The sequence below is a fragment of the Pinus tabuliformis genome, chromosome J (assembly GCF_031772625.1).
Source record: "Pinus tabuliformis cultivar Carrire ecotype Pingquan chromosome J, CPIR1, whole genome shotgun sequence".
NCBI classification, from domain to species: Eukaryota; Viridiplantae; Streptophyta; class Pinopsida; order Pinales; family Pinaceae; genus Pinus; species Pinus tabuliformis.
In genome coordinates, this window is record NC_142295.1 from 81,212,787 (window position 1) to 81,789,502 (window position 576,716).

A 576,716-nucleotide genomic window follows, 5' to 3' on the forward strand; every position below is an offset into this window, starting at 1 on the left:
GACACAGATGCAGAGGGAGCTGCAGTACAGATGTAACAGTGATAGTGGCATAGTCATGGGCAGCAGTATAGGAGGCAACAATGCAGTGGATGTAGGGCAGCAGTACAGGAGGCAACAATGCAGTGGATGTAGGGCAGCAGGCCCAACATCAACACAGGTACCGGTGTAGGAGGATCAGTGTGATGTTTAGTAGTGGAGCATTACTAGAGCACATTCCTCGCTAAGAGGGAGTGTTGATTTGTGGTAGCATCGGATGTGCTCTAACCATGCAAATTGGTGGAGAGGCTAAAGCACATGAGATCTCCAAGAACTAGAAATGGTTTGGGGAAATTCCACCTAGTTAGAAAGATATTAAAATAATTAATATTTTTAATGGGGTTTTTAAGTCTAAACTTAGGAAAATTAAAATATTAATGGGTATTAATATAAAATTGGGTGAGAATGTTCTAAACGACATGGATCAAGCCAAATCCAATCTTAGCCGTTGATTAGACTTAATCTCAGCCATTGAAGACTCAACAAGAAAAGTATAAGAGAAGGCTTGAGGGTCAGTTGGAGATACACCAAGATTTATCAGTCAGTTCGATTTTCTGGAGCGGGGTTTGCTGAGAAAATTCGAACAAGTGATCTAAGTTGCAGTGAGGGGTAGTGAGTACATAACAGAGGGGTAGAGATAGTGCCAGAGGGCCAACACAGTGATTGAGGAGGCTACGTAGATACAACAGGAGACACACAGAGGTAGCCAGAGACTACGCAAAGGCTGAGGAGCCTGCGTGGCTGACGCAAAAGGCTAGAGAGCTGACGCAAAGAGGTAGAAGGTTGACGTAAGGGGTTCCAGAGCTCCACAGAGGCTAGCAGGGTTGACGCAGAGCCTTGGATAAGCGCTGAAAGTTTTTTCGTGGGGCGAACTAGTGCTGAGAAGTCGAATATCTGCTTCCAAGAAGAGGTATTATTGTTGTGGAGAAATATCTATTGGGTGAGCCAGTTTGGCACCCTAGTTGTACTCAAGAAAGCTACTTAATAATAAAACCCTCAGAACTGCTGCACGATTTTCCCAAGTTGTGTTTTTCCAGGGACGATTGTCCAAAAATGACAGTGTCCCTTGTGTGTTTGTCTATTATTTCAGTTGATGATCTATACATGAGTTGATACTACATTTATGTTTATTTTCAGTATTTATATGGTTGAATAACTTGTTAAGGAATAAACAAGTAGGTGAGATAAACCAGATAATGCAGTAGGAATTTCTGACGGGTAAGAATTAGAAATTTCAACATGAAACAGTCCTGAGGTACCCCTTTGTAGTACATTGAAGACCTTTTGAAGGTGGATTTATAGAAGATTAGATCTTGGAGCTTATGTGAAGCATACTTGAGTCCTGATTGAAGGTTAATCCTTTAATGAAGCATAATTGAAGGACACTACAAGTTTTGATAGTTTGTTAAAGAACACTCTAAGAGTGGTGTGTAAGCATATTGAAGAAGCCTTTGAAGATTTGTCTTGTGGCCATTTGAAGGCATCTTGTTGAGGAGATTTAGTTGATCTTGGAGATATTATTGGAGACTATGATGCATTGAAGTAACCATGAGGTGACTTTGGAGATATTTTCCTGGGTATCATGAAGAACAATGGAGACACCTTCATATGAAGAACAAGGTTGTCATTGATGATGCAATGTGGAGACCAAAGTGAAGACTAATCGAAGATTGACAAGGCTCATTGAAGAAGACATTGGGAGTCGTGAAGTATAACCAAATACATCTTGACAAAGTAAAGTAAGGGTTGGATCCCAAGAGGTTGGAGCCTAGAAAAGAAAAGGTTGGTGCCTTGGAGGATAGGGTCAGAGCCCTAGAGGATCAGAGTCCTCAAGAAACCAGGTCGGAGCCTGAACTAGATATTGGGTTGGAGACCTTGAGGTTGGTGCCTCAAAATTGAAAAGGTTGGAGCCTTGGAAGTCCAAGTCGGTGCTTGGAAAGTATAGGTTGGAGCCTGGGATATTGAATATCAGTGTATTCATCTAGGGTTGGAGCCCTACATGTATTGTACTTGATTTATTGTAAAGAAGTAATTAATAAAATCATTTATTCTTATTGTTCATTTTGTGTTCTAAATATACATGATCTAACTGGTAAAAGTAATAATTGAAAAGAAATACTGATTCACCCTCCTTCTTAGTATTTCCAACAGTACCAGGTGGAAGTGAACGGTCGGGATCTCCCTAGAAATCGATGCCAGTGTACGCCAAATCATCCACCATGATTAGCTGCTGTTGCAGCCACCCAAAAAATGCTGGAGGAAATGACATTTGCTAACCACCCCCATGTCGAGGCATCAACTCACCCCATCTCAGTAATCGTGGATCCCTGGGTGCTGGGGCATCCACTTCTATCCACTGATATCTAAACAATGGTACACATTCCAAGAAGAATGTCACCAAGATAGATCCATAGCTGAATTGTTTCAGCTTCCCTGTCTTGCATTTTGTAAGTTGGTCCTTCATGTTAACCAACAATCCTTCACACCAGTTGAAAACTGTGGGACTTAGAAAATCAATGGCATACTGGAAATGGGACTTTGTTGCTTCATGCAAATCATGAGCCCTAGCTATTTAGGCCATGGTATGGAGAATTGTTCTTAGCGGGAGATTGGTGATGGTCTTTATGTCTATCTTCCCACTCTTGGTTTTCTAGGAGCCCGGGAAATGTCTTGTAATCAACATATTTATTTGATCCAGGTGGCTCCAAGGACACACACAGGACAAAGAGAGCTGATGGAAGCTTGAAAATTGAAGTGATCAGAATGCTTTCAAACCAAGACCAAATCATAGATGTCATCGTCCTGATTGCAACAGTGCAAACAATTCGTCAATCCAAGCTCGTATGAGGGAGAATGAGCCAGTCAAAGTTTTGGTTGAATTTTGTTGATTGCACAGGCTTAAGGAGGCAAAATTTTGGATGAAATCTGGCTAGCGGATTCCAGCCAACCTGGGCCAGATTTCAGGCAAATTTGTGGCCTGTTTAATTTGACTCCTTTATTCAAATTTTGAAATTTTCGAAAATGCCTTATTATGATTAAAACTTATATATATATATATATATATATATATATATATATATATATATATATATATATATAGGAGGTGGTGGGCCACCACCCCCACCACCCCACACCTCACCATACACCATACATAACATTAATGTGAGGCCGGAGGGGATTAAACCCACCCGGCCCACGTGGGCCAACCCCCAACGGGCGGCCCCATGAATGAACCAACCACCAAACACTAAAAAATCATGCACCAACGAATTAATTCATCGAACCATCAGACAACCATTCAATACGCCAAATGGAAAATGTTGTGGAAGTTATGGGGCAGGCCACCCAATGCGGACCCAACCCCCAACAAAGTACACATGTAGTTTATTAAAAACTGTTTGGGGATTAATATGGAGGGGTCGGGGTTTGACCACCCGGCCTCCTCCTCATAATTCATTTGCCTTACCAAAATTCCAAATGGATTCATTGATACGTCTACTCAAAATTTTTATATTAACCCGTCATTTCATTAGTGTGCCCAGGAATGGAGGAACCAGGAGTGGGCATGGAAACCGAGATGCAGTTTTTTAATTAATTTATTGCAGGTGGAACCGTGATTGAGCAAAATTTTCAGGAGGGTGAAATTTTCACAGTGTCCAAATTGGAAAAATTTTATGTCGATATTACACCTCTCGGCAACACGAACCTGATGGCGCAGTTAGTTTCCTGATCTGAGCTGCCGATTTGCAGAGGACCCGCAGGAGGGAATCTAGGGGGAATCTAAAAGATTCGTTAAGCCCCAGATTTCCACTTTCTCAGAATTCAGAAATTTGACAGTCAATTTTTCACTATTCGACGCCACAAATCGGATGGTGCATTTAGATTTTCCATTTGCTCATTTCATTTTTCAGCCACTTTTCTAAGTGCAGTGCAGGTGTTAGCATTCATGTGCAAGCAGTCATTTCCATGAGATCTAATGCTGTGAGATTGATGGTATGAACAACTTCAACAACTTGGCATCCTTTTCTTCAGATGGCCCCTGGATGTGAGGTATATGCAGTGTGATCATGTACTTCTTTTGCTATGTATTGTCCTGTACAAATCCCTGTTTGGTGTTTGATGTAGGATCTTGTTTCTTACTTGTTTTCATGATTCCTACTTGATGTGATGAAGAATCATTTGTGGGATGTACTTTTTGTCATGATTCGTCATGTTTTGTTTGAGATCCCTTTGTCGTTATGTTGATGGGATACTCATGTGTCGCCATGCATGTTTTCATTGAGATCCCTTTTATGACATGTTGGCGGGATGCTCATGATCATCGTGCATGAGTTTAAGTCATACTGATAAGAGTCCTTTTTGACCGAGAGTTCCTGTAGCAAAAAATCTCTTGGAGCCACTCCTCAGTGAGGGAATTTTCCTTGTATGATAGCGACGTCACCTCTTATGTACATCATCACCTTTGACAACACTTAATGTAGCGGCCTACACCATCTTTACACCAGGGCCCAGAGACGTAGTCCCTCCTAGAAGAACTCCGTTATCAACGTCTTGTTATTTTATGTTGCTGATGATTTTCATGTTCCTTCTTCTTTACAACATGCACATGTATTCAGTTATGTTCTTTTAAAAATGAAATTTAACACATCACCAAAGTAAAAGGTCTTGGAAGGGTCCTTTGTCACACACAGACCCGGATCAAGTGGTATCAGAGCGGTCTTTGCGTGGATGTGAATTGCAACGTGAACAATGGAACATGCAGCGACAGAGGATGGAAAAGTGATGTACGAAACCATGCTCAAAATTTCCCAAAGGGTAGAAATAATGTGTGAAACTCTACAGAAAGAGACAAAGGAAAATGAGTGATTGCAGCTTCAGTTGCAAGCCATGGAAGAGACCCTGGAGGATCTGAAGCATAACAACCAAAGTCTTCAAACAGATAACGCCGAATTGAAGATGATTCTACATGAAGAGAAAGAGGAGAAACATAGTTTGCTACGACAACTGCAAGCAAAGGATGAGGCATTGGAAAAGCTGCAGCGTGACCCATGTGAGGTAAAATGTGATTCTCTGAATTCATCTATGTGTCTTGATGATGATTTCGCTATTTTTGAAAATCATACCACAAGAATTGGCTCCAAAATGTTCAAGAAAATGGGATATGAAGGAGAAGGCTTGGGCATTAATGGCCAAGGCATTGTAAATCCCATCAAAGTAGAAGAATCACCCTGTCAGGCAGGACTTGGGTATGTTAGAAAGGAATTTGCGGAATGCGCCAAGACAGCTAGCGAACCACCAACAATGGATGATGAAAATACTCATCAGTTCTTTCCAAATCGACAGAGGAGGTAAAAGATGTTGATTTCCTTTCGGTTTCATCTTCACATAGTTGATTTCTGTTGGATATGTGGAGATCCAAATTACTGGGAGAAACATGAGGCTCCTTACCAAGACGAGGCACAAGGAGGAAAATGAACTTGGTGTTAATAACCAAGGCATAACTCAACCATTGGAGGTTTTGTAGAGACCTTAATTTGCAGGCTTGAGATACACCGAGGAAGAATGCTCGAAGGTGTCAGATTATTCCAAGACATCATCAAAATCGTCGAAGAAAGAGAATGATGGGAACACATCCCCATCATGCCATGGCAGTGCCCATTGCAGGAAAAGAGCTGAGGCAAGCTATCATCGCCATACTTATACTAGAGACAGTAGGGAAAGGTATAAAAACTCTCGAAATTCGAATGTTCATTTCAATTATAATCATGTTGTTAATGATGAACGTAAAACATGGTAGTGAAAAACATGTACCTTTTGTGGATTACATAACCATACATTTTCTAAGTGTTGGAAAAGAATGGTAGCACACAAAAAGATGAGGCGTGAAATACCCTCTCAACAATAGGTAAAGAAACATGATAAATAGAGCTAGAGAAAGAAGATGTATTGCAGTCATTGCGACAGAAATGGCCATCAAAGAGCCACTTGTTGGAGGCTCCATCCAGAGCAGCGCCTTAAAGACAAAGTGTCAGTGCATGAACCAGGTGAAGCAGTTGTTCGACCATCGAATGCGCCACAGGGAGGCGACCCATTCACATTGATAAGTAAAAAATGGTTTCTAGATATGTTAGCTTGTCATGGTCTTGATTTTGTAAATCATTTGTTGCATTTTAAAATGTAAAAGTGATGATGTGTTTTCCATCACTTTTTTTAGCAATAATGATGTCAGGTCTTATTTAGAGTTGCATGATAAACTATGAAAGTGATGTCATGTTTCCATCACTTGTCAAAGCAAAAATGGTGTTTGGCCTTATGTTTGTAAATTATGTGTTGCAGTGATGATGTGTTTTGCCATCACTTGTTGAAGCAACAATGATATATTGGCCTTGTTTTCGTAGCTAGGGTATTGTTTCCATTTTGATGTAAACTTGACCACCGAGTATGTGTTATAAACTCGTGGCAAGTGTGGGATTCTTGGGTCATTAGTTGGTCATGAAAGTCAAGCATGTAATTTGAAAAATAATGTACTATAGGTTGCAGAGGTTGCAGGTGTTGGCTCATCGCTTAAGGCTCCGAAGAACAAAGGTGAAGGAGATGGAAGCGAGACCTTTTAGGACGCTTGTGGTGCAGACAAGGTACAGAGAAGTTGCAGATTATTTTTCATGCTTTTGGAGGACCAAAAACTCCTCAGTGGGGAGGATTGATCCATGTGGCTCCAGGGACACACACAGGACAAAGAGGGCTGATGGAAGCTCGAAAATCAAAGTGATCGGAATGCTTTCGAACCAAGACCAAAGCATAGATCTCATCGTCCTGATCGCGGCGATGTGAACAGTTCGTCAATCCGAGCTCGTATGAGGGAGAATGAGCCAATCAAAGTTTTGGTTGACTTTTGCTGACTAGGCAGGCTTAAGGAGGCAACATTTTGGAAAAAATCTAGCCACAGGATTTCGGCCAACTCGGGCCAGATTTCGGGGAAATTTATGGCCTGTTTAATTTGACTCCTTCGGTCAAATTTTGAAATTTTCAAAAAGGCTTTATTATGATTAAAAATTTAAAAAATATATATATATAAAGGAGGTGGTGGGCCACGACCCCCACCACCCAGCACCTCACCATACGTCATACATAACATTAATGTGAGGCCGACAGGGATTGAACCTGCCCGGCCCACGTGGGTCGGCCCGCACCGGGTGGCCCCATGAACGAACCATCCACTAAACACTAAAAAATCATGCGCCAACTAATTAATACATCCAACCATCATACAACCATTCAATACGCCAAACGGAAAATGTTGCGGAAGTTATGGGGCGAGCTGCCCAATGCAGACCTGAACTCCAACAAATTACACACGTGGTTTATTAAAAACTGTTTGGGGATTAATATGGAGGGGTTCGGTTTTGACCACCCAACCTCCTCCTCATAATTCGTTTGCCTTACCAATCTTCCAAACAGATTCATTGATACCTCCGCCCGAAAATTTTATATTAACCTGTCATTTCATTAATGTGCCCAGGCATGGAGGAACTAGGAGTGGGCACGGAAACCGAGAAGCAATTTTTTTAATTAATTTATTGCAGGGGGAACCATGATTGAGCGAAATTTCTAGGAGGGTGAAATTTTTGCAGTGTCCAAATTGGACAAATTTTATGTCGATCTTACACCTCTCGGCGACACGAACCCGATGGCATAGTCAGTTTCCTGATCTGAGCTGCGGATTTGCAAAGGACCCGGAGGAGGGAATCTTTGAGGAATATAGGGGGAATCTAAAAGATTCTGTAAGCCCCATATTTTCACTTTCTCAGAATTCAGAAATTTGACAGTCGATTTTGCACTATTCGACGCCACAAATTTGATGGTGTGTTCAGTTTTTCCATTTTATCATTTCATTTTTTGGCCACTTTTCTAAGTGGAGTGTAGGTGTCAACATTCATGTGCGAGCAGTCATTTCCATGAGATCTGACGCCGTGAGATCGATGGTATGAACAACTTCAGCAGCTTGACATCCTTTTCTTCATATGACCCCTGGATGTGAGGTATATGTAGTGTGTTCGTGTACTTCTTTTGCTATGTATTGTGCTGTACAGATCCCTATTTGATGTTTGATGTAGGATCTTGTTTCTTACTTGTTTTCATCATTCCTCCTTGATGTGATGCAGAATCATTTGTGGGATGTACTTGTTGTCATGATTCATCATGTTTTGTTTGAGATCCCTTTGTCGTTATGTTGATGGGATACTCATGTGTCACCATGCATGTTTACATTGAGATCCCTTTTAAGCCATGTTGGCAGGATGTTCATGATCATCATGCATGAGTTTAAGTCATACTGATAGGAGTCCTTTTTGACTGAGAGTTCCTGTAGCGGAACATCTCTTGGAGCCACTCTTGCGTGAGGGCATTTTCCTTGTATGATAGCGACGTCACCTCTTACGTACATCATCAATTTTTACAGCACTTAATGCAGCGGCCTACAACATCTTGACACTGGGGCCCGGAGATGTAGTCCCTCCTAGACGAACTCCGTTATCAACATCTTTTTATTTTATGTTGTTGATGATTGTAATGTTCCTTCTTATTTACAACATGCACATGTATTCAGTTATGTTCTTTTAAAAATGCAATTTAACACATCACCAAAGTAAAAGGTCTTGGAAGGGTCCTTTGTTACATCCGGACCCAGATCAAGTGGTATCATAGCAGTCTTTGTGTGGATGTGAATTGCAGCGTGAACAATGGAACGTACAACGACAGAGGATGAAAAAGCGATGTACAAAACTATTCTCAAAATTTCCCAAAGAGTAGAAATAATGTATGAAACTCTATAGAAAGAGATAGAGGAAAAGGAGTGATTGCAGCTTCAGTTGCAAGCCATGGAAGAGACCCTGGAGGAACTGAAGCATAACAAGCAAAGTCTTCAAACAGATAACGCTGAATTGAAGATGCTTCTACATGAATAGAAAGAGGAGAAAAATAGTTTGCTATGACAACTGCAAGCAAAGGATGAGGCCTTGGAAAAGCTACAACATGACCCATGTGAGGTAAAATGTGATTCTCTGAATTCATGTATGTGTCTTGATGATGATTTCACTGTTTTTGAAAATAATGCCACAAGAATTGGCTCCAAAATGTTAAAGAAAATGGGATATGAAGGAAAAGGCTTATGCATTAATGGCCAAGGCATTGTCAATCCCATAAAAGTAGAAGAATTACCTCGTTAGGCAGGGCTTGGGTTTGTCAGAAAGGAAGTCGTGGAATGCGCTGAGACAGCTAGTGAACCACCAACAACGGATGATGAGAAACCCTCATCAATTCTTTCCAAATCGACAGCGGATGTAAAAGATGTTGATTTCCTTTCAGTTTCATCTTCACATAGTATGATTTCTGTTGGAGATGTGGAGATCCCAATTACCGGGACAAACATGAGGCTCTTTAACAGGACAAGGCACAAAGGGGAAAAAGAACTTGGTGTTAATAACCAAGGCATAACTCAACCATTGGAGGTTGTGTAGAGACCTCAATTTGCAGGCTTGAGATACACCGAGGAAGAATGCTCAAAGGTGTTAGATTCTTCCAAGACATCATCGAAATTGTCGAAGAAAGCGAATGATGAGAACACATACCCATCATCCCATGGCAGTGCCCGTTGCAGGGAAAGAGCTGAGGCAAGCTCTCATTGCCATACTTACACCAGAGATAGTAGGGAAAGGTATAAACACTCTCAACATTCGAATATTCATTTTGATTGTAATCATGTTGTTAATGATGAACATAAAACATGGCATCGAAAAACATGTACCGTTTGAGGATTACATAACCATACATTTTATAAGTTTTGGAAAAGAATGGCAGCACACAAAAAGATGAGGCGTGAAAGATCCTCTCAACAGCAGGTAAAGAAACATGTTAAATAGATCTAGAGAAAGAAGATGTATTGCAGTAATTGCGACAAAAATGGCCATCAAAGAGCCACTTGTTGGAGGCTCCATCCAGAGCAGCGCCTTAAAGACAAAGTGTCGTTGCATGAACCAGGTGAAGTAGTTGTTCGACCATTGAATGCGCCACAAAGAGGCGACTCCTTCACATTGATAAGTGAAAAATGGTTTCTAGATATGTTAGGTTGTCATGGTCGTGCTTTTGTAAATCATTTGTTGCATTTTAAAATGTAAAAGTGATGATGTGTTTTCCATCAGTTATTAAGCAACAATGATGTTAGGTCTTATTTTGAGTTGCATGATAAACTGTGAAAGTGACGTCGTGTTTCCATCACTTGTCAAAGAAAAAATGGTGTTTGGCCTTATGTTTGTAAATCATGTGTTGCAATGATGATGTGTTTTTCCATCACTTGTTGAAGCAACAATGATATATTGGCCTTGTTTTTGTAGCTGGGCTATTGTTTCCACATTGATGTAAACTTGACCACCGAGTATGTGTTATAACTCATGGCAAGTGTGGGATGGCTGGGTCATTAGTTCGTCACAAAACAATGTACTACATGTTGCAGGTGTCGGCTCATCGTTTAAGGCTCCGAAGAACAAAGGTGAAGGAGATGGAAGTGTGACCTTTCAGGATGCATGTGGTGCAGACAAGACAGAGAAATTGCTGATTATTTTTCATGCTTTTGGAGGACCAAAAGCTCCTTAGTGGAGAGGATTGATCCATGTGGCTCCAGGGACACACATAGGACAAAGAGGGCTGATGGAAGCTCAAAAATCAAAGTGATCAGAATTCTTTCGAACCAAGACCAAAGTGTAGATCTCATCGTCCTGTCCGTTGTGATATGAACGGTTCGTCAATTCGAGCTCGTATGAGGGAGAACGAGCTAGTCAAAGTTTTGGTTGACTTTTGCTAACTAGGCAAGCTTAAGGAGGCAACATTTTGGAAAAAACCTGACCACCGGATTCCGGCCAACCTGGGTTTTGGGCGAATTTGTGGTCTGTTTAATTTGACTCCTTTGGTCAAATTTTGAAATTTTCTAAAAGGCCTTATTATGATTAAAATTAGATATATATATATATATATATATATATATATATATATATATATATATATATATATATATATATATATATATATATATATATATATATATATATATATAGATATCTAAAGGAGTTGGTGGGCCACCACCCCGACCACCCCACACCTCACCATATGCCATACATAACATTAATGTGAGGCCAATGGGGATTGAACCCGCCCAACCCACGTGGGATGGCCCCCACCAAGCGACGCCATGAACGAACCAACCACCAAACACTAAAAAATCATGCGCCAACCGATTAATACATGGAACCATCATACAACAATTCAATACGCCAAATAGAAAATGTTGCGGAAGTTATGGGGTGAGCCACCCAATGCGGACCCAACCCCCAACAAAGCACACATGCGGTATATTAAAAACTCTTTGGGGATTAATATGGACGGGTCGAGGTTTGACCACTCGACCTCCTCATAATTCGTTTTCCTTACCAATCTGCCAAATGGATTCATTGATACCTCCGTCCGAAAATTTTATATTAATCCGTCATTTCATTAGTGTGCCCAGGCATGGAGGATCCAGGAGCGGGCACGGAAACCGAGACACAATTTTTTTAATTAATTTATTGTAGGTGGAACCATGATTGAGCGAAATTTCCAGGAGGGTGAAATTTTTTCAGTGTCCAAATTGGACAAATTTTATGTCAATCTTACACCTCTCGGCGACACAAACCCGTTGGCGTAGTCAGTTACCTGATCTGATCTGCCGATTTGCATAGGACCCAGAGGAAGGAATATTTTAGGAATCTAAGGGCAATCTAAGAGATTCCTTAAGCCCCGGATTTCCACTTTCTCAGAATTCAGAAATTTGACAGTCAATTTTGCACTGTTTGATGCCACACATTTGATGGTGCGTTTAGATTTTCCATTTGATCATTTCATTTTTCGGCAACTTTTCTAAGTGGAGTGCAAGTGTCAGCATTCATGTGCGAGCAGTCATGTCCATGAGATCCGACACCATGAGATCGATGGTACGAACAACTTCAGTAGCTTGATATCCTTTTCTTCAAATGGCCCCTGGTTGTGAGGTATATGCAATGTCTTCATGTACTTCTTTTGCTATGTATTGTGCTGTATAGATCCCTATTTGATGTTTGATGTAGGATCTTGTTTCTTACTTGTTTTCATGATTCTTGCTTGATGTGATGCAGAATCATTTGTGGGATGTACTTGTTGTCATGATTCATCATGTTTTGTTTGAGATCCCTTTGTCATTATCTTGATGGGATGCTCATGTATCGCCATGCATGTTTGCATTGAGATCCCTTTTATGCCATGTTGGCGGGATGCTTATGATCATCATGCATGAGTTTAAGTCATACTGATAGGAGTCCTTTTTGATTGAGAGTTCCTGTAGCGGAACATATCTTGGAGCCATTCCTGCGTGAGGGCATTTTCCTTGTATGATAACAATGTCACCTCTTATGTACATCATCACTTTTGACAATACTTAATGCAACGGCCTACACCATCTTGACACCGGGGCCCGGAGATGTAGTCCCTCTTGGATGAACTCCGTTATCAACGTCTTGTTATTTTATGTTGCTAATGATTGTCATGTTCCTTCTTCTTTACAACATGCACATGTATTCAATTATGTTCTTTTAAAAATGTAGTTTAACACATCACCAAAGTAAAAGGTATTGGAAGGGTCCTTTGTCACACCTGAACCTGGATCAATATTTGTACTCACCCCTCCAGTATGAGAACCAGGCAACTGAATCCATTGTCCCCTCCTAGACAAGCCCGTAATGAAATATATGTTTGAGATATCGATCTCAAGTTGCTGGTTCCCAATCATGAACAATTGGCGGTCTACATCCCACCAACCGACCAAATGTTGTAGCAATTCAACCGGGCACCTAATCCCAGGAATACAGAAGAATTTCAGTAACCCACACGCCCGAAGGGCCGCTATGGAATTTGGGTCTTGGGATGCTTGATGATCTTCTGCTTCATGTCCTCGCTCCTTCTATTTGATCACCATTCTTCATTGATTATCCTGCGAAACATCCATAAACCAAGTTTTCATGAGCATCTATGGAAACAAATTCTAGAAAAATCATTGAACATGGAGGATTTTCCAAGAAAATTATTACTTTGTGCCAGTGCATCTATTTCCATATTTTTCCATGCTTCCGGTGTGATGGCACAATTGAATACAGGTGAGCAACGTGGGTTCAATGGGTAAAACCTGCGCTGATCGCCCTCGACACAAAGTTTTTCCAAGCCCTCCTTATTGCCTATACTATGGATGAAAACAACTAAAAACATATCCAAAATGAAGATAAAGGATAGATATTTTACTTGCAATAAACATATTGAAGAACGGTGTCCTGGATTGGTCGCACTCCTCAGCCAAAGATTGGGAAAAATGGGGGTAAAAAGTGCTCTCCAAATCACCAAATGTGAAATGGTAAAACTGTTTTTACTTTTTGAGTTTTTATAAGTTTTTTGACATATTTTTACCATTTAGGCACATTTAGCTTATATTTTAATATTTTTTCTCGAAAGTCAGTAATGTGCGTTCACTTGTGCAGCAATAGGTCATGGATAAATTGTGACGGTGATTAATTTTGCTTGAATTAACAAGCTTTTTTTTATCACTTTTTTTGGACTCGTCAAAAATAAATGAAAAAGGAACCCCCTGGAGTCATCTTTAAGCTCTTTTTTGACTCTTGAAATATGAAAAGATTGCTGAGTGCTTGTCGTTTCGAACTCTTTAAAGTAAATGAAATGACGTCTACTCAATATAAGTTTAACCCTTTTCTAGACTGAGATAAGATATTGTACGAAAAAGGAATACTTTAGTCACACATGGCTAAGAGGTTCTCTTGGATATTATTTTCTACCTTTTTGGATTCAAGAGACTATTTATGAAGAGCAACCTATGGAGTTTTTTTTTTGCCTCTTTTTCAAACTCTCTAAACATGAAAAATATGTCAAGTTACCCCTCCGTCAGACTCGTAAAACTTAAATGACACAAGACTTGTCACCATGACGAGACCAAATTTCTCCTTCCTAGGACTCGTTAAACTTACTAGGATGGATTCATCCGAAGGATGAACTTATACGACAAGCATATTCTATCCTCTTCAAGCTTGCGATAAAAAATAATGGGGTACTCACTAGAAATAGTGGGGAAAAATGAAAGTGAACACCTCTTGTATTTTGTGTAAAGGCAACATGTCACTCTTGAACATGACACTTATCTGTTGCTCGTGTTGGGTTTGGGTTATCCTCACTTCATCACTTGCCTTCCTGGGTTTTGGGAATCCATTTTTCCTCTCATCTGATTATACTGCATTATCATCATGACCTCTGATCCTATGTTGAGTCAAATGCTGCCAAACTCTGGAGTCGTGTCGCCGATATGTTCAAGAGAAGTCCCATATGCAGTTTTTTATCGCTTATACATTGTTTGACCTTTCTTCCACAATCCTGAATCAAACTTACCTATTCTACTACATATTTTGTTTCATGTCGATGATATGGGATACATTATGGTCCTCCTTTGACGGATCACTTCCTGCCGACTTCAACTCATTATCCAGGAAGATGATCTAGAAACTCCCTTCTAGTACCTTGGATCTTGCATGCCTCAATGACACGTTCTTTGCATTCGATGATAGGTTTACGTCATTGGTCTTCGATCAAATGGTTCTGCGAGTGTTCGACTTCAACTTCATTATTAAAACTTATGGATTGTGCTATTGTACCTTGAGAGCCATTGTCATTATTGTTGGTTTCTCTCTCGCCTGTTAACAATTTACATCATTGACCGGTAATTAGCTTGTTTTCTATCATGTTCAACCCCAACACATCTATTCACATGGTATAATTCGCACATTGTTTGGATCAAGATAGAGGTGAAGACCCTGGGTTTCATCTGATAAATACAAGTTGCGTGGAGTTATGAGCTATTCATGATTATACACATGATTCCCTCTATATGGATGGCTGCGACCATACCATTGGTACATATATATGATCCTTTCTATTCAGATGGTTGCGTCCATGCCGTGGATCCATACACATGATCCCTTCTATTCAGATGGCTGCGTCCATGTCGTAGATTCATGCATTGTTAGATGCCTATTTAGAGATGTATCATTAGGCATATTTATATAAGAGATGTCAGATATGTATATTGTATTATGCTTGATTTGCAGGTCTCCTGACAATGTTTCTGTGGGTCCTTGCCTTGAATTTTAAATCATTTCACCCATCACTCCCTGTTCTGCCTTCCCGCTTTAGGGGGTATCTGTTACACAATATTTTGTCACACTTCCCATCCCATATCCTGAAGCGTTAAAATGACGAAATTTGTCAGTGTACTCACCATGAAACAGATACAAAAACCTCCCTGAAGAAGAGAAGAAGAGCTTCCCTGAAAGAATTCTGAAGAAATTTGCCCGAAACCCTAGTTTTCAGGATCATTGTGCTTTTCACTACCTCTAGCCTGTGCTAATTGCTTGTTGAAGCATGTTGACCTAGCACTACTAGCGTGAATTTTGATATGAAAACCTGGGCTGAACCTCTTCTAGAAGTCTTTCCTAAAGTGGAGGAGACGCTTTGCCTGCTAGAACCTTCGAGAACAACGAGCTGGATGTTGTTGGATAGAGATATGGTTGAGTTCTCCAATTTTGAGTCCTTAATCCTACCTTTAGGGATCTTCCCCTTGAGATGTGGACCTTCCTCCCTCTTTTGTGGATCCCTAACTCCTTCTCCCTTCCTATAAATCAAGTCCCTTCTATCCCCAAATGGTTGGTTATTTCTTACCTACATTCCTATGCTGAAACTATGCCCAAACGCTGCCCATCTAACTAAGGATAAGGAGTGCTTGAATGGTCTTGGTTTTCCAATGGGAGTAAATCGAACTCCATAGCTATAGTATTTCATTCAAGACAATTCACTGTTCAAGGGAAAAATTTACGTATACCTCGAGGCTCCATGAGGGAGAATTTGATCAAATAAAAACATAGTAGTGGATTGGGTTGACCTTTTGGAAGTGATAAAACAATAGCTCTGCTGAATGAGAGTTACTATTGGCCTTAGATGAGTGTATATGTGAAGAAGATAGTGCAAAGATGTAGAATATGTCAACATGCAAAGGGAGTGAAGCAAAATACCGGAAAGTATAGTCCATTGTTGATACTAGAAAGGCTGTGTGAAAACATTATTATGGAATTATTTTTGGGGCTACCTCAAACTCAATGAGGTGATAATTCTTTGTTTTTGTTGACATATTTTCGAAAATGGCTCATTTCATTCCATGTAAAAAACTAGTGATGGCCAATTTATTTTTCAAGGCAATAGTTCGGTTTTATGGATTTCCTAAAAGCATAGTCTCAGATAGGGATACAAAGTTTGCAGGCCATTTTTAGCGCACATTGTGGAAGAAGTTGGTCACCCATTTGGGTTTCAATTCAACATACCATCCACATACTGATGGTCAAACTGAAGTTGTCAATAAAAGTTTGGGCAATGCGTTGGGATGCTTTATTGGTAGTAGACCAAAGCAGTGGGACTTGACATTACATCAAGAAAAGTTTGCCTACAATAACTTGGTTAATAGGATCATGGGAAAGAGTCCATTCAATGTTGTGTATGGTTTCAGCTCTAAGGGCATAGATAAACTCAGGGATAGTGAAAATTTAGTGAGGAAAATTGTAGTGGCTAAAGATTTTGCATAATACATCCAAGATTTGCACAAAGAAGTGAGGGAGAATTTTGGAAAATAGTACTGCAAAATATAATGACTATGCTAATTTGCATAGGAAAGAATAAGAATTTTAAATTGGTGAATTGGTATAAGTTCATTTGAGGAAATAAAGGTTTCCTCAGGGAACCTATAACAAGCTAAAATGGAGGAATATAGGTCCTTGCAGGATCTCAAAGAAGTTTTCAAAAAATTCCTATGAAGTTGACCTTCCAGAAAATATTGATATCTTCCCTATCTTATACGTTAGCGATTTGTGTAAGTATTACAAAGGAAAGGACAATGCACAAACACCGCTACCAACAACTGCCTCTCACGAACCAACATGGGTTGATAAGCTACCTGAGAAGCCATCTGAAGAAGTGGATACAATCATTGATTTTAGAGTTGTAAAGGCCACACGTGGGAAAAAATATATGGAGTATCTAGTTCGATGGAAAGGAAAACCAATTGAGGAGGCCTCTTGGTTGAAGACAAATGAACTAGCTAAGTATGGAATCTCAGTTCTAGACTAGCCCAAATGTTCATGAGTTCAATCTCATGAAATATTTCTCCTACCTAGGGTGTCTGATGAAAGAGCACCTTGGGTGAATGTGCAATCCTCATCACCTATATATATTTTCTTTCTAAGTTGAGTTTTGGTGTTGTGAATATTGTGTTTTTTCATATTACGAATTTTGATGGAAATAAATGGGGCAAAGTTTTCAACCTTCCAAGTCTTGTAATCGCTTAATAATAAAAATGATTTAGTTGGGTTTGGGGTTGGTTTGCAATAGCTTAGTCACGAAGACATAGGAACATACATTTTCAGACCAAGAAGAAAAACATAAAATTGGCGCATACTTGAAACTAGCACAAACTTGAACTGGCACGTTTTAGAACAATGAAGGGCCCCACAATGGTCAAGAACCATTGATTTTCAGAGAATAAATCCGAAGCATTGAAGCCATTTCCCAATCAGGGACCATTAGGCACAAGGGGAGATAATCAAGTTATGAATGCATTAGTACTTGATGAGTCAAGGGCCATTGATATAATTCTGACTGTTGGATTTCGAGGCCCCTCTTCGAATGAATGTGCTTGGTCACTAGATAGGCGTGTAACCATGACTGAAGGAGCCCTTATGCACATGAAAATGTAGGAGTTGAAGCATTGAAGTTGAAGGAGAATAGATAGGATAAGCTGAAACAACTACCAATGATCAACCTTAAAAGGCAAAGCTTTTGTGTTGAGAGGAGTTAGTTGGTGGAGGGGATACATTGGAGAGGAATATGTAAGGTGAAAAGGGGATAGGCCTCTCAACTCTGACAAGTGCCCAATATTAAATCCTAGAAAAATTGTAAAACACTCCTTGATATCTATTTAATAAAATTACTTTGTTTCCACTATTGTGTACTAGTGTTGATCCTTGCATGAATTGTTGCAATCTTAGGCTTATCCTTGGGCTCAACTGATCTACATCTATATTTTGATATTTAGCGTTGCCCAATAATCATCTAAGCTAATGGACATTATAATATGATACCATAGTTGAATATTTTCCCATCCTTAATGATGGTTGAAACAATGTCCTAACACACAAAATTATTAGTCTAAGAAAAGGAAATATATTAGAGTATTTGTAAGGGCCAAGGGCCAAAATTGCCTCACATTTGATGGAAGCGAGTATAAATAACTCCTTAACTATAAAAACAAGTTCTAAAACTATTGTGGATAACTAATCACATGATCATGTGATTATGGTAAATGTCCATTTACGATAAATAATTTATTCTCTAAACTATAAATTAGTGTTCTATTTTTAACTTTAGAATCATTATTACTAACAATCCCCCTTTGATCAAAAAGTTTTTTTGAGAAAGCATCAAGTTTAGTTATGAATTTAGTGAATTCAATTCTTCTAAGTGATTTGGTGAAGATATATAAAGTCCTTTTTTTGTTACAATATTTCAATTTGATGATTCCTTTTATGATAATAGTTTTGATGTAGTGGTACTTAATACCAACATGTTTTTTTTGAATGGAAAATTGGATTTATGGCTAATTTTATTGCTGCTAGATTGTGGCTCAATAATCAAGTAAATTCATTATGAGTAACCCTAAGATCTTGTAAAATTCCTTTAAAATACACCATTTCACAAATTGCTTCCTAAGATGAAATTTATTTTACCTCCATTGTTGAATTTGCAATTGTTCCTTGTTTTTTACAACTCGATAATTTTTTTAATGAAAGAAATTGACCTTCGTCTTAGCCCAAAGGAAAGACTAAAGTCACCGCTACCAATCCAACCCATGGTTATACTCATTTAAGAGTGATTTTCTTAGGCTCTAATCCATTACAACAATATTCATCAAGGCACCAAAGCTTAATATGTCACTAGTGGAGACTTGAATCTGGGTGGGGAGGATAATAATCATTTTGCCCAACCACATGAGATAACCTGAATTGACTCTTATAACTAGATGATACTACAACACATCCCATATTCATTAAATATTATCAAGTAGAATCCCTTTCATCAGTGTCTATGACAAAATATGTATTTGAGGTATCCAACAAATTTTAAATGTTTGTTCCTTTTGTACTCTCCCAAAATCCTTTGTTTCTTGAATATATCAAACACCTTGTTAGTTATATTCCAATGAATTTATTTGGGTTATTGCATATACATATAAATGATGTTGAATGCAAATGATAGTTTAGATAATGGTGTTGAGAAGTATATAGCGCAATGATTACAGTGATTTCTCTTTACTTGATAACTGCTTGTGATGTTTTTTTACTTATTAGCTTTGGTACTTATTATTATATGTGTGTATCATCAAACAACTACCAAAAAATAGAAGAACAAGAACACAAAATATTGTCTGCAAGCCAAGGCCAAAACCTCTCCACTTGAGAGGAAGACCCACAAATTCTCTTCTTTTATTTATAGATTCATTCTTCAATTGAAGAATTCCAAGACCTTAAAACTAACTCCAATACCCTCCAAGACCAAGACTAACCTCTCCATATGATGTGCTAACCTTGATCTAGTCAACACCAATAAAATCTATTCCAGTAGCAATTCTTCAACCTCCAGCTGTAGAATTTTGGCCTCCACTGCAGATCTGAAATTTTGACCCTGAGCAGTTGTTGCTGCCACACGTGTGAGATTTGATCTACCTTCTGAATGTTCCTTTGACTCTTGCTTGCCTTTCCCTAACTTCTGGAGCTTGAGGATGACCCTTGGTGACCTTCGCTTAAACTACTTGCCTTTTTTCTCCAAGATCGAACTTATAGATAGAAACCCTAGTCCTCCTTAGCATGTGGGAGAGAGAAATATCCCAAACAAATACCTTCGTCCTCTTCCTTCTTCGTTTCCTTCTTCTTCCTTCTTATTTGCTAGAATGAGAGATGAGTGAATGTGTCTCAAGGAGGATGAGTTCCCTCCTATATATAGGCTCTTCAAGGTGGACATGGCTCTTCGTTTTAGGCTGAATTGATAGATGCCAGGACGCCTTGGTCTTGGAGGGTATCTGGACACTTTTTAAGACAAAAATAATTTTCTTTACAAGTTACAGTGTGTCCGATGGGGTATTCAACTTATGACATTGACTCTTTTGACTTCTTGACCTAGGACAAACCTTAGAAGCACTCAATGGGTGCTTAACCTATAAAATAAAAGACCTTGAGCATGAAACCCATGATGCAAAAATAACAATAATAATTTTCTTTCATTTTACACTTTACAAGAATCAAAAGTACATTTCATCTTTATGAAGACCGAACCTAGTTACACATTTTTTCAACACTCCATCTTAACTAGGGAGGTATTCATAAATGCTACATGATCTTTCTCAATCTGAAGAGATCTCATAAGAAGAGTCAGATTGGTAACCCATATGTTTAGCATCATACCAACCAACATTGTCACATAGAAAGGCCTTGACTAACAACTCTATCTCTCCACAAGATCATAGCACAATGTTGGCAAGACAAGTGATTTATAGACACCATCATCATTGTCTCTCAAGGTACATACTCCACCCGGGTGTTCATAGAGTATGACCTTCTTTTGACTATTCTTATCTTGGGTAGCCAGTCCTTAAAGAATATCGGTCCACGACTACTCTTTTCTTGGATTCCCTACCTCATCCTCAAAGAGTATCAAATGGAAGATGATTACCCAATCCTCCATTATGTTCTCCGAAGTAAAGACAAGTATGACGTGCTTATCTCTCCCTCTCAACTAGGGAGGATACATCAACCCAACCAAGCTTGTCTCTCAAATACACAAGCTTCTTATTAGGAATGGATTTTGTCAATATGTCAACTACCTGCTCATCAGTGGAGATATATTGTAGCTGCAACACACCATCTTGTACTAGCTTTCGAATGTAGTGATAATTTTTGTTGATATTCTTTGTCTTTACATGAAACACTGGGTCTTCAGACAATCGTATACAATTGGTGTTATCACAATGTATCACTATAGGGTTCATTGGTCCTTCAAATAGGTCAGATAACAACTTCCTCAACCATAACACTTCTTTTCTTACTTCACAGGATGTAATGTATTATGCCTCAGCACTACTCAAAGTGACTGTATCTTTCTTTCTGCTCATCCATGAGACCATGGAGGATCCTAAACTGAAATATCCTCTTGTAGTGCTCCTTCCATCTTGCTCACTACCTCACCGGTCTGAATCTGAATATCTAATTAGGTGGACGTCATTCCTCCTATCGTACTTTACGCAATAGCGGATGGTTCCTCGCAGATATCTCAGAATATGTTCTGCGACTATCCAATGATCATGCTTCAACTCCACTTGGAATTGACTGAGAACATTTACTGCAAATCATATGTCTGGTTGAGCATTCACCAAGTACATCAGTGAGCCAATCGGTTGTCTATACTTGGAAGGATCCACCGGAATTGATTGTGAACTCCTTATCCTTTTCAAGTTTGTGATCATCAGATTTGTCATTGGTTTGCAATCCATCATGTCAAACCTATTCAACATCTTTATCACATACTTCCCTTGACCCAGATAAATCTCATTAGGTCACTTTTAGTCACAAATAGTAATGCATCAACCCTAGATCCTTCATGTCAAATTCTGCTGCTAGTTGCTTCTTACATTCTTCAATTTGACCTTCTACACCTATCACTAGAAGATCATCTACATACAAAAGAATTATTACTGGTTCACCCTTCACAACCTCAATATAAAGGTTCAGATCAAAAAAACTCTTTGTGAAGCCTAATCTATGAAGGTATGCATCCATCCTAGCATACCATGCGCTTGGTGTTTGTTTGAGGCCATATAACGAATTTTTCAATCTACAAACATATGCCTTTCTGTCTTTAACTTCAAATCCAAAGGGTTGTTCTATATAGACTTCCTCATCAATTGTGCCATTCAAAAATGAAGTCTTGACATCCATATGGTGGATGTTCCATCCCATCAATGCTGCCAAAGAGATGTATAGTTGTACACCTTGCTGTCAGAGCAAATGTCTCTTCATAGTCAATGCCTTCAAGTTGAGAGAAACCCCTAGCTACAAATATTGCCTTCTACTTGTCAATACTTCCATCTGCTGCATGTTTGATCTTATAGACCCATTTGGCAGTTACCACAAATTTGTCTTTGGGTCTATGCATGATCTCCCAAACCCCATTCTTCATTATCGATTGATATTCTTCATTCATGGTATCCTTCCATTCTTGATGATTTCCAACTTCTTCGAAGGAGGATGACTTTGCTTCTATTAGTTTTTTCATGTAGGTTGCATACCCAGAATATCATTTGGGATTTTTTCTTTCCCTGAATGTGCCTTAAGTTGCTCCATGAACTTCTGCATCAAGTAGTGTTGATTTCAACCAATTAGGTCTCTTTCTTGATTCGAGGATGACCATAGGTTGAATAGGTTCACTGGGACCTTCATATTAATGGAGAGATTCTTCTTCTTCCCTGTTAACTTCTTCTTCAAATATTAAAAGTTCTTCATCATCAGAGTCCATGGGATGTTCCTTTGATTTCTTGAATGCAATACTTTCATCAAATATGACATCTCGATTGACTTCTATACGATGTCCTTTTATGTAGATTCTATAGGCCCTAGAGGAGTTTTTGTAGCCAAAAAATGTTCCTCTCATGCCTTATGGATCCAACTTCTTTCTTTTTTCCTTCGGTATATGAATATATACAAGACAACCAAAGATTCAAAGATGATCTACTATTGGTTTCTTCCCAGCGAATACTTCTTCCAGAGTTCTGTTATCTAGTGACTTGTGGGGCCTTCAATTTTTAATATATACTACTATCTTAGTGGATTCTCCCCACATAAATTTTTGTAGATCTTGATCATGTAACATTGCTTTTACATTGTCTTCAATAGTTCGGATATTTTTTTGCACAACTCCGTTTTGTTCAGTATTGTATGGGACTATCATCTCCCTCATAATCCTAGACTCCTTACATAAAGCTATAATTTCCTTAGATGTATACTCTCCTCCATTATCAAACTTTAGTATCTTGATTTTCCTTGTTGTAAGGTTCTTAACTTCAGCTTTGAATTCTTGAAATTTTGTAAATACTTCATCCTTCGATTTCATCAAGTAAACCCAAGTTTTCCTTGAATGATCATCTATAAATGTGACATAATATAGATGACCAACAAGTGACTTAGGAGCCATAGGACCACATACATCAGAATGAATAATATCCAAGATTTCTTTTGACTGTGACACACTGCTTCCAAATGATCTCTTGGTATTCTTACCCAATGCACATATTTTGCATACTCCTTCATGATCTTCTTTCAATTCGGGGATTCCTACTATAGAACTTAGAGTTGGAAGGATTTTGAAATGAAGATGGCTAAATCTTCTATGCCAAAGTTCCAATGGGTTGATTTCAATGTGAACCAAAGCTTGTGCAAGAGGAGATATCAACTTGTAAAGTCTTCCTTCACGAATACCAATTACTCTAGCATTCTCTATGCTTGAGTTATTACTTGATCCAGGTGGCTCCAAACACATGTAGAAGTCTAAGAGGGCTCAGAAAGGGTAAAAAATCAAAGTGTTTGGATTGTGCTCGAATTAGGTTCATGTTGAATATCTCGTCGTTGTGATTGTGGTGGTGTGAGCAGTTCGTCAAACCGAGCTCGTATGCAAAAGATAGAGCTCTTCAAAGTTTGACATGACAAGGGAAAAAAACGGGGCCCACAGTGGGCCATATGGCATCCCAATCAACAGGTGGGACCCACTAAGTTTATGTGGCGACTTAATGGCCACTAAAACATCAACACATGGTGCGCTAGCATTTATCCTCTCTTAGAAAAGACAAAAAAAAATATAATATTAAAATATCTCATATAAAACAAACAAAAAAAACTATATAAAATATGGTTTACAAACCTTATATTAAAAATAACACCATATAATAAAAATCAAAACATAACATGGTTATAAAATATGGTTTACAAACCATATATTAAAAATAACACCATATAACAAAAATGTTTTGATTTTTGGTTAATTCAAAAAAATGTGGCATGGTTACATAATTTGGTACAAAGTGGTTAAACCAACCATTAAGGTTGGTATGTAACAAACCCACGCATTAAGGTTTCCAAACCCGTTAAAAGATAAATGTGCCAAAGTTAGGATCGAACGCGGGTCTTGTGTGGCAAGTGGGGCTTCAAACCAACGGCCCAGCGACCCTTTTTTTGAATATTCCACCCACAAAAATATACTTAAGCTCATTTCCACAGAGCGTAAAGGGGAGGGGCACCAAATGACAGAGCAACAAAATGGAGTTGTGGTGGTGTAGAGGGGGCCCACCCTAGCCATAGAAATTGAGGCAGATTTCCGGAATATTTCAGGGAATATTTTCATGCAGAATCTTGAAGGAATCTTAAGATTCTCTGTGAGGTAAAAATTCTTTTTATCAGAATGTAATCAAGTTTACAGTCAATTTTCTCAGATTTTTGTAGGAAATGTTATGGTGAGGTCGGAACGCCTTTTGAGCAGCATATTTTTAGATTCTCAATAGAGGAGAATCTTGAGGGAATCTCCCAGATTCTTTGGAGGCTGAAATTTTCCAGAGTCAGAATGCAGCCAACTTCATACTCATTTTTCTCAGAATTTTGCAAGGAACCTGATGGCGTAGACAGAATTTTGATCTGAGTAGCAGATCTTCAGATGATCCAGAAGAGGGAATCTTTGAAGAATCTAGGGGGAATCTAAAATATTCTTTTAGCCCCATATTCTCACTTTGTTAGAATTTAGAAATTTGATAGTCAATTTTAGACTATTCGATGCCACAAATCTGATGGTGCATTCAAATTTTCCATTTGATCATTTCATTTTTCAACGACTTTTCAAAGTGGAGTGCAGGTGTCAGCATTTGATGCAGGAGCATTCAGACTTAGCTAGTGATGTGATTGTATGTTCACATGTTGTGGCTAACATGAGATGAATTTCATTGACCTAAGTGGTCAAAATCAGTTTTAGTAGAGAGGTTTGGATCTCTCGAATTAATCTTTCTCTCAATTATTGTAATAATTAGAATATTACATTATTTTTAGACTAAGAGATAAGTTGTTAGTATAGGTGTATATTAGAGCTTGAGAATAGGGATTTAATTGTTAGATTGATAAAGATAGGGATTGAGTTGTCAATACAGTTAGGATGGGATTTGATTCATAAAAGGAAAAAGAATGTAATGACAGAGGGATTAGATGAGATGATCGAGAATAGAGTGAGTAAGCGAGAGGTGTGATAGAGATAGGGTTTGAGATTGAAACAAAGGTTAGAAAAACTGTTGTAATTGAGCCGAGAGGGCCAAGACTCTGTAATTCCTATATTATTGGATAATTGATTAAGTGTGGTGTTGCGTGTTAATCATGGTGTAGAAATTCATTTGTATCTTTGTATCAACATTCTGGACCCTAATTGAGTATTTTTCTCTATTTAAACACTTTATTTATAAATTATAGTCGATTAGTGTTAATGATTAATATTGAGCTTAAGCATTAAACTTTCCTTAAGTGTCTTTATTAAAAGTGTGAATTAAGCACGTGGTAGTATTCCATAAGCGGGAAGTGGTATCTCACGTGCCCTAAAGGCTGGAAGCGATATTTCTAAAATTCACTCGATTACCCTTAGCAGTCGACATGTAGCAGACAAAAACCACTTTTCTCGCGCGCTCTCGACTTGATATCAATCGAGCAAGAATCCATGCGAGATTGTGCGATAGCCGTTCGGTTGGATGGGTCACATCGACGGTGGAGATTGTCCGGGTTAGTTGGTGAGTGGACGACGCGATATCCGTTGGATTTGGAGAAGTGAAATCAACGACGCAGATTGAGGCGCTTGATAAAAGAAGAAATCAACGAGGGACCGACAGTGATTGGCCACATAAGCGGGACCCTCAGGGGGGAAAGCCAAGTACATCATTTGTTTGCACACAATTGATTGGTTATAAAGTTAACCAGTAGTCTAATTCCAGACTACCACCTCCCATTTTCGTTAACCTCCTGGGTCATTTTTGGTATCAGAGCACAAATATTAAGTTTTGCTATAGTAAACATGCCACCTAGGAGAGAAGGAGGCATAGGTTGGGGAAGACCTGTAGCGAATGCAGTTTTGCTGGATGATCCGAAATCTGCGTACAAGGATGGAGACAATGGACACTGGTTAGAGGAGAGCACCCGATGAAGGAGATGTCAGTGTTGTAGAAGAATCTTTTGAGGAAGAAGAAGAGGATGAAAGTGAATCTGCCAAAGTTCTCAAGATATTGGCCAAAGAAAGTGGAAGACCAAAGGTGGAAATACCTTTGTATGACAGGAATCTCAATGTAGAAGAATTGATGGACTGGATCAGTGCATTAGACAAGTATTTCGACTATGAGGAGGTTGATGATAAAAAGAAAGTGAAATTTTCAGTTACCAGATTGAAGGGTCATGCAAATATCTGGTGGGATGAACTACAAACATCCAGAGCAAGAAAAGGAAAGTCCAAGATCAAACAATGGGATAAAATGGTAAGTAAATTGAAAGCCAAATTTATGCCAAAAGATTATTAGTTAAATATTTTCAGGCAATTACAAAATTTGAGGCAAAAATGAATGACTGTCAAAGAATACACAGAAGAGTTTTATATGCTGAGCATTAGAGAAAGACATGCAGAGGATGATGTAGAAAAGGTAGCCAAATACATAAATGGGCTGAGATATGACATACAAGATGAAATCAACTTGCTGAGTCTGAAGACAATTGAAGATGTCTATCGAACAACTTTGAAGGAAGGAGAGAAGATGTTGAGGAAGCAAAATCAGAGGAATAGAGGGAAAAGTTCAGCAAGAGGTAGAGGAACTACCAGACCAAGATTTCAGCACCATCATGGTGAAGCAGGAAGTTCAAGTAATAGACCACCACAGAGAGGAGAATTTAGTAGAGGAAGATTTGCACCTAGAGGAAGAGGCCAAGGAAGAGAAATTCGGTGTTACACATGTGGAGAATGGGGACATGGATCATGGGATTGTCCTCATAATAAAGTAACAAATCAGAGAAATGTGAATGTGGCTGAGGCAAAGGAAGAAAAACCTCAAATTACAAACAAGGAAGAATCACCCGAAGAAGGAGAATCTTTGTTGTTGAAAAGGGTATTGCTTAAGGCAAAGAAAGAGGTAGGAGAACCAGCTCAGAGAAAGAGTTTATTCAGAACTACATGCAAGTTGAAAGGAAAATGTTGTAAAGTGATAATTGATAGTGGAAACATTGATAACCTTCTTTCTACAAAAATGGTGGACAAGTCAGGATTCGTGAAAATAGTACACCCTACTCCTTACAAAGTATCGTGGTTGCAAAAAGGACATCAGCTTATTGTGACAAAACAATGCAAGGTAGAGATACATATTGGTACTTATAAGGATGTGATATTATGTGATGTAATGCCAATGGATGTATGCCATGTGTTGTTGGGAAGACTTTGGCAGTTTGATCGGAAATCTATTCATGATGGGAGAAGAAATACTTACACTCTGGAGAAGGATGGAAATAAACACACACTGCTACCATTGAAGGATGAAGCAGACAAAGAAGCACCTAGAAACAATATTATGCTGATGAGTGGGAAAGAATTGCTGCAAGAAGTCAAGAAGGATGAATAGATGCATTTTGTTGTCATAAGGAGACTTAAGGTAATTTTAACTTCCACAAACTTAGATGATTTATCTGAAGAAATCAAAACTCTATTGAATGATTTTTTTGATATTATTGTGGATGAGTTTCCAAATGCATTACCACCAATGAGGAGTATTAGTCATCATATTGATCTAATACCTAGAGCAAGTTTTCCAAGAAAAGCAGCATACAGGTTAACTCCTCAAGAAAATGCAGAAGTTGGAAGACAAGTACAGGAATTGATGGATAAGGGATTAATCAGAGAGAGTCTTAGTCCATGTGTTGTACCAACAATACTCAATCCAAAGAAAGGGGGTGAATGGCGTATGTGTACAAATTCCAGAGCCATAAACAAGATTACTATCAGGTATAGGTTTCCTTTACCACACATGGATGATTTGATGGATTGCTTAAGTGGGTCAGAGTATTTTTCTAAAATAGATCTGAAGAGTGGATATCATCAACTAAGGATTAGAGAAGGAGATGAATGGAAGACTGCATTTAAAACAAATGGTGGGTTGTATGAGTGGTTAGTGATGCCTTTTGGACTCACTAATGCACCTAGCACATTCATGATATTAATGAATGAAGTCTTGAAGGAATATGTAGGAAAGTTTGTCATTGTTTATCTTGATGATATTCTAGTTTTCAGTAGAAGCAAAGAAGAACATCTGGAGCATCTTAAGTTGGTTTTAAGAACTCTGCAGAAAGAGAAACTGCTGATAAATCTGAAGAAATTTAGTTTCATGAAAGAATAACTAGTCTATTTGGGATTTGTAGTTTCTAAAGAAGGTTTCAAAATGGATCTAGAGAAAGTCCAAGCAATTTGGAACTGGCCTACTCCAAGAAACATATCTGAGGTAAGAAGCTTTCATGGTCTTGCAAGTTTTTATAGAAAATTTATCAGAAGTTTTAATCAGATTTGTGCATCAATTATTGAAACAATCAAAGAGACTAATCAACCACTCAAGTGGACAGAAGAAACAAACCGAAATTTTAAGTTACTGAAGAATAAAATTATAGAGAAACCAATTTTAGCTTTACCTAATTTTGGAAAAGTATTTCAAGTTGAAACTGATGCTAGTGGAGTTGCAATTGGAGCAGTTTTGAGTCAGAAATAGAGACCAATAGCCTACTTTAGTGAGAAACTAAATGAAGCTAAGAAGAAGTATTCTTCTTATGATAAAGAATTTTATGCTATTGTGCAAGCTTTAAAAAATGGAGACATTATTTGCTACCAAAGGAGTTTGTATTGTATTCTGATAATCATACATTACAGTTGATAAATAACCAGCGAAATTGAACCAGAGACATGCCAAGTGGGTAGATTTTTTACAGAGTTTCAATTTTGTGATAAAAAATACAAGTGGTAAGTTGAACAAAGTCGCTCATGCTTTGAGTAGGGTAAATTTCATTGTACAAGAATTAAGAGTTGGTGTTGTAGGATTTGAAGAAATGGTTGATATGTATAAAGATGATGCAGAATTCAAAGATATCTATGCAGTTGTACAAAACCCAGCAGTTCATAATAGAAGCCAGTGGTTAGATTATTTTATCCAAGGAGGTTCATTGTTTAAAGGTAACATATTGTGCATTCCCAAATGTTCTATGAGGGAAAACATAATCAAGGAGAAACACAGTGGAGGATTATCTAGTCACTTTGGACAAGACAAAACCTTTGCTTAGGTAAATGCTTTTTACTATTGGGCAAAGATGCAAACTGATGTTAAGAAATTTGTTGAGAAGTGTAGAATCTGTCAGCATGCTAAGGGGAGAAGCCAAAATACATGATTGTACTAGCCATTGCCAATACCAGACCGACCATGGGATGCGGTTAGTATGGATTTTGTTTTGGGATTACCTAGAATTCAAAGAGGGAATGATTCCATTTATGTTGTGGTAGATATATTTTCCAAGATGGCACATTTCATTGCATGTAAAAAGACTAGTGATGCAACACATATTGCTAATTTGTTTTTTTCAGAAGTTGTAAGGTTACATGGATTGCATGTAAGTATACAAAGTTTGTTGGACATTTTTGGAGAACTCTTTGGAAGAAACTAGGTGCTAGCCTTAGTTTTAGTTCAGCATACCATCCTCAAATAGATGGACAGACCGAAGTGGTAAACGGAAGCTTGGGAAACATATTGAGAAGTTCAGTGTATAACAATCCTAAGCAGTGGGATTTAGCACATTCTCAAGCTGAGTTTGCTTATAATGACACTCCAAAACGAAGTACTGGGGTGAGTCCATTTCAGATTGTTTTTGGAATGAATCCAAGACATGTGTATGAAGTCAAAAATTTGGGTAGATAGGAGACAAGAAGTGCAAAAGCTGAAGAGTTTGCAGAGCAGATGCAAAGGCTACAAGAAGATGTCAAAGACAGATTTCAGGAAAGCAGTGGCAAATACAAACAGAGAGCTGATATGAAGAGAAGAGAAAAAGAATTCCAAGTGGGAGATCTAGTGATGGTATACTTGAGAAAAGAAAGATTTCTTGTTGGGGCTTACAATAAAATAAAGATGAAAAAGATATGGCCATGCAGAATTGTGAGGAAGTTTTCAACTAATGCTTATGAAATTGAGTTGCCAGGAGGGATTGGAATATCACCTATCTTCATTGTTGCAGATTTGTATCCATATAAAGAGACAGAGACAGAGTTATAGAAGGAGCTTGCAGAAGATGAAAAACATACTATACATCGGGAAGAACAAATGACAAAGACAATTAAGAAAGAGGTGGAAGCTGTCTTGGAGAAAAGAGTATCCAAAAGAACCAGAGGGCAGGTTTATTTTAAGTATCTATTCAAATGGAAAGGACAACCAATAGAGGATGCCAGTTGGTTGACAACAACAGAGTTGTAGAAGTATGGAGTAAACCCTGAAACTATGATGGATGATTCTTTTCTTCCTCGGGAGTCTGATGCAGGAGCATCCAAACTTAGCCAGCAATGTGATTGTATGTTCACATGTTGTGGCTAACATGAAATGAATTTTATTGACCTGAGTGGTCAAATTCAGTTTTAGTAGAGAGGGTTGGATCTCTCGAATTAATCTTTATCTCAATTATTGTAATAATTAGAATATTGTATTATTTTTAGATTAAGAGATAAGTTGTTAGTATAGGTGTGTATCAGAGCTTGAGAATAGGGATTTAATTGTTAGATTGATAAAGATAGGGATCTAGTTGTCAATACAGTTAGGATGGGATTTGATTCATAAAAGGAAAAAGAATGTAATGACAGAGGGATTAGATGAGATGATTGAGAATAGAGTGAGTAAGCGAGAGGTGTGATAGAGATAGGGTTTGAGATTGAAACAAAGGTCAGACAAACTGTTGTAATCGAGCCGAGAGGGCCAAGACTCTGTAATTCCTATATTATTGGATAGTTGATTAAGTGTGGCGTTGTGTGTTAATCCTGGTGCAGAAACTCATTCATATCTGTGTATTGGCGTTCTGTACCCTAATCGGGTATTTTTCTCTATTTAAACACTTTATTTATAAATAATAGCCGATTAGTGTTAATGATTAATATTGAGCTTAAGCGTTATACTTTCCTTAAGCGTCTTTATTAAAAGTGTGAATTAAGCATGTGGTAGTATTCCATAAGCGGGAAGTGGCATCTCGCGTGCCCTAAAGGCTGAAAGCGATATTTCTAAAATTCACGCGATTACCCTTAGCGGTCGACACGTAGTAGAAAAAACCACTCTTCTCGTGCACTCTCGACTTGATATCGATCGAGCAAGAATCCACGTGAGATTGCGTGACAACTGTTTGATTGGAGGAGTCACATCGACGGTGGAGATCGTCCGACTTAGTTGGTGAGTAGACGACACGATATCCGTTGGATCTGGAGAAGTGAGATCAACGGCGTAGATTGAGGCGCTTGATAAAAGAAGAAGTCAAAGAGGGACCAACAGTGATTGGCCAGATAAGCGAGACCCTCAGGGGGGAAAATCCATGTACAAAATCTATTTGCGCGCAGCTGATTGGTTACAAAGTTAACCCGTAGTCTAATTCCAAACTGCCACCTCCTATTCATCAACCTCCTATGTCAGCATTCATGAGTGAGCAACCATTTCCATGAGATCTGACACTACGAGATTGATGGTATGACTAGCTTCAGCAGTTTGACATCCTTTTCTTCAGATGGCCCCAGGATGTGAGGTATATGTAGTGTGTTCATGTACTTCTTTTTGCTATGATATGCATTGTGTTGCACAGATCCTTGTTTGATGTTTGATGTGGGATCTTGTTTTCTTACCTATTTCATGATTCCTGCTTGATGTGACGTGGAATCATCTGTGGTATGTACTTGTTGTCATGATTCGTCATGTTTTGTTTGAGATCCCTTTGTCATCATGTTGACGGGATACTCATGTGCCATTGTGTATGTTTGCATTGAGATCCCTTTGATACCATGTGGTGGGATTCTCATTATCATCATGCATGATTTTATGTCCTATTGATAGGATTCTTTTGTGTGTGAGAGTTCCTGTAGTGGAACATCTCGTGGAGCCACTCTTGCGTGAGGGAATTTTACTTGTGTGATAACGACGTCACCACCTATGTACATCATCACTCTTTCCAACACTTAATTCAGTGGCCTACACCATCTTGACACCAGGGCCTGGAGACGTAGTCCCTCCTAGACAAACTCTGTTATCAACGTATTGTGTTTTATGTTGTTGATAATTGTCATGTTCCTTCTTCTTTACAACATGAATATCTGTTACTTTATGATATTTTAAATGCAATTCTAACAACATCACGAAAGTAAAATATCTTGGTTAAATTCGGGAGTTGAGTCAACTCGGATCAAGTTTGGTATCAGAGTGGTCTTTGTGTGGATGTGAATTGCAAGCGTGAACAATGGAACATGCAGCGACAAAGGATGAAAAAGCGATGTACAGGACCATGCTAAAAATTTCCCAGAGGGTGGAAATAATGTATGAAGCTCTACAAAAAGAGACAAAGGAAAAGGAGCGATTGTATCTTTAGTTGCGAGCCACGGAAGAGGCCCTGGAAGAACTAAAGCACAAAAACCAGAATCTTCAAACAGAGAACACTGAATTGAAGATGCTTTTACATGAAGAGAAAGAGGAAAAACGAAGTTTGCTACAACAAATGCAAGCTAAGGATGAGGTCTTGGAAAATCTGCAGCGTGACCCATGTGAGGTAAACAATAGTTCTCTAAATTCATGTATGTGTCCTGATGATGATTTTGCTGTTTTTGAAAATCATATCACAGGAATTGGCTCCAAACCGTTGAATAAAATGGGGTATGAAGGAAAAGGCTTGGGCATTAAAGGCCAAGGCATTGTCAACCCCATCAAAGTAGAGGAATTACTCCTTCAGGCAAGACTTGGGTATGTCAGAAAGGAAGTTGGGGAATGCGTCGAGACAACTAGTGAACCAACAACAACAGATGATGAGAATCCCTCATTAGTTCTTTCCAACTCAATAGGGAAGGTAAAATATGTTGATTCCATTTCAGTTTTGTCTTCACATAGTATGATTTCTGTTAGAGATTTGGAGATCCCAATTATAGGGACAAACATGAGGCTCCTTACCAGGACGAGGCACGAGGAGGAAGAAGAACTTGATTTTAATAACCAAGGCATAACTCAACCATTGGAGGTTGTGCATAGACCTCGATTTGCAAGCTTGGGATACATCAAAGGAGAATGCTCGAAGGTGTCAGATTCTTCCGAGACATCGTCAAAATAGTCAAGGAAAGATAATGATGGGAACACATCCCCATCATCCCATGGTAGTGCCCATTGCAGGGAAAGAGCTGAGGCAAACTCTCATCGCCATCCTTACACTAGAGACAACAAGGAAAGGTATAACCCGTCTTGATATTCGAATATTCATTTCGACTATAATGATGTTGTTAAATATGGACATAAATTAAGGCATCAAAAAACATGTACCTTTTGTAAATTACATAACCATACATTTTCTAAGTGTTGGAAAACAATAGCAGCACACAAAAGGAGGAGGCATGAACGACCCTCTCAACAAAAAATAAAGAAGCATGTTAAGTAGATCTGGAGGAAGAAGATGTATTGCAGCCATTGCAACAAAGGTGGCCATCAAAGGGCCACATGTTGGAGGCTCCATCCAGAGCAGCGCCTTAAAGACAAAGCGACGGTGCATGAACCAGGTGAAACAATTGTTCGACAAGTAAAACCACCACAGGGGGGTGACCCATTCACAGTGATAAGTGAAAAACAGTTTCTAGATATGTTAGATTCTCATGGTCGTGATTTTGTAAATCATTTGTTGCATTTTAAGATGTAAAAGTGATGATGTGTGTTCCATCACTTGTTAAGCAACAATGATGTTTGGTCTTATTTTGTGTTGCGTTTTACACTCTGAAAGTGATGTTTTGTTTCCATCACTTGTCAAAGCAAAAATAGTGTTGGCTTTATTTTTGTAAATCATGTGTTGCAGTGATGATGTGTTTTCCATCACTTGTTGAAGCAACAATGATATGTTGGCCTTATTTTCGTAGCTGGGGTATTGTTTCCATTTCAATGTGAACTTGACCACTGAGTATGTGTTATAAACTCGTGGCAAGTATAGATGATTGGGTCATTAGTTGGTCATGAAAGTCAAGCATGTAATTTGCAAAAAAAATGTACTACATGTTGCAGAGGTTGTAGGTGTCGAATCATTGCTTAAGGCTCCGAAGAGCAAAGGTGAAGGAGATGGAAGCGAGACCTTTCCAGGATGCTTGTGATGCAGATAAGGTACAAAGAAGTTGCAAATTAATTTTCATGCTTTTGGAGGACCAAAAGCTCCTCAGGGGGGAGGATTGATCTAGGTGGCTCCAGACACATGCAGAAGTCCAAGAGGACTAAAAAAGGGTCAAAAATAAAATTGTTTGTATTGTGCTCAAACTAGGTTCATGTTGAAGATATCATCGTTGTGATCGTGGTGGTGCAAACGGTTCCTCAAACCGAGCTCGTATGCGAAAGATAGAGCTCTTCAAAGTTTGACATGACAAGGGAAAAAAACGGGGCCCACAGTGTGTCACATGGCATCCCAATCAGAAGGTGGGACCCACTAAGTTTATGTGGTGACTTAATGGCCACGAAAACATCAACACATGGTGCACTAGCATTTGTCCTTACTCCTGCAAAAGACAAAAAAATATAATATTAAAATATCTCATATAAAACAAACAAACAAAAAACTATATAAAATATGGTTTACAAACCATATATTAAAAATAACACCATATAACAAAAATCAAAACATAATATGGTTATAAAATATGGTTTACAGACCATATATTAAAAATAACACCATATAACAAAAATGTTTTGATTTTTGGTTAATTCAAAAAAATGTCGTATGGTTACATAATTTGGTACAAAGTGGTTATACCAACTATTAAGGTTGGTATGTAACAAACCCACACATTAAGGTTAATGCTATATTAAGGTTTCCAAACACATTAAAAGATGACTGTTCTGAAGTTAGGATTGAACGCGGGTCTTGTGTGCCCGAGTGAGGCTTTAAATCAGCAGCGCAACGGCCATTTCCTTGAATATTTCGCCTACAAAAATATACTTAAGCTCATTTCCACAGAGCGTAGAGGGGGGAACAAAGAACAAGGGCATTGAATGACAGAGTGACGAAACGGAGTTGTGGAAGCGCAGAGGGGGCCCACCCTGGGCATGGAAATTGAGGCAGATTCCCAGAAGATTCTCACGTAAAATCTTTAAGGAATCTTAAGATTCCCTATGAGGTAATTTTTTTTTATCAGTGTAACCAAGTTTATAGTCAATTTTCTTAGATTTTCGTAGGGAACACTATGGCAAGGTCAGATTTTCCTTTTGAGCAACAGTTTTCAGATTCTTAGCAGAGGATAATCTTCGAGAATCTTAAGGGAATCTTCTAGATTCCTTGGAGGCTGAAATTCGCTAGAGTCAGAATGAAACCAACTTCATAATCATTTTTCTCAGAATTTTAGAAGGAACCTGATGGTGTAGACAGAATTTTGATCTGAGCAGCAGATCTTCAGATGACCTGGAGGATGGAATCTTTGAGGAATCTAGGGAGAATCTAAAAGATTCTTTTAGCCCTAGATTCTCACTTTGTCAGAATTTAGAAATTTGCACTGTTTGACGCACTATCTGGTGGGATGAACTACAAACATCCAGAGCAAGAAAAGGAAAGTCCAAGATCAAACAATGGGATAAAATGGTAAGTAAATTGAAAGCCAAATTTATGCCAAAAGATTATTAGTTAAATATTTTCAGACAATTACAAAATTTGAGGCAAAAATGAATGACTGTCAAAGAATACACAGAAGAGTTTTATATGCTGAGCATTAGAGAAAGACATGCAGAGGATGATGTAGAAAAGGTATCCAAATACATAAATGGGGTGAGATATGACATACAGGATGAAATCAACTTGCTGAGTCTGAAGACAATTGAAGATGTCTATCGAACAACTTTGAAGGAAGGAGAGAAGATGTTGAGGAAGCAAAATCAGAGGAACAGAGGGAAAAGTTCAGCAAGAGGTAGAGGAACTACCAGACCAAGATTTCAGCACCATCATGGTGAAGCAGGAAGTTCAAGTAATAGACCACCACAAAGAGGAGAATTTAGTAGAGGAAGATTTGCACCTAGAGGAAGAGGCCAAGGAAGAGAAATTCGGTGTTACACATGTGGAGAATGGGGACATGGATCATGGGATTGTCCTCATAATAAAGTAACAAATCAGAGAAATGTGAATGTGGCTGAGGCAAAGGAAGAAAAACCTCAAATTACAAACAAGGAAGAATCACCCGAAGAAGGAGAATCTTTGTTGTTGAAAAGGGTATTGCTTAAGGCAAAGAAAGAGGTAGGAGAACCAGCTCAGAGAAAGAGTTTATTTAGAACTACATGCAAGTTGAAAGGAAAATGTTGTAAAGTGATAATTGATAGTGGAAACATTGATAACCTTCTTTCTACAAAAATGGTGGACAAGTCAGGATTCATGAAAATAGTACACCCTACTCCTTACAAAGTATCGTGGTTGCAAAAAGGACATCAGCTTATTTTGACAAAACAATGCAAGGTAGAGATACATATTGGTACTTATAAGGATGTGATATTATGTGATGTAATGCCAATGGATGTATGCCATGTGTTGTTGGGAAGACTTTGGCAGTTTGATCAGAAATCTATTCATGATGGGAGAAGAAATACTTACACTCTAGAGAAGGATGGAAATAAACACACACTGCTACCATTGAAGGATGAAGCAGACAAAGAAGCACCTGGAAATAATATTATGCTGATGAGTGGGAAAGAATTGCTGCAAGAAGTCAAGAAGGATGAATAGATGCATTTTGTTGTCATAAGGAGACCTAAGGTAATTTTAACTTCCACAAACTTAGATGATTTATCTGAAGAAATCAAAACTCTATTGAATGATTTTTTTGATATTATTGTGGATGAGTTTCCAAATGCATTACCACCAATGAGGAGTATTAGTCATCATATTGATCTAATACCTAGAGCAAGTTTTCCAAGCAAAGCAGCATACAGGTTAACTCCTCAAGAAAATGCAGAAGTTGGAAGACAAGTACAGGAACTGATGGATAAGGGATTAATCAGAGAGAGTCTTAGTCCATGTGTTGTACCAACAATACTCAATCCAAAGAAAGGGGGTGAATGGTGTATGTGTACAGATTCCAGAGCCATAAACAAGATTACTATCAGCTATAGGTTTCCTTTACTACACATGGATGATTTGATGGATTGTTTAAGTGGGTCAGAGTATTTTTCTAAAATAGATCTGAAGAGTGGATATCATCAACTAAGGATTAGAGAAGGAGATGAATGGAAGACTGCATTTAAAACAAATGGTGGGTTGTATGAGTGGTTAGTGATGCCTTTTGGACTCACTAAAGCACATAGCACATTCATGATATTAATGAATGAAGTCTTGAAGGAATATGTAGGAAAGTTTGTCATTGTTTATCTTGATGATATTCTAGTTTTCAATAGAAGAAAAGAAGAACATCTGGAGCATCTTAAGTTGGTTTTAAGAACTCTGCAGAAAGAGAAACTGCTGATAAATATGAAGAAATGTAGTTTCATGAAAGAAGAATTAGTCTATTTGGGATTTGTAGTTTCAAAAGAAGGTTTCAAAATGGATCTAGAGAAAGTCCAAGCAATTTGGAACTGGCCTACTCCAAGAAACATATCTGAGGTAAGAAGCTTTCATGGTCTTGCAAGTTTTTATAGAAAATTTATCAGAAGTTTTAATCAGATTTGTGCATCAATTATTGAAACAATCAAAGAGACTAATCAACCACTCAAGTGGACAGAAGCAACAAACCGAAATTTTAAGTTACTGAAGAATAAAATTATAGAGAAACCAATTTTAGCTTTACCTAATCTTGGAAAAGTATTTCAAGTTGAAACTGATGCTAGTGGAGTTGTAATTGGAGCAGTTTTGAGTCAGAAATAGAGACCAATAGCCTACTTTAGTGAGAAACTAAATGAAGCTAAGAAGAAGTATTCTTCTTATGATAAAGAATTTTATGCTATTGTGCAAGCTTTAAAAAAATGGAGACATTATTTGCTACCAGAGTTTGTATTGTATTCTGATAATCATACATTACAGTTGATAAACAACTAGCAAAATTGAACCAGAGACATGCCAAGTGGGTAGATTTTTTACAGAGTTTCAATTTTGTGATAAAAAATACAAGTGGTAAGTTGAACAAAGTCGCTCATGCTTTGAGTAGGGTAAATTTCATTGTACAAGAATTAAGAGTTGGTGTTGTAGGATTTGAAGAAATGGTTGATATATATAAAGATGATGCAGAATTCAAAGATATCTATGTAGTTGTACAAAACCCAACAGTTCATAATAGAAGCCAGTGGTTAGATTATTTTATCCAAGGAGGTTCATTGTTTAAAGGTAACATATTGTGCATTCCCAAATGTTCTATGAGGGAAAACATAATCAAGGAGAAACACAGTGGAGGATTATCTAGTCACTTTGGACAAGAAAAAACCTTTGCTTAGGTAAATGCTTTTTACTATTGGCCAAAGATGCAAAGTGATGTTAAGAAATTTTTTGAGAAGTGTAGAATCTGTCAGCATGCTAAGGGGAGAAGCCAAAATACATGATTGTACTAGCCATTGCCAATACCAGACCGACAATGGGATGCGGTTAGTATGGATTTTGTTTTGGGATTACCTAGAATTCAAAGAGGGAATGATTCCATTTATGTTGTGGTAGATATATTTTCCAAGATGGCACATTTCATTGCATGTAAAAAGACTAGTGATGCAACACATATTGCTAATCTGTTTTTTTCAGAAGTTGTAAGGTTACATGGATTTCATGTAAGTATACAAAGTTTGTTGGACATTTTTGGAGAACTCTTTGGAAGAAACTAGGTGCTAGCCTTAGTTTCAGTTCAGCATACCATCCTCAAATAGATGGATAGACCGAAGTGGTAAATGGAAGCTTGGGAAACATATTGAGAAGTTTAGTGTACAACAATCCTAAGCAGTGGGATTTAGCACATTCTCAAGCTGAGTTTGCTTATAATGACACTCCAAAACGAAGTACTGGGGTGAGTCCATTTCAGATTGTTTTTGGAATGAATCCAAGAGATGTGTATGAACTCAGAAATTTGGGTAAATAGGAGACAAGAAGTGCAAAAGCTGAAGAGTTTGCAGAGCAGATGCAAAGGCTACAAGAAGATGTCAAAGACAGATTTCAGGAAAGCAGTGGCAAATACAAACAGAGAGCTGATATGAAGAGAAGAGAAAAATAATTCCAAGTGGGAGATCTAGTGATGGTATACTTGAGAAAAGAAAGATTTCTTGTTGGGACTTACAATAAAATAAAGATGAAAAAGATATGGCCATGCAGAATTGTGAGGAAGTTTTCAACTAATGCTTATGAAATTGAGTTGCCAGGAGGGATTGGAATATCACCTATTTTCAATGTTGCAGATTTGTATCCATATAAAGAGACAAAGACAGAGTTATAGAAGGAGCTTGCAGAAGATGAAAAACATGCTATACATTGGGAAGAACAAATGCCAAAGACAATTAAGAAAGAGGTGGAAGCTGTTTTGGAGAAAAAAGTATCCAAAAGAACCAGAGGGTAGGTTTATTTTAAGTATCTATTCAAATGGAAAGGACAACCAATAGAGGATGCCAGTTGGTTGACAACAATAGAGTTGCAGAAGTATGGAGTAAACCCTGAAACTATGATGGATGATTCTTTTCTTCCCCGGGAGTCTGATGCAGGAGCATCCAAACTTAGCCAGCAATGTGATTGTATGTTCACATGTTGTGGCTAACATGAGATGAATTTCATTGACCTGAGTGGTCAAAATCAGTTTTAGTAGAGAGGGTTGGATCTCTCGAATTAATCTTTATCTCAATTATTGTAATAATTAGAATATTGTATTATTTTTAGACTAAGAGATAAGTTGTTAGTATAGGTGTGTATCAGAGCTTGAGAATAGGGATTTAATTGTTAGATTGATAAAGATAGGGATCTAGTTGTCAATAAAATTAGGATGGGATTTGATTCATAAAAGGAAAAAGAATGTAATGACAGAGGGATTAGATGAGATGATTGAGAATAGAGTGAGTAAGCGAGAGGTTTGATAGAGATAGGGTTTGAGATTGAAACAGAGGTCAGACAAACTGTTGTAATCGAGCTGAGAGGGCCAAGACTCTGTAATTCCTACATTATTGGATAGCTGATTAAGTGTGGCGTTGCGTGTTAATCCTGGTGCAGAAACTCATTCATATCTGTGAATTAAGCATGTGGTAGTATTCCATAAGCGGGAAGTGGCATCTCGCGTGTCCTAAAGGCTAGAAGCGATATTTCTAAAATTCACGCGATTACCCTTGGCGGTCGACACATAGCAGAAAAAACAACTTTTCTCGTGCATTCTCGACTTGATATCGATCGAGCAAGAATCCACGTGAGATTGCGCGACAACTGTTTGATTGGACGGGTCACATTGACGGTGGAGATCGTCTGGCTTAGTTGGTGAGCGGACGACACGATATCCGTTGGATCTGGAGAAGTGAGATCAACGACGTAGATTGGGGCGCTTGATAAAAGAAGAAGTCAAAGATGGACCAACAGTGATTGGCTAGATAAGCGAGACCCTCAGGGGGGAAAATCCATGTACAAAATCTATTTGCGCGCAGCTGATTGGTTACAAAGTTAACCCGTAGTCTAATTCCAAACTACCACCTCCTATTCATCAACCTCCTATGTCAGCATTCATGAGTGAGCAACCATTTCCATGAGATCTGACGCCACGAGATTGATGGTACGACTAGCTTCAGCAGTTTGACATCCTTTTCTTCAGATGGCCCCAGGATGTGAGGTATATGCAGTGCGTTCATGTACTTCTTTTTGCTATGATATGCATTGTGTTGCACAGATCCCTGTTTGATGTTTGATGTGGGATCTTGTTTTCTTACCTGTTTCATGATTCCTTCTTGATGTGACGTGGAATCATCTGTGATATGTACTTGTTGTCATGATTCGTCATGTTTTGTTTGAGATCCCTTTGTCATCATGTTGACGGGATACTCATGTGTCGTTGTGTATGTTTGCATTGAGATCCCTTTGATACCATGTGGTGGGATTCTCATTATCATCATGCATGATTTTATGTCCTATTGATAAGATTCTTTTGTGTGTGAGAGTTCCTGTAGCAGAACATCTCGTGGAGCCACTCTTGCGTGAGGGAATTTTACTTGTATGATAACGACGTCACCACCTATGTACATCATCACTCTTTCTAGCACTTAATTCAGTGGCCTACACCATCTTGACACCAGGGCCTGGAGACGTAGTCCCTCCTAGATGAACTCTGTTATCAACGTATTGTGTTTTATGTTGTTGATAATTGTCATGTTCCTTCTTCTTTACAACATGAATATCTGTTACTTTATGCTATTTTAAATGCAATTCTAACAACATCACGAAAGTAAAATATCTTGGTTAAATTCGGGAGTTGAGTCAACTCGGATCAAGTTTGGTATCAGAGTGGTCTTTGTGTGGATGTGAATTGCAAGCGTGAACAACGGAACATGCAGTGACAGAGGATGAAAAAGCGATGTACAGGACCATGCTCAAAATTTCCCAGAGGGTGGAAATAATGTATGAAGCTCTACAAAAAGAGACAAAGGAAAAGGAGCGATTGTAGCTTTAGTTGCGAGCCACAGAAGAGGCCCTAGAAGAACTAAAGCACAAAAACCAGAATCTTCAAACAGAGAACACTGAATTGAAGATGCTTTTACATGAAGAGAAAGAGGAAAAACGAAGTTTGCTACAATAAATGCAAGCTAAGGACGAGGCCTTGGAAAATTTGCAGCGTGACCCATGTGAGGTAAACAATAGTTCTCTAAATTCATGTATGTGTCCTGATGATGATTTCGCTTTTTTTGAAAATCACATCACAGGAATTGGCTCCAAACCGTTGAATAAAATGGGGTATGAAGGAAAAGGCTTGGGCATTAATGGCCAAGGCATTGTCAACCCCATCAAAGTAGAGGAATTACTCCATTAGGCAAGACTTGGGTATGTCAGAAAGGAAGTTGGGGAATGCGTCGAGACAACTAGTGAACCAACAACAATAGATGATGAGAAGCCCTCATTAGTTCTTTCCAACTCAACAGGGAAGGTAAAATATGTTGATTCCATTTCAGTTTTGTCTTCACATAGTATGATTTCTGTTAGATATTTGGAGATCCCAATTACAGGGACAAACATGAGGCTCCTTACCAGGACGAGGCACGAGGAGGAAGAAGAACTTGATTTTAATAACCAAGGCATAACTCAACCATTGGAGGTTGTGCCTAGACCTCGATTTGCAAGCTTGGGATACATCAAAGGAAAATGCTCGAAGGTGTCAGATTCTTCCGCGACATTGTCAAAATAGTCAAGGAAAGATAATGATGGGAACACATCCCCATCATCCCATGGTAGTGCCCATTGCAGGGAAAGAGCTGAGGCAAACTCTCATCGCCATCCTTACACTAGAGACAACAAGGAAAGGTATAACCCGTCTTGATATTCGAATATTCATTTCGACTATAATGATGTTGTTAAAGATGGACATAAATTAAGGCATCAAAAAAAATGTACCTTTTGTAAATTACATAACCATACATTTTCTAAGTGTTGGAAAAGAATAGCAGCACACAAAAGGAGGAGGCATGAACGACCCTCTCAACAAAAAATAAAGATGTATTGCAGTCATTGCAACAAAGGTGGCCATCAAAGGGCCACATGTTGGAGGCTCCATCCAGAGCAGCGCCTTAAAGACAAAGCGACGGTGCATGAACCAGGTGAAACAATTGTTCGACAAGTAAAACCACCATAGGGTGGTGACCCATTCATAGTGATAAGTGAAAAACAGTTTCTAGATATGTTAGATTCTCATGGTCGTGATTTTGTAAATCATTTGTTGCATTTTAAGATGTAAAAGTGATGATGTGTGTTCCATCACTTGTTAAGCAACAATGATGTCTGGTCTTATTTTGTGTTGCGTTTTACACTCTGAAAGTGATGTTTTGTTTCCATCACTTGTCAAAGCAAAAATAGTGTTGGCTTTATTTTTGTAAATCATGTGTTGCAGTGATGATGTGTTTTCCATCACTTGTTGAAGCAACAATGATATGTTGGCCTTATTTTCGTAGCTGGGGTATTGTTTCCATTTCCATGTGAACTTGACCACTGAGTATGTGTTATAAACTCGTGGCAAGTATAGATGATTGGGTCATTAGTTGGTCATGAAAGTCAAGCATGTAATTTGCAAAAAAAATGTACTACATGTTGCAGAGGTTGTAGGTGTCGAATCATTGCTTAAGGCTCCGAAGAGAAAAGGTGAAGGAGATGGAAGCGAGACCTTTCCAGGATGCTTGTGATGCAGACAAGGTACAAAGAAGTTGCAGATTAATTTTCATGCTTTTGGAGGACCAAAAGCTCCTCAGGGGGGAGGATTGATCTAGGTGGCTCCAGACACATGCAGAAGTCCAAGAGGACTCAAAAAGGGTCAAAAATCAAATTGTTTGTATTTGCTCAAACTAGGTTCATGTTGAAGATATCATCGTTGTTATCGTGGTGGTGCGAACAGTTCGTCAAACCGAGCTCGTATGCGAAAGATAGAGCTCTTCAAAGTTTGACATGACAAGGGAAAAAAACGGGGCCCACAGTGTGTCACATGGCATCCCAATCAGAAGGTGGGACCCACTAATTTTATGTGGTGACTTAATGGCCACTAAAACATCAACACATGGTGCACTAGCATTTGTCCTTACTCCTGCAAAAGACAAAAAAATATAATATTAAAATATCTCATATAAAACAAACAAACAAAAAACTATATAAAATATGGTTTACAAACCATATATTAAAAATAACACCATATAACAAAAATCAAAACATAATATGGTTATAAAATATGGTTTACAAACCATATATTAAAAATAACACCATATAACAAAAATGTTTTGATTTTTGGTTAATTCAAAAAAATGTCATATGGTTACATAATTTGGTACAAAGTGGTTATACCAACTATTAAGGTTGGTATGTAACAAACCCACGCATTAAGGTTAATGCTATATTAAGGTTTCCAAACACATTAAAAGATAATTGTTCCGAAGTTAGGATTGAACTCGGGTCTTGTGTGCCCAAGTGGGGCTTTAAATCAACAGCGCAATGACCATTTCCTTGAATATTTCGCCTACAAAAATATACTTAAGCTCATTTCCACAAAGCATAGAGGGGGGAACAAAGAACAAGGGCATCGAACGACAGAATGATGAAATGGAGTTGTGGAAGCGCAGAGGGGGCCCACCCTGGGCACGGAAATTGAGGCAGATTCCCAGAAGATTCTCACGTAAAATCTTTAAGGAATCTTAAGATTCCCTATGAGGTAATTTTTTTTTATCAGTGTAACCAAGTTTATAGTCAATTTTCTTAGATTTTCGCAGGGAACACTATGGCAAGGTCAGATTTTCCTTTTGAGAAACAGATTTTCAGATTCTTAGCAGAGGAGAGTCTTCGAGAATCTTGAGGGAATCTTCTAGATTCCTTGGAGGCTGAAATTCGCTAGAGTCAGAATGAAACCAACTTCACAATCATTTTTCTCAGAATTTTAGAAGGAACCTGATGGTGTAGACAGAATTTTGATCTGAGCAGCAGATCTTCAGATGACCTGGAGGAGGGAATCTTTGAGGAATCTAGGGAGAATCTAAAAGATTCTTTTAGCCCTAGATTCTTACTTTGTCAGAATTCAGAAATTTGCACTATTTGTCGCCACAAATCTAATGGTGCATTCATATTTTCCATTTGATCATTTCATTTTTAGGCCACTTTTCAAAGTGGAGTGCAGGTGTCAGCATTCATGGGTGAGAAACCATTTCCATGAGATCTGACGCCGCGATATTGATGGTACAACCAACTTTAGCAATTTGACATCCTTTTCTTCAGATTTCCCCAGGATGTGAGGTCTATGCAGTGTGTTCATGTACTTCTTTTTTCTATGAGATGCATTGCGCTGCACAGATCCCTGTTTGATGTTTGATGTGGGATCTTGTTTTCTTACTTGTTTCGTGATTCTTGCTTGATGTGTCACGGAATCATCTGTGGGATGTACTTGTTGTCATGATTTGTCATGTTTTGTTTGAGATCCATTTGTTGTCATGTTGACGGGTTACTCATGTGTCACCATGCATGTTTGCATTGAGATCCCTTTGATACCATGTGGCAGGATGCTCATTATGATCATGCATGAGTTTATGTCATATTGATAGGAGTCTTTTGTGCATGAGAGTTCCTGTAGCGGAACATCTTGTGGAGCCACTCCTGCTTGAGGGAATTTTCCTTGTATGATAGCGACGTCACCACCTATGTACATCATCACTCTTTCCAGCACTTAATGCAACGACCTACACCATCTTGACATCGGGGCCCAAAGACGTAGTCCCTCCTGGATGAACTTCGTTATCAATGTCTTGTGTTTTATGTTGCTGATGATTGTCATGTTCCTTCTTCTTTACAACATGCATATATGTTCCTTTATGCTATTTTAAATGCAATTCTAACAACATCACGAAAGTAAAAGATCTTGGTTAAATCCGGGAGTTGAGTCAACTCGGATCATTACTCCATACTACAACTCTTCCATAAATGAAATCTACACTATCACCCTTATATTCTAAAATTGAAATAGAAAGTTAGTTCTTATGCAAACCTGGAACAAATAGGATGTTGTTGAGATGAATGGTTCTTCCATTTTCCAGCTCTATAGAGGTTGGTCCAATTCCTCTTACATGATAGCTCTTATTATATCCAAGTTCCACTGAGTAAGAATATTTTCCCTTTGATAATGTCTTCATTTTTTTTATGATGACCAATCACGTGTCTATATGCACCACTATCGATTACCAACCTTTTCTCTCCTTGGAATGTGCCAGTGAGTGATGAGAAGAGTCCTTCATCCTTTATCTTGGTTACTTCCTTCTTTGTAGTGAATAAAATATTCCATGCTTCCTTGATGCCTTTCTTGAGATGGCTTGCTACCTTTTAACACTTCTTGAAAAGCTTCCTCAATGTAGTAGAGATCTTCATAATGCCCTTAACCAACCTTAGCTTTGATACCATGTTGAGAAATCTATAGGGTAATGATTACAATGATTTCTCTTTGCTTGGTAATTGCTTGTGATGTATTTTTACTTATTAGCTTTGCTACTTATTATTATATGTGTGTACCATCAAACAACTACCAAAAAAAATAAGAACAAGAACACAAAATATAGGTTGCAAGCCAAGGCCAAAACCTCTCCACTTGAGAGGAAGACCCACAAATCCCTTCTCTTCCTTGTAGATTCTTCAATTGACAAATTCCAAGACCTTAAGATTGACTCCAATACCCTCCAATACCAAGACAAACCTCTCCAGATGATGTGCTAACCATGATCCCGTCAAACCCAATCAAATATCTTCCAGTAGCACCTATTCAACCTCTAGCTGTAGAATTTCGGCCTCCTCTGTAGATCTGGAATTTCGCAATGTTCCACCAAGTTTCTGGGATGAGGAGGCGAGGGAGCGGGGATACACAGGAGCGGCCTATGCAAAAGCTCCCCACCAATTTTTAAGAAACGTGGAGGGACGTTTGGGTCTTAAAAACTTATAAATATAATATATAAATCGATGAATCATATAACTAAAACAAATTTAAAATGAAAAGCATGATCATTGATATCATTATCATATAAATTATAACCATACATCATACATGTAGGTTTGTAACTGTACAGTGTAACTACTAGTCTACTAACTTACTAGCAATGCACAATCAAAATAAATTATAAAACTATAAATGTTTAAAGTTATAAACTTTAAACTTTAAACCATATTGATGTTCCACTTCCAACTATGAACATTGAATACTGAATAATATAAAATTCAAGTTTGATATATCAGTGATAGCGTTCCATTCAATGAAGGAGTAGACAAAAGGTTGCTTGGCGATGGTAGTAGTGTTCAGTTCAACGAAGGAGCAAACAGAAAATGAAATGTGAAATGCACATAACGTAAACCCTTCCCAGTCGGTCAACAAATATTAAAAATTACAATTTTTTTGTTTCATAAAATAATTGCAAATATTTTCTAGGGAAACGACCCCTCAAGACCCCTTAAGACCCCTTTTTCCTAGGAAGCGACCCCAAAAATGGAGGAAACAACCCCTTTCAAGTTTCCTCGCATACCCTATCTTTTGGGAGTGTGGGGAAACGTCCCCCTCTTGTCCCCAAGTCCCCGAAGCGCGAGGGAGCTAGGAAACTCGACCCCCAAGTGGGGGGATGCAACCCCATAGAACATTGGAATTTCAGCCCCCAATAGTTGCTGCTGCCACACATGTGAACTTCGATCCGCCTTATGAGCTTTCCTTTAACCCTCACTTGCCTTTCCCTCATTTTTGGTGCTTGAGGATGACCCTTGGCGACCTTCGCTTGAATTACTTTCCTTCTTTTCTCCAAGATCGAACTTGTAGATAGAAACCCTAGATTTTCTGCAAAAACCCTAGTCCTCCTTAGGACGTGTGAGAGAGAAATGTCCCAACAAATATCTTCTTCATCCTCTTCCTTCTTCACTACCTTCTTCTTCCTTCTTCTTCCCTAGAATGAGAGATGAGTGAATGTGTCTCAAGGAAGGTGATTTCCCTCCTATATATAGGCTCTTCAAGGTGGACGTGGCTCTTCCTCTTAGGTCGACTTAGGCCAACTTTCCAACTTCCAAGCTAACTTGGTCTTGGAGGGTACCTGGACAATGTTTAAGACAAAAATAATTTTCTTTACAAGTTACAATGTGCTCGATGGGGTCTTCAACTTATGACAATGACTCTTTTGACTTATTAACCTAGGACAAACCCTAGAAGCACTCAATGGGTTCTTGACCTATAAAATAAAAGACCTTGAGCATGAAACCCATGCTCCAAAAATAATAATAATAATTTTCTTTCATTTTACACGTTACAAGAATCAAAAGTACATTTCATCTTTATGAAGACCGAACCTAGTTACACATTTTTCAAAAAAGGGTTTGTCAAATAGATTAAACTTCCAATCAATTGCCTATATTTTGTACTATTAACATGTTCCCCCACTTCAAACGTTGACACATAATTAGATTGAGAAATAACCCTAAATTAATAATTTCAAAACCTATTTTAAGCTCATCTTTTAACTAAAATATATTCTATTCATTATTTATTGTCAGAAGAAAATAATCAACATACCTTACCAAAATGACTAAGTAATTTCCTTGAATTTAGACATATAAAGTATCATTCAATTCACTCCTTAAAGAATAATTTTTTTGAAGATATCCACCCATTTTAGCATACCAAGCTCTTAGAGCTTGTTTCAATCCATATAATTCCTTAACCAATTCACACACTTTGTTTTCCTGACTTAGAATTTTGATTTAGAGGTTGAGTCATGTATACCTCCTTTTACAAATCACCATTGAGAAATACACTTTTTACTTGCATTTGGTGCACTTTCCATCCATTTTGATAGCCAAAGCAAGAATAGTACTCCACTTAGCTATTTTCATAGTTAAAAATCCTAAGGAAAAACCTTGATTACTTCCTTACCATCAATGTTTTATTTATCTTTTTAGTCACGCTATTTTGTCACAAAATGTAGGAGTTAATTATCTCCTAATTTATTTTTCCTTGCAATATGCTTAGAATTCTTTAGAAGTAAATGTTGCTCCATTACCATTGCAAAAAGTGGCAATTTTTTCTTTAGTTGCAGTTTGAACCATTTGATTTTTTTTTTTTTTTAACTTTTATATTCATCTAATTTTTCCTTCACCAAAATACATTGAAACCATCCTACTAAAGTCAGCGATGAGAAGTAAAAAATAATCATCTCCCTTAAGTGAATGTTGACGGTGTTGGAAATCCATCAACCAAGGGGGTCTCCCTGATGTGAAGTCCCAATTAGACCTCACACCATTTGGAATAGGAGCCCCATCCAGGATATCAGCCCGAATGCCATATATTCTTATAGGTTTGCCTTGGCGACAAAGTTAAGTACAACAGAGTTATGCACAGGTAACCTCAGATTAGCAAGTGAGTATGCATGGTGAGTGTTTGGTTGTATGTGTGTCAAAATTCTTCTACTGCAGAGGGAAAGGAAAGTGAGCCTCTATGAGCGAGGTAATAGTGCCACCCTAGTAGAGAGAGACACACAGAAGATATCCATCTAACATCCATTGGAATAGTCCACAAAGATGCGACGTTCATTACAAACATTATAAACAAGAAAGATATGTCTAACATCTAGTGGAATAGTCCACATGGATGCGACAATTATAGCAACCATTACAACACATTCTCAATTAGACAAGAACTAAAATAACCGAAATAGTTCAACTACTTTAGTACAAGTGAAAAAAAACATGAATCATAGATATTCATAGAATAGTCTGACAAATATTCACAGAATAGTCTTACAAATACTCACAATCCATGCATGAAAATGTGTTAGCCATCAGGCTTCAAGTATTAAGTAAAAGTCGAAAGACACATGTATACAACGAACACCACTAGCCCCAATAGTGGAGCGTTGGAGCCACTCCTTACTCCCCAAAAGAACTAGCATGTCTCTCTAATACTTTGCGGGAGGAGCCAAGCTGAAAAGTACTTTGCTCAGACAATGAGGCTGTATATATAACCAATGGGGTGATGCTTCACCTCCCTTGTAACTCTTTGACTACCCTCATGACTGCTTGCTTCCTATGAATTTTCAACTTTACATGAATCTTCATCTTCTGTACATGTCCTTTGGAATTCCACTTTACAATACATTTTTGAATAAGAAATTACATAATCCACAAGAATGATGTGACATATGATGACTCATGACATGACACTACTAACAAGGACTTCTTAATGACATGGCAATGTCGAGCCATTCTTGTTGCTCCTTTGTCTTCAAAAATAGATGTGCAATCCTTCATCTTCATGAAATATATGCTTTGTTCTTCATATCCACAGTCCAAAGGGTTGTGAATCAGATGGAGTAATCAAGCGGTCTTGAACTTTGGTCTTCTGTTGTAAGCTAGTGTTCCTTCATCTTGTCGCTTGATGATAATCTTATCTCTTCAACTCCATATGTGTCTTCTAGCATGTCCTCCTTCTCCATCTCCTTATTTATCATATTTCCATAACATGATAGAGTCCTTGCATCTACGATCCACTCATGAAAATACAACATCAATCCCTTAAACCCCTAGTCTCAGATGATGCATGTTGATCCACTAATTGAGCAGGCCGAGGAAGAGACTCAGTGACTGCGCAATTGTGAAACTCAAGTAGTGAGGGGTGAAGCTTGAGCCTTGAGACTGCGCAATGTGCATTTCAGGCTGGACTAGGCAGGAAGATTGCACAATTTTGGGACTTAGTGAGCCAAGATGAGGGGTTTTGCATTGTTTTAGTCAATTGTGCAGTTATGGAAGGCAGAGTAGACTTGGTGATTGCAAAATTCTGTAACTCTGGAGCTCAAGATCTAAGATTGAGCTCAAAGACTACGTAATGCACAGTTGGGGCTAGACTTGAGGGCTGAATTTGACAATTTTGGAGTCCGAGGCCCGAGCTTGAGCACTGAAATCGCGAAATGTGCAATACTGGAAGGACAAGAGGCTAGGTGATTGTGAAGGTGCATAGTTCAGGAGCTCCAGATTGAGGCTGCATAATGCGCAATGTTTGGTTGGTTAGAGAGAAAGATTGCACAATAGTGGGACTCAGGGGCTACTCTTGAGCACTGAGGTTGCGAAATGTGCAGTTATGGGAGGAAGAGACTGCGCATTGCACAATTCCAAGAGACAAGGTTGTTGCTTGAGGTTTGAGACTGCAAAGTGTGCAATTTATGAGGGATGGATGAAGTTGACTGGCCAAGTTGGGAGTTTTTTCCAATTTTGACTAAGTGTTTGATCAATGAGAGGAAGTTGAATAAAAGAAATACTTGAACATTATCACACACTTAGTTCACTTGATGACACAACCTGAAACACTCATAACACATGAACAACATGCTTCCCTCAATGCAACAACATTGTGACAACACATTCCAAGTGCGACACTAAAGATACAGTTTGCAATGACAATAACGACACTTGTGCAACAATGCATGAAACTTTGGAAATGAGTGCAGGGCATGTCTACTTGATAAGAACAACTCATTATCATGCAGATTTCCCCTTGAAACAAACCAAAACTTCGATTTATGATAAGCGACAACTCCCATGCCAAAAGACGATACTTTCTATATGAAAATAAAAGTGCGAATGACACTTGGGCTATGCGAATGATGGTGAAAACAACACATGTACGGGAAAAGATAACACACGAACAACACTAATTAAATGGAAATCAAGTGAAAGCGACAATCGAAAACACGAAAATGACACTCGGGAAAACAAAGGTGCATGAAAGCAACAATTTCCAAAACTCACCAAGTATAAGTGAAAATGTAGCTAGAATTGAGAAACCGTTGATGTCAGTGCATGTTGACTATTGACATGGATTGGAAATCACACATTTACAGTCTTGATGGACCGTGCTATGCTTGTTCAAGCTACGTAAAAAAATGCGCTCATGAATTTGTTGCGGACTAAGCATGTGGGAGCAAGTGACTTCGACACTTCTAATCCAAGAAGGGAGCTCAAAAAGCATCAACTAACCAAGAAGTGACTACAAAATGACCAATCGAAAGATCCTCAGTAGGCTCCAAAATTAGAGTGTACACGAAATTTTGGAGGGTGTTTTTCATCGTGACAACACTTGGCAACATACTGGTAGAACTCCAACTTCTCTGCCTTGGTCAATTCTTTTGTGCAGGGTCTAGTTCTTCAGGAAGTATTGATTCATCGTTGAGATTACCATGGCTTCCCCACTTACCCCATGCATAAACATAGTACCCTTCATTCCTTTACTCAGTTAAAGTGAAGTTCATGATCTTTAGATTTTCAGAGTGTATATTTTCACCTATGGTGTTGGTCCATTGCCAACAGGCCTAGACAGTACCCTGATAGAGTCACATCAGGAACACAAACATTGCTCTGTTGCCAATGAGCCTGAACAGTACCCCGATGGAGTTTCTTGCTTCAGCTCTCTGTGCAGGAAGACTTTCTCTTCTTTCACCTTTAGTTATTATTTTATACAAGAATGTGCATCAACACTTATTTATTTCAAGGGCAGAAGAGGGACCTCGACATATTGAGAGCATGAGAGGTTGTCCCTTCAGAGAAGCATATATAAGACCTTTGATATTGGTTTGCTCATTTATATTTTCCACTTGTCTTTCTCTATTTGATTGGATCATCCCGAAAACATTAAAACATAAAAACCTAAGTGTAGGCATGAGGTTTCTAGAATAGACATGGAGGTCATTATTTGACATAAGGCTTTCTTAATGCAAGGATCATATTTTCCGTTGGAACATCATCGACCAAAATATGTAACCAAGACAAGGAATAAGGGAAGTGAGTTAGCCAAATGTTGCAGTGTCACAAAGTCCTTTTCTATTTTGCCACATTCCATTTTGAGCCAATAGGTCATCTTCATGCAAGTTCTCACAAAATGAAAGGAAAGACAAAACACAACAAGGAAACAAAACCAGAAGACAAGACAGAAAGTGGCTAAAGCAAAACATGATGTGAAACCAAAACCAAAAAACACAAGACAAACTACAAGAAACGAAAGCAAAATGAATGTGCAAGTAAACTAAAATGCAACTGGATCTACTCCTAACCTAACCAGCTAGAAGATTAGGGTAATGTATAATGGAATTTCCAATGTAGCCATCATAATTGTTCTCGACCTGCAATCACAAAGATGTGATCGATTAAGTCAAATATAAACCAATGTGCAATGGAAAAGATAAGAGCTTGTATAACTTGCACAAAAAACTGAAGGTATTTCCCGTCAGTAGAAAGATATGTCATAGCTACTACTTTTAACCAATTTTCATTCTTACCCTTTTGACGAGAACCATCATTCAAGAAACCTCGGAAGCTTAGCGCGAATGTGTCTCCATCTACATCGAACTGCTTAACAAGCGCAAGGAAATATTGAAACTTGTTATTTGCGACAGAGCTTGCGAGGTAAGATTGTTCCAACCATTCAACAATTGGATCATAAAATTCATGATAATCCTCTTGAAAACCCTGAAATATTTGAAGATATGAATTTTCAATTAGAGGCATGAGATTACGATGAGAATCTTATGAAGGAAAATATATCTGATCATATTCAGCAAGCATGCTAAGATAGTGAGGTCCTAACATAACCATCAATAAGTCCGGAAGTGCCTCAACTACTTGACAAGTACCCAAATAGTGTGATGTTAAACCATAAAGATCGAAGGGTGTAAGACAATTTTCATTGGATGTGCTGATGGGAAAATGATAAGCTAAATGATAGTCATCAGAGACAGAATCATGATCAGATGGGATGATTAAAGCATCAGATTCCCAACTTTTCATTAACAAAGATAAATAAATTTGAGCAGCTCTGCGAATGATCTAAACAATAGAACCAACTTCCTTGCATGCTGAATGTGACACACATTTTCTTGTAACTAGAGAGAAATGTACAAGCATTGTAATCATAGAAAGAATTAAAAAGAAATTCCAACACCAAAAACACATGAGACCAGTCAGGACATAAGGAACATAGAAGAATTTGATTCGCATGATAACTCGTTCATTCATTATCACTCAAGAGGATTTCAGGTGTGATGAAGGGAAATGTTTGGAATACAACATTCGCAAGAAAAACCAAGAGCTGACTATTAAGAGATGAATATTATAGGCATGATTCCTTTGGCCAAAGATAGTCTTTGAAATGATCAAATTCAAAATTCCATGAATCTATGAGAGATACACATTCCAAACCCAATTTTGATGCGAGAGATTTGCATGAAGATGGATCAACTGAAGAAGATTCTTGAATCCGATCAAAAACCAAATCTCGAAAGTTTGAAATATTACATCCGAGATACCAAACATATTTCAAAAAGATATTTACATTGAGTGAAACCATTCAAAGAGAATGATTGTGCGAGAGCGACTAGATCTGACTTAGTTCGAGGGGCTTACCAGAATCACGAGATCCTGACATATCCATCAACGGAAGTTGAAGTGCCTCGACTTCTTGATAAGCCCCGAAAGTTTTAAAGATTGTAAAATCACATTTTGAAGATTGAAACAAATAATGCATGGTGTGATGATAACTACTACCATTGGTTTCAATAAGACCACTGCTCACCGGATGGCAGCCATCTCTGTCACTAATTTGAACAGATTTCTCAACTTCAACAACCAGATTACTCAAGTTGAAAGATTCTTCTGATCGCAAATATGAAGATGTATGAATTGGAGAAATTTCATGAGCAAGCTGATTTGAAGAGTTGTCTTCATGCAAGAGAAGAGATGATGAGGGATGGAAAGAGTACTCAATGATTTGATTGTTTTCATTTTCATCATGGATAATCTCACCACCTTGTGCTGATTGAAAATTTAACTCATCGGATGAAGAACTTGAAGAGCATGGAGTATCTCCATCACAAGTAGATGCATTGCAAACAAGAGATCACAAGGGATAGTGAGACGAAGATGAAGTTTTGATAAAAGCTTCTTCTTTGTCTGAATCTGATTCTAGATCTAAATTAAAATCTTCTCGAGAAGCCGAAATATCAACTGGTGCAATTGGGCATTCGTCATCACTTACATTAACAAAATTATCACCATCGGAATGATTGTTTCCCAAGGCTACATATTGATTGAAAGAATTGATTGCATTTGATTCACTACTGAGATTAGAAGATTGAAAATCATCCAAGAATGGAAGTGCATCATCTTCACATGGAGGATTTTGAAAAGGAGAAGAAAGATTGAAATCATCTTCACCTTCCTCCTCCTCTACCCGTGTAATGTGATTACCTTGTATTTGATCGCAATTTGAACCAACAAATCACAAATCAAGAGAGTGTGGAAAACTAGCTAGTGGAGTCGATTGATCGAGTTGATCACGGTACAAAGAGTCATGACATGTAGACGATAAAGTATCACAAAATCCAGATCAGATTCGAGACTGGGGTTATGAATAGTAAAATCATCTTGCAAAATGGGGGAGTTAGTCTTCACAATGGGTTTCATGAGCCATTATGGTATTTCCTCCATTGAATATGAGTCATGAAAAGCGGAAGAAGAATGAGAAGATGGATTAGGAATTTGATTAGCATATCTCCCAAATTTATTATCATCGCAAGGAGGCACCCACATTGGAACTGAAAAGGGAGGAGGACGAGAAACAAAAGGAATCGTAGATTCCTCCTCTAAAATTAGAGGTGTGTTGGATCTTGATTTTGACTCTTTTTAGCACACCTATTACATCACTTTTTCCATCCTTATCATCCATTTTTTAATCATTTTAATCATATTTTATACCTTCTAATGCATACCAAGGTAACTAAATTATGTCTTTTGATTTTTAAGTGTTTGAGTAAAAATTGAGCATTAAAGTTAATTTTAGGCAGAATCAGAAAAGCTCGTAATGGCTCGTTTAAAGCCATGGTTGTAGGAAATTTGGGCTCAAACCGAAGACATATCTGGAAAATATTGGAACCACAGATGGAAAAACACCTTTTGGACCAAATCAAATCAGCTAGATTAGTTTCGGTCAACGTTGGTCAAACTTGACCAGTCGCTCAGAAAAGCCCCTGAAAAATGGGCAATTTTATGATTTTATGGATTCACCCATATTTTGTGTAACTAACTGATGAATTCGACCTTGTGAGGTGGATTAAGATAATTATTAGTTGTTAAATCTTTTTTAGCTTTTCTTGTTATGATTTGGCCTATTTAAAAAACTCTTTCATAGTTAGAAATGCCCTTGAAGATTTTGGAGATTGTTAGTTTTTGAAGATAATTGAAGACTGAAACTTGCTCTATCAATTTCTTGTGCATACTATATGATTTGAATGAAGCATTGTAGCTGATTGTTTTAAGGGTGTATCAGGAAAAGTTGGAGGGCCCCCATTTTGAGCTAAGTACACTTTGTTGTAGAGTAATGTTCATAATTGTGCATATGCTAGTTTAATTCTTTATGTTCATGATATTTATTCGCTGTAAATATTTGCAGATGTTTTCAGTATGAGTTCATTTTATGGCCATGTTTTAAGTGAAGATTTATTTCCTTTTAGTAATTAGCTTGAATGTGTAAGGACAACTAGACTCTTAGAAAAGAGCCTCTTCTCCATGAGCTAGGACTGAACTGGAACAAGATTCACTTTATCATATGCTTTTCTAGACTAAATTTATGTGCTTTTATAGTTTACATTCTCTCATGCTTTCTTAGATGTTTGGAAATGTTATTATAGAAAGATTGTGGAAGGACAACTAGGACTCTTAGAAAAGAGCCTCCCAAGACTCTTAGAAAAGAGCCTCTTCTCCATCTTCTAAAATAGACTAGTCTCATTGACCAATCATTTATATGCTTTCATAGAGTAAATATGAATGTTTTCTTTACTTTCTTTTTAGAATAGTTGTCTTGCTATCTTTAAGATTCCAACATGCATTCAACTTTTCAAATCCTAAACAATGGCTTCCTAAGTTAATTAGATCTAAGATCCATATATTTTGGCATGTTTCTAAGTTTACTAATCTGGGTTGATAATTAAATATATGTTCTAATTTAGTTTCATAAATTATACCTACAAGGTGTCTCATGATTTGAAGAGACGGGGAGGTAGAAACATCAGGAGGTTTAGATTCACCATGTAGAGAGATGTGAACCAAATGCTCAATTTTTTTCTTAAAGAACTCCCAATTTGTGTCATCATTAGGAAATTCATAACAAAGGTGAAGGAATCGATTAGAGAAATCCTCAACTGATTCATTAGGCTTCATTCTTAGCTGATTGATTCTTTTAAGAACATATCGATAATCACACCTATCAAAGGCTTGATAAAGCCACTTGAGGAAATGATGAAAGGAATGGATGGAAGCAAATGGTAAGGTATGAAATCATCGACTAACATGACATTCAAGGGTGAGGAAGAAAATCACACAAGAAAAATCTTCATCATTGATTTCGTATTGTTCACAAAATTTAAGAAATTAGAAATGTTCTAGGTTGTGGATGTTCCATCCTCACCATTAAACTTCAATTGAGATAAGTGATAAAGAGGCTCATCGGGGATTAAAAATTTACCAGGGTATAGGTTGGAAAAACACCCCGGGAGTATGATTTGAGGATGAGGGATTTATGATAAGAGATTCAAAACAGACTCAACGACACAACTTGTCAACTGGCCCTCCTTCTAGCATCATTTTTTTTATGGTACTGGAAATCCATCAATCAAGGGGGTATCCCCGATGTGAAGTCCCAATTAGACCTCACACCATTTGGAATAGGAGCCCCATCCGAGATATCAACCTGATTGCCATATATCTTATAGTTTTTCCTTGGCTACAAAGTTCAACACAAGAGAGTTATGCACATGTAATCTCGGATTAAAAAGTGAGTCTGCCTAGTGAGTGTTCAGTTGTGTGTGTTTTAAGATTCTTCTACCCCAGAGGGAAAAGAAAGTGAGCCTCTAAGAGAGAGGTAATAGTACCACCCCAGTAGAGAGAGACACACACAAAATATATCTGTCTAACATCCAGTGGAATAGTCCACAAATATGCGACAATCGTTACAACCATTATAAACAAAAAATATTCGTCTAACATCCAGCGGAATAGTCCATAAGGATGCAATAATTATAGTAACCATTACAACACTTCTTAATTACATAAGACCTAAAATAACTGAAATAGTTCAAATACTTTAGTACAGGTGAAAGCATACACGAATCATAAATATTCACGGAACAGTTTTACAAATATTCACAATCCATGCATGAAAACATGTCAGCCATCATGCTTCAAGTATTAAGTAAAAGTCACAAGACACTTGTATACAAAAAACACCACTAGCCCCAATAGTGGAGCATTAGAGCCACTCCTTGCTCCCTAAAAGAAATAGCTTGTCTCTCTAATGCCTCGCGGGAGGATCCAAGGTGAAAAATCCTTTGCTCATACAATGAGGGTGTATATATAACCAATGGGGTGATGCTTCACCTCCCTTGTAACTCTTTGACTACCCTCATTACTGTTTGACTTCCTATGACCTTTCAACTTTACATGACTCTTCATCTTCAATACATATCCTTTGGACTTCCACTTTACAATACATTTTCAGATAAGGAATTACATAATCCACAAGAATGATGTGGCATATGCCGACTCATGACATGACATGGCATGACACCATTGAAAAGGACTTCTTGATGACATGGAAATGTTGAGCCATTCTTGTTGCTTCTTTGTTTTCAACAATAGATGTGTTATGATCCATCTTCATGAAACATATGCTTTGTTCTTCATATCCACCATCCAAAGGGTTGTGTATCAGATGGAGTTTTCAAGCGGTCTTGAACTTTGGTATTCTCTTGTAATCTAGTGTTCCTTCATCTTATCACCTGCTGATCATCTTATCTCTTTAGAGCCATATGTGTATTCTAGCATGTCCTCCTTCTCCATCTCCTTCTTCATCATATTTCCATAGCATGATAGAGTACCTGCATCTACAATCCACTCATGAAAATACAACATCAGTTTGATAAACCCCTAGTCTAAGAGGATGCATGTTTTAGGTAAAGGAGGAATGACCTGTTGTAGAGTTTTATGAACCCAACGTTTCAGACTACCAAGTGAGTCCATCATCAGGGGAGGATGCGTCAATAGATATTCTTAAGATCTTAATGATGTATCCAAGAGCTATAATTAGGGTATATATATATATATGTTATTAAACAAAAGAAATAAGAAAATAGGTCGGCTCTTATTTTTTTATTTAATTAATTAATCAAATTATTTATTATTATTATTATTATTTTTAATTAATTAATTAATTTATTCAAGGGGATGACTTAATCGAATAATTTTATTATTTATAGAATTAATTATTATGTTTATTAATTCTATTTTAAATAATTGGTTCAATTGATTCATTAATTTGTTTTAATAATAAATTAATTTGTTTTAATAATAAATTAATTTGTTTGATTAATCAAATTAATTAATTTAATTATGTATTCTTTATTAATATGTTTATTCATTTATTTACATTATTAATTTATTAATTTGATTAATTAATTCATTAATTAATAAGTTTACAGGGATAAATTAATTACTTATTTTTTTATTTCTTGAATTAATTATTAGGTTTAATACTTTTATGAATTTTTTTTGATTGATTAATTACTATGCTTTACTAATTAACTAATTTTTGATAGCTAATTAAACGAATAGATTAGTTAACAAATTTATTATTTATTATTATTTTTAATAAGTTTATTAATTTAATTTAATGTACTTATTTCTTTGTTTAATTAATTATTTATTTATTTGATTAATTTGTTTTATTTGCTTAATTAATTAATTAATTAATTTATTTTTATTTTTATTTTTATTTTTTATTTATTTATTTTTTATTTTTTTGGTTTTAGTGAGTTATTTATCTATAATTTCTAGAGTTTATTTATTATTATTATTATTATTATTTTTGAAGTTTTGAGTAATTACACCTATATGCATTCTATTAGTGATTTTTTTAATGATATCAAATGATTATATGTGAAGAAATCTATTACTAATTTATGTTTATGATTGTTAATTAAATCTATTGTTTTAAGGAGGATATTACATAATTGATGATTTTTTTTTTTTTTTTAAGGGAACATAGTTAATTATTGGCTTTTAAGGTTTCAAGTAACGGTTTCCAGGTGTTGCTTAGTTTTAATCCATCGTCCCGGTTCAGGTTATTCTTCCTTTTTTCTATTTCAATGGCTTCCTTGATTTTCCTTTTGAGATAGCGGTCTTCTTTTCTAACCAGTTTTGCGTCTTCTATGTAGATGTAATGAGAGGAAGATTGAAATGAAAGATGAAGACCTTATGATTAGCTTTGATATTTTACCCCTTTATACCATGATTCCTATTGATGAAGCCATTGAGATCATTGGAAACATCATTGATAAAGAAACTGTGGATCTTCTGGAACTATGCTTGAAATCCTCTTACTTCAGCTTCAAAGGTAAAATTTATGAACAAACTCATGGTGTGGCTATGGGCTCTCCTCTATCCCCCATAATTGCCAACATCTTTATGGAGCACTTTGAATAGAAAGCTCTTAGGTCATTTCCATACACCCCTGAAGAATGGAAAAGGTTTGTTGACGACATATTTGCCAAGTGGAGTCATGGAAAAGAAAAACTTGACCTATTCCTCAATCACTTAAATAGCCTCTCTGACCATATAAAATTCACTATTGAAATTGAAAACAACAACCAACTTCCCTTTCTCGATATCCTTCTAACTAAAAGAGATGGGTCTCTTGGTTTCCAAGTCTACAGAAAGAAAACCCATACAGAAAGATATCTTCATGCAAATTCCCATCACCACCCTAAACAGAAGATTGGCATCATTAGGACCTTAACTACTACGGTGGCCAGAATATCTGATGCGGACCATCTAAATGATGAGCTTAACCATCTTCACAAGGTGTTTGAACTAAATGGCTACAATAGAAATACCATCAAGAAAGCTATGCACCTATCCCTAAACAAGATTAACAATTATATTAAAAATCAAAATTTATCCACTCCTCAAGTCTCCCTTCCATACATAAAAGGCACCATTGATAAAATCTCTAAAATTCTTAATAAACATAACATTAATGTAGCATTCACCCCTGCTAATACCATTAGAAAATTATTCAACTCTATCAAGGATCCCATAAACCCTAAACTTCCAAAAGGTGTTTATGTGATTCCTTGCTCATGCGGTAAGGAATACATAGGCGAAACGGGTAGGTCTCTTAATATTAGAATTAAAGAACACACTGCTGACTTAAGAAGAGAAAGGACCTCTAAATCAGCCTTAGCTGAACATGTTCACTCTTCCTCTCATTACATCTGCATAGAAGATGTCAAATTGGTTAGAAAAGAAGACCACTATCTCAAAAGGAAAATCAAGGAAGCCATTGAAATAGAAAAAAGGAAGAATAACCTGAACCGGGATGATGGATTAAAACTAAGCAACACCTGGAAACCGTTACTTGAAACCTTAAAAGCCAATAATTAACTATGTTCCCTTAAAAAACTTATAAAAATAAATAAAAATAAAAATAAACAAATAATAAAATCATCAATTATGTAATATCCTCCTTAAAACAATAGATTTAATTAACAATCATAAACATAAATTAGTAATAGATTTCTTCACATATAATCATTTGATATCATTAAAAAAAAACTAATAGAATGCATATAGGTGTAATTACTCAAAACTTCAAAAAATAAAATAAAATAATAATAATAATAAATAAACTCTAGAAATTATAGATAAATAACTCACTAAAACCAAAAAAAATAAAAAATAAATAAATAAAATATTAAAATAAAAAATATAAATATAACTAAATTAATTAATTAAGCAAATAAAACAAATTAATCAAATAAATAATTAAACAAAGAAATAAGTACATTAAATTAAATTAATAAACTTATTAAAAAAAATAATAAATAATAAATTTGTTAACTAATCTATTCGTTTAATTAACTATCAAAAATTAGTTAATTAGTAAAACATAGTAATTAATCAATCAAAAAAAATTTAATTTTTCATAAAATTAAACCTAATAATTAATTCAAGAAATAGAAAAATAAGTAATTAATTTATCCCTGTAAACTTATTAATTAATGAATTAATTAATCAAATTAATAAATTAATAATGTAAATAAATGAATAAACATATTAATAAAGAATACATAATTAATTTGATTAATCAAACAAATTAATTTATTATTAAAACAAATTAATGAATCAATTGAACCAATTATTTAAAATAGAATTAATAAACATAATAATTAATTCTATAAATAATAAAATTATTCGATTAAGTTATCCCCTTGAATTAATTAATTAAAAATAATAATAAATAATTTAATTAATTAATTAAATAAAAAGATAAGAGCCGACCTATTTTCTTATTTCTTTTGTTTAATAACTTATATATATACCCTAATTATAGCTCTTGGATACATCATTAAGATCTTAAGAATATCTATTGACGCATCCTCCCCTGATGATGGACTCACTTGGTAGTCCGAAACGTTGGGTTCATAAAACCCTACAACAAGTCAATCCTCCTCTACCTAAAACTATCCTGACCTGTATGGATTCATTATGATGCATGTTGATCAACTAACTGAGTAGGCTAAGGAAGAGACTCAGTGACTGCACAATTGCGCAACTCATGCAATCAGGGGTGAAGCTTGAGCCTTGAGACTGTGCAATGCGCAGTTCACGCTGGACTGGGTAAGAAGAATGCACAATTTTGGAACTCATTAAGATGGGATGATGGATTTTGGATTGTTTCAGCCGAATGCATGGTTCTGGAAGGTAGAGTGGACGTGGTGATTGCAAAATTGTGCAACTTAGGAGCTCAAGGGTTGGGCTTGAGCTTAGAGACTGCAAAATGCGCATTTGGAGCCAGGATGGAGGAATAAATTGTGTAGTTTTGGAGGCCAAGGCTCGGGCTTGAGAACTGAAATTATGAAATGTGCAGTACTGGAAGGACTGGAGGCCAGGTGATTTTGTAGTTGAGGAGCTCAAGACTGAGGCTACACAATCCGCAACGCTGGGTTGGCTGGAGAGAAATATTGCGCAGTTCTGGGACTCAAGGGTTGGGCTTGAGCCCTGAGGTTGCGAAATGCACAGTTATGGGAGGCAGAGACTGCACATTATACAATGCGAAGAGACAAGGTTGTTGTTGGAGGACTGAGACTACATCATGTGTAGTTCAAGAGGGCTGGATGATGCTGAGTGGCCCAGTCAGGAGTTTTTCCAATTTTGACTAAGTGTTGGATCAGTGAGAGGAAGTTGAATAAAATCAAGACTTGAACATGATCACACACTTAGTTCACTTGATGACACAACTCAAAAAACTCAGAACACATGAACAACATACTTTCCTCAATGCAACAACATTCTAACAACCCATTCCAAGTGCAACACTAAAGATATAGTTTGCGACGACAATGACGACACTTGTGCGACAGTGCGTGAAACTTTGGAAATGAATGCATGACATGTCTACATGATAAGAACAACTCAATATCATGAAAATTTCCCCTTGAAACAAACCAAAACTCTACTTTACGATAAGCGACAACTTCCATGCCAAAAGACGACACTTGCTATATGAGAATAAAAGTGCGAATAACGCTTGCGATATGCGAACGTTGATGAAAACAACACATACTAGGGTGAAGATGACATGAGAAAGAAACTAATTAAAGGGAAAGCAAGCGAAAGTGACAACTAAAAACATGAAAATGACACTCGCGAAAACAAAGGTGCACGAAAGTGATAATTTGCAAAACTCACCAAAATAGAAGTACAAATGCAACTAGAAGTGAGAAACTGTTGATGTCAGTGTGCACTAAATATTGACATGGTTTAGACATGACACATGCATAGTATTGATGGATGTGCTATGCTTGTTCAAGCTTGCGTAAAACAATGCGCTTATGAACTTGTTGCATACTGAGCATGTGTGAGCAAGTGACTTTGACACTTCTGATCCAAGAAGGGAGCTAAAAAAGCATCAACTGACCAAGAAGTGACTATGGAATGACTAATTGCAAGATCCACAGTAGGCTCCAAAATTCGGGTGTATGCAAAATTTTGGAGGGTGTTTGTCACAACTACAACAATGAACTTTCGAAAAGTCTACAAATGTCACTATAAACAAGCTATAAATCTCCTAGCTTCTCTCCAAGTACTTGTGGAAATGATAACAACTTCTATTTTTCATAAATGAAAACTTTACACCTTGTATTTTATTTCTTAAATGGAGGTAATCATGTCGGCATTCCTTCTTGTTGAAATTGAATGAGACTATCAATATTTAAATGTCCAAAACAAACATGCAATAATCTGATGGATGTAATAATAGTCTCAATCAATGCAAAAAATTCCTTCATTCTTGGAATGATTGCACCTATTAGAGAAATTTTGAGGTCTAAAATGGGGCTCTTAAGGAATATTATAAAATAATAGTGAAAATAATAAAACAATATTAACTTACTTCATCAAGTTTTGGAGAGAAAAAGGAAAAAACTACTTTTTCAATTCATATTTTCAAATTATCTCCCTGCGATTTTACTCATTTTTTAGTGGGAGCACTCGTTGGATGTGGAATTTAATTTTTCATCCAAGGAGTACCCATGTTGCATGATTTCGATGGACCCTACTACACGAAAAATGTGAAATATATGAAAAAATGTGTTTTCAATCACAATTTTTCATGTATTTCACATTTTTCGTCTAGTAGGGTCCATTGAAGTATGCAACATGGGTACTCATTGGATGAAAAATTAAATTCCATATCCAACGAGTGCTCCCATTCGAAATTCAAGTAAAATCGTAGGGAGATAAGTTTAAAATACGAGTTGAAAAAATAGTTTATCTTTTTACTCCAAAAATGGTGAATCATCACCCACATTGACATCATCATATTGAATCCTATTGGTTCTTATAAATTTGATTTTTGTTGTACATTTTTGTTTTGAGGCCTATTTTTGACCTCAAAATTTCTCTAATGCTTTTATCATAAAAAGTTTTCCATCCTCATAACCTATCATCACTTTTTTTAATCCATGCTTTTATGACTAGATTTTAAGAATCCATTTCCCATCACAATTTGATGTCTTATTGACAAATCAAATTAATACCAAAGAAAACATTTTTTTTCTTGATATAGGATACATGAAACATAGGAAATCATTCTTTCCTCAATTCCAAGTTGAAATATCTTGATTGTGGCAAATCATTTGAAACTAAACTATGTTGAATTTTTGAAATTTCTTAATATTTTGAATGGACACTCTATCCATCATTAATGGATCAAAAAAACCTAGATGAGGAGCAAATACAAGAAAAAAGGAATTATATGTTGAGAAAGTTATTAAAGAGAATCAAATGACCTGTTCACTATTCATCCAGTGAAATTGAATATGCTCTGCTCATGGGTCGGTCTCTATTCTATTAGTTATAACACAAGAAAATAAAGAGTGACACATGGTAAAATTGATAAATTAATGAAATATGTAATTAGATAAAAGAAATGGATTATAAAATAATATAATGACATATGTAACTAGATAAAATAAATGGTTTATAAAATAATAAAATATTTTATTAAGGGTTAAATTAATAACACAGGTGATTAAATAACTATTTCCATTTAAAATTTTTATAAAAGGGTTAAAATAAGGAGTAGAAAATATAAACTAGCTAAACAAAGAATTGAAAGTAGTCTTAATATAAAATTAAAGAATAAAGAAATAATACATAAAATATTTAAAATATTTACAAATAATACAAAGAAAATTTAGTTACATTAAATAGCCAATTGAAAAGTCAAATAATTTTTAGTGGCTAATTTAAATAAGGAAATTAATAAAATAATATTTATAAAAAAGGTAAGGTAAAATTAGAAAAATGTTAGAATATGGAGTAGAGAAACATAACCTAAATAGATGAAAGAAGGAAAAAGGTGGATTTTTTTGGGGGAGGTGTGGAGATGCACGTAATCATCGAGATGGAGAGGTAGGAAAATTGGGGGCAATAATGAGGGGTGGTGATTCTTGTAATCATCTCTCTTTCTCTTCCTTTTGCTGCCTCCCATACCTTCTTTGCTAGTTGTCCCCTTGTTTCTCATTCAACCATGTCACTGCTAATTTTGGTGGCTGACAATATGAGGGGTTATTTTGGGGATCATTACCACCCCATTTCCCAACCACTTGATCCCATTTATCCCTCTATCGTCCTCCTTCCTCTAGATTCGACCACCATTCCCCCCTACCACCCCTCATCCCTTCCATACCTTCACCGCCCTTCATACCTTGCCCTAGAGTTGCCCCCACAATCCTCTTAGTATCCCCCTTGTGTAATGCCTCCTCCCACATTTACCCACTTTTAAAAGCTCTCCAAGGTAAATATGAGCTGAGTGTCACTATGATATGACCCGACCTCCAAGTTTTAGTTATGGAAGTGGGGCCAACTAACCAATAAATTACAATCATCCCTCAGGAGCCTGCATACCACCCCATGTGATCAATCCCTAAGCTGAAACTCTTTTTCACAAGAGAAACTCCCCAACCACACCCATCACAATGCATGCATGCGTTTGGGAGGAAATAACCACACATATAGGCTTGGCTGCCAGTGGTTATGACCCAAATTGCTCAGTTCAGTGCATGCGATCATGAGATCTATGCCACTTTTTTAGGCTAGCCTCTAGAGAACTGCTTAGAACTACTTGCAACTTTCCAGAATCATGACAATGATGATAAGAATGCTAAACAATAAAAAATTGAACAAGATCTTGACCTAGACATGCTTAATACCAGATAGATATGTTATGTCCCTATACTACTAGTGTAACCTTTTATTGTTATTAGTACAACCCCCTTATTATATTTTTGTGCCCATGTAGTCCCCATATTGTTATTATGGTGCCCCATAGAAGCCCACTATTGTTATTGTTGTGCCCTTACATTATTATTGTTATGTCGACTCTGATTATATTATGACCCCTTAGACTCCTATATATAGAAAGGAGGTCTTGTCATTTGTATCATGCAAGAATTTTTCATTTGTGTAATGTAAAGGAGGTTTCCCCCTCGCAGAGGCTGCTTTCTAAGTCATTGATCTATCTTTTCTATCTTTTTATGAGCTGGTTTCATAACATTTGGTATCAGAACTTTGGATTCTAGGGTTTCACTGCTCCAAATAGGTCATCGTGGAATTTTTGATATAACGTTTGTTCTACGACGTTTCAGAAGCTAAAACAAAAACCCATTTGAGACGAAATCGTTCTGAACCTCAGTTCCCAATTTCAGATCTTGTATCACTATATTTTCGGAGATATGATCTGAGGAAGTTAGGGTTTTTGCAAGCTCCAGAATTCCATCTCAAATAGGTCATCTTGACATTGTCGCTATAATTTTTTTTTCTATGAAGGTTCAAACTCTGAAATTAAAACCCATTTGAGCTGAAATTGTGATGAATCTTGGGCCCAAATTTCAAATCCTGTTTCACTATATGTTCAGAGATACAGTCCAAGACATTTAGGGTTTCTGCAAACTCTTGAATTACATCCCAAACAGGCGACCTAGGGAAAATCGTTATAACTTTCTCTTTGAGCATCAGATTGAAATTTAGTAAGAAGCTACGAAAAGGGGATGAACTGTAGTTTTCTGTGTATCAGTTTCAGGTTTGAAGGTTGAAAAAGTGACACGTGGCACTTCGTACAATTTCGATCTACTGAAAAAGTATATAATAAGGTCATCTTGGGAGCTTGGGCATAACTCTTTCTTGGAGAATCCAATTTCGATAAGACCAGTGGCATTGGAAAGAAGACATAGAGGGCTACTACAGGACGCAATTTCAAAACTTGGAGATCTGAAATTATAGAGTTACAATCGTTTCAAGATTGAACTCCTAAAATAAAGAGAAAACGATATGAGGAATTTTGATGGCAAGGATTTGGTAAATTGGATACTACAGATGGAGCAATATTTTGTTCTACATGAGGTACAACTATTACAAAAGGTGCATATTGCATCCTTATATTTAGAACCAAATTAGTTTGTATAGTATAAAGGGCTTTATTCTCGTAAACCACTTGTCCCCTGGTCAATTTTCAGGGAGGAAATGATAACACATTATGAGGATACAAATAGCAACACCTTATTTAGCCAATTGATAAATCTCAAACAAAAGGGTTCAATGGCAGAGCACATTGAGGACTTCCAAAAATTGAATATAAGGGTAAATTATATTCTAGAGAAGGAAATGATTGATGTCTTCATAGGGAATTTAAAGGATAACATTCAACATGAGGTTCGTCTTTGGGAACCTGATTCATTGGAGAAGGCATTCAGGTTGGCAAGAAAAATTGACACTGGAATTATGGAAACAATGAATCCTACCACTCAGTTATAAATATGGAAGTGATTTTTATCCTAGCCTTCCACAACCTACAAGGTTTACACCACAACAATTGGAAGAAAAAAGATAAAAAGGGCTTTGTTACAGTTGTGATAGCAAATACACTAAAGGTCATAAGTGTGCTGAGAAGAAATTATTTTACATAGATTGTGAAGAGGAGGAAGAAAATAATAAAGAAACATCAAAAGAAGAGGATATACACTAGGAACCAACCCCAGAGAAAGAATAAATGAATCCGACCATATCTTGTGAAACATTGGCAAGAATTACCACTCCTCAAACTCTCAAGATAGAAGGACATATCAAGAAGAAAAATGTTCAAGAAGTGAAAGATCACATCGAGCATCAAGAAATGAATCTGACCATATCTTGTAATGAATTGGAAGAAATTACCATTCCTCAAACTCTCAAGATAGAAGAACATATTAAGAAGAAAAAGGTTCAAGCAGTGAAAGATCACATCGAGCATCAACAACAAGTTCTCCAACTTTTAAAGGATAACGCCACTTTGGTGCAGAATCGAATGAAACAACAGGCAGATCAACATCGTAGTGAAAGAAGTTTTGATAGAGGCGATTGGTTATTTTTACGGCTACATCCATACAAACAAATGTCCCTCAAGCAAGCTATTTATGAGAAGGAAATGTTGGCAATACTACATGCACTTAAGAAATGGTGACCTTACCTAATGGGAAGACACTTCAAGGTAAAAATGGATCATGATAGCCTTAAATTCATTTTAGAACAAAGATTATCTTCATAAGAACAAAAAAAATGGGTCACAAATATGTTGGGTCATGACTTTGAAATCATCTACAATAAGGGGAAGCAAAATGTTGTTGCAAATGTACTCTCGAGAAAGGATGAGGATGTGGAAGCATTGTTTTGTGCTATTTCTATTATCCAACCAGATTGTATAAATGAAGCAAAGGATGAATGGAAGAATGATGAAGAAGTGTGGCCACTCATTAAAAAGTTGCAGAAGATCCTAGTTCAAATAATATTGCCAGAATTTGACGAGGAAGGAAAAATCATATGGGAACATAAAGAAGTCATAGAAACAAGAAATCGATAGCTACGAAATCAATCAATTTCAGAGTATCTCATCAAGTGGAAGAACTTACCCGTGGAATATTCCACATAGGAGGATGAGAATTTTATATGGAAGCATCCATAACTACTCCAGCGTTGATGACAACCTTTTTTGAAGTAGAGGGGCATGTTAGGTCCCTATACTACTAGTGTAACCCTTATTGTTATTAGTGCAACCCCATTATTATATTTTTGTGCCCATGTAGTCCCCATATTGTTATTATGGTGCCCCATAGAAGCCCACTATTGTTATTGTTGTGCCCTTACATTATTATTATTATGTCAACTCTGATTATATTATGACCCCTTAGACTCCTATATATAGAAAGGAGGTCTTGTCATTTGTATCATGCAAGAATTGTTCATTTGTGTAATGTAAAGGAGGTTTCTCCATCGAAAAGGCTAATTTCTAAGTCGTTGATCTATCTTTTCTATATTTTTGTGAGCTGGTTTCATAACAAGACATTTCTCAAACATATAGTAAACATATAATCTACAGGCCATGAATGCATATTTGAATAATAAACTTCTAAAGTTCATATGAAATTCACCAAGAAGGCTCTATGCCCTCTCTATCTAGTTGCAATAACATTTGTTAGGCCACACATTCAACAACCATCTAGTAACTTATCAAATCATAAACAAAATTCATCGCTAGATAACATCATAAAACCATGCATATAACCAACATATAACCATAATAAAAATTATGAAGAATCAACCATAAGATCACCATAATAATCAATACAAGTGCTCATAGATCACAATAGGAAAATAACTCATATTAACATATGAAAATGCCAACCAAGTCAGGGAATTGCACGCACCACCCAACCATAGATTGCGCTGAACCAAATCTCTCTTTTAGCCAATCACCCACGCACCATATTCCAAGCATGAATGTGGTATCATAAGGGTTAAACCAAAATAAACCAACTAGGGCTTCCAGAGGCCAAACCATCTCAACCCTCAACCATAGTAATTTCACCTCTACGGTCCAAAAATCACTAACATCAACCATATTGGTATATATCCAAGATGTCTAGGACTTCGGGAACTAGTAACTATATCCACAACCTCCATGGAACCCAAGACGTTCCAAGTCTTTAGAGCATTTGTCCCAACCCATACATGTTAATTTTTGCAACTGCAGTCAAATTAGACCTTGGACAACTCAAATGACCGAGATGATGATTGCATTAGATTCCTCTTTTTGAGAGGACCAAAATCGACCAAAAGATCACCTTATTTGGACAAGCGAAGGTTGATTTTTGAATTTATTTATTCACTCATGTATATTGGGCTAGGTCGGACCTAAGCACATGTTAAATTGGATAGGTTGGCCTCAACCCCAAGTGGACCCTCATGAAAGCCTATAAATAGAATAGACCTCAAGCTCATTTGGACACATTGATCTATCCATATTCTCTTCTCTTATTGTCTTGGTTCACACAGGTTTGTCAGAGGAAAGTTCGCGCAAGGGTCTGAAATCTCAGGGATGAAGCTCACACTGATGTAGGGTTTTCTGATTCCTAGACGTTGGCACATAATTGGGAATTTTAGTCCTTGGATGCTGGCACACAGTGGCCAAGACAACGTCCAAAGAGCCCTATACGTTAGCACATAAGCCTATGGGAGCGTCCAGGGTTTCAGAGGCAGATCTGGAGGTGTCGGTCCCCAAACGTTTACAGATAATGGTCCTGAGAGCATCTAGGATATCTCAAACGCATGCACAGTAATTGGAAGGGAGAATCTGGGGGTTTGGAGCATATCTGGTGAGTTGGTCCCCAGATGCACGCACATAATGGTCTAGGGAATGTCTGGGCTACCATAGATGTTGGCATAGAGTTCACAGAGAGCGTCCAGGATTTTTATAGACGCTCACACAACTCCTTCATGCGTCTAGGACTCAAAGATGAGATTTTAGTATTCTAAAGATTCCGCTCAGTGACAAAAATGTTCAACAATTTTCAACACAGTGACAACAATATCCAACAATTGACTATTGTCAATGAAAACACATTATAACCATTAGAATGAGGGCTTTTATTATAAGCATGATTACATCTGTTTCATGGATATCATAGTTTTTTTGTTGCATAGATAAATTTATGGATCATTGTACTCTCTTTTGTTGAATCATTTGATGACAATCTAAGAAGAAGAAGATTTGAAAGGGTTTTCCCCATAGTGGGTTTTGCCTTGGTCTCGGACCAATCATGTTTTCTCTATGTGTGTGCATGCTTTTCTTCTATTGTTCCTTTATGTTTCATTGCATTGATGATGATGTTGTTCTTTCTATATAATTGCATATGATGATGAATAATGGTGTAGATATGGATAATGTAATGATGATATGGGGTGAATTTAATGTATTAATGAAGAAATGCAATTATCAAAGCAAAGAACAATGTAGATCTATGAAAAATTAACATGGTATCAGAGCTGGGTTGAATAAAAGCCATGGAGATCACCCCGATGATGACACCTTTGATGGAAGCAAGAAGTGGATGGTGGAGACCTAAAAGAATTCTAGGGTTTGAAGAAAACCCTAGGCAACTTGATTATTAGGGGTTGATGGATTCTATAAGGTTAGGGTTGGAAAGAAAACCCTAGTTTTTGGAAACAATATGAAATATGGAACCTAGCTAGTCAATGTGAAGATTCTCAAGCACTTGAAAAATATTTGATGAAGCCCTAGATGGGATAATCCCTAGTAGGCCTGGTTGGATAACTAAAGGCAACATTGGTATATGGACCATGGACATTGATGTCTCTTGAAGATTGGTTCAAGAGGGAGAAGATCACCTCTCATTGAAGATAAGTATTTCTTGACTTATGATGCCTCTTACTTTTGTTTAGACCTATGGATCTGATGATTATGTTTATTTCTTATACTTCTTGCATATGTATTTGAGTATATGGATGTTTCTAACCTCCTTGATGAGATGTGATGAGTAGATCCTTCTTGAGGATCATTTGAGATGCAAGAAAGAAAAGCTAGATCTAGAAAGAGGTAAAGAGGTACTTGATGAAAAGGTGACAAGCACTACAAGCTGCCTATGAGAAGGTGCACAGGTATTTGAATACCACAAGGTATGCATGGTATGTTGTATTTCAACAATAACATTGATGGATGGGTAAGCCCTGAGATATGATGAGAATGTATCTTTCTTTAATTTCTCATACATGCATATGAAAGTGACTTGGATCTATGTTTCCTATGATGAAATGATGCCCCTTGTGTTGAACATTTTGATATTCTTGAATTCTATGAGGCTATCTAATATTGATACATTGATACACTTGGTGTTTGGCTAACATCCATCCGTTGGACATCTTGATCCTATAAAGAAGGCTAGCACTTTGACTTTAGTAAATGATACTCTTGATGCTTGCCATGATGGATGTCATATAAAAAGATAGCTCATTGACTCATATAGGTGAGTTTGTTGATAATTCTTGTGATAAGCATGATGAAAGCATATTGAAAGAGAGATTGACACTCTTGTTGTTTTGGTAAAGATTTATTGAATGATCTAAATTGATCTCATTGATCATGATAAGCATGGTAACCTTGATGTTAGAGGTATAACTATGAGATTGATATTCTAGATCTCTTACTACCTGTGGTCTTGTTTCGATGACATATGGTTAAACTAAATGTCCTAACTTGATGAAGTGACTTGATAGAAAGTGCTCATAATCTTTGAGATATGATAAGCTACTTTGAGTCTAACCTTTGATGAAAGATTGATGTCATAGCCGTGATAGATATATGTTGATGATTTAACATATTTGTTGTTGCATGACTCTAGTAGAGACGGGTCATTGACATGAATGAAGTAGATCCCCAGTCAGAGGGAGAATCTCTTCTCAAACTACTATTTGCATTATGTACTGTTGAAATACGATTTATGTGCACCTGACAGTATTGATCTGCAAGAAATCGCAGATATGAGGATTGTACAAAAGTTAGGGCTTCTGTTCCATACGTAGGCACAAAACAGAGAGATTTTGTCCCTAGAGGCACACATGCTAAGGCGCAGGGAGCGTCAAGGTAGCTAAAAACGCTCCCATGCTAACTTGAAGGAAGCGTCCAGGGGTTTGACTACAGTCAACCATCATCTGAAGCTTTCTAAAGCTGTCTAAACTCCTAATTAATGTGTCACTGACATATTCTGCCACTGTAATATGATTTATGAAGTTGTTGGGTTAAATTGATGATCACGTAAAAATGAAGTATTGTGCATGAAATCGAATGGTCACCTGGAAGATGTCAATTCCATAGATATGTTGCAGATAACAAGATCTAGAAGTAGGAAGAGATTGAATGTTTTCCATAACATGAACATGAAAACTTGACATTTTCCATAACATGAACACGCAATTTGGACTTATGTTTGCAGGTGACCGGGACACACACACACACACACACACACACACACACACACACATATATATATATATATGTCACTATGTTTGTACTACAAGAGGTTGGCATGATTTGGATGATTGATACAGATGAACAATGTGTTGTCGTGATGCTTGGCAATAACTTTGAATTGATGATTGAGATATGATTTGACTATAGATCTCTCTATGATAATAGATTGGACTTGTTCTGATGACTAATGATCTGATTGACTGTTGTTGATTTTCCGTGATGTCTATGCTATGTAGGCATAATGACTTATGTGGGTATTCGGAAAAAAATGATTTTGTATTGGCCTCCTCGTGCTTAGCATAATGGTTGAGGAACTGATAGTTGTGATTCAACATGAAATTGGAACCTGCATGACTCATCCTTGGTGTATGCATTTGCACCTAGTGATAGAAATGACTTGTATTATGATTATGAGAATGACTTGATAAAGTTCATATTGATAATGCATGGTTGATGACAACTTGTTGGCATGATAATAAATGAAGTCACGACTTGATATGAGCTCTCCCTATCTCCTGGATGAAAGAATTGATACTGTGATGTTGATGACTTTGATAATGGTTGTGATCTAACTTCTAAACTTTGATGAGCTGACTTTGCTGATGTGATGGTACAACATTGATTTATGCAAGGCATTATGCTTAGAGCATTGAATGAAGCAAGCTCCCTGATCCAAATATGTCTGTATTTGACAATTATCTGATGAAGTCATGATGATGAGTTCCAAGGTATGGCTTTGATTTTGATTATGGTTTTATATCCTGATCGTTTACCCTTGACAGGTGATGAGCCTATGATGATCTAAATCAGAAGGAGATAACTTCTGAAGCTCGAAATGATATATCATGGCATGATGAATCGATTTCTGGAATTTGGAAAAGAAATTCTATATTGCAAAGCTATTGAAAATGTTTTTGAATAATGAAAATGCAAATCCTTGGATACTCTAATTTGAAGTTCAAAGATGTTGTTGAACTTGACATGGCATCCGACTGTTGATTGAAGCATTGATGTTCCATTTTGAACATCCATATATATATATATATATATATATATATATATATATATATATATATATATATATATATATATATATATATATATATATATATATATAGATATAGATATGATGTGCATAGAACTTGAATAAATTCATGAGTGAGCCACTTCATTCACATAGAGTTGCCACCAAGCATCCTTTGAAATATTTGCATGAGATATTCTATTTTTGAGGCTAAGATATTTCTCCTATGATATGTGACTGCATGGATGTATTGTTGTTGATAGAGATATGGTATAGATACATTGTGATCCGATTGGCAGAAAGTCCCATATTTTTAGTTGGGACTGAGATACTCTCATATATTGAGACAATGCAGTTGTTTGAAACAAGCTCATGCTTGTGGTTGGCACCTCCTTGAGAAGGAGGATGATTATGGTATCTTTTTGTGATTTATATGATTATTTATGTTCTGACATGATATTTTATTTGATGTCCTATATGAATAGGAAACAATTGCTATTGAAACAAACTGATACTAGATTTGAGTATGATGAGAGCAACACTGATTGAGGACATTGAGCTAACTCTTCCTCCTTGTCTGAGCTCCCATGGTGAGGAATTGAGATGGGGGGCTCCTGGGGTTGAGGGAACTCTCGAAAATAGGGTATGAGCCCTATATGTTACCCATTGGGGTGTAGATGCTACTCCCCTATCTTCATAGGGTCAAAAAATGTTGCTCCCCTGTCTAGTCTTTGCAGAGTACACCCCAGTTGGCATCATAACCACAAGCAGGGCTTGTATGGAATATCACTCCTCGTTTGGCCAATGAGTTGAGAGTGTAAAATCCAAGTTGATTATGATGCATGTGTTCTGCCACATGTCTATTCAGGGTCACCGATGGAAATATCAATATGCAATAAGATGGGTTGATATAACCCTATGCAATTCTAGGTTGAGATTGAGCTCCCTGATGAGATCCCAGGGTCGAGATGTGCTCCCCTGTGTGTTTGGATATCCTATTACTCGCTACGGGGTTGTAGATGTATAGTTCCCCCATGAGATTTCAGGTTGAGATGTGCTCCTTGATGCAGTGTTCCACAGGGATGCATCCCTCAGGGTTGAGTGCACGCACCTCTCGCACCCCACGCACCGGGATGGGGAGTCTACTGGGGATGCGCTCCCCACACACCCTTTTTGGGAGTCTTGGGGAGAGACAAGGGGGTGCGTTTCCCCAGTGTGGGGGACGAGACTCCCCAAAAGGGGTGCGTCTGGGCGTTCCCCCTCAAAACTTTAATATCTAATATATAGTATATAGTAATATACTAGTATGTTTTTATTTCAATTTAGATTCTAGAATGATGAATGATGAATGATATGGATCAATGTATTTAAATATTTCATTAATGAATTTTTTTATTGAATCTAATGGTATGGATGAATAATGAGTATGTCATATGAGTGATATATGTATCAAAATCAATTATGAGGATGGATCAATGAATGTCATTATTTAATTCAGTTATGAATTTAAATTTTATGTTTGAATCAAATTTCAATTTTCAATGTATTGGTATCCATATTACTATTAGTCTATTTAATATTTATGCTTTCATTATTGAACAATGAATATGAACTTGAATTTTATATATATATATGTGTGTGTGTGTGTGTGTGTGTAATTTAAAATTATGTACCCCGACGTCCCCTCGCACCCCCAAAATTTCCCTAAAATTTAAGGGTACTCCCACACGTCCCCCATATGCGTCTCCCCGCACTGGATTCTTGGTGGAACATTGCTCCGATGTGGTTACATGTTGAGATGTGCTCCTTGATGATATGCTCACCAATGATGATTGATGATGATATTTTAGGTAGTAGCCCGTTGGTAGAGATTCTGGGTAGAAACATGATGGATAGAGGGTGGTAGCTTAATATCCCCTTCGGTAACAAATTCTTCTTCTTCTAGATTCAAGAATGTTCAACATACGAGAAAGAACAATTAAGAGATAAGCATGAATAAGAAAGAGATAGATTGAGATGTACATTGATGATTTTTGATGATGAGATACTTGAGGTGGTCATGACATGATGACTACATGACAAACATGATCGATGATGATACATGAAGATACCAGAATGGCATATTGATCGATGGACAAATATTGGCAGGTGAAATTCTCCCTAGTTGATATGGAGTGTTAATTTTTTCAACTGCGGTCAAATTCCACCTTAGACAGCTCAAATGACTGAGATGATGATTGCATTAGATTCATCTTTTTGAGAGGACCAAAATCGACCTAAAGATCACCTTATTTGGAAAAGAGAAAGTTGATTTTTGAATTTGTTTATTCACTCATGTATATTGCCTTAGGTCGGCCCTAAGCACATGTTAAATTGGATAGGTCGGCCTCAACCCCAAGTGGACCCTCATGAAAGCCTATAAATAGAAGAGACCTCAAGCTCATTTGGACACATTGATCAAGCCATCTTCTCTTCTCTTATTGTCTTGGTTCACATAGGTTTGTCGGAGGAAAGTTCGCGCAAGGGTCCGAAATCTCAGGGATGAAGCTCACACTGATCTAGGGTTTTTTGATTCCTGGATGCTAGCACAAAACTAGACATTTTAGTCCCTGGATGCTAGCACAACGTGGTGAAGACAACGTCCAAAGATCCCTAGACATTGGCATAGAAGCCTATGGGAGCGTCTAGGGTTTCTGAGGCATATCTAGAGGTGTTGGTTCCTAGACTCTTGCACAAAGTGGTCTTGGGAGTGTCCAAGCCGTCTCGGACGCATGCACAATAATTGGAAGGGAGTGTCTGGGGGTTTGAAGAAGATCGAGTGAGTTGGTCCCCAGACACACACATAGGATGGTTTAGGGAGTGTCCAAGCTACCATAGACACTGGTATACAATACATAGAGAGCGTCCATGATTGTTATAGACGCTCACACAATTCCTCCTCCCTAGGTCCAGGACTCAAAGATGAGATTTCAGTATTCCGAAGATTCTGCTCAGTGACAACAGTGTTCAACACAGTGCAACAGTGTTCAACACAGTGACAACAATATCCAACAATTGACTACAGTTAGTGACAACACATTATAGCCATTAGAACGAGGGTTTTGATTATAAGCATGATTAGATCTGTTTCATGGATATCATAGTTGTTTTGTTGCATATATACAGTTATGGATCATTGTACTCTCTTTCGCTAAATCATTTGATGACGATCTACAAAGCAGAAGATTTGCAAGGGCTTTCCCCATAGTGGGTTTTGCTCTAGTCTTGGACCAATCCTAGTGTCTTTATGTGTGTGCATGCTTTTCTTATATTGTTTTGCTGCATTGATGATGATGCCATTATTCCTATATAATTGCATATGCTGATGAATTATGGTGAAGATATGGATAATGTAATGATGATATGGGGTGAGATTAATGTATTAATGAAGAAATGCAATTATCAAAGCAAAGAACAAGGTAGTCCTATGAAAAATTAACAATAGTCTCCAGGGACTAATAACTCAACCCACAACCTTCAAGGAACCCAAGTTGTTTCAAGGCTCTAGAGCATTTGTTCCAACCCACAACCTTAAGAACTGAAGAACCAATTAGAAAACCAAATGGGGAACCCACTACACCATGGCTAGCCAAGAAATGGCAAGGCAAGGCTAAGACCACTGTCAATCAAGTCAAATCTTCATGCAAATGACAACACATAACCAAGGAACCACATGCATATACCATGCATCCAAAAAACAACAAGGAGATCACATATGCAACCTGTTATCTGCAAAGTAAGTCTGTTGTAGCTATTGATTCAACTATCTCCTTGCACTTCCTTGCTTTCCTTTTCTTTCTTTCTCCAATCCAAGTGATTGCTAGAATTCTCCAAGAATACTCTAGGTGTGTAAGAGTGTATGAGATAGAGAATGAAAGGAGAGAACCAAAACTGAACTGACAAAAGCTAAGCGAAAAGTTTTGAACTGATTCTTTGATGCCTTTTTATCATTGGTGTCTCCTTTTTCTTCATTTTTCCTTTGATTTCACTTGCATGAAAATTTGTGTCTCTTCACCTTCATTTTCTCATATTTTCCTTTATTTTCATAATTAAATGCCAATTATTGCCTCTTTCCTTTTCCAATTTCCATAGCCATTAATTAACCACAAGTGATTCCCACTATAATGTTTGCTCACCATTCAGCTTGGAATACGTGCCCCATGACCTTGGTCTTATTTAATTTACATGGAAAATTAGCAAGGGTATGTTACAGACCCCTCCCCCTGGGGGAACACCATCCTCAGTGTTCAATGACACTTATAACCAACAAAACATGTTTCCCATGGAGCTTTATAACACAACTCGATGCAACATTTACATCATACCAAACTACTGAAACCATGAACACCATACTTCTTATTAGAGCTTTATAACACAACTTGATGCAGTATTTACATCATACTTCTTATTGGAGCTTTATAACACAATTCATTGTAGACAACATACTTCTTATTGGAGCTTTATAACACAACTCATTGTAGTATTTACAATACACATATGCATATATAAATATAAACCAAAACACATAAACCAAACACATATGCTCAACCAACAAATAAATAAGGATACAAAGCCCGCATCTGATCAACCATCTCCCATGTAGCTTCATCGGGCCCAAAGTGCTTCCACTACACTTTAACCTGCTCTATTGCTCGGTTTTGGAGCATGAGCTATTTCTGCTGCAAAGTGCACTGAGGTTCTAGCTAGAATTCTCCATCTGTTCCACGTGAAATACAAACCAATCAATCACATGATCAACATCCTGAACATATCTCTTAAGCAATGAAACATGGAAAACATCACAGACTTTCATTGTTGGCAACAATGCAAGCCTGTAGGCCACTAGACCAATCCTCTCAAGGATCTCAAAATGACCACAATACCGACATGCAAACTTGGCACATGATATAATCATCATGGAGCTCCTATTGGCTTGATGTGCAAGTACACATCTGCATGTTCTGTGTTGCCTTTAAATTCCTTCTAGTAATCTGCATCTCCCACTCCATCTCAACCAACATATCCAGTCTAATCAACACCCTTTTAACTAGATCACTCCAATTGATAGAAGTATTATAACTCCACCCATAAAGAGCCTCAAATGGACTCATCCTCAAGGATTCTTGGTACCCATTTTTATATGAAAACTATACCAATGGAAGATACTCCTCCCACTTCCTTTGCTAATGCATGACATAGATCCTCAACATATCCTTAAGAATCTTGTTCACCCTCTTTGTCTGTCCATCTGTCTACTGATGATAAGCTGTGTTGAATGCTAACTCTGTCCCCAAGCCTGCAAACAACTCCTTCCAAAACTTGGAGCTAAACTTGGCATCTCTATCTGATATGATATTCTTGGGAACACCATGTAATCTCACTATCTCCTTGATGAAGATCTGATCTACCTCACTAGCTAAATTCATAGACTTCATTGCAACGAAGTGAGCTACCTTACTCAACCTATCAACCACAACCATGATGGAATCATGCTGCTTCAATGTCCTCAACAAACCTATAATGAAGTCCATGGAAATGACCTCCCATTTCCATTATGGAATCAGAATAGGCTGTAACAAACCAACTGGATGCTTACACTTTGCTTTCACTTGCTGACAGTTCAAACATCTCGCAACAAATTCAACCACTTCTTTCTTCAAGTTCGGCCAATGATAGAACTTCTTGACTATTGTCAAAGTTTTTTTATATCTTGGGTGGCCTAAATACAACTTGACATGAAACTCCCTCAAGATAAGCTTCTTGAGCTCACTGCTATTTGACACATAAATCTTGTTCTTGAATCTCACCAAGCCATCTATCGTGAGGTGATACTCCTCATCTCTATCACCTTCACCCTGTTGCTGCAACCTGTGCTTCAACTGCTACTACCTCTCATCATGCTTCCCTGCATGCAAGATCCACTCCTATAAATCTATCCCATAGGAGCTCACAACTAAAATATGATTCACCTGCACTCTCCTATTGAGAAAATTTGTGAGTCTGTTTTCCTTTCCCTTGATGTACCTGATCTCAAAGTGAAACTCACTAAGGGTAGCCAACCATCTAGATTTCCTAACATTCAGATTAGGTTGGGCAAACAAGTACCTCAACCCACTGTGATCACTCATAAAGACGAACCTCCTGCCAAGAAGATGATGTCTCCAAATCTTTAATGCATGGATGATAGTTTCTAAGTCAAGATCATGAGTCACATAGCTCCACTCGTGCTCATTCAACTTCATTGACTCATAGCATACCACCACCCCTTCCTACATCAAGACTCCACCAAGTCCTTCCTTGTAAGCATCTGTACAAACCACAAACTCATTATCAGGATCTGTAATCTTCAAAATTGAAGCATTTGTAATAAAACACTTAAACTACGGTAAACCAGATGCACACTCCTCAGCCCATTCAAACTCCTTCCCTTTCCTCTGAAAAGATGTAATAAGATAACCAATCCATGATAAGTTCCTGATGAACCACCTATAATAACCTGTTAGTCCCATAAATGATTTGACCTCATCCACATTCCTAGGAGTTGGCCACTTCATGATAACTTTAATCTTTTTCGGGTTCATTGATATCCCCTCCTTGGAAATAACATATCCCAAGTAATGAATTTGAGACTGAAAGAAACTGCACTTGCTAAGATTGGCATACAACCAATGCTCTATCAATAATATCAACATTGCTACCAGGTGATCTCAATGCTCTTCCTCATTCTTGGAGTATATCGATATATCATCAATAAAGACTATCACAAACTTGTCCAAGTAAGGACGCAACGCACTGTTCATCAAACACATGAAAGTGGATGGAGCATTGGTAAAACCAAAAGGAACCACCACAAACTCATAATGTCCATACCTCGTATGGAATGCAGTCTTGTGAATGTCTTCTTCTTTGATGCACACTTGATGATATCTTGATCTTAGATCAATCTTTGAAAATAATGCTTCTCACTTCAGCTGATAAAAAAAATCGTCAATCCACGACAATGGATACCTGTTCTTGATAGTCACTGTTGATTTATGGTAGCATCAGATGTGCTCTAAGCCTCAAAATTTGTAGGGAGGCTAGGACACATGTATTCCACAATACCCAGACATCGTTTTGGGAAATTCCATCTAGAGACAATTTTATTAAAATAAATAACTATTTTTAATCGGTGCCTAAGTCTAAACTTAAGAAATTAAAATAATTAAAGGGTATTAATTAAACTGTGGGTGAAACTTTTGGAAGAAGACGAGGATCAAGTCAATATGATATGAGCCATTGATTAGAATCTAATCTGGGCCATTGATTACTCAACTGGAGGACTTCAATGGGCATTTGGAGGACACAATAGACTGGTACTCAGATACCCAAGTAAGATCGATTTTCTCACTTGTCGTAGTTCGACAAGAGGAAATCAGATTATAGGGAGAGTTGCAGGTGAGAAGGAGAGAGGGTATCAACATCAATAAGGAGTGCAGGAGAAGAAGGAAGACACAGAGCAGAGGGGGGACAACACAAAGGCTGTGATGCTGGGACTGCGCAGTACCTACGAAGACGCTGACACAGTGAGACGCAGAGGGAGCAACAAGTCCTCTCCAGAGTTAGAATCTCGCTGAGAAACATGAGAATATTGTCTATAAAATTTCTCACAGAAATTTCTCTTCTATTCTACTGGTTGTATCTTGTACATGAGATTTTCGCTAAAGATCAGTAAAGAAACCCTCATCTGCTGCACCGGTTTTGTCACATTGGGTTTTTCCAAGGACAATTGTTCAAAAATAGATGTGTCATTGTGATTATACTTGTGCTAGTATTTTTCCTTGCATTTACTTTCCGCATTATTTTAATTGTGAAGGTTGCAATAGAATTTATTTCGATGTTTTCTATAGAAACACCGTGAATAACTTATTTATGACTTAATAAGTAGAAGAAATAATATTAGTCACTGCAGTTGGATTTCTATCAAGAAATTTTCACATGGTATCAGAGTTGAGTTAAGAAGGAGTGAAGACTGGAAGAGCCAACGTTGAAGAGAAGGAGGGAATTCGAAATTGTTGCATAGGCAGAAAATCGAATCCCCAGAAGAATTATGCAGTGCAGTCTAGGAGGGCGAAATTTTTGTGGGAAAATATCTCTATGAGAGAGTCGACAGAGAGTGAAGTTTGCCAATGATAGAGGGAGCAGTGCAAAAGCTTTAGTGAAGAGGAGTTTTCTAGTGTGACAGAGTTTTCCTGCAGCAGTTGCTGGGGCAGAAAAGCGTTAGAAATCGATAGGAAAAATAGCACAAAGAAGGATGGAAAATCAAGATGTCTTTGAATTATCTTCCAAATTGGAAGAAGAATTCACATGCTTTTCAAGTTCAGCGTCAACAGATTTTTGGTATATTGATAACGGGGCTTCAACCCATTTAACTGGAGTACGAGAACATTTCTCGAGCTATCAAGAAGAGTAAATGGACTTCCAAATTACCATGATAAACATAACGAAGTGTACTCAAGTAGGGAGAGGCACCATAACATTTCAAACATAAGAAGGAACCAACATCCGAGCCACTAATGTTTTGCATGTGCTCGGGTTAGGAATGAATTTGATTTCAATGTCCCAGTTACAGGACAAGGGATACGATGTATACTTCATTGGAAGGAAAGTATACGTCAAACATCCAAGCTGGAAGAAGAAGAGACAAATTAGAGATCGAAGCAACAAACTGTAAAGGTTGCAACTCGAGTCTCGAATGGAATTGATAGGAATCAATCATAATGGTGAAAAGGAACTAAATGAACTATGGCATAGGCGAATGGGACACTTGCACCATGGAGCACTAAGGATGCTTAGAGATACTGTTCTAGGAGTTCTAGTCCTTAGTACTGAGCATGATGGTGTATGAAGAGGATGCGTACTAGGGAAGTACGTTAAAACAATTTTTTCCAGAAGTAACAACAAAGCGAAAGGCATATTGGGATTGATACACTTAGATATTTGTGGCCCTATGTCTACAAGAGCTCTTAGTGGTGGCGAATACTTCGTCACCTTTATTGATGATCATTCTAAAAATACCTGGATCTATTTCTTAAAGACCAAGGATGAGGTCTTTGATCGGTTCAAAGAGTTTAAGGCTCTCGTAGAGAACATGACAAGAAAAAAGATAAAGGTGTTGCGTACATGAACAAAGACTACATAGATTTCTGTGCAAAGGAGGGCATCAAAAGAGAATGGACGACTCCATATAATCCAGAGCATAATGGAGTAGTAGAGCGAAATAATAAAAATTAAAAAGATTCTAGCCGACAGTGTGTTCCTCCTTGAAATTTCCTTCCTCATTAGTATTTATTTCCCTGATCTGCTCTTCTTTTATTATCATTCTTCAACCCTGATGATGGATCCCACTTGGGATTTGAAACATTGGTGTAAAAATGTTCATACTGTGGATTCTCCGGTCTCTGATTCAAAAAATAAAACTATCGTCGAGGCAGCAAAAGATATGTTTTATGACCAAGACTTGCCTAGATTCTTATGGGTAGAGGCTTGCAACACAATAGTGTATATCTAGGATAGAACTCCTCACAAAGCATTGAGGGAAGAAAACGCCTGAAGGTTTCTTCACAGGGAAGAAGCCGAAGGTGAGTCATCTCAGGATATTCAAAAGTGTGGCATATTATCACATTCCAAATGAAGCATAGTAAACTGGATCAGACTGCAGAAAAGGGGTACCTCATAAGATATAGTGAGACCTCGAAGGAATACAGATTCTACATTCCTAGCAGTAGGAAGATTGTAGTAAGACAAGATGCAAAGTTCATGGAGGATAAAGCTTTCAGGAAATCTCGAGAGATGCCAACAGGAATTCAGTAAGTGGATGTTCCATTAGTCCAACAACAGCAGGGGCAACAAGGAGGAAAAGCAGGAGGATGGCACCTGGATCAAGCACAATGACTAGCACTAGTAATTCCTCGGAAATAGGAAATCCAGGCAGTTTTCAGTTGATGGAACAACATGAACTGGAGGGGGGACTTGATTGAGCCTCCCACCACCAATGGTAGAACCAACAGGGAAGTACAACAAACACTGAGGGATGCAGAGGAGTTTGTCGGAGATCTTAGAACCGAGAAGAGGCAACGTAGACAACCTGACAGATACCAAGCCTTGGTTGCACAGGTTGAAGAACCCTCCAGTTTTCAGGAAGCTGTACAACACCAAGTTTGGGTGAATGCCACGGTAGAAGAGTATAAGTCTATCATGACAAATGATGTCTGGGAAGTGGTACCTAGACCAGAGGATAGATCAGTTGTAGGATCAAGGTGGATCTACAAGATCAAGCATGAAACATATGGTAGTATAGAGAAGTAAAAGGCTAGGTTCGTGGCAAAGGGATATAGACACAAGGAAGGAATAGGCTATGAAGAGACCTTCGCCCCAGTAGTTAGATATACCTCTATCAAATATGTTATATTCCTAACAACTCAAATGGGACAGAAGATTCACCAGATGGATGTCAAAACAACATTCTTGAACGAGGTTATAAAAGAAGAGTGTATATAGAACAACCTGAAGGCTTTGAAACTCATGAAAATAGAACTCATGTATGCATGTTAAAGAAATCTCTATATGGGCTCAAGCAGACACCCAAAACATGGTATGGTTGGATTGGTAGTTACTTGTAGCAGTTGGGATTCGCAAAGAGTGATGCTAATCCCAATCTCTAATATCTAATGGTGGAGAATGAACCACTTATTCTAGTATTATATGTGGATGACTTGTTTCTAACTAGGTCATCTAGGTTCATACAAGACCGCAAGAAGAGTATAAGTCTATCATGACAAATGATGTCTGGGAAGTGGTACCTAGAACAGAGGATAGATCAGTTGTAGGATCAAGGTGGATCTACAAGATCAAGCATGAAACATATGGTAGTATAGAGAAGTACAAGGCTAGGTTCTTGGCAAAGGGATATAGACACAAGGAAGGAATAGGCTATGAAGAGACCTTCGCCCCAGTAGTTAGATATACCTCTATCAGATATGTTATATTCCTAACAACTCAAATGGGATAGAAGATTCACCAGATGGATGTCAAAACAACATTCTTGAACGAGGTTATAAAAGAAGAGGTGTATATAGAACAACTCGAAGGCTTTGAAACTCATGAAAATAGAACTCATGTATGCATGTTAAAGAAATCTTTATATGGGCTCAAGCAGACACCCAAAACATGGTATGGTTGGATTGGTAGTTACTTGTAGCAGTTGGGATTCATAAAGAGTGATGCTAATCCCAATCTCTAATATCTAATGGTGGAGAATGAGCCACTTATTCTAGTATTATACGTGGATGACTTGTTTCTAACTAGGTCATCTAGGTTCATACAAGACCGCAAGAAGAATTTTGAAGCAGGATTCGACATGAAGGATATGGGGTTGATGCATTATTTTCTAGGGTTGGAAGTGTTATAGAAGAATGGGGAGATATTCCTTGGGCAAGGAAGATATGCTATAGATATTTTGAAGAGATTCAGAATGCAAGATTGTTGACTCATGGCTACGCCTATAATCACCAACTGGAAGAAAATAGATGCATAAGAGACAAGGAGGTGCACCCCACCTTGTACAAATAGCTCATTGGGTCGATCATGTATCTAGTCAACACTAGGCCAGACATTTTCTTCACTGTCAACACCCTTAGTCAGTTCATGGTGGAACCGAAAAGGGTGCATTGGGCAGCAACTAGGCACATTCCTAGATATGTGTGTGGAACAGTCGGATATGGTTTTGTTAAAATTGGAAACTAGGGCCAAAATCCACATGGGTTATCTTATTTATGACAACTGATATTTTTCTTGGATTCCTCTCTCCGAGAGGTGTAGGATTGATCTAAAGATCAACTGATTCTGACATGTACAAATGAAGTTATGCATTTATTCTGATTATGGTCAAATTATCAAGGTCGACCAACAAACTCATGTAGGCTCAGAAGCCCAACAATCACGTCTATTCATCCTCAACGTTGCATATAAATAGAAGGTGACTTAGCCTCATTTGGGCACACACATCTTCACACTTCTCTCTCTTTCTCCTCATTGATTGGGTACAAATTTCTGGGCTTCTCTCTCTCCATGTTCGAAATTTCAGGAGGTCGAAATTTCAAGAGAGCGCAATTTCAGGAGGCCGAGATTTCTGGAGAGTGAAGTTTCAGGAGACTGAATTTCTGGACAGTTTGACCAAGCATTGACCAGCGTGTGTTGACCTCCTTTGACTGCGTTTTTGTGAGGGCTATCTTCGATTTGGCAAGCCTCATTTATGGGTTCAAAAATCAAGGATAAACGTTGACTGTTGACTAGCTTTGACTACAGCTAGGGCTGACCGCAGGTGGGCTGTTTGACTAGACTTTGACTGGGCTGCATTTGACTATTTTGAGGGTTGTTTTATCTTTCTGTTTAGATGCTGAAGTTGACTGAATTTGACCAATTTGCTAAGGGTCAAATTTGCCCTGTTGACCAACGTTGACTTTTCTGGTTAGGGCTCTTTTGCTGTTGTTATAAATTATTAGATTTGTAAATTGTACTACCTCTCTCTGCTGAACTATTGAAGACTAAAAGAAGAATTGATCAACGGTTTCCCCACATTGGGGTTTGTCCCTAGCTGGTGCCACATCTTGTGTCCTCTTGTCTTGGCTTGTCTTCTACTGTTTACGTTTATGTTCTATCTTCATTTTACTATCATGTTGATGTGATTTCTAATCTGAATATTGATACTAGGCTAGTAAAGAAATTGAACTAAAATTTCTCTAAAGCATAGAACATATCATTGTTGTCTAAAATTAACATGGTATTAGAGCTGAGGTGAAGATAAAGCCCAAGCAAGAGTGAAAGAGCAATCACCAAAGACAGTTGGACAAGGAAAAAGGGTTCAATGGGTTCCTCATCCTACTTCTCGGCTGAAGAAAAGCTCCATGATAAATCTGACTATCATGTATGGAAGATGTCTCTTGATTTGACCTTGGAAGAAAAAGGAGTGATAGATTATGTGCAAGGTAAAATCCCTGAACCTCCTTCAAATGCACCGGCTGCTGCAAAGACCAAGTAAAATAGGGTTGAAGTCAAAGCAAATAAGATTATTTGGGATTCCATTGACAAGCATCTGGTGGCCTACATCTCTGAATTGAAGACCTCCAAGGAGATCTACGACATGTTGGTTGGCATGTTCAAGGTTAGTAACACTAATCAAATTCTATTTTTCAAGAATAAGTTGAAGGATATTAAGAAGGGCAAGGATGAGAATATTCTATCCTATTTTTGGAGGATTACTGAGATCAAGAATGATCTACTCTCGATTGAAGAAGTCATTCCTGACAAGGAACTTACTCTCACCACCCTTGGAGGACTCCCACCTGAGTGGTATGTATTTAAAACCACCGTCCTCAACAATGATCGAATTCTAGGTTTTGAAGAACTAATGTCAAGATGCATTAAAAAAGAAACAAGAATGGTGGAGAAAGAAATGCCTTCTAATAGAAGCAACCCCACTGCATTCTCCGCTCATGCCAAAAGGAGGAATAATGCAGGGTCTAAAGGTCATTTCCATGGAAATCCTAGATCAAAGGGAGGAAGGAAGGGTAGGTGCTTTGTTTGCAATAAGTTTGGCCACTATGCAAGGGAGTGTCCAAATAGAAGGGACACATCGCATGATGATGATCACAATCATTCCAGGGGCAACTTCAACAACAATGATCAAAGGAATGATAAGTCCAATGGAAAGGAAAAAGGAATGTGGGACATCAAGGAAAGGGTCGACCCTCCAAGAAATCAAGGAACTCCAGGTATGAAGAATCAAATGTTGTTAACAATAAGCAAAAATAGTACTATCTTATATCGTCCCTCTCCATTGCCTCTCCTCTAGACACTTTGGTAAATTGGCTGATTGATAGTGGTGCCTCAAGCACTTCACCGGATACAAGGAAGCCCTCTCTAATCTGATAGAAAAGGAGACAAACTTGGAGACGACGCCACCTATCCCATGAAGGGAGTAGGGAATGTTACCCTTCAATTGAATCAAGGTAACACTATTCATTTGCAAGAAGTACTATATGTACTTGATCTCAAGAAGAATTCGATGTCCATTTCAGCCATGGAGGACAAAGGATTCAAGGTGGCATTCATTAATGGAAAGGTATGGGTTTGGAAAATAAATTTTAAAGATGCTTTTACTCTTGGGTTCAGGCTTGACACTTTGTATCAAGTTGGAGGAAGTCCATTGGGAGCCATGTCTTGTGACACATCTATAGAATCTGAACTATGGCACCAGAGGTTTTCCCATATTCATTATAAGGCCATACTCGATGTGAGACATATGGTGATAGGTATGCCCAAGTTCAAAGTAGAGCATGAAGGTGTATGTCCGGGATGTGCCGAAGGAAAACTTACAATGTGACCAATCCCCTCAAGTAATAGCAAGCCCATAGATATATTGCAATTGATCCATTCCGACATATATGGTATGATGCCCATAAACTCTTTGGGAGGATACTTATATTATCTCACATTTACATATGATTATTCTCGCAAGACTTGGATCTACTTCTTGAAGAAGAAGGATGAAGTGTTCACCTGGTTCCGACACTTCAAAGCCTTGATCGAAAACCATTTCGAGAAGAAAATCAAGATATTGAGGACTGATAATGGGACTGAGCACGAATGCAATGAATTCCAAGATTATTGCAGAGAATTTGGCATTAAGAGGGAGACTACAATGCCATACACTCACGGGCTGAATAGTGTGGCTGAAAGAAAGAATCACTCTATTGTAGAAGCTGTCTGTGCCATGCTTCATGATCAAGGCATTCCGAAGTTTCTATGGGCTGAAGCTGCAAATACTGGCGTGTATGTTCAAAACCGATGACGTCATCAAGCATTGGACTCCAAGACTCCTGAAGAAATGTTCACTGGTAAGAAACCCAATGTCTCTCATTTTAGAATTTTTGGAAGTCTCGTATATTTTCATGTGGTGAAAGAGAAAAGAAGCAAATTGGGTGCATCTGGGAAGAAAGGAATCTTTGTGGGCTATAGTGAAAATTCTAAGGGATATAGAATTTATGTTGCTGGTCAAAAGGAAGTTTAGATAAGTCATGATTTCACCTTCAACAAAGATATGGCCCTCAGGAAGATCAACAACCTTCCTATCCTGAGAAAGGACAAAGAAGTTGACACAGGAAATAAGGGTGAAAAAGAAGACGAAACAATGCCTGATGTTGATGAATCTATGGATCATATTGATCCTCCCCTCATGAGCCCTCATCCTCAAAAAAAAGACCCTCATGGATTAGGGAGACTCTCGAAGATGCTGAGAGACACATTGCACCAAGGGAGACTTTCCCTGAAAGCAAGAAGCCGAACAAGTATCAAGGATATTTGACCACCATGAGCACTATCATTCAAAATGAGCCTTCATCATTCGAAGAAGCCATGAAGCATAAAGTATGGAAAGATGCTATGAATTAAGAATACGAGTCAATTATGAAGAATGATGTCTGGGATGTGGTCCCTAGACCCCAGGACAAATCAGTTGTCACCTCTAAGTGGCTCTACAAAATCAAGCATGGCGCTGATGGAAGTGCAGACCCTCTCATTCACAAATGTAAGAGGGAGTTGGATTCTGAATTTGAGATGAAGGACCGAGGATTGATGCACTATTTCCTAGGGTTGGAGGTATGGCAAAAACCATCTGAAATTTTCCTTTTTCAGGGAAAATATGTTGTGAAGATATTGGAAAGATTTGGGATGGTGGACTGCAAGCCTATGACTACTTCGTTGGAACTTAACTTTAAGAAGTTATGTGGTAGTGTTGTTGGACCTGAATTGGGAAATGCTTCTGAGAATCATCAACTCATAGGAGCACTGATGTTCTTGGTGAACTCCCATCCAGACATATGTTTTGCAGTTAACACATTGAGCCAATATATGGTTGAGCCTCATCATATACATTGGATTGGTGCCAAGAATTTTCTGAGATATCTTCGGGGCACAATCACTCATGGATTGAGATACAATGCCAGAGATGTGAGGCTGCATGGTTATTCTGATGCTGATTGGGCTAGAAGTGTGGTGGATCGCAAGAGCACTTCTAGATGCTATTTTTCTTTGGGTTCTGCTTCGATATCCTGGATGAGTAGGAAGCATAAATCGGTTTCCTTGAGCACCACCGAGGCCAAATACATAGCTGCTAGTATGGCCTCCTATGAAGCGATCTGGTTGAGGAATATCTTCAGTGAGCTATTTGGACATGTACTGGATACCATCGTGATCCTCTACAACAACCAGAATGGGATTTGATTATCATAGAATCCTGTCTTTCATGATCGCTCCAAGCATATAGACATCAGGTACCACTTTATCTGGGATATGGTACAACGAGGAGAAATAAGGCTCCATCACATTGGGACTTGTTAGCGCTTGAAATTTCACCTCAGGCTGAGAAAGGTAAACCTCAAGGCAACATCAAACCACTCAGCCTCGTAGCTAGCCCTACGGGGCAAGAGAGGGCTCTCTCCGGTCTATCTCAGCAAAAAGTTTTTCTAAAAGGGGCTGAGATGACTTTAAAAGAAACTGATTTTAGGCTAGTAAATGGATAGATAGAAAAAGGGGTTTTTAATCAAATGAGGGGGTTTTTCTGGGCTGCATGGGCAAAGTAATAGCTTGAACAGAGAAATATAATAAAAAACACAGATTATCGACTGAGGCAAGGTAGGCAAGAAATTTAACATCAAATTGAGATTAAATGGGATGGCAAGACTGCTGAGGAGCTGACAAGGGCATAGAAGATGAATCCTTGTCAAACAGAAGAAAACATTGAATATTGAACAAACTTAAAGGCAGAGCATACAAATGATGAATTCTACCTTAACACTTCATTTGTTCAATTAGAAATGATCATGAAGTGAAATGAAACATAACAGTTTACATATGAAACAGAAGAAAAACTTATGCTAACTTTCATACCACAGGAATCTCAGAAGTCAGAGCTGTGTAATTTCATTAAAAATCTCTGTCAAAAACTGTACAATGAAGCTCTGTTACACACACCTCTCAGCACTCAGAATTCTCTCTCCCCACTAACTCTTACAAATGACTATCTTTATACATTAAATAAGACTATTGTAAGAGAAAACAGATCAACCCAAAAACCTGGGCATTGTTTCACTTGCAATTACAAAAATTAGGAAAGGGAGTTTCATCTATTCTAAACATAAAACAGTGTTCCTCTAAATCTTCTGATAATTGGCTAATTAAGAGATAAAACTGGAGCGCAGATCTCCATAAGATCAGGATTGAAATCTTAAATCAAATCGCATTCTTTGGCTGTGATAGATAGTCTTGACTTATTTTCAGTTTGCCACGTTGCATTTTCCATTTTAATAAAACAACCTTTAAACTAACATTCTGTTGATTCAGCTCATGGTGACAACTGTACTGAGAGCGGTTTGCATGGTTGCATTCAATAGCTCACAATCCACCTTCTAAGAGCCACATCACCCGCAATCCCACAAAATCTCCAAAAGATCCCAACAATCTTTGGCGGAAATCATGGAACAAAATCCTGTCTGTCTCAGGCTCCTCATGATTGAAGCTCATCATCTGTTTGCCATCACATTGAAAGTGAACTTCTTGGTTTCGAGCTGTGCAGAGAAGGGGCGCTGCTCCATCTTCGGGCCAAGCACAGGACTCATCTGGTAACACTTGCAACAATTCTGCCGCACTCTGTCCAGAACAATACGCACACACCTTGGCACTGTGTAAATTGAAACAAACTGAGCGCGACTACCACCATAGTAACTCCAAATATTCTTAGTGTCATTAGACCCCAAAAGATCGGGAATAATACTTTCTCAATGCGATTTGTGTTAGTAACCAAAGGCACAACCCATTTATAAGCTCCATAGTTGAAAATCCCGTTGTTGTTTACGCAGATCGAATGCACAGTGTCATTCATGGTCCACGCTGCTCTTCCTGTGTCTTTCATCATCGATGACCCATAATATATGGGCTTGTTGCAGCCCAGTATATGGAAATCACAACTTCCAATAGCTTCACATTGGTCTTGCAGACATTTTGCAGACCGCTGAATCCCAAGCAAGTACCAACAAGCGCCAGCAGCATGAGCAGCGACGAAGTAAGCAAGTATATTCAAGGAAAATCCCCACCAGATTGTACCAAAAATATAACCAGACACATGCTGCACTTATCGTAATATACAGATTGAATGATAGACCTTGGGTAAACACTGAAATAGAAACATAATCAGGAAAACAGTCATGACTGTGATTATCTTTCCTTCCATGATAAGTGTTGAGGCTGCAACCCAGAGGACCATCTGAGGCAAAGGGAGGATAACAAAAACATCGAACAAAAATCCTTTTCTAGACCTCAAATAATGCAACGCAATTGACCGAGGATCGGTCACAAGATTTCCAGAACCGACCACTAGAGACTGTTTTGAAACCTATGCTAACTTCGCCTGCAACCATATATTCCATAAATGCATAGCGTCCCCCATGGATCGCAGAACTGCAACACTATCTCTGGAATATTCTAAGATCTTACTTGCAACAAACTTCAACAGATTTGGAAAAGCCCGCAATGATGTCTTGTCCAGTTCTTTTGTTTTAGGCAATTGTGATGACAAACCACTCAACCTGTCTGCTAGAGTAGAGGTAATGTTGCCCGAATGAAATTTATCCTGAGACTCAAGCAATGTTCCATGACAAAGACATAGAAGGCTGCGCAAGACATGTGATCCATATTGGTTGCACATATAAGGTAAAAGATCTGGTCACAAACAATGTCCACAAGAGATCTGTCCATCTCTTTCAGCTGCTTGAGGAGGTCAATGGCAGAGCTAAGCTGTTTATGCTTAATGCAGGAGAGCACTGATAAACTACAAGCGTAGCACCAATCCTCCTTATCTTTGTACTCATGAAGCAACTGAAACATTTCAGTGAATTTACCTTGCTTCCCAAGAGGCTCAATAAGGGACCTCATCGCTTTTGCCTCGGGAACGTCATTACTTTTAATCTCAGTTAAGTACTTTTCATGTTTTCTTTTATCCTCGACTATCTCCTTTGCTTTAAGGAAATTGCCGAAGTTCACAAAGACATGGATAAGTGCCATATATACATATTTTGATGATGGGATACCCGATCTTTTAAGTTCTTCATAGTACTTTACGGCCTCCCCCTCACTTTTAGCATGATGTATCAAGTAAGAGTATGTATCTGCATCTGCTTTTACATTTGCATTCTTCATCTGTTTGAGAACTGCCAATGCCCTGCAAACGTTATTCTCTCTGAAATATCCTGCCATAATGGCATTATATAGTTGTGTTGTTGGCCGCATATCCAGCTCTCTCATTTCATCCAACAGATTGTATGCAGCTTCAAAATTCTTCATCTTCACAACAGAATTGATCATGTATTTGAACGTCTCCCCAGTTGGCTTGACATCATAGTTGCGCATCATTTTGTAGATTGGGAGCACCAGATCCAATTCATTTCTCTTTTCACTTGCTTGCATGAATGGATGGAAAGTCTTAGCAGAAATTTGTAGACCAGCTTTGCACATTTCTTCAAACAAATCAAGAGCAATGTGAACCTCAAATGTCTCGCAACAATACTCAATAAGTGTGCTGTATGATGAGGAGGAAGGCTCTACTTCAAGCTTTTCATGCATACTCTTGAAAATCAATATGATCTTCTTAAGCTCCATGTTTGTAAGGCTTAGAGCAAACTCACATATGAAATCTGACAACTTGTGGAGCTTAACACCCTCAGTTTTAAATGCCAGAATACAGTTTTCGGCTGCCTCCTGCAGTGTGCTCCTCCCAAAGCATTTAAAAATGTTTGTCAAACACACCAGAGATGAAATTTCTGTAATTTCTACCTTTTCTAAGAGTCTCAAAATCTCGTCGGTCCAGTCATTTTCAGACAAAGCCAATAAGAAACCAGACGAACTTGGTCAGCATTAGCTTCTTGACACCTTGAAAACCGTATCTTCATTGAACCCGACTTTGCCTCTGATTGCTGATGATGTTTTTGTTTTCTTCTGTTTGTGCTTTTGTAGAGATAGGAGCTGAGGAAGCTGCTGCCTTTTGAAGAGCTGGAGAGTTTGATACATATTCTAAAAAACACATTTAATGATTTCTTCTTCAAAACAGGGTTTTGAAGAAGAATCAATCTCACACTGACATAAGACGGAGTCTAACAGGACTAATGAGCAGGTCACCAATATTCTGACAAAGCCCCTGGGGAAGGTCAAGTTCTTGGCCTTCTGAGAACGACTTGGAGTCGTGGAGAGACCCTCTTATGAGGGTCCTGTATGAGATGGACATTGAGCTCTAGGAGCTCTGTGGAGCTTGGGGTACTTCTTGGAGCGATGAGCAACCATAGGGTGAGTGGTTCAGTGTTCCCCTGCAATACGCCTTGGTGACATGTAGGCAAGATGAGTGGTTCATCCTTCTCTTGCCGAGACATCCTACCCATGCAATCTGGGACTCATGGGAAGTACCTCCCATCTGGCCAATGAGTAGGGAAATGAGGATAGGGGCCATAGTACTACTGATGGATGCATTATGTACTACCGTACTCCCTATGAGAGGATGACCGATATTGATCAGGGATCAATTGGAACTGACTTCAGGTCAATAAGAGTGGTATGAGACACTCTCTTTTGATTGGAATTGACTTTGGGTTAGTAAGAGTGGTATGGCACACTCTCCTCTGATTGGGATTGACTTCGGGTCAGTAGAGAATGGCATGATACATTCTCAGTCACTTCTTCTTCTTCATAGTCCATCAGAGCAGAGTAGTGCATTGATGGCAAAGATAGTACAAATTGACAGATGGATTAACAAATGGACTTCTCTCTAGTTGAGAGGGAGTGTTAAAATTGGAAACTAGGGCCAAACTCCACATGGGTCATTTTATTTATGACAATTGATATTTTTCTTGGATTCCTCTCTCCGTGAGGTGTAGGATTGATCTAAAGATCATCTGATTTTGACATGTACAAATGAAGTTATGAATTTATTTTGATTATGGTCAAATTGTCAAGGTTGACCAACAAAATCATGTAGGCTCAGAAGCCGAATGGTCACGTCTATTCATCCTCAATGTTGCATATAAATAGAAGGTGACTTAGCCTCATTTGGAAACACTCATCTTCACACTTCTCACTCTCTCTCCTCATTGATTGGGTACGGAATTCTGGGCCTCTCTCTCTCCACGTTCGAAATTTCAGGAGAGCGAAATTTTAGGAGGTCGAAATTTCAGGAGAGTGAAATTCTAGACAATTTGACCAAGCATTGACCATCATGTGTTGACCTCCTTTGACTGTGTCTTTGTGAGGGCTATCTCTGTTTGGGTAGGCCACATTTTTGGGCACATAAATCGAGGCTAAACGTTGACTTTTGACCAACGTTGATTGCAGCTAGGGCTAACCGCAGGTGGGTTGTTTGACAAGACATTGACTGGGATGAATTTGACTGTTTTGAGGGTTGTTTTATCTTGCTGTTTGGATGCTGAAGTTGATTGAAGTTGACCGATTTGCTGAGGGTCAAATCTTACCTACTGACCAACGTTGACTTTTCTGGTTAGGGATCTTTTGCTGTTGTTATAAATTATCAGATTTTTAAATTGTACTATCTCTATCTGTTGAACTATTGAAGACTAAAAGAAGATTTGATCAAGGGTTTCCCCACATTGGGGTTTGTCCCTCGCTGGTGCCACATCTTGTGTCCTCTTGTCTTGGCTTGTTTTCTACTGTTTATGTTTATGTTCTATTTGCATTTTACTATCATGTTGATGTGATTGCTAATATAAATATTGATACTAGGCTAATAAAGAAATTGAAGTAAAATTTCTCTAAAGCATTAAACATACCATTGTTGCCTAAAATTAATAGGTTTGAAATACACCCAAGGAGATGACATCAGATTGAATGGATTCACAGATGCAGATTGGGCAGGTAGTTGAGTAGATTGGAAAAGTACCTCTGGGTATTGCTTCAAGGTTGGATCGGGAATGATATCTTGGTGCAACAGGAAGCATAAGTTCGTAGCTCTGAGCTCAACAAAATCATAATATATGGAGGCCAACACAACTACGTGCGAAGCAATATGGCTTAGAAAATTGCTTGTGTGTTTGTTCATGAAGAGGATGGAAGCGAGCAATATTTTCTGCGATAATTAGAGTTGTATTAAACTCTCTAAGAATCTAGTATTTCATGATCGGTCGAAACAGATTGATATCAAATGTCACTTTATCAGAGACTGTGTTCAACGTGGGGCAGTACAGTTGCAGTATGTCTCCACAGGAAATTATGTAGCATGCGTACTCACAAAAGCTCTAGGAAGAGCTAAGTTCGTCCAATTCAAGGAACATATGGGTATGGTAGAGAATCCGTTTCAGTAGCAGGAACATGAGGTTTCTCAGTTGAAGTGGCAGAAAATGAGAGGGAGTTGTAGTACAGATGCAGTGTTGCTAGTAGCAGGGCCAATACCAGTACAAATGCAACATTTGTGTAGTAGTTGGTGGGAAACGATGTGAGACATCAGCAACACAGAAGGAGATGTTACAAAGTCAGGGTGATGCTTCAGCAAATTGCATTGCTAGAGAACATTCCTCGCTAAGAGGGAGTGTTGATTTATGGTAGCATCAAATGTGCTCTAAGCCTCAAAATTTGCAGGGAGGCTAGGACACATGTATTCCACAATACCTAGACATTGTTTTGGGAAATTCCATCCGGAGACAATTTTATTAAAATAATTAATTATTTTTAATGGGTGCCTAAGTCTAAACTTAGGAAATTAAAATAGTTAAAGGGTATTAATTACACTGTGGGTGAAACTTCTAGAAGAAGATGAGGATCAAGTCAATATGATCTAAGCCATTGATTAGAATCTAATCTGGACTATTGATTACTCAACTGGAGGATCATTAGAAGGACTTCGATGGGCATTTGGAAGACACATTAGGCAGGTACTCGGTTAGCCATGTAAGATCGATTTTCTCACTGGTTGAAGTTCGGCAAGAGGAAATCGGATTAGAGGGAGAGTTGCAGGTGAGAAGGAGAGAGGGTATCAACATCATTTAGGAGTGCAGGAGCAGAAGGAAGACACAAAGCGGAGGAGGGACATCGCAAAGGTTGTGAAATTGGGATTGTAGAGTCCCTATGTAAAAGATGACACAGTGACACAGAAGGCTGATGCAGTGAGACGCAGAGGGGGGAACAGGTCCTCTCCAGAGTCAGAATCTCGTTGAGAAGCGTGAGAATATTGTCTATAAAATTTCTCATAGAAATTCCTCTTCTATTTTGTTGGTTGTATCTTGTACATGAGATTTTTTCTGAAGATCAATAAAGAAACCCTCATCTGCTGCACAAGTTTTCCCACATTGGGTTTTTCTGGGGACAATTATCCAAAAATAACTGTCATTGTGATTAGACTTGTGCTAGTATTTTTCCTTGCATTTACTTTCCGTAATATTTTAATTGTGAAGGCTGCAGTAGAATTTATTTCAATGTTTACTGTAGAAACACTGTGAATAACTTATTTCCGACTTAAAAAGTAGAAGAAATAATATCAGTCACTGCAGTTGGATTTATATTAAGAAATTTTCATAGTCATTTTATTCAACTGCCTGTAATCAACGCACAACTTGAGAATATTGTCCTTTTTTACAAACAATATTGGTGAACTCCAAGGCGACACACTTGGCCTTATGCATCATTTATCAAACATCTCCTTAAGCTACAACTTCAATTCCACCAACTCTAGAGTACTCATCCTATAGGGTCCTTAGATATTAGTGTTGCTCCCGACATCAACTCAATAGAAAATTACACCTCTCTATTAGGAGGCAACTATGAAATATTTGCAGGAAACACATCCAGAAACTACTACAAAACATTATACCTCTTCATGAATTCATCATCCTCAAGATCCTTCTCTTTGTCACTTGAAATATGAACTATAAACAATACACATCCCTTTCGACAACTACACTTTGCCTGCATAATTGTAACCATTCTCATTGATGTAGGCTTCTTCTTTCCCTGTAAGATTCTCCTTTCTCCATCATCATCCAACCACTCAATAAACTTATCATAACACTCCACCTTGGTCCTATGAATGCACAACCAATCCATGCCCAAAAACATATTGTATGATCCCAACGGAAGCACATTTAGATGTGCTAATGTAGGCATACCATTCAACTCAAATGCACAAGATCTCACCCAATGATGAACTCATCTCTTGGACCCTCTAGCCAACTGTACCAACCAAGATTTTGCATTTGCTTCTTTTTTCAAGCAACACTTATCCACCATGTCAGGAATAATATAACTATAGTTAAATCCATGATCAATCAAAATGGAAACAACTTGACCAAAAAGCTTACCTTCCATCTCAATAATGGATGCTTGATGATCAACCTGCCTGGTATCCACTATTGCATAAAGTTGAGGAATACTCTACCCAACATCTCCAACTATCTATGCCTTCAAAGCACTATAAATCTGAGGTCCGCCACCCTGGTGCGATGGGAACTCATTCCAATGATGCTCTCCACCAGAAGTCCAACACCTCAAGGGCTTCCTACCATCACCTTATTCTGCTCCTCGGGTTGAAATCCAAGTCCTCTATCAACTACATTGAAATTCTTGTATGACGCTACATTCTCCTTATCACATGCATCTTGAGGTCTTACTCGCTTCTTAGCCCACTTTCCTTTAATCTTCTCATTACCTTTCCAATCCCGCTTAGGCTCAGACTTGCGCTTTGACTGCTCATAACAATGCTTTAGCTTCCTGATGACTTCCTTCAATGACTGACACTCATCATACTCAATTCGATCTTTAAATGCTAAAGGCAACCCATTAATGAACCTTTGGACCTTTGTCTTCTCATCCTTGAGGTAGGGAACATACCTCAATGGCTCTAGACACTTAGTCGTATGCTCTTCATCTATCATGGAACCCATATTCAACTTACAGAATCCCCGACCTTTCCATCATAGTATTTCTCAGAAAAGTACTTCTTCCTAAAGAGTCTTTTGAACTCATGCCAATTAAGCTCCTTTACCCTGATGCCTCTGACACGCTTCACATCTTTCCACCAGATATATGCTTTTCCCTTGAGACTGAAGATCACTGTCTTGGCTTTCATATTCTCTGAAAAATCATGCAATCTGAAGAACTTCTCCATCCCAAGAAACCATGCTTCTGCATCTTCCAATCTCCTCATTCGCCCATCAAAAGTAGGAGACTTGGATTTCTTGAACTCCTCATACAAATATTGTTTCTCATTTCTCCTATAAGGATGTTGGCAATAGTGACAATAATGTCTCTAAGAACCAAAACTAGAATAAAATCCATGAGGGTTAGCCTACCAGTCAAGTGTATCCAAATATTTTCCACCTATGACTGTATCATCTCTATCCAACCTGTATCCTGATTGAGGCCTACTACCATATACCGCATTAGTCTTTTCCTCTTGTCCATGACTAATCCTCAGTTGTCCCTGCTTCTGCAAATCTAAAAGGCTCTCAAGGATAACTGCATTAACCTTTGCTTTCTTTTCTTGAGCTCTGGCAAGCCTTTTTTGTGCCTCAATCAACCTGCTATTATCTGTCTTACAACTTCTATGTTGGAAATACTGAGAGGGGGGTGAAGCTGTATTTTCTTTCAATTGTTATTATTACCAGTTAGATTCTTCACAATTTAATCAAAGAAATGTACAAGAATAATTTTATTGAGTATAAAATAACAAGTATAATGTATGACAATGATTGCCAAGCACCAACTTGGTCTCTGATGAAGCTTTGACCTCTAGGGCTTCGACCCTATCTCGTCCAAGGCACTGACCTTGAGTTTTGGAGAAAAAATTCCAAGGACACCAATCCTGTGTTTTAATAAAGAATGTAGATAGAACTTACATGAAATGCTTCATTGTCTAAAGGCAATCCTCCTTCACTGCTCACTATGCTATCTTTAGTTCAAGATTGCTTGACTTCACTGTGTTAGAGTTTACTACTGTTGTTATGGGGATATTTCAATCTTCAAGGATTCATTAAAAAATGTGTTTACCACAGTCACATCTTGAACCCACACACAATCTGCATCAAAAAAAGAACAATACACAATCCACAAGGTACAACCCGTTGTCAATAAGATTATGACAGGTTCCAAAAGTTGAGGTCTTTTGCCACAAGTTAACCAATCTGCAACTATGCCACTAAAGTTCTGCAACATTTTTTAGCTAAGAATGGGTCGTCTTACTAGGCAGAGACCTTATTTAACCTTGTAAAATATCATTCTCTCTCATTATTTGGAGATTTTGGCCAAGTAATAGCTCATTGGAAAGGTAAAATTATGCTCTTCAAGATGGTGTAGGCCTCATGGCGAGATTATGCCTCTAAGGTCGAGAAAAATATTTAAATGGAGGACAATTATATTCTTCATGGATGGCTTCATTTTGTTAGGCTTCTTCATCAAAGCTCATAGGCTCATAAATGTCATAAATAACATCATATGCAACATGTAGTCTTTCATCATCATCGTGTAGTCTTAGTGATGCAGTGATATGTCATAGGTTCCAAGGTAGTCTTCCAATCATGTTCATCAAGTGTGGTCCACATATGTCATCAAGGTCATCAAGGGCTTCTAGATCATCAAGGGCATGATTGACACTTCTTGTCTTATACATAATTGAGCAAGTCATCCGCTGGCATCTTCCAGAATATTTTCCATCCCGGTTATTGCCATATTGACATCAATGACAACCTAGATTAACAATCTCCCCCTTTGTCATTGATGGAAATATTCTTTCCCTTTCAAACATTCTCTCCCCCTTTGACATCAATGGAAAACGGGTGCACAAGAACTCCCCCTATCCAACTGCTCCCCCCTGTCATGCGACATCTTAAGAATTTGCTTAGTCTGATACTAGAGCAATAACCACCATCTTTTGGTGAAGATGTTCAAATGCTTCTCGAGGAAGGGTTTTGGTGCAAATATCTGCAATCTTCTCCTTAGTATTGATATATTCCAACTTGATGTTTTTTTCAACCACCTGTTCACAGAGAAAATGATATTTGATTGGTATATGTTTGGTCTTTGAGTGCATGACTGGATTCTTTGAGAGATTGATGGCACTAGTGTTGTCATAATAGATGGTAATTGGTTGTTTGGTTTCTATGTTGACATCCTTCAAAGCTTCCTTCATCCATAGTATCTGTGTACAACAATCCACAACAGCTATACATTCGGCTTCAGCTCTGGAAAGAGATATAGATGATTGTTTTTTGCTGAGCCAAGATACTAGACAATATCCCATGAAGAATGCATTTCCACTGATGCTTTTTCGATCATCCACACTTCCATCCCAATCAACATCAGTGTAAGCTGTCATTGTAAGAGTTGTTCTTTTGGGATACCAAAGACCAAAGTAAGGAGTTCCTTTCAAGTATCTGAGAATTCCTTTTACACAAATGGGATTGCTTAGGAGCTGATTGAAATATTCCTACCATTCCTACTACTTGCATAATGTCGGGTCTTGTAGAAGTTAAGTATAGGAGAGATCCAATTATTGACCTATAAAGAGTTGCATCTACCGAGGGGGATTCATCATCTTTGCTCAATTTGCAGTCTGTGGTCATTGGTGTGCTCATAGGTGCACAATCTTCCATCCCATATCTTTTAAGCATGTATTTAAGATATTTTTCTTGAGATATGAACATGCATGCTGTGGTTTGAGATACTTGTAGTCCAAGGAAGTAAGATAATTCACCCATCATCGAAATTTAAAACTCTTTTGACATATTTTGAGCAAACTCATGGCTCATCTCATCATTATTGCTAGAAAAAATTAGATCATCAACATAGACAAGAGTGACTAGTAACTTATCCCCATCCATCTTCATGTAGATATTGCTTCCTGCCACCCTCTTTTAAAGCCTTGTATATAGTGATCCAATCTTGCGTATCAAGCTCTAGGAACTTGTTTCAACCCATATAATTCCTTTTTCAACTTACAAGCAAAGTCTTTTCCTTTTGCTAGATCAAACCCTTCTGGTTGCTCCATGTAGACTTCTTCCTTGAGTTCTCCATTCATAAATGTTGATTTTACGTCCATTTGATAGACTTTGAATCCTTTTGAGCAAGCAAATGTCAAGAACATCCTTATAGCTTCCATACGAGCTACCGGTGTAAAGGTTTCTTCAACGTCGATTCCTTCAATTTGTGAATAACCTTTACAAACAAGCCTTGTCTTATTTCTGATGATTTGTCCATCTTCATTCATTTTGTTTTTGAACACCCACTCGGTTCCAATTATATTTTTATCCTTTGGATGAGGTACCAGCTCCCAGGTCTCATTCTTCTCGATTTGAGACATTTCTTCTTCCATGGCTTCCACCCAATGAGGATCCTTGCTTGAGTAAAAGCTTCTGGTTCTATCATAGATATGAGACCAACACCATTTCTCCTTAGTGTACTTGTCATCCTTCCTCGGGTTTGTATCCCCTCATCTACATTGCCAATAATCTGCTCTGTCGGGTGATGTTTTTGGAGGAATTTCAATTTTGAAGGAGTTTGAGATGGTTCTTTTTCCTTTTGTTTTTCTTGATCTTTTTCCACTTTTTCAAGTTCTTTGTTTTCTTCAATGAGGCATCAACTTCATGATATTCAATTATCTTTTCTAGAAGGGCTTCATCAATATTCACATCAATGCTTTCCACTATTTTCTGTAGTTGATTATTGTAGCATTTGTAAATTTTGCACCTAGTAGAATATCCAAGGAATATTCCTTCATCAAGCCGAGAATCAAATTTTCCTAGTGAGTCATCATTGATCTTTATAAAGCATTTGCTTCCAAAAATCCTGAAGTATTTTACTGAAGCAGGTCTTCCTTTCCATAATTCATAAGGAGTTTTCTCATTATTTGGTCTTAGTTGGGTTCAATTGAAGGTATAAACTGTTGTCTCAACTACTTCTCTCCAAAATTTTGGCTGTAAGTCGACTACTAGTAACATTGTCCTTTCCATTTCTTGAATAGTTCAGTTTCTTCTTCCAACTACCCCATTGTGTTTGGGTGTTCAAGAAACAAACAATTCTCTTTTGATTCCCTGTACTTTACAAAATTCATCAAATTTTTTTGATGTGAATTCTCCCCCTCTATCCGTTCTAAGACATTAATCTTAGAATCCTTTTCATTTTCTACAAGAGCTTTAAGATTCTTAAAACATTCAAATGCCTCAGATTTATATTTTATGAAATATACCCACATCATTCTAGTATAGTCATCAACAAATAAAGCAAAGTACCTTTCACCTTGGAGCACTGGAGTTCTAGTTGGCCCACATAAATCTGCATGAATGATCTCCAAAGGTTTTGATGTTGAGAACTCCTTAGTCTTGTGGCTGGTTCTAGTTTTCTTACCATGTTGACATGGGCCACACACAACTTGATCTGGTTTGAACATCTTTGGAATATCCCTTACTGCATTAATTTTGCTAATATTGATCAAGTTATCGAAACTTATATGCCCCAATTGCTTGTGCCATAACCAACTTTCATCTGTTTGACTCAAATAACATTTATCTTTGTGGATTTTGCTCAAGATGTAAACATTATTTGGTGTTCTTACTCCTTTAGCCACAAGTTCTCCTGAGGATGAATTTCTTATTTCACAATCTTTGGTGCTAAAGACAACATTATGTCCCTAGTCACAAATTTGGCTAACACTCAAGAGATTGTGTTTGAGTCCTTCTACCAGCAAAAAATTTTTAGCCTTTCCTTTTCCATTAACAAGGGCAATGGTCCCTTTTCTAGTGATTTTAGCAGATCCACTTCCAAAGGATACACTTCCATCCTTATTGTTCAATGAGACAAACTTCTTTTTGTCACCTATCATATGTCTTGAGCATCCACTGTCCACAAACCAATGGTTTTCATCACTATGAGCACATAGAACTAGGCCACATTTATCTGTATTGAGATTCTCCCTTCTAGCTTCTCTTCTTTTCAGTGGACAATTTTGTTCGCTATGTCCATAATCATTACACAAGGAGAAAATTGGATCAAACTTGGTCAAAGAATCAAAGGAGTTACAGGTCTTGATTTGTCCTTGCCCTTTGCGACCACATGATTTATTTGTTTGATCCTTCAATCTTGGTGTTTCATTCTTATGAGGCATGCAATGTTTAGCTTGATGACCAATTTTTTTTCAATAACAGTAATAATACCCAAAAAAGATAGTTTGGTACCTGTTGTAATAGCCATGAATTGAATCAACATTCTTCCTTGGAGTTACACTTTCTTCATTTTTTGGATTTGATATGGGCCTTGGATGAGATGACTTTTCTTCTTTTGGATTGCTAAAAGTATGTTGACATAACTTCTTGCATTATTCTTAGTACTTGATGATTCTCCTTTAAAACCAATCTCAGATTTGTCATATTGAGATTTTTGAGAATTAAGGATATTGTCAAGTGTTTGAGAGCTTTGCCAACTCTTTTTGACTTGCTCCAATTCCTTCCTTAGAGATACTATTTCAGCTTCACAATTTTCACAGATTTCTTCCTTTTCTTTTAGCTTATTTTTCAAGAGGTCTTCCTTCCTCCTTTTCTACCTTGAGAGAAATGATATTTTCTATTTTGTCATTTTCTTCAATGGCACTTATTAACAATTCCTTTATATTTCCTTCTAGTCTTGAATCATCATCATTTGTGAATGTCATGAACAATACTTCTTGGCTTCCAACATAGTCATTTTCTTCATCTGATTCATCATTACCTCCTTTGTGATGAGAGAAATTTTTGGTTGATTTCTTCTTGATGATTACAAATTCATCTTCATCAGACTCATCTTTCTTAGAGAAGAAATTCTTCTTATTAAACCCTTTCTTTTTGTATACCATCCTTTTAGAATCTTCCTCATCATCACTATCATGTTTACGAGGACATTTTGCAGCATAATGACCTATTCTTCCACAATTGAAACAAATAAGAGGGTACTTACCTTTTAGCTTGGATCCTTTCTTGAGTCTTCATATAAATTGTGCTAATTCAATTTCAACATTGGAGTCATCACTACTGGTATTCCATCCTTTTCTTCCTCTTGTTGATTTTGAGGCTTTGAATACTACTTCTTTGGAATTTGAGATATCGTTCATCGTTTCATAGGCAATGAGAATTCCATGAAGTACATCCATCTTGAGGGTGTCTAGATCCTTCATTTCTTCTATACCACTCACTTTGGAGTCAAATCTGTCAGGAAGAGATCTCAAAATTTTTTGAACAACTATACTTTCTTCAACTTTTTCTCCTAACCCTTTAAGGGAGTTGACAACTTCAGTCACACGGAAAAGGTACGATGTAATATCTTCTTCGTCATCCATTTTAAGATTTTCAAATTGTCTTCTATTAGTTTGAAGCTTTGCCTTTTTAACTTTAGAATCCCCATCATATAACGCAATCATCTTGTCCCATACTTCTTTGGCCGAGTCACAATTCATGACTTTTGTAAATTCAGAGTCGGTGATTCTACTAGTGATGGAATTTAAAGCTTTGACATTTGCAATGTAAGATTTCCTTTCGTCTTGATCAGTTGGAAGAGTGGAAGGAGCAATGTACCCATTTAAAACAGAATGCCAAACTTTAGATCCAAGGCACATTAAGTAGTAGGACATTCTTTTTTTCCAAAAACTAAAATTTGTGCCATCGAACAAAGGAAGCCTTCCTGACATTTTTCATTATGACCAAGAATCCTTCTTCCAGCTATTAGGTTGATTATTAAGAAGTTGGCTCTCATACCAATTGTTGGAAATACTGAGAGGGGGGTGAATCAATATTTTCTTTCAATTGTTATTATTACCAGTTAGGTTTTTCACAACTTAATTAGAGAAATGTATAATAATAATTTTATTGAGTATACAAGAATAAGTACAATGTATGACAATTATTGCCAAGCACCAACTTGGTCTTTGATGAGGCTCCGACCTCTAGGGCTTCGACCCTATCTCGTCCAAGGCACTGACCTTGAGTTTTGGAGCACCAACTCCAAGGACACCAATCCTGTGTTTTAATAAAGAATGTAGATAGAACTTACACGAAATGCTTCACTGTCTAAAGGCAATCCTCCTTCACTGCTCACTATGCTATCTTTAGTTCAAGATTGCTTGACTTCACTGTGTTAGAGTTTACTGTTGTTGCTATGGGGAGATTTCAATCTTCAAGGCTTCATTAACAAATGTGTTTACCACAGTCACAACTTGAACCCATACACAATCTGCATCAAAAAAAGAACAATACACAGTCCACAAGGTACAACCCATAGTCAATAAGATTATGACAGGTTCCATAAATTGAGGTCTTTTGCCACAAGTTAACCAATCTGCAATGGTGCCACTAAAGGTCTACATCAGGAGTCTCAGATCCACAAAAGAAGAGGTCTACAATAAATGATTTACACAGGTCTAAAGTGTGCAAAAGATAACCCAGTTCTGTTTGCGGCTAGGAAGGAACTTATCCGTAGCAAGGAAGGCTTGTTTAGTCGGCAATATTATCCAACAGTCCTAGGCCTAGTCCATGCAATCAGCCTTGCAATCAATAGCATGTGACCCTGCCTAGTCCGCAAGGTAAACCAACCCAGATCAACATAATACAACCCTATCCGCAACTGGAGAGGAGGTCTGGAACTATGGTTGTTACTGCACTGAATTTTCTTAGAAACTATCTCTTCCAACCACCCTAACATAGTCCGCAATGATGAACTTCTTAACTGCAGTCTCCACAAGAGTATACTCCTCAAAGTATAGTTCACAAGATGTGAACTCGTTATTTCTTCACTGTCTTATCAAGTTCGAGTTCCTTGGTTGTAATGAGGTCAAGGACACTCATATATATATATATATATATACATTCTTGTGTATGAAAATCAAATGGACATGTCTAATAGATGAGCCAACGTGATTTAGCTAAGGATGCTTCGTCTTACTAGGCAGAGACCTTATTTAACCTTGTAAAATCTCGTTCTCTCTCATTATTTGGAGATTTTGGCCAAGTAATAGCTCATTGGAAAGGTAAAATTATGCTCTTCAAGATGGTGTATGCCTCATGGTGAGATTCTACCTCTAAGGTGGAGAAAAATATTTAAATGGAGGACAATTATATTCTTCATGGATGGGCTTCTTCTTCATGGATGGCTTCATTTTGTTAGGCTTCTTCATCAAAGCTCATAGGCTCATAAATGTCATCAATAACATCATATGCAGCATGTAGTTTTCATCATCACCGTGTAGTCTTGGTGATGCAATGATATGTCATAGTTTCCAAGGTAGTCTTCCAATCATGTTCATCAAGTGTGGTCCACATATGTCACCAAGGTCATCAAGGGCTTCTAGATCATTACGGGCATGATTGACACTCCTTGTCTTATACATGATTGAGCAAGTCATCCTCTAGCATCTTCTAGAATATTTGCCATCTCGGCCACTGCCATATTGACATTAATGACAACCTAGATTAACATTCTAATTTCTGCCTTCAAACTTCTCAGTGTATCTGCTATATCAGGAAAGTACTCTTCTCCTTGCTGCTCAACTGACTAGCCCCATCCCATTAAATTCACATCAAGCCTGTAAGGGGATTCATGTGAACTATAGTCCACCATTTTGCTCTTCATATCTGATCTTTGAATCTCCTGCAAACATGTCATGTTAAATAAACCAAATATAAACATAATCAAAATCATACCTTAGTGAAGTTCAGGGGAGGCTATCACATCTACAAAAATCAGTCCATATTAGCACGATATAATCTTCACAAGCATATCAACTCATACATAAATATCATGATCATAATAAGAAGTAACCTACATGCATGCATGATGAACACATAAACAACTGACATGCATGCATAACCATATGCATTTAGCCCATCCAGTCCAAGCGTTTGAACCTGAAAGCTCTGATACCACCTTGTAATGCCTCCTCCCACATTTACCCACTTTTACAAGCTCCCAAGGGTAAACATGAGTTGAGTGTCACTATGATATGGCCTGACCTCCAAGTTTCAATTATGGAACTGGGGTCAACTAACCACAACTTAGAGCCATCCCTCAAGGACTACAAACCACTCAAGAGCTTGCAAACCACCCCAGGTGATCAATCCTTGAGCTGGAACTTTTTTTCACAAGAGAAATTCCCCAACCACATCCATAACATTGAATGCATGTGGTTGGGAGGCTATAACCGCACACATAAGCCTAACTGCCAGCGGTTATGACCCAAATTCCTCAATTCATTACATGTGGTCGAAAGATCTATGCCACTTTTTTAGGCTAGCCTCCATACCACTGCCTAGAACTACCTGCAACTTTTCAGATAATGACAATGATGATAACAATGTTAAACAATCAAAACTTGAGAAACATTTTGACCTAGACATGCCTAATACCAGATAGACATTTCGTCAAATATATAGTAAACATATAAGCTATAGGTCATGAATTCATATTTGTTCATAAACTTCTGAACTTCATTTGAGAATCACTAAGAAGCCTCTATGCCCTCTCTAACTAGCCGCAATAACACTTGTTAGCCCATGCATTCATCAATCATCCAATAACTTATCAAATCATGAACAAGAGTCATAGCTAGAGCACATCATAAAAACATGCATATAACCAACATATAATCATAATAGAAACAATGACGAATCATCCATAAGATCACCATAATAATCAATACAAGTGCTCATAGATCACAATAGGAAAATAACTCAGATTAACATATGAAAATGGCATCCAAGTCAGGGACTTCCACGTACCACCCAACCATAGATTAGGTTGAACTAAATCTCTCTTTTAGGCAATCACCCTCGTGCCATATTCCAAGCATGAATGTGAGATCATAAGGGTTAAACCAAAATAAACCAACCAGGGCTTCCAGAGGCCAAACCACCTCAACCCTCAACCATAGTGATTTCACCTCTACGGTTCAGATATCACTAACATCAACCACATTGGTCTCTATCCAAGTTGTCTAGCGCTCCAGGAACCAGTGACTAAACCCACAATCTCTAGGGAACCCGAGCTTTTCTAGGGATTCATAGTGTTTTTACCAACCCATAAGTTTTAGGGACTAGTAACTCGACCCACAACCTCCAAGGAACCCAAGCTGTTTCATGGATGCAACGTGTTTGTTCCAACCCATAACCATAGGAAACCAAAAAAGCAATCAGAAAACCAAATGGGGAACCCACTACACCTTGGTTAGCTAGGAAATGGAAAGGCAAGGCCAATACCATTGTCAATCCAGACAAATCTCCATGCCAATCACAACTCATAACCAATTAACCACATGCATATAACATGCATCCAAAAATCAACAAGGATATCACACATGCAACCTGTTACCTACAAAGTAAGCCTACTATAGTTGTTGATCCAATTGTTTCCTTACACTTCCTTGCTTTCATTTTATTTTTTCTATAATCCAAGTGATTGCTAGAATGCTCCAAGAATACTCTAAGCGTGCAAGAGTGTATGCGAGAGAGAATGAAAGAAGAGGACCAAAATTGAACTGACAAAATCTAAGCCAAAAGCTATGAATTGATTCTCTGATGCCTTTATATCATTGATGTCTCATTTTTCTTCATTTTCCCTTTAATTTCTCTTGCATGCAAATTTGTGTCTCTTCACCTTCCTTTTCTCCTATTTTCCTTTATTTTCATAATTAAATTCCAATTATTGACTCTTGCCTTTGCCAATTTCTATAGCCATTAATTAACCACAAGTGATGCCCACTATAATGTTTGTCCACCATTCAACTTGGAATACATGTCCCATGACCTTAATCTTATTTTATTTACATGGAAAATCAACCAAACGCTGTTACACCTTGTTTCCTTCTCTCCCTTGACATTAGATTACCCTCCCCAAACCCAAACCCTTCATCCCTTCATGTCAATCCCCATTTCCCTCCCTCCCTATCTACTCCCCCTACCTCCCTTAGCCTTTCGCCAAATTACCCATAGAAAATGGTGTGTTTCCCCTTCCCCTCCCCCTTCAATGATGCCATCAATCATTTTGGTGGGAGATGCGGGCAGGGGGATGGGTTGTGGGGTGTGTGGTTCCAAGAAACCCCACCCCCCAATTCAACGATACCATCAATCATTTTAATGGGAAGGTGGGTGTGGTGGGTGGTGCCAAGAACCTCCCTCCTTCCCTGCGACATTGTTGTCCCTCCCTCTCCCTTCCCCACATTTCTCTTCTGGAGAAATGTGTTCCACCCTCTTCTTTAAATTTAACCACAACATTGCTTCACCCCCATTCCTCATGTTGTTCGTATGGAAGAGTGAGACATTCCAACCTACCCTCCCCACCAACCATGTTGCTAGTCTTCCATAGGAGTGGCATGGGGAAATGACAAGGGATGAAATGGGAGTGGGGGGAGTGGGGCATGAAAGGGATAGGGTGTGGGATGATTCTATATTTTTTGGCATTAATATATAGATTATGCTCCTAATTCTTGTTAATTAAGGAAACTTAATACCCAATAATATGCACAGTGTTCCATATTCTTGACATCCTAGGTACCAAAAGACAATTGTAGTGGGTAAGGAAATAATATTTTTGGAAAATAAAGAAAAGAGATGATGTAGAACACATAGCAAGATGCATGAAATGACAAGGAATAAACACTGAGCATGGACATCCAATAGGTTTACTATAATGATTTCCATTGCCAAAATGGACTTAGGAGTTGGTAAATATTGATTTTATCACTAATTTACTAAAACTAACAAGGAAACATGACTCCATCATTGTAGTGGTCGACAAGTTGAAAAATTCTGCTCATTTCATTTCAATTAAAACAACACAAAAGGTAGCACATATAAAAAAAACAACATGAAAGTTGTCAAATTGCATGGGATACTCAAGGCCCATGTTTCAAACAAAGATCCTACATTCACTTTGAACTTTTGGAAGGGATTAATCAAGGGTTTTGGCATAAATCTAAATTTTAGTACAACATACCATCCATAGACTCATGTGAAAACAAAGAGGTTTAATCAAGATAACTTGTGGCTGTATATGATGGACAAGTCATCCAAGTGGGAAGATGATTTATGTTCAATAGAGATTGCATATAACAATGGACAACATACCTCTTTGAAGATGATTCTATTTGAAGCTTTATATAGTAGAATATGCAAAACCCTAGTAAGTTGGATAACTTAGTTGATAGAGTTACTCTTGGGCTAGTATTTCTCAAGGAAGTGGATGAGTAGATTGCAAAAATCAATCAAAATTTGAAAGAAGCATAGGATAGGTAGAAAAATTATGCAGATAATGATAGAGTACATAGAGAATTTAAAGTTGGGGAGCATATGTTTCTAAGACTAGGAACAAAGAAAATCTCACTATAGCTTGGAAGTGGTACTAAGCTTGATTCAAGATACTATAGACCATTTGAAATCCTAGATAGAAATGGACTAGCTAAATTTATGCTTACATTGCCGATTAACATAAAAGTTCACAATTTATTTATTAAAACATCGTTAAAGAAGTATGTACATGATCATGATCATGATCATGTCATTGATTACGCTTTGATCTAGGTGGAACTAGAAGAAGAGTTCTAGAGGCAACCTTTTTTAATCCTTGATAGAGAGGTTACTTTGCTTTGAAAAAATCCATTGAATAGGTAAAGGTCCAATAGGCCCATTGCAATCTTAATGAGGTGACATGGGATGAAGGATGTTATGCGAGAGGCATACATATTTTTGTTTTAGTTTTGAAGGAGAAGAGATGCTGACTGAGTAGAATTGTTGTAGCTAGAAAGCTGTAAAAATGTTAATTCCTTATCTGTAAAGTTTGGGAATTGGACCGAGTGAGAGATATCAGAGTGAAGTCACATAATTTTTCCCTTTTGGATCCATATCCCTACCTTGGGGGCGACCTCTTTAATGGAGAGCTTATTTTGGTAGAATGTTCATCATTTGCACGTAGTTGGCATGTATTTTGGTTGTGACCATTCATTTTTGTTATTTGTTTTTATTACGAGTCATTTGTTGGCAATGAATACCTATGAAAAGATAGTATGTCAAATTGTATTATGGTCTACTTACATTTATGTATATGTGTAATGGACCTTGCATTCAAAAGTCTATGCATGCTAATCATGTGGTTTTAGATAAACTAATAATCACCAAATTCATTATATTTTGCATAAGTTTGCATTAGTAGTATAATTGAGTTGTTATCATGCACCCCATCCTTGCAAGTATAAGGGGATTTGGGTATGTTACATATGAGCCTTTCCATAAGGACCATAATTTGTTCCTTGAATTTGGTAGGAACAAATCATAGCTCTCTTGTATTAACTCTAGTCTTCTTTGTCCTTGAGTCTTTGAACAAATCCAGAAAGAACATATATGTTTTCTCATTTATGCTCAATTCCTCATTGGTGTTTGAAAATCCCTATCTTATGAAGTGGGATCATGGCCTTATTGGTTCATAAATTCCTTTACCACTTACTAGTGTTGAAAGGGTTACCTTATTCTCATTTGTTGTTGCATCAAAGGCTCTAATTTGGAGGCACACTCTCATGCCATAATCTACCATGTTGAAATCTTCATGATAACAAAATGTAAAGGGAGAAAGATTAAAGGTGTTAAAGCTAACTACCACCCTTCCTTTTGAATCCCCTCCTACAATTATTACACCTTCTTGTTGTGTGAAGTAGGAGGATTTCCCCTCCATCTCCTTGATATATTATTTTAATCCCATTAACCTATTTTTAGTCATTTTTGGAACATTAATATACTTATATTATCTCCCGTAGATGATTGTATGCCAAAATTGACCCCCAACTACTAAATGTTTTGGAATGAATGCCAAAGTAATGATACATTAAATTTTTTCCCATCATTAAATGGAGTAAAAGAGATTGTGGGGGTGAGGGGAGGAAAAACATAATGAGGGGTTCCCTAAGTTTCCTAGGTAAAACACTTTTCTAATTTCTCGAATGTCTTCCAATTCTCTTAATCTATAGTTGATAATTTATAGAGGTCTCTTCCAATTCTCTTAATCTTCCTTATCATTAGTATCAATATCGGATAAAATGTTTTTTTTGAAAACAAATGAACATTTGAATGGTTTTTATTATAGCCATGTTACCAAAAACAAGAAACAACAAAAAAAACATGAACCCACTATCCCATTATATATTATATATATATAACTAATTGTTGTCTTAATGTAGTGTCAAAACTAATTGTTGTATTAATGTAGTGTCAAGATGGAGGGTAGCATGGACTAAAAAGAGAACATAGACAAAATGACAAATAAGTCCCTTGGTTAGAGTTTTGGAAACATATATTTATATCATGAAATTATATTATGTAAGGGATGGTTTCTTGAATGAATTAACATACTCTTTTCACATTTAAACATTTAAATGCAATTTCATCAATGAGATTATGTTTGGGAAGATTTACCATGTTTATATAATGTCTTTCCTTGTCAAATGTGAATTGAACATTTAAATGCAATTTCATCGATGAAATTATGTTTGGGAAGATTTACCATGTTTATATAATGTCTTTCCTTTTCAAATGTGAATTGAACATTTAAATGCAATTTCATTGATGAAATTATGTTTGGGAAGATTTACGATGTTTATATAATGTCTTTCCTTTTCAAATGTGAATTGAGCTTTGACCAATTATCTTAATAAGAATGTAATAGTATTTAGATTGCTATGGTGAGTCATAATTGTAATATAGTTGTTAAGCTTTGTTCATATCCAAAAAATATATTGCAATTAGGAAATGTTTTACATGATAAAATTTTCATAATATATTAAATTGGAACATATAGTGAAGTTTTGCTCACTCCAGTTCTTATATTCTGTTTGTTCTTTTTAATGACAGTTTCACAGTTATAAATTGACAATAAAAAAATACATAAAGCTAAATAATTCTCATCAATGTTTTTTAATAGGGAAATAATTTATTGTTGCAAATGATATATTTAACATGTTATTAGACTTGTACACTTTCACATTGATTGTGCACAAAGGCATTTTCTATAGCCTATTATAAAGAAGACGTGTCCAACATGAAATTGATATATGCCATTTAAAAAAATATAAATAACTAAAAATATTTCAATTTTCAAGTTAAGTAAAATAATTTATATCATTTTTTTTCTTTTTCCAGGTTAACGAAGCCTAGACCAAGGCCAGCTCCAATGTTGGATGGAAGAATGATCTGCCCAACAAAAGAATCCTGTTATCAAGATTGTGCTCGGCTTAATTATCTTTTCTTTCGCATATGGTTTCTATCCTCAACCTATCCCAACATATCCCCATCAGATTTGAAGCATAGGTTTAATTATCTTTCACATATGGTTTCTATCCTCAACCTATCCCAACATATCCCATCAACCTATCCCAACATATCCCATCAGATTTGAAGCGGTAAACCACATTCAAACAAACTAATTTACACTCTTGGGTAATTTTATATAAATAGAAAGAAATATAATAATTGACAATATAAAAAAAACAAAAATATTTAAATATATTAAAAGTAAAAAAAAAGGGAAAAAACCCTGGTTGGATAGGTGCTTTCAAATTTTAAATAGGAAAGAAATGTATCATCCCTTTCCATTAACATGATACAACAATTAAAAAAATATCAATAACAAATAAAAAAGGTTCATATAATCATAAATAAAATAGTTAAATATTCAGTAAAATTAATTCTTATAGTTAAAATGTTTTAATGATGTATTGTTGATAAAGGTTGATCAAAGAAATGTATAATTCCTGGTTCAGCTGCTTAATTTCTTGCTTAAAATGGAACTGACCTATCCCTTGTACACACGAAGATGAGTTTCTTGCTAACATGGAACTGACACATCGCTTGTACACACAACACAAACCCATATTATAAGAACCACGATCTAGTCCCTTGAAATAATAATTCGGAAGTTAAAAAGGGTTTCTTTACCAGAAAGAAAAGCTTTTATATTATATTGAAGCAATATACACAGCAAAAAGCCTGATGAGCAACACATAGGGAAAGTAGGCTGTCTCTAGGAAGAAACAGATGAATCTGAAGAGAAGAAAAGGATAGATAACACATGATAAGACTATCATTTTCTCAAGGATAATCTTAGAGAGGCACATGAGAAAGGCGAAAGAAGCCTATACAAAAAACTGACCATGCCAAACTGCCAAAACAATAAAAACAGCATATTGACCTTCAGCAAAACAACTGTCCAGCATTAGATGGCAGAAGAGCTAAAACTGTTGATAACACATAGTTAAAGGATAGGTGAAAGTTCTCAAAAATTATTAAGTTCCTCCATTTCCATATACTCCAGAGGCGCAAATTTTTTCAAAACTTATACTTTCCTTAGTGGAGGTGTAGTAGCAAACTTCCATGATTCCGGAACTTCATGCTCACTGCATCTTGGACCTGCAATTGCTTCTTCTGGAACTGCATTTGTAATCTCTTCTAGATCCCGATCAGAAAAAATTATGCTCAATGACCCCATATTATCATCGAAATTCCCCGTTTTGGTTGTTCCTGTACGAAATTAATGAATTGTATGAATTTGTCTGGAGAATGTAGTTATGAAATCAGAGTTATCTTTTGTAGTTCATATGTTGGTTCCATGTACCTGGAATAGGAACAACATCATCCCCTTGACGGAGAACCCATGCCAAAGCTAACTGTGCGGGTGTGCAGTTATGCTTCTTTGCAAGACTTGCGACTCGATCAAACAGAATTTCATTCTTCTTTAAGTTCTCTGGTTGAAACCTTGGGTTGTTACTCTGTAAACATGAAAAGATATATCCCATGTCAGTTACAACTAATAATTCCAGTGTCAGTGCAACTACATTGATTGTGCATGATTATGGGGGAGGCAATAAATAATCCCGCATTTGCGCAATGCAAAATGGGTTAAAGCTACAGGATCTCATAAGTAAATTCCTTCGATTTAAGTATTTTGGACCTTGGTCACTTCTAACGGGGCCTCTGTTTTTAAATAAAGATTGAAGGGGTCCCATCAACCTCTTGGACTAGTAATGGGGTCCCATCAACGTTTTCAAATTTCCACTTGATATGAAAATGATTTTTTCTTCGAGTTTAATCCTTTTGCTCGGTAAATGCTTAATATTGCACACGTCATAGTATATGCAATCATTGTGCACAGAAGCAATTTTTTGAAATATCATAAGCCAACGTCAAAAAGAAAAGTACATATAGTTTGATTTTGGGTTGATCCAACTAAAAGCACAACCTAGCCTTAAATAAAATAGCAAAAATTGAAGTGAGAAAACATAAATTAGACATATATTAATACTACATCGTAGCTAGCTTAAGCAATCATAAGAATAGATACAGTCGTTGCAGGCTTAGAAAATCCCTACAAATCCCCATTCTAATAATTAGAATAAATGCGACTCAAATAAGTTGGACAAGCTAGGGTTGGAAGGTGTATGAATGTCTATATATATAATCCACCTGTTGAGAGAAGAATGAATTCCTAGTCCAGGCTGTCTGGTCCTTAGTTTCTTCCCTCGCATCAACACAATTTAATCCAGTTCTATCTAATCAAATCAAAGGAAAATCAGAGAAATTTACTCCCAGGATATGAAATACAACGTACAGTGTTAGGGTCATATTACTCCTTGGTTTTAACTTTTAACAAGGACGTGCAGATGAGGGATTGAGACAAGTTCTTGGGTTTCTTGAAGAAGGGGCACAAGGCCTAAATTTCAAGACTCGAGAAAAAGTTGTGATTCAAGAGCAGACAAACACTGATTGGGCTCATCATCAAAATCATATTCAGTTTCTTGCCAAATGACTATGGTTCGACAATCATAGCCAAAGTGCCACACAGCCGCTACAATACACCAAAGCCATCATATACTGAGTTTCTGTTAACAGTTTCTGTGCCAAGGGCATCTCTTGTGTCATTCACAGAATATTTTCTTTTATGTGATACTTCAAAGCACTTCCGTGATCTTATCATCGGATGGCCTCATATCTGGGTACTACTGTCAATTTGGATTCAATATGCTTTCATTATCTTGTCATGAGGAACCATCAAACGCTGGTTTTCATATTTTTACTCAACGAGCCAGTATTCGGCGTTTTGGGCTAGCATGGTTATCCAAGAGAACTTTCATAAAAAAGGATTCCTGGAGCGTACAATGTCCAATAGGAAACTTATGTTGCAGATCCACTGTGCTTGGGAGATCATTCCGCAGCTGATAAGCATATCAATTGATTTACATGTATGCCCAAGTTGGTGCATAATATTGCCACTGGAGTTTCATTCAACCAGCTCATGAATTAAGCATGCCTCTAGTAGATAGGGCATTTCAGCAGCTGAGTCTTCATCAGAAATAGTTAGAAATTGAAAGCCGGAGGAGTTTTATAATCCATTTTGGAGCATATATACTTTGTAGGGGAAGTGCCCCATCCTTGAACCTTATTTAGCATGTGAAGAGGTCAAAATAATAAAATATTGAGAAGCTCTGCAAGAAGAAAGAGAACAATTTGCTGTACACTCTGGCTGGTTTTAGGAAGCAGAGCTGACTTTTACAGCAGGTCCCTAAGACTGATATAGCTTATGGAAGGATTGTTGTGATTGGCAGAATATAATCATGGAATGTTCATGAATAGAAGGGTTTTAAATCATGATTGCAGATCACTGGTTTTAACCTCAAAAGACTCAGACAAGAAGGCATGAAGCCATTGTTGAGAAATGTAACTGGTATCTTTCTTCATAATTGTATTTGAGTCATAATGTAATGTATTTTTCAAAAAGAAAGAAAAAAAATTATTATAAAAGAAAAATTATTCATCAGCATGGGTTTAATGCTTTATTTATTTTATTTCTAGGTCAAAGCACCCATTGAATGCTTTCTTGGTTTATGTCATTGTCCATGTCATTTTGTCCTAGTCCCTCCCTTATTGAGCTCAGTATGTCAAAGAAGAAAAATAGTTTTATGTAAAAAGAGTCATTTGTCACTCCACCAAGTCAGCTTGCCCTCCAGTCAAGTTGGCCTCGCTGGAGGAATTCGACCTCACAGAATGACTATAATAGCAGTGCTACTCGACCTCATTTCGATATCCAATAAAGCAAGTTTGATTTGCAGTTGCAGGAGGAAGAAAGAAGTGTGAAATACCTAGAAAAGAAGGAAATAACCCTAGCGAGGGAGACACTCGTCAAGCAAAAGGAAACCAAAATTCTCTCTTTTCTGCCACACGTGCGAGTTTCTGGGTTGTTGTAGGAGTGCCGAAGTTGCAGGACTGCAGTAGAGACAAAATTTTGAAGCAGGAAAGCTGAAATCTAAGTTTGTTGTAGGATTTAAGCAATTTGACTAGAGTTGACTATTGAAGTTTGACTAATCATCTTGGGAGGCTGACTTGGTGGATTGGAGGAGGTATTTTGGTCTGGTCAAAGGTCTTGGTTATCTCACTTGACTTGGTTCTAAAGAAAGAGAAGAGAAGTTTTTGGGTCTTCCACTAGAAGAGGGGTTTTAGCCCGGACTAAGAGCCTACATCTTGTGTCTTTGTTGTTTTGATCTTCATGTACTTATGTTTTGGTAGTTGGTTGATGATAAGAAGATAAAATAAGATAATAAGAATTCAAAGATGATCACAAGTAACTATCAAGATAAGATAAGTGGCATCACTCATATTATCATCTGAGCCCTTACAGATGGTCTGCAGGCATCTTCGATCTACTTGGAGACCCATGAGGTTATTTGGATGCCCCCACACCCACTGGGAGCACCACAAGTTTATTGTTTGGAGAACAAGGGGCCACCCCCTTGTCCATCACTTTTGAGAGTCCTATTCATCAGTATGGCACTTATGGACTTCATCAAGCCTCTTGGAGGGCCCAATGACATGTATTATTCATCATTTGACCTCTTGAGAGGCTTATTATTTTGTTTTTGAGCTAGTTTGGTGGGCTTGTCACCAAAAGTTAGTTATTTTGCACTTTATTTCATTTTAGGGGCTAATGTAGGCCTAATTAGGTAATTCAAACTCCTAAGAAGTGTATAAATAGGAGTGATGCGAATTCAATGTGAATCATCACTTGGATTGGATCATTCTCTCTCTTGATATTTTCGCTATTCCTTCTTGGAATTGGAGTATGGATAAATTTTGATGTTTGGATTACATTTTCTTGTCTTGGAGCTTCTTGATTTTAAAATCTATTGATGGTTGGATATATTCTTTTACATGTAAATACAACCTTAATGCTATTTTCTTTTACTTTGTCACATGCATTGATAATGAGATTTTCACTATTTTAGGGCTAATCGTTGCATGCATTTACTGCTAAATTGTGGAATTATGTTTCTATATAGCATATCTTTATGTATGGGCCATGTATGTTGAAAGAAAGTCAAGGGGGGTCAAGAATCAAACTCCAAAGAGGAGTTGTCACTGGCCGACACTCAATGCTAGAGAAAGCCACGGGCCACAAATACATCAATGGTGCAAGGCCACTAAAGAGAGGGATGTCCGCATTTTCCTAGAGATCAAATTAATCTTGATAAGCCATCTTGATTTGCAAACGAAGTATACACGCTTTAAGGTCACTTTATTTTTTGCCCTAATGCCAATCCAAGTTGTCCTTAGAGCCTCCTTGAGTTAGAAACGAAATTCATTCTCATTATTCATCTTGACTCCATATCCCCAAAGGAATTAGGCATTGGTCCACCATAAGGTGATCACCCTAAAACCATTTTTCTTCACCTTTTCCTCCTTCTCTCTAGGTCTAGCCATGTTGGGTCACCTAGGGCATCATTTTCCTGACAAAATACCCATAGAAAAAGTTCGATCTCCTAGCCTCTCTTGCGCTGGTGTGTCCTCAAGGTCTCCTCCAAATTTTAAGAAATTCCGATGGTGGGATTGTGAGATATCCCAAGCCCTAGCCCTGAGATCAAACTTTGCCCTAGGTTTCCCTCGGCTAGCACCTCATAGGATTGTTTTGGCATCTTTAAGTGGAAATTATTTCTTTGATCCTCTTCCCCTCCTTGTTTAGGCTAAAATCATCATTGGTTGCTCAACTCCCTCCTCTTAACCTAAGCTGGGTCCACTTGGTCCAATATGGTCCCATTTCTCATTAAAGTCAATTCTTCAAAGACAACTTGGGAATCCGAGTTTTGCAAGGATTTTAGGGATTGGGGAGCTCCTTCACAGATCACACTCCTTTAACCTTACCCTTAAATCCTCAATTGCTTCTCCTAGAAAGCCTTGTACCTTGCTTAAGAAGCAAGCAAGCCCCACTCTTGATTCCCTGCTAGGAAAGGATCATTAAGGTCACTTCATATTCATTGTTGATCTATCCTTCACAAGTGACTTTATACACTGTGTCTCCTCCCATCAGTGAAAGTTCGTAAAGAGTAGGGAGCCTTAGTTGAGGTGACAGTGGGTTAAGTCTCCATCATTGCCCTTGATCTAGCAGTTTCCCCTTTAGGTCCCCTGCTCGTTTGAGTGGTAACATTTCTGGCACCATTGCCGAGGAGGAAGTAGGTCTGCCTCCCTAGTGAATCATTAAGGAATAAATTCATTAACAACATTCATTAAATTTCCTCTGGCGACTCCACAATACCCATGTTAGTGTTAGAAAATGTAACTATGTTCAGTCTTCAATAATGTACTTGAGTCATTATGTAATGTACTTGTCTAAAGAATAAAGAAAAGAATTTTTATTATTGTAACAATGATTTATTAAAGCATGGGTTTCATGCTTGGGTCATCATTATATTAGTCAAAATCCCCATTGTGGACTCCTAGGATTAATATTGAGTTTATAGAGTCATTGTATATTTGAAGAGGCCCTTCTTGGGCTTTCGAATCATGTAAAAAGGTTTTGTATAAAGTCAAATATGAATTATATACCCTCCACATCATGTCGGCCTAAAGGAGATAAAGTCGGCCTAAGGATCCCCATTCCACCCACAAGAAGCCTATATATTCAAGGAGGTCGAAGTCATTTGAACCACTCACTCTCAAGCAAGTTTGATATCTCAAGAAGAGTTGGAGAAGTGTGAAGTCTGTTGCCGAGAGGAGGAAAGAAGTGTGAGTTTGGGGAAGTCTTTAGAGAAGAAGAAAATCAAACTTTTGGTGCCTCTCTCTCTGTTTCGTGGTCTGGGTTGGGAGATCGAAGTCTCCTAAGATTTCGTTGTTGCCAGAAGCTGCTGCCTAATCGAAGTTGCTGGAAGGGGTTGAAGATCTGGGAGGCTAACATGGTGTGGAGAGAAAGTCTGGTCTTGGTCTAGGGTAAAGAGTCTCAAAGAATACTATTGAAAGGAAGAATTATCTTGACTGGGTTTTCCCCTCGAGGAGGGATTTTGCCCTGGCATGTGCCTATATCTTGTGTCTCTTGTTTTGTGATCTTCATACACATATACTATGGTAATTGCTTGATGAAAGATAAGATAATAATGAAGTAAAAGAAGCCAACACACTCACAAGTAATTATCAAGACAGGAGAATCAAACTCTAATATAATATCTTTGATTTTCCAACATGGTTTCTGAGCTAAGGTCAAGAGAAGTTGAAGATCACTCTGTTGGCATGGATTCTCCATCTATGGTGAACTACATAAGATTGGGTTACAACACTGCTGGAAGATGGATCAAGAAGATCATCTACTACTTATTCAACAAAGTTAAGAGTCAAGGATTCTTGGCTGCCCTTATAGGTTCTCTTACTGATGACAATGCATGGATCATTGATAGTGGAGCATCGAGGCACATGATAGGGGAAAGCAAGCAACTTCACACACTATCAAAGGAGCCATCGTCTCATGCAGTGGAATTGGGTGACAACAAAAGCTATGCTGTTAGAGGCTTGGGATCAACATTATTGAAGTTGGATAATGGATCGAAGATGCATCTCAACAACATCTTCTATGTTCCAGGTTCGAAAAAGAATTTACTTTCTATTACTTATTTAGCAGATAAAGGGGAAAAAATTGCTTTTGTTGATGGAAAAATATTGGTTTGGGGAAAGGACTCTAGTATTGACAAAGCTAGGGTTATTAGAGTTCGTGAAGGAAGTCTTTACTAGGTTATCACTCCATCTCGTCAAGCTTTGAGTCCCATTGAACTATGGCATCGAAGGTATGGTCATCTTCATTATAGGGTCATCCCTACTCTTAGTCAACTGGTTCATGGTATTCCTAATATGAAGTTGGATCATGAAGGTGTGTGCAAGGGATGCTCTTTAGGGAAGCATACTAGAAAGCCATTTCATAATAGTGAAACTAGGTCTAAAGAAATATTAGACCTCATCCATTCCAATGTGTGTAGGCCCATGTCTGACAAATCACTTGGAGGTCATCTTTACTATGTAACATTCATTGATGATCATTCGAGGAAGACATGGCTCTACCTACTCAAAACTAAAGATGAAGTATTTGATAAGTTCAAGGAGTTTAGGGTTGAAGTGGAAACCCTAACCGAAAGAAAGATAAAGACTCTGAGGTCTGACAATGGTGGGGAATACACTTCTAAAGAGTTAATTGCATATTGTAAGGATGTAGGTATTAAGAGGGAGCTCATTGTTCCCTACTATCCTGAACAAATGGATTGGCCGAAAGGAAGAATAGGTCAATTGAAGAAGGTATTCGAACTATGCTCCTTCATCAAGATCTACCGAAGTTCTTATGGGGTGAAGCAACAATGGTTGTCGTGTACATTCAAAATAGAAGTCCTCATAGGAGTCTTGATAATACTACACCCGAGGAAGTATTCACGGGGAAGAAGCCGAGTGTGGATCATCTTTGTATCTTTGGAAGTCCAACATACATCATGTTCCGAAGGACAAGCAAAAGAAGTTGGACTCGATGAGTATCAAGCAAATATTCGTTGGTTATAGTCTTTCCTCAAAAGCATATAGAATTTACATTAAGGAAGGAAGACACATTGAAGTAAGCAGGGATGTCATATTAGATGAGAATCAAGCTTACAAGAAATCAAAGGATATTCCTATTGATTCTGATGACGAAGAAGTTCCCGTATTTGAAGAAGAAGAAGTTCATCATGAGAACTCTACTACAAATGTTGAAGAAGAAGGACCAAGTGAGCCTATTCAATCGGTGGTTATCCCAACCACAAGGAAGAGGCCAAATTGGTTGAAAGCTACATTAAAAGATGTTGAAGGACATGAAGTTGCGAAAAGGTCCTCCAGGGAAAGTAAGAAACTGAAGAGTTATTCTGGTTATGCACATATGACAAAGTTGATCGAAGCCGAACCATCTCAATTCAAGGAAGCTGAGAATGAAGAGGTTTGGAAGAAAGCTATGCAGGAAGAATATCAATCCATCATGAAGAATGGGGTTTGGGAAATCGTTCCTAGACCTAGTGACAAATTGGTTGTCACATCGAAGTGGATCTATAAGATCAAACATGTTGTTGATGGAAGTATAGACAAGTACAAAGTGAGATTTGTTGCAAGGTGTATCTCTCTAAAGGAAGGAATTGACTATGAAGAAACCTTTGCACCTACAACAAGGTACACTACCATTAGATTGTTGGTTTCATTGGCTGCTACAATGGGGTGGAATATCCATCAAATGGATGTTAAGACCACATTTCTAAATGGGACCATTGATGAGGAAGTGTACATCGAACAACCTGAAGGATTTGAAGTGAATAGCAGGGACTCTCATGTTTGCAGACTCAAGAAGGCCCTATATGGTTTGAAGAAAGCACCGAGGGCATGGTATGCAAGAATGGATGCATATCTACTTAGAATTGGGTTCGTGAAGAGTACTGCTGATTCGAATCTATATATCAAGGTCGTGAATAATGAGCCCGTCATTATTCTACTATATGTGGATGATCTATTCATCATTGGTGTAGAATGAAGAATTCAAGAATGCAAGAAGATGTTGGCAGCTGAATTTGAGATGAAGGATCTAGGACTGATGCACTACTACCTAGGTCTAGAAGTATGGCAAAGACCTGGGGAGATATATTTGGGGCAAGGAAAGTACATCATCAAGTTATTGCAAAAATTTGGGATGCTGGATTCCAAGCCGAAGACTACTCCTATGATCACTAACCTCAAGAAGTTGAGGAGATCCAACTCTAGTCTTGTGGATCCTACCTCATATTGACAGTTGGTGGGTTCCCTAATGTATCTAGTAAATACTAGGCCAAATATATGTTTTGCAGTGAACATTCTTACTTAGTTTCAGTTGGAGCCTCGTCATGATCACTGGATAGCTTCCAAACATATATTGAGGTATCTTCATGGCACTATACATCACTGTCTAAAGTATGATAGTAAGGAATTCAAGTTATTTGGCTTCACAAACTCTGATTGGGGTGGTAGTCAAACCGATGGAAGGAGCACCACTGGAGGATGCTTTAGTCTGAGAGATGCTATGATCTCATGGATTAGTAGGAAGCAAGGTCCCGTTGCACTGAGTAGTGCCGAGGCAAAATATGTGGTTGCATGTGAAGTAGGAAAAGAGGTTGTTTGGTTAAGGAAGCTTCTAACAGATTTGTTTGAGAAGTCTTTGGGTCCTACTGTGATTAATTGTGATAATCAAAGTTGTGTCAAGATGTTTGGAGATCCTGTGTTTCATTTGAGGACGAAACATATCAATAACAAGTTCCAATTAATTAGGAACTTGATGCAGGATGGGATCATGAAGTTAGAGTATGTTCTGACAGATGAACATGTTGCAGACATATTGACAAAGGCTCTTCCTAATAAGAAGTTTGAATATCTAAGGAACCTGTTGGGTTTGGTAGATATTGGTGATTGTATTGATGATAAGGAAATGGAAGAGATTTGTTTTGGCTTTGCGAGTGAAGCATTGCCTGGGGAAACAACAGGCCGACACTCTGTGTTGATGTCTGGATATTGGAATTGAAAAGGTGGTGTTGGTCATTGAGCTTTGCTTTGGATACACACCTGTATGTTTGGGTTCAAGTAAGCCTAATGGTACCTGGAGGGGCTAAAAGCTTGAGTCCACCTTAGTCCCACTTGAATAGATTGCCTTAGTCAAGAATCTAGTCCGTGGCATTGCGGTGCCTAAATTGTTGAGTGACTAGCTAGATAGATTGCCCTAGTCAGGAATCTAGTCCATGGCATTGCGTGCCTGAAAGTTCTTCATGTTTTCATATAGTTTGAGATCTTCCATTGTATATGTACATTATGAATACCTCCCTAGTTAAGAGGGAGTGTTAGAAAATGTAACTATGTTCAGTCTTCAATAATGTACTTGAGTCATTATGTAATGTACTTGTCAAAAGAATAAAGAAAATAATTTTTATTATTATAACAATGACCTATTAAAGCATGGGTTTCATGCTTGGGTCATCATTATATTAGTCAAAGTCCCCATTGTGGACTCCTAGGATTAATATTGAGTTTATAGAGTCATTGTACATTCGAAGAGACCCTTCTTGGGCTTTCGAATCATGTAAAAAGGTTTTGTATCAAGTCAAATATGAATTATGTACCCTCCACATCATGTCGGCCTAAGGGAGATCAAGTCAGCCTAAGGACCCCCATTCAACCCACAAGAAGCCTATATATTCAAGGAGGTCGAAGTCATTTGAACCACTCACTCTCAAGCAAGTTCGATATCTCAAGAAGAGCTGGAGAAGTGCGAACTCTGTTGTCGGGAGGAGGAAAGAAGTGTGAGTTTGGGAAAGTCTTTAGAAGAGAAGAAAATCGAACTTTTGGTGCCTCTCTCTGTTTCGTGGTCTGGGTTGGGAGATCGAAGTCTCCTAAGATTTCGCTGTTGCTGGAAGCTGCTACCTAGTCGAAGTCGCTGGAAGGGTTCGAAGATCTAGGAGGCTGACATGGTGTGGAGGGAAAGTTTGGTCTTGTTCTAGGGTAAAGAGTCTCAAAGAATACTATTGAAAGGAATAATTATCTTGACTGGGTTTTCCCCTCGAGGAGGGGTTTTGCCCTGGCATGTGCCTATATCTTGTGTCTCTTGTTTTGTGATCTTCATACACATATAATATGGTAATTGCTTGATGAAAGATAAGATAATAAAGAAGTGAAAGAAGCCAACACAGTCACAAGTAATTATCAAGACAGGGGAATCAAATTCTAATATAATATCTTTGATTTTCCAACACTTAGGATGGAAGACCCCCAAACCTTAACTTATCATCGTAGCAAGGATGAAGTGTCCCATATTCCATTCTTTGATAAAAGGATTAATAGATTGAAACAAAAGCACAAGTTCTTTATGCCTCTCAACCTTTCAAACATGATTGGGGCCCTATTTAGCTCTTTACCTGAGGATCCTGATAGACCCACATTTAGTGGAGACGAAGATCCCCAAGAGCATCTTTTGAAATTCGAATACCTAACATGTGGTGAATCTTACAACGAGTTTAATCGTATGATTGCCTTTGCCAAAACCTTAATAGGAAAAGCCCATGTGTGGTATCTTTCCCTTCCTCCATCATCCATCTCTTCATGGGAAGGATTCATCCAAACATTTGAAAGGGGGTGGTACCATAAGAAGGATGTGGTTCAACTATACAAAGGTCTCCTGTCTGCTGAAAAAAGGAACAATGAATCCATTGTTGAATTCAACCACAGGTTCAATACCATTATTCATACCATTTCCCAGAACTTTAATCACTCCGAAAGAGGTAACCTTCGCTGTTTACCTCAACGCTTTCACAGGGAAATTGGCCTTTGATGCTAGAAACGAGGAGCCTGATAATCTCTTCCAAGCCCAAAACATGGTGATTGACCTAGATCAAGCCACGAGGCAAAACTCCATCAACATTTTACAAGTTGAGGGAGATAACTCATCCGATGATGAAGGATCTTTCCCAAAAATAAGAGGACACATTACCTAAAGATGAAGCAAAAACAAGGAAGCGCCACAAGAAGAAGCCCACTGATCTCTCCCTAAAACTCTCGCTGAGGTTAGCCTTGAACATGAGTGATCCCTTCTATATTGCCTTTGGAGTAAATGGCCACACCTTGAGAAATTGCATCCTAAACTCTGGCAACCCTATCAACATCATGTCCTCAAGCATCATGAGGAAGCTAGGACTCAAGCTTTCAAGGAAATGTCTTGCTAAGGTGATCCTAAACTGTGATAAGATTGAAGTATGTGGAATAGTGGAGCAGGTAAAAGCCTTTTTTCGTACATATAAAATAATTATGCATCAACATAGTTATAGTAGAAATGACCCTTGCACAGGGCATGATTGTGTCTAGGAAATTGATTGAAGATCTAGACCTATCCATTAGTGAAGATGGCTCTATCATATATCTCCCTTGGAAGGAAAATTCCTATGTATCGATGCCTAGACATGAATTTTCCACCCCTATGATTGCATCCTCTCACGAAACTGAGAATGACTTAGAAGAAGAAAATGATAAGATTGGAGAATGGAGGCTCTTCAAGAATGAACGTGTTAGCTCTCCTCCTGTCATGGATTATGGGTAATGTACTTCGATGGGGCACATTCTAAATCTGGGGTAGGAGCAAGCATATTAATCATCTCCCCATCTGAAGAATATTTATTGTTTTCCATAAGACTCCAATTCACCTGTACCAACAATATTGTTGAATAAGAGGCCCTACTATTAGGTCTTGAAGCAGCCAAGTCAAGAAGAATTCAACAATTGCTCATAATAAGGGATTCTGACCTAGTTATCTCACAAATTAGGGGTACCTTTGACACAAAAGATGAAAAGTTGAAACCTTACAAGGAGAGAATCCTTCACATGCTCAAGGGGTTCAATGATCTATCTTTCCAAGCATTGGACCGATCCTTAAATGACATGGCCAATACTCTAGTTGTAGCCGCATCTACTTCTACAATCATCCCTCATGATGTAGCAAAAAAGGGGAAATGTATAACTGACACAATTCATAGACCCTTTGTCCTTGATTATGAGGATCATTGGCCCCTTTTTTGAGGACGATAAAGACATAATCAATTTCCTTCGAGACCATGAATATCCTCATAGAAGAGATAAGGATCTGATCAATGAACAACATTTCGATAGAAATGATGTTAGCATTACCAAGCATGACAATCAAGAATCACATGACACACTAGACCTAAACCTAGGATCTGAGACTTCTCCCCAAATCGTTAAGATTGGGAGGAACCTATCCAAAGAAGAAGGGGATGAACTCGAGAGATTGTTGAGAGAATTCAAGGACATTTTTGCTTGGTATTATTACGACTTAAAAACATATAGCCCCGAAATCATTCAACACAATATTCCTCTCAAAGAAGGGGTGAAGCCCGCCAAGCAAAAATTAAGGTGAATAAATCCTAAGATTGCCCCCCTCGTCAAGGAAGAACTCCAAAAAATGGTTGATGCAGGGATCATTACCACCATATGACACTCATCTTGGATCTCCAACCTTGTGATCACTCGCAAAAAGACCGGTAACATCAGGATGTGCATTGACTTTAGGGACCTCAATCGCGGATGCTTAAAAGACAATTACCCTTTGCCCAATATGGAGAACCTCCTGCAAAGAATAATTGGGTCTCAAACTATGTCATTTCTGGATGGTTTCTTAGGATACAACCAAGTCATTGTAAAAGAGGAGGATTGCCTAAAAACCGCTTTCACTGCACCATGGGGAACGTATACGTATCTTAGAATGCCTTTTGGTCTGCTTAATGCTGAATCTACTTTTCAAAGGGCTATGGATTTCGCTTTTAGGGACCTCATCGGGAAGATCATGGAAATTTATCAAGATGATATAATTGTTGCCTCCAAAGAAAATAAAGACCATTGCAAACATCTAAGGAAGGTATTCGAGAAATGTAGACAATACAACATATCCCTCAATCCGAAGAAGTCAATCTTCGGTGTTGACAAAGGTAAGTTGCTCAGACATGTGTTTTCCAAAGAAGGGATTAACATCAACCCCGAGAGAATCCAAGCCATTAGGGATATTCCTTCTCCCAAAAATCAAGATGCCTTAAGGTCGTTCTTTGGAAAAATCAATTTTGTAAGAAGATTCATACCAAACTTTGCAGAAATTGCCAAACCCATAAATGATTTCCTAAAAAAGGATACTCCATACACATGGAATCGGGCCACAAATAAAGCCTTCCAAGAAATCAAAGAAAGGATTGCTTTTGCCCCCATTTTGGTTAGCCCTGATTACACTAAGGATTTTATCATTTATTCCTTTGCCTCTAAAGACACTATTGCTGGTGTTGACCACTCTGTGTCAACGATCCCATAGTAGTACACCCCTTTTGTTTGCAAAAGGGATTCATCGTGTTCGAGTGTCTGTGCCATTCAGATGATCCACAGATTCATCATTATCAGCCATATGTACACTGGAGTTTTGTAAACCCATTTTGCATTTTGTAATGTAAATGATCATAGTTAGACAAATGTCTGTAACAACCTAGGTAAATTTATTTTTCTAATGATGATTTCCATCCTAGGAGGTTTTTTGTCTCACTGATTCATGTGTGTGTCTAAACATGGATGATTGGCAGAGTTTTCCCCTCCCGCCTCACCACAAAGCTAGGGTGGATTTTGTCGTCAAGATCTTAAATGAGTCCCAGTGTTATTCATCGAGTCTCCGTAAAAGTGATTTGGGAATAATTCTAGCTATTTGGTTAGATTATTTTATTACAAGTCACTTAGTGTTCTAGATCATATTTTGTCGCAGAAATGGGTAAATAACAAACGGGTGTTTCCCCTTCATGGGTTAGAAATGTAATATTTCATGTAAATAATATTTTAGCTATAATGCTAAAGTATTAGAGAGTTGGAAAAATTAATAATCCCCTCATGAGTCAATTAATTAAATTTTCTGGCTAAAATAAATTAAAATACTAAAACCATAAATTTAATTAATTTAGGTCCTAGGAAAAATTAAATTCTCCAACATTTAAAATTCGTGGGTTTTAAAGTTTTTAATTTTTGGAGGTTCGTGGCCAAGGGAATATTGAAAATTTCAAGATATTTTGGACCCTTGGGCTATAGTAGTTAAATCAAAGTCCAATTTTTGGGCAATTAACTCAAAATAATAATTTTTGAGTAAATTAAAAGGAAATTAAAAGTGAAATTCGAATTTCCTCAAAAAATAACTTTATTTCAATGTTGATGATTAAAAGGTCATTTGATCTTCATTAACGGTTGAGATTGCTTTGATAGGGATCAAGCCAACTAGCCGTTGGAGAATTTATCTATAAATTAGAGGTCTCTCTCCATTATTTGGATCTGATTTCTGAATCGTGTACTTGCTCTAAGAAAACTCTTGTAACTTTTTTCTGGTTAATAAAACGCAAAGACTTTAGGGTTTCAGACCGTGGTGTTCCTCTTTCAGATTTATGTGGTAATATTGTTCTTAATACTTTGCCATTTTTATTTGTATTTGTTGGATAATAGCCTTTGAGGATTGATTTGTGTACAGGTATCTTGCACAGATTTCTGGGTTTTTAAAATATCATTTTGATTTGATAGAAGTAGCAGGTATCTCTATTTCTTGATGATTTTATGATCATTTTTTAATCTCTATTAATCTAACAATCAGGTCTAAGTGTTCAGAAGTTATCATTCAGGATTTGGGCGTTTGGGGAAGTCCTCAGCTGGATCAACTGACTCTCAATTTACAGAATCTAAAGATCCTAGTGTTTTTTTATTTCTGAAGTCATCTTACAAAATATTTTATTTGCAAGATTTTTCTTGGGCTTGTGCCTTTTTAAAATTTCAAGTTTATTTATAAATTTGTGCAAAATTGTTTATATCTAGCTAATAGAGGGCTTTGATTTGCAAATATGCTAGATCTATAGAATATTATTGTAGATTTGTAAATATCAATTTTTTTTATTTTTTTTTCATTGGGGTTTTGGGTATTTCATATTTTTGTATATACATGCTTTGGGGTTTTCTATCTTTTGTTTGTGTAGGGACAGATCCAAAGATTGCAGGTGATTTTTGTGGATTTTGGAGACAGATCTAGGCCCCAGAGGGCATCTCCATTTTGTTTGCAGGTTGAAGAGAAATTTCAAGAGGATTGTGGGCAATTTTTTTTAAAGGGCCTGTAGGCCCTGTGTTGGCCATCTCCAGCTCCTTCTCGGCCTCATTTCTTCTCTATGCCAGCCTTCTTTTTTCGGCCTCCCTCACTTACTTCTCGACCTCCCCAATTGTCCTCTCAGCCTACTCCCTTCTCAGATCTCCTCTTCTCCTCTCGGCCTGCTCTCGGCCTCCCTTATCCCTCCATCCTCTTGGCCTCCCTCCTTATCTCCCCTTCTCTCCCTCACCTCTCGGCCCTCATTCCCTTTCCCTTACTCCCTTCTCGGCCTGCCTATCTCCCTCACCCTCGACCCTCACGACAACCCCTCCTTCCTCCATCTCTCCCTCGCTTCCTTACGACCTCCTCCTCTCAGCTCCATCTCTCAGCCTCAAGGCATTCCACCCTCAAGCCTTCCCTCCACCAAAATTTTCTCACTAATTTTTCCTAAAAATTTCCCAAAAAACTTTAACAATTTTTTAACAAAATTTTCTCAAAAAATTTCTAAGTTGAAGATCTTCAGTGACTTGGGCAGCTTGTCTCCAAGTGTCTTCAAGCCCCTAAGGGCTGACTGGTGCACATCTTCTAAACCTTTCCTCATTTCATTTATCTGATTGAAAGCAAGGCTAACACTGGCATAGATTTTCAATTAACTGAAGTTTAGCAGCAAATTTAATTTACATCTTTGACTGTTGTACATTTCAGAAATAGAAGTTATCTTCAGTAACCTTTTGCATGCTAATTAACAAATTTTTGAACATTGTTTCACTACTTTTCAGTAATTTATTTATGAGTTTTTTTAGATCAAATACATCACTAGATCAAAAATAGTAAAACTCAGAAATTTTCTGAATTATTAGTTAGCAGTTTGTCATTTGAAGTTTCTGTTGTTATACATAGAAAAAATATGAATATTACATGGTAATAGGACCCCTGGTTTAAAATATATTGCTGGCATTGACATTTGTTTTAAGAGCAGATTACTAAACTGATATTTTATTGATGTAATATGAGTTTTAAGCACTTAGTTTAATTTCTGAAGTACATTTGTTTTTACATGCTCATGCAAGCAGGACTAATCTAGTTTTACTTATGCATCTAATGATCTTTGATTGAGCACCTCATGCAAATGAATTTCTGAATTTAAAGTGTTTTATTTCTAGCATTTTATATTGGTTTCCTATTGTTTTACATTGTTGGTATAAGTATTTGCTTTCACATTAAGATAATTTTTTTAAGCCTTTAATTTAAAAAACACTCAAGACATTTTTCAGAAATAACTCATATTTTAGGCCCTCCTTTCTCCATCACATCATTTCACTTTGCATTTGCATACTACGCTAGTATTTGCACATTAAAATTTTACTTCTAAGCGTAAGCTTGGTCAACAAAAACATTAAGGGATCAAACTTAAAAAGGCATTTAACTAAAATTAACCAAGTCCCTGCATTTCACATAGCTTTAAGTTTTGCATTTGCATATAAGGTAGTCAAATCATTCAACACCAGTTTCCCGTCCATTACTTGACTTTATTTCCTTCGCAAGACAGTGGACTCCACAAGGCACTGATATCATTTTTCTCAAATCTAATTGAATCCTTCAAAATCTTGCACAATCTAAAACAAGTATTGGTTGCTTAACTGTGTCTCCCAGATTGGTTGGTTCCCAACTAATCTTTCCTCATTCCATTTCCATAGGGTCTACCCCCCTTACTCTACTATTGGGAGACAACTCAAACGGAGAGATTGGGGATCAATGTGACAACCCTCGATCTGAGCGGTTGTCACGGTGCTTAGACATTCTGTGCGACAACATTTTTTGGTGTCGTTGGTAGGGATAGAGTTTTTCTGTCTTGATCCTCACGACATTTTTCTAATCTTCTACTTTATTTCGCCATTCATTAGCCTGTCAAAGTGGCACAACTTTTTGGTGTTGTTACCGAGGCATCAAGTTTATCTTGTTGTCAGATTCACGACATCATTTTTTCATTTTTTTTTCTTCTTTCATCTTTCTATCTTTCATTCAAGTCAGCAACGCCAACATTTCTTGGTGTTGTTTCCAAGGACCAATTTATTGGACCTTGGCTTTATGACATTCATCTCATTCATCTTTTCAATCTCTTATCACTTTTTGTCCCATCAATGCCACATTTTCTGGCACCATTTCATCTCCTCATCTTTTCATCACCATATCTTTCGTCATCTCACTAATCCTTTCATCTGCACCTTTAGCACCTGGACATTTTAGTTGATTTCCTGTTTGGGTGGCGACTCCGCTTATTCATCCATTTACTCCCAGACAAGAAACCCTCCCTAATATCCATCTGCTTCTCTCGACTAACCTTTCGGTTTCTGCCTTTGGAATTTGAAGGCTAGATTCATGCTCAAGTGGCGACTCCATTTCTTTCATTTCTTTCAAGAATTTCTGCTAGAAGCTCGCTTCTTGTGGATCATTTTCATTAAATTCTTGAGCAAAGATCTATCTCTCTAGCATCCCTTTGGTTATTCCCTTTCTGCACTTTAAGTAGGTCATCATGGATGATACTCTTCATGATATTCCGGAAGAGGCCTTTCATAAATTTCCTTTGTTCTCGGGTGGTCATTCAGCCACTGCTGGAAGCATCTCCGCAAGGTTACTCATATAATAACCAGATATTGTCTTCCTTCACAATATAATCGTGAAGATGTCAAAATACGTCTCTTTTCCTTTTCCTTAGAAGGTGATGCTATGGATTGGTTTCGTAATTCTCCTAAGGATTCTTTCGCTTCTTTACAATACATCATCAATGCTTTTAAGGATAGATATATGAAACAAGGTGACTCGCCTTGTGCCCCTAATACTATGCAAAAGAGTGAAAGTGATCTTGTAAAGAACTCAACTATCAACAGAAGGTTTCAAGACAATTCTCATGATGAATCCACTTGTACCATTGCAAGACAAATCCATGATAGTGGAGAAGCAGAAACAAGTTCTCAAATTAGTGTTGACAACAATAAGCATCTTGTTAAGGAATTGATTCAAATGGTTAAAGACATACAGTTAAATCAAGCTCAAGTAATCAAGAATACAGAGGTTAATCATGCTAGGGAAATTGATTATGTACAGAACAAGTTATTAGCCTTATAGGAAAAGATAACGATCATGGAATTCAATCACTCCAATCAAATCACAGCTATGGAAGAAAGACATGAAGAAGAAATGGCCATCATGGAATTTGAACACAACAATCAATTAGCTACCATGCAAGCAAATCATAAGAAATAGGTAAACTATATGCAAAATTGATTCATGGGCATGAAAGCGAAGAATGATAAAATTATAAAGGACATGGAAGTTGGTCAAATATCTCTTTAGAATAGATTATTGGCCATAGAGAAAAAACAAGCACCATGTGTTATAAATATGGAAGAAATGGATATCATTCAAAACAGATTAAAGATAATGGAAGTTAATCATTCTAATCAGATGTCCATTATTCAAAATCATATGATTCCAATGGAGGCAAAGCACACTCAGGAAATGAAAACTATGGAGGCCAATCATATCACTCTGCAAGACAGATTCGTGAAAACTAAGCTCAATCAAGAGAAATTAATAGTAAAGCATGCTAGAGAAATGAGTTCCATACATAAGGGGTTGGAAGAAAGGAAATCACAGGTACAAAAGTTTTAGTCTGATCCAGATGATAGATGGCAGAAAATCAAGGAAATTTCAACAGATCATAACTCTACCAAGCCATTAAAGCAGGTCCCGTCTTGTTGTGAATACCTTGAGAAAGTGGTTGACCCTATTAACGAAGATTTAGCTGAGGATGACATGATCAGAGAAGAAATTGAAAAGGATCAAGTTATAACTCATAACACTTGTGCAACTGATCCATCATTTATCACAGAACAGATTCAAAATGAAGAGAGGCATGCCACAAATATCTTAAATACTTCGTCTAAAAGTTCTCAAGCAGAATGTTCCACATCATCAGTGATACAGTTTGTCACAAAGAAAAGCCTGAAGCGAAAAAGAAAAAGAATAAGGAAACAATTTTATGCATCTGATGGCCACGAGCAACTCGATTTTCGGATAAGACAAAGTCCTACCGTATGCAAGATTGGACAGGGCACATCTAAAAAAACAACCCATAGATTTGCCTGAAAGCAGGGAAATGCTCAGTATGAACTATATTGAACACATCTGATGCCACAAGGCATCTTTTGTATCGTATCTCTAACGTTACACCCTATTATTTCAACATTTTTACTTTGTAGTTAGAATAAATTTATATTTTCATGTTATTAGAATAGTTAATAAATGAAGAGCTTCTATTTTCATGTGCTTAATGTTATATGATGAAGTTTGGATGGACGGTAATCTTGTATGTTGCTTGGATGCAGATTATGAATTCTCACATTCCTCCGATGAAGCAACGTGTCCCCAAGTAGAGCCAGATGTTGACCACTCTGTGTCAACGACCCCATAGCAGTACACCCCTTTTTTCGCAAAAGGGATCCATCATGTTCGAGTGTTCGTGCCATTTAGATGATCCACAGATTCATCATTATCAGCCATATGTACACTGGAGTTTTGTAAACCCATTCTGCATTTTGTAATGTAAATGATCTTAGTAAGACAAATGTATGTAACAACCTACGTAAATTTATTTTTCTGATCTGAGCTATTGTCGCGGTGCCTAGACATTCTATGTGACAAAAGTTGGGATACTTATGCAAAAGGATGATGAGGGAAACGTGAGGCCCATAGCCTTTAAGAGCAAACTATTGCGTGACATTGAGACCAGGTACACGATCACTGAAAAACAAGCATATGCTCTTGTTAAGTCCATCGAGTATTTTAGGGCCTATGTCGAGTACGACAAGATATATGCTTATGTCCGGTATCCCGCTGGCAAAGATTTGTTGTCTCAATCTGATTGTCTTGGATCTAGGTAAAATGTGTGTCCAAAATATAGGAATACAACCTAACACATTCGCCCAAAGAAAATCATCGAGGGACAAGGCCTCATCAAAATGATGATTGAAAACAACAACGAGGCCATTAGAGAAGGAGAGGAAGAGCAACTTTGCGCCACTACCATCGAACTTGAAGAAGACGAATAGTACAAATACATTGCCTATTACCTACACAACCTGTTTGCCCGGCCTCACCTAACTTACCGCAAAAGAAGAGCCCTAATATTGAAGGCATCCAAGTTCTGCCTAACCTAAGATGGACTTGGACGGATGAGCCTTGATGGGGTAATCCTCAGATGTTTCAATAAGGAGGAATCTGAGAATCTATTAAAAGAGTTTCATGCTTGGTTTTGCGGGGGACATTACGCTACCCAAACTACCACTCACAAAATCTTGAGGGTAAGTTACTATTGGCCCACTATCTTTGATGATACCTTGAAATTTATAAAACAATGCCAGCCCAACCAATTCTTCGTTGGAAAGAAGCATTTGGCTGCCATACCCTTGGAAAATGTAGTGGTGGATGCCCCTTTCCGACAACGGGGTTTGGATTTCATCGGTGAGTTCAAATATAACTCTAGTCATGGGCATAAGTGGATTCTCATGGCGACTGACTATTTCACTAAATGGGTAGAAGCCATACCAACCAAGAAAGCAACTAATCAAGTGGTTATGGATTTCCTTGAGGACAAAATTATCACTAGGTTCGGGACCTCCGTAAAAATCGTGACTGACAATGCTAAGGCTTTTGACTCTATGGCCCTCACATCTGTTGATTTGGGGTAGCATCGGATGTGCTCTAGCCATTTGGTGGAAAGTTTAGGGCACATGAGATCTCCAATACCCAGAAAGGGTTTGGGAAAATTCTAAACAGTTAGGTAAATATTAAAATAATTAATATTTTTAATGGAGTCTTTAAGTCTAAAATTAGGGAAATTAAAATATTAATGTGAATTAATATAAAACTATGTTAGAATGGTCCAAAAGACATGGATCAAGCCAGATCTAATCTTAGTTATCGATTAGGGACTTAATCTCGGTCGTTGAATGAGAAAAGTATAAGAGGAGGCTTGAGGGTCACTTGGAGAAAACACCAGAGTGATTAGTCATTCTATTCTCTAGAGCAAGGTTTGCTAAGAGAGATAGAACTAGTGATCAGTTGCAGTGAGGGGTAGTGAGGACGAGGTAGAGAGGCAGGGATAGTGCCGAGAGACCAGCGCAAAAGCAGAGAGAGGCAGACACAGAGCCAGAGGGAGCCACGCAGAGGCAGCAGAGACTGCATAGAGCTAGAAGGGCTTGCATAATCCACGTAGAGGCTGCAAGAGTGACGCAGAGAGGCAGAGAGGCTGTGCAGAGCCTCAGTAGGCTGACACAGAGGGTTTTAGGGCTGACGCTGAGCTTTAGATTGTGCTGGAGAGGGATTTCATGGAGCAGGGTTTCCGAATACCTGTTTCCAAAGAGAGGTATTGCTGCCAGATTTTTTATCTCTGTTGGGTTAGCTAGTTTGGCACCTAGTGTACTCAGAAAAGAACTGCTTAATAATAAAACCCTCAGATAGTTGCACCGGTTTTCCCGCATTGGGTTTTCCGGGGACATTAGTACAAAAATAACGGTGTCATTGGTGTGCTTGTTTCTGTTTCCTTTAGTTGATGATCTATAATGTGTTGAGCATGCACTTGTATTTATTTTCAGTATTTACATGGTAAATAACTTGTTAATTAATAGAACAAGTAGGTAGGAATAAATCAGTAAAGTGCATGGAGGGTTTCTAACTGTTAGACTTAGAAACTCCAACATGGTATTAGAGCATGGTTGCAGATCACAGGAGAACTGAGGACATCAACAGAGCAGAGCAACAACAACAGAAAACAGTTGTCCCGAGTGACAGAAGTTGTTCCTAGCAGCAAAGCAGCAAGGAAGGGGTGACGCAGTGCCTGCATCATCAAGTTCGAGCCAAGAAGAGGTTGCGCAGAGGCTGAAGGAGGCAAAGACAGGCTCATGCAGAGCCACGCAGAGGCCAGGAGGGCTGACGCAGTTGGCTGAGGGAGCTAGTTTGTCGGTGTCGGGACTACGCAGAGCCTAGGAGCTCTCACCTTTAGGTTGCTGGGGTTTAGGAGGCTGTAGGTAAGTTGCAGACTGGAGCTAGTGGGGTGTTGTAGTCAGAATAGTACCTAACAGGGCAAGGCCAAGGAGGAGGGAGTTGCTATTGAGGGTTTCTAGCCAAGAAATCCGGATCAATGGTGCAGTTGCACAGATGATCAGAGTAGGGGGCATCTCGACATTGGCAGAAGGGTTTCCAGGAGGGAAATAAAGGCTCAAAGGGAGTCACATCGAGAACTTCCAAGAGGGAAGTAGAAGAGTAGCATGGCACTACACAGAGTAAGAGACCAGGATAGACTGGAAGGAGCCTCAAACTTCGCAGTCTGGAAGGCCAGAATCTTATCCGTACTTGACAGAAATCATGTCAAGCACTTCGCCTTGAGGACGATAGCAATCCCAGTTGACCCAGCTAATAACGATAAGTAAAAGGAGGCAATGGCGAGGGCCAAGAGCATCATCCTTGATGCGGTCAAGGACCATGTAGTACCACACATTGCTGAGAAGGAAACGGCAAATGAGATGTGGGAAGCCCTAAAGGAATTGTACCAACATACTTCTATGCAGAGAAGGATGTTACTAGAAAATCTGTTGTGGTCATACCAGATGAAGAAGGGAGAACTGATCGACACCTTCCTCGGTCGACTGAATGAGATCCGGGATCAGCGGACTTCCATAGGGGCCATGCCGGATCAGGAATTGATGATGAGAACAACCCTGAACGCTGTCTCAAAAGACTGGGAGGTATTTGTCCAGAGTATACTAGGCAGAGCGACCCTTCCACATTGGGAGGAAATGTGGGCGGCTCTTTGCCAAGAAGAGATCAAAAGGCTAAGCAAGACAAGGAGCAACGGCAAGGGGATCAGAGTCAAGAAGGAGGAGGAGAAGGATGTTGCCCTAGCATCTGAGGGAAAGCAAGAGAAATAGAAGAAGAAGAACCTCTCCAAGTTCAAATGCTTCCACTGTGGGGAGCTGGGTCATTATGCGACCTAGTGTCCAAGGAAGAAGAACAAGGGTGAGGCCTCTGAGACCAAGGCAGCACCAGCAAGGGCAGAGAAGTGGAGATAGACGATGACTGTGCCATGAGTGCACACATGCCACTTGAGCGGAAGTGGGGAGACATCGAGCTGTAGTCAGACGGGCTATAGGCGATGAGGAGCAAGATCCTTGAGGTACCCAGCCTCTTGGATTAGACCATGCTATGGGAGCCCCGAAGAGGAGTAGCAAGACTGGCGATGTGGGTAGAGACGGATGCGGATGAAGCAACAGAGAGCTATAATGAAAAATTCCCAAGACAGCGCTAGGCTAGCAGGCTACAATAGTGCGAGAGGTACAGGAGTGTTGCACCAGTGCAGAATGGCACAGAGAGGTGTGCAACGATGCGAGATGCATGGAGTTGTTGCAACAATGCAAAGGTCAGAGAGGGAGCACTTGTCAGCGGCAGAGGGAGCTTCAGCATCAGGAGTACTCTAGCCTGATAGAGAGGTCAAAATTGGGAGATCAGTTACTTACTTCTCAGTAACTGAGTTGCAGTATAACAATTAGCAGTGGTAGTGCTATGGGCAACACGATGCAGCATGATGAGAGCAGATGCAATGCAGACGCAACAACGACAGTGGCAGAGCTATGGGCAATAGTACAGGATGCCGCAGTGCAGAGGATGATGGGCAGCAGGCCTAGCATCAGCATAGGGACCAATGCCAGATGATCAGGGTGATACTCAGTAAGGAGTATTGCTAGAGCACAGTCTTCGCTAAGCGGGAGTGTTGATTTGGGGTAGCATCGAATGTGCTCTAGCCACGAAATTTGGTGGAGAGGTTAGGGCACATGAGATCCAATATCCAGAAAGGGTTTGGGAAGATTCTAAACAGTTAGGGAGATATTAAAATAATTAATATTTTTAATGGAGTCCCTAAGTCTAAACTTAGGTAAATTAAAATATTAATGTGAATTAATATAAAACTGTGTTAGAAAGGTCCAAAAGACATGGATCAAACCAGATCTAATCTTAGTCATCGATTAGGGACTTAATCTCGGCCATTGATATGTCAATGAGAAAAGTACAAGAGGAGGCTTGAGGGTCTCTTGGAGAATACACCAAAGTGATCAATCATTCTATTCTCTAGAGTAGGGTTTGCTAAGAGAGATAGAATTAGTGATCAGTCGCAGCGAGGGGCAGTGAGTACGAGGCAGAGAGGCAGCGACAGTGCCGAGAGACCAACGCAGAAGCAGAGAGGGGCAGAGCCAGAGCCAGAGGGAGCCACATAGAGCCAGAAGGGCCTGCGTCATCCATGCAGAGGCTGCAGGAGTGACACAGAGAGCCAGAGAGGTTGTGTAGAGCCTCAGTAGGCTGACGCAAAGGGTTTCAGGCTGACGTAGAGGCCAGCAGGGCTAACGCTGAGCTTTAGATTGTGCTGGAGAGGGATTTCATGGCGCAGGCTTTCTGAATACCTGTTTCCGAAGAGAGGTATTGCTACTAGATTTTTTTATCTCTTTCGGGTTAGCTAGTTTGGCACCCAGTGTACTCAGAAAAGAACTGCTTAATAATAAAACCCTCAAAAAGCTGCACTGGTTTTCTCGCATTGGGTTTTTTCGGGGACATTAGTCCAACAATAACGATGTCATTGGTGTGCTTGTTTTTGTTTCCTTCAGTTGATGATCTATAATGTGTTGAGCATGCACTTGTATTTATTTTCAGTATTTACATGGTAAATAACTTGTTAATTAACAGAACAAGTAGGTAGGAATAAATCAGTAAAGTGCATGGAGGGTTTCTAATTGTTAGACTTAGAAACTCCAACAACATCCCTGTGTAACAAATATGGTATAATATTGTTACATTCCTCTAATTATTATCCTTAGGGAAATGGCCAAGTTGAATCAAGCAACAAGAACCTTATAAGAATTATCAAGAAAACCATAGGTGACCATAAGAGGGACCGAGATAGCAAGATCAAATATGCCCTCTGGGTTGACCGAACCACAATAAAGGCTTCTACTGGATTCAACCCATTCCAGTTAGTATATAGGTCTGAGACCAAATTTCCTATGCAACTCCAATTGCCCCACTCTTGAGTGTCTGAAGGCTTTTACTGAACAACAAGGCACCATACAATCTCGTATTGATCAAATCATTGAGAGCGATGAAAATAGAAGGAAATCTCTTGATCAACTTGCCCGTAATCATAATAAGATGAAGACTTCTTTTGACAAACACACACATACCAAAACATTCAAACTTGGGGACCTTGTGCTCTTATGGGATAAAAGAAAAGAGAAGCCTGGTATGCACAAAAAATGGGATAACTTATGGGTGGGTCCGTTCAAGATAGTTGACATAGCAGGGATAAATTCATATCACTTAGAAACTAAAGAAGGAGAATTTGTTCCCCTTCCTGTGAACGGACAACTCTTAAAGGAGTATTTCCTTGAATGCACTTAATACTGTACTATATGCATGTTAGAGTACGATGCATTGCATGATGGTTTTTGCATTAGAACTAATGTCATATGATGTTTCTCATGGTAGATTAGCTGCATTTAGATTAGAACTTGCATATTCTATTACTTGTTGATTTTATGGCCTGATATCAAGCATGGGTGATCATAAGACACCGTGAAAAACATGCTGCCCCGTGGGTTTAGTCGTTGATATGTGCAGGTAACAAGTCTGTGGTGACCAAGAGATTGCTGGAGTTCTCGTGACGTCCCGTTCGAGTAGCTTCGCTCACTTCTTTGAGAGATCACATCCCAGTTGGAGCCAGATGTTACCTTGAGCCAACCATATGGTCCCTCACCCATCTGTCTTGATCGTAGGTTTGAAGGTGGGCATTTCGAACCTAAAGGTATGTCTTGTCATTTGGTAATTGAGTATTGATCTTACTTATCATGGACACTTCTGGGCATGGACTAATGGGGGGATTCAACGGAAAGAGTGGGCTAGGCTTGTGCTTCTGTCCCCTAGACTTCGTTTGGATGTTACCCTTAGATCTTAATCCCGTGGGATCTCCTTTATTGACCATTTGGTTTTAGGGTGGTACTACATGGGAAACCCCGATTTTGGTTGCGTGGTCCCGCTCCCTCATCCACATATATCACTCCCCTTCCATTTATTTTAACCCCATTCATCATCTTTCCCACCTGGGTCCACATTTCCTCATTGGGTCCACATAGGGTTAGCCTCCCCTTTCCCTTGCCCCCACCTTGGGTCAGGCTTGGAACGATGCCCCGGAGGTTGAAGCAGCTAAAAAGAAAAAGTAAAAGCATAAATGACCACATTCAACAGGAAAATGTACCACAAGATGCAAAAGATGGTTGGGACAAATACATTTAGCACATGGGAAAAAGCCAATACATGAGCTCTACCCCATATACATGGCCATCACCTTGGTTCCATAGGCCCTAGATGAGCCTCCTTTATAATTCAGGAACCCATGATTGTTCCAACCCCTGGTGGGCAATGAACCGCCCTACCTTAACTGGGGTACTCACTGCTATATCTTACACACCATGTTCTTATCCTTTGAGCCCTAAGCAGTTCATCAAATTAAAATCATAAGAGGCAAAAGGCATATAAAGAAGGGTGGAAAAATCAAGGTCGAGGCACCTCATGTACCACAATTGCTCCCTCTTATACACTATAAACCCAGGTGTGGGCTTCCCTTTTTTCTAGCTACCCTTGTGCCCTGATATGTGGCTCAGGATTGCCCCTCTTCATTCCCTATTCCATTCACCTCTTTGTCACATGCCACCACTATTTGAAGGGTGTACCTTGGACATACTATCCCCTCTAGAGGTAGAAACCACCCAGTAAGGTACTTAGTTAACCCCCTTTGGAGCTTCGATTAATTTAATGACTTGTGCTAGAAGGCTAGGGGACACATTGGATCTTATGCAGGATTGCAAATGGTTTCCATTTTGAGTTTGGTCTCCCCATATGGGGTCCTAACTCTTCAAAGGGCTACATTGCACATGTAGGGTGTGTGTAGAGAGCCATGGGCCTCCACAACAGTAAACAACACTCCATGGATCCCCATGTTGATTTTGGGTAGCATCGGATGTGCTCTAGCTCCGAAATTTTGTGGAGGGGCTAGAATACATAAGATCTCCAAGACCCAGAAACCGTTTGGAGAAATTCCACTCAGATTGTGAAGTATTAGAATAATTAGTATTTTTAATGGGGTTCCTAAATCTAAACTTAGGAAAATAAAAATATTAATGGGTATTAATAAAAATATAGGTGAGAAGCTTCTAAGAGGTGAGGATCAAGTCTTTTTTAATCTTAGCTGTTGATTAGGGACTTAATCTCGATCATTGATTCATCAACAGGAAAAGTATAAGCGGAGGTTTGAGGATCAGTTGAAGGTACACCAAGTGATCAAATCGGTTCAATTTTTTTGGTGTGTGGTTTGTCGAGAAAATCAAACTAGTGATCTAAGTTGCAGTGAGGGGCAGAAGCAGAGATTTGGATTGGAAAGGAGTTCTGAGCCAAAGAGTACCAGACAACGAGGCAGCACAGAGGACTATGCAGCCTAGGAAGGGCTCATGCAGTGCTGACGTAGGCCAAGAGGGTCTCTTGCAGTGGCAATGCAAGATATTCGTCAAAAGTTCGAGATTTTGCTAGAGAAGCAAGGTTCTGAGTTGGGAGGGCTGAACACCAATCTTCCTCCAGCAAATCGATCTAGCAGAAGGGGTGATGCAGTCTCCTAGAGGCAAGACGCTAGCCCAAGCAGGGATTGCACTAGGATTTCGCAGTGTTTGCCAGAGTCAGGCCACTCAGTGGATTAGTTGTGACTTGGAGAACGAGGTAAACCCTTGTATGTATTTCTTGCTACCAAGATTTATCTGAAAGGTTAGCCGGTGTGAGAGGCAACCTGTTGTACTCAGATTCTACTTGCTTAATAATATAAACCCTCTATTTGCTGCACCGGTTTTCCCGCATTGGGTTTTTCCTGGGACGTGTTTTCCAAAAATAATGGTGTCCCTTGTGTGTTTGTGTCATTTTTTGTTTCAATTTATGATTTGTATGTCAATGTAGTTTGCATTAGTGTTTTTCATCATTGTTTATAATTAAATAACTTGTTGAATGAAATAACAAGTAGGAAATGATAAACCAGTGACTGCAGTAGGATTTCTGTTTGTATAGATTCATAAATTTTCACACCCCAGAGATGGTTAGAGATTGATCGAGGTTCAACTATTGGTTGAGGAAGATGCATCTCGTTCATCGTGCCCAATTGACCCCATAGTTGTACCATGCACTTGGCAGATGACCCGGGACATGTATGCTGATGTGGCATCACTCATATTATCATCGGAGCCCTTACAGATGTCGCAGGCATCTTCGATCTACTTGGAGACCCATGACGTTATTTGGATGCCCCTACTCCCACTGGGAGCACCATAGGTTTATTGTTTGAAGAACAAGGGGTCACCCCCTTGTCCATCACTTTTGAGAGTCCTATTCATTAGTATGGCACTTATGGACTTCATTAGGCCTCTTGAAGGGCCCAACAACATGTATTATTCATCATTTGACCTCTTGAGAGGCTTATTATTTTGTTTTTGAGCTAGTTTGGCGGGATTGTTACCAAACGTTAGTTATTTTGCACTTGATTTCATTTTAGGGGCTAATGTAGGCCTAATTAGGTAATTTGAACTCCTAAGAAGTGTATAAATAGAAGTGATGTGAATTCATTTTGAATCATCACTTGGATTGGATCATTCTCTCTCTTGAGATTTTCGCTATTATGAATTTTGATGTTTGGATTACATTTTCTTGTCTTGGAGCAGCTTGATTGGCAAATCTATTGATGGTTGGATATATTCTCTTACATGTAAGTACAAACTTAATGCTATTTTCTTTTACTTTGTTACATGCATTGATAATGGGATTTTCGCTATTTTAGTGCTAATTGCTGCATGCATTTACTGTTAAATTGTGGAATTATGTTTCTATATAGCATATCTCTACGTATGGACCATGTATGTTGAAGGAATTTTCCTAGAGATCAAATTCATCTTGATAAGCCATCTTCATTTAGAAATGAAGTATAAATGCTTTAAGGTCACTTTCTTTTCTTCCCTAATGCCAAACAAAGATGTCCTTAGAGCCTCCTTGAGTTAGAAATGAAACCCATTCTCATTATTCATCTTGACTCCTATCCCCAAAGGAATTAGGCACTGGTCCACCATAAGGTGATCACCCTAAAACCATTTTTCTTCACCTTTTCCTCTTTCTCTCTAGGTCTAGCCACGCTGAGTCACGTAGGGCATCATTTTCCCAACAAAATACGCATACAAAAAGTTCTATCTCTTGGCCTCTCTTGTGTTGGTGTGTCCTTAAGGTCTCCTCCAAATTTGAAGAAATTCTGATGGTGGGATTGTGAGATATCCCAATCCCTAGCCCTGAGATCAAACTTTGCCCTAGGTTTCCCTAGGCTAGCTCCTCATTGGATCATTTTGGCATCTTTAAGTATAAATTCTTTCTTTGATCCTCTTCCCCTCCTTGTTTAGGCTAAAATCATCATTGGTTGCTAAACTCCCTCCTCTTAACCTAAGCTGGGTCCACTTGGTCCCATTTCTCATCAAAGTCAATTCTTCAAAGACAACTCAAGAATCCAAGTTTTGCAAGGATTTTAAGGATTGGGGGGCTCCTTCACAAGTCACACTCCTTTAACGTCGCCCTTAAATCCTCACTTCCTTCTCCTAGAAAACCTTGTACCTTGCTTAAGAAGCAAGCAAGCCCCACTGTCGATTCCCTTGTAGGAAAGGATTATTGAGGTCACTTCATATCCATTGTTGATCTATCCTTCACAAGTGACTCTCTATACACCGGGTCTCCTCCCATCGATAAAAGTCCGTAAAGAGTAGGGAGCCTTAGCTGAGGTGATAGTGGGTTAAGTCTCCATCGTTGCGCTTGGTTTAGCAGTTGCCCCTTTAGGATTCCCCTTTAGGTCTCCTGCTAGTTTGAGTGGTAACACCTCCCAACCACCCTACATAAACCCAATTGAGAATTGACTATATGTGTGTGTGTGTGTGCAAAAATCTCTTTCATGGAGCGTCGACCCGTGATTTCATTTCAATCAGTTATTATATTAGGGTTGACTTGATATTGCCATATTCAGAACGGACCCATATCTAAGGGAGTTCCAACCTTGCATAATATGATAACCTTCCTACCTTTTGAATGCATAAATGCCCATTATGATGCCCTTACATCCACACATAAGGAAAGATTGGGATGTTGTTTACTTGTGCTTGGTGGAGGAGACCTATCTGATGAGATTTTGGGGCTGAATTGTCAATTTGAAGATCCATGTTCCCATATGCTTGGAAGGTTACTTGTAGAAGGCTACATTGTTGAAGGGCCTTTGGATGATATGAGAAAAAACCCTTCTATGATGAAGGTTCACCCTCTTTTGAGAGGTTTTTGATGTAAAATTGTACATGTGGCTTAATCAACCCCTTCTTTTTGTGTTTTAGAATAATACATTAGTGAAGAGGGCCTTTTTCCCCTCCATAGGCTAGATTAGGGGCTCTTAGTTTAGGAAATTAATATTTTTATATAAAGAAAGTTGAGCATCTCCCCTATAAATAGAGATGCACTTTCTCTCATTTTCTCATGATTGGATTGGGGGAGAAATCCCTTAGAAAGTTTAAAATTTCTACAATTTTATTTTCTTATAAATTGGCTATGCATGGTTGAGTTGAGAAACCTCTTGGAGAGGACTTGTTGATGTGGGTGGTTCTTTTTTCTTAGATGATTGTTCTTGAACTTTGATGGATGCATGCTAAATTGAGTAAGCTATCTTGCTTTATTTTTTTCAAGTTTGTGGGGTTATTAAGTATTCACCAAAGTAATTGCTGGTATTTTTATTTCATTATCTTCCTTGGACAAGATTTTCATCAAGCTCTTTTGAGGTGACCTATGTGAAGGCTCCCTCCCTTATTTATATTCGAAGATTGTAGGACGCCTACGTCAAACCTATAAGGGACACCGATAATGTCTCCCTTGGTCTTTGAACTGACATATATCCCATTTCCATCCCAAGTGTGTTGATTCTTGACTCCATATGCCCCAAAAATATATTGGCAAGCTAAAGCACTGTCACGGATCTTCTATTCTCCATCATAATTTTTTCTTTTAAAATCCTTTAAATTGTTTTTCCAAGTTTCACTTTTCAAGACCACCCTGTAATTGCTTGTTTTTGCGTGTTTGGGGACTCTTTTTGAGCTTATATTGGTTGACCTAATCCTTCCAATCAACGATTGGACCCTTTAAATTCAAGTGTTGAAATTACCTTCAATACCCTAGCAATCCTATCTTAGGGGGGAACCCCCTGATAGATGATCTCTTCAAAGTTACCATGTGCTAGCTTCTCAAATGCAGCTTCAACCCAAAATTTCGACCCCCAGCTTTAGAACTTCAAATTAACTTTAGGATTGCAGTTTCGATCTAGCAACTTTAATAGCTCTAGCCTAGCAGCTTCACACCTTCGGCCTTGATGCAACTTCACAGCTTCGACCTTGATTCAACTTCACAACTTTGATGCAGCTTCAAAATTTCATTGCACATGAGAGAGAGACCTAAAATCTTCGATTCCAACTTCCTTCTTGAACTTCACAATTTTTCTGCTCCCAACTATTGCAATTCGAACTTGTGTGAGATGAGTGACAAATGAGGTCGAGTTGCTCCAATATATAGGCTTCTTGTGAGGTCGAATTCCCCTGTTGAGGCCAACTTGGTGGAGGAGGCCTAGAAGACCTAAAATACAATAAAATAAATTTCTTCTTTGACAAATAAATCCCAAGAAGGGTTCTTTACAATATGACATGGACAAGGACACTTGACATAAACCCTAGAAGCCTGCAATGGAGGCTATGACCTAAAAACAATTGACCCAAGCATGAAACCCATGCTTTAATAAGTCAATTTATTTAATAATAAAATTTCTTTTTCTTTCTTTTGATAAATATAATACATCATGACTCAAATACAATTATGAAGACCGACACTAGTTACATTCTTCAACACTCCCTCTTAACTAGGGAGGTATTCATAATTACCTATATCTATAGAGCTACATAAAAGATATCCAAAATGAACTACGAAGAGTTCTAGCACACTCAGTGCTGCAAACTAGATTCCTAACTAGGGTAACCTATCCGGGTGGGACTAAGATGAACTAAAGCTTTCAGCCAGTCTAGGTACCATAAGGCTTACTAACTAACCATCAACCCAGGGATCTAGGTGCGTATCCAAGGTTAGAGCTCTAAGACCAATGCCACCCTCCGTCTTCAGGATCTAAACATCAAACACACATGGGTCGGCCAGATGTCCTCCCCAGCATCCGACATTAGATGTTTCATCTCTCCCTAATAAATTAGATATATCCATTTGTCCAAGCATGCTTCCCAAGTGTTCATGCTTCTTCATGGAGAGATTTACCCGTACATACAGAAACCCCAATCAACAATAAACTTTCAAATATACAAACAAGTAAAAACAAACCTTCGAGGTCCTCATTCATTCGGAGGCTGCTTATATTATCATCAATTTAACCATATCATCAAGTTAACCATATGAAAATTGTTGGAAGCTTTCTTCTACTTTCAATTATATTGCAAATCTATTCATTCTCTGATTCCTTTTACAAGGTATCCATCATAATATACCCTCCCTTTCAATTGGGGAGATGTACTCTTTTCTTCGAACCATGCTCCCTCTTAACTTAGGGAGATTAACTACTTTCTTCTTCTATAACATCAGAGAACCTTCTATGGCTTTCATTCTTTCTTATGGTATCAAGGTCATCTTCCTTCATCATGCTTATATGAACATCTTTATCATCTTGAAGATTGTGTACCTGCAAATCCTTCAATAGCAAGTACAACCAAATACAAATATACAGAAGTATGAAGTTAACCAAAAATCAAGTCATTATAATGGAAGCATTAAAACATTCAAACTTTAGACATCTGATACCTAAACCTAGTTAGGTTCATAATTAGCAAGAGAAACATACTTCAATCTTTTGCTAGGATTATTGTCATAAACCCTAGATCATATTATTAAGACTTAAAGCAACTTAATCAAGATAACAAACTTTTACTCTTGCAAACCCTAGATTCCACCTTTGTGACACAAAGCCTTTAGATATTAGCAATTAATAACAATCCTATCATGCATCTAAGGTTTCAACAATGTTAGACACTACTAGGGTTTGTTTGCAAACCCTAGATTTTATCATCAAAACTAAATCATATTGGAAAACAATATTATCATATCCTAGAATATCAATTACTAGGGCTTTGTTACAAACCCTAGAATTCACAATCTATGAGCATCAATAATTAGGTCAACATACTTGCAAATACATATCTAGGATTTCATGCACTAGCAATACACACCAATATCAATACATCAGAGTTAGACATATAACAATTTTGATTAGGCTAGGGTTTCAATCAAAGAGATGAACAAATACCTAGGGATTCATTCATATGACCTTGCTATAGATATTATGTGTTTAGTCCATAAACACTAAATTACCAAACTCTAAATATCTAGAGTTTCAAAACATGACTTAGATATTAACAACAAACTCTAAAGGACTAGGGTTTGTATAACAATTCCAAAACATCAAAAGAATAGGAATTCTAGATTTCATCAACAACCCTAAGTAGACTAGGGTTTCAATATTAGCATCAACATACCCTTAGGTTAGGGTTTTACAGTGAACAATTTTAGGGTTCCACAAGAATGATAATATAATGAGGGTAGATTCAATCTAATGATTAATCACCCTAAAAAGAATCTTTGTGATTCAAAACCCTAGACATAACAATGTTAGTAATGTAAAGAAAATTTAAAATAGAATGAACATACCTTTTATGAAGAGAACTTTACAACAAATTTTATAGTTAAAGGCATCCCTTTGAGTTGTTCCTTAACAAACCTATAGAACATCAAATCTTGGCAGGCTTCAATAGAACTTCTTTCATGCTTCAAGTCTATCCTTTGAAGTCTCCTCCATAACCCTTGAGCAATCAACAAGCTTTGCTATCGAAGGAAAATATAAAGAGAAAGGTTATTAGTATACAATACAAACAAATCTTGATGTAAGGAGGAAACCAAACATGAAAAGATGAAATCAAGAATAAAATACTTATCTTTTGGTAAAATGGTTGAGGCTCCTTCGTAACCCAATCCTTTTGAGGGTTACCTACAACCTTATAAAAATGAAAAATGTTCTAACAAGACATGTTAGACCCATAAACTCTAGAAATCAAAACATAAAGGAAAACAATTCAAAACAAAAATAAAAGACTGAGAGGGCTATGTGAGAGAAAGGAGTTAGTTGTATAAGTCCTTGACTTCTGATTCTTCGGTCTTGTTCTTCTTAGCTAAATATTCATTAGCAACATTTGCATATTCCCTCACTCTCTTCTTATTTCTTGGATTCTCTAGACAATGGCTTTTGTAGTGACCCATCTTGTGACAGTTGTAACATTCAATATTGGATAGGTCCACTTTCTTATTTGGTCCTTTCATGTAGTGCCCCGCTCTAGCCGACTAACAATGATATGACATTAACAGTTATTTAGCCCTAAGGCCCACACTTTATTCTTTGAGGACCTCAGGTTGAGGATCCGGACACATGACTCTATTATTAGTGGTTGTGATGTTTATGTATGTTATCTATTAGTATTATGATGATTCTAGCATTAATGGTTATGCATGTTCTCTCTTGGTACTATGATGACTGTAGCATTAATGGTTATGCATGTTCTCCATTGATACTATGATGATTGTAGCATAACTAGTTATGTTTGGTCTCTATTGAATCTATGATGATGATAGCAGTAAAGGATATGTATGCTCTCTATTGATATCATGATGATGATAGCTTTGATGGATAGGTATGTTTTCTATTGATGTTATGATGTTGATAGCTTTGATGGATATGCATGTTTCCATTGATGTTTGATGATGATAGCCATGATGGATGTGTCCCCTATGTTACCTACTTGCATTAGTTCTGGTTCACAATGAACAATGATGCGAATGACTAGGTGATGTTAATGATGTTATTATGACAATGGCTAACACTCAGAAACCTTGTTACTGATGATTATTGAGTATGGCAGGAAACCACCAAAGATACTCGCATATGACGAGTTGACGACACCTTGTTTGATGAAAACTTACATTATTTTATCTTTGAAATTCAAAGTCAATTTTGAAACTTGCTATATATGTTTATCTATATTCTGATGGTATGCTAGTGGTTGCAGGCACAAATTTGTTGCTTGGCCAAATGACTCACATATGGTTGATGGGGTTGTACAATTGGATGGAACTGCATGGGAGGGGTGGGGCAGTGTCCCTGATCTCACCCACTAGCACTCCCGCCATGACTTGGGCTGGAAAGGTTGAAACACCTTTGCCTTGGAGATCACGATGTCATGAGGGCAAGCCCCAAAGTTGGGTCGCTCATGAGGATTTTACCGGGGGGCGCACATCAAGGCGGATTCGTTGATCCCTGATATCATTAGTCTCACTATAGCAGGCAACATAAGAGATGATAGTGGTCTCTGTCGTTGCACCTATACTTTCCCCTCATAGCCACTGAATGCTTGAAGGGCAAGTGGCGCGGCACCCTTGGAACTTCAAGGGAATTTCTTGAAGGGCACAACCAACTTGGCACCCTTGGCATAAAAAATAAACTGTTAGGCGTGACACCGTTGGAACTTCAAGGGAAGTTCTTGAAGGGCACGACCAAACTTGGCACCCTTGGAATCATTAAAAATAAATAAATTAATAAATATAATCAAGATATGAAAACCAAGTAAATTCACATCAAGGGTAAATGATGTTAGAAACTGAGGTAATTAAATCAAGAATAAAACTTGGGTTAAGAGGATCATAGGAAGAAATAAAATATTTTATCTTAAAAACTCTACCTTTCCCATGTTGGAAAATATTAGGTAGATAATGTAGTTTAATTAGGTAAAAAGGGGAAAGAGGGACATAAATGTAAGGATAAATATTAATTCTAAAATAGTTAAACCTAATTAACAGAAGAAGATGGTGAATTAAAATAAGATTAATAAATTAAATTTTAGAGAAATTTAGAGAACCTCCATGTGGAAACAACCAACATAAGAATATCCATTTAAGAGATAACTTGAGTTAAATTAGGGAGTAGATAGGGGATTAAACCTTGACTTCTCAATTGACTTTAGTAATGAACACAAATTAAGGAGTAAAAAGGGGGATCAAGAGACAACCAGGAGAATAAATAGGAATCTTGTTGAGGTGAGGAAAAATATTAGTTTTAATTTAAAATATAAGTAAATAATTTTGGAGATCCTTGATGAGAGAGTGACACATGGGTGGGTGAATAATCAAACTATTGAATTATCAAAAATAATTAATTGTGCATGAAATGCCAAGAGAAGGGGCAAGCCATGGAAGAAGGGACTTTTTTTTACCCTATTGTTGGATGGATGAGACTATGTCAGAGTAGTGACTACGAGCTATAGTGAGTTTGGTGAGGTAGAGGACTTTAGAGAGGGGACTCTTGAGCCAAGGAGTGCTCTCCTCTACCAGCTAATACATTCTTCCATTGTACAACCCCATTGCAGCTCGGGGGTCCACAGGGAAGGAGAGTACCCAAGGAGTAGGCTGGGAGGTCAACCGGTGGGTCATTACATTCGGATTAAGCACGTTGACATTCACACTTGGAGGCGACCGACAACAAAGGAGGGCAAACAGCGGCAAGTCAAGTTTGAATCTCGTCTCCTGGTGAATGATACCTATGTTGTTATAATATTCTTTTGTATGATTTCATTATGGTTTTAGTTAATAACATGTAATTAGATGATATGTTCAATGAAGTGAAATTCAGGAAAGTTTTATATAATTATTTATAATATTTGGATTCCCAATGCTATTTTTCTTATGGTTGTATTTTTAGCATTGAAAAAAAAAAATTAGGGGTGGTCCCTACACTTGAAGGTTCCCTTCTTCTTGTGATGAGTAGAATAGGCATTCGAGGTGTTTTCTTCTTCCTCCTTCTTGTTGTTTACTAACAATATTATGGCTTCTTCTTGACTACATGCATTCAACATTTGTTCAAATGTTGGAAAGACACTCCAAGATTTTGGTAGTCCAAGAAGTAATTACGAGCTCCTTTTCTGGGATAACTTCATCTATTGCTTGGAGTTTATCTCTGATTCTAGATATCCTTATAAAGTATGATGAAACAATATCATCATTTTGTTGAGAAATCTAGGGCATAACAATTAAGTGATTTCTCTTCTATTAGTAACTGCTTGTGAATGTTTTTTACTTCTTTAGATGAGGATCTTCTTTTATTTAGGTTATTAGTGTTCTTCTTCGTCAAATAACTACCAATGCATAAACCATAAAGAGAGAAGAGACACAAAATATAGGCTATCAGCTAGGGCCAAAACCCCTCCCACTTGAGGGGAAAACCCGAACAAATTCTTCTTGTTATAGAGATTCCAATTGACGAATACCAAGACCAAGACCCTTAACCTATTTGCCACTCCAAGACCAAGACACAAGATCCTTAGTCAATGACACTAAACCTTCAGCTCCTTCTTCCTTCATGGCTTTTCTTCAACCTTGGCTTTCTTCTGCTTTAGACCTTCAACCTTCTTGACTAATCCTTCTTCCACTTTGGCTCCTTAGGAGGGCTGCACTTCGACTTCCACTGCTGCAACAAACTTCTCCTTGACCTTTACTTATGCAACAAATTTACCTTCGGCCTTTACTGCTGCAAAAAATTTCTCCTTCACAGCTGTGACAGACTTACCTTTGGTCTTTTACTGAAATAGACTTCTCCTTCATTGCTGCAACAAACTTACCTTCAACCTTTACTACTGCAACAAATATCTCCTTCACTGCTGCAACAAACTTCTTGTATAAATGTTTTCTACCCTTAAAACAGTCCCAAAATACCCTTAAGAACTTCGCTCTTCTCTTTTGTTACTTTGTTGGTATTTAGGCTTCCTCACTATACTTCGCACTTCAGACTGTATGGTGACGAAATCTTTGAAAATTTGCTCTGAAATGAATACGAACAACCCTATTTATAGTTGTTTCTCATAAAAATAAGCCGACATGACATGATAGTGAGCCGACATGTCTATTTGAGAGATTTATATTATTCTTTTGAAGCTGACTTGAAGGAGGTGACTTTGTCTAGGTCTTGGGGGGCTTTCTAACTTATTTAAGGACTTATATAAATATAACATGCCCAAGAAGTGTTCTTCATACATGACATAGATTCAAATTGACTTTTATGACTAGATGACAAATCCTAAAGGCTCACAATGGGAGCCATCACTAAATTAAAATTCCTTGCTCATGAAACCCATGAAATAAGTATTACAATAATAGTTTTTTTTTTCTTCTTTTCATCAATTACATAAAATAACAATTACACATGTCATTATGAAGACCGAACCTAGTTACACTTTTCAACACTCCCTCTTAACTAGGGAGGTATTGATAATGGTACTTGGTCATTCTCAATCTAAAGAATTTCTCATAAGAAGAGTCAGATTGGTAACCCATCTGTTTAGTATCATATCAACTTGCATTCTCACATAGCAAGGTCTTGACTAACAACTCTATATCTCCACGATATCTAAGCACAATGCTGGTGAGACCAATGTTGTATAAACACCCTCATCATTATCTCTCTCGGAACATACCCCACTCGGGTTCTCAGGGTGTGTTCCACCAAGACTATTCTTATCTTGGATTCCCAATCCTCAAAGAATATCGGTCCTCAACGACTACTCTTATCTTGGATGCCCTAATACATCCTCAAAGAGCATCAGATGCCAGATGTTTACCCAATCCTCCATTCTGTCTTCCCAAGTGAAGACAAGAATGATGTGTCTATCTCTCCCTCTTAATTAGGGAGGACATATTTATTCCAATAAAGGAATGTAGTAATGTACTCATTCATATAGAAGGAATGTACCTAAGCTCCCTCTTGGCTTAGGAATTTCCAAGTTTCTTCCAAGTAAGAAACTTGTTTCCAGGCTCCCTCTTAATTAGGGACCTACAACAGCTCCTTAGGTGGAGATGATGGGACAACCAACTACTTGAAGAACTCCTCTTCACAATGTCATGAACTTCTTTTTGTTATCTAGGAGTCTTCATGTTAGGGACTTCTACATAGGGCACCGACCATCCATCACTTTCATCCATGAGTTAGCCATGCCATCATCGAAAAGTGATCCATCAGTCCATATCTGGCCTTCCTTCATGCCATGCTGCTATCTTCATGCCATGTTTACTTAAGGATCTTTCATCCTACTACATGTGCATCTGTGGTGGAAGACATCCATAGATCTTCCCTTGGTAGCCCTGCATAAACCTATCAAAATAAAAATAAAGGAATGAACATTAAAAATCAACATTACCTTTGTGATGGTCTTTCATCATGACATCTACTAATTTGCATCAACATCCTACATACATATCGACACATCTCACAAAGATATTGTGAAAATTCCCGAATCTAACACATCAGAAACCCCTACTGCAATTACTGGTTTACAATCTCCTACTTGTTCTTTACATTAACAAGTTATTTAATTGCATAAACATCGAAGTAAACACTATTGCAACCTTCACAAATATACAGATCATGCACTGAAATAAACAGAGACAATAACACAAGGGACACCATTATTTTTGGACAATCGTCCCCAGAAAAACCCAATTCAGGAAAACTGGTGCAACATATAGAGTGTTTATATTATTAAGCAGATTTTGTGAATACAACTAGGGTGCCAGAAATGGCTCACCCAACAGAGAATATCCTCGGCAGTAGTACCTCTATCCAGAGACATATATTCTGGCAAATCAACAACCGAATGATCAAACCCCACAGTGACTCCGGTTGTTCCATATGCCGAACAACAAAAGCTGCTCCAAGCACTGTTCAAGCACTGGGTCACTCCTCCAGGAGCTGCGTCACCCTATCCCGGCTCAGAATATGTTGATCTGCTCCTAGTCTGCCCCACAAAATCTCCCCAGTGCTGCCTTTGAATCCCTCTACGACTTCTGCGTCTGCCTCTACGATCCTCTGTGTCCTCTGAGTCAGCTCCTACGGCCTCTGCGTCAGCCCTTCTAGGGCTTGCATTGTCTCTTCCGGCACTGCGCTGCCTCTCTGTTGTGTATTCTTCGACCTCCTGCCGAAATTCCCCTCACTGTAATTGATCACTTTCTCGATTTCCTCAGCAAACCTCGCCCCAGAAAATCAAACTGGTTGATCTCACTTGGTGTATCTCCAACTGACCCTCAAGCCTCCTCTTATATTTTCCCTATTGACAAATCAACGGCCTAGATTAAATACCTAATCAACGGCTAAGATCAGAACTAGCTTGATCCTCGTCACTTAGAACTTTCTCACCCATATTTTATCAATACACATTAATATTTTTATTTTCCTAAGTTTAGACTTAGGAACCCATTAAAAATATTAATTATTTTAATAACTCCTCATCCAGGTGGAATTTCTCCAAACGATTTATGGGTCTTGGAGATCTCATGTGCTTTAGCCTCTCCACCAATTTCCAAGGCTAGAGCACATCCGATGTTACCCAAAATCAACAAATATATATTGTCAAAGGTCTCTTTCTTTTTCAGAGTCCATTAGAGTCTTCATATCTTTCATGGAGATATCTAGTCAAATCTTCTTGGTCTTTTGGATGTTGATTGCCTTTACCATGGTTGCATATTCCACGATCTCTTCCTTCCTTTCATCACACATCTCATTCCCAGGAGCTTCCAATCAGAGTTCCTCAATTGTTGTCAACCACCTCATACTTCATATGAGGACATATTATGTTGATTTCATCTAGTGAATGTGTGACCCATGCATTCCTGCATTCCTTCGAGGGAGGAGATCCTTCCTTTTGATTATGCTCTCAAGATAGAGCATTGATCCATGTTACCTGCAACCATATGACATGACTCTTTTATATTAAATATAAGCATACATACTTCATTTTCCTTTGGGTCATCCAGACTTCTTGCAGCAACTTCCTTGATTGAAAGAGCTTCAATCCCTTGATCTGCTTCACTTTTATGTCATCATACCATCATCCCATGAATTCCACAAATTTGAAATTCTTGATGAAACACTTGCTTCCCCTCATGATCGGTGAACCTTTCAATGAAGATTCCATTAGAGAATCTTGAGGATCTAAAGTATCCCCATTAGTAGATGTTTCCATTTGACAGATGTATGATGAAACTTGTACTAGATGACCTTGCCACTTGTGTTTTCAATGAGATTCCCAAGAGCTATATACTTGACTTCCATAGATTCTAACTATCTTTCATGCTTTTCTATGATGATGTCCTGAGCTCTTGCTTTCAATGCTTCCATGATGCCTTGATGCATCCCATTATTTTACTTAGTGAATCATGATAGCCATATCTTAGAAGACTTAGGAATTTGAAAAGAACTTATGTGAGGAAGACTATCTCAATAGTGGAGATCTATTACTTCCTCCTTGGATTTCTTCTTTTCAGCTTCCTCCACTTCCTTGGTGATGTGGGCTTCTTCTCTTCCTCTTTTGTTATTGTCCTTCTTGAGCTTAGAAAAATCTCTCCTATAGTGTCCAAATTCTTGACACCCATAGCATTGTATTTTAGGCATGTTTCTTTTTTCTTTTCAAGGACCAAACTTTCCAAATTGCCCTTTCTTTTTGTCATTGCAGCATAAGCTTGATTTTACTCACCTACTTCCACATTGGATTTGGCCTTTAATCTAGATTCTTCAATCTTGCATAGTGACCATACATCATGGAATGGAGTAGTTTCTTTCTTCCCATAAATACTTGAAGTAAAGTTATCCCACTCTTCTGGTAGTGCATTTAATATGGCTGTAGTCATTTTTCTATTAGAAATGACTTCTCCTAGATCTTGTAGTTGATCCCAGATCTCAGATATCCTCTTAAAGTATGAGGCTATTCCATCTTCCCTTAACATTTTTAGCTTGTAGATTTCTTGCCTTAATGAGATGACTTCTCCAGTAGTGCTTACAGAATACAACTCTACTAGTTTGTCATAGATTTCTTTTGAAGATTTGAGTTTATATACATATAGGATGAGGGGATCCTTGATGGATTCTATGATAAACCTTTGAGCCCTAACTTCCCCTTTCATATACTTGGCAAGAGCTTGAGCATCTTCCTTTCTTAGTTTAGTGATAGAACCTTTGACATGTTCCATAACCTCGTTTTCAATGAGATTTAGATTTGTCCTTCGCTTCCATGCAAGATAGTTTGAAGCCCCAACCAATTTGTTGCTTTCCTTGCAAAAAGACATTTTGATAGATTCAGATGTGGACATAAATATACTTACTTGATAGGATGCTCCTTCTTCTCGTTGCTTCCTTGTTGTTGATGATAATATAGAGGATAGAAAACTTCTCCTTGATGAAGGTAGTTTTCTTCAAGAATAATCCTTGATCCCACAGAGAGTGAGATGACACCGCCTTTTGATCTAGCTTCCTTTGGATGAATAGTCTTCAAAACACTTTAACTTGAGTAGATGTAGGGTTTTGTCCTTCTCCCTCTTGATGATGATCCCAATACTACTTTGTAGACTTCTTTGATCTAGGGTTATGATGCTTCCTTTGAATTCAAGATGATCTTTGCTTTGATGCCTTCCTTGAGATTTGATCCTTGAGTGTCCCTTGATGAGATGCCCTTCTTTGACTTCGTCACCTTAGCTCTAAAACCATGTTGAGAAATCTAGGGCATATCAATTAAATGATTTCTCCTCTATTAGTAACACTTGTGAATGCTTTTTACTTCTTTAGATTAGGATCTTCTTTTACTTAGGTTATTAGTGTTCTTCTTCATCAAACAACTACCAATGCATAAACCATAAAGAAACAAGAGACACAGAATATAGGCTATTAGCCAAGGCCAAAACCTCTCCCACTTGAGAGGAGAAACCGAACAAATTATTCTTCTTATAGAGATTCCAATTGACGAATAGCAAGATCAAGACCCTTGACCTAAGTGCCACTCCAAGACCAAGACACAAGATCCTTAGTCAATGATAGTCAACCTTCAACTTCTTCTTCCTTCTTGGCTTCTTCTTCAACCTTAGCTTTCTTCTTATTTAGATCTTCGGCCTTCTTGACTAGTCCTTCTTGAACTTGGGCTCCTTAGGAGGACTGCACGTCGACTTCCACTATTGCAACAAACTTCTCCTTGACCTTTACTTCTGCAACATACTTACCTTCGGCCTTTACTGCTGCAACAAACTTACCTTTGGTCTTTATTGCTGCAATAAACTTCTCCTTCACTACTGCAACAAACTTACCTTCAGCCTTTACTGCTACAACAAACTTCTCCTTCGCTGTTGCAACAAACTTCTTATATAGAGGTTTTCTGCCCTTAAAACAGTCCCAAAATACCCTTAAGAACTTCGCTCTTCCCTTTTGTTACTTCGTTGGTCATTAGGCTTCCTCGTTGTACTTCGCACTTCAGACTGTATTGTAGTGCCCCTCTCTAGTCGACTGACAGTGATATGACATTAATATTTAGTTAGCCCTAAGGCCCACACTTTTTTCTTTGAGGACCTCAGGTTGAGGATCCGGACATATGACTCTATTATTAGTGGTTGTGATGTTTATGTATGTTCTCCATTGATATTATGATGAAGATAGCATTAATGGTTATGTATGTTATCTATTGGTATTATGATGATTGTAGCATTAATGGTTATGCATGTCCTCTGTTGATATTATGATGATTGTAGCATAAATGGTTATGTTTGGTCTCTATTGAATTTATGATGATGATAGCACTAAAGGATATGTATGCTCTCTATTGATATCATGATGATGATAGCTTTGATGGATAGGTATGTTTTCTATTGATGTTACGATGTTGATAGCTTTTGATGGATATGTATGTTTCCATTGATGTTATGATGATGATAGACATGAACAATGAACAATGATGTGAATGACTAGGTGAAGTTGATGATGTTATTAGGACAATGACTAACACTGAGAAACCTTGTTACTAATGATTATTGAGTATGGCAGGAAATCACCAGAGGCACTTGCATATGACGAGTTGAAGACACCTGGTTTGATGAAAATTTATATTATTTTATCTTTGAAATTCTAAGTCAATTTCGAACCTGCTATATATGTTTATCTATATTCTGATGATATGTTAGTGGTTGTAGGCACAAATTAGTTGCTTAGACGAATGACTCACATATGGGTGATGGGGTTGTACAATTGGATGGAACTGCATAAGAGGGGTGGGGCAGTGTCCCTAATCTCACCCACTAGCACTCCCACCGTGACTTGGGTTGGAAAGGTTGAAACACCTTCGCCTTGAAGATCATGATGTCATGAGGGCAGGTCCCAAATTTGGGTCACTCGTGAGGATTTTACTAGGGGCCGTGCATCAAGGCGGATTCCTTGATCCCTGACACCATTAGTCTCACTATAGCAGGAAACATAAGAGATGATAGTGATCTCTGTCATTGCACCTATACTTTCCCCTCGTAGCCACTGAATTCTTGAAGGAAAAGTGGCATGGCACCCTAGGAACTTCAAGGGAATTTCTTGAAGGGCACAACCAACTTGGCACCTTGGCATCACAAATAAACTGTTAGGTGTGGCACCCTTGGAACTTCAAGGGAATTTCTTGAAGGGCACAACCAACTTGGCACCCTTGGCATCACAAATAAACTGTTAGGTGTGACACCCTTGGAACTTCAAGGAAATTTCTTGAAGGGCACGACCAAACTTGGCACCCTTGGAATCATTAAAAATAAATAAATTAATAAACATAATCAAGATATGAAAACCAAGTAAATTCACATCAAGGGTAAGTGATGTTAGAAACCGAGGTAATTAAATCGAGAATAAAACTTGGGTTAAGAGGATCATAGGAAGAAATAAAATATTATTCCTTAAAAAATCTACCCTTCCCATGTTGGAAAACATTAGATAGATAATGTAGTTTAATTAGGTAAAAAGGGGAAAGAGGGACATAAATGTAAGGACAAATATTAATCCTAAAATAGTTAAACCTAATTAAGAGAATAGGATGGTGAACTAAAATAAGATTAATAAATTAAATTTTAGAGAAATATAGAGAACCTCCATGTGGCAACAACCAACATAAGAATATCCATCTAAGAAATAACTTGAGTTAAATTAGGAGTAGATAGGGGATCAAATCTTGACTTATCAATTGACTTTAGTAATGAACACAAATTAAGGAGTAAAAAGGGGGATCAAGAGACAACTAGGATATGAAATAGGAATGTTGTTGAGGTAAGAAAAATATTATTTTTAAACTAAAATTTAAGTAAATAATTTTGGAGATCCTTGATGAGAGAGTGACACATGGGTGGGTGAATAATCAAATTATTGGATTATCAAAAATAATTAATTATGCATGAAAGGCCAAGTGTCACCTATGAGGATTCCTATAAAAGAATGGGCAAGCCATGGGAGAAGGAACTTTTTTTACCCTATTGTTGGATGGATGGATGAGACCATGTCAGAGTAGTGACTACGAGCTATAGCGAGTTTGGTGAGGTAGAGGACTTTAGAGAGGGGATTCTTGAGCCAAGGAGTGCTCTCTTCTACCAGCTAATACATTCCTCCATTGTACAACTGCATTGCAGCTCAGGGGTCCGTGGGGAAGGGGAGTACCCAAGGAGTAGACTGGGAGGTCAACCGGTGGGTCACTGCATTCGGATCAAGCACATCAACATTCACACTCGGAGGCAACTAACAACAAAGGAAGACAAATAGCGGCAAGTCAAGTTTGAATCTCGTATTTTGGTGAACGATACCTACGTTGTTATAATATTCTTTTGTATGACTTCATTATGGCTTTAGTTAAATATATGTAAATTAGATGATATGTTCAATGAAGTGAAATTCAGGGATGTGTTAAATAGTGCTTAATAAATTTGAATTCCCAATGCTATTCTCTTCTGGTTGTATTTTTATTTTGATTTAAAAAAAAAAACAAAAAAAAAAATATAGGGTTGGTTCCTACACTTGGTATCAGAGCTATGTTGAACACTTAAGACCTATGGGCCCATGCATGCATGACTAGTTTTGTTAAATATCTACTACACTGTATGCTTCTGTCTCCTCCATTGATTTCACGTTCCACTCACTGTTACTCCTCCAACGATGCTCTCGCTTTCTCTTGCAGCACTTGGCTTCCTTTTTTGTAAAGAAAGAAGTCCACCATTACCATTACTATTAAAACAGTGGATCCCATCTCCATCATGAGAACCATCAAATTTGTTCAAACTTTTCAAATTTGTGCCGCCTTTCCGATCTACCCCAACTCCCTCTTCTACTGCCTCTGCTTTGATGTAGTTAACAGATGGATTAGATTTCTTATCTTTTCGATTCAAACAGGTAGGCATGGTGTTGTTTCCCCAAACGTTCTCTGCTGTCCAATTGATCCCATCATGTACCTGCCAGTACCATTTTCCTTGCAACTGTAAGTAGACAAAGTCTCAAAACGAGGAGGAATCCGAGTCACTGTCAATCTTCCCATTTTCTTTAATTGTTTTTCATTTTTCATACGAACAATCACTCATGTCGACGTTTCATTCATTGCGACACATGTTTCTCAAATGAATCCAAACACGTCATTCAGCAAAACGATGACTCTAGAGTCTGAGCCCCTGGAATTTCCCCATTTTCATTTATAGTTTAATATAGACAATCCTCAGCCATGTTGACATTCCAATCATTACAATAGTTGGTCTATGCCTTCATGATGCTACAAAAAAATTGATTCAAAAATTCCAAGGGATGCTAATAAGAGGACAAAGCAGCGTTAATCCACCCTGCGTAAAGCCAAATCAGTGGCATGTATCGATTTTGCCAATGTGTTGTGCATATGAACCTGAGATCAATTAACAAATGTATAAAATTCTAGAAACGCTCTCCTTAAAAAGTATGAGAGTCGCCTCCAAAGCTTGATCTCTCATGCTAGGAATTCACCTCCAAGCGATAATTTTGGGTTCTGTTGAGGTCAAATTCTGTCCTTTCATTCTAATTTTGGATTGAAATTACTCCTTTAAGATTTCCGAAGGCGCCTCGATTTCATCACATTGTCACTTTTCCATTGGAAACCACTCGTGCTACTCTCGTGTGGTCGAATTTCATTCCTGCATTCTTTTCTCTCAAATCCCACATCGTTCGGACTCTTAAATGGATCGTTTTGATGCCATGCATATTGTGTATGGAAAACTAATAGATTTCATTTCCAACTGACGATAGTTGCTTCTTATCTCATGGCATCAACTTATTGGGCAAATCAAAAATCGTGCAATGAAAATCTTGCAGATAGAAAATAAATTGAATCAATTTCACCCTCAGAAATCTATAATTATTAATTAATTATGCCAACAATGCTTTGCATCTGAGATTTGGGCGAGATTTTCGAGATCTGAGTGTAATTATTTGACATAAATTGATTGGATTGAAGATTCAAATTTCTTGGTGTTTTGGCACTTAAGATGTGGATTGCCTCAATTATCCCAATCAGGATACACCCACTTGATAAGGTCCGGTGGAGATTCTTTTTGCAGTGCAATAGTGTTGTCACACATCAAGATTGATTTGAACATTTTCTGCAGTCGAATTGATGTTTGTCACAGTATTTTCCTCCAATGCCCAAGATTTGTTCTCAATGTAGTGATGTAGCCCTAGCAACTCAGGAGAAATTTCCCTAAAAAGGTATTGAACCCCAACAATGATGTTTTCCCAATTAGGTATGCACCACAGAATCCCTGCGACAAAAAGTTGGTTTTTTGGAATTAAAACTGTAATTGTGGCAAAATCTATACAACATGGAGCATAGATATGCCAATCACAAGGGTAACAAGAATTGGATGCAAACTATATTCTAACGCAGACCCGTCGAGAATGAAACCTTCAACAACAAAGCAATTGATTATAAACCTTATTGATCGAATCAGAGACAAGGTGAAATCCAAAAAATTGACGCAAATGTCACTAATTTCTCGTTTGCACAATAGAAAATTATATCTGATATTAATTCCGCAAACAAAATAACAACATTTTTATATAGACCGGATCTCAAAGTTATTTCAAAGAGCTAAGTCAAGGCATTGAATTTGTTGACACATTACGGTTTGGGCCCGGGCCACGGTGAATAGGTCTGTTGATTTTGTAAAGCTTTAGTGAAACCTTAATATTTATGTAGGCCAAAGTTTGCATTATATTAAAACAAAAACGACGCTATTCATATGGTCATTGTGTCATGTTGGAAGTTGGCGCTATCTGTACGGTCTAATGTGTTAGGGACCTGAGTGTTGCCTTGTGTGGTGGAAAAAGATCTCCTGATGAAATTTGATTGGGATAAGAAATAATAGATAACCATTCCAGATTGTCAATGTATATGGTTAGATTGCCTTAATGCACCATAATTTAACTGGATGACAACGAGAAAATAAAATGTTTATTGGATATGAATGCGGTAGAGGCTGGTAGTCTGATCTTCATAACATCTTGTGATAAAGATATACTGAGGTGCTCATTTAAAAATAATGTTGTATGATGTAAAGCCATTGAGATAGAACCATGCCCGAGAACTGTTCTGCCGTCATGCTTTCCATCAATCAAATCCATTTGAAGGATACGAAGAATCGGTAGAGGGGTTTTTGAAAATTTGCGGGGGATTGCCTCTATGCTTAAAAGTTTTTGGGGAACAGCTTGCTGGCAAACTTGACCAAACGTATTGGAAGTGGTAGTTGGAAAAATTCTCTCAAGGACAGCCACTCATGGAAGCAGACACTGTAATTAATGCACTAAAATGGAGTTACAAAGCTATGGAGATGGAACAACAGGAGATGCTTTTGGAGGTGGGTTGTTTCTTCATGGGAGAAGACGTGGAACTAGCAGTTCGAGTATTAGAGGGATTAGGTTATCATAATGACGTTCGGGACTGCATCGAAAGTCTCTGTCAAAAATGCCTTCTAGACTTCAGCAACGATGTGGAATCTCAAAGCAATATTAAAATTTTAAATGTAGGAAGGCATTTAAGATTGCCACCAGTATTACACCAGCGTAGTTCAAAAATTATAATGCAAAATCAAGTCGGGGAATTGGCACGGCGTATTGCTAGACAAGATCTACGCCACAACGGATAAGCCACTATGCCTTACTTTGGAAATTGAAATAAAAAAAATGTTGCAGTTGCAGGTATGTGCAATTTTGTACTTTCCTTACATTTTTACTTATCAACTTATTTCTTTTGACATTTTGAATTTGCATATTTCTTGTAATAGGGAGTGTTGTTTAAAACCATGTTGTTAGAAGTTCTGGTGAGAGGCTTCACCATCTATGGCGACGTGTTGTTGAAAGGATCATCTTATTTTTTAAAAATGAAGTTCTCTTAAAATAATTATCTTTGCATGAGGAAATGAAGTTGGATTAAAGATGTAAGAGTAAAAGAGAAACCGAGGATGGCTACCGTATCCATGAGACTTAAACCCTGGAATAACCAAGTTTCCAATTCAAATGATGTATTGATAAGAAAAATGGAAAACGTAGTATTGTCAAACACAGAAAGAGTCGAAAAAGAGTTTACAAGTTTATCATAGAATATTAGGTAAGAAAAATAAAACATTAAAGGGAGAATTATGGAAACTATGGTTATGGTCCATTTTGAAACTGGTTTAGTGTTTATTCTGAAATATAATTTTAGAATTTAATTGTAATTAATAAGTAATGGTAGAGATAGAACCTCTAAAGAATAATTATTGAATATTTTTAAACTGATAAAAATTTAGATTTATTTTAAAGATATAAAGTTAAATGAAGGTAAATTATATATGTGAAGTATTTTGACTTTGAAATTGATAGAATATGTAACTACTAGTTATCTATGTGTATGATGAGTACACTGGTCATTATTGTTAGAGTTCTAGGCTCTACACGAAGGAGTATGTTTTTATTTGTTAAGAGGTTGTTAAGGCCTAACTGGTTGAGAGATTCTTGCCAGCTAGTTAGCTTCCTAATATGAAATGTGATCTCAACAAAATGATAAGGTCTAAGATAGTTCTCTTATCTTAAGATTAAGTTTCTTGGATTAATATTTGCAACATTATTTGATTAAACAAAGTGTCGACCCAACTTAACTACCCAGGCCACCCCCAAAAAGGGAAATTGATTTCACCATTGACCTTAAACCAGGCACTGAGCCTATTGCAAAGGCACCCTATCGTATGTCGGCTCCAGAGCTAAAGGAATTGCAAATCCAATTAAATGAATTGTTGAACTTGGGGTTCATACGACCTAGCATATCTCTGTGGGGAGCCCCTGTGATTTTCGTTAAGAAGAAGGATGGATCTTGGCGACTGTGCATTGACTACTGCCAGTTGAACAAAGTGACGATAAAAAAAATCAATTCCCCTTGCCAAAGATAGATGACTTGTTTGATCAAATGATGGGGGCAACTATGTTTTCAAAGATAGATATGAGCTCGGGATATCATCAGTTCAGAATCAAGTAAGAAGATGTCCCGAAACAACCTTTAAGACAAGATTTGGGCATTATGAATTTGTAGTTTTACCCTTTGGATTTACAAATGCCCCGGGTGTTTTCATGAGTTTGATGAACAGAACATTTCGGGATTACTTAGACAAGTTTGTACAAGTCTTTATCGATGACATTTTGATCTACTCAAAGACCTCAGAAGAGCATGACGAACACTTGAGGATGGTTCTACAATGTCTTAGAGAAAACCAACTATATGGGAAGTTGTCAAAGTGTTCCTTTTACCAAACCAAGATTCATTATCTTGGGCACATTATCTCTAGGGATGGTATTGCAGTAGACCCGGTAAAGATCGAAGCCATCATGGAATGGCCAACACCAACCAATGTTCATGAAATACGAAGTTTCATGGGCATGGCGGGGTATTATTGTAGATTTGTCAAAGGGTTTTCGAAGATAGCAAGCCCAATTACCGAGCTCCAAAGAAGGAACAAGAAATTCATTTGGATTGAAAAATGCGAAGAGGCATTCCAAAGGTTAAAGGTGTTATTAACGACAACACCAATTTTGAAGGTGCCGGATATGGAACAAGAATTTTTGGTTTGCACTGATGCCTCCAAGGAAGGGTTGGGTTGTGTGTTGATGCAAGAAGGAAGAGTAATAGCTTATGCATCAAGGAAACTTAGAAACCATGAAGAAAACTATGCAACCCATGATCTAGAAATGGCGGCAATTGTTCATGCACTAAAGATTTGGAGACACTACCTTCTAAGAAGGAAGTTTGATATTAAGACTGACCATTGTGGGCTACAACACATATTCACTCAAGACCACTTAAATGCAAGACAAAGATGATCGTCTAAGCTAATTAGTGAATATGATTTTGATATCACTTACATAAAAGGAATGGTAAATATGGTGGTTGATGCTTTAAGTAGGAGGCCTCGGATATTTCCAGTAAAGACAATTTTGAGGGAGAAACTGCTTGATTTACAATTTAAAGACACCTAGTATCAGGAGGTTAGAAACAATTTGAGGGAGGATGAAATGAGGGTCCCAAAATATGAAGAATACTCCCTTGATAATGATGGGCTACTACGATTTCGGGGAAGGATATATATACCACCGAATGAATATATATGCTAGCTAATCTTGAATGAAGCACATCGCATAGTACATGGCACACCCTGGTGTTAAGAAGATGAGTGCGAACCTAAAACCGCTCTTCTTTTGGAAAGGGATGAAGAAGAACATCGTGAACTTGGTAGCAAGATGCCTAGAGTGTAAACGAGTAAATGCTGAACACAGAAATGCAGTAGGATTATTGCAACCCCATGAGATACCAAAATCTAAATGGGAAGTTATATCAATGGACTTCATGGTGGGACTACCAATGACCTCAAGAAGACATGATTCCGTATTTGTAGTGGACATGTTGACCAAGAGCGCCCATTTCATACTAGTTAAAACTACATATAAGGCATCAGAAATAGCCAGAGTTTTTATTAATGAGATTATGAGATTGCATGGAGTGCCTAGGAAGATCATATTTGATAGGGGAGCAGTGTTTATAGGAAGGTTTCGGGCCTGTTTCCAAGAGGCCTTGGGAAACTAGTTGAACTTTAGCACTGCTTATCACCCTGAGACAGATGGGCAGACAGAGAGGACTAATCAAATCCTCAAAGACATGCTTCGGATGTATGTGGTGGACCAACAAAAGAGATGGGAGGAGTTTTTACCCCTCGTGGAATTTGCTTACAAAAATAGTTACCAGAGTTCCATCAAGATGGCACCATTTGAGTTCTTATATGGAAGACCTTACAGAACACCTCTCAGTTGGGACTGACTAGAGGACCGAGTATTAATAGGACCAGAAGTGGTGCAAGAGATGGAAGAACAAGTGACTATGATTAGAGGAAGGCTAAAAGAAACACAAGATTGACAAAAGAGCTATGCTGATGCTCATCGAGTAGACCGAAGTTATGAAGTGGGAAATAGGGTGTTCGGATGTATGTGATGGACCAACAAAAGAGATGGGAGGATTCTTTACCCCTCGTGGAATTTTCTTACAATAATAGTTATCAGAGTTCCATCAAGATGGTGCCATTTGAGTTCTTATACGAAAGACCTTACAGAACATCTCTTAGTTGGGACCAACTAGAAGACAGAGTATTAATAGGACCAGAAGTGGTGCAAGAGATGGAAGAACAAATGACTATGATTAGAGGAAGGCTAAAAGAAGCACAAGATCGACAAAAGAGCTATGCTAATGCTCATCGAGTAGACCAAAGTTATGAAGTGGGAGATAGGGTGTTCCTGAGAGTAAGGCCCCAAAAAAAGAAAGCTCTATAAGATTTGGAAAGGGAGAAAAATTGTCTCCACGGTTTGTGGAACCTTTTGAAATCTTAGAAAGGAAAGGGCCGGTGGCATATAGGCTTGCCTTACCTCCATCTGTAGCACGTATGCATGATGTGTTTCATATTTCTGTTTTGCGTCATTATATTTCAGATCCTTTGCATGTTACTGACTTTGGTCATTTGTAGGTTTCGGACGAGGGAACAGTAATGGCAGAACTAGTTCGCATACTAGACCAGCAAACCTTGCAGCTTAAACGATGATTAGTGGACCAAGTTAAGGTCCAGTGGGACAAATATAGTCCCAGTTCAGCTACTTGGGAGGACGCTGAGGAAATGCATCACTGTTTTCCTTACCTATTCCAAGGACTTCAAGACCAAGTCTATTATTAAGAGGGGGTGTATGTAGTGCCCCTCTCTAGTCGACTAACAGTGATATGACATTAATATTTAGTTAGCCCTCAGGTCCACACTTTATTCTTTGAGGACCTCAAGTTGAGGATTTGGACACATGACTCTATTATTAGTGGTTGTGATGTTTTTGTATGTTCTCCATTGATATCATGATGAAGATAGCATTAATGGTTATGTATGTTATCTATTGGTATTATGATGATTGTAGCATTAATGGTTATGCATGTCCTCTATTGATATTATGATGATTGTAGCATAAATGGTTATGTTTGGTCTCTATTGAATTTATGATGATGATAGCAGTAAAAGATATGTATGCTCTCTATTGATATCATGACGATGATAGCTTTGATGGATAGGTATGTTTCCTATTGATGTTATGATGTTGATAGCTTTTGATGGATATGTATGTTTCCATTGATGTTATGATGATGATAGCCATGATGGATGTGTCCCCTATGTTACCTACTTGCATTAGTTCTGGTTCACAATGAACAATGATGCGAATGACTAGGTGATGTTGATGATGCTATTAGGACAATGACTAACACTGAGAAACCTTGTTACTGATGATTATTGAGTATGGCAGGAAACCACCAGAGGCACTCGCATATGACGAGTTGACGACACCTAGTTTGATGAAAATTTATATTATTTTATCTTTGAAATTCTAAGTCAATTTTGAAACCTGCTATATATGTTTATCTATATTTTGATGATATGTTAGTGGTTGCAGGCACAGATTAGTTGCTTGGCCGAATGACTCACATATGGGTGATGGGGTTGTACAATTGGATGGAACTGCATGGGAGGGGTGGGACAGTGTCCCTGATCTCACCCACTAGCACTCCTGCTGTGACTTGGGCTGAAAAGGTTGAAACACCTTCACCTTGAAGATCATGATGTCATGAGGGCAGGTCCCAAATTTGGGTCGCTCATGAGGATTTTATTGGGGGCGTGCATCAAGGCGGATTCCTTGATCCCTGACACCATTAGTCTCACTATAGCAGGAAACATAAGAGATGATAGTGGTCTCTGTCGTTGCACCTATACTTTCCCCTCGTAGCCACTGAATGCTTGAAGGGCAAGTGGCATGGCACCCTTGGAACTTCAAGGGAATTTCTTGAAGGGCATGACCAACTTGGCACCCTTGGCATCACAAATAAACTGTTAGGTGTGGCACCCTTGGAACTTCAAGGGAATTTCTTGAAGGGCACGACCAACTTGGCACCCTTGGCATCACAAATAAACTGTTAGGCGTGACACCCTTGGAACTTCAAGGGAAGTTTTTGAAGGGCACGACCAAACTTGGCACCCTTGGAATCATTAAAAATAAATAAATTAATAAATATAATCAAGATATGAAAACCAAGTAAATTCACATCAAGGGTAAATGATGTTAGAAACCGAGGTAATTAAATCAAGAATAAAACTTGGGTTAAGAGGATCATAGGAAGAAATAAAATATTATACCTTAAAAAATCTACCCTTCCCATGTTGGAAAATATTAGATAGATAATGTAGTTTAATTAGGTAAAAAGGGGAAAGAGGACATAAATGTAAGGATAAATATTAATCCTAAAATAGCTAAACCTAATTAACAGAAGAGGATGGTGAATTAAAATAAGATTAATAAATTAAAATTTAGAGAAATATAAAGAACCTCCATGTGGCAACAACCAACATAAGGATATCCATCTAAGAGATAACTTGAGTTAAATTAGGGAGTAGATAGGGGATCAAATCTTGACTTATCAATTGACTTTAGTAATGAACACAAATTAAGGAGTAAAAAGGGAGATCAAGAGACAACTAGGAGAAGAAATACGAATCTTGTTGAGGTGAGGAAAAATATTATTTTTAAATTAAAATTTAAGTAAATAATTTTGAAGATCCTTGATGAGAGAGTGAAACATGGGTGGGTGAATGTTAAAATTGGCAACTAGGGCCAAAATCCATATGGGTCATCTCATTTATGGAAGATGATATTTTTCCTAGATTCCTATTGTTGAGAGGTGTAGGATTGATCTAAAGATCATCTGATTCTGACAAGTATTTATGGAGATATGAATTTATTTATATTTACTTGAAAAATTGTCAAGGTTAGCCAGCAGTTAAATGTGTGGCACACATGCCTAGTGAATCATATAAATACAAGTGAGTTTGATTCATTTTATCATCATCTCATCTCACTCATTTCTTCTCTCTCTCTCCTTAGCTTTGGGTTACACAAGGAGCAGCTCACACGTGGGAAGAAGGAGGATGCAGTAGGGCAAGGACACAGAAGCTGCTGAAGGTCTCTTTGACCAGCGTTGACCAAGCATTGACCTTAGAAGAGTGTGGTTTTGGTGTGGCTGCTTCTCCTAGGCAGGCCGCATTTTTTGGCATGAAAATCGAGGAAATGTGACCTCAGGTTTGACTAGCGTTCACTGCCCTAGTTTGGGGTAGCAGGTTGACTTCAGTTAACTGCAATTTGACTGTGTGTTTGGGGCTGTTTAAGGGTTGATTCTCCAGGCTGTTCGAAGACTAGTTGATTGAGAAATTGACCAAGCATATTGGAGGTTAATTTCATCTCGTTTGACTAAGTTTGACTTCGCTGATTTAGGGTTTGCTGCAGCTGATATAAAATTACAGAATTATGATTTTGTACTATTTCTCTCTGTTGAACTATTGAAGATAAAAAGATTTGATCAAAGGGTTTCCCCACATTGGGGTTTGTCCCTGGCTAGCCGCCACATCTTGTGTCTCTTGTCTTGGCTTGTTTTCTGTTGATCATTTAATGTCTTATTTGCACTTTACTTAATGTATATTAATAAGAAGAAAATAAGTAAACTGCTCTAAGCATAGAACATACCATAATTTAACATGGTATCAGAGCTGAAATGAAGACAAAGCCCAAGCAAGAGCAAGAGCAAGAGCAATCACTAAAGGTTGGCAAGGCTATCCTAAAAATTACATGGGGTCTTCAAGACTCTTCCCCGCCGAAGACAAGCTCCGTGAGAAGTCTGACTATCACTGATGGAAGATGTCTCTCGATCTGACTTTAGAAGATCAGGAAGTGTTGGACCACGTGAGAGGCAATATTGTTGCGCCTCCATCAAATGCATCTGCTGCTGCTAGAAGAAAATGGACCAAGGGAAAAGTCAAAGCAAAGAAGATCATCTGGGACTCTATCAACAAGCGCCTAGTGGCCTATGTTTCTGAGATGACCACCTCCAAGGAAATCTACGATAGACAGTTGAGTTTATTTAAAGTTAAGGATGCAAAGAAAGTTTTGTTCCTTAGAAATAAGCTGAAGGAAATTAAAAGGGCAAAGATGAGAGTATGCAAGCATATTTCATAAGGACCATCGAGATCAAGAATGATCTCCTATCTATCGGGGAAGTGGTTCCTGACAGGGAAATGATTATCACAACTCTTGGTGGACTGCCACCTGAATGGTATATATTCAGGACTACTCTTCTCAACAATAATGTCATCCCAGGATTTGAGGAATTAATGGCGAGATGTATTCAAGAAGAAACAAGGATGGAAGAGCAAGAAATGCCCGCACTTAAAGGCAATCCCTCTACCTTTTCTTCTCATGCTAAAAGAAGAAACAATTCTAGGGCTAAATCCAAAGGAAAGGTTGGACTGAAGGGTGGAAGAAAAGGACGACGTTACAATTGCAACAAAATGGGCCACTATGTGAGGGAGTGCCCTGATAAAAGGGACTCACACCATGACGATGATCATAATCACTCTCAAGAAAATCAAAGGAATGGCAGGTCTAATGGAAGAGGTAAAAGAAATGTCAGAAATCAAGGAAGAGGAAAACCCTTAAAGAAGGCAAGAAACTCTAGGTACGAATATAATGTTGTTAACAATAAGCAAGATGAATATTGTCTACCAGCAGCCCTCTCTACCACTGCTCCCCCGAACTCGCTGGGAAATTGGCTTACTGATAGTGGTGCCTCAAGGCACTTCACTAGTTACAAAGAAGCTCTCTCTAATTTGATACAGAAGGAGACCAACCTGGAAATCGTTCTTGGGCACAATGCAAAATATGCCATGAAAGGCATAGGGAATGTCACTCTTAAATTGAATCAGGGTAATACAATTCATTTGCAAGAAGTCCTATATGTACCTGCTCTTAAAAAGAACCTGGTGTCTGTTTTGACAATGGAAGACAGGCTACAAGGTGACCATCGATGGCAAGGTACGTCTATGGAAAAAGAATTTTAAAGAAGCTTTCACACTCAGGTTTCGAGTCGATTCATTATATCAGGTCGGAGGAAGTCCGCTGGGTGTCATGTCTTGTGACACATCACTCAGTCTGAACTATGGCATCGGAGGTTTGCTCACCTTCATTATAAAGCTCTACCCAATGCAAGACAAATGGTGACAGAGATGCCTGAGTTCCGAGTAGAGCAAGAAGGTGTATGTCTTGGATGTGCTGAAGGGAAGCTCAAAAGGGGACCATTCCCCTTAAGCCAAAGCAAGACCTCCGATATATTGCAGTTGGTTCACTCAGACATATCTGGTATGATACTTGTGAACTCCTTCGAGGATATTTATATTACCTCACTTTTACAGATGACTATTCTCGCAAGACTTGGATATACTTCTTGAAAAAGAAGGATGAAGTGTTCACTTGGTTTCATCACTTCAAAGCCTTGATCAAGAATCAAACCGAAAAGAAAATTAAGATCTTAAGGACTGATAATGGGACTAAGTATGAATCCAATGAGTTCCATGACTTTTGCAAAGAGGTTGGCATTAAGAGGGAGACTACAACACCATATACTCTTGAGCAGAATGGTGTGGTGGAAAGGAAGAATCATACGATTGTGGAAGTCGTCCGTGCTATGCTCCATGATCAAAGACTTCTAAAGTTTCTATGGGCTGAAGCTGCGAATACCGTCGTATATATGCAAAACTGATGCCCTCACCAAGCATTGGGTTCCAAGACTCTCAAATAGATGTTCACTGGTAAGAAACCTTATGTATCTCATTTTAGAATTTTTGGAAGTCCTGTATATTTTCATGTGTCGAAGGAGAAAATGAATAAATTAGGTGCATCTGGAAAGAAAGGAATCTTTGTGGGCTATAGCGAAAATAATAAAGGCTATAGAATCTATGTGGCTGGTCAAAGGGAAATCGAGATTAGCCATGATGTCACCTTTGACAAAGATATGGCTCTTAGCAAAGTTGACAATCTTCCTACTCAAAGGGGATCTAAAGAAGCTGACACCAGGGAACCGAAGGAAAAGGAAGATGAGACAATGCCCGATGTGGAAGAACCTATGGATCCTATTGATCCCCCTCCGCAAGAGCCTTCCTCTTCTAGGAAGAGGCCTTCATGGCTTAGGGGGACACTGGATGATGCTGAAGGACACATTGCACCCAGAGGGACTTTCCGAGAAAGTAAGAAGCCGACCAGGTATCAGGGATACTTGACCATCATGAGCACGATCATCCAAAATGAGCCTTCATCATTTGCAAAAGTTGTCAAGCATCAAGTATGGAAGGATGCTATGACTGAGGAATATGAGTCCATCATGAAAAACGATGTCTGGGATGTGGTCCCCAGACCCCAGGACAAAGCAGTTGTCACTTCGAAATGGCTTTACAAGATAAAGCATGCAGTTGATGGAAGTGCTGAAAAGTATAAGGCTCGTTTTGTCATTCGTGGCTTCTCTCAGAAGGAAGGTATAGACTATGATGAGATATTTGCACCTGTTGCCCAATATACCACCATCTGCTTGATCATATCCCTTGCTACTTCGCAAGGATGGAACCTACATCAGATGGATGTCAAGACTGCATTCTTGCATGGTTCGATCAAAGAGGAAGTCTATGTGGAACAACCTGAAGGATTTGAGATTCATGATCGGGAATCTCACGTGTGCAGGTTGAAGAAAGCCCTCTATGGGCTGAAGCAGGCACCCCGAGTGTGGTATGAGAGGATCGATAGCTACCTGATGAAGATGGGATTCACTAGGAGTGAAGCCGATCCTAACCTTTACTTTAAGGTTGAAGATGACAAACCTCTCATACTGGTGTTGTACGTTGACGACCTCTTTCTAATAGGTGCAGACCCTCTCATTCTCAAATGTAAGAGGGAGTTGGCTTCCGAGTTCGAGATGAAAGACCTAGGACTGATGCACTATTTCCTAGGACTGGAAGTCTGGCAGAAACCAGGGGAGATTTTCCTATCTCAAGGAAATACGTGGTGAAAATATTGGAGAGAATCGGTATGGTGGACTGCAAGCTCGTGACTACTCCAATGGAGATTGACTTCAAGAAGTTAAGCGGTAGTGCTGCCGGACCTGTTTTACGAAATGCTACCGAGTATCGTCAACTCGTCAGAGCATTGATGTTCTTGGTGAACTCCCGTCCGGATATATGCTTTGCAGTCAACATGTTGAGTCAACATATGGTTGAGTCTCACCACACACATTGGGTTGGTGCCAAGAATTTGTTGAGATATCTTCGTGGCACAATCACAAATGGGTTGAGATACATTGCCGGAGATGTGAGACTGCTTGGATATACCGATGTTGATTGGGCAGGCAGTGTGGTGGACCGAAAGAGCACTTTCAGGTGTTGTTTCTCTTTGGGATCTGCCTCGATATCCTGGATGAGCAGGAAGCAGAAGTTGGTGGCTTTGAGCACCATCGAGGCAGAGTACATTGCTGCTAGTATGGCCTCTTGTGAGGTGGTCTAGTTGCGAAAGCTCTTCAGTGAGCTGTTTGGATTCACATTGGATACTACCGTGATCCTGTGTGACAACCAGAGCAGGATTCATTTATCAGAGAATCCCGTATTTCATGATCGCTCCAAGCACATCGATATCAGGTACCACTATATCAAGGATATGGTACAATGGGAAGCAATAAGGCTCCAACATATTGATACAAATGAACAGGTCGCCGACATTTTGACGAAGCCCCTGGGAAGGTCAAATTCCTGACTTTCCGAGAACGACTTGGTGTCGTTGAGAAACCCTCTTATGAGGGTCGTGTATGATGCATATATTGAGCTCTGGGAGCTCCAAGGGGGCACGAGGTACTTCTTGGAGCAACATGCGACCACAGGGCAACTCACCATCCCTTGATGGTGCACTATGTACAGGGTGAAAGGTTCAACCTTCCCCTGTGACACCCCGTGGCGACTGTGGGACTGGATGATTAGTTCTCCTGTGGGCCAGGATGATTAGTTCTCCTGTGGGCCAGGATGATTAGTTCTCCCATGGCGACTGTGGGACAGGATGATTAGTTCTCCCATGGCGACTGTGGGACAGGATGATTAGTTCTCCTATGGGCTAGGATGATTAGTTCTCTCGTGGCGACTGTGGGACAAGATGATTGTTCTCCTGTGGATCAAGATGATTAGTTCTCCTGTGATGACTATTGGACAGGATGATTCGTTCTCCTGTGGACAGGATGAATAGTTCTCCTGTCGAGGCATCCTACCCATGTAGTCTGGGACTCATGGGAAGTACCTCTCATTTGATCAATGAGTAGGGAAATGGGGTTAGGGACCATTAGTAGTACTATCAATGAACGCATCGTTGTATCTATCGTACTCCCTATGCTAGGATGACCTCCATTGATCTGGGATCAATGATACTGATCTGGGATTAGTGAGAGTGGTATGATACACTCTGAGATTGATTTCAGGTCAGTGGAGGATGGTATGATGTATCATCGGTCATTTCTTCTTCTTCAATAGTTCAGTAGAGCAAAGCCAGTAGCGCAAGGTAGTGCATTTGATGGCTGGGACAATACAAACGGTCAAACAGATTAGCAGATGGAGTTCTCCCTAGTTGAGAGGAAGTGTTAAAATTGGCAACTAGGGCCAAACTCCATGTGGGTCATCTCATTTATGGTAGCTGATATTTTTCCTAAATTCCTCTTGTCGAGAGGTGTAGGATTGATCTAAAAAACATCCGATTCCGACAAGTATTTATGGAGATATGAATTTATTTATATTTACTTGACAAATTGTCAAGGTCGGCCAGCAGTTAAATGTGTGGCACACATGCCCAATGAATCATATAAATACAAGTGAGGTTGATTCATTTTATCATCATCTAATCTCACTCATTTCTTCTTTCTCTCTCCTTAGCTTTGGGTTACACAAGGAGCAGCTCACACGTGGGAAGAAGGAGGATGCAACAGGGCAAGGAGGACGCACAAGCTGTTGAAGGTCTCTTTGACCAGCATTGACCAAGCGTTGACCTTAGAAGAGTGCGGTTTTGGTGTGGATGCTTCTCCTAGGCATGCCACATTTTTTGGCACAATAATCAAGGCAATCTGACCTCAGTTTTGACCAGCGTTGATTGCCCTAGTTTGGGGCAGCAGGTTGACTTCAATCAACTGCAGTTTGACTATGTGTTTGGGGCTGTTTAAGGGCTGATTCTTCAAGTTGTTAGAAGACTAGTTGACAGGGAAATTGACCAAAGATATTGGAGGTCAATTTCATCTCATTTGACTATGTTTGACTTCGCTGATTTAGGGTTTGCTGCTGCTGATATAAAATTACAGAATTCTGATTTTGTACTATTTCTCTCTGCTGAACTATTGAAGATAAAAAGATTTGATCAAAGGGTTTCCCCGCATTGGGGTTTGTCCCTAGCTAGCCGCCACATCTTGTGTCTCTTGTCTTGGCTTGTTTTCTGTCGATCGTTTAATATTCTATCTGCACTTTACTTAATGTATATTAGTAAGAAGAAAAGAAGTAAACTGCTCTAAGCATAGAACATATCATAATTTAACAGTGAATAATCAAACTATTAGATTATCAAAAATAAATAATTATGCATGAAAGGCCAAGTGTAACATAAGGGACTTTTTTTTACCCTACTGTTGGATGTATGAGACCATGTCATAGTGACTACGAGCTATAGTGAGTTTGGTTAGGTAGAGGACTTTAGAGAGGGGACTCTTGAGCCAAGGAGTGCTCTCCTCTACTAGCTAATACATTCCTTTGTTTTACAACCCCATTGCAGCTCAGGGGTCTACAGGGAAGGAGAGTACCCAAAGAGTAGGATGGGAGGTCAACCGATGGGTCACTACATTCGGATTAAGCACGTCGACATTCACACTCGGAGGCGACCGACAACAAAAGAAGACAAGTAGCGGCAAGTCAAGTTTGAATCTCGTCTTCTAGTGAACGGTACCTATGTTGTTATAATATTCTTTTGTATGACTTCATTATGGCTTTAGTTAAACATATGTTAATTAGATGATATGTTCAATGAAGTGAAATTCAGGGATGTGTTAAATAGTGCTTAATAAATTTGAATTTCCAATGCTATTCTCTTTTGGTTGTATTTTTATTTTGATTAAAAAAAAAATAGTGTTGGTTCCTACATGTATGGTGACCGAATCTCTGAAAATCTCCTCTGAAATGAATACGAACAACCCTATTTATAGTTGTTTCCCATCAAAATAAGCCGACATGACATGATAGTGAGCCGACATGTCTATTTGAGAGATTTATATTATTCTTTTGAAGTTGATTTGAAGAAGGTGACTTTGTCTTGGTCTTGGAGGGCTTTCTAACTTATTTAAGGACTTGTATAAATATATAACATGCCCAAGAAGAGTCCTTCATACATGACATAGACTCAAATTAACTTTTATGACTAGATGACAAATCCTAAAGGCTCACAATGGGAGCCATCACTAAAATAAAATTCCTTGCTCATGAAACCCATGAGTCAAGTATTATAATAATAATTTTATTTTTATTCTTTTAATCAATTACATAGAACAAAATTGCACATGTCATTATGAAGACTGAACCTAGTTACACTTTTCAACACATTTGTCATCTTAACAATTCTTAGTTCATTCTTGAGGCTTTCTATTTGACCAATGTTTTTGATTGTGAATAACTTGGAGAGAGCCTCATACATTTCTTGAGCGGAATTTATGTTGGATATGTATGGAATTAGGTTATCCTTAACTCCATCCACTATTAGGTTCATAGCCACGATTTCAATTTCTCTAAACTTTTCTTTCTTTGCATCACTTGATTCATTAGTAGGCTTCTTGACTTTTCCTTTAATGAGATCCAAAACTTTGTTCTTTTCAAGAATGAGGTCTATCCTCTTTTTGTAGGCCCTATAGTTCCATGCTCCTTCTAGTTTGTTTTCTCCCTTCATTGAGGTTGTTCATCATCTTGTCCATAGGGACTACCCCCCTTTGTCTACAGTTAGGATACAACTTAAATAGAGAGGGCAGGGATTAGAGTGACAACCCCTACCCTGAGCGTTGTCGCATTCTGGTGTACAATTTGAGCGACAACAGGCCTAAAGTCAAATTTCCCTTCCAAAGTTTCATATAAATACAAGTGACCTCAAAGTCATTTGGACATCATCATCGCATATCATTTCTTCTTCTTTTGGAGGTTCGTTCTATCTGAAATCGAAGGTTGAACAAGAAGTACAAAGTTGTCACAGGAAGTGCGAAGCTGTCACAGGAAGTGCGAAGTTTGAATAGGAAGTGTGAAGTTGTCACAAGAAGTGCGAAGGTTGAACAAGAAGTGTGAAGCTATCACAGGAAATGCGAAGGTTAAACAAGAAGTGCGAAGCTGGCACAAGAAGTGCGTAGGTTGAACAAGAAGTGCAAAGGTTGAATAGGAAGTGTAAAGTTGTCACGGGAAGTAAGAAGGTCTCATAGAAAGTACGCATGAGGAACAAAAAGTGCATAGGTATCTTTGATTGTTGTTGACTTTGACCAGAATTGCAAATTTGACAGTTTGACCAGATTTGACTTTTGGGCTCATCTATTGGACTTTGGATATTGGTTTTGTTGTATGGTCAAAGATTTGACTATGACATTGTTGTTGATGAATTGGATTATTTTACTCTCTCCTGAACATTTTATGACAATCTAATAAAAGAAGAATTTCAAAGGGTTTTCCCCCTTGTGGGGTTTTTCCCTGGTCTTTGATCAAATTGGTGTCTCTTGTTGATGTGTTGATTGTCTCCTACTGTCATTGCATTTACTATTCTATCTTAAATTATTGTTGAATATTGGAAGAACTAATTGTTATTAGAAAAGATTTCTTGTTGAAGGATTGAATTGGGCTAAAGTAATTGAAATAACACAAAGCAGTGGAAAATTAACACCTTCTTGCTAGCGAGAATTTGTGTTGCATCTGTCAGCATGGCTACAACATTAGTCACATATTCCTTGAGACCATTCTCCTCCAAGATCAATAGTATTTTGGATTTCCATATTCCAAAGTTAGATGCTCCCTCTTGTTGCACACTTTTTGTCAAAGTTACAAAGAAGCAGATGTACCAATTTTTTCAAAAGGATCGAATCATCAATTAGTTGTTTATTGAGTCATTGTAAACCCATTCTGCAAATATATGATGTAAATGATGGTAGTAAGACCGTGTGTGTATGTAACAACCTAGGTAAGCCTATTATTTTGGTGAGAGTTTCATCCTAGAAGTTTTTTCATCTCACTAATTTATTCGTGTTTCTAAACACAGATACTCGGCAGAGCTTTTTCTTCCAACCTCACCCCAAAGCTAGGGTGAAATTCTTTATCAAAATCTTAGGTAAGTTCTAATGTTCTAGTCGAATCTTATGTAAAGGGATTTGGGAATAATTTAAGCTAATTCGCTAAATTATTTTATTACAAATCACTTGGTTTACTAGATCATGTTGTATCGCAGAATTGGCTATGTAATTTGAGGGTCTAAACCGAATGGATATTCCCCCTTTGAGGGTTGAATTTGTAAAAATATTATGTAAAAATATTTTAGTGGATGGACCCTCATACTTAGACACCATCGCTAAAAAACTAGAGGGTGGAAAAAATATTTAATCCCCTCAAGTGTCAATTAATTAAATTTTCTAAAAAAAATGAATAAAAATCCTAGGCCAGAAATTTAATTAATTAGTGTCAAAATTAAATGTTTAGAGAAATTAAATTCTCCAAGTGGAAAAATTCGTGGGTCTCAAAGGAATTAATTTTTGGAGGTCCCCCACCAAGGAAATATTGGAAATTTCAAGAAAAATTGGACCCTTGGACCTTGGTGGTTAAGTCAAAGTCAATTTTTTGAGGAAATTAGCTCAAAATAATTAATTTTGAGCTAATAAAAAATGGATTTAATGAGAAATTCGAAAATTCCTCAAAATAAATATTTTCAATAGCTAAGATTAAAAGATCATCAAGGATTTATCAACGACCAAGATTATTTTGACGAGGATCAAGCCAACTAGCCATTATTTTTCCACTTGGAGGATTTATCTATATATAGAGAGCCATCTGTGTGTCAAAGCCATCTAATTTTTTACTAAGAAATTGTTGCAGAAGAATGGATGTAACAATACAGTCCTGCTAGGAATGTTTATTTGAATCATAATAAAGACTTTGGGGTGTAGTTCATGGTGTTCAATGTTCATTGATTTGTGGTATGCGTTGCGTACGGGCTTTCCTATATTATTCTTATTAATTTTAAAATTTGTTTTTCATTAGATGGGGTAAAGTCATTCTATTGATAGATTATGGGTTTATCTTAGATGATTTGATTTTCCATGTCTAACAATTTTTCTTGAGAAAAATATATAGTGTTTGCAAGTTCCCCAGTCCTTGGTCTCCAAGTTCACAAACTGTGGGCATGAACTGACCTTGTTTGGACTCCAAATATTTATATGGTTGATTTAACTTCGCTAAGGCTATAGTGTGCATTAATTTTTCAAAGTATTATTAGTCATTTATCAAAGAAAAACTCAAAAAAACAAATATTTCTCAAATTTTATTTTAAAGCCCTTGTATATTTGTAAATAAATTTGTAAAATCATTTTGTATATTATTTTAGCTAATTGGGGTTTTACGATTTTTTGTATATATTGGGGTTTTGGGTATTTGTAAATCTATTTGTGTAGGTGAGATCAAGTGGAGAAAGTTGGAATAGAGCTAGATCTAGGCCCTTGAGGGTAAGATCTAGTCTCTAAATTTTTTTGCAGGGTCAACCATTGAAGAAATTGAGCAAAATTTCAGATCCGAAGGAAATAAATTTTTCTGAAGTTGAAGTTGCATTTTTCAGCCCTCCCAGGCCCAGATCCGGCCTCTCTAAGGCCAACGTCAACTTCTTTAGCCTCATGCGTCAACTTTTTAGGCCTCCTAGAGGCCAACGTCAGCCTTTGGAGGCATCGACCTTGTAATATCCCTTATCGGGAATGCACCCCAAGCACAAGCAAACTCCAACCAGAGATGGACTGGGAGGGCATTTACCAGATATGTCGCCTCTGAAAAGAGGACGAGATCCGGAGGCTACCTGGCCCTTTCCAAACTCTGTCTAAGAGTATAAATAAAACACGCAAGTGGTATAATAGCAGAGAATGCTCAAAGAGATACAAATAACAATGATACGATATATATCAAATAAACCATAAGCAAATGCACAAGAAATGCAGAGAGAATGCTAAGCCATTTTATTATATTGAGCAATAAAATGAGTACAGGAGGTGATCAGGAAGATGGCACCTCTACTTGCACTAGGCAAGTGAAGAAATACACTCAGAATAGCAAGGAATGGCCCCTCTCTGATCTGCGTCCAAGCTGCTGGGAAACTGTTGTGCTGCCGCTGCTACTAGAAATAAAACGAGGATTTGGGGCTGCTCCCCTCCTCAGAAAAAGCTGAAACTTTGGAATCGAACTCTACTCGAGAAACCCAGAAAAACCCAGAAAGCTCTCGTTGAATGGCTGACCCCTGAAAATGACCCCCTGGGGTTCTGCACAGTTCCTCACTGATCTGCGCTACCATTGAATGAGATACTCTAGAAACCTACCTGAAACCCCTGTCAAAACTCCCCAATATGCAAGGGCTGATCCCCTCCTCTACCTCTCAGCACAAAACCTCCTGCAAATCCTCAACCCCGACTCCTGCCAAAAAGAACTACGTCCTCCTCTCAGTGCTACGCAGTCCTCCAAAACGCTGCCACTACTGCTGCAAAAAGGCTGATGAAATTACTGCTGAAATGCCAATGGGAATACCTTGCCCGAGCAGGCACTCGAAGTCCCCCGGGGCTAAGGGTGAGATCTCCGAACGGAGACACTCAACGCACTAAACAATGTTGTAGACTAACTAAATAGCTAGTGTGCTCTAAGTCAAAATGACTATCACAAATGGTCATCACAGAATGATCAAAATGAGGGGCTCCTCTCTCATTTATAGCCTTTTCCTCTCTCAATCCCAAGGCTCACCTCCTCCTGCGTGATTCCCCTCTTGCCACATGTGTCTTCCCTCCTGCGTAGTCCCTCCATGTGTCTGCGTGGGCTCCATTTCTGCGTCCCCTTTTAGCCCCCTTGGCTCCCCTTTAAGTCACAACATTGTGCTACTAGGAAGTGACTTTTTATTCTAAAAGTGAGTTATGTCCCCCTTCCTCACTTTTTTATTTACAAATAACTATAGAAGGCAAAAATCTGGACAAAATCGAATATTCCAATTAGCTATGGCTAATTAGGAAAATTACAGTCTCCCCCGGCAAAAAGTTGCTTGTCCTTAGCAACTGAAGGGATAGATGCTATAAGATCTTCTCACTCTCCCAAGTGGTATCCTCATCCGGCAAATTCTTCCACCTCACCAAGAACTCCCGGACCGTCCTGCTCCGCAGCTGCCTCTCCCTGGTATCAATGATAGCCTCCGACTGCAACACCAAATGCCCCTCATCATCAATGGGTGGTAGCTCATCTGTCACCGTCACCTGCTGCCCCAATGCCTTTTTCAGGCATGATACATGAAAAATGTTATGAATCTTGCTGCTTTGGGGCAGCTCCAACTCATATGCAACCTGTCCAATCCTGCGTATCACCCTGTATGGCCCATAAAAGCGGGTCTTCAGCTTCTCAGCCCCCTTCTGCTTCAATGACGACTGTCAGTATGGCTGTAATCGTAGGTAGACCATGTCTCCTACCTCGAACTGTCTCTCCACTCGACCCTTATCGGCATACAGCTTCTGCTGATTCTGCACTGTAGCCATGTTGTCCTTGAGAGCTCGGAGGATATCCTGACTCGCTTGGATCCAAATCTTGGCTCTAGGAGCCCTGCTATCACCAAACATCACGTCAACAAAAGATAAAGGATGATACCCTTACAAGGCATAGAATGGTGACATACCAATGGAAATGTGATGTGAAGTATTGTAGTAGTACTCCCCTAGATGCAGCCACTTCAGCCATGCTCGCTCTTGCCCACTGACATAGTTACGCAAGTAGCCCTCCAACTACTTGTTAACTATCTCTGTCTGCCCATCCGTCTGTGGGTGATAACTGGTACTCAGTGTCAATTCCGTCCCCACCAACTGGAAAAGCTCTTGCCAAAACCCGCCCATGAAACGGCTGTCCCTATCACTAACGATGGTCTTAGGAAGACCATGTAGCCTAAAGATCTCCCTGAAGAACAGCTCGGCCACCTGTGTTGCTGTATAGTGTGCGGATATGGCAAAAAAATGTGCATACTTTGTCAGTCAATCAACGACAACAAAGATACAATCCTTGCCCTGTGCCATGGGCAATCCTGTGATGAAGTCCATCGAAATACTCTCCCATTTCCCCTCTGGAATGGGAAGAGGCTGCAATAATCCCGCAGGATGGCTCATCTCCCCCTTGTTCCTCTGGAAAACATTGCACTCCCTGATATGCTGGAGTACGTCCTCCTTGAGGCCCTTCCATGAGAACCTCTATCTAATGGCCCTGTAGGTTTCGGTAAACCCCTGATGGCCTGCCAATGGTGAGTCATGTGATGCCTGGAGTATCTTCTCCTTGAGCTGAGACCCCTAAGTCAAGAAGAACTGATCCCTAAAATAGATGATCTCATCGATCACCCTGTACCTGTCATCTGCCACCTGCCCATCCAGAATCTCACATGCAAACCTGTCCTTGAAGTACTCTACTAAGAGTCGAGCCCTCCAGTTTGTATCCAAGCTCATAAGAGACAACGTGGCTGGTCTATGAGAAAGGGCATCTGCTACCACATTGTTCTTACCCTTGACATACTCAATGTCAAAGTCATATGCTTGGATCTTACTGATCCACTTCTGCTGCCTCTCCTATAGCTACTTCTACTCCAAAAAGAACTTGAGGCTGTTGTGATCAGTGCTCTTCCCGAACCGGTTACCCACCAAATACTGCCGGTACTTAGCCAATGCATGCATGATGGCCAGCATTTCCTTGTCGTATATAGAATACAACCTCTCGTGCGGAAGGAGCTTCCGGCTCTCAAAGGCTATAGGGTGACCTCCCTGCATCAATACTGTGCCAATCCCCTCTCCTGACGCATCACACTCCAAAATAAATGGCTGCGTAAAATCTGGCAATGCAAGCATTGGGCAGCTGCTCATAACCTCCTTGAGCTGGTCAAAGGCTCGCTGCGCTGTGTCCGACCAACTGAATGCCCCCTTCCTCGTCAAATCTATCAGGGGTGCAGCAAGCTGTGAGAAACCTTTGACGAACTTCCATTAGTAAGTACAAATGCCAATGAATCCTCGAAGTTCCGTCACGTTTCTCGGCTTCGACCATTCTCTGATGGCCCTGATCTTCTCCTCGTGGACTCTCACTCCGTCCACCCCTATGATGTGTCCCAGATATAACATCTCCGTCAACCCAAACTCACACTTGGAGAGTTTGGCATAGAATTGCTGCTCCTGTAAGATACACAATACTGTCTCAATGCGCTGGAGATGCTCCTCCCAAGTCCTACTGTAAATGAGAATATCATCGAAGAATACCAACACAAACTTCCTCAAGTGACTACGGAAGATGTGATTCATGCAGGACTGAAATGTAGTTGGTATGTTGGTTAGCCCAAAAGGCATCACCAAGAACTCAAAGTGCCCATAGTGACACCTGAAGGTAGTCTTGGGAATGTCCTGCTCCCTCACGCGAATCTGATGGTACCCCGATCTCAAATCAATCTTTGAGAAGAAACGTGCCCCTCTCAACTCGTCCATCAACTCATCGATCCTGGGTATGGGGTATCTGTTCTTCAGGGTCTTCTTGTTCAGGGCCCTGTAGTCAATGCACATCCTCAACGTACCGTCCTTCTTCTTCACCAACACCACAGAAGAAGCAAAAGGACTCGTGCTCGGTCAAATGTGCCCAAGAGCCAGCAACTCCTGGATAGCCCTCTCAATCTCATCCTGATAGGCCTTGGGGTGCCTATAGGGAGTGGTGATCACTACCTGTATGCCCTGCTCTAGCTCGATGGTGTGCTCAAACCCCCGATCCGATGGCTGCCCTGGTGGAATCTCCCCAAACACTATGGCATACCGATCAAGGATAGACTATATCTCTGGATGTACCGTCTGCCCTGTAGACCCTGCCTCTGATGCACGCAGCTCCACTGCCCACTCTATGTCTCCCTTTCGGAAGACTGCCTCCATCCGATGAGCCGAAATAGTCTGAGGCAGATATGTGTGCTGTCCCCGTATCTTCTCATGCCTCCCTGTCTTCTCATCATCCCACTCCATCTCTAGGGTCTTCCAATCTGTCGTGACCTTCCCTAGAGTGATAAGCCACTGAACACCCAATATCATGTTGGTGTCCAGAATATCGACCACAAAAAAGTGGTCAGTCAAAGTGTAGGTGCCCATCATCACTGAAAGCTCTGGAACATAGCGAGCACACATCATGGTTTGATCTCTTGGGACCAAGACTGAAAACCCATTGAAGCTCTCTGTCTGTATACCTCTCCGCTCAACCATCTATGCATCGATGAAGTTGTGGGTCGCCCCACTGTCGACCAAAACCGATACCCGTTGGCCACGCACTGTCCCTCGTACGCATAGCATTAGATACTTGGGAACTCCTCGCAATGCTGCAAGGGCCCCTCCGATGGGTGCAAATGATGCACCTCCCGCTACTGGTGGTGGAGGTGGTAAAGGTCCCTGTACGGCATGGCTATCTCCTGCCTCCCCATCATCCTCGTCATCCTCTTCTCCACTGCTCTCAGAGAAGACCTCAATAAAATGTGCTTTGCCAGCAGCACATCTATGTCCTGGTGCCCACGGCTCCTGACATGTGAAGCACAACTGCTTCTTCTTCAGCTCCCTCCTGGCATCATCATCAAGCTGTACTCGTCCTGGATTCCCCTTTGGAGGTGGAATCCTCACATCCTTCCCCTTAGACTGGAAAGTCTGTCTCTGGGGGTAAGGTGTCCAGATCCTGGGTAAGACATCCTGTAAGTCCCGGGTCTTGCTGATAGCATCCTGGAGTGTGGCTGGTCTAGTGGATTGGACTAGACCCCGAAGTGGCTCTGCTAACCCCTCAACATACATATAGACGCTCCGTACCGTGGATAGGTCTAGCAACATCACGGAGACTCTCAAGAAATCTGCGATGTAGATCTCTGGGCTCCCTGTCTGTTTGAGCCTCGTTAGCTCAACAAAATGCTGCTCTGGATCCCTCCGATCAAAGCACTCCATCAATCTCCTGGTAAACTCAGCATATGTTGTCACTGTAGAGTGCTCAAGTGTAACCATCCCATGAAACCACCAATCCTGGGCCTCACCATCCAAATTCAATGTTGCCACCTTGATGGCCTCTGTCTCCGACATCTAGTTAAGCTGGAAATAAATGTTCAGCTTCTCCACCCAAGACTTTGCTGAACTGTTTGATGAACCATCAAACATAGGCAAGTGAAATCTACTCGCTGCACGGTGGGTGTCACCATCATGATAATGCCGGTACCCTCTGTGATGGTCGCGGGGTCTACTATCCCACTCGAGCTGAACAAAATCTCTGAATGAGAGGGCTTCCCTGAACTCCTGCCCATAGGCCTGGTACTCTGTAAAATATTCACCCATATGTCCAGGCTCTGCCTCTTGCTGGGCTACAGCCCCTGTGTCTACTCTTAAGAAAGTGGGCATGGTAGAGCGTGTAGGGGCATGTGAGACCACTTGCTGTGCAGTATCACGCTACTCTGGCAAATGATGGGATGCGCCTGATCCCTCACCAACCTGGAAAACTCGTGGGCTCTCACAGTGTCTGGCCTCTACTGCCATGAATCTCTACCCCATCACCTCAATCTGCCTCGACAGATCCTACACCGATTTGAGGAGAATATCTGCAAATCTCTTCCCATCATCATCTGCCATTGGAGCCTCCTGCTCAGCGTCCACCACAGGCTCCTCCTATTCTGCGTCCACCACTGGAACACAGTCTCCCTCTCCGTAGGTATTCTCCAACCTACGCCCAGTGTCTCTGAATCTCCAACCTCTGTAACAGATATAAGGTTTTTCCCCCGGTGTCATAGATTGCTAGCTCCACAGGCTGAGCCAGATCTATGCTCTGATACCACTGTAATATCCCTTATCAGGAATACACCCCAAACACAAGCAAACTCCAACCAGAGATGGACTGGGAGGGCATTTACCAGATATGTCACCTCTAAAAAGAGGACGAGATCCGGAGGCTACCTGGCCCTTTCCAGACTCTGTCTAAGAGTATAAATAAAACACGCAAGTGGTATAATAGCAGAGAATGCTCAAAGAGATACAAATAACAATGATACAATATATATCAAATAAACCATAAGCAGATGCACAAAAAATGTAGAGAGAATGCTAAGCCATTTTATTATACTGAGCAATAAAATGAGTACAGGAGGTGATCAGGAAAATGGAACCTCTACTTGCACTAGGCAAGTGAAGAAATACACTCAGAATAGCAAGGAATGGCCCCTCTCTGATCTGCGTCCAAGCTGCTGGGAAACTGTTGTGCTACTGCTGCTACTAGAAATCAAACGAGGATTTGGGGCTGCTCCCCTCCTCAGAAAAAGCTGAAACTCTAGAATCAACTCTACTCGAGAAACCCAGAAAAACCCAGAAAGCTCTCGTGGAATGGCCGACCCCTGAAAATCACCCCCTTGGGGTTCTGCGTAGTTCCTCACTGCTTTGCGCTGCCACTGAATGAGATACTCCAGAAACCTGCCTGAAACCCCTGCCAAAACTCCCCAATATGCAAGGGCTGATCCCCTGCTCTACCTCTCAGCACAAAACCTCCTGCAAATCCTCAACCCAGACTCCTGCCAGAAAGAACTGCGTCCTCCTCTCAGTGCTGCGCAGTCCTCCAAAACGTTGCCACTACTGCTGCAAAAAGGCTGATGAAACTACTGCTGAAATGCCAATGGGAATACCTTGCCCGAGCAGGCACTCGAAGTCCCCCGGGGCTAAGGGTGAGATCTCCAAACGGAGACACTCAATGCACTAAACAGTGCTGCAGACTAGCTAAACAACTAGCGTGCTCTAAGTCGAAATGACTATCACAAATGCTCATCACAGAATGATCAAAATAAGGGGCTCCTCTCTCATTTATAGCCTTTGCCTCTCTCAATCCCAAGGCTCACCTCTTCCAGCGTGATTCCCCTCTTGCCACATATGTCTTCCCTCCTGCGCAGTCCCTCGATGTGTCTGCGTGGGCTCCATTTCTGCGTCCCCCTTTGGCCCCCTTGGCTCCCCTTTAAGTCACAACGTTGTGCTACTAGGAAGTGACTTTTTATTCTAAAAATGAGTTATGTCCCTCTTCCTCACTTTTTTATTTACAAATAACTATAGAAGGCAAAAATCTGGACAAAATCGAATATTCCAATTAGCCATGGCTAATTAGGAATATTACAGACCTCTTTTCGACCCTCCGTTAGGTGTTTTAGCCCTTTTTACACCTGAACGTGGGCCTAGGAGGCCTCATCCCCCCTTCTTTACCCTAGATAGTAGCCTGAAAGGGCTTTTCGTGGGTTTCTGAGCCCCTTAAGGCCTAGCCACAACCCCTTTAGGGCTTTTCCTTGTCGTTCCTCCTTCTTGCCTTTCGGCCTCCCTTTTGACTCATCTTCTCCTCTCTTTAGCCTCAACATTAATCTCTTTGGCCTCTTTCCTTTGTCTTTTGCCTTCATCTGGCCTTAGTTTGTCCTTCATCTATTTCTAAAAAAATTTGGGACTGAAGCTTGGTGTATTTTGCAGAAAATTTAGCCCTAAGTTGGTATTTTTAGGTTATAAGATCATTGAAGAAATTTTGGCAAAGTTGGACAAGTAATCAACAAGGCCTTGCGCTTAGGATTTACTCTCTAAACCCTCATTTTATCTCTGTTTTGTTATAACTATAATAACATCTTCATAACAGTGATATAAGTGCCCTAAAAATACATTTAATTGGTCAAAATATTTTAAATTTGCAAAATAAAATTTTCCTAAATTTTTGGCCACTTGGGCTTTGCATATCTAGCCTAGATCTACTTATTTGCTTTCTGGAAATCACAGCATAACTGAGTATATTAGATCTGATACTTTCTGAATATCACATCTTAAAGGACTCAAAAAACTAATTTTTCATTTTGGAAAAAATCGTTCTAAATTTTGACAAATTGAGCATTGATTATTAAGCATAGATCTAGCTGTTTTAAGAGCTGAAATATTTCTGCATTACTAAATATATCAGATCTGTAATTTCTGAATACAAATCTTAAGCAACCCTGAAAACCATAATTGCTCATTGGAAAGATTTGTTTCAGCACTTAATAAGCTTTGGACATGATTTCGCACTTGTTTTGTAGCACCAATAGCTCGTTGATTGTCTATTTTACTTACTGCTGTAACAATTTATTTCAGATATAATACAACTCTGAATATTGCATCTTAAGTGGACTAAAAATCAAAGTTTTACTTTGGCAAGTTGTTGGGCATCTCAGTGATCATATCCAATTACTATATGCTTGTCTCTTGAATTTAAAGTGATTTTCTTACTACTGTCATAAGACTAATAAGCACTGAAAATTCTGAAGTGTTACTGTTGATTTTGGTTATTGGAAATCTAACATTTACTTGTCTTGTTTTAAGTTATAAGAATTTCCAAATTTTGCACTTATATCACTCACATATAAGATAATTTGTTTGTGGAATCATCATTGGCATCTATCTTATTGAAGCATCTTGGAAGATCTTTAATTATCTCAGGTAGTGGTTATTGGCATCTCATTGGCTAATTGTTGAATAGAGACACTTGTATCATTGAGCAATTGTTCTTGTTTAGGATTGTTTTTCAATACATTGCTAAGTACTCTTGCCATAAATTAATCAACATTAAGTACTTAAATCATATAAACAATCTTAAACTAAGAAACTCACTCATAATCACTACATAAGCATTCTAGGACTAGCCTTGCACTTAATAAACTTACCTCCAAGTATAAGCTTGGTTGATAAAAACCTAGGGCCACCCTTCTCATCTAGCTTGAGGGGCTTAGCAACTCTTCGGTGGTTAACACGATGACCTTGCAATCGTCAAAGCCACAGTATCTGTAGCAACAGAGGCATCGGGTGATAGGAGTCTAACAGAAGGTATCGTTAATCAAGCCTTTGCTTGCTTCCTGTTGGCCTTCTTCCCACAACCTACCTTGGAGCCTAGCTTCAAAACAGTTAAGGGAAGGTTTTATATAGATTAGGCATATAATCTAAAATTTACCAAGATCGTTGCATCACACTTAAATTTCAAGACTTGCATTTCATATAGGTTAGCTAATCATCTAAGCAACAATTGTCCATCCAGTTACTAGGGTTTAATTTGTAACAAGCAATAAATTTTGACTCCATAAAGCGCTGGTCTCAATTCTAAATCTAATCGAATCCTTAATCTTGCTAAATTCTACCAAGTAGGTAGGCCACTCAACTGTGTCTCCCACGAAAGTTGGTCCCCAACTTGTTTTCTATCATCTCATTTCCATAGGGATTGCCCCCCATAGCCTGTTGTTGGGAGACAACTAGAACTGAGTGGGCGGGGATTAGAGTGACAGCCCCTGCCCTGAGTTGTTGTCACGGTGCTTGTACAATTTGAGCGATAATACATTTAATCTGTCCTAATCCTGTAAACCAACTAAAGCCATTTTTCAGGAACCCTTGGAAAATAAGCAAACCCCAAGTAATTATGGAACAAATCGAATTGGGCTTTTTTTATAAACCCTTGGTCTTCTCTCTTGTACCTTGCGCCTCAAATATGCTTTGATACCATGTGAAAATTCTATTGCAGTTAATTTGGTTATTATTCTCCTATCCTTTTAATGATTATTTGTCCCAACAAATTAATTTACTACAAATACTGAATAAAAACACAACTGCGAATTTCACCAATTAATAAACCACAGGCAAAATGGCAAAGCTCTGGCATATTATTTTCTTCACTTATGCAAGCTAATTTGACCTCCTAGAAGCAATTCAACCTCTTAAAATGAAATTGGCCCTCCTGTATGGTCTCAACTTGGCCCACATATGCGGCTTGGAGAAAAAGCGGCCTCCACTAACAACTCACACTCCTAGAGAAATATCTCAGCCTCCACTAGCAAATCAATCTCCTATGGAAAACTCAACTTTCCTCCTACAAATCGACCTCTCTGGCAAATCAACCTCCTTCTGGAAATTCGCACCACTGGAGAAAATCGGCCCTTTGAAAAATAATTTGACCTCCCTTTATCTCTGAGAAGCTGGAGATCATTGTGAAGAAATCTCTCAGGCAAATATCTCCTCAATCACTTTTGAAACCCTTTGCTGGTGTCAACCCATGTTATCACTGCGCCCTTGCTCATTCGCTATCTATGTATGTCTCTAAGATGCCTATCAATATCCTCTTATAATTTCTCATTGAGCAATCAATGACCAAGATCTAATCCCGACTGATGGTTAAGATCATCTTGATTCCATCAAATCACTTTTCTACAAGTCACTAGAGAGAAATCGACTTGTCTCAATTAATATTGATTAATTAATGATTTTCCCTAAGTTAAACTTAGTAAAATAATTAAAAACAGTTAATAATCTAATTAAGACATTTTCCCTTAGAAAAAAATAAATTGGGCATAGAGATAATTTATCCTCTTGTGCTCTTAGCCTCATTGATACCCCCTAAGACTAGAACACTTGTCCGAGCTACATAAACTAACACGATGGGGCCACAAGAGTGGGGAGACCACGAACTCTTAGATTGAGTTCTTAGGCTTAGTGGAGGCATTTCTCGTAATTTTTCCTATACAACTTTTTCAACCCATACCACTAATCAGATGGGTGATCTCAGCATTGTAGAGTTTACCATGCTGATCTCACCTATATTTCTCCTTTACTTCTAATTTGATTTTGGTTTCGTACACGAGGAAAAATAATACAATTGCACATGGAAAAAAATCAATTCTATAACACTATGAAACACCTGTGAGCTAAAAGTTAAAACTATTGTAGTAGCAAGGATGCACATTTGAAGACCACAGGCATGTATTAAAGTTATAGTTAGGTTGAATATAAAAACCATGGTTAAGAGCTATACAATTTAAGATTCAGATAATTTAATATATTGTTGAAGTATGGATTGCTAATCCCCCACCTCTAATGTGCAGGCAAGTTGGTATTTGCTGTAGTTTCTCCTCACAAAAGTGGGTTGAATAAGAGTTATTCAGAATGTGTGAACGTGAATGGGTATGATTCATGAGGATAATGCTATAAAACATCATCTGCCTCATATGTTAATGCGGGAATGGATTAAGAATAGGGTAATCACATCAGTAAATCTATATCACATTATTTAAGTACATCACATATGTGCTGTAAAACTTTTGAGCAGATGGTCTAATTTCTTACTCATGAGGATTCGAATCTGGTTGGCCATTTTATACAACGGAACTGAACAGATATACTAAGTCAATATATTACAGTACCTGATTGTGAACCAGCATGAGAAAACTGTTTCAAAACTAAGGAGTGTCAACTGAAAAATGCACCAATATGGGGAGTAGAATAATATATAAAAGCAGATGTGGACATACCCATCGTGTGTTGTTGTAATTCATCTCTCTCAAAGCTTTTCCAGAGAAAAAACCACGACCCAGTGGACTATAAGGCACTATTCCAATGCCTAGCTTCCTAGATAGACATAAGATGAAAAGCCTCTCAGCTATTGTTTCACACTGTCATAATACAATCTAGGAAATAAATTTTGTGCATTCAAATTAAAATTTCCAAGTTTCTCACTGCAGTCTTTTACAAAAGAAAGTGGAAGTCTTTAATATATTAGAAACTCAAAGCAAGCCACAAGTCATTGTGTTTCTTTATAAATAAATCTAAATATACTGAATAACTTAAAGATGTCATGAAACAATTCTTACCCTAGTATGTTGATAATTCACAAGAACAATAGTGGAAGTGAAAAGCCAGGAAAAGAGTCCTGTAAGTAGACGTGTGTGCATTTTGAAATTGTGATGATGAAGCATCCATTTGCTTAGATAAAACTAAGATCACTATTACCAAAACAGCATAAGTCAAAAGGAAATCCATGAGGATTGATAATCAACCAGTTGTTCATATCCTCCTTCCCTTGATCCTCGAGCCACCATTGACTTCTTAACAGTTCCAAGCACAAATCTGCTATTTACTGTAACGACCCACCTCGAGTTATCAAGAGCATGGAAATATTAGCATACATACAAGACATGCATATGATAGCTACATATGCATGTATCACATGCACAACACTAGTAAAACACACTGGAAGGAGTTTGGAGATTTACAGAAACAATGGAAATTTCAGACAGAATTTCAAAAAAAAAAATGAGCTCAATTATTCTTGAAGTTTTGGGCACGGGGGCCAGAGTGCTTCCATTTTGAATTAATTTGGAGCAGGGTACCGAGATTGTGCCCAGTATGGCAGGGAGGTTTTGGTCATTTTGGTAACAAAAGAAAAGTTGGTGCTACAACAGCTGGAGATCGACTTCAAACATAGAAGCCAGGTAGCTATATGTGGATCTAATTGATTAATTTCTGCTTAAATTGCAGCTGTTAAATGATTTAATTTTGGTTAGGTCATTAAATTTTGGTATCATAAAAAATGAGTTTTACATTTACAAGGAATGTTGAAGGTAAAAAATGAATAGAAATACCAGTCAAGCATTTTTTAATACATCCTCCTTTCTCTGTGGTTTTAGTTGTGTCCTTGCCATAAAGTGATTGGCTTAAAGTTTATGAAGAAACGCCATGAGTTCCATCTCAGAAAGTCTTATGACATTAACAAACTTAAACATTTATATTATGTGAGACCCTATTGGATTAATCCCAAGAAACTGTATCTTGAAGAGCGATTTATGACGTTTGTAATTTCTCTAATACAAGACAAATATTCAAAGGCCAAGATTAGTAGTCTCTTTTTCAAATAAACTCCAGTGTAAATTTTACTTCTGTCAATCATGTGTTTTCAATTTCATAGATATGAAAATCATTAAAACAATCTCTGCCCTTGTGATCTCTTTACTAGATGCTATAACTTATCCTACATGTTTCTAAAAACAACATTTTTTGGTATGTAAATAAATCTATGTTTATGAGCTATTTTGTATACAAGCTCATAGTTTTGCAATAATGCTTTGGTGTTTTGGCATTCGATATTTTGTGCAAGGCCACTTATGTTAAATAAGGTCCTAAATAGGTGCGGGGACGGGGATGGCATGGCATTTTGGAAACAGGGTGCGTGGGTTCGTTGGGTAATATAATAATATTAAATTTTAATAATTAAATTTTATAAATTATAAATTTATAATTAATAATATATATGAAATTTGAATTTGTATATTTTTTCAACTTTAAACAAGAAAACTTTAATGATAATCATTTAAACATGCACATCATTGAACATTCAACATTGACATTGAAATTTCAAAATTTATCACCAAAAAACTGTTCTTTTGAATCTTTTCCATGTAACCATGACACTGTGACAGCTATGTGAGAGAGCTCAAGGCTACTACTAACACTGAAAATTCAAAATACATACTAGGATAAATGCTAGACTCAGCTATTTTGGTGAAACTTGGGACAGATTTTGTCACACACAGGCTTTAAAATAACTATGCAGCTTAGGTTCATTTGCAAGGATGCCTATCAATGAATCAGGCTGTGGTCGTACAGACCCTTCCTCCTACACAACCGAGTGTTAGCATTTCTACCTCCTGCTCTAATTTCAAGACAACTTCTCTCCTTATTGAAATTGCTCATTCTGTTTGGAGCTTGAGCTTGTAATTTTTCTTTGAATGTTTAGTCTCCCCCATATAAAAACACAATTTTTTCATAGGAGATTCTTCTCAACCTGATAGTGGTCTAGAATTTTCTTGATGTCTAATCATCCACCTGCCCCATGCATGGTGTGCTCTGTGGTAAATCAATCCCAAAAACAGTGGCAGCATTACCCTTCCACAAAACACGCTTATCAGTCTTTGTTTCCCAATAAAATGCACAGCATCCATCTGATGGCTTGAGGGATAGTTTGTCTTTGAGTGCGAAGCTCTGCCTGAATATTAATTATCTAAACATAAAACATCTTCGCAGTTTTTAGAGATTACTTGGTGTACAAGCCTGTAGAGACCATATATGATTTAGGCATATTTTCCTAGTTTTAATCTTAACATGATGTTATCAGAATGTTGTGAGAAATTGGCAGATTTTGATACTTAATTTAGCCATTGTCCAAAATAGCCCTTCGCCATTTAACAGCGTCAGCTGATTACAGCTTATGGCTGGTCTCAATCCTACTTTCTATTTGACCGAAAATGTCTGAACCTGTATGTGTGCATTTACAGTTTATAATTTGATGGTTATTTGGCTCAGGAATGAATGTTTCATTCCAAATTGATTTACAAGAATTCTTAAAAAACAAGACTTGTAAAAAACTTAAAAAACCGGGTGCGGGTACCCGTGCAACACAGGTTTTGATGGTAAGGACCGTGGAAGAATGTTTCATTCCAAATTGATTTACAAGAATTGATTTAGGGTTTTTTAGGTTTTGTTATAAGTTTTACCTTTGTTATAAGTTATTTTTTAAATTTCAATAAAAAAAAATTATTTGAAAATTAAATTTTTAATATAGTTTTTTTTTATGAAGAACCCAAAGAACCCAACCCAAAGAACCCGAAGAACCCAAGAACCCAAGCACCCGAAGAACCCAAGAACCCGTTAAAGGAAAAGAACCCAAATTTTTTTTTTGAAGAACCTGGTTCTTCATGGAAGAACCCGGTTCTTTTGGGTTCGTCTGGGAAGAACCCGTACCCGAATCCGGTACTTGGGTGCGGGAACCCGGGACGGGTTCGAGAACCCCACCCCCGGGTGCGGGTACCCATGCAACACAATTTTGTACCATGTACATGAGCAATTTTACTTTAAACTCATTAATCTAATGTTTTCATCTTTAATAAATTGTTTCATGTTTGAGACTTTAATAAATCATCACTAAGATAGTTGAGAGTTGTTAGTTACACTTTCCATTATCCCTGCCACTCTTTTGCATTTTAACATTATGTCCCATTCTTTTTCTTTTCGCTATACTACATCAACCAAGTTTCCAAGCCCCTACTCAGGGATGAGGAAAACAAGGAACAAACACTGGTGACAGATAGCAATCAACTCAAAGATGGGATGTGGATACATGGAGAAGATGGAAGATGTCAAGTATGGATTAACATGGACAGGCAACATCAATCGAAGCCTCCAATTTATGCCCCTTCTAGATAGTGAAAGAAAGGCCTCAAGGAAGGCCACACTAGGCTAGGGGCAAGTAATAAACACCAAGCTGAAGCAAAAGAACGATTGTATGGTCAAAATCGGTCTATCATCCAATTCAACCTGTGATCCATACTAGAATTCCCTTAAACATTAAATGAAATCATTTGAGTACAATATGGTCAATGTATGTCATATTTGATGACCCACCTTCATCGGATGAGGAAACTAGATGAAGAAAGCATTGACCAGAGAATGGATGAGAGGCATTTGAGGTTAGCTATCTATAGATCATCATAGGGTTTCTAGTTGGCAAGTTGAAACATCAGGAGAACAATTTTCTTTTATGGTTCATCCACATGGATGGGTAACAAGAAACCTCTAGGGTATGGCCCAACAAGGAGAATTAATGCTTGCCTCAGACCAACAAGAGAGAAGTGAGAGAATTTACCCTAGATGTCTCCTTTTAAGTGACAAAGTTGTCCTCAAATGGATTGATATTGATAGTATTGTAGTAGTCTTGAATTATATTGAAGAATGTAACTAGTGCCGGTCTTCATAATGTACTTGAGTCATGATGTATTGTATTTGTCAAAACAAAGAAAAAGAAATTTTATTACTAAAGAAATTGACTTATTAAAGCATGGGTTTCATATGCTTGGGTCAATTGTTTATAGGTCAAGCCTCCATTGAAGGCTTCTAGGGTTTATGTCAAGTATCCTTGTCCATGTCGTAATGTAAAAGACCCTTCTTGGGCTTATTTGTCAAGTGAAAATTTTATTTTAATGTAAAATAGGTCAATTAGGCTTCCTCCACCAAGTCGGCCTCAAGAAAGGACAAGTTGGCCTCAACAAGGGAATTCGACGTCACAAACTCACTATATATTGGAGCAACTCGACTCATTTGGAAATATATCTCACACAAGTTCGAATTGCAGTAGCTGGAAGCAGAAAAATTGTGAAATTCAAGAAGGTAGAAGGAAAGGGCTAGAAAAGGAGAAGGAGGTCGTTATCTAGCTAAGGAAGTGGAAATTTTCTCTATCTTATCTCACACGTGCAAAGGAACTAAAGTTGCAGGAGGGTTGAAACTGACTCTTGATGCTGGGCCGAAATTCTGATGCAGTAGGGTCAAAAATCTGTCCTTGATGCAGAGTTGAAGCAGTGTTGATGCAGTATTGTTGCAGTCGATCTTTGAAGGTTAGAAGAACAGTTTGAGGGCTGACTTGGTGGAGGAGGAAGGTATTTTGTGTAACAACCCATCTATAAATATTTAACTAAAGTTCTAGACTTTATATTAAAACAGATATGATAAACTTCATATTAAATTAAATATAAATTAAACTTTATAATAAATATAAATTAAACTTTATAATAAAAATAGAATTAAACTTTATTAAAAGTAAGACCTTATATAAAAGGGGACACATAAACCAAACTTGGCTATATAACAAAACAGAGGTATAATAAAAAAGGATTAGATTGATAATATCTGCGGGTCTGAAATGCATGCGAAGGCGTGTCGGGAGGAGGAAGAGCGGTGGCCGTAGGCGGGAGGGCGGCCAGCGCCAAGCCCGCAATTATAAAACCGCTGATTTGAGCCAGACACGGGGGGGAAAGAATGCAGGAAAAGCAAGAGGAGAAAATCAGGAGAGAACGGAGGGCAAACTAGAGGAAGACAATTGACCATTGGAAGAGCTTTAGGCATTCTGAGGTTCTGGGCACGGGGGATAGTGAGCTCCTGTGAGAAGCTTACTGGATTGAGCAGCCAAGCTCTGCTCAGTCTGGCTGGGTGGAATTGGTCTCCTGATAATTGGAGCAGAGCAGTGGCAGCATCATCAACTACACCAGATCAGATAGTAGTCCAGGTAGGTACCTGCTTTTAATTTTTACTGTTTCCGCATTTCAGTTTTATTATGGTTATTACAGATGGTATCAGAGGGTTGTTCAAACCTTTTTCGACCTTACAGGCCCACAATTCGTTGTTCTTTGGTATATGGAGAATGAAATGGATTTCTTTAACCTCATAATTTGTCCCAAAACATGTCTACTGCACCTTCAGGAAATTCGTATGCCTTTGATACTTCGAAGTTTAGGGATTATGGTAGCTCAAACCTATTCACGGTTGCCCGGATTTGCAATAATTTTTGGATGCCTTCTAATGAGCTCAGACATGCTGTACAGAATATTCAAGATTCTTGTCCAAATCCGGGCTCAGACATGTTGTTTCCCCAGTTCGAAACTGGGCTCAGACATGAAGTTTTCTATTTAATTTATTTTTAATCTCCGATGTAAATTTAATCCAGTAAGATTAATCCGTAAGAAAATCTCAAGAACAGCGATGTCATTTTTCGAAGGAGCTTGAAGCCCAGCTCAAGCCTTTAAGCAAAGGGACAGAGTTACCCTATTGAGGGAAAAGTAGAACTCACACGTCCTCTCTTACGCTAATACAAATTTTAAAGGCACTCAGGTCATCATGACAGTATTTTTCTATGGCACCTGAGCTTGGGTTCGAACTGGGGGTCTTTAGTGTGTGAGACTATCGTGATAACCAACTACACCACCCAGACACACACACTTTAGGTTGATATTCATCTAAACTGTTCGTCGCTAATATTCATCTTAAACAACAGCCAAAATCATTTTTTATGCTTGTAGCAGCTGATCTGGGGAAGACCGAGAGGGTCTCTAAGTCATTTCCGATGGGTAGACATCCATTCCAGGGTAGAGACACACTTCTGTATGCAATATCGACCCACTGTCTCACTAATTTCTGAGCTATGTTGAAGTCTTTGAGAGTTGACCTGTTCGATGATAATGGAAGTTAGATGTTGGAGCCTTCGAATGTTGAAGCCTCAGAAATTAATTTCTGGGTTCTTACATAATTCAAATGCTTTTACTATCAAGAAGCATGACCGCTAAATCCTCGGACAGTGGTCTCCTCTTGATTCTACGAAACGTTCCATAATTTAATTAAATTCACATTGAAGCCTTTACTCTTGCACATGGTCATTCTATTTGGACATTCACGGTATATATTTGATCTAAAAACAGGTTAAATTTACATATATGGTTGTGGTTCATAACCATTTTTCAACCATTCTATCCAAAAAAACTCCAGAGAATAGATATAATTTCCCTGTTTAAAGCACCCATTAATAAGAGCTGCATAAATTGCTTCATTGGGACAGAGCTCTCTCGCTAACATATTTTTATCAGCTGCTCTGCCTCAAGGAGTCTGCCTGCCTTGCATAATCCTGCAATTAAGGCACTATAAGTATCTACAGTAGGCTGTCAATGCTTCTCCATCATTTTGGCAAGAAGCTTAAATGCGAGACCACTGCTTATTTCAAGTGGCATTCCATCCAGGTCAAGAATTCCATCTAAGTTATCAGGATCTGAACTACCCACTGCATCCTCATCAGTAATCAAGTGTTCCTTCTGTATCTTGTTTTCTTGAACTATACCATTCATAAGCACTCAATAAGTTCGATAATTAGGTTGGCATCCTTCATTTATCATCTTACTTAAATAGATCAAAAGCATGATCCACCCTGCCTGATTTGACGTTGCCATCCATCAATGATGTGTATGTTACTTGGTTGGGTTGTAAACCTTTCTCCTTCATTTCACCAATGAACATTTCAGCCTCTTCCAGTCTGCCTTCCCTGCAAAGTCCATAGATCAGTGCACTGTAAGTGTAGACATTGGACCTCACACACTCTACAAGACTATGACTCGCACTATAGTATCCTTATGACTATATCACACTTGCACAAATGCAGGACCTTGGTTTAGCATTGACATTCAACTCTCTTATATTGATCACATCACTATGCCATGTATGAAATCAGTATTCACATGTCTCGGCATTATTATAACAGCAATATAGCACGATTGCTCACAGTTTTGATTGTACTAATTGTCATCTCAGCATGTGTAACATCATGTTTCTTTAGCCATGTACTGACATAATCATCGCATAGTAAGGAACAGAGGCCTTATGGCAATGTATGTCTTTGAGCATTTCTGAATCATATACCTTCACTCAGAATCAGTTGGGTACAGTGCTGCCCAAAATCTCGAGTTCTGTTGGAACCAAATAAGTTGAGATGGAGCCAAGTCGTCTTATAGTTGTAAATTTATCCATATGACTGAAGGGCCATCATAAACCTCTGTCGTGTCTTAAGGAATGAAAGAATGTCTCTGTCTTCAATAAGCCTGCATCAATTATATTACAAATTCAAAATTGTAATTCAAATCAGATTCTGAGTTCCACATCAAGACTAAAAGTTTAGGTAACTCTGTATATCTCTCCTGCAGCATTGTTAATATAGCCTAATGGTGGTAACTAATAACTGCAACAACCTATCAGTAATTGATATGCAATCCTTCATTTGTCCATGAGTACAGAAAGGACAAATTTATATTATTAAATAACCCTGAGTAAATTAGCAACGATGGCAAAATGATGGACAGTGGTCAGCATATTTTAAATTATAGTCTTGGCATCCTAGCTGTACTACTATAGTATTTGTGTGAGCTCATGGATTACTGCCTGAAAAGACAAAACTGTATCGTTGCCCTATCTATCATCTTGTAGAAGGTGTTGGTATACCCAGTTGTGAGGACAATTGAAGATATTTCAAATTTTGCAACAGAGACATGAGAATTATGGCATCCATGAGATGGATAATCTGATGCAGGGTTTTTACTATCTGATAGGTAGTAGAACTGTCCAGCCCTGTTGATAATTCATCCATGAAAAGAGTATTTGAAGTGGTCCAAATTTCTCATAGATCTTTCTTGTTTATGCTCTCTTCTAAAAATCTTTAATCACCTTATTTGGATACCAGTCGAATTTTATGCTAGATTTAAGTTGAATTATGTTTACTTATCCTCCTTAGGGGCCTAGTCTGCACACTAAACTTTCTCAGATGATATCTATGTAAGTTTTCTGCCCAATATTGTGAAATCTGAACTTATGATAGCACAAAGTTTTCTATGAATCCAATTGCAGGCAATTTGCATCAACCATTAAAGTGTTATGTGCAATTTATAAAAACTACTTTTTAAAGCATCTGTATCTCTTCTAGATTTTAATCATGACATGTCTATGTTAAATTTTTAGGCTAAAGGTCGAACTGATATGGAACCAGAACGACCCTTCTTTTTATTATAGATTTAATCCATATCTAACTAATATATTCAAAAATATAAATATGTATGACCTTCTTTAAATGTAATAGCTAGATTGAGGTATGACGGGTATGTTACCGATGTACATCGTAACAAGACATTTAACATTTTTCAATTGTGGATGTTATTTGGTAAATAAACTTTAGATGTTTTACCTTAGGAACTAATAACCATACACTTCTGCGTTATTCATATTAGGATAGAATACCCTGCATTAGGACAAGGAGGTCGCGAGACCACCCTCCTTGACCTCGGTACCAGTAAGATCCACGTAGCGGATAAAAATAGCAAAACTATACCCGTTTATGAATGTGAAGTTGCAAAAGAAAATTATGTGTTAAATACGGTTGTCTACCTCAAATTTTTATAGAATTTTATTATGTGTCCAGGAACCATTACAATGGTAAGGACGTATGAGCGACGACGACGTGATCGGGCAGCATCACCACCATTAATGCCGCCACCGTCGCCATCATCATCCCCATCACCATCGTCACCACCAAGACCATCATCAGCATCAATCGCCCCAACGCCAGAGTTGACTGTGATAATGAACTCTTTGGAAGCCTTCTTGGAGACATTAAAAGAATCAACTAAGGCTAAAACCAAAGAGGAATTTCAACATGTAGCCACCAGTTCAGCGGAACCAAACAATTTTGAGCCCAGAAGATCTAAAGAAGACATTTCTAGGGAGCTTCAGAAAATTAGACTCCCAGAATTCTCAGGAGGTCGAGCAGGTGAACGCGCTGAAGCATGGTTAGAAGGAATGAACAGATGCTTTAGGTTAATAGAATATTCTTCTTCGGAAAAAACAAAAATTGCAGTGTTTCAATTAAAGGAAAGTGCCTTGATTTGGTGGGGAAATCTGAAGAAGCAGCTACACCTTACATCGGATAATGTCCCTTGGGAACTATTTGAGGAAAGGTTTCGCGTAAAGTATTTACCTCCATACTTTCAACAACAGCAAGCCAGAGCCTTTCATACATTAATTCAGGGAAATAAAACTGTGGAAGAGTATGAGATAAAGTTTATGGAGGTTGTAAAATACATTCACTACTTAGATTATAATGAACGTCAAGCTTAACGCTTCATATTTGGGTTAAATCCTCGCATCAGAGCCTTAGCAAGCATGTGGAAACCATCATCAGTAGCCGAGGCAGTCGAATGTGGTCGTTATGCAAAAGAGCACCTTGGAATCAAAAAAGATATGGGGCCAGCAGGGCCTTTCCAATCAGGATTTCCAGGAAAGACTCCCCGAAACTTCTTCAGAGGAGGTAGCTCGAGGCCACCTTATGATAACAGGTTTACCCCAAGAAATGTAGGGACAAGAGCTCCCATGGCAGTAAACACTATAGCCGCGGAATCGTCAAACACCAGTCCATGGACATCTCGAGGGACTGCCAGTAGAGGAAGGAATTTGAGAGGAATCAACATGAGAGGACGAAGCTCGTTCTCTAGAAATTCATGTCCTAATTCAAGAGGATCAACGCAGCTTAATTGTTGGGAATGTGGGGGACCGCATTTTCAACGTGAATGCCCAGAAGCTTCGTCGAATATATTGCATAGGACTGGAAAGGAACCGATATCAAACAATCGAGGTAATCATAGAATTCATGCAGTAGTCAGCAACGACCAAGCAGCACATCAATCCACTGTAGTGGAATCTTCAGGTATTATCAATGGTATAAAACTCAAAATCTTATTTGATATTGGTGCCACAGATAGTTTCATTTCGTCATATGCATTAAACAAATGTGGGTTGGCAGTGCGTAGACAAAATGATTTCCATCAAGTGGAAATGGCCTCAGGAGAACTCCAAACCGTGAGCTTGAGTGTGGATCAATGTAAAATCGATCTAGGGGTCTGTACGACTAAACTGAAAGTTTATGTCATAGCCTTAGGAACGTATGATCTTATCATAGCTATGGATTGGCTGGAAGCTCACCAAGCTTGGGTAGACTGTTATGGGAAAAGAATTCTAGGCATGAATGATGAAGGAGAAGTAATCCGAATTCAAGGAATCAAGAGGGAAGTATCTTTACGCTACATTTCAGCAATGCAGATGAAGCGTTGTTTAAGGAAAGGTTGTCAGGCTTATGTAATTCAAGAAGTAAGCGAAGGAAAAGGACCATCCTTAGGACAATATCCGGTGTTAGCCGAATTCCCGGATGTATTTCCAAAAGAACTACCTGAATTACCCCCAGTAAGAGAGCTGGATCTCACTATTGAATTAAAACCAAGTACCCAACCGATCTCTAAAACGCCTTATAGAATGACAGCTCCAGAACTTCAGGAATTACAAATTCAATTAAAGGAACTACTGAATATAGGGCATATTTGGCCCAGTACATCACCTTGGGGCACTCCTGTAATTTTTGTGAAGAAGAAAGATGGATCTTTAAGATTATGCATAGATTATCGAGACTTGAATCGAGCTACAGTAAAGAATCAATACCCTATGCCTCGAATCGATGATCTTTTCGATCAAATGAAAGGAGCTGCTGTCTTTTCAAAAATTGATCTTCGATCAGGATATCATCAGCTAAGGATTTCTGAAAATGATATTTCTAAGACTGCATTCCGGACACGTTTTGGACATTATGAATTTACTGTGGTACCATTTGGATTAACAAATGCGCCAGCCGTATTCATGAATCTTATGAACAGTGTTTTCCGTGAATATCTTGATCAATTTGTGCAAGTCTTTTTAGATGATATTCTCATCTATTCCAAGAATGAGAAAGAGCATGAAGATCATTTGCGGATAGCATTGTCCTGCCTTAGAGAACGTCAATTGTATGGAAAACTATCCAAGTGTTCATTCTTTCAGGAAAGGATTCATTATTTGGGTCACATCATATCATGTGAAGGGATTTCAGTAGATCCTGAGAAGGTAAAAGCGATCATGGATTGGCCAATACCGAAAAATGCACATGAGATATGAAGCTTTATGGGTTTAGCCGGTTATTACCGAAGATTTGTGGAGGGATTCTCCAAAATCGCAAAGCCAATTACAACCCTTCAGCGTAAAGGTGTCAAGTACGAATGGACCGAGGAATGTAATAAAGCATTCTCTGAACTCAAAAGACTACTCACCAGTGCACCAATCCTAAGAGTCCCTGATATGGACAAAGATTTTACGGTATGTACTGATGCATCCAAACAAGGGCTGGGTGCAATGTTGATGCAGGATAGAGGAGTGATAGCATATGCTTCTAGAAAGTTAAAACCTCATGAAGAACTCTATGCTACTCACGATTTAGAATTAGCCGTTATAGTGCTAGCTTTAAAGATTTGGAGACACTATCTAGTGGGACGAAGTTTTACACTTAAAAGCGACCATCAAAGTCTACAATATTTGTTCACCCAAAGAGACTTAAATGCCAGGCAAAGGCGATGGAGTGAATTCCTAAGTGAATATGACTTCGAAATATCATATATTAAGGGAAAAGAAAATGTAGTAGTAGATGCTTTAAGCAGAAGACCTCGGATATTTTCTCTCATACCCATTAAAGTAGACTTAAGACAACGAGTACTGGATCATCTTATAAAAGACAACTGGTATTTAAAGGTAAGAGCAAGTCTTGAAGGTAATAGGGCAAAAGAATCTAAATTTGAGGGATATGAATTAGAAAACGATGGGATCTTACAATTCCATGGAAGGATGTATATTCCTGATGATAAAGATCTTCGAGATACCATCCTTGGGGAAGCCCACAGAGCAGTATATTATGCTCATCCTGGAGTAGGGAAAATGTATGCGGATACCAAGAAACTCTTCTTTTGGTCAGGCATGAAGCATGATATCACTCAATTTGTTGCAAAATGTTTGGAATGTCAGCAAGTAAAGGCAGATCATTGTCACCCAGCGGGCCTCTTACAACCCCACGACATTCCTATGTCTAAATGGGAGACCAATTTTATCACTGGACTACCGCTTACTTCTCAAAGACACAATGCCATTTTGGTAGTGGTGGATAAATTAACAAAAAGCGCCCATTTCATTCCCGTAAGAGATACTTACGATGTTGCTGACGTAGCTCGAGTATTCATAAATGAAGTTATCAGATTTCATAGAGTACCTAAGAAGATTATATCCGATAGAGATTTGTGATTCACTTCCAGATTCTGGACTTGCATGCAGACAGCCTTAGGTATTCAGCGAAATTTAAGCACTTCTTACCATCCTGAGACTGATGGGCAAACTGAAAGAGTAAATCAAGTACTTGAAGACATGTTGCGAATGTATGTTATGGATCAGCAATCACACTGGGAAAAGTATTTACCCTTAGTCGAATTCGCATACAACAACAGTTACCACAGTTCGATTGGGATACCTCCATTTGAAGCTTTATATGGCAGACCTTGCAGAACACCGTTAAGTTGGGACAGGTTAGAAGATCGAGTGATGATAGGACCAGAATTAATCCATGAAATGGAAGCGCAGGTAAGACAATTAGACAACGATTAAAGGAAGCACAGGATAGGCAAAAGAGTTATGCTGATGCCCACAGAACTGATAGGAGGTATGAAGTAGGGGATCAGGGTTTCATCCGCATCAAACCGAATAAAAGTACTATTCAATTCGGAAAAGGAACAAAGTTGTCACCCCGATTTATTGGACCATTTAAAGTCGTGGAAAGAGTTGGACCTGTTTCCTATCGTCTTGCCTTGCCACCTCACCTGCATAGAATTCATAATGTATTTCATGTTTCTGTATTAAGGCATTATATAGCTGATCTATCTCATAACCTTCAATGGAAGGAATTGCAGGTATCGAACGAGGGAGTCCGTTACGTATACTGGAACGTAGGGTTCGATAGCTGAGGAACCGCCTGGTGGACCAAGTTAAGGTCCAATGGGACAAGTATAGTCCTGGATCAGCAACTTGGGAAAATACAGAGGACATATGTCAAAGATACCCTAAGCTATGTCAATTTTGAAGAACTTTAAACTATGTTTAGTATATATTTACTTCGCTGCAATCAGAGACTCAGAAACATTTTGAATGATTATAGATAAACGTGAAATTTTGTGACACAATATATGTTTAACTTCTGCTGGTACGTGGATACCAAAACGATATATGTGGTTCGTTTTACTAAATTATAGTTGTCAAAGTAAAGTTAAGACAGTTGAATGATTTACTTCTGATAGAAATTAAGGTATTGTAAATCTGATTTATTTATACATGTCAATATGATCAATGGGATAGAAATCAAGAAGTGAATACATTCTAGATAAAAGTCAAAAGACATGCATGGAATCTCGCAAAATATGTTGTACTATAGCCTCCTAGGTGAATAATACATGAGTTATTTTGAATATGCTGATGCACATTTTACGAATGCATGGATAAGTGTATGATTGCAGGTAATAAACAGTTATCGGGATGACCACGTGATGACAGAACCTCAGAACAATTAAAGCTCCAAGTGATTCTATGATAGGGTGTTAGCCCTAAGTTCTACTGGGAGGGGTGGAGGTGTTGCCCACCGTTTATCCTCCGAACCCTGGAGTCATGGGAGGACTGTGTGAATCACGCTCCCCTAGACGTGTGATGATGACTGCCAGATGCCTACTGGGAATCAGGTCGGTATAACCGACGCTGTCACCTTAGAGTTTATGAATGGTTAGGTCAGTAAAACTGACGCCATGGCGTACTCCAGTAGAGGATGGATAGGATGGGAGCGGAAGAGATTAGGAAGGATAGGATGATTTTAGAATAGCTTGGGAACCTGGGTAGGGTAAGACTTATCCATTAAAATCATAAACCTAAAACTCTAAATTTTATAGTCTCTTGATATTAAAATAAAAATTTTAAAATCTAAGAAGGGGGTACTAATTACTATCATAAGTAATCAGATAAGATAAAAACTCTAACTTCGGGACGAAGTTTTCTGAAGGGGGAATGTATGTAACAACCCATCTATAAATATTTAACTAAAGTTCTAGACTTTATATTAAAACAGATATGATAAACTTCATATTAAATTAAATATAAATTAAACTTTATAATAAAAATAGAATTAAACTTTATAATAAAAATAAAAGTAAGACCTTATATAAAAGGGGATGCATAAACCAAACCTGGCTATATAACAAAATACATGTATAATAAAAAAGGATCAGATTGATAATATCTGCGGGTCTGAAATGCATGCGAAGGCGTGTCGGGAGGAGGAAGAGCGGTGGCCGCAGGCGGGAGGGCGGCCACTGCCAAGCCCGCAATTATAAAACCGTTGATCTGAGCCGGACACGGGGGGAAAGAACGCAGGAAAAGCAGGAGGAGAAAATCAGGAGAGAACGGAGGGCAAACCAGAGGAAGACAATTGACCATTGGAAGAGCTTTAGGCATTCTGAGGTTCTGGGCACGGGGGACAGTGAGCTCCTGTGAGAAGCTTACTGGATTGAGCAACCAGGCTCTGCTCAGTCTGGCTGGGTGGAATTGGTCTCCCGATAATTGGAGCAGAGTAGTGGCAGCATCATCAACTACACCAGATCAGATAGTAGTCCAAGTAGGTACCTGCTTTTAATTTTTACTGTTTCCGCATTTCAGTTTTATTATGGTTATTACATTTTGTGTTAGTTTTTGGTAGCTACGGAAGTGCTCTAACCTTGAAAAATGGTGGAGAGACTAAGGCACATGAGTTCTAAAGAACCCATAAACTGTTTGGTGAAATTCCACCCGGATTGTATCTTATTAAAATAATTAATATTTTTAATGGGGTTCCTAAGTTTAAACATAGGAAAATTAAAATATTAATGGGTATTAATGAAAATATGGGTGAGAATGATCTAGAAGGCGAATCAAGTCATGTTTTAATCTTAGCCCTTGATTAGAGACTTAATCTCGACCGTTGAAGTCTCTATGAAAATTTCTGAATCTAGACACAAAAATCCTACTGCAGTCATTGGTTTAGCATCTCCTACTTGTTATTACATTCAACAAGTTATTTAATTTATAAACAGTGATGAAAAACACTACTGCAAACTACACTGACATATAGATCATAAACTGAAACAATATATGAGACAAACACAGAAGGGACACTGTTATTTTTGGACAACACGTCCCAAGAAAAACCCAATGTGGGAAAACCGGTGCAACAGATAGAGGTTTTGTATTATTAAGCAAGCAGAATCTGAGTACAACAGGTTGCCTCTCACACCGGCTAACCTTTCAAAGAAATATCGGCAACAATAAATACATACGAGAGTTTACCTTGTTCTCCAAGTCACAACTAATCCACTAAGTGGCTTGACCTCGACAAACACTGCGAAATCCCAGCGCAATCACTGCCTAGGTCAGCGTCTTGTCTCTAGGAGACTGCGTCACCCCTTCTGCTAGATCGATTTGTTGGAGGAAGACTGTTGTTCAACGCTTTCGTCTTAGAACCTCGCTTCTTTGGCAAAATCACAAACTTCTGATGAATATACTGCACTGCCACTGCAAGAGACCCTCTTGGCTTGCGTTAGCACTGCGTGAGCCCCTTCCTGGGCTATGTAGGCCTCTACGCTACCTCTTTGATGCTATTTTTACCTCTCTGCCTGGTACTCTTTGGTTCAGAACTCCTTTTCGATCCAAATCTCTACTTTAGGGCCTCTCACTGCAACTCAGATCACTTGTTCGATTTTCTCAGCAAACCTCGCCCCAGAAAAATCGAACTGACTAATCAACTTGGTGTATCTCCAAGATTAAGTCCCTAATTAATGGCTAAGATTAAAACACAATTGATCCTCACCTCTTAGAAGCTTCTCACCCAATAATATTTTTATTTTCCTATGTTTAGACTTAGGAACCCATTAAAAATATTAATTATTTTAATAACTCACAATCTGGGTGGAATTTCTCTAAACAATTTTTGGGTCTTCGAGATCTTATGTATTCTAGCCCCTCCACAAAATTTCCGAGCTAGAGCACATCCAATGCTACCCAAAATCAACACTCCCTCTTAGTGAGGAATGTGTTCTAGCAATACTTCTGAATTGAAGCATTACACTGATCTACAGCATTGGTCCTCTTTGTTGTTGATGCTTGGCCTACTGCCCTTCATCCACTGCATTGCTGCATCCTATACTGCTGCCCATGAGACTGCCACTGTCACTGCTACATCTGTACTACAACTCCCTCTCAATATGCCATTGCTAATTGTTGCACTGCAACTCAGTTGCTGAGAAGTAAGCAACTGAAAAGAGTCACCCAAAAGATGACATGTTGGTCAATCTGGATACCCTGTGATGCTGAAGCTACCTTTGTTGCTAATCTGTGTTGACCCTCTGCTATTACTGCACAAATGCAATCTGCTATGTGCCTCCAACACTGCTACAACCTCTGCTGCGCTGCTTCAGACTCTGGCACTCTAGCTCTGCCATTGTTGCTCCATCACCCCTTGCACCAACTGACTCCCGTCATTCTGCTACTGTCATTAAGGGCTCCCGTAGACGTATGTGATCCAAGAGTTTGGGAACCTCAAGGATCCTGCCCCTTGTGTTGTCCTCCCGACTACAACTCTATGTCGCCCCACCTCCTCCAAAAGTGCATGAGCACTCATGGCACAATCCTCGTCATCATCCTCCTTGTCAGCTTTTGCTGTAGCAGCCTTCAAGTCAAACTTCTCTTCCTTGCCCTTCTTCTGAGTGCACTGAGTGGCGAAATGTCCCAGTTCCCCACACTTGAAGCATCTGACTTTGGTTATGTCTTGCTTTTTCCTCTTTTGCTGCCCCAATTGTCCCGTTGATGCAAGAGCTACATCCTCATCTTCCTCCTTGTTGACTCTGACTCCTTTACCGCTACTACCTGCCTTAGTTAACCACTTGATCTCTTCTTGTCGAAGAGTTGCCCACTTCTCCTCCCAACTAGGGAGAGAAGCCCTGCCCAAGCTGCTGTGGGCAAAGGTCTCCCAGTCTTCAGTGACTGCATTCAGGGCAGTCCTGACCATGAACTCAGGATCTGGTGTAGACCCCACAAAAGTCAGCTAATCTCGAATCCCTTGCAACCTGAGAAGGAAGGGATCGATTTCTTCTCCCTTCTGCATCTGATATTGTCTCAGCTGGTTCTCAAGCAACATCTTCCGTTGGACGGAAGTTCCCTCATACAAGGTGGTCAAGGCCTCCCACATTTCCCTTGTTGTTTCCTTTTCAGCAATATGTGGGATCACATGATCCTTGACCCCGTCCAGGATCATGCACTTCGCCTTCGCTTGAGCCTCCTCATATTTCTTGAGAGGATCAGCATCAACCGGTACAACAACCACTTTCAAGGCATAATCCTTGATGCGATTCTTGTCCAAGACTGCCAGGATCCTGGCCTTCCAGATGACAAAGTTGGATGCTCCATCCAATCTGTCCTGATCCCTTAGTCCATTGACTTCCATCTTTGCTCAAACAAGTGTAGAACAAGTTCTCTTCTCCCTCTCTTACTGCTGCCCCAGCAAGACACGGATATGGATTTCTTTGGCGCTAGAAATCCTCTAAGGAACAAGTTCTTTCTAGACTCCCTCTGCGTCCTGATTTCCTTCAGGTAAATCCTCCCGCCAAAATGTCAGATCACTCCTCTTCAGTCCTCCTTTGCTGCTGCTCAGCAACCTGGATCTAGATTTCTTTGGCAAGAAATCTACTAAGATAGTGACTCCCTCTACCTCGACTTTGTCTCCTCAGACACTGTTTTGCACCAACAGCAATAGCGTCCCACCAGCACCACAGATCGAATCTGCAATACTTCTCCTGCCCCGATAACTGACTGACTTGAGCCTCTCAGACTTTGCACTGGCCCAGAGAGCTGACACAGTCACTGCATGAGCTCCTCTCAAGTACTGCGTCACCCTCCACTGGCTCAGAATGCTGATGCAGGCGCTGCGTGAACCTCTGTGTCACTCCTCTGGCTCTATGTCACTCCTTCAACTGCTCCTCTGGCTTTGAAACAAGGCTGTCACTCAGGCCAGTTGCTTCTCTGCAGCAGTTTTGCTGGATCTCCCGACTGATGGCTTCAGTGTCCTACGATCTGTAATGCTTTGATACCATGTGAAAATTTCTGAATCTAGACATAGAAATTCTACTGCAATCACTGGTTTAGCATCTCCTACTTTTTATTACATTCAACAAGTTATTTAATTTATAAACAGTGATGAAAAACACTACTGCAGACTACACTGACATACAGATCATAAACTGAAACAATATATGAGACAAACACACAAGCGGCACTGTTATTTTTGGACAACACGTCCCCGGAAAAACCCAATGCGGGAAAACCGGTGTAGCAGATAGAGGGTTTGTATTATTAAGCAAGCAGAATCTGAGTAGAACAGATTGCCTCTCACACCGACTAACCTTGCAGAGAAATATCGCCAACAAGAAATACATACGAGGGTTTACTCATTCTCCAAGTCACAACTGATCCACTGAGAGGCTTGACTTCGACAAACATTGTGAAATCCCAGCACAATCACTGCCTGGGCCAGCGTCTTGCCTCTAGGAGACTGCGTCACCCCTTTTGCTGGATCGATTTGCTGGAGGAAGACTGTTGTTCAGCTCTTTCGGCTCAGAACCTCGCTTCTCCAGCAAAATCTCGAACTTCTGACAAATATATTGCAGTGCCACTGTAAGAGACCCTCTTGGCTTGCATCAGTGCTGCGTGAGCCCCTTCCTGGGCTGCGTAGGCCCTGCGCTGCTTCTCTGATGTTATTGTTGCCTCTCTGCCTGGTACTCATTGGCTCGAAACTCCTTTCCGATCCAAATCTCTGCTTTAGCCCCTCTCACTGCAACTTAGATCACTTGTTCGATTTTCGCCATAAAGTTCGAATTTCTCACTTGTTGAGCAGTTGAACAGTGACTAGAGGAGTCAGTTCAACAGTTGGGTGAGATGGCATCGCATGGGCTAAGAGATCAAGACAGGTTGGAAGGTGCTTCCAACTATGTCATTTGAAAAACTAGAATCTTAGCTTTTCTGGAGGAGTATGATCTTGAAGCCTACGTCAAGAGTGTTGTCGTTGTTCCTGCTGGCAATGATCAAAAGAAGAGGTACAAGGCCGAGCAGGGGAAGGTGAAGAGGTTCATTCTCGATGGAGTTCGAGATCAAGTGATCTCACACTTGCAAGGCAAGGATACAACCCGAGAGATGTGGGAAGCCTTGTCTTCTCTGTATGAAGGCTCTTCCAAACAGCGAAAGATGTACCTAGAACAGAAGTTGCAGCAGACATTGATGCAGAAGGGAGAAGGAGTCAACTCCTATCTTCAACGTCTTCAGGACACCAGAGACCAGCTTGCTGTAGTGGGGTCCACTCCTCAGTCAACTACGATGGTGAGGATAGCCTTGAATGGAGTCTCGGATGAATGGCAAGTCTTTGTCCAAAGTATATTGGGCAGGGAAAAACTACCTTCATGGGAGGAGATGTGCGCAGCCCTTCAACAGGGGGAATTAAGGAGGGACCTAGTAAAGGTCAACCTCAATGGCAGCAGTGGGAGTGGCACAAAGACCAAGGAGGAGGAGGAGAACGCAACTCTAACATCAAAGGGACAACAAAAGCATAAGCGGAAGGACATTTCGAAGGTGAAATGTTTCAGTTGTGGCGAGATGGGCCACTATGCATCCCAATGTCCTTTGAGGAAAAAGGATAAGGATAAGAAACATGATCCTAAGGTTGCTTTAGCAAAGATTGACGAAGATGAATTTTCCATGAGTGCCCACGCATCTCCAGGAGGGAGATGGGGCGATATTGAGTTGTAGTCGGGAGGACTACATGTGGGCAGGATCCTTGAGGAGTCCACCTCTTGGATCAATTCCTTGCTATGGGAGCCCGAGATTCAGCAGTAGCGACATCGACTTAGTGTCAGATGATGCAGTGGATTGTTTGGAGGATAGATACAATAACTTGAGACTAGGAGTTGATCAGTGCAGAGCAAGGTTGGCAATAGTACAGATGACACAGCGTAGAAGTCAGTAGCAGCGCAGAAAATTCAAAGGGTCAGAGACTAGAGGAGTCAGATTCCAACATTCATGGTATTATGCTGAACACAGTTAAGTTCAGTCAATTTTGGATGTTTTTTAGTTGCTTCTCTTAGCTACTGAGTTGCAGTACGAATGCAGTGTTAGTAGTGGCAGTGCTAGCAGCATAGCAGATGCAACATTTGAGAGGGAGTTGTAGTACAGATGCAACAGTGGCAGTGGTAGTGTCATGGCCAGCAGTACAGTAGCAGCACCACCACAATGTTGGTGGCAGCAACAATGCAGAAAGGAGGTGCTTCAAAGACAGAGCAACATGCAGTTGGACATTGTGGCTAGAGCACTTTCCTCGCTAATAGGGAGTGTTAGTTTTTGGTAGCTTTAGAAGCGCTCTAGCCTTGAAAATTGGTGGAGAGGCTAAGGCACATGAGTTCTAAAGAACCCATATACCGTTTGGTGAAATTCCACCCGGATTGTATTTTATTAAAATAATAAATATTTTTAATGGAGTTCCTAAGTCTAAACTTAGGAAAATTAAAATATTAATAGGTATTAATCAAAATATGGGTGGAATAATCTAGAAGGCGGATCAAGTCATGTTTTAATCTTAGCCATTGGTTAGAGACTTAATCTCAGCTGTTGAAGTCTCAAAAGGAAAAGAATAAGAAGGAGGCTTGGGGCTCATTTAGAAGCACACAGAGAGATTTGATTTTCTGAGGTGATAAGTTCTCAGGAGGAAAATCGATTGGGGAGATCTTGTATTTGAAGGGCAGGAATAGCAGCTTCTGAAGAGAGAGATTCTCAGGCAGAGACACATCAGTAGAGATAGGCAGTAAGTGATCTAGAGGCCTTGATGTAGAGGCTAGCGCTAGGCCACGCAAAAGTGATGCAGAGACAGAGGGGAAGTTGAAAATCAGAGCAATTGTCAGTTTCAGCAGCCGGAAGCCGGAGTGTGAGACAGGGAGGCTGAGAGCAGAGACTCTGGGCTTTTGATTGAATTCCAAGCTAGTTGACATAGTTCCTGCAAGGGTTAACGCTGGGACAACATAGAGGCAACGCAGTGCCTGCCAGGGGCAACTCAATCAGTAACCGGAACAACTAGGACTTTCCTCAGTGATTGTGTAATGTAAAATCACAAGGCTTCTACCAATATTTCTCTCTATAACTGAATAACTATATACAGTGATGTATTCAGATTTTTCTATTGCATAATAATAAAGCCCTGAGAATTGTTGCACTGGTTTTCCCGCATTGGGTTTTTCCGGGGACTATTTTATCCAAAAATACTGTGTCCTATGTATCTTATTCTTTGCTTAGTTTCCTTGTTTCATGCAAATCAAATTTAAGTAGTGTAGGTTGCAGAAGTAATTTGCTTCAGTATTCAGAAGAACAACTTGATGAATGTAATTAAAATCAAGTAGGTGCAGTAGATTCAGATTTGTTGCAGTAAGGGTTCCTTGAGGATTAGGAATTTTCACATTTCGGTCTTGGGTCTTGGTCTATCTCAATTTGAATTTACTGAAGGAAGAGTTTTGACTGGGTTTTCCCCTACAAAGGGGTTTTAGCCCAGCTGAGTGCCTACTTCTGGTGTTCCTAATCTTCATGTTTGATTACTTTATGAGAAGCAAATAAACAAAAAACATGAAGAAGTTAAGAAGAACATAATAATATCACAAGTAATTATCAACATAAGAAAATGTTTCTGCCTTTCTGATTTTCTAAAATGGTATGTAATATCCCTAATGGGAAATTTAACAGTAGATACCAGAAATGAACTCAAACAACAAAAAAATAGCAAATAAACACGCAACCAATGAATTGATACACAAATATATGCCAATGAATCACTGAGCCATTTTATTAATCTATTGAAAAGAGTACATCAACATGAAGGAATAATGGAACTTGAGCTTGCCAAGCAAGTAAAGAAAAAATCTAGAAAAAGATCTTTGACCCAACTAATGAATGACTCTGAACAATGATGTAGATGGCCCGGTGAGAAGATTGTTGCAACCTGCTACTGCAAAAATGCTCTCTCCAAAACTCCAATGAAGCATTGTGAGATTTCTGAGTGAAATCTCCTCAAGAGTGTTGGGTTTTTGTCCAACACCCACTAGCACACTTGAGGGTTTCCGTCTTGGGGCTACTACTTGTTAGTTTTTGTAGCATCAGATGTGTTCTAGCCACAGAATTTTGTGGAGAGAATAGAATCGATGAGATCTCCAAAACCCAGTAATCATTTCTGGAAATTCCACCTAGAAATGACTTAATTAGATTATTAGTCAATTTTTTAAATATTTCCAAAGTCTAAACTTAGGAAATATGGCTAATTATTCAATATTAATTAAGTCAAGGTGTGAATGTTCTAGAAACTCACAGGAATAGACTTCAAGTTAATCTTAGCCATCGATTAAGATTTAATCTTGGCCTTTGGAGTCCCAACAGAGGATTATAAGAAGATTTCGATGGGCACTTGGAGAAGACACTCGAGCAGTTCGATTTCATTAGCATATCGATTTCCATAGTAGCAAAAGTTAGTTGCCGGAGAGAGAGCCAGTGAGATCAGAGCAGTGAGGGAGGGGCAGAGACATTGATCCAATCCGGAGAGGCAGCAACAAGTGAGCCGAATTATCCCAGAGAGGCAGCGCAGTTGCTTCAGTCAGGTAGTTCAATTTGGAGAGAAGAAAATTCATTCTTAGTGCTATAGGTCGAGAAGGAGTCCCAGAGGGCCGGAGATACGATTTTCTTAGCATCCAGAGGCAAAACAACTTCATCGGAGCACAGTCCGAAGCAAGCCATCTAGCGAGCTACGGAGAGCAGCACAGAAGCTAACGCATAGCTCCAGGAGGCCGAGTTTTGATAGGCACAGTTGAGCCAAAGATTGTGTGTGGGAGAAGGCTAGTTCCCTTCAGTATTTTGCTCTAATTTTCTTACTGTTTGGATTTCCAGTTGGGCTTCCATAGATGTACTCAGATTTCACTGCTGCATAATAAAATAAAACCCTCGCTGTTGCATCGGTTTTCCCAAGTTGGGTTTTTCCAGGGACATTGGTCTAAAAATCACTATGTCATTTTATGTGTGTGTGCTAGCATTTCTTCCAGCGTTTATTCTTCTGCAATTTTATTTGTGTAGATTGCAGTGTGAGTTACTCAATATTTGTTGTAGGAAATAGTAACTAAATTGTTAAATTTAATCAACAAATAGGAGAATAATTTCTAGTTGTTGCAATAGGATTCAGGATTACTAATTTTCACATGTTATCAGAGTGCAGATGATCAGCCGAAGAGCTCGGTAGCGAAGAAAGAAGCAGTTTCACTATTTTGTGTGGGCAACAGATTGAAACCCCAAAGGGCAACGCAGTCACTTTGCTAGAGGCTGAATTTTTTGAGGAGATTTGATTTTTCCGAGAGAGGGACAGAAAAATTCGATCTCTCTAGATCAAGGGATTGCAGAGGCAGAGGGAACAACCCAGTATTTATGCAGAGCAGATCTCTAGCTGGATGCAATAGTTTTTGCAGCAATTTGCTAGAGCAGGGCTAGCGTCGAGTGGAAGAAGAGCACACATTGAGGGAAATTTTTTCTCAGGGAACTTCTAGTCTCAAGAAGTTCGATTTCCCTTGCAGATCAATATTCGTTGTGAGCAAAGTTTCTCACTCCAAAAGCAAGTGTGAATAGCTGAGTAGCAACTGATCAGAAGGGAAAAGGAGATTTCAACATTTGTTGAGATGGCCACTGTTGGACTTCGTAATCATAACAGGCTGGATGGAGCTTCCAACTATGTCATTTGGAAGGCAACTATGTCCTTCCTTCTGGATGAATATGGCCTAAAGCCATATATTGATGTAGTGGTAGTAGTACCCCAGGATGCAGATCATTTGAAGGAGTACAAAAAGGAGATGGCGCGGGCAAAGAGATTGATCCTAGATGGTGTCTAGGATCATGTTGTATCACACATAGCAGCCAAGGGAACAACCAAAAATATGTGGGATACGCTTTCCACATTGTACCAGGGAACTTTCGAGCAGCGAAAGATGTACTTAGAGGAGAAGCTAAGGCTCATCTAGATGCAGAAGTGGAAGGCATAGACCCCTTCCTCACCAAGATTTAGGAGGTCTGAGACTAGTTGTCAGTTGTTGGGGCAATGCCTCAACCCACAGAGCTAGTGTGATTGGCACTAAACAGTGTCTCCAAGGAGTGTCAAGTATTCGTCCAAAGTATTTTGGGCAGAGATACCTTGCCAAGGTGGGACAAGATGTGGGCTGATTTGCAAGAAGAGGAGTTGAGGCCAATGTTATTGGAACCAAACCAGTCATTGAACTGAAAAACCTTGTGGACTGAGAACCGCTCAAAACCGGAAAAAAAAGGTTTACCCAAAACACATAAAATATTCATATTTTAGAGAAAAGAGATATATTCATGTACATCCATATGAATCCAAAACATTTATACACAAATATGCAAAAGTTATCATTTATATAGCAAGTAATAATATGCATATAACCAAAATAACACTTAGTGCAAAACATCACTGAACCAAAAATGTTACAAACATCAAGAAGCGGACTCTAAAAGGCCTTTATAGTCCAAAATAACATGCTAGATCATAGTATTATACTACATCCTACAATGCTACAAGCTACAACTATAGCAAATCAATGATCAAATCATCAATCATCATCATAATCATCATCCTCCTCATCCTCATCTAAAGAATGAGTAGCATCCAAGTCTACAATGGGATTACGGCTTGATTCCCTTGGCCCTGAAGTTGCTACTGGTGCTTCTAATATATCTTCCTCTGCATCTTGTGGAGGTGGGTCCAAGTCCAACCAAGAAAGGTCTTCATTGTCAAATGTTGTTGGTTGACTCTCCACAACCCATTTTGATGTTGGATCAAAGTCACCCAAGACAATGTTGCTTGTTTCAGGGGTTTTATTCAACAATTGATTGTGCCTCAACCTAAGGTTGTACTGAACAAAAACCATGTCATTCAACTGCTTTTGCTCCAAACAGTTCCTCTTCTTAGTGTGTATACGCTCAAACACACTCCAATTCCGCTCACACCCTGAAGCACTACATGTCTAACTCAAAATTCTAATTGCAAATTTTTGCAATTGAGGGCATTCACTACCAAATTGTTGCCACCAATAGGCTGCAAAAAGAGTGGAAGGAAAAAAAGTATTAGCAAATGAATTTGAAAGTTGAAATCAAATGAGTAAATTATTAATATAAGAATTTGCAAATTTTAACAGTTTTTACCTGGGGGACTCTTTGCTCTATTTCTTATAGCCATAAAAATTCCAAAGGTACCAAGACTCTCACTAAAATTCAAGAGCTTGTTATGAATTTGATCTTGAGTCTTGGAATCTGGGACCATGCACTTAATGCATTTATACAATCCCCCTAAAACCTCCCCATTGGCTTAAAAATTTGTAGCGTAATGGTACCTTCAAAATTCAGAAAACAAAAACATATTCATCAAGTAAACAAAACTAAAAGCTAAAAAGCAAAAGTTAAAACTTATAACCTAGATAACCGGATTTGTCCTAGAGGCCCCTCGCACCCTGAATCCAGCGTGTCCAACGCGATTCTGCCCTGATTTGTGTCCAAATCCAATGACACATCGTGTCCCTTCCTAACTCGTCGAATCCGAGGTCGTGTCCCGATTTTCATCTGCGTGTCACGATTTTGGGAATCATGTCCTGTTTTCCAGGACTCGCTAGGCTCAAAAAGTGACCTACACGGGTATGAAAAGGCCGCATTTGGTCATTACAGCCACGCATATTTTCATTTGGCAAGCGTTTTCGCAGCTTCATGATCAAGTCTAGGCCCTAGTATTGATATGCTATTCATGGTAATGTTAAATTCTTAAAGTAAAAGTGACATTCTCCTTAATCTTCATTTTCATTCTTTTACTTAAATTTTTAACATTACCATGAAATGACTCATGATGTTTGAGAGTGGTTCCGGCCTCATTGGATTTCATATGGAGAAAGTAGAATTTTAGATTTCATTCAAAATCCAGCAGACTTATCAGTTTTTCACGATTTTAGGATTGGGAGATTGCAATGTTTCCATTGAATTTTGTCATGTATTAGGGTATGGAACTCGTATTTAATCAAGAGCATCAAACCAGGAGCTTTTGAAAATGTCGCTCCCACTCCCCGCTTTCGCTCCCGCTCCCAAGTAACACTGTTCCTGATGATATGGGTCTGGACACCAATGTTGAGTTGGCATTGGCCAACATTGATCTCAATTATCCAGTGCTAGAGCCTGTTAGATTTGATGACTTAGAGGGGTCATCCTCCACACCAGCAGATGTAGAGGCGAGATGTACAGGCGAGGATGGATGTAGAGGAGAGCAATGGGGACCATGATGATGAGGACAGTGATGCTGATTCTGATGCTGATTGATGCCTTGAGGCTTGTATACCTATAGTTGTTTTATATTTTCTATTTCTATTTGCCATTAGCATTGCACTAGCACTACCTATGTAACACATTTTGATTTGATGACTTAATGAGAAAACTACAGTTGTCAGTGTGTTTATCTTACTATCTTGTAGTTGTAAGTTGTCTTTCAGTTATGAATTATGAATCATGATTTAAATTTTTAATAGATTTATCATTTATGTGACTAGTACCACTGACATTTATTTGAATTTTCTATGTACTATGCATGCTAATAGCTATAGATGAAGATCTATGTTTGAAATCAATAAATTTGTATCATTAATTAAAATTTGTGTAAGAAATATCTAATTTTTAATATATATATATATAGATATATATTAAATATATATATATATATAAAGTAATATATAACGAATCCTACGTGTCTTATTTCGTGGGGTCAACGTGTCTGAATCCGACACCACGAATCTCGAATCCTACGTGTCCCGAATCCCCGTGTCAGGTGACTTAGCTTATAACTTATAAGCAATGAGAATTAAAATCCAAAATTACATACCTTGGATTTAAGTAGTAGCCGGCTGCATGTAAAGGTCTATGGAGTTGTTTGTTCCATCTTTCATCAATGATTCTCCATAGAGGAATGTACTTTTGTCTTTTATCCCCATATGTTACTTTTATTTGTTTCTTGGCCTAATCCATGGCCTCATAAACAAAACCCATAGCAGATTTATCGCTATCCACCATCCACAAAACTCTGACAGAGGCTCACTAAATAACATAATCTCCTCTGCCTTTGACCAAAATCTTTTGTCAAATGCTTGGTCAACCATCTGTTTCCGTTTTGCCTTTTTGCTTCACTGAGATGAATTCCATTTATCACATGAAAACATCTTCCTCAAGTTTGTTTTTTGTTGAACAAGGGATTGCAACGAAAGGAAGTTGGTTGCAAATCGTGTGATGGTTGATCGAACAAGCTCTTTACCCCCTGTGTGCTTTCTCATAAGGTTCAAAACCCATGAGTGGTTGTAGATGTACTTGGTTATGGATTTTGCATCTTCCACACACTTCTTCAACCACTCAATTTTGCCAATATCCTCAAGCATGAGGTCCAAACAATGGGCTGCACATGGAGACCACCAAATGGTGGGGTGTTTTTCCTCCAACATCTTTCTCATTGCAACATAGTTAGAGGCATTATCTGTGATAACTTGTACACCATTTTCAGCCCCTACTTCCTTCACCTGATCAGATGCATCAACAGATTTGATAAACATAGTACCTTTTAGACAAGCAAATAAGAAATTTAGAATATTGTGAGATCTACCATCAGTCCATCCATCAGACATAATTGTGCATCCTATTTTGGTCCATGATTGCTTGAACTCTGTAAGGTACTCTTCTATTCTTTGGACCTCATTTTGTAAAAGTGACCCCCTGATATCATGAAAGCTAAGGTCTTTGAAGCCATCTCCACATGAAGCTATAGCATCAATCATGGGCTGATAATATGCAAAATTAGTAGCATTAAAAGGTATGTCTGCATCATACCACCATCTAGCAATGCATTCATATGCAACCTCCTCTATTTTCTTCCATTTAGCATCAAGTGTTGGTTGAGAACCAAGGGTGGTGCGAGGTACAAAGAAGGAGTCAATCATTTTACAAGTTGTTGTCCTCTTCAAGTTTAAACCACTTGAACTACCCTCTCCAACTTTAGAAGGGAAACTAGAGGATTCTTCAAAACTGGGCACATATGCTTCAAAATCAGAGTCACCAAACATGCATCATCCTTTTGACTTTTGGCTATATCTTTTTTTAAGACTTTTGCTTTTCCCCTTTTCTTCATTGTAGGATTCAATTAAATTTTGCATCTCTGCTTTGAGATCATCAGAAACATTTTCACAAGGGTTTACTTGCTTTCTCCAATGTGCTAGGTGTTCTTTGATTCTATGGATCCCCCCACCCTTAACTTTTTTCCTACAATAGTTGCAAACTTTTACCCCTTGTTCATTTAAATGGCAGTGAACCCAAGCTGGATCATTCTTATTTTTGGGGGCCATGGAGAAGAATAGTAAAATCTGCATAGAAAACTCTATGTTTTTTAGAATTTTAAATTTTTATGACATTTTTTTTAGAGAAAAATAAAAGAGTAAAAACAATGAAATACCTGGAGAAAATCAATAAATTTTGAAAAGAGAAGTAACTCCAACCAAGCTGAAAATAAACTCTTCAATTAGCGTCAAAATCTTCTTCAAAAATTTGTCAATGAAATATCTCAAAATAACCCTTTAAATTACAATAATTTTTGAGAAAAACAGAAGAAATCTGAAATTCTGAATTCTACATAAAAAAACTGGGGTTTTAAAATTTTATGAGAAGGGAAAATTAGTTTTTTGAAGAAAAATAGAACATAATGGTTGAAAAAATACATTGTATTTCCCTCTTAATTTTCTAAAGAAAATCAACTCCAAACTCTTCTAAAATCAGCTCCAAACTCTTCTAAAATCAGCTCTAGAGTAGCCCCTACAAATCTGCATAAAAACAATGGGGTTTTTAATTTTTATGAGAAAAAAATTGCTGATTTTTAGAGGAAAAAATGGCAGAAATTTCCTTGATTTACCCTCTAAATATTTTGGAGAAAATCAGCTCCAAAATCAGCTATGTAGCAGCCCCAAAAAAATAAAATAAAAAATTCCACCAACAACAAAAACCACTGAAGAAAACCCAAAAATCTATGAGAAAAAATAAATCTTTGAAGTAGCTCAAAAATCTTCCAACCCAACAGCTCTCGAAGACTCCAATCATCTCTTCAAATCTACAAAAAATCTCCTTCAAAACAACCTTGCAAAAAACTCTCCATGTTCTCCTCACCGAACTTAGCTCAAGAAATGCAAGAGAATCGAATGAATAGTGTGAGTAGAATAGAGGGGGTGGGGGTGTTTAAATAGCTTTAGGGGGGGCTATATTAGGTTTATAAATTAGGAAAACTATTAAAAAAACCAAAAAAAAACTTTTTGTTTACTACCTGGGAGTGCGGCAGTGGGACCCACAGGTTGGCGGAACCGGTTCGGTGCCAAATTGGTCATTTCCGGTTCAAAGGGCTAGTTCGGACTGGTTTTGCCTCCAAACCAGTCAAACCGATCGGTTTTGCCGGAACCGGTTCGGTTCTGATAACACTGGTTGAGGCGAGCTCTTCTAAAGAGCTCCATCAGTGGCAACAGTAGAAGATCGAAGCAGGTGAAGGAGGAGGAGAATGTGGCCCTCGCATCTAAGGGTCGTTGAAATTTCTAAGTCTATCCGTTAGAAATTTTATTTGTATCATTCTGGTTTATTTCTCCTACTTGTTAATTACAAACAAGTTATTTGAACATATAAACATCGAAATAAACACAATACAGTCTCAACCATCTAAATATCAACAGCTGAAAGAAATAGCAAACACACAAGCGACACCATTATTTTTGGACAACTCATCCCCAGAAAAACCCAATGTGGGAAAACCGGTGCAGCAATTCTGAGGGTTTATTTATTATGTAGTCTATCCTTGAGTATAAATGGGTGCCAAACTGGCTCACCCGACAAAGAAAATAACCGACAGTAATACCTCTCTATTCAGAAGCAAGTATTTAGAAAATCTATCGCACAAAACCCTCTCCAGCACCACTGAAGCACTGTGTCAGCCCTCCTGGCCTCTGCGTTAGCCTCGAAACCTTCTGCGTCAGCCCTCTGAGGCACTACGCAGCCTCTACAGGCCTCTGCAGCACTGTTGATGCCCTCTGCGTGGATGACGCAAGCCCTCTGGTCTCTACGCTATCCCAGCTAGCCTCTGCGTGGCCTGCTCTAGCTTCAGCATCTGCCTCTCTACCTCTGTGCTAGTCTCCCAGCACTATCCCTGCCTCTCTATCCAGTACTCACTGTCCCTCGCTGCAAACTGATCACTGATTCGACTTTACTTAGCAAACCCTGCTCTAGTAAATCGAATGACTAATCACTCTAGTGTATTCTCCAACTAACCCTCAAGCCTCCTCTTATACTTTTCTTGTTGGTCCTTCAACGACCGAGATTACATCTCTAATCAACGGCTAAAGATTAGATTTGGCTTGATCCATGTCATTTAGAACATTCTAACCCAGTTTTATATTAATACCCATTAATATTTTATTTTTCCTAAGTTTAAACTTAGGAACTCCATTAAAAATATTAATTATTTTAATATCTCCCAAACAGGTTAAAATCTGCCAAAACCATTTCTGGGTCTTGAAGATCTCATGTGCTTTATCCTCTCCACCAATTTTCATGGTTAGAGCACATATGATGCCTACCTCAAATCAACACTCCCTCTTAGCGAGGACTGTGCTCTAGTAATACTCCACACTGAGCATAACTCTGATTATACGGCACCGGTAACTGTGCTAATGCTATGCCTCCCCACCCAACATCCTCTGCACTGCTGCATCTTGTACTGTTTCCCATGTCTCTGCCACTACCACTGCTGCATCTGTATGGCAGCTCCCTCTGTATCTGTGCTACTGCTGGTCCTTTCTCCCAACGCTGCATCTACACTGCAACCCCCTCTCATCACGCTGCATCGTGCTACTACACTGCAACTCAGTTACTAAGAAGCAACTGATCCACCCAACTACTGACATCCCTGTCAGGCTAGAAACACTCTCGATGTTGAAGCTCTCCCTGTCGTTAACAAGAGCTCTCTCTACTGCCTCTGCACTACTGCAACAACTCCTTGCATCTCGCACTGCTGCAAACCTCTCTGTGTCATCCTGCATTGTTGCAACCTCCTTTGTACCTCTCACACTACTGCAGCCTGCTAGCTCTGCGTTGCCCGGGACTCCTGCGCTGTAGCACTCTCTGCCACTTCATCCACATCTGTTTCTACTGACATCTGCTAGTCCTGCTACTCTCTCTTCGAGGCTCCTGTAGCAAGGTATAATCCAAGAGTTTGGGTACCTCAAGGATCCTGCCCCTCATCGCCTGTAGTCCTCCTGACTACAGCTCGATGTCTCCCCACCTCTTCTCTAGAGGTACATGAGCACTCATGGCACAATTGTCATCCTCCTCTACCTCCTTTTCCACCTTCGCTAGCGCTGCCTCGGAGTCAGACGCCTTTCCCTTGTTCTTCTTCCTCGAACACTAGTTCGCATAATGACCCAGTTCCCCACAGTTGAAGCACTTAACCTTAGAGAGGTCCTTTTTCTTCCTCTTCTCCTGCTTCCCCACAGATGCCAGAGCCGCATCCTCTTCCTCCTCCTTCTTAATCCAAACTCCTTTGTTGCTACTACCCATCTTGCTCAGCCATCTGATCTCTTCTTGGCGAAGAGCCGCCCACAATTCTTCCCAATCTGGAAGATTCACCCTACCCAGAATGCTCTGGACAAATGTCTCCCACTCCTCAGAGATTGTGTTTAGAGCGGTCCTCACCAACATCTCTTCATCAGGCATGGCCCCTATGGAAGTCAGTTGGTCCCAGATCTCCTTCAATCTCCTGAGGAACTGATCTATCTACTCCCCCTTCTGCATCTGGTATGACCGCAGCTGATTCTCAAGTAACATCTTCCTCTGCATGGAAGTATGTTGGTACAACTTCAAGGTGTCCCATATTTCCTTTGATGTCTCCTTCTCGGCAATATGTTGGACCACATGATCCTTGACCCCATCAAGGATGATGCATTTCGCCTTGGCCATTGCCTCCTCGTACTTCTTATTATCAGTCGGGTCAACTGGTATAGTCACTGTTCTCAAGGCAAAGGCCTTGATGCAATGTCTATCTAGAATGGACAGGATCCTGGCCTTCCAAACCACAAACTTGGACGCCCCGTCCAGCGTGTCCTGATCCCTCAATCCATTCATGGCCATCTCTTTTCTCTTCCTGACGACTCCTCCGAGTCTCTACTTTCCTCTAGAAGTTCTCTCTTCGGCTCCCTTTGAGTCGCTACTTCCCGTCTGGAAGTTCTCCGCTAGACTCCCTCTAAATCTCGATTTCCCTCTTGGAAATCCACCTGCCAACTGTCGAGTCGCACCTCTCCGATCTCCTATGCACCTGCAGCACTGATCCGGATTCCTTGGCTAGAAATCTGCCTTGGTAGCGACTCCCTCTACCTTGGTCTTACCCTATTAGGTATTGTTCTGCCCACAATACCCCACCAGCTTCACTCCCTCAAACTGCCCACAGCTTCCTATGCCCCAACAACTGAAGGACTGAGCCTCTAGGCTCTACGCAATCCTGGCACTAGCAAAAATGCTCCCTCAGCCAACTACGTCAACCCTCCTGGTCTCTGCGTGAGCCTTGTTCTGCCCTCCTCACCCTCGACGCTGGCCTCTCTTTGCTTGGATTGATGACGCAGTCCCTCTATGTCAACCCTTCTTCTGTCGCTTTCTACAAGGAACAACTTTTGTCACTTGAGACATCTGTTTATGCTGCAAATGCTTTGCTTCAGTTGATTCCTTCAACTCTCATGTGATCTGCAACCATGCTCTGATACCATGTTGAAATTTCTAAGTCTATCCGTTAGAAATTTTATCTGTATCATTCTGGTTTATTTCTCCTACTTGTTAATTACGAACAAGTTACTTGAACATATAAACATCGAAATAAACACAATACAGTCTCAACCATTTACAGGTCAACAGCTGAAAGAAATAGCAAACACACAAGTGACACCATTATTTTTGGACAACTCGTCCCCGGAAAAACCCAAAGCGAGAAAACCGGTGCAACAATTCTGAGGATTTATTTTATTATGCAGTCTATCCTTGAGTACAATTGGGTGCCAAATTGGCTCACCCAACAGAGAAAATAACCAACAGTAATACCTCTCTATTCGGAAGCAAGTATTCAGAAAACCTGCCCCACGAAACCCTCTCCAGCACCACTGAAGCACTGCGCCAACCCTCCTGGCCTCTGCATCAGCCTCAGAACCTTTTGCATCAGCCCTCTGAGCACTACGCAACCTCTACAGCCATCTGCGTCACTCCTGCTGCCCTCTGCATGGATGACACGGGCCCTCTAGCCTTTGCGCTGTCCCAGCCTTTGCATGGCCTCTTCTGGCTTTTGCGTCTGCCTCTTTGCCTCTGCGCTGGTCTCTCGACCACTATCCCTGCCTCTCTGTCCAATACTCACTGCCCCTCGCTGCAAACTGATCACTGATTCGACTTTACTTAGAAAACTCTGCTCTAGTAAATTGAATGACTAATCACTCTAGTGTATTCTCCAACTGACCCTCAAGCCTCCTCTTATACTTTTCCTATGGGTAGTTCAACGGCCGAGATTACATCTCTAATCAACAACAAAGATTAAATTTGGTTTGATCCATGTCATTTAGAACCTTCTAATCTAGTTTTATATTAATACCCATTATTATTTTATTTTTTCTAAGTTTAGACTTAGGAACTCCATTAAAAATATTAATTATTTTAATATCTCCCAAACCGGTTAGAATCTGCCCAAACCATTTCTGGGTCTTGGAGATCCCATGTGCTTTAGCCTCTCCACCAATTTTCACGGCTAGAGCACATCCAATGCTACCTCAAATTAACAAGGGTTCCAGTCAGGGGCAAAGAGAACAACAAAAGAAGAAAAAGGACTTGTCGAAGGTCAAGTGCTTCAGATGTGGTGAGCTCGGTCACTACAGTACCCAGTGTCCTCTCAGGAAGAAGGACAAGGAGGAGAAGCAGGACTAGTAGGCAACATTAGCAGATGCCAGAGATCAATAGGCTTTCCTCCAGGCTAGAGGAAGACTTCGCCATGTTTGCTGACAAACCTCCAGGAGTGAGGTGGGGAGATTTGGTGTTGTAGCCCCAAAGTGCTACAAATGGGCATGTTCCTTGAGGAGGTCCACCTCTTGGATCAATACCTTGCTACGGGGGCCCATAGATTTTCAGTAGCAGGATGGATCAGTGGCAGTAGATGCAGTTAAAGGCCGAGTGACAGTTGCAGACTAGCAGCAGTAGTGCAGTTAGCATAGTGCAGAGTCAGTAGCAGCGTAGAGTCTTTAGTAGACACAGCAGAGCTCGTAGCAGTCATGACTCGGGAGTCGGGAGACAGATGCATCATGCTGATCACATTTGATTCAATATTTGGGATGCTTCTCAGTTGTAGTAGTTGCAGTTACAACAACAACAAATGAGAGGGCGTTCCAGTGTTGGCAACAGTACGACAGTGTTAGCAGCAGTAAAGATGCAACGGATATCAGAGTTGCGCAGTGGTTGGTGGATAGCAACAGCTAGACATCAGAAGCATGACAGGAGATGATACAGAGACAGGGTGCGGTAGAGCACTAGAATTCTAGAACACATTCCTCGCTAAGAGGGAGTGTTAGTTTTTGTATCATCGGATGTGTTCTATCCACGAAATTTTGTGGAGAGGCTAGAATACATGAGATCTCTAAAACCCAGAAATCATTTTTGGAAATTCTGCCTAAAAATTACTTAATTAAATTATTAGTCAGTTTTTAAATATTTCCTAAGTCTAAACTTAGGGAATATGGCTAATTAATCAGTGTTAATTAAGTCAAGGTGTGAATGTTCTAGAAATTCACACGGATTGATTTGAAGTTAATCCTAGCCATCAATTAAAATTTAATCTTGGCCATTGGAGTCCCAACAAAGGATTATAAGAAGAAGTCAATGGGCACTTGGAGAAGACACTCGAGCAGTTCGATTTCATGAGCAAATCGATTTCCAAAGTAGCAACAGTCAGTTGTCGGAGAGAGAGCCAGTGAGATCGAAGCAGTGAGTGAAGGGAAGCGATAGTGATCGGAGGAAATATTTTCCAAATCTGGAGAGGCAGCGACAAGTGAGCTGAATTATCCCAGAGAGGCAGCACTAAGGGGCAGCGCAATTGCTTCAGTCAGGCAGTTTGATTTGGAGAGAAGAAAATTTGTTCTCAATTCCATAGGCCGGGAAGGAATCCCAGAGGGCCAGAGAGACAATTTTCTCAGCATCCAGAGGCAGAACAACTTAATCAGAGCCCAGTTCGAAGCAAGTCGTCCAACGAGCTATGCAGAGCAGCGCAGAGGCTGACGTAAAGCTCCAGGAGGCCGAGGCTTGATAGGGATCGTTGAGCCAGATATTGCTTGTGGGAGAAGGGTAATTGTTGATTTGGGGTAGCATCGGATGTGCTCTAGGCATGAAAATTGGTAGAGAGGCTATAGCACATGAGATCTCCAAGACCCAGAAATGGTTTGGGGAAATTCCGCCCGGTGAAAGACATATTAAAATAATTAATATTTTTAATGGGTTCCTAAGTCTAAACTTAGGAAAATAAAAATATTCATGGGTATTAATATAAAACTGGGTTAGAAGGCTCTAAAAGACATGGATCAAGCCAAATCTCATCTTAGTAGTTGATTAGAGATGTAATCTCGTTCCTTAAAGACTCAACAAAAAAAAGTATAAGAGGAGGCTTGAGGGTCAGTTGGAGATACACCAGAGTGATCAGTCATTCGATTTTCTAGAGCGAGGTTTGCTAAGAGAAATTGAATCAGTGATCAAAGTTGCAGTGAGGGGCAGTGAGTACAAGGCAGAGATGCAGAGATAGTGCCGGAAGACTAGCGTAGAAGCAGGGAGGCATACGCAAAGGTAGAAGTAGCTACGCAGAGGCCAGCAGTGACTGCGCAAAGGCCAGAAGGGCCTGCGTCATCCACGCAGAGGCTGCAGGAGTGACGCAAAGAGCCAGAGAGGCTACGCAGAGCCTTAGAGGGCTGATGTAGAGGGTTTCAAGCTAACGCAGAGGCCAGGAGGGCTCACGCAGTGCTTCAGATTGTGTTGGAGAGGGTTTCATGGGGCAGACTTTCCGAATATCTACTTCCTTAAGAGAGGTATTACTGCCAGATTTGTTTCTCTGCTGGGTGAGTCAGTTTGGCACCCAGTGTATTCAGAAAAGTTGCTTAATAATAAAACCCTCAAAACTGCTGCACTGGTTTTCCCAAGTTGGGTTTTTCCGGGGACGATTGTCCAAAAATAACGGTGTCACTTGTGTGTTTGTCTATTTCTTTCAGCTATTGATCTGTAGATGGTTGAGACTGTATTGTGTTTATTTCAGTATTTATATGGTTAAATAACTTATTAGTAATTAAACAAGTAGGCAAAATAAACCAGAGAATACAGATAAAATTTCTAACCGGTAATACTTAGAAATTTCAACATGGTATCAAAGCATTGTAGATCACAGGAGAGCTGAAGGCGCCAACTAAATCAGAGAATTTGCAGTAGAAACAACTATCCCGAGTGACAGAAGTTGTTCCTAGGCAAAAAGCAACAGAGAAGGGTTGATGCAGAGGGCTTACATCATCAGTTTGAGCCAGAGAAGGGGCCAGCGCAGAAGCAGTGAGAGGCAAAAGAGGCTCACGAAGAGCCACGTCATCCTTTTCAGCCGAGTAGGAGTGACATAGATGGCTATTGGAGCAATTCAGCTAGTGTCGGGATTGTGCAAAGCATAGAGGCTCAGTTCTTTAGTTGCTGGGGCATAGGAAGCTGTGGGCAGATTGCGGGGAGTGAAGCTGGTGGGGTGTTGTTGCTGCCAAGACAGAACAGTACCCAACGGGGCAAAACCAAGGTAGAAGGAGTCCCTACCTAGGCAGATTTCTAGCCAAGAAATCTAGATCAGTGTTGCAGGTGCATAGGAGATTGAAGAGGTGTTATTCGACGTTTGGCAGGTAGATTTCCAAGAAGGAAATCGAGACTCAGAGGGAGTCTAGATGAGAACTTCCAGGAGGGAAGTAGCGACTCAGAGGGAGTCGAAGAGAGAACTTCCAGGAGGGAAGTAGAGACTCAAAGGAATCAAAAAGAATAGCAAAGAGATGGCCATGAATGGACTGAGAGATCAGGACAGGCTAGATGGAGCGTCCAACTTTGCCTTCTAGAAGGCCAGGATCCTGTCCGTTCCAGATAGACATCGCATCAAGGCCTTCACCTTGAGAACCGTGGCTATCCCAGTCAACCCAGCTGACAATGAAAGGTATGAGGATGCGCTGGCCAAGGCGAAATGCATAATCCTTGATGGGGTCAAGGATCTTGTGGTCCAACATATTGCTAAGAAGGAGGCGGCAAAGGAAATGTGAGATACCTTAAAGACATTGTATCAAGGCACTTTCGTGCAAAGGAAAATGCTACTGGAGAATCAGCTGCGATCGTACCAAATGTAGAAGGGGGAGAAGGTAGATCACTTCCTTAGTAGGTTGCATGAGATCCGGGACCAACTGACTTCCATAGGGGCCACGCCGGATTAGGAGTTGATGGTGAGGACCGCCCTAAACGTAGTCTCCGAGGAGTGGGAGACGTTCGTCCAAAGCATTTTGGGCAGAGTGAATCTTCGAGGATGGGAAGAATTGTGGGCAACTCTTCGCCAAGAAGAGATCAGACGGTTGACCAAGACGGGAAGTAGCAGTAAAGGAGCCCGAGTAAAGAAAGAGGAGGAAGAGGATGCAACTTTGGCATTTGCGGGGACACAGGGGAAGAGCAAGAAAAATGACCTCTCCAAGATAAAGTGCTTCAACTGTGGGGAAATGGGGCATTATGCGAACCAGTGTTCGAGGAAGAAGAATAAGGGAGAGGCATCTGACTCCAAGGCAGCGCCAACGAAGGTGGAAAAGGAGGTAGAGGGGGATGACGATTGTGCCATGAGTTCTCATGAACCTCTAGAGAAGAGGTGGGGAGACATCAAACTGTAATCAAGAAAACTACAGGCAATGAGGGGCAGGATCCTTGAGGTACCCAAACTCTTGGATTATACCTGGCTACGGGAGTCCCAAAGTTAGAGTAGTAGGATGGTGGATGTCGGTAGAAGTGGATGCGGATGAAGCGGCAGAGAGTGCTAGAGTGCAGTAGTCCCTGGCAACGCAGAGAGGGTTGCAGCAGTGCGAGAGGCACAGAGGAGGTTGCAGCAGTGCAGGATGGCATAGAGAGGTTTGCAATGGTGCGAGAGGCACAAAGTTGTTGTGACAGCGCAGATGCAGTAGAGGGAGCACAGGATAGCGACAGAGAGAGCTTCAGCATCGGGAGGGTTTCTAGCCTGACAGGGATGTCAGTAGTTGGGTGGATCAGTTACTTACTTCTCAGTAACTGAGTTGCAGTGCAGCAGCAGTAGCACGATGCAGCATGATGAGAGAGAAATGCAGTGCAGATGCAATGTTGGGAAAAAGGGCCAACAACAGCACGGATGCAAAGGGAGTTGTCGTATAGATGTAGCAGTGGCAGTCGCAGAGCTATGGGCAGTAGTACAAGATGCAGCAGTGCAGAGGGTGTTGGGTGGGGAGGCCTAGCATCAGCACAGGTACCAATGCCATATAATTAGGGTGATGCTCAGTGTGGAGTATTACAAGAGCACAATCCTCGCTAAGAGAGAGTGTTGATTTGGAGTATCGGATGTGCTCTAGCCATGAAAATTAGTGGAGAGTCTATAGCACATGAGATCTCCAAGACCCATAAATGGTTTGAGGAAATTCTGCTCGATGAAGGAGATATTAATAATGTATATTAATATAAAACTGGGTTAAAAGGTTCTAAAGGACATGGATCAAGCCAAATCTAATCTTAACCGTTGATTAGAGATGTAATCTCGGCCGTTGAAGACTCAACAGAAAAAGTATAAGAGAAGGCTTGAGGGTCAGTTGGACATACACCAGAGTGATCAGTCATTCGATTTTCTAGAGCGAGGTTTGCTAAGAGAAATCGAATCAGTGATCAAAGTTGCAGCATGGGGCAGTGAGTACGAGGCAAAGAGGCAGAGATAGTGTCGGAAGACTGGTGCAGAGGCAGAGAGGCAGACACATAGGCAGAAGGAGCCACGCAGAGACCAGCAGTGACTGCACAGAGGCCATAAGGGCTTGCGTCATCCACGCAGAGGCTGCAGGAGTGACGCAGAGAGCCAGAGAGGTTGTTGATGTAGGAGCATCCGACACTCTTAATCAAATGACGAATCCAAAGTGGAGCAAGGAGGACGTGGACCATCAAAGCTAAACAAGGGACATTTCTGTTAAAATAGAGCTAGTTTGATGAACTTAATTAAATGTAATCTGCCATATGTATGCATATAGAGAGATTAGTTGAGAGATTTGGGGAAAGGATGTGATTGGATCCTTCACAGTGATCCGATCCAATGTTCCCTTATATATATATATATATATGATGGACCTGCGTGTTCAATAGGGGAGTGAGATACAGAGTGATAGATAGAAATTTGTGAGAACAGAGTGACCAAAATGTAACCGAAAGGTGAGCTTGTTTCTAAGGCTGAAATGCCTTAGAATGTAACTATGCCGTGTATAATATAAAAGTGTGTTTCAGTGTTGAATTGTGCACCTGTGTATTACTGTATAGATAGCCTGTGTGTATTTCATATATAGAGTTAGTCCTACGTTGCGAGATTGTTGATCGAGCATCAATCACTGTAAAGATCGATGGCAATCCATTATTAAGTGAATGAATCGATATATGAATGTCGTGTGTTAAATGGAGTGTGGCAGATCCGTGTTAAGTGTAGAGATCCATCTATAAGCAGAAGGTCAATGGCGTAGGTGACAAAGAACGAGAACCATCGATCATTTAAATCTAACGCTCATCGCATGGTGGAAGAGTGCGGAAGATAATCAACGAAGAAGTGGTTTCTCGAGACAAAGTGGTATTTCGGGTGAGGTAGAAGTGGTAAGTGGTATTAGAGGGTAGTCACCCAATTCCACTTATCGATTGACACGTAGCACGAGGGTGGAGAGAGAAAATCGTTTTTTTGGGCGGGTACTCTCCATGCTATTTGTCCACCTGAAATCTCTGACAGTCGTCGGATCAAGTATGTTAGATCAACGGTGGAGGATTGTTGTGCAAGTTGTTTGATTAGCGATCGGAGAATGCGAAGGACGACACAGCGCTGTGGAAAGGATTGGAGGAGTGGACCCGATGATTTATGAATGCAAGTTTAGAGTATTTGAATTCCGGCTTATGTGTTCGGAGCGGGGTTTTCTCGTGTAATCTTGTGTATCCCGATAGTTGAATGGTCCCGGGTTTAAAGGCTTAAGGCCTCAAATAAACGCTTCCGATAGGTTTGTGAGCCATAACCCACAGGCCTCAAGATCGAAAAATTGATATGAAAGGGATTTTGCCTTACCCCAAAATCTCCTTTCATCAAGTGGTATCAGAGCAAGGAAAGGGAAGAAGATTTCCTGCGAGGAGGAAGAGTTTGCAAGCAGGAGAAGGAGGTACAATTGTTTAAAGTATGGAGAGTTTATGGTCTTACTGTCATACAGATAGCAGCAGCAGGAGGTGAGGAGACTTGCAGCAACCTAGAGCGAGGAGTGCTCAATTGGTTTTAGAGGAGAGAACCAGAAGGATGCCAAAAGACTAAATCTCAGAGGAGAAAGCTTGGTGAGGTATCGTGTAGTAGAGAAGATTGTTACTACAGAGGTTGGTTGCAGCTCACAGAAGATCATGAAGGCAGTTCCATTGAGAAGTGGGTAGAATTGCTAAGGATAAGGAGAAGCATATGACCAGGAGGTCATAAATTTTTGTGCCTCGGGAGTCTGATGCAGGAGCATCCGACACTCTTAATCAAACGAGGAATCCAAAGCGGAGCAAGGAGGACGTGGACCATCGGAGCTAAACAGGGGACATTTCTGTTAAAATAGAGCTAGTTTGATGGACTTAATTAAATGTAATCTACCATATGTATGCATATAGAGAGATTAGTTGAGAGATTTGAGGAAAGGATGTGATCGAATCCTTCACAGTGATCCGATCCAATGTTCCCTTATATATATATATATATATATATATATATATATATATATATATATATATATATATATATATATATATATATGATGAACCTGCGTGTTCAATAGGGGAGTGAGATACAGAGTGACAGATAGAAATTTGTGAGAACAGAGTGACCAAAATGTAACCGAAAGGTGAGCTTGTTTCTAAGGCTGAAATGCCTTAGAATGTAACTATGCCATGTATAATATAAAAGTGTGTTTCAGTGTTGAATTGTGCACCTGTGTATTACTGTATAGATAGCCTGTGTGTATTTCATATATAGAGTTAGTCCTGTGTTGCGAGATTGTTGATTGACCATCAATCACTGCAAGGATCGATGGCGATCCACTATTAAGTGAATGAATCGATATATGAATGTCGTGTGTTAAACGGAGTGTGGCAAATCCGTGTTAAGCACAGAGATCCATCAATAAGCAGAAGATCAACGGTGTAAGCGACAAAGAATGAGAACAATCGACCGTTTAAATCTAACGGTCATCGCATGGTGGAAGAGCGCGGAAGATAATCAAAGAAGAGGTGATTTCTCGAGACAAAGTGGTATTTCGGGCGAGGTAGAAGTGGTCAAGTGGTATTAGAGGGTAGTCACCCGATTCCACTTATCGATTGACACATAGCACGAGAGTGGAGAGAGAAAACCGCTTTTTCGGGCGGATACTCTCCGTGCTATTTGTCCACCCGAAATCTCTGACAGCCGTCAGATCAAGTGTGTTAGATCAACGATGCACGATTGTCATGCAAGTTATTTGATCGGCGATCGGAGAATGCAAAGGACGACGCAGTGCTGTGGAAAGGATTGGAGGAGCGGACTCGACGATTTATGAATGTAGGTTTATAGTATTTGAAGTCCGGCTTTTGTGTTCGAAGCAGGGTTTTCCCGTGTAATCCTATGTATCCCGATAGTTGAATGGTCCCGGGTTTAAAGGCTTAAGGCCTCAAATAAACGCTTCCGATAGGTTTGTGGGCCATAACCCACAAGCCTCAGGATCAAAAAATTGATATGAAAGGGATTTTGCCTTACCCCAAAATCTCCTTACATCAGCTGCACAGAGCCTCAGAGGGCTGACGCATAGGGTTTTAAGCTGACGCAAAGGCTACAAGGGCTGATGTAGTGCTTCAGATTGTGCTGGAGAGGGTTTCGTGGGGCAGACTTTTCGAATATTTGCTTCCGAAGAGAGGTATACTGCCAAATTTTTTTATCTCTGTCTAATGAACCAGTTTGGCACCCAGTGTGCTTAGAAAAGCTGCTTAATAATAAAACCCTCAGAACTACTACACTGGTTTTCCCAAGTTGGGTTTTTCCAGGGACGATTGTCCAAAAATAACGGTGTTACTTGTGTGTTTGTTTATTTCTTTCAGTTGTTGATCTATAGATGGTTGAGATTGTATTGTGTTTATTTCAGTGTTTATATGGTTAAATAACTTGGTAGTAATTAAACAAATAGTCGAAGTAAACCAGAGAATACAAATAAAATTTCTAACGGGTAATACTTACAAGTTTCAATAGTAATTCCCTTCACTATTTTACTCAGATTTTCTTGCTGTTTGGATTGCTAGTTGAGCTTCCATAGATGTACTCAGCTTTCACTGCTGCATAATAAAATAAAACCCTCAATGCTGCACCAGTTTTCTCAAGTTAGGTTTTTCCGGGGACATTGGTCCAAAAATATCTGTGTCATTTTATGTGTGTGTGCTAGAATTTCTTCCAACGTTTATTCTTTCGCAATTTTATTTGTGTAGATTGCAGTGTGAGTTATTCAATATTTGTTGTAGGAAACAATAAATAAATTGTTAAATTTAATTAACAATTAGGATAATAATTTCCAGTTGCTACAATAGGATTCAGGATTACGAATTTTCACACTACTGAAATAGAGAACCAAGTTCTTAAACCTCTCCACAAGAAGAAAACACAAATCTAAGATGTCCTCTAATGGCCTCCTCCACTTTTGTAGATCTGATGAAACCCTCTAGAACCTCCCATTTTATTATTATTTTAATCATTGAGCACATTTTCCCTCTTTTTATTTCAATTAAAATATTCTTTTTAATGTGGGAAAAGGGTAAATTGACCACCATGCTTCCTCGGGTCAATGAAAATCACCTCTAACCATTCCATCCTATAGATCTTCTCATTTCGGTTTCAACGAGCTATTACATTAAAGTGTTCCGTCAAGTATTCCTCTCGCAACGCCACCTTAAGCATAATTAACTGAGTTAGGCCAATAATAACCTTGTTTTTTGAAAGTTGTCAGAATGTGACGGAACAAAAGACAAGTTGTGCAAATGATGGAATACGCCAAGCGAATGTCATCAGATCCCATAGAAACTCCTCAAAACCCCATGAAACATCTCCAAAAGACCTTGGGCCCGTTGATCAAGTAAACCTGTAGCTGTGACCTTGTTGACCACTGGAGTGGCACCTAATGATTATATGAAGGCTCCATGCCCAAGGATGATCCAGAGGACACTTGTACCATTAGATATCGTCAGTCAACAGAGTTTTTTAACTCTACTTCTATCTTCTCATCATCTTTCTTGTACCCAGATTCCACACCCTATGGGGAATTGTAATAAGTGATACTAGTAATGATGAGTTTTGAATCTGTAACAGGCCTACGATGTTGGGACTCAATCAGAAAATGAGTACACCTTGAAGTGTTTTTTTATCTAGTTAATTATCCCTTATAATTCAGAGGCGGATAATTTTATAGGTTTTTTCACTCACGTTTTACCCCAAAGCCGGGGTGACAGTTTGAAGATTGAGCCCCTGAAACATCTTAGTGTCTAGAGTCGATGTATATTACCATACTAGATCACACAAAAAATTTCGTGGAATTTGGTTAGGTCTAGGTAGTCATTTTTTTATTTTTTAGATTTCCCACAGGTCAAAAATTGCAAATAAAATTGTATTTAAATTGTAATAAGTGTAGCTTAGAGAAGTTGTATGGGATATGAGTAATCAAAATTACACCTCTTACCCTCAACTTTCTACTATGACACGCTTTAAAGGGTTAATAATGTGTTTTGGACCCTCAAAACTCACTTTTCCTAAGTTTAGTGGGAAATCTGGCAATTAATTAAGCCAGAAATTAAATAAATGGAGAAAAATAAATATCCACACATGCTAAATGTTGTGGAAATGAGGTGGAAAATTATAGGGGAGTTAAAGTGAAATCCCAAGGTGATGTGGACTCCTAAAATCAAGGAAAGGACATGTGCTCAAATAAAATAAAATTTCTAGCATTAAATGAAAAAACTGCTTGGAAATTCGAATTTGTGAAGTTAATGCACATTTGAGAGGATTTGGGAGAATATTTGGTGGAAATTTTTGTGGGAAATTGTCCCCACATGGGTTACCACCCATATACACTTGTCATTCCACCATAAACTTTGAATTTGGCACACAAAAGAAGAAGAAAATGATGTCCACTTGCCAAAATTCGATTTTTACACTTAGCATTGGAGCTCCATTCAACAAATTCGAATTTCTCTTTTGGATTGTCACCTCATGCCACTTGTTTAATCACTTCTACATTGGGATTGGCTCCAATGCCATTTGTCATTATCATTCTTCATTGGGATTTGCTCCCAACTCTCTATATAATAAAGCCATGGGCTTTCAAATTGTATAAGATTGTTACTAGCTATTGTGCTTACGGAAGCGCTACTGCCTTGTACACTTTCGGAAATATCAATAAAGACTTTGGGGTTTCATTCATGAGGTGTTCCTCCTTTTCGAGTGTGATGAATTGTTGCGCATTGGTATAATTCCTCGTATTCATGCTTTGATCTAATTTGCTTCCATATGCTTTTGTAGATTTGTTAATGTAGAGCTATCTTACATTGACATTTGATTTAAAAGTATGCTCTAAGTATAGAATGCTCTAGTTGGTTTTAAATAAATCTCTTGAGTTTCTTATCATTGTTTATTGCTAAATCTATATGGAACTAATTCTTGATTGAAGTTTTGTAGAGGGAACATCTTGTTGGAATTACAGAATCAAACGTGAGGGGAAGTCTTTGGAGAGACCAACCCACTCATGATACATTCTTAAAGGAGGTCTCATTTATTCATTGAACCTTCATAGTCTTATCTTACAAAGTGGTTTTGCAGGGATTTCGGCACATAGCTTGTACATAAGCCGAGAACTTCTAAATTTAAATCTCTCTTAAAAAAAACATTGTACTTCATTTCTTTCATTTGCTATCTAAGAGCTTGAAGATGGCTAAGCAAAGACGAGAGTTTACTCTCACTCTTTAGCTTAGCCTTTTGTAAATTACAATTGTACATATACATTTTATCTTGCTGATTTTTCCATTAATACTTAACTTATTTTGCAGCCATTGTTTGGATTGTTTGCTAACTCTTGTATGGCAGATTTTGAAGAGCAACTTCCCGCAACATCTAACAAGTGTTTGCAGGACCTTTGGCAAGTGTTGGGGGTTCGATTTCCAAGGATGTCGTGAGCCCTTTTGAGGCTTAGTTTGGCCAAGTTGAGTTCACTACAGAGCTGCCTATTTCCTCTCTAAGCCGTGGGCATTTGGAGGAAACTCACACCTTGTTTCCCTTGCATAAGTTTTGTGAGATCTTGTCACTACTTTCTCAAGAAAAGAGGTCTAGTGTCCAAGTTTCAAGCAATTATTGTGAGGACTCTCCTTGAAATATAGTTGAGAACTTTGAAGGGCCCTCATATCATTGTAATATTAATAAAAGATCTGACTTGTTTGTGGGAGCTTGGGATTTCTCCCATGGTATCCTATCTCCCCATTTAGAGGGAGGCTTCTCTTGGGTGGATTGACATTTGCATGGTTTAAGCTTTCATACTTCATTCACTTACATGCATGCTTTAATTGGGAGTTAACACAACCTCACTATCACATTTCACTAAGTTAAAGTTTGTTACAATTTCATTTGAGCTTTGCATTTTCTTTCTCATTGTTGCTTGGAGCTACAAGCTTACACTTCACTTTGGGCAATTCATCCTTTACATGCAAGCGTTTTATATTCGTAACAAACTTTGATTCGTTTCCATTTACCTTGGTAAATTGTTTCATGAGCACTTGAATACATGCTTCAATGTTATGCTACATTGTTATCTGGATATTGGAGCAATTTATTGTCATTGTCTATTTGAAACAAATTTTACTTTCAAGCAAATTACTTGTATCATTTTAATTCATTGATGAAACACATGCAACACTTGTAAATTAATTTTATTCCTCCAATTGAAGTTATAATTGCAGCTTATATTGAATACTATTTCATATTCAAGCATTGCAAATCAATCTCTTTGAAGCATTTGCATGTATCATTATTTTAATTTGGAGAATTAACACAATTTGCATTTCATTTAGGTATTTTAGTGTAGAAAGGCCCCAAGTCTCATTAAAATTTTACCTCCAACATAAGTTGGTTGAAGTAGACATCTTAGGGATCCTCTACTTCTTTATTGACTCCTCACTGTGAGATCCATATCTTTGGGCGAGGGTGAGGTCTGAGGATTGAAGAGTTAAATTGTAATCTTGTTGTAGAGCTAATTAATAAAATTAACCAAGAGCACTTTCCATTACATTTACTTTACTTGTCTCTTGATGGTTTGAGTTTTCATATGCAGTATTCCAAAAGCAAGTATTGTAATCATTTCAAACAAGTGTTTTCTTTTCATGTTTCAAGTCTAATTGCATATTGATGTCTTGGTTTAGCACTTCCTTTCTTTTACATTTCCAAGTTAATTATTAATTTTTGGGTTTTGGCAAGATATGTTTCACATGTTTTGATTTATAAAGTTGATTATCTCAAAAGCATTTTGTATCTTACATATCTTGTGTTAACAATTCTTATTTACATTTCAGGGTTACTTTGTTTTCTCTTTTGAGAGCATTGCATTTTACTTTGAGCAAATATATCTTTAAATTGTTGAGCAAATTCCTTATAAGGCACTGGTTTTATGGTTTTTAATCATATTAATGATTGGCATTGTTATTTCAAGTTGCTCACTTCATATTTGCCCATAAATCCTTAAAAATAATCCATTTTTCACTATAACACTCTCCTAGAAACTCACATCTTTTAACTTAACTTTTCATTAGGGACCACGCCCCTTAGCTAAGAGCTCAAATGGAGAGAGTCGGGATTAGTGTGACAAACCCTTATCTGAGTTCCCTACCACCAACCACACCTTGTGGGGTTGAAAGCTTTTCTCACTGACTTGTAGGTAGGTGTAGGCAGCAGGGGCGACATCTTTGGTGCCGCTACCGGGGACAAGCTTTCTTGTACCTGGGAAATCGACTAACCTTTTGGTTTTAGCATTTTTGAACTTTAGATTTAGATTCTCGCTCAAGTGGCGACTCTACTCAATCCAAATTTTGCAAGAGTCTCTACTAGGAAATATTCAAGTGGTCTAGTTAGCCCCTCTCCTGATCCTGAAAGGGTTTTTAGAGAGAGGTTGAATAGACTTTCTCATAGTAGAGCTCTTGCTAGTCTTGGGCTAGAGGCTATTTCTGATATTCATTTGCTTTTTCAAGAACAAGTAGAGCCTAGCATCTTGAATAATCTTTTTGCTCCTTGTGACTTCACTAACATAAATGGCTATCCTCACAATATCCCTGACAAGGCTATTGAAAAGTTGTCTTCCTTTCATGGTAACAATGCCATTAGTGCTACATCACATGTGAAAAACTTTAATGTTTGTATCTTTAAATGCTGTAACATTGCTAATTATGAGGATGTGACGATGAGGCTTTTTGTTTTATCTTTAGAAGAGGATGCTCTTGATTGGCTCACTGAGCAACCTGCTAACTCATATAACTCTTTACAAGCCATTCTGACTACATTTTTATATAAGTTTGGAGAGAAGAAGGAAAATAGGCATTTGATCAATGCTATTAGCAACATCAAGAAAAATGAGAATGAGACCATGGAGGAGTTTAACAAGAGATTCAATGAATTAGTAAAAAGCATGCCTGCTACTGTTAAACCTCCTGATGAATTTCTTTTATGCTCATATCTAGATGCTTTTGGGGTTGACACTGCCTATGAGTTGAGGAAGAAGGAGCCTACGAATCTAAGTGTAGCTCAATCTGAAGCCTTGAAGATAGAAAGGACTCGAAAGCAATCAGGAAAATCTGAAATTCCTGGTTTCAGTAAAAGGCCATCAAAATCAAATGATTCCAAAGGCAAGGCCAAGGAAGAGACTACACATGATTCTATTAAAGAATTAACTCAACTCATCAAGAGCATGGAAGCAAATCACCTTAAAGAAATGCAAGCCATGCAAAATAGGTTGGTGGCCATGGAGAGATCACAAGTGCAAAGATTCCAACCTAGGCCAAATGATAGATGGCAAAAGAATAAAGACCCTCAACAGGAGCATAGGCCTCCAAATCCATTGGAATCCACCAACATGGTAGATCAGATTCGCCCTTTTTGTAGGCCATGTAATCAGTTCCATGAAGAAGCCACATGCCCATATGTGAAGAGAATCATGGAAGGTGGCATGTTAGGAGATGAACATGTAGGGACAACTGGTCAAATCAATATGTTCTCCATGGAGGATCAGATATACACCATTGAGAGAAATCAAGAGATTGACCATATGCCTAATAATCTTGGGGTTTACAATATGATTGCAAATTTTGACGAGGTCACTAAGATTTTTGGGGAAAAACCTACATCTGGACAGATTCTTGCTATGGCAAAACACAAAGGGATGACTTATCAGAGAAGGGATATCCAAGACCAGAATAATCACAGAAATTTTTCTCCTCCTACTTCAGAATTGAATTTTGACTTAGGCAATTGGTTGAATAATGCAAATGTTTCTATTTCAATGGAAGAACTTTTAAAGATACCATCTCAAAGGGCCAAGTTACTAAGTGCCATTGAAGTTACTCAAAGGGAAGAAAAGCCTAGTGACGAACCAGAAGATGAGGAAATTGTATTGAAAAGTATGAACTGTTATGTGGGGAATGAAGATCATCTACCATTTTATGTTTCTTTGGTAGTGAATGATTGTCTTTTACATAATTGCATGCTTGATTCAGGGGCTTCATCAAATGTCATGACCAAGAAAGTCATGGAGCAACTGAATTTAAGGGTTTCTAGCCCTATCACAACATATGTCCAATGGATTCTAAAAGAATTAAAGTGTGTGGGATAATTAAAGATTTACAGGTTTGCCTAGCTGCATACACAAATAGAATAATGACTATGGATATTGTTGTGATAGATGTTCCAGATTCATGGGGAATGCTCCTATCAAGAAAATGGGCATTAGATCTAGGTGGCAGCCTTCAAATGGACTTATCATATGCCACCATCCCCATGCCTAATAATACCTTTGTCAGACTTGATCGAGAGTTAGAGAAAAGATATCATGTTGAAGATTCAAGGAACCCAACAATGAGATTATCTATAGATCATGCCAGACAGGGAGTGATGCAATGTTGACAAATTTCCTTCCCCCCTTAACAGAACAGATTCAAAACGATGAGATTAGGCATAGCTCAAAAATCTTGGGTACTTCAAATCTTCCATTAGAGCATTTTCAAGACAAAGCAATAGGATTGGCAATAAATGCATCATCATCACCATCGCAACTAACCAAGAAGAAAAGAAAAAAGCAAAAAAAAAAGATATAAAAAATGAACCACTAGTTTTGAGCAGGATCAAGCCTCAACACATCAATAGTCAAAAAAGAAAAAGGAAGAGGTTTGGTATATCTGATGGCCACAAAAATGTTAATATTGGGGCAAGTCATAGTCCCAAGATAGTCAAAATTGGGCAAGGCACATCAAAGAAAGAACCTATGAACTTGCCTGTGAGTAGGCACGTTCTCGAGATGGATTTTGTCGAAGACATCTGATGCCATGGGGCACCTTTTTGTATCATATTTCTAACCTTATCTCATGTCATTTTTGTTTAAGTAGTTTTATTTCATAAATAAATTGTCATTTATGCTCTTAGAATAAATTTTCATTTCTTCGTTTCTGTACTTTATTTCATTTGATGATATTTTGAATGGATATTGCTGATATATGTCTTTTGTCGGTGGATGCAGATTCCAGGTTTTTGCACACTATCACTTCATATCTAGCATGCATCCTCATATGGAGCCAAATGTTGACCACTGGAGTGGCACCTGTTGATTATATGAAGACTCCATGCCCAAGGATGATCCAGAGGACACTTGTACCATCAGATATCATCAGCCAACAAAGTTTTTTACTTCTATCTTCTCATCATCTTTCTTGTACCCAGATTCCACACCCTACAAGGAATTGTAATAAGTGATACTAGTAATGATGAGTTTTGAGTCTGTTACAAGCCTAGGATGTTGGGACTCGATCAACAAACGAGTACACCTTGGAGTGTTTTTTATCTCGTTAATTATCCCTTCTTTTTCAAAGGCAGATAATTTTCTAGGTTTTTCCACTCACGTTTTACCCCAAAGCCGGGGTGACGGTTTGAAGATTGAGCCCCTGACACATCTTAGTGTCTAGAGTCAATGTATATTACCATACTAGATCACACAAAAAATTTCGTGGAATTTGGTTAGGTCTAGGTAGTCATTTTTTAATTTTTTAGATTTCCCGCAGGTCAAAAATTGCAAATAAAATTGTATTTAAATTTGCAAATAAAATTGTATTTAAATTGTAATAAGTGTAGCCTAAAAAAGTTGTATGGAGTATGAGTAATCAAAATTACGCCTCACCCTCAACTTCCTACTATGACACATTTTGCATGGTTAATAATGTCTTTTGGACCCTCAAAACCCACTTTTTCTAAGTTTAGTGGGAAATCTGGCAATTAACTAAGCCGGAAATTAAATAAATGGAGAAAAATAAATATCCACACATGCTAAATGTTGTGGAAATTAGGTGGAAAATTATGGGGGAGTTAAAGTGAAGTCCCAAGGTGATGTGGACTCCTAAAATCAAGGAAAGGACGTGCTCAAATAAAATCAAATTTCTGGCATTAAATGAAAAAACTGCTTGGAAATTCGAATTTGTGAAGTTAATGCACATTTGGGAGGATTTGGGAGAATATTTGGTGGAGATTTTTGTGGGAAATTGTCCCCACATGGGTTACCACCCATAGACACTTATCATTTCACCATAAAATTCGAATTTGGTACGTAAGGGCAAAAGAAAATGATGTCCACTTGCCAGAATTCGATTTTTACACTTAGCATTGGAGCTCCATTCAACAAATTCGAATTTCTCTTTGGGATTGTCACCTCATGCCACTTGTTTAATCACTTCTACATTGGGATTGGCTCCAATGCCATTTGTCATTGTCATTTTTCATTGGGATTTGCTCCCAAATCTCTATATAATAGAGCCATGGGCTCTCACATTTTATAAGATTGTTACTAGCTATTGTGCTTGCCGAAGCGTTGCTGCCTTGTACACTTTTTGAAATATCAATAAAGACTTTGGGGTTTCATTCATGAGGTGTTCCTCCTTTTCGAGTGTGATGAATTATTGAGCATTGCTATAATTCCTCTTATTCATGCTTTGATCTAATTTGCTTCCATATGCTTTTGTAGATTTGTTAATGTAAAACTATTTTGCATTGACATTTGATTTAGAAGTATGCTCTAGGTATAGAATGCTCTAGTTGGTTTTAAATAAATCTCTAGAGTTTCTTATCATTGTTTATTGCTAAATCTATATGGAACTAATTCTTGATTGAAGTTTTGTAGAGGGAACATCTTGTTTGGATTATAAAATCAAGCGTGAGGAAAAGTCTTTAGAGAAACCAACCCACTCTTGATACATTCTTAAAGGAGCTCTCATTTGTTCTTTTGAACCTTCATAGTTTTACCTTACAAAGTGGTTTTGCAAGGATTTCAGCACATAGCTTGTACACAAGTCGAGAACTTCTAAATTTAAATCTCTTTTAAAAAAAAAACATTGTACTTCATTTCTTTCATTTGCTATCTAAGAGCTTGAAGATGGCTAAGCAAAGATGAGACTTTACTCTCACTCTTTAGCTTAGCCTTTTGTAAATAATAATTGTACATATACATTTTATCTTGCTGATTTTTCCATTAATACTTAACATATTTTGCAACCATTGTTTGGATTGTTTGCTAACTCTTGTATGGCATATTTTGAAGAGCAACTTCCCGCAACATCTAACAAGTGTTTGCAGGACCTTTGGCAAGTGTTGGGGGTTCGATTTCCAAGGATGTCGTGAGCCCTTTTGAGGCTTAGTTTGGCCAAGTTGAGTTCACTACGGGCAGCCCATTTTCCTCTCTAAGCCGTGGGCATTTGGAGGAAACTCACACCTTGTTTCCCTTGCATAAGTTTCGTGAGATCTTGTCACTACTTTCTCAAGAAAAGAGGTATAGTGTCCAAGTTTCAAGCAATTATTGTGAGGACTCTCCTTGAAGTATAATTGAGAACTTTGAAGGGCCCTCTTCTCATTGTAATATTAATAAAAGATCTAACTTGCTTGTGGCAGTTTGAGATTTCTCCCATGGTATCCTATCTCCCCATTTAGAGGTAGGCTTCTCTTGGGTGGATTGACATTTGCATGGTTTAAGCTTTCATACTTCATTCACTTACATGCATGCTTTAATTTGGAATTAACACAACCTCACTATCACATTTCATTAAGTTAAAGTTTGTTACAATTTCATTTGAGCTTTTCATTTTCTTTCTCATTGTTGCTTGGAGCTACATGCTTACACTTTACTTTGGGCAATTCATCCTTTACATGCAAGCATTTTATATTCGTAACAAACTTTGATTCGTTTCCATTTACCTTGGTAAATTGTTTCATGAGCACTTGAATACATGCTTCAATGTTATGCTACATTGTTATCCGAATATTGGAGCAATTTATTGTCATTGTCTATTTGAAACAAATTTTACTTTCAAGAAAATTACTTGCATCATTTTAATTCATTGAAGAAACACATGCAACACTTGTAAGCTAATTTTATTCCTCCAATTGAAGTTATAATTGCAACTTATATTGAATACTATTTTATTTTCAAGCATTGCGAATCAATCTCTTTGAAGCATTTGCATGTATCATTATTTTAATTTTGGAAATAACACAATTTGCATTTCATCTAGGTATTTTAGTGTAGGAAGGCCCCAAGCCTCATTAAAATTTTACCTCCAACATAAGTTGGTTGAAGTAGACATCTTAGGGATCCTCTACTCATCTATGGACTCCTCACTGTGAAATCCATATCATTGGGCAAGGGTGAGATCTAAGGATTGAAGAGTTAAATTTTAATCTTGTTGTAGAGTTAATTAATAAAATTAACCAAGAACACTTTCCATTACATTTACTTTACTTATCTCTTGATGGTTTGAGTTTTCATATGCAATATTCCAAAAGCAGGTATTGTAACCATTTCAAACAAGTGTTTTTTTTCATGTTTCAAGACTAATTGCATATTGATGTCTTGGTTTAGCACTTCATTTCTTTTACATTTCCAAGTTAATTACTAATTTTTGGGTTTTGGCAAGATATGTTTCGCATGTTTTGATTTACAAAGTTGATTATCTCAAAAGCATTTTGTATCTTACATATCTTGTGCTAACAATTCTTATTTACATTTCAGGGTTACTTTGTTTTCTCTTTTGAGAGCATTGCATTTTACTTTGAGCAAATATATATTTAAATTGTTAAGCAAATTCCTTATAAGGCATTGGTTTTATGGTTTTTAATCATATTAATGATTGGCATTGTTATTTCAAGTTGCTCACTTCATATTTGCCCATAAATCCTTAAAAGTAATCCATTTTCACTATAACACTCTCCTAGAAACTCACATATTTTAACTTAACTTTTCATTAGGGACCACCCCCCTTAGCTAACCTAGGAGATAGCTCAAACAGAGAGAGTCGGGATTAGTGTGACAGCCCCTTCTCTGAGTTCCCTGCCACCAACCACACCTTGTGGGGTTGAAGTCTTTTCTCACTGACTTGTAGGTAGGTGTAGGCGGCAGAGTCGAAAGACCTGTCTGCCTCCAACCCTGAAAGTCCTTCCTAACCATGCCATGAGGAACACCAGAATAATGAACATCACAAATCCTCCTGCCCAAGATAGCTTACCCTCAAGCAATCCAAACCTATAGATTAATCTGATGGCCCAATGCAACTGAGACCCAATGCCCGGATCCCATACAAACCACTGGGTGATGGTATGCCTCTTTGTCAACACACCATGAACGGACCCCTTAATGCCAGGATCCTAGACCATCCTCTCACTGGCATCAACAAATCCTCCTGGATCCCAATGTCACCAAGAACAAGCATCAATACTCCCTGGCTCTTGCTACCCTAAGGCCCAAACTGAGAATATTGTGCCACCAACAAGTTATCAACTCATGATCTCCTGCCAATCCATCCCCTGGGAAGGATCAGATGCCCGTGCACCTATACAACGTACAATTCCACTAAGTTGCACCATGCTCAACTCATGCAGCTTTGCCCAACCAATCAACCAGATATGTCTAGGAATGCTTGCCTCCCTCCCTATAAGTGGGTAACCCATGCTACACACTCTGTCAATGTACTCCTGGAGAGGGCTGCTACCAGGAAACACTGCAACTTCGCTAGCTGCCACTGCATCGACCTACACCTCGTCAGTGGGTAGACCCAAAGATGGATGCACGACTGTCTCTAAAAGGGCCTCCCTCATCTGACTAGAAACTCCATGCCCCACCAGTCCACTCGTCACTTGCAAAATTTTCCTGTCAGGTCCCAACGCCTCCTGACGACCAATAGTTGCAAATGTTACCTCCTTGGTAGTTGCCTGCACATCTTCTTGCTCCTCACTAAGGGTTGGCCCCATGGGTGTCTGCTCATCCTCCATCATGGGCTCAACATGAGCTACTAGCTGACCCTTCAAAAATGGCTCGTCCAACACACTGTGTGTATCATCTAACTCATGTTCCTCTATGTGCTCTTTATGCTGAAACATTAGTCATTCATCTGCTCCCCTATTTCCTACCGTACATGGATGTATATCTGGGCTATTGTCATCTACTCCACATGACTACTTGTGCTCCTCAGAGACACCCCCATAAGAATGCACAGACTCAACTAAAAAAGAAGAATCCTCAGCCGGAAAGTCAGAGGGAACCTCCTCCTGATCTACCTCTACCATCTCCTCCGTGTCAATCCTGCATGAGTGGTCAAGTCCCCAAGGTTCCTTGCAGGTGAAGCAAAGACCCTTCCTCCTTAACTCATTCCTTCTACATGGTCCACCAATCCTGAGCAGCTCCTCCCTGGTCAATTTTCTTCGGAGCAATCCAATATTCTGCTCAACCAACCTTCCGGTGAGCTCATAAGCAGCGAACGAGACCATCTGTTCCTCTCTCCAAATGGCCAACAAATTAGACTGTAATTTCTTGCAGATGACATCAGAATCTCCCATAACTGAACACATGATGGACTGCATCTGTGCTTTAACTATGTCTGGATGATGTTTCTTAATGCTGAAAAAGGATTGGAACATTTGAAGAATCAGGTCATCACACTCTAGATCAAACATGATGTCATAGGTTTAGAGTTTGGCCATATCTTCCAAAATTCGAAGCTTTCCCAAAGGTAAGACCTGCAGTGTTATCCAAGTCCTATAAGGTATCTACTATCAATCTTAAAACTCTCCTCATAACATCATCGTTGTAAGGAGGTATAGGTGCGGTCAACCTCATAAAGTTACTGAGACAAGATGCGACTGGAACTCTGACCCCTTCACAAACTCCCCCCAAAAACTTGTGTTGTATGAGAGCAAGCATAGCTGGTTTTAGAGCCCAAATTAGTTTCTTCCCTTCAAACTGGTTCACTTTGGGAAGGAGTGCATCTAGTTTGAAAAGGACTTTCCATGTGACCCTCATGTGCTTCAAATTTGTCCCAAGTGCAAATATTTTGTGCCTTATTTCCTGCCCCTTTTGCACATCCTTTGGTTGTTCTCTCTGAAGAATGGCATAGACCCCCTTTGAGAAGGGTTTGTTGTTTGCTGTTGCTGGTTTATTAAGGGAGTTTATAAAGGTTTGATCCATGTTTTGGCTCAATGATGACAAGAATATCTGTGATAATGAAGCCACTAATTTTTGAGTTTGTTGAATTTCTCAGTGAGGTATTTTGACAAATAGTTTCATGACAAACTGTTGTATATGTAGATTTTATTTGTTGCTTGAACAATGACACACTTGTAACAAGACTTCAGGCCAGCTACTAAGATAACAAATTGCATTCATAAGTAATTTGAACTACTGACTACTATATATGGATAACAAACTGAAAGGTGCACAATAGTGGAACCTAGTTTGTACACGCAAGATTGCCTTCAGTACATCTTCAGTAGTGGTGGTGAATGGCCTTTCACTTTTGATCTTGTACTCTGCTACAACCTTCAAAGTGCTGACCTGCTACAAAAATGATGCTTCAGATCTGGAAAATAATCACTCAGTGACTGAATTCGATCCCTTGCTTGAAGAATGTATAGTGGGTGTAACTCTAACAGCCCTGGTAGCTCACTCACACAAAATTATGCAATCGTTCCCATTAATTCACTGGTAGTGCCTGGAAATCTTGCTCCAGCAAATACTCTTGGGCCTCCAACAGTATTCAGGAAGCATGCTCCAAACTTGAGCCTTTTTAATAAATCATGTGCCTTGTTGAAGCCAACAACTCGACCTTTCAAAAAAAAAATTGTAATTTAACTTCTGGAACATGCATTGACAAAACTTGATTTAAGAGAGTTTGGAAACTAATTCATCCTTTCCAGAAAGGCCGCTTCAGGCTTATTACCAACCTGTCCCTTTCAACATATCTACTACAAGTTTAGAAGAAAGACTCTAATATTGAGACAGACAAGTGGCTTCTCGGCTACAAGCACCGAAATTTTCCAAACAAATTCCACTCAGCCCCTCTGAGAAGAAGTCTACTACAGCATGAAAGTGTGGCCTGTTGGAAAATCAAAGCAGTTATATTAGGTTTTGATTCTCCTTTCTTGATAATTACTTGTGAGTGTGTTGGATTCTTTTACTTCTTTATTATCTTATCTTTCATCAAGCAATTACCATATTATGTGTGTATGAAAATCACAAAACAAGAGACACAAGATGTAGGCACTATGCCAGGGCAAAACCCCCCTTGAGGGGAAAACCCAGTCAAGAAAATTCTTCCTTTCAATAGTATTCTTTGAGACTCTTCACCCTAGACAAAGACCAGACCTTCCCTCCACACCAAGTTAGCCTCCTAGATCTTCGACCTCTTTCCAACAACTTCGACTAGGCAGCAGCTTTCGGCATCAGTGAAACTTGGAAGACTTCGATCTCCCAATCTAGGGCATGAAACAGAGAGAGACACCAAAAGTTCGATTTTCTTCTTCTCCTTAGACTTCCCCAAACTCGCACTTCCTTTGGCTTCTCGGCTTTAGACTTCGCACTTCCTAGCTTCCTTAGAGATATCGAACTAGCTTGAGTTGTGAGGCTCCAAATGACTTTGACTTGCTTGTATTTATAGGCTCCATGTGTGGTCGAATAAGTGTCCTTAGGCCGACTTGGTGTGGAGGATACATAAATTATATTTGACTCAATACTTAACCTTTTTACATGATTTAAAAGCCCAAGAAGGGTCTCTTTAAAAGTACAATGACTCTATTGACTCAGAATAAATCCTAGAAGTCGTCAATGGGGACTTTGAACTAAAACATGGTGACCCAAGCATGAAACCCATGCTTTAATAAGTCACAATAATAATAATAATAATTAAATTATTTTCTTTATTCTTTTGACAAGTACATTACATGTTGACTCAAATACAATAAATGAAGAACAAACCTAGTTACATTTTCCAACACGGTCCCAGTGGTGAATCGAATTGTGGAAAATACAATCAGATGTTCAGTGCATTCGATCTTCCTCTACAAGTTTATTAGTCATAAAAATTGAAACTCGACCCTCCTTTATGATGCACAAATTTGGCCCTTACAAAATATATAATTATTAGAGATCATACCCCTATCAAATTTCTGCCCAAATCACTGTCAATATGCTTAGAAGCAAAGGAATATATGGGATAGTCTTATGAATAAGAAATTCGACCCACCAACAGAGAATCGATCCCCTGAGAATTAAGTGTAAATAGGGCCCAAAGGATTTAGCCTTTTGAGACTAGATCAGATATGGTAATGACACTGCCAAATTTATAATCTCAGTCTCCAATAAAATGATTCCCTCAGAGTCAGCAAAAAAATATTATAATCTTTCATGTGAAGAAGATATACTCGACCCTGGCAATAATTGATCTGAAACTTTGCTCACAAATGTCTCCCGAAATGTTCAAATAACAAGTTCAAGCTCAAATGATTTAATGCAATTGGGTTTCCAATTAATTTGCCTTTTACGAGATTAAGGTAGTTCATCCCTCTAAATGTATCTATCTTGTCCTCCTATTGCTCTGCGACTTCGTCCCAAAGGATGAAACTCAGCCGGAAAGATTTGGAAGAAGCATTCGGCCAAACGCCAAACTCCAAACTCCAAAATTTCGCCCTGTTAATTAATACGCAAACACTGCTCCAAGGAGTTTGTCGGAAGCCATATTAAAATTAATCGCTGCTTGGTTAGAAATCAACTTTGCTCCACCGATTTCCCCAAAATGAGTCGTCCCCTTTTTTATATATTATTATTATAAGAATTCAACCCCCACTCGCAATAATATGCCACAAAATTTTGCTCACGACCCTTGATCGTTCTACTAAAATTAAAAGTAAACCTTGGCCCTTTTATTATTTAGCCATTTGATTGTAATAAAATTTGGCTCACGACTTCTAAAAAAATTAAATTCAGCCACTTCACATAAAACCAATAAACATTGGCTTTATAAAAAAGATTGGACCCCTTAAATTTGATTGATTTTCAAGTTCTCAGCATAAACATTGGACTCAATTGGTTGAATAATTTATTATGCATCAAAAAATTTGCTCATGGGACGACAATTTGCCGAGCATCTTGTCAAACACTTGACATGCAACTTTTCCAGACCCCATAATGACTGCAAAAATAATAAACTTCCGATTTTCCCTTGAAGTTGATCTACAGTAAAACCCTCAGGCTGGTAGGAAAACCAACTCTGATACCACTGTAATGTCCCTAATGGGAAATTTAACAGTAGATACCAGAAATGAACTCGAATAGCGAAGTAATAGCAAATAAACACGTAGCCAGTGAATTGATACACAAATAGATGCCAATAAAATCACTGAGCCATTTTATTAATCCATTGAAAAGAGTACATCAACATGAAGGAATAGTGGAACCTGAGCTTGCCAAGCAAGTGGAGCAAAACCCAGAAAAAGATCTCTGACCCAACTGATGAATGACTCTGGCAATGATGTAGATGGCCCAGTGAGAAGATTGCTGCAACCTGCTACTGCAAAACTGCTCTCTCCAAAACTCCAATGAAGCATTGTGAGATTTCTAAGTGAAATCTCCTCAAGAGTGTTGGGTTTTCATCCAACACCCACTAGCACACCTGAGGGTTTCCGTCTTTGGGCTACTGCTGAAGTAGAGAACCATGTTCTCAAACCTCTCCACAAGAAGAAAACACAAATCCAAGATGTCCTCTAATGGCCTCCTCCTCCTCTTTTATAGATCAGATGGACCCCTCTAGAACCTCCCATTTTATTATTATTTTAATGATTGAGCCTTTTTTCCCTCTTTTTATTTCAATTAAAATATTCGTTTTAATGTGGGAAAGGGTAAATCGGCCACCACGCCTCCTCAGGTCATTGAAAATCACTTCTAACCATTCCATCCTGTAGATCTTCTCGTTCCGGTTCCAACGAGCTATTACATTAACGTGTTCCATCAAGTATTCCTCTTAGAATGCCACCTTAAGCATAATTAAATGAGTTACGCCAATAACAAACCTGTTTTTTTTAAGTTGTCAAAATGCAACGAAATGAAATACAAGTTGTGCAGATAATGGAATACGCCAAGCAAATGTCATTGAATCCCATATAAACTCCTCAAAACCCCATGAAACATCTCCAAAAGCCCCTAGGCCCGCTAATGAAGTAAACCTGCACCTGTGACATGTCTGCCTCCAACCCTAAAAGTCCATCCTAACCATGCCATGAGGAACACTAGAAAAAGGAACATCACATGGTATCAAAGCTAAGGTGAAGAAGAAGGAAAAAGGCAGACTAAATATCTGTTGAAGAAAAGGGGATCAAACAAAAGTCATTAAGGGAAAAGATTTTATAAGAAGAGAAGCCTATTGTCTACAACAACTATGTCAAATTCAGTGAAGGAAGAAAACAAACTAGAAGGAGCCTCCAACTACAAGGCACGGAAAAAGAGGATATATTTTATCCTCGAAAAGCACAAAGTTTTGAATCTTGTTAAAGAAAAAGTCAAGAAGCCTATTGATGAAACAGAGAATGAGAAGTTCAGAGAAACCGAAATCTTGGCAATGAACCTAATAGTAAATGGAGTAAAGGACAACCTAATTCCATACATTTCCAACATAGATTCTGCTCAAGAAATGTATGAGGCTCTCTCCAAATTATTCATTATCATGAACATTGGTCAAATAGCAAGCCTCGAGAATGAATTAAGGACTATTAAGATGACAAAAGACGATATTGTATCATCCTACTTTATAAGGATATTTAGAATCAGAGATGAACTCCAAGCAATAGATGAAGTTGTACCAGAAAAAGAGCTCGTAATCACTGATCTTCTAGGACTACCAAAATCTTGGAGTGTTTTTGCATCAGGAATTAACAGTTGGAAGGATACTCCAACATTTGAACAAATGTGGAATGCTTGCAGTCAAGAAGAAGCCCAAATATCATTAGTAAACAACAAGAAGGAAGATGAAGAAGAAAATACATCTAATGCCTATTCTACTCATCACAAAAAAAAGGAACCTTCAAGAAGTTCAAAGGACCAAAGAAGAAAGTTGACCTATCCAAGATTGAATGTTACAATTGTCATAAGATGGGTCATTACAAGAATCAATGTCTTCAGAATCCAAGAAATAAGAAGAGAGATAAGGAACAAACAAATATTACCGATGAAGCTCCACCTAAGAAGAACAAGACGGAGGAATCGGAAGTCAAGGACTTATACTACTAAGTCCTCTCTTACATATCCTTCTTAGTTTTGTATTGTTTTCTTTTATGTTTTGATTTCTAGAGTTTGTAGGTCTAACATGTCTTGTTAGAACATTTTTGAATTATTTTGATAAATTTGTAGGTATCCCTCAAGATTGGATTAAGAGGGAGCCTATTTCAGTGGCTTTGGTACTTATCTTGCTGAAGGTGTGTTGTATCTGTTTTAACAATCGTTGCTTCTATGTGAATTACTTCGCTAGTTGATCAATGATTCATTCATATGTATATACTTGTGTGTCTTACTAGATTAGTACTATTACTCTTCTTTTAAAGGCTCACTCTTATTTCCCCTCTGGTAGAAGAACCTTGATACATTCTGCAACTGAACATTCCACAAGGCATACTCACTTGTTCATTCGAAAATACATGTACATTAATCTCTTGTGTTGACCATCGTAGCCAAGGAAAATCTCTAAGAACATATGGCAGCTGAGCCTTACTTCCGGAAGGGCTCCCACACCAAACAGTACGAAGTCTAATTGGGACTTTTCATTGGGGAGACCCCCTTGGTCGACGAATTTCCAACATCGTCAACAGTACCCTGAGCATAAGTCTATTTTGAAGAAATACTTGGCTCCCCTCAATTCATCCATCAACTCAACTATCCTTGGGATGGGGTACCTATTCTTTAATGCCCTCTTGTTGAGAACTTGGTAATCAATGCACATGTGGAAAGTCCCATCCTTCTTATTCACCAACACCATGAAAGAAGCAAAAGGAATGGAACTTACCCTGATGTGGCCCAAGGCTAACAACTCCTAAATGGCTCTCTCTATCTCATCCTAGTTTGCCTTGGGATGTCTGTAGGAGGTGGTAATGACTACCTGAATCCCCTCCTCTAGCTCAATAGTATGCTCAAACCCTCTATCTGGGGGATGGACTAGAGGAATGTCTCCAAAAAATGCTTGATGTCTTTGCAAGGCTGCTAAGATGTTTGGATGATGTTGTCGTGTCCAAGCCCCTATCCCTGTCTCTGAAATCTTGCACTCCACTACCCATGCCATATCTCCTCCTCGTCGATCTGCCTCCATCCTGTTGGTTGTCACTATCTTAGGTGGGTAGGAGTGCATGCCCCTCAACACCACCTTCTTCCCATCGCGCCCCATGAACTCCATCTCCATCGCTCGGTAACCTGTATTATAGTGCCCAATCGAATATAGCCAGTGCATGCCCAACACCACGTTGGTTTTTGGCACGTTCACCACAAAGAAGTCATCGGTGACCGTGTAATTCCCCATTGTCAACTTTACACTCCATGGTCTAGTTCCCTGGAATCAAAACTGAAAATCCCTCAAAATGTTATGTGTCTAACCCCCTCCTATCTACCAGTTGAGAGTCTATAAAGTTGTGGGTTGCCCCAACATCAACCAGAATAGTCACTCTCTGTCCCAAAATAGTGCCCTTGATCGACAAGGTATGGTGTCTAGGAATCTCTGTAATTGAAGCAATGATGCCCCCTTTGGCACCCTGATGATGTGGCTCCTCTCCTATGTCCTGGTGTTCCTCCTCTCCTGTCGGCTCCTGTTCACCCTCCTCCTCAGGTTCGCTATCGGAAAACACCTCAATATATCAGGCTTTGCCCTTAGAACACTTGTGCCTAGGAGACCAAGTCTTCTAACACGTGAAGCACAGTTTCCTCCTCTGGAGATCCCTCCAAGTCTCATTATCCAACTGTCCACGTCCTATCTACTCCTTGTGAGGAGGCCTGGTGTCCTTACCCTTCTGAGGAAAGGTGGGTCTGGTAGGGAATCTGGTCTTAGGGACTGCGTCCAGCATCTCCATAGTCCTGTTAATCTCATCCTGCAAAGTGGTGGGCTTGTAAACCCTCACCCATCCATGCAATCGCTCTACCAGCCCCTCAATGAACAACATGATCAATCTCGCCTCTGAGATATCTGACACCATCATGGCTAACCTCGAGAATTCTGAAATGTACGCCTTTGCACTACCCATTTGTCTTAGCTACGCCAACTCCCTGAAATGTAGCTTTGGGTCCTTCCTGTCAAACCTCTCTATGAGCCTTTGTGTGAACTCTGTGTAGGAAGTAATGGCAGTGTGCCCCAGAGTGATCAACCCATGGTACCACCACTCTTGTGCATCTCCATCCAGATGTAAGGTGGCAAACTTAATAGTGTCTATCTCCCTCATGGGGTTTAGCTGGAAATAAGTGTCCAGCTTCTACACCCATGCTCTAGCAAAACTCCTAGCTGATCCATCAAAGTTGGGAAGTGTTATCTTTCCCACTGTCCTCTGCAAGTATTGGTTTTGCTGACCTCCCCTATATGGTGTCCCAGCTTCGGGTCTATGTTTCTCCTTCAAGTGGAAAAACTCTCCAAAGGTTAGGGCCATCTTAATCCTTGGGTCTAATGCATCATACTCCTCAATCCCATTTGCAAATGACCTCATCAAGGCTGCAAATGAATCTAGTTCTCTTGAGGGCCCATCCACAAATTGGGGCATAGTGGGTCGGGTTGGAATGGCCAGTTATATGTGGGGCGCACTGGAGATTTGTGTGTGCATGCATGTGGCCCCCCTCACTAGATCGAGATCTGCCTTCCCTATTATTATCTTGTTTTCTCTGATTCTATATATGAGCACTAACCAACTCCGACAATATATCCATCGTAAGCTTTTGTTGCCTTGCTATTTCAGCCAACATTGGCTCCTATCCCCCTTGTTTAGGTCCTTTCCCACCATCTATGGTCTCCTTGTCCCAATTATCACGCTTCCTTGCGTGGTCTACCTCAGTATCAGAAAAGGTATTAGGACCCCAACCTCTACCTTGTCCTCTTCTACCTTGGATCCTGCCTCTACAAAATACCACTACACTGAAGAGAGGTGGCATCACCTGTTCTTGCTCCCACTGCTGGCCAAGAACATGCTCTGATACCACTGTAATTTCATAATGGAAAAATTAATAGTAGACACCAAAAATGAACTTGGAGTAGCAACTAAAATGAAGTAAATACAATCACAAATTCAACACACAAATGAAGTCAATATAACATATGAGCCATTTTATTAAATCATGAATTTGAGTACATAAAATGAAAAGAAACAATGGAACTTGGGCTTGCTAAGAAAGCTGAGCAAATACCAAGAATATGTTGTTGTCCCACGTGATGAAGATCTCAAAATGGTTGATGTAGATGACCCTATAAATAAACTATTGCGGGCTAGCTACTAGAATGGTGATTTTTGATCTGAATATTGCCCGGATCACCTTGAAATTGCAGCCATGGAATCTTCTCCAAAAACCCAGAAAGGGTTTGGTCTGAAGTTTGAACCCAAGTAGTGAAGAATCCCTCCAACAGATACGAATGGCCCCACTTGCCAACTAGTGCGCACCACTGCCAAAATCTATTTTTAGAATTAACCCTCAATTCCGTGACTGAAGAACTCACAAATGATCTGAAATTTACCCTCAAAATGCACTAATCCCTTGGCCCAAGAAGCTCTCAATCTGCCTAGCACATATGCCTGCACAGGCTTCCTCCAATGAGGCCCACGCACTGCCAAGAAATGACGAATTCGGCCCTCAGAAATAGCCCCCAAACACCACTACAATTTATCAACAAAATCCCACTTCTCCAACGAGAGAACATCCCCTCTAAGTTTGACTCCTAATCTCATCTACAGCTTGTGCATTGGCCAAGTCGACGTCCCTCCTACGCCCAAGAATGTGCACTACTCCAAAAGGCTAAATGGTATGCTCAAGTGAAGTCCTATGATGGACTCCTCAAATTTTCTACGTAAGGAGACACTCAAGGTTCTCCGAAACAAACTTGGATTTTGCCTGAAACCCTTGTGTTCAACAACACTCTAACCCTTACACTGCACAACTCCAAAAGATGTTAAATTCTAAAGTGTAATAGAGAAACATAATGAGGAGTGCCCTTTTTTTGCCTCTATATACTCATGGGCCCATGTGCCGTCCTTGGTGGCCCCCACTTTCCCTCCAAAATGTCACTGCCCCACTAGGCATGTGAATTGCTCCCATGTGGCCCACAATTTAAGTATGGCACATGTTGCCCACTACCTGTGGGTAGTATGCATACGAGAAAATTTTCTCCTAGATGGTCCTTAGTCGGTAGCTAGCAGCCCCTTGTAGCCACCAGATAGCTCAATGTGCCATTATCCCCACCATCCGAGCCAACCATGTGGTGCCTCACCCATCTATTATGATCGAATGTTTGAAGGTGGGCCTCCCGACCCCAAAGGTATGGCTTTTCATTGGTGTAGTTAAGTTATTTTGCTTACTTATCATTGTTAGTTTTTGTTAGCTTCGGATGTGCTCTAGCCATGAAAATTGGTGGAGAGGCTAAGGCACATGAGCTCTAAGAACCCAGAAATTGTTTGGTGAAATTCCACCCAGATTCTATTTTATTAAAACAATTAATATTTTTAATGGGGTTCCTAAGTCTAAACTTAGGAAAATTAAGGTATTAATGGGTATTAATCAAAATATGGGTGAGAATGATCTAGAAAGCGGATCAAGTCAAGATTTAGCCTTAGCCGTTGATTAGAGACTTAATCTCGGTTGTTGAAGTCTCAACGAGAAAAGTATAAGAAGGAGGCTTGGGGTTCATTTGTAAACACACACAGAGTTGATCAGTCAGTTCGATATTCCTAGGGCAGGGTTTGCTAAGGAATTCGAACAAGTGATCAAGCAGTGAGGATCAGAGGCAACACTGGAAGGAAGTGATTTCCAGTTCCAGTGAATATACTTCAGAGAAGACAGTGAAGGATCAAAGAGCCATCACAGTGCCAAGGAGGGACAACACAACAACTGGAGAAGGTTGACGCAGAGGGTGACGTAGAACTGTTGGGGGATAGCAGGGATCAATGTCAGGAATCACTGTGGGTGATTGGCAGGAGAAATATCGATTTCTCAGTAGCATAATTACAACAGCTAGGGTGACGCAGTCAAAGGGAGTCTCCACACAAAAGCCACACAGTGACTGTGTAGGCTCATGCAGATACTGCGTAGTGGTTCATCCAGGAGTTGGGGCCAGTGTAGAATCTCCAGATTCAATGTGATAAAATTCTCACTATTTATCTATCAGTTATCCTCTCTGAGTGGATTGCCATTTTCTCTGGGGCATCCAAATTGTATTCCGAAATTCACTGCCAATAATAGACACTCTCAGATCTGTTGCACCAGTTTTTCCGCATTGGGTTTTTCCAGAGATGATTGTCCAAAAAAAAGTGTGTCAATGTGACTGTTTATATGCTGGTGTTTCTCTTGCCTATTTAATTTCCAGTTCTTAATTTGTGAAGTCTGCAGCTGAATTTATTTTGATATTTATTGAAGCATTGGTGAATAACTTATTATTGTAAATAAGTAGGAGAAATAAATCAATCACTGCAACGAAATTTTCACATGGTATCGGAGCATGGTTCAGGCAAGATGGTAGTAGAGAAAAAGAGCGTGGAGAATAGTAGGGATTAGAATATTTCTGAATTAGCTTCCAAGATGGAAGAGGAATTTGCTTTCTTATCGAGTTCTACATCAGTCGAGGATTGGTACATTGATAGTGGGGCTTCAGCTCATATGACTGGGGAACAAGAATATTTCTCGAGCTATTAGGAGGAACATATGAACTTCCAAATCACAATGGGTAACAGGGTGAAATGCACCCCAATAGGAAAGGGAACTGTTACATTTCAGGCAACAACAGGAGATAGTCTTCGGGCCACTAATGTACTACATGTGCTAGGTATGGGAATGAATTTGATTTTTGTATCTCAATTACAAGATAAAGGATATAATGTGTACTTCATCGGTAACAAAGTATATGTCAAGCATCCTAAGTGGAAAAAGAGGGCCCAGATTAGAACTCGAAACAACAAGTTATACAAGTTGCAGCTCGAGTCTCCTATGGCATTGATAAGCAATAACGCCAGTGAGAAAAAGACTTAAATGAATTGTGGCATAGAAGGATGGGGAACTTACATCATGGGGCGTTAAGGATGCCCAAGGAAACTGTTACGGGGGTTCCAGTGCTTACTACCAAGCATGATGATACATGCAGAGGCTGCGTCCTAGGCAAGTATGCCAAAGCAGCTTATTCCAGAAGCAACAATAGAGCTAAGAGTGTATTGGGTTTAATACACTCAGACATCTGTGGTCCAATGTCTACAAGAGCTATCAGTGGTGTTGAGTATTTTGTCACCTTCATAGATGACCATTCCAGGAAAACTTGGATTTATTTCTTAAGAACCAAGGATGAGGTCTTTGATTGGTTTAAGGAGTTTAAGGCTCTAGTGGAAAACCTGACAGGAAGGAAGATCAAAATAATGTGCTCAGCGACAGATAAAAACTTCACAGATTTCTGCGCAAGGGAAGGGATCAGAAGAGAATGGACAACACCTTATAATCTAGAGCAGAATGGAGTCGCAACAAGGAAGAACAAAACTATTGTTGGAGCGGCAAGGGCAATGTTATATAATCAAAATCCACCCAAGCTTTTATGGGCAGAAGCATGCAGCATGGTTGTATACATTCAGAACAGGAATCCTCACGGGGTTTTAGGAAAGAAGATGGCAGAGGGTGTTTTCATAGAAAAGAAGCCAAAAGTGAGTCACCTCAGGATATTTGGAAGTGTGGCTTATTGTCATATTCCATAAGAAAATCAGAGCAAGTTAGAGTAGACTATCGAAGTTGGATATCTCGTGGGTTACAGTGAGACTTCAAAGGCGTACCGAATCTACATTCCGAGTAGTAGGAAGATTGTAGTGAGGCGGGATGTAAAGTTCATGGAAGACAGAGCTTTCAGGAATTCTCGAGAGATGCCTTTTGAAGAACAGGCTGAGGATGTTCCTCTGATCCAGCAACAGGGATCAGATCTAGCAGGAAGACAGCGATCTGGTTCAAGCACTATAACCAATACTAGCATCTCCTCAAGAGAAGAGGAGCCAGGAGTGTTGCAGCAGGTGCAACAACAGGAAGAGGAACAGATGGAAGTGGAAGAACTAGCCGAGAGGTACGACAGACTTTGAGGGACGCAGAAGAATTCATTGGAGCTCCTAGTTTTCATGAAGTCGTACAACACCATGTATGGGTGGATGCCATCGTATAAGAGTACAGTTCCAATTTGACAAATGATGTCTGGGAAATTGTACCAAGACCAAATAACAAATAAGTTGTGGGTTCGCGATGGATCTACAAGATCAAGTATACTAAAGATGGCAGCGTAAACAAGTATAAGTCTAGGTTCGTAGCAAAAGGATATACTCAAAAGGAAGGAATAGACTATGAAGAGACTTTTTCCCTAATAACTTTGTATACCTTTATCAAATCCATTATATCCCTTGCAACACAGATGGGATGGGAGATTCACCAAATGGATGTCAAGACAACATTCTTCAATGGGGTGATAGAAAAATAGGTATATATCGAATAGCCAGAAACTTTCAAAACACATGAAAAGAGAACTCATGTGTGTAGATTGAAGAAAGCCTCGTATGGGTTGAAACAAGCACCTAGAGCTTGGTATGGTCGAATTGACAGCTACTTACAATAGTTGGGATTCATCAAGAGAGATGTTGATCCCAATATTTATTATCTGTTGGTAGAAGGTGAGCCGCTAATTCTAGTGTTATATATGGATGATCTATTTTTGACAGGATCATCCAGACTCGTAGAGGATTGCAAGAAGAACTTGGAAACAGAATTTGACATGAAGGATTTGGGGCTAATGCACTACTTTCTAGGATTGGAAGTTTGGCAGTAGGATGGTGAGATCTTCGTTGACCAAGGTAGATATGCATTAGAAATTCTGAAAAGATTCAGAATGCAGGATTGTCGACCTATGGCTATGCCTATGATTACCAATTGGAAGAAAATAGATGCTTCCAGAGACAAGGAAGTGGACCCCACCTTATACAGACAGCTCATTGGGTCGCTTGTGTATCTGGTCAACACCAAGCCAGACATATGTTATGTTGTCAACACCCTTAGTCAGTTCATGGTGGAACCAAAAAGGGCGCACTGGGTAGCAATAAAGCACATTCTCAAGTATGTGTGGGGAACAATCAATTTTGGATTAAGATACACCAAGGGCGATAATATCGAATTGAGTGGATTCTCTGATGCAGATTGGGCAGGAAGTTCAGTAGACAGGAAAAGTACCATTGGGTATTGCTTCAGTATTGGATCTGGGATGACCACCTGGTGCAGTAAGAAGCAAAACTCTGTAGCACTGAGCTCGATTGAAGCTGAGTATATGGAAGCTAGCAAAGCAACATGTGAAGTTATATGGCTCAGGAAATTGCTTGTAAATCTATCCAGGAAAAGGATGGAAGCGACAAAAATCGTTTGTGATAATCAGAGTTGTATCAACCTCTCAGAAAATACAGTGTTTCATGATCGCTCCAAACACATTGATATTCGGTGTCACTTTATCAGGGACTATGTTCAACGTGGGGTGGTACAATTGGAGTATACTCCCACAGGAAATTAGGTAGCAGATGTACTCACCAAGGCTCTAGGAAGATCAAAGTTTGTTCAATTTCAGGAGCAGATGGGTATGATGGAAAATCCCTTTCAATAGCGTGATGCAGCATTTGACAGGGATCTATATAGTACAGATGCAACAGTGGCAGTGTCATGGACAACAATACAGTAAAAGCAGTAGCACAGTGTTGGTGGTAGCAACAGTGCAGAAAAGGAGATGCTTCAGAAACAGAGCAGCATGTAGTTGGACATTCTTGCTAGAGAACTTTTCTCGCTAAGAGGGAGTGTTAGTTTTTGGTAGCATCTGATGTGCTCTAGCCATGAAAATTGGTGGAGAGGCTAAGGCACATGAGCTCTAAAGAACCCAGAAACTATTTGGTGAAATTCCACCCGGATTATATTTTATTAAAATAATTAATATTTTTAATGGGGTTCCTAAGTCTAAACTTAGGAAAATTAAAGTATTAATGGGTATTAAACAAAATATAGGTGAGAATGATTTAGAAGGCAGATTAAGTCAATATTTAATCTTAGCCTTTGACTAGAGACTTCATCTCGGTCGTTGAAGTCTCAACGAGAAAAGTATAAGGAGGCTTGGGGTTCATTTGTAAACACACAAAGAGTTGATCAGCAAGTTCGATATTCCTAGGGCGGGGTTTGCTAAGGAATTTGAACAAGTGATCAAGCAGTGAGGATCAAAGGCAGTATTGGAAGAAAGTGATTTCCAGTTCCAGTGAATATACTTCAGAGAAGACGGTGAAGGATCAAAGAGCCAGTGCAGTGCCAAGGAGGGACAGCGCAGCAATTGGAGAAGGTTGACGCAGAACTGTTGGGGGATAGCAGGGATCAGTGCCAAGAATCATTGTGGGTGATTGGCAGGAGAAATCTTGATTTCTCAGCAGCAGCTAGGGTGACGCAGTCAGAGGGAGTCTCCACACAGAAGCCACACAGTGACTGTGTAGGCTCACGCAGAGACTGCGCAGTGGGTCATCCAGGAGCTGGGGCCAGTGTAGAATCTCCAGATTCAATGTGAGAAAATTCTCACTATTTATCTATCAGTTATCTTCTCTGAGTGGATTGCCATTTTCTCTGGGGCATCCAGATTGTATTCAGAAATTTACTGCCAATAATAGAAACCCTCATATTTGTTGCATGGTTTTCCCGCATTGCGTTTTTCCAGGGACGATTGTCCAAAAACAAGTGTCAATGTGATTGTTTATATGTTGGTGTTTCACTTGCCTATTTAATTTTAAGTTCTTAATTTGTGAAGTTTGCAGCTGAATTTATTTTGATATTTACTGAAGCATTGTTGAATAACTTATTAGAGAAACAAATCAATCACTGCAGCGAAATTTTCACAATCATGGACCCTTTTGGGCATGGATTGGTGGGGGGAATTTAGTAGAAAGAGTGGGCTACGTTTGTACTCTTGTCTTCTCTGCCTAATTTGGCAGTTAGCCTTACATCCTAGTCTTGTGGGATCTCCTTTACTGGTCACTAGCTTTAGGGCTGGCACTACATTGGAAATCCCAATTTTGGTAGCGTGGTCTTGTTTCTCGACACCATATACATCACTCCCCTTTGCTCATTTTGACCCCATTCATCACTTTTCCCCTTTGCTCATTTTGACCCCATTCATCACTTTTCCCCTTTGGGTCCACATAGGGTTAGCCTCTCCCTCCCCTTGTCCACACTTTGGCTCGGTCCTGGAATGATGCCCCGGGGGTTGATGCAACTAAAAAGAAAAGAAAAAGCATAATTTGGACACTCTCAACAAGAAATGTACCACAAAATGCAAAATATGGTCGGGACATGCAAATTTAGCACGTGGGCAAAAGCCAAATATGAGCTCTACCCCTCATTCATGGCCATCATCCTAGTTCCTATGGGCCCTAGATGAGCCCCCTCCACATTAAGGAACCCATGATTGTCCCAAACCCTAGTGGGCAATGAGCTGCCCCACCTTAAAAAGGGGTATCTACTACTATATTCTACACATCATGCTCTCATCCCTTGGAGCCCCGAGCAGTTATGAAAAAAATCAATCAAATGAAAAAGGCATATGAAGTATGGTGGAAAAACAAAGGTTGGGATAACTCATGTACCACGATTTTCTCCCTCCTACACTCATATACCCAAGAGTGGGCTTTCCTCATCATAGCTACCCTTGTACCATGACATGTGGCCTGGATCCTTCCCCTGATCCCCACTTTGTTCCATCATTATATCACATGCCACCTTCCATTTGATGGATGTACCATGAACATGTCCCCCCCTTCACCGGCTGAAACCACCCAATAGGGTCCTTGGTTAACCCCCTTATTGAACTTGGAGACACATGTACATGCCAAAGCCCACTATGGAAGGACAGGCCACCATGAGGTGCCCACTTGGTTCCATGATTTGTAAACACTTTTACTTGATTATTCTAATGATTTGTTGTATTGAAGGAGAAGAGGACGCATTGGATCTTATGCAGAGCAGGTGGTCTCCATTTAGAGTTTGGTCTCCCTATATGGGGTCCAAGCCCTCCAGAGGGCCACATTGGCACTTGTAGGGTGAGCGTTGAGATCCATGGGCCTCCATAATAGTAAAGAGTACTTCATGGATCCCCAACACCATTCAGGGATTGCTCGTGTTCCACCTTTTGGATGAGGATGATGCACTTGGATCACCATGCCCAACCGACTCCACACATGTACCATACACTTGGCAAATGTTCCAGGGTCCGGATGAAGATATGTTTCACTGCAAGAGACAAAATGAGGGATTATGTCATCATCCTAGCCATTATAGATTGTTTACATGCATTATCGATCCACTTGGAGACCCATGAGGATGTCATTGTTACCCCACACCCACTTGGGAGCACCACATGTGACTTGCTTGGAAAACAAGGGACCTATTGTCACTCAGATTGTACTAGCACCGAGACAACCATTCAGGGCGGGGGTTGTCACTCTAATCCCTGCCCACACCGTTCTAGTTCTCTCCCAACAATAGGCTATGGGGGGGTAGTCCTTATGGAAATGAGGTGAAGGAAAACAAGTTGGAAACCAACTTGTTTGGGAGACACGGATGAGTGGCCTAGCTACTTGGTTAAATTTAACAAGATTAATGATTAGATTAGATTTTAAATATGAGACCAATTCCTTATGGAGTGACAATTCTTGCTTAATGTAAATTAATGCCAAGTAACTGGATGGACACCTGCTGCTTAATATGATAGACTAACCTATATGAGATGCAAGTCCTAAGAACTAGGTGTGATGCAAGGATGTTGGTTAATTTTAGATTAAATGCCTAGTCTAAGTTGAACCTCTCCCTTAACTGTTTTGAGAAACAGTCTTCAGAGTAGGTTGTGAGATGGAAGCCAATGAGAAGCAGGCAGTGGCCTAATTAACGATACCCCCCACCGTGTTCCAACCACCCAGTGCCTCTGGCGCTGCAGAGACTGTGGCTTTGACGACTGCAAGGTCACTGTGTTAACCACTAAGAAGGGTTGAATCCCTCAAGCTAATTGGAAAAGGGTTGCCCTAGGAGTCTATCAACCAAGCTTATGCTTGGAGGTAAGTTATTAATGCAAACTAAGTCCTAGGATGCTTGTGCAATGATTATGAGTGAAATTATCTTGAGTTAAGATTAGTTTATGTTATTTAAGTACTTAATGTGAATTATCTTGTAGCAAGAGTACTTAACAATGATTAAATAACAATATTAAAACAATATAGGTGCTTAAAGATACAAGTGCGAGTGTTCAACAATAGATCAATCCACAAGATGCTTAACAATTACAAAAACTTAGAGCAACTTAAATGATTACAAGATGTCAATCACAACTTACCAAGGATGATTCCCAACAAGATTATTTTTTATCTTATTATTCAATGCCAATTATCAAGAGATGTTCGATTAGGTCCACAAGGTATTAATATGCCCAAGAGATTCTTAATACCAAGATGATTTATGATTCAAGTGCTTTAGTAAGTGAGCTTATTAGGTGTGAAATATGAATTCTTATAGCACATAAACTCACAAGGAAAACATAATGTTAGCCACTTTCTCGATATAAATGCTGGGAAAAAATAACCATAAAATGAAAATACTTATGCACTTTATGTTCCAATGATCCTTTTATGAGCAATAAGTGACCATTATGACAGCAATAAGGAAAACACCTTAGATCCAAAAGATAACAAGCCAATAGTGACCAGATATGATCACTGAGATGCCCAACAACTTGCCAAAGTAAAATAGTGATTTTAAGCCCACCTTAAGATGCAGTGTTCAAAAAAATTCCAGATATGATCTAATTATTACAACAGTAGGAAAATATGAATACAGTGAACTATATGCTACAACAACTTGCCAAAACATGCACAAAACTTGGAAAATTTTGCCAAAACTGAAAACTTAACATTTTGAGCCCTTTTAGATGTGATATTCAGAAAATTTAAGATCTCATATACTCAGTTATGCAGTAAATTCCAGTAAGCAAAAAATCAGATCTAGGATAGATGATGAATGCTCAAGTGGCCAAAATTTAGGAAAACTCAAATTTTGCAATTTTAAGTTATTTTGACCAATTTAAATGTGATTTAGGGCTTATGATATCACGTTATAAACTGAAAATTACAGCAGTAACAAAACAGTGAGAAATGGGGTTTAGAAAGCAAACCCTAGGCCTTGAAGATCCCTTGGCCAAAATTTGCTGAAACTTTGGGATCAAGTTGCCACCTGAAAAATAGACCTTTTGGGGCCAAAAACCTGCAAAACCACCAAGTATTCAATCTAGAAAAATCAAAGATGAATTTAGGGCAGATTAGGATCAAGGAGGGCCAACACTAGGCCTAATAGGGATAGCGTTGAGGGCTAAGGGGGCTATAAGGTTGAGGAAAGGGAAAATGAGGAAGAAGAACTAGAAAACTCAATGTTGGAGGGATAAGGGCCTACAAGGTTGGATGACTACGTTTAGAGGGCAAATTAGGGCTTGAAAAGCCCGCGACTAGCCCAAAGGCAGTCATTTAGGGTAGAAGGAGGAGGTTGAGGCTTCCTGAGGTCACAGCTTGGCCAAAAATGGCATAGAAACCCTAGCGCAGGGCCAAGAGCGGAAGGCCGACGCCCCTAGGGCTTACGGCCAACCCTAAACAAGGCTAAAAAGTTGACTCAGAGGGGCCTTAAATTGACGCAGAGGCTGAGGAAGGGGATGTTGGCCTTGGGGAGGCCAGATCTAGGCCCGGGAGACCTAAAACTCGAAAACCAGGCTTCAGAAAAATTTTCTTCCTTCAGATTTGAAATTTGCTGCAAATTTTTCAATGGCTAGCCATGCAAAAAATTCTAGAGACTAGATCTTACCCTCAAAGGCCTAGATCTAGCTCCACTTCGGCTTCTTCTCTTGACTTCACCTGCAAAATGGAAATAAAACACCCAAACCCCAAAATATATACAAAATCTTAAAACCCCAAAGCCCAAATTAGCAAAATACTTTACAAATTTAATTTACAGAATTATTCACAAAATTTACAAATATACAAGGGTTTTGAAAAATATTTTTTTTATATATATTTTCTTTGATAAATAGCTAAAAATACTTTAGAAACCCCATGCACACTATAGCCTAGCAAAGATTAAATCGGCCACATAAATATTTAGGATCCAAGCAAAATTGATCCATGCCCATAGTTTGTGAACATGGAGACCAAGGACAGAAGTACCTGCAAACACTATGTATTTATCTCAACAAAATGTTGATTTGTGGTAGCATTAGATGTGCTCTAGCCATGAAAATTGGTGGAGAGGCTAAAGCACATGAGATCTCCAAGACCCAGAAATGGTTTGGGGAAATTCCACCCGATTAGAAAGATATTAAAATAATTAATATTTTTAATGGAATTCCTAAGTCTAAACTTAGGAAAATTAAAATATTAATGGGTATTAATATAAAATTGAGTGAGAAGGTTCTAAATGACATGGATCAAACCAAATCTAATATTAGCCGTTGATTAGAGACTTAATCTCGGTAGTTGAAGACTCAACAGGAAAAGTATAAGAGGAGGCTTGGGGGTCAGTTGGAGATACACCAAGATTGATCTGTTAATTTGATTTTCTGGAGTGGGGTTTGCTGAGAAAATTCGAACAAGTGATCTGAGTTGCTGCGAGGGGCAATGAGTACATAGAAGAGAGGCAGAGATAGTGTCAGAGGGCCAACGCAGTGATTGAGGAGGCTACGCAGAGGCAGCTAGAGACTGCGCAGAGGCTGAGGGGCCTGCATGGGTGACACAGAAGGGCAGAGAGCTGACGCGGAGAGGTAGAAGGCTGACACAGAGGGTTCCAGATCTACGCAGAGGTAGTTAGAGACTGCGCAGAGGCTGAGGGACCTGTAGGGCTGACACAGAGCCTTGGAGAAGTTCCGGAAGGATTTTTGTGGGGCAGACTAGTGCTGAGAAGTTGAATATATGCTTCCAAGAAGAGGTATTACTGCTGTGCAGAAATCTCTGCTAGGTGAGCCAGTTTGGCACCCTAGTTGTACTCAAGAAAGCTGCTTAATAATAAAGCCCTCAGAACTGTTGCATCGGTTTTCCCGCATTGGGCTTTTCTGGGGACGATTGTCCAAAAATAACAGTGTCCCTTATGTGTGTCTATTATTTCAGTTGGTGATCTATATATGAGTTGAGACTGCATTTGTGTTTATTTTCAGTATTTATATGGATAAATAACTTGTTAAGGAATAAACAAGTAGGTCAAATAAACCATGTAATGCAGTAGGAATTTCTGACGTGTGAGACTTAGAAATTTCAACATGGTATCAGAGCATTGCAAATCATAGGAGGACTAAAGGCGCCAGCATAATCAGAAATATTTGCAGCAGTAGTAGTTGTCCCGAGAGACAGAGTTGCTCCTAAGCAGAAAGCAGCAGAGAGGGAGTGACGCAGAGGGTCGACGTCATCATTTCGAGCCAGAGAGAGGGCAGCGTAGAGGTAGAGAGAGGCAGAAGAGGCTCACGAAGAGCCACGTCATCCTACTCAACCAGGTAGGCTTGACACAGTTGGCCAGAAGAGCGATTCAGCCTTGCGGGGATTGCACAGAGCTAAGAGGCTCAGTTTCTTCAGTTGCTGGGCCCTAGGGAGCTGTGGGCATATTGTGGATTAGGAAGTTGGTGGGTTGTTGTTGCTGTCGAAACATAACAGTACCTAATGGGACAGAATGAAGGTAGAGGGAGTCGCTGCCTTGACGGATTTCGAGCTAAGAAATCCAGATCTAAGTTGCAGTTGCAAAGAGGATCGGAGAGGACCGGATCAACAGTTAGAGGAAGAGAACTTCCAAGAGGGAAGTCGAGACTCAAAGGGAGTCTAGAAGAGGAGTGGAGATGACAATGAACGAACTGAGAGATCAAGACAGGTTGGACGGGGCCTCCAACTTTGTCATCTGGAAGGTCAGGATCCTTGTCTGTTCTGGATAGAAATCGCATCAACGGCTTCGCCTTGAGAACCGTGGCTATCCCAGTCAGCCCAGCTAATAATGAAAGGTATGAGGATACAATGGCGAAGGCAAAGTTCATAATCCTTGATGGGGTCAAGGATCATGTAGTACCACATATTGTTTGAAGAACACGACAAAGGAGATGTGGGATACCTTGACGACATTGTATCAGGGCACTTCCATGCAGAGGAAGATGTTGTTGGAGAATCAATTACGGTCGTATCAGATGCAGAAGGGGGAGCAGATAGATCTATACCTCAGTAGGTTGCAAGAGATTCGGGACCAACTTACTTCCATAGGGGCCACACTGGATCAGGAGTTCATGGTGAGGACTGCCCTGAATGCAGTCTCCAAGGATTGGGAGACATTTGTCCAAAGCATTTTGGGCAGAGCTGATCTTCCAGGATGGGAAGAGATGTGGGCAGCTCTTCGCCAAGAAGAGATCAAACGGTTGACCAAGGCGGGAAGTAGCAGCAAAGGAGGTCGAATCAAGAAAGAGGAGGAAGAGGATGCGGCTCTGGCATCTACGGAATGACAGGGGAAGAGGAAGAAGAAGGACATCTCCAAGGTAAAGTGCTTCCATTGTAGGGAGTTGGGTCATTATGCAACCCAGTGTCCCAAGAAGAAGAATAAGGAAAAGGCTTCTGACTCCAAGGCAGCTCCTACTAAGGCAAAGAAAGAAGCCGACACTGATGACGACTATGCCATGAGTGCTCATGCACCTCTAGAGAAGAGGTGGGGAGACATCGAGTTGTAGTCAAGAGGACTACAGAAGATGAGGGGCAGGATCCTTGAGGTACCCAAACTCTTGGATCATATCCGGCTATGGGAGCCCCGAATGATAGTAGCAGGATGACGGATGTCGGTAGAAGCAAGATGCGGATGGAGCGACAAGGAAGTGCTAGAGTGTTGGGGTCTATAGCAGCACAGTGGGGGTTGCAGCAGTGCGAGAGGCACAAAGGTGTTTGCAACAATGCGAGATGAACAGAGGTAGTTGCTGCAGTGCGAGAGGCACAAAGGTGTTTGCAGTAGCATAGAGGCAGTAGAGGGAGCACAGGATAGCAGCAGAAGTAGCTTCAGCATCAGGGGGCTTCCAGACTGACAAGGATGTCAGAGTTGGGTTGATCAGTTACTTACTTCTCAGTAACTGAGTTGCAGTGCAGCAGTTAGCAATGGTAGTGCTATGGGCAGCATGATGCAACATATTGAGAGGGAGTTGCAGTACAGATGTAGCAGTGGCAGTGACAGAGCCATGGGAAACAATGTAGTGGATGTTGGGCAGCATGCCAAGCATTAGCACAAGTACCGGTGCGGAAGGATCAATGTAATGTTCAGTGGTGGAGTATTACTAGAGCACATTCCTCGCTAAGAGGGAGTGTTGATTTGTGGTAGCATCAGATGTGCTCTGGCCATGAAAATTGGTGGAGAGGCTAAAGCACATGAGATCTCCAAGACCCAGAAATGGTTTGGGGAAATTCCACCCAGTTAGAGAGATATTAAAATAATTAATATTTTTAATGGAGTTCCCAAGTCTAAACTTAGGAAAATTAAAATATTAATGGGTATTAATATAAAACTGGGTGAGAAGGTTCTAAATGACATGGATCAAGCCAAATCTAATCTTAGCCATTGATTAGAGACTTAATCTCAACCGTTGAAGACTCAACAAGAAAAGTATAAGAGGAGGCTTGAGGGTCAGTTGGAGATACACCAAGATTGATCAGTTAGTTCAATTTTCTGGAGCGGGGTTTGCTGAGAAAATTCGAACAAGTGATTTGAGTTGCAGCGAGGGGCAGTGAGTACATAGCAGAGAGGTAGAGATAGTGCCAGAGGGCCAGCGAAGTGATTGAGGAGGCTACGCAGAGGTATCAAGAACCACACATAGGCAGCTAGAGACTACGCAAAGGCTAAGGGGCCTGGGTGGGTGACGCAGAAGGCCAGAGAGCTGACGCAAAGAGACAGAAGGCTGACACAGAAGGTTCCATAGCTACGCAAAGGCTAGTAGGGCTAATGTAGAGCCTTGGAGAAGCGCCGGAAGGATTTTCGTGGGGCAGACTAGTGTTGAGAAGCTAAATATCTGCTTTCAAGAAGAGGTATTACTGCTGTGTAGAAATCTATGCTGAGTGAACCAGTTTGGCACCCTAGTTGTACTCAAGAAAGCTGCTTAATAATAAAACCCTCAGAACTGCTGCATTGATTTTTCCACATTGGGTTTTTACGGGGACGATTGTCCAAAAATAACGGTGTCCCTTGTGTGTTTGTCTATTATTTCAGTTGATGATCTGTATGAGTTGAAACTTGAGAGTGCATTTGTGTTTATTTTCAGTATTTACATGGATAAATACTTGTTAAGGAATAAACGAGTAGATGAAATAAACCAGATAATGCAGTAAGAATTTCTGACGTGTCAGACTTTGAAATTTCAACAAAAAATATGTTAATCATATGGTGAATCAAATCATCTAAGATTAGCCCAAAACTATCAATAGAATGATTGTATCTCCATCTAATGAAAAAACAGATCTCACCATTCATCAACACAACATAGGAAAGCCCGTAGTCAGTACATACGACTAATCAATGAACATGGACAACTCGAACTGCACCCCAAAGTCTTTACTATAATAGATATAAAAGTTCCCAACGGGACAATAGTTTACACAAATGCTTCAGCAACAAGTTTTTAGCCAAAAATTAGATCGCTAGAGACACAAATGTCTCTAATTTATAGATAAATCTTCCAAGTGGAAAAATAATGACTAGTTTGCTTGATCCTTGTCAAAATAATCTAGACCGTCGAAAAATACTTGATCATCTTTTAATCTTAGCCGTTGAATTTTTATTTGAGGAATTTTCGAATTTATCTTTTAATTCAATTTTTATTAGCTCAAAATTAATCATTTTAAGCTATTTTCCTCAAAAATTTGACTTTGACTTAACCACCAAGGTCCAAGGGTCGAATCTTTCTTGAAATATCCAATATTCCCTTGGTGGAGGACCTTCAAAAATTAATTCTTTTAAGACCCACGAATTTTTCACTTGGGGGATTTAATTTTCCTAAGACATTTTAATTTGACTCTAATTAATTAAATTTCTGACTTAGGATTTTAATTTAATTTTACTAGAAAATTTAATTAATTGACACTTGAGGGGATTAATTATTTTTTCCACCCTCCAATATTTTAACCATAGTGTCTAAGTATGAGGAACCATGCATTAAAATATTTTTTACATAAGACTTTTTTACAATTCAACCCTCAAAGAGAGAATACTCGTTCGGCTTAGACCCTCAAATTACATACCCAATTTATGACACAGTATGATCTAGTATATCAAGTGATTTGTAATAAAATAATTTAGCCAATTAGCTTAAATTATTCATGTTATCACTCCTTCGGATCTCCAAGGTTGAGGAAGAGTTCAGCTGAGGTAACCACATACCAATCTTTTGGCTTGGTAGCTAGCTCTACTAGGTCGGAGAGGGCTCTCTCCAAAGAATCACAGCGAAGAGGGTTGGATGGATTAGGGTTTTAGGCTAGGTATAAAGTGCAGAGAGTTGTTTTGATTTGATTTGATTAGGTGATGGCTGGATGAAGGTATTAGTTCAAAGAGGCTAGGTCAGGGAAAATCAGACATGATTGCAGACATTCAAAGGGGCAAGGTAGGAAGGAGGCTTAGCACTTAAAAGGTGATTTGGTGAGATGATTTAAGACGGATGAGGAGTTAGGAAGAGCATAGGAGATGTATTCTTCCTAAACCGAAGAAAGACGGACAAATTATGATAACTTTCCCAAAACAGAGCATGAGCACACATGTATTCTGCCTATCAACTTGAAAATTACCATATAACAGACATGAAATGGTTCATGAACTTACAAAACATTCATACAAATGATAACAAATAAGAAATAATGCTAAACATCCATACCACATGTATCCCAAAGAAATAGTTGCAACTCATCTATGAAAACTGGCCAAAATCTAATACAATAGTGTCTCTGATCACTAGTAAAATATTCAACTGAGTCCAACCTCTGAAAAGAGTGAAGAAAGGGAAGATGTAGACATCAAAACAACCTTCTCTCATCCTCAGGGGTCGAATCCCTGAGTTGAGGAAGAGATCCACAAAAATCTAAACTAATACCTAGAGTGTAGGGAGCTCTAAGTGACTCCTCCCTAATTACATTGAAACTGATTCATTTGACTTGATGAAGTCTATTTACCTAATGTATTTACCCCTAGGTAACTTATCCACATCATTATTACATTTACAACATCAATTACATCAGTAAAAAGTTGATTTCCAAGGATGAAAATCAAATCTGGAGAAAAACAGTGAAAAATCAGGCAAATGGTCAAGTGTGCCATCTTTTTGTCAAGTGCGCCCTCACAGTGTCAAGTGCGCCCTCCACTTTGCATGCCACTTTTGACTGCCTTCCCTGTGTCCAAATTGAGCTCAAGATAGCTCATTGGAAAGCTTCTCCTGTCTAGTTTCCAAATCTGCCAAAAGTTGATTCTCCCAAGACTGGTCTGTGCACAGCGCCTAGGCCAAAATTGAGGCAGAAACATGATTTTTTGCTTGTTTTTTTCCCTTTTCACTTGCTAGTTTTGCAAACTAAGGCTGGAAACATGGTTTTCTTAGATTTATTTGTCATTATGCATCCAGTGGTGGTCTCCATTTGCTCAAAAAGTGCCCCAAAAAAGTGCGTAGCGCCTAGGGCGCTATGCGTTTGACTATGCTGCTGATATAAAATTGTCCAAAAATACACAGAAAAGACAAAAATGCAAAAATGAGCCAAGATGATTTCAAAATTGGTGAAGTGGCTGATGTTGGTGTGGCTAGGCTTGGAGTGAAGCCTCTGCAAGTATATCAAGCTTCTTTTTCTCTTCTTGGTGAGTTAGGGCTTCAATTTTTGCCTTTGCTGCCTTGAGCTTTGCCCTTGCATTTCTTTCTTTGTTGGCATAGTGTTTTGCCATCTTCCTCTGAATGTCATTTTGCTGATTGGCCTTGTCTAGGAGCTTTTCTAAATGTTGGTTGACCTTGTCAAGCCAATGCTCCCAGTTCTCATTAATCAAGATGACAAACTACTCATTCCATGTGACCTGATTTGCAAGCTCAACCTCCTTTTGTTTCTCTAGTTCTAGAGCTCTTTTCAGCCCTCTAGTCCTAGGTCTACTTTTTGGTTCTTGCTCTTCTTCAGGTTCACCATACCTGTCATAGGCCTCATCAAGCAATGCCTTGGCCTTCATTGCTTCCCTTTTTGCCTTGATGAGTTGAATTTCCATGACATCATGTTTGGCTTGAAGTTGTTGATTTTCTTGCTCATAATATGAAATAATGTATTTTGACCTTTCTAAGTTGATCTAGAGCTCCCTGATGAGTGCATCTTTTTCCTTGATGACAATGCTAGTGTCCTCATTGTCATCATGCTCACCTAGGTCAACCAAGTCAAAATCCTATTGTGTCTCATGGAGGTCCTCCTCCTCATGCTGAATCTATGTCTCTGTCATCTTCTCTTTGCCTTTGTGTACCTGCTTTGTTGGTGAAGAAGGCAAGGCCTCTCCCACAATCTGTGGGGCAAACACCTACATATGGCCTCTCTGATAAGTGTGTGCCAATGTGCCCAAATCTGCCCTTTTAGGCTTGATGACCTCAACCTACTCAATCTGCTCTGGCTCACTGATCTCATCTCTGCTAGGTGACTCAATATGATCATGAAATGGTGATGGTGGAGGTGATGGTGAAGGAGACTGATCTAATGATGATGAATGATATATGGGCTGAGATGGAGGAATGGATGTGGAAGGATGAGATGATGAAGGCACATATTGAACTTTCTGAATAGATGGATCAGTGAATATGGGATTGGCTATGAACGTACTCCATGCAATGTTCAGCTCATTGAGATGATAGAGGACTATGATTTTGATGAGGGAATGATGAAAAAGACTCTTCATTTGATGTTCATACTCTCTTTTTTGGACAATATATGCCATCTTATCAATGCTCCGAAAAAGGTAGTAGGGTATGTTGAGCATTTTTACCCTAGTGAAATGCATTAAGAGTCGGATGTGATAGGAATAAAGTCTAGAAAATCTACCTTCACATGAAAAGTATTTCATGATAATCTTCATCATTGGGGCATATCTGTCCAGGAGGTGAGAAAAAGGAAAATAGCTCTTTCTCTCATTTATGTACCTTGGTTTTATGAAAGGCTCATAGTAATGTTTCTCCAACTCACCTTGCTTGAACCATTTCTCCCCAACATCTAGGATCCCGGTGGCAGCTGATATAATGGCAGTGGATAAAGTAAAAGTGACACCAACTAGAGTAACTTGGTTGTCATGGAGTTTATATATGAAGAGCCTGGTCAACATAGCATGGTGTTGGACATTTTGAATTGGCTCACAAAATTCATAACAACCAAGATATTTGAAAGATGTCACAGCCATAGGAGATGCCAAGAGTTCCCTGATATCTGTTGGCTCAAATTTGAGTACTCTGCCCCTTTGTGTGGTCTCTTCACCTTTGTTTCTTCTCCCTCACTCTATGGTCTGTTTTCCTCTTATGCCATGGTGTTTTAATGTCAAAACCCTAGGGAGGTATAATGTTGTTGGAATGTGGTTTTCAGGAGTAAGGAATGAGGAAGGGAAATTGAAGGTGTGGGTTCAGGGATTTATGTAATGGAGGAGGGGTATGAAAGCATTGGGGAGTGAAATTTGGGAATTGAGAGTGAAATGGTGGTTTTGAGGGAGATACTAGGGTTTTGATATGAGAAAAACACCAAATTTAAAAAAAAAAATTCAAAACACCATAGGTATGACTATAGGAAGAAGGAGAATGCTATATTATCAATTACTCACTTGCTGGAGGTCAAATACAAGGTTGGTGGAGCTTTAGAGGCGATTTTGGCTTTCCTGGACAAGTGAGCAGCCCCACAAGGAAGTGTGCCTTTTCTCTGGCAAGCGCGTAGCGCCAGAAGGAAGTGCGCAGCGCCAGAAGGAAGTGCGTAGCGCCAGAAGGAAGTGCGCAGCGCTAGAAGGAAGTGCGTAGCGCTTGAAGGAAGTGCGTAGCGCCTACTCTGTTTTTTCAATTTCGCCCAGAATCGTGAGAAATGTTGTCTTGGGGTTTGCTCAATCGATGGTAGGAGGCAAATGAAGTTGAGTTTGATGCTAAGAAGGCCTTTATACTTGAGTGAATTTGATTTTTTTTACTTTAAAACCCACTTTCTAATGTTTTAATTCACCCTTGAAAGCTTTGCTAATTACCCTTTACACTTTGATTTTCTTCTTTGCAGATTGATGATGCTGGAGTTTGGCACTCTTTACATTTGACTTTGCATTGATGAAGTTGGCATATAGAGTTTGAGTTGGCAGCTTAGGATCAATACTTATTACATATAGTGAACATAAAATTACATAAATTAAAAAAATAATATTACATCTCTATGTTTTGGAATAAAATTACAATCTGAAATAAAACTCATACTTGAAATGAAAATTAGAACTTGGGCAACCATAGTTACATGTTTGCAAATCCTCTTTAAATGAAAAAGGGATATTATTTTGCTTACTCTCATACTTTTTTGTTGGCCTTATACAGTGAAATGGAGTATTATTGAACCTTGGAAAATGAAACCTAGTGACCTAATGGGACCTTGAATGACCAGACTCCATGTTGACTTGATTGATATAAAGATATGATGGAATGAGCTTTTATGATTGATGTATTCTCAATAAGACATGAAGGTGGGCCAACAAGTATTAATTTTTGAGGAAGAGTGAGGCTTTTTTACTAGGCTACCATCAGTGAGTAAATTTTTGAATGAGGACCTAGGAGGAATGACAAAAATTTTAGAATGGGACCCTAATATGATATAAAAACAAGAGTTTTGATCACTGATGGCAGTATTCAAACACTGACTCTAACAATTCCCAAATCACTTTTACATAAGACTCGACTAAAACACTAGGACTCACCTAAGACTTTGACAAATAATTCCACCCTAGCTTTGGGGTGAGGTTGGAGGAAAAAACTTTGTCGACCATCTGTGTTTAGAAACACAAATGAATCAATGAGACGAAAAACCTCCTAGGATGAAACTCTCGCCAAAATAATAGGCTTACCTAGGTTGTTACATACATTCACAGTCTTACTAGCATCATTTACATTACATAACTTGCAGAATGGGTTTACAATGACACATAAACTGCTGATAGATGATCCGAACTTATTGAGAAAATTGGTACTTCCGCTTCCTTGGAACTTTGACAAAAATTGTGCAACAGGGCCAACCACTTGTCCACTATGTTTGGAGCCTTTTCACTCAACTCGACACATTTGGAGTCTGGACTGCATTAGGCCTCCTCAATGGCCAAACGACTCCTCATATTCATTATTTTTCCCTCTTGAGAAGCTATTCTTTGTATTATTGAGCTATCTTGGTGGGCTTGCCACCAAATCATGTCATTATTATGTATTATTTTATTATTTAGGGCTAAATTAGGCCAATTAGGCAAACCGAATCCCCTTTAGAGTTGTATAAATATGAGAGAGGCTCATTCTAATCTCTCATCATGACTTGGATTGGATTAGTATCTCTTGAGAGATTTTCACACTTTATGCTGAGATAACTTTTGGAGCTTTCTTGATGCACTATGATAATTGGATTTTGACTATTGTCTTTGGAGCTTCTTTCTAATGCGAAATTGATGAATGGATATACTCTCTCTCTCTCTCATGTAAGTCGAAATTTTGATGTTATTCTTGTTATCTTACTTGTCAAATGCATGTATCTTGTTATCATTGTTCTTGTATGGGTTAATGTAATGCGAAATTCTTTTGGGACCTTGAACAAGTGATTAAATGCATGCGTTGAGCTTTGAGGGATTGGGTGAATGTTCCTAGAGGCACCTCTTAGGTTGAAGACCTTGAAACTTTGTCTCCTTCACAAATTTGAAGTATAAATCCCTATTGACCTAGTTGTTGCCCTTGGAGAGGCTAGCGAAGATCAATTAGGGCTCCTTAGCTCACAAAAATTCTCAATCTATGTGTATCTTGACTCCATTAGGCCCAAGCAATAAGGCATTGATCCTCGTATCCCTTTGGTGGTCAAATTTACTTCTCTATCTCACTTTTCCAAATTCTAGGCCTAACCCTGGAGGATCAACTAGGGCATCCAACAAATTTTATTGTAGCCATCGAAACACCTCAATTTTTGGTCCACTACTGTGCTGGGGTTATCTCTAGAGGTCCTCCAAGTGTCAAGCAAATTCGACTGTGGAATCCCGAGATATAGCAAGCCCTAGGTGGAATCCTCATTGGGATGTTTGCACTCAAAATATCAAAGAAATTTAGTCTTTTGATCCTATTCTCTTCCCTACTTAGGTCAAGCCTCTCCTTGGTTGATCAACTCCGTACCCTTAACCTAGTTTGGGTCCACTTGGGTTCTTTGTGGTCCCACAACTCTACAACTCAAACTCCACAAGGATTACATATAATCCATTTCTTTACAAATATCCTTAAGCCTAGGAAGCCCGTTGTCAAAGCATATCCTCCAACACTAGGTCTAGGTATCCTCATAGCCCTTCTTAGAGAGCCAATCACCTTACTTTCAATGCAAGCAAGCCAATTACTTGAGCCCCTCTTGCGAATAGGCTTTATGAATCACTCCTCATCTCATCATTGACCTATTCATCCTTGTGATTCCTCTCATACTGATACTCCTCCCATCGGTGAAAGTCTGTAAAGAGCAGGGAGCCTTAGCTAAGGTGACAGTGGTCTATTGCTCCATTGTTGCCCCTTGACCTAGTAGTTGCTCTAGGATCCCCTCCTAGGACCCTTGCTAGTTTGTGCGGTAACAGGCCCCACTCCACCCACATCTCCTAAGTCCCAAAACGCCAAAATTGATCCCCAATCCTTTGCCTCTTTGCCCAAGAGACAAAATGCGCTCAAGGCTATTCTTCTAGCAATCTTATGGGATAGGGGGTATTACAAAACATGATAGAGATCTCTAATCTGAAGAGGGCAGATTTGACCTCCAGAAAATGAACAACTCAACCACTAATAATGAACTTGGCCCTTCTAAAGTATGCTAAAGAATTAGGCTTCTTAGAAGAGCAAATCAGTGTTCCAATAAATACAAATTCAGCTTACAAGTCAAGGGTAATGATCTTGTTGATTTGGCCTACAAGGAAATCATATCGACCTCCAAAGAAAGAGTGTACTCAGCCTGCAAGCTCTACCTGCTGAAGAAATGGCAATTTGGCCTCCCTTAGAACAATAGATATAAGTATAACCATTAATTAATGTAAATTCAACCTCCCAAATGTTGGACCTCATCTCCTTCCCAAGAATGCAATTGTCCTCGCAATAATGCTCTCAGCCCTTCCAAAAATATGAGCAATAGATCATCCACCAAGGCTAGGCAAATCAACCTCGTATGCAAATCGGTCTTGTTTCCCAAAAGGGTAAGTTAACAAGGAACAACTCTCAGCCTCCAAGGCAAAGGATACAAGACCTCCAAGATGGGCGAATTTGGCCTGCTTCACAATGAATTCAAACCCTTGAAATTATTGCAAATCAAGTACTAATTTGATCCTCAATGTGGAGATGAATTCGACACTTCCACCCAGATAGATTCGGCCTCAATGATTCGTAATTCAACCTCCTTGGCACTTTGGACTTCCGACAAGCAAACTCAACCTCCTCAAATGCAACTCAGCCCAAGAGAATGAAAAGGAGCTCGGTTGTGGAATGGATAACTGAACTCAACATCAATAGATCAATGAACTTAGCCTCTACTTCAGTTGCAAAATCTCTGAAGGGTTACAACACCTTGACCCCTGAAGAAATATTGACTCCCCATCCAATTTGTCTGCGGCAAATATATCCAATTTGTCTACAGCAAATATATATGTGTGTGTGTGTGTGACAACCCCTGAAGATCTGCTCCAAAATCATCTGCAATGAAGTACAAATGAGAAATCTGAGTGATTTCACCGCAAGCCAACCAGGGTGGCACTCGAAGTCCACCGAAATCAACTGAATACTATTTAGTGTCGCGATGGATATCCTTCGAAACCAATTGGAGAGATTTGCCTAAAACCCTTGAGCTAGACTCACCTGAGCCCCACTCAATCATAAGAAAATAATAATAACCTGGAATTCTTTAGAAATGGCCTTCTCTCCCTTTTTATAAGCTTTCGTCGAATCTTCTAGAAGTCTCCTTTTATTATTTTATTAATAAGCCACTTAGTGCATTTTCCTCCTTTTCTCTAAGTGGCTTTTACCCTTTTTTATTTACCCATTAGATAAAAACTATTTTTCTCCTTTTATTTAATAAGTGACTTTTTATTATAAATTAAAGTCACTTCTATCTCTAAAAAATGCTTAAATTGACGCCATGATCACACCGGCCTCCCACAACCCCATTTCATCATCTTGTCTTGTAGATCTTTTCGTCCTGATTCCAACGAGCTATTACACTAAGGTGTTTCTCCAAGTAATCAGCCTAAAACAACACCTTAAGTGTAATTAATTAAAATGTGCCCGTTCATAACTCCGTTTTATGGAAATCGTTGGAATGCAGAGAAACCAAGATCAAACTGTGCAGAACTGATTCTGATGATGAAAAATGGTATTCAATCCCAATCGGATCCCATAAAACTCCTCAAAAGCCTCCAGGCCCACCATTGCTGCAATCCAACTCCTGTGACCTGGCTGACATAAGCTCTAGAAATCTCTCCTAGTCTCATCACAAGGTAATGCAAAAATTGGGGACATTACACCATGTTTGCCAATATTTATTGAAAATGTTCAAATTTTAAGGACTGGCAATTAAAGTTGTCAGATTTGGTGAATATAATTGTAGACTTGCCATTGCAGGACTAGATCTCATTTCACCAGGATTGGGCCTCAGACATCTAATCTAGATTAGATTATATTAGATTTTATATGCCGAATTTGGCCACAAAATGACATATGCCAAGGACCAGATTATGCCAGCATCTCATAAAATTTGCATAATCTCCTGCACAGAAGTGAAGCAAATGTTTTGCATTACTGGAGAAGGGTGAATTTTACAAACTTCTTTACACAGGCAATGTTGTTCTGAACTTCATGATCACTGTATTCAAACACGAACATGGACAAGGTGACTTAGACTTGGATGTTTTGTGTGTTTATTTACATAGTTTACTCCCTACACCCAGGCTTCATTTTTCAGTACACTACGAAAGTCTTACTCCCAAAACTCAGGCTTTATTTTTCAGTATGCTAAGAAAGTCAATAAAAATAGATAAATTACATATGAGAGTTTACAATTTCTCACAGTAAGAGTAAAATCATATTTGTAACCACTGCATACCTGCATGTAGGAATTATTTCATTTTCAATATCCCTGGCCCACAAGGACCATTCATACTGCACTGCAGTGATAGGGTGCACTGCATGAGCTCTTTGCAGTGTATCTACACTAGCCTCACAGAGTCCAATGTACTTTATTTTCCCTTCTTCAACAAGTTTCTTCATTTCTCCGACCTATTCATCCATGACAATTTGAGAACTCTTTAGTTTTTAGAAAAGGGAACAATTTTACTTGAGAAGAACAAGATGAAGGAAATGAGAGCATGCAAATTCAACTGTTGAATAGTCTCTATCAGCTTTTAACATCAGTCTTGTTAATTTCACTCGCCCATGTTTAATGCACAGAAAAAGGAACTACAATCAGCTGAGTTTCCAAGAAGGCCGAAGCCCTGGTTGTCCATAACCAAGCATATCTAACTGTGGCATTGAACCATAAAAGATACTGTAGGTGGAAGTGATGCCACATGTCTGCAATTAAACTAGCAAAAACTAGTTCATTTGACACTAATAACAAATACCACTTCATCAGATGGAAGCATAGACACTAAGAAAGCAAAAAAGGATTACCGTTTCCTCAATTGGAACTCTTTTGTCTACCCGGTGTTGGTAGTATAAGTCGATGTAATCCATCCCCAAACGTTGGAGACTATCTTCACAGGCTTTCCTAACATAATCTGCAGTGCCGCATATTGCAACCTTGCCTTCATTATTTTCATACATTCCAAACTTTGTTGCAAGCTGAATTCTCTCTCTGGGTAAGCATTTCAGAGCCTGCACAACAATAATTACAAATGGGTGTTAACTTTGTTCATGAATGATGGCAAGGAAGCAAAGAAGTATAGATAGGATAAAAACCTAAAAGTTTACCTTCCCGACTAAAATTTCATTTGTATGTCTACCATAGATATCTGCTGTATCAAAAAATGTGACCCCATTGCTGAAAGCATGTTGGAAAAGAGAAGTTGCATCTTCCTCTGAAGCATGGAAACCATACGCCCCTGAAAGTCCTGAACATCCTAGGCCTAATGCTGAAACCTTGCACATCACAAGCCAAAGAACGACTCAAAGGAGTAGATTGATGACAGAAGACGAAGGGAGAGAATAAATCAAAAGAAGTAGGTGATAATGGTTGAGAATTAAGGGAAATAAAAGCTGTAACAAACCGTATAAATGATCTTACATAAACATGCCAGGTCTTACATTTACATACACAGTCTTTTATTTAAGCCATCCTGTTTCTTTCCTCAAAGATTAGGAAATGTAAAAAGCTTTTGTCATTGCAATGATAACCCATTTCTCAGAAATCCTAAAATATTTAAAATACCAAAAAAAAGGAATGGCATACAGAGACAAAAAGATTCATTAAGTACGGCAATGGTACAGTCATAGTTCAAATAAAAATTACTCATGAAGCTGTAGAGAAATGTGGACTAAAGAATGATATATATGCATATTGCCATATACATAAACATGTGTATATACATGTCCACATATTTGCCTGTATGTGCATAAACACATATTTGTATACATACATATACATATAGCATCATATTTGCTTAGCATATATAATAATCATAGACAGAAAGGGCATTATTTATTTTGCAGATCCCAGGCATGGCCATGGGTGTTCTAAACAGTAAACAAAGGTCTATAACACTCAGCTCATGAACAAGAATATATTTTGAAGGTTATTTAGCAGGAACGTATTTATCATGGCAATCACCACACATCAACCAGGTACCTTGTGTTAGCTCCAAACAGGAGCATTAAGCTAGATGAAGACTTTTTTCAACACAAGGCATCAATTTTGAGGTACATCCTCAGAATGGGCACAAATTTGGCATCCTACCATGCTTGAAATTCTTTGGGAATCCCTTGTCAAAAACCATGGCCTCACCCAGAGGACTTTTGGTCAGATTCATGCAGGATGAGTTCTCACCCATAGTACTTTTGGCCAGTGTTGCAAGAACAGTCCCCCCCCCCCAATGATTTGGATGCAGAACCGCACCCCGTACAGATCCACCACTGATCCTTTGGCGGAACCACGGATCCGAAAATCGGATCTGCTTTTTTTTGGCAATTGCTGGAGAATTGGATCTGTGGGGGCTTGATCCGCGGTTCCTGCTGCCCAATCCGCGGATCCGGAAAGGATTGGATGTGGATCTGTGGAGGTTTAGGTGCGTATCCACCATGGATCGCGAGCGGATCCGAGAGAAGGTGGACGGTTCACACATATCCGCGGGGCTTTCTTTGTTTTTTGTTTTGGAAATTTCACACAGTTATGTGAGGAACTACACTTTCCGAATACTCCCAAGGTGCCCCTTGATGCTCCCTAGATGCTCCCTAATGGTAATGTTAAATTCTTAAAATAAAAGTGACATTCTCCTTTATCTTTCATTTCCATCCTTTTACTTAAATTTTTAACATTACCATGAAATGACTTAGGATGCTTGAGAGTGGTTCCAACCTCATCAGACTTCATATGGAGAAAATAGAATTTCATATCCCATTCAAAATTCAGCAGACTTAACAGTTTTCAGGATCAATGGGATTGTGGCATTTCATTGGATTATATCATGTATGAGGGCATGTGATTGGCATTTAATCAAGAGCACCAAGCCCTATATGTACCCCAGTGTTGGTGTTGTTGATTGTTGAACTCCTTTGTCATGGCCTTAGCAATTATGTACCCTTCACTCAAGTCAAAATCATTGATCAGGCATGTTAAGCTTTCTCTACCATATTATAAGGCTTGGATTAAGCTGTTTGATCAAAATTAGGCAATGTTGACTAATATCCCTATAGAATTGAAGTAGAGGCAAAGGCTAGACAAGAGAAGAGGAATCTAGATTCTAGATGGTTGATGCTGGAATAATTAATCATTGATGTACAATGGATGCCATATCTATCTTGATTTATGTAAAAATATGCATGTTTTCATGTCTTCTACAACTAATTTGGTATTTTGGATGTTTTTTCAATATAAATGTAAAAAAATATAAATATGTATAGTAGACGCTTCCAAGATGCTTTGCTTCCTATATTTTTGGGAAATGATGCTTCCGCGTCCCTACTTCCAAAAAACGTCCCCGCTTCGTTCAACGTTGCTTTTGGCTCAATTGTGGGAGCCCTCAAGGTAGGTTGGCGCTTAATAATAGCTTCCTAATAGGACTTGTTACCCCTCTTTCAACAAAGGTATCCCAAAATTTTTGGACTACGCCATTTGTAAGCTCAAATGTGTGCAATGTGTAGCCCTATATGGCCATGTGGGATGAAGTGTAAAAGTGCATCCTAGTTCCCCCTGGATAGACACTCATGATTGGTCTTTTTAGTTCATCTTCATAGTGCATGGTGTTGATGTTTGTGTGAAAATTCAGTGACCCCGAATCCCACTGTAGCAAATTGATGATATTTCTCCTATTTATTAAAGTACTTGAACAAAACTTGCAATTTTCTACTGCAAATATTGAAATACATACACTGCAGCCTACACAAAATAAATTACTGCGAAAACTAAATACTGCACTGGAGAGAAATAAACGCACACATATACACTGTTGTTTTTGGACAAATGTCCGCGAAAAAACCCAATGTGGGAAAATTGATGAAGCAGTTGAGGGTTTTATTTATTATGCAGTAGTAATCTGAGTAAAAATCGTTTGATGCCCAAACTGGCAATCTGATACAGAGAAATACTAACAAGGAGATAATGATAAAAATCTCACACTGTCACTGGCAATCCGAATTTGATCCAAGCTCTGGATGGTTGGCCCCACGCTGCCTCTGCGTCAGCCTATGCAGATCTGCGTTATAGTCTCTAGGCTCTACGTCACCTCCTCCTTTGATCTCCTGTTGGCTGGAACTTTGATCCTCTGGCCTTCCGGTCTCACACCCCAGCTTCTAGCTCTAGAATTCAACTTTCCCAGCTGAATCTCGAACTCCCTCTCAAGCTCTGCACTACCTCTCTAAACCTCTCTCTGTCTTCTCTGCCTTGCACTCCCCCAATCTAGAAAACTCCCCTCCGGTCTACTATCCTTGCCCCTCTCACTGCTTCGACTTTACTATGTCACTTCTGGCAACTCAAGGCTGCTACTCAGGAAATCGACTTCCCAGCAAAATCAAACTGCACAATTGTGTTCTCCAAGTGCCCATCGAACTCCATATAATCTCTTGTTGGAGTACCAACGGCTAAGATTAAAACATAATCAAGGGTCAAGATTAACTGGGAGTTGATCCTCATCTTCTTCTAGAATATTCACACCTGATTTAATTAATACCTTTTAATTGACCAGATTTCCTAAGTTTAGATTTAGGGAACCATTTTAAAAAGTTAATTATTTTAATTAAATCATCTCAAGGTGGAATTTTCCCAAATGATTTCTAGGTATTGGAGAATGCATGTATCTTAGCTTCTCTGCAAAATCTCGAGGCAAGAGCACATCCGATGGTACAGAAATCAACACTCCCTCTTAGCGAGGAATGTGCTCTAGTGCTGCGACCCATTGAAGCATCACTCCATCTCTGCACCATCTCCTGTTGCGCTACTGATGTTTGGCTCTACTGCCCACCAACTACTGCACAACTATGATATGAGTTGCATCTGCGCTGTTGTCGGCCCTGCTGAACTGCTTCCAACACTGCATCTGCAACTGTAACCCATCCCATCTATTGTTGTTGCAACTGCAACAACTGCAACAGAAAAGCATCCACAATACTGAACCAACTGTAGTCAGTATGATGCATCTATCGTCCGAGTTCTGACTATTGCTAGCCTCTACGCTGTCATTGAAGCCTTTGCGTTGCTACTGACTCTGCTTTGTGGCAACTGCACTGCTGCCAACTCTGCTTTGTGCTGCTCAGTCTCAGACCGCTACTAGCTACTGCATCTATCACTCTGGCACCTAACTGCACCAACTGCCACTAGTCCATCCTGCTACTGCTGACTATGGGCTCCCATAGCAAGGTCTTGATCCAAGAGGTGGACTCCTCAAGGATCCTGTCCATCTTGTAGCTCTTTGGGGCTACAACTCCAGATCGCCCCACCTCACCCCTGGAGGCATCTCGACAATCATGAAAACTCCTCCTCCAGTCTGAAAGATAGCCTGTCGATCTCAGTGGATGCAGCGTGCTGATCCTACTTCTCCTCTTTGTCCTTCTTTCTGAGAGGACACTGAGGGACGTAGTGGCCTAGCTCGCCACACCTCAAGCACTTTATCTTCGAAATATCCTTCTTTCTTCTGCGCTGCTCCTGCTGCCCCTTTGATGCAAGGGCCATGTCCTCGTCTTCCTTTACCTGCTTCGTCCCACTGCTGCTATTGCCATTAGGGAATCTGCGTTGTTGCTAATTCTATTACTGAGCCTCCTACTATGCACTCCTCAACACCTGACTGCAACTAACCTGCAATAGTCACTCTAGAATCTAACTGCATCAACTGACACTGATCCATCCTGCTATTGAATACTGTGGCCCCCGTAGCAAGGTAATGATCCATGAGGAGGACACCTCAATGGACCCTACCCAAATCTGCGTAACTCTGGGACTATAACTCCATATCGCCCCACCTCACTCCTGGAGGTATAGCTGCAAACATAGCGAAATCTTCCTCCAGCCTAGAGGACAACTTGCCAATCTCTGCGAACATTGCCGCCTAGTCCTACTTCTCCTACTTGTCCTTCTTCCTGAGAGGACACTGAGTACTATAGTGGCCAAACTCGCCACACCTGAAGCACTTGACCTTAGATAGGTCCTTTTTCTTCTTCTTCTCTTGTCCCTGACTGGGACCCTTTGATGCAAGGGCCACATTCACCTCTGCCTTCTCACCCTTTGATCCTTTGCTGCTACTTCCATTGATGGTGCTCTTTACTAGAGCTCGCCTCATCTCCTCCTCCTACAGGTCTGACCACATCTTGTCCCATCTAGGCAATGTATCTCTGCCCAAGATGCTTTGGACAAACACTTGCCACTCATCTCAAACACTGTTGAGTGCCAAATGTACAAGCTCTGTAGGTTGAGGCGCCTCCCCAACAGCTGCAAGTTGATCATGGAGTTCCTGAATCTTGGTGAGGAAGTGATCTATGCGTTTACCCTTTTACATCCCAATGTTTCTCAGCTACTCCTGTAGGAACATCTTTCACTTCTCATAAGTATTCTGATATAGTTGGTCAAGAACATCCTACAACTCCTTGGTAGTGTTCTTGCCAGATATATGCAAGACTATATGGTGTGAAAAATTCTGAATCTTCACAAACAGAAATCCTACTGCAGTTATTAGTTTAACATCTCCTACTTTTTATTTCATTCAACAAGTTATTTAATTAGATAAACAACGATGTAAACACTACTGCAGACTACACTGACATACAGATCATAAACTGAAACAATAGATGAGACAAGCATACAAGGGACACCGTTATTTTTGGACAGCACGTCCCTGGAAAAACCCAATGCGAGAAAATTGATGCAACAGATAGAGGGTTTGTATTTTTAAGGACGCAGAACCTGAGTACAAGAAGTTGCCTCTCACACTGGCTAACCTTACAGAGAAATCATGGCAACAAGAAATACATTCAAGGGTTTACCTCGTTCCCCAAGTCACAACTAATCCAACAAGTGATCTGACCCTCCCGGCAAACACTACGAAGTCCCTGCGCAATCACTGCGTGGGCCAGAGTCTTGCCTCTAGAAGACCGCGTTACCCTTTTTGTTGGATCGATTTGCTGGATGAAGACTATTGTTCAGCCCTCCTGGCTCGGAACCTTGCTTCTCCAGCAAAATCTCGGACTACTGACGAATACTTTGCATTGCCACTGCAAGATCCCCTCTAGACTGCGTCAGCTCTACACGAGCCCCTCTTGGGCAACATAGGTCTCTGCGTTGCCTCTACTGATGCTCAGGCTGCCTCTCTGCTACGTACTCTTTGGCTCGGAACTTCCAAATCTCTGCTTCTGGCCCTCTCACTGCAACTCAGATCACTTGTTCGATTTTCTCAGCAAACCACGCCCCAGAAAAATCAAACTGAATGATCAACTTGGTATGTCTCCAACTGACCCTCAAGCCTCCTCTTATACTTTTCCTATTGATGAATCAACGGTCAAGCTTAAGTCCCTAATCAACAACTAAGATTAAAACAGACTTGATCCTCATCTCTTAGAAGCTTCTCACCCATATTTTTATTAATACCCATTAATATTTTTGTTTTCCTAAGTTTAGACTTAGGAACCCCATTAAAAATATTAATTATTTTAATAAAACACAATCCGAGTGGAATTTCACCAAACGATTTTTGGGTCTTGGAGATCTCATGTGTTCTAGCCCTTCCACAAAATTTCGGAGCTAGAGCACATTCGATGCTACCCAAAATCAACATATGGACCCAGACTCCATCTGAGATCATTCACTTCGCCTTCGCCATCTCTTTCCTCTATTCCTTCACCTGATCTGCATCCTGAGGTACTGCCACTACATTATCTACATAGGCTTTCATGCCATATTTATCCACTAGGAAGGACACCCTAGCCTTCCAGATGACAAAGTTGGAGGCTCCTTCCAACCTATCCTAATCTCTAAGCCCAGTTGTGGCCATCTCTGGTTCTAGTTGAAAATCTCCCTCTTCCTTTGCTTGGCTATTGAATCTGCCATTTGCACTCCCTTCTAGAGTGAGAAAATCTGCTCGCAGCTACTGCCAACTGCAATGGGAAAAATCAGATTTCTAGGCTAGAAACTATTGGAAACACTGTGGGGGTGAATTAGTAATCCTTAGCAATTAGCACTTTTAAACCTTTTCAGAGAATTAGTTAATCTTCAATTATTATTAATGTTTATGCACTAATAACAGTAAATAAAAGAACACAATAGGCACAAGAATTTTAGGTGGAAAACCCCCTCCGGGTCAAAAACCACCGAACATTTTTCTAATAAATTCTTTAATCTTCGGCCCCAACTGAAATGAAAGCAACAAATTCCTAGAATTCTAGAAAAGCATTCTTCTCCAGCTCCCACTGGAAGGACGCTCCAACGCCGTGGTTTCTTCAGTAATCAACTGAATGGATGCCACAACACCCTAGCGAGCCACAACTCGCCCTAGCACCACCCTACCACCCTGAAGTGTTCACAAGCCCCAACATGTAGGTGACTTCATACACCTGCCTAGCACCTCCCTACCACCCTATAAAGACAAAAATTAAATACAAAAGTGTGGACTCCTGTACCAAGGACAATGATCCACGATATAGTATGATTTACAATGGTTTTGACCGAACACCCAATCACACTATGACCTACAACCCAACCATGACATCATCCCAACAGAGACTCCTATACCTCCCAATAATGCCTTTTCGACTCTAGGCAGATTGACTCTTTTACAATAATGACTCTTCCAATGATGACACTTTTACAAATGACTCTTTTACAACTTTACAATGATGACTCTTGGCCTTGACACTTCTTCACAATATATGGATGGCTGTCATGTCTTCAAAGGATGTCCCGCTAAAATGCTTCCTTTGATTTGATACTTCTACTCTTGAATTCTTGCTTGAAGTTGTACTTGAATCTTCTTCTACCTACATGCAAAATTTGCTTGGCGAAACCAATCCCAAAACAAAACAAAATACCCTTCAACTTACCTCTGCCTGCAAAACACATGTAAGTGCATATTAATGAATAAATTAAAATTAAAATTACAACGCGTACCTAAAGTGTGCTTGTCATTTTTGTTGTTGACTTGTTGCAGCAGTAGACAAAGACTCCCACTCTTGATATAGGCCTGGAATCTATGAAAGACTATATCCAAAACTAACCTAAACATATATACAATAAAAACTAATGATAGACCCTAGACTTGTGATGGACCAAGTTCTAAGTACAACAACAGAGACCATTCTATCAAATATGACAAGACACGTAACATGAACTTACAATATCATACACATTTAGCAGACTTGGTGTAGCATCAAATGTGTAGTATCAAGAATAGGACATCCGAAAAACTAACCATGACATATAGAGACATAAAGATATAACCGAGACCCTGTATATACTTACTTTGTCCTGCAAAAGCATATGTCAGAGATGATACTCAAAATTCAAATGTAAACACTAATCATACATACCTTGCTGTAGGAGACCTACCCTTGGCTGTTGATGTGTGGTCCTTACTGCAGTGATCCTTGAATGCATGCTTTTTCTTGCCTTCTAGGAGCTCGATATTAAATCTATTGTATCTATGTAATTTCGGATCTCCAGGGCCTGAATTTTCGTCCTGTGGTAGCCCTCTGCATCCTCTTTCCAAACCCACAGGTCTGATCAATATTGGATTCTTCAAGAAAGTGCTATGCCCAATCTCTCGTGATGACCTGATTATAGACCGGTTCAGTAGAGCGAACTTGTACGAAGTGACATGTGTCACTGTTGCGACCTTCGGCCCTGAAAACGATACTCAACAAAGCAAAGTCCGTCCTCTTTCTGTGACTATTTACGAAATTTGAATCCAATGCTCAGAGAGAAAGTTATGACGATTTTCCCAACGTCACCTGTTTGACATGGAATTCGGGAGCCTGCAAAAACCCTAACTTCCTCAAATCATATCTCCGAAAATATAGCGAACCAAGATCTAAAATTTGGTCACAAGGTTCATCAAGATTTCAGCTCAAATGGGTTTTAATTTCAACTTCTGAAGCTTCGCAAAAAAAAAGTTATAGCGAAAATTCCATGATGACTTGTTTGAAGCCACAAAATCCCTACCAGAGAAGGATATGAAGGTCATTATTTATATGAATTTCTTGAGTTGACAGGGTCCTCAACAAGTGAACGTTGGAGGGATTTTAGGATCAAATTATTTTATTATTAATTATTGACTATTCAATGACCTCAACCAATTATGAGTGCCATGTCGCAACCCCATAGGTTTTTAGCCCACTAACTGGGGTTACAAACTTCAAACATGAATATCTCTCAAACTGTGAAGAATTACTTAGCGTGCCATATATCAACGGAAACATCTCGACAAGTAGAATCCATCTAGAAGATCCTTGACTCAAAATAGAGTAAATTGTCAAGTCAAAATGCCCTTGCAAGATCGGGGTAGCCGCTGGTGCTGCTTGGGTTGACATCAATGACAACCATTGAACAACAAAAACCCTATGAGAGAAATTCCTCCACCCGACGCTTATTCTGCTGCAAAACCCTTTTTCACCCAAACAAGGAATCCACTCAATGAAAATATGAGCTAAAACTGCCCTTTTGCCTGCTAGAATCACTCGAACTGGAAAGCTGAATTTTTTTGCCAACCTGCACTGAAAAATCAAACTTCCCAACAATTCATACTACCTAGCTTAGGCTCTGCGTAGCCCGCAGAAGTTCATCCTGCTACTCCCTCTGAACAATAAATTTCTGCTTCCGCTTCTAAGCTTCCCTGTCTAATCAAAATCGCTCTGATACCATGTGAAAATTTCAACTATTGCAGCAACTAGAAATTATTCTTCTAACTATAAATTAATTAACAGTTTATTTTCCCACACAAACAACGAATAATTCACAACTGCAATTTTCACCAAATTAAATTATGCAGAAGATAAACTGGAATCTGAGAAAAACTAGCAGACACACAAAAAATTTGACACCATTATTTTTGGACAAAAGTCGCTGGAAAAGCCCAACTTGGGAAAATCGGTGCAACAATTGAGGTTTTTTATTATTAAGCAGCAGTGAGATAAATCTAACTACAACTGGATGTCGAAATCTGGCAATCCTACAGAGAAAAATACTAGCAAAAATCTAGTGAGGAATTTTCCTCACCCCACAAGCAATCTGGGCTCTAACTGCCAGCTCCAAGTGAGCCATCAAAATAGCTTTTGCGCAGGCCTACATCACCCTAGTGCAGTCCCTTCCACACTCTTCCTGAAACTACTCCTCAAGCCATCATGTCTGCTGCTGATTGAGAAACTATCTCTCTGACACTCTGGAAAATATTCCCGACCTCTGGAACTGAAACTCAACTTCTCTCCAGCAAAATCGAATTGCCTCTAGAGACTTCTGTGCAACCCCTGCATCAGCCTCTCTATGGCTATTTCTGCCTCTCTGCAAGCTACTCTCTGAAACTAGAATCTCTTCCTTCAAACTCACTGTCCCTGCCCCTCTTTGTCTCTTCTTCCCTTCCCTGGCTCGAACTCTTCCGGCAACTTCTCCTACTTTCTGGAAAATCGAATTGCCCAAGGAAATCGATCTCAAGTGTGTCACAAGTGTGTGTTCTCCATCTAGCCATTGACCTCCTCTTATAATCTTCCAGTTGGAACTCCAATGGCCAAGATTAAATCATAATCAATGGTTGAGATCATATATGGAGCGATCCATGTGAGTTTTTTGATGGTTCACACCTTTCTCAATTAATATTGATTAATTAACCTCTTTTGCTAAGTTTAGACTTAGGAAGTATTTAAAAATGGGCTAATAATATAATTGAGACACTTTTAGGTGGAATTTCCATAAATGGTTTTTGGGCTATGGAGTACTCCTGTGTTTTAGCCTCTCCACAAAATTTTGAGAGTAGAACACCTTTGATGCTACAAAAACTAACATAAATGACTAATTAAAGCCATTTTTAATCAGGGAAAATGGTAAATCTCCCACCATAATCTCTCCGGCCACAGAAAGTCACTTCTCAACATCCCATCATGTAGATCTTCTCATTCTGGTTCCAACGAGCTATTACATTGAGGTATTCCATCAAATATTTCTCCAGGAATGCTATCTCAAGTGAAATTAATTAAGTCAAGCTCAATAATAACCCTGTTTTCTGAAAGTTGTTGGAATGCAACGGAACGAAAGGCAGGTTGTAGAGATGGTAGAATATTCCAAGCGAATGCCATCGGATCCTGTAAAAACTCCTCAAAACTCCCCCAGGACCCCTGATGATGTAATCTTGCTCCTGTAGCCTAGCCATCATATAACTTGGAAACCCATCCTGGCTATAATATAGAGGAAAATAAAAATGGGGACATGACAAATCCTCTTGCCCCAAGATTACTTGCTCTCAAGAAATCTTCACCTATCCATTGTAGAGGCATTTGCAAACTAATACTAGAATCCCATACGAACCACTAGTCCACGTCATGCTTCCAAGCAATCCAAACATGACAAGATCCCTCAATACTTGGATCCCGAGCCCATCTCCGAGCCCATCTCTGACTCAACCTGCTACTAGTAGATCTACCTGGATCCCAATGCCACCATAGCCAACCATCATCCAAGTCCCATAGCTAAGTTTGTGCTCTGTATCTGACCATAGATGTTGCTCCACAAGTAGAATACCAACTCATCACCTCTCTCCAATCCAACCTCTCGCATAAGTCTAGGTCAACCCCACTCTACTGATGTTGGGCTAGTGCTACCTGAATACTGATGAACTATCGGTCCACATCCCATTACCCACTGAAACATGTAGTAACCCTTTCATCTAAGGGCTCCTGGTGCACTGTGCCCCTGACTAAGAATGATACTCCATCAATAGGATACCAACTCATGATATCCCACCAATCCAAGGCATGGGCATCGATGTAAGGAACAAGTCTACTATGTTGGTGTTGGTCCACACTCAACTCATGCTACTCTATCTGGTCAATCAACAAAATTGTCCAAGAAGACATGCCCCACTCCACAAGAAGACTAATGGCTAAACTGTGTTGCACGCCCTATCTATGGACTCCTGAAGAGGGATGTTGCCTGGAAACACTGCAGCTCTGTTGGCTACCACTGCACCTATCTGCACCTCATCAATGGGTAGGCCCAAAGATGGATGCACCACCATCTCCGAAAGATCCTCTCTCATCTGTCCAGAAACTCCATGCTCCTCCGGTCTACTAACCTCCTACAAAACTATCCTATCAGACTCTGGCACCTCCTGACAACAAGTGTCTACTAGTACTACAACCCTGTTGGATGTATGTGCATCTGTCTACTCCTAATCAATGGTTGGTCCAAAAGATGGTTGTTCATCCTCCTCTATCATGGGCTCAACTTGAACCTCCAACTCGCTCTCCACAAAAAGCTCATCATGCATATTGTGCATATCATCCTCCTCAGTTGACTCATGCTCCATCATATGCTGCTTATGTTTAGTTGTCATTGGTGACTCATCACCCTGAATGTTTCCCATAGGGTCCACTGACCACTCACTATACACACCGGAATATAAATTTGGCCTGCTGTTAACAACCCCACATGACTACTCATGCTCCTCAGAGGCATCCTCGTATGAACCCATGGACTCATCCAAAGAAGAATCCTCATCCTGAAAGTTAGAAGGAATCTCCTCCTGATCTACCGCTGTCATCTCCTTGATGTCACCCATGCATGAGTGGTTAGGTCACCAAGGTTCCTTGCAAATGAAGCAAAGACCCTTCCTCCTTAGCTCATTCTTGTGGCATAGTTGGTCACCACAAATCCACTGCAACTCCTCCTGGGTCAACCGTCTCCTGAACAACCGAATGTTCTACTCAACCAACCTTTTGGCTAGTTTATAAGTAGCAAGTGAAAACAACTGTTCCTCCCTCCAAATGGCCAACAATTTAGACTGCAGCCTCCTACAAATGGCATCATGGCCTCCCATACATGAGGACAAAATGGACTGCATGTGTGTTATGACCGTGTCAGGATGATGTTTCCTAATGTTGAAGAAGCATTGGAACATCTACAGGATCAAGTCATTACACTCCAACTCAAACATGAGGTCATAAGATCTAACCAAGGCCATGACTTCTAGAATCTCTAGCATTTTCCCAAAGGTAGGGCGCTCACTGTTATTCAAATCCTAAAAAGTCTCTACTATCAGTCTAAAAAATCTCCTCATAACATCATCATTGTAAGGAGGTATAGGTGTGGCTAGTCTCATGATGTTACTGAGACAAGATGCAACTAAAAGCCTAACTTCTTCACAAGGTTCCTCCAAGAACTTGTGTTGTATGAGAGCAAGCATAGTTAATTTTAGAGCCCAAATTAGTTTATTCCCTTCTCACTGGTTCACTTCAAAAAAGAGTTTATCCAGTGCATGATCCAAAAATGGATCCTGGATAACCCTCTAAATCTTCAAGTCTTCAAAATCTCCTAAAAGGTCAAAACTATCGCAAAAGGAGAAGTTTTAGACTTATTGGATAACGCTATCGGGACCCAAAAATCTGAAGAAATGGTGGAAATAAGGCCTATCGGAGGCTTGAACCAAATCTACACAGGAGTTGTCAAATCTAGCCGATCAACGGTCCAAATCCGATCGGCATATCGCATCGGCGATGACAGGCGAAGGCAATCGGAGGCATAACATGCGATGGGACCGGGCTGATGCGATACCGCGATCGTCGATATCGGCGAATCGCAATCGGCGTTGGCATAGACCATACTATATGGAAAGGCCTCGGGCTTATGCAATATGCGATTGCGATAAGTCGCATCGCAATATCGCATTGGAGCTACGCAATGGAGCGGCCTATATACATATACATATATGCGATGCGATTGATCAGACCCGATAACATTATAGTCGATAGTATATATTATTTAAAGTTCGATAAAGCCATTTTTTCGAGATTTTTCCATATTTTAATGTATTTCTAAAATACAAAGGGACAGGCCATTTGCGACTTGCGAACAACGACTTGTGGGCGGACCCAATAGGAGTATAGACCGGATTTAAGGACTTTTGAAGTCCGAAAAGACTGTGTTTTGGCGGATTTTCACAGTGTGAAGGCATTTCTTTGTGTTAACAGAAAGTGGTCGTTTCAGGGATTTCACAAGCCCAATGCACTCATCCGTTACAGAATAGGTGGCATCCCTCCCTGAGAGCGTTTAGCAATGATTGCTAACGCTCAGAGAAGGGATTTGAGCGGATCAAAACAGGGAGATAGAGAGCCTGAAAGGGAAAATGAACCAACAGCGCCGATTTGGCTTAAAAGCCATAGAACAACAGAGGCAGGGAGGTTGTTGGTTGTTGAGGTTGTTGTTGGGCTTTGTTGCTGACAGTGAAGCCAAAGCAGGAAGCTAAGACGAAGGAGGTAGCGCAGAAGCAAAAAGGCAGCCAAGGGAGTCACTTGGAAGCCAAGTGAAAAGCCAAGAGGGCTGTAAACTGAGAGAGGGTTGAAAGAAGCCAGAGCCGAAGAGCCAGAACCAAAGCGAAGAGCCAGAGTCAGAGCCAAAGAGCTAGAACCAAGAGCCAAGAGCCAACAACCAGAGCCAACAGCCAGAGCTTCAAGAGCCAGGGAATAACATGGTGTCTGAACTCGCTGTTTCTGTGTAAAACAGCAGGAGTTAAGCCAAGAGCTTGTAAAAAACACTTATACCATAATCCTAGAGTGCCTAGTTGAGTTGACTAGAGCTCACGGAGATGTAGCCCAAGAGTTGTGGGTGAAATCCTAATTAAATTGTTGTTTCTGTGTGATTCTTTAATGCTGCTTTATTTTCTGTTACATGTATACATTAGTTTAAGCACATTTACTTACTAGCACAAACAACAGATTTTTAAAGCATATAATCCGTTAAAAACAAACATAAGCATACACTATATTGTCAAGCATATTATCAATTCCGCATTGGTTAATCAATAAGACTTGGGAGTATTCAAGCTTCGGAAGTTAGACAAGAAGCCTAAGTGCCCCATTTTCAGATCAGGTGGTATCAGAGCTTAAGATTGATTAACCACACCTTCAAAAAAGGTTATATTAGCATGCTTGATTGACAGAGCAAAGATTGCTTGTCTAAAAGGTGTTTGGGCAGTCAAGGATTGATTGTCTGATTGATGTATGCTTGTTGCAGATTGACTATTTTCTAAGTTTGCAGAGGTGAAGAGAAAGCTATAGAAAGCTTGGTCCAGCAAGGACAAGAAGAAAGAAGAAGTCATTGGCATAATGACAACTTCTACAAGTGAGTCCTCGAATTCTTCTTTCTTCATCACAAGACTCTTTGATGAAGACATGAAGCAAGATTTGTCCACCATGATGGATATGGTGAGAGAAATGTATGAGGATGGAAGGAAGAGCAGCAGACTTAGAGAGCAGTTGAATTCCGTCGAGGAAGAGAAGCAGTTGCTTTTTAACAAATTGCAAGAAATGGAGAGGCAACTTCATATTGCAAATATGAACCTGAAAAGGATGCATGAGTTGGAGACACGGCTCTTTGTTGCCCAAGAAGCCTTGGTCAAGTATCAGCTTGAAGAAGAGGTAAACCATTCCAGTTTGTCTTCAAATTCTTTTGAGAATTCTTATATTGGTTCTTTTGAAAAACATACCAAAGGCATAGGTTCCAAGCTAATGTCCAAGATGGACTATGAAAGAAAGGGCTTGGGCAAGCATGCACAAGGTATTGTTGAACCAATAATGGTTGAAGAAAGGCCTAAGTATTTGGGTCTTGGCTATGGACAGTCTTATGGAGAAAGTTCCAAGGCTGCCATGAAGGCCATTGAAACGGCTCCAAGAAGGGGTTGCATTACAGAGTGTGAAGATTGTGTTCAAGAAGAATGCAATAGTTTGAAACATCATTTGCAAGATGCAGGTGTTTAGAAGCACACACTTGAACCAGAGAGTTGGGGAGACTCCAACAGCCTTGAAGAGATTGATGGTGTTCCAAAGGGAGCCACTTCTTCATTTGCTTCACCTCTGCATCAAGGCAATAAAGGTGAAAGACAAAGGTATAAATCTGGTTCTAAACACATTCCTTTTGATAGTGCAAAGCATGATAAATTTCCACATATGTATGGAAAAAGAATTGCATGTTCCTTTTGTGGTTTGGATAACCATCATGTTTCTAGATGTTGGAAGAGAATGGCCACACAGAGGAAACTTTTGAAGAAAAGGAAGCAAAAAGCCAAAGGACCATTGGACAAGGCAAATCATGTTGTCAAGAGGATGCACATGCAGTGCACTTATTGCCATAAGCAAGGACATCTTGCTGCAAAATGTTGGACTTTGAATCCAGCAATGCTTCCACAAAAGCTAAAGAAAGTGGAAAGAGAAAATGGCAGAAATGGAAGTGAAGATTCCATGAATGATGTGTCTCAGAATGATTCACATGATGATGTTGATGTGCAGACAAAGGTAGTACCTTTGGAAGGGATTGGTAAGGAACGGTTAGAGTTCTTATCCAATTAAGATTGCATGTCTATTGATGCATCTACATTATATTTCATTTTAGCGTCGAAAGTACAGTGTGCTTAAGTGAAAGTTGAAGGATGAAATGCATACATGAGCATGGGATGCATGAACATAGGGATGTTGATGATTTCCTTGTTTTTGAACATGTGTAATTAACTTGCAGGGTTGATTGCTTTGACTTGCATGTGATGCCATGTTGACTTGGAAAAAGTTAACTTGGTCTCCAAATGGAGATAATGATGAAGTGTTTCATCTTTTGAAAAAGAGTCCTAATGGTCCTTTCTACATGCTTGACTGGAAGAGTCATTTGTTTTAAAGGCATGTTTTGTGGGCTTGTTGTCTAGTCCATCATTTGTATACCGATGTAAGACATGGAGGTGTTCACAAGATGTGAAATCTGTTTCTTTTGTTGAAGCAGGAGTTTAGTCCATCCAGTTGTGTCTGTATGCCTGTTGTTGTTAACAGTTGTTGTTGGCAGCTTTTCAAACAGGTACAAATGAAAGTTTTGTGGAGCAGATGTACTTCACATTTGTTTGAGCCACCTTGGATCAATGATCAAGGCAAAGAAGTTCAAACCACCTTCTATGACCAGTTCAGCAGAAGTTCTGCAGGAAGGCAAGGAGGAAGACAGTTCTTCCCAAGAAGACCAGCCCATCCAAGAAGGGAAGTGGTCAGAAACTATTGGTTCAGAGGCACTATGCAAAGGCAAGTGTAGGGAGGCTGAAAGAAGAGGGTGAGTCACTCTCATTTACTATTCAGATCAGTATATCAGTCTTTTGGAGACCAAAAGTTCTCTTAGTGGGAAGGCGTGATCCAAAAATGGATCCTAGATAACCCTCTAAATCTTCAAGTCTTCAAAATCTCCTAAAAGGTCAAAACCATCGCAAAAGGAGAAGTTTTAGACTTATCGGATAACGCTATCGAGACCCAAAAATCTGAAGAAATGGTGGAAATAAGGCCTGTCGGAGGCTTAAACCAAATCTGCACAGGAGCTGTCGGATCTGGCCGATCAATGGTCCAGATCCGATCAGCATATCGCATTGGTGGTGACAGGTGGGGGCAATTGGAGGCATAACATGCGATGGGACTAGGCCAATGCGATACCGCGATTGCCGATATCGGCGGATCGCAATCGGCGTTGACATAGACCATACTATATGGAAAGGCCTCGGGCTTATGCGATATGCGATTGCGACAAGTCGCATCGCAATATCGCATCGGAGCTACACAACAAAGCGAGCTATATACAGATACATATATGCGATGCGATTGATCGAACCCGATAACATTATAGCCGATACTATATATTATTTCAAGTCCGATAAAGCCATTTTTTCGGGATTTTTCCATATTTTAATGTATTTCTAAAATACAAAGGGACAGGCCATTTGCGACTTGTCGGTGGACCCAATAGGAGTATAGACCGGATTTAAGGACTTTTGAAGTCTGAAAAGATTGTGTTTTGGCGGATTTTCATAGTTTGAAGGCATTTCTCTGTGTTAACAGAAAGCGTCCGTTTCAGGGATTTCACAAGCTTGATGCACTCATCCATTACAAAATAGGTGGCATCCCTCCCTGAGGGTGTTTAGCAATGATTGCTAACGCTCAAAGAAGGGATTTGAGCGGACCAAAACAGGAAGACAGAGAGCCCGAAAGGGAAAATGAACCAATAGCGCCGATTTGGCTTAAAAGCCACAGAACGACAAAGACAGGGAGGTTGTTGGTTGCTGAGGTTGTTATTGGGCTTTGTTGCTGACAGTGAAGCCAAAGCAGGAAGCTAAGGCGAAGGAGGCAACACAGAAGCAAAAAGGCAACCAAGGGAGTCACTTGGAAGCCAAGTGAAAAGCCAAGAGGGCTGTAAACTGAGAGAGGGTAGAAAGAAGCCAGAGCCAGAGCCAGAGTCGAAGAGATAGAGTCAGAGCCAAAGAGATAGAGCCAGAGCCGAAGAGCCAGAATCAGAGCCAAAGAGCCAGAACCAAGAGCCAAGAGCCAGAGCCAAGAGCTAGAGCTTCAAAAGCCAGGGAATAACATGGTGTCTGAACCTACTGTTTCTGTGTAAAACAACAAGAGTTAAGCCAAGAGCTTGTAAAAAAGACCCAGAGAGCCTAGTTGAGTTGACTAGAGCTCACGGAGATGTAGCCCAAGAGTTGTGGGTGAACTCCTAATTAAATTGTTGTTTCTGTGTGATTGTTTATTGTTGCTTTATTTTCTGTTACATGTATTTATACATTAGTTTAAGCACATTTACATACCAGCACAAACAGTGGATTTTTAAAGCATATAATCTGTTAAAAACAAACATAAGCATACACTATATTGTCAAGCATATTATCAATTCCGCATTGGTTAATTAATAAGACTTGGGAGTATTCAAGCTTTGGAAGTGGGAGAGGTTCATATAAGCTAGACAAGAAGCCTAAGTGCCCCATTTTCAAATCAGTTCATCTAGTTTGAAAAGAACTTTTCCTATGACCCTCATGTGTTTTAAATTGGTCTCAAGTGCAAAGATTTTGCATCCAATCAATCTCCAGCTAGTTTTGCAGATCCTTTGGCTGTTCTTTTTGAAGAATGGAATAGACCCCTCTTGATAAAGGTTTGTTGTCTTGTTTGGGTTTATGGTCCTGTTGTTGCTCAAATTGTACAGGCGCCACGAAAATCGCTCAAGGCGGGGGCTATCACTTTGATCCCCACCCACTCTGTTCTAGTTGTCTCCCAACAACAGGCTATAGGGGGTAGTCCCTATGGAATAAAGATGACGAGACACAAGTTGGGAACCAACTTGTCCGGAAGACACAGTTGAGTGGCCTAACTACTTGGTTAAATTTGGCAAGAATCAAGGATTTAATTATATTTAGAAATGAGCACAGTGCCTTATGGAGTCAAAATTCTTGCTTATTACAAATTAAGACCAAGTAATCAAATGGATAACCAATGCTCCAATGATTGACTAACCTATATGCTATGTGTTGACCACTACGGGTCAACTACCCATAGCAGTACACCCCCTTTTCTTCGCAAAAAGGGATAGCACTTGATCAACGTGTCCGTGCCATTCGACAGTCATCATCAACTTGATCATATTATGTTGTAAACCCAGTCTGCATGTATAAATTGTAAATAATCTTAGCAGATATGAGTCATGTATGTAAATTGCCTAGGTGGACCTAATTTTCTAAGTGATAATCTACGTTCCGGAAGGTTTTTCGTCTCACCGATCCATGATCGGCAGAGTTTTCCTTCAGCCTAACCCCAAAGCCGGAATGGATTTTGTCATTAGAATCTTAGGAAAATCCTAGTGTGTTAATCTGCTAGATTATAGTTGTGTCGCAGAATTGGATCGTTTATGAGGGTTTATGTCAAATGGGTTTTCCCCCTTGGGATGTAAAGTTGTAAAAGTCATGATGTAAAGTGTCTTGAGGGTTAAGAAACGTTTTAATCCCCTCATAAGTCCTAAGTCCTAGGTCTTAGGTGATTTTTCCAAAGGCTAAGTTCGAGGATCCATTTAAAAATTAAAAAATTAAAAAATTAAAAAAGTTAAAAAAATAATAATAATAATAATTAAAAAATATTAATAAAATAATAAAAAACCTAGAAATAATAAAATAATAATATTTCGAATAAATAAATGCAGTATTTCAATTTTTTAATGCATTAAAATTCGACGGATGAGATTAAGAGATATCTTGATCCTCATCGACGGTCGAGATCATTTTGACATGGATCACTCGAACTAGCTGCTGGGAATTTTTCCTTTAAATAGGGTGCTAGGGGTCATTTGAGATCATTCGATCTTGGAGTCCTGTGCTGAAGAAACTCTCTTGTAAACTTTTTCTGGTGCTAATAAAGAAAGACTTTGGGGTTGAAATCTTGCTGGTGTTACTCTCTGGAAGTGCTGTGAGCATTTTATTTTCTGCATATTTTAATTCTTAGCCATTAGTAATAGCTTATTAAAGAGTATTGTTGAGCACAGGTATCTTGTTCACTTGCTAGGGTTTGAATGGTATTAGAATTTCTGAAGTAATGGCAGGTATCTCCATTGCTTTTTGAGATCTAGTACTGTTTTTTCTCTCCTTATTGATGGTTGAAGTGAGCTGTGCAGGAAACCCCTATTGAAGAAGACCAGTGGGCGTTTGGGGAAGTTCTTGGCTGAACCAGCCAACTCCCGCAAGCACTCTCTTGCAGAGCCCAGCCAGTTTCGATCCTGGGTTTATTATTTAAGTTTGTTTTCTGATTTGCATGGGAGATTTCTAAAGCATTTCATAGCAAATCTGAAGTTCTGAAAATATTATTGATGATAACTGACAAATTTGGCTGTTGTAGAGCTATAATTTTGTAATTTTGGACCAGTTTGCAGGGTTTTAGTTTTAATATTTGCATGTATTCTCCAGGTGCTTGTTTTCCCATTGCAGGTTGCAGGTCTGATAAAAATTTATTTTATGTAAAGCCAGATCTGGCCCCAGAAAATAGCTTTTGCAGAGGTGTTTGTCTCAGATCTGAAGAAATTTTTTTAAAGTCTCTGAAAAATTTCAAGTGTCCTTGCAGTGTTTACTATACCCCTCACCCTCCTCTCTGTACGCCATCATCAGTTGCTGTTCTACAAACGTGCCGAATCTGCCAGGAAACCTCTGTCTTCACCTACACGTAGTCATTCCTACAGCATACATCAAATTCCTGGTTTATTTGCAGCGTTGTTTTTTTAAAACACCCCTCACGCTACCGGAATCTCTGCTTACAGTCCTCCATCCTCCCGCTGCCACACTCATCTGCGTCCCTCAAACCAAAACCATTTACATAGCCCCTATCTTGGGCACCCACGCAGCTCCCTAATCCGTAAATCTGTGTGCTGCCTCCTCACCATACGCCCTTCAGCTCCACGCACCTACACACATTACACATTAAACCTGCAGCAATACACCATACGCAAAGCTCTCCGCCATACTTCATTCATTTCACGCGCCGTCAAGCTTGTTCCTGCTAGCCGCCCACGTGAGTCTTCCGCCGTCTGCTATCGAACATTCCAGGTGCAGCAGCAAATGAAACTCTGATTTCAAATTTTTTTTCGTGTGAGGTAAACATAATATGCGAAGAGATATATGCGTAGGTGTTCATTTGCATTTGATTTCATATATATTCACGTGTTAGGTATTTCATATAAATCGGTTTTGTATATATTTCTTTGAATGCTGATCTCACTTAGTCTAGGTTAGATATCATTTAGTTTTAGTTTATTTTCTTTTGAATGAAAAATATATATAAAAAAAAGGGGCTCATTTTTATTTTTAATAGATTTTTACTTTAGATTTAGATTTAATTTTTTTAGTTTAGTGTTAGAACAGATTATATAGGATTTTATTTTTAGGTTTTAAGTGTAAAGTTTTAAAGAAAAAACATAAAAAAATTTAAATTTTAAAATCAATCAAAATTTAAAAAAAAAATATATAAAAAGGGAGTTTTCTTTTCTTTTAAAGTGTAGATTTAGATTTTTAAGTTGCATTTAGTTTAAATTTTTGTTTTAAATTTTTGTTTGAAAAAACATAAAAAATATTTTGGAAATATTTTGCCAGATTCAGTCTTGGCTCTGGGACTTATCACGTTTTATTTTTTCCTGCTGAGATAAAAATTTTGATGTGGAATTAATGTTCATCATTTTGATGTGATTTAGTATGCTTGAATGATCATGAGTGTGATATCTGGTTAGCGTTTAAAATTTCGTGGTTGTATATCGAACTTTATCTTTCGAAGTTTTGAATTGCTGGAGTATCATTTAAGCATTTTCTCGCATTTAATAAAAAATAAATCTTTGTTTGAGTTATTTGATGATAAATGATTACTCTACATGGTTTATATTCCTGCAGCATCTGATAATTAATCGTTTAAACATTAACTCCACAAGGCACTGGTTTGTTAACTCAATAAAATCAATTTAGTGCTATTTTCTTTTCGTGTCTCCCAAACCAACCGATTCACTATTGGTCATCCTTTTTCCTATAGGGTCTGCCCCCCTTAGCCGCGGGAGACAGGCTTAAACGGAGAGATCGGGGATCAGAGTGACAGCCCCCGGTCTGAGCGTTGTCATGACAATCTGTGCGACAACATTTTTTGGCGTCGTTGCAGGGGATAGAGTTTTTCTGTCCTTGGTTCTTTCATTTCGAGCTTTTCCATGTTTCACTTCTTGTTCAGGTGGCGACTCCACTTCATATATTATCTTCAAGAGTGTATACTAGAAGACATCCAAGCAATCTGTGCAATCCTACTTCTGATCCTGAAAAGGTCCTCAGGGTACGATTACACAAACTTTCTTCTTGTACACTTCTTGTTAACCTTGGACAAGAAGCCCTCTCTGATATCCATTTGCTTTTTACTAGTCAAGTTAGGCACAGCACCATGGGTATGCATGCCCCTTGCAATTTTTCTAACATTCCAGGGTATCCCAATGCTCTTCCAATAGTTGGGATAGATAAGTTGCCTAGCTTTCAAGGAGATAATGCGATTAGTGCAAATTCGCATCTGAGGGATTTTAGTATATGGATGGCTAAGTACACGAGGTCTCCTGATTTCGATCATGAAGATGTTAGAATGACTCTTTTCATTTTAACCTTGGGAGGTGATGCTCATGAATGGTTTACTGAAAAACCTCAGAATTCATTTGATTCCTTAGAATCGATCATTAATGCCTTTAAAGAAAAATATGGAGATAAGAGAGAGGGAAGACACCTTGTAAAAGCTATTAGCATAATAAAAAAGAGAGAGAATGAAACTGTTGAAGAATTTAATAAAAGGTTTAATGGTATTATTAGAGAATTACCTCAAGACTATAAACCTACAGATAAATCTCTCCAAGATTTTTACATTGATGCCTTTAGTCCTGAACCATCGTATGAATTAAGGCGTGCTAAGCTTAATGATTATAGAGATTTCCAAGCCTTGGCTATAGAGCTTGAAAAGGACAAGGCAGCATCTAGGAAGTCTGAGATCCCAGGTTTCGATAGGGCTGTTACGAACTAAAGGAACCTAAAAGAAAAGCAGTTCAAGAACCTGAAAGCGAACTTGTTCTCAAATTGCTCCAAAAGATCGAAACCATGGAAATCAATCATAATAAGGAGATAGCTACTTTGCAGAATAGATTGATCCAAATGGAAAGAACGCAAACGCAAAATTTTCAGCCTCGAAATAATAATAATAGAAATAATAATTGGCAAAAGAAGGGTCAATCTAGTGAGCAGAGACCTCCTAATCCGCTAACTAATTTGGTTGATAATGCTCCTCCTTACTGTCGGGTTTGCGATGCTCTTCATGAAGAGGCCACTTGTCCCATCGTTAGAAGAATTTTAGATAATGGAATATTTGGGACAGGTGATCAAATAAATGTAGTGGGTAGCAAGTTTCCTTTGTCTATGGATGATTGGACAGAGGTCAAGGAAAAGAGTCGTGACGTTATGAATCCTTCATCAGCTTTTAGTATAAATAACCTTGAAAATGAAGATGACATTTTGGCTAGTTTATATGGTGAAAAACCCTCTCCCGAGCAAATCTTGGAAATTGCTAGAGATAAAGGTTTGACATACCAGAGAAGGAATAAAGATCAAAGCGGGAATCAAATTCCCCCTCGAACCTTTAACCTTGGTATGAACCCTGGATTAGATGTCGATTTGGGAAGTTGGTTTAACAATGCAAAAATCTGGGTTCCTGTCTCCGAGATTGCTAAAATCCCTTCCCAAAGAGACAAGTTACTAAAAGCTATTCAAGGTCCTCAAGTAAATACTTCTCAACAAAAGACTCGGGAAGTTGACTATCACGATGCTCCCATATATCTGCAAAGCTTAGATGCTGATAACAAAGATCACCAGCCTTTCTTCATCACCTTGTAAGTTAACGGATATAAATTGAATAATTGCATGTTGGATTCTGGTGCATCAGCTTGTGTAAGGACTAAAAGGGTCATGGAACAGCTTAACTTAAGAGTTTCTAGACCCTACTATAACATATGCGCCATGGATTCTAAGAAAATCGAAGTGCATGGTTTAATCATAGATTTGCAAGTTCATCTATCAGTTTACCCAGACATCATGATTGTCATGGATATTGTTGTTGTGGATGTGCCTGATGCCTGGGGTATGCTGTTATCCAGAAAGTGGGCCTCTGATCTAGGAGGAAGTATTCAAATGAATTGGTCATATGCTATGATTCCTTCTCCTAGGGGTGATGGTTTTGTAAGACTAAATAGAGAGCCCGAAAGAAAATTTCATGTCGAAAATCCTAAGAGACCTCACAACGAAATAATCAAAGAGCAATCTGACATTGGGAACTATGCCATCATGTCTAATTTTATAATTCCTCCCAATGATAAGATTAAGGATCTCAAGGGTAAAGTTTGGTATATGTACTTCGATGGTGCATCGTCTAGGCATGGTAAAGGTGCTGGAATAGTGCTTAAATCTCCCCTTGATCACATTTTCAAGTTTGCCTATCGATTAGAATTTGAAGCAACCAACAATGTCGCTAAATATGAGGCTATATTTTTGGGGCTTGAGTTGGCAAAATCTTTGAAGGTTAAATTGCTTAGCATTAAGGGGGATTCTGATTTAGTTATCATGCAGCTTAAAAATAAATTCACATGCAGAAATCAAAGACTAAGGAATTATCGAAATGCTGTGTGGGATACTATGGAGCACTTTGATGCTCTTGACCTCAAAGCTATCCCAAGAGAACAAAATAGTTTGGCAGATGAACTTGCCGTAGCTGCTACTACTTTCCAGTTATCTGATGAGCTAATTAATGATAAGATCAAAATGGAAGTAATATTTAGACCATCTGTTCCAGATAACTCAAAGCATTGGCAGGTCTTCAATGATGAAAAGCAAGTCATTCGTTTTCTTAATAGTTTGGATGAGTTTGAGGATTTCCGGATAGTTTCTGAGGAGGATGGATCTTTAAATCATGAGCATATCATAAATCCTACTCCTAGGAATGTGGTTGCCTTAGAGCAACATTTTGATCGGCATGATGCCACGAAGCTGAGAGAAGAAAATAAGATGGACCCAGGCTAATATCTCGAGATAAACATTGGTACTTCTGAAAACCCAAAGATCGTTAAAATTGGTAGAGGTACTAGTGTGGAGGAAAGAAAAAAGTTAACTGATTTACTTCGCGAATATCGAGATGTTTTAGCTTTTTCTTATGATGAATTAAAAGGCTATAGGGAAGATGTCATGGAGCATACTATCCCCTTAAAAGATGAAAATGCTAAACCCTTTCGCCAGAAGCTTAGGCAAATTAATCCTAAATTAGCCCCTTTAGTTCAGAAAGAACTTGCGAAAATGCTTGCAGCAAGGATTATCGCTCAAACAAGGCATTCGACATGGTGTTCGAATTTGGTGATTGTTAGGAAAATGAATGGTACGATAAGGCTGTGTGTCGATTTTCGAAACCTTAATCTAGCATGCAAGAAAGATAATTACCCTTTGCCAAACATGGAGACTTTGTTGCAAAGAGTAACCGGTTCTGGAATGATGTCGCTGCTAGATGGTTTTTCTGGGTACAATCAGGTTTGGGTTAAGAAGGAAGATCGTCATAAAACCACATTCACCACACCATGGGGTACCTTTGAGTACATTAGAATGCCGTTTGGATTAACAAACGCTGGGGCTACTTTCCAAAGGGCTATGGATTATGCCTTCAAAGGGTTGATCGGGAAATTTATTGAAATTTATCAAGATGATCTTACTATTTTTTCTAAAGATGGTATCAGTCATGTAAATCATCTTAGGCAGGTTTTCGATAGATGTAGAGAATATGGGATTTCTTTGAATCCAGCTAAGTCTGTTTTTGGAGTAACGGAAGGGAAATTACTTGGCCATATCATTTCTAAGGAAGTAATCAAGATTGATCCTGAAAGAATTGAAGCAATCCAAAAGATTCCTCTCCCTCATAATATTAAATCCCTTCAGTGTTTCCTTGGAAAGACAAATTTTATTAGAAGGTTTATTCCAAATTACGCAGAAATAGCTAAGCCTATTCAAAGTCTTCTAAAGAAAGATGCAAAATTTGTTTGGCAAGAAGACAGCAAAAAGGCTTTTCAAGAAATCAAATGCGCTATTGCAAGAGCTCCTGTCTTAGTTAGTCCCGATTATTCCAAGGATTTCATGATTTTTTCTTTCGCTTTCGAAGATACCATTGCTGGTGTCCTGTTACAAAAAAAATAAAGATGGTCATGAGCAGCCTATCGCTTTCATGAGCAGAGCGCTTCAAAATTCCGAATTGAAGTACAATACCATGGAAAAGCAAGCTTATGCCTTGGTCAAGTCTCTTAAGCATTTCAAAACTTATGTGGGTTATTCTAAAATCATTGCTTTCGTCCCACATTCTGCTGTTAAAGATATATTAACTCAAACCGATTGCTTAGGGACTCGTGCTAGGTGGGTTACTAAAATACAAGAATATGATTTAGAAATCAGACCCACCAAGCTGGTCAAAGGCCAAGGTTTGGCTCAAATGTTAACTGAAGGTAACGAAAAGACTCTTGGTTTGTTTTGTCTTAGCGATCTATCTTCGCCGGAATTGCAAAGATTAGCAGAGCATGAGTGGTACAAGGACATAGTTTATTACTTAATGAATCTTGCATGTCCTAACCATTTAGTTGCTCATAAGAGAAGGGCTCTTAGACTAAAAGCCACTAAGTATTGCCTTGGATGGAGAAATCCTGAGGGCATAGTGCTTAGGTGTGTTGATGACGTTGAATCCAAGGAATTGATCTCTGAGTTTCATTCAGGATTTTGTGGTGGTCATTATGTTGCTAGAACTACCGCCCACAAAATCCTGAGAGCTGGCTATTATTGGCCTTCAATTTTTTCTGATGTGCACAAGTTTGTTAGAGCTTGTCAAGCCTGTCAACTATTCACTGGGAAACAGAAGCTTGCTGCCTTGCCCCTACAACCTGTCATTGTAGAGGCACCTTTTTAGCATTGGGGTCTGGACTTCATAGGGAAGTTCCATGAAAATTATAGCAATGGCTACTCATGGATTTTGACTGCTATGGATTATTTCACTAAATGGGTTGAAGCCATTCCTGCTAAGAATGCCACTGAAAAGGTTATTACGGATTTCATTGAAAATAACATCATTACTAGATTTGGTGTCCCTGCTAAGATCACTACTGATAATGCCAAAGCTTTTAGTTCCTTAGAGTTTTCATCTTTTTGTTTCAAGTATGGCATTGTCTTATCTCATTCGTCAAATTACTATCCTCAGGGTAATGGTCTGGCTGAATCAAGTAACAAGAATCTCATAACCATTATCAAGAAGATAGTAGGAGATAATAAGAAATCATGGGATAGCAAAATCAAGTATGCTTTATGGGCAGATAGAATCACTAAGAAGAAAGATACTGGTAAATCCCCCTTTGAATTAGTTTACGGCTTGGATGTAACCTTACCTGTGCACCTGAAATTGCCAGCTTATCAGCTCCTTCAAAATTTTTCTACTAATAAGCATGTTGTTCAGAATAGAATAGATCAGATTGTGGAGTTAGATGAAGCTCGTAGGACAACTTTTGATGCTATATGTAAAAATCAATCTAACATTAAGAAAATATTTGATAAATTCTCTCGATCTAGATCTTTGCAGGTGGGAGATATGGTACTTCTTTGGGATCGTAAGAATGAGAAACTAGGAAAACATAAGAAGTTCAACAGTTTGTGGCTGGGACCGTACATCATTCGAGACATAGCTGGACCAAACTCATTCCACTTGAGCAGATTGGATGGCGAACCACTTGATCTACCTGCAAATGGCCAAATGCTCAAGCTGTTCTTCAAAAATGATATCTGATGCCATAGGGCATCCTTTGTATTGTATTTCTATCCCTACTCCTTGTCATTTCAGCATTTCATTTTTGTTTTAGGATTAGATTTACTTTTCATGTTACTAGATAGTTAAAGAGCTTCTATCTTTTATGTGCTTAAATGTTATATGATGATTTTTGAATGGATGCTACTTATTTCTGTTGTGTGTTGCGTGGATGCAGATTATGGATTCTCACATTCCTACAATGCAGCAATGTGTCCCCAAGTAGAGCCAGATGTTGACCACTATGGGTCAACTACCCATAGCAGTACACCCCCTTTTCTTCGGAAAAAGGGATAGCGCTTGATCGACGTGTCCGTGCCATTCGACAGTCATCATCGACTTGATCATATTATGTTGTAAACCCAGTCTGCATGTATAAATAGTAAATAATCTTAGCAGATATGAGTCATGTATGTAAATTGCCTAGGTGAACCTAATTTTCCAAGTGATAATCTAAGTTCCGGAAGGTTTTTCGTCTCACCGATCCATGATTGGCAGAGTTTTCCTTCAGCCTAACCCCAAAGCCGGAATGGATTTTGTCATTAGAATCTTAGGAGAATCCTAGTGTGTTAATCTGCTAGATTATAGTTGTGTCGCAGAACTCGGTGGTTTATGAGGGTCTATGTCAAATGGGTTTTCCACCTTGGGATGTAAAGTTGTAAAAGTCATGATGTAAAGTGTCTTGAGGGTTAAGAAATGTTTTAATCCCCTCATAAGTCCTAAGTCCTAGGTCCTAGGTGATTTTTCCAAAGGCTAAATTCAAGGATCCATTTAAAAAATAAATAAATAAAAATTAAAAAAGTTAAAAAAATAATAATAATAAAATTAAATTAAATTAAAAAAATAATAATAAAATAATAAAAAACCTAGAAACAATAAAATAATAATATTTTGAATAAATAAATGCAGTATTTCAATTTTTTAATGCATTAAAATTCGACGGATGAGATTAAGAGATATCTTGATCCTCATCGACAATCGAGATCATTTTGACATGGATCACTCGAACTCGCTGGTGGGAATTTTTCCTTTAAATAGGGTGCTAGGGGTCATTTGAGATCATTCGATCTTGGAGTCTTGTGCTGAAGAAACTCTCTTGTAAACTTTTCTGGTGCTAATAAAGAAAGACTTTGGGGTTGAAATCTTGCTGGTGTTACTCTCTGGAAGTGCTGTGAGCATTTTATTTTCTGCATATTTTAATTCTTAGCCATTAATAACAGCTTATTAAAGAGTATTGTTGAGCACAGGTATCTTGTTCACTTGCTAGGGTTTGAATGGTATTAGAATTTTTGAAGTAATGGCAGGTATCTCCATTGCTTTTTGAGATCTAGTACTGTTTTTTCTCTCCTTATTGATGGTTGAAGTGAGCTGTGCAGGAAACCCCTATTGAAGAAGACCAGTGGGCGTTTGGGGAAGTTCTCGGCTGAACCAGCCAACTCCCGCAAGTACTCTCTTGCAGAGCCCAGCCAGTTTCGATCCTGGGTTTATTATTTAAGTTTGTTTTCTGATTTTCATGGGAGATTTCTAAAGCATTTCATAGCAAATATGAAGTTCTGAAAATATTATTGATGATAACTGACAAATTTGGTTGTTGTAGAGCTATAATTTTGTAATTTTGGACCAGTTTGCAGGGTTTTAGTTTTAATATTTGCATATATTCTCCGGGTGCTTGTTTTCCCATTGCAAGTTGCAGGTTTGATAAAAATTTATTTTATGTAAAGCCAGATCTGGCCCCAGAAAATAGCTTTTGCAGAGGTGTTTGTCTCAGATCTGAAGAAATTTTTTTAAAGTCTCTGAAAAATTTCAAGTGTCCTTGCAGTGTTTACTATACCCCTCACCCTCCTCTCTGTACGCCATCATCAATTGTTGTTCTACAAATGTGCTGAATCTGCCAGCAAACCTCTATCTTCACCTACACGCAGTCATTCCTACAGCATACATCAAATTCTTGGTTTATTTGCAGCGTTGTTTTTTTTAAAACACCCCTCATGCTATCTATCTCACGCTATCGGAATCTCTACTTACAGTCCTCCATCCTCCCGCTGCCACACTCATCTGCGTCCCTCAAACCAAAACCATTTATGCAACCCCTATCTTGGGCACCCACGCAGCTCCCTAATCCATAAATCTGCGTGCTGCCTCCTCACCATACTCCCTTCAGCTCCACGCACCTGCACACATTACACATTAAACATGCAGCAATACACCATACGCAAAGCTCTCCGCCATACTTCATTCATTTCACGCGCCGTCAAGCTTGTTCCTGCTAGCCGCCCACGTGAGTCTTCCGCCGTCTGCTATCGAACATTCCAGGTGCAGCAGCAAACGAAACTCCGATTTCAAATTTTTTTCGTGTGAGGTAAACATAATATGCGAAGAGATATATGCGTAGGTGTTCATTTGCGTTTGATTTCATATATATTCACGTGTTAGGTATTTCATATAAATCGGTTTTGTATATATTTCTTTGAATGTTGATCTCACTTAGTCTAGGTTAGATATCGTTTAGTTTTAGTTTATTTTCTTTTGAACAAAAAATATATATAAAAAAAGGGGCTCATTTTTGTTTTTAATAGATTTTTACTTTAGATTTAGATTTAATTTTTTTAGTTTAGTGTTAGAACAGATTATATAGGATTTTATTTTTAGGTTTTAAGTGTAAAGTTTTAAAGAAAAAACATAAAAAAAATTAAATTTTAAAATCAATAAAAAATTATAAAAAGGGAGTTTTCTTTTCTTTTAAAGTGTAGATTTAGATTTTTAAGTTGCATTTAGTTTAAATTTTTGTCTGAAAAACATAAAAAATATTTTGGAAATATTTTGCCAAATTCAGTCTTGGCTCGGGGACTTATCACGTTTTATTTTTTCCTTCTGAGATAAAAATTTTGATGTGGAATTAATGTTCATCACTTTGATGCGATTTAGTATGCTTCAATGATCATGAGTGTGATATCTGGTTAGCGTTTAAAATTTTGTGGTATTGTATCGAACTTTATCTTTCGAAGTTTTGAATTGTTGGAATATCATTTAAGCATTTTCTCGCATTTAATAAAAAATAAATCTTTGTTTGAGTTATTTGATGATAAATGATTACTCTACATGGTTTATATTTCTGCAGCATCTGATAATTAATCGTTTAAACATTAACTCCACAAGGCACTGGTCTGTTAACTCAATAAAATCAATTTAGTGCTGTTTTCTTTTCGTGTCTCCCAAACCAACCGATTCACGGTTGGTCATCCCTTTTCCTATAGGGTCTGCCCCCCTTAGCCGCGGGAGACAGGCTTAAATGGAGAGATCGGGGATCAGGGTGACAGCCCCCGGTCTGAGTGTTGTCGTGACAATCTGTGCGACAGCACTATGCAAATCCTAAGATCTAGGTGTAATGCAAGGATCTTGGTTACTTTTAGATTATATGCCTAGTCTAAATAGAACCTCTCTCTTAATTGTTTTGAGACCAGTCTATAGAGTATGTTGTGGAATAGAAGCCAACGGGATGCAAACAAAGGCTTGATTAATGATACCTCCCCTTGTGTTCCAACCACCCAGTGCCTCTGGTGCTGCAAAGACTGTGGCTTTGACAACTGCAAGGTCACTATGTTAACCACTAAAAAGGGGTTGAATCCCTCAAGCTAGATGAGAAAGGGTTGTCCTAGGAATCTATCAACCAAGCTTATGCTTGGAGATAAATTATTAGTGCAAGCTAAGCCTAGAATGCTAATGCAATGATTATGAGTGAGATTCTCAGTTTAAGATTTGGTTGAGTACTTTAAGTTATGATGAATCTTGAAAGACAAGAGTACTTATCCATAAGTTATATACACTCTTACAACCAAGAAAGTGCCAATAACTTAGTGCCAATGTTAACCAATCCACAGGATATTCAACTAAGGATGATAATCCACTTAACAATTAGCCAAAGATCATCAACACAAGATACAAGATAATTTAATGATAATTATCAACAATCTTATGACAAGATTATGCTCTTTAGATAACGCCACTTATTAAGAGATGTTAGATCAAGTCTTAGATGCCAAGATAATCAAATAGATTCCTTAATGCCTTAGATCACAATGTTACTTGTTAATCAATTACACAATATGACTTAGAACACAAGATATAAAGATGCCCAATTTAAGAATAGAGTGCTTTAGAGAGTGCTTATTAGATGTGAACTTGGAACTTATGGATCAACTCAAACAACAAATTTGTTAGCCAAATTGCTATAAGACAATGAGACAAGAGCAACTATAATCTATAGAACATGAACAAAGCTAGATCTGATGCAACTTGTGTTCCAATGAGCAAATATTTAACTTTTAGGACAGCAGTAAATATGTCACTTCACCCCAAGAGATTATCAAGCATATAGATTTGAAAATGACCAATAAGTATCCTAATGACTTGCCAATGTAAAGCTGTGAATTTTAGCCCACTTAAGATGCACTATTCAATGCATATATCAGATCTGAAATCACTTATTACAACAGTGAGAAAAATATGTAAACAGTGAACTATCAGTGCATTAACTTATGCCAAAATGTGCCCATAACTTTCTAGATGCTCAAACAAATTTATCAATGAGCAATTATGAGTTTTTAGGGCTTCTTAAGATGTGTTATTCAGAAATTATCAGATCTGATATATTTAGTTATGCAGAGATATTCGAACAACCAAACAAGTAGATCTAGGCTAGATATTTATTGTCCGAGTAGCCAAAACACTAGCAAACTTTTACTCTAAGATTATCAATGTGTTTAGACCACTTAGATGTGATTTTTAGGGGATTCATTGTTATTAAATAATTATGATAGCTGAACCAAAACAATGATAAAGTGAGGGTTTAGAGAGCAAACCCTAGGCCCAAGGCCTTGTAGCACACTTGCCCAAGTTGCCAAAAATTTTCTAAAGCACTTTGGCACCTGAAGACACCAACTTTGAGCAATTTTCTCTTACAAAACACACCAAGCTTCAGTCCCAAATTCAAACCTACCCACAAATATGGAAGAGAGGGAAAATTAGGGCCAAGAGAGGGCAACACCAGGCCTAGTAGGGCTAGCGTTGGGAAGATAGAGGGCTAGAAGTGTCAGTGCTGGAGGGATGAGGCCTTGAAAGGCAAAACGACTTAGGGAAAGAGCCCTACAGGGTTGTCGTGGGTCCCACAAGGGCCATGACCTAGGCAAAGAGGAGGTCGAGGGTTGGGGCAAGGCAATGCTGAAAAGGAGAGCTGCAGTCCCTTGGAGGGTTGCGGCTTGGAAGAAGAGGGTGAAAGGAGGGAGGATAAGGGTTGAAAAGGGAGGACGGAGGGAGCCGTGGGGGATAGGAGGCTAGCGGAGGAGGAAGGAGAGGAAAGGAGGACCGACGAGTGGAGGTTGAGGCCTCTAGGCCTTGTTGACCACTAGAGTAGCACCTGATGATTATATGAAGACTCCATGCCCAAGGATGATCCAGAGGACACTTGTACCATCAGATATCATCAGTCAACAGAGTTTTTTAACTCTACTTCTATTTTCTCATCATCTTTCTTGTACCCAGATTCCACACCCTGCGGGAAATATTAATAAGTGATGCTAGTAATGATGAGTTTTGAGTCTATAACAGGCCTAGGATGTTGGGACTCGATCAGCAAACAAGTACACCTTGGAGTGTTTTTTTTAATCCGGTTAATTATCCCTTCTTTTTCGGAGACGTATAATTTTCTGGGTTTTTTCACTCACTTTTTACCCCAAAGCCAGGGTAACGGTTTGAAAGTTGAGCCCCTAACACATCTTAGTGCCTAGAGTCGATGTATATTACCATACTAGATCATACAAAAAATTTCGCGGAATTTGGTTAGGTCTACGTAGTCATTTTTAATTTTTTAGACTTTCTGCACTGCGGAAATTTCTAATAAAATTGTATTTAAATTCTAATAAGTGTAGTCTAGAGAAGTTGTATGGGGTATGAGTAATCAAAATTACACCTCTCACCCTCAACTTTCTACTATGAAAAACTTTTAGGGGTTAATAATGTGATTTGGACCCTCAAAACCCACTTTTCCTAAATTTAGTGGGAAATCTAGCAATTAATTAAGCCATAAATTAAATAAATGGAGAAAAATAAATATCCACACAGGCTAAATGTTGTGGAAATAAAGTGGAAAATTACGGGGGAGTTAAAGTGAAGTCTCAAGGTGATGTGGACTCCTAAAATTAAGGAAATGACATGTGCTCAAATAAAATCGAATTTCTGGCATTAAATGAGAAAGTTGTTTACTTGGAAATTCGAATTTGCGAAATTAATGCACATCTGGGAGGGATTTGGGAGAATATTTGGTGGATATTTTTGTGGGAAATTGTCCCCACATGGGTTACCACCCATATAAACTTGTCATTCTATCATAAAATTTGAATTTGGCACATAAGGAAAGAAGAAAATGATTTCCACTTGCCAGAAATCGATTTTTACACTTGGCATTGGAGCTCCATTCAACAAATTCGAATTTCTCTTTGGGATTGTCACCTCAGGCCATTTGTCATTGTCATTCTTCATTGGGATTTTCTCCCAACTCTCTATATAATAGATCCATGGGCTCTCATTTGTATCATATTCTTACTAGCTATTGTACTTGCGGAAGTGTTGGTGCCTTGTACACTTTCAAAAATATCAATAAAGACTTTAGGGTTTCATTCATGAGGTGTTCCTCCTTTGGGAGTGTGATGAATTGCTAATTATTGGTATAATTCTTTTTACTCATGCTTTGATCTAATTTGATTCCATATGCTCTTGTCGATTTGTTAATGTAGAGCTATCTTGTATTGACATTTGATTTAGAAGTGTGTTCTAGGTATAGAATGCTCTAATTGGTTTTAAATAAATCTCTAGAGCTTCTTATCATTGTTTATTGCTAAATCTATATGGAGCTAATTCTTGATTGAAGTTTTGTAGAGGGAACATCTTGTTGAGATCACAAAATCAACCGTGAGGGGAAGTCTTTGGAGAGACCAACCCACTCTTGATACATTCTTAAAAGAGCTGTCATTTTTTCTTTGAGCCTTCATAGTCTTATCTTACAAAGTGGTTTTGCAGGGGTTTTGGAACATAGCTTGTACACAAGCTGAGCACTTCTAAATTTAAATCTCTTTTGAAAAAACATTGTACTTCATTTCTTTCATTTGCTATCTAAGAGCTTGAAGATGGCTAAGCAAAGACGAGAATTTATTCTCACTTTTTAACTTAGCCTTTTGTAAATTATAATTGTACATATACATTTTATCTTGTTGATTTTTTCACTAATACTTAACTTATTTTGCAGTCATTGTTTAGATTATTTGCTAACTCTTGTGTGGCAGATTATGAATAGCAACCTCCCGCAACATCTAACAAGTGTTTGCAAGACCTTTGACAAATGTTGGGGGTTCTATTTCAGAGGATGTCATGAGCCCTTTTGAGACTTATTTTGGCCAAGTCGAGTTCACTAGAGGGCTACCCATTTTCCTCTCTAAGTCATGGGCATTTGGAGGAAACTCACACCTTGTTTCCCTTGCATAAGTTTTGTGAGATCTTGTCACTACTTTCTCAAGAAAGGAGGTCTAGTGTCCAAGTTTCAAGCAATTATTGTGAGGACTCTCCTTGAAGTTTAGTTGAGGACTTTGAAGGGCCCTCTTCTCATTGTAATATTAATAAAAGATCTAATTTGTTTGTGGGAGCTTGGGATTTCTCCCATGGTATCCTATCTCCCCATTTAGAGGGAGGTTTCTCTTGGGTGGATTGACATTTGCATGGTTTAAGCTTTCATACTTCATTCACTTACATGCATGCTTTAATTGGGAATTAACACAACCTCACTATCACATTTCATTAAGTTAAAGTTTGTTACAATTTCATTTGAGCTTTGCATTCTCTATCTCATTGTTGCTTGAAGCTACAAGCTTACACTTTACTTTGGGCAATTCATCCTTTACATGCAAGCATTTTATATTCTTAACAAACTTTGATTCGTTTCCATTTACCTTCGTAAATTGTTTCATGAGCACTTGAATACATGCTTCAATTTTATGCTACATTGTTATCTTGAATATTGGAGCAATTTATTGCCATTGTCTATTTGAAACATATTTTACTTTCAAGCAAATTACTTGTATCATTTTAATTCATTGATGAAACACATGCAACACTTGTAAGCTAATTTTATTCCTCCAATTGAAGTTATAATTGCAACTTATGTAACATTGTTTCATTTTCAAGAATTGCAAACAATCTCTTTGAAGCATTTTGCATGTATCATTATTTTAATTTGAGGAATTAACACAATTTGCATTTCATTTATGCATTTTAGTGTAGGAAGGCCCCAAGCCTAATTAAAATTTTACCTCCAACATAAGTTGGTTGAAGTAGACATCTTAGGGATCCTCTACCTCTCTATTGACTCCTCACTGTGAGATCCATATCTTTGGGCGAGGGTGAGGTCTGAGGATTCAAAAGTTAAATAGTAATCTTGTTGTAGAGATAATTAATAAAATTAACCAAGAGCACTTTCCATTACATTTACTGTACTTGTCTCTTGATGGTTTGAGTTTTCATATGCAAAGCCTATTCCAAAAGCAACTATTGTAATCATTTCAAACAAGTGCTTTATTTTCATCTTCAAGTCTAATTGCATATTGACATCTTGGTTTAGCACTTCCTTTCTTTTACATTTCCAAGTTAGTTACTAATTTTTGGGTTTTGGCAAGATATGTTTCACATGTTTTGATTTATAAAGTTCATTATCTCAAAAGCATTTTGTATCTTACATATCTTGTGCTAACAATTCTTATTTACAATTTAGTGTTTCACTTTTCAAGGTTATTTTGGCTTTCCATTTGAAAGCATTTTATTTCATTTTAACTTTTATGTAAGATACAATTTTATTTCTTAAAGAGCAATACTTTGAAGGCATTGGTTGTTTATGTCTTTCATGCTTATCTTATGTATTTATGGTTATTTCTCATATCAGTTTTTCTTGTAAATCTTTAAAAAATAATCTAATTAACTCTAACAATTCTCCTAGAAACTCACATCTTTTTAAACTCAAATTTTCATTAGGGACCACCCCCCTTAGCTAACCTAGGAGATAGCTCAAACAGAGAGAGTCGGGATTAGTGTGACAGCCCCTTCTCTGAGTACCCTACCACCAACCACACCTTGTAGGTAGGTGTATGCGGCAGGGTCAACATCTTTGGCGTCGTTGCCAGGGACAAGTCTTTTTGTACCTGAGAAATACGACTAAATTTCGGTTTTTGCATTTTTGATTTTTAGAGTTAGATTCCTATTCAAGTGGCGACTCCACTTATTTCATTTTCTACAAGGATTTCTACTTAAGCTTGCTTCTTGTAGATTTCTTGCTAATCTTGGACAAGAGCCTCTCTCTGGTATCCATTTGCTCTTTCAGGGTCAAGTGGGCATGACATCATGAATGATTTGTTCGCCCCTTTTGATTTTACTAACATTTCAAGCTATCCAAATTTCATTTCGGATGAAGCCATTAAGGCTATTGAAGAGTTGCCTAGTTTTCTAGGTAACAATGCCATCAGTACTGAAACTCACCTTAGGAATTTCCACCTTTGTGTGAACAAATGGTGCCATGATATTAATCATGAGGATGTTAAAATGAGACTTTTCATCTTTTCATTAGATAGAAATGCAATGGATTGGTTCATAGAATTACCTGCTAACAATTTTGATTCTCTAAAATCAATCATGGACTCCTTTGAAGAAAAATATGGAGATGAAAAAAAAATCAAAGCGAAAGCAAATGAGAATAATAAGGATCTCATCAAGGGGTTGACTCAAATGATTAAGGATATGCAACTCTACCAAGTTCAACTCATTAAGACCATGAAGGTAAATCATGCACAAGCAATAAAGGCCATGGAAGTCAATCATTTTAATCAAATGGCCACTCTTCAAAATAGGTTGGTCGCCATGGAAGAAAAACAAGTGCAATTAATCAACACCATGGAAACAAATCATGCCAAGGAAATAAGTATTATGAAGGCTAATTAGATCACTTTTCAGAATAGGCTGGAGGAAATGGAAAGATTACAGGTACAAAAATTCCAACTTAGGTTAAATGACGAATGGGAAAATAACAAAGAAACAAATCATAAACCTCCTGATCCACTCAAGCAATATTCATCTCATTATGAGGAGGTCATTTACTCCATTGAAAAATGGCTAATTGATGGAGACTTGGATATCAAGGAAACTGAGGGGAATCAAATTTATAATTATGAGATTGATCCATCACCCATGCCAGAGAAGAAGCAGAATGGACAAAGGCAAGTCAAAGAAGTCTTGGATACTTCGAATCTTCCATCAGGGCATCTTCAAGATCGGGCAGAAAGGTCTACTTTGATCAACTCAACATCAACATCACAATCTATTAAGAAGAAAAGAAACAAGCGGAAAGGATTTGGTAAATCTGATGGCCATGTACAACAGTGTTGGGATTAATCAAAGTCCTCAAATATTCAGAATTGGACAGGGCACATCAGAAAAGCAGCCCATGGATCTGCTTGAAAGTAAGCAGGTTCTCAGCATGAACTACAAAGAAAATATCTGATGCCATGGGGCATATTTTTGTATCACATTTCTAACCTTATCCCGTGTCATTTTTGTTTAACTAGTTTTATTTCATGAATAAATTGTCATTTATGCTCTTAGAATAAATTTTCATGTCTTCGTTTCTGTACTTTATTTCATTTGATGATATTTTGAATGGATACTGCTAATATACGTCTTTTGTCGGTGGATGCAAATTCCAGGTTCTTTCACACTATCACTTCATCTCTAGCATGCATCCCCATATGGAGCCAAATGTTGGCCACTAGAGTGGCACCTGATGATTATATGAAGACTCCATGCCCAAGGATGATCTAGAGGACACTTGTACCATCAGATATCATCAGTCAATAGAATTTTTTAACTATACTTCTATTTTCTCATCATCTTTCTTGTACTGAGATTCCACACCATGCGGGGAATTGTAATAAGTGATACCATTGTTTAAAAAACTACCGAGTCAACTCCGACTCGGCCAAGTCAGACCAAGCTAATGCCTGGTCGGGTCGGCTCAGTGACCAAAACGGAACGGCTGGCCGGGTTGTTATCGAGCCAATCATTGACTCGGTCAACTTGGTAACAACTCGGTCGACTCGGTAATGACTCGGCCGACTCGGTAACAACTCGGCCGGCTGGGCTCTTTGACAAAAATCCTGAAGCACATTTGTCAAAAGTTGTTCCGCCTCCTACATATCAATGGTTGGGTTGTTGTTTATTGCATATTTATAGCCCTAAAGTAATCTATCACTGTGAGAAAGTTTTGAAAATTACAAGGCCGAAGTATGGTTATCCTAGTGGCATGAATTAGAAAACTGAAACAATGCATTGAGCCATACAATGTTTTTAAAAAGGCAAACATTCTGGCAATGGACTAATAAATACATATTTACCTCTGATTGTTCTAGAGCTTGACCAGAATTAAATCAAGGGTTTTGACACTTCATTAGGGGCAGAGAATTGGTATTATTGTTGTTGTAGTCTAGTGATTGTCCTTAGGCTGAGGCAGAAAGAATCCTGGCATTGGTGGCTAAGTATGAACTTTGTATTGGACAGTGCACGAGGTGCCATTTTGATATAATGGATATATTCATGAGCCTACTTTGATCATATGTTGTCTTCTCTCTATATTCTAAAACTTTGTGTTTGGAAACATAAATGAAAATCTTTAAAATTATGTTTTTATAAAAAAAATATTTAATGTATTTTTTACAACGATGGAATCATTGAAATCAAACCGGCCGAGTCAGAGTCGACCCTCAGTCGTTTCCGAGTCGGAGTCGAAGTTTTAAAACATCGAGTGATACCAGTAATGATGAGTTTTGAATCTATAACAGGCCTAGGATATTGGGACTCGATCAGCGAACGAGTACACCTTGGAGTTTTTTTTTAATCTGGTTAATTATCCCTTATTTTTTAGAGGCGAATAATTTTCTAGGTTTTTTCACTCACTTTTTACCCCAAAGCCAAAGTGACGGTTTGAAGGTTGAGCCCCTAACACATCTTAGTGTCTAGAGTCGATGTATATTACCATACTAGATAACACAAAAAATTTCATGGAATTTGGTTAGGTCTAGATAGCCATTTTTTAATTTTCAGATTTTCCGCACTGCGGAAATTGCTAAAAAAATTGTATTTAAATTGTAATAAGTGTAGTCTAGAGAATTTGTATGGGATATGAGTAATAAAAATTACACCTTTTGCCCTCAACTTTCTACTATGACACACTATGAGGGGTTAATAATTTGTTTTGGACCATCAAAACCCACTTTTCCTAAGTTTAGTGGGAAATCTAGCAATTAATTAAGCCATAAATTAAATAAATGGAGAAAAATAAATATCCGCACATGTTAAATGTTGTGGAAATGAGGTGGAAAATTATGGGGCAGTTAAAGTGAAGTCCCAAGGTGATGTGGACACCTAAAATCAAGAAAAGTACGTGTTCAAATAAAATCAAATTTCTGGAATTAAATGAGAGAGTTGCTTACTTGGAAATTCGAATTTGTGAAGTCAATGCATATCTGGGAGGATTTGGGAGAATATTTGGTGGATATTTTTGTGGAAAATCATCCCCACATGGGTTACCACCCATATACATTTGTCATTCTATCATAAAATTCGAATTTGGCCCATAAGGGAAGAAAAAAATGATGTCCACTTGCCACAATTTGATTTTTACACTTGGCATTGGAACTCCATTCAACAAATTCGAATTTCTCTTTGGGATTGTCACCTCATGCCATTTGTCATTGTCATTCTTCATTGGGATTTGCTCCCAACTCTCTATATAATAGAGCCATGGGCTCTCATTTGTATCATATTCTTACTAGCTATTGTGCTTGCGGAAGTGCTGGTGCCTTGTACAGTTTCAAAAATATCAATAAAGACTTTGGGGTTTCATTCATGAGGTGTTCCTCCTTTGGGAGCACGATGAATTCTTGATCATTAGTATAATTCGTTTTACTCATGCTTTGATCTAATTTGTTTTAATATGCTCTTGTAGATTTGTTAATATAGAGCTATCTTGTATTGACATTTGATTTAGAAGTGTGTTCTAGGTATAGAATGCTATAATTGGTTTTAAATAAATCTCTAGAGTTTCTTATCATTGTTTATTGCTAAATCTATATGGAACTAATTCTTGATTGAAGTTTTGTAGAGGGAACTCCATTCAACAAATTCGAATTTCTCTTTGGGATTGTCACCTCATGCCATTTGTCATTGTCATTCTTCATTGGGATTTGCTCCCAACTCTCTATATAATAGAGCCATGGGCTCTCATTTGTATCATATTCTTACTAGCTATTGTGCTTGCGGAAGTGCTGGTGCCTTGTACAGTTTCAAAAATATCAATAAAGACTTTGGGGTTTCATTCATGAGGTGTTCCTCCTTTGGGAGCACGATGAATTCTTGATCATTAGTATAATTCGTTTTACTCATGCTTTGATCTAATTTGTTTTAATATGCTCTTGTAGATTTGTTAATATAGAGCTATCTTGTATTGACATTTGATTTAGAAGTGTGTTCTAGGTATAGAATGCTATAATTGGTTTTAAATAAATCTCTAGAGTTTCTTATCATTGTTTATTGCTAAATCTATATGGAACTAATTCTTGATTGAAGTTTTGTAGAGGGAACATCTTGTTGAGATCACAAAATCAACCATGAGGAGAAGTCTTTGGAGGGACCAACCCACTCTTAATACATTCTTAAAGGAGCTCTCATTTTTTCTTTGAGTCTTCATAGCCTTATCTTACAAAGTGGTTTTACAGGGGTTTTGGCACATAGCTTGTACACAAGCCAAGCGCTTCTAAATTTAAATCTCTTTTTAAAAAATTGTACTTCATTTCTTTCATTTGTTATCTAAGAGCTTGAAGATGGCTAAACAAAGACAAGAGTTTACTCTCACTCTTTAGCTTACCCTTTTGTAAATTATAATTGTACATAAACATTTTAACTTGTTGTTTTTCTCACTAATATTTAACTTATTTTGCAGTCATTGTTTTGATTGTTTGCTAACTCTTGTGTGGCAGATTTTGAAGAGAAACCTCCCGCAACATCTAACAAGTGTTTGCAGGACCTTTGGCAAATGTTGGGGGTTTGATTTCAAAGGATGTCATGAGACCTTTTGAGGCTTATTTTAGCCAAGTTGAGTTCACTAGAGAGCTGCCCATTTTCCTCTCTAAGCCATGGGCATTTGGAAGAAACTCACACCTTGTTTCCCTTGCATAAGTTTTGTGAGATCTTGTCACTACTTTCTCAAGAAAGGAGGTCTAGTGTCCAAATTTCAAGCAATTATTGTGAGGACTCTCCTTGAAATTTAGTTGAGAACTTGGAAGGGCCCTCTTCTCCTTGTAATATTAATAAAAGATCTAATTTTTTTGTGGGAGCTTGGGATTTCTCCAATGGTATCCTATCTCCCCATTTAGAGGGAGGTTTCTCTTGGGTGGATTGACATTTGCATGGTTTGAGTTTTCATACTTCATTCACTTGCATGCTTTAATTGGGAATTAACATAACCTCACTATCACATTTCATTAAGTTAAAGTTTGTTACAATTTCATTTGAGCTTTGCATTCTCTATCTCATTGTTGCTTGAAGCTACAAGCTTACACTTTATTTTGGACAATTCATCCTTTATACGCAAGCATTTTTATATTCTTAACAAACTTTGATTTGTTTCCATTTACCTTCGTAAATTGTTACATGAGCACTTGAATACATGCTTCAATTTTAAGCTACATTGTTTTCTTGACTATTGGAGCAATTTATTGTCATTGTCTATTTGAAACAAATTTTACTTTCAAGCTAATTACTTGTATCATTTTAATTCATTGATGAAACACATGCAACACTTGTAAGCTAATTTTATTCCTCCAATTGAAGTTATAATTGCACCTTATGTTGAACACTATTTCATTTTCAATCATTGCAAATCAATCTCTTTTGCATGTATCATTATTTTAATTTGGGGAATTAACACAATTTGCATTTCATCTAGGCATTTTAGTGTAGGAAAACCTCAAGCCTCATTAAAATTTTACCTCCAACATAAGTTGGTTGAAGTAGACATCTTAGGGATCCTCTACTCCTGTATTGACTCCTCACTGTGAGATCCATATCTTTGGGCAAGGGTGAAGTCTGAGGATTCAAGGGTTAAATTGTAATCTTGTTGTAGAGATAATTAATAAAATTAACCAAGATCACTTTCCATTACATTTACTTTACTTGTCTCTTGATGGTTTGAGTTTTCATATGCAAAGTCTATTCCAAAAGCAACTATTGTAATCATTTCAAACAAGTGCTTTATTTTCATGCTTCATGTCTAATTTCATATTGATGTCTTGGTTTAACACTTCCTTTTTTTTTACATTTCCAAGTTAATTACTATTTTTTGGGTTTTGGCAAGATATGTTTCACATGTTTTGATTTATAAAGTTGATTATCTCAAAAGCATTTTGTATCTTACATATCTTGTGCTAACAATTCTTATTTACAATTTAGTGTTTCACTTTTCAGGGTTATTTTGGCTTTCCATTTGAAATCATTTTATTTCATTTGAAGCAAAATACAATTTCATTTCTTAAAGAGCAATACTTTGAAGGCACTGGTTGTTTATGTATTTGATGTTTATCTTATGTACTTATGGTTATTGTTCATATCAGTGTTTCTTATAAATCTTAAAGAAATAATCTATTTAACTCTAACAGTTCTCCTAGAATCTTGCATCTTTTTTAACTTAACTTTTCATTAGGGACCACCCCCTTAGCTAACCTAGGAGTAGCTCAAACAGAGAGAGTCAGGATTAGTGTGCCAGCCCCTTCTCTGAGTTCCCTGCCACCAACCACATCTTGTGGGGTTGAATGCTTTCCTCACTAACTTGTAGGTAGGTGTATGCGGCAGGGTCAACAGGCCTCATAATTGGGCCTAAAAGGCCCTAGAATCTCAAACGCAAGGGCAAACGAAGGGGGGCGATGCCCTTAGGGCTTACGGCCAGCGCTTGGAAGGCTGAAAATGGCTAACACAGTCCCTCAAAGGCTAACGCAAGAGGATTTGAGGCTAACGTTAGCCCTAGAGGAGGCAAATTTGGGCCTGGGGGCCCTAAAACATGGAAACCCTTGCTCCAATTTTTTTTTTCTTCAGATCTGCAATTTACTTCAAATTTTTTTTAGTAGCTGGCACTGCAAAAAAATTGGAAACTAGATCTTACCCTCAAGGGCCTAGATCTAGCTCTAATCCAGTTCTTCTCACTTGATTTTACCTGCACAAATAAATTTACAAATACCCAAAATCCCAATTAGAAAAAATAATTAATGCTTTTTAAAAGGAACTTTGAGAAATAATTTTTTTAGAGATTTTTTGATAAATGCTTAAGTATACTTTGGAAAATAAATGCAAGTTATAGCCTTAGCGAAGTTAGATAAACCATAAAAATGTTTTAAGTCCAGACAAGGTCAGCCTACGTCCAAAGTTTGTGAACTTGGAGCCCAAGGAATGAGGAACCTGCAAACACTATATATTTTCTTCAAGAAAGCTTATTAGATATATGGAGAATCAGATCACCTAAGATAAACTCAAAATATACCAATAGAATGATCTTATCCCCATCTAATGAATAAACAAACTTTAAAAATTTTAAGCACAATATAGGAATGCTCGTACCCAGCACATACCACAAATCAGTAGACAATAAACACCATGAACTACACCCCAAAGTCTTTATTATGATTCAAAAAACGTTCCCAGCGGGACAGTAGCATTACATTAGCTTTTCTACAGAATTTTCTTAGCGAAACATCAGATGGATTGAGACACAAATGACTCCTAATTTATAGATAAATCCTCCAAGTGGAAAAATAATGGCTAGTTGGCTTGATCCTCATCAAAATAATCTCGGTCGTCGAAAGATATTTAATCATCTTTTAATCTCCACCGTTGAAAAAAAATTGAGGAATTTTTCGAATTTCTTGTTTAACCCATTTTTTATTAGCTCAAAATTAATTATTTTGAGCTAATTTAATTGAAAATTTGACTTTGACTTAACCACCAAGGTCCAAGGGTCCAATTTTTCTTAAAATTTTTAATATTCCCTTAATGGGGGGCCTCCAAAAATTAATTTTCTTTGATAACCACAAATTTTTCCCCATGGAAAATTTAATTTCTCTAAGACTTTAATTTTGACTCTAATTAATTAAATTTTTGGCTTAGGATTTTAATTTATTTTTGCCAGAAAATTTAGTTTGTTAACACTTGAAGGGATTAATAATTTTTTCACCCTCTAATATTTTAGCCATGGTGTCTAAGTATGAGGTACCATGCACCAAAATATTTTTTACATAAGATATTACATTTTCAACCCTCAAAGGGGGAACACCAATTTATTTGGTATAGACCCTCAAATAATTTACCCAATTTTGCGACACAATATGATCTATTAGACCAAGTGATTTATAATAAAATAATTTAGCCAATTAGCTTAAATTATTCTTAAATCACTTTTACATAAGACTCTACTAAAACACTAGGACTCACCTAAGACTTTGATGAAGAATTCCACTCTAGCTTTGGGGTGAGGTTAGAAGAAAAAACTCTGTCAACTATCTGTATTTAGAAACACAGATGAATTAGTAAGACAAAAAACTTCCTAGGATGAAATTTTCGCCAAAATAGTAGGCTTACCTAAGTTGTTACATACATATATGATCTTACTAGCATCATTTACATTATATATTTGTAGAATGGGTTTACAAAGACTCAATAAACTGACAATTGATGATCCGATCCTCTGAAATTTTTTGGTATATATACTTCCTTATAACTTTATCAAAAAATGTACAACATGTCCAATGATGCATGGTGGTTCAAGGAACTAATTTATGTGTTGTTCAATCTTCTCAATTCATTCATGAGTGTTGTGAGCCACTCCATGGTTTAGTTTAATGAGGGCAAGTACACTATGATAATGAGGCCACTATTTTTTGAGTTTCAGTGGATATCTTCAGTGAGAGTTCTTCAAACATGTGTAAGGCTCACTACTGTGGGTATTGTTTTCTTGTTGAATGTTTTGAGCATAGTTATACAATGCACAAGTATGAAATATCATATCATCTTTTCACAAATAATTGCTACAGACTACAAACAAGAAGATGCAATCATATAATGGTTTGATAATGTAAATGTCACAAGAAGGAACTTGGAGTTGCATGGAGACTTAGCTGGAATGTACAGTGGAGTGCCCATAAATACTTATTACATTAGATTTACGCTCCCACAAGGTGGTCTTTAGAGGATTGATAAATCTTTTTCAGGTGAACACGACCTTCTCTGAAGGTAACAATCTGTAATAACCAAAATTATAATCTTTAGGAAGACACTTTGGTTAATGGATCTGGTTATCAATGGATTGATTTCGTCCTATTATCAAGGCACTGGAATGGTAACAACTCTGCTCAATGTTACTTCAGCATATGATTTTTAACCTTCGAATAAGCCTAGAATTTAGGCCTCTTTCCTGGCAGCATTGATCTGAAATCTTCAATGCCAGGACAAAACTCGAATTGTTCAATTAGCTACAAGAGGATAGCATGGTCCCTGGGGATACATGCACTAATACAATGTTGTATATGTCTACAATTTTAGCCTCTTTATATTGTGCAATACTACTAGTACTCTCTCCTTAATATGACTTGACTTATTATTGAAAATAACTTGCGATGGTTTGGGCTCTGAAACCCGCGATCTAGAGACAAACATAGCCTTGAAGAATTTCTGGCCTTGGTGGTCCCCACAGCTCCTGCGCAGTAGAAAGAAATAGCAAAGCTGTCACGTACAATCAGCAAGGGACTGATTTCAGCCTTGGTTCTTCTCATACCAGAAATGGGGCTCAAATTAATCCTGATTCCTCAGAGATACACATAGAGGTAGTTCAGCCTCTTTCTCCAACAATAAACTCAACAAGTCGTCCCCTTATACGATGAAGAGACTCCAGTAATATATTGATACGACCGGCTAGTAAATAAACACGCAATAAAATAGCTTTTACACAACCCTAGCAAAGAGGAAGCTCTTGCCTCTATTGAATGATAGAATTCTGGAAAAATTAGGTAGAGCAGGCATTTGAAAAGAAAATACCCTCGATCTTTGAAGAGAAATGTGGTTTATATATTTTATGCCAGGTACAAGGAAACAATTGGCTTTCCAGCTCCTGTGCTCGGCCCTCCTAATTTGCACTCGATTCTTGCAATAAAAGACAAACCTGACCGCAACTACAAACCCAATGATCCAACACGTGCCTCCGCCCAGATAATTAGAAAGCAGCTCTATCAATGAATTTCGCTGCTATTTGATCCAACTGAAATTTTTGTCGTCAAGTTTTTAATTAATTTGGGCTTGCTTTATTATGGTCGTCTTTCACATAATAAAATAAAGAGTCAGCCCCTTGACTTTGTAGAATTAACCTATGATAATAAATATGCTTTCAATAAAGTTTTGGCCCCTTTGAAAGAATTAAATCTTGGCTCCTTAATTTTGACGGAGCCTTGCAATTTTTAATTTGTGATGCTTCAAAAGAAGTAATACTCAACCCATCAAGAATGAATTTCGGCTCCCACTTTAACATAAATAATATGAGTTGGCTCCTTTGAATAACATTTTTCATTTAAATTTGTCAAATGATCAATGTGCCTACAACAATTTGTCGGAAATTTTATCGCACATTCGATGAGAAAATTTGTCGAGCCCTTGACATGCAGACTTTTCAGATCTAATCATGCCTACAAAATAATAAACCCTTGATCTTCCTCTGAAATTGATCTACAGTAAAACCCTCAGGCTGGAAAGAAAACCAATGCTAATACCACTGTAATGTCCAAAATAAATTTTTTGCAGAAAATTTGCTTCAAAATTTATGTCGTTAATTTCACAAACACATTTCACAAATTGAAACCATAACATTAATCGAAAAACAAGAAAATATGAACTGCAACTAAAAATTGACAGAATGCACATGCAATAGAACTCAACCTTATTTTATTAATATAGAAAATGTTGGTACAAAAACTGGAAATGGTTGAGGTAATGGCCTCAAAAGATATCTGCTACAACACTGAATCGAGCCATCAAAATAACTGAACTGCTAAGCACAACATGTGAATTCTTGGATGAATTCACCAAGGGGAAAGTTGGGTACTTGCCCACTCTTGCTGAATCACCCGAGGGTTTTTGTCCTAGAGCTACTATTGTAGAGAATTGAATTCTCCAATCCACAACAAAGACAAATACTCAAGGCCAAGATGTCTCCAAATGATCTCCTCCTCTTTTATAGATCTGATGGATAGATCTCCAAGCCTCTAGAAGCATCTTATTTTATTATTATTCTAGAAGCTCCTCCATTGACTTTATCTTAACTGAACCTTTAATTTATTTTTATTTCACTTAAGTCACTTTTGGCCTTTTTCCTCCAATTAATCATTTTTCCTTAATTAAATGACTAATTAAAGTCATTTTTAATCAGGGAAAATGGTAAATCTCCCACCATACTCTATCCGGCCACTGGAAGTCACTTCTAAGCATCCCATCTTGTAGATATTCTCATTCTAGTTCCAACGAGCTATTGCAGTGAGGTATTCCATCAAATATTTCTCCTGGAATGCTACCTCAAGAGAAATTAATTAAGTCAGGTTCAATAATAATCTCATTTTCCGAAAGTTGTCAAAATGCAACAGAACAGAAGGCAAGTTGTGTGGATGTTAGAATATGTTAAGAAAATCCCATCAGATCCCGTAAAAACTCCCCAAAATTTCCCCGGGACCCCTTATGATGTAATCCTGCTCCTATGGCCTGGCCATCATATACATTGGAAACCCATCTTCGCAGTAATATAGAGGAAAATAAAAATGGGGACATGACAGAGGTCAAAACATTGACTCTCCATGTGACCGTTTCTCTAACAGAGCTGACATTTTTAATCAATATTATTAACTTCATCAAGAAATTATGCATTCACAAACTAAACTGATTTGGAGAAATATGGAATGTGAAAGCTATTTTCTTTAGTATATCCCAATCCATTCTGATTTTTGTTCTTCCCAAGGTCTGACAACCATCCTGGAAAGACCATTTTCTTCTTCTTTGTCTTCTTCACAATTTCTTTTGCTACTATTGTTGCTATTATTTTGTGCTTCATTCATTTGTTCCATCAAGTCATCTATATTACATTGAGCATCAATCACCTGTATTATATCACAAGTTACATAAGCTTTTGTTATTAGGTCATCTATATCACAAGTTGCATCAAAATTTTGAATAAGGTTCTTGGTATGACATGTTGCATCACTTTGCTTTATTAGCTCTTTTGTGCCTCAACTTGCATCAGTTGTCTAGATGAATTTATTTGTATCACAAGATGCATTGGCCTTTTGTATTAGATCTTCTATATCAAAAATTTCATCAATATTCATTATAGATGTTGCATAAATCATATCATCAATCTGATCCTTTTTTTCTCTTAATTTAGTCTGAAGTGCATCAAGTAATTCGTCCTTCATAACTATTTCTCTTTGAAGATCTTTCGCAAATTCTAATGTGTTAGCCATTAGATCAATTATGGTTTGGTTTTGCTATAATTTTCACTCAAGTATTTTAACTCTATTGTGCAATTCATGGTTTCACTCTTGCAAATCTTTAATTTCCTGAGATGAGTTTTACAGAGACTTTTCTCCTTTACCCATTTTTCACTTGACCCGCTTTCTTGTACTCGCTTGCTTGATTATTATGTCACCTTAGGGTGTTAGGTACTAATGACAGTGCACCCTAAAGTGTGATGTTTACAATGATTGGTATTGATGACTCAAAGACCTCATTAAATCCCATTATTCAATTTCAGGGCAGTCTAGTACATGTCTACAATTTTGAACTTGCTCTTTCAATTTCACAATACTATGATTAAGCTTTTATAGCTTTTTGAACAAATGTTAAATTAAGCACTTGGACCTTTTTAATGTTTGCAACCATATACTTGTACCCTTTTACAAAAGCTTTCTCACAAACAAAAGCATTGGCCTAGAGTACTTTTACAAATTGAAGTTTTTGAGCTTTCAACTATTTTCCTTGTAGTATGGGCAACATCTTTTGATAATATCATCTTTCTTTTCTTTTCTTTTCTCTTTTATTTTAACCACAACAATAATAAATGACCAATTTTTAAAGAGTGATAAAATATTCAAACTATACCTATAATATGTGTTAATAGCACTTTAAACACACCTTTTATGGATTGAGGTATCTCTCGAATTCTTTATTGGCTAGCATGTGGATTGCTTCCTTCTAGTTTTACAGATTGTTACCGCTTTGTCTCGTGCACAAGTGTCGTAGTGAACCTCCTTTTGTACATACATGCAAAGGTTGGCCATGCAGAACTTTTCTTTTTTATTTCCAACATGTGTCTAGTTTTGCACACAATTGTGGGAAACCGAGAGTTAACTTCAGGGAGGAGGTCAAATGAATTGTTGTAGGAAGATTGTTGCTGCAAGCTGCATTATTGTAATGCGAAGACCTTTGTCAAACTATTGTGCAATGCAATAAAAATCTAGTCAGATTAAAAATTATGAATTGAACTGTGGGCAGATTGCATATTGAGCAGTGTTGCACATATCGCAATAATATCGGAATTATCACTAAATTATTGCCAAACTGTACCTTGCCGATATTATCACCATAACTTATCACGATAATTTCCCTGTTTTTAATCTATCATGATAATTTCAAAATTATCACCCTGTTTGTCAATTTGAACTTATTACCATTTTTTTTAACCATAACTTTTTAAAAGTAACTTAGGGGATTGAGTTGTGAGGATACTCTTCCTATTTCCATCAAGAAAAGGATAAATCTATTGTTTTAATTTCCCAAGATTCATCTCATGAGATACATACCCTAATGGTTAATTGTTATATTAAATTCTTAAAGTAAAAGTGACATTTTCCTTTATCTTTCACTTTCATCCTTTTAATTAAATTTTTAACATTACCATTAATTGACTCCAGATATTTCGGAGTGGTTTCAACCTCATTGGATTTCATATAGAGAAAGTAGAATTTTAGATCCCACTCAAAATTCCGCAGACTTCACAGTCTTTATGATTTTAGGATTGGTGGGATTGCAATGGTTCTACTAGATTATGTGATGTATGAGCGTATGGAACTAACATTTGATCAAGATCACCAAGCCCTCTATGTACCTCGATGTTGGTGGCGTTGACTATTGAACTCTTGCTTCATGACCCTAGTAAAAATGTACACTTCACTCAAGCAAAATTATTGATTAGGATGTTAAGCTTTTTCTATCTTAATTTAATGTTTAGTGGGTGATCTTGATGAATATGATCCCAATATTGTCAATGATTTTAATGTTATGTAGCTATTTGTTGTAGCATGATTTTATTTGGATATCAAAAGCCATTTAGAGTCTCTCTCTATCGATCTATTTCAATTCCGAGATGGATTGCACTCGTGTGATATTTTGGTTATATGCACCTTTGTTATTTACATGAGAAATTTTGCATATTTGTGTATAATAATTTGGATTCATATGGATGTACATGAATTATATTTTCTTTTCAAATTTGAATATTTTATGTATTTTTTGGTTAACCAATCTTTTGGTCTAGTTCTGATAACATTGTTGAGGATGAATTGACCATTTTCCATCAAGCAAACAAGGGGAAAGCCATTGTTTTCATTGCCATGATTCATCTCATGAGATACATTTATTTTTGTTTTGATATGATTTCGTATCATTCTATTAGATCTTATGACTCAGGACAAATATCATATTTCAATATCGATATCTCATGTATCTACCATCCGTTAACATCTTATACATCTTATATATTGATTTTATTTTCATATTTATGTAGCAATGTGTTTGTTTGATGTTGATGTTGTTTTAAAAGTTAACAAATTGAAAAAAAATGATTATTTTTGTATTTTTTAAAGTTCCCTGATAATTTCTAAAGTTTTCTCGAATGTTACCAATAATTAAAATTTTGGACCCTCGGTGATAAATTATCGATAATGATAAATGTAACATGGATTGGCAATGTAACAAGTGTAAGGTTGGGTGGAGATAAAGGGGAGTTTAACTCCCATAAAACTCTTCCTTCTAATCCATGCAATAACTAATAGTTGATCCTCCAAATCCATGGCAATCTTCAACTGGTAAGTCGACTTGCTAACTGGGTAGTATGTCCTCCCTTAACTAGTAGTCAAATGGGCCCTCATTCAAGAGCAACTCGGCTTGCCAAGGTGGCTTTCCATCTCATCTAGTGGCCTTCCTACTCATCTTTGAACCGAACTTTTGACTTCACTTTGATGCCATGTCATTTTGCTAAGACCTTTTGACTTGGAAACATATTTAATGTGTCCACCACTTATTGATTTTTTGTATTTTTTTGTTCTTTTTCCCACTTTTATTAGAGAGTGGATTTTCAAGGGGAAATATTCATTTTTGACCCCCCAGAGTGGGCCTTGGGATAATGTTGGCGTTCTGAGCATGAATTTCGAGGTCTCACATGCCACCAACATATCATAGTCCCACTTATTTACATCATTACACAAGAAATTAATTAAAAATCTTGTTCCGCAAGAAATTTTTATTAATTAAAAAAAATCCTTGAAAAGCTTAATCAAATTTTGCGAGACTCTGCATATGACCTAGCATGGTAATATACATTCACCCTAGACATCAGGATGGACCCAAGGCCCATTTATTAAGCCGCACTCCATTTTTGGAGGTATTGAGTGAAAAAACTTGACTAGTTATTTATCGTTGAAGAGCGAAAATAATTATTCAAGTGAAAAAAAACGCTCTAGAGTGGATTCACTTATTAGTAGGGTTCCAAATCACCTAAGCCTATTACAAAAGTTCATCGTGCTAGCATTCATTTATTACAACTCCCCCACTGAGGCATGGGATTTGATAGAAGTAGTATGAAGATTTCGCTACAATGATTGATTTATTTCTCCTACTTATTTACAATAATAAGTTATTTAGCAATGCTTCAGTAAATATCAAAATAAATTCAGCTGCAGACTTCACAAATTAAGAACTGAAAATTAAATAGGCAAGAGAAACACCAGCATATGAACAATCACATTGACACACTTGTTTTTGGACAATTGTCCCCGGAAAAACTTAATGCAGGAAAACCGGTGCAATAGATCTGAGGGTTTCTATTATTGGCAGTAAATTTCTTAATACAATCTGGATGCCCCAGAGAAAATGGCAATCCACTCAGAGAAGATAACTGATAGATAAATAGTGAGAATTTTCTCACAATAAATTTGGAGTTTTTACACTGGCCCCAGCGCCTGGCTGACCCATTGTGCAGTCTCCGAGTGAGCCTATGTAGTCACTGCGTGGCTTCTGCGTGGAGACTCCCTCTGACTGCATCACCCTAGTTGTTGTTGCTTTTGCTACTGAGAAATCGAGATTTCTCCTACCAATCACCCACAGTGATTCCTAGCACTGATCTATGCTATCCCCCAACAATTATGTGTCAGCCTCTGCATCAACCTCCTCCAGTTGTTGCGTTGTCCCTCCTTGGCACTGTGCTGGCTCTTTAATCCTTCATTGTCTTCTCTGAAGTATATTCACTGGAACTGGAAATCACTTCCTTCCAGTACTGCCTTTGATCCTCACTGCTTGATCACTTGTTCGAATTCCTTAGCAAACCTTGCCCTATGAATATCGAATTGACTAATCAACTCTCTATGTATTTTCAAATGAACCCCAAGCCTCCTTCTTATACTTTTCTCGTTGAGACTTCAACGACCGAGATTAAGTCTCTAATCAATAGCTAAGATTAAATCTTGACTTGATCTGCTTTCTAGAACATTCTCACCCATATTTTAATTAATACCCATTAATACTTTAATTTTCCTATGTTTAGACTTAGGTACCCCATTAAAAATATTAATTATTTTAATAAAATACAATTTGGGTGGAATTTCACCAAACAGTTTTTGGGTTCTTTAGAACTCGTGTGCTTTAGCCTCTCCACCAATTTTCATGGCTAGAGCACATCCAATGCTACCAAAAACTAACAAGTAGAGAGAGAAAAAGGGGCATAGATACCTTGCTAGACTTCTGATCTTCAAATATTTTAGGAGTGCCTCCTCCATTGGGCAATGAAGTCTGCATTCCCTTCCATGTGCATATGAGTAGGTAACACCCCCTAACTATAAGGCCCATCACTAGAAGTCCTAATGCAATGGATGCGTAACTAAAGAAAGGACTCAATTGAAATTATCTCGACCCTTATGCAATGAAATGCATATACATCAAAAGGGGCCTTACAAAGCAAAAACAAAGAATATAAAATAAGGCTAATAAAGGGGTGGAAATACATAGTGCTGAGGAAAGTGTAAATCAATGCATGAAGCACTCGATCTACAAAGGTGCCAATGGAGATGACCATTAAACATGGCATTGCATGTCAATGACCCCATTCCTATGAAGTAAACCCTAGGTCATAACATAGTCATTTACACTTACACCTCAAATGTTTTCTTGGGAAATACTATGATTCTTGGGTATTAGCACACCCAATAGGGTTTTATGATAGTTCTTGTTACCGCTCAAACTAGCAAGGGTCCTAGGAGAGGATCCTATAGAGCAACCACTAGGTCAAGGGCTCCTAGCCCACTGTCACCTCAGCTAAGGCTCCCTCCTCATTACAGACTTTCACCGATGGGAGGAGACCGGTATAAAGGGAATCACTAGGAAGGATGGATCTGTGAATGGAATTGGATAGAGTAATTCCTAAGGCCTATTCACAAGAGAGGCTCAAATAAATGGCTTACTTGCTTGAGAAGCAAGGTGATGGGCTCTCTAGGAAGGGCTAAGGGGATTCTTGAGTTTAGGTTTAAGGAATATGCTTTGACAAGAAGGTTCCTAGACTCAAGGATCCTAATGAAGGAATGGCTTCCAAGTAATCCTTGTGGAATTTGAGTTGTAGATTTGTGGGACCACAAAGAAGCCAAGTGGACCCAAACTAGGTCAAGAGTGTGGAGTTGATCACTCAAGGAGGGGCTTGACCTAATTAGGGGAGAGAATAGGATCAAAGGACTAATTTTCTTTTGAAATTTGAATACAGTGATCCAACTGAGGAAACTAACCCATATCAGCCTAGGGAGAAAAATGGTCCTCGAGCTAGGGCTTGCGATATCTTGGGATTCCACCGTCGGATTGTGCTCAAATTTGGAGGACCCCTTGAGAAGACCCCAACACAATTGTGGACCAATTTTCAAGGTGTTTGGATGGCTATAAAAGATTTCGCTTGATGCCCTAGGTGACCCTCTAGGGTTAGGCCTAAAATTTGGAAAAGAGAAGAAAAGAGTGGTAAATTTGACCACCAAAGGGATACGAGGATCAATGCTTTATTGCTTGGGCTTAATGGAGTCAAGATACACATGGATCGAGAATTTTCGTGAGCTAAGGAGCCCTAATTGATCTTTGCTAGCCTCTCCAAGGGCAGCAACTAGGTCAATAGGGATTTATACTTCAAATTTGCCAAAGAAATGAAGTTTCGAGGCTTAAAACCTATTAGGTTCCCCTGGGAACATTCACCCACTCTCTTCAAGTACAACACATGCATTAAATCACTTATTCAAGGTTCCCAAAAGAATTTTGCATTTACTTTAACCCATACAAGAATAATGATAACCATAACATGCAATAAAGCAGTAAAATAATAAGAATAGCATCGAAATTCGACTTACATGAGCGAGAGAGTATATCCATTCATCAACTTTGCATTAGAAAGAATCTTCAAAGACAATAGCGAAAATCCAAACATCATAGTGCATCAAGAAAGCTCCAAAAGTTTACCCAGCAAAAAGTGCGAAAATCTCTTAAGAGATACCAATCCAATCCAAGTGATGATGAGAGAAATGAATCACCTCTCATCTATTTATACAACTCAAAATGGGATTCGATTTTCCTAATTAGCCTAATTTAGCCCCAAATAATAAAATAATACATAATAATGACATGACTTGGTGACAAGCCCACCAAGATAGCTCAATAATACAAAGAATAGCCTCTCAAGAGGGAAAAATAATGAATATGATGAGTCATTGGGCCATTGAGAAGGCCTAATGAAGTCCAAAGTGTGCCATGGTGAGGGAATGGACTCCAAACATAGTGGACAAGGGGTTGGCCCCTTGTTTTCCAAGCAAGTCACTATGGTGCTCCCAAGTGGGTGTGGGGGCACTAGGACATCCTCATGGGTCTCCAAGTGGATAGATAATGCATGTAAACCATCTGTAAAGGCTAGGATGATGACATAAGCCCTCTGCAATGAGACACATCTTCATTTGGACGCTGGAACATCTGCCAAGTGTATGGTGCAAGTGTGGAGCTGGTTGGGCATGGTGAACCAAGTGCATCATCCTCATCCAAAAAGGTGGAACACGAGCAGTCAATGAGTGTTGTTGGGGATCCATGAGGTACTCTCTATTATGGTGGACGTCCATGGCTCTCAACGCTCACCCTACAAGCGCCAATGTGGCCCTCTGGAGGGCTAGGACCTCGTATAGGGAGACCAAGCCCCAAATGGAGACCCAACTACAATCTTGCATAAGATCCAATGTGTCCCCTTGCCCTCCAATACAACAAATCATTAGAATAATGAAGTAAAAGAGCTTACAAGTCATGGAATCAGTGGGGCACTTCATGGTGGCATGAGCTTCCATGGTGGGCTTTGGCATGTACAAGTGTCTCCAAGCTTAATAAGGGGGTTAACCAAAGACCCTATTAGGTGGTTTCAACCTTTAAAGGGGGTGACATGTCCATGGTACATCCATCAGGTGGTAGGTGGCAAGTGATATAGTCATGGAACGGGGTGGAGATCAAGGGAATGCTCTAGGCCAATGTCATGGTACAAGGGTAACTATGATGAGGGAAACCCACACTTGGGTATATGAGTGTAGGAGGGAGCAAATCGTGGTACATGAGTTACCCCGGCCTTTGTTTTTCCACCCTTCTTCATATGCCTTTTGTCTTTGATTGATTTTTCTTCATAACTGCTTGGGGCTTCAAGGGATGAGAACATGATGTGTAGGATATAGTAGTAGGTACACCCTTTTAAGGTAGTCCATTTCATTTCCCGCGAGTCGTTGGGACAATCATGGGTTCCTTAATGTGGAGGGGGCTCATCTAGGGCCCATAGAAACTAGGGTGATGGCCATAAATAAGGGGTAGAGCTAATGTTTAGCTTTTGCCCACGTGCTAAATTTGTATGTCCCAACCATCTTTTGTACTCTGTGGTACATTTCCTGTTGAGAGTGGCCAAATTATGCTTTCTATTTTTTTTTTAGCTACATCAACCTCTGGGACATTGTTCCAGGCCTGACCCAAGGTGTGGACAAGGGGAGGGGGAGGCTAACCATATGTGGACCCAGTGGACACATGTGGACTCGGATGGGGAAAATGATGAATGGGGCTAGAATGAGCAGGAGTGATGTATATGGTGTCGAGAAGTGGGACCACACAACCAAAATCAAGATTTCCCATGTAGTGCCAACCCTAAAGCTAATGGCTAGTAAAGGAGATCCCATGGGACTAGGATACAAGGGTAACCACCAAATCGAGCGAAGGAGACAAGAGTACAAACCTAGCCCACTCTTTCCATCGAATCCCCCAACCAATCCATGCCCAAAGTGTCCATGATAAGTAAGGAAGATTACTCAACTATACCAATGAAAATCCATACCTTCATGGTTGGGAGGCCCACCTTCAAACATACGATCATAACAAATGGGCGAGGGACCACATGGTTGGCTCAGGTGGCAAAGGTAATTGCACATCGAGCCATCTGGTGGCTGCAATGGGTTGTTGGCTTCCGGTTGAGGACCATCTAGGAGAAAAAAAAAATCCTATACATACTACCCACAGGTGGTGGGTAACAGTCCTCCCATACATAAACTTGGAAAATTGCATAAAGTCCCAGCAAGTGTGATATTTGAAGATGATACCTAATGTGACCTACTTAAATGGTATTTACGTTAAACATGACTCACTTTTTATGTTACAACACCTCTTGTACACATGTTGATTGGTCTCACTCGATTCTTTGAGTCCATGCTTGATGATGATGTGTGCTTAGACATGTTCCTTTGGAGGATAGTGGCAATACTTTTTCCATACTTCACGGAGGATGTACATTTCCTTTTGAGGGAATTGAAGATGCCATGGCATTTATGATGGATGTTCCTCTTTAATGATGAGAATTGGGCTGCTTGATGACTTGGTATTTCTCTTGACACACTTTATCACCCATTGGACCTTGGATGTTGTACCTTGGAGCTTGGACATTGCATTCATGATGGGACGTTGCACCTTTATGATGACTCAATACTTACTTGAGCCACATTAGCATGATAGATGATGATGTGCCATCTCCTTATGATGAGACATGACCTTTTGTTGAGACGTTGCATATTTTGGTGGGATGGAAATGACTTTTGGAGCATCATTACCCTATTTTGGAGGAGATGCCACCCTCATTTGATTGCTCTCCTCACACCTATGATGTTTATGTACATTTATTGAGGATGACTTGATGATTGAGCATCCTTTCTTCATTGTAGAGGCATATTAGGGGATCAACCTTAGACCTATTTATCTTGTATCATGGATTGTAAGTGGTTTAGGGGATTTTAGTGGATATTAGCTCTTGTAGAGGTAGAGCATTTCGTTTCCTCATATAAATAGGGGGAGCACTCACCTCATTTGGATTGTTGCTACTTGTTAACACACACCAATATTTGTCTACCATTATATTTTTATCTTAGCTCTAGATGAATGACTTATGAGTTGATTTTGGATAGCATCGGATGTGCTCTACGCCTGAAATTTTGCGGGGAGGCTTGGGCACATGTATTCCAAAAAACCCAGAAAACGTTTTGGGAAATTCCACCCAGATACAATTTTATTAAAATAATTAATATTTTTTTAATGACACCCTAAGTCTAAACTTAGGAAATTAAAAATATTAATGGGTATTAATCTAATTGTGGGTACAACTTCTAACAGAAGACGAGGATCAAGCTCAAATGATCTTAGCCATTGATTATCTTTTAATCTGTTTCGTTGAATGTCAACAAGAAGATTATTTAAGGAAGCTTGAGGGTTATTTGGAAAACACATCGAGAGATCAAGACATCGAATTTCTGAAGTGAGAAGTTCTCAGGAGGAAATTCTAATAGAGTAGATTTCTTGTAGTTGAGGGGCAGGGATAGCATCCGGAGAGAGAGAGATTTTCGCAGCCGAAGAATCATCAACAAAGAGAGGCAGAGAGTGATCTAGCAGCTCTCACGCAGAGGCCAATGTAGGGCCACGGAGAGGCAGGGCAGACGGTGAGAGAGAATCCGAGATTTTGCTTGGCAAAGTCAGTTTCAGAAGTTGGAAGTCAGGGTGTGAGACCAGGAGGCTGAGCGCAGAGACTACGGGCAACAAATAGATCAACAGGCTGGGTGACAAAGTGCTTAGAGAGGTTGACGCAAGGACTGCATGAAGACTACACAAAGGCAGTGTAGGGCCTGCCAGAGGCACCTCATCCAGTGACCGGATCAGCCGGGATTTTTCTCAACGATTGTGTGAGGTAATCTCACAAATCTTTCTGCCAATATTTCTCTCTGTAACTGAATAACCCTTGAGGTATTCAGAGATCTATTCAAAATTTGCTATTGCTTAATAACAATAAACCCTCAGAGTTACTGCATTGGTTTTCCTGCATTGGGTTTTTCCGAGAACATTTGTCCAAAAATAACGGTGTCTATTGTGTTGTATTTTCTTTCTTGCTCAGTCTCTTGTTTCCGCATCTAAATTAATTAAGTGAAGGCTACAGGGTATGCATTACGATATTTGTCGTAGGAAACTGCAAGTAATTTGTTTAAAGGAATTTAACAAATAGGAGTAATATCATGAGTTGCTGCAATAGGGATTCCGGTTCTGGAATTTTCACATGGTATCAGCGCTGCAGGTGGAACAAGAAAAGCATTGCCAGGAGATCCAATGTTGAGCAGAAGAGGGAGTTCGAAAAAGTTGCAGGAGGCATCAGTTCGAAACCCCAGAGGGTTTGCGCAGTTCTTAGTCGGAGGGCTGAAATTTCGAGGCAGTCTCTCTCCGAGTGAGTTGATGGAGAGAAGGGCTTCCAGTTCGAATTTTTGTTGGGGCAGAGGGAGTAGTGTTGAGGCCTCAGCGTAAGGAGAGCTAGTGGGACGCAGATTTTTCTACAGGCAGTTTGTTGGGCAGAAGATCGTCATAAGAAAGAGAAGAAGCACGACGAAGGGAATTTCTTCCTCAGAGAATTCCTGGCCAAGGAATTCAAATTCTCTAGAGCTGAGCAGCAACAAGGGGCAACAATTTTACTCGCTCTAGCAGGGAGTGCATAGGCTAGCCCAACAGCAACACAGAGGATAGAGGAGGTCATTCGATTTTCTATTTTGGCAGAAATGGAAACCAATGGCTTGAGGGATCAGGACAAGTTGGACCGAGCATCCAACTATGTCATTTGTTAGGCAAGAATGTCATTCCTTCTAGAGTAGCATGCCCTCAAGGCATATGTCGATAGCGTGGTGGTTGTGCCTACAGATGCAGATCCACTGAAGAAGTACAGATCAGAAATGGCGAAGGCCAAAAGGATGATCCTTGATGGGGTAAAGTATCACGTGGTGTGTCATGTCGCTAGTAGAGGGACTGCTAAGGAGATGTGGGATGCCTTGGCCACGTAATATCAGGGATCTTCCAAGCAGCGGAAGATGTACTTGGAGCAGAAGCTGAGATCTGCTCAGACGCAGAAGGGAGAGCATGTGGATCCATTCCTCACGAAGCTGAAGGAAACCCATGATGAGTTGTCTGCTGCTCGGCATACACCTCAAGGTTCAGAGTTGGTTAGATTGTCCCTCAATTTTGTCTCAGATGAGTGGCAAGTCTTTGTCCAGAGTATCCTGGGCAGAGCAGCATTGCCAAATTGGGATGAGATGTGGGCAACTCTAAAACAAGAAGAGTTGAGGAGAGACTTAGTCAAGGTCAAACTTGATGGAAGCAACAACAGCAGTGGGCCGAAGCCCAAGCAGGAGGAGGATAATGCAGCCCTTGCATCAAAGGGACAACAGGAGCAGTGAAGACGTAAGAAGGACATCTCGAAGATCAAGTGTTTCAGGAGTGGTGAGATGGGTCACTACACTACTCAGTGTCCTCTTAAGAAGAAGGACAAGGATGAAAAACACGATCTGAAGGCTACGTCCGCGAAGATCGAAGAGGAGTTCGCCATGACAGCCGAGATACCTTCAGGAGGGAGGTGGGCTGATCTAGAACTGTAGTTCGAAAGAGCTACAGATGGGCAAGATCCTTGAGGAGTCCACCTCTTGGATCAATACCTTGCTACGAGAGCCCAGTTTTGTGGTAGCAGGATGGACTAGTGTTAGATGGTGCCAAGGAGTGTCGCAGAGACAGTTGCAGTGGCTAGGAGTGCTAGAGTCTGAGCAATGCAGAGCAGAGTTGACAGCAATGCAGGTGGCACAGAGCAGAGATCAGCAACAGCACAGTATATTCAAAGGGTCAGTGCAGAGACTAGCAGCAGTCAGGCTCCAGTACTCACGTGGTATCATACTGAACACAGTTAGTTCAGCAATTTTGGATTGTTGATGGAGTAGCAGCAACAATTTGCAGTGCAGTAGCAGTTGGCAGTGGCAGTGCTAACAGCAGCACATATGCAGCACTTGAGAGGGAGCTATAGTACGGATGCAGTGTTGACAGTGGCAGTGTCAACAACAGTACAGTTATCGCAGCAGCGCAGTAGTTGGTGGACAACATGTCAGACATCAGCAGCACAGAGGACGATGCTTCAGAGTCAGAGCAGTATGCAGTGGCAGTATATTGTTAGCGCACATTCCTCGCTAAGAGGGAGTGTTGATTTGGGGTAGCATCAGATGTGCTCTAGACCTCAAATTTTGCAAGGAGGCTTGGGCACATGTATTCCAAAGAATCCAGAAAGCATTTTGGGAAATTCCACCCAGAGACAATTTTATTAAAATAATTAATATTTTTTTAATGGGACTCTAAGTCTAAACTTAGGAAATTAAAAATATTAATGGGTATTAATCTAATTGTGGGTATAACTTCTAGAAGAAGACGAGGATCAAGCTAAAATGATCTTAGCCATTGATTAGCTTTTAATTTGGGTTGTTGAATGTCAACAAGAAGATTATTTAAAGAAGCTTGAGGGTCATTTGGAAAACACACCGAGAGATCAAGAGATCGAATTTCTGAAGTGAGAAGTTCTCAGGAGGAAACTCTAATTGAGTAGATTTCTTGCAGTTGAGGGGCAGGGATAGCATCCGGAGAGAGAGAGAGATTTTCTTAGTCGGAGAATCATCAGCAGAGAGAGGCAGAGAGTGATCCAGCAGCGCTCACGCAGAGGTTGATGCATGGCCACGTGGAGGCAGCGCAGAGGGTTAGAGAGAGTGATATTTTGCTGGGCAGAGTCAGTTTCAAAAGCTGGAAGATGGGGTGTGAGACCGGGAGGCTGAGAACAGACTCTGGGTAGCAAATCGATCTATAGGCTAGGTGTTGTAATGCCTAGAGAGGTTGACGCAGGGACTGCGTGAGGACTATGCAGAGGCAGCGTAGGGCCCGCCAGAGGCACCTCATCCAATGACCAGATCAGCCGGGGATTTTCTCAGTGATTGTGTGAGGTAATCTCACAAATCTTTCTGCCAATATTTCTCTCTATAACTGAATAACCCTCGACATATTCGGAGATCTATTCAGAATTTGCTACTGCTTAATAATAATAAACCCTCAGAGCTGCTGCACTGGGTTTACCACATTGGGTTTTTCCGGGGACATTATCCAAAAATAATGGTGTCTATGGTGTTGTATTTTCTTTCTTGCTCAGTCTCTTGTTTCCACATACAAATTAATTAAGTGAAGGCTGCAATGTATGTATTACGATATTTGTCGTAGGAAACTGCAAATAATTTGTTTAAAGGAATTTAACAAATAGGAGTAATATCATCAGTTGTTGCAGTAGGGATTCCGGTTCTGGAATTTTCACATTATGCAACCTCTTGGAGAGATGAATTATGTATTATTTTTTCAATTTTGATGAATGAGTCATGGCTAGCGTTTAGGGATGAGAAATGATTTACATAGAAAGTGTTCTTTTTAAGTCTTGTGAACTTATTTTATGAATGTATTAAGTGCAAATGTGCTTACCTAGTGGTGGGGGTGCATTTTGTTTGTATTATTTTTCAATAGATCCTATCTTATAAACCCTAGGAAGAGTTCTAGTGGAGAACATTCCCTTAATTTTGTCTTAAGAGCTTGTAAAATTCATATGAGGATTTTCTAGAGTTAGTAGTGGACAACCTTAGTTATCACCATTTAGGAGGATCTTCTAAGGTTAGTAGTGGAAAACCTTAGTTATCACCCTAAATCCATGCTTTACCTTCTTCAAGAGAGTCCTTGATTTGACTTCACAAGCCCAAAAAAATAGTAGGCACTAGTCTCTCCCACTAGTCATTTATTAAAATCAATTTTATCTTTTACTTTATTTTTAGGGTTAGATTAGGTTTTGTCACAGCTATAGCTTAATTTTCAGCCATAGTTAGGCTGGATGTCTAGGGATTGTGAAGCATTTGCATGGATAGAAATAGATCTTTTCATCATTCATTGCATTGCTGATTTAATTCTCAGCCCTTTCGGGCTTGATGTCTTGCATCTTACGGCTGTTATGTGCTATTTACATTTCAAAAATAGTTGGTTACTAAAACCCTAGTTTAACTTGTATTTTCATCCCTAGTTTTCATTGATTTTTTACTTGTGAAAAGAGCGATTTTTTTTGCTGCGTTCATAACTTCATATATTGCTAAAGATTGTCATATTTTACACAAGTTTTACACCGGCCATAGAATTTTCTTCTTTTGATAGTGTTTGGGGTACCCTCTTGACCTATTTTAACTTGCTAAATATCATAAATTGTCTTGGAAACTCCTCACAATCAAATCTGGAAATTGCTTTGAATGACCCACCTGGTTCTCACCTTGAACATCTTGTCTTAGTGGTCGTCTTGTGAGTAGCCAACATAGGAGGCCTTATACTTGAATATCTCTTGCCTAAGGATTACTCGAAGTTACTATGGAATTCTCCCTTGTGTTGGATCTGTCCTTCAATAAAGAGAGATAAATGCTTGCCTAGGTGACAGTGGTAACACTTCCATGTTATGCTTGTCTTGGCCCCTTGTAAAAGGCTTTGCACCAAGGTGCTAGATTTTGTGATAATAGTCACCTTGTTCAAATCTAGCTTGGAAGGTAGGAAGTGACCTGGAGCATCAAGAAAGTACCTAAAAGGGAGGAATTGATGAATAGAAATGCCAACACATTGGAGCTGCAAAGATGCCTTTAACGACCAATGACATCGTTGTCCCTAGGGTGGAAACCTATTGAAGCGGACCAAAGGATCAATGGATCAACCATTGGGAAAATTCAAGGGGATATCTTCATTATGAAAGTCAATGTCTTGAGAGAACTAATAGCTTTGTTGAATTGAGGATGGTGTGAATTTGAAACACTCTAGTGGCCACTCAAAAGCTTGACAACATATGTTTGTGTTTTGATTTTGTCAAAGTAGTCTAAATGTCTCTTTGTTGTTGGCAGCCCATATCTTTCACTTAGTTTTATCAAAACAACATAACTCTTCACATATTTAAAAGCTACCAATTATGTAATGCATGTATCGATACCAAACCACTCCCAGTAAGGGTATCTAGACAGTGGAATGCCCCCTATTTTGGTCTATGATTAAATTTTTTTCTACATTGGTAGGAATGACAAAGTTTACGAAAGACCTACAAATTTTTGGCTTGTACTACAGCAGCACCTTTCTAGTGATTATATGTAAGTAAAACCTTTTTTTCCCAACCGATCAAAAAAAAAAAAAAAGCATTTTTGCAACATCCTTTTAAATATATACCTTCATCAAGGAAAGCTAGAAATCCCCACCAATATGTATCATACAAATTTTATAAATTAAAAAAACCTGAAAGAGTATCCCCAATAGAGTAATTCTTGGGATGGAGATCACTACTTGCAGACATAAAGTTGTTTTCCTTGCTTGAATTTTTCAAAATTCCTCGATTGACCACTTTCAAATTTAAATTTGGATATTGATGTAAGATCGAGATTGTCACACGAAAACAAATGTTTTGGGTGGGATGCAAAATATTTATATTTAAAAGAACTTCCCTATTCCTACCTAGTCAAATGTTTCCAAGCGACTTCTCCTACTAAAAAGATTAAGTCTATAAAATTTGTGATTCTTCACCTTTTTTTGAAAGTTGCTTTAAGAAGCATTCAACGTCGGGAGATGCATTGCATAAGCTAGACTTCCTCCAACTCAAGTACAAGGTATGAGGGTATCTATTCCGCCAAAATTGCCCAGAACTTGCACTTGGCCTCATCCCTTTTTTACATGCCATTGAAGTGAGGAAAAGCACATTGACTATGGAGTCTTGGTGGACAACTCAGTACCTGGTCAAACTCACTTGTGAACTAAGGCTCAATTGGCACGTTTCTGTACCTTCTATCATATTAAAGAATGATGTTTATATTTCTTGCAAAACAAGTACATGGATTGCTCCTTTGGAACTCAAAAATATCCATATATTGAAATGGAAAGTTTGTAATTAGCTCAAAGATTACCCCTTTGCAAGACTCTATATCAATACCACGTCATCAAAGCACATTCGATTAGCTAAAACATAATCAGTTGTTTTGCTCAACAACCAGTACGGAACGTATCCATCATTACTGATCAGAGGCCATTGCTCGGTTCTCCACCCCCTTGAGGAGAGTACACTACTAGTTCTCAAATGTATCTCTTTTCCTAAAGCCAAGTAGGATATCAATGGACCACCTTCCCCTATTCAAATGTTTTCAAATATAGGCACTACATATAAATCAATTGGATTGCCCCTATAAGAGGGTTGAAGCCCAAGATGACCTTCTATGAAGAGCACTTCACAGAGCTATGGAAAACCTCATTGTTCAATCCTCTTACATGCTTCGATATTAAATGCGAGAGCTCAAGATCCCCTTAGGTCAATTCCAGGTGGGCTCATATCAACTTCAAGTGGAAGCTAAACACTAGATTGCATGAAAGGAAAAATAATGCAGGCTATACCTATTGAGTTTTCCACAGCATATGAGAATCTAGGTTTGGGTCTTACAATCTCTGACACAACCAACTCAAATGCCACAAAAAGACTACTTTGCATAGCGGAATCTACACATATCAGTGAATCAACTAGTGCACATGACAATTTTTAATTTTTTCAAACCCTTCTTTGTTATAGTAACAAATTATAATACAACAATCTAGGGCTCTCGTACCAGGGATCATGACCCTCATGCAATCACACTGATACAAGAACACAAACTAGGGCTTGGTGTCAACCCTTTTACTACCAAGGTCCAATATACCCCGAACAAGACATCACTTGACCTACTTGTTGATGGTGGCCAGACACAGCCCTTTCAGTCCACGTGTCCTGAACACATCCTATAGCTCCTCAGTCTACCTCTATCAATGAACTCTGCCCCTTTAGGTCACTGAACTCGACTAGGTCAATATGCCCTCTAGTTGCTCCTTTGTCCTTCAAGGTCTACAACACTTAGGGACTTTTGTAGTTATTCACAACTCTATTTGTGAACAACTCTTGGGTTACCCGCTTCTGCCTTCCCCTGTTGCTATAATGAAGACAAGTCAAGGGCACAGAGGCTACCCATTTTCCACTGTAGAAGTCCTTCTCAACAGTGAACTAGGGCTATCAATCTGACTCTCTTGGTTGTAGTCCCTGAGCTCAACTTCTCTACCACTACTAGCGGGCATATGCTCCTTTATAGGTCCTGCACTTAGGGCACAATGGTCAATCTTCTAAAAGTCCTCCATCCTATACTTAGGCTGCCATACATCTATCCAATCTGGATACCAATCCTGCATTGTTTCTTATGCTTCAGATCTGCCCATCCTCAGTCATCTCCTTGATTGATCTAGGGCCACCAGAACTACACTTATCTAGGGCTTGTAGATCTTCCCTCATATTTGTGATTTGACCCTCAAATCACATAGATCTAGGGCTTCCTGTATTGTTTCCCTTTGTTTTGCAATATGCTCCTCAATTACACAAATTTGAAACTCATAGATCTGCCCTCATCTAGGTCTCTTTAGATCTGCCCTCTAACAATGATTAAGTTGTCTCCTCATCACTGTTCTTGGGTTCCAATATACTATTGCTCCAAACCTTGAACAAATCTCCTTAACCTTCATTCTTCCACGCCAACAAATGCTTCTACTTTTGTCCACTCCACTCGTCCATCTGAGCGTGAGCTAGGGTATCCTTGACCTTCTTTGGGATCTGTTGACACCTAGAAACCCTGCACATTTACACACAGGTATGCAACTCACATGCAAGGGTAAACACTTGTGTCAACTCCACAACTAGGGTCTCGACCCTCTGCATTCATGACAAATCTAAGCATGTTAGTTCTTCTGGACAAATCCAATCCTGAAGCAGTGTTTCCCTAGGAGGAAGCCCTAACTAGGGCTTAAACAATTTATGTCCTAAACCTTAGGACCAATCTCAAATCTGAGACTCATTTCTTTGGCTCATAAACATTGTTGTCCTAAATACTTAGGATCAGCTCCTCCAACTAGCAAGCCTCCTCCCCGTCATTTGATTTTTGTAGTTATTCCATAGCCTAACACATGCTCAGCTCTCACTGTAACTACAGCAAATCCTTTGGCCTGCAATCTAGGGTCTATGGCTACCTCAATTATTCCTATAGCAGCCCTTAACCTGGACTAATAGGCCCTCCTTCCTCTACGCTATAACTTGAGGTGAATCGGCCCTTATTTCTACAAACCATCGGCCTTACGGCCTCCTTTCCTGGCTGGTTAAGGTCTCGACCTAGATCTGTAACCTTTCTCCTCCATAGAGCATGAACTCCGACACTTATTAGTTATGCCATTCCTAGGTTTTGACTGCCACAAACCAAATTATCCTTCTCCACGACCTTGACAATGGATCAAACCTTCCCTTATTGTTGCAACTTCCTGAGGAAGGACAATCTTCTTCGATGCCTCTTGAGGATGTTGCACTTATGGATTGGATTTGGCCCTTCTATGCAGCCCTACTCGGCCTCCTAGCTTGGGCTCCTTAGGGCTGTTGACCACTGAAGTGTACCCAAAGATTTTTTTTTAAGACTCCACGCCCAAGGATGTATCAGAGGTTTCATGAACCATCGAGATCGTCATATCACCAGAGTTTTTCAACTCTACTTCTTCTTCTCTTCTTCTTTTGTTGTACTCGGATTCCTCAAACCCTGCGGGGATGATCTAAAGTGATGCTAGTATGATGAAGTTGAGTCATGTAAAAGGTCTAAGTAACTTGGGACCTTGTCATCAAGTGATTTTACTCTGGGAAGTTTTTTGACTTGGTTAATTATTATATCCTTAAAGGCACTTAATAATTAATTGAATTTTTTCCTCCAAGCATAATCCTAAAGCCAAAGTATGGCTTGAAGGTGACGTAGTGTCTAGATTCATTGTGTATTACCATACTAAATCACTCGTAAAATTTCATGAAATTTGATTAGGTCTAATAAGTGATGTCTAGAGAATTTGTATGGGGTATGTGTGCTCAAAATTACACCTCTCACCCTCAGCTTTCTACTATGACACATTTTGAGGGGTAAAAATAAATTCTAGACCCTCAAAACCCACTTTTCCTAAGTTTAGTGGAAAATGTGGCAATAAATTGAGCCAACAATTAAATAAATTAGAGAAAATAAATATCCACACATGCTAAATGATGTGGAAATGAGGTGGAAAATCATCAAGGAGTTGAAGCCAAGTTATAAAGTGATGTGGACCAAGAATCAAGGAGAAACATGTGACAAAAAAGGGAAATCAAATTTCCTTGAGGGGACCACGAGTTTCACAAAAGCAAATCACATTTTTTTAGGAGGATAAGTCGAGTTAAGGAGGTAACTCACCCATTGGTGGGCTTTGACTTGGAGTTCCACAAGAGATGAGTGGAGAGTGGTCTCCTACCACTCCACTCTCACATACACATGTCCTCTCCACCTCAACAAGTTCTCCTCCTCAAGGATTGTGTGGGCCTCTCTAGAGGAAATCGAATGGCCACTTGGGAAATTTGAATTTGCATGTAGAGGCATTGGGATTGTTGCTAATTTATCTTGTGATTGTCATCATTTTCCTTGGGATTGGCTCCCAAACTTCTATATAATAGAGCTATTGTGCTTGGGAAAACTCTGCTCTTATGTACACTTGTTCTCAATTGCAATAAAAGACTTTGGGGTTCATTCATGAGTGTTGTTCCATTGGAGTATGATGATTGGCTCACTATTGGTATAATTTCCTTTGCTTATGCTTTTAATTTATGTTATTTCCATATGCTCTTGTAGATGTGTTAATGTAAAGCTATCTTGCATTGGCAATTGATTTAGGAGTATGCTCTAGGTGTAAAAATCTCTAGCTATTTTCCAATAAATTTCTAGAGTTTTCTTATCATTGCATTTGTTAAATCTATATGGGACTAATGTTGGATTGAAGTTTTGTAGAGGAGAATTTTGTTGGATCAAATATCAAGCGAGAGGGGAACTCTTTGGAGAGACCAACCCACTCTTGACACATTCTCCAAGGAGATCTCATTGATTTTTTTAATTTGATAGTTTATCTTACGAAATGATTTTCTTGCAGGGATTTTCTTTGACATAGCTTGTACATAAGCAAATGATTCTTAATTTAAATCTTTTTAAAAATTTGTGCTTTCATTGATTTATTTAGTTATTTAAGAGCATTTCCCAAAATATACAAGTGATGGGGTTCACTCCCATCACTTGATTTGGTTTTGTATTTTAATTTCTATCATACTTACATGCTATTTTACACTAATTTTGTCATAGTTTTGCAGCCCATAATCTAAGTTTTGACACAAGTGCCTTGAGGAAAGATTATTGAACTCTAACTAGTTTTCTTGTAGGACCTCTCAAGCATTCAAGCTTTATTTCAAAGAGGTCGTGGACACTAGAAAGAGCTGCAAATAAGGATAGGTCGTGCGCCTTTGTGGAGATTGTAATTTTCAGATTTTAAAAAGTCTTCATTGGCCCTTGAGGTTGCTAATGTTGGAGGGAATTATAGCTATTTCTAGCTCCAAAGCTTGTACTATTTACCTTCATCTTTTGGGAAATCCTCTAAAAGACTTTAAATCCATTGTAATATCATAATAAAAGATCTTTTTTGTGGGAACCTGGGTTTTACCCAAGGCATCATTTCTACTCTTTTAGGAGGATTTTGTGTGAGTGGATTAATTTTGCATCTTTTCTAACCTTCCTTTTTAGCTCATTTTGAATGTTTTAAAATTAACACAACCTTGCCATCACATTTCAATTTCTAAGTTAAATTTTGCTACAAGTTTCACTTGATGTTTTGCATTTCATTCTTACTTTGAAGTACAAGTTGATATTTTGCTTTAGAGCAACTCATTTTTTACATGCAAATATTTGGAGTTATGTGACAAGTTTAATTTAGTTGCTTAACAATTTGCTTTCTTTGAGATACAATTGTCGCATTATAGGCTCATTTGTTATCTTGCTCACTTATTTTCCAAGCATAATTTACAAGCAAACCTTCACTTTTCTTTAGCTTCATCTCATTTCCCATTGCTATAAGTTTATGGTTTGTGGCATTTACTTGGAGCAATTTACAATTTCATTTGCTTATGAAGCTTATGTTTATGTGTCTTGAACAATTTTGAAGTTATATCATTGTGAACACTTTCATTTACTTGAGGCAATTCCTCTTTTGTAAAGAAAACTTACTTGCATCACTTTAATTCATTTTCAAGCTAATTTCCTTTTCCAATTGAGGTAACATTTGCAATTTACTTTGAGCACCATCTCATTTCCATTATATTGAAGCATTGCAAATCTCTCTTGGGAAAACTTACTTGCATAGCATTTAGGCATTTTATCATAGTTTTCATTTTAACTCAATTAACCTCCAAGCAATAGCTTGCTTGATAAACATCATAGGGAAAAGACTTTCTCAGAAAATTCTTCCAATTGGTACAAAGTAAGGTAAAGAGTGTGTGACCCTGCAGTTATGAAGGTGGCTTGTCCCCTTGTAGGAACAAAAGCACATGCTAGCTAGTAAGACTCAAAGGAAGGGTATTATTAACAACACCATCGTGTCATCAACCCCTCTTTCTTACAGTCACCCCAATTTTTACCCTTTGGCAAGAGTTCAAAAGGAATATCTCTCACTTAGAGTAGGCATTTAGCCTAAAATTAACCAAGATAATTGCATCTAACTTTAGTTAAGTGCATTTCATATTAATTCACTTTACTTTCCAAGTATTTTACTTGCAATTTATCATGTACTTCTTATGATGAGCACTCATTGAATCTATTGTTTGAAACTATTTCCTTTGGTCAAGTAATATATCTTTCATTTTGCAAGTAAAGCTTTAAGTTTATTTCATATTGCAAGTTATTTTACATTGCTTCTTTACATGCTTTAGAATCGTGAATGGTTATACTTTGAAAGCATTTCTTTGAAAGCAATTTTATATCTTGCAAGTGATATCAACTTATTCTAACGTCTATTTGATTAACAGGATTACTTATGTTTCATTTTCATTTTTGAGCAAGTGTTATTTATTTTGAAGCAATATTGAAGGCATTGGTTTTACATGCTCATCTTTTATTTATGTGTTGATAGTTATTGAAGTATATTTCATTTCATATTGCTCATCATATTTGCTCATAATCTCAAATATTCCAAATTGACCATAACATCTCCTAGAAACCTAACATCACTTTTTACTTAGCTTTCCATTTAGGGGACCACCACCCTTAGCTTGCCTACAAGAGAGCTTAAATGGAAGAAAGTTGGAAATAGATGACAGACCGATCCCTTCAATTTGCCACCAACCACACCTAGTGGGGTTAAGGGCTTTTCTCACTAACTTAGGTGTGTGTGTGAGGCAGCAAACAACGGCTACATCTTGGCCTCTTTCCTGATCAAACGAACTCCCTCTTGCTTAACGAAAAGCCTTGTCCTAAAGCGTCCTTAAATAGATCTCCATAAGCCTGTTTGGAACACTCTAGATCTTAGGGGTTTTGATCCTCTTAGACTTAGGAATTTAATTTTTCTTTTTAATTTTCTTTTTAGAATTTTAAACTCCTTGAGTCTAAAACCCCTTCTCTCGGATTCTTTTCCCACAAACTCACACAAACCCACCTCCTAGGGTTTGTGTGGAATACCTCCCGAGCTGCAGACTTCAACACTCCCTCTTAGTGAGGGAGATACTTCCACTGCTTGGAAGTCTCTAGTGACACTAGCCCACATGGCATCCATCACTACAACATACCCTTTAGAATGGATCAATGTCTCTGTGATGTCTCTACCTCATCAGAACCTCAAGATCTCGAACTTCCATAAGGTTGTTCCCTCTGAATCTATACGATCTCCACTGGATCACACGCTTCCATGTGCACACTTTGATCCACTGGCCCTTCAAAGTAGCTCTGATACCTGTTGAATTTTCCATGGCATATGAAAATCCAGGTTTGGGTCTTACAAGCCCTGACACAACCAACTCAAATGCCACAACAAGACTACTTTGCATAGCAAAATCTACATGTTGAATTTTCTAAGTCTATCTGTTAGAAAATTAATCTGTATTCTGTTGGTTTATTTCTTCTAATTGTCTAAATTCGAACAAGTTATTTAATACATTTAAATAACGAAATAAACACAATACAGTCACAACATCTACAAATCAACAACTTAAAGAAAACAAGCACACAAGTGACACCGTTATTTTTGGACAACTGTCCCTAGAAAAACCCAATGCAGGAAAACCAGTGCAGCTATTTTGAGGGTTAGATTATTATGCAGTCTTTCTGAGTACAACTAGGTGCCTAACCGGCTCACGCGACAGAGAAAATTATATGGTAGCAACACCTCTATATTCGAAAACGTGTATTTAGAAAACCTATGCCACGAAACCCTCTTCGACACAACTGAAGCTCAGCGTTGGCCCTTCTGGCCATTGTGTCAGCCCTAGGACCCTCTGTGTCAGCCCTCTAAGGCACTGCACAGCCTCTGGGACCCTCTGCATCACTCCCTCTACCTTCTGCATGGATGACGCAGTCCCTTTGGGCTCTGCATACCCTGGACTGGCTGTTGCTCTCGTTCTCTCTACTTCTGCGCTGGTCTCCCAGTATTGTCCCTACCTCTCTGCCTCATACTCAGTGCCCCTCGTTACTGATCACTAATTCAACTTTGCTTAGCAACCCCGCTCTAGCAAAATGAATGACTGATCACTCTGGTGTGTTCTCCAATTGACCCTCAAGCCTCTTCTTATACTTTTCTCATTGGTCCATCAACGACCGAGATTAAATCTCTAATCAACGACTAAGATTAGATTTGGCTTGATCCATGACTTTTGGAACCTTCTAACCCAGTTTTATATTAATACCCATTAATATTTTATTTTTCCTAAGTTTAGACTTAGGAACTCCATTAAAAATATTAATTATTTTAATATCTCCCAAACCGGGTACAATCTGTGCAAACCATTTCTGGGTCTTGGAGATCTCATGTGCTTTAGCCTCTCCACCAATTTTCATGGCTAGAGCACATTCGATGCTACCCCAAATCAACACTCCCTCTTAGCGAGGACTGTGCCCTAGTAATACTCCTCACTCAGCATCACACTGATTATCTGGCACCGGTACTTGTGTTGATGCTAGTCCTGCTACCCAACATCCTCTGCACTGTTGCATCCTGTACTGCTGCCCATGGCCCTGCCACTGCCACTACCACTGTTGCATCCGTATGGCAGCTCCCTTTGTATGTGTTATTGTTGGTCCATCCTCCCAGCACTGCATCTGCACTGCAACCCCCTCTCATCATGCTGCATCGTGCTACTACATACTGCTACTGCACTGCAACTCAGTTACTGAGAAGTAACTGATCCACCCAACTTCTGACATCCCTGTCAAGCTAGAAACACTCCTGATGTTGAAGCTCCCTCTGCTGCTAACAAGTGCTCCCTCTACTGACCTCTACGCTACTGCAACAACTCCCTGCATCTTGCACTATTGCACACCTCTCTGTGCCATCCTGCACTAGTGCAACACTCTCGTGCTTCTCGCACTGTTGCAGCTTGCTAGCCTTGCGCTGCCCGGGGACTCCTGCACTGTAGCACTCTCTGCCGCTTCATCCGCATCCGTCTCTACCGACATCCGCCAATCCTGCTACTCCTCTTCGGGGCTCCCGTAGCAAGGTATAATCCAAGAGGTTGGGTACCTCAAGGATCCTGCCCCTCATCACCTGTAGTCTTCTTGAATACAGCTCGATGTCTCCCCACTTCTTCTCAAGTGGCATATGAGCACTCATGGCACAATCGTCATCCTCCTCTACCTCCTTCTCCGCCTTTGTTGGTGCTACCTTCGGGTCCGAAGCCTCTCCCTTACTCTTCTTCCTAAGACACTGGTTCGCAAAATGACCCAGTTCCACACAATGGAAGCACTTGACCATGGAGAGGTCCTTCTTCTTCTTCTTCTCTTGCTTTCCCGCAGATGCCAGAGCCGCATCCTCTTCCTCTTCCTTCTTGATCCTGACCACTTTCCCGCTACTCCCCACCTTGCTCAACCGCCTGATCTCCTCTTGGCGAAGAGCCGCCCACAGTTCTTCCCAATCTGGAAGACTCACCCTGCCCAGTATGCTCGGGACAAATGTTTCCCACTCCTTGGAGATTGCGTTAAGTGTGGTCCTCATGACCATCTCCTCATCAGGTGTGGCTCCTATGGAAGTTAGCTGGTCCCAGATCTCCTTTAATCGACCAAGGAAGTGATCTATCTGCTCCCCCTTTTGCATCTGGTATGACCGTAGCTGATTCTCAAGTAACATCTTCCTCTGCACGAAAGTATGCTGGTACAATTTCTTCAGGGTTTCCCACATCTCATTTGTTGTTTCCTTCTCGGCAATATGTTGGACCACATGATCCTTGACCCCATCAAGGATGATGCACTTCGCCCTGGCCATTGCCTCCTCGTACTTCTCATTTTCAGCCAGGTCAACTGGGATCGCCACTACTTTCAAGGCGAAGGCCTTGATGCGATATTTGTCTAGAATGGACAGGATCCTGGCCTTCCAGACCACAAAGTTGGATGCTCCGTCTAGCCTATCTTGATCCCTTAGCCCATTCACGGCCATCTCTCTGCTCTTCTTTGTCGACTCCTCCAAGTCTCTCTACTTCCCGCCTTGAAGTACTCTATCCAACTCCTGCTGAGTCTCTCAACTTCCCATCTGGAAGTTCTCTTCTCGACTCCCTTTGAGTCTCGATTTCTCTCCTGGAAATCCTTCTGCCAACGTCAAATTGCCCCTCTCCAATTGTCTGTGCAACTGCAACATTGATCCGGATTCGTTGGCTAGAAATCCACCTCGGCAGCAATTCCCTCTACCTTGGTCTTGCCCTATTAGGTACTGTTCTGACCACAGTACCTCACCAGCTTTGCTACGCAAACTACCCACAGCGTCCTATGCCCCAGCAACTGAAGGATTGAGCCTCTTAGCTTTGCGCAATCCCGACACCGGCAAATCATCGCCCTCAGCCAACTGCGTCAGCCCTCCTGGCCTCTACGTGACCCTAATTCTACCTTCCTCAGCCTCTGCGCTGGCCTCTCTCTGGCCCAAACTGATGACGCAATCCCTCTGCATCACTCCTTCCTTTGTCGCTTTCTGCAAGGATCAGCTCTGTCACTCGAGACAACTGAATCTGCTTATCTGATGCCTTCAATTTTTCTATGATTTACAACCATGCTCTGATACCATGTTGACTTTTCTAAGTCTATCCGTTAGAAAATTAATATGTATTTTTCTGGTTTATTTCTTCTACTTGTCTAAATTCAAACAATTTATTTAATACATTTAAATACCGAAATAAACACAATACAATCACAACATCTACAGATCAAAAACTGAAAGAAAATAAGCACATAAGTGACAGCGTTATTTTTGGACGAATGTCTCCAGAAAAACTCAATGCAGGAAAACCGGTGCAGCTATTCTGAGGGTTATATTATTATGTAGTCTTTCTAAGTACAACTGTGTGCCTAACCGGCTCACCCGACAGAGAAAATTATATGGCAGCAATACCTCTATATTCGAAAACAGGTATTCAGAAAACCTGTCCCACAAAAGCCTCTCCTGCACAACTGAAGCTCAACGCTGGCCCTTCTAGCCACTGTGTCAGCCTCCTGCTGACCTACGTCAACCTCCTGCTGCCCTGCGTCAACCTCCTACTGACCTACGTCAGCCCCAGGACCCTTTGTATCAGCCCTCTGAGGCACTGCGCAACCTCTGGGACCCTCTACGTGGATGACGCAGTCCCCAGGGCTTTGCGTAGCTTGGACTGGCTGTTGCTCTCTCTATCTCTACTTCTGTGTTGGTCTCCCAGTATTGTCCCTACCTCTCTGCCTCATACTCACTGCCCCTCGTTGTTGATCACTGATTCAACTTTGCTTAACAACCCCGCTCTAGCAAAATGAATGACTGATCACTCTGGTGTTTTCTCCAACTGACCCTCAAGCCTCTTCTTATACTTTTCTTATTGGTCCATCAACGACCGAGATTAAATCTATAATCAATGAGTAACATTAGATTTGGCTTGATCCATGACTTTTGGAACCTTCCAACCCAGTTTTATATTAACACCCATTAATATTTTACTTTTCCTAAGTTTAGACTTAAGAACTTCATTAAAAATATTAATTATTTTAATATCTCCCAAACCGGGTACAATCTGTCCAAACCATTTCTAGGTCTTGGAGATCTCATGTGCTTTAGCCTCCCCACCAATTTTCATGGCTAGAACACATCTGATGCCACCCCAAACAACACTACATATATCAGTGAATCAACTAGTGAACATGACAATTTTTTACTTTTTGAAACCCTTCTTTGTTATATTAACAAACTATAATACAACAGTCTAGGGCTCACGTTCCAGGGATTATGGCCCTCATACAATCACACTAATAGAAGAATACAAACTAGGGCTTGGTGTCAACGCTTTGACTACCAAGGTCCAATCTACCCTAAACATGACAACACTTAATTACAGGGAAGTACGCTAAACCAGCTTTTTCCATAAGTAACAATAGAGCAGAATGTGTATTGGGATTGATACACTCAGATATCTATGGTCCAATGTCAACAAGATCTCTTAGTGGTGGCGAATACTTTTTCACTTTTATTGATGATCACTCTAGAAAAACCCAGATCTATTTCTTAAAAACCAAGGATGAGGCCTTTGATCGATTTAGAGAGTTTAAGGCTCTCGTTGAAAATATGACAGGGAAAAAGATAAAGGTATTTCATTCAAATAATGGTGGAGAATATACGGACAGAGACTTCACAGATTTCTGCGCAAATGAGGGAATCAAAAGAGAGTGGACAACTCCATATAATCCGGAGCAGAATGGAGTAGCAGAGTGGAAAACTAGAACTATTGTTGGCGCTGCCAAAGCTATGTTGTATGATCAGGATCTACTTAAGTTTCTATGGGCAGAAGCTTGCAACACAATGGTGTATATCCAGAATAGAACTCCTCATAGAGCATTGGGGAAGAAAATGCTCAAAGGAGTCTTCACAAGGAAGACGCTGAAAGTCAGTCACCTCAGGATATTCGAAAGCATGGCATATTGTCACATTCCAGATGAGAAGCACAGTAAACTGGATCAAACTGCAGAAAAGGGGTATCTCATAGGATATAGTGAGACCTCAAAGGCATACAGAATCTACATTCCTAGCAGCAAGAAGATTGTAGTGAGACAGGATGCAAAGTTCATGGAGGATAGAGCCTTCAGGAAATCTCGAGAGATGCCAGTAGAAGATCAGTCAAGAGATGTTCCACTAGTCTAGGAGCAGTAGGGGCAGCAAGGAAGACAAGTAGGAGGACAGACACCTGGATCGAGTACAGTGACCAATACCAATATTTTCTTAGAAGGAGGAAATCTAGATAGTTCCTAGCAGATGGAACAACAAGATCAGGAGGAGGAGTTGATTGAGCCTCCCACCACCAGTGGTAGAACCAACAGAGAAGTACAATAGACACTGAGGGACGCAAAGGAGTTTGTTGGAGCTCCTAGAACCAAGAAAAGGCAGCGTAGACAACCTGACAGATACCAGGCATTGGCATCTCAAGTTGAAGAACCCTCTAGCTTTCAGGAATCCATTCAACACCAAGTTAGGGTGGATGCCATGGTAGAAGAATACAACTCTATCATGATGAATGATGTCTGGGAAGTAGTACTGTTACACAGTAATCTGTCACCGACCCCGCATTCCCTGATCTCAGACACTGTCGGTCCGTGTTATTGACATCTACCTTGTGTCATGTTGCAAATTATGTGTCAATGTCTTCCTTGTCATCTCAACAAGAATACCTCAGTTCATTACTCCTGGAGCAGACCCTTTTTTTACGTATGTTTTTGGGTCATCACGAGTCAGCAGTTGTTCCACCCACGAAGATGGCCAAGATTGAACTAGCCCTAGCGAAGTCGTCACTCTGTCTCTGTGTTACACTCGCGACGAGTTACTTTTGGCGAGTTTTTAAAACAAACTGTCGAAGCTTCGAAGTGTAACAACTTCATGGGCGGTCCTAGGGTCAGTTGTTGGATCAAATGAGCTCGCCTCTCTCCTTTTGGATGGTTGTTCCACCTTTTGTGAAACCTCTCAAAGGGATAAGCTCTTTCTCCCATCTCTTATGGAAGCTCCTCCTCCTATAAATACCTCCTCCATGGCTGAGATTAGCTAGCTTCAGATAGTTGAAAAAAAGCTTCAAAGTTCAAGAGTTCAGAGATAGTTTGGAGTGGAGTTAGAGGTCGAGAGTTTTGCTAGAGTTTGGAAGTAGCCTCTTATGTAACTTAGCCTGGGATGGTTTTGAGTGGAGTTCGCTTGATTGTATGAGTGTCCTAGCATCGTAATTTTGCTTTTTGGGTAGGAGAGAGAGTTATTCATCCTCTTGGGAGACACTTCATGAGTGAATGCCTGTGGAGACATGCTGACAGGACCCTTCAAGGAGACTTACGACGTCAAGGCATGGTTGTAAGTTTTACTTCAGTTTATGTTAATACAAATCAAAGGTTTATTTCCTATATCTAATGTCGAATTGCATATTGATAGCTTGAAGCTCCTTAACCCTTTAAATAGATCGTTTTTGTCGTATTCTATTATGTTCGTTGTTGTTCTTTGTATGTTGTTTTCAAGTACAGAAGTGATTAGAAGAACGAGAGTTGGAACAACACAACGGGGACTTCATCAAGCGAGGATTTGACAATAGGCCTTCATGACATCAACCATCTAAGGAAATTTGCTTTGGTATTGTCTTTGCTGTGACTAGACCCACTCTAGGGCTAGAGGGGTTGCCTCTGTCTGCAGAGGGAACTAGTTTGCATCACAAGTACCTAGACCAAATGATAGATCAGTTGTAGGATCAAGATGGATCTACAAGATCAAGTATGCTGCAGATGGCAGTATAGAGAATTACAAAGCTAGGTTTGTGGTAAAGGGGTACGCTCAGAAAGAAGGAATAGACTATGAAGAGACTTTCACCCCAGTTGCTCGATACACCTCTATTAGATCCGTTATATCCCTAGTAGTCCAAATGGGATGGGAGATTCACCAAATGGATGTCAAGACAACATTCTTGAACAGGGTGATAGAAGAGGTGTATATAGAACAGCCTGAAGGCTTCAAAACTCATGAAAAGAGAACTCATGTTTGCAGATTAAAGAAAGCCCTATATGGGCTCAAGCAAGCACCCAGAGCATGGTATGGTCGGATTGATAGTTACTTGCAGCAGTTGGGATTTGTCAAAAGTGATGTTGATCCCAATCTCTACTACTTAATGGTAGAGAATGAGCCACTTATTCTGGTATTATATGTGGATGACTTGTTTTTAACAAGGTCATCCAAGCTCATACAGGATTGCAAGAAGAATCTTGAAGCTGAATTCGACATGAAGGACATGGGGTTGATGCATTATTTTCTAGGGTTGGAAGTTTGGCAGAAGAATGGGGAGATCTTCCTTAGGCAAGGAAGATATGCTACAGAGATTCTGAAGAGATTCAAAATGCAGGATTGTTGACCCATGGCTACTCCCATGATCACCAACTGGAAGAAAATAGATGCATCAGGAGACAAGGAAGTGGACCCCACCTTGTACAGACAGCTCATTGGGTCGCTCATGTATTTGGTCAACACTAGGCCAAACATTTGCTTTGTTGTCAACACTCTTAGTCAATTCATGGTGGAACCAAAAAGGGTGCATTGGGCGGTAGCTAGACACATTCTCAGGTATGTGCATGGAATAGTCGAATATGGGTTGAAATACTCCCAAGGGGAGGACGTCAGATTGAATGGGTTCACAGATGCAGATTGGGCAGGTAGTTCAGTAGACCGAAAAAGTACCTCGGGGTACTGCTTCAGTGTTGGATCAGGGATGATATCTTGGTGCAACAAGAAGCAGAAGTCGATAGCTCTGAGCTCAGCAGAAGCAAAATATATGGCAGCCAACACAGCTACGTGCGAAGCTATATGGCTTAGAAAATTGCTTGTGAGCTTGTTCAGAAAAAGGATGGAAGCGACCAGGGTTTACTGTGATAATCAAAGTTGTATCAAACTCTTCGAGAATCCAATATTTCATGATCGGTCGAAACATATTGATATTAGATGTCACTTTATCAAAGACTGTGTTCAACGTGGGGCAATGCAGCGATAGTATGTCCCCACAAGAGATCAGGTAGCAAACATACTCACAAAGGCTCTAGGAAGAGCTAAGTTCATTCAGTTAAGAGAGTAGATGGGTATGGTAGAGAATCTGTTTCAATAGCAGAAACAAGTGATTTCTCAGTTATCGTGGCAGAGGGAGTTGCAATACAGATGCAATGTTGACAATGGCAAGGTCAGCAGCAGTATAGATGCAGCATTTGCGCAGTAGTTGGTGGGCAGGATGTCAGACATCAACAAGCGCAGAGGGAGATGTTATAGAACAGGGTGATGCTTCAGCAGGTTGCATTACTAGAGCACATTCCTCGCTAAGAGGGAGTGTTGATTTCTGGTAGCATCGGATGTGTTCTAAGTCTCAAATTTTGCAGGGAGGCTTAGACACATGCATTCTCCAATACCCAGAAATTGTTTTGGGAAATTCCACCCGGAGATAGTTTTATTAAAATAATTAATTATTTTTAATGGAACCCTAAGTCTAAACTTAGGAAATTAAAATAATTAATGGGTATTAATCTAAACTATGGGTGAAACTTCTAGAAGAAGGCGAAGATCAAGTCAATATGATCCTAGCCATTGATTAGGATCTAATTTGGGTCGTTGATTGATCAACGAGAGGATTATAAGAGGAGGCTTGATGGGCACTTGGAGAACACACCAGAGGCAGATACTTAGTAACCCGAGTAAGATCGATTTTCTCACTAGTCGAAGTTCAGCAAGAGAAAATCGAAGCAGAGGGAGAGTTGCAGGTGAGAAAAGAAGAGAGGGCATCAGCATCAGTCAAGAGTGCAAGGCAAGAGGAGGTACCTGGGATGGCCAAGCCCAAGGAAACTCATAGACCTATGGAGGAGAACAATATTTAGAAGTTGAACATGACACCAATCTTCATTATTTTCATCAATAGAATTACATCCCTGCAAGAAAATACAATGGAGCTGCAAAAATACAAGCTCTCTCCACAATAACACTAATGAAAAACTCCTCCCTAGAGTTAAATTCGACTTAGTACTTATACAAAATGATTAGGAATCATTCCCCATGAATGGAGGAAGCATTCCCCACCAAAATCCCTTGATTAGTGGATCTAGTCCCCAATACTAGGAATTTGCATTAAATGGTAGGGAACACATTCCTAGATTTTCTCAATCATTCCCTAGAGGAAAATTTGACTTGGTACTTATACAAAATGATTAAGAATCATTCCCCATGGATGGAGGAAGCTTTCCCCACCGAAATCCCTTGATTAGTGGATCTGCTCCCTTGATTGGTGTATCTGCTCCCTTAATTAGTGGAACACATTCCTAGATTTTCTTAATCATTCGAGTTCCACAATTTGTGTCATAATTCCATAATATCTTGTTGACTTATTATTTATTATTGATCCTCCAGTAGTGGGGAATAAGTCCCTAAATTATCTCCTCCTCCAACTCTTCATAATCTACCCAATATTCTCATAATATTCCACAAAAAATAAATAATATTAGGCACAAATATTCAATTATTCATAAACCTTCCTAATGAATATAAAGTTAAAAATAAATTATCTAATAAAAAAAGAGAGGTTTAATGTGTTGAAGGATGGTCATGGGCCTTAATTTATGTTTTAAATTAGAGGCATGGGCCTTAATTTATGTCTAATTTAGAGGCACATCATACCCCCTTGCTGAAAGTGTTGCTCATCCTCTGAGCAACTTAGTGACCTCATTTTAGCCTCATCCATGGCCCTAGTGGCCTCTTTCTTGTGCATTAAGAATCTTGGCTGTAAGCTCTGCAAGGACAAGCCAAAAAACATATTTGTGCAAAGAAAAATCCTTGTTTCTTGAGACCATTAGTTTAACTTCTTCCCCTTATTCAAGATGGTTTTGATTGTTTTTTCAGTTTGGAAAGGTCTTCCACACCCTTATCAACATTCCCCTACCTTGTTCCATCATTTATTTGCCTTAGGACTGCCTCCTGTAGAATTTCTGGTCACTATAATGCCTACAGGATCATCCTGTAGAAAACACAGTCCCTTTGTAAACTGAAGTAAAGGAGTGGAAAAAATGACATAAATGGTGGAGGAATCAATGGTAATGAGTGGTAAAATAAAAATGTGAGTGACAAGGGTCTCTTTGTGATCCTCCTTTTCTCTTTGATCGTCCTTCTTGCTGACCTACAAATGGAAATTTCATGAAAATGGAGAGGATGCTCTCTTTGTTTTTTCTTCAAAAATGAAATGGGATGGATGAATGATGAATAAATAGTGAATATGAAGTGGATGGAGGGTTCAGAGTGCTTTGGTGACCTTGGCTTTGCAAAAATTTCTTCTTTTAACTACTGTCCTCATTCCTTGAAATAATCACCCTTCATAATTTGACTTTTCAACATTGCATGAGTGAAGGAGTGAGTTGCAATTGAAGGTTGCTGAGATTGTTGACCAATCTTTAGCTTATAAAACCTCATCTCTCATGCATTGACAACAAATTCTAACTATAATATGCTCAAGAGAAGAGGTCAAGAATATTGCATACCTGTACCTACCTGATAGTTGTTGGAGAGACATGCATGTTGCTGCTGAGTTGATGTTGATGTGTAGGTGTTGGATGGTGATGTTGATGATCTTGATGCTGCTACTAAGCCCTGGAGGAGCTTCTTTGACCTCTGGATCTCCTTTAAATCTATTCACTGCCAATCCTGTAGGTGTTGTTCTGTATCCTGTAGGTTTACAAGACAGCGACTTGTTTTGTCCATATCTCCCAAACGGTAGATTGGATTGAGCTGAAACTTTTTGAGCATGTTGCCATCATCATTATGCACCTCCCCATAGAAAAAATTTGGTCAATGGATGCATGGATCTCGAGAAAAACTAAAAATGGTTGAAGGTGATGGAGGCCGATTTCTTGGAAACCGTGCACTAGAATTTGCTGAAATTGCTTGGGCATGTTACCATCATCCATATGCATCTCCCCATGAAACAACCTTTTAAATGGATGCACGGATATTGAAAAAATGCAAAAATGGTTGAAGGTGATGGAGGCCAATTTCTTAGAAACCGTGCACTGGAATTTGCTGAAACTGCTTGAGCATGTTACCATCATCCATATGCATCTCCCCCTGAAACAGCTTGGCAAATGGATGCATGGTTTTCAAGTTATGGCAAAAACAAATTTTTGCTTTATGTATTTTTGTATCCTGTAGTAAAACAGAGCATCCTGTAGTTTTTTAGGACAACAAGCAAACTGAATGGTAGAAGCTTGAGAATGATGGGTGAATGGTGAAAATAGATGAGGGTGATGGATTGACATGGCCTTGGCCTTGCTGGAGCATTTGAGCAAAGGAGGAGAAAGTCAAAATTTGACTTCCTTTGACTAAGCTTGACCAACTTGTTCTTGTTGCTTGCAGATGTTGGAGAGTACATGCATTTATCAAAGAGATGCATAGAGCAAGGATTTCTTTTTTTTTTCTCTTTTGTTCTTCTAGGCCTACTAGCTGCCTCAATGAGGTTTTCAACTAGTAGGTCTGCCTAGGCGCCTCAAAGGAGGTTTTCACCTAGAATCTTTTCTTTTTTCTCCTTTTTTTTCCCAACCCATTAACCGCCTCATGGAGGTTTTCAATCAATGAGCCAATTTGAGGCACCTCAAAGGAGGTTTTCACCTGAGATTTTTATTTTTTCTCCTTTTTCATTTTTTTTTTACCCTACCTTACTTGAAAAATGAAATCACTTTCAAGTATAAGAATACTTCCAATGGAGCCAGTACACATAAAGATGACAAAAAAACTGATGTGTAGACTTGAGATGTATGCTTTTACATTTACCTGAATTTGAGAGATCAAATGATTTGACTTTGATGATATCAAGTACAATTGAAGAAGAGGGTATTGTTACAACTTAATGACTATCTGGAACCACAGATCAATATAGTTGTGATGCCCCTGGTCCACTTTGCTGATTTGGATCATTCTTCATGTCTTCTTCTACCATGACCTTCAAATCTTCCTCTTTTTGTTGATTGTTCTCTTGAATACATGGAGGATTTGATGGTAACCATGAGGGAGTTCTCTCGATCTCTGATTTTGATGTCTGCTCTTCATCAATCGCAGCCCATGGTTCTGTGGTCTTCTTATTTGAATCTTCTTCTTTTGGATGTGGTCCTTCAATGATATCAAGATGATATCTTTTTTGCAATACTCTTCCTGAGCTATGGTGAATACCATTGATCTCAAGAGGAGATGTTTGGAAGTGTTGTACCTCAACATTGTAAGTGAGCTGAGCTACTTCAATGTATGGGTTTGGGAATGGCGGTACAAGTAGTTGAGTGGGAGTGAATATTTGAGATAGATGTGAATGGGGTTGTGGTTGTGGTGGAGGTGAATGGTAAGGATAACATGGAGTTTGGTATGGAGGATATTGAGGAAAATACTGAGGATATTGTGGATGGCTCCCATAAGTTCCTTGCCAACCTTGTTGCCAAGATTGGTTTTGGGGTTGAGATGGCCAATGTTGCCAAGGAAAAGGTGTGTTCCAATTACTTTGAGGTGGATATGCATAACCTTGAAATTGTGAATTAGGCTCTTGCATCATATCAGGTTGAATAGGCTGCCATGGTTCTCTTGGAGCTACATAACATAGCTGCATTGGCAATTGACTTGCTCATTTTCCCTCTTGGTAAACTTCTTTCAACCTTGGTAATGATGGACAATATTTAACATCATGTGATTCTGCAACACAAATATCAACATTTTCTTTTCCTTCGTCTTGTATTCTTAACATTTCTACTTGTTTTGTTAGATTGCTAAGAATTTTTGTTTTAAAATCATCAAACAAATTTCCAAGTTTAGCTTGACTTACTGATCTTGATGTTGATTTACCTACTCTTGCTTTTCCTCTTGATATGTGTTTGCATGTTTCACAAATTTCCTCAAATGATAATTGATATACATCACCTCTACTCATGAGATTAAGGAGATCAATCCATTCATCCCTAATTGTTCTAAGTAAGAGAGTTTTTAGTGTGTCGGATCCTAAATGATGGAGTTTTGCCCTCTTAACATTATACATGAACCTCTCTACTAGATCCTCAAGGCTCTCATCTTCTCTTTGATTCATTCTAAAGATTTCTTCCTTAAGATCATGATTTTTATATTTTTCTAAAAATATCTTTTGCATATCATTCCATGATCTTATTGAATTAGTCCCTAAACTCATGAACCATTTAAGAGCTCTATCCTTCAATGTTGCTAGAAACAATCTCAATTTTTGAGTTTTTAATAAGTAACCATAAGATCTACAAACAATTTCAAATTCAAAGAGAAAGGTTTCCGGATCCTCTGACCTTAGACCATGAAATTTTAGAAGAAAAGAGGGTGGGATGTTCTTCATGTGCACACTACCATCAGTATCTTGAATGGGAAATCCGAGAGGATCTTCCTCATTGTCATCATCACCATCCATTTCCTCTACATTCCTTGTCATATTCTTCTTCTACCTACAAAAGCGAATGGTCATGTGGCTCGTACTGCACCACGTGATCAAATGGGGGGGTGGGTTGGTGTTGGAGAAATTTTGTTTTTGTTTTTACGATTGAATGAAAACTATAATGCAATGCAATTTTCTATTTTTGAAATTAAATATGCCTAATGCAACTTTCTTTTTTTTTGCAAAATGTAAAAAGAAATGAATGAACTAGGGAAGAAAACAATGCATACTTTGACACCTCTCCGGCAACAACGCCAAAAAGTGATGAGCCTCGGTATTGCAACAAGAATGCTGCAACTCCCAAGGCTACCGACTTTAATTATTAACCCAGGGTTCATACAAACTTAAGAGGTGTTGGCACTATATGTGCGGCATACAATGTGTCCTTCCTTTGCTGTTATGATGTAATGAAGTGCATGTGTTGAAGTCAAATCCTAAACGAATTGCAAAAAATGAAATGTTTGAAATGGTACCTTAACCTATTGCAAGAAAGAAAGTACAAGAAAAGAGATGGAAATTCAATGCTAAATCACACCATGTCCTAGTTAACTGTCAAGAAACTATGCTTTGCAATAAGTTATAATGCTAAATTATCATGAACCAAATGCTACTATCCAAGAATGGGAGTAAGGAGCATCAAACATCATTAATGTGCAAGTAGAGGGACTGAAATAAATCTGTTTTTGTCTTTTTGTTTTTTTCACGCAAAATCAAGTATGCAAACTAATGTCTTTTGGTGATGTGGAAGGTGAATTAAGGATGTCGGAGATTGGATGGAAGGGTTAGGAGATGGTTGGATGGTGTCGAAGACCCTTGGGAGGCTTTTGGTGACTTCCTAGAGGTTTTCCATCAATTCGGCCTCAAAACAAGCCATTTCAGGAAAACCTACAAGATGTACTAGAAACCTACAGGATGATCCTGTAGGAATTACAGGAAACCTACAAGATACAGCCGAGAGCAAAATGTGAGGTGTTGGAGGTGATGGGAGGCCTAGGAAAAGTGTGTGATGGGTGGAATGGAGTGGAAAATTCCTAGGATCACTTAGAACTCAAAACCAAAGTTGGGAGATGGATGGATTCGCTCAAAAAGCTTGGAGAAATTTCTTTGTGAAATGATGAAATTGGTGAGGGTTTAATGACCAAGCAAATCAAATCCAAATTGGATGGGACAAATTTTGTTATTAACTAGGATGTCTTAGGTCCCTATTCCAAGTGGAATCACTCAAAAAGACCTATGTTAACCCATGCAAAAAAACAAAAAAAAAAAAACATTACTAGTTGAAAATCTAGAAATTTGAGAACTAGTGAGCTAGTAAATCTAAGAAATGCCTAACCAAATCAAGTGCAAATGCAATGGGGTAATTTTTGTTATGAACTAGAATGTTTTTTTGATCTGATGTAAGTGGAATTAATTCGATTGAATCTCGTTAGCATGCTCTAAAAAATAGCAGAAATTTATTGTTCTTCACTAAAAAGGAGGTCCAGCAATCTAGATTTGGGAATAAAAAGACTAATCCAAGCAACTCAATGATTATTATGAGCTTCCAAAGCTTTTCCAAGGATAAAATAATGCTTGTGATCCTGCAAAGGAACTTACATCAACCATTTAACTCAATCCTACAACAAGAAATCATTAACACTAAATGCAGAAATAAAAAGAAATAAAAACTAGAGATGCATGTGAATGAGCAATGAAAAGAATGAAAGAAAATGATAAAAAGGGCTCTGAGGTTCCTGGATGGCCAAGCCCAATGAAACTCAGAGACCTATGGAGGAGAACAATATTTAGAAGCTGAACATGACACCAATCCTCATTATTTTTGTTAAACACACATGGACAGCAAGAGAGATATGAAAGATAATCAGGAGAGTACGATTTCTATTAACAATTGATTTACATTTATAGTACAATATCTGACCGTTGGGTTCCACATCCCAAGGTCTCTTGGACTCCTTTTGTCCATTCGACTTCCACACTAACCCACTTGAGGATTAGGTGTCCAACATTCCCCCCCTTAATCCGAAGGGTTATGTATGAGTCCAAGAAGAGAGCTGTAATACAAAATGTGCAAATATGCATGGCAGCACTAGGCTGAATGTGCTCTATGAAATGTTGGTATAAAGGGCGGTGGTTTAAGGATGACCACCAACACTGGAACGCTTAGTGCAGTTCCCGGAACTCTTCCAAAACTGGCAAGAAACTGAAGTTTTCTGCTAGAGGAAGTGATCCTATTGTTTTAAAGAGGGAAACCTTCAACCATGAAAGGGAGGTCTCACCCCGCATAAAAGGTAAAACTTCAACCTGAAAAGGGAAGTCTCAATCTGTGATGGTTTAAGGATGACCAACAACTCTGGAATGCTTAATGCAATTCCTGGAACTCTTCCAAAGCTGGCAAGAAGCTGGTGTCTTCTGCTAGAGGAAGTGTTCTCAATTTTGTTCCTGGAATTCTTCTGAAACTGGCAAGAAGCTGAAGTCTTCTGCTAGAGGAAGTGTCCCAGATTGCCAACTGAAGGCATGTTCAGGCATCTTTGTCTCTGGCTACAACTCTGAAACTGGTGTGGCAGGTTGTGGCTCAGGGTCGCTTGATGTGACTTTGAAGCTTGTAGATGACCATCATTTCCCCCCTTGTCAGATACAAGGTGAGATGATGGAGAAAACTCAACTGCAAGACTGTTCAATACTCTGGAACAAGTTCTGACATGTGTTTGGAATATCTTCTTGGCTGTTGATGCCCATTGCCAAGAAGCGATCCATCCAAGATGAATCTTTGTTCTTGCAAGACGTTTGTTTCTGAAGCATCTGTGTGAAGAATGACTGGTTTTATGACAGTGCTTACATGGATGAAGATCAAAACAGTGATCTTTCAGATGGCCAACTCGGTCACAGTGTTGGCATTTTACAATCTGTTGTTGTTGTTGTTGTTGCTGCTGTGGAAGAGGGGCAGGGTCTGGAACAGCTGAAGCTGAACTGTCATGAAGAGCAGGTGAACTGTCATGAATGAATCCAGCACTCTGAAACTGAATGGGCTTGGTGTAGTCTGGAATATGAAAGCACAAGTCCTTGTCATATCCAAGACCGGTTCTGTGCTTGTTGTGGACAAGCTGTTCCCAAGGTCTGATGATGGGCTTGGGAAGTGCAGACTGAGTTTCTGCATCTGCATGTACAATTGCTGCTTTATTGGGAACTAAATCTGAACCAACTGTAACATTATTGACTTGCTTCTGATGGGTTGCAGTCTCAATGTTCTGAACAGAAACATGTTCAGAATGATGACACTTTTGTTTTAATTCTTCTTGTTGTAGCTGTGTTTCAAGCTGCAAAAAATCAATTTTCTCTTGTGCATATTGTAGACATGTCTGAATTTCTGAGAGAGAGCCTTTGCTGATTTGGAATGTTTCATGATTAGAGGAATATATCAGAGTTTTTAAGAACTCTAATATTTCAGTAATTCGAGGCATATTCTTCATTGTCAAAATTACACCCCTTTAAAAGACTGATTACAACTATGACCCAATGAGTAAAAGTAACACCCACTCATAGTACAAAGACACAAAAAAATCCTTTGTAAATGTGCAGCAAATGAATCAAGGAACAAAAACTATAATGAGTTTTAAATATAGTTCCACAACTGGGGCAGCAGCAACTGCAAACTTGCTTGGATCCTTCAAATACTCCTTCCCTTTTGAATCAGAAATGATGGCTAACAAAACTTCAACAATTATAACACTGTCATAGACAGGACTGGGGTACGAATCAATATTCTCTGATCTTGCCACTTTTCTCAAGCTCGAACAGTTCGTAGCCCTCGCAGTTTTTCAGGCTGGTGATGCGCTTATCCAACTATATCACAATTTTATAACAGATTTTGAGACGAAGATCAATCTGCTTAAGCTTGCACATTTTGCTGTTATTGTTTCTCGTCAGTACACAGAAAGGGAAGCTGCTATCAGCTACTTAGAGGGAGTAATCGAGAAGACTGGACAGTATGACTGATATTGATCCTTCTGTTTATGCAAGCTACCATTGGGTCTCATCTCAGTATCATAAGTCGAGACAAGAATTTGCTGAGTTTTATAAAAGTGCTCTTCTGTTTCTGGCTTATACTACTGTAGAGTCTCTTTCGGAACCGTTCAAGCTGGATTTAGCATTTGACTTGTCTCTTGCTGCATTACTTGGAGATAACATATACAACTTTGGAGAACTGTTGGCACATCCAATTGTGAAGAGTCTTCTGGGTACGAGTGTAGAGTGGCTATATTATATTTTACAAGCTTTTAATGCTGGTGACTTAGCTCGGTATCAAGAACTATGTCATGTTCATAGGGATGCTCTCAATGCACAACCGGCGCTTGTAGAGAATGAGAAAAAGTTGCTGGAAAAGATTAATATCCTATGCTTGATGGAGATCATATTTAGTCGTCCTTCAGAAGATAGAACAGTCCCACTGAGTATCATTGCAGACCGAACCAAATTATCAATTGAAGATGTTGAGTATCTCCTCATGAAAAGCCTTTCTGTTCATTTAATTGAAGGGGTTATTGACCAAGTTGATGCGACTGTGCATGTATCTTGGGTACAGCCTAGAGTGTTGGGAATACCCCAGATCAAATCCTTAAGGGATAAGCTTGACAATTGGCTGCAAAAAGTCCACACAACTCTGTTGGTTGTTGAAGCTGAAACCCCAGATTTAGTGGCATCATGATTGAAAAGTAAAGCGTAGACGAAGGCATCAACAGTTATGGACAGCGTTAATACCGCAGTTTAATGGGATGGCGTTAAAACAACGTTTATACGCATTCAAATGGAAACCATTTGATTTAAGGTTTCGCTACTTATTCTTGCCTGAAAATAAGAACAGAGATATGGTTTGAGCGAAGTTCTGTTGTTTGGATAGTGTTCACTGTTCAACTTTCTTCTCTGCATTAATCCCTTGAAGAAACAATCACGAAAAAAGTGGAGATCTTTGAACTAGCAATTTAAAACAAGAAGGCTATGGACGAAGATCAGCTAATCTCGATCTGAATAAGGCTGACGAGGGAGTTGAATATGATTATTAGCCTTATAAAGAAGAGCCAGAGAAGACTGAAAGCAATGGCAATCATCAAGTTCAAGCTCCTGTTCAATACCTACCTATGAAGATCGAAATGAATAGAAGTCCCGAGTCAAATAGATGCTCTCCGTCTCTTTCAAAGTCGAGATCAGTGTCACCTGTTACGATACAGAACATGTCTGAAGGAAGAAGGGTGGCTTCCTCCCGTCGTAAAGACCAGACAGGGGATTGTCCTGGCAGGATGTTTGATTTACCTTGGAAATCTTCTCTGGGGCAATCACTTGCGAGAGACAGGTCGCCTTCTCCTTTACGGGTAAAGTCACCTTCACCTGTTAAATGTATCTCCACTTCCCAGAGCAGACATATATCTTCTCCTACAAACTATAATTCGCTGTGGAGCAGGTCATTCAGGCGTACAGGCACTGCGTGGATCATTCAGGCGTTCAAATGTTCAGGGTTTGTCAAAACAGCGTTCAATAATGGTGCGACTGACAAACAGGCGGGGGCAGCTGCTCATCAATCCGGCAGGTCGGACCAGCGCGTTATGGACAGAAACGTTTATGCACAGTCATAGTTGTCAGTGGTCACAGAATATGAAACGTTTATGGAGTTTGAGCGTATTCAACTGAAGAGTGCGCAGAATCATAAATAGAATATGTCAGGGCAGCGCAGGTGTGGCAGACAGAACGCAGGTATCACATTTACCAACGCATACAAGGAGTTGGACCTTCATCGATGGTGGCGTATCAGCTTCAGCGCTAAAACAGGAAATGACAGTATGGACAGATGTGCAGTGCTGGCAGAGATAGGTTATTTTAGGTCTGAGGAGAATAAGGCAGAGGCAGAGGTCAGGTAACGCAGAACTGAAATATATATAGAGACCACAAAACAAGTGGCTCAAATTGGAGCAGGACCAGCAATCGCCCGCTCTGATACCATGTTAAACACACATGGACAGCAAGAGAGATATGAAAGATAATCAGGAGAGTACGATTTTTATTAACAACTGATTTACATTTATAGTACAATATCTGACCGTTGGGTTCCACATCCCAAGGTCTCTTGGACTCCTTTTGTCCATTCGACTTCCACACTAACCCACTTGAGGATTAGGTGTCCAACAATTTTCATCAATAGAATTACATCCCTGCAAGAAAATACAATGGAGCTGCAAAAATACAAGCTCTCTCCAAAATAACACTAATGAAAAACTCCTCCCTCGAAGAAAATTCGACTTAGTACTTATACAAAATGATTAGGAATCATTCCCCATGAATGGAGGAAGCTTTCCCCACCAAAATCCCTTGGTTAGTGGATCTAGTCCACAATACTAGGAATTTGCATTAAATGGTAGGGAACACATTCCTAAATTTTCTCAATCATTCCCTAGAGGCAAATTTGACTTGGTACTTATACAAAATGATTAAGAATCATTCCCCATGGATGGAGGAAGCTTTCCCCGCCGAAATCACTTGATTAGTGGATCTGCTCCCTTGATTAGTGGAACACATTCCTAGATTTTCTTAATCATTCGAGTTCCAAAATTTGTGTCATAATTCCATAATATCTTGTTGACTTATTATTATTATTGATCCTCCAATAGTAGGGAACAAGTCCGTAAATTATCTCCTCCTCCAACTCTTCATAATCTACCCAATATTCTCATAATATTCCACAAAAAATAAATAATATTAGGCACAAATATTCAACTATTCATAAACCTTCATAATGAATATATTAAAGTTAAAAATAAATTATCTAATGCAAAAAGAGAGGTTTAATGTGCTGAAGGATGGTCATAGGCCTTAATTTATGTTTTAAATTAGAGGCATGGGCCTTAATTTATGTCTAATTTAGAGGCCCATCATTGGGCAAGGATCACAATCCCAAATTCCTAGAATTTTTTGGGCACTCTAGAGTGGGAAAATCAGGGGGCGAAATCAGGAAGCAGTGCAGTTTTGGAGCAGCAGCACAATTTTCTGGAGGAGCTGATTATTGTAGTCGTTGGGCTTTCTTGTACTCATCACTTGGTGCTTGTAGCTTGCCTTGTGCAAGCCCAAGTGCACTTTCTCCAACTCATTTGTACCACAGTAGATATTATTAATAAAATTTGGCCAGATTGGGGATTTGCATAAATTTATGGTTTATGTGTATGCATTTTTGAAATTCTCCGTGTTATTTATTTTTGCATGTCTTTGTTATCATTGTAAAATTTCCACTAGGAATATTACAATGGTATCAGAGCATGATCTTGGTCCGTTGTGGGAGGGGGCTAGCAAGATCATGGAGCAGTTGATGAGACAGAGCCAGCAATTGGTGAGGCAAAACCAACAGATTCTAGAGGGGATGCAACGAATGGTACATAACCAACACAGAAGCCAAGTACATACACGTGCATCCCAACAGTACAACACCCACACGTATGGTCAGTCTAACCATCCTACCATGCCTCATTCCTTGGATGAACAGGAGAAGGAGAAGTATAGTTCAGGGGTTGGACCATCATGTAGAGGTGGGCAGTTAGAGGATGAGACCATGAGGCATTTCTGCTGGTGGAGACCGGGCTTTAGATGTCAGAAGCTCGAGGAGGAGGTTGAGCAGGAGGACACGCAGGATGGTGAGGGGCACATTGATGTACCCAGTATGGCACATGAGTCACCATTATTGGAGACCTCTCTGATAGCACCAGTTGACACCTTGATGAAGAGAGTGGATCATACACCTATAGAGCCATCTGATGATGTGGTGTCTGTCGTTGATGAGGTGCCATCCATTGCTGAGGTATCCATTGATGAGGTGTCTAGGACCATGTCCAAATTTTCAGGTGATGGCAACCCACAGCAGATTAGGGAGGTGCGGGGAGACACATCCATTAGTGAGGTGTTGATAGGCACAAAGGTACCCAGAGCCATGATAGAGTTCTCAGACGACAGCTACCTACAACAACATGGAGAGCACCTTGAGGAGTGTGAGCTAGATGAGGATGTTATGCTTGATGAGCTACTTGTGGAGGGACAACTCGGGACTCTTGTTATGCCCATGGTAGAGGAGGATGGGCAATCATTTGTTGGACCTGCCATCGACGAGGAGCAGATAGATGCCTAGGCAGCCAGCAGAGCTGCAGTACTTCCAGTCACTAGCCCAGCTGCAGTACTTCCAGTCACTAGCCCTCTTCAGGCTTACGTAGATGGGGCCTGCAGTATTGCTAGGTTACCTCTGCATGTTGGAGGGAGATTGGTTGGGTTACCTAGACAAGTTGTATATGATGATCGGGCTAGTGAGACGAGGCGACATGAGTTACGTAGGGCGCAACACTCGCATGATGGACTTGCTATGTACTTGGGGACTCTTGCATTTGATCCCTCTCATGGGGTTGGGTGGCACGAGGTATTGAGTTGGTACTTGATAAGGCTGACTAGGTTTTTGGATACATCCATGGTCGAGAGCATAGTTTAGCAGGAGTCATGGTTTTCCAGAGGGGCTCAAGGGTTGGATCATCATTGGGACCCAGGTGGGACTCCCCACCACTCCATGGATTGGTTTAGTCAGGGTAGTAGCAGGATGGTGGATCCAGTGATTGGACTCACCCCTATTTTCATATTCTCACTAGAGTTTTGGACAACACCCATGACAGGTTGAGCTGACAAAGGAGCAGGCAGACTCCATGAGTTTTATTGGCATGTTGGTTGTGTGTGGGGGCATAGGATGATCGGTGTACCTTGGCAGGAGGTTGTCAGAGGAGGTGGCATCGACAGGCCACCAGATAGTTCCTTGTATGGAGAGGAGGATTTCCCATGGATGTATGGGGCACACTGGTCACTGAGGAGCAGCACCTTAGGGACACCCCCACAGGTACTTAGGGAGATCCACATGTTATATCTCTCAGGGAGGATCAGGAGGGGAGGTCCACTTACCCGAGGTTATGGAGATCCATTCACCAAAGGACATAGCGATGTGACATTGGATGTGATGATGCCAGTGAGATGCAAGCCAAAGTGCACTATCATAGCTTTAGGCCATGACGTCCAGGGATGTGTAGGAGCATCTAGCGTTGAGCAGTGGTTGGCAGGTGGACATGGAGGTGCATTGTGGTGTATCGTAGTGTGTTGGATTGCTTGTGGAGTAGGAGGAGAAGCTCACATCACATTGGGTACAAAGATACTTGGTGGTATGCAGTTGCATCTGGTGCGGCACCATGGGCTCTCGGAGCATTGCCTCCAAGGAGACTTATGTGTAGGAACATGAGATGTACCATTAGGAGCATCTCACCTTGGATGGATGAGGACGTTGTTGAGTATTTGGGGACGACATGTTCAGCAGAGACAAGTCTTCAATTGGGTTATCTACAGATCTGAGGCGGAGAGAGGAACATCCATAGGATTACTCTTCAGTATCCCAACAAATTCTTGATCATAGCCTTGGGGACCTACCCACCCTTCACTCTCCAGTATTTCTTACAGTCGCAGAGCGTTTGGTTGCTTCCCTTTGATACTCTCAGTACAGGCAACAGGGAGCTGCTCCTCGAGAATAGGTCCCATCCTTATCATGATTGGCCCAATCATGAGAGAAATATCATGACATGATCGGGGCGACCCCGATCATGAGTTAATAGGAAATCGGAAACGTACATTGCTATTCTAGCTGAAATACCTGGAATAATCATACCACTTCTACTAGGAGTAGCCTTCTTAGTGTTAGCCGAACGTAAAGTAATGGCTCTCGTGCAACGTCGAAAGGGTCCTAATATAGTTGGATCGTTTGGATTGTTACAACATGGGAGGCTCACCCTAGGCAGTTGAATGAAACACGGTGTGTCATGGGCAAGAGGGAGACTCTCCAGTTGAGACATTTGGCGAGGGCACGAGCCGCCATATACAGGCTTAGGGATGGCGTGGTTTACTGTCGAGGTAGCATATGTTCCACCCCTGGGCTCACACTTGGGGAGGTGATTGCAAGGGAGCTGCATGATGAACTTTTAGTGAGACAGTCTGAGGCATTATATGAGCATGAGGTGCAGTGGATGGTAGACCTCGTCTACAGGCAGATGTTTAGACTCCAGGTGGTATCGGGGTGCACTTTCTGGAGGCAGGATCACAAACTTCACGATGTGGTATGGCGAGGCAGATTTACCCTATTGTTGCTCAGGACCGAGATTGGCAGTGGATGGGTAGGCATTGGAATCTTGGAGATGCCTAGGCAGGATGAGCTTGGCCTTCACAGATTTTTCGCCATCAGGTCCCAGGAGAGGAGGATATAGCCTGTGCACGATGGGAACCATGTCCTAATCAAAGTGGCGCAACGTCAACATGGTGGCACCCTTTTGAGACCAGCAGAGGACCCGAGCATCACAGTACTTCGCAGCTCAATGACCTTTAGGGATGAGATGGTTATTATAGGGGGAGATCATTCAGATCTTCCATTGGGCTTTAGCGAGTCATTGATGGCGTGGGTGACTTCATTGGCATGGCAGGTCAGTCAGCAGGATGATATCTAGAGAAGCTCATGTGAGCGAAACTTTATCTCCATAGGGATTGGGTGGTATCTTCAAGAGTTTACTCTTGGAGTGTATGAGAGGGACTACTTGGTAGGGCAGCTTCATGAGGAGTTGTACATAGTGCCACATTATCATGATTCCCTACTCATTGATGGTATGCAGAGGGCTTCTGGTACTTATACCTGGCAGGATAGTGAGTGGAGCAAGGGGAGCTTCATGTTGGACAGGATGGCTTGGGATCCTGGTATTGCAGGATTCCTTCATGACAAGACAATGCAGAGGTCAAGGACAATTCAATGGCGCATCTGGGACCCTGGCATATTTTGCAGTGACAGTGGGGACCAATAGCTAGAGAGGATGCTTGTTCAAGAATTGCTTGAGGACAAGCAATTTTTGGCAGGGAGGACTGTAATATCCCCAATTTTGATTTTCAGCATTAGAGATGAGTCTTGGGAGAGGACGCAATTCCGGCATTGGGACTTAGGAGGAAAAGGTAAAAATTGTGGCTCTAGTGGAATATGGGGCCCACATGAAGTACACACTTGGGGAAGAAGGAATTCGAATTCCTTGAGGAAAATCGAATTGGTGGAGGGACCCATAAGGAATGCATGGCTAGCAATTATAAAAGGAAGGAATGAGGGATCAATAGGTGTCTTTTGTCTATTTGAAAATTGAATTTGCCTTAGTTGTTCAGCTGAGCCAACATTGTGTTGTTTAGCACAAGAGCTTCCTAAGAAGAGAAGCTCAACCTTTCTTCAGTGGACTTCGAGTGGTACCCAAGGAAGGCTTTCCTTCACCACCGAGACCGAAAGAAGCATCCGTTGCAAGTCGTACACATTTCTGGAGCATAATGTAAGAACCTTAAATTCAAAAATCAGAATATGTAATTTAACACAGAATTTAAATAATTTAACTAATGAAAACCAACTTGTCTGCTTTGTTGTGAAGCTCTACTATAATTGTTCTGCTGTAATTTTGTCCTGGCTGCAATTTTTGTTCTGGCTGCGTTACCAAAACGGCCAAAACCACCCTGCCGAACTGGGTACAACCTGGGTACACAGTCTCATAATGCTTTCCAATCGAAGCAATTTGATCCCTCGTGCCCAAAAACTACAGTACAATCAAAACTCAAAACTCAAGAGTGTCTGTATCTCTGTGTTCAAGTTCATCCCTGTTTTCTTTTCTCCCCCTCTCAAGATTTCCTTCCTCCTTTTAGTTCCCCGTCCACCGCCTTCCTCCCATCTCCGTGTCATTATTTTGATACGTGTAATTTTATAAAACCAAATCTTATTTAATTTTGTTGATTTTATTCGGATATGGAGATTTGATTTGATAAAGTTTATTTATTTTTTTTAATGAATTAATTTGATTTATTTAATTTATAATTTTAATTAATTTATATTATTATTTTATTAATTTTAAATTTTAATTTGTAAATTAAAATTAACATTTTCTATTAGTTTAAAGATTTATCATATATATATGATATTCTGGTGAGGTGTTAATGCATTACCTTAATTTATATCTCCTCCTGTAGTAACTAGCTTATATATAGTGAGATACATGTCGGTCCATACATACGTAGCTATCATATGGAGGTCTCGTATGTATGCTAATACTCGTATTTTATTTATAGTTATAGGTGGGTGATTACACATAACATGTAGTCCAGGAGCCACCACTGTGCGGAGGAAGAATTCACTAGTTATTTGTAGAGCAGGGTTGTAGGGAAATTGTCTGGAGAAGCTACAGGAGCATCCTTTCACCATTTTTAGGAGTGTAGAGGGTAGCTATAGACAAGAGGGTCATCCCATGATTGCGCAGTCATTGGACTGAGATTTGTTGGGGCAGCATTATCCCCAGGATTTTGGAGCTAGGAAGCTGGGAGATTATTTGGAGGGTCATTTGAGGAGGATTGTTGGAGTTGGGAGTGCAGAGATTGACACGATCAGTCACAGCAACAAAATTCGTATTTGGAGGAGGGCCAAGCTGTGAAGGGTCAATTTTTGAAGGTTGGAACTAAGGGAAACCCTCTCTACGTTTTTCTGGGTTTTGGGCAAGGATCACAATCCAAATTCCTAGAATTTTTTGGGCACTCTAGAGTAGGCAAGTCAGGGGGTGAAGTCAGGCAACAGTGCTTATTGGAGCAACAGCGCAGTTTTCTGGAGGAGCTGGTTATTGCAGCTATTGGGCTTTTTTGTACTCATCACCCGGTGCTTGTAGCTTGCCTTGTGCAAGCCCAGGTGCACTTTCTCCAACTCATTTGTATCACAACAGATAAAATTAATAAAATTTGGTCAGTTTGGGGATTTACAAAAATTTCTGGTTTGTGTATGCATTTCTGAAATTTTTTGTGTTATTTATTTTTGCATGTCTTTGTTATCACTGTAAAATTTCCACTAGGAATATTACATCGGCCCTCTGCATTGATGACAAATCTAAGCAAGTGTTAGTTCTTCTGGACATATCCAATCCTAAAGTAGTTTTTCCTTGGGAGGAAGCCCTAACTAGGGCTTAAACAATTTATGTCCTAAACATTAGGACCGATCTCAAATCCGAGACTCATTTCTTTGGCTCATAAACATTGTTGTCCTAAATACTTAGGATCAATTCTTCCAACCAACAAACCTCCTCCACGTCATTTGATTTTTGTAGTTATTCCACAGCCTCACACATGCTCTGCCTCTCACTGTAACTACAGCAAATCCTTCGGCCTGCAATCTAGGGTCTACGACTACCTCAATTAGTCCTATAACTACCCTTAACTTGGCCTAATATACCTTCCTTCCTCTGCACTATAACCTAAGGTGAATCAACCCTTATTCTTGCAAACCACAAGCCTTACGACCTCCTTTTCTGGCTGGTTAGGGTCTCGGCCTAGATCTGCAATCTTTCTCCTCCATAGAGCATGAACTTCGACACTTATTAGATCTGCCATTCCTAGGTTTTGACGACCACAAATTTGATTATCCTTCTCCAGGACCTTGGCAAAATTGGATCAGTTCTTCCCTTATTGTTGCAGCTTCTTGAGGAAGGACAATCTTCTTCGATGCCTCTTGAGGATGTTCCACTTATGGATCAGATATGACCCTTCTATGCAGCCCTAATCGACCTCCTAGCTTGGGCTCCTTAGGGCAACATCTTGGTCTCTTTCCTTGATCAAACGAACTCCCTCTTGCTTGAATAATAACCTTGTCCTAAGGCCTCCTTAAATAGATCTCCCTAAGCCTCTTTGGAACCCTCTAGATCTTAGGGGTTTTGATCCTCTTAGACTTAGGAATTTAATTTTTCTTTTTAATTTTCTTTTTAGAATTTTAAAGTTTAAACCCCTTCTTGGGTCTAAAATGTTAGTTTTTGTACCATCATATGTGTTCTAGCCTTGAAATTTTGTGGAGAGGCTAGAATATATGAGATCTCCAAAACCCAAAAATTGTTTTTGGAAATTCCACCTAGAAATGACTTAATTAGATTATTAGTCAATTTTTAAATATTTCCTAAGTCTAAAATTAGGGAATATGACTAATTAATCATAATTAATTAAGTTATGGTGTGAATGTTCTAGAAACACACACGGATCGACTTCAATTTAATCCTAGCCATCGATTAAGATCTAATCTTGGTCGTTGAAGTCTCAACAAAGGATTATAAGAAGTCGAAGGGGCTTGGAGAAAACACTTCAGCAGTTTGATTTCTTGGCAGATCGATAGAGTAGCAGCAGTCAATTGCCAGAGAGAGATCCAGTGAGATCGAAGCAATGAGAGGGGTAGGGACATTGAAGTAGGAAGAAGGATTCCAGATTCAGTGAGTGTATTTGCAGAGAGGCTGACGCAGAGCTGCATGGTAGCCTCTTGAGGCAAAGTCAATTTTCTGGGAGAGACTGACGTTTTCAATTCCAGAGGCCGGGAAGGAGTCCCAGAGTGTCAGAGAAGCGTCTCTCTAGTCAACATAAGGCAGAATAACTTCATCAGAATTCAGTTGAAGGCAAGTCGTCTAGCCAGCTATGCAGAGCAGCGCAGGGGCTGACGCAATGCCTTAGAAGGCCGAAATTCTGAAGGCAAGTTGTGCCAGGAAATTACCTGTGGTGTGAGGAAAATTACTCTCCAGATTTTTGCCAGTATTTCTCCGTAGGATTGCCAATTTTTGGCATCCAGTTGTACTCAGATTATTTCACTGTTGCATAATAATAAAACCCTCAATTGTTGCACCGGTTTTCCCAAGTTGGGTTTTTCTGGGGACATTGGTCCAAAAATAACTGTGTTATTTTATGTGTGTGCTAGTATTTCTTCCAGTGTTTATTTCTTCCACGGTTTATTTGTGTAGGTTGCAGTGTGATTGATTCAATATTTGTTGTAGCACACAGTAAATAAATTGTTAAAATTAATTTAACAATTAGGAGAATTATTTCTAGTTGTTGCAATAGGAATCGGGTTTCCGATTTTTCACATGGTATCAGAGAGCAGATAAGCAGCCGGAGTGCTCAGTAGCGAAGAAGGAGTTTCGTTGTTCATTGAGGGGCAGCAGTTCGAAACCCTAGAGGCAGCGCAATCACCTTGGCCAAGAGGACGAATTCTTGAGGAGAAATTGATTTTTCTGAGAGAGGAAAATTCGATCTCTCCAGATCAAGGATTTGCAACAGCAGAGAGAGCAGGCAGTATTTTTCGCAGAGCAGATCTCTAGCTGGACGCAACATTTTTGCAGCAGTTGCTAGAGCAGAACTAGCGTCGGGCGGAAGAAGAGCACACACTGAGAGGGAAAATTTTCCTCAAGGAACTTCAAGTCTCAAGAAGTTCAAATTCCCTTGCAAATCGATAGTGACCGAGTAGTAGTAGTGACCGAGTAGCAGCAGTAGTCGAGTGATAGCAACTTAAGTGACGTCCGAGTAGCAGCAGTGACCGAGTAGCAGTAGCGGCCGAGTGACAGCAGCTCGAGCGACGACCGAGTAGCAGCAGCTAAGCAGAAAGGGAAGAGGGAGATTTTCGAGGTTTGTTTTTCCCAGCTTTTGAGTTTCGCAGATTTTGTAGCTTTGCAGAGATGGTCGTACGAGATTGCCAGAGGAGGACGTGCGAGTTAGCCAGAATGCATGTCTAGGCAACAGATCGACTTCTAGTTGCAGAAGGCAGATGCCAGAGGAAGTACGAGTTGTCTAGTGCGAGTTGCAGAGAAAAGAAGAGTCCCAGCCAGGGACTAGGCTCAAAAGGAGATGGTGGGGCACCAGATCCAAGAGGAGGAGTATGAGACTCCAGTGTGCCAGTTAGGCAGTATTCTTGAAGAGGTCCACCTCTTGAATCAATACCTTGCTACGGGGCCCACAGTATTTTGTAGCAGGATGGATCAGTGACAATTGATGCAGTCAGATGCTAGAGTGACAGATGAAGAGTCTAGTAGTAGTCAGATGTTGAGGAGCGCAGTGCATAGTTGGCAGCAGTGCAGGTGGCACAGTGCAGAGTCAGCAACAGCACAGATACCTCAATGACGGCGCAGATACTAACAACAATCAAAGACTCAGGTAACAGATGCATCATACTAATCACAATTGCTTTAGTATTTAGGATGCTTTTCAGTCGCAGCAACAACAGATGAAGAGGGAGTTGCAGTGCAGATGCAGTGTTAGAAGTTGTTCAGCAGGGTCAGCAGCAGCATAGATGCAGCAAATATCATAGTTGCGTAGCAGTTGGTGGGCAGTAGCAGCCAGACATCAGCAGCGTGATAGGAGATGAGGCACAGACGGGGTGTTGCTACAGGGGGCAGCAGCACTAGAACACATTCCTCGCTAAGAGGGAGTGTTATTTTTTGTAGCATCGGATGTGATCTAGCCTTGAAATTTTGTGGACAGGTTAGAATACATGAGGTCTCCAAAACCCATAAATCGTTTCTGGAAATTCCACATAGAAATGACATAATTAGATTACTAATCAGTTTTTAAATATTTCCTAAGTCTAAACTTAGGGAATATGACTAATTAATCAGAATTAATTAAGTTATGGTGTGAATGTTCTAGAAACATACACGGATCGACTTCAAGTTAATCCTATCCATCGATTAAGATCTAATCTTTGCCGTTGAAGTCGCAACAGAGGATTATAAGAAGTTGTCGATGGGGCTTGGAGAAAACACTTCAGCGGTTCGATTTCTTGGCAGATAGATTTCCAGAGTAGCAACAGTGAGTTGCCAGAGAGAGAGCCAGTGAGATTGAAGCAGTGAGAGAGGGGCAGGGGCAGTGAAGCCGGAGGAAGGATTCCAAATCCAGTGAGCGCATTTGCAGAGAGGCAGAGGAGCCACAGAGAGGCTGATGCAAAGTTGCGCAGTAGCCTCTAGAGGCAAAGTCAATTTGCTGGGAGGGACTAACATTTTCAGTTCCAGAGGCCGGGAAGGAATCCCAGAGTACCGGAGAAGCGTCTTTTTGGTTAGCAGAAGGTAGAACAACTTCATCAGAATTCAGCTAAAGGCAAGTTGTCCATCCAGCTACGCAGAGCAGTGCAGAGGCTGACATAGTTCTTCAGAAGGCCGAAATTCTAAAGGCAAGTTGTGCCAAGAAATTCTTGTGGGGTTAGGAAAATTCATGTCCAGATTTTTGCCAGTATTTCTCTGTAGGATTTCCCGTTTCAGCATCCAGTTGCACTTAGATTATTTCACTGCTGCATAATAATAAAACCCTCAGTTGCTGCGTCGGTTTTCCTGAGTTGGGTTTTTCCGGGGACATTGGTCCAAAAATAAATGTGCTATTTTATGTGTGTGCAAGTATTTCTTCCAATGTTTATTTCTTCCGCAATTTATTTGTGTATATTGCAGTGTGATTGATTAAGTATTTGTTGTAGCACACAGTAAATAAATTGTTAAAATTAATTTAACAATTAGGAGAATTATTTATAGATGCTACAATAGGAATCGGGTTTCCAATTTTTCACATAAAACCCCTTCTCTTGGCTTCTTTGCCCACAAACCCATTTGTGAGTAAACTCACACAAACCCACCTCCTAGGGTTTTGTGGAATACCTCCCGGGCTACACACTTCAACACTACCAAATGCCCAAGAGCAAGACAGAAGCATTTCGTAATCAAATCTCCCATATTATGAGATATGCAAAGGGTAATATTATTTGTTTCGGGAGTCTTATAACTCCCTCTCCACATTCTTTCAACACCTAGACCAGCGATGCTTGGCATCATATATGGGAGAGGCCCTCTAACTTTGATCTTACATCTTCCATGCTAGCCCCCCCACATCCTAACCAAACACTATCATTCTTTTAGTGCTCCAAATGAACAGGTCACCAAGAGGCAGGCTAAGAACATTACCATTCTAGTTCCCAAATTTGTTAAACCTTGGGGAGCCATATGGCTTCCACCAACGATATCCCTGCAAAGTTATTCACTTGGATCCCAAGAGTTGAGCAGAGATGGACACGACATGACAACAGGGTGATAGGATGATATGACGATCAACGGACATATATTAGCAGGTGGAATTCTTCCTAGTTGAGAGGGAGTGTTAATTTATGCAACTAGGGTCAAATTCCACCTTGGCCAGCTCATATGACGGAGATGATGTTTGCATTGAACTCCTCTTTTAGAGAGGACCAAAATCGACCTAAAGATCACCTCATTTGGACAAGCAAAGATTGGTTTTTGAATTTATGTACCCACTCATGTACATTGGGACAGGTCACGCTCAACATCAAATGGACCCTGGTCCATGGAAGCCTATAAATACAAGAGACGTCAAGCTCATTTGATCATCATCATGAAGCATCATCTCTTCTTCGTTTATTTGGTTGGCACAGGTCTAACGAAGGAAGCTCGCGCAAGGTCCAAAATTACAGGTTTGAGGCCCACATGTGTTTAGGGTTTCCATTTTCCGGTCGCACGCTTGCCACAAATCAAATTTGACTGTAGTCGCATGCTCGCAGCATTTCAGAGAGCGACTGGGAAGCCACAGTTACTCGCATAACATCGTGAAGGGTGTCACTGAGGCTCTGAGATAGTTCTGGGCAGATCTTACCACAGTCGCTCGCTTATAGTGCTTTAGAGAGCGACCAAAAAGTCATAGTCGCTCGCTCACAGTGTCTCAGGGAGCGACCAGGAAGTCACAATCGCTCACAGAATAACCTGATGAGTGCGACTGGGGTTCTAAGTTAGGGTTTGACAGTTGACCGTAGTTGTCTGAAGGCTGGAAGGTTTCTCTCTGTTGTACAATGATTCTGGAAGTCTACTTATAATTTGTATTGGGTAAATCTTTGTTGGATGATTATGTATTGGACTCATTGTACTCTATGCTGAAACATTTTATGACAATCTAATAAGAAGAAGGTTTGAAAGGGTTTTCCCCCTAGTAGGGTTTTTCCCTAGTCTTTGACCAATATGGTGTTTCTTGTGGTTGTGCTATTTTCTTCTTTGTTATTGCATATATTGTTCTATCTTCAATTATTGTTTATGATTGGAAACATTGTTAATAGTTCGATGCAGTGCTAAATGAAGAATTGAATTAGGCTGAAGTAATTGAAACAACATAGAACAATCTGAAAAATTAGCAACCATCACGTTTAATCCCAAGTTTTTATGAAAGGAACTGTGCAGGGTTAATCTGTTTTGTTGTGTTATCCTCCAAGGTGAATGATTAGTTAGGTTTCCTCCATTTTCATGATCACATTCCGCTCTTGTTAGTTTTTGTAGCATCGAATGTGTTCTAGCCATGAAATTTGGTGGAAAGGCTAGAATACATGAGATCTCCAAAACCCAGAAATCGTTTCTGGAAATTCCACCTAGAAATGACTTAATTAGATTATTAACCAATTTTTAAATATTTCCTAAGTCTAAACTTAGGGAATATGGTTAATTAATCAGAATTAATTAAGTCAAGGTGTGAATGATCTAGAAACTCACACGGATCGACTTCAAGTTAATCCTAGCCATCGATTAAGATTTAATCTTGGTCGTTGTAGTCCCAACGTAGGATTATAAGAAGTCAATAGGCACTTGGAGAAGACACTTGCGCAGTTCGATTTCATGAGCAGATCGATTTCCTGAGTGGCAGCAGTCAGTTGCTAGAGAGAGAGCCAGTGAGATCAAAGCAGTGAGAGAGGGGAAGAGACAATGAAGCCAGAGGAAGGATTCCAGATCCGGTGAGTGTATCTGCAGAGAGGTAGAAAAGCCACAGAGAGGTTGACGCTGGGGCAGCGCAGTAGCCTCTAGAGGCAGTTTTGATTCTGCTAGGGAAAGACGAGTTTCAATGCCAGAAGCTGGACAGAGGTTCCAGAGGCTAGGAGAGACATTTTCCCAGACAGCAGCAAACCAGACGGCTTGAGGAGAAGCTAGATCGAACTGAGTGCAAAAAGGATTGCGCTAGTGTGATATAGTAGCTATGCAGAGCCAGTTTGGACGGCTCACCTAGAGCTGAGTTCAGAGCCCGGATTTGCCTGTGGAGTGAGGAAATTTCCTCATTAGATTTTTCTTGCCAGTATTTCTCTGTAGGATTGCCAGTTTCGGCATGCAGTTGTACTCAGATTATTTCACTGTTGCTTAATATTAAAACCCTCAGTTGTTGCACCGATTTTCCCAAATTGGGTTTTTCTGGGGACTTTTGTCCAAAAATAATTATGTTATTTTATGTGTGCGCTAGCATTTCTTCCAACGTTTATTCTTCCGTAGTTTTATTTGTGTAGGTTGTAGTGCAAGTTTTTTAGTATTTGTTGTAGGAAACAGTAAATAAATTGTTATATTAAAATAACAATTAGGAGAATAATTTCTAGTTGCTGCAGTAGGATTCCAGCATTTTTGAATTTTCACATGGTATCAGAGGGCAGTTGATCAACCAGAGAGCTCAAAGGCGAAGAAAGAAGGAGTTTCACTATTGAGTGTGGGTAGCAGATCGAAACTCCTAGGGGTAGCGTAGTCACTTTGCCAAGGGGCCGAGTTACTTGAGGAGATTCGATTTTTTCTAAGTGAGGGACAGAAAAATTCAATCTCTCCGGATCAAGTGATTCCAGAGGCAAAGGGAGCAGCTCAGTTTTTTCGCCAAGCAGATCTCTAACTGGACACAGTAGTATTGTAGCGGTTTGCTAGAGCAGAGCTAGCGTCGAGTGGAAGGAAGAAGAACACACACTAAGGGAAAATTTTCCTCAGGGAACTTCTAGTCTCAAGAAGTTCGATTTTCCTTGCAGATCAGCAGTCATTGTGAGCAAATTTTCTCACTCTAGAAGGGAGTGTGAATAGTTGAGCAGCAACTGAGCAGAAGGGAAGAGGAGGTTTTCGACATTTGTTGAGATGGCCATTGTTGGGCTTCGTAATCAGGACAGGTTGGATGGGACTTCCAACTATGTCATCTGGAAGGCAAGGATGTCCTTCCTTCTTGATGAATATATCCGGAAGACATATATTGATGCAGTGGTAGCAATTCCCATGGATGCAAATCAACTAAAGGAGTACAGAAAGGAGATGGCATGGGCGAAGAGGTTGATCTAGATAGAGTCCGGGATAATATTGTCTCACATATAGCGGCCAAGGGAACGGCCAAAGAGATGTGGGAGACTCACTCCACGCTATACCAAGGTACTTCCAAGCAACGGAAGATGTACTTAGAGGAGAAGCTGAGATGCATCAGGATGCAGAAGGGGGAAGGCATAGACCCCTTCCTCACCAAGATTCAGGAGGTCCAGGACTAGTTGTCAGCTGTTGGGGGTGCCTCAACCCACAGAGCTAGTGTGAGTGGCACTAAACAGTGTCTCAGAGGAGTGGCAGGTGTTCGTCCAAAGTATTTTAAGAAAATATACCTTGCCAAGGTGAGATAGGATGTGGGTCGATTTAAAGCAGGAGGATTTGAGACGAGCTCTATTGAAGAGCTCCATCAGTGGCAACAGCAGCGGTTTGAAGCAGGTGAAGGAGGAGGAGAATATGGCCCTCGCATCTAAGGGTCCCTGTCAGGGACAGGGGGAGTAGAGAAGGAAGAAGAAGGACATGTCAAAAGTCAAGTGCTTCAGATGTGGTGAACTTGGTCACTACAGTACCCAGTGTCCTCTCAGGAAGAAGGACAAGGAGGAGAAGTAGGACCAGCAGGTAGCTTCAACAGAGATCGATAGGCTTTCCTCCAAGCTGGAGGAAGACTTCGCCATGTTTGTTGACATACCTCCAGGAGTGAGGTGGAGAGACTTGGTGTTGTAGCCCCAAAGTGCTACAGATGGGCAGGATCCTTGAGGAGTCCACCTCATGGATCAACACCTTGCTACGAGGGCCCATAGTATTCAGTAGCAGGATGGATCAATAGCAGTAGATGCTAGAGTGACAGTTGCAAAGACTAGTAGTTGTCAGACGCTGGGGAGTGCAGTGCAAAATTGGCAACAGTGCAATTGGCATAGTGCAGAGTCAACAGCAACACAGACTCCTCAATGACAGTGCAGGTGCTAGTAGCAGTCAGAGACTCAGGAGACAGATGCATCATATTGATCACAGTTGATTCAGTATTTAGGATGCTTCTTAGTTGCAGTTGTTGCAGTTGCAGCAACAACAGATGAGAGGGAGTTGCAGTGTAGATGCAGTGTTGGCAACAGTTCAGCAGGGTCAATGCAGTGTATATCAGAGTTGCACAGTGGTTGGTGTGCAGCATGGCCAGACATCAGCAGCAGGACAGGAGATGATGCAGAGACAGGGTGCTGCTACAAGATGTGCAGTAGAGCACTAGAAAACATTCCTCGCTAAGAGGGAGTGTTAGTTTTTGTATTAGATGTGTTCTAGCCACGAAATTTGGTGGAGAGGCTAGAATACATGAGATCTCCAAAACCTAGAAATCGTTTCTGGAAATTCCGCCTAGAAATGACTTAATTAGATTATTAACCAGTTTTTAAATATTTCCTAAGTCTAAACGTAGGGAATACGATTAATTAATAAAAACTAATTAAGTTAAGGCGTGAATGATTTAGAAACTCACACGGATCGACTTCAAGTTAATCCTAGCCATCGATTAAGATTTAATCTTGGTCGTTGGAGTCCCAACAGAAGATTATAAGAAGAAGTCAATGGGCACTTGGAGAAGACACTTGAGCAGTTCGATTTCATAAGCAAATCGATTTCTTGAGTAGCAGCAGTCAGTTGTCAGAGAGAGAGCCAGTGAGATTGAAGCAGTGAGAGAGGGGCAGAGACAGTGAAGCCGGAGGAAGGATTCCAAATCCAGTGAGTGCATTTGTAGAGAGGCAGAAGAGCCACAGAGGGGCTAATGCTGGGGCAACGCAGTAGCCTCTAGAGGCAGTTTCGATTCTGTTGGGGAAAGACGAATTTCAGTGCCAGAATTTGGACAGAGGTTCTAGAGGCTAGGAGAGACATTTTCCCAGACAGCAACAGACCAGACGGCTTGAGGAGAAGCTGGATCGAACTGAGTGCAGAAGGGATTGTGCTAGCGTGACACAATAGCTGCATAGAGCCAATTTGGACAACTCACCTGGAGCTTAGGTCAGTCCTCGAATTTGCCTGTGGAGTGAGGAAATTTCCTCACTAGATTTTTCTTGCCAGTATTTCTCTGTAGGATTGCCAATTCCGGCATCCAGTTGTACTCAGATTATTTCACTGCTGCTTAATATTAAAACCCTCAGTTGTTGCACCAGTTTTCCTAAATTGGGTTTTTCCGGGGACTTTTGTCCAAAATTAATTGTGTTATTTTATGTGTGTGTGCTAGCATTTATTCTTCCGTAGTTTTATTTGTGTAGATTGCAGTGTAATTTATTCAGCATTTATTGTAGGAAACAGTAAATAAATTGTTAAATTAAAATAACAATTAGGATAATAATTTCCAGTTGTTGCAATAGGATTCCAATGTTTTGGAATTTTCACAACTCTCGCTTCCAATGCCTATGGTTCTGGATGGTGACAGTTATGGGGAAAAACTTCAAGTTGTATAGGGGGGAACCCTGGGGGCTTGAACTCCTCAAAGCATATCCAAATAGTCAAGAACAATTTCGGCAGGCTCGCTGGGATGAGTTTTTCAGGTGCAGTGGCTATCATGATGGGGTTGCTTGAGCCTTTGCTGAAGGGTTTGATGGCCAGGGGGTCAGAATTGGAGACATTTCCTTTCCGATCACAGAGGAAGTGATCACAGAGGCTACAGGCCTCCCTGTTGATGGAGAACGCTAGATTAAAAACCGCACTTTGGCTAGAATTGACATTCCATTCTTCTTAAAAGACGAGTATAAGGACAAATAGGGGTGTTTGGAGGTGCAGAGATCTTGGCTGAAGGATGAATGGCACCTACTCCTTAGGATCACTCACTCTTATTTCACCTGTGAAGGGTGCTTCAATAGACACAATATGTACCATTTCTGTTTTCTTGCTCACATTGCTGGATAGGTGAGAATGAACATTCCTTTCTTTTTACTTATGAGTCTCAAAAAGATGTTAGCAAAAGTGAGGGCCAAACTTGATGTATCATCCCACTCCTTTTATCATAAGAACCTAATCAAGTTATTAATTGAAAACCATTTAAGGAAGGTTAGCAGAACATGGGAGCATTTTTTTTTTTTTTGGGGGGGGGGTGTGGGGAGGGGGGGGGTTTTCTAGAGTCTATCTCACCTAAAATTAAGGCCATCAACAAAAGGAAAAGAAGTAAGAAGTCGGTTGAACTGCCCCAGACCTTAGAACAGGGGACTTCATCTGTCCAAACTAGAAGTCAGAGGAAAAACGTGATGCCAGAACCTCCTCCTCTAGTTCCTGAAATGAAAAAGGTTCACACAAGAAGAAGTAGGAGACTTTTGGGAAAGAAAAGCTTGTCCCCTCCTCATTTTCCATCTCTTGAACATACAGAAGTTGTTGAACCACAACCAGTTGAAACAAGGCAAGATCATCTTGAGACAAAGGAAATAGAGACTGTTAAGGAGCCCACCCTAGCTGATATCTATGGGGGAAGAAAGCTTCACACTAGACCAATTAACAAATTGAGGTTGAAATTCAAGCTCAAACAAAACCCTAGCCTGGCACAACAAGTCATTAAGGTAGATGACACACCTCGGAGAGATCTAGTCATAAGCAAAGAGAAGCTTGCAAGCTCTAGGAAGCCTAAAGGTCAAAGCAAAGAGCCTGTTGTTAAGGCCAAGAAGACTAGGAAAAGGAGATAGAGTGAAGTTGATATTTTGTTAGAGACAGCTAGCAAACTCAAGTGAAGCATTTGCAGTGCGGTTTTTTGTTTTGTCAACAGTCTTTTGGGAGCATTTTGATGGAGCACAGACAGTTAATCCATTAGCGCTATTTTCGCTTCATTTTGGATGAGCATTGACAGTTAGATTGTCAGCGCAAATTTAACTCTATTTTGAGACAGCGTTGACTTTTAATCCGTCAGTGGTTCCCAGTTTTTCTCCCGATATGAAGCATGTCAGTTAATCCATCAGCGCTCGGGAAACAACTATTTTTTAGGGCAACAAGGAACAGTTTGGAGGAAATACAACCCTAGAGGAAGGATTTACGTACCAGATTCCTATTTTTGTGGATCAGGACCAAATTTCAAGGAAGAAATTGCTATACCAAGCATGATGATGAAGCAAGGTTTTCATAAAATCTGGGCAGAATATCAGTAGTCAGTTTTGATCCTTAGCTTCAGCCAGGTCTTCAACAACAACATATTTCCCAGATACAAAATATTATCATTTTGTTTTATAATTGAGCAATGTAATGTATTTAGTTTTAATTAGAGATTTACTTAGCTATTTTGAGACTTTGTAATTAAGGCCTTTCTAAAAACATGGTTATGGTTTTGTACGTACTCTATAAATCTGATAATGAAAGAAAACCAAGGGTTCGGAATTGGAGAAAGAATTGTAATATGTGTATGTGCTTTGTTTATGTTGGTTAATCATAGGTGACTAGTGATCAAAAGAACGTAGTGTTTCAAAGTTGAGAATTCATGTGTCAATATGTCCCAGTCCGTTTCTTGGTGAATGTGTTTACCTCTGTTATTTTCATTAAATGTTTTCTTCTTTATGCTTGGATGAAGGTATTAAAGGTGGAATTCATGCTTCATTTCACGCTCTGTCTTTACCATCCAATTATCACCTTTCTTGTCTAAATTGAACAAAATTCTTCTAGCAGATGCTCTGTTTTAAACAGATTTTTGTTAATTTCTCCTACCACTCTGAATAGCAAGGTTGTCTAAGGATATATCAACTATCCTGCTCTTAGCCTCTGTCACTACATCCAACATCCTAGTGATCGCTGATTGATTTACGATTTCTATAACTCCATGCCCAAGGATACACTTTCTCTGCCTTACCATCATTTCCAAAACCCTACTGAACTCATGATCTAACCACTATACTAGAGACACAACCAACAGCTGAGGTGACACTAGGTAGTTGAATTGTAAAGGAGCCCTCTCCAGGTTGAAGGGGCTAGCCTTTGGCCCTAAGGTTGGTTTGAAAGAGTTACCTTAGGGGTTTTTCCTTTACAGCCAAGGGAAAATTTATGAGTGATAACGGGAGGAATGCTTGTTATCCTTCCTACCTAGACGTAATTCCCATAAATGACATGTCGATCTCATAATGAATATTTTGTTGTAATGGCTTCAAGCCTTGCTGTTGACCAGCCTTGTGCCCTGGAAATTTTAGGGTTTACCCTCCAAGGCTTTCCCTGGCTTTGTAACTTGGAAAAAAAAGAATGAATAACATGCTTCTAAAGTTAACAAAAAAGGCTGAAGAGATCCAGCCAAACTCCCTAATTGGGTGGGGACCAAAGACCAAACACTTGCAATTGCAGTCCGACAATCTTCCAACTCAAGCTGTTGAGTGCTCTGCTTGTTTGAAAATGTGCCAAGAAGCTACCAAAGGCGGTGTTATGGGGGCATTGGTTAATGCTGGTCTCATAAAACTCTCCTAAATGCGTTAAACAAGATTTGGTGGGTGGGTGGTGTCCCATTAGCTTGTTGACTGTCTCCCATAAAATTCTAGCCCAAAAGCTTGTCTTGGGCTAGAATATGAGTAACGGAGGGGGCCGATATGACAAAGCAACACTGAGATGTAGAGAAGGAAGGACGGCAACTAAGCTATGACGCTCCCACTTTGTATTCAAACTGGATGTACTCTTTGGTTTCATTGACATACTTATCATGATCATTCGTTGGACATTAATAATATTATATCATTATCTTATCTACCCGAGATTGCTAAGACTTAGCTACCTGATTGTTAAGACTTAGTCAATAGTGTATTATAAATTTATTGTACATTTCACCTACCACCTCAACTACTGAATGTAAATGTCTCAGTAAACTCTTTATTAAAAATTCTCCACATACCAATTTTTTACTTCTTTATATATCTCCTAGTAAAATATAGTGTACAGTGTATATATTTCGGCAATTCTCTTCTTGCACTTTTCTTTCTTCTTTTCTGAAGTATTGTCTTTGTTGCTTCGTTGTAAACATATCACATTAGAACCAGGTCATCTGTAGACAAAAAGTCCATTTATAAGAATGTTATAAAACTGCAATAGCAAATGAAAGAACAGAATGAATTAGGTTCGGAACTCTTCCCAAATTTGTTCTTAAAGAATCAAGAATTTAATTCTCTGGCCATTTTTTTAAATGTCCCGTCACAGAGAGAATGAATTTGACATTTAGTTCCCTGGTGGGAAGAATCGATATTATTCTTAATCGATCCAGGCAATTGTTAAAACAGCATGTTTTGAAGATGCAGGGATGGCTCAGGAATGGGTTATAACCAATTTGTAGATGCAGACTATAAATTAGCTGAAGACATTATTGATCACGTCAAAGAGGTCCTTGCGGTAAAGGACAAGACATTGAAACCAATGAACTGCTACTAAACAAGTTGGAGAAGCAGATGGAAGTGATCCTTATTACTCAGGATTTCATGCTACAGAGAATAGGAATAAAAATGAGAGAAACAACTGGAAATGGATGTGAAACAAAGAAGAATGACAACAGCAAAGAGGGAGATGAGAAGAGTCTCCTTGAAGAATACCGTCGGGTCCTGAGGTTAACTCTATAATGTGCTTTATCAAAGCTTATTTGATAGATTTGCAGTGCTTCTATGAAAAGTTTTAATTGCGGAAGCTTTACAATTAGGTTAACTCTATAATGTGCTTTATCAAAGCTTATTTGATAGATTTGCAGTGCTTCTATGAAAAGTTTAAATTGCGGAAGCTTTACAATTCGTTCAAATACGTCAGGCACCACAAGACAGCTGGCCGTTTTCACTGGCATCCACTAAGTCTTCACTGCAGAGTAATCTTCTGTCAAAACCGCCTACGACTTGCAGTGGCCCAACCATTTGTCCTTGCCCCAGGAGAAATTAAACCTTGGCGGGTATCCTAAGACACCACTACCTTCACCGCTGAACGACAACCTCACCCACTGTATGCTAGAATTTTGTATAAAGCGTCCTGTGAAAGTGATATCAAGTGTTTATCTGTGATTGACGCTAATTTAGGCCCTGCCACTGGTAGAAGATGATAGCTAAGAAGCATCAAAAGAAGTAGTTATGACCCTCACTGCTAGGATGATAGACTGGATCAGCTATCAGACGTTGACGCACAGGAGAGGCCTCTAATCTCGCAGTTATGTAAAGCAGTTATGTAAATAGTAAATGTGTTAATGCAAGTTCCCCTTTTCTTTTTTTTTTCAGTGGGGGAGCAATCCCCGCTGAACAATCACAATACATTATATATCGCCGAAGCAAGCAGATTTCATCATACAATATCGCCGAAACAAGCAGAATACGTCAACATCGGAACACGCAGAATACATGCAGAATACGTCAACATCAGAACACATCGGAACACATACGTGATCATTAATCAAATACTGCAGCAGCAGCGCATGGCACCGACAGGAAGGCTGGGGTGCGAAAGCCTACCGCCCCACCAGCACATCATGCACTCACGTGCAAGTTCCCCTTTTCTTTACCCAAAAGAAATCAAATCAAAAACAGGGAAAAGGATTTCAAATCCTAAACTGCTCTGAGTGAACACATAATTGTAGATAAAAAAAAACACCAAAGTGTAAAACAACTGCAGCATTTATAAGGAATAGTTTGCTGTACAGTTCATGACTGAATCCAAAATTGGATTTGTGTATTTGGCCTACCTCCAAGCCTTGGGTGCCCAGCTTTCTTCGAGGGACAGCAATGCGTGCCTCCATTGGAATGGAATCCGTATACGAACTGTTCAATTGGTACTTCAGAATTGCCAAATTGGTTCTTCAATTCTCCGTAGTTGAAAAACACTTGAAACAACTTAGTTGGAATCATTAATCATCGTGACATATTTTTTCCAGAAAAACTTGGTCAAAGGTCAGAGTGGAAGACGCGTCGATTTTCCACAATAGCAGGATATAAAATGTGTGTATTTATGAGATGTATACTTTTTTAGGATGCAATTTGTTATAATTTAGTTGTTAAATTAGATGTGGGACAGTTGTGAATTTTTTTTAATGTAAGTTGATTTATCATTAATTTTTTAAGAAATAAAGAAATTATTTTAACGTTTACGATGTTAAAAATAGTCTTTAGAATAGAGTGTTTCTTCATCTCCATTTGATTTTTTTTGTGAAGCTTCACAATAAATGCTCCTAGTGTCTCGACAAACCCTTTGCTAAACAGATTATCTCAAGAGCTAGCTGTCAGCATATCTTCATAACTTTCCCTGTTGTCTTTGAAGACCTCACATTCTAAAACGAAATGTTTCTCTGTTTCCACTTTTCCGGAAGAACAAAAAATGCATCCCCTTTCCTCCCACACTTCCTTTCGCCTTTTCCAACATCCTGTTTCACAACGGAGTTGATGAGAATTAGTCCTTAACTGAGCAATAAGAATTTTAGCTCCCCAAGAAATATTGGCCTCTATGTATGCTTTTGGTCGATAATTACGAGTAAAATTCAACACTTCAATATAGTAATTTTTCTTTCTTTCTTCTTAATGCTCATTGGCTTGTCATTAATTTAAGAAAAATTTAAAATAAGTTTTCACTCGTTTCTTAATAATTCTTGAAAATAAATTTTCACTCATACCACATATTTATAGTTCTTGAAACTTTATCCTATTTCTTTATAGTTCTTGAAACTTTATCCTATTTCTTTACATAAGGAAAATAAATTTTTAAATAATTTTAAAACATACTCGAGCCCCATGATATATATACCACTCGAGCCCCATAATATGTATACTACTCGATATGTATGAGGTTTAATCTCTATTTAATTTATATTTAAATAAATTGAGATAAATCGCATTATATAAAATTATTTTTCCATTAAATTTACTATAAATCAATAAATTAATTTTTTATTTAATATTAAAAGTTTGTACTGTGTAGCAAATTGGCTGTGTAAATTAAATATTATGTTTTGAAAAAGACATAAATACATGTTTAGAAATTATAAATGATAATTATTAGAATCAACCCCAAAAATGACACTATATAAAATGATGTTTTTATTAAATTTATTATAAATTTAATAGTAATATTTTATTGTTATTCAGTAAATCAATTTTTTATTTAATATTAAAAGTTTCTACTGTGTAGCAAACTGGCCGTGTAAATTAAATATTATGTTTTGAAAAAGATATAAATACATGGTTAGAAATTATAAATAATAATTATGGGAATCAACCCCACACAAATATAATACTAACATAATTATTAATTTTTTCAAATACAAAAATATAAAATTAAATTAAATTACAATTTAAACCTAATATAACTAATCTAAATTAAGCATAGTCTACATTAAAAATAAACATAATCCAACCTAAACCTAAACATAATTAAATTAAATTAATGCTATCTATTTAAAAATGTACATCACACTGTATCATTATTGAATCGTGTTCATGGCATCTATTTCGAATCCATAAAGTCAATGATTTTTTTAAAAATAAAATAAAGTTACAATTTAGTTCAATTTCAAATTAATATGTTTTTATGTATTTTTAAATAAAGCTACAGCTAACTTCAACTTTAAATTAATGTATTTTTTTAAATAAAATAGTTTAATTATATATATATAAAAAGTAGAGTTATCATTTAGTTCTACTTCAAATTATAAATTTTTAATGTATAAATTAAAGAATTTTTTTATAATTTTTTAATGTATAAATTAAGAATTTTTTTGAAATGTGTATATTTTATTGCTCGATTAAAATTTTTATGATTTTTAATATAATTTTTATATTTTATATTTTTTTGTTTATTAGTTAAAATAAGATATATTAAGTAAATAGGGGTATTTTTTTGTTTACTAGTTAAAATAAGATATGTTAAGTAAACATGTGTATTTTTTGTTTATTAGTTAAAATAAGATATGTTAAGTAAATAAGTGTTGTTGAAGTTTTTAAGTTTAACTGTTAGAAGCTTTTCATGTACTTTACTAATTTATTCCTATCTACTTGTTCTATTAATTAGAAAGTTATTTACCATGTAAATACTAGAAATAAATACAAGTGCATGCTCAACACATTACAGATCATCAACTGAAGGAAACACAAACAAGCACACAAGTGACACCATTGTTTTTGGACTAATGTCCCCGGAAAAACCCAATGCGGGAAAACCGGTGCAGCTATCTGAGGGTTTGATTTATTAAGCAGTTTCAAAATACAATCTAGGTGCCAAATCCGGCTCACCCAACAAAGAAAAATCTCGGCAGTAGTACCTCTCTACTCGGAAGCAGATATTCTGGCTGAAACCCTGGATAAACACTCTGGCAGCTCCACAACTCCAATCTGCCCCACGAAACCCCAGCGTCAACCTCTAGGGACTACGTCAGCTCTCTCTGGCCCAGCGTTAGCCCAACGTCACTCTAGCTTGGCCTGCGTCAGCCTCTGGAGGCACTGCGTCAGTCCTCTGGCCCTTTGCGTCACTCACGCTAGCCCTCTGAGGCACTGCGCAACTCCTAGCTGCCTCTATGTGAGCCCCGGCTGGCTTTGTGTGAACCCTTGGTTGGTTCTGTGTCCCTCTCTCCGGCTACTGCATTGATCCTCTTGGTGCTATCTCTGCTTCTCTGCTTCTGTATTCATTGCCTCTCAGCTACAACTCTGATCACTCTCTCAACTTTCTCAGCAAACCCAACCCCAGAAAGTCGAAATCTTGATCTCTTGGTGTGTTCTCCAAGTGACCCTCAAGCCCCCTCTTATACTTTTCTCGTTGACAAATCAACGACTGAGATTAAGTCCCTAATCAACGACTAAGATTAGATTTGGCTTGATCCATGACTTTTGGACCATTCTAACACAATTTTATATTAATTCACATTAATATTTTATTTTCCCTAAGTTTAGACTTATGGACTCCATTAAAAATATTAATTATTTTAATATCTCCCAAACTGTTTAGAATCTGCCCAAACTCTTTATGGGTATTGGATATCTCACGTGCCTTAGCCTCTCCACCAATTTTCATAGCTAGAGCACACCCGATGCTACCCCAAATCAACACTCCCTCTTAGCGAGGACTGTGCTCTAGTAATACTCCTCACTGAGCATCACCCTGATCTTCCGGCATCGGTCCCTGTATTGATGCTAGGCCTGCTACCCAACATCCTCTGCACTGTTGCATCTTCTACTGCTACCCATGGCTATGGCACTTCCACCGCTACATCTGTATGATAGCTCCCTCTACATCTGTGTTGCTGCCCACGGCCCTGCCACTGCCACAGTTGCATCTGCACTGCAACCCCTCTCATCATGCTGCATCGTGCTGCCCATAGCACTACCACTACTAACTGTTGCACTGAAACTCAGTTACTGAGAAGTAAGTAACTGATCTCTCAATTCTGTCATCTCCGTCAGGCTAGAGACACCCATGATGCTGAAGCTCCCTCTGTCACTAACAAGTGCTCCCTCTCTAACCTCTGTGTTGCTGCAACTATTCCATGCATCTCACACCATTGCACACCTCTCTATGCCATCTTGCACTGGTGCAACACTCCCGTGCTTCTCGCATCACTGCCTCACGCTGTCTTGGGAATCCTGCATTGTAGCACCCTCTGTCGCTCCATCTACATCCATCTCTACTGACATTCGCCAGTACTGCTACTCCTCTTCGGGACTCCCGTAGCAAGGTCTAATCCAAGAGGCTGGGTACCTCAAAGATCCTGCCCCTCATCAACTGTAGTCTGTCTGACTTCAGCTCGATGTCTCCCCACTTCCGCTCAAGTGGTGTGCGTGTGCACTCATGGCACAGTCATCGTCTGTCTCCACTTCCTTCTCTGCCCTTACTAGCACAGCCTTAGTCTCGGAGGCCTCTCCCTTGTTCTTCTTCCTTGGAAACTGGGTCTGTTAATTTTAGGTATGTTCTATGCTTAGAGCAATTTATTTCAATTTTCACAGTTAGCTCAATATCCTTTCCAGATTAGCAATCACATCAGCATTAAAGTAAACTGCAGATAGAACATAAACATAAATCGCAAAAGACAAGCCAAGACAAAAGGACACAAGATATGGCGCTAGCTAGGGACAAACCCCAATATGGGGAAACCCTTGATCAATTCTTCTTATATTTTCTTCAATAATTCAGCAGAGAGAGAGAGAGATAGTACATTTACAACAGAAGTCAACACTTTGACTTATCTAGATAAGAGCATAGATCATCTCTAAGAAGATGATACATGAGATCAGTTGAAGACATGCTACTTCAACTAATTCTCCAAGGTGACTCCTTCACTTATCGTTGTGCTACATTTCGTCATCATGTTGCACCTCACCATGTTGTACCATGTTGCACCCATCATCACTATGCTGCATCTCATCACGCTTATTAATCATGACTATACCCATCACTATACTGCATTACGTGCCATTGTTGCACCATGTTGCCATCTTGACCTATGTGTTGGCTGCACCTTGCTTGTATGTTATCCCTAGCATGCTTGTTGTCCATAGCATGCTTGTTGTTGCATGCTAGTTGTCCCTTGCATGCTAGCTGTAACATTGCATGCTTGGTGTATTTGTTGCTAAGTACCATACAACTGTCCCAATGTTAGTTAGTTGTCCCTTGCATGTTGCTCTCCTTCGGAGACAGATGCTCCAACTGTTTCGACAGTCCCCGGCAGTTCTAGCAGTTCCAGTTGTTCCTAGCAGTTCTAGCAGTGGCAGTTCCAGCTTTTCCAATAGTTCCAAATTTTTTGGCAGTTCTGGCATTTCCAGCTTTTCCGGCTCTTTCGGCTTTTCTGGCAGTTCCGGATTTTCCGGCATTTCTGGATTTTCCAGCATCTCTGGCAATTTCGGCTTTTCTGGCAGTTCAGTCTTTTCCGGTAGTTCAGGCAGTTCCAGCTTTTCCGGCAATTTCGAATTTTCCGGCTTTTTTGGCAGTTCCGACTTTTCCAACATTTCCGGCTTTTCCGGCTTTTCCAGCTTTTTCGACAGTTTCGGCTTTTCCGACTTTTCCGGCAGTTCTGGCTTTTCCGGTAATTCCAGCTTTTCCGGCAGTTCCGGATTTTCTCGCAGTTCCGACTTTTTGGCAGTTTTGGCTTTTCCGACAGTTCCAACTTTTCCAGCTTTTCCGGCTTTTCTGGCTTTTTCAACAGTTCTGGTAGTTCCGGCTTTTCTGACATTTCCGGCTTTTCTGGCGTTTCCAGCTTTTCCGGCTTTTTGAGCAATGTATAGCTTATTCTCCCATGACTGCATTTAGATCTAAGGCAGCGTATACCCTAGGGCACTACCTCTAGCTCTCATCTTCATCAAACCCAAAATAGGATGAAGTGAGATCACAAGAGTGAGTGTGTGTGTGACAAATGACTTCAAGTCCTCTTTTATTTATACTAAAACATGGAGGTTGAATAGGCATGATTATTGGGCTTCTGAGCCTACATAAGTTGCTGGCCGACTTGACAATTTGTCCATAATCAAAATAAGTTCATATCTTCATAAATACTTATCGGAATTGGATGATCTTTGGATCAATCCTACACCTCTAGATGAGAGGGATCCAAGAAAAATATCAGCTACCATAAATAAGATGACCCACATGGAGTTTGGCCCTAGTTTCCAATTTTAACACTCCCTCTCAACTAGGGAGAACTCCATCCGTAGATCCATATGTTTGACTATACTATCTCTGCCGTCAATGCCCTGCACTGCTTTGCTCTGCTCTGATCTACTGAGCTATGCTCTGCTGAGCTCTGCTTTGCTCTGCTCTGTTGAGCTCTGCTTTGCTCTGCTGAACCATGAAGAAGAAGAATTGATTGAGAATGTCTCATACCATTCTCTACTGACCTGAAGTCAGTTTCATCTGAAGAGAGTGTGTCACATCACTCTTACTAACCCGAAGTCAGTTTTGTTGATCCCAGATCAATATCACAAGAGAGTGTCTCAAACCACTTATATTGATCCCAGGTCAATGGAGGTCATCCTAGCATAGGGAGTACGGTAGATACAACGATGCGTCCATCGATCAAACTACTATGGTCCCTATCCTCATTTCCCTACTCATTGATCAGATGAGAGGTACTTCCCATGAGTCTCAGACTGCATGGGTAGGATGCCTCGACAGGAGAACAAATCATCCTGTCAGTGGATGCCATGGAGAACAAATCATCCTGGCCCATAGTCGCCACGGAGAACGAATCATCCTGGACCACAGGAGAATGAATCATTTTGTTCCACATTCGCCACGGAGAGCGAATCATCCTGGCCCACAAGAGAAAGAATCATCCTGTTCCATAGTTGCCACAGAGAACGAATCATCCTGGCCCACAAGAGAACGAATCATCCTGTTCCACAGTCGCCACAGAGAACGAATCATCATGGCCCACAGGAGAACGAATCATCTTGTTCCATAGCGCACCACCAAGGGAGGGTGAGTCGCCTTGTGGTCGTATGTTGCTCCAGTAAGTACCCCAAGCCCCCCAGAGCTCCCAGAGTTCAATGCATGCAACATGCAGGACCCTTATAAGAAGGTCTCTCAATGACTCCAAGTCGTTCGGGAAAGTCACAGATTTGACCTTTCCCTGGGGCTTTGAAAAAATGTCTACAACCTGTACATCAGTCTCAATGCGATGGAGCCTCCTCACTCATCGACTTACCATATCGCAAATAAGGCAATATCTGATGTCTATCTACTAGAGCAATCATTGAATATGGGATTCCTCAATAATTGAATCCCCCCTCTGGTTGTCACAGAGAATCACAGTGGTATTCATCATGTGTACAAACAACTCACTTAAGAGATTCTGCAACCATGCAACTTCACACAAGATCATACTCGTAGCTATGTATTCGGTCTCGGCGGTGCTTATAGCAACCAACTTCTTCTTCCTGCTCATTCATGGTATCGAAGCAGAATCCAAAGAGAACCAACACTGAGAAGTGCTCTAGTGATCCTCCACACTGCCTGCCCACTCAGCATTCGAATAATCATGCAGTTTCATATTTCTGGTAGTGTATCTCAATCCATGAGAGATTGTGCCCCGAAGATATCTCAAAAGATTCTTGGAACCAATCCAGTGAGACTCAACCAAATATGAGCTCACCATGCTAACTGCAAAACATATGTCCGAGCGGAAGTTCACCAAGAACATCAACGCAAATGAGTTTATGAAACTCAGAGGCATTTCCCAAATCTGGTCCGACATCACTACCATATAACTTCTGAAAGTTAATATCCTCGAGGTAGTCACAAGCTTGTAATTTATCATTCCACATTCGGAATCCAACTCCCTCTTACTTCTGCAAATGAGAGGGTCTGCACCTGTCAGAAATAGGTCGTCCTCATAAGGTGCCGGTATGAGAGGTCTATCATCCACAACCTTCGGGTAATGGTTTGGATCGGTTTCACTCCTAGTGAATCTCAGCTTCATCTGACAGCTATCAATCCTCTCATACTATGCCCGAGGAGTTTTGCTTCAAGCCATAGAGGGCTTTCTTCCACCTGTATACATGAGATTCCCGATCATGAATCTCAAACTCCTCGGGTTGTTCCAAACCTGTGGACCTGCTACATGAGGGGAATGGTCCCCTTGTAAGATTTTCCTTTGGTACATCTCAGACATGTACTTTCATGCTCTTTTTGAATTCAGGCATCCCTGTCACCATCTGACTCACAGACCTTTGGTGCTATGTGTCAATGGACATGGTCCCCAGTGGAATTCCTGCAACTTGATACAACCCTGAACTCAAAAACATCTTCGAAAATTCTATTTTCAAACATGTACCTTTCCATCGAAGAGTGCCACCTTGGAACCTTTGACTTCCATTGCTGAAATGGACACCAGGTTCTTCTTGCGATTAGGTACATAAAAGAGATTTTGTAAATGAATTGAGTTACCCTTATTCAATTGAGAGTTAACATTCCCTACACCCTTTCCGGGATAGGTGGCATCGGCTCCAAGTATAATCCCACGATTGCTTCCATCTCTACCAAATTAGAGAGTGCACCAATCTATCCGATGAAGTGCCTTGAAGCACTACAATCTATAAGCTAGATTCCCAAAGAATCTGAAGGAGACGGCCAATACAAGATAACGCTTCTTTATCTTATCAAAAACAACATTTGATTCTTCATACCTGGGGTTCCTTGCTTTCTATGAAGAGTCGGCCATTTCCTTGATGACCTGCATTACCTGTCATTCATTTGATCATTGAAGATGTCCCTGGAATGATTGTTATCATCATCAAGTGATGTGTCCCTACCATTCAGACACTCCTTCGCATAATGGCCGAACTAGTTATCTGCCTTTCCTTCCACCCTGAGATTCGGTCTTCCTATGATGTGATCTTTAGGTAGGCCATATTCCGCTGCACCATTCTGATAATATTCTCTGCTTCGACTTCACCCTCGGTGAATTTGAAGAGGGATGAGGAATCCACTGATCCTTTTGTCCTTTCCCAACTGTCTTCGGTGATTGCTCTTTCACTCTTGCTTGGGCATTGTCTTCACCTCAGCTCCGATACCATGTTAATTTTAGGTATGTTCTATGCTTAGATCAATTTATTTCAATTTTCATAGTTAGCTCAATATACTTTCCAGATTAGCAATCACATCAGCATTAAAGTAAACTGCAGATAGAACATAAACATAAATCGCAGAAGACAAGCCAAGACAAGAGGACACAAGATGTGGCACTATCTAGGGACAAACCCCAATGTGGGGAAACCCTTGATCAATTCTTCTTATATGTTCTTCAATAGTTCAGCAGAGAGAGAGAGAGAGAGAGAGATAGTACATTTACAACAGAAGTCAACACTTTGACTTATCTAGATAAGAGCATAGATCATCTCTAAGAAGATGATACATGAGATCAGTTGAAGACATGCTGCTTCAACTAATTCTCTAAGGTGACTCCTTCACCTATCGTTGTGCTGCATTTTGTCATCATGTTTCACCTCACTACGCTACACCATGTTGCACCCATCATCACTATGCTGCATCTCATCACGCTTCATTAATCATGACTGTACCCATCATTGTACTGCATTATGCGCCATTGTTGCACCATGTTGCCATCCTGACCTATGTGTTGGTTGCATCTTGCTTGCTTGTTATCCCTAGCATGCTTGTTGTCTTTAACATGCTTGTTGTTGCATGCTAGCTGTAACATTGCATACTTGGTGTATTTGCTGCTAAGTACCATACAATTGTCCCAATGTTAGTTAGTTGTCCCTTGCATGCTGCTCTCCTTCGGAGACAGATGCTCTGGTTGTTTCGGCAGTTCCCGGCAGTTTTGGCAGTTCCGGCTGTTCCCGGCAGTTCCGGCAGTTTCGGTTGTTCCCGGCAGTTCCGATAGTCCTGGCAGTTCCGGCTTTTCTGGCAGATCTGGCAGTTCCGACATTTCTGACTTTTCCGACTTTTCTGGCAGTTCCGGCTTTTCCGACATTTCTGGTTTTTCCGACATTCCCGGCATTTCTAGAAGTTCCTGCTTTTCCAGCTTTTCCAGCTTTTCCATCAGTTCAGTCTTTTCCGGTAGTTCAGGCAGTTCCGGCTTTTTCGGCTTTTTTTGGCAGTTCCAGCTTTTCTGGCGTTTCCGACAGTTTCCGCTTTTCTGGATTTTTTGGCTTTTCTGGCAGTTCTAGCTTTTCCGACAATTCCGGCTTTTCCGACAGTTTCGGATTTTCTGGCAGTTTCGGCTTTCTGGTAATTCTGGCATTTCCAGCTTTTCCATCTTTTCTAGCAGTTCCGGCAGTTCCGGCCGGATTTTCCGGAAATTCCGGATTTTCCGGCAGTTTTGGCAGTTCCAGCTTTTCCGGCATTTCCGGCTTTTCCAGTATTTCTGGCTTTTCTGTCATTTTTGGCTTTTCTGGCTTTTTGAGCAACGTAGAGATTATTCTCCCATGACTGCATTTAGATCTAGGGCAGCGTATACCCTAGGGCATTCCCTCTAGCTCTCATCTTCATCAAACCCAAAACAGGATGAAGTGAGATCACAAGAGTGAGTGTGTGTGTGACAAATGACTTCAAGTCCTCTTCTATTTATACTAAAACGTAGAGGTTGAATAGACATGACTGTTGGGCTTCTGAGCCTACATAAGTTGCTAGCCAACTTGACAATTTGTCCATAATCAAAATAAATTCATATCTTCATAAATACTTATCGGAATCGGATGATCTTTAGATCAATCCTACACCTCTCAATGAGAGGGATCCAAGAAAAATATTAGCTGCCATAAATAAGATGACCCACATGGAGTTTGGCCCTAGTTGCCAATTTTAACAGGGTCGCATAATGACCCAGCTCCCCACAGTGGAAGCATTTGACCTTGGAGAGGTCCTTCTTCTTTCATTTTTCCTGCTTTCCCTTATATGCTAGGGCAACATCCACCTCCTCCTCCTTCTTGATTCTGATCCCCTTGTCGTTGCTTCCCGCCTTGCTCAGCCTTCTAATCTCTTCTTGGCGAAGAGCAACCCACATTTCCTCCCAATCTGGAAGGGTCACCCTGCCCAATATGCTCTGTACAAACACCTCCCAGTCTTCTAAAACTGCGTTCAAGGTTGTTCTCACCATCAATTCTTGATCCGGTGTGGCCCCTATTGAAGTCAGTTGATCCCAGATCTCCTTCAATCGACCAGGAAAGGGGTCAATCTGTTCTCCCTTCTGCATTTGGTATGATTGGAGTTGATTTTCTAGTAACATCCTTCTTTGCACAGAAGTATGCTGGTACAATTTCTTTAGGGCCTCCCACATCTCATTTGTCGTGTCATTTTCGGCAATATGTGGTACTACATGGTCCTTGACCCTGTCAAGAATGATGCTCTTGGCCCTCGCCATTGCCTCCTCGTACTTGTCGTTATTAGTTGGGTCAACTGGGATAGCTATCGCCCTCAAGGAAAAGTTCTTGACACAATTCCTGTCTAGAATGGATAGGATTCTAGCATAGGAAGTTTGAGGCTCCGTCCAGTCTGTCCTGGTCTCTTAACCCGTTCACTGCCATCTCACTGCTCCTCTACTTCCCTCCTGGAATTTCTTGGTGTGACTCCCTCTGAGCCTCGATTTTCCTCCTAGAAACCCTTCTGCCAATGTCGAGATGCCCCCACTCCGATCATTAGTGCAACTCCACCATTGATCCGGATTTCCCGACTAGAAATCCTCGGTAGCAACTCCCTCCTCCTTGGCCTTGCCCTATTAGGTATTTTTCTAACTACAGTACCCCACCATCTCCACTTTGCAACCTACCCACAGCCTCCTAAACCCCAGCAAACTGAAGGTGAGAGCTCCTAGGCTCTGCACAATCCCGTCATTGGAAAATCAGCTTCCTCAGCCAACTGTATTAGCCCTCCTAGCCTTTGTGTAAGCCTGTCTTTGCCTCCCTCAGCCTCTGCGATGCCTCTTCTTGGATCGAACTTGATGATGCAGGCACTGCGTCCCCCCTTCCTTGCTGCTTCTCTGCTAGGAACAACTTCTGTCACTTGGGACAACTGTTTTCTGTTATTTCTACTCTGCTCGGCTGATGTCCTCAGTTCTCCTGTGATCTGCAACCTCGCTTTGATACCATGTTGAAGTTTCTAAGTCTATCTGTTAGAAACCCTTCATGTACTTCACTGATTTATTCCTACCTACTTGTTATGTTAATTAACAAGTTATTTACCATGTAAATACTGGAAATAAATACAAGTGCATGCTCAAGACATTACAGATCATCAATTAAAGGAAACAGAAACAAGCACACAAGTGACACCATTGTTTTTGGACTAATGTCCCCGGAAAAACCCAATGCGGGGAAACTGGTGCAACTATCTGAGGGTTTGATTTATTAAGCAGTTTCAGAATACAACCTGGGTGCCAAATCTGGCTCACCCAATAGAGAAAAATCTCAGCAGTAGTACCTCTGTACTCGGAAGCAGATATTCCGGCTGAAACCTCGGATAAACACTTGGGTAGCTCCACAGCTCCAATCTGCCCCACGAAAGCCCAGCGTAAGCCTCTAGGGACTGTGTCAGCTCTCTCTAGCCCAGCGTTAGCCCAACGTCACTATGGCTTGGCTTGCGTCAGCCTCTAGAGGCACTGCGTCAGTTCTCTGGCCCTCTGTGTCACTCAGGCTGGCCCTCTGAGGCACTGCGTAGTTCCTTGCTGCCTCTACGTGAGCCCTGGCTGGCTTTGCGTGAACCCTTGGCTGGTTCTGGGTCCCTCTCTCTGGCTATTGCGTTGATCCTCCCGGTGCTATCTCTACCTCTCTGCTTTTGTATTCACTGCCCCTTAGCTGCAACTCTGATCACTCTCTCAACTTTCTCAGCAAACCCAGCCTTAGAAAGTCGAAATCTTGATCTCTTTGTGTGTTCTCCAAGTGACCCTCAAGCCTCCTCTTATACTTTTCTCGTTGACAAATCAACGACCGAGATTAAGTCCCTAATCAATGGCTAAGATTAGATTTGGCTTGATCCATGACTTTTGGACCATTCTAACACAATTTTATATTAATTCACATTAATATTTTATTTTCCCTAAGTTTAGACTTAGGGACTCCATTAAAAATATTAATTATTTTAGTATCTCCCAAACTGTTTAGAATCTGCACAAACCCTTTCTGGGTATTGGAGATGTCATTTGCCTTAGCCTCTCCACCAATTTTCGTGGCTAGATAATATCTGATGCTAACTCAAATCAACAGGTGCAAGTTGTTTTAAGTTGCTAGGGTTTATTTTTAGTCGCGTGTGTGCCTTACTAAACGTCTTGTTCACTTTCAAGTTCAGTGATGGTGCCTAGCCTCGTTTCTCCTTGCAATTTGTCAACTTCTAATTCAATTGTTGGCTTTCCTAGAGCTATTTCTTTTAAGAATGTCGTGCTTTAGCAATGTTCTGTCCATTATTATTCTATTCCAATTTGTGAATCTCCCTCTATTTACAGTCCCATTGGCATAGAGGGTGATGAGGAAGCAGATTTCCTCATATTTGGTAGTCTAGTTTCCCTTTTCTTTGGGTTTTGGCCATGGTTTTTCAATCTTCAAGCCTGGATAGCAAAAAATTAGTTGCCAATGATCAAGGAAGAAGTTTTTATCCATCCTTGTGCAAAGGGTTTTTTTGTCACTAAGTTTGGCAATGTTGAAGATATGGATTTGATCTTTAACTCAATTCCATGGTTGTATGGCAATGTTGGTTGTGCTTGAAACCTTGGTCTCCCTCCTTCGATCCATTGTCAGAAGTCTTGTCTTGTACTCATGTTTGGGTATGGCTTCCAAATCTGTCATTGCATCTATGGGGTTTGCCCTCTCTTCAAGCCACTAGATCCGCTTTTGGTAGGTTCTTCTTTGTCTCACATGAAAGTCAACAGAGAAGATTTGCTACATATGGCAAAGTATGTGTGGAAATGAATCTTAGCCTTGGGTTCCCAACTAAACATAATTTGAATAGCAAATATTTTTCCTGGACTCAAAAATTAGATCATGAGTGTGTCTCCTTGCACTATAGGGTTTCTTTTAATATAGACCATACAAATGCTCATTCTCTAATTGGGTCAAATAAGCAGTGAAAATCGAATTGGTGGGTAGGTTCCACTAAGGATCACCAGTTAGTTCTATTAGATAAATCTCCTCCAATTCCTCCTCTGCCTCAAATAACTCTATTTTCTCGAGAAAAGCAACAAGATCAAGTCTCTCAAAGTACGTTGGGAGTAGATATGATCCCATAGGACTTGGGCCATGAATCCCATGATAAGTTAGGCCCTTAGACAACAGAAAGTTGCGTAGATCTGGCTAATGAAGTTGAAGCTCAAGAGTAAGAATAATTCTTTCACAAGATACTCCAGGTCTGAACAAACCAATAAACACTCAACCTACTTTAACAGAGGTAAGGAAGAAGAAGAAGAAAGCTTTGTAAAATCTGAACCAATTGTCACAAGAAGTTGTACCTAAAAACCAAATTAATCATATATTGCTTTTGTTTATTATTATGTACTCAATTCATGAGGATATATACATGTCAAAAATTAACTATTCTAAGTATTTGGCAAACTAACTTAACTATGTTCTCCTTAGGCACTTTAATAGCATGTGCATTAGACCTACCTCCCTCAAAATTTTGACAAGATAGAAAGTTTTTATATACTACTACACTTATAAAATTCTACTGAATACAATTTCACAAGTACTATTAAAAAATAAAAATAAGAAACATAAAATAATATTAAATGAAATAAAATGTAAAGTTGTTTATTGTTTATTATTTATGTTTCTGAAAAAATAAAAATAATAATAACTTTAACTAACAAATGAATAACGATACAAAATAAATCCCCCCAATATTAATAATAAAAATAATTGTTTAAGAAAATTGTAATTACAAGATAGCTCAGCTTAAAAGCATCATAGTTTGTAATGTTGACTACTTAAAAGTCTTTATTTTTAAAATTGTTATTCTTTACTTAAACATATTAATAATTGCTTTGAATTGGATGGAAAATATGAGCTAAACTTTGGACACATGTAATGAGCGAGGGGGTTGGATCCATTGCCATCAACCTGCTCATGCAAGGGGGGAGGCTTGGTCACATTGCCCTCCATTTAATCTATCACATAGTTCATGATGCCCCACATCAATTCCAATATGATGGCGCATTCATTGCTCATAGCTGGTGTAGGTGGGAACCTTCTCAAAGGTAAGTGGGATATATCCACGGTTTTCATTCCACTTCCTCCATTATCGTGCTCAGGTCCTCCTGACCTGGCTTCCCCCATAGAGTTTATAAAGCTCGTCTAATATTCCTCTGCTTGAAGCCAAGTGTGTCTTTGTAGGTTAGTGGTGACACCAATTCAAATTTCTCACACTAGGTAGAGAGCAGTTTGTATTGCAAGCAACATATGGAAGTGGTAGTGGAGGCTATACTCCAACTAGACTTCCTTCTGTAGCTTCTATGTGCAGGTGGGCAATCGTTTCCTAGTGCAATGTTTTACTCAGTGAGTGTTGCCTATGTATTCACTTTTTCTTAGTGGAGGGTGAATGTTCTTGTATTGTTTGTCTGTAATTGTTTAGACTGCATGATGTGTTTTCTAGCTATTGCCACCACCTTTCTAAGCTAAGAAATTCATCTTAGATGTTAGCCCCCTCCTTGTACATCTTTCCCCGTAATGCTATTGATTGTAGCAACAACCTTTGGTCCCCATAGACCCCTCCCTTCATTGAATTCCCATATATTCCCTCTCATGAGTGCTCCCTTCCATGACTTCCTCTTTGATACCATAATCACACTATGCTCCTCTCCTCTTGCTACCTTCGCTTCTCCTTGAATATTTCGCTCCTTCACAGCGTGCCAATACAGAGGGTTAGAATTTGTTGAGGTAGGGAGCGCTAGAGCTTGCCTTCAAGTTCAAAATGCAGTCAAAAGATATCGCTCCCAAACCCTTGCTAAAATTCAAAATGAAATTGAAACGGTTATAACTGAAGTCCATGTCAATAAAGAAGAATTTTCAGATGTCAATTTTTGGCATCTATGGCAGATTGGGTCCCTAATTCGTGGCACACCCATGGATGCCTAAAACAATACCTTTGCACTATAGAACTCTATTGGAATATCAAGTCCCTCCCCGACAAAGTGCAAAACGAGAGATTTTAATGTAGTTAGATAAATTACAGATGGAACATCAGGACTTAGGACTCGAGCATCGTGATATGGTTTTGCATCTTGCCCAGATAGAGACCATTCTAAGCCTGGGAAGGTGTCCAACTTCACCTAAGACTCCAAGAGATCCCATTGACATGTCCACATCCTCCTAATTTGTTTTCATAGTCCCCATAAGTATGACCTCCCATCTATGGGATAATATGTCTTCTCTTGCTAGTATTATATATACTTGGATGTTTATGTTAAGCATGGTTTTATTTATATGATTAGTATTGTTGAATCTAGCAAACTTAACAAAGACTTGTTGAATTGAGGCTTCTGTGATCCATATCAAATTTATGAGATATTTTCGGCGTAAATCACATAAAATTTCATTTGTCGACGCGTTTCGAACCAACTAGTGTGGTTCATCGTCAGGACAAGTTGAAGAATCAGATCAAGCTTTGCATATTAAATAGTCAGAGCAAAACAACAAATGGCTATATAACAGCTAAATTTGACCAGGAGACGTTAGATGGACAGGATTAAGGGCATGACCTATATTTTAATAATTAAGTTAATTTAAAAAAGTTAATTAGTTATATTCTTATTTAAAGGGACTATATAAAATAAATAAATTAATTTAAATTAGTAGTTAGTTGAAAAGTGAATAAATGAATTAATTTAAATTAATAGTTAGTTAAAAAGTGATTGAATGTACATAGTTATTTATATATATATTAAAGATAAGGGGAATTATTTTATAAATTAATTATAAAATAAAATATCATAAAAATTAATTTAAATAGATTATTACAAAGTTAGTTATAGATAAATAAAGGGACTAATTAATTAAAAAAATAAAAAATAAAAAAAATTTAACCCCTAAATTTTTTTCATAATATCTATCAATAACTTCTAAATTAAAATAAATAAATAAGAATAATTTAACCCCTAAAATTTTTCCATAATATCTATCAATAACTTCTAATCTTTTTATGGAAGATTTTGAATCCAAGGCTCTAAACTCAGCTCGCCTCATGCCGAAGCTTTGGAAAAGAAATGTAGATGACACTAATGTCATCTAGTCTCATGGCCAAGAGGAATTGGATCTCTTCTTCGATCATCTCAACAGTCAATCGTCTGCCATTAAGTTCACCAAAGAACAAGAAGTTGATGGTTGCCTCCCGTTCCTTGATATTCTTATTTCTAATAATAGTGATGGTTCCCTCTCCCACCAAGTGTTTTGAAAGAAAACACATATGGAGCAGTGTCTTCATGCCAACTCCCAGCATTTCCCGGCTCAGAAGTTGGGTGTTCCCAACACCCTGGCTACTCTAGCCCTTAGGATATCTGATGAAAAAAGCTTTGAGAAAGAGAAATCCCACCTCCTTAATGTCTTTGTTGAGAATGGTTATAGCAAGTACCTGGGTCAGAAATCTTTCCTCAAAGCTGCCAAAAATTCATTAGCTAAAAGAGAACCAAAAGAGCAGGTCCCAGGTGTCCATCTTCCGTATGTGCAGGGGACCACTGATAAGATTGCTAGGATTCTTAAGAAGCATAATATGCCCTCGAATTTTAGACCCCTCAACACCATTCGTAAATCCCTCAGGTCTGTGAAGGATCCTATCGACCCTAAGGACATGAAAGGGGTTTATATTATTCCTTGTTCCTGTGGGACACCCTATATTGGTGAGACTGGTCGCTCCATCAATCAAAGGATTAGTGAGCATGTAGCTGACCTCAAGCATAGGAGAACCAAGTCTTCTGCTTTAGCTGAGCATGCAGAGAGTACCAAGCATCATGTTTGCATAGAGGAGGTGAGTGTTATCGCTAAGGTTTCGCAATTCCATCACTGCAAATTTAGGGAAGCCCTTGAGATTGAGAAAAGACCGAACAATCTCAATAAAGAAGACGGATGGAAGATCAACAGTTGCTGGATCCCAACCCTCTCCTCCTAGTCGTTTTCTTCCTTTCCTCCCCTCCCTCCTTTTTTTCCCATATCCTTCTCTTTTGGGCCTTTAGTCTTGGTTGTGATTTTGAGTCCCGGCCCTCTCCTCTTAAGTCGCTCTTCAAGGTTTTCTTATCTATTATAAGATATGTATATAGGATATTTAGGAGTATTATGATAACACTATTATATTAATCCTTTCATAACTCTAATAATAACCTGATATCAATCTAGGGTATTATGATAGTTTAAAAAAAATAATAAAAATACGATAATAATAATAAATAAATAAATAAATTATTTTAGAAGTTATTGATAGATATTATGGAAAAATTTTAGGGGTTAAATTATTCTTATTTATTTATTTTAATTTAGAAGTTATTGATAGATATTATGAAAAAATTTTAGGATTTAAATTATTTTTATTTATTTATTTTTAATTAATTACTCCCTTTATTTATCTATAACTAACTTTGTAATAATCTATTTAAATTAATTTTTATGATATTTTATTTTATAATTAATTTATAAAATAATTCCCTTTATCTTTAATAATATATATATATATATATAACTATGTACATTCAATAACTTGTTAACTAACTATTAATCTAAATTAATTCATTTATTCACTTTTCAACTAACTACTAATTTAAATTAATTAATTAATTTTATATAGTCCCTTTAAATAAGAGTATAACTAATTAACTTTTTTAAATTGACTTAATTATTGAAATATAGGTCATGCCCTTAATCCTATCCATCTAACGTCTCCTGGTCAAATTTAGTTGTTATATAGCCGTTTGTTGTTCTGCTCTGACTATTTAATATGCAAAGCTTGATCTGATTCTTCAACTTGTCCTGACGATGAACCACACTGGTTGGTTCGAAACGCGTCGACAAATCAAATTTTATGTGATTTACGCCGAAGAATCTCTCATAAATTTAACAAAGACTTGTATAACAAGTGTTGTTTTTGTGTTATGTTTTGGACTATAGCTCTATTTTTTTGCCATTGGTCTAGTTTCCCTAGCAGCAGATCAAAACAGTAAGACACTGTTGGTTTACAAAAAAGAGAAATTTTTTTTTGAGGTATAGTTAAATTCAACTTCTTCAATGGAAAGTAATAATTTTATGAAAGTATTTGCTTCTAAGGTGTAGCTTACTTGGCAAACCTATGAAAATATAAAGTAAATGAGTAAAAATACTTACTTTAGTGAAATGATAAACAAAAGACATTTCTTTTGAAATTACCGGAGAATCCACAGTAAAAACCATATTTCTGTCAATGTTTCAAATCCCAACTGGGATCCATCATCAGGACTACTTCATTCAAGTAGTCCTGATGATGGATCCCAGTTGGGATTTGAAACATTGACGGAAAAATGGTTTTTACTGTGGATTCTCTGGTAATTTCAAAAGATATAAACCACAGAAGTCTTAAATCCAAAAACCATTTCATTATTAGAGAATTTTAATTTTAAAATGTTTTCTTTTTTTTTAAGATTAATATCTATGCAAAATTTAAACTAATAAAGAGTTCTTAAGAGTCTACCCATTTATCGTAAATCTAAACTTCTATTAACGAAATAATGTATATATTTTATTTTTATTTATGTATTTATTTATATTTTATTTTATAACAGTGAATTTTAAAATAAAATTTAATTTAATTTTTTAAAAATAAATAAAAATATTTATTTATAATATTTTTGTTTTAAATAAGTTAAATTTATATTATTAAAAAAACTTTTGAAATCATAGAAAATATAATAAATACTTTACATCTATATAAAATATATAATTTTTAATAAATGTAACATATTGTGAAGTCTAATCTATTTATAATTTATATATATATGGATTAAATTTAAAAAAAAAATAAATAAAAAAAATTTGCAAAGAGTATTCGTAATATATAATTTTGCACGTGATTCACAACAAATGCATAAAGTATTGCATAGCTAATTCATAACAAAAAATCAATTGTTTTCTCCTTTTTAATATGAATACATGATTTTTTTAGGGAGAATATATCTGAGCAACAAAAAGAGGGTTTTTGTAAGTGAATACCTTAGAAAACTATCCAACAAAACACAAAATTTACAGCACATCATGCTACTAGGGATTTTTTTAATAGACTTCATCCGTCATTGGGGAATTATAGCAAGTCTGGTTTGGTCATTAATTTTTAATTCACTTATCTCCAATTTACACCCCTTGTTAGCATACTTGTCTACTTCTCTTTAAGTCTCTTAGGATGAAAATATGTATTGGATGGGATATCTTCCACAATTTTCTTGATTCTTTTTTATGTTTTTCATAGATTTCTTCTTTACAAGGGAGCCTTTGATTAGATGATGTAGGATTAGGAGAGAATCTCTCATAACCAGAAGTGTGTCCACCTAATTTTCTTTGGCTAACAAAAATCCTCGGTAGAGATCATATATCTCTGCTTGAATATTTGTCATATAACTAAGACCCTGTTAGGCCCCTATACTATTAGTGTAACCCCTTATTGTTATCAGTACAACCCCCTTATTATATTGTTGTACCCATGTAGTCCCCATATTGTTACTATTGTGCCCCATAGAAGCCCACTATTGTTATTATTGTGCCCTTACATTATTATTGTTATGTCGGATCTGATTATATTATGACCCCTTAGACTCCTATATATAGAAAGGAGGTAATGTCATTTGAATCATCGAAGAATTGTTCATTTATGTAATGTAAAGGAGGTTGCCCCCTCAAAGAGGCTGAATTCTAAGGCGTTGATCTATCTTTTCTATCTTTTTGTGAGCTGGTCTCATAACATTTGGTATCAGAGCTGTGGATTCTAGGGTTTCGCTGCTCCAAACGAGTCATCATGGCATTTTCGCTATAACTTCTCTTCTGCGCCATTTCAGATGCTAAAAAAAACCCATTTGAGAAAAAATCGTGCTAAACCACAAGTCCGAATTTCAGAGCTTTTCGAGCTATATTTGCAGAGATATGATCTGAGGAAGTTAGGGTTTTTGCATGCTCTAGAATTTAAGCTAAAACAAGTCACCGTGGGATTTTCTCTATAACTATTTCGCTACAAAGTTTCAGAAGCTAAGAAAAAACCCATTTGAGAAGAAATCGGTCTGAACCTTCTCTTTGAATTTCAAATCCTGTCTCGCTATATTTTTGGAGATATAGTCTAAGGAAGTTAGGGTTTTTGTAGACCCCCGAATTACATTCCAAACAGGCCACCTTGGGAAAATCTTCATAACTGTCTCTCTGAGCATCAGACTGAAATTTCGTAAAAAGTTACAGAAAGAGGATGGAGTGTAGTTTCCTGTGTATATTTTTCAGATACTAAGGTCAAAATAGTGACACGTGGCACTTCATACAATTTCGCTCTTCTGGAAAGGTCTATAATCAGGTCACTGTGGGAGATTTGGCATAACTCTTCCTTGGAGAATCCAATTTGGATTAGACTAGTGGCATTGGAAAGAGGACGTAGAGGGCTACTACAGGTCACGATTTTAGAATTGGAAGATCCGAAATTACAGAGTTACAGTCATTTCAAGATCGAGCTCCTGAAATCAAGAAAAAGCGAGATGAGGAAGTTTGATGGTATGGATTTGGTAAGTTGGATACTATAGATGGAGAAATATTTCGATCTACATGAGGTGCAACTATTAAAAAAGGTACGTATTGCATCTTCATATTTAGAACTAGATCAATTTTTATGGTATAAAAGGCCTTGTTCTCGTAAACCACTTGTTACGTGGTCAATTTTCACGGAGGAAATGATAGCACATTATGAGGATACAAAGAGAAACTATTTTTTTAGCTAATTGATAAATATCAAACAAAAGGGTTCAATGGAAGAGAACATTAAGGACTTTCAAAAATTGAATAGAAGGGTAAATTATATTCCAGAGAAGCAAAGGATTGATGTCTTCATAGGGACTTTAAAGGATAACGTTCAACATGAGGTTTGTTTTTGGGAACCTGATTCATTGGAGGAGGCATTCGAGTTGGCAAGAAAAATTGAAAGTGAAATTATGGCAACAAGGAAGTCTACCCCTCACAACTATAAAGATGGCACAGTTGTTTCTTCTATCCTTCCACAACCTATAAGGGTTACACCACAACAATTGGAAGAAAAAAGAGAAAAAGGGCTTTGTTACAATTGTGATAACAAATAAATTAAAGGTCATAAGTGTGCTGAGAAGAAATTATTTTACACTAATTGTGGAGAGGAGGAAGAAAAGGATCAAGAAATGTCAAAAGAAGAGTATATACACCAGGAAACAACCCCAGAGAAAGAAGAAATGAATCCGACCATATCTTGTAAAGCATTGGAAAGAATTACTACTCCTCAAACTATTAAGATAGAAGTACATATCAAGAAGAAAAAGGTTCAAGAAGTGAAAGGTCACATCGAGAAAGAAGAAATGAATCCAACCCTATCTTGTAATGCATTGGCCAGAATTACCACTCCTCAAACTATCAAGATAGAAGGACATATCAAGAAGAAAAATGTTCAAAAAGTGAAAAATCACATCGAGCATCAAGAAATGAATCCGACCATATCTTGTAAAGCCTTGGAAGAAATTACCACTCCTAAAACTCTAAACATAGAAGGACATATCAAGAAGAAAAAGGTTCAAGCAGTGAAATATCACATCGAGCATCAACAACAAGTTCTCCAACTTTTAAAGGATAACGCCACTTTGGTGCAAAATCGAATGAAACAACAGGTAGATCAACATCGCAGTGAAAAATGTTTTGATGTAGGTGATTAGGTAATTTTACGACCACATCTCAAGCAAGCTATTTATGAGAAGGAAATGTTGGCAATACTACATGCACTTAAGAAATGGCGACCTTACCGAATGGGAAGACACTTCAAGGTAAAAATGGATCATGATAGTCTTAAATACTTTTTAGAACAACTATTATCTTTAGAAGAACAGAAAAAATGGGTCACAAATATGTTGGGTTATGACTTTGACATCATCTATAGAAAAGGGAAGCAAAATTTTGTTGCAGATGCACTCTCAAGAAAGGATGAGGATGTGGAAGCATTTTTTTGTGTTATTTCTATTATCCAACCAGATTGGATAAACGAAGCAAGGAATGAATGGAAGAAGGACAAAGAAGTGTGGCCACTCATTCAAAACTTGCAGAATATCCCAGTTCAAACAATATTGCCAAAACTTGAAGAGGAAGGACAAATCATATTGGAACCTGGAACAGTCACAGAAACAAGAACCCGACAGCTACGAAATCGACCAATTTTGGAATATCTCATCAAGTAGAAGAACTTACCCGCTAAAGGTTCTACATGGGAGGACAAGAATTTTATACAGAAACATCAAGAAATACTCAAGCATTGAGGACAACACTTTTGAAGGAGAGGGGCATGTTAGGCCCCTATACTACTAGTGTAACCCCTTATTGTTATTAGTACAACCCCCTTATTATATTGTTGTAACCATGAAGTCCCCATATTGTTACTATTGTGCCCCATAGAAGCCCACTATTGTTATTTTTGTGCCCTTACATTATTATTGTTATGTCGGCTCTGATTATATTATGACCCCTTAGACTCCTATATATAGAAAGGAGGTAATGTCATTTGAATCATCGAAGAATTGTTCATTTATGTAATGTAAAGGAGGTTTCCCCCTCAAAGAGGCTGAATTCTAAGGCGTTGATCTATCTTTTCTATCTTTTTGTGCGCTGGTCTCATAATAGACCCCATGAATATTTGAACACTTTTTCCTCCTCGAGGCCATAAAGTACCCCTCCCCCTCTTGCCACCCCCTATTAAAACATTTAATGCTTTATTAATTAATAATTGTTTTGTTGAATTAAGTTTAAAGTCAACCTTAGTTAGTTCTATTAAAATAATCGATATTATTATTGTAAATAAAACCTATTATTCAGATTAATTATTGAATTAAAAATAAATTTTAATTTAGCCCACGAGGCATAGAATAAATGGTGATGGGGTATACTATTAAGGCACTCTATTATGTGAAGGTCATTAGTTTGGAACTCTGTGGGCAAAAATATAGCCATGTTAAGGGATGGTATGGCCTAGGCGAGGTGTGATCCCTAGGTGGTTTTGACGGCTTAGATGCCCCTGGGTCGTGGTTTCTCAAGCCAAAGGTTAAACATGCAATCATCTAAGGACTCACATATCTTATCAAACAAACAAACAAAATCAAATTTAATTCTCTTTATAAAACTTTGTGGATTTAATTAAAAAAACCTAACATTTTTGTGTTATTGTTTTGACTACATTGATGATCTAGGAGGATCCAAAAAGGCTCAAAATTTGAAGTCCTTAAATCTCAGAAAAATCAACACCAAGTCGTAGATCTCGTCGAGATGATTCCAACGACATGAATGGAACTTGTATCTAAGTTCATGTGACAAAGTTTTTCTCATCTGAAGTTTTGTGTAAATAGGCAAATATTTGGCACTAACAGTGCCACGTGGCACCCTCAACAGGTGCCATGTGTCACTCAACAGACGCTCCATGTGGCATGACATGGCGAATTACTAAGCATACGATGTGGCAGAGCAAGGGTGATTGGGCACACACGTGGGTCAATGTGAAGGCACCACATGGCCCAATGAAATGGGGTCACGTGGCACCTAACTAGCATCCCACAAGGGCCCAATCAACCCATTAAGCAAGCTTGAACAAATGGACAAGTTGGTCAATGTTCGAATGGTTTTATTTACGTGGCGGGTAAAACCTATATATATTAATATATATAACCCCATATATATGGTTATAACCATATGGCGACCCATTTAAATTAAACAACATAATGGATGCAAATGGGGGAGGCCCGCAGGCTTGAGCCCCAAACCTTCGCCCAACCAACGCCCTATATTAAACATGCCAACCAATGCACCACAACGTGGACGTTGGTTTCTCTTCCCAAGAAAACATATTTAAATCACATTCGATCGACATGGAGGGAGATGGAGGTGGAGGTCAAGCCACAAAGGGTTGAGTGGAACTGTGCTGGGTGGATGCACTTTTCGAGGTAGATTCCTAGAGTATATTCTAGGAAATATTTTGACTGTTATGGCGTCTTGAAGATTCCCTAAGGGGCCCATAGGTGAAAGTTACAGAACATGGTCAATTTTATACTCATTTTTCACGAAATTTACAAGGAATCTATTGGTGCAATTAAAATTGGGATCTGAGTAACATAATTTCAGGTCACTCCTAGAAGTGAGGTATTGCCATGTATTTTTCCATGTGCTTCCCATTATTTTGCTGAGATAATATAAAGGCCTTTGGACTTTGAAGTTGGGCTTGGAGACATAGCTCACACATTGTGAGTGAACTCCATTAACAAAATTTGGTGCATTATCTATAGTGTCTTAATTTTGTGTTTCTTCTTCATGATGTTGCATTTATGGTATTTTCACGCTCTTTAAGCAATTTTGTTTAACACCACTGAAGGAAAGATCTTTAATCAACTAAGCCTAGGCTCAATTGAGTTTGGAAACACATTGGGATCGTTTTAATTCTCCCAAAGTGTCTTCCATCCTCAACCCCTCCCGTGAGGTTTGAACGTGAGACCATGTTGTTTTTGGAGTCATTAGCAACTATCACATACACAAGTCTCTAGAATGCAAACTTTGTGCCTCTCATGAAAAGTTTATGAAAGATTTCATTAAAAATATCTTCTCCATGAAATATAATCAGTTGAACATCGTGAAATACTATGCTTTAGGAATAAGAAAATACAAAAATAACAGATGAAATCTCCTTCACACTTGAAATTGTACATAGGAGTCGTGGAAACTCTTCTTTCTTGCACAGGTCCCGTTGTTTATACATACAAGGTAGTTTACATTGTTTTCATTTGTTAGCCAAAGCATGTTTGGTGTAGGATAAATTTTAAAACAATATAATCAGTGTTTATACATAACATCTAGTCTTAGTTTGACTGGCATAACTGTTAATGTTTTGGGTAGCATCAGGAGTATTCTCATGTGTGGGGCAAGTGGGCTAAGTGATGGGGTCCTACAACCATTGACCCATGTTATTATGATGACACATGATATTGCACCCTTTCAAAAAGTATAAGTACATGGGTGAGTGATTCATCTTGTGGTAAGCCTAAGATCTCTGGAGGGCTAAGAGGGCCTAAGGAAGGTGGTCGGCAAGAGAGCATATTATGGAGGAGAAGGCCAAGTATGCCTTAAACTCCTTGAGGGCTTATGGAAGGTGGTTGGCAAGATAACATCTTGTGGAAGAGAAGGCTGAGTAGGCCTCAAACCCCTTGAGGGCCGAGAGGGCTTGTGGAAAGTGGTTATAAATTGAGCATCTTATGGAGGAGGAGACCGAGTAGGCCTTAGACCCCTTAAGGGCCGATAGGGCCTATGGAAGGTGGTTAGCAAGGGAGCATCTTGTGGAGGAGAAGGTCGAGTAGGCCTTATACCCTTGGAGGGTCGAGAGGTCTTGTGGAAGGTGGTTGGAAAGTGTTGGGTATGTGTTATATTCTTTCCACAACTAGATTTTTGTGTTGTTACGTTGCGTCGAGCACAACAAGGGGGTTGCAGGGGGAATGTAGACCCTTTTCACAGGGTCTGGGGCAGCGCCTCGTGATTTTTTTTATACAGACCCAATAATAGTTGGGAAGACCCAAGGATGGTGAGCATACCTACCCATGGTTTTGTGCATGTTTTTCACGCATGGTTTTGAGCATGTTGGTTTTTTCCCATGGTATTTAGTAAATCCAGTCAAGGGAATTATTGTTATGTTCTAATCCAGGGTTAATGGATTGGGGTTTATGAATGCTTCAACATGTATATAATGTATTGTAACAATGAAAGGAATATAATGAAAAATCAATCTGGTTTTCCTGGTTTGGGTTCCAGGAGAAAATCTTTGTGTATATTTTATGTTATCACCATTGTATATTTTGTTGGAATTTACAGGGTAAGTTCCTTAGATAGAACACCAAAGGACACCGCTCACAAATAGATCACAGATTAGTACACTAGTATTCTTGACGTGGTTAAACCCTCAAAGAGGGAAACAATCCATGGCCTGAGCCAACGCAGCCACTTCAGGCAATTTATTAATGTAAAAGAAAGAAAATTTACATAAGCTTCTCTCATGAATAGTCACCAAACAAATGACCCTCCATGCTCTTTAAATAGAGATCATGGATCAATTAGGTGTTAAGCCACGAATCAAGTATCAGTAATAACGAGGAGAGAATGAACCATAGGATCACTTCATGTCTAGAACATATCGTGACCGTTGGATTGTAAGTTACAAAAAGTACATACTAAAGAAACACACTTTACCTAACTATACATTAGACCAAGTTATACTTAATTATTTCCCGTGTTGGAATATCCTAACATCTCCTCTTAAGAACAACTTGGGATAATTTTGAAGGATGTACAAAGATGACACAATAGGAGAAGGGAGGCATTAGAGCATATCCCCCCTAAGTAACAACTTCCTTAACTCCAACCATAAATTGAAGTTTAGTAAACTTCGCTTCGATGAGAGTCTTCATAAAGATTTCTGCAACTTGATCATCGGTTGAACAATATTGCACTGCAAGAACATGGTCATGAATGAGCTTTCTGATGAAGTGCATTTGTAGTTCAATGTGTTTTCTGCGTTGATGTTGGACTGGATCTTTGCATAGTTGAATGGCACTTTGATTATCACACCAAAGTGTTGTCGGATGTTGTTACTGAAAACCAAACTCTCACAGGATCTGACGAAGCCATAGGGATTCCTTACTAGCTTCAACGACACCGCGATACTCTGCTTCTGTTGAAGAAAGAGAAATGACAATTTGTTTCTTGCAACCCCATGTAATAAGTCTAGAACCAAGAGTGAAGACATAACCTGCAGTAGAATTCCGATCATCAAGGTCACCAGCCCAATCATAATCAGTGAAACCAACCAATAGAGGAGATGCTTCTGCACTGTAATGAATCCCAAACTGCATTGTACCTCTAACATAACGAAGTATTCTTTTAGTTGCTTTCCAATGAATTTCATGTGGTTTGTGCATAAAATGAGAAACAAGGCAAACAACAAAGGAAAGGTCAGGACGGGTATGTGTCAGATACAAAAGTTTTCCAACAAGCTAACTATATAAGGTAGCATTAACTCATGGGAAGTACAAGTGACTGAAAGTTTGACTCCAGACTGAAAGGGAGAAGGGGCTGCCTTATAGCCTTCCATGTGAAAGTGGCATAGAAGATCACATGCATACTTGGAACGGGAAAGGGAAATACCTTCTTTGGATTGCAATACTTGAAGACCAAGAAAATATTGCAAGTGTCCTAAGTATGCCATTTCAAACTTCTTTTTAAGGCTAGACTTTACATGGTTTATAAGTTTGGGATCACTACCAGTAAGGATAAGATCATCAACATAAAGAACAAGAATGATAAGGGACTTACCCACTTTCTTGGTATAGACAGTATTGTTGTAATGACACCTAAAAAAGCTTGTATCTAAAAGAAAGTTATCAATTTTGGCATACCAAGCCCGAGTGGCTTGCTTGAGACCATAAAGGAATTTCTTAAGATGACATACAAGGCTAGGGTCTTTTTGTATAAATCTAAGAGGTTATTCGATATAGATTTCTTCATGCAATTCCCCATGCGAGAAGGCGGATTTAACATCCATCTGATGGACTTCCCATTTGAAAGAGACAGCAAGGGAAAGAATAAGGCGGATAGAGTTCATTTTGGCAATAGGATAGAAGGTTTCAGTATAGTCAATGCCTTCAACTTGTGAAAAACCCTTAGCAACAAAATGAGCTTTATGTTTATCAACTTTTTCATCTAGTCCAAACTTGGTTCTGTAAACCCATTTGCATATAATAAGTTTTCGTCCCTTTGGTACAGGAACAAGGTTCCATGTATCATTTGCCAATAATGAAAGGTATTCTTCATTCATAGTTGCGTCCCAATCTAGATGTCCTGAAGCTTCTGCAAAGGTGTCAGGATCATAATTCACTGAAGCTTGAGCCAATAAAAAAGAGGCTTTATCGAACTGAGAACGTGTATGATGTTGATCTGTAGGATCACCTGCAAGAGCACGTGCTGCATCCCGAGTAGCGCGGACCCATTTTGGAAGTTAAGGAGTTGGAGGAGGATCTTGAGAAGGTGGGGGGGGATTGTCATCCTTGTTGTCATCATCTAAAGAAATAATATTTTCAAAAGTAGAAGAGATAGAGAGAGGTGGCACAACCACCGAACTAGGCTCGTAAGCCGGTATATTTTCATCAAACTTTACATCTCTTCTAATGATTATATTTTTGGATTTAGGTTTAAGAAGTCTATATCCTTTGACATCTTCAGAATATCCAACAAAAATACATTTTTCACTCTTAGGTTCTAAGGCTTTATGTTTTTCATCTGGAACATGGACCCATGCTTCACTTCCAAAAACACGAAAGTGACTTATATCTGGTTTAATTGAGCTCCATGCTTCTTCTGGAGTGATATTCTTTAAAAACTTAGTAGGAGTGCGATTTGCTATGTAATTTGCATACTTAATTACTTATGCCCAAAAATTAAGACTAAGTTCTTTAGATTGAAGCATATAATTAGCCATTTCCTTTAAGGTGTGATTCTTCCTTTCAGCTACACCATTTTGTTGTGGAGTATATGGAACAATATGTTGCAATTGAATTCCATGCTCAGTGCAAAAGTTGATGAATTTGTTGTTGAAATTTTCTCCGCAATTATTAGATCTTAGCTTAAGAATTTGATGTCCGGATTGCTTCTCAACAAAGGCCTTAAAGGCCAAGAACATGTTAAAGACTTCACTTTTGAGTTTTAAGAAGTATACCCAAGTGCGTATGGAGAAATCACCAATGAAAGTTAAGAAATACTTGTAACGAGAGAATGAAACAACTGGAAGTGGACTGTTGGGCCATGAATACGACCACTTTTTAAACACTTATTTTATCCATTTTTGCTCTTCTTTATCATGTCATTTATTATAATTTACTATATAAATCCAATTTATAATGATTTATGCTCTTATGAATGAATATTATTTATTCTCCTTTATTTCTAATAAATTGATGATTATGCATGATTTTATCAATGATAGTTTTAATAAATTGGTTGTAACATTATTCACCATTTTTAGCCTCCAAGATAATTTCCAGATTGAAGATTTGATCATTAAAAGTGCCAACTCAGAAATTCGCTGGAATAAGAAGTGACAGTTTTTCGGTTGAGATTTTGAGCAAATGAAGAAGAATCTGGAAAATCTGGAACATGGGTTTTGTCCAGAACGGACCAAATTAACTTTTGTAAAGAACGGTTTTCCCAAATTCGACTTGTACTGAGAGAAACGCAGGGTTCTTTGAGCACGATTTTCTCAGATTTGTTGTTGCGACCGTCCTCCAAATCTCAGCTGCAAAGCCAAATTCACCTTGCTCTTGTTGATCAATTGGTTAGAAGCAAACCAATTTTGTAATAGAAATCATGTTTTACTTATCTTTATTGTAAATCCTCTCTGATCTCTCTCTATTTAAATGAAAACAGAGATCAGAGATGGAGGAGGAAAATGATGGAAAAATAATGGGGAATTGACGACTCAGAATTAGAGATTCAAGAGTGATGATGGATTACTCATGATGGAATAGGATAGGATAAGGGGAGAGGGAGATGGAACAAGTATTATTCTGAACTGTAATTTTATTTGCAGACTCTCATTGCTGAGAAGACACAACTCACTGTAATGTTGTTTGATTTGATGATTAATATATAAGCAGAGTTATTATTCCTTCGCATCTTCTGAAGCACTATCGGCAGTGATCACTGGTGGTTAAGGGCCCAACCCTGGTGGATTCACTTGACGTTCCTGTACCATTATTTCATGATCTTTACCGTGTGATGGTTTGATTTTATTTGTATTTATCGTAATTATGTTACTTTGCTGCTTGGTATTTCCAGACTGAATGAATTGATCTGTTTTATATACTATACTTAAATTGCGTTGTTGTTCATTTTCTTCTTAACAGAGATCACTGCTCTTCGCCAGCGTGTTGTTGTGCTGTTCATTTCATCTTCAAAGCTGCACTGATCATTCCAGTAATTTAACAAATTTCTGTTCATTACAGTTATATAAGTTTGGCTGCTCATTTCTAATACTTAGCACTGTTGTTCATTTACTTTCTACAATTATTTAAGCTTGCCTTTCAGCATTCTTCTAGTTAGCACAATTGTCTCATTTTCATTAAGTTGCAGTAATACGATTAATTTAATTCTTTGCACTTTCCAATTGGTTATTTAGTGTTGTGTGTGAGATCAACAACTGTAAAGGACATTGGCTATCACTGCCTAAGTTCTCAGATTATGGATCTTATTTATGCTTGATTTAATTTATATCAGTTAAACGAGGATAGAGTTTTGCTGTTCAATCCTATTTATAGAAGTAGATGATGTTCCATTTCTTAATTGTTGTTCCATTTCTTGTTATTCGCATTATCTTTGCTTTGGTGTGCAGAAGGTCTGAGACTGTAGTGAACTTTGACATATGCTGTCTAGTTCCCAGTTTGATGATCTTTCTTTTTAGTGCCTTTTCAATTACATCAATCTCTAGAGGAATGAGTTATTGCTACTGTATCCTCGATTGATAGTTGTTTGAGTAAATGATTTAATTGCAGAGCATTTGAGTTTCTTGCTGTTCTAAGTAGATTTTATTTCCAGTTTTCATTTACTTTTGGATTTTAAGCACTATACTGCAAAACATTACTCTTGAGTAAATATCCGCCTCAGACTGAGTACACTCTTGAAATAAAAAGTTGTCCCTGGGTTGACAATTAATGTGGAGATAATTGGGAGTTAAAAAGACACCTTTTTATCGCTCGACATTTTGGCGCTGTTGCCGGGGAGAGTGTAGCCATTTTTAAAGAGTAGTGTGCATCTGATGAGTGCCTGTTAGGAAAAGAATTGGGTATTAAAAACGAAAGGTAAGAACCTGCGTATAGGAGCATGTAAAAGCCCTGCTCCCCCGCCTACTTTCCAACAGGACTGTTAAAGAACTTAGAGTAGAAATAGATGTTTGAATTTTTGTGTGAATGACTAAAAAAAAAAATAGAAATTTTGAAAAACAAATCTCATGATTTCACTCAAGTGGTGATGTAAGCACCACCCATTTCACTAACTAATTGACAGGAACATTTGAAGAAGGAGTCTCGAATAAACACATGAAGAACATCTTTTACTATGGTAAGAAATGACTCACATTTCTACTTTTGAATTTCCTATTAAAGATCTAGGAGGAGTAGCACAAATGCACGTAATTCCCCCATCTTCTCTACCAAATTTTCATGGTTTAGCAAATGAAGATCCAGATACATTTTTATTTGAGTTTGAGATACTTTGTAGAGGATATGATTATTACACTAACGATCAAAGGTTGAAAGTGTTTCTTCTTACTCTAAAAGGAGCATCTCTCTGATGATTCATGAGCCTAGGTGGAAACTGCATCCAAACATGGGAGGACATGAAGAACATATTCTTGAAGAAGTACCAAGACTATTGCAAGGCCGATGAAGATATTTTCAATATGATACAAGGGGAATATGAAAGCTTGGAGGAATATGTAGATTGATTTCATTATAACATTCAAAAATCAAAATATAAGCATTTGGAGAAAGAGATCTTAAAAACACTCCTCCTTAAAGGAATCAAAGATAAATTTTTAGAACTCTTAAATCTGATAGGAAAAGGTGATGTTTTTCAGTTATCATATGATGATGTTTGTGAGTTGTGCATAAGGTATTCAAGAGGAATCTCCAAGGCTGGTAAGAATCCTAGAGATGTTTGTTCTTTGTTTTCCAAATTTGCTACAAGAATAGGAGACATAAGAGCTGAAATCAATGCTTTATTTGAAAATTTTAAAGTTGATTTTATTAGCTCTCCAAATGCAAAATTGGATCTTTTGCAGGTTCATAAAAATCAAGAATTTGATGAAGTGTTTTTCACTCAGGACCAAAAGGAGCATACCATAGATGGTTGTTCTTCCTTATCTAATTTGGAAGTGGCATATCAAAGAGATGGGGAAGCTGCAACAAGGTCAATAGGTATGGTTCAAAACACTTCCTCTTCATTCTCTTACTTGCATAATCCATTATGGAATACTAATGTGTTAGGGCAACCATGTCAATTTCAATATAACCACCAATCTTGTCTACCAGTTGGGAATGGTTCACCTTATGATTGCGTGACTAATCTCCCTCATCTTGTAGCACAAACATATTCTCCATATTCTTTACCAGCTCTTCCACAACATCTTGCTTGCCCATCAAAACTATCCACTCAACCCAACCAACCACATCATCACAATGCTCCATTCCTTACACAATTTCCTGCTCAACTAATTCCACACCCTCACCATAATAAACCAGTACAACATGCTTACAATGTTGAACTGCAAAATTTACCCACCCTTCCCACCCATTCTATCTCACATGCGCCATTAGAGAAAACTTACAATGAGATTCAGAATGTTTCAAATTCAAAAATTGTAGAAGCTATGGAAGAAAATGAGGTTTCTTTTAGTATGCATCAACAAGTCATTTTAAAAGCTCAAGAACTTCATGATATGATGGCTATGGGAAATCAAGAAAGTAACAGATACATTGAAGATTGGTTTCACTCCATCATTTTTTTGCAACATCACTCTATGCTTCAACAATTTTTGATACCATCTTTTCAAGGGAAGTTGGCTTCTCATACCCTAATATTCATTAATATGCATTTTTCAAATTTGGGTATGTGCATACATGAAGCCCTATTTTTAAAATGGTTCCACTGGAAGTACTCATATACATAGTCATATTCATTTTTTAAATCAAAATAGGTGAGTGTAGAAAATAAAATAAATAAGGGAATAAATAAATGCATTTTGTTTTTTTATGTAAAACTTGTTGTCTTTTGTTGCAACACGCTATCGAAATCAACATTGGTGATCATTTTTTTAAAATCATTTGTGTATGTAGATGAATCATAATGGAAATAATAAGTTCTACAAACACTCATTTTCATTTTTATCACAAATTTGAAAAAAATGCTTGAATATCATTTTTTTGGCTTGCGGGCTTGATGAACTTTCTAGAAAACAGTCGGGACAGTCATATTTTGAGGGACCAAAAGGGAATATTTTTAAAACCTATTTCTATTCTAATTAGCCCTTGAATTCTACTTTCCAACACAATTTTAATCACTCAATTTGGATTTGAAACGAAAAAGTTAGAACCAAAACATTGACAGGGTGTCTAGCGGGCAGCTCAGGAACAAAGTTGGGACGGTCGGTTTTTGGAGGCCTAAATGAATGAATTTTTAAAACCCTTTACAACGCAATTGGAATCACTCATTTTTGATATTGTATGGGGAAGTTATGATCAAAATACTGACTTTCTATCGTAAATCAGCACCCTTAAAACTATGTCTTTCCGGTTGTTCCTTACAGTATTTGACCTATCAATTCTTCTTGTCTTCAAAACTTGTTTCGATTGGAAATAAATAAATTAATCTAATTTCATTTCCAATTTGAATCATTTGAATCCGACATGAAACGAAAAATTTATGCTTGAAATATCAACTGTTGGTCTAAGCTGGGTAATCGAAAATGACTCTGTTATGCAGGTTTTCTAACTAAAAGTGACATATCATATCATTGAATTTTTAAAACCTGTTGCTATTGGATATTAAACTTTGAATTAGATCTCATTTGGCTTTGGAATCACTCAATTTGGACGAAAAACAAAGAAGTTGTGATTAAAACACTGCAGGTTAGCATGATTGGCCACTGCTCTCCCGCAGGTAACAAATAAATTTTACTTTGTTATTTTCTCCATGGATTTGTTCTACAGAGTAACTACTTGTTAGTTTTTTTCATAGTTCTTGGAGCAGGGGAGCCTGCACACCGCTCTTTCTCCATGATTTAATGTTTTATTGCAGGTAGATACTCATTTTTTTGCAGATCCTAAGAGAAAAATAAGGTCAATTTATGGACAAGTGATTCTTGAAAGAAATCTTAATGAAACAAGGGAATTTCATTCAACTCATTACCCAACGGATTCATAATAGAAGAAATGAAGAATTGATTTTGAAGATTCATGTCATGTCTTTGTTGCCAAAACATTTTTCAAAGAGATCATTTTTTTACATAATATCATAGCTGTTGTAACTTAATTTATTTATTTACATATTATTTTTAAATAAAATGTTGTTTCTTTTCTAATTTCTCTTATATTTTGTGTTTCAGGGGTTGCTTCATTCAAACTGTAACTCATCCTCAACATCAATACAGTGAACAACGAATTCATTATTTGCGTGCTTGCATTTTATGCTTGTGCATTTTGCTGTTCCTTTTCTGAAGGGACAACATTTGCGGGAACTTTTGTTGTTTCTGCTGTTCCTTTTCCAAAGGGATAACATTTTCGTTTTGCTGTTCTTTTTTCAAAAGAACAACACCTTTTGTGTCAGCCGTTCCTTTTTCACTTTCATTTTGCTATTCATTTTTCATGGTTCATTTTGTTGTTCCTTTTCCATGGTTCATTTTGCCGTTCCTTTTCCACGGTTCATTTTGCTGTTCCTTTTTCGCGGTTCATTTTGCTGTTCCTTTTCCAAAGGAACGACACTTGTATTTTTGCTATTCCTTTTCCCAAGGAACAACACTTTTCATTTTTGTTGTTCCTTTTCCAAATGAACGACACTTGTGTTTTTGATGTTCCTTTTCCAAAGGAACGACACTTTTCATTTTTGCTGTTCCTTTTCCAAAGGAACGTCAATTGCGTTTTTGCTGTTCTTTTTCTAAAGGAACGACACTTTTCATTTTTTTTGTTCCTTTTCCAAAGGAACGGCACTTGCGTTTTTGCTATTCCTTTTCCAAAGGAACGACACTTTTCATTTTTGCTGTTCCTTTTCTAAAGGAACGACACTTTTAGTTTTTGCTGTTCCTTTTTCCAAAGGAACGACATTTGCATTTTCACACTTTTTTATGTGTATTCTTGTTTTTTGGTGTGCATTTCCTTTGCTGTTCCCTGCACGGAACACCACTTTTTGGGTGTTTTTGCTGTTCCTTCAAAGAAACAACACTTTGGGAGTATTTTTGAGAGCAACCATTTTCTTCCTCTTGTGGGATTATTCCTAATTCATCTCAACCACATTTGACTGATTCTCTTTCATGGCATGAAGTACACTATTTTTATGAGGACGAGAATTATGGATTCTATTGAAGCGAGTTAATATCATTCACGTTATGATCTTTAACAGGACAACTCCTTGATGATAACTTATTTTCAAAATGGACACAATTATACTACTTTACTGCATTGTTTTCTACTGTACATGATATTGATTGATCATCTTAATACCATGCTGGTTCCACCCTTCCTGGTTATAATCTTCTCTGTCTGTAATAAATGAGATTATGGGTATTTTTTTCTATTGACATGTTCAACTTCTTCCACCATCCCTACTCTTAAGGAGTACTAAGCCTCCTTCTTTTTATCATAAAAATGTGTAATAACAACAAAATTTTGTTCGCAGATGGAGGATAGGGGGTCTCATTACGAGCCAACCTACCATGTTCATAAGGCTGTAACAAAGTGACATTCCCATTATGGCCACCACACCAGGGTTATGATCCATTGGATAGCCAAATTATCCTTGGAACATGAGGTCTCATCACGAGCCGGCCTGATCACTTTTGCTACATCCTAGTGAATGACAGTGTGATTATCTGGTTACCACGCCAGCACACTGATCTCTTCTGTAGAACAACACTGTAACTCTCCATTTATAAATTGAGGATCCTGGCTCATATGGGTTGAAAAGCAACCCTGCTGAGGCTATGGACGCCTGCTGGTAGCAGAGGCTCTGCTTATGGTATTGAAGTTATATTTTATCGTCAATTATCACTATAATACCCTTTTCTTATTTTTTTCTTTTTATCGGAGAAGTTATTCCCTTAATTTTTTTCCCTATTTTGAACCTTTATGCACGAGAAATTGTTTTTAGATCAATCACATCATTTTCAGCTAGAATACCGTCATTAAAGCATCTTTTTGGCATATTGCTGTCATTTTTCTCTTTTTCATAACTTATCATCAATCCAAAGCGTCCTATTTCTTATTCATAACTATCTTTACACACTCTACTCTCATTATAACCATAACTCTCGTTGTCCTATCATTGATATGTGTACTCTGCTTCATTTACTGTTGTATTGTTCATTCCCTTGCCTTGCCGTCAGCATAACACCTTTCATACGCTTTATGGTCATGGAATCCCTTTTCCAATTGGAGTGGGGAATGTATGCATTATGGGATAGCATGCGATATGATTACTCCACTCTGCCATAACTTGTTGATTTAACAACATATTAGTATTGCATGTATACATAGTTTTCCTGATTGAAATTTTTGCATGCATCTTATCTGTTGCTATTCAAAACTAACACTATGGATTCAAGAACATTGTATGCACAAGTGTGATTTGTTTACAGGAGAACAACAAGTATGGGGGGAACTCTATTCACATCATGACCACACTATTGCAATTCACAGAAGAGGCTCGCGAATGTGAACAATTCTTCCGACATGATGTGCTTGCCTGGATTGAACCTTTTGCATCACTTTTAGCATCAACTCTGCCTACATCAGCTTCAACAAATGCCAGTCCATATATGTCATTCCACATTTTTCTTTTTGGAGGTAAAACTTGAGGTAAAATAGCATAATTTTCTGATTTATTACGAATTTAGGAGAATTTCATAAAATTCCATTTTGAGCATTATTTATCATCCTTCATTTCACATTTTTACCACTTCCCATTTTTCAGCGGCGTATCATCTTTCAGTTTGGGGGAGTGTTGTTTTCATTTATTTATTTCTTATGACCATGTCATTCATAATATTTATCATCCATTGTTATTCTTATTCATTCTCAACACCTCCCTTCTTCCATGTTGTTTTACACCAAGCATAGAATTCAACAGATAGTAGCAACCACCTCTATTTGTTTTCTAGCATCGCATGAGGGCATGCTAATTTTTCAGAGAGGGGGAGGAATTTCTACGCACGATGGATGTTTTCTATTTTCTTTCTCATTTAAGGCATACAATTTCATTTTTACACAGTGCAGAAATTGATTTTCATAATATTTTTAAAACTATGAACTCAATTCTTGTGATTTTTGGAAAACACAGACGTATCATTAATACAAACCCAGACAATTTCAAGTAATATTGGTTCATAAAATTTCGGAAATCATGCACTCTCACCTACAGCCATTTTGTTTATATCTCATGATCTGTGCATCAAAACGATCTGATTTTTGGATCATAGAGACATTCATATATTATAAATTTACTTGCAACATTTCAACAAAAGCTGGTTTGTAGTTTTTGGGAAAATGGCTAATGAAGGTTGCTGTCACTTATATCATATTTTGCTGCAACTTCATTGTTATGCCTTCATCAAAATCGCTAAGTTTGAATATTCATTAATTAAGGAAGAATTCATTTGTTCTATCCATTTCATGAGTTGGGATGAATAAATTTTTTATTGCTTGGTTAACACATGGGTTTTGTCTTTGGGTTGCATGAGGACATGCAATATATTCAATTTTTGTTGCATGAGGACATGCAATATATTCGGTGTGGGGGTGTGTTGGGCCGTGAATACGACCACTTTTTAAACACTTATTTTATCCATTTTTACTCTTCTTTATCATGTCATTTATTATAATTTATTATATAAATCCAATTTATAATGATTTATGCTCTGATGAATGAATACTATTTATTCTCCTTTATTTCTAATAAATTGATGATTATGCATGATTTTATCAATGATAGTTTTAATAAATTGGTTGTAACATTATTCACCATTTTTAGCCTCCAAGATAATTTTCAGATTGAATATTTGATCACTAAAAGTGCCAACTCAGAAATTCGCTGGAATAAGAAGTGACAATTTTGCGGTTGAGATTTTGAGCAAATGAAGAAGAATCTGGAAAATCCGGAACATGGGTTTTGTCTAGAACAGACCAAATTAACTTTATTAAAAACAGTTTTCCCAAATTCGACTAGTACTGAGAGAAACGCAGGGTTCTTTGAGCACGATTTTCTCAGATTTGTTGTTGCGGCCGTCCTCCAAATCTCAGCTACAAAGCCAAATTCGCCTTGCTCTTGTTGATCAATTGGTTAGAAGCAAACCAATTTTGTAATAGAAATCATGTTGTACTTATCTTTATTGTAACTCCTCTCTGATCTCTCTCTATTTAAATGAAAACAGAGATCAGAGATGGAGGGGGAAAAATGATGGAAAAATAATGGGGAATTGAGGACTCAGAATTAGAGATTCAAGAGTGATGATGGATTACTCATGGTGGAATAGGATAGGATAAGGGGAGAGGGAGATGGAACAAGTATTATTCTGAACTGTAATTTTATTTGCAGACTCTCGTTGCTGAGAAGACACAACTCACTGTAATGTTGTTTGATTTGATGATTAATATATAAGCAGAGTTATTATTCCTTCGCATCTTCTGAAGCACTATCGGCAGTGATCACTGGTGGTTAAGGGCCCAACCCCGCTGGATTCACTTGCCGTTCCTGTACCATTATTTCATGATATTTACCCTGTGATGGTTTGATTTTATTTGTATTTATCATAATTATGTTACTTTACTGCTTGGTATTTCCAGACTGAATGAATTGATCTGTTTTATATACTATACTTAAATTGCGTTGCTGTTCATTTTCTTCTTAACAGAGATCACTGCTCTTCGCCAGCATGTTGTTGTGCTGTTCATTTCATCTTCAAAGCTGCGCTGATCATTCCAGTAATTTAACAGTTTTCTGTTCATTACAGTTATATAAGTTTGGCTGCTCATTTCTAATACTTAGCACTGTTGTTCATTTACTTTCTGCAATTATTTAAGCTTGCCTTTCAGCGTTCTTCTAGTTAGCACAATTGTCTCATTTTCATTAAGTTGCAGTAATACGATTGATTTAATTCTTTGCACTTTCCAATTGGTTATTTAGTGTTGTGTGAGATCAACAACTGTAAAGGACATTGGCTATCGCTGGCTAAGTTCTCAGATTGTGGATCTTATTTATGCTTGATTTAATTTATATCAGTTAAACAAGGATAGAGTTTTGCTGTTCAATCCTATTTATAGAAGTAGATGATGTTCCATTTCTTAATTGTTGTTCCATTTCTTGTTATTCGCATTATCTTTGCTTTGGTGTGCAGAAGGTCTGAGACTGTAGTGAACTTTGACATATGCTGTCTAGTTCCCAGTTTGATGATCTTTCTTTTTAGTGCCTTTTCAATTGCATCAATCTCTAGAGGAATGAGTTATTGCTACTGTATCCTCGATTGATAGTTGTTTGAGTGAATGATTTAATTGCAGAGCATTTGAGTTTCTTGCTATTCTAAGTAGATTTTATTTCTAGCTTTCATTTACTTTTGGATTTTAAGCACTATACTACAAAACATTACTCTTGAGTAAATAGCCGCCTCAGACTGAGTACACTCTTGAAATAAAAAGTCGTCCCTGGGTTGACAATTAATGTGGAGATAATTGGGAGTTAAAAAGACACCCTTTTATCTCTTGACATGGAACACATAAATCACTATGCACAAGTTGTAAGGGGGCTGAGGCGTGCCAAGAGGCACGTTTTTCAAAACTATCCCGATGATTTTTTTCGAGTACACATCCAGAACAAATACCATCTTTGCAAGATACCATAGGAAGACCTGTCACCATATTTTCTTTACATAGATTTTTAAGGGAACGATAGTTTAAGTGACCAAATCGCTCATGCCAAAGTTTGCTCACTTCATCATTATGAGCAACAAATATCGAGGGAAGATTTGATGACCCAAATTTGTTAAACTTATACAACCTTGTAGAATCATCACCAATGCCAGTAGCTAAAATATGTCTAGGATCTCTTAGGTCCTTAATTACAGCATCATGAGGTGAAAATTCAACGGTTTTATCTTCACCTGAATGAGTTATCTGATATACAAATAGAAGGTTGCAGGATAAGGTAGGAACACATAATACATCATTAAATTGACCATTGTCTAGTTGAATAGTTCCAGTCCCTACAACACTAAGAGATCTATCATCACCAACATATATATTTTTGGTGTTACAATCATTTAAAGAAGAAAACATGGCTTTGTTTTTGGCCATGTGATAAGAAGCTTCAAAATCAATGAGCCACTCATGAGAATGAGAAGAAAAAGATACATTTAGTGCATAACCAGACCGAGATGCTTGACAACCACATGTAGAAAGTGTTATTCCTGAAGATGGAGTTGAAGTTGAAGAGTGCTCCAAATTGATGTTATGCTTCTTCATTGTTGCTTACAAGGCTTCCATCTTCTTAAAGCATTTGGATTCTAAGTGGTGATCACGATTACAAAAGTTGCAATGTTTGTTAGTCTTCTTCTCTATGTTTTTAGTTGCCTTATCATTTTGTTGAGTTGATTTTTCATTTTGAGATTGAAATAGCTTAGGACCCTTGTTCGGTTTAGGACCATTCTTTTTAGGATGCTGCTTCTTAGGATTCTTTGAACTTGGTTGATGTTGGGCTGCTAAGCCTTTCTTAGAAGAGTTTCTAGTATTAAGAAGACTAAGATGTAGGACTTTTTCTTGTTTTCTTATTAAAGAATGGCAAAAGGCATCAAAAGAGGGGGACTTGTAGCATTGTCCTTGAAAAATAAAGGCTTCTCTAGTGAAATGGAAGGTGGAAACAAACACAGAGTAGGTTGGTCATAATTTAGTAAGAATGGAATAGATAAGGTTACCATCTTCCTTCTTAACCTTAACACCCTCCAAGAGAAGTCTAAGGGTCTTGAACTTGGACAAAACATATTCAATGGAATAAAAATTATTGGGGTCCAAAGTAAGAAACTCGTTTTTGAGTTGATGGACTCTAATTTCATTTTTAATTCCAAAAACAGTATTGAACTTCTTCATTGCTTCATCGGGGGTATCATTTTCTACGATATGGAATCTAAGGTTTAAAGAAATAGACATCCTTATCAACCCACGTGCTTGATCTTTCTTATTTTCCCATTTGGCTTGCTTATCTTCATCTTGAGGTTTAGACTCTTGGCCTGAGGCTATTCTATAAAGACCTTTACTTTTAAGTAAATCCACCATGTAGGATAGCCATTAGAAGTAGTTGGTACTGTCAAGAATAACTAGGCATGGACTTTCCATTTTAAAAGAAACTGAAAATGTATATGTTGAAACTAAGAGTTCCAACGGAAATATCTCGAAAAATTAGGCCGATTAAAAAAAACGGCTCTGAAAATGGCTTCCAAATGAATAAGTTTTATTTTTTGAAGAAACGTCGTTGACGATGCCAATGAACCACGTGAATGTTGGGAAGTTGATGATAATGTTATATTTGAACCGCCCCCCTCCCCTTCCAAACTTAATCTAATTAATTCACCTTTAAAAAAATTATTTTATGTGACCCACTTTTATAAATAAGTGAAAGTCACTTTTACAATGGTACTTTATGAACTATCCACTAAGTTGTAACTTAAAATAAAAGATAAAGTGACTTTAGAATTATAAGTGACTCACTTTTTATAATGGGTGAGAATACTTTTACATAAAGTAACTTTAAAACATTTATGAACTATCCACTAAATTGTAACTTAAATAAAAGATAAAGTGACTCACTTTTTATAATGGGTGAAAATACTTTTACATAAAGTAACTTTGAAACATAAGTTACATGTGCTTTTTGAAAAAGTAACTCAAAAAAAAGGAAGACTTGAACCCAAGACCTCTATTCTCATAAAGTAACTTTAGACCAAGTGAGATAGTTTCTAGTTTAAAAGATTGGTAATTGTTGGAAAAGAGGAAGGTTTTTTTGGTTTGTTTTTGTTTTTGTTTCTTTGTTTGTTTTTTTTTCACTGAAGCTCTGGGGTGCGTGCTTACTTGAAAAACCCTTTTTTTCCTACAAAACAAAAAAAAACCACACAAACCAAACGAACAAACAAAAGTATTTAAACCTTATGGCTTAAAGTCAGATTTGGTCGGAAACTATATATTTTCCTCAATGTTTCTGATTTTTCAAGATCACACTAAGGTGTAGCGGAAAAGAGCATATGCATGAGAAAAATCCTTTCCTTTTGTTTCTTGTTTTCTCAGATCGCACAAATTCGCAGGGCAAAGAGCATACACAGAAATGAAGTATAGAATAGACGAAGAGATATATAACTATAACTGCAAATAGAGACTATATACCTCCAGGTCTTAAAATTGACGTAGCTAAGGCTACCGGGAACCTTTTCGCATGGAACGAAAGGGGTTCCTCACTGGAACAGATGCTCCTAACATAATAGGGTGGTCCTCTCGGCCCGAAAGTGGTTAGAAACAGTAGATTTAGGAAACGACAGTTAGATGCATTTGTACCAGCTTCAGATTTGGATCACCAACGGATGCAGCCCTCGAATGACTCTGATACCATATAGGAATTTACAAGGTAAGTTCCTTAGATAGAACACCAAAGGACACCTCTCACAAACAAATCACAAATCAGTACACTAGTATTCTTAACGTGGTTAAAACCCTCAAAGAGGGAAAAAATCCACGGCTTGAGCCAACGCGGCCACTTCAGGAAATTTATTAATGTAAAAGAAAGAAAATTTACATAAGCTTATCTCATGAACGGTCACCAGACAAATGACCCTCCATGCTCTTTAAATAGATATCATGGACCAATTGGGTGTTAATCCATGGATCAAGTATCAATAATACTGAGGAGAGAATGAACCGTCAGATCACTTCATGTCTAGAACATATCGTGACCGTCGAATTGTAAGTTACAAAAAGTACATACTAAATAAACACACTTTACCTAACTATACACTAGACCGAGTTATACTTAATTATTTCCTCTGTCAGAATATCCTAACATACTTTTTTGTTTTAAGAATATGTTTGTAGGTGATTTCTATACAGGGTTAAAACCTACAAAAAGGGAGAGTCTTATGGAGAATAAGGCTGAGTAGGCCTTAGACCTTAGAGGGCCGCGAGGGCTTGTGGTGGTCAACAAGAGAGCATCCAATGGAGGAGAAGGTTGAGTAGGCCTTAGATCCCTTGAGGTTTGAGGGGGCCTATGGAAGGTGGTCGATAAGATAGCATATTGTGGAGGAGAAGGCTAAGTAGGCCTCCAGCCTTTGAGACCAGAGAGGGGCAAGTAGGGATGAGAGGTCCAAGAGTGGTGAGTAGGGTTGAGAGGGCCAAGAGTGGTGGGTAGGGCTAAGAGGAATGAGAGGACCAAGAGTGGTGGGTAGGGCTAAGAGGAATGAGAGGGCCAGGAAGGTCGAGAGAACCATGCAAGAGCATAGAGACGTGCATGGGATACAAGACATTAAGACAGATATTCTCTCAAGTAATCAAGATATCTGCATGAGTAATATTGTAGGTTTGTTATGAGTGGGATACTCAGTTGTGTTGAGCATGAGGAAAGAGCACGAAGCAGCAAGGGAGATCCAAATTAGCCAAATCGAACATGGATCTAGGGCTTGATCCACTGGATTAGATCTAGGATAATTGTTGTATTTGTAATTTCCTCGAGGGTCATTATCCCAATAAGGGAGTCCAAGTAGGCTCTAAGAATAATTTAATGAAGAACTATTGATTGGGTAGAATTTTTGTTTGTTGTGCATGATCTAATTTTTAGTTTTATAAGTTTTGCTTTGCAAAATTTATTTTTTGTTAGGCACATCAATGTGTTTAAGTTGATTAGTTAATTTGAAATTGTTACCATATCTTGTGTGTATGTGTGCGCGCATTGAGTCTATGGCGCAAAATCTAACAATCACAATCTTATTCAATGTTTTGTCACATATCACCTAATTATAACTCACTCCTTAATTTGCTATGTAACAAAACAAAACTAAAAAATAAAACATCTATGTTATTTTTGTGTGGATTACTTTACGAGATTTGATGTGATGCATTAATGATGTGTTGTGATGGGCTAATGAATTAGTGGGAATTTACTTTTATTTCTTTATGTTTAATCTCCATTGGATTGCACTCTTACATCTTACTTGGCAGTTATTAGAGTAAGATGTTCAAAGAACAATAATTCCATTGACTTTGGGTCAAATTTTGATAGGTAAATAGTTTTTAATAGTGGGGTTCAATGAGAAATAATTCATAAACTCCAATGAAAAAATAAAAAACTGTGCTAAAACAAAGGGGAAAACTCATCATGGGGATCATCGCATTCATATTCTTTATGTTTTGGAAAATCCTTTAAATTGGTATTGGAGGTTTGCTCTCTCTCAAAGAGGGTGAGGATTTTGACAACGCTCATTTAGTAGTCATTATTGTGTAAATAGTTTTGCATGTGTCTCATATGATTACCTTATTGTGATTTTAATTGGAAGGTTAGGTGGTGTAGTATAGGTTCTCCACAAACTATCACCATAAACGTGTTATTTTAAAAATAAGCAAAACATTTATATTTTTATATTTTTTGGTCACATTTTCTTTATAGAAATCTATTAATTTTAATGTACCATTTCAAAAATGCAATCACTTTATTTTGAAATAGAAATTTATGAATTTTTTTAGATTTTAAAATTTGTTCAAAATGTCAAAAAATACATATGTGATTGTTCAATCAACCTTATAAAATTTTAATTTTGTAATTTTTTACAAAATAACAAAAAATATAAAATCTTAATTAACACTCAAACAACATGCAATCACACAAACCTTCCAAAAAATAATTTATAGCTTTTGCTGATTGTACCTCTTGATAGTGCAAATCCCACTCCAAAAGAATGATAACAATCACCCCTTAAGTAGGCAAACTACACAACTAATTTTCCCAGTTATAAAACTACGCCCAATTCACAAGTGGGAACTTGAGTCACTCATGATGGTTCTTTTGCTAGTTAAACTACTTTAAATAATTCTATAACTCTAATGTCTAAATATGTATAACTCATTTTAATAATAATGTAAAACTTAATATTGCTTGATCGAGGTGTTGGAATTGAAATTTGCATCAATGAAGGGGGGGAACTTGCCACCCTACCTTCTTCCGTTGCATTTGGGGGGGTGGGGTGGCATGGCCATCCAAACCCGTGCATTCACACATGTTAGCATATATTCATTCCCTTCATAATAATATGGTATCTTATTCTTTGTCTAAGCATTATTTGTTGGGTAATATCGACTCCATATTTATCTAGTGTGCCTGTGACATTCCTCCACAGTAGGTGGGACGATTTCCCCATGTCACATTCTTTTTGGAGCTCAAACTCAATTGTCGTGGCCCAATGATGTGTGGAAGTCTTTCGGTTTAGCTTTGGTTCAATAGACAACTTATTCCCATGGAAATGGCTCTATGTAAATGGTAGTACAAGGAGCTCCCGACCTTGGGGAATTTTACCTCCAGTGCATGCACTAGGTGCCAAACATCTGTGAGAGGAGTAGGAAAACGACAACCGAGGAGGTGAACTTTGGGACATTGATGGAAACTAGAGTGGAAGCTCGAGTAGAGGAAGGTGGTGATAAGCAATGTCTTGTCCTCATTTTGAAGTAGGTTCAAGCTTGGCGGGCCAACTAATGTTGGGTAATCCATTTGATGTCCAATCTCTCCATTTCCTTAACTCTTTCAATTTCTTCACTTTCATTTGGTGTATGATGGTGCATAGTTTTCAGAGTGCATCAGTGGCGTGCTTTGTTTGGGTATTCTTGGTTTTTTGTGGTTGTCAAACCTTGCCCAAAATCCTTCCCTCTCCATCAATCTATTGCTTAATCTCAAAATAGTCAACTCTAGACTCCTCTAGTAGCTCAGTCTTTATTGGGCATTCTTTTTACTATGTTTTCTATTTTACAATATCCTTAGTTTCTTTGTTCTTTGGGGGTTGTCCTTACTTTGGTCTCTAGTAACCTAACACAACATGCCCTAACAAAGGTTTTGTTGTTGTCAAGGGTCTGGTGGAGGAGGTACTAAAGGTTGGCAACAATATCAATCACAAACACACTGTAGCAACTATTTTTCACTCCTCCATTCCTTTAGAAATACCAGAGGAAATTCGTCAACTTGAAGCCTTGACCACTAATGTGTTGAATTTTGTAGCTATGGTCGGCCTTCATATTTAATATTTATCCCTTGATTTATTTGTAATAATAAATATAAATCATGTTATTCATGCTATTGTCAAAAGATAAATTTTAAGGCATGATGTTCTACATGCCCTTTTCAAAAGAGAGAATTTGAATTTTGAAAATTGAACTTTTGGCTCCAAACAAGCAAAATCATCACTCCTCCTAGTTAAGTCGGCCCCAATCAAAGGGGCACCCATTCGGCCAACTTGAAGACTATATAGAGACACTCATCCTCCATCATTTGAATCACACAAGCAAGTATCTTTCTATTCATCAAGTGAAGGATACAAAGATAAGGAAGGGTGAAGTTGATAAGAAGAATACGTAGCTATATCTCTCTCTCCATTAGCCCTAGTACGTGTGGATCTGATCTCCTTTTGTGACCTCACATATGTGATAGAAAGGGTCGAAATTTTGAGGCATAACAGAGTTTCAGGACCAAGATTTTTGGGGGCAGAAGGAGGCCAAAATTTGGCCCTAGTAGAGCAGACCAAACTGAGTCTCTTGGGCAAATGTTTGACTTGATTAGGAGGGATTTGGAGCAAGTTTGACCATGTCTATTTTTTTGTTGAGTTTGATATCGTGATTGACTAGAATATCTAGGTGTGTCTCTTATTGAACTGAACAATTTCTCTAAGGAAAAAGTTATTGGGTTTTTCCCCCATGTGGGTTTTCCCAAGGTAAATGTTTGTGTTCTTGTTTGGTTGTCTCTTTATGTTCATATTGGCATTTTGTTTCTATTGTTTATATCTTATGTGTAATTTATTTATGATGAATATGAATACAAGAAAAGAGTAACCAAAGAAATCATAAGAAGTATTTATTAGTTAGAAGATCCTACGAAAAATCAACATGGTATCAGAGTGTGGCTTATAGAGCAACCATTAAGGTAATTTCCAAAACTAAGTCTAAACCAAGTTGAAGATCTGAAATTGCTATGAAAGGAAGATCATCTAGTGCCAAGGATAATCAATTAGTAATAAAGCAATATATGTTTGTGGATGCAAAGTTTTAATTTCTACAGGAAGAGGGTCGAATCCCTAATTCTAAGCCTCATTCCATTTGCTAAAGGGCCAAGGTTCTCAAGTCTTGAAGAGGCAAAAATACAACCTCAGTACGAGTTTTAGAAAGTACACAGGGTTAAGGCTATTTGAGTAAGGTCTGAAAGGAGGTGAAGAAGTTAAAAGAGCTATTATGGAAAATTGATAAAAGGAAATCAATAAAGTCTATTCTGAAAGAGAATGAAGACCAAAACATATTTGTATACGTGGGGTGAGGGTAAAAACCCTTAATTTTTGTTGAAGATAGGTCGATAAGACCTCAGGGATTATCTTAGTGAACCGAGAAGGCCTCAAGGCCTATTTAAAGGGGGTCGAGGAACCTTAAACCACCCTTAAACGAGGTCACGGGCCTAACATAATCCAAATATGGCCATTTTCCAAACATTAACAATTGAGAGGCCTCAAACATGGCCTCAAAGAATTTGAAATGTCTCAATTAATGGAAAATGCCAAATTACAATATGTTTTGGTTTCCTTTTTGTGGTATAATCAAGAAACAAATTTGATTAATGTCTGAGCATGAACTTGTTGTGGAAGATGATGATGTAATCAGAATAGTACTAGAGATATAAGCCTCTATGACTAAGGCTTAGAAGTCTCAGGAAGCAATCAAAAGGAAGTTTGATATTATCTTTGAAGAAGAACTGATGCTTTAGTTGAAGTGTTGAAGATCTATTCTGGCCACCAAGCAAGCATGACTCTGTTTCCATGCATACACCTATAGTGATGAGTTAGACGAGTATAAGGCCTGTGATTTAATGCTTGGAATAAAAGGTATGTATCAAAACTCAATTTACCTATAGTGATTTAGATTGAGATCAAATGTTTTATCATGGAAACTCTCTTACAAACATCAGTTAGAAGAAATGATCACCAAGAATCCTTGAATATGCTTGGCTAAAAAGACATTATCAAAGTTGATAGGACTCTGATATGTTTCTTAGTCAGATCATAGGAATAGGTCTGATTTGTTTCCATACATCAAGGGATTCTTGAAGAAACCATCAAGGGAAGTTATGCTAACTATTGAAGGAGTCCCTCCACCTACAATTTCAGTAATAAGACTCATATATGACATTCTATCATGCTCAAATATTGTTATATATGTAGCATGAAATTCATTTCAAAAGATTGCATTGTAAGTGTGGGTCATGGCTCAAAGCGAGATAAGGCCAATACTAGACATTTGAAGTATAATATAACAACCTTATGCTATCCTTTGAAGACATTGCTTTGTATGTGTTCAAAAGTAAGATGTTTTGAAAACTCTTGAATTATCAATGTTGTTTGTTGGACCTTGAACTATTAAGAAAAGCCCTTAAAAGATGCATCACATTTGCTGCTAATATTGATTATGCCAGGGTATTTGAGTACTAAACTATGAGACATATTTTACAAGTATGAAATATGAATGATTAGCTCTGGAATCTATTCTTTGCAGTGAAAAGGATCATTATCACTAATATACATTTGAAGAAAACACAATTTGATGAAGCAAGTTAGTTGGATCTGACAAGGAGGTCGAGTCCTCTTTCAAAGTCCTTTGACGTAAGATGAGTCATTTGCAAAACTTGATGTACCCTTATTATTACTACCGCTATAATAAAGGATACACTCTTGGGTTGTAAAAGTCAAAATAAATGTTCAACTAAGCATACATATTTGTGAGAGTATCATTGCAAGTAATGTTGAAGCAATGAACAAGTATGCTCTTTTCATAAGGATATCAACATTTATAGAGAAAAAATTATTGGGGATTCTTAATATCTGCCTAAGTTTGATATATGCTTGATTGTTTGCTAAAAGATGGAAAAGATATCTTGTACATTACAAATTATGTTGGAGTTGCAAAATGTATAAAATGAGTTTTGTAATACTAGGGTTTATTCTAGAAGACTAAAAGTCTTGGATGTAAAAATCCTAGGGTTTGTGTATAGAACCCTAGATCTGGACCTAGATTAACATTTCCATTGAAAGAAAAAACCCTAGCTCATGCAAGGAAGGAATGACATCATGTTGTTGATGAGGATAAGATCGATATAAATTTGCAAGATGGATGCAAGAAGGTTAAGATCAAGAGGGAGTTGACATCTGCTATAATTCTCAAAGATATGTACTTTATATATCTCTCTTCCTTGATGATTATTATTATTGTTTTACTATTAGTTACCCTCTTGTCTTTGTTTCTTTTGTTGAGTTGTAATCATTCTTCCTTGGCCTCCTAGTGAGGATTGAAGGCACATATTGAAGGTTTTCAAGGCTCTGGCAATAGATGGAAGTAGTGGAAGAGCAAAGCAAAGCTTATGACAAGAGGACTCTCTCAAAATCAGGGATTTGTGTTAAGAGAGATGTTGTACTAAATGAGATCAAAGCTCAGAGGGAGAAGGTAGTGTACCTTGATTGTCTTCAAAGGAAGCCAGTGATGACTTCTAAATGGATCTATAAGATCTAGCATGTAGAAAATGACAACATAGACAAGTACAAAGTGAGAGTTGAAAATATAAGTTTCTCCTGGAAAGAGGGAGAGGATCATGACAAATATAATTGTCAATCTCATGTCAATCAACCAATACCATTATATCCCATGGAAACCAACCAATACCATTATATCCCATGGAAAACAACCAATACCATTATATCCCATGGAAACCAACCAATGTTTTTCAAGTAAAATTTTGCTAGAAATGTTATCATTTCTTTGAAAATTACTCTACGTGGATGCAGAGATCATTTTTCTCAATGGAGTAATTTAGGAAGAGGAAGTGTACATAGAGATACCTTAGGGCTTTGAAGTACATGAGAAGGAGTCTCATGATTGAAGAAGGCTTTATACGATCACAAGAAAACATGTTGGGCTTGGTATTTTTAGATTAATGGATCAAGGTTGATACTATATGATTTTTCTTTGATGGAAGTAGAAGGAATCATGTGTCAAAGGGAGCAATTGTGGCAGAAAGAATTGCTTTTGTAACAAAGGGAGCAATCGAACAACCTTGTTTTAGCTTCAGAGGAAGTTGATCTCTGAGTTCAGGATGATGGAATGTCATTGACATTGTCAGGCTATATATTTGATATGCTAAAGGGAAGCAATGGTAGAGGGAGCAACAAAGATTTCCACAGCAATTTTTTTAGAAAGAGCACCCAATTAAGGGAACCAAAAAGTATCTGATCAATGTATGGTTGAGACAAGGTATGAAGCTCAACATGTGTTGAAGTACTAGCATGGTATAGTTGGTTATGGCACAACCAGTTATGGTTTGAGATATGTATCAAATAGTGAAGTACAATTGCAGAAATCCATAGATTCTGATTGGGAAAAGAGTGTAGAAGATAGAAAGATGCAGTTGGTTATGGCACAACTAGTTTTGGTTTGAGGTATGTGTCAAACAATGAAGTACAACAGCATAAATTCACATATTTTGATTGGGAAGTGATGGACTATCATTGACATTGTCAGGATAGATAGCTAATATGCTAGATAGTAGCAATGGTGGAGGGAGCAACCAGGATTGCCACAATAGAAGTTGTTTCAGAAAGAGAACCTAGTTAGGGGAACTAGAAAGTAGTCGATCAACTTATGGTTGAGCCAAGGTATGAAGCTCAACATGTGTTGAAGTACCAACATGGTATAGTTGGTTATGGCACAACCAATTATGGTTTGAGATGTGTCTCAAACAGTGAAGTACAACTATAGAAATTCACAGATTCTAATTGGGTAGAGAGTGCAAAAGATAGAAAGAGTTCATCAAGAAGTTTCTTTAGTTTGGATTTTGTTATAATTTCTTGGATGAGCATGAAGTACACATCTGTCACATTTAGTATTGTAGAGGTCGAGTATATTGCAACTTGGTTGGCAAGTTGAGAAGTAGTATGGCTTTAGAGGCTACTTACCGGATTTTCTTGATCAGGTGTAGGTGACGACCATGAGGATTGGTCAAACCACAAAGAGATATGGTACCAAGACATGGTACAGAAGGGAGCAATGTGGCTTCAGTACTATTCCTTAGTTAAGAAGATAGCTAACAAAGCCTTTGTTCCAGCATGAAGTCTGTATACTTCGAGGACAAGCTTGGAGTGATTGAGCATGTCTCTCTTAGTAAGAGTGAGTGATGAAATTATAGCATCAAGGAAAATAATTCTCCCTAGATCAAGTTGACCAAGATTAGGGAAAATGGTATGCTATTGATATGATAACATCATGGACAGACATTCTCCCTGTGTCAATCATGTTGACCAAAATTAGGGAGATTGGTCCAACAAAGGATAGTCATTCTTCCTATGTCAAGTATGTTGACCATAATTAGGAATAATGGTCCTAAAGGCCCAATATCACTTAGTTGAGTGGGTACCTTTCAGCATCAGGCTCAGTGTACTCTCCAAATAGGTTATGTGAGCCCATTTAGCATCATGGCCTAGAGTGAGGCCTTTGGATTTGGGACTAGAGTACTCAAATGGATTGAGCATGTCCCTTGGGTTTCACCACAAGTCGAAGAGATTAACCAAGATGATGGCGAACCAGGACTAGTTAGTATACCATGGGTCAAAGGCACCAACCATAATCATGGTGACTAGTTGATGCCAATTATGCACCATGTGTCAAGAGTACCAACCAATATTATGGTAATTATTCACCATAGGTCAGAAGTATCGACCAGAATTATGGTAACTAATTGATAATGTTGATTTACCATGAGTTAGAGTTGTTGACTAGGATTATGGTAATTGAATGATGTTGATGCCGATGATGAATTGTAATAACCTTAGAGAAATTTGTCAACATGAGAACATCTAGATAGTCATTATGAATACCTCCAAAGTTAAGAGGGAGTGTTTAATTTGGTTGCTATGGTCAGTCTTCATAATTAATATTTATCCCTTGATGTATTTGTAATAATAATTATAAATCATGTTATTTTCAAAAGAGAAACTTTAAGGCATGTTCTTCATGTCCTTTTCAAAAGAGAAAATTTGAATTTTGAAAAATTGAAGTTTTGGCTTCAAACAAGGAAAGTTGGCCCTAATAAAAGAGGAAACCATTCGGCCAACCATAAGATTATTTAAAGACACTCATCCTCCATCATTTGAAGCACACAAGCAAGTATCTTTCTGTTCATCAAGTGAAGGAGACAAAGATAAGGAAGGATGGAGTTGATCAGAAGAAGATCAAGCTCTCTCTCTCTCTCTCTCTCTCTCTCTCTCATTAGCCCTCACACGTGTGGATCTAATCTCCTTCTGTGAACTCACATGTGTGACATAAAGGACCAAACTTTTGAGGCATAATAGAGCTGCAAGAACAATATTTTTGGGTGCAGAAGGAGATCGAAATTTGATCCTAGCAGAGTAGACCAAACCGAGTCTCTTGGGTATATATTTAACTTGACTAGGAGGGAGTTGGGCTAGGTTTCACCAAGTCTACTTTAATGGCTAGTTTGACCTTGTGATTGACTAGAATATCTAGGCATGTCTCTTGTTGAATTGAACAATTTCTTTAAGGAAAAGATTGTTGGATTTCCCCCCCATGTGGGTTTTCCTAAGGTAAATGTTTTTGTTCTTGTTTGGTTGTCTCTTTATGATCCTATTGGCATTTTGTTTCTATTGTTGATATCTTATGTGTAGTTGATTTTTGATGAAAATGAATTCACGAAAAGAGTAACTAAAGAAATCATAAGAAGTAATGATTAGTTAGAAGATCCTATGAAAAACAAAAATAATGATTGCCAAGTCTACCTAGATTCTGAAATCCTAGTTGAAGAAGCCAATTGAGTTTCTAACCCTAGACATACCGAGGGAAGATAGAACTAATATCTGAACTCCATTACCCTCCATCAACAAATGAAGACACTCTTGGGTAGGGTCTTGAAGGAAAACACGAAGACTGCAATGACATCATCTCCTTCCTAAATGAAATTCAATGAGTTCAATGCTACCATTTTTCTTGTCTCACTAGTTTGGATGCTCAACTAGCTCACATAAAAGGTCATCTCCAATGTGGCTTGAAACCTCCAACACTAGCGGGTACTAGTGCCCAAGAAGGAGTCCCAGTCTCTTTATCATATACTTGATGTCATATTTAGCCTCTCGGCTTATGTCTTTTATTTTTAGTAGTTCAATTTACTTTAGTTGATATCAATATAACAATTATAGTTTCTCACATTTTGATAGACCTAAACTATTGTCCATCATCAACAATATTAGTTTGTTTTGTGATAAATTGTGACAAGAATTAGCTCAAAAAATAATATGTAATTTTAGATGAAATTATTTTAAAACAATATAATTTTCAATCAACCAAAAAAATAAACAGCATAATAATAAATAGATATTTAAAACCACTTTAAAATAATATAAAATTTGAAAATTTATTATTATTTCAATGTCATATAGAATGCACACTAAAATAAACACATAACAACTTTTTTTTTTTTTTATGGTAAAAACATGTCATTATCATTTATAAAGTAATAAATATTAAATTATCATAAATTATTATTAATATTCCTGTCGTTGGCCAGTATAACACAATGGATATTGCATTGACGATCAATAAACTTGTGTTGACCAAAAAAACTTAATTGCAAAATATAAGGTTTACATTGTGATATATATATATATATATATATATATATATATATATATATATATATATTTTATTTATTTAACGTTTGATTGGTTCGTTTTAGTTTTCTCTTATTCTGTAATAATGATTGATTTATAGCCCACATCATAATAATTAGTGTGTCCTGCTTTCTGGCATGTCAATTTGGCATAATTGGTAAGGTGACTGCGTTATTAATAGATATTGGTACAATGTGTTGGCTTAAGGGGGCCTGACCCAGGTTCACAGTTATTCGCACCAACCAACAAAACACTAGATGTTGGCCCTTTCGACAACAACCCGCATAACGCAGGTTGCAGTCTCACCCGAAGCAGTATTGGGGGATGCTAGAACCAGGTTTTTCCATCCAGAGACCGTGTGATGTGTATTATGAAACCCTTATAGCTCATATCTGCTTCCGCGTAGATCTATACCTTCCTTCTGTCCGCTGCTACAACTCTATTCTATTGACGTCCATGTCTTTGTGAAGGTATGCAATTGTACTTATCAGACCTAAAAGAAGCAGATTCACAACTTTTGCTTAGTAAATAACAACCCTAGATATGCCCTTGTGCAGATCTACGCATTTCGAACAATTATCATAACATATCTAGTTACTATCTTCATGAAAACAATCCATTATTAATTTTAGGCATAGATATTAATGATTTAGTAGATTCGGGCAAAGAATACACTTTATTTCATAGAAAACAGATCATTAAGCGAAGATGGATAAGCTTAAATAAAAATAAGAACAAGGCACATTTACAACAGATTCGATCTAAAATCAATCTTTATTAGATTCAACATTCAATTTACAGACTCTTTTGCCCTGCACACCCAGCTGCAAGGGCCCGCGCACTCAATTGCAGACTTGACAAGGTCTTCACGCACTCAACTACAGGAGCCTTCCCCTTTCACCTAAGTACAGGAAAACAAAGCTTTCCTACCTTATCACTTTCCCTCACACTTGTTCTTCTTCAAAAGTTATTTTCTAGACTCGCTATGACTCAAATATTTATAGCATTTCTATTACAAGACCATGGCTCGCGACCTATGGGTGAGTCTCAAAACCATCCTATCACTTACCCATATAAGGGGCTAAAGTCCCTTTGGCTCTTACTTATTTGTGCGCTCTGCTTCCACATTTCGTGGAGACTTTACATTATTTACAAAATTCTACTCAAAAATTGATTAAACTAACCCAAAATTGACCCTAGGGACCCTATCCCAACAAGCCCCCAACACAAATATGGTGACTTGCCCTCGAGTCACTCAATTGGCTTCTCTACTTTGTGGCGGAGCTCACTGAAATCCTGCTTCAATGCTTCCAGCTCTGCGATGCCTTGTACTACAACCTGCTTCACCTCTTCGACCAGCTTTTCTGTAGTTGGTCCCTCTACCACAAGTTGCATGGTCCTATGAGTCTACTGCAGAGCTTTCAGCTTCTCCTGAATGGTCTGAGAAATCTGGCTGGCCTCCTCTGTCCAAGGTTGAAGCCGAGCCTTTAACACTGATTCTTTTTGCTGCAATTCTTGAACTTGTGCCTGTATTAGCTTCCCTTCCTGTAGGTGCGTGAAGCGTTGGAAAGGCGCAAATGTGCGCGCAGTCGCCCTAATATCATCATGTTTTTGTTGGGCCTCTCTGATTTTTGTAATTAATCTCTACAGGTTTGGGTCCTCCTACAAAGTGTCCCATAACTCCATGGCGTGGTTAAAAAGGAAGTCATAGCCTTTGACTGCATTCTCTAGAGTAGCCATGTGCTCCTTGATGGCTGCGCCATGCTGCTCCCTGACCTCAGGCGGAGTAGTCGGCTGTAGCTTTAGCTGTAATTCTGCCATCTTCATTTGGAAGTCAAATGTGACTATGCCTATCTCATATTTTGATTCTCGGACTGCAGTAACTAATTTCCTGATCTTTGCTGTAGCTGCGGCGTCTGCCAGAATATGTAACTGGGACTGAATTGCACGCCTATGTGATTGTTGTTTCCAGGCTCTGTTTTCATGCTTCTAACGCCGCCTTTTCTTTTAGGGCCTGAAATTTCTCAACGAATACATGCTCATTGTTTACCTTAACCTCGCTGATTACTGCAAGTGCGCGTTGCTCTCTGATTCGAATCTTGTCTGAGACTCCCTGATGAAGTGCATGGAGGGTCTGAGTTGGCAGCATGACTAAGTTCACCCCTATGTCTTTGATCATGCCCAGTAGAGCGTGGTCTTCCTCTATTTCTGTGCGGACTGATACTTCTGGAAAGGAGACGACTCTGAGGTCTAGAGTCCTTTCTGTCTCCAATACACTCTCGCTCCCTTATGCCAGGCTCGTTTGCACCCCGCTCGCTTTCCCTACGCTTGCTTGAATCCTGCCCCTTTGAATCTTCAGCTCATGCATATCCTTCTAGACGTCCCCTAGTGTTTTCATGTATTGTTGTTTGAATTGTTGCCACAACTCCATTTCCAAATACTAGTTCATTGGGATTGTATCTAAGGTATGACAAAAAATGTGCACCCATTCTAATTGTGGCTCTTTTCCCCACGCCTTAGTCCATCGTGCCAGATGATTGCGCAGATCATCCTTCCCACTGTAATTTTATGTCATCTGAGTATTAGCATACCCAAACCTTAATCTCATCATTCTTTTGTATTCCTTCCATCCCGCGAAGCTTTCCTTGTGTGTACCCCACCAATGGGCAGGTGTAGCGCGCAGTGCCAATTCCAGTGCTTGGAAGCGATGTTCTTCAGGTACCTCCCTTTCAAATTCACCTAAAAATAGATCCATGTCAGTCAAACCATCATAATGTGGAAGCTTCCTTACCTTAGTTGAAACACACCTCAATGATTTGGTCATCATATTACATCGGAGCGTAGATGATTCATGCAACCGATTATGTCAGTGTTCAAGTTCTTCATATGAGTCTGAGGTGTAGGAACTATCCCTGTCCCATGCAATTCGTCCATTGGCCATAGAGTTGATCGAATCTTTGTTTCATGTTGTGATCTTGTATATCTGATCAAGATCATCATCATCTTCCACAAATTCGCGAACATGTTTAGTATAGCACGCTCCTTCCGCAGGGTCTAGTGGTACGATAACCCTGAGCGAATTCCTTTCAAATGTCATTTTCCACTTCTTCAAGTTGATTACCATGTCCATATCAAAAGCCCAGTCAATTCCCAGTAGTGTGGGGTATGGGTTACTATCATCCACTATTTCAATGATCTCAAAGTCAGCCAGCGTGCTCGCACCTTCAATATCGACTGTGACACCATACAAGTGCCCCATCGGAATAATCTTATGTTGATTTTCCATGCGAAGCTGAATAGGAGACCATTGTAGCATAGGTCTCCCATTTCTCTCCCATGTTTTTCTTAGGCAGGACGTTTGCATCGGATCCTAAATCCAAGATTACCTGGTCCATTTCATATTCTCCTATTTGCGCGGTCAGCCTCATCTCACGCCCTGTCCACTTCTTATGCTTACCAATTTTTCTCACTGTGCGCTGTTCATTCAGGGTATTTTCTTTGTTCGCACACTTGTCGATTAGCACTTGCATCCATTCTATTGCTTTCTTATCGTACAAAAACTTCATACAAGTCTTTAGAAAAGTAGCTAATACCGACAGATCTACCTCTTGTGTCGTACTAGTTTCTAGTGTTTTCTCCTGGCTTCCTGAGGTGGAGGCCTCAACGAAGTTATTATTTTCTTCCATGAAGGTCTCTTTAGCTCGGTTAAGATCAAAGTCTATCTCTTTCTTGGCAGCCTTGCGCACCCACCCATCAGTCTCAAGCTGCTTGCCCTTATTTGCACCAGTGGCCATACCACTTTTTGTTACTATATTTATGCTCTGATCTTCTTCGTGGGGCTCCTCTCTCATCATCTAGATGTTTTGCGTAGGTTGTTGGGGCTGCGTATTATTTGCTTGCATCTTTGCCAAAAGGATCATACATTCCTATATCACATGATCGAACTGTCTGTAATACTGACATGACAGATGCGTGGGGTTGGGGCAATCTTACATGAAATGTCCCACTTCGCCACAGTTGTAGAAAATTATCTTCCCACATCCTCGGCTAGCTCCACCCCATCTTCCTCATCCTCGACCTTGGAATCCTTCGTATGCTGCTCGTGCGCCTTGATCCTGAGGCTGAGTTTCTGCCTGCATTCAGTAGGTATGGTTCTATCCATCATCAACTCATAAATCCTACAATGGCGGTCAGCATGGCCTACTGATTTACAGAAATTGCAAAACCACTGCTGAGGGGTTTGAATAAACTTCTGTAGTAAATGGTAGTTATCAGTCGCGTGTTGTCCTATAACCTAACAGATAGCGCACCATGGCACAGCTCCCGTGCTTGGCCCAACAGTATTCTCTGGTTTTAGGGGAACAAGCCCTCCCCCAATAAGATATTTTTGGTAAACCAGGCAATTTTCCTTATCGTGCCCATGGCCCTTGCATTTCAAGCACCAGACTTCAGCGCACACCTTTACATGGAACACTTTGAGCAAAAGGCCCTTAAGTCTTTCCCCTTTACACCTGAAGAATGGAAACAATTTGTAGATGATATTTTTGCTAAATGGAGCCATGGTTTGGATAGGCTCATGGAATTCTTATCTCATATAAATAGCCTCTCTCAGCACATAAAATTCACCATTGAAATTGAGAAAGACAACCAGCTCCCCTTCTTAGATGTCCTCCTCACCAAGAAAGATGGAAAGCTAAGCCACCAGGTCTTCAGAAAGCAAACCCACACCGACATATATCTTCATGCAAACTCCCACCACCATCCTAAGCAAAAAATGGGTGTCATCAAAACCCTAACCACCAGAGCCTCTAGAATCTCCGACCCTGAACATCTAGATGAAGAACTTACCCATCTCCATAAAGTTTTTGTAAATAATGGTTATCAATACCACACCATTCACAAAATAATTAAAGATTCCTTAACCAGTAAACAAATTAAAAGAAATTCGTTTGATAAACCTAGAATCTCCCTTCCCTATATCAAAGGAATCACTGATAAAATTGCCAAAGTTCTCGCTAAGCACAACATCATGGTAGCTTTCACACCCCCTAACACCATAAGAAACATGCTTGAATCTGCTAAAGATGCAATTGACCCTAAAAATCACAAAGGCGTTTATTCAATTCCCTGTTCGTGCGGTAAAGTTTATATAGGTGAAACAGGAAGATCTTTTGGAGTAAGATTAAAAGAACACATTAGTGATATTACTAGAAACAGGTCTGATAAATCAGGTCTAGCTGAGCACGCCTGTTCCTCCTCTCACTATATATGTATGGAACAAGCTAAATTAATCCATAAGGAAGACCACTATTTAAAAAGAAGAATTAAGGAAGCAATTGAAATTGAAAAATCCTCCAATAATATGAATAGGGATGATGGTCTGAAACTGAGTAGTACCTGGAAACCCTTACTAAATAAAGTAAAGTAATCCAATTTAATTAAAATAAAAATTATATATATATATTTAGATATATACATTAATTAACTAATTAAATCAAAATCTAAACTAAATTTAAAAATTAATTTAATTAATTAATTAATTTGATTTTATTTTGAATTTAGTTTAAATTAATTTTAATTTTAATTTAGCTTTATCTTAGGTTAAATTAATTCAATTCAATTTAGGTCATAATAATTTAATTAGTTTAAATTAATTTAATCTAAGTTAAATTAATTTGAATTTTATTTTTAATTTAGGTTAGCTAATTTAACTTAAAGTAATCCAATTTAATTAAAATTAAAATAAAAATATATATATATATATATATATATATATATATATATATATATATATATATAAATTAATTAACTAATTAAAACAAAATCTAAACTAAATTTAAAATTAATTTAATTAATTAATTAAATTGATTTCATTTTAAATCTAGTTTAATTAATTTTAATTTTAATTTAGCTTTATCTTAGTTAAATTAATTCAATTTAATTTAGGTCCTAGTAATTTAATTTAGTTTAAATTAATTTAATTTAAGTTAAATTAATTTGAAATTTATTTTTTATTTAGGTTAATTAATTTAACTTAAAGTAATCCAATTTAATTAAAATAAAAATTATATATATTTATATATATGATAGATATATAAATTAATTAACTAATTAAAACAAAATCTAAACTAAATTTAAAATTAATTTAATTAATTAATTAATTAAATTGATTTTATTTTAAAATTTAGTTTAAATTAATTTAAGTTAAATTAATTTGAATTTTATTTTTAATTTAGGTTAACTAATTTAACTTAAATTAAAATAAAAAATTTAGGTTAAATTAATTTAACCTAAATAAAATTAATTTAGGTCAAATTATTTTATTTAAGGTAAAATTAAAGTAATTTAATTTAATTTAGGTCATATTAATTTAATTTAGGTTAAAGTAAAGTATGTTAGGTTAAATTAATTTAGGTTAAATCAATTTAGGTTATAATTAATTTAATTCAAGTTAGTTTAGGTTATATTAATTTAGGTTAAATCAATTTTTAATTTTATCTTTAATTTAGGTCAGATTAATTTTATTTTTAATTTAGGTTTAAGTTGATCAATTAAAGTAAAATAAAATAAAATTTAAAACAAAATTAAAAATTAGTTTAATTAATTTATATTTAAATATATGAAAATCTAGCCGACCTCACATGCCCAAAGTTATCTCTCTATCCTCTCTATCCTTCTATTAATAGGTTCACAATTGCTAGACTCTCTCTTCTCAAAATGCAGATCTCATTACCCTGATGATGGACTCACCTAGCTAGTCCGAAACGTCGGTTTCAAAATTTGCTCACAGGTTTTTTCCATTGATTAAAATGAGCTTCCTTTCCTTTCTTCAGGCTTTGCAACTATGAGTACAGACTTTCTAGCTGATAGTGAATCTATTGCACTCCAAGGTTCGTATCTTGTATGGGTGAAGTGTCCAGCCTCATTGCGATTTCTAAGGCTTCTGCTTTCGTTGCTATCTTTTGCTGTGACAATGGAAATCTTAAATGTGGTAAAAGCGAGGCGATATACCAATATCAATGCCGAGAATCTGTAATTACCATATTGGCCTGCCTGATCAGGCATTTCAACCTTTGATTGAAATCCCAGGGTGTCTCATCTATCTTTTGTCGAATTTCCTTAACATCAGTCACTGACTGCACCTCTGACTTAGGCTTCCTAAACTCCTTGTTCAGAGCTTGCTAGGTCTCTGCCATCATCGCATTGGGGTTATCAGTGCAATACTTAATGTACCATGTCAATGCTCGATCTTGTAAAGTTGTGACCAACTGCACTTTTTTGATGTTATCATCTGTAATCTGCTGTACCGTCCATACAGCTCCTATAACAAACCAGAACTATTCCAGGTCTTCGCTCCCTACCCCTTTAAAAATCGACATCTTCATCGCATCCGCCATTTTGAATGGTGGGAGTGGAGGTGGAGGTAGAGGTGAAGATGTAGGCGTATGAGGTGGGGGTGGAGGTGGCGGTGGGGTGACGGATGAGGTATCCATAAGATACCCTACTTAATTAATTGTACTGCACTTTGTGGTGTAGTCAACACTGTCCCTTCATTGTCACTTGAAGGGGGTTCAATGAGCGGACTGTACTCTGAGCTCGATCCTTCGTTTCTTCTAAATAATTTCCCACTTCGCGTAGCCCCAAACATAAAGGTAACTACATAACCCGTTTTTCACATAACAACAATTTAGTCCAAGTTTTCAATGATTTCAAATACTTACCTCGCGGTCCCTTGAAGAGCCTACATTTCGCTTTGCTATAGCTGATATTTTTATCGATCGCGAATTCAGTCACAAAACTTCCAAGTGTGTGATCAATCCAATGATCTACGACCCGTGTGATATTGCTTTTTGATGCTTCCAGACATTGCACCAGTTTTGGAGTCCACACTATAGGTTCGTTAATCCTCCAGGTCCCTTGACTATCGGACAATTTAGACAACCACTCGTGTAGTTTGTCAGTGAAGAAACATAAGAACATGTCGGTCTCGTTTGTGTACACATATCTCTGCAACCACTGCTCTTTGGACAACTTAGGGCTTCTGTTTTCTTGAGCCGCAAACGCGTGCATGTTTTGGTCAATCCACTTCTCAATCTCTTTCTTCGTAGGGAACCACTTATTCGACATAACCCATCTCTTAGAGGGCCTGACCCAAGTTCAGAGTTATTCATGCCAACCAACAAAACCCTAGCTACTAGCCCTTTCGACAACAACCTGCATAGCACAGGTTGCAGTCTCACCTGAAGCAGTATTGGGGGATGCTAGAACTAGGTTTCTGCATCCACAGACCGTGTGATGTGTATTTTGAAACCCTTATAGCTTAGATATAATTTTGGGCATATCTATACCTTCCTTCTGTCCGCTGTTGCAACTCTATTCTATTGATGTCCAGGTCTTCGTGAAGGTATGTGATTGTAATTATCATACCTAAAATAAGTAGATTCACAACTTTCACTCAGTAAATAATAACCCTAGATTTTCCTTTGCATAGATCTACTCGTTTCGAACAATTATCATAACAGATCTAGTTACAATCTTCGTGAAAACAATCCATTACTCATTTCAGGCATAGATATTAATGATTTAGTAGGTTCGCACATAGAATACACTTTATTTCATAGAAAACAGATCATTAAGTGAAGATGCATAAGCTTAAACAGAAATAAGAACAAGGCACAGATACAACAAATTTGGTCCAAAATCATTCTTTATTAGATTGAGCATTCAATTTACACTCTTCTGCCCTGTGCACCCAGCTGCAGGGGCTTGCACACTCAGTTGTGGACTTGCTAAGGTCTCTGCGCACTCAGCTGCAGGAGCCTTCCCCTTTCACCTAAGTACAGGAAAACAAAGCTTTCTTGCCTTATCACTTTCCCTTACACTTGTTCTTCTACAAAAGTTATTTTCTAGACTCGTTATGACTCAAATATTTATAGCCTTTCTATTACAATACCATGGCTCGAGGCCTATGGGTGAGTCTCAAAACCATCCTATCGCTTACCCATACAAGGGGCTAAAGCCCCTTTGACTCTTACTTATCTGTGCGCTTCGCTTCCACATTTCACGGAGACTTTACATTCTTTAAAAAATTCTACTCAAAAATTGATTAAACTAACCCAAAATTGACCCTAGGGACCCTTTACCAACACAATGTAGTGGATAAAAAACTATTACATGTGCGTTACATTAATTGAAATGCATCAAAATATTCCACGAGGTAATTAACATAACATACACAAACAATGTGTTAGTTGTTTAAATCTTATAGTTATAACATGTTATGCGTCATTCATGTCTAAGGTTTGAAAGTAATATTCAATATTATCTATATAATAATATCATTTTACAATAATATTCGATTACATGGGATGTGTAAAATAAATTATGTAATGGCAACATGTCTTTTATAATATAAAATATAGAATTTTACACTTAACAAATTTCAAATCTTACGATTTATCTCCGACAAAATTTTGTAAATTGGAATCTAAAATTAAATTAAATTATGACTATCATACATGTTAATTGATGAAATGATTTTAATAGGTTAATTTTCACATCTATTTTTGTAGGTCAATATTTTATTCATGGTTCCAAAAAGAGGTACATCAGAAGAAAACTGCAGGTAGTTTCACCCTGACCAAGTTTGTTGACTACCACTGAAAGTAGATGGATGTGAAACAAAAAACCATAAAGAGACACAATCCACAACTTAAGAGGCCATAAGCACCAGTAAACAGGCAAAACATATAAAACACTTGTATCCATACTAGTCATTAGAAGTGATGGAGGGTGGGTTGTCCGAGGCTTTTCTAGGAGGCGGCGAAGGACAAAAGGAGCATTAGACATGCTCCTCGAAATGGGCCATCCAGGCTTCCAACGTCTCAATCATATACAATAACAAATTATAGCCTCTCCAGACCACCACTACACGCTCCCGGACATGGCATTGGAATTAATGCATTTTATTCAAAGTTGTTATCAATTCAGTATGCTCCTCCTGTTAAACTCGCTCCGAAGTCTCCAGATGCTCCGGAATTGAATGAATAGGGTCCTGACATCGCTCAACACAACAAGCTTGTTGCTATCCACGACCACCATGACACGCCGACACACGCCACACAAAAACACCACGGCGAACCAAGCCCCCTCGCTACTGGACAGACGAAGTGTGTCTGCCTTGACCCAACGTCGATCCCCCACGCCTACCACCCTGAGAATTAGGCCCTTTTCACCCAGAGCGCCCTAACCGCCCATCTCCTCTACCCCCGATGCCGCGTGACTTGACCCACCACTACTCCGACCAGCCTGAACCGGGTCACCGCTGCCACTCACCATCTTGAGCCTAGACCTGGATGTGTCCGCGCTAAAATTGCCCAAATTGGGCTGCACCTAGGCGTAGGAACACCCTGATCGAGGAATAGGGTGTGTGGTTGGCTTCCTGACTCCACTAGAATGAACAAAGGACCACTCGAACAATACTGCCTGAACTGTCTGCACAGAAGGAGACACCACCAGCCCCGCTAAAGCTCCATAGCCCACAACATCGAGAAAACGCAGTACATAAAACAACCACCCACCACGAGCCAAAAATATGCACCTCCCTTGAAGCAACCACTCATGAGCCCCACTTACCATAGCCCAATATTGTTGTTCCAGTGGCTCCACCCAGCAACACAAAAACCTATAAATGGACTGAAGAGGACCACTGCTACTCACCCATTCTAGAAAAACTAGTTACCACCCAACCCGGACTGAAACCATGCAAGTTGAAACAGAAATAGAATAATGCCACCTAAAAAAGACAACCATACCCTGTTTTCCTTGCACACTCACAGTGACGAAGCCCAATTCAGCAATTAACAATGACGTGCACCCGAAAGCAGGGGAGGAAATGCTGATGATAATATCTTCCCCTCACCCGGATAGGGAAACCTCTACAACTCCTGCTTCTTCCCATAGTTCCCACACCACAGACACCAATACTCACGCATACGCATAATTCCCAACGAACACCGCCGACACCCTCCATAACATTTAGATGCTCACCACCACCCTCGAGACCCAAGGCGACATGAAACCTCACACGCCGAAATTTACTCTCTCCCATACTCAAGGTGTAATTCGAGGCTAGGGAGGCCAACTCGCCCACCTGAGGCCACGTGCCTAACATGAACTCCGACGCGTTCCCTTAGGAACGCCATCCTCTCCGCTTCTCACCCCATCGGGTATAATTTGCACATATTAAATATAATCTCTCCTTTTAATTATCAAATTGGAAATTCAATCTTTAGGCAATTTAAGCAATAATTAATTAATTTATATTTAATTTAAATTTAAATTAATACTAACATTAAATTTAATAATATTGATATTGATATTAATATAAATATCAAAATTTAATAATAAAATTATAAATAAATAATAATTTTATTTAGGAGTAGTCTTTAAGTGCAACTTTTTGGAGTTTCCAGTAGATTTCTGGCCTAAATACGACAAAATAATTTGTGGTTAATTCTTGATTTGTGTTGTTTAAAATGGTTTTTTGACTGCATAAATGGATTCAACACCCTCAAAAACCCTTAGGGCAATTCGATTGTGAAGAGTTCACTCATCAAACTTGTGATTTCAATGAATCCTGTTGGATTCTAGACTGTTGACACCTAATCATAGGGATTGGGTGAACAACTGTAATTAATGTAAATAAATAATAGAAAAGATGAAGAGTCACCAGGAGATGAAATGAACAGTCTCTCCCTCATGTATATAATAATGACCAACCTGAATGAATATCATTATTCGCATTGAGGAGTTACCTCCTGGTCTGACATGGTATCAGAGCCAACGCCATTTTTGGCTTCCCTCTTTAATTTGTAACTCCTTCCTACCTCTGTTTAGCATTTTTGTAAAGTGTCATCTCTGTCAAATATCTGTAAAATCTCTGTAATACTGTCCCAAATTTTTGGGCTACATCCTCTATCTACCCTCAGTGCATTAGAATTTTTTTGAATTATCCCTTTGTGTGTTCAGATAGAGTGCTGAATTATCTATGCGTTTTATGTTCTCTGCATTCAACAGTGAGTGGTGCGTTGAACAGATTGGTGAATGTTGAATTCTGGTAGTTTTGGTTAATGGTAAACGCCGCTGTGGTGAATGTCGTTGTGGAATATCACTGCCTTGAATGCTGCCTTCTACAACACACCCTCCTCCCACGCTGCGCTGCTTCCATACGAAGGTATCAGAGCTGTAGCTGTCCCTCTTAACTCGCGATATCAGTAAATTCGATCCTCCATACACCGCTCCCTGTCCATACAAATTCGTTCCTCCATATAAATAAATCTGATTTTTTTTACATATCATATTGTACTTGTTGCTGTGATGCTGTGTTCTGGCATGGTATTTTTGGTTCAAATTAGGTGAAGATTGATATATCGCTGTTGCTACAATGCTGTGTTGCTGTTGCATTGTATATGTGTATTGAATATTAGAGTCGATGAATGGTGAATGCTATTACGCTGAATGATATTGTAGTGTATGGTATTACATTTTGTACAGTGATACCTCTTTCTCCATATATTAGAATCAATTTTTTTTTAGGAGTAAAATTTTGCAGCAGAAGTATTTTTTTCCACAGTACACAGATTTTACAATGCATTCAATCATATCTATTGTGGGAGTAGTTCTCACTGGCAAGGAGAACTATCCTAAGTGGTCTAGGAAAGTAAAACACAACCTCATTTCAATGAGTTGTGGAAAGGAGTGTGTGTTGGAGACGGAGACAAAGAGCCAGAACAACCTACCTCAGACAAGGAGTTCGCCATTTGGGAAAATAAAAATAGCAAGGCCTATGCATTGATTGCAGCATCAACAAGTGAAGAGGTGAGTCACCATATTTCACCATTTTCAAATGCTTTCGAAGCCTTACAAAAAACTGAAGGAACTCTATGACTCACACTCTGCACTTGAAGTTGTTCAACTCATGATTAAACTCTTCACTCTTGAATTACAAAATAATGATCCTCTTTCTCTTGCATTCGAAGTAAAATCTATAATGCATGACATCAAATCCACTAAGGTTGAATTGGATGTTCCTCTGATCGCTTTTCTCAAGGCACTTTATCTTACTTACTCCAATTATCTCAAGTCATTGCAAGAAAATGGAAATTTTAAAGATATTACCTTTGACTCTCTTGTGAAAAAATTTGCTAAAAGAGAGAAAGCTTTTGGAAAGAAGACAACCCCTGAATCTTCTGACGAGGCAGTGTGCCTTGCTCATAAAGAAAATAATCTTGCCTAAGATTCTTCCAGAGGAAGAGGTGGTCGAAGAGGAAGAGGAAAATATTTCAGAGGCAAGGGGGGCAGACACTCTCAAGGAGAAAAGTCAGATTTGCACTGCATACGCTGCAAAAGAAATGGATCACATGATGCCTCCACATGCAAGTTACCTTGGGACAAAATTGAGTAGCAAAGAAACCAACCCAAAGGTAAAACTAATGACACAGACAAAGGTAAAGCACCTGAATCCACTCATTATGTTGTGGCACAATGTAATATTGGAGTAAATGAAGACTTATTTAATGCTTCACTTGCTTCTTCGAAAAATGATTGGTTGCTTGATTCAGGAGCAACTTGCCACATGACTCATAGAAAATATTTTTTTGAAGAATTTACTGACAATGTTGATGGAGCAGTATACTTTGCAGACCAATCAAAACTCAAGCCATCAGGGCTTGGCACAATCAGGCTTAAATTTCCTGGTCTTCCAGACTTTCTTCTGCATCATGTTCTATATCTCCCACAACTGAGAAGAAACTTGCTATCCTTGGTCCACATCCGCCAATAAGGTCACTCCATTCATATGTTTGATGGCAAGCTTGAGGTGAGAAAAGCATCTGACCACTCGTCATGAGGGGGATAGAAGAAGAAAGGCTTCTCAAGCTGCAGGGTACCTCTGCTCATGCACAACATTTCTCATACAATTCTCATTATGAAGAAGGTACACGTCCATCAAGTTTATTATGTAATGCTAGATTTGGACATTTGAACTATGACAACCTCTGCTTGTTGAAGAAAAATGGTGTTACTGGTTTGCCTACAATTCCTATGAAACTTAAGCAATGTGACGCTTGCATTCTAGGAAAGCATAGCAAACAATGTTTTCATGATTCACATTCAAGAGCACATAGAAAACTTGAACTCATTCATTCAGATTTATGTGGTCCAATGCCTATTCCTTCTGCAAATGGAAATAAATATATGATGACATTTATTGATGACTACACCAGAATGTGTTGGGTTTACTTATTCAAGAACAAATCTGATGCTTTTCAAACATTCAAGAACTTTCATACATGGATTGAAAATGATGCACAATCTCATATTGGCTCTATTCGCACTGATAATGGAAAAGAATACACTTCAAATGAATTTAAAAACTATCTTCGCCAACATGGGATCAAACATCAAACAACTGTGCCTTATAATCCCCAACAGAATGGTGTAGCTAAAAGAATGAATAGGACAATCTTAAATATGGTATGCTCCATGTTGTTCTTCAAAAATGTAAAAATGATGTTTTGGGCTGATGCAGTTCTATGTGTTGTATATATAAAGAATAGATGTCCATCTAATGCTATCAGAAACAAGATTCCCTATGAAATGTGGTATGGGCACATTCCTTCGGTAAAGCATCTTAGGGTCTTTGGTTCCACCTGTTATGCCTTGATACAAAAGGTACATAGAAACAAACTTGGTGCAAGAAGTTGTAAGTGTATCTTCCTGGGGTATTCAAACACATCCAAAGCATACTGTCTCTATGATGAAGTCAATAAAAAGTTTGTTGTATCTAGAGATGTAATTTTTCTTGAATCATCCAAAACTGACAATGTTGTTGAGCGGCAACTTGATCGCTTGGATAGATTCGCAAATGCAAAATCATTTCAAGAATCTGATAATCAGATTCCACATCTTGAAAGGGGGATCCCTATACTAGATCAACCTGTGGAATCTTCTTCTAAAGCACTCTCTCCCTGCATGAAACTCCAACAACGGATGATACTTTAAGTGATGTGATTGATAGAATTGGGAGACTCAATCTTGATTCAGTTCCAACTCAATCAACGGAGCAGCCTGGACCATCTAAGAAATGTCCCCCAAAGTGGCTAACAAAGACACTTGAAAGTGTTCATCCCGATGAAGTTGGAAAGACAGGAACTAGAAATTCAAACTAGTAAAATGGAGGTGATGTAGATGACTCTGATTCACTTGTTGATATGGATGTTTCTTATGATTGTGAATTGAATTTGTCTACAAATTTTGAACCAACTTCCTTCAAAGAAGCTGCTTCTCATGATGAATGGAAAGAAGTGATGCAAAAGGAGTATGATGCCGTAATAAAGAAGCTGGTTTATCTTCCATTAGGAACCAAACCAATTCGCTGCAAGTGCGTCTACAAGAACAAGTATAAAGCTGATGGCTCACTTGACAAGCACAAAGCCAAGCTTGTGGAAAAAGGTTTTGCACAGAAGGAAGGGGTTGATTATGAGGAAACTTTTTCCCCCACAACAAAATGGGCTACCATCCAGACACTCTTTGCCCTAGCGACTCAGAACGGTTGGAAAGTCCATCAAATGGATGTAAAAACTGCTTTCTTGAATGGAGATCTAAAAGAGAACGTTTTTATGTCCCAGCCTAAAGGATTTTCTATGAAAGGACATGAAAATAAAGTATGCAAACTTGTGAAATCCTTGTATGGCCTCAAACAAGCACTGCGAGCTTGTTATGAAAAACTAACTTAGCATCTTTTGAAACTCAATTTCAAACATTATGATCTTGATGATGCAACTTTGTTTGTCAAGAAGGTTGGAAAAACAGTTGTATATCTTGTTGTATATGTAGATGATCTTTTGATGACAGGGAACAATGAAAGCTACATTGCATCCATAAAGAAGGAATTGAGGAAAGGTTTTGAAATGACTGGTTTGGGCTATGTTCATTACTATCTTGGGATTGAAGTAACTCAACTTCCGAAGTCCATATTCCTTTCTCAAAAGAAGTACATTGGAGATCTATTGAACAGGTTTGGCATGACAAAATGAAATCCTCTTACTACTCCAATGGAACAAAACTTAAAGCTCACATCCATTGAAGGAAAAGAATTTGAGGATGCAACAAAGTATAGACAGCTTGTAGGAAGTCTCAACTACCTAAATACTACCAGACCAGAAATTTCGTTTGCTGTTGGAATCCTCTCCAAGTTTATGCAAAAGCCTTGTGAGGGACATTGGTCTGCTGCAAAAAGAGTTCTAAGGTACTTGAAGGGAACTCAAGACTTTGGAATCAAGTATACACAGGTGGGTGACTTCATCTTGATTGGATACTCTGATTCAAACTTCGATGGAGACAAAGAAACTGGGGTATCTAATTCAGGTTATGCTATGAATCTTGGATCAGGAGCTGTCTCTTCGAGATCACGCAAACAATTAGTTCCAGCAGATTCCACAACAGAGGCAGAATATGTGGCAGCAGCTGAGGCAACAAAAGAAATTGTGTGGCTCAAGAAAATTATTGAAGATTTGCAGGTAAAACAAGTACAATCGACTCCACTCATGATTGATAATACCTCGGCAATAAAGTTGGCCAAGAAACCACAGTTCCATGATCGAATGAAGCGCATCAATACTAAATATCATTTTATTCGACATCATGTTGAGGCCAAAACAATCCATCTCCGCCATTGTTCCACTAATGAGCAAATTGCAGACATCTTCATCAAAGCGCTTGGAAGAGAAAAGCTTGAAAGATTCAAAACGATGCTTGGACTCACCAACATCCCTTCAGATTAAGGGGGGGACTGTTGACACCTAATCATAGGGATTGGGTGAACAACTGTAATTAATGTAAATAAATAATAGAAAAGATGAAGAGTCACCGGGAGATGAAATGAATAGTCTCTCCCTCATGTATATAATAATGACCAACCTGAATGAATATCATAATTCGCATTGAGGAGTTACCTCCTGGTCTGACATAGACAAATTAGACCATAAAATAAACTAGAAAACTTTTCAAAAAGTTGCACTTAAAACCTATTCTTTTTATTAATAATATTAATAATTTATTTTTTATTTTTATTTTTTTATTTTTTATTTTTATTTTTTCTGAGGAAAATTTGTAATTTTATTGAAACTGTAAACAAGGAACAAAATTACATTCTAAAATGCCATGAGGCATTCCATCATGTCAACTTATTGGCTGATGTACATAAAAGAAAAAGAAAAAGAAAAATAAATTACACAAAATTGCGGGGACTATTTGTGATAATAATCACTTAACTGTCTCTTTTTTGCCTTCTTTTTCTGGACTTTTTTCCAAGCCCCATGATTAAGGTCTACTGTTACTATTTCTATTTGATATCCAGCTTCCTGCAACGGGACTTCCTTATCTAGATCTGAGATCTTACATACATGGGTTCTCTTTATACCCCTCGGTCCATTTTCAATGAGTGTTACCTCTTTCTGATGCTCTGATGCCTTGGTTTAAAAACACAGTTGTTACATGTAATAGTTGGTAAATTAAAAACATTGTTAAAAACACTATTATAATAATTGTACTATGTGTTATTAATTCATACAAATAGAAAGTAAGAGCAAATTTTCAATATAAGGAATCCAACACTTGCTTGCTTAATTGATGTGTTTAAGTAATGACATAAATGAGTTTTATGAATTAAGAGTATTTATTTTCTTTGTTGGTTTGGCCCACAGAGCTTTGAATCTCATGGTTTACATAGTACTTCATAACAAGGTAATCACCACTTCAGCTACCTAGTGGGCGAAATAGAAATGTATTATTTTTATTAAAGAAACGTTTTTAACTATATTTAAACTTAAGCTATAATAGCTACTTTGTAGCCCTTGTGCAAATGTGTGAGCTAGTTCATACCTTTCAAAGTTCAATAATTAGACTAAGCAGCAGGAAACACTAGCTATGCGACCTTATTTCAATATCATAATGAGTAGAAACTCAAACAAACACGTAACAACCTTAGAATTCAAATGGTTAATGTTATAAACAGTAGAAACTGAAACAGAACATGTAACAACCTTAGAATTCAATGGTCAAAACACATGTCATTGTTGATTTTAAAACTGTGCCAAATTATTGGGAAGCAACTTTATATTTTATTTCACAATTACAAATTTTTGGATTTAGGTTATTTCATCAACCTAGATCTATCTTAATTTTGGATTTTACTGAGCGTTGAGAGGGATCAAATCCATTTTCACTCTAAAAGAGGTTTGCATCTCAAAATATTTGATCCCTCTCAGCGCTTGGTAGATCTGGAGTTAAGATGGACCTAGGTTGGTTTAATTATTAATTAATTTGAATTAGAATTATTAATTTTTTGATTTTGATTTTATTTTATTTTTAGTTTTAGGTTTATGTAATTTAACTGAGTTAAAATGTTAAACATGAAATTAAATTACAACATCTCTACCATAATGGGTTGGAAAGCACCTCTTGATGCAACAAGAAAAAATATTTTAATATATAACATATTTTTGAAGTGGAAAAAGGGATGTTTAAGTGAATGGAGATGGTTATGTTGTATGAAAATATGAGATATTTTTTTGATGATTTATCAATAATGAATAAATGATCTATTGAATAGGGTTTATGAATAGCTTGTTAAAATGATTGTTTATTGGGATAAAGTGAAAATAGCTATATGATGAGAGAATTTGATAAATGAGGTTGTGATTTATATATTCTTAAATGTGTAAGTGGTCATAGGTGTCAAACTTAGCCATCCCTAAACATTCTAGAACTTAAAGTTGCGTAAATATAATTGCATCATTAAAGTGGCATGTTGCCAAATATGTAAATGGTTGTAGATGTAAGACTTAGTCATCCTTGTTCATTATGATACTTCAAAATGTGCATAAGCGGTATGCTTACTTCATGTATGAACACTTCACTTTCACGCTCTTCTTTCCTCACGTCAAAATCATAAAATTAAGGTTGGTGTTGTTGGGAATTGACATATTCAATTTTGAATGCATAAGCTATGCCTAGTAGAAGAGAATAACACAAAACCAAAGGGTCAAGAATTTGTTGTCACACATATTTTTGGTGGTGAAAATCAAGTATTTAATTTAAGGGCTCCTCTTGCTTGCAAATGCAAATCTTGCTATGGCAATCTTGGCTTGATTGTTACATACATTTGAAGCATTTCTATCACTACTTCAAGTATTATTATCTTACTCAATTTGGAGATTATTTTGTAGCTTGAATGGGAATTTTTCTTGCATTTGCAATGAAAGCAATAAATTCATTGTTACTAATACACATTTATTCCGTCAAATTATAGTTGAGTGGGGGAAACCAAACACCATCATGCAAATGATCAAAATCAACACCTTGATGGCTATAGAGCCCTATAACAATGAGTGAGGTAACTAGAAAGCATAGGATTAGTGAAAATTGATGAGTTAGACATGTGACTGATAAATATTAGGATAAATGTCCCAAGTAAAAGAAAATCTAGAAAGATAAAACACATATGGATTGAAACTATCACAACAAAATTAGCGCTAACAATGATAGATAAAAAAGTGTCAATTTGTGCCAAATCCAACGGAAATAAGTTATGACAACTAAAAACAACAATTTATTCATGAAAATTAAGCATAGGTTATAGAGATTCTAGAGGGCAATGCTAGATTATAAGTTGAGGTAGATATGAAACATTGGCCATCCCCAATGAAGCCCTTTCATCTATAGTGAAACCCTTAATTGGATAGTAAAACTACATCTTCCAAACAAATCGGTACTATGCAGTTTAACTTGAAAACCAATAAGTGGACATAAATGAGGCTAAATGAAAGTTCTAAGTGATTTTGATGACATTGATACACACCATATAGCATGACATAAAGGGATACCTATAAGTTTTTATATGTAATGTCCCTTTTGCCTCGCCCCCCCAAAAATGCTAGTTTTCCAACATAAAATTTCACATTAAGTAGTTACATATATAAATTAAACATAAAAAAGGGTGATTATTAAGATATTTTAGCATCCAACATTCAACAACCTATTAACAATGTACCAATGTATGTCCCCATTCATCATTCGTTCATTTACATAGGCTTTCACAAACTATTTAAATATTGATACTCATATCATACCTTCACCATAATATTTTTTAAAACCTTTCATTTATGATGATGTTATTTAAAGTTTTCATTAGTTTAAGTTTTCTTCTATAACATTAAACAAATCCACTCCTAGTTAAGGTCTCATTCACAATATTCACCAAAAATTTTACTGAATGCCCACTAATTTTGATGAACTATTTGAGGAGGGAGAAGTTGCATAGTTGCTTCAAACCTACCACAAAGCTCATTACATTTCTATTTAATATTAAGGGACACGAAAATACATTTATCAACACAACAAAAAGGCATGAAGTCATTACAACAATATAATCGATATGAGCTCAAAATATCACTTCAGGATAAGGACCCTCGGTGGGGAAGATAACAATGTTCAAGTCTAAATCTTCTATGTTTTGGCTCTTTTTTTGGGGAATAATTTTCTATAATTTTTTCCCTAAAACTAGTAAGAATTTTTTGGAACAACAAGTTTGAGTGATGAAATCTGCATAATCTGAGTGCTTCAGAGGTTTCTCATAGTGTTGAATCCATTTATGCATTCAAAAAGACATTTTAAATAACAAAAAACCATGATCTCATGAAAAATTGTATCATCTAATTTTGATGAAAAAAATCAAATCACAGAATAGTTAGATTGCACCAATAACATTTAACCCAATTGATTTAAAATTGTATAATTATATTTAACTAATACAAAGTTGTTATTAATTAATATTAACAATTATTATCTAAAAAATAAATAAATCCATCGAAATTTTATATAAAAGTAAAAATAATTAAAACTAAATTCAAAGGTAATTAAGATTATATTCAAAATTAAAATTGCATCTCTCAAATCAATATGAACTGTAATATACAAATTTTATTTTTAAATTCTAATTAAATATAAAATAATTATAACAAAAAAATGATAAGACCCTTAAAAAAACAAATCAAAACAAAAAAAAAATCAAACTAAAACTTTAAATCATTTAAAATATTTATAGGGATAAGAGTATGGACATATCTGTAAAATTTAAAAGTTTTTTGTTTTTTGTTTTTTAGGGAATTAACAATCTCCCCAAATATATGCAACAACCCACAAGCCACATATATCAAAAACTCATAGTTCAACCTAGGACCGAGATGTCCAAAGACCACGAGAACTAGCGTTGGGATTCGAGACACCAATGAGATGCCTATCCTTCCAACCTTACTATGACAAGCCATGTCTCCAGGGACTTGAACCTGGGTGGATAAGATGACAAACCACCATCCCTACCACTCATGCTAAGCACCTAGTCAATTTTTTGCGTGAAGCTCGGTCTCTTATCTCATAATCAAGGAGGTATCATATATTAATTTGGTGTCTAACTTAGACACGGCATTAATATTGAATTATTATTATTATTAGTTCAAAAAAGGAATTTTTTGTTCACCACTAATGTATTCACTCCAATATATATCCCCTAATATTTATTTCCTCACATTCGACTTCATAAGATAGACCCTCTCAATCAATACAATTGGATTGAATATCTGACATTAACAATGAGAATATTTATGTCATAATTTTGTTATTTTGCACCTAATAGTATTACATTTTATAATAAAAACAATCTCAATAAAAAATTTCCTTATAATACCCTAGAACAAGATATTCATAGTTTGAGGATTGAAAGTAATATCCTCTTGTTAAGAGACTTTAATGTTAAAACTGCAACTAACCAAGCTATTACTCTAGGCAATGATTTCAACCTTAATCCTATTTTGATAGATGAAGACATTGTTTTAACTATTAAATACAAAATAAACTCTGAAAAACTGATCAAACGTTTATTTTCTACCAAGTTAGTCAAACTCTGTAGTTCTCAGGACATTATAACTTGCAATGGCATAATCAAGTGGCCAAATTCCAACCAGATGACTTGTATTCATGGGCCTGGTAGTAGTGTCATGGATTATATGATATCCAATATCCCTATTTCCAATCAAATTGTAAATTTTGACCTCTTAAATGACCTTGAGCTTGTCTCCGATCATAGACTATTCACCTTAACTTTATAATTTTCTGTGAACAAAAGCCACCTGCAAGAGAATTGTGCAAATCAAAGGCACCTACTTTTTGACAAAAGTAAAATGTATCTCTTCTTAAAGGATTTAAATAAGGATTCATACCTCCTAACTTATAAGGATAACATCGAATTTTTTTATCATAATTTTACTGCAACCCCCTTTGCTTCCATTAGCAAGTTCTCTATCGAGGTGTCATATAAAATAAATAATAGAACTACCAACTGTTGGTATGATAAGGATTATAAAATTGCTATAAAATCATTTATGGATACTGCTAACAAATTTTTAAAGCTTGATAAGCTAAATACATACAAAGTTCTTATTAAAGGGAAGAAAACATACTATATAAGTAAAAATTAAGATAAGTTGGTACAACTATCTAAATTTGATCCTAGAAAGTTTTGGAGGAAAATCCTAATTCTTGAAACTAAATAAAATAATTTGATTCCCTCAAAGAACTGAAATTTGTACCTTAAAAACCTTTATGAATCCCATAATTCCATAGACACCATTTTGAATGCCCATATAGAGGATGCTATCTTTTTTTTGGAAGACATTGAGTTTGGGGTTAAGCAGCTTGTTAATTAGAAATCTAAGGATGTTAAAGGTTGGCGAGCTGAAATTATTAAAATGGGAGGAAATATCCTCATCCGTCACATACATAAGCTCTTTAATTTGGAAATGAAACAAGGTTTTCCTAATCCTTGGATGTATATCCTTATTGTGCCTATTTTTTAAAGCGAGGATAACAACATTCCCTCTAATTATATAATCATTATGATTAGCCACTGTTTGGCCAAGATGTATAGAATATTTTGGAAAAGAAGATTAGATTATAACTAGAAATCCATCGTAAAAGAGCTAAAGGACAAGCTAGGTTTAGGAGATATCATTCAACCATGAAGCACCTTTTTACTCTAAGGATCAATGTCGCAATAATAAAAATGATCTATTTTGTTGTTTGCTTGACTTTAGGAAAATATTTGACATCGTTCCTAAGACAAACATGTGGAAGATGATGGAAGAGATAATGGTTCCTCTCAAGTTGAGGGTTGTTTCGACGAGGCTATATGAGAATGTTATTGCCAAGTTTAGGACCATTGAGGGTTGGTCAGAAAAAATTAAATGCAATATTAGAGGCAAGTAAGAGTGTCCCTTATCCCCAACCCATTTTTTGGCATAGACATTTATAAGCTAGAAGAGTGTTTAGAAGATGTAGGTTGTGTTGGGCCCATGCTCACTCGTATAGCCATAACTATTTTTTTGGTGAGGAGTCATTACTATCTGGTCATGTAACTAAGAATCCTCTAAGATTTTTGTTCCAATATGGGTATGACTGTCAATACTTAAAAAACTAAAGTCATGATAAATAAATTCAAGAAGATCGCATATGATACTTCATATATGAAAACAACTACTTGAAGGATGTTCCTTCATACAAATATATTCGAATCGATATCCATCAGATGTTCAATTCATTGAGAAAATGATAAATTGAGAATGGAAACATTTGTAAGTCAACATATATTTGGATATGGGATAGAAAGAAACTCTTATTTGAGACTCTCGTAACTACTATTATTTTATATGGATGTTAGCTCTAGGGTTGCAATATCTCCAAAGAGTCATGGAGGAAGATAAAACAAATCCAAAAGCAGTTTATAACCTACAGTCTCAAGATAAAAGGAAATATTCCTCCTATCATCCTGTGAATCAAGTCTTTCCCCCTTTCAAAGCATGGCCATGACTAGGTATCTTATGTATAAGAAAACAATAAAAGACATGGAAACTAAATGGTTTCCTAAAATTGCTTCTAACTCTAGACAAAACCCCCACCTTTGGCTCAAGCAGGGATGACATAAGGATGCCCAGCCATGGCTTGACCATTGAGGGATAAAGGAGGAAATAATTTTGTGGATTGAGGATAATATTAAAAATATTATTACTTCAAAATTTAAGGATAAATTGTGAGGCGATAAAGAGTTATAGGGAAAATTGGAACTAAGATATTATAATGAGATGATCAAACTAATCCCAAAAATCAAAAGTATCTCTTTGTCTTATTAATGTTAAGAAGAAAATTAACATTGGTAAAATAAGAGCAAATTCTCATGAGCTTCATAGTGAAACTAAATATTGGTCATTCCGAGAACACCATGGGATGAAAAAGTTTTCACCTTTGCGACACCACTGCGACACTAAGAGGGTTGAAGATGAAAATAATTTTCTCTTAGATTGTTGATTTTATGTTCACATTCAATCTAATTTTCAACATATTTGTCACACTACCAACCTTCTTGACCTTTTAAGTCAGCAAAACTATGGCGATATTGGAATACTTCTCTTAATACTTTTCAAGTGTAGAAATGCAATAAGGAATTTCGAGTAATCTCTTACATTATTAAGGTACAATATATCATATCGGTTTTAATGGAGATCAACCATCACCATCATATATATCTTCTCTATTTTAAATATTCAATATTATAAAAAAATCTAATTTATATATTTATTTACTAATTAAAAAACCAAATTACTATATTGGAATTTTTTTGTCAGTGTTGGGTAATTTAATTGACTCTTAAATTACTTGCATTTATATGTCAATTCGGGTACGTGATCTTGCGAAGTACACATGCACTATATGTGCTAGGATATCTACTTTCAATTCAAAGAAACTAATCTAATTGCACATGAGGATTTAAACCTATTTATGACTAAGTTTTGATAAGCATATGCACATGTTCTGTCTTAAAAGGCCAATGAATTCAAACTCAAAACTTTGAAATTTAAATGAAATTTTAAAGAAAACTATACTATGAAAACTTCGAGATCTATTCTAATTGGACAAGAAATTAAAATCTATTCTACTGAACATAAATTAAAATCTATTCTATTAAACAATGAAAGGAAATCTAACTATCAAATTTAAAGCGCAATTATTCTACAAAACTTGTAATTGGAAATTATTCTAGAAAGTAGTGAATGAAGAGAATTAAAACATCTAAAGAGATTGAAAACTAAATTGAAAAAAATACTGAAAAAAAAATGAAATTAAAATGACAACTATACTATCTCACAACTCCACAATGGGGCCTCTTGGTGAGTGTGAGGAATTATGAACTCAGATCAATTGATTTAAATCATCAATTTCATTTAGAGTTGCACCATATTAGAGATTACATTCAATGAAAAAAATGGAGTTCTTATTCTTCATCATTGACATCTAATCCCTTGTTATGAAACAAGCTCAAGAAAAGATAGAAAATATAGATCAATGCCTTAGAATTCAGCCTCTTCGAGGGGGCAACCTCCTTTACATTACATAAATGAACAATTCTTTGATGATATAAATGAAAATACCTCCTTTCTATATATAGGAGTCTAAGGGGTCATAACATAATTAGAGCCGACATAACAATAATAATGTAAGGGCACAATAATAACAATAGTGGGCTTCTATGGGGCACAATAGTAACAATATGGGCACTACATGGGTACATCAATATAATAAGTGGGTTATACTAATAACAATAAGGGGTTACACTAGTAGTATAGGGGCCTAACATGCCCCTCTCCTTCAAAAAGCATTGCCCTCAACGCTTGAGTAGTTCTTGATGCTTCTGTATAAAATTCTTGTCCTCCCATGTGGAATATTCAGCGGGTAAGTTCTTCCACTTGATGAGATACTCTGAAATTGATCGATTTCGTAGCTGTCGGGTTCTTGTTTCTATGACTGCTGCAGGTTCCAATATGATTTTTCCTTCCTCTTCAATTTCTAGCAATATTGTTTGAATTGGGATCTTTTGCAACTTTTGAATAAGTGGCCATACTTCTTCGTCCTTCTTCCATTCATCCTTTGCTTCGTTTATCCAATCTGTTTGGATAATATAAATAGCGCAAAGCAATGCTTCCACATCCTCATCCTTGAAGAGTCTTCCCATTCAGTAAGGTCGCCATTTTTTAAGTGCATGTAGTATTGCCAACATTTCCTTCTCATAAATAGCTTGCTTGAGATGTAGCAGTAAAAATACCCAATCACCTACATCAAAACATTTTTCACTACGATGTTGATCTACCTGTTGTTTCGTTTGATTTTGCATCGAAGTGGCGTTATCCTTTAAAAGTTGGAGAACTTGTTGTTGATGCTCGATGTGATCTTTCACTGCTTGAACCTTTTTCTTCTTGATATGTCCTTCTATCTCTAGAGTTTGAGGAGTGGTAATTTCTTCCAATCCTTTACAAGATATGGTCGGATTCATTTCTTGATGTTCGATGTGATCGTTCACTTCTTGAACATTTTACTTCTTGATATGTCCTTCTATCTTGATAGTTTGAGGAGTGGTAATTTCGAACAATGAATTACAAGATATGGTTGGATTCATTTCTTCTTTCTCGATGTGATCTTTCACTTCTTGCACCTTTTTCTTCTTGATATGTCCTTCTATCTTGAGAGTTTGAGGAGTGGTAATTCTTGCCAATGCTTTACAAGATATGGTCTGATTCATTTCTTCTTTCTCTGGGGTGGGGTCCTGGCATATATCTTATTCTTTTGATGTTTCTTGATCATTTTCTTCCTCCTCTTCATATTCTATGTAAAATAATTTCTTCTCAGCACACTTATGACCTTTAGTGCATTTGCTATCGCAATTGTAACAAAGCCCTTTTTCTCTTTTTTCTTCCAATTGTTGTGGTGTAACCTTTGTAGGTTGTGGAAGGCTAGGAGAAACAACACTTCCATCTTTATAGTTGTGAGGGGTACACTACTTGGTTTCCATAATTTTGCTTTCCACTATGTCACAAAGCCCTTTTACTCTTTCCAATTGTTGTGTTGTTGCTCTAAAGAAGGTGTTGCTCTTTGTATCCTCATAATGTGCTATCATTTCCTCCGTGAAAATTGACCACGTAACAAGTTGTTTACGAGAAAAAAGCCCTTAGTACCATAAAAATTGATCTGGTTCTAAATATGAAGACGTAATACATACCTTTTGTAACAGTTGTACACCATGTAGATCAAAATATTGCTCCATCTGAAGTATCCAATTTACCGGATCCTTGCCATCAAACTTCCTCATCTTGCTTTTTCTTGATTTTAGGAGCTCGACCTTGAAACGACTGTAACTCTGTACTTTCGGATCTTTAAGTTCTAAAATTGCGACCTATAGTAGCCCTCTGTGTCCTCTTTCCAATGCCACAAGTCTGATCCAAATTGGATTTTCTAAGGAAGAGTTATGCATAATCTCCGAAGATGACCTGATTATAGACCTTTCCAGAAGAGCGAACTTGTATGAAGTGCCACGTGTAACTGTTTCGACCTTTGGATTTGAAAAATGCATACAAAAAACTACAGTCCGTCCTCTTTCTGCACCTTCTTACGAAATCTCAATCCGATCCCCAGAGAGAAAGTTATGACGATTTTCCCCAGGTCACCTGTTTGGAATGTAATTCAAGAGTCTGCAAAAAGACCAACTTCCTCAGATCATATCTCCGCAAATATAGCACGAAAAGCTCTGAAATTTGGACTCAAGGTTCAGCACGATTTCTTCTCAAATGGGTTTTTTTTGCAACTTCTGAAACATCACAGAAAAAAGTTATAGCAAAAATACCACGATGACCTGTTTGGAGCAGCGAAACCCTAGAATCCAAAGCTCTGATACCAAATGTTATGAAACCAGCTCAAGAAAAGATAGATCAACGCCTTAGAATTCAGCCTCTTCGAGGGGGAAACCTCCTTTACATTACATAAATGAATAATTCTTCGATGATATAAATGAAAAGACCTCCTTTCTATATATAGGAGTCTAAGGGGTCATAACATAATTAGAGCCGACATAACAATAATAATGTAAGGGCACAATAATAACAATAGTGGGCTTCTATGGGGCACAATAGTAATAATATGGGCACTACATGGGTACATCAATATAATAAGTGGGTTATACTAATAACAATAAGGGGTTACACTAGTAGTATAGGGGCCTAAAATCCCTCCTCTCATCAAAGAGACTACAATTTATAGAGTTTTGAGGCAATTAACAAACTCATAATTTTCTTGCTTGAGTTTTGGTCATGAGATCGATTTTGAAAATAAAATCCAATCTTATTTGATAGATACTTGGATCAAAGATCTACCCAGATATGATAAGAATGATCTCCCTACCATGAATTTACTAAAGAACAACTTGTTCCAATCTTTTTGGTGACTGTGCATTGAATGGTGAATTGGAAAACCATTTATCCATGTAATCTACAAAGTAGGGCTCCAAAGAACCTGGAAAATATCCCAAAGGGTAATGAATTTTGAGGAAATCTCTCATAAAGAACCTAATTGGGCTCATGATGAAAAAACCCCATGTTTTCATTTTCCAAAATTCATTTTCATTTGCTTAGAAAACACGTTTGAAGTTGACTGGTCAAAACTGCTGCGTATTTCTTTTGATTTCTTGCTAGAGGTTCACACGTGTGAGATGGGTGGACTTTGACCAATATAAATCCATATTGGAGCTTCTAGAAACCATGTCCAAGTGCGTATTTTCCTTCTAGAGTGGTGCTACTACCTCAACCATGGAGATAGCTATAGAATCTTGACTAAACTACATAAACTTGAATTGGCCAAACTATCATTAGTAAACCATGCATAATTCTTCTTAATCTATTAAAAATAAAGGAAAATTATGTTAATTAACCACTTAGACATATAGAGACACATCATGAATAATTGTGGTAAAAATGGTGGCAAGTAAGTGAAATGGTGCAATGGATGGTTGGAAGTAATGGCTTAATGAATGACAAAGACAAGTGAGGGTGATGCCAAATCAATAGCCCAACATCTCCCCTACACTAAGATCTTTGCATGTCCTCTTGCAAATTGAACCCCAAAAATGAACTCATATACCTCTTTTCTTCATCCACACAAGGTTGTCCTATTTCATTCTTGGAGAGTGCTACTTTAAAAGATGTTGGTTGATCTTATCAATGAATTTCTTCTTATATTACCTGTCCTTTCTCCTTGCTAACATCATGAGAGCATGAATCCTTGATAATTGCTTGATTGCTTCCATAAAATAAAGATTTGTTTTCTTTACACTTTACTAAAGTCCACACCAAGTCTCATCTCCATGGAATAAAGCTAATATCCAGCACCCCTTTCTTTGATGCCTAAATATGAAAGTTGAATGTTTCAATGGAAAATGAAACATAAAATAAAAATAAAAGAGGAATGCACACCATGGAAAATACAACTCCCAAGAAGTTATATCTAATACAAAGTAGCTTCTCCCAAAATATACTATTTTTGTATTTTCCTTCTATTGTATTCATCTTAGAATCCATGTCACCCAATTGTGCTGCAATTAGACCATAAAGTGTCCAAGAAATGGAGTTGAACCAATAAAATCATCTCCACCCTACAAGAATTTTCAACCAAAGAATAATGAACCCATAGAAAAGATTCCAAGAGGAATAAAAGGTTGATGAAATGATTGAAGCAATGTGGTAACTTGGAGTAATAACAATTGACATCATCCCAAAGTAGGTGAAGTAGAGGAAAGTGAAAAATATGAAGAAGAGGAACCATAAAATTTTGGTAGATGTCCACTCAAGAGAAATCATGGAGCAGAGTCAAACTGATTTGCATTAGTAAAAAGGAGTAACAACATACCACATCCAAGGCTTAACTCAATTCTTTGCAATGTAAATCATGTTTATTACCATACTTTTGGAGGTGTCCCTCAAATCCTTCTTTATGCATGCTGAAATAGGGTATCAATATCATCTACATGAGCCTTGATGAATATGTGTTGAATATGTAAAGAAAAGAAAGCATTTTGTGTTGTTGCTAAACTCCTGTTGCATTTGCTTTATGATATGAAAAGAACCTGCTGTCAATTTTTTTCACTTTGTACTCAAATCTTGTTCTTGTTTGTTGCATATATTCTTGCAAGGTAGCATCCTTGTGATCTCATACTCATAGAAAGAAAAAAATGTGCAGCAATTAATACAAATGTGCAGACCACAAAGCACTTTGTGGATCTCTTTTTGCTATTAAAATATTTGTGAGTTGAAATTGCTATACATGCCTTAGCTAATTCCATATTTTGCCTAGTATAGGAATGAAAACAGAGCATCTATTTTTTTTACATTTGTTGTCTTCAACATATAATATGAGAAGGTAGGATCAGATTGTCATAATGTTAGTGATTGAGATATATTTCATAACATATATCACAAAAGTGATGGCCACCAACCACTGCCTTCATTATTTCATAAGCACATATCATCAATTAGATTTTGCTCCAAACCCTTCAAATTCTGACTTGAATCTAGCTCTTAAGCACATCATATTCAAATTTCCAAAAGCTAGTAGATTGATATTAGATTTCAAACTCAAGGACTGTAAGACATTCATGATGACTTCTACTATGGATCACTGCCATGCCAAGATTTCATACTCATAATATTTGCATGATGACTTTTGAATATATTGCACATTGTTTCTTGATGACAAAGCTTGTGGATGGAGCATGAATTTGGTATGAGGGATAGATCAATGATGGAAAATATGGTTGAGTGGTTAAGTCAATGATGAAAAAGGTTGTTGAGGGCTAGGTCAATGATGGAGAAGATGGATTGCATGAATGGTAATTGAAGTGGTTATTTATCACATTTTCCTGAATTTTTAATAAATTAAAAAGTATTATACAATTTTTTACCTCAATTTTACCTTCTGAATAAATTGGTGGAGAAGAGAACATGATTTGAATGCTGATCTAGTGTTGATTTGGCTAAGGTACGTTGCTCCATCACGTTGACCCTGCTCCAAAAAATGTACCATTTTCATGTAGTAGACTTGTTTTTGCAATTTCTCTCATATGGTAAATTAGATTCTCCTAAAACTTTCCGAGGTTGTTACTGTTAATATTATTCATATTCCCAAAAAACATCACATCCAATGGGTTCACGGATCTCAAGAAAATTAGAAATGGTTGTAGGTGAAAGCAGTTAATTTCTTGAAAACTACACACTTGAATTTCTTGAATTTTGTGTATTTATTTACCCTACCTCAATTCATTTACCATAAAAATTTTAGGACCAACGGATGCACATTTTATAAGATATGATCAAATCAATTTATGTCTTGTTTCACCCTTCACGCTTCCCAATGTTGCAACAAAAACATATGCCACAAACTCATTTTAGGGGGAAATTGAGTGCTTCAAAATGGAAACAATGTATTTTGACCTTTTTTACCGCCACATGCCTTCAGAATCCACTTTTGGTTACGAAAAAGAGTTGCTGTGCAAAAATACCAAATCATGTCTTGATGTGCACATAATGGTGAAAAATGAAAATCTGCCTTAGAAACCCACTTGAAATGTCCTGGAAAATTTCTCGTTTTTGGAATTCTACCCATGTCTTACTCAATTTTATCATACTATGAGAAAACCCAGTATCTTAGAATTTTTTATTTCTGCTCCAATTTCTTGTAATCTCTGTGCCAAAACTGCGTCTGGAACAAGATGCTACAGCAATAACTACAGAAACTACAACTTTCTGTAGTTGTCTCTGTTTTCCTTTGGAAATTGTTTTCTCTGAGTCTAATTTGCCAATTTGGACTGTGTGATGTATGCTGAAGTAGAAACCATGAAACATAATACATGATGACTTGAAATTAATGTAATTTGCTCGGAAAATGAAATGGAACAAAGAAGAGTTGTAGTGGTGCCATCATGTTGTTGTTGAATGTCAAAAATGTGAACATGTTGCTACAATAAACTAATAAAATACATTGTTGCAAGTTGTTGTTGATTACATAAAACCATATAGTCTTCATCAAAACCAAAGTTCCTGGTACAATTCTTACCATGCGAATGAATGTGCCAAAGTCGAGCATGGAAAGAAATCATTGGATTACCGAACAATGATGAAAATCGTTAACTAATGCGAGACAACTCATTGATAATGTAAATGAGTGTCAAGGTACCTGAGTGCATCTTGACAGGGACGAATGAATGTGTTGAAGTCGAGTCACCTGCAAGATCTGACAATCAAGAGACATTGTTATATTCCAATTGTTGTCAACGAGGAGGATTGCCATTGATGTATGCAAGTTCCAAGGAACTCCAAATAATCTCTGATCTTGATCCCAAATAAGGTGTTGAATTCGATGGGACAAGATTTGTTGGAAGGTGGGCCTTAAGGAATCCCACATCAACCAACTTGAGCATAGAACCAAAAATGATTTGAAGAACCAGAATAAAAGATTGAAACCATCATGAAATTGCAGAACTTATTGTGACATTGCTCGCCATTTGCTTGGTTTTCAAGCAAATCTCATGTCCAATTGCGCCAGCAAGCTAGTTTTCACAATAGGACTCATTATTCTCTTTAATTTTATTTATTTATTTTTTATATGTCCTACTCTACTTGGAAAAGAAATCCTGTTCAAGTATATGAATACTTCCAATGGAACCATGTGTGTAACAAGATGATAGATAAACTCATATGCAGGTTTGAAAGATACTCTTTGATATGTACTAGTATATGAGAGACCAACTACCTTGATTGAGATGATGTCAGAAGATACTGAAGAATGGAGTACTGGGATCCGATGACTGTCTTCAACCAAGATTCAATGTAATCTTGTCTTCCTTGGCTTCTTGCTATCATGCCATGCAAGTCTTTAGAGATGTGATCCCCATTCATAGAATTTGGTGATAGACATGCATGGAACTTCTCTTCTTCAACGAGCATGGAACTTCTCTTCTTCAATGTAATCCTGTCTTCCTTGGCTTCCTGCTATCATGCCATGCAAGTCTTTATAGATGTGATCCCCATTCATAGAATCTGGTGATAGACATGCATGGAACTTCTCTTCTTCAACAGGAATCCATGATTCTTGGACCTTATCTGAATCTTCTTCTTCTGGTTTTTGTTCTTCAATGGTAGTTGGTGAATCATTTTGCAATACCTCAACATTGTAAGTGGATTGAGGTATTTTATTATTGGGGATCTGAAATGGTTGTGCAGGTAGTTGAGTGGGAATGGATCTTTGGGGTGCTTGTGTGGTTGGTAATGAGAAAGGTTGAATTGAGGTCAATTGAGGGTGAAACTGATGTTGTGGTGGAGGTGAATGGTATGTATAACATTAAGATTGCTATTAAGGATAGTAATGAAAAGATTGAGGATACAATGAATTTATTCTGTGAGGCCCTTGCAAACCTTGTTGCCAAGATTAGTTTTGACGTTGGGATTGAGATGGCCAAGGTTTCCAAGGTTGGTTTTGAGGTTGGGATTGAGATGTCCAAGGTTGCCAAGGCAAGGGTGTTTTCCAATTACTTTGAGCTTCTTGTGCATAGTGTGAATTAAGATCTTGCATCATACCAGATTGATGAGTTTGCCATGGTCTTCTTGGAGCTACATAATAGGATTGTTCTAGTGTTTTATTTGCTCCTTGGTAAACTGCATTTAACTCTGGTAATGATGGACAATATTTAGTAGTATGTGATCCTGCATTGAATGGAGAATTGGAAAACTGATTATCCACGTAATATGAAAAATAGGGCTCCAAAGAACTTGAAAAATATCCCAAACGATAATGAATTTGAGGAAATTGCTCATTGGGACCATTTTGAAAAAAAACCCATATTTTCGTTTTTCGAAATTCATTTTAATTTTCTCAAAAAACGTTTTTGAAGTTGAATGGTCAAAAATACTACGTATTTCCTTTGATCTCTTGCTGGAGGTTCACACATGTGAGCTGGGTGGACTTTGACCAACATAAATCCATATTGGAGCTTCTAGAAACCAAGTCCAAGTGTCTATTTTCCTTCTAGAGTGGTGCTATTACCTCAACCATGGAGATAGCTACGGAAACTTGACTAAACTGCAAAAACTTCAATTGGCCAAACTGTCATTAGTAAACCATGCATAATTCTTCTTAATCTATTAAAAATAAAAGAAAACAATGTTAATTAACCATTTAGACATATAGAGGCACATCACGAAGAATTATGGTAAAAACGGTGGCAAGTAAGTGAAATGGTGCAATTGATGGTTAGAAGTAATGGCTTAATGAATGAAAAAGACAAGTGAGGATGATGACAAATCAATGGCCCAACAATAAGTTAAAGATATTTTCTTACCTCTAAAACATAACTAATACTAAATATCTTGGTGTTGTGGTCTGCTGCAAGGGAAACTACACCAACGACAAAATAGGAGAACTTTAGTCCAAAAAGAGTTGATCATAACAACATAAAAACTATATTTAAGTATAATGCCAATGCATCTAACAAATATGGACATAGTAGAGAACAAAATAGGGCCATGGATTAGCTAGTGTTTCCCCTTACATAGCAAAAATAACTTCCTTGAACAATAAAAGGGACTAAGAAAAATAGAGCATAATAAAAATCCTCAAATCCACTGAGAGACACCATGAAAGAAATTTTGAAGACATTAATAGGGACTGAGTTTGCTATGCCGGGGGACATGACCCCTAGCTCTGATGAGTGCATCCTCAATTCAGTCTAATCTACTTTCCATGTCATGATGGAAATATCATGGTTAGATTCATTATGTTCAAAGGAGGACTTTTCCAAACAAGTTCTTAGTTTGTTAATATAGGTTCATTGTGTACAGGTACTAGTTTTGGTGGCCTATGGTGTGAATAATGTGCAACACCTAGTCTACCGTCGAAGTGAGGATCTCTGAGTCTGAGTGAGATTCTTGATTAATTACCACCTCTTCCTCACCCATGTGAATTTTTTACTATATTTAGGGTGAGGTTTGCATGTGGTAAAGACAAGCAGAAGAATGGAAACGTGGTCAAGCCCTAGAGACCCCATGTGCACCATGACTATTGGCACCTCAATGAGGGCAATCTTTCTACAAAGGCATGGGAGAGGTAATGAAGGAGGCTAAAACAGTAAATGATGAACCGAAGAACCAAGGTTAAGGAAATAGACCACAATTATTGAAAGCCACTTAGAGTAAGCAAGTTGAAAGGAGAGGCTAGAGAACGGTGAGGGAGCTAGGAGAGGGGGATGAGATACCAGCATAGAAAGTAAGAAGAGAACTTTGCCAGGAAGTAATAAAGAGGAAATAGAAACCAACTGCTTGAGATAGCAATAGGAAAAGAGTCCCTTTGAGGCTGAAAGTAGAATGAAGAAACCAACTTAAGACTATAAAAACTAAAAACTAAAACTTCATATTGAGAATTGTGAAGAAAAGAGAGCCGAGGCTGAACATGAAATAACCATTGAAGTACTTCAAGGATGAAAATTATTGTATACCTACAGAGGTGGCCAATAGAATGAAGAGAGGTGGAACTCCTTGTATATTGTTTTCTCACATTGGCTCCCGTTGGTAATTGAAGAGGCAAAAGGCTTATTAGAGAAACTTCAAGAATAGTAAATGATTGGGGAGTCTAGGCTAGGGGGATTTTTACTTCCCCCAAAACAAAAATGCTACAATTGTAGAACCAGGAGAAAGAACCAAAATCACAATGCAGAGCAATTCAAGACAATATAAAGAATAGAGGATCCAAGAGAGAGTTTCCATATATCAAATAAGAGAATTTCCAATTCAAGATATAAAATCCCTCGTAAGGTGATTATCCAGAACCTTCACACTGAAAAAACTTATGTGATCACTGGCATTGAGTGGTGTGACATCAGGAGGGAGGTTGAAATGAGAGCATGCATGTTTAAACTCAATTGGTAAGGGTTGTATCCATGGCTTCCTCATCAATTACATGAAGTGATGGAAGAGTTTCCACACCCTCTCTTTAACCTTGTCAATCACCCCATATAAACACAATATTATATTAAATATTAAATATTATTTTATTATAATTATAATATTCAATTTTAATTTAAGCTATATATATTATTTATATAAATTTTGATAATGATAATGATCTAGGTGGATATTGGTGACCATCCACCTATTCCAGTGACTAACAACATTGTTTTCTATTTTGGTAGTGTTTTCTACAGTTTTTAGGTCTTAAACTTCAAAAGTTGTCTTGAGGCCCTACATGGAGTTTTTAGGGAAACAAGCCAACACCAATCATATAATTTAATGACAGTCGGATAAATTTACTTCTCGAATAGACCTTTCCAACAAGTTATTGTGTGTGTGAAACATAGATCGTATTCTAAAGTTACAACCCTGGGAAGTTGACATTCCAACTTACCCCATCGGGGCCCACAAGTCTTTGGCGCTTCATCTTCTAGGGTTAGCTTTTTGGATGTTTAGGATTTATCATTGATTATTTATGATAGAAAGGTCTCTGAGCCTCATTGTAACACAATTTGACAAAGGTGCATAACCATTACGCCTCTTCTCAGAGATAAGCTACCATCATTTGAGCTAGTTTGTTTCCATTATGCATTTATATATTTTCAACATTTTCCTTTTATTAATAGAAATAAAGTTTCATTTTACCTCTGTGTTTTGGTTATAAATCTGTATATCATTTCATTCCCTTCATAATTTTGAATTAGATAAAACTTTTATTGAATAAAAATTCATACACATTTGTTTTAAAATATTCATTATTAATGAAATGTTTTGGACCAAACAAATAAATATGATATATCATCAAAATATTTATCAAACAAATAAACATGACACACTATCAAATATTCATTAATTATAGTAATTTGATTATGTTAATATCAATATCACTATTCCATGGGGTCTTGGTGTGTTGTTAAGGCACTCCTAGATGTTAAGTCATTGGTTCAATTCCCCGCCCTATTCGGGTTTTATTCTTGGACATGATCATGATGTAGCCTCATCACTACCAAACTTACAAACAAATATATCATATCATTATTTTTTTTTTGGTTTGACCCATGGGGGATTTGAACTTTGAATCTCATGCTTTACGTAATACTTCATAACATGGCAATTTCCAATTGACTTGCCCCAGTGGGCTATCAATATCACCAATTTCATTATAATTTATGAGAAATATTTTACATAAACTAAATATTATTAATTAAATATAAAAATTAATTAAAATATTAAAATTAAAAATAAAAATAAAAATGATTTATTATTTATTTAATAATTTATATAAAAAATTAAAATAATCAAAACAAATTAAAATGAATTTATCTATAAAATCAAAATATTTTTATCGTCAAAACTTGTGTCATCATCATAAAGTAATTTGTTAGACCCTCAGGGCAAAGTGTGCATGCATATCATCCATGACCGAGATAGAGATTGTGGTGACATCACCATAGTAGCTTTTGAGACGTTTGTTGCAATGTTTAGTGGAAAATTGGGGTTCCCATGGGCGAGTGCATATCAGATGAGTTGTGGGTGCACGAGTGCACCGAGGTGACATGACAAGCTCGACTACTTGGGAGCAGAATGGGCACACATAATGATTGATGAGATGAAGTGGGTGGGGGATTGCATGGAAGGGGTCGAACTGAGGTATGTCGAAGGGTCGCGGCCCTTGGCATCCCAACTAACATGGAATATATAACTTGAATGGGATGAGGACATCAGTCATCACACCATACATCGCAATGCATCATCACTCCAAACCACAAAGCAAGGAGGCACGAGACAAGTGTGAGTGACAACAACTAAAGGTAAGTTTTTTGGGCTTCTCTTTGGGAAAAGGGATGCATTAAATGGTGCACTCTTTGCCTAAATTGTGGGACGGGACAAACATCAATGTTGCAAGTTTTTTTCTTGTGTTGGGATGGGCTGAGGTTGTGGTTGGTAGTATAGGCTTAGTTTTATCATATTGTAGCTCTATTTCTTATGTTTGGATGGGCCGAGGGTGTGGTTGACTAGTGGTATGGGTGTGTTGTATGTTCTGAGGGGTTGGTGCAGGGAGTGGAACGACACATGGCACTCTGACTTGTGTTGTATTCAGATGTGTAGTTCAACTGGTGAAGAAAAATCTTGTTTGGGTTTTAGTTAAATATCATTTCTTCCACATTATTTAACTAAGGCATTAGAATCAAGTATCGTATTGTGAGACATAGCTTGGGTGAAGTACTTCCGAAGTGGTTGAGCCATCAGTGTGAAACATGCAAGTGCAACAAGACTAGAGATCACAGGGCGCCTAAAACAATGCAAAGTCTCTAGGGGCATGATAGGTGGAATCAGAGTAGAACAGATACCAAAGATCATATCGACGCATAAGTATATATTGGTGCAATGTTCTACATAAATAGCAAGACAATTAGACTTTGGTGGAGACAAGGTGAATGTCTAATAGCAAGGTTATTTCTGAGACAATTGTGCAGGATTCATTAGTAGGATGGTAGGTTCACATCCAGGTGGTAATGGGGCAAAAAAATAGAGAGACTCTAGATTGAGAGATAAGTTGTTGCTATTAAATAATGTATGACCTAGATGATGGATGTTGTGCAAAGGAACAAGAATGAGTACGATGAGATAAGAAGAGATATGAAGACTAATGGGGGATATTTTATGCTCATACAATGGATCAAGTCTGATATGGTGCTTGGGGTGATTCTTTGACACAATTAGAGGATCAATTGACTTCTCTCATAGACCTAACTTAAAAGCAAGCAAAAATTATTGCAGTGTTGACGAAAGCACTAGGACAAGCATCGTCCAATACTTTGGTGAGAGTGAAGATCAAGGAACCAGAATCATATGATAGGACTAAGAGTGCTAAAGTGCTTAGGAATTTATACTGGGATGTGGAGTAGTCATTGGGTCATATGAACATGTGTTTATATGAAGCTATGGTTAATGCTACAACAATGTATCTAATAAGAACAACAAGTTATGATGGAGGACCCAAATGGAGGATTTTTCATTTGGACATATCACGGAGAAGACTTCTACATGGGTATAGATGAACATAGCTTTGTATGTGCAGTCTGGTCCAAGGAATCGAGCATGGAACATGATGAATCACCTTATGGATTTGAAGCAAATGAGAAGGATTTAGGCATACATCAAAGTGTTTTTAGGCCTTATGTTGGAGATCAACGAGATGCCAGATGAAGATCAGTTATACCATTTCATTAATAGATTACAACCATGGGCACAACCAAGTTGAGGAGATAAAATGTGTAGACACTTGCAAAGACTATCACTGTGTTGATGGCCAAAATTTACCTCATCAACATTAGGGAGACCACCCGGTCATAGCCCTAAATCAAACTCTTTTCTATTTGGGATGGTGATTCCGGCTAGTTAAAATGGGTCTAGTTACCCTTTTCCTAAAACTAATCTATATATAGAAAAGTATATGCATAATTCTCTATCTGCTAATGTATCTTATTACTTTTTGTTATTAGCAGAAAAGAGAGAAGGAATTACCTTCTTGCAACTGCTTGAAGAAGGTAATCCTTTTCTGAAACAAGGGTTCAACAAAGCCATGCTAGGGTTTTCTCCTAGGAAATGAGACTTTTAAGAATGAATCTAATTAAAGTAATATGCACAATGCAATTTCATCTACATGTGAAGAATAAAGATAAATCTTAAAATTATCTCGATTAAAAAAATGATTAATCCCCCTCTCAATCAAGAACAAGGTAAATAAAAGGGGAAAATGACTGAGATTGAATCTAAGATTAAGATGAGCTTGCAAATCATAGAACTAGGTCATATGATTTTCAAGTCATTGAAACAAATATGCAAAGGAGTGATTTCAATAAATAGTTATTAAAACATCCATAACATACATTTAAATCCAATTATTAATAAACAAATTTGATATCAGATTTATTATTTTGCTCAAGAAGAAATCATTTAAACATAATAACAATTAGAGCAAAGTAAGGTTGCAATTTAATGATAAATAGTTATTAGTAAATTACCATCAAGTCTCTTTGAATTCAATAATTAATTCTCAATACAATTTTACCAAAATGTAACATACCCCGGTGACCTCGCATGAAAATTCATGGAGTTAATTTTTTTTATCCAAATTACCCATGGGTAATTATACAAATTACTAATCTGGATTCCTCATTAACTATTAGATAGAATTTTCATCATTACATAGAGTAACTCTCAATAGAGGAATAGTAATTTGCATAACCATTAACAAACATTGTTGTAGTATATTAACATAAGTTGTATGATGAACCTTACATCCATTTCATGATTCCCTTAACCAGATTAATTAATCACATGCTTTACATTATGAACATCACATCAAGCAAGGAATCAACATCATCAAACTGACACATTAGTCAATCACATCATTGAACACCAATATACCCTGGAAACCCCGTAGGGTGAAAACCAACAAACATTTAATTTTATTATTAAACGCTCGTGAGGGTGTTCACCCCTCACTCAATGGCTTATAAGGGAGTCCATCCCTTATCCATTGTTATAAAATATTACAATGAAATATCATTAAAATACCACGTACCTAACTAAAAGCTATTACAATTGTCATGAAACCATTTACCCACAAATCACCACTCTCTATATCCTTGTGGCATGATTGTTCCATCAGTGGACCATCTTGTAGCTCATACTCATCAGCATGGATCACTAGTTCTTATCTGCCACAATGTTAAACATAATTTGTGTTTGGCACAAATCACCATCTTTTCAAAGGATTGATAAATGTTCAAAGGAAGAGATAACAGGCCAGATTGTGAAGATGAGCTTTTAGATTCTTTGGCCTGAAAAAATTTGTTAGTGTTATGTACAAATGTTAAATTATTGACAATTTTACTTGAAGGAAAAATTTCCAAACAATTTTCAAATGAATCAATGAAAAATGGATGGAAGCCTCTCAAATAAAATGGCAATTTATTAATTGAATTGAATTGCTGGCTAGATTGCAAAAATACATTCTCTTGTTGACATTGCCTTTGAAAAGATAGAAGCTTTTGATGAAACATTAGCATTGATATAAATTGGAATATTAATACCCTTTGATGCTCATGATTATAATATGAAACTTCGATTTCCCAATCGGACAATGCATCAATTGAGTGTTTGATAATAAGGTGTTCAATATGCCAGCGAAGAGTGTGAAAATTTTGCAAAATAAAATCAGAAAATAAATCTAAGTTTAAACAAAATAGCTGAGGAAACAAAAATAAAATGAAATCACTATTTGTACAACTAATGTTACAGCACAATTGGAATCGTTTTGAAACAATTTCATTTTCACAAGGAATGGCCAGAATTATGGAATTTGAAAAATTTTGAATTCCAACTTGTGAATTAGAAAACGAATTATGATTATGAATGGGAATGGGAGTTTGATCCTCATATGAATCATAAATTGGAATGTTTTCTTGAATGGTGAAATCATGAAGATAATTTGCTGCTCTAAAATGAGGATTAGTTGGGATAATTCCTAAATTGAAGTGTTCCTCATTCTCAGATGTTATTTGAATTTTATCATGAGGATTCTTTTGAGAAAAATTGAAATCAACATCCTCAATATCAGAGTAATCATCATAAATGACCTCACAAGACTCTCTAGAATTCCCTTCAATTTCATCCAATATATCCAAACAAGAAGGAACAAGAATTTCATGTTCATTAATGGTAAAAGAATGATCAATTATTATTTCTTTATCTTGATAAAAATTTAACGGTAATTCATTTAGATCAGCCTCTTTAATTTCTGGAATATCATTATCATCAAGAGGAAAAATATTACCATTATTGAAAATATCAGGATAAAGGGAAAAATGTGAACCTGAAACAATGCATTTAAAACTGTCTCTGTTTGAGAGCTCTTGTGCATTATGCTCATTGTAAATTTCAGATTGCAGATCATTCCTTTGCGTGCATATGCTTTCTTGAAGAACGCTGCTTTGCTGCTCTGATTTTGGCATTTGCTTATCATGGAGAAATTCAGAAATTTGTACAGCAGTTTGCATTTTATTTGCTTTGATTGCTGCTTGTACTTGCTGATTTGCGATTTGATTTTCCGAATTTACTTCAAAGTAGCTTTCAGATTTCAAGGCGGCTTTTTCTCCAAAATTGCTATTGTTGTCTTCTTGCATTTGAATGGAAATATTTTCCAAGCTTTGTGAAACCACTTTATCACAATTTATTTGCACATCCAAATTGGGATTCTCATTTGTATTGGAAGGGGATGGAACAAAGCTTGAACCAATTTCATATGGATTGGGAATGGTTGGAAGAGAACTAATATATTTAAACCAATCTAATGATTCTTCTTTCGTAGGTTTATCTTCGTCCTTAAATCTTAAACAATTCAAGTGAAATCGAATATGAAAATCATTAACAGACTCATTTTTAAACCTTCGTAGATATTCAATTTCTTCACATACCTGTTCATAATCGTAGCCGTCAAATTTACAAATGAAAATTGTAACAAATTGATCCCAGCTATGGATTGAGGCAACTGGAAGAGTTTTGCACCAGTTTCTGGCTTTTGCCGCAAATGTGAGAGTAAAAATTCTGCATAAAATGCCTTCATCAATTCCTTGAAAATTGTAATTTGAAACATTTTGAATAAATTGAAAGACATGGTTAAAAGCAGAAGAATTCCTCTTACCATTGAATTTTACCTGAGACAAGAGTCTTACCACTTCGGGTGGAGTATTGGAGGATGCACGTCCATGGATACAACTCCATATTGGAAGTTTAAGAGGAGCCATAAACAAAATGTTAAAATTGAAAAGACTCCAATAGACAAAAAATCTCAGGCCCTCCTTCTAGCGCCAAAAATGTTGATGCCTCGAAAATCGCTGCAACAACATTGGGGGATAACCACCCGGTCCGGACCTTAAAAGCAGCTCCTTTTCCGTTTGGTGTGGTGGCTCCGACTGTTCATCTAGGTCCAGTTACCTTCTCCCTATTGCTATTGGTTTATAATGTATCTTTAACTACCAATAGACAGGGACATCAGATCACTTCTCCTTGCTGATCAGGCAAGAGAATGACCCTTAAGCTGATTTGGGCTCAGCCAAGCCACAACTAAGGTTTTTCCTTTTTGAGGAGAGGACTTAAAAGAATGTAGAATTTACTCTAAATGCAAGATTATTCTATGATGCAAGCAAAAGAAACTAATCTAAATCCTATCTTAATTAGGCAGATATAGATCTAACCCAACTAAGAGCAAGATAGTTAAAGTATTGGGATTTAGATATGTCTTGTTTATAATTAATATCAAGTTAATGAAGTAGTTCAATTAACTGATATTATGGATATCAAAACACATCCTATTGAGACCTTTTTACTGAAATAATAAACCAACAACACTCAGGAAGTAGTTCACATAAATGATATTGATTATCAAATCAGCAAACCCAATAACTAAACAATAATATGTGGAAATAGTTCACAACATATTACCACTCAATAAATCAGTTTTAATAAGACAGATTTCTGAGTAAATAGTTACTCAGAAATCAGAAATTAATCCATAAAAAACAGAGATACATAATAACAAGATTGAGACAAATTACCCATATTGACAATAGTGCACAAACATGAATAAAATGAGACATCCCTGTCACTATAAAAATGAAACTGATATTTAAAACAGTAGTATTAGAAATACCAATTTATTGCATCCATTTCTCTGTTCTTGGTCTCCAACAGCCCTTTACATTGCTTGAACTTCTGCCTTCAAAACTAGAGCCACAATAGTGCAAGCTTTGTTCCTCATGCATAATTCAATATACAAAGGGAAAATCCTCAATAATCCCCAGATCTGAGATTTTTCACTCCTCCCTCCTACAACTCTAAATTCCAATTACAATAGTGCTTTCAGAAGTCTAAAATTGCAGAGGAGAGCAGCCCCTTTTACATTCTGCAATCTGTTATTTATAATATTTGTGAAGGAATTTTTTGGAGAGGAGAGTTTGTTGAAGAGAAATCTGCCAAATATAACTTTAATTGCTCCTAATTCTGATCTTCAATTGCTGGAGCATTCTCATTGCTTGAAATCCTTTTCTCCATATCTTTTCCACTGTTTTCCTGCAAAAGAAATCAAAATAAATTAAAATGTAATAAAAATATCATTTCTGGCAATTAAATCAAACCCAATCAAATTCTATTTAAATAAATAATTGAAAATAAATATAAGCTCTGTATTGATGCTTGGAATGATTTGATTGGCAAAGGATATCATTGGCCAATGGATCTGCAATTAGAAGAGGCTTTGGACAAATGAAATTGAAAACAATAACTCAGAAAATTGATTTTGTTTTCAAAATTCGGAGCCTGATCTTCTGCCTGATTTTTGGCCCAATAAACGATAAAATATGTTGGTGAAACCTCCTTCAAAATGTTCTCCTTGATTTTCTCTTTCCAATGAGCCGTCCTGGGCCTCATTTGGCCAAGTAGAACTCAATTTATGAGCTTCCAAAGTTGATGGGTCAAATCTGATATAAATCTGGAAATTCTGTTGCTGAGCTAAAAATCAGAATTTGAATTAAAAATCTAATCCTAAATTAGTTTCTAATTTAATTGTTAATCATTAATCTAACTAACTAATATCTAATTAACTATTTATAAACAAATGAAATCTAATTAATATTAATCTAAATGATATTTAAATTTAAATTAATCAAATTAATTAACTGTTATAAATTAATTAATATGATTAGTTTAAAATTTATTAATTAAATAATACATATTAATTTAAATAATCTAATATATATTACATATTATTAATTAATATAATATATTATATATACATATTAATATATAAACTAACTTTTAATATATATTACCCTCCTCTACGTATTAACTCCACTCATATATAAACTACACTAACCTACACTCATATATATAAACTACACTAACCTACAGCATATTACCATAACTAATATACTAACCTCACTCATACGTATGAAAACTTTAAAACATAACGATATAAACCATTAACGATTCGCAAACCATTCCTAAAACCATCGAATTAACCCATGAGCCTAAAATCAATGTTGACTTATCGCATCGGCATGGAGAGGGCTTATCGAAGTCTTTCGGCACTTCGCATCGGGAGGATGAAGGGTTAACGAACTTGTTTCGCATGCATACATATAAGTCCCGATGCGAACGGTTATTGTCTTTTGCTTCATCGCATCGGCAAATCGGGAAGGAGGTGTTTGGGCTTTTTAATATAATGCGAAATGCCGATGCGATATATCGCATCGGGGGGTGGCTAATAGGCTTGTCGGGGTTCTTTAAAAATTGTTCCGAATAGAACTCCCGATGCGATCTTTTATTTATTTTTTATATTTTTTTAATTTGTTTGTTTTAAATTTTAATTTAATTAAATTAATTATATAATATATTAATTAATTTAATTAATTTAAAATTTAATTTTAAACTTAAATTTTCATTTTTTGTTTTGTTTTTATGAACATAAGTTTTTAAACTATAGCTAAAAATAAAACTACAGCTACTTAGAAAATAAATGAAAAATAATAAAAAATAAACTACAGCCACTTGAATGTTTGGTTTTTCGAGATTAAGATTTGATTGGAAAATTGGAGTGAATATCTTAAGTCCCGATGCTTAATTATTTGGCTGCATAATCAAAAATGTTAGTAAAGCTCTTTACAAGTTAATATTTAAACTGAATGCATTATTGAACTAATTTATTTACAAAATGCGATATTGTACATTTATGCATTTTTAACCCAGGCTAGATAAATGATGAGACTTTCAAAGGAGTGCCATTTTCAAACCAGTTGACCAAATGAGACCAAACAAGCGTCAATGTGAAGCTTATATAAAATTGATTCTAACAAAGCAATCAAAGCAAGAATCCAAAGAAAACTAAAAATTAACAAAAGCGTAGGGCAATTAACTAAAATAAAAATCCAAAAGGTGCTTAGCCAAAATTTTTATAGAAAGGGTCCCCATTATTCGAAGTGGACGCATCAATAATGGGGGGTGTTGTGTTTTTACCACAACAATTGGCGACACACGGGAGAAGAACCAGTTATCTCTTTTATGAATGAGATTTTCCTAAAATTAAAGCAAAAATAATTAAAGAAGAGAAGATTATGCTTGAAATGCTTGACTTAGTTCATTAGTCTGAATAAAAACCAGAATCATCTAACTGTAATTTTTCTTAAAATTCCTCATAAATTAAAATATTTCGAAACTCTATATCAGTCATTAATTAGCTGAAGGGATAAAGCAGGGGTCACTTTACAGCTTAGCTTTTAAAATATACTCCTTTGTCATAGGTAGAGCCACTGCTGCCAGCAAACATCTATAGTTTCGACAGGGTTACCTTTTAATCATAAATGATTCAGAATCCCATCTGTTTAAGAATTATTGATCTAGAGATAAATCCATCTATATATGTATTACTTTTTTATTATTATTATTTATTTATTTATTATTATTATTTTTTTTATTAAATCTTAAAAGCCATTGTCCTAGTATGGTAGCCAGATAGTTGACAATGCCATTCACTAGTTAAAATTGGACTGAACAAGCTGGCTCGTGATGAGACCCCTTGTCTTATAATTGTTTGCATCATAAGCCATTACCCTGGTTTGTTTAGCAGTGTTGGTAATGTCAGCCTATTTTCCCCTATGATCATGGTAAGCAGGCTCGCGATGAGACCTCTTATCTTTTAAGTTTAAATATATTTCTGGATTATTCTCTAGAAAAATAAGACTCTTTGGGACAGGGAGAATCATTGACTCCTTAAGAGCTAAGAATGACAATTTCAGAGTTAAAGGTGCTTTGCTGTAAAGTGTCCTTACTTGGTTAAAATTAACTTTTCTTGACTGATAATAGAATTCTGAAAGATCTTAATAAAATTTTGAAATCTCAAAATGATTACAATTTGATGAAAAAGAAATTTTTCAGATTTTACGATACTTTGCCAACTTCTCTTGATTGGTAATCTCTTCCTTAAGTATGTTTACTTTAATAATAAGAAAATCAAACTTTACTAAGAGATTTAAGAAAAACTAATAGGTGACTATTAACATTTTTCTCCATGTATGCTGACCATTGTTAGGTAACAAGTAGGCCTTCCATATGAATAATGGCAAAGTCACCAAAACAAAAACTGAAAACCAAAGAAAAATAATTCTTATGCTAAAATGGGAAAAGAAATCAGCGAGCAAAAATCAAAACCAAGAAATCTCTAAAAATGGAAAAGAAAATCCAAGTCTCGCAAGATAAACTCAAACAAGAATGTTTATACCAATGTCTCGAACAATATGAAGAAAAAGAAAATAACCGTGTAATCATTCCTTCTGATGTCGAGATTTAGAAAAACATACCTTGCAGAGTTGTGAATGCTTTAGGCTTTAAGATAACAATGATTGTAAAATTCAGCCACAATGAATACTTTCTGTCTGATATGAATCTTCTTGTTTCCAAGCATCAACTTAATCATTTTCTAAAAAGGAATGCTTAAAGAAACAGATTAAAGGTTCAGAAACTTCCTGGTGTAGCTGTTTCGATGAAGATTATCGCTGCTTATTGAAATAAAGCCAGGAGAAGAGTATGGACTTTGAAAATATGATTCGGCAGAAGATTGAAAAATTTTGTGAAGAGCTGCAAAACAAAGCTTCATATCAGCATAATTTAAAAACAAAAATTGAAACTAGAGTGATGAAATGGGAATTAATGAAAGTGGGCACATGAATCTTACCATTGGATAATTGTTTTTGATCTTACCTGAAAGGTGTCAATTTCTCCAAACTAGCTGACTCCTTATTTTAATTATCATTAAAAACATGAAGAAGTCACACTAACCAAAATCTTGTAACCCAAAATCATTATTTATTTTATTTACACGAAAGCAAGCAGTAAAACGTAAAAATGAAATGCCTAGTGTTCAAGGGAGTTGAAATTAAAGCAAATGCATCAAAAATGAGAATGATAATTTGTAGCAATGACTGTTTCTCAAAATATCACAAGTTTCATATAAATTCCATGATTTTATAAATAGTTCGGAATCAAGACCAAATCTACGATAATAAAATTTAAATATGAAGATAGAGAGGTCTTGAATTCCATTTTTAAATATGGAATTATATATTTATACTAAAATGTATGAGAAATTGAAATAATTTGAATATGCTGCAAATTGGTCATTAACTGCTTTCTTACCATAGTGGTTACCCAAGCTCGCTTTTAAAATAACACATTGCCATATCGGATGATTCACATAACATGTTTCTTCACCATGCTTCAAATTTAATCTGCAGAACTTCACCTTTATTGCTATGCCATATATCGATTAAATGTTAATAGCTCAAAGGCATGCATTGGAAGCTATTGCATCGGAGATTGCAATGGCAAATTGCCGATAAGAACATGTGCAATGAAATAAAGCGGTCGCATCATTAAAGAAATATTATATCGGGGATTAGAAAATATTTACATTGCGCTTCCCGTATCGCAAAACGCACATCGCAGATTCAGAGAAGTGACGTGAGCATAAAAATGTGATGAAATGATTGCACTATCGACGATGCGATGGATGTCGTAGCTAATCGGCAATCGAGAAACTTTGGGTACCCGATGACGATATGCAATGAAGAGCGGACCCGATTACTTTTTATGATGGGATTTTAATAACATATCGGATCCGAAATATCGGCCATAAATAAAATTGCAAGGAAGCGATTACGATATCGGCGATGCGATGGATGACGTAAATCAGTGGTCGGCAATCTTAAGCACCCGATGTAACACAATATGATTGTTGCGATGCCGATATGCGATGAATGACGTGGCTAATCGGCGATCGCGATCGGCAATGTTATGCGCACGATTTAACAATTCTCAATACGCCGATATGTGATGAAGAGTGGACCCGATAATTTTATGTTGAAAATTTGATAACATATCGGATCCGAAACATCGGCCTCCTTTAAAGTTATACTCCTACCATTATTGCGATTGAACGGACGCGATATTTTATGAATTTGATTTGAATTTCATATCGGGTCCAGAATTATGTGTTTATCGTAATATCGGTAAAGTTGATTATCGGAGATAGGCGATTCATGTTCATGGAAGAATACTTCACTTGGAAAGCTCCGATATGCGAAATGCAATATGGCATATGAGTATGATAATACATCGGAGGTCTTTGATGAACAATTTATCAAAAGAAATATTAAAAACTTCTTCCGATAGAATCTTATGATGTGAATGGTCTTATGATATTTCTTGAAATTTCAATTGGGTTTTCTAATGAATGAAAGCAAAGCTAAAAAATGCTTAAACTCTAATGAATCATAATTGAATTTCCCTGAACCTGTTTGCAAATTTAAAATGAGTTTGCTGCTTACTTCAGATTTTGAAAAGAAATAAAAACCTGCAAATAAAACAGAACATAAATAAAAAATAAGCTAAGAAAAACAGAACTAATAATGGATGAAAATAAAGTTGTAAATGCGTACCTGAAAGGAATTTGTCTGTAAATTTTACCTGATAAATCTTCAAATTCTTCCTTTGATTAAAATCATCTCATTATTTATTTTAAATCTAAATGCGCAATCAGCCTAAATGAAATCAATCATTCATGTTCGTGGAATATAAAATTTACCAGAAATAAATATGAAACTATGCTTCCCTTTCGAAGTGAAGTAACAATTTATTACCTCTGCTCATTTCGAATTAATCTTGAGAAAAATCTGTATTGTTATAGTGACTTTTTAATAATGCCTTTAGTAAATAGACATGATGCGTTTTTACAGCATCAGATAATAAACTAAAGATTAGAATGAGATTAAGCCACTTAATTAAAAAAAATATCAAAACAGATTTAAATGTGTGCACTTGGCATAATGGGCATCCTTAAGATCAGCTTTTGGCAAATTCCGAGGAATATAATATGAACTTCATATGATTGCTGTGACAGGTCAGATTGACTGATAATGATTGAATTAGAATTAGGCTTATCATAGTCAATCATACATCTCATAAGATAATGGGATCATGAAGCTTTTATATCCTCAAATCCTTACCATATAAATTTCAAAAGAAAATCTTGGAAGGAAATCCCGAAATGAAGAAAAGTGGCCTTGAGGCAATCGATGCCAAGTGCAATTTTAATTGACTTTGATCAAGACATTATTCAAAATAGGCAGAGTAGAGAAATCACTATAAGAAATTTAAAAAAGGAAAGCAAAAATTAAAATTTTCTGATAAGGAAAAATGTTTCCACTGAACATGTATGAGAAGGCTGATTGCTTTGTTTTATTTTTTAATCTACAGAATTGCTGAAAATAAATTAGCTACATAAAACAAACTAACTAAGTTAATTCTACTCCTATTCTAACCATATACATGAAAATGACTAGGTATAATCATATTTCCAGTGTAGCCATTTTCTCATTTTTATTCCCGCGTTTATGTACAGTTCAAATGTTAGTAATAAAAATACAGATTTGACTAAACTAAGAAAAATAAATATGAAATCAGAATGTACAGTTATTGTTAGTAACTTAATTAAAATCTCTCTCTCATGAAATTTCCTTTCCAATTGAATACCAATTGGATCATAGAAATCTGGATGGATTTCTATTAAGGATTGATAAATGTTCAAAGGAAGAGATAACAGGCCAGATTGTGAAGATGAGCTTTTAGATTCTTTGGCCTGAAAAAATTTGTTAGTGTTATGTACAAATGTTAAATTATTGACAATTTTACTTGAAGGAAAAATTTCCAAACAATTTTCAAATGAATCAATGAAAAATGGATGGAAGCCTCTCAAATAAAATGGCAATTTATTAATTGAATTGAATTGCTGGCTAGATTGCAAAAATACATTCTCTTGTTGACATTGCCTTTGAAAAGATAGAAGCTTTTGATGAAACATTAGCATTGATATAAATTGGAATATTAATACCCTTTGATGCTCATGATTATAATATGAAACTTTGATTTCCCAATCGGACAATGCATCAATTGAGTGTTTGATAATAAGGTGTTCAATATGCCAGCGAAGAGTGTGAAAATTTTGCAAAATGAAATCAGAAAATAAATCTAAGTTTAAACAAAATAGCTGAGGAAACAAAAATAAAATGAAATCACTATTTGTACAACTAATGTTACAGCACAATTGGAATCGTTTTGAAACAATTTCATTTTCACAAGGAATGGCCAGAATTATGGAATTTGAAAAATTTTGAATTCCAACTTGTGAATTAGAAAACGAATTATGATTATGAATGGGAATGGGAGTTTGATCCTCATATGAATCATAAATTGGAATGTTTTCTTGAATGGTGAAATCATGAAGATAATTTGCTGCTCTAAAATGAGGATTAGTTGGGATAATTCCTAAATTGAAGTGTTCCTCATTCTCAGATGTTATTTGAATTTTATCATGAGGATTCTTTTGAGAAAAATTGAAATCAACATCCTCAATATCAGAGTAATCATCATAAATGACCTCACAAGACTCTCTAGAATTCCCTTCAATTTCATCCAATATATCCAAACAAGAAGGAACAAGAATTTCATGTTCATTAATGGTAAAAGAATGATCAATTATTATTTCTTTATCTTGATAAAAATTTAACGGTAATTCATTTAGATCAGCCTCTTTAATTTCTGGAATATCATTATCATCAAGAGGAAAAATATTACCATTATTGAAAATATCAGGATAAAGGGAAAAATGTGAACCTGAAACAATGCATTTAAAACTGTCTCTGTTTGAGAGCTCTTGTGCATTATGCTCATTGTAAATTTCAGATTGCAGATCATTCCTTTGCGTGCATATGCTTTCTTGAAGAACGCTGCTTTGCTGCTCTGATTTTGGCATTTGCTTATCATGGAGAAATTCAGAAATTTGTACAGCAGTTTGCATTTTATTTGCTTTGATTGCTGCTTGTACTTGCTGATTTGCGATTTGATTTTCCGAATTTACTTCAAAGTAGCTTTCAGATTTCAAGGCGGCTTTTTCTCCAAAATTGCTATTGTTGTCTTCTTGCATTTGAATGGAAATATTTTCCAAGCTTTGTGAAACCACTTTATCACAATTTATTTGCACATCCAAATTGGGATTCTCATTTGTATTGGAAGGGGATGGAACAAAGCTTGAACCAATTTCATATGGATTGGGAATGGTTGGAAGAGAACTAATATATTTAAACCAATCTAATGATTCTTCTTTCGTAGGTTTATCTTCGTCCTTAAATCTTAAACAATTCAAGTGAAATCGAATATGAAAATCATTAACAGACTCATTTTTAAACCTTCGTAGATATTCAATTTCTTCACATACCCGTTCATAATCGTAGCCGTCAAATTTACAAATGAAAATTGTAACAAATTGATCCCAGCCATGGATTGAGGCAACAGGAAGAGTTTTGCACCAGTTTCTGGCTTTTGCCGCAAATGTGAGAGTAAAAATTCTGCATAAAATGCCTTCATCAATTCCTTGAAAATTGTAATTTGAAACATTTTGAATAAATTGAAAGACATGGTTAAAAGCAGAAGAATTCCTCTTACCATTGAATTTTACCTGAGACAAGAGTCTTACCACTTCGGGTGGAGTATTGGAGGATGCACGTCCATGGATACAACTCCATATTGGAAGTTTAAGAGGAGCCATAAACAAAATGTTAAAATTGAAAAGACTCCAATAGACAAAAAATCTCAGGCCCTCCTTCTAGCGCCAAAAATGTTGATGCCTCGAAAATCGCTGCAACAACATTGGGGGATAACCACCCGGTCCGGACCTTAAAAGCAGCTCCTTTTCCGTTTGGTGTGGTGGCTCCGACTGTTCATCTAGGTCCAGTTACCTTCTCCCTATTGCTATTGGTTTATAATGTATCTTTAACTACCAATAGACAGGGACATCAGATCACTTCTCCTTGCTGATCAGGCAAGAGAATGACCCTTAAGCTGATTTGGGCTCAGCCAAGCCACAACTAAGGTTTTTCCTTTTTGAGGAGAGGACTTAAAAGAATGTAGAATTTACTCTAAATGCAAGATTATTCTATGATGCAAGCAAAAGAAACTAATCTAAATCCTATCTTAATTAGGCAGATATAGATCTAACCCAACTAAGAGCAAGATAGTTAAAGTATTGGGATTTAGATATGTCTTGTTTATAATTAATATCAAGTTAATGAAGTAGTTCAATTAACTGATATTATGGATATCAAAACACATCCTATTGAGACCTTTTTACTGAAATAATAAACCAACAACACTCAGGAAGTAGTTCACATAAATGATATTGATTATCAAATCAGCAAACCCAATAACTAAACAATAATATGTGGAAATAGTTCACAACATATTACCACTCAATAAATCAGTTTTAATAAGACAGATTTCTGAGTAAATAGTTACTCAGAAATCAGAAATTAATCCATAAAAAACAGAGATACATAATAACAAGATTGAGACAAATTACCCATATTGACAATAGTGCACAAACATGAATAAAATGAGACATCCCTGTCACTATAAAAATGAAACTGATATTTAAAACAGTAGTATTAGAAATACCAATTTATTGCATCCATTTCTCTGTTCTTGGTCTCCAACAGCCCTTTACATTGCTTGAACTTCTGCCTTCAAAACTAGAGCCACAATAGTGCAAGCTTTGTTCCTCATGCATAATTCAATATACAAAGGGAAAATCCTCAATAATCCCCAGATCTGAGATTTTTCACTCCTCCCTCCTACAACTCTAAATTCCTATTACAGTAGTGCTTTTAGAAGTCTAAAATTGCAGAGGAGAGCAGCCCCTTTTACATTCTGCAATCTGTTATTTATAATATTTGTGAAGGAATTTTTTGGAGAGGAGAGTTTGTTGAAGAGAAATCTGCCAAATATAACTTTAATTGCTCCTAATTCTGATCTTCAATTGCTGGAGCATTCTCATTGCTTGAAATCCTTTTCTCCATATCTTTTCCACTGTTTTCCTGCAAAAGAAATCAAAATAAATTAAAATGTAATAAAAATATCATTTCTGGCAATTAAATCACACTCAATCAAATTCTATTTAAATAAATAATTGAAAATAAATATAAGCTCTGTATTGATGCTTGGAATGATTTGATTGGCAAAGGATATCATTGGCCAATGGATCTGCAATTAGAAGAGGCGTTGGACAAATGAAATTGAAAACAATAACTCAGAAAATTGATTTTGTTTTCAAAATTCGGAGCCTGATCTTCTGCCTGATTTTTGGCCCAATAAACGATCAAATCTGTTGGTGAAACCTCCTTCAAAATGTTCTCCTTGATTTTCTCTTTCCAATGAGCCGTCCTGGGCCTCATTTGGCCAAGTAGAACTCAATTTATGAGCTTCCAAAGTTGATGGGTCAAATCTGATATAAATCTGGAAATTCTGTTGCTGAGCTAAAAATCAGAATTTGAATTAAAAATCTAATCCTAAATTAGTTTCTAATTTAATTGTTAATCATTAATCTAACTAACTAATATCTAATTAACTATTTATAAACAAATGAAATCTAATTAATATTAATCTAAATGATATTTAAATTTAAATTAATCAAATTAATTAACTGTTATAAATTAATTAATATGATTAGTTTAAAATTTATTAATTAAATAATACATATTAATTTAAATAATCTAATATATATTACATATTATTAATTAATATAATATATTATATATACATATTAATATATAAACTAACTTTTAATATATATTACCCTCCTCTACGTATTAACTCCACTCATATATAAACTACACTAACCTACACTCATATATATAAACTACACTAACCTACAGCATATTACCATAACTAATATACTAACCTCACTCATACGTATGAAAACTTTAAAACATAACGATATAAACCATTAACGATTCGCAAACCATTCCTAAAACCATCGAATTAACCCATGAGCCTAAAATCAATGTTGACTTATCGCATCGGCATGGAGAGGGCTTATCGAAGTCTTTCGGCACTTCGCATCGGGAGGATGAAGGGTTAACGAACTTGTTTCGCATGCATACATATAAGTCCCGATGCGAACGGTTATTGTCTTTTGCTTCATCGCATCGGCAAATCGGGAAGGAGGTGTTTGGGCTTTTTAATATAATGCGAAATGCCGATGCGATATATCGCATCGGGGGGTGGCTAATAGGCTTGTCGGGGTTCTTTAAAAATTGTTCCGAATAGAACTCCCGATGCGATCTTTTATTTATTTTTTATATTTTTTTAATTTGTTTGTTTTAAATTTTAATTTAATTAAATTAATTATATAATATATTAATTAATTTAATTAATTTAAAATTTAATTTTAAACTTAAATTTTCATTTTTTGTTTTGTTTTTATGAACATAAGTTTTTAAACTATAGCTAAAAATAAAACTACAGCTACTTAGAAAATAAATGAAAAATAATAAAAAATAAACTACAGCCACTTGAATGTTTGGTTTTTCGAGATTAAGATTTGATTGGAAAATTGGAGTGAATATCTTAAGTCCCGATGCTTAATTATTTGGCTGCATAATCAAAAATGTTAGTAAAGCTCTTTACAAGTTAATATTTAAACTGAATGCATTATTGAACTAATTTATTTACAAAATGCGATATTGTACATTTATGCATTTTTAACCCAGGCTAGATAAATGATGAGACTTTCAAAGGAGTGCCATTTTCAAACCAGTTGACCAAATGAGACCAAACAAGCGTCAATGTGAAGCTTATATAAAATTGATTCTAACAAAGCAATCAAAGCAAGAATCCAAAGAAAACTAAAAATTAACAAAAGCGTAGGGCAATTAACTAAAATAAAAATCCAAAAGGTGCTTAGCCAAAATTTTTATAGAAAGGGTCCCCATTATTCGAAGTGGACGCATCAATAATGGGGGGTGTTGTGTTTTTACCACAACAATTGGCGACACACGGGAGAAGAACCAGTTATCTCTTTTATGAATGAGATTTTCCTAAAATTAAAGCAAAAATAATTAAAGAAGAGAAGATTATGCTTGAAATGCTTGACTTAGTTCATTAGTCTGAATAAAAACCAGAATCATCTAACTGTAATTTTTCTTAAAATTCCTCATAAATTAAAATATTTCGAAACTCTATATCAGTCATTAATTAGCTGAAGGGATAAAGCAGGGGTCACTTTACAGCTTAGCTTTTAAAATATACTCCTTTGTCATAGGTAGAGCCACTGCTGCCAGCAAACATCTATAGTTTCGACAGGGTTACCTTTTAATCATAAATGATTCAGAATCCCATCTGTTTAAGAATTATTGATCTAGAGATAAATCCATCTATATATGTATTACTTTTTTATTATTATTATTTATTTATTTATTATTATTATTTTTTTTATTAAATCTTAAAAGCCATTGTCCTAGTATGGTAGCCAGATAGTTGACAATGCCATTCACTGGTTAAAATTGGACTGAACAAGCTGGCTCGTGATGAGACCCCTTGTCTTATAATTGTTTGCATCATAAGCCATTACCCTGGTTTGTTTAGCAGTGTTGGTAATGTCAGCCTATTTTCCCCTATGATCATGGTAAGCAGGCTCGCGATGAGACCTCTTATCTTTTAAGTTTAAATATATTTCTGGATTATTCTCTAGAAAAATAAGACTCTTTGGGACAGGGAGAATCATTGACTCCTTAAGAGCTAAGAATGACAATTTCAGAGTTAAAGGTGCTTTGCTGTAAAGTGTCCTTACTTGGTTAAAATTAACTTTTCTTGACTGATAATAGAATTCTGAAAGATCTTAATAAAATTTTGAAATCTCAAAATGATTACAATTTGATGAAAAAGAAATTTTCAGATTTTACGATACTTTGCCAACTTCTCTTGATTGGTAATCTCTTCCTTAAGTATGTCTACTTTAATAATAAGAAAATCAAACTTTACTAAGAGATTTAAGAAAAACTAATAGGTGACTATTAACATTTTTTCTCCATGTATGCTGACCATTGTTAGGTAACAAGTAGGCCTTCCATATGAATAATGGCAAAGTCACCAAAACAAAAACTGAAAACCAAAGAAAAATAATTCTTATGCTAAAATGGGAAAAGAAATCAGCGAGCAAAAATCAAAACCAAGAAATCTCTAAAAATGGAAAAGAAAATCCAAGTCTCGCAAGATAAACTCAAACAAGAATGTTTATACCAATGTCTCGAACAATATGAAGAAAAAGAAAATAACCGTGTAATCATTCCTTCTGATGTCGAGATTTAGAAAAACATACCTTGCAGAGTTGTGAATGCTTTAGGCTTTAAGATAACAATGATTGTAAAATTCAGCCACAATGAATACTTTCTGTCTGATATGAATCTTCTTGTTTCCAAGCATCAACTTAATCATTTTCTAAAAAGGAATGCTTAAAGAAACAGATTAAAGGTTCAGAAACTTCCTGGTGTAGCTGTTTCGATGAAGATTATCGCTGCTTATTGAAATAAAGCCAGGAGAAGAGTATGGACTTTGAAAATATGATTCGGCAGAAGATTGAAAAATTTTGTGAAGAGCTGCAAAACAAAGCTTCATATCAGCATAATTTAAAAACAAAAATTGAAACTAGAGTGATGAAATGGGAATTAATGAAAGTGGGCACATGAATCTTACCATTGGATAATTGTTTTTGATCTTACCTGAAAGGTGTCAATTTCTCCAAACTAGCTGACTCCTTATTTTAATTATCATTAAAAACATGAAGAAGTCACACTAACCAAAATCTTGTAACCCAAAATCATTATTTATTTTATTTACACGAAAGCAAGCAGTAAAACGTAAAAATGAAATGCCTAGTGTTCAAGGGAGTTGAAATTAAAGCAAATGCATCAAAAATGAGAATGATAATTTGTAGCAATGACTGTTTCTCAAAATATCACAAGTTTCATATAAATTCCATGATTTTATAAATAGTTCGGAATCAAGACCAAATCTACGATAATAAAATTTAAATATGAAGATAGAGAGGTCTTGAATTCCATTTTTAATTATGGAATTATATATTTAAACTAAAATGTATGAGAAATTGAAATAATTTGAATATGCTGCAAATTGGTCATTAACTGCTTTCTTACCATAGTGGTTACCCAAGCTCGCTTTTAAAATAACACATTGCCATATCGGATGATTCACATAACATGTTTCTTCACCATGCTTCAAATTTAATCTGCAGAACTTCACCTTTATTGCTATGCCATATATCGATTAAATGTTAATGGCTCAAAGGCATGCATTGGAAGCTATTGCATCGGAGATTGCAATGGCAAATTGCCGATAAGAACATGTGCAATGAAATGAAGCGGTCGCATCATTAAAGAAATATTATATCGGGGATTAGAAAATATTTACATTGTGCTTCCCGTATCGCAAAACGCACATCGCAGATTCAGAGAAGTGACGTGAGCATAAAAATGTGATGAAATGATTGCACTATCGACGATGCGATGGATGTCGTAGCTAATCGGCAATCGAGAAACTTTGGGTACCCGATGACGATATGCAATGAAGAGCGGACCCGATTACTTTTTATGATGGGATTTTAATAACATATCGGATCCGAGATATCGGCCATAAATAAAATTGCAAGGAAGCGATTACGATATCGGCGATGCGATGGATGACGTAAATCAGTGGTCGGCAATCTTAAGCACCCGATGTAACACAATATGATTGTTGCGATGCCGATATGCGATGAATGACGTGGCTAATCGGCGATCGCGATCGGCAATGTTATGCGCACGATTTAACAATTCTCAATATGCCGATATGTGATGAAGAGTGGACCCGATAATTTTATGTTGAAAATTTGATAACATATCGGATCCGAAACATCGGCCTCCTTTAAAGTTATACTCCTACCATTATTGCGATTGAACGGACGCGATATTTTATGAATTTGATTTGAATTTCATATCGGGTCCAGAATTATGTGTTTATCGTAATATCGGTAAAGTTGATTATCGGAGATAGGCGATTCATGTTCATGGAAGAATACTTCACTTGGAAAGCTCCGATATGCGAAATGCAATATGGCATATGAGTATGATAATACATCGGAGGTCTTTGATGAACAATTTATCAAAAGAAATATTAAAAACTTCTTCCGATAGAATCTTATGATGTGAATGGTCTTATGATATTTCTTGAAATTTCAATTGGGTTTTCTAATGAATGAAAGCAAAGCTAAAAAATGCTTAAACTCTAATGAATCATAATTGAATTTCCCTGAACCTGTTTGCAAATTTAAAATGAGTTTGCTGCTTACTTCAGATTTTGAAAAGAAATAAAAACCTGCAAATAAAACAGAACATAAATAAAAAATAAGCTAAGAAAAACAGAACTAATAATGGATGAAAATAAAGTTGTAAATGCGTACCTGAAAGGAATTTGTCTGTAAATTTTACCTGATAAATCTTCAAATTCTTCCTTTGATTAAAATCATCTCATTATTTATTTTAAATCTAAATGCGCAATCAGCCTAAATGAAATCAATCATTCATGTTCGTGGAATATAAAATTTACCAGAAATAAATATGAAACTATGCTTCCCTTTCGAAGTGAAGTAACAATTTATTACCTCTGCTCATTTCGAATTAATCTTGAGAAAAATCTGTATTGTTATAGTGACTTTTTAATAATGCCTTTAGTAAATAGACATGATGCGTTTTTACAGCATCAGATAATAAACTAAAGATTAGAATGAGATTAAGCCACTTAATTAAAAAAAATATCAAAACAGATTTAAATGTGTGCACTTGGCAAAATGGGCATCCTTAAGATCAGCTTTTGGCAAATTCCGAGGAATATAATATGAACTTCATATGATTGCTGTGACAGGTCAGATTGACTGATAATGATTGAATTAGAATTAGGCTTATCATAGTCAATCATACATCTCATAAGATAATGGGATCATGAAGCTTTTATATCCTCAAATCCTTACCATATAAATTTCAAAAGAAAATCTTGGAAGGAAATCCCGAAATGAAGAAAAGTGGCCTTGAGGCAATCGATGCCAAGTGCAATTTTAATTGACTTTGATCAAGACATTATTCAAAATAGGCAGAGTAGAGAAATCACTATAAGAAATTTCAAAAAGGAAAGCAAAAATTAAAATTTTCTGATAAGGAAAAATGTTTCCACTGAACATGTATGAGAAGGCTGATTGCTTTGTTTTATTTTTTAATCTACAGAATTGCTGAAAATAAATTAGCTACATAAAACAAACTAACTAAGTTAATTCTACTCCTATTCTAACCATATACATGAAAATGACTAGGTATAATCATATTTCCAGTGTAGCCATTTTCTCATTTTTATTCCCGCGTTTATGTACAGTTCAAATGTTAGTAATAAAAATACAGATTTGACTAAACTAAGGAAAATAAATATGAAATCAGAATGTACAGTTATTGTTAGTAACTTAATTAAAATCTCTCTCTCATGAAATTTCCTTTCCAATTGAATACCAATTGGATCATAGAAATCTGGATGGATTTCTATTAAGGATTGAGAAATGTTCAAAGGAAGAGATAACAGGCCAGATTGTGAAGATGAGCTTTTAGATTCTTTGGCCTGAAAAAATTTGTTAGTGTTATGTACAAATGTTAAATTATTGACAATTTTACTTGAAGGAAAAATTTCCAAACAATTTTCAAATGAATCAATGAAAAATGGATGGAAGCCTCTCAAATAAAATGGCAATTTATTAATTGAATTGAATTGCTGGCTAGATTGCAAAAATACATTCTCTTGTTGACATTGCCTTTGAAAAGATAGAAGCTTTTGATGAAACATTAGCATTGATATAAATTGGAATATTAATACCCTTTGATGCTCATGATTATAATATGAAACTTTGATTTCCCAATCGGACAATGCATCAATTGAGTGTTTGATAATAAGGTGTTCAATATGCCAGCGAAGAGTGTGAAAATTTTGCAAAATGAAATCAGAAAATAAATCTAAGTTTAAACAAAATAGCTGAGGAAACAAAAATAAAATGAAATCACTATTTGTACAACTAATGTTACAGCACAATTGGAATCGTTTTGAAACAATTTCATTTTCACAAGGAATGGCCAGAATTATGGAATTTGAAAAATTTTGAATTCCAACTTGTGAATTAGAAAACGAATTATGATTATGAATGGGAATGGGAGTTTGATCCTCATATGAATCATAAATTGGAATGTTTTCTTGAATGGTGAAATCATGAAGATAATTTGCTGCTCTAAAATGAGGATTAGTTGGGATAATTCCTAAATTGAAGTGTTCCTCATTCTCAGATGTTATTTGAATTTTATCATGAGGATTCTTTTGAGAAAAATTGAAATCAACATCCTCAATATCAGAGTAATCATCATAAATGACCTCACAAGACTCTCTAGAATTCCCTTCAATTTCATCCAATATATCCAAACAAGAAGGAACAAGAATTTCATGTTCATTAATGGTAAAAGAATGATCAATTATTATTTCTTTATCTTGATAAAAATTTAACGGTAATTCATTTAGATCAGCCTCTTTAATTTCTGGAATATCATTATCATCAAGAGGAAAAATATTACCATTATTGAAAATATCAGGATAAAGGGAAAAATGTGAACCTGAAACAATGCATTTAAAACTGTCTCTGTTTGAGAGCTCTTGTGCATTATGCTCATTGTAAATTTCAGATTGCAGATCATTCCTTTGCGTGCATATGCTTTCTTGAAGAACGCTGCTTTGCTGCTCTGATTTTGGCATTTGCTTATCATGGAGAAATTCAGAAATTTGTACAGCAGTTTGCATTTTATTTGCTTTGATTGCTGCTTGTACTTGCTGATTTGCGATTTGATTTTCCGAATTTACTTCAAAGTAGCTTTCAGATTTCAAGGCGGCTTTTTCTCCAAAATTGCTATTGTTGTCTTCTTGCATTTGAATGGAAATATTTTCCAAGCTTTGTGAAACCACTTTATCACAATTTATTTGCACATCCAAATTGGGATTCTCATTTGTATTGGAAGGGGATGGAACAAAGCTTGAACCAATTTCATATGGATTGGGAATGGTTGGAAGAGAACTAATATATTTAAACCAATCTAATGATTCTTCTTTCGTAGGTTTATCTTCGTCCTTAAATCTTAAACAATTCAAGTGAAATCGAATATGAAAATCATTAACAGACTCATTTTTAAACCTTCGTAGATATTCAATTTCTTCACATACCTGTTCATAATCGTAGCCGTCAAATTTACAAATGAAAATTGTAACAAATTGATCCCAGCTATGGATTGAGGCAACTGGAAGAGTTTTGCACCAGTTTCTGGCTTTTGCCGCAAATGTGAGAGTAAAAATTCTGCATAAAATGCCTTCATCAATTCCTTGAAAATTGTAATTTGAAACATTTTGAATAAATTGAAAGACATGGTTAAAAGCAGAAGAATTCCTCTTACCATTGAATTTTACCTGAGACAAGAGTCTTACCACTTCGGGTGGAGTATTGGAGGATGCACGTCCATGGATACAACTCCATATTGGAAGTTTAAGAGGAGCCATAAACAAAATGTTAAAATTGAAAAGACTCCAATAGACAAAAAATCTCAGGCCCTCCTTCTAGCGCCAAAAATGTTGATGCCTCGAAAATCGCTGCAACAACATTGGGGGATAACCACCCGGTCCGGACCTTAAAAGCAGCTCCTTTTCCGTTTGGTGTGGTGGCTCCGACTGTTCATCTAGGTCCAGTTACCTTCTCCCTATTGCTATTGGTTTATAATGTATCTTTAACTACCAATAGACAGGGACATCAGATCACTTCTCCTTGCTGATCAGGCAAGAGAATGACCCTTAAGCTGATTTGGGCTCAGCCAAGCCACAACTAAGGTTTTTCCTTTTTGAGGAGAGGACTTAAAAGAATGTAGAATTTACTCTAAATGCAAGATTATTCTATGATGCAAGCAAAAGAAACTAATCTAAATCCTATCTTAATTAGGCAGATATAGATCTAACCCAACTAAGAGCAATATAGTTAAAGTATTGGGATTTAGATATGTCTTGTTTATAATTAATATCAAGTTAATGAAGTAGTTCAATTAACTGATATTATGGATATCAAAACACATCCTATTGAGACCTTTTTACTGAAATAATAAACCAACAACACTCAGGAAGTAGTTCACATAAATGATATTGATTATCAAATCAGCAAACCCAATAACTAAACAATAATATGTGGAAATAGTTCACAACATATTACCACTCAATAAATCAGTTTTAATAAGACAGATTTCTGAGTAAATAGTTACTCAGAAATCAGAAATTAATCCATAAAAAACAGAGATACATAATAACAAGATTGAGACAAATTACCCATATTGACAATAGTGCACAAACATGAATAAAATGAGACATCCCTGTCACTATAAAAATGAAACTGATATTTAAAACAGTAGTATTAGAAATACCAATTTATTGCATCCATTTCTCTGTTCTTGGTCTCCAACAGCCCTTTACATTGCTTGAACTTCTGCCTTCAAAACTAGAGCCACAATAGTGCAAGCTTTGTTCCTCATGCATAATTCAATATACAAAGGGAAAATCCTCAATAATCCCCAGATCTGAGATTTTTCACTCCTCCCTCCTACAACTCTAAATTCCTATTACAGTAGTGCTTTTAGAAGTCTAAAATTGCAGAGGAGAGCAGCCCCTTTTACATTCTGCAATCTGTTATTTATAATATTTGTGAAGGAATTTTTTGGAGAGGAGAGTTTGTTGAAGAGAAATCTGCCAAATATAACTTTAATTGCTCCTAATTCTGATCTTCAATTGCTGGAGCATTCTCATTGCTTGAAATCCTTTTCTCCATATCTTTTCCACTGTTTTCCTGCAAAAGAAATCAAAATAAATTAAAATGTAATAAAAATATCATTTCTGGCAATTAAATCACACTCAATCAAATTCTATTTAAATAAATAATTGAAAATAAATATAAGCTCTGTATTGATGCTTGGAATGATTTGATTGGCAAAGGATATCATTGGCCAATGGATCTGCAATTAGAAGAGGCGTTGGACAAATGAAATTGAAAACAATAACTCAGAAAATTGATTTTGTTTTCAAAATTCGGAGCCTGATCTTCTGCCTGATTTTTGGCCCAATAAACGATCAAATCTGTTGGTGAAACCTCCTTCAAAATGTTCTCCTTGATTTTCTCTTTCCAATGAGCCGTCCTGGGCCTCATTTGGCCAAGTAGAACTCAATTTATGAGCTTCCAAAGTTGATGGGTCAAATCTGATATAAATCTGGAAATTCTGTTGCTGAGCTAAAAATCAGAATTTGAATTAAAAATCTAATCCTAAATTAGTTTCTAATTTAATTGTTAATCATTAATCTAACTAACTAATATCTAATTAACTATTTATAAACAAATGAAATCTAATTAATATTAATCTAAATGATATTTAAATTTAAATTAATCAAATTAATTAACTGTTATAAATTAATTAATATGATTAGTTTAAAATTTATTAATTAAATAATACATATTAATTTAAATAATCTAATATATATTACATATTATTAATTAATATAATATATTATATATACATATTAATATATAAACTAACTTTTAATATATATTACCCTCCTCTACGTATTAACTCCACTCATATATAAACTACACTAACCTACACTCATATATATAAACTACACTAACCTACAGCATATTACCATAACTAATATACTAACCTCACTCATACGTATGAAAACTTTAAAACATAACGATATAAACCATTAACGATTCGCAAACCATTCCTAAAACCATCGAATTAACCCATGAGCCTAAAATCAATGTTGACTTATCGCATCGGCATGGAGAGGGCTTATCGAAGTCTTTCGGCACTTCGCATCGGGAGGATGAAGGGTTAACGAACTTGTTTCGCATGCATACATATAAGTCCCGATGCGAACGGTTATTGTCTTTTGCTTCATCGCATCGGCAAATCGGGAAGGAGGTGTTTGGGCTTTTTAATATAATGCGAAATGCCGATGCGATATATCGCATCGGGGGGTGGCTAATAGGCTTGTCGGGGTTCTTTAAAAATTGTTCCGAATAGAACTCCCGATGCGATCTTTTATTTATTTTTTATATTTTTTTAATTTGTTTGTTTTAAATTTTAATTTAATTAAATTAATTATATAATATATTAATTAATTTAATTAATTTAAAATTTAATTTTAAACTTAAATTTTCATTTTTTGTTTTGTTTTTATGAACATAAGTTTTTAAACTATAGCTAAAAATAAAACTACAGCTACTTAGAAAATAAATGAAAAATAATAAAAAATAAACTACAGCCACTTGAATGTTTGGTTTTTCGAGATTAAGATTTGATTGGAAAATTGGAGTGAATATCTTAAGTCCCGATGCTTAATTATTTGGCTGCATAATCAAAAATGTTAGTAAAGCTCTTTACAAGTTAATATTTAAACTGAATGCATTATTGAACTAATTTATTTACAAAATGCGATATTGTACATTTATGCATTTTTAACCCAGGCTAGATAAATGATGAGACTTTCAAAGGAGTGCCATTTTCAAACCAGTTGACCAAATGAGACCAAACAAGCGTCAATGTGAAGCTTATATAAAATTGATTCTAACAAAGCAATCAAAGCAAGAATCCAAAGAAAACTAAAAATTAACAAAAGCGTAGGGCAATTAACTAAAATAAAAATCCAAAAGGTGCTTAGCCAAAATTTTTATAGAAAGGGTCCCCATTATTCGAAGTGGACGCATCAATAATGGGGGGTGTTGTGTTTTTACCACAACAGGATACTAGCAACTTATCTTTGTTTTTCGTGCATGTAATTAGATTAAAACTTATTCAAAGAGAGCTAGCCCCTTAGCTTCTTCTTTGTGCATGTAACTAAGTAATCTTTCCAATACAATAGATATTATTATAATGCATAAAAATACATGCCCCCTCTAAGGGAAGGCTAACATGATAGACATCATTATCGTGCAAGAAAATGGAAGTCCCTTTTCAAAAAACATCTTTCCCAAGATAGATCTATTTATAAAATCTATCGTATGCACAAAGACATGTGTTTCTCTAAACAAAACTAATGTGTTAGTCATTATTTCTTGCATGCGATATATGTATTTTACAAAGGAAAGCTAGTGCATTTATTGCAAGTAATTACTTGTTTTACTTTCCAGGATCTAACATAATACTTATTCTTTTCTGCACACAAATCCATGTTTCTCTTTAAAATATCTAACACAATAGTTCTATTTTCATGCATGTAATCAACTATTGTTTCTATGCTTCTGCATATGTGTTCTTTTCACATAGTTATTTTCAAGAACCCAGCATAGCTTTTCTATCTTTTATGTACAAATTTATTATGTATTTGTTTCCATGAAATTATCTTAATAAGGTTCTCATACATTTGTTTTCAAGAAAGTATCATAACAAATTTCTCATGCATTTGTTTTCAATAAAGTATCAAAATCAACCTTTCTTTTGGGCATAAGAACTAAAATAATAATAATGTTAACCTTTTATGCATTAAACCATGCAATTAAATCAAACTATCCAATATACAACACACAAATCATTTATCTTTTTACCCACCAAAACATGTAACTTTTGCAAACTCTTGCAAAGGAATTAACACCATTGACTTATCTTTCACCCATAAGAAAAACATATTCTTTCCAAAGAAGATTCCTATGACTTATATTATCTCTGTGCATTTGATCTATGCATAGGTTATTATATTTCCTCATAACTAAGTATTCTTTTTTTCTTTAAAAGAACTCTCTTACACATGAGAATCCATGGGAATATTTTCCATGGATTTATTAAATAACTAATATTTACCAACACCATGGAAATATTTTTACCATGACTAAGCACAAAACCATTGTGTTCTTTTCAAGAACACCACAAGATTTATTTATTCTAATTAACCAAAAGGTCATAGTTACTTATCTTTTCTTCAACAAAGACTTATATCATATAAACACATAAAGTAGTTATTAAAACTACACATTTCAAAAGAAAATCCCACTTTCCAAGAAAATAATCTAACTAACTTTTCTCTTTTATTTTTCACCACCCATGAAAATATTTCACAAATTACCCTCTTTAATCTATATTCACTTCCAAGAAAATAACTTGGATTTGTTATTATTTCATACACCAGTACGAAATCCCTTTTTAAGAAAAGAGCATGCATCCTATATTTTCTTACATAAAATGCATATGCAATGTTATATAAAGACAAGCAAGGTTACTTATCTTTTAATGCTACAAATATATGATAACAATCTTTATCTACATGTAGTAATATGTTTTCTTTACTAAGAAAAATATATACTAACAATCTTTATCTACATGTAGTAATATATTTTCTTTACTAAGAAAAATAGTGTGAGTTTTGTGTAAGCACAAATTTCGGAGCATATTCACTTATCTTCCATTCCAAGAAAATGACAAATCTACTTAGTTTTTAACACACAATATTCACATGTAATCTTTGTAATAAAATCTACACATTTACTTAGATTTTGTGTGCAAGAATATTCATATTGCATCTTTTCTTTTCAAGAAATAGAATGTAAATAAAATGTATACTTATCTTTCTCTGGAACTGTCGGATATCTTTAACACACCCTCTCATAAAAATTACTCCAAGCTTATCATATCCAGCGGTTGAAGAATAACAAAGGGTGGTTGAAGAATAACAAAGGGCACGATGCTTGACTGTAGGGGAGATGAAACAACTGTGACAAGAGATGATTTGAGTGTCTTCGGTCATCGAACTGTCAGCAACAGAGAAGCCAGTGCCTCCGCCAACATCACATACCCCAACATAACCCACTGCAACACCATATTCTTCTTCTTGCAGGCTCAAATGACAATGTTCATAATAAGAGACCCCCGCGTTCCTTCCCCAAAAATGGTTTTTATTTCTTCCCCTCAAATAATGAAAATAAATCGGTTATCAAGAACTAATTTTAGCTTCTAACTATTCTTGGTGGAAACAATAATAATCTTTCTACTCATATAATTATATGAGTTTTAGCCCCAAGGGTTAGCTCAACTGGTCAAATAAGTGCCTCGCCGTTCGGGAGGTCAAAGGGTCAATTCTCACTGAAGCCCTTCAGGTTAGGCCTAGCTATTGGCCATGGGGCTTGATACCCTTGATCAAGCTCAGATATTTTCATGGATGTAGCAGCCACCCAGTGACCGCGAGTGTCCGTTAACCACTAGGGAAAAAATAAAATAAAAATTAATGAGTTTTACCGAAACTTCTAAGGTAGGTGCATTACATACGCCCCCCTTAAAGAGAACATCGTCCTCGATGTTCTTCTCTCACTGAAATTTTAACTTTTACTCATGATATAATAATCTAAACCACCAAAAAGGGGATTCTTTCCATTTTAAATGAAGGATTTCATTCCAAGAAATTCCAATAAAGAAAAACAATAATGTTATAATATAAGAAAAATCAATAGTCATAAGCATTTATAACTGCAAAATATGTAAGTTCTACTTTCTTCACTTAGCCATTTTTCTATTTCAAAAAATAAAATCAATATCTCTATACCAACTTACCAATTACTTTGGAAAGTCATGGTCACATTTATGTAAGTTCTCTAAGAATGTTTTGGAAACCCATCCACACTCCATGACAAGCACCCTGTAATATATGACTAACAAATACAACATAATCATATTAGTCACAACATTTTCAATCAAATGAAATACTTTTAACTATCAATCAATTATGCAATGTTAGGTGATATTTCAATCACAATACTTCTACAAGTACTTAGAGAGCACCAACACTCTAATCATCAAACTGATAAATCACTGCACCACGTGCACACTGTCTTAGCTCCTTCTAAATACATTGAAAAAGTACTTCTAAAAGTACTCAGAGAGCACCTAGCTCTTTAATCATCTAAATTATAAATAAATGCACCAAGTGCATACTATCCTAGCACATTAAAAAAATTAGTAATCCAATAAAGGAACTCCATTGCCAATAACTCCTTAACGAGCACTAGTCTCCTTTCTTGTCAAGATGGACATAACATGTTTACACAATTTTATAGAGAAATCAATTTTAACACAACACATAATCGATTATTTAATTTGTTCCACTATGAGAACCACAATGGGAAAAAGAATGCTCCTCCCAATCAATGGGAACTGGTTTCCAGAACTAGATCGAGTCAATTTCACATCCAGACAGTTCTTTGACAAAGACCATACCAGGTCCAGTATGGAATTCCACTGGGCAACTAGCTCAAAAATTCCAATGAACACAAAGGGTCCAATATAGGATTCCTCTTGGCAGCATCCTACCAACCTCCCGTCTATGAAGAATTTTGGGCCTCCTCCAACAGGCTCCAAATAAACAGAGTTACCTCAGGATTTTTACCCTCTTCACCATGTTGGCCAACTCTTTTCCGTTACTGAGATCATTTATCTCTAGGGAGAGGAAATCCGAGTAGGCAAGTGCCATCAACCCCTCCAGGCAGGCAACCACCATCAACCTAAGGCCTCGTGGCCTTTCACAACTATCCACAACTGTCTAGCATGTTAAATTTCTCTTTTAGCACTATTTCCTACAGTAATTTACATAATGAACCATATGCACATTATCATTAACAAAGGAAACATTAATGTACACCGTGAATTTATATTTAACCCTCAACATGGGTCCACAATATCTAGATTGACATGAAACATAATTGACATACATGTTGTATGCATTCTGACTTTCCATGTAACACAATCATGCAGATAATATAACATTATACTTTCTCATTTATGATTGCGATTCACATTGCAAAATTTTACTTGACAGGGTTTCTTGTTTCCATTGAGCTACCCCTGCTTAATCCCATCAACAACGTTACTCATAAATAAATATTCACTTCCAAAATCATTTTAGTTTCATGTCTACAATATTGTCATGCATAAAAGTATATGAAAATATTCATTAATGTGTAAATGTCAATAACAGTTAAGGTAACAATTCAAACATTTGCAATTTCCCATAGTACATTGTTACCAACAGACCAACACACGAAGTAACTACCATAATCACTTATTCACGAATTGTAATAAGATTAAATCAAATTCAATTCATGCATATAGGTTTTATTAGTTAGTCATGCAACACTAACCATTCATAGCTACCGACCATATTACAGTCAAGTCTCACTACTTGACTCATTATTTAAATGAGGTTCTTCCAATGTCCTTTTAAAAACAATCTATCGTCTTATTCAAGGAAATTCCTCATATTTTACATTCATGCATTCACTCATTAAAAGTCATGCATTGTAACTTTAGTCATGTTCATTGAATGTATCATTAATATTTCCATATTGCAAAGGTTGGTAGTCAAATTTCACTTTCACTAGTGAGTGTTCAAGATTGTTCATAGGTGTAATAGAGGTTTTATTATTCTTTATCCTCATCAGAATTCAAATATCATGAATACAATTTTGCAACAAACTTATTACTTATTACTCTTCAATGTGGTTATAAACATGCACCATGCATCTCAAGTCAAAGTAGTCTACTGTACATATCAATATATAGATTATTAGACTCATACCTGAACTGATGCCCACTAGTAACATACTTCGATTTCTTTTCTACTTAAAAATTCCCCAAAGACGCCAGTGCTGCAACTTTTAGCTTTGATACCACTTGTAACATACCCTGGTAACCTCGCATGAAAATACATGGAGTTAATTTTTTTTAATCCAAATTACCCACAGGTAATTATACAAATTACTATTCTGGATTCCTCATTAACCATTAAATAGAATTTTCATCATTACATAGAGTAACTCTCAATAGAGGAATAGTAATTTGCATAACCATTAACAAACATTGTTGACATAAGTTGTATGATAAACCTTGCATCCATTTCATGATTCTGTTAACTAGATTAATTAATCACATGCTTTACATTATGAACATCACATCAAGCAAGGAATCAACACCATCAAACTGACACATTAGGCAATCACATACTTGAACACCAATATACCCTGGAAACCCCGTAGGATGAAAACCAGCAAATGCTTAATTTTATTATTAAACGCTTGTGAGGGTGTTCACCCCTCACTCAATGGATTATAAAGGAGTCCATCCCTTATCTATTGTTATGAAATATTACAATGAAATATCATTAAAATATCACGTACCTAGCTAAAGCTATTAGAATTATCATGAAACCATTTACCCACAAATCACCACTCTATATCCTTGTGGCATGATTGTTCGAGCAGTGGACCATCATGCAGCTCGTGCTCATCAGCATGGATCATTATTTCTTATCTGCCACAATGTTAAACATAATTTGTGTTTGGCACAAATCACCATCATTTCCTATCATTGTTGTCGTCAACAAGCTTTGGTAACATGATTAGATAGAGTATTAATCAATCAACAATTAGTCTTTAAAAGTGATCTTTTAACATCTATTCATGTGCATACATGAGATGTAAATAAAATATCACAACATTCTTCTTCTAACAACATTGTGCATGTATAAACAGATAATTATCAAGCATGTCAAAATAATTACCACGTTACTATGATCATTCTCGCACCAGCACACATTCATATCCAAAGGAAACCACTGTAACCATTCATTTCATTTAAAGGATACTAGCAACTTATCTTTGTTTTTCGTGCATGTAATTAGATAAAAACTTATTCAAAGAGAGCTAGCCCCTTAGCTTCTTCTTTGTGCATGTAACTAAGTAATCTTTCCAATACAATAGATATTATTATAATACATAAAAATACATGCCCCCTTCTAAGGGAAGGCTAACATGATAGACATCATTATCGTGCAAGAAAATGCAAGTCCCTTTTCGAAAAACATATTTCCCAAGATAGGTCTATTACAAAATCTATTGTATGCACAAAGACATGTGTTGCCCTAAATCATAACTAATGAGTTAGTCATTATTTCTTGCATGCAAATATATGTATTTTATGTTAGAAGATTATATATTACGGAGCAATGGAACACATTAAATATTGCAGAAATATAAACACAGAAAACGCATAAAACAAGAGAGACATAGATATACGTGGTTCACCCAGTTTGGGCTACGTCCACCCCGAACAGCCAGTCCTTCCTTTCTATTATCCAGCAAAATGAAGAAACACAACCTACAACAGATCCGCTGTAATATCCTCTGTTTTCTCTCATAGTCTCACCTCTCTGTTTCTTGCTCGGAGAATACACATCTATTACACAACCTCAAATACAATGCCCTCATACAAAGAGAGGGGTTGCATTCTAGGGAAAAAAACCTAAACTAAACATAAGTTCTACCGTCAGATCATCCGCCTAATGAATGGCACAGATTGACTAGAAATTACTATACTTTTACAAGGCAATTTTACATCTATTTTTAGCTTTGGGGGCATTGCCCCCGAGCCCCCGCCGAGGGATCGCTGGCCCCCGGACCCAATAGTCGGGGGGGATCGGCTCCCCCGGACCCCCCCCGCACCCCCCCGTGGGAGGGGTGTACAAACTTCCTGGGGTATACATCCGGCTAAAACAAAGACCTCTGAACAATCATGCTGCATACACAACATTTTATAAAGGAAAGCTAGTGCATTTATTGCAAGTAATTACTTGTTTTACTTTCTAGGATCTAACATAATACTTATTCTTTTCTGCACACAAATCCATGTTTCTCTTTAAAATATCTAATACTTATCATTCTCTAGAATTGTCGGATATCAACACACATTCTTATAAAAATTGCTCCAAGCTTATCATATCCAATAGTTGAAGAATAACAAAGGGTGGTAATAAAATCTACACATTTACTTAGATTTTATGTGCAAGAATATTCATATTGCATATTTTCTTTTCAAGAAATACAATGTAAATAAAATGTATACTTATACTTCTCTGGAACTGTCGGATATCTTTAACACACCCTCTCATAAAAATTGCTCCAAGCTTATCATATCTAGCGGTTGAAGAATAACAATGGGTGGTTGAAAAATAACAAAGGGCACGATGCGTGACTGTAGGGGATATGAAACAACTTCGACAAGAGATGATTTGAGTGTCTTCGGTCATTGAACTGTCAGTAACAGAGAAGCCAGTGCTTCCGCCAACATCACATACTCCAACATAACCCAATGCAACACCATATTCTTCTTATTGCAGGCTCAAATGACAATGTTCATTGTAAATTCCCCCAAAATGTTTTTTATTTCTTCCCCTTGAATAATAGAAATAAAGTAGTTATCAAGAACTAATTTTAGCTTCTAACTGTTCTTAGTGGAAACAATAATAATCTTTCTACTCATATAATTATATGAGTTTTACCGAAACTTCTAAGGTAGGTGTATTACACAAAACCTGTAAAGATAGCTTCACGAATTCCATTTAGCGTAAAATAAATGAGATTAACAATAGTTCCAATATCAAACATTTATATGTTAATCTTTAACAAAAATAAATCAAAATGAAATTCAAACAATAGAGATAACAACAAACCCGCAAATCATACAATAGTGCAATGGAATTCAAACTTATTATTAGCTCCAAATGCTTCATTTCAGTACAGCCCTTCGAGCTTCAACCTCATTTAAGAATGAGATTTTCAAAAGTGAAAATTCCTCTCCTCTCATAGATCAAACCTCTCCTTATTCTATAGAAAGAAAAAATCTCTCATACAATAGTGCAATTGAAAGTCTCTCTGTGTTGAATTTCCCCTATAGTCTCCGGATCTAGAACCCCTTCCAATGAATATTAGTGTTCTTTTTATAATCCTTTGAGTTTGTTTTGCTTTCCACATCTTTAAGCTCCAAATCTCCTATCCTCCATCTGCAACTATAAAAGATTATTAATCTAATAAAAAATGATTTAAGAAGATTTCTCTAATTAAATTTAAAACAATTAAACTTAAAACAAAACTCAATAAAATAATAATCTAATCATACTTAAATAACTAAAATTAATTAATATAATTATAGACACAAACAAATCAAATTACACGAAAAAAAACTAAAAATTTAATGTAAAAAGTGTTTTAAATAAAATAATAATTAAACTATATTATTTTAATCCATCTAAATCTATTATAAACTTAAACTACAGTAAATAACTAAATCAAATTAAACTAAAAAAAGTAAAAATCTAAATTTGAAACTAAATTAAACTAAAGTATGATTATGATAAAATTTAATAAACAAATTAAAACTAATTTGTAACTTAACTTTACACTAAAATAAAGTAATAAAAGAATTAAATTTAATAAGTTAAACTAAAAGCTGTATGTTAAATTTAACATTAAAAAAATATTAGCTAAGAATAAAAAAAAAAGTATAACTACACTAAAGTAAAACGAATTTAAATCATAGTGGGAAAATTTGAAATCAAACAAATTATTAAATTAAAACTAAATTAGTATAATATAACAACAATCATGGAAATAAAATAAAATAAAATAAAAAAATTTAAAATAATAGTTAAAAAAAATTAGCATAGGTAGTTTTTGTGAAACTATTTCAAATTTTTTTGGAGAATTAAAATTTCTCTAATTTTCATTAACTATGTTTTGTGAAATGTTGGAAAGGCCAAAAGAAAAGTGTGGGAGGAAAGAGTACATATTTTTTGTTCTTCCGGAAAAGTGGAAATAGAAAAGCATTTCATTTTAGAATGCGAGGCTTTCAAAGACAATAGGGGAAGTTATGCAAATATTTTGGCAGCTAGCTCTTAGGATAATCTATTTAGTGAGAGTTTTGTCGAGAATCTGGAAGCGTTTATTGTGATACTTCACAGGGAAATAGCCGAATACATCAACCAGATAAAGAAACAATCTGTCCCATAGACTATCTTTAACCTCGCAAACATTAAAATAATTTTTTTCTTTCTTTCCACCATTTTCTAGTACCAGACTTTAGAGTGATTATACTGTCCTTTATTGAATCGGTCGATCTGGAGTTAGTGTCATGTGGCTAGGTTTTAACCTACTTCTAGGATGTTTTCCTAAGTCAGTAAATTGTTTTCCCCCACCAACCCCGCTTTGATCCATCATTAGTGAACCCATGACCTATACTCACAGTTTATGTCATGAACCTCTTAAAATGATCCATGAAAAATAATGCATCTAGAAAGGAGGCTTGTTGTTTCTCTTTTTTCATGATTGAATCGACTTCAACTTATTACACAACGTCTTTGTAGTTTAACCCATGGTTACTAAATTCGAATTCAATTGGATATGGAAAAAAACAACTTACCTGAAATTCTACATTTTACAAAATAAGCTTTTTTTAAAATTTTATTTTTTTCTTCTATATATTTACTTTTTATCTTATGGAAAAATTATTTATAAATTAAAACAATTAAAAATATTATATATGTATCTAATATTATATAATTCTATTAAAAAAAACCAAAAAACAATATATTTTTAGAAAACAGTAACAACCTCAAATCATAAATTTAAATATAACTCTTAAAAATGAAAAATAACAATATTATTATAATAATTGAAACAACCTAAATCTCTCCTTGTAGTTTTAGCGATCCTATTGAAAGCACACTTTCAAAGAGTTGTAGATTTAGCGATCCTCTTGATAGCACACTTTCAAAGAGTTATTTACCCAGTTGAAGGTTGCACATTCTACTCAATCCAAAATACAATGCAGGAGAGAAGCACACCCAAACCTTAATTCATGGTTTTCCATTTCGTAGATTTAGCGATCCTGTCGAAAGCACACTTTCAAAGAGTTGTAGATTTAGCGATCCTCTTGATAGCACACTTTCAAATAGTTGTTTACCCAGTTGAAGGTTGCACATTCTACTCAATCCAAAATAGATAGCAAGAGAGAAGCACACCCAAACCTTAATTCATGGTTTTCTATTTCGTTAAGGGTGGGGAAGAGCGTTGGAGTGTAGGAAGCATACTTACCAAATTTGAAAAAGAATACTACTATATAAAATTCAATATGGAAAAAAGTGTATTAAATTCAATATGGAAAAAATTAGATATTACAAATATTTATAACAAACATACTTACCAATTTTGAAAAAGAATACCACTCACTATATAAAATTCAATATGAAAAAAATTGAGATTATATATTTTATAAATATTTATAAATGGAAATTTATTATAACAAATTTATTATTTTTAACAACAACAAATTTATTATTTTTAACAACTACAAATTTACTATTTTCTACTGTATTTTAATATCAAATTTACTATTTTTCATAATTGCAATTTTTTTAATATACAATTTACTGTTTACTATATTTTTAAATATAGAAATTTTTGTTTTATAATTTTTTAAATTTTTAATTTCTTAATAACAAAAATCTTTACTAAATTATATCATAATTGTAATTTTTTTAATATAGAAATTTCTGTTTTAATTTTTTAGATATTAAATTTTATATTAACTTAAAAATTTTACCAAATTTCATCATAATTATTTTTAAAATGAAATTTACAATTTATTATAATAGTTTTTTAATACAAAAAAATATTATTATTAGATATCATTTTTGGGATTCAACTGCGTTAAGTAAGTCATTAACGTATGACCTTTCCATGAGAGGTAGTCGTAACTGACTAATTTCTCATGATTTTTGAATTGTTCATTTAGCACTCATTGCATTGGGTGATGCTCACAGGGGTGAAGAAGTGGGATTGAAACTAGTGAAATGAATCACATAGCGTCAATCATCACTTCCGGGGCTTGCACCCGGTAACCAGGACTTCCCGGGAGGTCACCCATCCCAGATCTCCTCTGGCTCAAGCGCGCTTAACTGTGGAGTTTTCCCCCAATCAAGCCCACTTAGCTTGCTACCCCATTTGCAAAACCTTAGCAAGTATTGTGCCTCATGAACCATTCAATACTTGCTAAGGTTTTGCAAATGGGGTAGCAAGCTAAGTGGGCTTGATTGTGGGGAAAACTCCACAGTTAAGCGCGCTTGAGCCAGAGGAGATCTGGGATGGGTGACCTCCCGGGAAGTCCTGGTTACCGGGTGCAAGCCCCGGAAGTGATGATTGACGCTATGTGATTCATTTCACTAGTTTCAATCCCACTTCTTCACCCCTGTGAGCATCACCCGATGTAATGAGTGCTAAATGAACAATTCAAAAATCATGAGAAATTAGTCAGTTACGACTACCTCTCATGGAAATGGTCATACGTTAATGACTTACTTAACGCAATTGAATCCCAAAAATGATATCTAATATAATGCACTGTGTAATCCCCTAATACTTAATTATTATTATTATTATTATTATTATTATTTTTGCTTGACACTTTTGGCCATTCTCTAGCTTCACTACACCTAGTGTTTTCCTCTCTAGATATTCCTCTTATAGTTGCATCTCACTTTGATGAAAAATTTAATTCATCATCCAATGAGTACCCATGTTGCATACTTTCGATGGACCCTGCTACACGAAAAATGAGAAATACATGAAAAACATGATTCCCTTAGATTTATAATATTAATCCCTTGGGTTTTTAATCCCATGATTTATAATATTAATAATTCGTTTGATTTATTAATACCTTAGGTTTGTAATATTAATCCCTTGGGTAAAATTTTATATACACAAAGCCCGTACTGAATTTGATTTATCGAATTTTCAGCCAAACCAAATCGAACTGGCGTATTTTCTAATTTTTATCGACAATATGGCCACACTTGGTAAGTTAGGTTTAACCTACACAACCAAAAAGACATCATTCAAAATGATTACAACTGATCACCAAAATCTTCATAGATATTTGAATGTAACAGTTTGTTGAATTGAGACTCAATGTAACATGGAGCGGGCTTGAGTGATAATTTGCGCTTCCATAATGACTCGATTTATATGTTATGATGTAAAATTCTTAGTTGTGTTTAATTAGATTTTTTGGAAGCTTTTCTAATGGGTTTTCTGGTTTAATTTCTCTAAAATTGTTATGCTCTTGACCTGCAAGAAATTCCAGAATACCAAATATGTGAAGAAATACAACCTTGAACACAGAACAAAATGAGAAAAACAACAAGTATTTTATTATTAAGAGATGAAAGCAATGTTCACTTGCCTCTTCAAGGGGGCAACCTCCAGAAGCGCAGATCTCGATTACAAAATAAGATTCGATATTTCTCAATGGGGAGTCTCTAGCCTCTATATAGGATTCATACATACAATACCATGGCTCATTACCATGGTTCTCTCAATACCATATATCTAATACAATTGACTGTTTGCAACTAAAAGTGGTCCTTTTGTTAAATGCGGGTCAACCACTTACAATTATTAATACGGGCTTTATTGACTCTTTAACTAGCTATGACTATGACTCGACCCTATTGGGTTTATTACATAAATAAAGGGGTTAGGGTTGGACCCTAATATACCCTCCCCATCAGAAGAAACCTTGTCCTCAAGGCTAAAGTTGCAGAAACTGCTGAAGAATAGTGGCTGGTTCCCAGGTCGCATCTTCTGGAGAGGTGTCTTTCCACTTGATGAGGACTTCCTTGATCGTGCGGCCACACAGATGTCTTTCACGAATATCGAGGACCTGTTCAGGTTGGAGCCAGAGTGAACCTTCCTCATCCAATTCGGGTAGACTGGTTTGAATTCTGCAATTGTTCCCTCCACTTTCTTGAGGCATGACACATGGAAGACTGGATGGATTTTTGAAGTTGGTGGTAAGGCTAGCTTGTAGGCTACTGCTCCAATGTGCTGAATTATTTGATAAGGTTCGTATAATTTGGGAGCTAATTTCTAACAACCCTTTTCTTTGAGCGATGTTTTCTTATATGGTTGTAGCTGCAGGAATACCAGATCCCCTTCTTGAAATGTGCGCTCTGAACGATGCTGGTCTACCTGTTGCTTCATTCGATTCTGAGCTTGATGGAGATTCTCTTTGAGACAAGCTATCATGGCGGCACGGTTTTGTAGGAGTTGATCAACTGCTTGCACCTTAGAGCATCAAGGGATATAAGAAATAGGTGAAGGTGGGAGTTGGCCATACACTACTTTATATGGAGTCATTTTGGTGGCTTCATGATAGTTAGTATTATACCACCATTAAGCTAAAGGTAGCCATTGTACCCATTGATGTTGTTTTTCTGAAGTGAAGCACCTTAGGTATGTCTCCAAACATTTGTTGACTACTTCAGTTTGACCATCAGTTTGGGGATGATAAGCAATAATCAATTGGAGTTGGGTGCCTTGTAGCTTGAAAAGTTCTTGCCAAAATTTTCTCGTGAAAGTCGGGTCACGATCAGACACAATGGAAGTTGGCATGCCATGCAGTTTGAAGATCTGGTCCATGAAAGCTTGAGCCACCAAAGTGGGGGTAAATGGGTGGGGTAGAGTGCAAAAATGAGCATATTTAGAAAGTATGTCCACAACCACCATGATGACTGATTTGTTGCCTGACTTTGGTAGACCAATAATGAAATCCATAGAAACATCCGTCCAGATGGAGGCAGGGATTGGCAATGGTTGTAAGGTTCCTGGTGACTTGATTATTTCTCCTTTGTGGCATTGACACACATCACATTTAGCTACAAAGGTAAGAATGTCATTCTTCATGCCCATCCAAAATAAAGAACGATGAGTGTGAGCATAAGTCTTCTGAAAGCCTGCATGCCCGATAGTGGGAGATGAGTGCAATTCTGCCAAAATGTGAGTTTTGAGGGTGGATGTCGGAGATATCACTACTCAATCCTTGTAGCGAAGAATCTCATCCTTCAAAGAGTAGCCAACTGAGGAATTAAGATCTACTCTCAAGTTATTAATGAGTTGGGAGAGAGAGGAGTGTAAAAACCATTCCTTGCAATCTTCTTAAATTCAATTTGGTATGGGAAGAGAGATTGATAGTAGGGTGCTTTCATCCTCAAATTGGCACAATAAAGCGTCCGCTACTACAATGTCACATCCTTTCTTGTAAATTATCTCATAATCATATCCTAACATTTTAGCCAGCCATTTGTTTTGTTGTGGAGATGATAGACGTTGCTCCAAAAAATATTTAAGGCTTTGATGGTCTGTGTGAATTTGGAAACGCTGTCCCAATAAGTATGGTCGCCAGGTATCTACTGCATGTAAGATGGCCATCATCTCTTTCTCATAGGTAGATTGTCCTAGATGTTTCCCACTCAATTTTTGGTTGGTGAAAGCCAAGGGTTGACCTTCTTGCATTAAGACAACACCAATACCAGTACTTGAAGCATCACAATCAATAACAAAAGATTTGGTGAAGTTGGGTAGTGCCAATAGTGGAGTGGAACACATGGCCTGTTTGAGAGCCAAAAATGCCTGTTGTGCTACATTAGTCTAGGGGAATGAATTTTTCTTAAGAAGGTTAGTGAGGGGTCTAGCAATGCGACCATAGTTGCGGACAAATTTGCGATAGTAGCTAGTGATACCCAAGAATCCCCTCAGACTCTTCAAGGTTTCTGGTTGGGGCCAATCCTGCATTGCCTGTATCTTTTTGGGATCAACCTTGACACCTTCACGACCCACAATGTGTCCCAAATACTCAACTTCTTCCATGCCAAAATAGCACTTGGACAACTTGACAAATAATTTGTGATTCCGGAGCAGTTGCAAGATCAGGTCTACATGATGCAGATGCTTTTCCCAGGTTAGGCTGTAGATGAGAATGTCATCAAAGAACACGAGGACAAATTCTCGGAGATATGGTTTCAGCAGGTTATTCATGAGGCTTTGAAAAGTGGATGGAGCATTACAGAGACAAAATGGCATGACCAAGAGTTCATAATGGCCTTCATGAGTGTGGAAATTAGTCTTGGGAATGTCTACTTCCTTCATGCGGATTTGGTGATAGCTAGAGCGAAGATCTAGCTTAGTAAAGAATTGAGCACCATGTAGTTCATCAAGTAGATCATCAACAACCAAGATAGGGAATTTGTCTTTGACAGTTAGCTTGTTGAGGGCCCGAAAGTCCAGACACATGCGCCATTCCCCATATTTCTTGAGCACCATGACCATTGGTGATGAATAAGCACTGATGCTAGGACGAATAACACTTGCTTCAAGGAGTTCCTTGATGATTTTTTCAATTTCATTCTTTTGGGCAAAAGGATATCGATATGGGTGCACATTAGGTGGTTGGGCCCCTGGGACCAAAGTGATGCTATGATCATGTTCCCCTCTAGAGGGTGGAAGCTCTTTAGGTTTGTCAAATACCGGTTGGTGGCGGTTTAAGACCTGTTACATCTCAAGATGAATATGAAGAGTAGTGGGTTCTATGGCCTGGATGGCATTAAACTGGGAGATAACTCCATGATGGCCCTTTTTCAACAACTTTTCCATTCAATGCGAGCTGATGATAGAAGGAGTACCTGCCTTCCACGGAGGGTATGCATGCATTTTGCTTAAAGCTCATAAATAACTCCTGGAAATCCATTGTGATTAGGCCTAGTTTGCGAAGCCATTCAACACCTAAGACGATGTCACAACCACCCATGTTAATTGCAAACATGTGGGTCTTTAGGTGGTAGTTTCCCATATAAAGTTTAATATTTTCGCAGCGGCCTTCACATTTCATTGTCCCCCCATCAACAATCAGGACCTGGAAATTAGATACTACCCTTACAAAACAAAGAACAGTTTCAGCAAATCGCTGATCGATAAATTTATGAGTGCTGCCACTATCAATCAATACTACTATAGGGCGATGTTTAATAAAGCCTCTGGTTTTGAGAGTTTGGGGCTTAGAAATTCTTGCCAAAGCATGTAGCGAGATAACTGGTTCCTCTGGCGTAGCTGTGAGCTCATTGTCTTGCTGGGTTTCCTCAATTTCGTCCTCTGGCCCCCCAAGGGGTGGGGCTTCCTCAAATGAGCTGTGATCAGTAACATCAATTTGAAATAATTTTGGTTCTTTGCATTTATGGCCCGAGGAGTATTTGTCATCACAGTAGTAGCACAATCCTTGTTTTCTTCTTTCAACCATTTCTGCTGGAGACACCTTTTGTACCTTAAGTGTTTGGGTAGGGCGCTGAGCCTAGGTGGGGCGTCCCTTGGCTATGAAATTTGGACAAGGATACTGGGAAGCTAAAGCATGTTCCACTTCGATAGCCTTTGTGCAAGCATCTATCCATGTAGGTGGGTGGTGCATCCATACATAGGATTGGATGGCTTCTTTGAGACCACTTATAAAAAATTCCAAGTAGAATTCATCTCCTAGACCTTCTCTAAGGATGGCCAATGTCTCAAATGCTTCAATGTAGTCTTTTACTGTGCCTGTCTGTCAGAGCTTAGTAAGATGATCCAAAAAATTAGCTTCTCTGTTAAAGCGGTCACAAAGAGATTTTTGAGAACACTTGCCAAGTAATGTTCCCAGTATAGAATTTCTGATGCCACTGCCACCATTTCCATCTCTCTTGGTCCAAGTAAAGGGATCCCACATGTAGTTTAGTTTGATCATCTTGGATATCATTCAGAATGAAATATTGTTCCATTTGTGCTACCCATACTACTGGATTAGAGCCATCAAATTTATACATGTCCAGCTTGGGTGGCCGAGGGTGGGAATGTTGGTGATTTCCATGGAAGTGAATATGATGGCTAGATTCTCCTTCAAGGTCTTCATTAATACCATGTGCCTCCGGATGCAACCCCGACGTGCTCATATTGAATTGTGCCATGAATTTCTGCAACTGTTCCTGGAAAGACTCCATCTTTTGTTCAAGGCGCTCGATCTTCTCGTTGGCCATGACTTGAGCTTTGGTTTCTACCATACATAGATCTTGGTCACTTGACGTCACTTTGAAAAAATTTGGGACTACCCGAAAATTGAAGTTGACAAGTGAATGGTACCATTGCAATCAGCTCGTCATCCTGAATCTTATGGGCTAAGTCTCTTGTAAGCATCATGGGAATGCCTCCTCGCTGATCAATACTACAGTGGCCAAATTCCAGAAAACTCGATCCTGCCCAATGTCTTGCGAAAATCGGCCCAGACTATAGGAGCCACAAGCCTCACTGCACAGATGGTCAAATGTGCCTGTGAAACCCCAACCACTGAATGTGAGTTGGATTGCAGCGACGACAAAACCCCAACTGCTAGATCTAAATGGTAATGTGCCCATAGAATCTCAACTGGTGGATTTGATTGTTGCGGTGGTGACAGAACCCCAACTGCTATATTTGAATCATACTGTGGCGATAGAACCCCAACTGGTGGATCTGATCTGGAAAATAAGATAATGGGTGATCTTCAGAGAGTCGAGGGAACTATGGTCTCAAAGGAGTGTTAGGTGCTACAGATCGCAATATACATAAGGGTCCAACAATAGTACTCGACCCAATCTTTCAGGGCACTAACTAAGGAGGATCAACCATACCCTTAACCGTACTACCCGACTACCTTATCGTACACATGAGTAATCTCCCTAAGTGTTGTTCTCTATGTACTGTAGCAGCAAGAAGACCAATGACTTATCTAAGGCGAGGTTTCAGGTGAGCCTAGGGGGCTTATGATGTACCCAGAGGGTATGTTGAAGGCAGTCTGTGCGCGGTTCTTTCTAATGTGCTACTACTCGAAGGGGTACCCACAGGGGTTACAAGGGAGTCTAACAAGCGTGACCACCTCTTGTATTTCATGCGTGCATGCCTCCCCAAATCCGCAGGTTTTTGTGCTCAACGATAGATCCCGTGGCTTAAAGACGCTGGAACATGTCTCTAGCCTAAAAAAAATTCTGCCAAAAATGGAGGTACCACCAGCCCTGGAAAGCACTCTGATACCACTTGTTATGCTCTTGACCTGGGAGAAATTTTAGAATACCAAATATGCGAAGAAATACAACCTAGAACAAAGAACAAAATGAAAAAAACAACAAGTATTTTATTATACAGAGATGAAAGCAATGCTCACTTGCCTCTTCGAGGGGGAAACCTCTAGCAGAGAAGAGCTCGATTACAAAATAAGACTCGATATTTCTCAATGGGAAGTCTCTAGCCTCTATATAGGATTCATACATACAATACCATGGCTCATTACCATGGTTCTCTCAATACCATATATCTAATAAAATGGCCCATTTGTAACTAATTGTGGTCTCTTTCTTAAATGTGGGTCAACCACTTACAATTATTAATACGGGATTTATTGACTCTTTAACTAACTATGACTATGACTTGACCCTATTGGGTTTATTAAATAAATAAAGGGGTTAGGGTTGGACCCTAACAAAAGTCCTGTAGGAATTTATTGAAATCACAAGTTTGATGGGTAACCCCTGCACAATCGAATTGCCCTAGGGGTTTCTCAGGGTGATGAATCCATATATACAGTAAAAAAATGAGTTTAAATAACACAAATCAAGATTTCACCTCAATTTTTTTCCACCAGATCCCAACACCGAAAAGTCTAAAAATCGTACTAAAAACAACTCCGTTAAATTTAGCTATTGACATGAATTTAGAGACAACTGGCAGATTGGCATAACTCAGTTTTGAAGGACTTGGAGCATTAGTGATCGAGGCCTGTTTGTCAATTGAAACATATCCACACATCCTTGGTTATTAAGAAGTCATTTATGGCAAGAACATCATATTTTGGTTCAAAGACCTTGTTCATTAGTGGATTTGTTTCGATGCATCCACACACACACACACACACACACACATATAAGTAAGTCCAGGCGTGATAAAATCATTTTACCTTTTCAATGCAAATAAAATACTCTCCATATTTTGATGAAAGTAGTAATGGAATATGATATATTGTATAACACATATATAATATATTGCTTTTAGTTCTTATTTTGTTTTATATAGGTTTTTATGTTTATACCACATCTATATATAAGTTTAATGCATTGATACATATTGAAGTTTTATTATATAGAGTAAATTATTATACAATTATAAAAATATAATTACTATGATAAATATAATAAATTTAATCATATATTTATATATATGTTAAATTTAATCAATCTAGGATAATATTTCTATAATTATATGTACATATACTCCCCTTGTGAAAGGTTATCTAAATATCAACATGGAAATGGTGTTAGGAGGTTGCAGTTGTATAACCAAATTAGTGGAAATGCTGGAGGCTTTAAAAGGTCATAATTTGTGAACCATAAGTTAGAATAAGGAAAACCACATATTGTTGGAAAGTCGTGGGAGAAACCAAGGCAATGGAACTATCAAAACAAAATTCAAGGAAAATTAAAATCACTCGAAATAAAGTAAACCAAAGCAATATAAATGTGACATTAACAAAATTTATATGGAAGGCCCCATAATTTTTTGAAAATTAAGGGGAGTTTTGTTGCCACAACACACTGCAACAAATAAACTTTTGTATTTTCGAAGCGAAGTGAAATCCAAAAATAAAGACCAATAAAGTGGTCGTGGTGATAAGGGCAAGAAGAAGATGGACCAAGGGAGGGCCAAACCTTCTAAGGAAGATGAATCAACGAAGATAGGTATTACAAGGGAGAGGAAGCCCCTTTTATGTTGGATGTATTAACAAGAACATTTAGTGAAGAATTGCTTGTTAAATCATAAGGTGTATGATATGGAGGAAGAAAATGCAATGAAAGTTGGAGTTTTGTAGGTTTTGGGAGCAACTTTTGTGAGGAAGGCTACCACAAAATAGGATTAGGAGAGGACTCTATTTAACTTCGTGAGTGTGAATGGAAATCTTTCACGTTGTGTTTCCATTAATGACAACAAGATGTCATGTATGTCAAAGAGGATGTTTGAGACAATAGCAGTATCGTTCATGATGCCGAAGGAAGTAGAAGTACACCCTATGTAGTATGAAAACTATATCTCTTACAAGATCTCATCACATGAAGATAAAGTACCTTGAAGTTATTTGAATTTTGATGTAGTTATGATGTCCTGATGATATTATAAACTACATGGTTTCATTGATCTCATTGATACCATTCCAACGATATATCCTGCTTTGAAAAACTTCTCCTGGATGAGAAGTTATGGCCATTTGAAAATCAACTCTAGTTGGAGGCCCAAACTATAGGGAAAAAACCAAAAATATCAATACATTAAAGAGTGTGCACCTTTCAAGTGGATCCATGGTCCATTGAAACAATCAATGACTAATCTTCAAAAACATGCATGACATTTAACAATGTTAAAAATCGTGCATATTTCCAAGATATGACGCATCTAACCAATGGATGAAGAAACTAGAAGGTAGATGACATGATAACTTGCACGATGGTTAACCCACACCATGGCCTCCCTCAGACCGACACGTAGCAAGATCAGATCGACTGACACATGGAAAAATATCATAGGCTATTTGTAACATAGATGACACATCACTCACTGATGTCAACATGTTAATGCAATGTCGCCAAAATCTACCACATGGCAAGGATAAATGGCAAGTTTTGGTTGGTATAAAGGCTAGAAATGGGTGGCACGTGGTACCCCTCACGGGCTATCATGTGGCATGATGAAATGATGCAAATGGCTAGGTTCCCTTAGGGACCTGGTCACATGAGACCAAGGTTTCAAGTTGAAAAGGTCGAATTAAATTGCCAAAAAGTGTGTGGTCACATGGTGGGACCAACCCCAGTCATATAGAAGAACCAATGATTGAATGGCATTGTGTTGAGGTCAATATCCCCGATTTTATGGAATTGTTGTATGTCAAAAGGAACATTGTATGGAATCCATTAGATCAAAGTTGCAAGGGAGGGGCATGGCCCTTTGTTACATAGATCAAATTTTAATGGATATCAACCCTGCTAAATAGGCCAAATCCATGGGCACTTGGGTTAGCGCTCCATAATCACAGGACCATGAACACTATATATATGCACCTGAGTTGCTCAAATCAAACAACAAGAGATTAATTGACATATTGGTAGACTCAATATTGGTGGAGCAATTTGTTTGAAGTTTTGTTTGGTTTCATAGAACAATGAAGAGGTTTGGCACTAATTTGTTCTTTTGATTTTGATTCAAACTCGTATAACTGACCTCAGTTATGGCCGCAACATGATACACACATGGTGTTTACTACGATGGATTCCATGTCGTCGTTCCAAGAGAATAATAAATATTGGTGCACAATGTAATAGGATGTGGAAAAAGGGCCATACCCTCGCTCTAGTCTCAAATTGAAGCCATTACAAAGTTGGAGCCTTTGGCTCCCAAGCCTCCTACATAACTTGGTTGGTTGCACACCCATGTTTATGAGGATCTTTGATCGTGACCCTATGATTTATCGAGCTTAAATAGAATGCGAAATACCAAGCTTTAAAAAAGGCTTATTAAAAATATGATAACATAAACAAAAAACTGCATATAGCGTAACAAAACACAAATGAGATTGATAATGGAGTTCACCTAGTGTGGGCTACATCTTCGTCTACTTCCAATGGAGTGGCCTTTTCAATTATGATGTAAAAATAACTCCAATTACGTCAATTCCCTAATCTCCACAACTTTCTCTTTACTCGCAACTTTACAAAAAGGCTCTAAGAACCCCTCACAAAAAATCTCCATTTTAAACTCTCCAAAAGGGCAACAAAATTTATGTTGTATCATAAAAACAATGATAAACACACTACAAAATAAAAGGAGCTCAACCTTCTTTCAACGCAACAACTCTACAATATATTTTCTAGCTACACAATGACCTTTACAAACCCTTGTCGACCTATATCTCCATTTGTTTCACTTCAAAAAGGCTGAAATTGTGTTTTACACACAATAAAAAGTATAAAAAAGGCCTTAAAAGACAAGCATTAGGCCATAATATCATAGCACAAATCTTGGGCATACTGGTAATTTCTTTTACATTTATAGGCTTGAGGGTCTATAGCCCATGGGTCGAACCCACGTAGGTTGTGCCCTAATTCATTGGCATGTTATAAAAATATGCATATTAATGTTTTATTGTAATAACAATATGATATGGTTGAACCTGTGACAATATATGTTATAACCAACTATATATAAAAAAACCTTTTGGTTCTAACCATATCCTGATTCTCAACGACATTTTTGTATGGTCGTTGTTGCATAGTCCAATCCAATGCATATAACATAACCATCCATCACATTATATACCATACTATATATATAAATCCTTGGAGCATTATATTACACCAAACCATATGTCACGTGCTCATTGTTTTAATTGGCTGACCACTTAGGAGTTTGTTGGTGGTCACATGGAGGTTGCGGGGTTGGGCTCACAACTTCCATCTTTTATTTTGTATGTGGTTATAACAAAATTTATATAGGTATGCCGCCTATCAATCCCAATGGTCATGTTGTGGTATATTAGTGGAGTGCTTGGTTGATTTTCCATTGGTTACGGGTTCAAACCCCGTTGATGCCAATCTTTCAGACTAATCCATGTTTTGATGTTCGATGGTGCCACATGGTGTCCTTCAGTTGGGCCATGTGTCATCACCGAATTGGTCCACTTGTCTACCACATACATGCCCAGTCATTAGCCATGTAATTCCATGTGTTGAGACTGGTACTTCCATGTGTCACAATTAAATCATTACCACATCATCCTTCATCTTCCAAGCATCATTTGTATGACATGTCACATGTCACCCTAAGAGGCTACCATGTGCCATGGCAGGGTTTACCTTTTTTTCTTGTGGTCTGAAAAATTTAAAGTGTGATAACTTTCTCATACAGACTTAGATCGATGCAATTCAATTGTATTGGAATTGTCTCATCGAGCTCTTCGATTTGGCACTATTTCCATCAAACTTTGGGGACTTTGAATTTTAGGCCATTCTGGATCCTCCTGGATCAATCCTCCCCACTAGGAAGCTTTTGGACCACCAAAAGGTAAATTACTCAGAAAATAGGTGAGGGTATTTCTCCCTCACTTTCCCTATCTTGATCATTGTGCCTTGCTTGGATTCATTCCCTTAAGACCCACTCAAAGATATTCCACATCTCCTTGACATGAAGTCCTTGTCTTCCTGTCTAGAATGACATCTTCTTGCAACTTATCCAGATACTCAAGAGAAAAATCATCAATGGAAGGAACTTGAACACTCTCATCCTGATCTATGATCATCGATGGCTCATACAATTTCAAATTCTCCACATTCACAACTAAATAAATCTGCATATATGGTGGTAGATCTAACTGGAAAGCATTACTGCCAATCTTCTCCAAAATAGTAAATGGGCCATACCAGATTGGCTTGAGATTCTTACCTTCCCTTGTTAACCTATCCTTGTTGATGTGTAACCAAACTCGATCACCAACTTGGAAATGATGATCCATCCTATGTTTATCATGCCTAGCCTTATATTGGGCTTGACTCTTCTCCAACTGTTCATGCATTGCTTGATGCACCATCTATATCTTTTGTATGAATTTTCAGGCCTTATCTTCATCTCTTTATTCATTAGAATCAACATTCTTCCCAAAAATCAAATCCAATGGAGACTTTGGCAGGTACCCAAAACAAACTTCAAATGGATAACTCTGTATAGATGAATGCAATCCATTTGCATCAGTCTCTATCTCAAACTGCTGTTGCAAATATGGAAATGCTAAATTTAGTGTGGCGTTGATATTTTCTTCCAATGTATCAAAGGCTTATGTTGCTTGCCTTCCCACTAAAATACTTGTTTCATGATAACATGCTTGAAATTCTCATCCCAAGTTCTACTAAATACCAGAATACAATCTATATAGACAATCACAAAGTCGTCAATGAATAGTTAAAAATTTCCATCCATCACACACATGAAAGTTGTTGGGGCATTGTGAAGCCCAAAGGCATCACTAACCATTCAAAAAAACCTTGCTTTATTTTGAAAGAAATTTTCCAAACATAACCTTTTGTAATCTGAATCTGATGATAACCACTCCACAAGTCTATCTTAGTAAAGTAATCCACATCTTTCAACTGGTTAACCAATCATTGATATGAGGAAGAGGGTATCAATTCATTACCATCATCTTATTTAACCCATGAAAGTCAAAACACATTCTCCATGTACCATCATTCTTTGGTACCATCACAATAGGTGATCCACATGGAGAGGAACTGGGTCCAATGAATCCCTTCTCAAGAAACTCTTGGACTTATTAGGAAGAGGGGCACCTTCTTGCAGTGGAATTTCATGTTGTGTCTCCCTCTTAGGAGGTAATCCTTAAGGTTCCGGAAAAATTTCATCATAGTTAGAAATAAGTTTAACTAATTCATCCTTATGAGACGAATAAAAACCCTTAAAAGCATTAGATTATTCAATATCCTTTGCTTTCACAACCATAAGTACAAAATTCTTGTCAACATTAAAGATTTGCTTCATTTTCCATCACTAACAAGTGATAAATTAGTATTGATGTTGTGCACTCTTACAATACACTCAACTCCATATTTAGTGAGGTGATATTTGTTCTCCTGCCTAAAGAATATGGCTTTCCTGTCATACAAATAAGGGCTTCCCAAAACAATTCCACAAATATCAAGAGGAACCACATCTAACTCAACCTCGTCAATAAAATTTGAAGTGATAGAAAATCTATGTTTACACTGCTTCGTCACTTGCAACTTTGCATTATCACAAACCCAATTGAGAGGATAAGGTTTCTTGTGAGGTGTCATTTCTAATCCCAACTTCTTGAAAATTGCCTCAGATATCAAATTAACTTGGGAACCAATATCAAATAGAGTATCTACTTTTGTATGCTTAATAATGACTGTAATGCCTCCTCCCACATTTACCCAAATTCACAAGCTCGCCAGGGTAAACATGAGACGAGTGTCACTATGACATGACCCGACCTCCAAAAATGCCTGTAAATTTCCAAAAGCATCGAAAAGACGATAACAATGTTAATTGTTCAAACTCAAGAAAAAACTTGACTTAGACATGCCTAATCCCATGATAGACATTTCGTAAAACATATGGTAGACATATAAGCTACAAGTCATGAATGCATATATGATCATAACTAATAGTATTCATCTTAAAATCACCAAGAAGGCTCTAATCCCTCTCTAGCTAGCTGCAATAACACTTGTTAGTCCATTGATTCATCAACCATTCAACTACTTATCAAAACATGTCAAGAGACATAGATAGAATGCATCATATTACCAACATATAACCAACAAATAACCAGCATAGAAACCATGACAAATAAGCCATAATTTCAACATGATAACTAGTACAAGTTCTCATAAATCACAATACAAAAATAACTCTTATTAACATATGAAAATGTCGCCCAAGTCAGGGACTTCCATGTACCACCCAACTATAGATTGGGCTGAACCAAATATCTCTTTTAGCCAATAACCCTCGTGCCATATTCCAAGCATGAATGTGGGCTCTCTTGGAATAAACCAAGACAAGCCAACCAAGGCTTCCAGAGGCCAAACCACCTCAACCCTCAACCACAGTGATTCCATCTCTACAGTTCAGAAATCATTAACACCAACTAGATCGGTCTCTACCTTAGATTTCCAGGGCTCCAAGAGCTAGTAACTCAACCCATGATCTTCCAGGGCTCTCAATCCTTTTTTCCAATCGTGACTCTAGGAACCAGTAATTCAACCCACTAAGGGCCACAGAGAGTTTGTCCCAACCTACAACTCTAGGAACTAGTAAATCAACCTAAGCTGTTATAGGGCTTCTAAAGTGTTTGTTCCAACCCACAACCATAAGGAACCTAAGCACCAATCAGAAAAAAAGTGGAAAAAACCCACAACACCATGGATATCCAAGAAATGGAAAGGCAAGGCTGAAACCATTGTCAATCCAGGCAAATCTCCATGCCAATGATAACACATAACCAAGGAATCACATGCATATACCATGCATCCAAAAATCAACAAGGAAATCACACATGCAACTTGTTACCTGCAAAGAAATCTAGTTGTAGTTGTTGATCCAACTGTCTCCCTTGTGCTCCCTTTCTTTCTTTCTCCAATCCAAGTGAATGCTAGAATACTATGAGCATGCTCCAAGAATGCTCTAAGTGTGCAAGAGTGTGAGAAAATGAAAGTGTGAGAGAATGAACTAGAACTCCACCAAAAAACTATAAAAAAGATAACAACTATTTCTCTGAAGCCTTTTTATCATTGATGCCTATATTTTCATCATTTTCCTTCATTTCCCCCCTAATTTCCCTTGCATGAAAAATTGTGTCTCTTCACCTTCCTTTTCTCCTATTTCCTTTATTTTCATAAATAAAATGCCAGTTATTGCCTCTTTTCCTTTGCCAATTTCCATAACAATTAATTAATTTGTTAGGTCCCTATACTACTAGTGTAGCTCCTTATTGTTATTAGTGCAACCCCCTTATTTTATTGTTGTGCCCATGTAGTCCCCATATTATTATTATTGTGCCCCATAGAAGCCCACTATTGTTATTGTTGTGCCCTTACTGTTATTAGTGCCCCTCGTCCGCCCTTGGTGGCACGGCGATGGGCAGAGGGACTTGCGCAGGTCCCTCCGCCCATCGCCGGGCCACCACAGGCGGTTGGGGGGCGGGTGTCCGATTCCCGGCGTCACACCCCCAGGCCTGCGGTAGTCTTCCAACCGCTCTTGGCGAGGTGCGGCACCACCGAACACTTTCTTTTCACCAATATTAATGTTCATGGACTACGCCTAATTCACTTTCTCTTACTTAGTTTGTGTTTCACAACCAAGTATTATTATGCATAACCTTTATACTAATGAACACCCATACTCATTCATTATCATCAGCAATTATAAAAGAGAACAACAATTGCACAGTATAAAGGGAGGGGCAACTCCCTGAACAATGAGTCTACCCAACAATATATATTAATCAGTCTTTCTTCAATAATACAGGCTTATAAGTATTCTTGGCAAAATCCAAGTCTATACTTAGCCAATTTTACAATAGAGGCAAAACAACCTTTTACAATCTTTGTGCACACCTTGCACAGTGGGAGGGTGCTCACCCAAGTCACCAAGACTCCCTCCTCAAGTCTCACACAAATCTGCACTTCCACCAAGTCACGGGCACACCTTGCCAAACCTTCGTTTCACCCCAAGTGCGACCTTAAACCTGTGCACAAGACAACTTCAAGCGCATGAGTCGTGTGCTTTCCTTTTGTCTCTAGTGCGCACTCTTTTTCTGCGCCTTGAGTGAAGAAGCTTGATCAGATTGCTTGATGCCAAATGAACTTTACATGCTCCAATATATACGCATGGTAGGGGGGTGTGGTGGCTCTTTGGACGACCACATAAACACGTTTTAACACACCCTTTTAAGCATCCTGGAGCATGTCAGCCAGCCCCCAACATCTCCATGCTCTGTAGGATATAAACTCCCCATCGTGCCATTTCATTCCTTTGCATTTTCCCAAGTGTCGTAACCGTCGCAGCTTTCGTCGCATTCAACTCGTTGAAACGTCGCACCGTCGTGTAGGCCAGCTCATCCGCACCCGCGCCCTGCCCGCGTGCAGCCTAACTCGCGTGCCCGCCCGCGCGCAGCCTGACTCGCCGCCCGCCCATGCCTTCGCCCACGCGCCCACGCGCTCGCCTGTGTTCACGTTCGTGCCCGCGCCCTCGTTCAACCGTCGTGCGGCCCGACTTGCCCGCGCCCAACCGTGCCCGCTCGCCCAACCGCGCCTGACATGAACGAAGACCTTACATCCTCCTCCACCTGAAATCGTTGTCATCCTCGACAACATACCATCTCGGTAGCCATCCACCAAGATCATCACTTATCCATGATGTCAACTTCTCCACATACGGCAAACATCCCTGCAACATATGTAGAACTCCATCTCCATCATGTCTCACCTTAGTGACCAACTGCCACCAAGATCTCCATACCAAGGTATACACCTCAACGGTATGTCATGTATCAGATATCATCTTGTTCCATGATCATTGACTCCTTTGCCACAATCTTCAGTGCAACACCCTGTGTCGACCTCATCATGTGTCACCATGTGAACCTTTGTCATGATACTCCAACAAGAGCTAACACATGTCAACCATGTGCCAACATCTCATCTCAATAGCAACATCATCTTGTACACTGGATCCCCTCATGACTCAAGCTAGTTGGGTAGCTAATCCAACCATATGCCCAAACCACAAGAATGCACATTCTTCCATCACCATCAGTCGTTTCTCAAAACAACCTGCCACATTCTTGACTCATCAAGAATCTATCTCCATAAGTGAAATCCATGCTCAGGTCCATGGAAACTCCATCCATCTCATCTGCAACATGTCATGATGCTTGATGCCAAGCCATCCCTGCACCATCAGTCATAGCTGCTCAACATGCTTAGGGACTCACTGCCATGAGCAGCTAAAAATGAGCCCCATCTCCTCATCCATCTAAGAATATGTAGAGAGAGTAGAACATGAAGGCTCTCCCTCACTAATCAATTCGATCCACCTATCGGGATCCTCAATCTCCATCCTTTGTAGATAAGCAACCCGGTCTTCCTTCTGGACATCCGGCCTCACATACACCTCCTCATCATCATCATCATCTTCAACCAACTCTAGTCTTCTTGACAAGTCCAAGATGCTATGTGAAAGTGACCTGATGACCAATGACTGCTCGGTAAGCTTTGCCTCAATAGTAGACAACCGCTTACTCATGTCTCCCATTCTCTTCTCATCCTCCATTTTCATCACTCCCAACTTACAATCAGGTCTTGTCACTCCCATGGTTGGCACACTAATGGGTACATCTTCCCTTCCATCATAAATGTAGAGCTTCTTCAAATGTGGAACAATCATGGCATCAAATTGTTTCATGAATTTCCGTCCCCAATAAAGCCTCATAATCATCAATCCGCACTATAGTGAAATCAACCTTCCCTGTCCGTTCACCAAGTGTAGTTTCCACCCTTTCGGCTATACCAAGAACTTCAATAGGAGGAGAATTCACTGTCTTCGTTTGTGCCTTTGCCGGTACAAATTTCAGCCCAATTCTTCTTGCAGTATCTTCGCCCATGAAGTTGTGAGAAGCCCCACTATCCACCATAGTGAGTACATCAGCACCTCCAACCTTCATTCGAACACACTCTAATCTGTTCCTCTCAGGATCCCTCCTAGATACCACCTCCGTAGTAGCAGAAGCACCAAGTATCTGCATCATCCCCACAAAAGCACCTTCATTCTTCACATCAGATTGTGCAATAGCAGCCACCTTTGGTCTAGAAGGACAACTCTTCACCGTGTTCGTCCAGCACATATCCAACACTTCAAGGCTTTCTTTGTCTTCGAACTATCATCCGATTTCGAAGCATCATCCTTCTTATTTTCCTTTGGTTTATCGGTCTTCTTCTTCTTGTCATAAGAAGTATCATCATAATGCTCCACCAACTTGTCAACAGTAGCAAAAGCCTCCTCAAGTGTCCTAATCTTCTACCTCTTCACTTCATTGCGTGCCCAAGGCTTCAACCCAATAATGAAGTTGAACACCTTGTCCCTCTTCGCCATGTCAGGAAGTTCCAGAGCTGCACTTGCAAACTCTCGCTGATATGCTTGTAGGCTCGCGGTTTGCTTTATGTACTTAATCTTAGTCCTTGCTTCCCATGTTTCATCTTGAGGACTAAAATGGGTCTGCAAATCTTTCTTCAGGTCATCCCACAAAGTAATGTCATCAGCACTGCCATTGGCAATCTGGTCCATCCTCCTTCGCCACCACATCTTAGCATCCTTTGTTAAGAACTGAGCAGCTACCTTGACCTTTGTCTCATCATTAGATAGACCCAACCATTCCAAGTATTGCTCCATGTCCCATAGAAAGTTGCCAAGAGTTTTTGCATTCCTTGTGCCATCATAAGATTCCGGTTCCTTGACTTTCACATGAGGCACTCCTCCACCTGAGTTATGCCTCACGGCCTTCTTCAACACCGCGATCTCATCCCTGGCTTCGTCAAGAGATTTCTTCAAGTTCACGATCTCTGCAAGACCCTGGTCCCTTGCTTCTTCAACCTCCTTGACCCTTACTTCAAGTTGTGTACACATAAGATCAGTGTACTCATGTTGTGTCCGGAGTTCATCAAACTCTTCCTTCATCTTTGAGTTGGCCTCTTGCTCCTTAGCGAACAAGTCCATCTTCTTATCCCAGGAAGTTTCCATAACCTCCATCCTCAACAACATCTTTTCCATAAGTGCTAGAGTAGCATCTTGTCCATGACTAGACCCAGCCTGAGATTCAGCTGCCATCTCCAATAGCTTCTTCTTCTTTTGCAATCTAGTTTCGACCATCCAACAACTTCACCAAGTCACCTGCAACCTGAACCAACCCTTGTTCCACTTGTGTGAAACGGTCTCCTTCACCCGCAAGTACCTGCTTCACTGTAATGAGCAACCCTGCTCACCAGCTCCAAACCGAAGCTCTGATACCACCTGTCACGCCCCCAGGCCTGCGGTAGTCTTCCAACCGCTCTTGGCAAGGTGCGGCACCACCGAACACTTTCTTTTCACCAATACTAATGTTCATGGATTATGCCTAATTCACTTTCTCTTACTTAGTTTGTGTTTCACAACCAAGTATTATTATGCATAACCTTTATACTAATGAACACCCATACTCATTCATTATCATCAGCAATTATAAAAGAGAACAACAATTGCACAGTATAAAGGGAGGGGCAACTCCCTGAACAATGAGTCTACCCAACAATATATATTAATCAGTCTTTCTTCAATAATACAAGCTTCACAAGTATTCTTGGCAAAATCCAAGTCTATACTTAGCCAATTTTACAATAGAGGCAAAACAGCCTTTTACAATCTTTGTGCACACCTTGCACTGTGGGAGGGTGCTCACCCGAGTCACCAAGACTCCCTCCTCAAGTCTCACACAAATCTGCACTTCCACCAAGTCACGGGCACACCTTGCCCAACCTTCGTTTCATCCCAAGTGCGACCTTAAACCTGTGCACAAGACAACCTTAAGCGCATGAGGAGTGCACTTTTCCTCTTGTCTCTAGTGCGCACTCTTTTCTGCGCCTTGAGTGAAGAAGCTTGATCGAATTGCTTGATGCCAAATGAACTTTACACGCTCCAATATATACGCATGGCAGGGGGGTGTGGTGGCTCTTTGGCCGACCACATAAACATGTTTTAACACCCCTTCTAAGCGTCCTGGAGCATGTCGGCCAGCCCCCAACATCTCCACGCTATGTAGGATATAAACTCCCCATCGTGCCATTTCATTCCTTTGCATTTTCCCAAGTGTCGTAATCGTCGCAGCTTTCGTCGCATTCAACTCACTGAAACGTCGCACCGTCGTGCAGGCCAGCTCGTCCGCGCCCGCGCCCTACCCGCGTGCAGCCTAACTCGCGCGCCCGCCCACGTGCCCGCCCGCGTGCAGCCTGACTCGCATGCCCGCCCGTGCCTTCGCCCGCGCGCCCACGTGCTCGCCTGTGCCCACGTTCGTGCCCGTGCCCTCATTAAACCGTCGTGCGGCCCGACTCGCCCGCTCGCCCAACCGCACCCGGCATGAACGAAGATCTTACACCCGGAATTGGACGCCCGTCCCTCGGCCGCCCGTGGTGGCGCGGCGTGGGTGGAGGGCTTGCGAGAGGTCCCTCCGCCCACCGCCGCGCCACCACGGGCGGCCGGGGGGCGGGAAATTCATTTTTTTTTTTAATAATAATTGTATGAATTTTTAAAATTTTAATTAAAAATTTTTAATCGTATTTTTTTAAAATAATAATTATTAAATTTTAAAATTTTAAATTAAAATTTTTTAATCATATAATTTTTTTTAATAATAATTATATATTTTAAAATTTTAAATTATTATTAATTTTTTAAACTTTTTAAATTTTAAATTTTAAATTTTAATTAGTTTAAAAAAAATTTAATTTTTTTTAATGATTTAAAAAAAAAAAATAAGAAACAAAACTTGTTTTAAAAAAAAGGGTTAATAATAATAAATTTTTTTAATAAAAAAAATTGTTAAAAAAAAACAAAATATTAAATTTTTTTGCTTTTAAAAAAAATAATTTTCATATTTTTTTGGTTTTTTTTAATAATTTGAGTTAATTTTTGTTTTGTTTTGTTTTTTTTTTTTTTAATATTAATTGTACTAGTTTTTTAATTTCTTTTATTTATTTATTTTAATATTTAAATCAGTGTGTTTTTAATTATTATTATTATTTTTTTCCCTAGTTTTTGCTAAGTTTTTTTTTGTTTTTGTTTTTTGTTTTTTTTTTAATTTCTCTATTTTTTACTTACTTAATTTTATATTTATATTTTTTTATATATTTTTTCCAAATTCTTTTATGGTTTATGAAATAATTTTTTTTTAACATTTTTATTTTTTATTTTTATTTTTTTTATTATATTTTTATATATGTTTTTTAGAGACAACTATTTCATGTGGATTGAAAATTTAATTAACGATATATAAATATGTAGAATATAAAAAATGCAAAATATCGACATTCTTCTTTAAATATGCAAAACAATAAAAACCTCACTACAAAAAAAATAAAAATAAAAACAAAAACAAGAAAATATGAAGAATAAGACCACTTCCAAAGTTATTAAATTTACAAAATAATTATTTACATTTCATACATTATAAAATTAAAAGTAAAAAAAAAAAACCTTTTAAAAAAAGGGCATGGTGTAGAATTACCACTTTTTTAAATCAACATCAAAATCACTACCATTCTAAAATGCAATGTACATAAAAAAATTTTATAGTGCCAAAAACTATGCTCTAAAAAAACATGTGTTCTGCATCACCCCTTTTCAAAATCGGGTCACTTTTTTGCTATCTCTACAAAACGGGTAACAGTATCAGTTCCCGTTTCAAAGTTTACATTGTTTAAAGGTCATAAGTGTGTTGAGAAGAAATTATTTTACATAGATTGTGAAGAGGAGGAAGAAAAGGATCAAGAAACGTCAAAAGAAGAGGATATACACCAGGAACCAACCCCAGAGAAAGAAGAAATGAATCCGACCATATCTTGTACTACATTGGCAGGAATTGCCACTCCAGAAACTCTCAAGATAGATGGAGACACGAAGATAGTGAAAAAATGTTTAAGAATATATATCGTTGATTTGTATATGATAGACAAACACAATGGGTCAAGTGGTTACCTTTGGTTGAATGGTGGTATAACACTTCAATAAAAATGACCCCATTTATGACACTATGGATATCATACACAATCCATCACATCATCTTTAAGAGAAAATTATAAGGTTAAAGAAATGGAATATCACATCAAGCATCAACAACAAGTTCTCCAACTCTTAAAGGATAACCTCACTTTGGTGCAGAATCAAATGAAACAATAGGTAGATCAACATCACAGCGAAAGAAGTTTTGATGTAGGTGATTGGGCATTTTTATGGCTACAACCATATAAAAAAATTTACCTCAATCAAGCTAATAAGGATAATAAATTATCACCAAAGTACTAAGGTCCTTACAAGGTGTTGCAAAATATTTGTACTATGGCATATAAAATGGAGCTTTCTGCATCTTCTCGAGTACACCTAGTTTTCCATGTTTCATGCTTAAAAAAGGTTATAGGTGAAAAGCTCCCTGTTCGAACAATATTACCAGAACTTGATGAGGAAGGAAAAATCACAGTGGAACTTGAAGTAGCCATAGAAACAAGAGTCTGACAACTATGAAATCGATCAATTTCAGAGTATCTCATCAAGTGGAAGAACTTACCCACTAAAAATTTCACATGGGAGGATGAGAATCTTATATAGAAGCATTCAAAACTACTCAAGCGTTGAGGACAACACTTTTTTAAGGAGAGGGGCATGTTAGGTCCCTATACTACTAGTGTATCCCCTTATTGTTATTAGTGTGACCCCCTTATTGTATTGTTGTGCCCATGTAGTACCCATATTGTTATTATTGTGCCCCATAGAAGTCCACTATTTTTATTGTTGTGCCCTTACAATATTATTTTTATGTGAGCTCTGATTATATGGTGACCCCTTAGACTCCTATATATAGAAAGGAGATCTTGTCATTTGTATCATCCATGAATTAATCATTTGTGTAATGTAAAGGAGGTTGCCCCCTCAAAGACGCCGATTTTTAAGCTGTTGATCTATATTTTCTTCTATTTTGTGAGCTAGTTTCATAAGATAATCACAAGTGATGCCCACTAAAGTGTTTTTTCCAACGTTCAGCTTGGAGTATGTGTCCCATGACCTTGGTCTTATTTTATTTACATGGGAAATAAACCAGGGGATGTTACAAACCCCTCCCCCTTGGGGGAACATCGTCCTCGGTGTTCAATGATGTTTATAACCAACAAAACATGTTTCCCATGGAGCTTTATAACCCAAATCTATAAAACATTTACATCATACCAAACTGTTGAAACTGTGAACACCATACTGCTTATTGGAGCTTTATAACATAACTTGAGGCATTATTTACAACACACTGCTTATTAGTGCTTTATAACACAACTAATTTTAGTATATACAATACACATATGCATATATAATCATAAACCAAAACATATATATCAAACACATCTACTCAAGTATCAAATAAAGAAGGATACAAAGCCCACATCTGATGAGTCATCTCCCATGTAGCTTCATCGGGCTCAAAGTGCTTCCACTACACTTTAACCTCCTTGATTGCTCTGTTTCGAGCATGAGCTGTTTCCATTGCAAAATGTACTAAGGTTTTGGCTAGAACTCTCCCTCTGGATCCACCTGTAATGCACACCAATCGATAAAATGATCAACATTATGGACATATCTCTTAAGCAATGAAACATGGAAAAAATCACATACTTTCATTGTTGGAGGCAATGCAAGTTTGTAGGCCATTGGTCCAATCCTCTCAAGGATCTCAAAAGGCCCACAATACCAAGGTGCCAGCTTGGCACATGATCCAATCCTCAAGGAGCTCCTCTTGGGCTTGATGCGCAAGTACACATGCTCCCTAACCTAAAACTCCTTGAATTCTCTATGTTGATATGCATAACTCTTTTGCTTGTCCTGTGATGCCTTCAAATTCCTTTTGATAACTTGCATCTCCTATTCCATCTCAGCCAAGATATCTAGTACAATCAACACCCTGTTCATTGGATCACTCCAACTGATAGGAGTATTACAATTATACCCGTAAAGAGCCTCAAATGGACTCATCCTCAAGGACTCCTAATATCGATTTTATATGAAAACTCCAGTATTGGAAGATACTCCTCCCACTTCCTTTGCTGATGCATGGCATAGATCCTCAACATGTCCTCAAGAATCATGCTGATTGTCTTTGTCTATCCATCTGTGTATAGATGATAAGCTACACTGAAAACTAGTTTTGTCCCCAAGCCTGCAAACAACTCCTTCCAAAACCTTGAAGTAAAATTGGCATCTATGTCTGATATGATATTCTTAGGAACACCATGCAATATCACTATCTCCTCGACGAAGATATGAGCCACCTCACTAGATGAATTAGTAGACTTAATTGCAATGAAGTGAGATACCTTATTCCTATCAACCACAACCATGATGGAATCCTTCATTCTCAATGTCCTTAGTAAACCTGTAATTAAGTCCATGGAAATGACCTCCCATTTCCACTTTGGAATTAGAATCAGTTGTAACAAACCAGTTGGATGCTTAGACTTTGCTTTTACCTACTAACAGTCCAACATCTAGAAACAAACTCAACCACCTATTTCTTCAGGTTCAACCAATGATAGAAATTCTTAACTACTTTCAAAGTCTTCTGGTATCACAGGCGACCTGAATATGGCTTGACATGAAACTTCCTCAAGATAAGGTTCTTGAGCTCACTGTTATCTAGCACATAAATCATGTTCTTGAATCTAACCAAGCCATCTTATGTCAGGTGATACTCCTCATCCTTATCACCTTAACCCTACTGTTGTAACCCATGCTTCAGTTGCCGATACCTATCATTATGCTTCCTTGCATGCAAGACCTTCTCCTACAAATCCGTCCCATAAGAACTCATGGATGAAATGTGATTCACCTGCACTCTTCTGCTAAGAGCATCTGCAACCATGTTCTCCTTGCCTTCAATGTATCTGATCTCGAATTCAAACTCAATAAGAATATCAAACCATCTAGGTTGCATGGCATTTAGATTAGGTTGGGTAAAAATGTACCTCAACCCACTATGATCAATCATCAAGGAGAACCTCCTACCAAGAAGATAATGTCTCCACATCTTCAAGGCATGAATGATAACTGTCAACTCAAGATTGTGAGTCACATAGTTTTGCTCATGCTCATTCAACTTCCTTGACTCATAGCATACCACCTTTGCTTCCCGCATCAAGACTCCACCAAGTCCTCTCTTGCAAGAATCTGTACATACTACGAACTCCTTATCAGGATATGCAATCTTCAAGACTAGAGAATTTGTAAGAAAATGCTTCAACTACTCAAAACTATTTGCACACTCCTCAGTCCATTCAAACTTATTTCCTTTTCCCTGCAAATATGTAATTGGATAGACAATCTGTGAGAAGTTCCTAATGAACCTCCTATAATAACCTAGTAGTCCCATGAATGATTTGACCTCATCCACATTCCTAGGAGTTGGCCACTCCATGATAGCTTTAATCTTTTCCGAGTCCACTACTATACCTTCCTTGGAAACAACATGCCCCAAGTAATGAACTTCAGTCTGAAAGAAACTGCACTTGTTGAGCTTGGCATACAACTGATGCTCTCTCAATAATCTTAACACTGTTGCCAGGTGCTCTGCATGCTCTTCCTCATTCTTAGAATATATCAATATGTCATCAATGAATACTATCACAAACTTTCCAGATAAGGACACAACACACTGTTCATTAAACACATGAAAGTAGCTAGAACATTAGTAAGACCAAATGGAACCACCACAAACTCATAATTCCCATACCTGTACAAAATGCGGTCTTGTAAATATCTTCTTCTTTGATGCACACTTGATGATATCTTGATCTCAAATCAATGTTCAAAAACATTGATTCTCCAGCTAATCAAACAAATCATCAATCCGCAACAATGAATACTTGTTCTTGATAGTCACCTTGTTCAACTGTTTGTAATCAATATGCAACTCGAGAGTACCATCCTTCTTCACAAAAAGCACTAAGGGTGCACCCAATGTGAGACACTTGGCCTAATGTATCCCTTATCAATAATTTCCTTAAGCTGCAACTTTAATTCCACCAACTCTGGAGTATTCATTCTGTAAGATGTCTTTGATGTTAGTGTTGCTCCTGGTACCAACTCAATGGAGAAATCCACCTCTCTATGAGGAGGAAACTCTGAAATATCTGTTGAAAACACATCCTAAAACTGCTGCAAAACATGATACCTCTTCAGAAACTTCATCATCCTCAACATCCTTCCCGTTGTCACTAGAAATATGAATTGAAAACAATACACATCCCTTTTTGCAACTATTCTTTTCCTGCATAGCTGTAACCATTCGCACTAATGTAGGATTCATATTTCCCTGCAAGATTCTTCTTTCCCCATCATCATCTAGGAACTCAATAGCCTTATCATATCAGTCTACCTTAGTCCAATGAATGTACAACCAATCCATTCCCAAAAGCATATTGCATGAACCTAAAGGAAGAACATTTAGATGTGTTTATGTAGGCATACCATTCACCTCAAATGCACAATCTACCACCCAATGATGAACTATTTTCTTGGTTCCTGTATCCAACTACACCAACCAAGTTTCTACATGAACTTCTTTATTCAAGCCACACTTATCCGCCAGGTCAGGACTAACATAACTATAATTAGATCCGAGATCAATAAAAATGGAAACAAATCGAGCATAAAGCTTACCTTCCATCTTAATAATGGATGCCTGATGGCCTTCCTGCATGTTATCAAGTGCTGCATAGATCTGAGGAATACTTTGTCCAAAATCCCCAACTCTCTATGCCTCTCGAGCGCTATAAATCTAAGGTCTGCCACCCTGATGCTGTGGACAACCTCTCCTGCAAATCGCTCCACCAAAAGTCCAATGCTACAAAGGCTTCCTACCATCACCTTTGTTCTTCTCCTTAAGTTGAGACCCATGTCCTCTGTCAACTGCATTGAACTTCTTGTACGACACTATATTCTCCTTGTCACTTGCATCCTGAGGTTTTCCTCACTTCTTAACCCACTTTCCTTTAGTCTTATCATTGCCTTTCCAATCTCGCTTAAGTTCAAACTTACACTTAGACTGCTCATAGAAATGATTCAACTTTCCAATGACTTCCTCCAATGATCGAGGTTCATCATACTCAATCCGATCCTTGAATGCTAATGACAGTCCACTAATGAACCTTTGAACCTTTGCCTTCTCATCCTTGAGGTAGGGCACATATCTCAACAACTCCAAAAACTTGGTTGTGTACTCTTCATTTGTCATAGATCCCATCTTAAGCAATCCTTAGACTTTCCATCGTAATATCTCTCAGACAAGTACTTATTTTTGAAGATTCTTTTAAACTCATGCCAATTCAACTCTTCTATATTGATGCCTCTGACATGCTTCACATATTCCCGCCAGATATCCGCTTTTCCCTTGAGACTGAAAATAACTATCTCGACCTTCATATTCTCTATATAATCATTTAATTAAAATAACTTCTTCATCCCCAAGTAGACGTGATTTTGCATCTTTCGGTTTCTTCATATCTCCATCAAATGTAGGAGGCTTGGCTTTCTTGACCTCATCTAGAAAGTACTTGCTTCTCACTCCTCCTATAAGGATGATGGTAGTGATGACCATGATGTCTCTCTGAACCAGAACTAGAATAGAACACATAAACACTACCTCTCTTGTCAGGTCTATCCAACCACCTTCCACCTCTAGCTGTATCATCTTTGTTCAACCTGTATCCTAATCGAGAGTTGTTACCATATGCCCCATTAGTCCTTTCTTCCTGTCCATGACTGATTCTTGGTTGTCCTTGTCTCTGAATCTGATAAGCTCTGAAGGATCACTACATTGACCTCTACTTGTATTTCCTGAGCTCTGACAAGTCTTTCTCGTGACTCAATTATCCTGTCATTATCTGCCTTGAAACTTTTGATTTATGCCTTCATAATCCTTAGTGTATCTGCTATAAAAGGAGAATAATAATCTCCCTGTTTCTTAGCTAAACTATAACAAGAGTCACATGAACTATAATCCACCATTTTTCTTATCATATCTAATCTTCTATTTCTTGCAAACATGCCATGTTAGACAAACCAAATATAGACATAATCAAAATCATACCTTATGAAGTTCAGGGGAGGATATTTGACCTGCAAAGTCAATTGAGACTAGCACGATATATGTACACATAATGACATCAACATATCAACATCTCAACATCATCATGATGAAACAAGACTGTAACAATGACCATCACAATGCATGCATAACAAACATATTGACAACTAACATGCATGCATAACAACCACATCTATCCCATCCAGTCCAAGTGTTTGGAAGCTTTGATACAAATTTGTAATGTCTCCTCCCACATTTACCCAAATTCACAAGCTCGCCAGGGTAAATATGAGACGAGTACCACTATGACATTACCCAACCTCCAATTTCTAGTTAAGGAAGTGGGGCCTACAAACTGAACACATAATGACATCCCACAGGGACTATAGATCACTCAAGAGTTGGAAAACCATCCCAAGTGATCAATCCCTGAGCTAGGATCCTTTTCCCTTGACCTAGCTCCATAACAACGCATTTTACACTGCATCCATGTCATTGGAAGCCTATAACCACACTCACATGATCTCCATGTAGTTATAACCCAAGTCCTCCAGTTCTGTGCATGTGGTTTTGGGATCTAAGAAACATTTTTAGGCTAGCCTCTAGACCACTACCTGTAACTTTCCAAAAGCATAGAAAAGATGATAACATGCTAACCATTCAAACTCAAGCAAGAACTTGACTTAGACATGCCTAATCCATGATAGACATTTCATAAAACATATGGTAAACATATAAGCTACACGTCATGAATGCATATCTGATCATAAACTCATAGCCTTCATCTAAGAATCATCAAGGAGACTCTAAGCCCTCTCTAGCTAGCTACAATAATACTTGTTAGTCCATACATTCATCAACCATTGAAATACTTATGAAAACATGTGAAGAGCCATAGATATAATACATCATATAAACAACATAGAAACCATGGAAAATCAACCATAATGTCAAGATGATAACTAATACAAACGCTCATAAATCACAATATGAAAATAACTCTTATTAACATATGAAAATTCCAACCAAGTCAGGGACTTCCTTGTACCACCCAACCATATATTAGGCTTGATCTAGGTGGCTCCAGACATGCTTAGAATTCAACACTGGCTTGAGATAACTCAAAAATAAAAGTCCTTAGATTGAAGTGAAACTAGGACCAGATCGTAGTGCTCGTTGTCCTGATTCCAACAATGCAAACAACACTCAAATCTGAGTTCATATGCTTAAGATATTCGCGGTCAAAGTTTTCGTCAAACTAGGCCAAGTGGAAGTCACTAATGAGGAAACAATTTAGCAGAGTCTCGATGCACGAAATATGGCCACCAGAACAGGAGAATTTGTCTCCTCTTTAACTTGTCTAATATCCCTTATTTTTTGGCGGAAATATTTAACTATATAGTTATAAAAAATAAAAATAAAAATAAATTTTATTGATGGCAGGCCACCAACCCTGCTATCCCCTAAATGACCCAACGGCCCGCAACATTAATTAATTAATATATATATATATATATATACATACATACATATATCTTAATGGGGTGAGCAGGTCACCCTTAGCGGACCCGCCCAACCTTCATCAGAGCCACATTATATATTAAAACAAATGGTTATGTTGCCGACCATTTACGGTAACTGCCACCATATATAAAAAATAAATAACCCTCCATATTTAATCAACACGTCACGAAGATATGGGGTTGGTGGAATTGGAACACCCAATCACCCCTTACCAAACTTGACTGCCAACCAATCCGCCAACGGGGCTGGCTTTGAAATATCTGCCGAAATCATTATATAAAAACCACATTTCCCTCATTCACCAAAAAAGGAAGGAGTGCCAAAGCGAAGGCTGAGAACCGAGTGCAGGACCAGGAGCCCAGGGAGGGCACATTTTTAAAGGAGGGTATATTCTAGGGGTATATTCTCAAAATATTCTCATGCAAAATCTTAGAGGAATCTAAAAGATTCCTTGGAGGGTGATTTTTGACAGTGATAGAATGATGCCAACTTTATAGTCATTTTTCACAAAATTTCGCAAGGAGCACAATGGCGTGCTCATAATATTCAATCGAGTAGTGGATTTTTCATCCATCTTCATGAAGGAATCTTTGAGGGAATCTTCGAGATTCCTGAGGGTCTAGAATTTGATGACGTCAGAAAGGGGCAAAGCTTATAGTCGTTTGACACAATTTTGTGCCATGAATTCAACAGTGTAGTTCATTTCATCAACTGAGCTTTGAATTTTATGTCCATCCCTGAAAGTGGATGTATATGATGCAGTGATGCCATGTTTTTCTTTTGATTTTCTGAGATGATGTTTTTGTTGTTGAGATCCTTGTTACCATTATGTTTAAGGATACTTGTACGTCACGTCATGTGATAATTTATTAGCTTGTCATACTGAAGGAGAAACGATATGAGTGATAGTTCCTATAGGGATAACATCTCATGGAGAGGCATGCCACTCTGGTTGAGGGAATTTATCCTTGTAATGACAGAGAGTGCACCATATACTCATCAACATCTTGCAGCATTCAATGAAGTGAGCTCCCCACTCTTGACACAGGGCCCGGAACCTGTTAGGATATTCCGACACATAGGATATAGTTAAGATCAACTTGGTCTAGTTTAGAGTTAGGTATAGAGTTAGGTAAAGTGTCTTTCTTTACCGTTGTACATATTGTAACTTACAATCCGACGGTCACGATATGTAGTGATCCGACGGTTCACTCTCACCTCGGTATTATCGACACTTGATCCGTGGCTTGACACCCGATTGGTCCATGAGTTCTATTTAAAGCGCATGGAGGGTCATTGTTCGGGTAATCCGTGCATGAGAGAAGCTTATGTAAATTTTCATTCTTTGATTAATAAATTGTCTGTACCCACGTTGGGATAGGCCGTGGACTGTTTCCCTCCTTGCACTCTGAGGGTTTTAACCACGTCAAAAATACTGGTGTATTGATTTGAGATCTGGTTGTGAGTGGTGTCCTTTTGGTATTCTTTCTGAGGAACTTACCCTGTAAATTCCTACATGGTATCAGAGCTATTTGAGGGCCGCGTCCGTTGGTGATCCAAATCTGAAGCCGGTAGAACTGCATGCGGCTGTCGTTTCCTAGATCTGCTGTTTCTGACTGCTTTCGGGCCGAGAGGACTGCTCTGTTGCGTTCGGAGCATCTGTTTCAGTGAGGAACCCCTTTCGTTTCACGCGAAAAGGTTTCCGGTAGCCCTAGCTGCGTCATTTTTCAGATCGGGAGGTATACAGTGTTTTTGCAGTTTACTGTCATTTTCTCTCTGCTTATTTCGGTTTCGGTTTATTTAGCCTTTTTTTTTTTCCCGGATCTATACCTTTCATTTCTGCGTATGCTCTTTGCCCTGCGACTCTGTGTGATCTGGGCAAATCAGAAACAGAAAGAAAGGATTTTTCTCATGCGTATGCTCTTTTCCCTGCACCTTAGTGTGATCTTGGAAAATCAGAAACATTGAGAAAAATATTTAGTTTTTCGGCTAAAGCTAACTTCGAGCCGTAAGGTTCGTTTTTCTTTGCATATTCGTGTTGGGTTTGTGTTTTGTGTTTTGTAGGGGAAAAGAGCCTTCCCAAGGCAAGCACGCAAATCGAGGCCCCCCCCCCCCCTCTCTCTCTCTCTCTCTCTCTCTCTCAAATATTTTGTATAGATCAATGGTTCAAAGACTTTTTAAGAGAGTAGAGGTCTTGGGTTCAAGTCTCCATTTTGTGGGGGCGGATTTTTTCATTCCCGCACATTCGCGCACTTTGCCGGCAACGTCAACAATTTTTTTTTCAAAAAGCCATAACTTCTTCATCCGGAAGCCTTTTTCAGAGCCTTTTTTTTTAAAACCGCCTATTTTTTCGAGATCTATCCATTGGACCACTTACTTTAGCATCTTCAGCTTTAGGTTTTTTTTTCAAAAAATGGAAAGTCCATGGTATCAGAGCTATTTGAGGGCCGCGTCCGTTGGTGATCCAAATCTGAAGCCGATAGAACTGCATGCGGCTGTCGTTTCCTAGATCTGCTGTTTCTGACTGCTTTCGGGGCCGAGATGACTGCTCTGTTGCGTTCGGAGCATCTGTTTCAGTGAGGAACCCCTTTCGTTTCACGCGAAAAGGTTTCCGGTAGCCCTAGCTGCGTCATTTTTCAGATCGGGAGGTATACAGTGTTTTTTTTTGCAGTTTACTGTCATTTTCTCTCTGCTTATTTCGGTTTCGGTTTATTTAGCCTTTTTTTTTTTCCCGGATCTATACCTTTCATTTCTGCGTATGCTCTTTGCCCTGCGACTCTGTGCGATCTGGCAAATCAGAAACAGAAAGAAAGGATTTTTCTCATGCGTATGCTCTTTTCCCTGCACCTTAGTGTGATCTTGGAAAATCAGAAACATTGAGAAAAATATTTTAGTTTTTCGGTTAAAAGCTAACTTTGAGATTTTTTTTAAAATTCTAGTTTTTTGGCTAAAGCTAACTTTGAGCCGTAAGGTTCGTTTTTCTTTGCATATTCGTGTTGGGTTTTTGTGTTTGTGTTTTGTAGGGGAAAAGAGCCTTCCCAAGGCAAGCACGCAAATCGAGGCCCCCCCCCCCCCCCCCCCCCCCCCTCCTCTCTCTCTCTCTCTCTCTCTCTCTCTCTCAAATATTTTGTATAGATCAATTGGTTCAAAGACTTTTTAAGAGAGTAGAGGTCTTGGGTTCAAGTCTCCATTTTGGGGGGCGGATTTTTTCATTCCCGCACATTCGCGCACTTTGCCGGCAACGTCAACAATTTTTTTTCAAAAAGCCATAACTTCTTCATCCGGAAGCCTTTTTCAGAGCCGTTTTTTTTAAAACCGCCTATTTTTTCGAGATCTATCCATTGGACCACTTACTTTTAGCATCTTCAGCTTCAGGTTTTTTTTCAAAAAAATGAAAGTCCATGCCAAGTCATTCTTGACAGCACTAACTACTTCCAATGGGTAGCCTACATGGAGATTTACTTAGAAGTAAAGGTCTCTTCAGAATAGCCACAGACCAAGAGAAGAAACCCAAAGATGAAGACAAGGCCGAAAAATGGGAAAATATACAAGATCAAGCACGTGGTTTGATAGGAATGTCTGTTTCTCCTGATCTTAGATTAGATTCCACATTGCAGAAATTGAAACTCCTCATGAAGCATTAGAAAAACTTGCTAAAGTTTTTGGGATTAAAAATGAAATTAGAGCCCATCAACTTGAGAATGAGTTGCTTACTTTGGATCCTAATAATTTTTCTTGCATTGAAGATTTCTTGTCCAAATTCAAGACCCTTAGATATCTCTTGGAAGGTGTTAAAGTTAAGAAAGAAGATGGTAACCTTATTTATTCCATCCTTACTAAGTTGGGACCAGCCTACTCTGTATTTGTTTCCACTTTCCATTCTACAAGGAAGCTTTCATTTGTCAAGGCAAAGACTACAAACCCCCTTCCTTTGACTCCTTTTGTGATTCCTTAATAAGAGAACAAGAAAAACTCTTACACCTTGGTCTTCTTAATCTGGAAACTCTTCCTCGAAAGCGTTAGCCGCCCAGCAGCAACCAAATTCAAAGAATCCTAAGAAGTCTTATCCTCAAAGGAATGGTCCTAAACCAACTCAGCCTCAAGATGAAAGATCATTTCAGCAAAATGACAAGACCAATAAAAACAAATGGAAGAGGACTGACAGACATTGTAACTTTTGTAATCGAGATGGCCACTTAGAATCTAAATGCTTTAAGAAGATGGAAGCCTTGGAAGCCGCAATGAAGAAACATAACATCCATGTGGAGCCTACTTCAACTTCAACTTCCGGAATGGCACTTTCTGCATGTCGTTGTCAATCATCTCAGTCTGGTTATGCTTTAAATGTATCTTCTTCTTCTTCTCATTCTCATGAGTGGCTCATTGATTCTGGAGCCTCTTATCACATGGCCAAAAACCAAGCCATGTTTTCTTTCTTTAAAAGATTGTAACACCAAATATATATATGTTGGTGATGATAGATCTCTTAGTGTTGTAGGGACTGGAACTGTTCATATAGACAATGGTCAGTTTAATGATGTATTATGTGTTCCAACCTTATCCTCCAACCTTCTATCTGTCTATCAGATAACTCATTCAGGTGATGGCAAAATTGTTGAATTTTCACCTCATGATGTTGTAATCAAGGATCTAAAAGATCCTAAACAGATTCTAGCTACTGGTCTTGCTGATGATTCCACAAGGTTGTATAAGTTTCACAACTTTGGGTCATCAAATCTTCCCTCAGCATTTGTTGCTCATAATGATGAAGTGAGCAAACTTTGGCATGAGCGATTTGGTCACTTAAACTATCGCTCCCTTCAGCATCTATGTAAAGAAAATATGGTGACAGGTCTTCCTATGATATCTTGCAGAGATGGTGTTTGTTCCGGATGTGTACTCGGAAAACATCATCGGGACAGTTTTGACAAACGTGCCTCTTGGCACGCCTCAGCCCCTTTACAGCTTGTGCACAGTGATTTATGTGGTCCTCTTCCTGTTGCTTCATTCTCTGGTTGCAAGTACTTCTTAACCTTCATTGATGATTTCTCCAGACGCACTTGGGTATACTTCTTAAAACTCAAGAGCGAAGTATTTAACACTTTTTGGCCTTCAAAGCCTTTGTTGAAAAACAATCTGGACATCAAATTCTTAAGCTACGAACTGATAATGGTGGAGAATATGTTAAAAACACATTCATCAACTTTTGCACTGAAAATGGAATTCAAATGCAACATACTGTTCCATACACTCCACAACAAAATGGTGTAGCTGAAAGGAAAAATCGCACCTTAAAGGAAATGGCTAATTGTATGCTGCAATCTAAAGGACTCAGTCTTAGTTTTTGGGCCGAAGCAATTAATTGTGCAAATTATATAATCAATCGCACTCCTACTAAGGTTCTAGAGAATATCACTCCAGAAGAAGCTTGGAGTTCCATTAAACCAGATGTAAGTCACTTTCGTGTGTTTGGAAGTGAAGCATGGGCCCATATTCCAGATGAAAAGCATAAAGCTTTAGAACCTAAGAGTGAGAAATGCACTTTTGTTGGATATTCTGAAGATGTAAAAGGTTACAGACTTATTCCATTTAAGTCCAAAAATGTTATCATTAGAAGAGATGTAAAATTTGATGAAAATAAATCGGCCTGCGAGCCTAGTCCGGCGGATGTGCCACCTCTTCCTATCTCTTCTACTTTTGAAAACATTTCTTCTTCAGATGATGAAAGTGAGGATGACAATCCTCCCCACCTTCTCAGGATCCTCAACTTCCAAGATGGGTCCGTGCTACTCGAGATGCAGCAGGTGATCTTGCCGGTGATCCTACAGATCAGCGACGTACACGTTCTCAGTTTGAAAGAGCCTCTTCTTTACTGGCTCAAGCTCCAGTAAATCATGATCCTGACACTTTTGCAGAAGCTTCAGGCCATCCACATTGGGAAGCAGCTATGAATGAAGAATATCAGTCATTGATGACAAATGATACATGGGATCTTGTTCCTCTACCAACGGGACGAAAACTTGTAAGATGTAAATGGGTTTACAGAACCAAGTATGGACCAGATGGAAAAATTGATAAACATAAAGCTCGTCTTGTTGCTAAGGGCTTTTCACAGGTTGAAGGAATTGACTACACTGAAACCTTCGCCCCTGTTGCCAAAATGAACTCTATCCGCCTTGTTCTTTCCTTGCTGCCTCTTTAAAATGGGAAGTCCATCAAATGGATGTTAAATCTGCCTTCTTGCATGGGGACTTGCAGGAAGAAATCTATATGGAAAACCCATTGGCTTCATACAAACAGACTCAAGCCTTGTGTGTCGACTTAAGAAATCCCTTTATGGTCTCAAGCAGGCTCCTCGGGCTTGGTATGCCAAAATGGATAGCTTTCTTTTAGAATCTGGCTTTTCTAGGTGTCATTCTGACAATACTGTCTACACCAAGAAAGTGGGTGACTCTCTTATCATCCTTGTTCTTTATGTTGATGATCTTATCCTTACTGGTAGTGATCCCAACCTTAAAAACCATGTGAAGTCTATCCTTAAAAAGAAATTTGAAATGACAGACTTAGGACACTTACACTATTTTCTCGGTCTTCAAGTCTTGCAATCCAAGGAGGGTATTTCCCTTCCTTAGTCCAAGTATGCTTGTGATATTCTTCGTCATTTTCACATGGAAGACTGTAAGCCAGCCCCTTCTCCCTTTCAGTCTGGAGTCAAACTTTCAGTCTCTTGTTCTTCTCCTGAAGTTGATGCTACTTATACCGTCAACTTGTAGGAAAACTCTTGTACTTAACCCATACTCGTCCTGATCTTTCCTTTGCTGTTGGCCTTGTTGCTCGTTTTATGCAAAACCCCCGTGAAAGTCACTGGAAAGCAGCCAAAAGAATACTTCGTTATGTTCGAGGTACAATACAGTTTGGGATTCATTACAGTGCCAAAGCAGCTCCTCTGTTAGTTGGTTTCACTGATTCTGATTGGGCTGGTGACCCTGATGATCGGAAGTCTACTGCCGGTTATGTCTTCACTCTTGGTTCAGGACCTATTACATGGGCTTGTAAGAAACAGGCTGCCATTTCTCTTTCGTCAGCAGAAGCAGAGTATCGTGGTGCCGTGGAAGCTAGTAAGGAAGCCTTATGGCTTCGTCAGATCCTATCAGAGTTTGGCTTTGAGCAGCAGCATCCAACCTCCCTTTGGTGTGATAATCAAAGTGCCATTCAGCTATGCAAAGATCCAGTCCAGCATCAGCGCAGCAAACACATCGAACTACACATGCACTTCATCAGAAAACTCATTCATGACCATGCTCTTGAAGTACAATATTGTCCAACAGATGATCAGATTGCAGACATCTTCACAAAGGCTCTCACAGAGGCGAAGTTCACTAAACTTCGATATATGCTTAGAGTTCAGGAAGTTGTCACTAAGGGGGATAGGCTCTAGTGCCTCCTTCCTTCTCCTATTGTGTCATATTTGTAAATCCTTCAATCCTATCCCAAGTTGTTCTTAAGGGGGGATGTTAGGATATTCCGACACATAGGATATAGTTAAGATCAACTTGGTCTAGTTTAGAGTTAGGTATAGAGTTAGGTAAAGTGTCTTTCTTTACCGTTGTACATATTGTAACTTACAATCCGACGGTCACGATATGTAGTGATCCGACGGTTCACTCTCACCTCGGTATTATCGACACTTGATCCGTGGCTTGACACCCGATTGGTCCATGAGTTCTATTTAAAGCGCATGGAGGGTCATTGTTCGGGAAATCCGTTTATCAATGTATTTTTTGTTCTTTAATTTGATGGCTATTGTTATGTTTCATCTTCCTTAAAGCATGCCATGTGGTTGTTTTATACTATTTCACATGCAATTCTGCTAACATCACAGAAGTAAAAGATCTTGGTCAATTTCAATAGCTGAAGAGATCTGGATCAAGGCTAAACCAAATCTCTCTTTCAGCCAATAACCTCCACACCATATTCCAAGCATGAGTGTGGGATCTCATGGAATAAACCAAGATAAAACCAACCAGGGCTTTCAAAGGCCAAACCACCTTAACCCTCAACCACAGTGATTCCACCTTTATGGTCTGAAAATCACTAACACCAACTAGATCAGTCTCTACCCAAGATGTACAGGGCTCCAGGAACTAGTAACTCAACCCATGACCTTCTAGGGCTCCTGAGTGTTTTTTCCAATTGTGACTCCAGGGACTAGTAACTGAACTCATAAACTTCCAGGAATCCAAGCGTTTGTTCCAACCACGTATCCAGGAACTAGTAACTCAACCCACAATTGGATCCATAGCATTTGTTCCAACCTCCGACTCCAAGAACTAGTAACTCAACCCAAGCTGTTGCAAGTGTTATCACAATAAAATTTTTGCATTTTTAAATCTTTTTTGGAAAATGTTGACAGTTGTAGTGTGAGTATTTCAAATTGTAATAAACAGGGAAAATTTCTTGATAACAATTCTATAAACATTTTTTGAATATCCTAGTGAATAAGCAGTCAGGCTTTTAGACATTTTCCAAGCAATAGAAGGATTCAAAACCTACATCGGACCCTCTCCATTTGAAAGTTCTCCGAAAACGATTTCCAATGGTATGTGGAAGTACAAAAATGGACTTTTGGATCAAAATATATGGCCCGTTGAAGTTTAAGAGTTTGAAGCCTTTGAAAGGAAGGGAAAAGAGCATATTAGAGGTCTGGGATATATCACATATCGCATATCGGAGGTCCATGGTGAATCGACATATCAGCGGGTCCTATCTAATCGATAATCGATAATCGGTGAGGTCTAGGGCACATAGGCGATCAATACATTGGTGATCGCATATCGCATGTTGGAGGTCCATGACACATTGGAGCATATCAGTGATCAGAACATCGACGATTGCATATCAACATTTTTCAAGGTGAAAACCTTAAGAATGTCATGACATGAAAGAGCTAACAATGTTAAGAAATATGGGAAAGTAATGATAGTGTTAAACTGCCAGGGAACGCCAAAATAGGTTAACAAATAAATTCATCGCAAAACCAAAGCAAAATGGGCCTTTCCTCTCTCCTTTAGAGAGACGCGTGGTGGAATATGATTGGTTCCAATGAACCTGGAAGCTCTGATACCAATTTGTAATGTCTCCTCCCACATTTACCCAAATTCACAAGCTCACTGGGGTAAATATGAGACGAGTGCCACTATGACATGACCCAACCTCCAATTTCTAGTTAAGGAAGTGGTGCCTACAAACTGAACACACATTGACATCCACAGGGACTATAGATTACTCAAGAGATGGAAAACCACCCAGGTGATCAATCCCTAAGCTAGGACCCTTTTCCCCTGACCTAGCTCCATAATCGCACATTTGACACTGCATCCATGTGATTAGAAGCCTATAACCACACTCACAGGATTGTCTCCATGCAGTTATAACCCAAATCCTCTAGTTTTGTGCATGCGATTTTGGGATCTAAGCCACTTTTTTAGGATAGCCTCTAGACCACTGCCCATAACTTCCTGTAACTTTCCAGAAGCATAGAAAGAAGATAACATGCTAACCATTCACACTCAAGAAAGAACTTGACCTATACATGCCTAATCCATAATATACATTTCGTAAAACATATGGTAAACATATAAGCTACAGGTCATGAATGCATATCTGATCATAAACTGATAGTCTTCATCTGAGAATCACCAAGAAGGCTCTAAGCCTCTCTAGCTAGCTACAATAACACTTGTTAGTCCATGCATTCATCAACCATTCAAATACTTATTAAAATATGTCAAGAGCCATAGATAGAATACATCATAAAACCAATATATAACCAAAAAATAACCAACATAGAAACCATGGCAAATCAACCATAATGTCAACATGATAACCAATACAAGTGCTCATAAATCACAATAGGAAAATAACTCTTATTAACATATGAAAATTCCAACCAAGTCAGGGACTTCCATGTACCACCCGACCATAGATTAGGATTGATCTAGGTGGCTCCAGACTTGCTTAGAATTCAATAGTGGCTTGAAATAACTCAAAAATAAAAGTCCTTAGATTGAAGTGAAACCAGGACCAGATCGTAGTGCTCTTCGTCCTGATTCCAATATCGCAAACAACACTCAAATCTGAGTTCGTATTCTCAAGATAATCGCAGTCAAAGTTTTTGTCAAACTAGGCCAAGTGGAAGTCACTAATGAGGAAACAATTTGGCAGAGTCTTGACGCATGAAATCTGGCCACCGAAATGGTGAATATGATTCCTCTTTAACTTGTTTAATATCCCTTATTTTCTGGTGGGAAAATTTAACTATACAATTATAAAAAATAAAAATAAAAAATAAATTTTATGGGTGGCGGGCCAACAATCCCGCCACCCCATAAATGACCCAATGACCCACAACATTAATTATATATTATATATATATTAATGGGGTGGGCTTGCCAGCCCTGGCGGACCGACCCAACCTTGTTTAGAGCAACATTATATATTAAAACAAATGGTTATGCCGTCCACTGTTTACGGTAACTGCCACAACATATAAAAAATAAATAACCCACCATATTTAATCAACACGCCACGAAGATATGGGGGTCGGTGGAGTTGGAACTCCCGACCAGCCTTACCAAAATTGACTGTCAACCAATCGACCAATAGGGTTGGCTTTGAAATATCTGCTGGAATCATTATATAAAAACCACATTTCCCTCATTCACCAACAAAGGAAGGAGCGCCAAAGCGAAGGCTGAGAACCGAGTGCAGAACTAGGAGCCCAGGGAGGGTACATTTTTCAAGGAGGGTATATTCTCAAAATATTCTCATGCCGAATCTTAGAGGAATCTAAAAGATTCCTTGGAGGGTGATTTTTGACAGTGACAAAATGATGCTAACTTTATAGTCATTTTTCACAAAGATTCGCAAGGAGCACAATGGTGTGCTCAGAATATTCAACCAAGTAGTGGATTTTTCGGCCATGTTCAGGAAGGAATCTTTGAGGGAATCTTTGAGATTCCCAAGGGTCCAGAATTTGAAGGTGTCAGAAAGGGGTATAGCAGTTTGACACAATTTCGCACCATGAATTCAACGATGTAGTTCATTTCATCAACTGAGCTTTGAATTTTATATCCTTCCCTGAAAGTGGAGGTATATGATGCGGTGACGCCATGCTTTTCTTCTGATTTGCTGAGATCATGTTTTTGTTGTTGAGATCCTTGTTACCATTATGTTTAAGGACACTTTTATGCCATGTCATGTGATAATTTATTAGCTTGTCATGCTGAAGGAGAACCCATATGAGTGAGAGTTCCTATAGTGAGAACATCTCGTGGAGAGGCATGCCACTATGGTTGAGGGAATTTACCCTTGTAATGATAAAGAATGTATCTTTTATTCATCAACATCTTGCAACACTCAATGAAGCAACCTCCCCACTCTTGACACAGGGCCTGGAGACGTAACCCACACTGGGTGAACTCTATTATCAATGTGTTTTGTGTTTTTTAATTTGATGGCTATTGTTATGTTTCATCTTCCTTAAAGCATGCCCATGTGGTTGTTTTATACTATTTCACATGAAATTTTGCTAACATCACAAAAGTAAAAGATCCTGGTTAATTTCAGTAGTTGAAGAGATCTGGATCAAGGCTAAACCAAATCTCTCTTTCAGCCAATCACCCCCACACCATATCTAAGCATGAGTGTGGATCTCATGGAATAAACAAGATAAAACCAACTAGGGATTTTAGAGGCCAAACCACCTTAACCCTCAATCACAATGATTCCATGTCTATAGTCTAGAAATCACTAAAACCAACCAGATCAGTCTCTACCCAAGATGTATAGGGCTCCAGGAACTAGTAACTCAACCCACGACCTTCTAGGGCTCCCGAGCGTTTGTTCCATTGTGGCTCCAGGGACTAGTAACTCAAGCCACAACCTTCTAGCGATCTTGAGCGTTTGTTCCAACCATGTCTCCAGGAACTAGTAATTCAACCCACAATGGGCTCCATAGCATTTGTTCGAACCTACGACTCCAAGAACTAGTAACTCAACCCAATCCGTTGTAGGTGTTACCAAAATAAACTTTCGCATTTTTAAATCTTTTTGGAAAATATAAACAATTGTAGTGTGAGTATTTCAAATTGTAATAAACAGGAAAATTTCTTGATAGCAATGATATAAACATTTTGTGGAAATCCTAGTGAATAAGCAAACATGTTTTCAGACATTTTCCAAGCAGTAGAAGGATTCAAAACCTACATCTGACCCTCTCCATTGGAAATTTCTCTGAAAAATATTTCCAACGGTATGTGGAAGTCCAAAAAAGGACTTTTAGATCAAAAGATATGGCATGTTGAAGTTTAAGGGTTTGAAGCCTTTAAAAGGAAGGGAAAAGGGCATATCAGAGGTCTAAGAGATATCACATATTGCATATTGGAGGTCCAGGGCACATAGGCGATCAATATGTCGGCGATCGCATATTGCATGTCGGAGGTCCATGGTGCATCGAAGCATATCAACGATCAACACATCGATGATCGCATATCGGCGTTTTTCAAGGTGACAACCTTAAGAATGTTGTGATATGAAAGCGCTGATAGTGTTAAGAAATGCGGGAAAGCGTTGATAGTGTTAAACCATCGGGGAATGCCGAAATAGGTTAAAAAAGAAATTCATCACAAAACCAAAGCAGGATGGGCCTTTTCTCTCTCCTCTAGCAGGACGCATGGCAGAATATGATTGGTTCCGATGAAGCTACGTGGCATTTGACGTCAACATGATGTGGTAGTATGGAAGGACACGTGGCAGGAAATTTTGGCATTTTGAGGGGTCCTAAGGG

At 38.3% G+C, this 576,716-nt stretch overlaps 2 protein-coding genes and 2 pseudogenes across 3 annotated transcripts; 1 reads left to right on the forward strand and 3 right to left on the reverse strand.

Annotated features, from left to right (window-relative positions):
- Window positions 1-92,791: 92,791 nt before the first annotated feature.
- LOC149225610 (pentatricopeptide repeat-containing protein At4g04790, mitochondrial-like) lies at window positions 92,792-100,323 on the reverse strand. Its single transcript, XM_089379969.1, has 5 exons — window positions 99,949-100,323; window positions 99,255-99,349; window positions 94,058-95,294; window positions 93,171-93,521; window positions 92,792-93,046 (listed from the first exon to the last, which is right to left on the reverse strand). The coding sequence occupies exons 1-5, from the start codon at window positions 100,321-100,323 to the stop codon at window positions 92,792-92,794; spliced, it is 2,313 nt and encodes a 770-aa protein (XP_089236095.1).
- A 16,335-nt stretch (window positions 100,324-116,658) lies between these two features.
- On the reverse strand, window positions 116,659-402,475 carry LOC149225611 (putative aldo-keto reductase 1). Of its 2 annotated transcripts, none has more exons than XM_089375122.1 (7): window positions 402,242-402,475; window positions 287,029-287,189; window positions 286,729-286,932; window positions 286,163-286,335; window positions 195,648-195,744; window positions 117,041-117,194; window positions 116,659-116,946 (listed from the first exon to the last, which is right to left on the reverse strand). In XM_089375122.1, exons 1-7 carry the CDS (start codon window positions 402,402-402,404, stop codon window positions 116,762-116,764), a joined length of 1,137 nt encoding a protein of 378 aa, XP_089231248.1. In that variant the 5' UTR covers window positions 402,405-402,475; the 3' UTR covers window positions 116,659-116,761. The 2 variants fall into 2 exon arrangements, with proteins under 2 accessions (XP_089231248.1, XP_089231249.1); XM_089375123.1 differs by having other exon boundaries at window positions 287,029-287,196; window positions 402,242-402,431.
- Window positions 202,653-224,696, reverse strand: LOC149225612 (uncharacterized; annotated as a pseudogene).
- Window positions 377,413-378,354, forward strand: LOC149225613 (26S proteasome non-ATPase regulatory subunit 13 homolog B pseudogene; annotated as a pseudogene).
- Window positions 402,476-576,716: the final 174,241 nt, after the last annotated feature.

Bases quoted from the DNA above. Each gene is read 5' to 3' on its own strand.
- LOC149225610 (XM_089379969.1), bottom strand. From the start codon at position 100,323: ATGGGTTCCATGATAGATGAAGAGCATACGACTAAGTGTCTAGAGCCA. The intron at 95,295-99,254 runs GTATAATGTTTT...ATGCTGACCAAG, and splicing joins GATGATGAATTCATGAAGAG to TTCGTCTGGTTTCTTATTGG. The intron at 93,522-94,057 runs GTCTTTGTCATG...CGATAAGTGCAG, and splicing joins TGTCTTGCGCAGCCTTCTAT to CATGTGTCTGGTTATATTTT.
- LOC149225611 (XM_089375122.1), bottom strand. From the start codon at position 402,404: ATGATTCCAACTAAGTTGTTTCAAGTGTTTTTCAACTACGGAGAATTG. The intron at 117,195-195,647 runs GTATGTCCACAT...TCATGTTTACAG, and splicing joins ATTACAACAACACACGATGG to AGTAACAACCCAAGGTTTCA. The intron at 116,947-117,040 runs GTACATGGAACC...AATTTCGTACAG, and splicing joins TGATGTTGTTCCTATTCCAG to GAACAACCAAAACGGGGAAT.